At 51.8% G+C, this 473,195-nt stretch overlaps 1 protein-coding gene across 1 annotated transcript; it reads left to right on the top strand.

Moving 5' to 3' along the window:
* The first annotated feature begins 81,547 nt into the window (after positions 1-81,547).
* Positions 81,548-472,446, top strand: CALN1 (calneuron 1). The gene is made up of 6 exons (XM_075528543.1): positions 81,548-81,670; positions 180,998-181,118; positions 287,884-288,027; positions 344,158-344,270; positions 462,604-462,760; positions 472,319-472,446. Exons 1-6 carry the CDS (start codon positions 81,548-81,550, stop codon positions 472,444-472,446), a joined length of 786 nt encoding a protein of 261 aa, XP_075384658.1.
* The last annotated feature ends 749 nt before the right edge of the window (positions 472,447-473,195 follow it).

Raw genomic sequence — 473,195 nt, 5'->3', positions numbered from 1 at the left:
CTTCCAAAGGGCTGGAGCTGTGAAAACTCAATGGAGCACAGTTCTGCTCCACCCACATGGGGTCTCTGAGTGTCAGGGTCGCCGTGACAACAGCCAGCAACCATTTATTTATACAAGGAAACGTGAAGGGATACGCGTTCTTGGAATCTGTGATCGTTACATAATCTGTTGTCAATTTGAGACTTAAGAGGGCAGGGGTGGAGTTTAGCCTGTCAATCAGGTTGCAGCTTGACCTCATTTGGAGGCGCTGAGTTGCTAAGTAGCTCGCTAGAGGCAGGACACGTGCTCACTCCCTGGGAGACATTCCTTCAGAGGACACGTGGAGCCACGCTAGTGCCCTGAGCTGGAGGACCCACGTGGAGACCCCTGCCAGTGCTGAGATGCTTCCACCGCCACTGGATCCACAAGGCTTCCCACCCACCGGTCTGTGCTCTTCCTGCATTTGGCGTCACTGCATGCTGAGTGAGTCTGAAGAGGAATTTATAGATCGGTATCAGACATATGGGCTAATACTGGACTTGGGCTGGGCTGGGCTGGGTTTTTCTGGCTTTTTATGATAAATACAAATGGACCAGCTCTTCCTGGGGACTTGAGTTGCTGCAAGTTACCTGTTCTACTCTGACCTATTGGCTGCTTTGACTTGGTTTCCATTCGATGGCGGTGAGTCTGGTTCTGGAGTTTGGTTCTGGGAGCGTCATACAAGAGGCCCTGGTGGCATAGTGGGCTATGTGTTAGTTATTTCTGAAGGGAAACCAAGGGGTTAGATTCCGGTTGATGGACGGTGCTTGTCCATTTCCTCTGGGCTGTTTCCCAGCGGGGGATGGTGGAGGGGGATGGTGTGGGGGTGGGGTGGGCACAGTGGGGAGGAGGTGTCTTTTGGAATCAGCACCATCCTGAGGTTCTGAGGCGGTTCCCAGCCCTGAGATGGGGAGTGTGATTCCAGTGTATGACGTATGACGCATACTCATAACAAAATAGGCGGCTTCCTTAAGAATTCTTGGTCTAACCCAAGATCACAAAGATTTCCCTCTCCTCTCTCTTTCCTTACCCTCTCAGACGTTTTGTCATTTCAGTTTGTACATTCTGGTCTCTTACCCGTTGGGCTGCGATCCTCAAGGTCAGCAGTTTGAAGCCACCTAGGGGGAAAGAGATTTCCTATTCCCGTGGAGAGTCCAGTCTCAGAAATCCACAGGGCCAGTTCTCCCCTGCCTGATGGGGCAGTGAGCGCTGCACTGTGCATGTGGTGCAGGCTCTGCATCACGCCCTTCCTGGTCCTCTTCTTCCTCATTCCGTCTTCCTCTCTTGCACTTTTTGTTCTTCATCCTTTTCTTCTTCCCCTCCTGTCCCCCCCCCTATTTCTTCTCCCTCTTCTATAGACACTCTTGTTGCAGTGCCACTTGCCAAAAAGCCGACCCATTTGCAAAGTTGGCATTGACTCCCATGCGGGTCTATTTCTGGACTTCTTCCTGCTCTCTCTATCGATTTATCCGTCTTGGCTCCACTTGGTGACTGCATCTTTCTAGAAAGGTTTGCAAGCTGGTGTTGTGAGCCCTCTAATGGTGCTCTTTTCCCAACCAAGTTGCCGCAGTTCTTCTGTGTTCTAGTCCTTGGCCTTTCCAGGAGCAACTGTAGAACCATCTTGTCCCTTTCTGCGGAAGCAAAACAGATCCTGTCGGGAATCTGTGGGATGCCATTTGAGCTAGAGGTCAGCTTGATCTACAGATCAGTTTGGGGAATGTTGAAGCAGTAACAATATTGAGTCTTTTGAAGCAAACAAACATCATTGTCTCAGGTAGCCCCCGGCCAGATAGTTGAGGTTCCTGTTCGGTGCTGTGGAGCTGGCCACTCCTAGCGGCCCTGTGCACAGCAGAGACCAGCACTGTCTGGTCCCGCACCATCCTCCCTGTTGTTGGCTTGGTGATCAGCAGCAGCTGCCCTGCTCCCTCCAGAACCAGGGACAGGGTTCTGCTTGGCAAATGTGGGCTGCTGTCTTCAAGACTTGGAGTCGATGCTGATTCAGAGGGACCCTGGTAGTGTAGTGGTTATGTACTAGGCTGTGATCTTCAAGGTCAGCAGTTCAAAACTACCAGCCTGCTGCAGGGGAGAAAGGGCATTTCTACTCTCGTAAACAGTTACAGTCTCAGAAACTCACAGGAACAGGTAGCCCTGTTCCACAGGAGCTCTAGGAGGGTGGTGGAAGGGTTAAGGGGACATGAAGCTTTCCACAAGCTGTCCTACCATTTTTTAAAAATTGCCTTTTTTTCCTGTGCTTTTTAATTTTGGTTTTGGTGAAAACATGCACAACAAAACAGACCCACCCCAAAATTTCCACCTGCCATTGTTCAAGTTCCTCCCACCATGTCACTAATTTCCAAATGTGTATCCATATTGTTCCATTAACTTCTACTCTCTGTGTCCCTTAATGTTGGTTATCATCTGTGCTTTAGAGAAACTGTTGCCAATTTGATCATATACAGACAGTACTCTAAGAGAAAGCATTCAAGGCCGAATGTCTTAGACTGGGTTCTCTAGAGAAATAAGACCAGTGAAGCTAATATATAAATTCAGCCTTACACAGTATATGATATATGTATACAGAGAAATTTATAGCTCCTCTAGGAAATGGCCCACATGGCTACAGAGGCTGGCAAGTGCTAGTTCACGGGTCAGATGTCAGGCTGGTGGCTTCTCCTGACTTACATAGATGCTGGGGCTAATGAACCCAAGATTGGCAGGTCAGATGGCAGGCTGTGGATGACCACCAGGGTGGGCAGGGGATATGGCAAGCCACTGGCTCAAGTCCAGAGAACCAGAGGTTGAATGATGAGCCAGACGCAGAATCCATATTCAGCAAAAAGCAAGCAAGCAAGCTTTTCCAGAGCATCCACATATATTGGAAGCAGGCCACACCCCCAAGGGAACTCCTTTTCATTAAACAACCCCCAAATCCCATTGTCATCAAGTCAATTTTGACCCATCACAACTCTACAAGACAGAACGGATCCACCTCCTGGAGTTGGTGTCCAGTGCTATAAAAGGTTACAGAAGCAGGTCACCAAATCTCTCTTCCTTGAACAAGCTTTAGATTCGAACTGCTGACCCTTTGGTTGGCAGCCAAGTGCTTTAGCCACCGAGCCAGCAGGGCTCCTTCTAAGCTATTAGAATCTTTACATAATGGGCAACACTCTACAAACTCACTGTCATCGACTCCATGCCGACTCATAGCGACAGGGTAGACTCATAGGATGGGGCAGAACTGCCCCTGTGTATTTCTGAGGCTGTTAACAGCAGTGGATAGCCCCTCCTTTCTTCCTCTGAGCAGCTGGTGGTTTCTAACTGCTGACCTTGCAGACCAAAGTGCAGTGCGTACCACAGGGGTCCCTGAAAAATGGTCCAGTGGCTTCCAAAATTTCCTGCAAAGAAACCGAAGACAGTCACCCCAGGGACAACCATCCCCACAAAACAGCAGAGCCCGCTCTTTACAGCCATATAAAGATGAATGACCATTGAATCGCACTTGACACATTCCAGTTTGCCACGGCCATTTATGATCAGTCCCACCGAAAAATACCACAATAGTTACATAGACTTCTTGATTCTCTGACAGCTCCTTTGGCTTTTTCCATTTGTGCTCTTTTCTAACGGGCGTACTCAACTGGTTCAGTTGCGTGGGTAACAGTGTATAAGGGATGACTGTAGACAGGTTGGAGCTCAATGCAAATGTTCAAGTTGGAAAACAGTGTAGTTCTGCCGATGTTGAGAATATACACAACCAAGCGTACACACACCAACTCAACCGTGTCTCCGTGTCCGCGCCAGGGACACAGACTGCGTTCTTTGAAGTGGGCCCCCATTGTCACCCCTCTTTTCCACATTGTCCCTCCTCCATTCACATCCATAAACTCACTGCCCCCGAAGGCCCCTCCCTCACCCTTTGCGTGGCTGCTGTCTACTTGACCCCGTGGAGATGGACGTTGAAAGTGCACGCTGCTCCTCATGGCAGGCGATCTTTAAAAAAAAAAGAAAAACACCACTTTTTTTGGAAAACAGTTTTATTGGCATATAACTCACATCATATAGTTCCAATAGTCCGTTCACGTCAAGAAGCGTTGTCCAAGCATCATTCATCACAACCAGGTTCAGAACATTTTCTTCGTTCTTGGACTCATTGTTCTTAGCTCCCAACTTCCTCTGCCATCGCCACAGGGAACCTTTAATCCAGTCACTGTCTCTACAGATTTGAAAGTTCCATTGTCTTTTAAAAATTGATTGGCATATCAGTCACAAATCATACAGTTCAGTAGGTCCGTCATCTTGAGAAGAGTTGTACAGTGATCACCACAATCGATTTTAGAGCATGTCCTTTCTTGGGCTCGTTGTTCTGAGCTCTTCATTCCCCCCACTCCTCCCTCGTCGGACCCCCAAGGAGCCATTATTGAAGTTACTGTCTCTCTATACTTACCTATCCTGGATTTCGTATACAGAAAAACAAACAAACACCCTAGCAACAATAACAAAATAAACCAAAATATTAAAAACTAGGACAAATTTAAGATGAGTTGAAGGGAATATCAAATGATAAGGTGCCAACTTGTAACGTGACAGCAATGGTAGTGACCTGCTATCCAGTGCCTTCTGTGTGAGCGCAAGGCCATTCACATCCCTGGTCTAGGGTCATAGGGGACCCCCAGGGGCAGAATCCACATGTAGTTTTCCCTGTCGCTTTTTAAATAATGGAAACAACTTTAGAATGGGCCCCAAAGGCGATCCAATAACAAGAGATTATATTTTACCCTGACTACATGTCGAGGCGTTCTTTACTAATTAAGCTATTGTCTTCTTTTAGGAAGACTTCTGGGGAGTGTGTTTGTGGCTTAACAGGTATTTTAGGGCAATCGAGTCAGGAGCGCCTCTAGACTCCACTGATCCGGAAAGCCTGGATTCTGTGGGGATTTGGAATTCTGCTCTGGCCAGTGCGACACAGTTCTACTGACAAGATTGTGCCATCACACTCGATGGAGTCACATCCCAGGGGTAAAAGCCGCCCTATGTTGGCCGCTGGAAGCCCCGCCAGCTTGTCTGCCCGCCCCGCGGTCTCCATCATCCACAGTCCCAAGCAAGGAAGCGAGTGGGACCTTAACCCGCCCAATGTCAAGAGAAATCACATCCACTCGCCTCTCAGGGAACTCAATCCTTTATTCATAACCTCCTCCACCAGGTGCCGAGAATGGCACGCCTTCAAGGGGGGGTTTATTTTGGAAGGCGTGGTTGATTCAGTATTTAAAAATCTATACAATGATAGCTTCATTAAGATCTAAGGGGGAAGACCCAGAATATATCTCCACGGATGCTGAAAACACCTTCACTCGTATTCAGCAGCCTCTTCTGGAAAAAACAAAAACTGACGATTATTTAGAAAATAAGAATATATATTTATATATTTTAACACAAATATATTATAGTCCTAAATCATTTTAATCAACTCAACTAAATCCTAATAAAAACACCAAGTTGTTTTTAATGGCTTTAGACGGATTAAAACGGAATCTTTAAAAAAGAGGAGCTGATTCCTTCCCCCCACCCTCCCAATTATCATGATCCCAATTCTACCTTGCAAACCTGGTTAGACCTGAGGATGCACAGCGGTACAGTTGGGATCTGGAAACAGGGAATCTAGGACAGATGAACCCCTCAGGACCAACTGTGAGAGAGGCGATACCGGGAAGGAAGGGGGTGTAGAAAGGGGGAACCAATCTCGGGGATCTACATATAACCTCCTCTCTGGGAGATGGGCAACAGAAAAGTGGGTGAAGGGAGACGCCAGGCAGTATAAGAAAAAATAATAACTTATAAATTATTAAGGGTTCATGAGGGAAGGGGAAGGCAAAAAGAAAAATGAGCTGATTCTAGGAACCCAAGTGGAAGGCGAATTTTGAGAATGATGAGAGCAACGAATGTATAAGGGTGCTTTACTCAATTGATGTTTGTATGGATTGTGATAAGAGTTGTATGAGCCCCAATAAAATGATTTATAAAAAAAGTACCAAAAAAAGAGGAGCTGATACTAAGGGTTCAATAGAAAGTAAATGTCTAGAAAATAATGATGGCAACATATGTACAAATATGCTTGATACAACTGATATATGGATTGTTACAAGAGCTGTAAGAGCCCCCAATAAAATGATATGTATTTACTTTTGTAATCATTTTATGGCGGGCTCTTACAACCCTTGTAACAATCTATACATCACTTGTATCTGACATATCCGTCCATATATTCCATCGTTCTTTTCTAGAGATTTACTTTCCATTGAGCCCTTGGGTTCGACTCCTCTTTTTTCCCCCTCCCTTTCCATCCCCACCCCTCATGGCCCCTTGATAGGTTGAACATTGTTAATTATTTTCAAATCTCACACTGACCGCTGTCTCCCTTCTCCTCTGGTTTCTGTTGTTCTTTCTCCTGGATGGGCGTGTGGTTATGTGCCATTCATTGTGATCTTTGCACCCCTCCCTCCTCACCGTCCCCCTACCCTATTGGTATCTCTATTCCCATTCCTGTTCCTGGGTTCCATGTGTTGTGAGTTTGATCTCTTGCCTATACCTATGGACATGCTCCCATCGAGTCTAGATTGGGAGGAGGCACTGAGGTAGTGATAGCAGGGTGGGAGGGGGGTGAGGCCTTAGGGGATCAGAGGTATATTGCGTGACTCGTTAGTGCTCTACTGCACCCTGATTGACTCACCCCTCTCTGCGACCCTTTGTGGAAGGCTGTTCCATTGTCTTTGGGTATCTGCTCCAACCCCTCTCCATTCTCACCAATGCATTTTTGTTTGTTTACTGTTTCTTGTGAGTCTTCTGATGTCCATTGCCCGGTCTCCATGACACCTCATGATCACACCGGCTGGTGTGCTTCTTCCATGTGGGCTTGTTGCTTCACTTTTGGATGGCCGCTTGTTTAACTTCAAGCCTTTAAAACCTCAGACACTGTATCTTTTAATAGCCGGGCCCCATCCACTGTCTTCACCACATCTGCTTATGCACCCGTTTTATCTTCAACAATCATGTAGGTGGTGGGAGGTGAGCATCACAGAAGGCCAATTTGTTAGAACAAAGTTTTTTTTGTATTGAGGGAAGGTATGAGCTGAGGCCCAAAGCCCGTCTCTAGCTTCAGTGTATTGGCCTATAAATATATATACATAGGCCAATACCATATTCTTATGGATTAATAGATTTGCATAAGTGGACATCTCTGTTAATCTATCTGTGCCTTTGCCTCCTAGAGCTTGCCTCTGTTTCCTTTTGCCTCCTCCTGCCCCGCCATCACTTTCCCCCTCCTTCTACCTCTTAGTGCTTCCTCTCCACTAGTCTGGTGTTGCTCTAGTACTCACAGGATCTCTACCCTCTCCCAGATGCTGGTTCCACTTCCCTAGTTGTTCCCCTGTCCATGACGCCGTCCACTCACCACACCCTTCTTCCCACCTCCTTCTTTCCCCTCTACCTTCTGGGGCCACTGGCCACATTGCCTTCTGCCCGGGCTTCCCTCCCATGGTCCAACCCATATAATTAGCAAACCATCCATGTCCTAGTCCAAACAATAAGAAAATATACTGTTGAAGAAAGAAAAGGAAAAAGAAAAAGATGAGAGAAGAAGAAAGAAAGAAAAAAATCCCAAAACTCCCTACCTAGGTCCAGGTCTGTTTGCTGGTCCCCTTGAGACCCTCCCCCCTGGTCCTGAGGGAGATCCAGGGGCTGCCCCTCTTTGCTCTCAGTCCATTCTTGGGCTCCTCAGGGGCTCTGGGGCTCAACTCTACTCCAGTTGCTGATCGGCTGTGCTCCATTCCCACACTGTCTCGTGCCACGTGTCCCCATTATTGTCCCCTGTCTCCGTACGCTCCCGTTAGGGAACAGCATGTCTTGAGCTGTTGGCAGTCCCACAGTCCTCTCTGTGCCCCAGCAGCTCCATGCAGGGACCTCCACCTCTGGGCTTGGTGTGTTCATATGGAGGCTAGGCCCACTGACTCTCTTTTTCCCTCTGGTTTGCCTCCATCTGGGTATGGTAGGTCGGTTCCCCTCCCCCACCAGGTCTAGTGTCGTTCTCTGCAGCACACACTTCCAGGGCGGGGTCAGGCTGGTTCTGGCTGGGCCAGCCTGTAGTCCAGTCTTCATGCATTCCTCCATGTGTTACATTGCCTTCCTGGTTTGGCATGCGCATGGTGGGCTCTGTAAAAATGATATTTTAAGAATAATAAAAAAGGAACCTCTGATTCATTTGGAATTGATTGTTATATGTGGATGAGCTATGGATCTAAATTTAATCTTTATTTACTTTCTGCCAAACGCCTAACCAGTTGTCTTATTACCATTTATAAAAACATCCTCTTTTTTTTTTTTTCCCCTTGGTGACTTCCGATGTCACCTTTATTTATCACACATTCAAATGTCATGAGTACTTTACCATCTATGTCTGGACGATCTCTTCATGGGTCCACTGTGCTATTCCTGGGTCAGCACTGCACGCTTGTAATGATCAACACTCAATATTGTTTCCTTTTTAAAAGAATAGTGTTTGTGCTGAAACTTGACACAGCAAGTTGGGTTCCCATTGGTCAATTTCTCCACAAGTTGTTCAGCGACAGCGTTACATTTTTTAAAACATTTTATTAGGGGCTCATACAACTCTTATCACAATCCATACATACATCAATTGTGTAAAGCACATCTATACATTCATTGTCCTCATCATTCTCAAAGCATTTGCTCTCCACTCAAGCCCTTTGCATCAGGTCCTCTTTTTTCCCCCCTCCCTCTTTGCTCCCCCCTCCCTCATGAGCCCTTGATAATTTATAAATTAGTATTTTGTCATATTTTGCCCTGTCCGACGTCTTCCCTTCACTCCCTTTTCTGTTGTCCGTCCCCCAGGGAGGAGGTCACATGTAGATTTTTGTAATCAGTTCCCTCTTTCCAACCCATTCACCCTCTACCCTCCCAGTATCGCCCCTCACACCCTGGTCCTGAAGGTATCATCCGCCCTGGATTCCCTGTGCCTCCAGCTCCCATCTGCACCAGTGTACATCCCCTGCTCTATCCAGACTTGCAAGGTAGAATTCGGATCATGATAGTTGTGGGAAGGAAGCATTTAGGAACTGGAGGAAAGCTGTATTCTTCATCGGTGCTGCATCGCACCCTGACTGACTCATCTCCTCCCCTAGACCCATCTGCAAGGGGATCTCCAGTGGCCGACAAATGAGCTTTGGGTCTCCACTCTGCACCTCCCCCTTCATTCACTATTGTAAGATTTTTTGCTCTGATGATGCCTGATACCTGATCCCTTCGATACCTCATGATCACACAGGCTGGTGTGCTTCTTCCATGTGGGCTTTGTTGCTTCTGAGCTAGATCACCTTCAAGCCTTTAAGACCCCAGACACTGTATCTTTTGATAGCCGGGCACCATCAGCTTTCTTGGCCACGTTTGATGGTGTTACATGTTTCACAACGCGTCAGCATGTTCTTGAAGTATGTCCTTCTTGTTCCGCTGCCAGTACTCTAGTTTCCCATCCCCTAATCTGATCGTCCCCGCTGCAGAGCACCGTTGGCCATTTGGTCTCACATAGGAGATTGGTTTTGGACCTGGGGGTGATAGCTTTTATTTTGCGTGCCAATTTGTTATTTCACTAAAAGGTGACCTCCAGGGATCGTTCCGGGTCCAGGTTTACAAATGATCTCAGGACAACAGTCCCAGGGAGTCTTCCAGAGTCAACGGGTCCAGAAAGTCTGGGTGTGGGAAGATTCAAGTTCCATCCCATGTTTGTTTCCTCCTGTCCTAGTAGGGCCCGCCTGCGGTGTCCCTGAGGAGGCTGGAAGCCAGGCTCCATCCCGTTCCTCTGGTCTCAGAGAGTGAGTCTGGATGGCGCTCAGGAGGGCTGGGAGCCCTCGAGCCCTCGGCTTCTGTCTTTCCCTTTCACGCCGAGCAAGTGCAGACGGAGAAGTGGGCCCCGCGTGCTCACTCGAGCTTGTACGACCCGACACTGCTCCCCTCACTGGGCTGCACGCTACGAACTGCCGGGTGGGAATTGGCTGAGTTGTCCCCCAGGACGCAAGTCCTGAGTCTTCAGACACCGAGTGCCATTCTCACAATCACTTTCTAAACGTTGATACACCTTTCTATAAGTGTTAGCATTAATCTGTATACTCCTCAATCATTTTAGAAATTCAATTAAATGCCCATGAAAATACCAGAAAGGTATTTTAAAATAGAACTAAGAAGAAAACCCCAAACCAACCCCCCTGCCATCGAGTCGATGCCGGCGGATGGCGATGCTGTACGACAGGGTAAGACTGTGAGGCTGGAGCTCTTTACGGAGGTGAAAGTCTTGTCTTTCTCCCAAGGGTCCCCTGGTGCTATCAAACCACTGACTCCATAGTTAGCGGCCCGACATAACCGTTGCGCTACTAGACAAGTTAAAACGGAATCTCTGATTAATTTGGATTTTCTTGTTGTATGAGGATGAGCTATGGATCTAATTTTATCTTTTTTCCCAAATGGACAAGGTGTCTGATTTTGTCTGAGAAGTAGCCACAGCCGTTCCCCTGTGATGCTTGCACACACATGGACATACATGTAGATACCACAATCTGTGCATGATAGGGTATGTTTTCATATCTGATAAGGCTAGTTCATAGTTTTCAGTGGGTTCCTGGTTATGCTGGCATGCTTATTTTTCCATATGAAGTTTTAAAATGACCTCCTAATATTGTCTCTGTGACCTGATACATGACGGAGTCTTCAGAGAGTGGATGTGCACTCCGTAAGAAGCTGTAGATTCTCCATGATCAGGAATAAAGTTCAGCTCCACGTGTCCATGGAGCCCCTCTCTCTGCCTCCATAGAGTTGTTTTGTTTTTCATTACAATGCTCATTTCTTCTAGACGCTCACTTTCTTGGGTCCACTTAGGCCACGCCCCAGGACAGGTGGAACTTACCCAGAGGCCCCCTCAATCCTCATGACTTTCTCCTTGGTTCCAGTGAGTTTTAGAGAACTCCTGCTGGATACGCTTTCATCCGGCTCCCTGATGTCGTCTCGAAGTGTTCCTTCGAGAAGCCGTGTGAAGCTTGCCTTCCCTCTCCGTCCACACTCCCACCAGTTAGGGGTGAGTTTATCTCCCTGGCAGAACAATCGCGGTGTTGCTGAGCCCTGACCTCATTCTCTAAGAAGGCACAGACTGGCGTGTGCGTGGAGCTGGGAAGTGGACTCTCTTGGGTTGTGGGAAGAGTGAGGCACTCTCTTGGGAAGAGAGCAGTGCTGAGAACTCGCGATGTGGCTGCGGGAAGATGCGAGGGGACAGGGGAGGAGATCTCAGTGGCTCTGGGGACATTGGTGGCCTTCAACATGTGAGACAAATTTTGGTGGAGCTTGACAGATGTGAGGTGGGTTTCATGGCAGCCCCTTCCTGGCTTTTCCAAGTTTGCCTTTGGCTCCTGGGATGCCACACTGGAAGGGCATCTTTACTCAGCCCAGGATTGGCATGGTTTCTCACTCTCAGGTTCTTTAGGTCCCCGCAAATCGAGGAGAATGATGACCACGAAGACCGATTCTTCTTAATTCCCTGAGGACCCAAGAGCTGGAGGTACATGCTGACCCTCCTCCCTATCCTCAGCTCTCAACTGCTGACTGCTCTCCCGCCCCCTCTGTCTTCAAGATGTCTTTTGCGAACTTGGAGCCAAACTTTCCAGTGGGGCAGCCTGGAGCTCTGGTGGTACAGCGGTTACACATCGGAAGCTGCTGCAGGGCCAATGGAATCAAACACGATAATCAAAAGCTGGGAAGGAGGTGGAAAAGAGAGGGCTAACAGTTACTGAGTATCTAACTGTGCTGCAAGAGCCCTGGTGGCAGAGTGGGTTAGGCATAGGATGCTGACCAAAAGGTCAGCAGTTCAAAACCACCAGCCACTCTGGCAGAAAAACAAGGCTTTCTACTCCCGTAAAGAGTTACAGTCTTGAAGCAACAAAAGTCCACAGGCTGGAAGAAGCACACCAGCCTGTGTGATCATGAATGTGTTGATGGGATCAACAAAGTCCCAGAACAAAAAAATACAATCAATGTGAGTGAGGGGGGATGTGGAGTGGAGACCCAAAGCCCATCTGTAGACAATTGGACATCCCTTTACAGAAGGGTCGTGGGGAGGAGACGAGCCAGTCAGGGTTCAGTATAGCACTGACAAAACATACAACTTACCTCTAGTTCTTTAATGCTTCCTCCTCCCCACTATCATGACCCCAATTCTACCTTACAAATCCGGCTAGACTAGAGCATATATACGGGTACAGATAGAAACTGGAAACACAGGGAATCCAGGACAGATAAACCCCTCAGGATCTATAATGAGAGTAGCAATACAAGGAGAGTAAGGGGAAGGGTGGGGGAGCGGGAACTGATCACAATGATCTCCATGGGGCAACGGACAACAGAAAAATGGCTGAAGGGAGACATGGGTCAGGGTAAGACATGAAAAAAAAAGTTATAAATTATCAAGGGCTCATGAGGGAGGAAGGGTGGGAGAGGGAGGGTAAAACATGAGGAGCTGATATCAAGGGCTCAAGTAGAAAGAAAATGTTTTGAAAATGGTGATGGCAACATATGTACAAATGTGCTTGGGTATATGGATTGCGATAAGAACTGGACAAGCCCCAATAAAATGATAAAAAATAGTTACAGTCTCGGAAGCCCACAGGGAGGGGCGGGGGGCCGGGCAATGTCCTGTAGGGTCGCTGTGAGTCCAGATAGACTCCATGGGGTCCGCCCCTTTCCATTGTACGTGTGCGCTTGCAGGGAAGGCAGGTGGCAGGGAAGAGGGAGCAGAAAACCCACTTGCTGGCAGAGATAAAAAGTAAGCTGAAGCACCAAGCGAGGACCTATACTTCTGGAAGAACATTATGCTGCCAACCTTGAGAGGGGGAGCTGGGATGACATCCATTTTCACGGGCTCTGAATGTCAGTCTACTTCAGGGCCCTCACTAGGGTGACTCTTGCGAGTCCCATAATCTCCTAGCTGCTGGAATGATATTCCATCATGGAAATAGACTCATCTGGGAGAAGGGAAGAGGGATCTAAAACAAGAGATTGATTGCCCGCCAAGCCAGGCAGAGTTGTCAGTTTGCTGTCACCATCTCAACCCTTATGTTGCAGGAGCCTCCCCCTGGCCTTCTGCGGTGGCTGCCCCAGGAGTACACCCCATGTGGAACCCACCTGAGACCAAGGACGCGTGCTGGAGGGGCAATAGGTAGTTTGTCTGGTGGCCCCTTCCCCCATTCTCCTTTGCCCCCCTTTCTCTGTCTTCCCTCATTTCCCTTTATGGCTGACTGGATTTATTTCTAGAATGCTTAGAGATAGGAGCAGTAATAAACATGATGAAAAATGTTTTTGTGAACTTCTCTGTCAGTAATTAATAAACCAAGACATCCCTGCCTTGACTGACAGCCCAAGGCAAGCATTATTATTCCCAGCACGTGCTCAGCTATCGCCGTGGCGTCCAGAGATTCCTGCAGCCAACGGGAGGGTTGAAGTGATGTGTGTGAACCCGAGAAGCTGAGGAATCAAGTACAGGGGTGGTAGAAGAAGACCCGACTTCTCATTTATTAGAAGTGGACTCGGAGAAGGTCACTGGTACTAGAGCAACCTGTTTATAGGACCAGTCATGAAAGAGCAAAAACGTAGGAAGTTGGGAATAAGAAGAAGGAATGGGAATGACCTTAGCAAATTGGAGAAACCCAAATGAATGCTGAACATGATAGTGGGGCTAGAGAAAAGTAAAAGGAAATAGAGGAAAGGACATTTATAGAGGTCTAAATGCAGGCATGTACATATGTAAGTAGATTTTTATATAATGTTAGGGAAATAGATTTATATGCATATATTTATTTGTTAAGTATTAAGTATTTGTTAAGTATTAACAGACGGACATTGGGCCTTTACTCAAGTACTACCTCAATGCAAGAACACTTTGTTCTATTAACCTGGCATTCCATGATGCTCACCTTCCTGACACAATTGCTGAAGACAAAATGTGTGCATAAGCAAATGTGGTGAAGAAAGCTGATGGTGCTCGGCTATCAAAAGATATAGCATCTGGGATCTTAAAGGCTTGAAGATAAACAGGCAGCCATCTAGCTGAGAAGCAACAAAGCCCACATGGAAGAAGCACACCAGTCTGTGTGATCATGAGGGATTAGGCCTCAGGCGTCAAAGACCCAGAACAAAAAATCATATCAATGTAAATGAGGGGAAGTGCACAGTGGAGACCCAAAGCTCATCTGTAGACAATTGGACACCCCCTCACAGAAGGGGGACTAGACAGCAGCATTGGCAGGAAGCTCAGGCTGCGTCTCCAGAGTCAGCCTCGTCACCCATGCGGTTGAGGTCAGAGGCTGCAGAGGTCTGCTGTGAGGGTGACTCTTTAGTGTAGTGTAGGAAAGGCCCACAGCACTTTGAGCAGGATCTTAACTAATATCTTAAAATCAAAACCACCACGAGGTGTTTATGGAATCAGGTATCAGGCATCAAAGACCCAAAACAAAAAATCATATCGATGTGAATGGGGGGTAGGGTGGAGTGGAGACCCAAAGCCCATCTGTAGACAATAGGACATCTCCTTACAGAAGGGTCACAAGAAAGAGATGAGCCAGTCAGGGTTCAGTCCTGGTGAAACAGACAACTTTCCTCTAGTTCTTTAATGCTTCCTCCCCACCCCCACTATCATGATCCCAATTCTACCTTACAAATTCAGCTAGATCAGAGCATGTACACTGGTAAAGATAAGAGCTTGCAACACAGGGAATCCAGGACAGATGAGCCCCTCAGGACCAATGATGAGAGCTGTGATACCAGGAGGGGAAAGGGAAGGTGGGGGGAGAAAGGAGGAACTGATCACAATGATTGACATATAACCCCCTCCCAGGGGAACAGGTAGCAGAAAAGTGGACTAGGGGAGATAACGGTTGATGTAAGCCATGAAAAAAAAACATAAATTATCAAGGGTTCATGAGGGAAGGAGGGTTTGGGAAGGGGAAATGAGCTGATACCAAGGGCTCAAGTAGAAAGCAAATGCTTTGAAAATGATGATGGCAACATATGTAAATATGTGCTTGACATGGATGGATGGATGGATGGATGGATGGATGGATAGATGGTGATAAGAGCTGTAAGAGCCCCCAGTAAAATGATTTTTTTAAAGAAAGAAGACAGAAGCGTACGTCAAAAGGAGCACACCAGATGGTGCGAGCTCTCCAGTCTCTGCTGCTCGTTGGACACCTCACACGCCTCGCCCCTAAGCAACCCAACCCCACACAGGAGGCCTTCTCAGGAAAGAGCTTGACCTTCACTGGGGATCTTTGTTTCTTCTCACAGTGCCCAGTGTCCTTCCATCTCAACCTAAAGGGCCCCCCGTAGTGTTTCTTGTCGGGCAAGTGTGACGGTGACCTGCGTCTGTTTGTCTGTGCGAGGGTCTTAGGATGCCCTGACTTCAGAAGGACAGTTGTTCTAGACACGGAATTCTTGGTTGGCAGGATTCTCTTCTCCCTCCCTCCCTTCCTTGGTTTCTGCGGAGAACTGATCACTGAATCTTCTTGTGGATCCATTGTGTGTGAGGCTTGACTTCAACCTGGCTGCTTTTCTCTCTTCAGGTTTGGATTTTGAGAGTCTGATGACAGTGGGTCATCTAGGAGCTTTCTTTGGATTCATCCAACTTGGAGTGTGTTTTTTCTTTCTTACGTTTCTTGGATGTGTTGATTCACATCTTTCATTGTATTTCAGATGTTTTCAGTTGTCACTTCCTCAAATATTTTTCGGCCTCTTTCTCTCCTCTCATTGTAGGGCCTCCACAATGCTTATGTTGGTCCCCTACCCCCTTAGGTTCTATTCAGTCTTTATTATTCTTTTTTTTAATCGTTTGATTAGGGGCTCATACAGCTCTTATCACAATCCATACATATACATACATCAATTGTATAAAGCACATCCGTACATTCTTTGCCCTAATCATTTTCAAAGCATTTGCCCTCCACTTAAACCCTTTGCATCAGGTCCTCTTTTTTTTCCCCTCCCTCCCCGCTCCCCCCTCCCTCATGAGCCCTTGATAATTTATAGATTGTTATTTTGTCATATCTTAATTGATCCTTCGATGTCGGCTCTTCCTCATCTGTTTGATTCCTTTATTGATCATTAGACGTCATTGAGAGTCTCTAAGTTTGTTCAGAGACAGGTTTTCTGTTTCTCTGTCCATAATATCATTAAGCTTGTTGAACATTTTTAAGACAATAGCTATAAAACTTACCTACCAAGTCCAGGATCTTGGCTTTCTGAGGGCTGGCTGTTTCTTTGAATGGACCGCCTTCCCTGTTTCTCTGTGTTGTGATTTGTTGTTGTTGACGATGGAACATTTGAGTAATAGAGTGTGATAACTCTGGAAATCAGATTCTCCCCGTTCCTCAGTGTTTGCAGGCGTCTCTTTCCTTCTCTTTCCTTCCTTTGTTCTGTGTAAGCAACTTCACAACCAAGGCTAATCCATGGAGCGCTCGTGGTGGAGGGGGCAACATGGGGCTGCTGAGCACAGGTTCGGTAGCTCGAAAACCACCAGCTGCTCTGTGGGGGAGCGATGATTTCCACCCTCTCAAAGATTTCTAGTTCTGGAAACCCACAGTTCTACTCTGCCCTCCAGGGTCGCCATGAGTCAGAACGGACTCGATGGCTTTGACTTTGGAGGCTAACCGGAGGCACTTTGTCTAAAAAGGCTGCCCCAGAGCTAATGTAAACTCTGCTTCGAATTACACTAACGCCTGGCCCAAGCACTTTGCTTCTGTTGCTTCTTGTAGACGTTGTACTGCTTGTAACCCAAAGGGAAGGACTGTGGGTTAGATGTGGGGCTGCTAACTGAGAGGTCTGCAGTTCAAACACAGCAGCCACTCTGAGGGGGAAGGATGAGGCCGTTCACTTCCGTAAAGATTGGCGGCCTTGGGAACCCTGTGGAGCTGTTTTACTCTGTCCCATAGGTTTTTAACCCCACAGGAGCTAAGGGGAGGTTTCAGTTTGTTAAAAGATGCCTACTGAGAGTGTTTCCTTGCCTGGTCCAAGGAGAATGCCTTTGTTCCAGGAGGTAAGAAAGTAGCAATGATGATGTTAAGTAGCTCAACAATCCCTTTGGAACGTATTGTTATGTGCTATGTGCCCCTGGGGAAGCAGAGTGCTTTGTTCACCCCACCCACTAAGAACCTCACTCTCTTCTTGCAATCTGGAACATTACCGTACCCTTCTCGGATGCTAATATGCCTCCTAATATGCCTCTATCTTCCAATACAACTCTGCTTTTTACAATCGCCTCTGTCTGACAGCAAGGTTGTCATGTCCCTCGCCTGTGGTCAGAGGGGATCTATCAGAAGCTTAATCTATGTAAAGACCTTGCACATGGATTTTGGGCTCCCACTGTAAATTGGATGTTTCCAATTTAAACTCTAATGTCATTCCTTCCTTTGGACTTGGATTTTATTCTTTATCATTCTTGGATCACACAGACTGGAGTGCTTCTTCCATGTGGACTTCGTTGAAGCCAAACTTAGGTGACTGCTTGTTTGAGTATCAGCCTGTAAGATCCCAGACACTGTTTTTTTTTTTGATAGCTGGGCACCATCTGCTATCTTCATCACACTTTACTGGAGCATCCATAGCTTCAGTGATCTCCTCATGAGGGTGAACATCGACGAAGGCATGTCATGCAAATGAATTGTTCTTGGATTGGGCTGGAATTAAGTGGGAGCTCCAGATCCATTCGCCTGCCTCTGGTTTATGTATGTCTGCTTATGTATGCATCAACCAGCCCCCTGGTGTATACGGTCATTCCACTGTTAGTATGGGTCATTAACCCAATGTCATAGGATTTAACAAGGGGAATTTTGCAAGTGTGGACGAGCTCCGAGCTGCAATCCGTCAGTTGTTGATTTATACAGATTAAACGCTTAAATAATCGATCACGGTTTACATTGATCATGGGAGTTGATGACAGGGGGAAATTTCAATAACATTCGTTCACAAGGGCAGAACTATGATATGCAGATTAATGTGTATCATAGCAGGTCATGGGGGGCATTCAAGTGGTAAATATATGGTGATTCCAGGCCACCTTTCATTGGGCACCCACAAGCAAAGATCCTAACCAAGGTCAGTGACTGCCAGTTTCCCAGCCGTGAGATGACAGTCATTTGTTTCTTCTTCCATCAGAGTGCTGTGGTTGTAAGTCCAGGGCTACAGGTAGGTGAGGGAAAGCCCAAGTCATTTGGTGGGGTTTTGATATAGTTAGTTTATTGTGCCAACCTGGCCGATAAACACATGTGGGGTTGATTGAAGGGCGGAGGGATAGATGGCTCATTGAGCCTCGCCTTTCGAGTTCTCGGGTCGCTTGCTTTCTGATGGTCGGACCAGGGTGCAGCTGCCATAACCAGTTCCCTGCTTTAGCTGGCAAGGCTCACTTCCTGCAAGACATCCCTGAGGAGAAGCCACGTGGACCTACCCCAATGCAGCCCTGGGTGCTGGAGCAGCCGTGTGGAGACCCCTGTCAGCACTGAGATGCTTACATGATTCACTGACTCAGCTTTCCTCCTGCAGTCGGCATCATTGCATCTGTTTTGTGAGATGGAGGAGGACTTTGCAGATTGGTGTTGGACACATGGGTTAATGCTGGACTTGTGGGGTTCGGCAGCACTGGGTTGGGATGTTTTCTTGATAAGCGCTTAACTTTTATATAAAGCTCTCTCTTATACATGAGTTCCTGTGGATTTGTTTCTCTACAGTACCCAGACTAACACAGGTTTCCACTTTGAGTCTTTCTGGTCTGGCCTATGAGAGACGCAGTGCTTTCTCAAAGGCCAGTCTGAGGACACCATAGTTCACAGCACACAGCCTGGGTCCCTTGTTTCTTTCCTTCTCTTGTCAGAATCAAGCTTTCCTCTTTCACCGAGAGAAAGAATTACTCTGGTGGGACACACAGGCAGAGATTGTTCTTTAAAGCCTCCAGGGCGGGAACCATCACAAGGACACCTAATTGATCTAGGAAGATGGCTCCCCATCAACACACGCTCCTCGGGCTTTTTTAAGTTTCCCGTTGGGCAGAAGGGATTCTGGGGAATGCAGTCTATAATGGTGTGGTGGGGAAAGGGAGACAAGAAGGACTTTCAAGATGGCACCGTGCGAGGGGTTCTGGGAATTGTAGTCCCTCATCAGAAGAGAGTTCAGTGACACAAGGCTCAGTCCCTGTCTTGGGGAAATCAGGCCAATGGCCACCTTTCTTCCCATCTGAAAGCCAGTTGACCCAATTCTGCAGCCTTGCCTGCCCGCGGTTTCCAGACTTTGGCTCCCAGAGGTAATGATCTCTGTAAAGCTGTTTCCCCTCAGACTCCGTGAGGTCATGCAGATTTGTCACTGAGCCCCATTGTGTGCTCCCCAGACCTAATCCACTTGTTGGAAGTGAGCTTTGGTTTTGGTTTGTGAGTCGGAACCCACTTGGTGGGAGTGCGCTTGGCATTTGGCTTTGGTTCATGAGTACGGATTGATTAGATGGCCGTGAGCTTTGGGCTTAATGCTGAAGGCACACATTCTGCCACACGGTTGTTGAGCTCAGTCCTGTGGCTTCACAAGACAGTGTTGGGTCAAGGGTTAACAGTTATTTCCAGGGGCTTCCCCAGTCTGGATTTAGGAAGTCTGGCTTCCATATGAATTTGAAGATCCTTTCCATGAATCTTAAATTACATTTTAAGAACAAGAAAGGCATACCTCTGATTCTGAGCACCATACTTGCTCGTCACACCTGGTGGCTTGGGAGGCAGTTTGGATTTTGTGTCCAGATGTTGTGTGGCAGTTACATAATCTCCTGTCAACTTGAGCGAAGGGGTGGAGTCTAGTCTGTCAATCAGGCCGTAGCCAATAATGCCTCTGTGTGGGCATGGCATTCTTCTGAGGATTCTGGGAACTCCTACCTTCCTCCCTGGAGGTGAGACACACACTCTCTCTGCTGTTGAGACACTCAGTGAGCTGGAGGAGACAAGTGGAGACCCGTGCCGGCACTGAGATACTTCCACCGCCACTGGATCCACAAGACCTTTTACCCGCTGCCCTGTGATCTCCCTGCATTTGACGTCATTGCATGTGCTGTGTGAGTCTAAAGAGGAATTTAGGGGTTGGTTCCAGATATATGGGCTAATATTTGACTTATGAACTTGATCTGAACTAGGCTGGGATGCTTTCTCAATATATAATTATTCTTTGATATAAAATTCTGTCTTATACAATATGAGTGTTTATGAATTTGCTTCTCTAGTCAACCTTGTCTAACACATGCTGTCTCTCAGAAGAGCCAGAAAAGAGAAGCAATTTCTCTGAGATCCACTATAGAGAAGATGGACAAGGGAGCGGTGGGGGTTGGGTTGGGGAGGAGGTTGGGGGTGTGGTTCTGGGTCCCTTTAGAAGAGTGGAAGGGAGACTAAGCCGAAGCGAGTCTTTTGGGGCCGAAGTCTCTACCTTGTTCACCACATACCCCCAGCAGCGAGCATGAGTGTAGGTCTCAGTCAATACCTCTTGAAGGAACATGACTTCTATTTTTAAACCTCTGAAGGACTCTTATGGGAGAGGAACAGATTCAACCTCCACAGGAGTTCTTCAAGAGCCGGGGCCATCCGAGGGCAGAGTGGCAGAGTGGGCGGGCATCTGCACACTGGGGTGCAAGCAGAGACTGGTGGACACCTGGGAGAGGTGTTAGGCATCCCAGAGATCAGACTTTGCCCTTCATGGGGGCGGGGGTGGGGGCAGAAGCAAAGCTGAGTGGTAGTGTGGCAGCAGTCTCCACCGTAGCCGTAACCCCCTCCTGATTGCCATGCCGTTGTGCCATCCCCTTCCGCCTGGAATCTGCGCTGGCAGTGTGACCCACAGAACGTGGTGGGAATCATGGGGTGTGGCTTCGAAGACCAAGTCGCTTCCACTGGGTGTCTTGGCTAACTCACTTTGGGGGAAGCCGATGGCTGTGTGTGAGGACACTAGGACAGCCCCTCTGAGAGGCCCACACAGGGAAGAAAATCGTACCAGGACGAACTTGCTAGTTACCAAGAGGTAGGGCCTCCTTCCTGTTCCTTTCAGATGATTTCAGCCTCAGCCCGCAGCCAGCTGTAGCCCAGGACAGCTCTTGCATTGAGCTACCCCCAGATTCCTCACCCACGGAGACCGTGCGCGGTGATAAATCATCCCTCTTGTTTAAGCCATCCCATTTTAGGGTGGCTTCTCCACATTTGGGGGTTTGAGACTATGAGATCTTATTTCTCTTCTCCTTAGCTCGAAGGGTTCTACTCGATGCCACGTCTTTGCATTTCATCGCCTCTCTTTGGGCCGCCACTCATGACACTGGGACAAGGCTCCCAAGCAGTGTCCCAGGTACAGAGAGGTTCTGAAGTTGGGGTGGGGGTGGTGGGGACATGTCTTCAAGGACGTCTTCTCCAATCAAGGCGTTCCTGGAGGGCAAGGGTCACTGTCTCCCTGGGTCTTGCTACCAGCACGCGTCTGACACGGGGTTCGCGTTTGTTGTTCGGGCCGGCCGCTGAGTTGCTCCCTGGCTCGTGGTGACTTCCATATGCAACAGAATTGACTCTTGTGGCCCACGTGGTTTTCGTGGACCGATTTTTGAAAGGAAGCGACTGAGCCTTGTCTCCTCGTCTGTCTCCACCTGGAAGCGCCATTGAGACGTGCTCAGCGTCAGAGCCACACACAAGCCTCCACGGACAGATGGGAGCTGACCGTGCAGAAGGCCACCTGGACACGGTGTCCCCAAACCTAACTCGCTGCCTAAGAGTTGGTCCTGACTTATAGCAGCTGTATAGGGTCACCAGGAGAGACCAGGCTGGGACACCTGGTCAAGCAGCAGGCCACCAAAAAAGAGGAAGCCTCGCAATGGGACAGGTGCCCGAGGGGCTGCAACCATGGGCTCCAGCATCACCGTCGTCGGGAGGCTGGTGCAGGACTGGGGGGTGTTTTGTCCTAAGTGTCTGGAGCCGCTGTGAGCTGGCACTGACTCGATGGCACCTAACACTAACAACACCGGGCAGCGGAGAACTGCCCCGGAGGGTTTCCAAGGCGGCAATCTCTCTGTCTTTCTCCTGTGGAGTGACCGGTGTGTGTGTTTGAACTACCGACCTTTTGGTTAGCTGCTGAGCATGTAGCCACTGAGCCCCCAGGGCTCCTTGGACATGGTGCGGGTCCCCTTTACCTGTTCTTGGACTTGAGCATGGCCGAAGAAGCAAGCATCTCATTCCCCTGCTTTTTCTGTCTCCCTGGCCTACCGGACAGCAGAGGGCAGGGCTGCACACCCCGGAACCGCCTCGGAATGGATCACTTGGGATAGGAGCTTTCTCCTCGTCCCCTGGTTCTGCCCTTTGGGGAGTCATTGTTTCTTGCAGCAAAGCCTAGTCTGGTCTAAAAAATTCCACCTACAAAGCACAATGGACACATCTCAGGCCCAGGCATTCAGTGGCTGACGACAGAGACAGATGGCCTGGAAAGTGGTCGAAGGTTTAGGAGGGCAGCCTTCAGCATGGATGATGACTCAATGCGACGAAAGCCAATCCTCGCAACTGAACCAATTGCACGATACACGGAGGGACGGTGGAAGTTACGGAGTTCCTCTTGCCTGGGGCCACAACCCGTGCTCATGGAAGCATCAGTCAAGCGATCAAAGGACACACCGCGCTAGGTCAATCTGCTGTGTGCGCCCTTCTTAAAGTGTTGGAAAGCAAAGAGCATTACTTTGACGACCAGGATGCTCCTGACCCAAGCCGTGGTGTTTTCATTTGCCTCTTATGCACGTGAAAGTTGGATATTGAATAAGAAAGACCAAAGAGAAATGGACGGATTTGAACGACGGTATTGGTGAAGAATATCGAAAATACCAAGGATTGCCAGAAGGACAAACATCTGTCTTGGAAGAAGAACCACCTGAATGCTCCTTAGAGGCCAGGGTAGGGGGACTCTGTTGCACACACTTTGGAGATGTGACCAGGAGAGAGCAGTCCCTGGAGAAGGGCATCATGCTGGGTAAAGTAGCGGGGCAGCGACCACGAGGAAGGCCCTCAGCGAGCCAAGTTGACACACTGGCCGCAGCCGCAGCAGGGGCCCAAACATAGGAACAGTGACGAGGATGGCACAGGGCTCTGTTGTACCGAGGATGAAGATGAACCGGAACCGACCTGGTGGCACTTAACCACAACATCCTCGATTCACCTCAGGCCAATACTAGTAATAATACACCCCGGAATTCCTTTGTTGTTGTTGCCAGGTCTGTTGAGTTGGTTCGGGTGCATGGCAACCCCCTGGGCAAGAGTGGAACACCGCTGGTCCTGCAGTTGTGGCCTCTGTGGCCTTCCAATCAGTATATTAAGGGCCTTCCTCTTTTTGCTGACCCTCCACTTTCCCAAGCACAATGTCCTGCTCTGGGGGCTGGTTCCTCCTGCTAATACCCCAAATACATAAGATAAATAAAGTCGCACCCTCCTCGTTTCTAAGGAGGATTCTGACAGTACTTCTAATACGACAGACTTGTTTGTTCTTTTGGGAGTTTGCAGTGCATTCCATTTTCTTTGCCAGCATCGTAATTCGAAGGCACCCATTCTTCTTCGGTCTTCCGTATTTCTCGTCCAGGCATAGGAGGCGATTGAAAATATCATGGCTTGTGGCAGGAAGAGCTTCATCCTCAAAGTGACTGCTTTGCCTTTTAACACCTTAAAGAGGGCTGTTGTAGTAGATTTTGCCAATGACTATGTCACTGAATTAAAAAAATCATTTTATTGGGACTTATACAACTCTGATCACAATCCATACATCCATCCATTGTGACAAGCACATTTGTACATTTGTTGCCATCATCATTCTCAAGTCATTTGCTTTCTACTTGAGCCCTTGGTATCAGCTCCTCATTTTCCCCCTCCCTCCCCACCCTCCCTCTTGAACCCATGATAATTTATAAATTATTATTATTTTGTCATGTCTGACAGTGTCCAACGTCTCCCTTCACCCACTTTTCTGTTGTCCACCCCCCAGGGAGGGGGTTATATGTAGATCCTTGTAATTGGTTCTCCCTTTCTACCCCACCTTCTCTCCACCCTCCTGGTATCACCACTCTCACCACTGGTCCCGAAGGAGTCATCTGTCCTGGATTCCCTGTGTTTCCAGTTCCTATCTGTACCAGTGTGCATCCTCTGGTCTAGCTGGATTTGTAAGATAGAATTGGGATCATGATAGTGGGGGGGGGGAGAGGAAGCATTTAGAACTAGAGGAAAGTTGTATGTTTCATCACTGCTACACTGCACCCTGACTGGTTGCCTACAGATGGGCTTTGGGTCCCCACTCCGCACTGCCCCTCATTCACAGCTGTCAGTTTTTTGACTGCTGTCTCCACGAGCATTGATTGTGGGTTCAAGTAAAAAGTACATCATCCTTGAGAACATCAGTGTTTCCTCTGTTTTTCATGATGTTACCTATCGACCCTTTGTGAGGGTTTTGCTTTCTTGATGCTGAGGTATATACCATACTGACAGCTGTTATCTTTGATACTCAACAGAAAGTGCTTCTTTCAAGCTAGCAAAGTTGCACCATTTGCATATAGAAGGTTGTTAAGGAGTCTTCCTGCAGTCCCAAGTCCCACTCTTTTCCATGTAGTCCAACGTAGCATACGGATCACATGTATATGGTAAAAAGACACAACCTGACACACCTTTCCTGCTCTCAAGCCATGCAGCATGGCTCTGTCTGAATGACCGCCTTTTGGCTTCCATGCAGATTCTGCCCGAGCACAGATGAACAAACAAACCATCCCAAACCAGTCTACGGCTCCGGAGTCAATCCAACTCATAGCAACCCTACACGGAGTGCCCAAGGCTGGAAATCCTTATGGGAGCGGATAGCCCCGTCTTTCTCCCACCCAGCAGCCAACGCTTACTTCGCGAGGACTTTGCATGTGTTGGAATTCCCATCACTCGGAGTGTTATCCATAATGGGTTACGACCCACACAAGTGATTGCCTTGGCATGATTAGGAAAACACAGGGAGGCGCCTTTCTGTTCTCCTCCGCTTTCCGCCAAGAGCCGCCTGACATCAGCAATGGCATAGCTGCCCCTTTCCACATCCTCTTCGGAATCCAGCTCGGATCTCGTGGCTCCATGTGGATATGCAGCTGCGACTGCTTTCAAGGCGTCTTCAGCAATTTCAAATTCTGCTTCTGAGCGGCACTGACGATGCTGAGTGACAACCTATGCTTTATTCGTGATTTCTGTTGGGTCACCCTACATGGACACAGGTATGGATTAAGGAGTCCTGGGGAGATGGTTGGTTGGAGTTGGGCTGCGAACTTCAAGGTCAGTGGTTCAAACCCACCGGCTGTTCTGAGGAAGAAAGACAAAGTTTTCTGCTCTCGTAAGATTTACAACCTTGGAAACCCACAGGGTCGTTCTAGTCTGTCCTGTAGAGTGGCTACGAGTCAGGATGGATTCAGGGGCTAGGAGTCAGGATGGATTCAGTGACAATGAATTTGGATTTGGGTTTTCCAGCCTGTTGGCAAAGTAGCCGCCTTCCAGATTTCGTGGCATAGACTAGTGGCTGCTTCCAGCTTTGCACCCATTTGTCGAAACATCTGGGCATTCCATCAATCCCGAGGCCTTGTTTTTCACCAGTGCCTCCAGTGCAGCTTGCCCTTCCTCCTTTAACACCATCAGTCTGAGATCACATGCCACCCTCTTGACATGGTTGAACTTTGACAATTATTTGGGGGGGGGTGTCCATCTTCTTTCAATGCTCCCCAGTGTTGTTCAATATTGTATGAATATTCTCTGATACAACAACTTGAGAACGGGGCTCATTCTTTAGTTCTTTCAGCTGAAGAAATGCTGAGCCTGGTCTCCCATGTTTGGTTTCTAACTCAAGGTTTGCTCATTGAATTTTAATCCTTCCCTCTATCTCCGAGAGCCAACTTTCTTGGACACTTGTTTAGCTAGTTTCCTTCATCATTTCTTTCACGTTAGCTACTCTATATCCAAGAGTAGATTCCAGTCTGTTTTAACACCCAATTTGTTCTTTTCTTTCCTGTCTTTTTAATAGCCTTTCGCTTTCTTCGTGTGTGTGATGTTTTCGAAGTCATTTCACAGCCTGTGGAGTCGTTGGTTGTGTTTCCGTGTCAACTCGTTCTTGGGATGGTCTCTAAATTCAGCTGGGATAGACTCGAGGCCATATTTTGGCTCTGGTGGACTTCTCTTAACTGTCTTCTGCTTCAGTTTGAACTTGCACAGGAGTAGCTAGTGGTTTGTTTCGAAGTCAGCTCTTGGCCTTGACCTGACTGATGATATTGAACATCTCCATTGCCTCTTTTACAGATGTGGTAGATTTGATTCTTATGCATTCCATCTAGTAAAGCCCACATGTACAGCTACTCCCTCGTCAATTTGTCATACATACTGTGTTACTTGTGTGCTGTCATGATGCTGGAAGCTTAGTCATCGGCATCTCAAAAACCAAAAGGGTTATCCATGATGGACAGGGTTCAATTGAGCTTACAGACTGAGACTGATGAGGGCAGATGACCTGGCAATCAACTTCTGAAAAAAGTTCGTCAATGAAAATCATCTGAGTTGCAGTAGAATGTTGTCTGATATAGCACCGGAAGGCGAGCCTCTCAGATTGGAAGCCATTGAAAATACAACTGCATTAAGCTGTCTCCTTAAAGTAGAGTTCACCTGAATGGTACAGCTTTGAAAACATTTTGGCAATGGGGCACAACTGAAAAATGAGAAGAAACAGCTATCTTCAGTCATCGGAATGTAGACTACACAAAATGTGAATCTCGGAAAATTGGAAGTCCTGAAAAATGAAATGAAATGCTTGAAGGTGAAATTCCTGGACATTTGTGAACTGAAATGAACTGGGATTGGTTATTTTCAGTTGGACAACATATGGTTTTCTGTGCTGGGAATGACACATTGAAGATGGATGGCATCATATTCAGTATCAAAAGGAACAGTTCAGCATCCATCCTAAGCACAGCAACATCAGTGACAGGATGCTGTCCATATGCCTATAAGGGGCACTGGTTAGCATGAATCCTATTCCAAAGAGGAAGAAATTGATTATTTAAAAAAATCAACTTCTATAGTCTGAAATTGATCAGCCACATAATCAAGATGCTTGGATAATTCCTGGTTGCAAATTGGAATGCAAATGTTGAAAATAAAGATCAGTAATTGAAGATTATGGCCTTTGTATTAGAAAATCTGCCATAGATCTCATGATAGATTTTTCCCCCCTTTTGAATCAATGACCCATTGATTGGAAATGCCTTTTTTGTTTTTTAAAACAACACAAGGGCCATCTATGTTAGTCAACTAAAAGCTTAGAGAAATAGAACGTGTTTTCACCCAGAATCCCAGTAGCCACTGAGATGTTTGATGGTAACCCAGAGGCACTGCTCACAGTAGGAAAGATGCTGCAGAATTATGAAAAGAATCATTAACCCACCACAGGGATTGGCCTTAAAAACTTCATGCACAGATTGTAGGTGCCATTTTTGTGCAATGTTCAGAAAAGGCAAATCTACAGAGACAAAGAAAATCAGAGGCTGTCTGGGGCTGGGAGGATGGTGGGAGCAGAAGTGACTCTGAAAAGGAGCTTGTAGTTTCTCCTGGGGGTATTGAGAGCCTTCTACAATGGACTGTGATGTTGGTGACACACGATTAATATTCTGAACATGGAGCTGTATACTTCGAAGGTGTGCCTCACGCAGTGTATGAATGACATCTTAATAAAGCCATGGAAAGAAGATTCACACCCAGCTGTGTATGTTCATCTGGTTATCCTGGCGGGGCGCTCTCTGACTATGTGCCCGCCATCGGTGATGGAGATGATGACTGTCCAAAGGTGAACCCAGCCTTGCCCGTAGCTCTGATCAACGAGTGACAGCGAGGACCCGCTCTAGAACCATGGTGGTTTGGACAGGTCTCTGTCTCTGGCCTAGTTTCTGATGATTGCTGGAGTGCTGGGAGGGACCCGTCTGTTTCTGCGTGCCCAGATACTGTCTAAGTCAGTGGCAAAGGAGTCTGTGCTTTGATCTGCATCACCAGTCTCATTACTGGAGCCATTGGGGCCTCCTAGAGGCCAACAGGGAAGCCCCCCTTTAGCCAAGGCTCTGGAAGATCCTTTGGCCATGAGGAACAGCAGCCCCGGGGCAACACCAGGTGGCAAGTTTGCTTCCAATACCAGCTCAGATCTTGCATCCAAGATCTGTTTTCTTCCAATCTACACCCTCTCTAGTAAACACCTCCTAGAAGGTGGTCCTCTCTGGAACCGTGAGGCTGGTAATCTGGGACAAAGCAGCACCCGCTGTTTGCGGAAGCCTCCCTGGTTGCCAGTTAGGAGGCTCAGCTACAAGGCTAGGCCAAGACCACGCTATTAGTTGACTTGGCCAAGACCACATCACACGTTCACTCTGACCTCAGGGCTGTCAATCAGTCGGGCCCGGTCTAGGTACCACAGGCTTAGTCCTTGGATGCCATGCCAGCTCTGAATCCCACGAGCCCTTGGCTTACCTCCTTGGAAACAAACATCATAACCACCGAAGACCAACCGAAAAGGTGGCAAATCCATACTGCTCTTTCCCATGTTCCATGCCTGCTGTTAGATTTTTACAACCTGTGGTGGTTTGGATGATTGTGCGAGAAGTGACGTTAGCATCGTGGCAGAGCACCAGGAAGAACGCACTCACTCTCCGGCTCTGCCTTTGAGCCCGGCTTGCCCTCGGTCTGGTTAGCTGTCAGCTGCTGTCGAGTTGCCGCAGCTCCTGGGGATCAACAGGAGGAAATGTTGTCTGGTGCTGTGCCTCTCACAGGATCCCTGGTGTGCTGAAGTCCGTGGTTGTGTCAGCTCATTGCTCTGAGGATGATCCTCATGCCCCTGGGCCCCTACTTTGTCAACCATGGTCTTCTCCAGGGACTGGTCTTTCCTCCAAAGGAGGCACGTGGACGTCTAGCACCCTCTTTTCTAAGGAGCATTCTGGTTGTGAATGGTTCTTTTAAGACGGATGTGCTTGTCCTTTTGGAGAGTCCATGTTTTTTGCCAACACAGACATCCGACAGTCACATTAGTTCTTCTTCTCTAGGGAAGATGCTCCTGCTCTGTCCTCTCTGGGGAAGGTCCGTGTCTCTTTATAACGTCTGTCCCATGGTTCCTTGGTCACCCCTGTGTGACCTGCATCATCCCTTCCTTCTGTGCTCGCTTGCTTGATCTGCTCTGGTGGTGCAGTGCTTATGAGTTGGACTGTGTAGTAGTTACGTCATCTGGTGTCAACTTGAGATTATTCGGCGTGAAGGGGTGGAGTCTAGCCTGTCAATCAGGTCTCAGCTTGATGACCTCATGTGGAGATGTTACGGAGATAAATAGCTTGCTGGAGGCCAGAGACACACACTTTCCCTGTGAGACATTCCTGCTGACAAGTCACATGGAGCTACGCTGATGGAGCCAGAACCTTGGACTTGGAGGAGCCATGTGGAGATACGTGCCAGCGCTGAGATGCTCCCACTGCCCCTGGATCCACAAGACTTTGCACCCACTGGCCTGTGATCTTCCTGCATTTGGTGTCATTACATGTGTTGTATGAGTATGAAGAGGAACTATATTATAGATTGGAATTGGATACATGGGCTAATATCTGTCTTATGGGCTTGATCTGGACTGGGCTGGGATGTTTTCTCATTATACAATAACTCATTGATATAAAGATCTTTTTTTATACACATGTGTATATGAATTTGTTTTTCTGGTCAACCCTGACTAACACAGAATGTGACCTGCAAGGTCCGCAGTTCGAAACCAAGCCACTCCTTGGGAGACAGATGAAGCTTTCTACTCCCATAAAGAGTTACAGTCTCAGAAATTCACAGGGGCCCTTCTACCCTCCCCTGTGAGGTGACTGTGAGTTGATGTTGACTCAATGGCTGTGGACTTGTGAATTTTATTTTTAATATCTCAAAAGTTCTGAGTTCTGAAAAGAGATTCAAGTCTTTAACACTGCCTCATTAACATTGACAAAGACAGCCCATCCCCAAAAGGGATTACAATCACTGATAATCATTGTTACATGTGGTTGCTCTGTCAGATGGTGTTCCGCTGCTACTTATAAGGATTTTACTGGCCCATCCCTCTCACCCCTTCTTTCAGAAGTAGACGGTGTGGTCTTTGCCTGGAAACTCTGCTGAATCCTGTCCACCACGAGGGCCCCTGCTGATATTCGAAGTACTGCTAGCCGAATTTCCAGTGTCACAGCGACATGAAAGCCAGTTTCACACAACACGCCGACAGATGAGCCAGGGAGCCGGTATAAGGGTCGGGATTTACAACTGGCCCTTTTGGGAGGCACACAATTCAATCCTTAACAGTTCTCAATCTCTCAAAACTTAACTCACAATTCTTTGGCCTCGGGGCCCAGCCAGGTGTGAGCACCTTCTATATACAGGTGATGAGTGAAGACAGTGGACTACATGTCCCAGCATCCCCTGGAGTGGAAGAGTACGATGGGGGAGGGTTTGATGTGTGTGTGTGTGTGTGTGTGTGTGTGTGTGTGTGTGGGTGGTGGTGGTGATGGTGGTGGTGGTGGTGGTGGTGGTGGTGGTGGCTGCAGGGAATCATGTGTGCTGGGAAGTACCCAATCCTTTCACCAGGGAGTCAGGGTATGTAACGAACCCTGACCAGCTGGGGCTGCGGGTTGTGGTGCCACCCCCTGGGCAGGGCACCTGCCCTCCTGCCTTTCCTTCCTAACCTTTGCAAAAGGCTTGCCATCTAGAGCTGGTGACATCACAGATCTCACCTTTCCTTTGTCCCTTCGGCCTTCCGGAGTCAAACACAAGCTCTTTCAAGAGGCACCCTTGAGGCGAAGAGCCACAGCAACCCTTTAGTCCTGCAGTTTTCCCAAGGAAGCCGGCTCCGAGGGCTTGAGCCACTTGAGATGAGAAAGAGAGCCGCTTCTGGGAGGCTGGCCTGGCCTGAGCTGAGCCCTCATGCTTAATAGGACACCAGGCGTTTGCTGTGAAGAGCTTCGAGGGAAATTGAAAACGCGACACCGTATCTCCTGACTTTGGCCAAGAAGATGAGGGCTTCAACAGGATCATGGGGAAAATGGCGTTATCTTGTCATGCCATGTCCCCTTGTGTCTGGAAGCCCCTCATCTTTGCAGACTGTGTCCGAAAGAGGAGCCGGGAGGACCAGGACCAGCCTGCCTGGGCGCTATCGAAGGTTGCCCCAGACCAGGGCAGCGAAGTGACTATCCCACCCAGCCAGGCTCTTGTGAGTTCCTGGGGCCTGGGAAAGGGATGCTCACACCAGGCTGTTGTCGATGACCCCTGCCGTACATGGCATGATGGGAGCGTGGGGACCACTCAAAACCCCACTGCCAGCAAGCCCATTCTGGCTCAAAGCGGCCCTGTAGATCTGTCCCGGTGGGTGTCTGAGGCCACCTTTTTTTTGGGACAGGCTCCATTCACTTTATTATTTTTTATACAAAATTGACTAGGTGGTAGCCATGGCTGGAGGCAGGGTCCTCTGGGGTGGGGCTTCACAAGATGGTTGGTGAATTCTTGGTAGGGAGACCTGGTGAACACCACCTCTTTCCAGAGGTCAGAGGTCCGATAGCTGTCCGTCTTGGAGATGGCACCCAAGGTGGCCGTGGTGAAGTTGGCCAGGATGGCCATGCAGCCCCAGGCGAGGTGTAGCAGTCATCCGTCCCTGCCATCTGCAGCAGCTACTTGGGCATGGGCTAAGATGCCAGGACCCCTTGGGGCAGGTATGAGATGCACCTGCACAGAGCCGCAGCAGCTAGTCACCTTGCAGGGGACCCTGTGGGGCTGGCCGATCTTGTCCTTCCAGGAGCTGTGCCACAAGGGGATGATGGGCAGCATGGCCAGGATGCTCCCATGGATGGTGGTGGAGACTTCCTTGGACCCTGGACAGGCAGGCCAGCATCTCTCTGGAATGTCCGCCTCCTGGGTGAGTCAGAGAGTCCTGTGGGCTCTCCTGTGTGAGCACACCTGGGCCAGGTTCTGAGAATTCACTGGTTGTGTGAGGCAGGCCTGAGGCTCTCCATGACGCTGACCGGGTCAGAGGAGACACACCAGGCCTCTGGTCGGAGGCACATGCTCTAGCTTCATGTAGCAGAGAGCCCTATTTTGGTGGTGGGGATCAGGAGGTCGGGAGGAGTGTGTGTGTGGGCCACTGAACACTTGGTGGAGTCACTAGGTGACTGCGTGGTGACAAGGCTTAATGTTCCTGGCTGCACATCAAAAGCAGACAGCTGGAGTGTCCCCGCAGGTGCCTCGGAGGACAGGTCTTTGCTGTGGCGAGCTCTCTGGAGCACAGCTGTGTGCTGACACACAGGACGTGGTTGCTGTGAGTTGGGGGTGACTCAATGGCAAGGGAACTGGGGACACTCTGCCCCAGGCTGCTGATTCGGTACCCATCCCACCGCCTGGATTACGCGGGTTCTCTGTCAATTGGGATCCTAGCCAGGAGGCGGTGAGCGCCAGCCCCTTCAGTCTCCAGCAGGGTGTGTGTGTGAAGGGTTAAACCCTCACCTAGAGGCTGCAAGGCCGGCACCATGCACCCACTCAGAGGAGCTGCGGAAGAGCAGCCTGGTGACCTCCTTTCAGAAGATCAGAGCCACAAGAGGTGCATGGAGCACTTCTTGAGGCAGAGCCGAATTCTCAGCAGCTGCCTTCACCGTTAGGGCTGCCACAACAGACATACCACCAGTGAGTGGCTTTATATACCGAAACTTGCGTTTGCACAGTTCAGGAAGCCGGCAGGCCTGGATTCAAAGTACCAGCTCTGCCAGCTCCTGGGGAAGGTCCCTGTTCATTGGTCCTTGCTGATCTTCAAGTGGGGTGGCATCTATCTTCCTCCACCTCTGCTTCTTAGCTTAATCTGCTTCCTTGGAGCGGCTGGCGAGCGGGTTTGGACCACTGAGCTGTTTTGACCAATAGCCGAGACCCTTCCGCTCCCACCCCCCCAGGGCTCTTTACAGGCCTGTTCTGTTGAGACCCCACTGAGGACCAGTCTCCTTCAGCCCTGGAGGAGACACGCGCAGCCCATCCACGGAGCTGAGAGGAACAGCACTCCGAGTCTTGGCGATCAGCCAAGCAAAGGCAGGATCCGTCCTCTTGCAGCGTGGGGCGGGCGCAGTTTGAACAAGCCACGGCAGGTTGTTTAATTAGAGGTGATGCACATTTGTTTGATTAGGAAAGTGCCATTGATTAAAAGCCCAGATGTGTACGGTGACAAGTTAGCTTGCGGATTTTTGTTTTAAGTGGTAGAGATGCTGTTTGATTTCTGTCCGGTAGAAAGGATAACTGCCAACCAGGGAGGTAGCCACCCCGGCAACTTAACTGAAACATTCCTTTTTCTCAAAGGTCTTCAAACATCTGTCTCCTTACATTCTTTTAGGATGCTGATGGAAAGTAGATAGCTGGCAAAACACGTGCCAGGTCAGCCTTCCCTCTGTATGTGTGTGTTCCGGAAACACTGACGGTGCTGCTCATGTTGTCTATTGCTAAATTTTTCTAGCCCCCTTAACAGAAGCTCCAAGGAGCCTTGGTGGCATAGTGGTTACGAGTTGGGCTCTCCCTTCAAGGTCAGCGGTTCAAAACCATCAGCCGCTCCTCAGGAGAAAGATGAGAGAGTAGAACTGACTCTCAAGGCCCCCGGGCTGAAAATCTATACAGAAGCAGCAGTCGGACCCTTCCCCACGGCCGGTGGACTTGAACTATGGACTTTCCCACTTTTCAGCCCAGCGCTTAACCACTGGGCCACCAGGGCTCCTCCACACTGGCCCCCAGGTGCCCCAATGGACCTGGGGAATGTGGGTGGGCCCCTTCTCTTACTCTGCCTGACAGCGTGCTCATACGTACATGTGTGCGCACACACATGCACACACATACACGCAACCAAACCCACTGCCCTCGAGTCGATTCCCACACATGGGCCCTCTCTTGGGTTTCTGAGACGGTAAACCTTTACAGGGGCAGACGGCCTCATCTTTCTCCCGAGGAGGTGGACTGGAACCCCCAACCTTGTGGGTAGTAGCTCAGTGCTTCTCCCACTTTGCCCCTACAGCCACACACACACACACACACACACACACTCACATACAGTCACACACATATACAGAGACACATACACCTCCCCCTCACACATACAGACACACACCCACACATACACATACAGAGACACATACACACACCCAGACACACATATACACACACCCAGATGCACATATACGCTCACATACAGACACAGATACACACATAGAAACACACCCATGCACACCCATACAGACACACATACACACATTCACACACATATACCCACAGACACACATATACACTCACATACACACATACACCCACTCACAAGTTCGGTCTTCTCTCGAACCCTGGAGCTGTGTTAGAATCTAAACCAGGCAGAGCTGGGGTGGCCCTTGGGGTCTCCATTTATGGTGCAGGGTCTTCCTGTCAGCACCTTCCCCAGGTCCATCGAGGCACCTGTGCATCCTCATGGCTCCACAGCCTCCCACCAGGACCCTGTTTCTCCTGATCCCACCCTCTCTTACACGCCACCTTCCCCAGCTGCCATCAGTAGTAGGAGCCCCTCATTTTACTGCTGCTCCGAGCAAGGGGGTGCGTAGTGCCTGGGAAGCAGGGACTTCCGCACTCTAGGCAGAAGCCTGAGTTTTCTTTCCGTTTTTCTCCAAACATCCTCAACGGCTTCCAACCACAGACTGGCCTCTTCCCCAGCCCCAAGGCTCATCGCCGGCCTGCAGATTCTGCGGAAGCACAGACAAGACCCTGGTCTCAGGGGGGCAGTCCTCATTTGGGGCTTTATTATGCCTGGGGAGTGCGTCTCGGTCTTGACCTTGGGTTTGACATTAGTATTTTTCTTCCTCTGTCCGGTCTGGCCTTGGTGAGTTCTGTCTGCAGTTCCTCTTTGTCATTGCCCCTCGCGGGAGGGGGTGAGAAGACATGGCTCCTGGCACAGGAGCTATCATGGCGCCGAACCTCTCAGGTCCATGGGGATGGGTGGGAGTGACAGGCCAGTGACTGAGTCTGAGAGTCACTGCTGCAGTTCCACGGAGGAATGAATAAGCCCCGCCTCAAGCCTCCAGAGCCCAGTGTGGGGTGTGTCTGGGGCGCAAAGCAAAGTGCACACACTACTGCCCTGCCCTTCTCCACTCACAGCCACCCCAGACAGAGTAGCTGCACCTCCTGGGGGCTCCGAGCCTGTCCTTCTCCACGGGAGCAGCTGCCTCCTCTTTCTCCTGGGGAGCAGCTGGCAGGTTTGAACCACTGACCTTTAGGTGAGCAGATGAGTGTTTGACCACTGTGCCAGCAGGGATTCTGGGAGCAGAGGTCCCCTAGGACCGTAGTGGAGGGACAGATGCTTGGGGAACACAGAGTAGCAGAGCATATCCTTGGCCTTTAAGGAAGATTGGTGCTGGGATGCCAATTGAAAGGTCGGTGGTTCAAAGCCCTCCCCTCCCTCACCCCAGCTGCTCCTTGGGAGAATGAGGATAGTGATTCTCTTTCAGAGTTATCATCTCTGGAAGTCTAGGAGACAGCTCTACTCGGTCCGTCACAGTGGGTTTTGGTTTGGTCCTTCCTGCATGAGACAAGTGAAGGCCTGAAGAATGAGTTATGGGTGGGTCCTTCTGCGCCCCGACCCCGATTCCTTCCTCTCTCGCGGCGTTTGTGGTGGTGTTTGGTTAGATGCCATCGAGTCAGCTCATTGTCCTGCTGACCCTATGTGTGAGTCTGGGTAGACCAGAGCAACAAATTCATAGACACTCATGTGTGTCAGAAAGAGGTTTATATACAAGAGCAATTGAATATTGAGAGAACACCCCCGGCCAGTCCAGAACAAGTCCATAAGTCCGATATTAGTCTAGATGTCCGATACCAATCTATAAATTCCTCTTTGGACTCATGAAACACATGCAACGATGCCAAATGCAAGAAGATCACCGGCCAGTGGGTTGGAAGTCTTGTGCATCCAGTGCCATTGTAAGCATCTCAGCTCTGGCAGGGGTCTCCATGTGGCTTTTCTGGCTCTGGACGTCTGGTTGCATCAGGGTAGATCCAGGTGGCTTTCCCAGGTCCCAGGGTGTAGCGCCATGTGTTTTGTCAGGAGAGCATCATCTCAGGGAGTGAGCAGAGAGAGAGAGAAGTGTCTATCTCCTGCCTCCAAGGAGGATATCCAGAAATTCCCAGAATTCTTAGGGGAAGACTATGCCCACACAGAGGCCTCATTGGCTGTGACCTGACTGACAGAAAAGACAATACCCCTTTCACTCTTAATCCTCTCAAGTCCCAAACTGACACCACATGATGTAATTACCACAGTTTATGTGCAGCAGAATAGGTGGTACCCAATTCCATGTCATGGTCACTACTGGGTCTGCTTGAGCCCACTATGTGGCCACTGTGTAGGGTGAGTGCTGGCAGCCCAGGGGCGCACCATCCAGATGTGGCTCTCTTTTATTGGCTAATTCTGGGGAGTGGTTGCCAGGACTTTCTTCTTCCTCGACTCACCAAACCCGTGGACCACAGGTGATGCTGCTGGTATTTGAAACACCGGTGGCGTAGCTTCCAACTTCCCAGCTGCACGGCAGGTGGGCGGGTGGGTGGCGGACCCTTGGAGAAAAAGCAGAGACTATTGTCACTTGGTCATGCTCCTTGCCGATTCAAGGACAGGACCCTGATGAGCAGAGAAAGGAGCCGTGTAGGCTTTGGTGTCAGGTCAGTAGTGAATTGGCTGGAGGGTGTATGTCAGCTTCACGTTGGAGGGCACCACACTGGCACAGGTGCTGCAGGCACCCCCAGCACCTTCCCAGCTCAGCTCCTGGGCAAACAGGTGACGAGAAGGCCCGGCATGCCGGCTCTCTGAGCCCGAGTAGCCTCACTGGAGAAGTGGAAATGGTAGTCCTCGTAGGCAATCCGATTGATTTCTGTTCATTGCGACCCTCTAGGCACTCTTGGGTTTCCGGTTTCCGAGGTGAATCTTTACGGGAGCCAACTGCCTCATCATGTTAGCAGCTGAGGGCTTTCGGGGATCCCGGAGAGGAAGAGGAAGACAGAAGAAGACTCTATGCATGTTGATGACGGCGCTGACGAAGAAGACGGAAAGAACCATGGACTGGCAGAAGGACAAACAGAAGTGCTTGCTCTTTGCTTTGGAGCACATCAGAATGGAAGGTTTTGGCCTCCTGAGGGATACACATTGTGTTCCTTTGAAGTGTTCTCTGGGTTTGGGGAGCAAAAGGAAGGCTAGAGGAGCAAGGACAGGGGTCTGTGATTGTTACATCATCTGGTGTCAACCTGAGGGTATTAAGAGCAAAGGGGTGGAGTCTAGCCTGTCAATCAGGTCACAGCCTGATGATGTCTCCTTGTGGGCGTGGCCTTCTCATGAGGATTCTGGGAACTTCCTCTCTTCCATGCTGGAGGCAGGCCACACTCTCTGTTTTCACATTCCTACTGACAAGCCACAGGGAGTCACACTGATGGCAGCCAGAACCCAGGAGATACTTCCTCCGTCACTGGATCCACAAGACTTTTCACCCACCGGCCTGTGTTCTGCCTGCATTCGGCATCATTGCATGTGCTGGGTGAGTCAAAAAAGGAATTTATGGGCTAGTATCGGACATATGGGCTAATATTGGACTTATGGACTTAATCTGGACTGAGCTGGGATGTTTTCTCAATGTACAATTGCTCTTTGATATAAACTCTCTCTTACATATGAGTGTCCCTGGATTTGTTTCTCTAGTCAACCGACTAACGCAGTTTCCCAGTGAAATACTCCCAGGGCGGCTTTAGCTCCTCTTGAAGAATGAGTAGGTGCTGTGTCATGCAGAGAAACAAACAAACAAACAAACAAACAAACAAACAAACTCTCGATGCAACTTTCCTGGCCCTTTCCTCACCAACGCAGTTTCCCATGTGCTCAAAACATCTCCCCAATAAGCTCATGATTGTTCCGTGTCTGTGGATTCTCCCTCCCCTAAAAAAAAACTCCCCCCCCAAACACTCTCCATAACTGTCTGAGCAGACCTCTCTGCCCTGAAGGGGTCTGGGGTTCCCAGTGGATCTTCCCCGAAGCCGTTGCTTTGATGGGATCTTTTTGTAAGGCATCCTACGGAGATTAAGACACATGTCATCACCGAGAGAACGTGTCTGCGGCCACCCATGGGTGGCAGAGACCCAGTGAAGCACATTTTGCTCTCCAGTCCACCAGTGCATGTCTGAGCCCTGGAAGCAATGCTTTTTGACTGTCTGCTGCATCGAGAAGCAGGCGGTGGTGGGTGATAGGCTGCTGCTGGCCGTGGTTGAGTCCATGGCAATCCATACCCCCCTACAGGATGGCAGGGCTTTGCTCCACATGGTCGTCTAGAGAGCTGTCTTCCTGGGGGAAGGTCTTTCTCCCTCAGAGCTGCCAGAGCCGCTGGTGGGTTCCCACTGCTGACTTCTCTCCCCGCTGGCTGCCGGGATTCCTTCTCATCACGTGCACGGAGACGCTTTCACGCAGGGGAGCCCCGGGCGTAAAATGATCTCTTTCTCTCTCTCTCTCTGCATTTGCCTTCTCCGTGAGGTGCTTGTCTGGGTCACATTATTTTGGGGGTGGGTGGGGCAGGTGTCACCATGAGTCAGAGCCGAGGGGACAGCTCTGGCTCTAATGTGATGGGCGTGTGTAGTGTGTAGTTGTGTGTAGGGTGATAGGGAGGGACAGCTCTGGCTGTAATGTGACGGGCATGTGTAGTGTGTAGGGTGATAGGGAGGGGACAGCTCTGGCTCTAATGTGATGGGCGTGTGTAGTGTGTAGTTGTGTGTAGGGTGATAGGGAGGGGACAGCTCTGGCTCTAATGTGATAGGCGTGTGTAGTGTGTAGTTGTGTGTAGGGTGATAGGGAGGGACAGCTCTGGCTGTAATGTGCTGGGCGTGTGTAGTGTGTAGTGGTGTGTAGGGTGATAGGGAGGGACAGCTCTGGCTCTAATGTGATAGGCGTGTGTAGTGTGTTGCTGTGTGTAGGGTGATAGGGAGGGGACAGCTCTGGCTCTAATGTGATGGGCGTGTGTAGTGTGTAGTTGTGTGTAGGGTGATAGGGAGGGGACAGCTCTGGCTCTAATGTGATGGGCGTGTGTAGTGTGTAGGGTGATAGGGAGGGGACAGCTCTGGCTCTAATGTGATGGGCGTGTTAGTGTGTAGTTGTGTGTAGGGTGATAGGGAGGGGACAGCTCTGGCTCTCATGTGATGGGCGTGTGTAGTGTGTAGTTGTGTGTAGGGTGATAGGGAGGGGACAGCTCTGGCTCTCATGTGATGGGCGTGTGTAGTGGTGTGTAAGGTGATAGGGAGGGGACAGCTCTGGCTCTCATGTGATGGGCGTGTGTAGTGTGTTGTTGTGTGTAGGGTGATAGGGAGGGGACAGCTCTGGCTCTCATGTGATGGGCGTGTGTAGTGGTGTGTAGGGTGATAGGGAGGGGACAGCTCTGGCTCTAATGTGATGGGCGTGTGTAGTGTGTTGTTGTGTGTAGGGTGATAGGGAGGGGACAGCTCTGGCTCTCATGTGATGGGCGTGCGTAGTGTGTAGTGGTATGTAGGGTGATAGGGAGGGGACAGCTCTGGCTCTCATGTGATGGGCGTGCGTAGTGTGTAGTGGTATGTAGGGTGATAGGGAGGGGACAGCTCTGGCTCTCATGTGATGGGCGTGTGTAGTGTGTTGTTGTGTGTAGGGTGATAGGGAGGGACAGCTCTGGCTCTCATGTGATGGGCGTGTGTAGTGTGTAGTTGTGTGTAGGGTGATAGGGAGGGGACAGCTCTGGCTCTCATGTGATGGGCGTGTGTAGTGGTGTGTAGGGTGATAGGGAGGGACAGCTCTGGCTCTCATGTGATGGGCATGTGTAGTGGTGTGTAGGGTGACAGGGAGGGTGGAAAGGGAAAGAAGGTATAACACACAGAGTCCCCTGATGTGTGGCTGGGCCGTTGGCTGGTGCTAGCCCCGTGGGGTCTTGGGCACTTGGCAGCCTTGTCCTCCAACCCCCACGCTTGACCCTGATCTGCTCCCATTGCCTCCAGTGCCTGAGCCTGAGTGTCCTTTTTGTAGGGTGGCTGGGGGACCTCCCTGTCCTCTTCTTGTCCCTCAGACTTTTCAGAACAGGGCGGCTTGCTGGCAGACGGCTCTCCGTGGCGTGTTCCGTGTCCCCCGCAGCGACTGGATGGTAGTAGGAACCTCTTGTTCCGCTCCCTCTGAGCCTCAGCAAACGGTTGATCTGACGGATTAATTTTCTAGAAGCTGATGGTTTTACTGCTGGGCCGGCCAGCTCCTCCAGCTATGAGGTCAGGAGAGAGCGCTGGGCTTCTGCCTGCTAGGGAGGGAGTGGCCTTGCCCAGTGACAGCGGCCTGATTTAGGGAAATAGCATGCAGCTTACAGGCGTGCCCTGCTGGGGCTGCCTTTGCCTTCCGAGAGGTTCATGGCTCGGCCAGCTGTGCAGGTGCCCGGGGCCAAGAGGACAGAGATCCATCAAGCTCCTCATCATCTCTAGGAAATTAACCTGGGTCATCCTCCCCTCCCCCAAGACCTGGTTGCTCAGGGACCTGTGAGTTCCAGATACAAATGTCTCGCACATCTAAAGACACTCACCTTTATGTACCTACTGTGCACCTTTAAGTACCTACTGTGCACGAGCCGAGGGGAGCTCTGGTGGCATGGTGGTTAGGCGTTGGGCTGCTAACCACAGGTCCCTAGTTTAGTGGGGGGTGCTCCTGGAGGAAAAGAGGAGACTTTTTATGCCCGTGAAGAGTCCTGGAAACTCACAGGGTCTCTATGAGTCAGCATCGACTCGATGGCACTGAGTTCTTGGATGTTCCAGGTGAAGGGGACCTGGGAGCCCAGTGGAGTGAGTGTTGGGCTGCTCACCACAAGTTCAACCCCCGCCCTGCCCCCCCCTCCCCCCAGCTGCTTCGAGGGAGGAGAATGAAGCCGGCTGCTCCCTTATAGCGGTTGCGGTCTCAGAAGCCCTGTGGATCGGTTCTGCTCTGTCCTGCCAGGTCCCTCTGAATCAGAGTCGGCACTCTGAGGGCAGTGGGCTTCTGCACGAGGTGGAGCCCCTGGGAAATGCGGCCTTTTAAGACTCTGAGGCTTAGGCTGTCGCCCATGTCCTTCTTCCTGGCTTGTTTGGAACTCTGCAATCGATCCCTTAAAACACCTGTCCCCCCTCGCCCCCCATTGCCGCCGAGGCTCTTCCGACTCATGGGGACCTCGTGAGTGCCATGGGGGAACTGTGCTCCCAAGGCTTTCGGGGATGGTCTTGGAAGTCGGTCGCCAGGCCTTTCTTTGAGGGGCTTCAGAGTGGACTTGAACCTGCCCATTTTCCCCGAGCAGCTGAGCACAAGAAGCATCTCCACCGCCGGGGCCTCCAGTAGATGCCTGAGGCGTCCCATTTAGACTGAAGATGCCTTAAAAAGGGACATCGTACAGGGTCGCCTCCAGCGTAGCTCACAGTAGCTTGCCCCTCCCTTATCACCAAGTCCACAAGCCCCCAGTCTGCCCTCCTTGCTCCTCCAGCTAACTCACCCACCAGGGTCAGCCTGGACGTGCTCAGCCTTCCTCCCATCCCCCTGCCTTGGTGCTCAGAGCCTGGTTCTCTCTGCCTGGATCAACCTCTCCTCCTCACCTACTGATCTCCCAGGTCCCGGCTTCATCGCCTCCACAGGAAAGCCTCCCAGGTCCCCCAGAACCACTCAGTTCCGATGAGAGCCGCTGGCGGCTCAGGGCCTCCCTTGCTTGGAGCGCTCTGTCTCTGTCGTGGTCTGATGTCTGCCTTTCCTGTCCCGCCTCACTCCCCCTCACCTGCCTTGTGACCCACGTGCCAGGCAGAGGACTCGGACACTGCTTGCGAATGAATGGAGGTGGTGGCGTCATCGAGAAATGCCTTGTAGGAGACCCACCCATTGCCATCGGGTTGCCGTCGACTGGTAGTGCCTGGTGGCACCATGGGGAAGAGCTCTGCTGATAACCAAGAGCTCAGTGGTTCTGTCCCACTGGCTGCTCCGTGGGAGAAAGACGAGGCAGCCTTAGTCCATGGCGATTGTCAGGACGCGATGACCAACAGGAGGAAGCACTGCCCAGCCCTGCGCCATGCCCACATCCGTGCGCTTTGAGCCCATTGCTGTAGCCACTGCGCCAGTCCATCGCATTGAGGGTCTTCCTCTACTCCACCAAGCATGACGGTCTTCTCCAGGGACTGGTCTCTCCCGACAGGTCCAAAGCAGGCGAGGAGACAAAAAGCCACCATCTTTACTTCCAGGGAGTATTCTGGTGGCACTTCTTCCAAAAGTGGATCTGGTTGTTCCTCTGGCGATCCATGGAACTTTCCATATTCTTCCTCAGCACCGTAATCCATGCGCATCAATTCTTCTGTGAGCGTCCTTACTCACTGTCCATCTCTCACACGCACAGGCCGCCCAGTCTTCAAAGCCCTATCCTTCCACTTCAACCCTCTCAAGAAGTTTGGGTAGCAGTTGCCCCGGACAACGCATCGTTTGATTTCTTTACTGCTGCTTCCAGAAGCATGGACTGTGGATCAGAGCCAGAGGAAGATCCAAGTTTAGAAACACGCCAGGGCAGTTCTGCTCCGTCCTATAGGGGCTAAGAGGCCAGAGTGAGACGGAAAGGCTGGATTTAAGCCAGCAGCCATGGGCATAGAGAGGTGGACCACTTAGAGCCCCAGTCCCCAGGTAGAATACATTGTATCTGTTCACTGTGGTCTTTTACTGTGGACGGCCAGAAGAACAAACAAGTCCGTCTTGGACGAAGTACAGTCAGAATGTTTCTTAGAAGTGAGGCTGGCGAGACCACTCACGCACTTTAGACCTGGTGTCGGGAAAGACCAGTCCCCGGGAGCAGAGGAGCGGTGAACAAGAGGAAGACCAGGGACAGGATGGACCGACACAAGGGCTCACCACAGACGCCAACATGGCAAGGGTGAGGGTGGCTCAGAGCAGGGCAGTGTTTCTTTCTGTTGTTCATGGGTCGCGATGGGTTGGAACCGACTTGACATTCATTGTAGTGTGAGGCAGTGGGGGTTCAGTGGAATTTTCTCCCCTCTCTTTCCCAGCCAAAGCACGTCAGGTGGGCAGAGGAGGAGGGGTATAGCCACAGGCTCATCAGCACAGAATCCCTGGCACCTCATCGGGCATCTCCATATCAGGCTGGCTCTGGGGTTGACAGAGGTTGACCTTACATGCAGATAGTGAGAGAGAACTCCATGACAGAGAAGGTTCTAGAAGGGAACTCCAATGGGCATTCCCACTGCCTACATCCTTGGGTTTTTATGAGTCAAGGTCTGTCTGCAGCACTCAGGAACAATGACAGGAAGCGTGGGCAGTGTCGCCTGGAGGATCCAGTCCCAGGGTTACGGCACAGAGTGCTTGTGTGGGGTGGCCTGGAGCCGGACACCGTACCCGGTCTCCCACTCCACGCAGAAGCTAGGACTCTGGGTTGTCTTCTGAAAGGTGTATCTTTGAGAGAGAAGTCTGGTAGAGTTAAGTTCCTGCAGGTCGAAATGAAGGCAATGGGTATTCCCATTTGCAAGGCACGAGGGGAGAGGCAGGGCATCCTTTGGGCACAAGTGGCGGCCCTTGCTTAGATGGAAGGGGAGGAGGTGCCTGCTGCTCTCTGGACCGCAGTCTCTTCAGTTGGACGTAGAGGGCTCAGGAGATTCATGAAGCACCTCTGTGGTGTGGGTCTGGTGCTCACCTCTCCTACCCACAAAAGCACTGGGGCCACAGGAGTGGCGAGGAAGTCATGGCCGCTCCCCGGTGACCTCACTTCCGGTTTCTCTGCCCCACTGACTTCACTTCCTGTTATGTTATGGTTCATCTCTTTTGTCCAGATAATCCAGCCTGGTCTCAGTTCTGCTCCGTGGAATGTTGGGGAGAGCAGAGGAAAGATTTGAGCCATGGTATCCTGTGACCTCACTTCCTGTTTCTCTGCCCCATTGATCTCACTTTTGATTACTCTGCCCTGGTGACCTCACTTCCGGTTACTCTCCAGGTGCTTGGCACACTTATCCAAATCATCCAGGTTGGTCTCAGTTCTTTCCGCAGCACTCTGGTGGGGGGGCGGGGAGGAGCTGAGGGAATACATGAACTGTGGCATTATGGGGAACTGAGTCTATGAAGCCAACATGGCGGCAGCTGAGGTGAATTGGAGCGAGCCACCCCCTCAAAGGACTGCAGCAAAGGCAGAGTTAAAACCCTTGTCCAACCCCCCCACCCCCATGAAGATTCTCTCTGTGGCCAGTCTCCAAATATTGGGCCTTAGTTTTATTCATTAAACATGCAGAAAGAGCCTGAGTCATGGGAGTTGGGAATGTTGCTAGACCGCCCTTCTAGACTCTTCTTTGTCACACGGCCCTTCTTCCCGATCGGTGTCTGTTGACCTCAGTGTCAGTGTGCCAGGCGATGCCCCCCGAGGTGCCAGGGCCTCTGTGATTGTCAGCCTGTGGCCACACGCTCCAGGCCGGGCACAGCCGCCCCGTGGCATTTTCCTGGCTCACGCTCTTTAAAGGAGAGAGAAAATACAATATGCAAATGTCCCTGGGAGATGGAGGACCGGAAAACACATTTGCGAGGATGGCCCAAGGAGCTCGCGCAGGGCCAGCCGGCTCTCTGCTGGGGAGGTTTTCATTGCCTGTGGGAGTAAGGTCTGAGAGGGTGGGGGAAGGGGCCGGAGAGGCGGAGACCTGCCGGAGAGGCAGGAGTGCTTGGGCATCTTGCTGAGGGCCCTCCTGGGATCCAGTGCCATCTCCTTCCGACCGTGGCCAGCCCCAGCTGGCTCCTGTTGGCCCGTCTCCCCAAGGTGCACCCCACTGCCCTCTTCCTCCACCCCAGGCTGTTGGTGGGGCGCCGGCCTGTGCTTCTCCAGATTTGGCCTAATGTATTGAGTCCTCTGCAGTGTGCCCTCCAAGGTTTGTGTCTGATCACGGTACATGCTTCTAAAGTCTCCTCCCCTCCCCGCCTGCCCCTGGCCATTAAGAGTCTGGCTGGCTTTGAAAAAGCCTTGTCTCATCACGAACCAGCAAGCCCAGGCTCAGGAGGGGAGGGGATTATACACCCACCCTGAGCAGAGGTGGAGTGAACCTGAGGTTCGCCTGGAATGGACACCACGGCTGGCTCCCTCCGAGGTTCCGCTGAACACCCAGACCCAGACCCTAAGGGTGCCCGACAGTTGGGGTCGATGGATGGACTAAAATACTGCACAGGGGCAGCTTTGTGACCAGAGACGCGCTGGAGGAGAAGCAGCTCTGTGGCAGCAGGGCAGGGCAGCATGAGACAGGTGTGTGGCAAGGTGGTGCAGGGGACTGTGCTTGGCTGCTAACCACACAGGTGGTGCTTGGAGTCTGCCCAGAGGCATGTCGGAAGAAAGGACTGGCAGCTTTTGGGGAAGAAAAAGCAGCCACAGGAGCCTCTTGGAGCCTAGTGTCCCGCCCCTACCATGAGGTCTCCTTGATGAGGAGCAGGGGCAGTGAACATTTGCTTTTAAATGAGCTACTGAGGGTTGACTCCAGACAAAGCTCACAGATCAACCAGCAGATGCCCGAGCAGGGACAGGGACAAGAGGGTCTGGGCAAGTGGTGGCCTTGAACTGAAAATAGTTTCGACAGGGATCCGGGCTCTATCAAAGGCAGCTCGAGAGGCAGGGGATGCCCACCCTTGTGTTTGCTCCTCTTGGCATGTATCTGTGTGCCCTTGCCCCATGTTCCCTACCCGTGCCACACTGGAGCTGAGCCCCATGCAGGGTTGAAGTCCGAGAAGGGCATCTGTCTGGGTCTAGAAGCTGGCGCATGTGCACATATGTATGTGTGTGCGCATGTGCAACCGCGCACAAAATGTGTGTGTATATGCACATGTGTGTGAGCGCAATGCATATGTGTGCGTGTGGATGTGCCCATGCACATGTGTATGTGCACATATGCACACGTGTGCATACACACGTGTATGCTTGAGTGTGTGCCTGTGTGGATAGTGTGAGCTGGAGGACACTGTCTCTATAAGGGGATGTATCCATTTCAGGTGGCGGCTGGGACATGCAGGCAGAGATGATATGGCCCACTTTGCCTGAGCAATGCCCAGTTCAGCTTTGGCCACAATGCCACCTGCCACTCCCTCCCTGCCCAGAAGCCCACCCCCTTTCTCCCAGGAGCCCTGGGTGGGACCTGGGCCTCATTGGGGTGGGCAGTACTCCCTCCATGGCTGAGGTGATCCCAGGTGACCCTGGAGCTCTCCGGCCGTCCCTTCCTTCCAAATCCCTGGCTGGTTACTTCACGGAAGTGGCAGGTCTGCAGGAGGAAGCCCCGGCACAGCCGGAACAGTACCAGCACCCTCTGAATTGGGGCTCTAGCCCTTTAAATCTGCTCAGTTACCAAAAGAGAAGAGGCATCAGACCCTGTTAATTAAAGCTCGCCCTGGTCCATCCCTCTGAGGAGCTGCAGTGCTCCGCTCCTTCCCGATGGCTTAAGGACTCCCTCAACTCCCGGCCATGGACCTTGGAGAAGTCCCCCCGAGACCAGCAGGAGGTACGGTCCTTGCCGATGGTGCTAAAGCAGTAAGACAGCTGACTGCATGGACACTGCCTCCCTCCTGCCCCATCTCCCTCCTCTCCAGCGTCTCAGCCCCGGCTTGGTTCAGACCCATCAAGTTTCCTCGGGGTTTCCAGGGGAGGGGAGGGGAGGGGCGGCACGGGAAGCTCCCCCTGTGTGTGTCTGGACCCCATTCTCCCCTAGCTGCTAAAGTGCTTTGGGAGTCAGGAGAAAATGTTTCTTTAAGCTCAGGCTCCTGCGAAATCATTTCCTCCAGGGCTGGAGCCCCCTTCCCCCGGGGATGCAATCAAAAGGGCACGACCCTGTCCTGCCTGGGCTCACATCGCTGATCAGCCGATGAGCTGCAGATGGCCGTGGCCCGGCGGCACTCAGACGTTATTGGAAAACTCATTCCACACAACTTTCTCCCTGGCAGAAACAAGGCTCTGGCACCTGCCCCCGCACTCCGACTCCTACTCCCCCTCCCTCCCCATCGCCCCTTCCCCTAGCTTGCTGTGCCTGTGGTCTGGGCGGCCAGGCTCTGCCTGTGGGGTTTCAGGAATTCTGAACCCCTTCCCGGGGCTGCCTCTTGGGGAAAGTCAGGTTGGACTGAGCTAAGGCTCTGATTGCAAAGGCTCTGTTTTGATTTGGGCTCTGGCGGCTTCAGTGTGGCAGAGGCAGGGGTTGGGGGAGCCCGCCTGGCTTCCCTGTACCTTACGTGATGCAAATGGTGCTGGGGGCCCAGAGACGTCTGTCTGTCTGCAGTGCCTTTGTGGAGGAGGGAGGCTCTTCGCCCCCACAGTGAGACACCCCGAAGGAAAACTTCCCTTCCTTTCAGTCAGCTGAACGTGACTTCACAGATGTCCCTGGAAGCCAAGGCCCTGGCAGCAGAAGCTGGTCCCATCTTCCTGAGATCTGGGGACACAGGTCCAGGTAGTCACCGGGCAGGCTCCTGTTCTCCCTGCCAAAGGGAAAGCACCCTACCCGAAATTTCCAGGGGACTTGAAAACCCTTGGGTTGCTTTGTGTGGTGTCACAAGTCCTGAGAGATCCCCAGGGTCCCGAACCAGCTCAGGAGTGAGGGTGACAGTTCCTCCTCTGCAGGGTCTTAAACCGAGGACACAGCCGTAGTCACAGTGTGTGCCCCTGCATCTGTCAGCAAGGCGTGGAAACTTTCTCAGGGCAAATGTCGTGGAAATCAGTGGGCCTGCTGCCCAGACACTCTCGGGGGTGGGGGTGGGGGTACGGCTGAGAGACCTATGCAGCTGGAAGAATAACACCCTTCCCCTGCCCCCCACTGGGGCAGAGTCCTTGGGGAGGGGGAGATGATACCAAGTCCACCAATGAAACATTTGATGGAATTCTTGATCCTGGTGCCCGGCGCTGGACTGGAGTAATCTTGGGAAGCTTACAGAGACTGAGCCGGCGCAGAGAGCCTCCTTGCAGGGTATGAGCAAGCCTGGCGGGGTGGGGTGTGCGGGATGAGGTGAGAAGCAGGCAGGGTGGCCCCTTGGTTTGTGAATGACTGCCCACCTAGAGTTGGGGATGTACAGTCTCCAACTCTTGGGAAGCAGGGTGGGGTCCCTGAGCTCACCGACCAGAGAGGGCCCCACGTGGGGGTTCCTCACACAGTCTTGGGTATCTCTTCCTGCCCCCCTCTCGCTGGCTCTCCTGGCAGCATTGTTGGAGTCAACACCCTCTCTCTGCTAAACAAACAAACAAACAAACAAACAAACAAACAAACACAGCCAAGCCAGTTGCTGTCACATCAGCTCTCTTTCCTGGAGATGCCAGGAGACCAGAACTGTGCAGACTAGAGCTGTTCTCTCTCTCTCTCTCTGTGTGTTCAAGGCTGTGGCCATTTGGAATAGATTGCCAGGCCTTTCTTTGGCGATGCCCCCGGGTGAATTCCAATTGCCAACTTTTGTGTGAGCTGTCAAATGCCCCACTGTTGGCACCCCATGTGGTCCACTGGCTAGGGGAAGCCAGGCCGGCAGAGTCCCTCCCACGGCAAGGACAGGCCCCAGGCGCATGTCGCTTGCTTGGTATCCTTGGACTGGCTGGGCTTGTTAACAATAAGTCTGTTGACGGTTCCTTTGTATCAATTTTTCTTTTCAACTTAATGGCGTGTGTGTGTGTGTGTGTGTGTGTGTGTGTGTGTTTTAATTTACTGGATGGCTGCTGGCTTCCAGGGAGCACTAAGCAGATCCCAGTGGGTTTGTTTGGCGTTGGCAGCTGGGGAGGGTTTCGTGGTCCCTGGCATTCTCTCAGGGCCTCCGGGGCCTCTCCGGTTTCCAGTGTGGTACCATATTTGGTGGTGGTGTGGGGGTGGCCTTCAGGAGAGAACAGACCTTCTGGTGCTTCTTGGCTCCTCACCTCCCACTGTGTGGCCTTGGGCCCCCTCTCCGGGCTCCCTGAGCCTCAGTTTCTTGTTCTGTGATCTGACCAGACTGTCAGGATTAAGTGAGATCATTCAGCTAAGGTCTCTGCGCCCTCACAGTTCATATAAAAGAGCCATTTCTTCTTGCTCCCAGCGAAGGCAGCTGCCTTCAGTGGTGCCAACCTCAGTACGAACTCACTGCCACCGAGCCCGTGTTGACACTTGGCGACCCTACAGGCCAGGGTAGAACTGCTCCTGTGCGTTTCTGAGGCACTATAACTCTTGATGAGAAGCGGAACGCCTCATCCTTCTCCCTAGGAGCGTCTGGTGGGTTTGAACCACTGGCCTTGTGGTTAACAACCCAATGCATACCCAGCTGTGCCGCCAGAGCTCCGTTACTGAGAAAGACAGAGCCGTGGAGATGGCAGCTGAGGTTGGTTCACGGATCACTGGACTGTGACTGTTCGGCGGGCAGGGAGAGCCGTAGTCTCGTCAGTGTCACCTCCTTGCTCCCGGCGGTTAGCAGAGCACCTGGTGGGGGACAGAAACAGCTTAGAAGGTGATTGAGGGGAGCGCACGGTGGTCTGTGGACGGCTCACCTTGGGCGCCGGTGGTTTTTAATGATTACAGGAACCAGCTCCCACTTCGGTTGCTTAAGAAATATAGCTGAGCTGGAGACGTCCGGAGCCCCATGACTGTCATAAATTTGGATGAAAGCATATCCATTTGTGGGGAAATCTACACTGTGAGAAAAACACATATATATGCCTCTCGAGTGAGGGAGGGCCTACTCCAGATGCCGCTGGGCTCTCGGGATGCCCTGAATGCCGTTCTGATGGGTCAGGGTGACTGAGGTGCCTTCTGCCTTCTCTCGTCATGTGGGGGAGGGAGGGATGATCGTCCTGGGCAGAAGGAGACCCCTGGATGTCCACTCTGGCACTGTGGCCAAATCACTTAGTGTGTGGATTCTGTGGTCAATCCGTGTGTGTAAACCCAAACCGGTGCTGCCTAGCTGCTTTAGACCCATGGCTGTCGTGTGTGTGTGTGTGTATGTGTGTGTGTGTGTGTGTGTGTGTGTGTCGGAGCCAGCAGGGCTCCACTGAGTTTTCAGTGGTGATGGCCTTTGGGTGGCAGGTTGCCAGGACTTTCTTCTGAGGTGCCCCAGGTGGGTTCCAGCCACCAGCCTTTCAGTCAGTACCCAAGAGCTTCATCACCCACATGGTACCGACCGACGAGTTACCACTTCAATGAATATCTGTTGAAGATGATGATCATATTATTAATGGATATCATCAGCATGGCCACCTACCACTAACCGAGCGAGGTCTCCTCTGCCAGGGCTTGAGGTGCCAACAGCAGGGTGGCAGCATCCCCACCCTCACCTAGAGGGGCAGGGGAGTAAACTAAGTGTGCCGATACAGACTGGTCCAGGAGGTGCTGGGGCTTGATCGTGGTGGGGTGGGGATGATGGGGAGAGAGACTGGCAGATTCCAACGGCCGGAGCGCCCTCAACGAGGGGGCTTAATTTTGAAGGCTTCTTGAAGGATAGTGTGTGCACGTGTGTGCTTGTGGGCATACACGTGGGTGAAGGTTTGTAGGGCAAATCAGTTCGCAGTTCAACATTTCATACACATGTTGTTTCAGCTCATTGATGGCAGTCTCCCCAAGGTACCGCCACTCATGCCACTTGCTCCTATTTACATTCTTCCTTCTTTTCTGACCCTTCTGAACATCTGGGGTAAAGGCTGCCCTTGGATCTTAAACCATTGTTTGCTCTGCTGCGTGCAGACCTCCCTGGAGTTACTGTTATCTTTACAGACAAATTGAGCCATTGGGGTGGGTCTAGTTTCAGACCTGCAGGGTGACAAAGGGCTCCTGTCATCGTGTGTGTGTGTGTGTGTGTGTGTGTGTGTGTGGAGATATCCCACTAGGCTCTATCTGACCAGTGAGCCTAGTCTCTTTTATGATTTTGAGTCTTGTTCTACATTTTTCTCCCACTCTACCTAGTGCTTTCTAGTGTGATCCCGGTGAGAGCAGGTGGTAGCGGTAGCTGGGCACCATCTAGTTCCTCTGGTCTCAGGGTCGTGTGGTTCATTTGGCCATTGGCCTAATTGTTTCCATGCCAAGTGAACCAATCTCTGTACCAGCGTTTTTACAATTCGTTCTTCTATGGATGGGCCTTTGGGTGGTTCCTATCCTCTTGCTCTCGTGACTAATGCTGCAGTGAACAAGGGTGTGTGCGTGTCTGTTTGTGCTGGACGCGTGCTTCTTTGGGGCTATCTACCCAACAGAGGGGTGGCTGGACCTTAGGGGATTTCCATCCCCAGTTGTTTGAGGTCCCACCATGTTGCTTTTCACAATGGTACAGATGTACAGACCCGCCAGCGGTGTCTGAGGGTTCCGAACCCCCTCCCTCCCCGCTCGCCAGCATTTCCTGGGTTCTGTGTTTGTGAAGTTGACCGTCATTGTTGGTGTCAGGCGGTGGCCCGTCATTATGTTGACTTGAAGCTCCAGGACGGCCGGTGATGCTGGGCATTTTTTCATTTGGATGTCACATTTGGGTGGACTGTTTGCTCATGTCCTTTGCCCGTGTTGGAATCTGTTCACTTATCTTTTACTTATTGAGGTATTGCTGTTGTTTATTGATTTTAGAGATGAGTCCCTTGTCTCTTGTATCTTTGCTAAACACCCCCTCCTTTGTCTTCTTTTGAGGAAATCTTCGGGTGTGCATAAGCGTCCTGTTTTTAGCAGGCCCCAGCCATCTGGTTGTCATCTACTGTGTGTGTTTCCATTATTATATTTAGTCATGTGTCTGTGCTCCACCCTTAAGTTTGTCCCTGTTTTCCCATTGGTGATCCGTGTAGATCTGGGACTGACATCTAGGGTTTTCATCCATTCGTGAGCTCATGTTTGTACACAGGGTGAGGTATGGGTCCCGCTTCATTCTGTTACAGACGGAGACCCAATTTTACAGCACCATTTGTTGAAGAGGCGATCCCATTTTTGTTTAAGGTTTGGGGGCCCATTGTCAAAGATGAGATGTCTGTAGGGGTGAATCTAGTTCTGAGCAATTTCTTCTGCTCCATTGACCTATGCACTTATCCTTGTACCCGTATAGGCTGGTTTAACTATGGTGACTGTAACTTGGGAAATTTCAATGCAGTAGAGATGTATTTGAGCATCACTCATGTACCTAGATGATGGCTCTAGAATCAAGCTGTCTTTGACACATGGGGGTGGGGTAGGGGGGGCACAGCAGTGAATGCAACTGAAATCCTTGCTCCTGTGGAACTTTCACCCAGAGAGGGAGACCCCCCCCCAAAAAAAATTAAGTCACAAAATGTTAAATAATAAATTTCAGGTTAAAGCCAAATGGACAAGCTACTACTGAGTCAATGCCAACTCATGACAACTCCGTGTGAGTCAGAGCAGATCTCCAGGTCTTTCTTCAGAGGTGCTTCCACGTGTCTTCCAAGCTTTCAGTTAGCAGCCAAGAGCACTGACCAATTGTACCCCCCAGGGACGCCACATTGCATGTCAGATGGCAATAACTGCCACAGAGACATATAGCAGAGAAGGAGGGTAAGCACATGTGTGGATGCAATTCTAAGTAGAATGGACGGAGACCATGCTGAGCAGGCGATGTTTGAATAGAGACTGGCTAGGAGGCTCTGATAAGAGCCCTGGCTTTGCCAGGAAAGAGATGGGAGCCAGTGCCAGGTTCTGAAGAGAGGCCTTCTCACTGCCATTGAGTCGATTCCAACTCACTATGACCCTATAGGATGGAACAGATTTGCCACTGGGCGTTTCTGAGACTGTAACTTTGGACAGGCATGGAATGCCTCATCCTTCTCCTGCAGAGCTGCCGGTGGCTTTGAACTGCTGACCATGAGATTAGCAGCTCGTCACAGGAACCGCTACATCCCCAGGGCACCTTCTGAACCACAAAGGAAGCGTTAAACAGGGCCCTGCTAGCTGCCGCATTGAGCACAGTGGGACCAGTGAGACCATCGATGAGGCGAACACACAATCCAGAGGAGAGGCGCTGGTGGCTGGACCAGGGGTACTGGTAGTGGAGGTGTGGAAAGCGCTAGAATGCCAGACATTTTCATCTCTCTCGTATGAAGGCTTGCTGATGGCTGGGTGAGTTGTTTGAGAGGAAGAGATGAGTCAATGATGATGACTCAAGCACTTTCGGCCCGAGATGGGGAAGGCTGTGGGTGGAGCGGACTTTCGAGGGGCTCAGGAGTTGAGTGAGTTGCGTGTTCACTTTGAGACGGCTGGCGAGCAGCCCCATGGGGACACTGAGTGGGCAGACATGAGTTCACGCGAGAGAGCTGGGCTGGATGCAGACTCGGGAGTCATCAGAGTCCAGGTGGTATTTAAAGCCGTCTCGGATGAGATCATCGAGAGGCTGGGGCGACGTGGCGAAGACACAGGACTGAGTTCTGAGACGCAGGTGCTTAGAGGTTACGAAGGTGAGGGGACCCCCAGCAACGAGACCAAAGAAGAGGCGTCTGTCCTGCACAGAGCAGGTTGCTCCATCTCTGCAGTTTATCTCCTTCCTTCTCCCCAGACCCGTGTCCACAAATCACTCTCCCATCTGTAGCCTGCCCTTTTCTCCTGGTGTATTGCCGGCCCCCTGAGAGCCTGCTCAAACCCCTCTCGTTTCGAAAGGAGCTTCCCTGGAATTGCAAGCCCTCCATTAGCTTGTGTGAGTGTGTGCGTGCTTGATAGTTGCACATGCAAGAACACTTCGGCCCGTTCTTAAGGTGCAATTGAGTGACCCTGGTGATCTTCATCATGTTCTGTAAGCAGCACCAGGACCGCTTTCCAACTCTTCCCACCACCTTCTCAGCAGGGAACCCCATCTCCCTTCCCTCCTCTGTTAGCGTCAGCCCAAACGAGTTCTCTCCTTACAGATAAAAGTCATTCTCCTAATATCGGTGAGGCAAGGAGGGGCGTACGACAAAAGGCAGCGTTTGCCCTGCTTGAGAGAGTGTCTATTTAAGCCTGTGTACTTCCACGAGGCATTTTGGATCGCAGACATGTGTATATGACGAGGTAGAAAATGCTTCACCATAACTAAGGGTAAAAACACCAAAATGACACCAAGGAAAAACACCACCTGGAATAAGGAGCAAGGTCCGAAAAAGTAGGATGCCGAAATAAAAGGCACACTAAAAACAAAACGTGCCCAAACTACCTTGCGATTGAATCTATTCCATCCTATAGCCATCCTATGGAACAGGGTAGAACTTCCCTTTCAGGCTCTTGAGGCTGTAGATCTTGATGGGGACAGACTACCTCATCTTTCCCCCTCAGAGTGACTGGTGGATTTGAACTAATGATCTTTCAGTTAGCAGCCGAACCACCACAGTGAAAAACTTCTGGAGAGATGGAATGAATTCCCCGGGTTGGCCCAGAGTTTCCATCAGAGAAAGGACAATGGGATTCCTTGAACCATTTTATGGGACAATAATGAGCATCCTCCAGCGAGCTTGTTTCCTGAGCGCTTAATGAATACAGTGTCACAGACTGCGGGGGGGGGGGGGTGCGGCAATCTCCCGAGTGCCCAGGTGAAGCACAGGAAGCCATCTGCCCGCCAGGGTCTCTGTGTTCTATTTCAGACGTCCTGGGAATTGCTGGTGTGGTGTCTTTATCCATGAGATGAAATGCTGGCTTCTCAGAGGAAATTAAAAAAAAAGAAATCCCCAGGATTGAACTAGAAAAGAATATTTTCTTCTGAAGAAATTAGGCAGCCGATCATCCGAATGTGGAATGTACGGAGTAGAGAGCTAGGAAGATTGGAAATCATCAAAAAAAGAGAGAGAGAAAGAAATGGAATGCGTAGAGATCGATATCGTAGGCATACGTGAACTGAAATAGACTGGTATTGACCATTTCGAGTCAGACAGTCCTATGGTTTATGATGCCCAGAACGACAAATTCTAGAGAAATGGCACTGCATCCATCATCAAAGAGGAAAAAAATCCAGCTGTATGTTGACGTACAACGTGTCAGCCACCACACCGCCGGGGCTCCTAATTCACAAGCAGGTGGCTCCCAAGGACAGAAATGTGTTTTCTCCCAGCTCAGGAGGCTGGCTGTGTGGATTGCAACACACAGGGACTCCGAAGGACAGAAGAGAACGGTGAGTTTGAGCTTCCAGGGCAGTCGTCTTCATGGACAGGAGGCAGGGTGGCGCTGTGGGAGAAGCCTGGGGCTGCTCACCACAAGGTTGGCAGTTCAAAACCCGCCAGCTGCTCCTCGGGTGAAAGATGAGGCTGCTGCTCCTGTAAAGACTCCTAGTTTCACAAACCCTTTCTAGGGCTTGCTGTGAGTGAGAATTGTCTAGATGGCAGTGGACTTGGATTTTTAAAAGCTTCATGGAAGCGGACTGCCACAGGGGCAGCTGGGCGATTTGAACTGCCAACCTTTCGTGTCGAGCTAAGCATTTAACCGTGGCACTACCAGAGCTCCCTTTCAGGGTACTAGAAGTCTGAATCCCTCTGTTGGCTCTGGGGAAAGAGCTTTGTCTCTCTCAGTTCCTGTAGCCCCGGTGTTCCTTGGGTCCTTGGGACATCTCCCCATGGCTCCTGTCCCCACCCCCTCCTCACTTGGGTTTGAAACAAAAACACCCAAACTCCCTGCCATGAAGTCCATTCAGACTCATAGCCAACCTATCCTGTGTCTAAAGGGCTCTTCTGGTACCTCAGCAGTGGGAAGGTTTAGGGCGTCCTCCACCCTGATACGGCCTCATTCAAACCCCGTTCCCACTTAGGAGTACATCCCAACACATATTTTGGGGGAGACACAATTCAGTCCACCACAAGGGCCCAGAAAAGGCTTTGCCTACTTCACAAGAAGACTCAAAGCACCCAACCCACTGCCATCGGGTCAATGCAGACTCATGGCGACCCCGTAGGACAGCCCCTGTGGTCTTCTGAGACTACATCTCAACGAGAAGTAGACAGCCTCCTCGTTCTCCCAAGGAGCAGTTGGTGGTTTCGAGCTGCCGACCTTCGGGTTACCAGCCCCACGTGTAACCCACTGTGCCACCGAGGCGCTTTCCAGGGGAATGGCCCAAATCATGTTCTTGTAGAAATGGGTGGTGATGACATGGAGGAGGACGAGGAAAACGAGAGAGAAGATGACTTCTGCAGGGACAAATCAACTCTTACGGCCCCAGCCCCTCTCACCCGCACTGGATTTCTCCCCCCGTAACAGCTTTTTCTGGCCACAGACTGAGCCAGCCGTCGCTGGGGATGGTTCAGATGCGATCTACTCAAGCATCCCTGTCTCCTGTGTCTCCATCGACAACGTCCCAGCAAACGGGGAGGTTGTCGAGGGTTCCTCCGGTTTGGACCCGCAGTCAATGCTCATGGCAGCGGCAGGCAAGGGACCGCGGGACGTGTTGCATGGAGCCAACCTGCTGCCCGAGACCGCTCACAAGGGCTGGAGAGCAAGGTTGTCACTTTGAGGACTAAGGCGGCATCGTCGCAGCCACGGTCTTCTCCATCGCCTCGTGCGCGTGTGAAAGGGGGACATGAAGAAGGAAGACCGGAGAGGAACTGAGGGAAGAGTCATGCAGGGGCCACGGCTGCCCACAAACCAATCTACTCGGGAGAAGTCCAGTCGGAAGCTCCTCGTCAGTGGTCCAGTGGGTCAGTGGGAATGGTGAGACTTTGTCTCATGGACTTTGAACAGGTTCTCAGCAGGGAGCAGTCCTCGGAGAAGGCTGTTATGCTTCTCAAAGGGGCGCGGTGAAAGAGGGAGGCCCTTGAAAAGATGAACTGGCATCTGCCACCGCGGGTCCCAACAGGACACGTGTGAGGATGGCGCAGGACGGAACGGCGTTTCCTTCCGTTGCACACGGGGTCGCTGTGACCTGGACCCAACCTGACAGCACCCAACAACAAGTGCCTCTGTGAAGGGAGAAGCCACGAGCCCCCAAAGGCCGAGCTTCCAGGGAGCCCTTCTTGAGCATCCATCCGTGTCCGTATGTGCCAGTCACGGAAACAGAGGCTGGGACTTCCTAGCAAGAGAGCGACAGGGGCAGAGATAAACTGTTGCCGGAGCTCTGATCATTGAGACCCTTCCCCATGCCATAGTGTCCACTGGCCTTTCCAGAACCCACCCACCCCAAACCACCACCTCGAGCGATTCTCAAAATCACAGGGAGGCCTTGTCATCCCACCCACCCTGCGTTTCTGATTATTTGCTACCTCCGGAAGGCCACGGGCGCGGTGGGCTAGGCGCTGGGCTGCCATATGCAAGGTGGGCGGTTCAAACCCCTCAGCTTCTCGGCGGAAGCGTGCCAGAGGCTGGCTGCTCCCGTGGAGATTGACAGTCGCAGAATCCCTCTCCAGAGTTCCTCTGAGTCAGAGCCGACAGGATGGCAGTGGGTGAGGGGACGGCTGAGCATTGGCATTCCTAACACGTTCCCACCGGCCCCCATGTCAGGACCACCAGACGCGAGGCACTGTGGGTGGGAAGACAGAAGGAGGGAGGGCAGGCGAGGGCGAGGAAGAGAGGGGCCACCAACCAGCTGTTCTCTGGTCCACTCTGACACGTGGCAAGCCCCATGTGTCTGAGCCAACTGTGTCCCATAGGGTTGTCAGTGGCTGATGTTTGCCAACTAGACTGCCAGGCCTTTCTTCCGAGGCACCCCCCTGGGTGGACTCCCCCCCTACTTTCCTGGTAGCTGTCGAGCCCATTCACCATTTCCGCTACCTTGGTGAGGCAGGCTGGTAGATAGGAAGGCCAAATTTGTCCCCTGCACGCCTTAGAAACATTTCCTTCCTCTGAGATGGGTGGCTGGTCTCCAGATTCCAGAAAAGGAGCCACCCCACCTTCTAGCCACTGAAAGATCCCAGGAATGTAGTGGGGCAGGCTGAGTTGCGAGATTAATTCAGGGAGAGCCGGGCTCCAGTTAAACACAGCACAGTCTGTACTTGGACTCCAAATCCCCCCTCCCCCATGGTCCCTCCCCCTCCTCCACCCCGGCCACTTCCACAGGGGAGAGGATTTCCGGAAAGCCAGCCACTCAGACCCAGGCCGTCAAGCATCTCATAACTGCCATTTCATTTCGAACAGCTCTGACTGCGACTCCCTGCTTGGCCCGCGCCCCCACTCCCCACCAACCCCCAGGGAAGGAGGGACTCTGGGTTGGGCACGCCCCAAGATCTGTCTCCTGCAGATTCCATTATTTTGGAGCTCAGAGCATATGTCAAGTGGATTCTGTGTCTGGCAGGTTATTATGCACTGAATTAGGGTGGTGAAATAAAAACCCTAATAAAGCTGTACCGCACTCCTAAATCGTGAAAATTTATTATAAAGCGTGTGTCGTTATGAACTGCTTTTTGCCTCTGTGCTGGCCTGCGCCTGGTGCCAAGGAGGATGAAAAGTGACTCTGTCTAGGGAGGCTGTGACTTGGCTCTGGGAATTCTCCAGGGAGTCTCTCAAATGCACGGGCGAGCGCTGGCCTCCCGATGATGACCGCAGCCTCGGCCGGGCCCTCTGGGGCTGCAAACCAGAGTCTCCGGGGAAGGGACCCATCTGTCTGCTTTCCCGAGGCGCCCCGGGGGGCTGAGGGAGCTAGGGATGGATGGGGCCTGCGCCTTGCCAGCGTGCTGGCACGTGGGGCCATTCTTCACCATCCCCACACTGGGACGGAATGTTCCAGAGTCCCACTGCATGTGGGCTTTCCCCGCCATCTCTCCTACCTTGCTTTTTAAAAAAATTCTGGGAAATGTGAGGGGCTTCGAGATGTGTGTGTGTCAGAACCCAGGGACAGGAGTGGGAATGGTGATGCCAGAAGGGTAGGGGGAAGCGGGGGATAGGAAGGGAGAAAGGGGCAACCGATCGCAATGATCGGTACATAACCATACACCCCTCTCCAGGGGGAAGAACAACCGAAAACATGGGGAAGGGGGACAGCGCTCAGTGTGAGATATGAAAATAACACTGTATAATCTATCAAGGGGTTATGAGGGCGGGGGGAAGGGGGTGAGGGGTGAAAATAAAAAGAGGAGCTGATACCAAGGGCTCGATGGAAAGTAAATGTCCAGAAAGAATGAAGACAACATATGTACAAAGTCGCCTGAAGCAAGCGATGTATGGATTGTGATGAGACTTGTAAGAGTCACCAACAAAGTTTAAAAAAATGCCTATCCCAGTCCATTTCAACTTAAAAAAAAGAAGAAAGACGTGTGTGTGTGTGTGTGTGTGTGTGCGCGTGTGAGAAGAAACGACCCACACAAAGAACAGACCTTTCCCATGCGCTTGCTGATGCCCCTCGCGGAGCCACGCAGTGCCACACAGTGTCACGGAGGGTCTTCAAGGCGGCGGATGGCCCTTTGGGAGCGGATTGCTGGGTCTACTGGAGCAGGTTAGAACCGCCCAGCTTTCTGCTCGTAGCTGGCGGGGTCGATGCATTGGGACAGACCTGGTGGCAACAGAGAGCAGCCGCAGGCAGTGTGTGTGCCCACACCGCTGGCCTCTGCAGCCGTGCCGTGACGGCAGGTAGTCTCCTCTGGTCTTGCTGTCATTGCCAACATCAGTGAGCACAGCGTCCTATCACCTCTGACAGAAGACCCATGTCCCCTCAGCAGCGGGTGCCCCTGTCCCTCCGTCCCTCCCACCTGCCCTGGTTCCGCTGAGCTTCAGTGTCCATACACACACCTGTTCCGGATAGTTTAGAGGACTGGGGTCCAACGAGGGGGTTTCAGGCAGTTCGTGGAACAGCGGCAGTTAAAGACGTCCGGCTGGGCAATGCTTGCTCCTTTGTGACGGACTCAGCTCAGCATGGTGTCTTCAAGGGGCGCATCAGGACCTTGTTCCTCGGTAGGGCTGGGTGCGATTCCATTGGAGGGCTGGACCCCCTTTGGGTTGATCCGTTCATCTGTTGATGGAGACGGAGGCTTGGCTCACCTTTGGCTATTGGATCTCATGCTGTCCATTGAGAACCCAATGGAAGGCACTAAGCTCCACCAAGGCTGCCTCTTGCCTGGCCCAGAACCAGGAGCTGGCCCTAGGCCAGCTGGATATTCAGAGAAGAGCGGGCGCGAGCCCAGGTAGGTCCCTGGTGCCTGACTCTGGAAACTGGAGGTCACACAGAGGGAGGCGCTGGACACAGAGGCCCTCAACTGCCCCGGGATATTGTGAATCAGGTGCTGAGTTGCTCTTGACTGTGGCTTCCACAGGGCGTTGAGCCCAGGGCGGCATCCTCCTTGGTTGGCTGTCCCTGGGCTCTGGTCACCACACCGAGACCAGCTAGACTATAGATGTGCTGGAGGCTCCAGGTGCATCTGCCAGAGAAGAAACAAGAAAGAAAAGTCAGGGGGTTCTCCAATGCCCAGGTTAAAGGTTTGCTTAACCAGTGGCCGAAGCTTTGGCGTGTTCTTAGAGTTGCCGTGTGTGTGTGTGTGGGCGGGGAGGGGGGGTTGGTCTTCAACCCCCTGCCTATTGTTGCTGCATGCCACTGAGTGGAGCCCTGGTGGCTGAGTGGTTTACACGTTGGGCTGCTAGCTGCAAGATCAGCGGTTTAAAACCACCAACCGCTCATTAGGAGATAGGCGAGGCCTTCTGATCCCGGCAGAGTTCGTCTGGGATACGCACAGGGGCCGTTCCGCCCATCCTGTGGGGTCACTGTGGGTCGGCATGGACTCGATGGCAGGGGTCTGCTTTGGGTGGGGAGCAGTTCCAGTGACAGGGCATGGCCGCAGTGTGATCTTACAGAGCACTGTACAGAGGGGTTGCTGGGTCCCAACAGCCAACCTTTCAGTTGGTGGTTGAGCACTTAATCATGGTACCATGACCTGAACTGTGCCCCACAGGGCTGTCATTGGCCGTGACCTGAGCTGTGCCCCACAGGGAGGTCATTGGCTGTGACCTGAGCTGTGCCCCACAGGGCCGTCATTGGCCGTGACCTGAGCTGTGTCCCACAGGGAGGCCATTGGCCGTGACCTGAGCTGTGCCCCACAGGGCCGTCATTGGCCGTGACCTGAGCTGTGCCCCACAGGGCCGTCATTGGCCGTGACCTGAGCTGTGCCCCACAGGGCCGTCATTGGCCGTGACCTGAGCTGTGCTCCACAGGGCTGTCATTGGCCGTGACCTGTCCAAAGCAGATCACCAGGGCTTTCTTCTGAGGTGCCTCTGGGGACTTGAACTGCTGACTCTTCTGTTAGCAGCCACGTGCCTTAGCCAAGCACACCATCCAGGGCCTCTGTTGCTATTTGGCTCCAGTTTCTGTGGTCCCACTGTGTCCTGCAGGGAGTGTTCCTCATCACAGAGTAGGAACAGCCATGCTGGCCGAGTTTCTGCTTTCTGGGCATGCAGTGCCCTTGCTTGGACACCAGCGGGTCTGCCTTTCTGACCCTGTGCCACTCAGGCTGCTCCCTGGGCAGGACAGGGGAGGACAACCTCTCCCTTAAAGACGGCTGGCCTCTGGTGCCTTCTGTCTTGCCGTCACCGACTGAGAGGGACGTGAAACCATCCAGCGGAAATGGGAGTTCCAAACGGCGGGGCAGACGGCAAAGGGGGTGGCTTGTACCCGAAAGGCTAATCCAAACCAGACCAAGTTCACTGCCATTGAGTCATTTCATCGAGTAGGACAGGGCAGCTCTGCCCCTGTGGGTTTCCAAGACGATAACTCTTCACGGGAGTAGAAAGCCTCATCTTTCTCCCGAGGAGCGGCTGGTGTTTTCAAACTGCTGACCTTGACGTTAGCAGCCCAGTGTGCAACCCCTGTGCCACCAGGCAGTTCAAAATCCCGGAGTGGTCCCTTGAAAGAAAAGCCCAGCTATGTCATTCAGAGACATTGGGATGCAGCTCTGCTCGGGCATACACGGGGTGTCTAGGAGCTGGAGTCCCCTTAGAGGTAACTGTGTTTTTGTTTGTTTGTTGTTGTTGTGGTGGTGTAGTGCTTATGCCTTGAGCTGCCATCTGCACGGTCGGGGGTTTGAAGCCACCAGCCCCTCTGCAGGCGAAGGACTCCTGTAAGCAGCAACAGTCTCAGAACCCCCGGGATGAGTTCTACTCTGGCCTGTGGGGTTGCTACCAGTCGGCATGGACTTGGCGGCGGTGAGCTTGGTTTTTGGTGTGTCTGGTTCTCATTCTTTTTCTACAGGTTTCAATGAGCTCGTCCAATACCCTGAGCCCTTCCTGTCCTTCCCGCTGCTCATCAAATCCTAAGGCTGTTCTGCAGGGGGCGGGGGCGCGGGAGCGTCACGAATGTGTGGACTCTAGTGGAGGCATGGCTGTGTGAGGGCACAGACTGTAACACAATGGCACAGATATGTCAGGAGGCAAAATCGAGTTCGTTCATCATGGGCAGCACTGTCTCTTTGTCCGGCACAGCCAGGCCTGTTCTCAAGGCTGGGGAAGTGGCTGCTGCGAGAGCTGTGTGTGCTGGAGTGGATCGTAAAGTGACCAGCTGGGGCACGCTGCGGAGAGCCAGCCCTGAAGACCCCCGGCTCTCTGCTCCACCCCATCCCAGAGAGGGTGCAAGCCAGCTTGCAAAGAGGCAATCACGCAACCTAATTAATGAAAAGAGAAATGGACAGACGAAGAAGACAGAAGGACGAGAGGAATGGGTCCGTGGTGAGGTCAGGGCACAAAGTTCCTGCCACCAGACCCTGGGTGTTTGCTTGAGGTGGGACTCTGGAGGGCCTTGGGAATTTTCTCGGCCAGAATGCTGAGTGGGGAGCCAGGGCCTATGCAGGACCCAGCGTCATGGGATCACACTAGCCAGCTGCTCGGGAGGGCAGGGCAGCTATTCCTGTTCCTGCAGGCTGAGAGGAACAGTCCCCATGGAGGCTCAAAGCGATGCCCCATTTATTCCAAGTAGCAGTGCCCCGAACAGCTCTCCAGGCCATATGGTGAGGAGCTCATGAAGGCTGGTTCTTGGCACGTTCTTGAAGTGGGGCAGGGAGGGTTAGGGACACAGAGCTGTCCCCAACACCCTCTGGAGGTCTCCCGTCATCATCTCTGTGCGAATTGCACAAGGGATCTGGGGAAACATGGAAGAGAATGGAGCTTTTCCAGGGACTTTTGGAAGGCCCCACTCCCACCCCCCTGAGCAGGCTGACCACCGTCATGAAGCCCGAGTGCAGAGAAGATGGAGGGCCCCTGGGCCTGGCGTGGGTGGGAGGCTGGCGCTTGGATGGTGTGTGTGGGGTGTGCCCATGTGGCCGGCAGCCCCCTGCCTCACAGCAGTGCCGGGCAAGGTCAGACCACGCTCCGTGTGGATGGGACCCTCAGAGCCCCTAGCGCTCCAGGTGGGCCCTCAGACGCCTGGGTCCCAGCACCATTCAGGTCAGCCTTTCCGGGTGTGGCTTTCCAGGGGAGGGAGAAGGGGTCACGGGTCAGCAATGGCACCCCCTGCAGGAGGCTGCCACATTGCTTTTGCTGTGTGGGCCCCACCATAACACACTGTTGTCCACTACACCCCACCTTGTGGGTACCCCGTGTGTTATGTGGGTCCCCCCCGGCCCCACCATATGGCCCCACTAGGTGACAGAGGCTCCAAGGGCCAGTGGTTTCTCCTAAGAAAGCTGTCAGGAGGTGGATGAGGCCTGCGAGAGCACCCTGGGGGGCGAGTCCTGGGTCCTGGGGGGCAGAGAGGACTTTCCATGGCACCCCTGGGGCCCACAGGTGTCTCTCCCCATGGCTATCTCCAAGCCGAACCCTTCAAGGGGTGGCCCCGGGGATGCTGGACCTAGCACGACACCTGCGCCCTCAAGTGTCCCCAGGTACCCCAGAACTACACACAACCTGGCCCCGCCGCCCTCATGATCCTGTTCTGTTGGAGACCTGCGGACACAGAGACATGACGCACACACCCACCTCTGGGAACACAGCGTCAGCCGCACAACTTGCTCTGCCCAGTGCTGCCACCAACCTTCTATTTGTAGAACGCGGGATCCCTACCAAGCCCAGGGAGGCGAGGGTGTCACGGGCGGCGCGATCAAGAATTACTTTACAAAAAAAAAAAAAAGAATTACTTTACGCTCTTTGGCATCTTTGAATGCTCGGTTTATTCACTTCAAATACGCACACCAAACAGCATAACACTCTAACGCTAGGTTGTGGGGCAGCATCTTAGGGTCTAATATTAAAGTCTTTGTCCCGGTAGGCATTGCGATCATCAGTGTACTCACCCGGGTAGAGCTGGAAGAGCAGAAGATGATGGCTCCTTGGGTCCTACGTCTCTGAGCTCTGTCTCTCTACCCGGGCCGTTTATGGGCATTGTGCTTACTTCTTGACGTCATTTTGGAAATTTTTCTGCCTGTGACCAAAGTCTTATGGGCACCCCAGATGTCCTGGGATGTCTGTGGTCATGGCTTCTAGACGTTATCTGCGCGGGTCACTTACTACGATTCGGCGAGTCAGCCTTTTTGCTGCGTCTTTCATTTTCATCTTTAGTGTCATTCAAAATGGAGTCACTTATGCTCCTCGCCTTGCAAGGACGTTCAAAGCCTTGCAAGGTGGTTCTTGGCGCTCTCATCAGAGGGCAGCCTGTGTGCAACCCGATGCCTGCCGGGCCAGCGTGTTTCCCACCTACCAGTCGGTGAGAGCTTAGATAGTCATCATGCCGAGCAGCCATCACCGCGAGCCGTTTCCACCCGCCCCCATCCTCCCCACTCTCACTCCAGGAAACCGTGGGTCAACTTTGGTCTCCATGTATTACCTGGACTGGGTACTTTGTATCCATGTATTACCTGGACTGGGTACTTTGTATCCATGTATTACCTGGACTGGGTACTTTGTATCCATGTATTACCTGGACTGGGTAGTTTGTAGGAGCCCTGGTAGCATGATGCTTACACATAGAGCTGAGATCCCGAAGGTCAGTCATTCAAAACCACCAGCCGCCCCACGGGAGAGCGACAGGGCAGTCTACTCCCATAATCATAAACTCACAGGGGCTAGGCTACCCTGTCCTAGAGGCTTGCTGTCGTGTGAGCCGGCGCGGCCCGATGGCAGGAGTAGTTAGTTAATGGCAGTGAGTAACTAGGTGGTTCATATGCGTTACCCTTTTGTGGCTGCCTGACGCCGCTTGGCATCCTGTTTCCAGGACTCACCATCCGACTCCATTTCTCTTGATGGCTGAGGAAGAGTCCATCACAGCCACAGACCATGTTGTCCACTCTTCTCCAGCCATGAACACGTACACTGTTTCTGCCCTCGGGCTAGTGGGACGGGCATGGCAGTGAACATCTGTGCACACGTGTTTTGTGCCTACCTGCCTCCTGTCCTCGTGGATGTCACCCTCGGAGTAGACTTGCCTGCTGGGTTCAATGTTGAACTTCTGGAGGACCTAGAAGATACATTCTTTCCCATGGCAGTGGCAGACCCTTCTCCGAGACCCTCTGCTTCCCAGTGACGGCCTCAGAGTGGACTGAGTCATCATTCGAGTTGAGATGGCAGTGGCCCTGGAGAGGGCTTCCGGGGAGTGGAGGCTGCAGACGGTGGCAGGTTGTGTGTGCGCGCCTGTGTCTGTGTGCGTGGAGGGACAGGTGGGAGAGGATGGGGACACTGACTGACCAGACAGGTTCTGGGTCCCCCAACCCCATAGCCCCGTCACCTTGCTTCTGCCTTTTTCCATATTGCGATTTCTCATGAGATTTTACTTGGACAGTGAGGAGCTTAAAATCCCTGTTTCCCTGCCGCCCGGCCTCGATGACTCCAGGGGGAGTGCTGTTTCAGTGGAGTGAGCCGTGGGCAGCGATGTTGAGGTAATTCTCCTTGACAAGCCCTCGGAGGGCAGCTCCTCTGGGCCGTGGACAGGGGACAGCTCCATATGCTTGGACAGTTGGTGGAACTGGGCGGGGGGGGGGGGCGTGGAAGATGAAAATCCTCTTATGCAACCCGAGGCCAAGAGCCTGGCACTGTCCTGAAAGGAAGCTAGCTACTCAGGACATGGCCACTGCCACACCAGGGGGTGAGAGCTGGCACCCATTCTTATTGGCTGACACCAGACGAGCACCTGTTTTGATTGGTCTGTGCCTGTAGCCTACATATCATTCAAGGTTTTGAGCATCACCCTGCCTGCCAGCAGGGCCAAGAAACTTCTCAAGGTGAATCTGAGATTCCAGATGAAGTCTGGACAACAGGACCTCAGAATTCCCAGAGCCAATAATAATAATAATTAATAATTGAATCCAGAAGATATTTTAACAGAGACAGGCTAAACATCTATCTTGGAGATAAAGCCCGAAATCAAGCCAGGCACTGCCCAGTGGCACCCCACATGGTAGTGTCGGAAGGTTTTCGACGGTGGCATTTCTAGAAGCAGTCTGGACTCTCTTTTGAGACACTTCAGGATGGATTGGGACGCCCAGCCCAGCCTTCTGGTTGGCAGCCGGCTTGTGTTGTCGGTGTGTGCCAGCCAACGACTCCCATCGTTCACCTCCCCATCCAAGTTCACGAGGCCCTCATTCAAGGCTTGACCTTGAATTGTAGCATCATTTTGTGGTGTGGTCTCCTCCATTATCACTTCACCGTGTTCACACCTCTAGGCCCTTGAATGAGTTAACATTGACTCTAAGGCCGTGCTGTGTTGAAGAATGTTTTCTGAAAGGAAAAAACAAAACAAAACAAAAACGATGACACCGAGTTTCAGAATCACTCATCTATAGACTTTACTTTTGGCAGTCGGAGCGATCGAAGCCGCAGCTGCTAATTCATGATCGTAAAACGGTGCCCTCTCTTCAGAAGAGACTAACTCGGGTTTCGGGCAGCGCTTGGTCCACGGAGGAGGAACTCAAGCTCCACAAGGAGGCGATTAAGAGGAGGGCAATAAACCCAGCCCTGCCTTTCCCCCCAGTCACCGGCTTGGGGGTGTGTTAGGTGCCATGAGCTGCCTTCTCTAGGTGCTGAGGGTACAGCAAGGACCTGTGCAGACAGAGCTCACATCTCACTGCTGAAAGACAGACAGCAGGGACTTGGCCATGGTTTCCCCTTAGGTCTCTCGAATCCCACTCCCTGAATCAACCCGAGGCTGGTGGCCATGCAGCGACTTGTCTCTTGGGCATAGCCTGCGGTTTCTTGGTATGTTGTTGTGAGGTGCCACCGAGTCCGTTCTGACTCACAGTGACCCCCCTGTACAACAGAAGGAGACACCGCCCGGCACTGTGCCCTCCTCACAGTTGCTCCTGTGGTCGAGCTCATTGTTACAGCCACTGTGTCCAAGCCTCTTATAGAGGGACTTCCTCTCTTTTTTTCTTTGCTGGCCCTCCACTTTGCCAAACCTGCCCTCCTTCCCCAGGACTGGTCTCTCCTGGCCACACGTCCAAAGTAGGTGAGAGGAAGACTTGCCCTCCTCACTCCCATGGTCTAGTGTTGAAGGAAGAGTACAAGCTACTCTGCCACCACTGCCAGGGATGCCAACATTTCACAAATAAGACCATTTCAGGCAGCGACAAGTCCTATGAGTTAGGGAGAGAGAGAGAGAGAGAGAAAATCGGGGCTACCCACTTAAGTTGGGTGGCAGGGTGATCCTCTCTGAGGTGGTGACATGGAGCTGAGACCTGGATGATAAGTCCTAGCCCCAGGGGATAAGCAGCTGACAGGGGCAAGAGAAGAGAGGGCCAGGGAGACCCGAGGAAGCCAACTTTTCATGGGGGGGGGGGCGGGGAAGATCAGACAGACAGTGGGAGGCAGAGGAGGGTTGTCCCAGCGGTAAGTGACTGTTGGGTCCTGTAAGGCCTCTCTAGTCAGTGGTCGACATTCTGGATTTTGTTCTACCTGTGATGAGAACATGTGGGGTGCTGGCTCATGATTCGATCTCTTTTGTGTTTAGAGATTGTGTGAGTGCTGGCCCCAGCCCAAACTGGCCACTGCCCTGGAACCCCAGGAAAGGTGGACAGAGGTGGTTCCCAAGAGACCGCTCCTCAGGGTGGGTTAGAGTTGATCTGTCTCCAAAATAGGTGTCAACTTGGTGAGACTGTGATGCTCAGTGTGATGTCCTCATCTTTCACTGTTGTGGTCTGATGCAATCATCCGATGTGCTGGACATCTTAACCTCTGTGATGTTAATGAGGCAGGCTTAGTGGCAGCGAGGATACAGCATTAAGTTGGATCTTGAGCCAATCTCTTTGGATCTATTGAAGAGTTTATGCAACAAGCAGAGCTCAGAGGGACTTGACGAACACCCAGGATGAAGAACTAGGGGCAGGGTGAGTGCTTTGGATCTGGGCGGTCTCTGCACTGAGAACCTCCTAGACCCAGTGCCAGTTGATGCCCAGGCACATGTAGGTCTCTAAGGACACCAGGCCCACGGACATCACAAGGAGACAACGACCCTCCTCCTAAACTATGAGTCTTCTCCCAGAACCGACACCCTGGGTTTGAATCCTCCAAATTGCGAGGAAGTGAATTCCAGTCGGTGGAAGCCGCCCCCTGTGGTGGTTCTGTTATAGCCTCACTCGGGACCCTCCGACAGGGCGGTACACACAGCACTGTGGTCCCAGCAGAGCTGCTCTGCCTGACCCCTCTGGTGGAGCCTGACCTGGGCAGTTTGGCTTCCCGGTTCTCCCAGGAGAAAGCCAGCAGGCTTCTAGATAGGACAACCTTGCCAAGGTCACATGGGTGATACAAGGAAACGCTCAAGGACTTAGCAACCACCAGAAAGATGGGACGTTGAAGCCCACTCAGAGGGACCTTCGAGGAAAGGCCTGCTCACCTCTCTGAAAGGGGACAGCCCTGAACGCCCATGGAGCAGCTCTGCTCTGCAGCCACGCGGTGTCCTCCAGCCGGGCTGGCTCTGAAGGCAGCCGTTTTCTGGTTGTTCGATCCCGACAGCATCGGGAGGGAAAGGGCTTGGTGGGGTCAGCTAGCCGTGCTCCTCCACATAGCCTCTGGGGTGAGTGGGCTCAAGTGCGGGCCACGTATCCTGTGACCTCGCTTCCTGGAAGACTTCGGCAGGAAACTCTTCTAGTGTCAAGACTGAGCCCCAGGGTGCCGGCACCTCTGAGAGAGCAGGGCTTCCCAGGCTGCTGTTCACAGGGCGGGGGAGCAGTCTGCTTCTCTCTGAGCACCTGGCTTCCCTCTCAGGGCACCCTGGGAATAGGGAGGGACTGGACTCTGAAACCTCCTCAGAGGTCCTGCCACCAAGACCACAGATGCCATCTCCCTACAGAGGAAGGGGCAGTCTGGGGCCCAGCAGGCAGGTTTGCCCTTCAATTGCCATGACTTGGGGGTTGACTGGATGATGCTTGCCTTTGCTTTAAGTCCCCGGGACAGGGGAGGAGAGGGAGTAGACAGGCCTACTCCTGTTTCTCCACATCTCTTGCTCTCCTGCCACAAGGAAATTGGGGGTAAGAGAGGCATTTGAGAGCCCCTAGAAGATGGGGTTGACCCAGAATTGTGATCTGTCTCCTGGAGGACATAAGGTAGCATGATGTCCCTAGGGCAATGGGGGAAGGGGTGGGCCCTACTAAGGAGTGGGACCCAGGAAGACTAGCCCATAGGAGAGCCCCAGGTGGGACCTGGGGGCCCAGAGATTCCCGGGGAGGGGTCAGAGAGCTCTAGGTCTGGTGTGTCCCCAGACCCACCCCTGGACCTCTGAGGGCTGAGATTTGTTCACGTGAAGCGCTCACGGGCCACTCTTCCATCCCCAAAGTCCCGGCCAACACCACTGCCCGACATAGGTAGCATTGAGAAAAATAATCACATATCTGGACAAATCTGTCTCTGTCCTCTAGAGTGGGCATGATTGTATTAAAACAATGAACATCCCAGCACACGATGCCTGATTAAACCGTCACCGAGGGCCCAGAGCTGGCAACTGTGAGGGAGATGGCGTGGGCCTGGGGGCCGGGGGTGCATGTGCACGTGGCGGGCGCAGGGCGCCTCAGCGGCTTTTAATGGATGGCCTTGTCACTTTTGGTTTAGGTCCTAATTTACTACTTCTCACCCCGCCTTGTCTGCACAAACTGCAGCCTGATTCTGCGGCCCGTTTCACCCACTGGGAGGGCAGCGTGGGGCGTACACACAGCTTTCCAGCCTGGGGCCTTCCTGGGCCAGATCGCACGGCCTCTCTTCCAAGGGGCTTCTTGAACTGCCAGCCTCTCAGGTCCTACTGGTGTCCCTAACTGTGGACCACCCAACAACTCCCTTGCACAGGGCTCTTGGGACACTTGTGGCCACCACCCTGAGCTCTCCAGGGCCTGGGGGACTGTTGCCAGCGTCTTTGCAAGAATGCCTTGTCCGTGGCCCTCATAGGAAGGGGAGGCGAGGCACCAAGCGGCAGTGGCGTGTATCCCTGGCCCTCTGCCACCCCTCCACCTCCTTCTAGCCGCCCCTTTGGTGCACGTCCCCTGGTTTCCACACCGGATTGGGACTCCTGGGATCCCAGGAGAAGCTCACAGTCACCTTCGGGCAGTGGCATGGGAACCCAGCACCACGTTTTGGCTAAGTTCCTCTCTCCACTAGCTGCCCTGGGCCCAGACCTCAGCCTCAGCTGGCTCCCCACGGCTCCTGCCTGCTGCCCTGCCCATCCCTGCTGAGGGCCCCTTCACAGTAGAGGTTGGTCCGGGGCAAATGGGTTCAGACTGTGTGTCACCTCTAAGGGTTGCCTTCAGGGTGTGGGGCGCCAGAGCGGGGCACAGGCCTCTCATCTGCTTCTGCGCTGCCTCTGGGATCCCTGCGTGGAACTGCCCTCGGCGATTCATGCTCTGTGGGAGTCCACCCAGAAGGGCCTCCGAAGCAAGGCCTGGCGATCTGCTTCTGAAAGTTCACAGCATGGCAAAGCCCGTGGAGCACGGTTCCACTGGGCCACACAGGTCTGCCACAGGAGGTGGTGTGGGCTCGACACAACTGGCAACTGCCCTCTCGGTGGGGTGGATGGGCTGGACCCCAGGGAGTCGCTGAGGGCCAGGTGTGGAGGTTGACTGCTGGCCCAGGGCCAGTCCTTAAGGGAGGAGGCCTGAGGGCAGCCCCAGACTGTGGCTGTGGGGGGGACAGTGAGGCCCATTCTGGTCCCTCGCAGATCCCGCACCTCCCACAGGCTCTCTCTCTGACTCAGCTTCCCTAATAGCGCTCGAAGACCAGACCCCCGCCCACACACAGGTCTGCTGCTGTTTCCTGGCAGTGTTAAAAAAAAAAAAAAGATCCTGAAGCCACTGTCACCGGTTAAACGTGTGCTAACGTCACCGCCTCACCCCTGTTCAGCGACACTCAGAAAAAGCGGAGAACAGGTGTCAGCGAGGTTGTAGAGGAGCGGACACCTCACCCACTGCTGGCCGGAAGGGAAACTGGCACAGGTGCTGTGGAGGAGAGCAAGCACAGGGTGATCCGGGCACCCCCGCCTAGGTATCGACCCAGCAGAAGTGAAGGCTCCTGGGAGCGTACCCCGAAACCTGGAGTCAGTGTCCACCACAGTCCAAAGGTGGGACTCCGTGACGACTGCCGACAGATGGACGGAGGAGAGCCACTGACTGGTTCTTCCAAGAGTCCAGAGGCCCAGTGTTCGTGCACAATTCAGCCCAGCCCTGGCGAAGGCAGTGGGCGCACAGAATGAACGAGCTCATCTGGTACCAGTCCCCAGGGGACCCATTGGTTGTCTCAGGCCCCTGGCCAAATCCAGATGCAGATCCCAGGCCGCCCTGCAGCCTGGGCCTCCCCCTGTGTGTCCTGCCTCACTGTCCCCTACCGGGCGAGAGTGATGAAGCCACAGGGGACCCGCTCACAATTATGTTATTAGCTGCCAAAGCTTAATTGCTCCCAGGAGTATTTCAATTTTAATGGGGGGACTCTTGACAACAGGAAAGCCTTGGAGACAGCAGATGTGGAGGAGAATAAAGGGAGGGTACGTGCCTGCACGTGTGTGTGTGAGCGCACGTGTGTGGTAGGACTTGCCTGGTACACACAGTGAACGTACTTGGCTGCCAGCCAGGAGGTTGGCAGTTCAAAGACATTCAGAGGTGCCTCAGAAGAAAGGCCGGGCGATCTACCTGCCATGGAATCAGCCACTGAAAACCCTCTGGAGTACAGTTGTGCTCTGACACACGTGGGGCTGCTGCGGGAGCAGAAAAACTTGACAGCAACTATTTTTTGTTTAATCACGGAGGTAGATATATAGCCCATCTACTTGAATTATTTTCTGGATTCAAACAGTTTTTGCTCCGGTCAGCTTGGCTTCACTATTCCATACACTTGTTTCCTCAGATCTCTGTTGTAAGAACTTCGGAGGCCTCTGCCTTGGGCATTCTCCCTAGTTAACTATGACTCGACATTCCACCCATTTACAATGCCAGCGATGGTCAGCCAGGGCCCGATTTCAGGGAGGTTTAATGTCGGAACTGAATCAATGCATGCCAGTGTTGTTTGATACTGATTATCAGGGAATTGGGCAAAGGGGGCTTCCCCTAAAGCAGCAGTTCTCAACCTTCCTAATGCTGTGACCCTTTAGTACAGTTCCTCATGTGGTGACTCCCCCAACCATAAAATTATTTTCGTTGAGACTTCATCACTGTCATTTTGCTATAGTTATGAACTGGGAGACCCCTGTAAAAGGGTCATCAACCCCCAAAAAGGTCATGCCCCACAGGTTGAGAACTGCTGCCCTAAAGGGAAATGAAATTCTGCATCCTGTGCCAGTGCACAGGTGTGTGTGTGTGTGTGTGTGTGCGCGCACGCGCGCGCGCAAGTTGACTCTGAGGCTGCTCAGGTCCCAGGGCTTGTCTTGGGATGGGGGCCAAGATGGCAGTGGCTGGGTGAGGTTATGGGCATGGGGTTCCGGCAGTGTGCACTGGGTCCTGGAGGCTGGAGCTGGAAGACTTCGGAGCAGGAAGGCCTGCTGGCTAGGGAGACTGGCTGCACTCAGACCCTGAGCCTGGCAGACCCACTCTGGGCCTTTGAGCGCCAAGGTGAGGCAGCAGTTGGTTGTCCACTCATTTCCTGTTTGGTGGGTGATTCCCTGATGCGGCTCATTGGTTTATTATGACTAACAAGCTCAGTTGCTATTCTCAGGGGGACCTCATGGGTATCCGAGTAGAACGGTGCTCCAGAGACCAATTTTATTAAAATATGAGGGAGCTTCTAAAGGTTTGTGAAAAAAAAGAAGAAATTCAAAGATGATGGAATTTTTGGATATACTCTTTGAAGCCCCCTCGGAGGTCAGCAGGTCTTTTTTCTGAGGAGCGTGCGTGAGTTGGGCTTGAACCCCTAACTTTGCAGTCAGAGTCGAGTGGGTGAATTGTTGGCACCACCCATCGTTGTTGTTCGGGGTGGTTGAGGGGACACTGTGGGCAGCAGAAGGAAACACTTCCCAGTCCTGCGCCACCCTCTCCACAGTGGGCAGCCACTGTGTCCATCCACCATTGGAGGACCTTCCTCTTTTTGGCCTCCACTCCACGATGTCTCTCCAGGGACTGGACTCTCCTGACAGCATGTCAAAGTATGTGAGACAAGGTATCTGGCAGCAGAGCACTGTCAGATACTTCAAACTATGATTCACCTTGCAATACAGCTTATAGAGAAAAGGCAAGATCATTCATTATTGAGCCTGTCCCTTTTTGTACCAGTTCCTTTAGAATAATGCGTTGGTGATTTAGTTTTTATGCATGGCCATTTCAGAATAGCACATCGTCCTGTAACTGGTCATTGGACATGCCTTCACACCAGTTCATTGTTCTTTTCACATCTTTGAAAGCGTTCTTGCTTCCAGGTGTGATCAGAACCCTCAGGCTGCTTTCACACCTGAGCAGGGACTCCTTATGGCAGGAGATGGTGCTTAGAGACCACAGTCAGAGTGCCAGTGGTGCTCAGTGCTACTGGGCTTCACAACTTTAAAGCCTTGCAATTCGAGCACTGGGGCATACGCATGTCTTATAAGAGAAACATAAATCATAATTTCATATTGATATGTGCATTCTAATTAATTTCATGATTTACTTAGTTGAAAAAAGGGAAGTTGTCCCTTTTCCTCTAACTGAAAAGCTTGCTTGATCATGACATCAGATGAATTCCTTATTAGTCATCTCTCTGTGCTGCTTTTGGTCCTTAGGATATGTTGCACTTGGAATGGACAGTCAAAACAGTATATTTTAAATAACTAAAAAAATGCTTATCTCTGTGGTTAAACCAGCAACCTGAAGTGCACATGTGTTTATGCATTTTCAAGTGATTTTCTGTTTGTAGGCTTTCTGTATTTTTTCCTTTTTTATCGATTTTTTTAAGTTATGAAAAATGTATATGATACTGTAAATGAAGTCTGCTCATACATCACTTGTTCTAACTCAGTCCTGTTTCTCTATAGGAAGATAATTGGGTTCTATATGTTTATTTTATTTCCTGGTGCTTTACTAAATTCTCTTAACATTTGTAAGAGATTTTCTAGTGACTCTTTATGATTTTCCAGATTTGCATTTGTATCTTCAAAGAGAGATTTGCTTTCTTTTGCTTCTCCCTGTCCAATCATATACCTCTAAGAGCTGGCCTAACTGGCTCAGTTAATATCTACAGAACAAGTGCTACTAGTAGGAAAGATGAGGGGTATCTTTGTCTCTTTCCAGATTTAATCCGTAGAGCAAAGGCCAGAGGTTCTCACAAAGAGGCTGGATGCTGGCTTTTGGAATGATGTGTGTGTGCCTATCAGGAGCCCTGGTGATGCTGTGGGTCAGGCACTGTACTGGTCAGTCACTCTCTGGGAGGAAGATGAGGCTCTCTGTTCCCGTAAGGAGTTACTGTGTTTATGCATAAACCCTATCCAGGGTCACTATGAATTGGCATCAACTTGATGGCAGTGATTTTTTTTGAGTGTGTGTTTATATTATGGACATATCTGACAGCTCCCATTTTATTATAGCTTTCCTAATAAAAACCACTTAGCGTCTTTACGAGCCATTTATAGTTCTTGAGTTTAATTTTTGGAACCAAGGTGGAAGACGTGTGTGAATCCGAGCCAGAACATGAAGGCCATTTGGGCCCTTGAGAAGTAGCCCTTGCAGAAGCGTTGGAGGGCAGGTACTCTTGAGGAACTCATTCCAGTTTTAAGATTCGGGCTTAGAATGCTGGCTTTCCCTGGGGACAGATTTATGTCCACGATGTCAGATCGTCTTTGGACAGAGATTAGAGAGAAAATAGATATTTAGCATATGCTTCTGGCACTTCCTAGGGGCGCCACGGATGTTTCCAGTGGTTACAAGTTCAATTGCGATCTGCAAGGTCAGCAGTTCGAAGCCAACAGCTGCTCCTTGGAAAAAAGATGAGGCATCTACTCTCTTAAACAATGTAATCTTGGAAACTCACCAGGGCAGTGAGTTTAGACCAATGATGTTTTGCTTGTGTAAAAGACTTCAAATGTGGAATAAAAAAGTGACCTCAGCAGAATAACAAGCCAATAAACACAAGGCTAGAGATCAGACTCTCTTACTGTAGCAGAGTCTGTGTTATAGACTCATGCCCTACAAACTAAGACACTAGGAAGACAGGCCTGGTGATCTATTGTCCCACATCAGCCAATGAAAAGCCGATGGATCTCAATAGAATATTGTCCAATATAGTTCTGGGAGATGAACCCTATAGGGCGGGAGGCACTCAGAATATAGTCATGAAGATGGTGTGGGCCTGGACATCATTTTAAAATTCTGTTTTACATGGAGGTGTCATGAGCCAACAATGCTAACAGTAACAGCATGCGTAGGTCCTAGCAGGTGGAGGGCTTTGCTTGGGGGATGGCCGGCCCTCTGATGCTGTGGTCTGTGTCTCTGTTTTATCCCACTGCAGACCACTATCTACGACTCATTCAATTCAGCCTCTTATCCAAAAGGCATCTCCAAGACAGGGTTCTAATCCATTGCAACAAAGGTAGATACTTCTTGTAGATCAAATTCGACGATGCAAATGTGGAGCATTCTTGGAAGGAAAGGCTTACTTACAAAACCATTGCCAAATGTTCCAGGAGATGCAACCATGACTAGAACATGGCCCTGGAGGACTCGTAACAGCAAGCAGGAGCTTCAAGGTACAAAGACCCCAGCATCATGTCCAGGGCAGCTGGACTGCAAGGAGAGTGAACAATGGTGAGGTAGAGACCTCTCACTTCACCAGGGGGAAGGAGACGCCAAATAACAGAGCAGGCAAATTCCCTTGAGCTAGGGCTAAGATATACCCACTCGGTCCAATTTTTTTTGAACGATCAATTCTGACACCAGCTGTCCCAGTAAGCCTTAGCCTGAAGGCCCTCAACTCTTGTCCAATGGGCCTGGAAGCCCACCAGTGGAGTCGCTGGGCTCTGCCAGCCCTTACTGCTACAGTTTCTCTGCTGCTGCTTCGAGGCAGATCTTGCTACCTCTAGTGTTACAGTTTCCTGCCTCCTGGATCTAGGAGGTTCCCATCCAAAAGGATGCATTCTGCCCCTAAACTCTTCTTTGCGGTGGGAGTAAGATCCCCTCTTTCTGCCTCTGGGGTGGCTTGTTTTAAGCCCAGCAGGATGGAAAAACTGACCAACCTCTTCCTTAGGGTTCCATGTGTTTTAGTTGGACGATCACCCTCTACATGTTTCCATGCATCTTATTTGCATGGCCTCACCCAATCACTTGTTGGGTGTGACAAGGCCAAGGCTGCACCAGAGTGGCGATCCATCCATCAGACCACTGGAGAGTTTCTTGGTGAACACTTGGATGGATCTTAGAGTATCAGTCTATGAAGTGCTATTCCCTGGGATTCTCAGAGTCTAAAGAAATGACTCACACAGTCGTTTGAATTAGTTATGCCAACAAACAATGCAAGCTTTCTCATTCACTCTTCACAACCACTGGCTAGTCTGTTTATGCTCTGCTTCCAGTGATTGGGGTTTTAGACAATTTGTGAGCAGGCCTTGGCAAGCTGATCTAGTTCTGTGGCCCTATAAGCCCCTGGGTGGTGTGGCTAAATGCCTGGCTGCTAGCCAAAAGGTTAGTGGTTTGAATACATTAGGTACCTTGGAAGGAAGGTTTGGCAATCTGCTTCCAAGAGGTCACAACCCCTATGGAGAGCAACACGTTGGAATTGACTCGATGGCAAATGGGTTGTTGTGTTTGGTTTGTCACCCACCGGTGCAACTGAACCCTCCGAGCACACGGGGACTGGAATGATGTGGTTGACCATTGAAGGATCCGTTTAAGAAGACACTTCTTGGTGACACTGAAGGGGAAAACCCAAACCACTATTCCTGGGTAACCCCAGGGACAAACCGCCCTTCAAAGGGGAACAGCAGCCCCATCTCTGTCTCAAGTGTACATTTATGTACCTAGAGTGATTCCGAGCTCAGTAATGAACTCCCCTGCCACCCCATTTCACCCCCATGCTCACAGAGGGGGTGCTCAGCCACTGCCTAATGGGTCCAAGAGGAAGGATGATAAGAGCTGTCATGCATAGCACTTAGGATGTGCCAAGCATCTTACCAGGATCTGATGAAGGACGCTCACCATCAGGATTATCAGCAGGCCCGCAGGGGTTGTTCAGCCGTCACAGTCTCACCTTTCATGCTGAAGACCCGTGTTCAACTCCAGGCTGGTTCAGTCTCCTGTGCAGGCACCACCCACCTGTCGTGGATTCTAGTGCCCTTCAGTGATGCTGCGCATGTGTCCAGGGGAGCTTCCAGACTAAGACGGACCGGGCAGAAGAGCCGCCGAAGAAAACCTCATGGAGCGTAAAGATCTGATCCCATCGAGTACTTGGTCACCATGTTCTTGTTGGCAGCTAACTAAAACAGCAGCAGTGCCATGTATCAGGTGAGGGGACTGCAACACAGAGGTGAAGAGTCAGGATTTGCATTGGGTGGCCTGGCTCTGTTAGCTGCTATGGGAGCCAAGTCACGGCACCGTCTCCGAGTCGTCTGGGTTGGTAATGGTGACAGTGCAGATGGAGGGCAGAATCCAGCTTGTGTCATTGTTGAGGTCGCTCAGACTGGTTCCTGCTCATGGAGCGTGACTCACTTGCTGAGCTGGAATGCAGAAGGGGGCACCAGCTTGGGTCCAAGAATTAGCCCAAAGTTCTAGCTTCTAAGACCTGGACTCAAAAGCCAGTGGCTGGCTGACCTTTCAGATGATGAAAATGAAGACAATTGGCAAATGGACTTAAGGGCCAGTCTGCAAAGGAGTGTCCTCAGGCATCTCATCAGGAAATGAGGTAACCATTTGATTTGGGGACAAAGAGCCATTTCCAGCAGGCATTTACTGCATGGGCCCCAAGGTGCCTAAGGGCACCGAGGACTCAGGAGGTACACGTGTCAATGGATCCTGGCTTGAAGAAGCTTTGGCTAAAGGAGAAGATGAAGGTCTGTCTTCTCCCGTGCCTGGTCGTTGGCTGTGGGCGTGGGCGGTCAGCTCCATCCGATACAAAGCACTTAGTTTGCTGCTACTACGCCAGGCCAGCCAATGGAGGTGGGACACACTGGTGGATGGCTTCTGGCAGGAGGACCCAACTCCCTCTTTGGCTTTGGGAGCTGGCCCTGGCATCGTGCTTCTCTGCTACATCATGAGAACTGCAGTGAGGGGCACCAGAGGCCAGCTGAGCAGCAGGGCACTTGTTCTTTCTGGGGAGCTGCCATCTCCAGCGCCCACTCCCGTTGAGCTGTGAGCAAGTTCCAAGTAATTAAGTGGATTAGCTTCTGGAGCCCTGGTGGCCGTCAGCCTGGGCGTCCGTGCCGGGAGCTCCTGGCTGCACCTAGTACTGGCGGCCAGGCGAGCACTGGGGGTGCACCTATCCAGGCATCCTCTCTGCCTGCCGGCTGGGGCTGACCGGGGAAGGGGCTCACCCTCGGGGGACTTTCTGTATATAGGGAGCTGATTAGTCTCTTTTGAAACCCACGTTTGCCACCAATCACAGCTTCCGTGGTGCTGGGCTGTCATGGCAACTAAAAGCATATCTGAAAATAAAATGTCACTCTCCCTCTTTTTAAGACGTTTCTCCTGTAATGACATGGGGACGTTGTTTCTCCGTTTTCACTTGCCTCGATGACGAGAGGAGACGGAAATGGGTGGGCCTGGGTAGGCAAGGGGTGTGTCGTGTGTGAACATTCGAGGCGTGGGTGCCCGTGCTGACAAGGCCAGGGGGGGGCGCAGATCAGATGTGTGCGGCAGCGTCGGGCTGGGCCACATTGGCTGTCAGTGTTTGGAGACTGGTTTCTGAGCATGTGTCCGAGGACAGGAGTTGTTGGGCAGGTGTGTGTGTTTGTGTGTGCAGGTGCTAGTGCACAGGTGTGTGAAGGTGTCTGAGGACAGGCATTACACATCCGCCTGGCTGTGTGCACAGCCAGGATGTACATGCTGTTTGGTGAGACAAGACCTTTGGCTTTTGGAAGCATTCCCTCTGTACGGTGTCTGTTGGGTCTGTATTCCCAGGAAGCCCCACACCAATCACGGGAATGAAAGCCCACTTTTGGGGAGTCCCACCACCATCCCAGCACCCCAGAGAAGCAGAGGTGTGCATGTTGAGAGCCTCCAGAAGCCATCGGACCAACCCTGTGGGTGGTGTGGGGGCTTTGTGCTCAAGGTGCATGATCTGGATGGAATATCTCATCGTCGTTGATTTGTCCATCAGTCATTCCCGAGACTAGCTGCCACAGGCTGCACTATCCAAGGGACTCTGAGCCGGGCCCTTCCCCATTTGACCTGGGACAGGGCTGGCACGGTCCCACTAATGACTTCGCATGCCCCTACAAGGCTTCCCGCGTCCTGCAGTCATTTTAGGGGTGTCCTCCTCATCTGAGCTGGCTTTCACAGGAGCCTCCTTCCCGTCCAGGGAAATGCAGCCTTGTTCCATTCCAGAGGCTGGCAGGAGCACAGGGAACCCTTGCCCAGGATGCAGTGTGTGGGGGCCCCACAACAGCAGCTGCGGGTGCTGACCTGGCTGTTACTCGCTACTGGTAGCAGGCAGTCCCAGCCGAGCCTTGTGAGGCACCCACTGAGCCCAGAGGCACCAGGCTTGTGTCCCCATCAAGACTCTTCCCAACAAACCTCCTGTCCCCACATCCGTGTGACTCTTGTTTCAGGATTAAAACAAAGCAAAACAACTTCCATCTGAACCAGAGACCTACTATCAATGAAGTACTAGTCCAATAACTATTGATTGGGCACCGTTTCATTTGAAGGTTGTCCTCCCCCACCTGGATTAGATGACACAGTGTGCTTCTGAAAGGCTCTGTCTGAAGGTGGTGGGTGGGAGGTCAGAGGCGGTGGGCTAGCAACAACACAAGTAGGCACAGACAAGGGCTGCCTACCTGGGTCCTTCCCCCACCCCACCCCGTCTCAGTGGGGAGGACCAAGACAGGGTCATGGGTGGTGCCCTGAGGAAGCAACTCAAAACACCCACTGCTGTTGAGTCCATCCCAACCCAGAGCCACCCCACAGGACAGGGTAGAACTGCCTTTGTGGGTTTCCAAGATGTCACTCAAAGCCTCATTTGTCTCCCAAGGAGTGGTTGGTGGTTTTGAACAGCTGACCTTGTGGTAAGCAACCGAACATGTACCAGGTGGGCTCAAAGAGGTGGCAACCCCTAACAGAGTCTTCCACCAGGACATCAGCTGCCGTCCAGTTGATCGTACTCGTGTTGACTCCACCTTTCCTGGGGGCAGAATCAGGCTCCGGAGTTGTGCTCAGTGGCGGCTTTTCTGAAAGTGAATTACCAGCTGTTTTCCTGAGGGGCCTCTGGATGGACATGGCAACTTTCAGTTAAAGGCCAAGCACTTAACCATTTGTACCACCCAGGGGTGTGTCCACCCCAGCTGGGTCACCAAGGGTAAGCTAGCGAGAGGGTGTAGGAGGCCCGCTTGGTGGCGAGTGGGCCCGGCGGCTCCGCACCCAGGAGCAGGGTCTGGCCTGGAGGAGCTGGTGGCTGGAGGCCCTTCTCGGAGGGTCCCTGCCAGCTCAGAGCCTGAGGGTGACGTTGTCCCGAACCGTGAGCACCACGTGCAGGAGCAGGCTGGCAGGCCTGCTCCCCAGCCCACGGCGACCTCTAACCCTATGCCCTGCCCTGTTTCTGGGCTCTCAAGGTTAACAGTAAGGAAGCAAATCAAACTGGCCAGACGCAGGGCTTCCTTGCAAGTTGCAGTCACTCCACAGTGCTTAGGCTCCAGCCCAGCCCCCGGGGAGCGTGGCTGGAAAAGTACCTGTGAATACGAAGGTTGCGTCCAACGGCCCAGGATTGGTTTGTTGTAGTATGCCCTCCGGTGACATTGAGGCCTTATTAATAACTAAACATCTGTCACAAAGGTAATTATATTTCTGGGGCCTGGCTGGTGTGTGGGGGTGCTACTGTGCTGTTTACACCCAAAGGGAGGGTGTGAATTATTCAGGCGGCCGGCTCGGAGTCTACGCACGGCCCCCCGTCCGTCCGGCATGTAGCCAGTCAGTCACCTTCTCTCACCCCCTTGCAGGCTCTTGGCGTCTCCGCTGATGCTCCCTTGACGGACTGGCCAGTCGCTTGAAGAACATCGTCCTGGATCGCCGATGCGGCTGCCTGAGCAACCTGGAGAGGGGAAGCCTGAGAATGAGGACAAGGGGGACCTCGGAGCCCCCAGAGGGGGCGAGGAGCCGCCGCCAAGCCAGGCCCCCGACTTCCCCACTTGGCAAGTCCTCTCCCCCAACCCCCTTGGAGAAAGGAGCTTTCTTGAGTGTTTGCTCTGGACCTTGAATGCTTGGCAGCCCTCAGGTAGGGGTGGGAGGGGCTGGCAGCCTTGGCCATTGAGTGTCCCTGGGTGTGTGTGTGTGTGTGTCGGGTCGGGGGCAGGATGGGGGTGGCAGGGGCTGCAGAGAGGATGAGCTGGCCCAGCTGGGTACTCATATCCGATGGGTCCTATTTCTTGAGACTAACAGGTTCCTAAGGATTATAGTTGAGATGTGTGGATGGGCCAAGGAGGGGGAGGAGGAGGGGCGGTCCTGGGACATGGACCATGAGCAATTGGCAGGGGATCGTGGTTTGGGTACGGGGTTGGTGGGGGGTGGTGGGAGGTGGTGGCTGATAGCAAAGCAGCAGTAGGGGCTGTGTGGGAACACTACTTAGATGGCGTCTGTGAAACCTTCCATCTCCCCCAGAGGGTGGTCCTAACCCCACTGGGTGAGCGACTGTGAATATATATGGAACCGGCCATTTGGCATTTAATCGTTTTACCTGTGTACCATTCAGCCTCACCAACTGTATCGATCACGGTGGGTGACGCACTAAAAACCGCTCCCAAGTGTCCCGTCGTCCTGAACAGGAAGAACTCCCTGCTCCCCAAATGGGGACTCCCTTTTCCCCTCCCTCCCACCAGGGGTCCCCAGCAACCACACTTCAACTCTGACCTCTACACACTTCATGTAAATGAGCTCAACTTCTGACGACGCACCCCAGTACTGCTCAGGGAGGTTGACCAGAGGTGAGGTGATGGCAGCAACCTCAGCATCCTCATCCTCATCCTCACGCCAACCTGCCTAACTTCAGAGGGGACACCGACTGGAATGAGCCTGGGCCGCTTCTCAGACGGCTACGCTCCAACCCTTCGCACTAGTTTTGACACCAGCCACTCCTCTTTTCTTCACTCCTGGGTTCCAGGATCGATTCCGGTGGCCACACAGCACGTAGTGTTCAGTGTTTTAGTAAGGAGCAGGGTACAGATCTGTACAGGTACAGATCGGGATCAATGGGCTACAATCCAGGATTAGGCAGCGTGCAGGCAGTCTCCCTTCTTCAGCACAGGAAGCTCGCTCAGCTCCTCCTGGCCATGCAGGGCTCCTTCGAGATCCCTGTGGACAGGCTCCTCTTGGCCCCGCTGGCTATTGCTGCCACTGGGCCCCTTCTGGGCTTGATGCTGCTGGCTTCCCTGTTGGGTTCCTTCCAGGCTTGCCACCCTAATAACCATACAGCTCTTTTAGGAGGCGCCCTGCCTCCTTTCCCAGTGCTTCTTCATTTCCTTCTGTCTACTTAACCTCTCAGAGGCTGGCTGCTTTTATACACATCTCAGGGATTTCAAGGCATGGCCCTCCCATCAAGGCCATGGATGGACCAATCCTCTCTTGGTAGGCTAAGGATACTTCATTTGCATAGAAGACTCCAGACACTTCATTGACACAGTCTCTTTATTGGTCAATCCCTGCCAGGCATTTACCAACCACAGGGCAGGCTGCAGCCTGGGTATCAAGTCACAGGTTGTTTGCAGCTTACTCAGGAAATGTTACTCAACTGGGACAAAAGGAGCAACCCCTCCAGGGTGGACCCTAGAGCAAAGGGAACTTGTTCGGGCTTAGGGGAAATCTCTCTAACTAGTTCAAAGAAATAGGCCAAAGGCTAATGGATGGGACTCACTTTACCACCGCAGGGGTGCACGGAGGTCCTGAGGCTGGACCTCTCCCTACCCAGCACAGGCCTCCCCAAAGAAGAGCCCGGGAGGAGGCACAGCCCAATCTGAGGATGACGGTCATCCTGGTTTTCGGCAGCATGCGGGAGCAATAGCATTCTGGGTGTTCGTGGTGAGCAGCAGGTTGTGTGCAGGAGAACGGGGCCAGAGAAACATTCTGGGTGGCCTTGGGGAGCTGGTGCTGCCAAGGAAAAGGACAGCTGTCCGCCTTAGATTGATGACGAGATCATGTAGTTAACAAACTAAGAAGTCTTCAGCGGAGTCCAAAAACTTTGTGCTCAGCGTACAGCACCCCACCTTGGCCAACCCCGGCTATACCACCTGGACCACCAGAGATGGTGGTGGCTCTTTGAGAGCTCTTTGGGGTCTGAGGAGTCTGCCTGGTGCTCTGTAGGCCAATTCCAATACCCAGACTATGCATTACCTGACAGACATCCCCAACACAGAACGGAAGGACCAGGAGACAAGCACCGGAAGTGTCAGGGAAGCACCTTCCGGATGAGTCTGTCCCTCTCTATCCTAGTCCGAGCTCAGGTGCTGAGACCTGGGAGCTGCACCTTTTCATGCTCCCACCTCATCCTTCTTCCTTTTAGATAGCTAACAAGATAAAATAAACACAAGTTTCTCCCTTAAGTTTTAAATTTTATTTTAATGTCCCTTTTGTCTTTGGGAACATTAAAAGGAACATTTGGGCTGGAGCCCTGGTGGCATAGTGGATTGATTACAGGTTAGGCTGCTGCTAACCTCAAGGTCAGTGGTTCGAAGCCACCAGGCACTCCATGGGAGAAAGATGAGACTTTCTATTTTTATAAGGAATTACAGTCTCTGAAATCCACAGGGGGCAGTTCTACTGTGTCCTACAGGGTCGCTGTGAGTCAGAATAGATTCAGTGGCACTGAGTTTGGTTTTGGTGTTTTTTTTGGGGATTAGAATTTTGGGGTCTGAGTTATTAGCTGACACGAACTAGTTCTGTTTCATCTCTCTCTGGGGGCAGCAGTGCCCCAGTGGGATAAGTCACCTTTGCCCAGAGCTTCTCCTTTGTGGTCGAGCATTCAGCCACCCTTTTGGACCCCAGGCCTGACCTAAGGGTCTCTCTCTCTCTCTCTCTCTCTCTCTCTCTCTCTCTCTCTCTCTCTCTCTCTCTCTCTCTCACACACACACACACATACACACACACACACACACACACACGCTCACTCCTTCCTTGGGACACACCCACACTTCCTTTGAAGAGTTCTCTGTGCAGTGGGCAGAGGGAGTTCTCTAAAAGGAAACGTTATTGACTCCTTAGACTGGAGGCCCCGTAGGGCGATGGTTTCCTGTTGTGTAGGGTGAGGGTTCTGGGAGTCTTTGGGCCAGGTCTGGAGCTGGCTCATGCTGGGCAGTAGGGCCGGAAACGGAAACCGGCTCGAAGAGAGCCCTCATTGGATAGAGGGAAGCGCAGGCAGCGGAAACAAACGCTGTGACCAAGTAAACAACCGCACCTTGCTTGGGCCATTCCATCCTGCTCTGAAGGAAGCTCTGCTGATACGAGAGAGATGGATGTGCACTATTGATATATGGGATAAAAATAGTCCATGTTCCAAACAAAGTGTTTTTAGTATTTGGAAATGAAAACGTGTAGACAAAGCAAGGATTTAGAATGCATGACTCATTAAATTGCTGACTCTGAAAGCCATGGAAATTCAAAGGTTTTGTTTTTTTTCTCTCCCTCTCTTCTTCTTTCTCCCTCCCACCCCTGCTTTGAATAGCTTATGAAAAGGGTTTCTTCCCTTTAAATCAAGACCCATAAACTCTCCCCTGATTTAAGAGCCTGGCTAGGGAAAGGTCGAGGAGCATCAACCTTCCATTCCATACCCTCCTCTCTAGCTAGACTTAGTCTCCAATCAGTTCTTCCCCTTGCCCTTCCCTCCTCACTGGTCTTTTTCATGCGTCTCTGCCTTGCTGTACCAGGTGTCCCAGGTCTCCCATGCCTTCATGGTGGCAAGGTTCCCCTGCCCCCAGTGTCTCCACTTTTCATCCATGAGCACGCACTCCAGGATCCGCGTCTAACGAAGAGTCTATACCGTGAGCACTGACGTACGACTTGGTCAGGGTACCGCTATTTATTCACCATGGGGTCTTGGGCTCCTTGCAGCTCATCAGCGGTCATTAACTGCTGGGTTCACAGCAAACTTTCTACAATAAGTCTCACTACTCAACACAGGGAAGAGGAGCCGCCCCGGTGAAGCGGGGGATGTGTGCATATGTTTAGGAGGAGGTGGAGGTGGGCTTTTGGGATGCTTAGCAGAGTAATGAGATGTTTCGTGGATAGACCTTCATACCACAGATCCTTAACACTTGTGTAAAGACCCTTGCCATCCACAGAATCACCTCCTACTTCTCCTCATTGACCTCACTGCCTCTCAATCAACCCCACACCCCCCTGAATTCATCAATAGCTAGCTCAGTCATCTTTCTGCTCTGACTTCTGGTGTCATTTGGGATGCAAATGACCATGGGCATGACCAGGCCTTATGGTCACCTTATGTTGCCTCAAATTGAAACCCTAACGACATCCCTTCTTCTTGGCTTTCACTCATGTGGCCTCACCTTTGACCCATGTAATTCCTTAGACTACTCCAACCTCTTTGACCTCACACGGTGCAGTACCCCTCGTGGGGGAAAGCTGCTCTTTGGCCCTTCACCATTGCCGTTCCCACTCCAGCACAGGGAGTGCTCTGAGTGAAAGACCTGCATCGATCTGGGATTTAGGGAGGTCTAAGCACCCCTGCACTTTCAACTCCAACCAGGTCCCCAGTATGACTCCACAGTTCTTCCAACAGCTCTGGCTCAGATCTCCCCTCTCTCCACCATGGCTCTTTCAACCCTTCCCCACTCTTCTGAGAATTCTAGACTTCCGGATCCACTAGTCAAACGAACATCTCAAATGGAGACTGAGGCACCTTTCCTGGCACCTTGTCTGCTTCTCCCTATTCATCACACCAGGGAGGAGTCCATCCATCATGTGTCCCACTACCACCTGCCACCCGGGTCCAAACATCCACCCCCTGTGACCCTCTCTTCCTCCAGTGTCTGAATCCACCCTTCCCCGTCCTATTCTCCAACCTCTTCCTTCCAACTCTAAGCACATCCACGTTTGCAATAGCTCCTGTTTAAGGAGAGAAGGAACGTTGAATGGTTTACCATGTTCTTCAAATGTTTTTGAAAAACCCAACCCAACCCTGCCCACATTGCTTCCTTTCCTCTACCTTGTGCGTCCTGCTTACCTCACAAGGTAACCTGGTCTCCGCCCCCTCCAGCCCCGCGGCCTCAGCAACACAGGTGCCGTGTGGGAGACGGAGGAGCAGCCCGGGAGTGTGCAGAACTGCGCTCTGCACCAGAGCGTACCTGATTACTTTTGTTGGTTTCTTTTTGAAATATGTGCTTCCTATCAAGCAAAAAAAAAGGTCGAGAGAACTTTCTCCCCACCGCCCCCTGACCCTTGTGTCCTTCACCCTCGGCCTCTCCCAGAAGCCCCAGTTGGGAATGTCACTGCTCCCATGGGGTCTGACCATCGGCCTGCTGAACGCTCTCTCACTGCATTGGCCAACCCTCATCTCCTCCCCGTGCCCCTCAGTTGCTGTTTTCCCAGGGGGTCGTGTTGTGAATGGGAACCCACAAAACACGGGAGCATGGGAGGCGGTGTCAAGCCTATCTTTGCTTTCCCACTGCTCCCATTTTCTCCAAAGCTGGCGCTCTCTGCCCTCTCTTTCCTGAGGTGGGTGATTAGCTGGTAAGGGCACCTTGCACAGACAGATTATGCTCAGGGCTTGGTGGCGCACTCGGGCCAAGGCTGTGATTCAGAAGGAATAGGTTGGGGTCTGACCCAGAAGTCCCTCAGGAGCACCTTGAGAAGCCTCTCTCAGAAGGTTCTGGAAAGGTCCTTGGAGTAGGAGGCATGCTCCCCGGTCCCCGACCCCAGAAGGTTCCATTCCGGGCTTCTCTCCTTCAAGAAGCTCCCTGAATCCTTCATGTGGGGGATTTCACCAGTCCATCCACACACGCGTCATTGGTTACCAGGCGGGCTTCTAGAACAGACATCAGGACAAGCCATTCAATAAAATCCAAACCAAACTCACAGTCATCGCGGCCATTCCGACTCTTGGTGACCCTATCGAACAGAGCAGGACTGCCCCTGTGGGTTTTAGAGACTGTAGTTTTTTACAAAAGTAGAAAGCCTCATCTTTCTCCCTGGGAGCAGCTGGTCATTTTGAACTGCTGACCTTATGGTTAGCAGCCCAGTTTGGAATCCACTGCACCACCAGGGCTTACAGCTCACCTGCTCTGAGCGGCCAAGAATAGAGCTGAGGCCCAGCTGCCAGAGGTAGTTGTCCTGCCCCACCCACCCTCCAATTGGAATTCTCAGATGATCTTGGTGCATATGCTCTCGATCACTCATTCACCCTCCTGGAGATGATTGGGCCCGACTTTTGGGACGTCCTCCTTGGACCCAGAACACTTGTCCTCTCAGAGTAGTTCTTCTAATGCCGCGTGCTACACATGGGGGGTCCTCCGACCGTCACTGCCAGTAAGCATCCCTCTCCAAGTGCCTCATGGTCTGTCAGTTCAGATGACGCTCCGTGCTGGCCACTCTTGGAGAACATCAGGCAGACTAGACTCTCAGAGAGATGCCCTGTGGCTAAGAGAATGGCTCGCCTGTGTTTAACTCAGCTTTTCCAGACTGATCATGAAGCATGGGGTATGTGTGTGTGTGTGTGTGTGTGTGTGTGTGCGCACACTCAAAACTGCAGAAGGGAGCTGTGCAGCTCCATCCCTGCACCGTTCATATACGAAACAGGAATATGACATGGCGGGTACTCCCCGAGATTGCATGGTCTCCAAAAGAGGAATTAGCTTGTCTACATACCTGTGTGCACCTCTTATTGCTAACGGGATCCCACTGCTCCTGCCCTCCCTGTCCCGGACTCTGTACTTCAGCACCGACATCCTTTACTGTAGTTCCTGGATTGATTTAGCCGGGCCCCTATGGGTGGCTGCTTAGGTTGGTCATGGTTTCGCTCTCTCCAGCATTGGTGCAATGAGAATTCCTGGTGTATGGATGATTGATCCAAAGATCTCACACACACACACACACACACACACACACACACACACACACACACACTCTTTTGGCTGTCTTTTACTAGTTAGCACTCTGGAGTGACTGCCAGTTTACCTGCGGGAAGGACGTTTGGGGACAGGGGACACCGGTGTCCAGGAGAAGGGGACCAGAGGAGTGCTCCGAGGTGATCATGAGTCACATCTCCAAGGAGATCAGCAGGCGTAGGGTCAAGGACATTGTCTGGACAAAGAACAGAAATCCTATAAAGCCTAGCCCGAGGGTCAATCCTGGGCTCTGCAGCAAAGTTTCCAAATGATCACAATGACGAAATGACCCCGTGGTTCCCCGCGAGTCCCAGAGCCAACCTCTGGGAAAGCTGTCGTCCCCCCGGGCCACACTCCCTTCCCGTGTGAGTCTCCTGGGACCTCTGCCTGTGCCTCCGCTTGGTGATTCATGTCCACATGAGCAAGTGCTCCTGAAAGGCTGCCCCGGGTGCAGTCGTCCAAATGGGCCCTAAAACAGACCCGCACCCCAAACCAATCCAACTCACTGCCGATGAGTCAATTCTGACACGTGGGGACCATGCCCTACAGCTCAGAGCTGTGCTCTTGGGGGGCTCTCTGCTGGGAGCAGACTGCCGGGCCTTTCCCCTGTGCAGCTGTGGGGTAGGTTCAAACCACTAACCTTTAGGTTAGTATTTGAGCACAGACTTCTTTCTGTGCCACTGGAACTTCTCAGGTTCCAGTCATCCAGACCCATCCCAGAGCTTAAAGAGAACTGGGGAGACCGAAGTGGTCACTCAGTCCTGTTGCACTGTGTGTGTCCTCCCTCCCTTCAGCCTTTGCCACGAGAACAAGGCCCAGTTCTCCACTCGCATGGCCATTGTAAGAACCTCTTCCCCCAGGATCTCTTGTCTCTTTTTATTCCACTTACTGTTGCTTTGTAAGTAATCACCTAAACTCAGAGGCCAAAATCAGCCATCACCTTGTTCTGCTCAGGGTGTCTGTGGGGCAGCGGGTCAGACAGACAGAGCCCAGCGGGTCAACTTGTCCCTCTGCCATGATGACAGGAGGTGGTGTCAATGGCTAGGATGGGATTTTTTGACCACTTCTACGTCTGGGCTGGAGTGACTGACGGGCCCACTCAGCTAGGAGTATCTATGTACAATTGCCTCATGTGGCTTGGGCTTCTCCCAAGATGGCATCAGGGTGCCAAGAAGGAACCTCCCAACAGAGAGGGAGCCTGACCTGGCCTTTGACGACCTGGTCTTGGAAACACCACAGCTGCCACCCTCTTGTGGTCTCGATGCCAGGACCAGCCACAGACCCCTCATCTCAGAGGCAAGAGCCCCAATGAATGTTGTGACCGTTTTTCTTTTTCTCTCTCTCGCTCTCTCTCTCTCTCACGCGCGCTCTCTCTCTCTCGCTCTCTCTTGGCTTCTTCAACCATCAGATGTATGTCAAGGAAATTAAGAGAAAAATAGGCTTTCATACATACCCGTGTATTTGCGGTGACTGATGTTCTTCATTCATTCCTAAAGATTCACGTTCTCTTACATAAATACTTCCTTCAGCTTGAAGCACTTCAAAAAGATTTAAAAAAAATTTTTTTATGCCACGGTTCTGGTGAGACAAGTTCTTTGCGTTGGTTTTGAGCGGAACATGTCCATCACTCTCACTCGGGAAGGGTCTTTTGTCTCTAATGTAGCATTCTAGATTGACAAGTTCTCCGCCTGCTCCCCCTCCCTGCCCCACCCTCCGGTTCAGCCCTTTACCGATATTGCTCCAATGTCTTCGCGGTTCCCACAGCTTCTGATAAAAAGTCTTTCAAGTAATTTTTAGATTCTGGGACCAAATCTGAAAACGACCGTCTTTCTGCTGATGGTCCCTGGGTCGTGACCCTGCCCGCTGCCAAGCACGCAGCTCTTTCAGCATCCCCCGGTGTCTTGCTGAAGGGCCCAGAAGAAGAGGTGCCTTGTTAGAGCTCAGGAGACAAGGTCTCCCTGTGATCCGATCATCTCATGGATCCCTGTGAACGGCCTTGTGTTGGAAGAGTGTTTGTCGGCTTTTGTTGACCTGCCCTGGTTTGTTCTGGAGAGGGGAAATCCCCTTAGTACAGATCGGAATATTAACTCTACGGGCAGACACAGTAGCATCAACTGACAACAAGCAGTTTAGAGGAAAGAAAGGGGCCCGCACCATGGAATGCAATTATGCAAACGATGCTAGGGCCCCTGGAGAGTCTCAGCTAGAAGGAGCTCAGGTGGCGGAGTGGGTGCCCCTCGAGCTGCTTACACACAGGTGGCTGTTTGAGCCCGCCGGGCACTCCTCAGGAGCAGGATGAGACTGCCTCCTTTCATTAAGATACAACGTCTCAGAAGCCGACAGAGGTAGGTCTGCTCTGTCCTGTCCTGTTGCTGTGAGTCCGCAATGACTCGATGGCAGTGAGTTTAGAGTATTGGCTTACTACCCACAGGTTGGTAGTTCGAAGAAAGGAGGCTGGCTGTCTGCTCCCATAAAACTGTACAGTCTTGGGAACTCCAAGAAGCAGTTCTGCCCTGTTCTATATAAGCTCACTGTGAGTTGGCATCAACTGGATGGCAGGGGTTTGACTTTTCTTGAGAGTATTATTGCGTGTAAGAGCAAAAAAGGTTAAAAAAACCCCAAAATTTTACAAAAAGAGCACAAAAAAGGGAAGTCAGAAGAATCGACACATTCAAATGGGTGCTGGTGCAGAGTCACGAACGCACCGTGGCTTGTCAGAAGAATAAGCATCCGTTTGAGAAGTAAGGGGACCAGCGTGCTTCTTCGAAACCAGGGAGGGAATCCTGTAGCACTGTGACCTACGAGGAGGTGCTTGGATAGACACTCAGGCTGGACAGGTGTGGGAGGCAGAGGGGAGCGTGCTCACCAATAGATGTAGATTTGACAGAGGCACGTTTGTGTACACGTCCCTTTGCCACAAATGGACCCACGAATGTGGTAAAGCATCTCACTACTCCTGAGCCGATTCTGACTCAGTGACCCCCGTAGGACGGGGTAGAACTGCTCCTGTAGGTTTCTAAGATGGTAACTCTTTGTGGAGTAGAAAGTCTCATCTTGCTCCTGTAGCGTGGTTGGTGGTTTCGAACCTCTGACCTTGCTGTCAGCAGCCCAACATGTAACCAACTAGTCTACCCACTAGTCTCCTGTGGTAGCGCAAGCAGGAGGCAAAGTTATGAAAGCTTCATGGACATCATCAGGCTTCTAGGTGGAATGAGCTACTGGGCCTGGGAGCACTAAGGCCAACTGGTATAACGTAGTCCACAAGGTAGGTCTACCTCCTGCTTTGGCAAGTAGCACTTGGGGCTCATGGGTGGTCGTCTGAGGTACAACTCTTGGTCTGTCTCCACCCAGAGGAAAGAAGAGTGATGGAAACCAAAGGACACATGGAAACCTTTAGACTCATAAACGAATGGACCATGCAAACATCAGTCTCTCCAACCCTGAGATCAGATGAGCTAGATGGTGCCCAGCGACCAGTACCAGCTGCTCTGACAAGCACCACACCAGAGAGTCCTACTTAGAGTGGGAGAACGGTGTGGAACAGAACTGAGAATGCTAAAAGACGGCAGGCTTACTGGTTGGAGAGAGCCTTCTGGGAGCCTCCAGACTATGGCTTGTTAGGGCTGGACCTGAATTCAGCCCCGTGGCTCAATTTGCAGCCAAACAGTAGCCACACCTGTAAGAGGAACACCCACAAGAGTGTGGTGGTCACACCTTACACACATCAATCCTTTCAAATCCAAATGGAAGCACTTCCCCGAGGACAAAGTCCAGCGGCTTAGCAGTGGGGGAGGAGTGGAAACAGGAAAAACCGTAGGGAAATGGGATAAGTGAGGAGATACATGGGATACAGTGATGGGTTGAAACAAAAGGTGTGGGAATCGCTGAAGGTGAACCTGAGGAGCTGCTCTGTCAATCTTTTCCCGGTGTGTAATAGCAAGGGAGGAGGAGGAAATGGGACAAGGAGGGGCCCATGTCCTCGGACACGGCATCAGGAAAGGCCCGTGGCTCGGAAGGAGCACTGGTGAAAAGGAGAAACACCCACAATGAGAGCGGTTGGCACGAGAGCCACCACAAGGGACTTGGGCATTCCAACCATCGTGAAGCCGCCGCAGGGCTGGGCAGCATCTGCTTCTGCTCTGCAAAGAAGCTGTGAAAAGTCCTGGGGAAATGGGATTATACGATCATGGAAATCCATCCCCCTTCCGCCCCCCAAAAATCTTGTAGTGGTATCGCCATAACTCAGAGCTGGCTGACTCAACAGTGGCTCCAGGGCCACAGCTGTCCACTGCTGAGTTTTTGCCACTGGAAACGAACAGAATCACAGCATTGTTCGATGCTGAAAACAGCAACCACAAGAGAGCCGAATTGTTTGGCTAAGGTCACAGGGACATTTTGTGGGAACCTCTTATTTAAGGACTCATAGCAACGCCGTAAGGCAGGGTAGAACTGCTCCTGTGGGTTTCCAAAAATGGTGTAACTCTGTGGGAGTAGAAAGCCTTGTCCATCTCCTGAGGAGCAGCTGGTGGTTTCGAATGGCTGACCTTGCGGTTAGTAGCCCAAGGTATAACCAGGGCGCCACCAGGACTCCGGGAAGTCGGAACTGCCCCAAGGGCAGTGAGTTTGATTTTTGCTTTTTTAAAAAAAACAGGCCTTATTACTTAAGGCAAAATCCAGCTGTTGAAAACCACAGTTCGACTCTGATACGTGCAGGGCTGCCAGGCTCAGAAAGAGCTCGGCGGTGGCTGGTCCGGTCTGGGTGTTTCTATTTCAGAAACATTGGTTCATGGCTTCTCCCTGTCCGGAGCCTGTGTGAATGGATTCCCTGGCAGTGGGTTTTGGGTTGGCCTCCCCTGTAACTGCTAGTGGAGCTTTGCTTCCTCCCCTTTGTTTTGGGACAGCAAGTGTGTCTCAGGTCGGTCCCAGTGTCCGCCTCCTCAGATACTGATGCGCCGCGATCCTTGGTCCCACTTATCGCCGTCCAACTGGAGGGGCTTCTGTGATGCTGAACAGGGTCAGCAGGACTTCAGACTGAGGCGGATTTAGGAGGAAAAAGGCTGGAGATCAACTTCTGAGAAGCCATGGACCCCAAGAGTGACCCTCAGCGGAGCCTGTGGAGGGTGTCTCTCTCCATCATTTTACCGTGTCCTATCACTTGACCTTGTCCTATCAGGTCCCTAGGGGCTGGAAGTCACCAGGAGTTGGGGGCTGCCACATAGGTCCCTGCTTGCTTTGCACACCTGCTGTAGTAGGAGTTCCTGTCTAGCACCCTCTCGCAAGGCCTCCCCCAAACCTTCTAGCACGCTCCAGATGCATGCACACGACAGGTTTGACCGCAGGCTTGCGACGAACCGGGGACTTTCCATGCAGAAAACATGACAACACAGGAATAAACCTTCCGAGAGTCCGACAAATAAAAATGATTTTAAGGAGCAAAAAATGTTTTTATGTCCCGGTCCCTTTGACAGTCGTCTGCAGCCCGTGATGGATGGTTTTGAAAGCGTGAAGTCAGACTCTGGAGGTGCCAACAAAGGAAGTCAGTTCTCTTCAACTGCAGCACCGGGCTATTGAACACAGCAGACTTGCGATACCACGATGCATGTGCTTCCTGGTTGACGCATTAAATAATCAGAACCAAGCAGTGGTGTCATCATGCCGAAGGCCTGTAGCCGTCCCTGTAAACAGTGTTTACAAACAATGTTTGGAAAGCTCTGTGACAACTAGAGTCTGATAGGGGCATGCCCGTGACATCGTTTCAGGTGCTGCTGGTACCAGCTGGCCCCGTGGCCTTGGTGTCAAATGGAAGCAAGCCCATGACTCCACGTCGAGGTTAATGGAAACCCGACGGTGTTTTTTCTCCCCCCCCCCAACGTAGAACCACTCGCCGTGGCCAGAGAGTCAATTCTGACTCCTGAAGACTCTGTCTGTGTATGTCAGGCTCTTTATGATTTTTACATATGTTGCTGTTGGAAATATACACCGCAGAATGCAGATGCCAATTCCAGCGACATTGATGACACGTGGAATTGGGCAAGTGTTCTTGCCCTCCTTTTCCCAGTTGTTCCCCCCGCCCCCCGTGAGGAGAAACCCAGTCCCTCTCTCCCCGCCTCCAGTTCCTATCTCACCTTTTAAGTTGCTGCCTGCATAGGGTTTTCAATGGCTGGTTTTTCTTTTAAAAAATCATTTTATTGGGGGCTCGTACAACTCTCATCACAATCCATCCCTCCATTCATTGGATTGAGCACATTTGTACATTTGTTGCCATCATCATTCTCAAAACATTTGCTTTCTACTTGAGCCCTTGGTATCAGCTTCTTATCCCCCCCCTTGCCTTCCTCCCTCCTGAACCCTTGATAATTTATAAAGTATTATTATTTTTTCATGTCTTGCACTGTCCGAGGTATCCCTTCACCCACTTTTCTGTTGTCCATCTCCCAGGGAGGGGGTTATATTAGCACATTGTGATCGGTTCCCCCTTTCTCCCCCACCTTCCCCTTCCCCTCCTGGTATCTCTACTCTCATTATTGGTCCTGAGGGGTTTATCTGTCCTGGCATCCCTGTGTTTCCAGCTCTGATCTGTACCCGTGTACATCCTCTGATCTACAATGGCTGATTTTTCCAAAGTCTGTTACCAGGCCTCTCTTCTGAGGTGCCCCTGGAATGACTTGAACCCCCATCCTTTCAGTTTAGCAAGTGAGCACATGAATGGTTTGTTCCACCCAAAGACCCTATCTAAACACATAAACCCAAACCCACTGCCATCCAGTGGATATTCACTCCAAGACCACATGGGACAGAGCAGAACTGCCCCCTAGGACTGTCTATCTCCACCAAAGCAGACTGCCTCAGTTTTGTACTATGGAGTGGCTGGTGGATTCAAACTGCTGACCTTGTGGTAAGCAGCCTAGCATGTAAATCACTGTCCCCCCACCCACTTCCATGGGGTCAGTTTTACCTTGTCCTATAGCGTCCCTGGGAGCTGGAATAAACTCAATGGAACCAGAGCACAACAGGCTTAAAAGGAGTCCCTGGGCGGCAATATATAGTTAAGGGCTTGTGTTAGGCTGGGTTGACTAGCCTCCCTGGCGGTAATCGCGAGTGTGACTCGGGGTAAATGTTAACTGTCAGAAGTAGTAACCCCGAGCCACACTCGGGATTCCACTGCAGAGATGTCCCTTAACAAAATTACTGACATAATTAGACCGCCAGGGAGGTTAAAGTTTATCATACCTGGAATGTCTACTGGAGAGATTAAAATGAGTAATTTCTTAAGAATTACAGGCCTACAATATAAAACAACAAATTTTATGCAAAACAATGTACCACTTTGGGTACAAAATTACTGACATAATTAGACCACCAGGGAGGCTAGAGAAACACATCCAGGGACAATCATAAAGGAGTAAGAAAGAGCTTTCTATCCAGAAGTCATTATACATCCAGAAAGCATCCCAGCCCAGCCCAGATCAAGTCCCTAAGTCCGATACTAGGCCATCAGTCCCTCTTCAGCCTCACGCAGCCACAGGCACTGATGCAGAATGCAGGAAGGTGGCAGGCTGGTGGGATGCATTCCGTAGTTCGCTTCTTTTCCCCGAAGCATCAACTGTGGGAACATCCCGTTGTCGTTGGCATTCTTCCTATCTTTTGCAATCTCACTCAGATCTGCGTTGACGTCTCTTCTTTCATTTCTGATCTGTATCATTTATACATTCCTTCTTTCCATTCTGATACAGGGTTGTCAATTTTATCACCCCTTCCACGAGCCCGGAACCTGGGTGGCGTGGTTGGGCTGCTAACGGCAAGGCCAGCGGTTTGAACCCACCAGCCCCTCAGTGGGAGCAAGACGAGGCTGTCTGTCCATGAGACAGACTGACAGCCTCAGAAAGGTTAGTGAGCAGGTGATTGTGTCCAAGTCACGATGAGTCAGAATCAACTCGAGGGCAGTGAGTTTGGTGTTTATTTTTCTCTGAGAACCAGATTTTGGTCGCAGTGATTTTTTTACCTATTGCTTTTCTCCGTTGAACGTCAGCAGTAGGTCCCGTAGGACTTTGGCGTGTGGCCAAAGTGCTACTTTGTCCTTTTTGTGTGTAAATGCAAGGGTTTTTTGACGCTCATCTGGGAGGAACGATAGCAATGGCTTCCTGTGGAAGGTTAATTTCCTCCCTTCCTAGCTCATTCTTTCTCCTCTCTTGGTTTTTGCTTGCTTGTTTGCCCATTTTCTACCTCCAAGGTTTCGCGGATTTATTCTCTATGCCTTCTTTTCAACTGTTTTTCTAGACAGAAGCCCCCTTGCAGACTCAGTTTGGAAAACGTCAATGACACAAGCAAGATAGACAGGGGGATGTGGATGTCACATTGAGCATTCTCTCCAAATATGTTGTCAGGGGCCGTCGCCTCAGTTCCGACTCACAGGCCCCTCATGCACAAAGGAACAGCCATCGCCTGGCCCTGCACCCGCCTCGCGCCTGTGGTGATGCTTGAGTCCATCGTGGCGGCCCCTGTATGGACCCATGTCGTCGAGGGTCTGTCTCTTCTTCATGTCCCTTCTACTTCACCCAGCATGAGGTCCTTGTCCAGGGACTGCTCTCTCCTGAGAACGTGTCCCAAGAGCGTGAGACCACGTCTTTCCATCCTCGCTGCTAATGAGCCATCGCCACCAGTACCATGTTGGCCACATCCCTCCTGACATCTGCGCGAACCTTTTGTGTGCGCAAGTCATGCGCACAGCTTGCTGAAGCTCCACCGACTGCCCATGCCCGTGCAGCCACCGCTCATCAACGAGCAGAACATGACCCGCATCGTAGAAGCCACCTCTGTGTGCGTGTTAATGCACAATTCCCCTCATCATCCATGCCCACGCGGAGCTGTTATCTTGATTTCCCATGACGTAAACTAGTTTCACTTGTTTTCAACGTTGATGTCCTTGGAATCATGCCGTCTGTATCCTTCCTTCCTGTATATCATATTTGCTCGCGATGGAGGCGCCTCTTCTTTGTTGCGGGTTTGTAGTTAAGCCGTTCCTTTTGTGGCCTGTTCTCTGGCTATTGTGTGGCTGCACCATCCTTTATTGACCCGTCTCATTGTAGCCGGGCACTGGCGTGGTTTCCAGTTGGGTGTGATTATAAATAGTGCTCCTATAAATAATCTAGTACATGTCTTTAGGGAACACGTGAATGGCTTTTTTGTTCTCTACACACATAAGAGTGAAAACACTGAATAATATACATGTAATTTAGGTGTACATGTGTGGGCTTCAAAACGTTTATTGCAAAAATTCTCTTACCATTTAATTAAAATTTTCCACCAAGTCTATGAAGGCCCCTCAGATACCTTTGAATACGTGGCGTGGTCCCACAAAGTCTCGGAACCCCACAGGGACAGTTTTACCGCCTTCTATAGGGTCGCTACGAATCGGCATCGACCGCGTGGCAGTGAGTTTGGTGTTATGGGTTTTGGTTTCTTAATGGAGGAAAGCTTATTTTGAACCTGTTGTGATCACTAAGCAATCCATCATAGGCCTTGTTCTCTGCCAACCATGCACCATGATTTAATCGCCCAGTCTCTTACTCTTGGGCATTGACTAGCAGCCCGTGAAGACACAGTTGTCAGGGCCTACGGAGGCCTTCCCAGCTTGGCGTCCTTGTAGACAGACTCAATCTTTGTACAAGACGCTGGTTTTCATCTTTGGGTCAGTGCTTACCGTGGGAGAGGACTGGCCCCGGGGGATGCCCACGTCCATTTACACTATCATGCCTTTTGTCAGATTGACCTCTCGCTGTGGTACGAGTGACCATGTCACTACTATCGACTGATAGTTTCCGGTGCCCTCGCTCACCTTGGGTTTGCTGTGTATTTAACCCGTGTCGGATCAGATAGGAGAATAACTTGATATGTCTGCCTTCACCTGTGCTGCTTCATGAGTCATGCGCCCATCGCTTTGCAGTGGCAGTCACCGTTCCACCGTCGCCGTCTTCCGATGGGAACGCGTCCCGCGCTTAAGACACAGTTCTCTCCCTCCTCCCCACCTGGCAAATGATGCTTCGGGATTTTCTTGACCTTTAGTTCGGTGACCCATAGTGCTGTACAAGTGTTGTTTGGACGCCCCCCTTTTCTCTGTGGTCGCGATTATTGCTTCGCCTGTAGCTTCGTGGCATCGACCGCATCAATTTTTCATGCCTGACTTTTGTTTCTTCCTTAAAAGGCTTCCCACACTTTAGGCTGATTAAAAAACTGCCAGCTCCATTTATCCTTCCAGGGTGATATGCTTTTATTCTTTATGTCGAAGCCTTGGCTCCACCAGGAATGCCTTTCACTCTGTGGAATAAAGTATTTAATGAACTTGGTCACCAGATGACTTGTCAGTTGGTCCCTTCGATGCTCAGTGCCATCTACCTGCCTTTAAATCTGTCTTCGTGCGCATGCGACACAAGACCTCTTTAGGGTATCCAAAAGCAAAGATGCTGCTTTGAGGACCAAGGTGCGCCTGACCCAAGCCACGGTCTTGTCCATTGCCTCCTAAGCATGGGAAAGTTGGACATTGAAGAAGGAAGGCCAAAGAGGAACTGAGGGATTTGAAATGTGGTGTTTTCAAAAACTCCTGAAAGTACCTTGAATGGCTAAAAGGACCAACTGATCTGTCTCGGAACAAGTACAGCCAGAGGGTTCCTTAGAGGTAACGGTGGTGAGACTTTGTCTTAGTCCTTTGGACACGTTGTTAAGACAGACCAGTCTCCGGAGAAGGAGCTCGTGGTTGGTAAAGTAGAGGGGCGGCGAAGGAGGGAAGGCCGTCAAGGAGATGGATTGACACCGTGGCTCCCACAGAGGGCTTTAACATCGATCGGGACAACTGGGAGGATGGCGCAGGCTAGGCAGGGTCTTGTTTTGTTGCAGTGGGTCGCGGTCAGTCGGGAAGGACTGGCTGGCCCCTCACAAGCACCACCACCCGCATTTGGAGCCCTAAATACGCCCAAGTGTGCATGTCTCTTTCCGTGCTGAGGATTCCACACCCCTGCCTCCCTCATTCATCATCCATCCAACTAGTGCTTATTGAATGTCTACTATGTGCCAGGGACTTCCCCCCACCCCCAGGCCCTTGAGTATTACTAGTAAACCAATGAGAAAAAGATTCCCCTCCTCCGGGGTGCTGTCCTCAGAGATGGAAAGACAGGCAAGCACAACACACGGCGTGATATTTTTTCATGAATTAGCGTGATGAGGCTTTCATTGGTGTATTGCTGTTCGGTGCCATCAAATGGGTTCCTCCTGGATCCCCTTGCAGAGGGGTCTAGGGGAGGAGATGAGTTAGTTAGGGTGCGATGTAGCACCGATGAAGAATACAGCTCTCCAGTTCCTAAATGCTTCCTCCCCCCGCACCCCCACTACCATGATCCGAATTCTACCTTGCAAGTCTGGATAGAGCAGAGGATGTACACTGGTGCATATAGGAACTGGAAACACAGGGAATCCAGGGCGGATGATACCTTCAGGACCAGGGGTGTGAGGGGCGATACTGGGAGGGTAGAGGGAGAGTGGGTTGGAAAGGGGGAACCGATTACAAGGATCTACATGTGACCTCCTCCCTGGGGGACAGACAACAGAAAAGGGGGTGAAGGGAGATGCTGGACAGGGCAAGATATGACAAAATAATAATTTATAAATTATCAAGGGCGTATGAGGGAGGGGGAATGGGGAGGGAGGGGAAAATAGAGGACTTGATGCAAAGGGCTTAAGTGGGGAGCAAATGCTTGGAAAATGATGAGGGTACAAATGTGCTTTATACAATTGATGTATGTATGGATTGTGATAAGAGTTGTATGAGCCCCCAATAAAATGTTTGAAAAAGAAAAGTGAGTTCCTCCTGGCCGTCCTGTGCGTGACGGGAAGGAAGCACTGCCTGGCCCTGCGCCGTCCTCACCATTGTGATGGTGTGGCCCACGGTTGCATCTCTGGTGTCAATCCATCTCCGCAACGGTCTTCCTCTTCTTCATGGATTTTCTGCTTCCCCAAGCCTGACGTCCTCTTCCACAGACTGGTCTATCCTGACAACATGTCCAGAGGACGCAAGACCAAGTCTCTCCATCCTCTGTTCTGAGGCGTCTTCGGACTGCACCTGCTCCCAGAAGTGCCGACCGGTTGGTTCTTCTGGCCGGCCAGCCTCAGGACTCCCAATATGCTTTACCAGCGTCTTAATTCAAGTTACTGCCCCGTCGTCCTTCTCCACTTGTGGCGTGGCCTGTTCTCAGATACTGAATCCTACCGAAATTTAGAATCATTTGGCCAAATCCCAAAATAAATCCCAGTGGGATTTTGATGGTGATTGCCTGGGGTTTTTTAATTAATCCAGGGAGATTTGATATCCCTAGGAAGCCTGGCAGCCCGGTAGGCTGAGTTCAGAGGGTGAGGAATGAGGCTGTCTGCTCGCAGAAAGATGCACCACCTGAGAAAATGGCCAGGGAGCAAGCCTCCTCTGTCCTGCATGAGTTGGAATCAGCTTGATAGCGTCACAGTATTTTATTTGTATCAAATAGCAAGGTAGGCTTCTCTATTTCAATCTCCTGATGTTTTAGTGTCCTTCCTGCCCTTTGATGGAGAATTTCAAAAGTGCCCTGTTTAGATTGTGTGTTTGTTTTGGTTGCAGTTGTGAGTGGAATTGCTTTGCTTCCTTTATGCCGATCACCTGTTCCTACTGACACATAAGAGAACTATTGACTTCCGTTTAGCCTTTTGGTATCCTGCCACGTAAGTGAATTACAGATTGTTCCCAATAGTGAGTAGATTGTCCCTAACTGACCTGCTGCTAGGTTGCTCGTGGCAGAATGGTCCACTATACTGGCCCACTCTTTGTCATCCTAAGTGACTCTCTTTGTCCACTTTGCCAGCTTTTAGCCTCACTCCGATTTTGTCCGGCATTTAAATTGTGGCCCTTAGATCCTTGTACCTCACTGGCCTGCCTTACCCGCCCTTCTACTTCTGACAGTGGGTTTCTAGTACAGAATAAACACCTGCTGCTTGAGAAAGTTAAAGCGCAGAAGGAGCCTAGCAGGAAGACAAGTTCCCCGTGATCCCCAACCCTGAGAGAGCTGGCGCCAAAGTTGAGTCCAGGGTCTTCTCAAAGGGCTTTCTGGGCACAATCTCAAGTGTGAAGTTAGCATTGCTTGGATGGGAAGGAGCTTTGTCACTTGCTTTTCTTCTTCCGAAGAACACTCATTCACTGTGGACTTCTTGTCCTATTCCTTCATGCAAACCAACCTGAAATGCATCGTCTTGAACTGCAGTCTGAGACTGCACACCTTTGGTTAAAAACACCAATCCTTCTCAGTGGGGAATTGAGTTCTTTCTAGTGTTTCCCCCCTTCTCTTCCATTCTGCTCTTTCTTCTCCCCACTCCCCCCTTTTTTCTTTCTTAAATCATGATAGTGTTGGTTTGAGTTGACTGTGTACTTGATCAAATGCACATGTAATATGAATGCCTCCAGCATTCCCACATACATGGATGAAAAGGTATGCGTGTTTTAACTTTTTTAATAAATCATTTTATTGGAGGCTCATACAACTTTTATCACCATCCATCCATCCATCCATCCATCCATCCATTGCATCAAGCACATTTATACATTTGTTGCCATCATCATTCTCGAAACATTTGCTTTCAACTTGAGCCCTTGGTATCAGCTCCTTATTTTTCCCCCTCCCTCCCCACCCCTCCCTTCTGAACCCTTGATAATTTATAAATTATTATTATTTTTTCATGTCTTACACTGTCTGATGTCTCCCTTCACCCACTTTTCTGTTGTTCATCCCCTAGGGAGGGGGTTATATGTAGATCATAGTGATCGGTTCCCCCTTTTCTTCCCCCACTTTCCCCTTACCCCCTTGATATCTCTACTCTCATTATTGATCCCAAGGAATTTATCTGTCCTGGATTCCTTGTGTTTCCAGCTCTTTTTTGTACAAGTGTACATCCTCTGGTCTAGCCAGATTTGTAAGGTAGAATTGGGATCATGACAGTGGGGGCGGGGGGGGAGGGCAGGGAGAGGAAGTATTAAAGGACTAGAGGAAAGTTGTATGTTTCATCGGTACTATACTGCACCCTGACTGGCTCATCTCCTCCTCGTGACCCTTCTATAAGGGGATGTCCAGCTGCCCACAGATGGGCTTTGGGTCTCCATTTTGCACTCCCCCTCATTCACAATGATATGATTTTTTTGTTCTTTGATGCCTGATTCCAGATCCTATTGACACTTCATGATCACACAGGCTGGTGTGCTTCTTCCATGTGGGCTTTATCGCTTCTGAGCTAGATGGCCTTTACCTTTAAGCCTTTAAGACCCCAGATATATCTTTTCATAGCCAGGCACCATCAGCTTTCTTCACCACATTTGCTTATGTACCTGCTTTGTCTTCAGTGATTGTGTTGGGAAGGTGAGCATCATGGAATGCCAGTTTAATAGAACAAAGTGTTCTTGCATTGAGGAAGTACTTGAGTAGAGGCCCAATGTCCGTTTGCTACCTTAATACTTAACCTATAAATATATGCACATAGATCTATTTCCCCATTGCCATATGCATTTTAACTTTTAACAGAATGCACATAGCTCTCAGAAAGCATTGAACTAACACAGGTGAGTGGCTATTACCAGTTCTTTGACTTTCCACATTTAGTGTCTAATAAACATAGAGCCTACCCAGAGATTTTTTAAATGAGTGTTATGTGTATTTATCTTTTAAAAATATCATGTCATATATTTTTAAAAAATCTGTTCTCCTTGCTGACAGCATACATGTGATTTTTTGGTTTTGTTTTTAGCTACACTAATTTATAACTTTAATAAACTTGCTGAAATTTATATTTTTTTCAGTTTACCAGTTTGAAAGTTTCTGTTGATTTTGCTCTGAAAGATTAGGTCTATCTCTGCCCTGGCAGGGCAGTGATTCAGTGCTCATCGCTCAGCCCTGGCGGGGCAGTGATTCAGTGCTCATCTCTCAGCCCTGGCGGGGCAGTGATTCAATGCTCAACTGCTAACTGGAAGATCAGCGGTTCGAGTCCATGGGCTGCTCACAAGAGAAAGGTGGCAGTCTGCTTCCACGCAGATGACAACCTCGGAATGCGCATGGGACAGGTCTATTCTGCCCTCTAGGGTCACGATGTGTCAGAATTGACTTGATGGCAACAAGTGTTTTAAAAAATCATTTTATTAGGGGCCCATACAACTCTTTTTACAATCCGTACATACATCTTTTGTGTCTAGCACATTTGCACATATGTTGCCATCATCATTCTCAAAACACCCACTCTCCACCTGAGCCCCTGGCATCAGCTCTTCATTTTCTCCTCCCTCCCCACTCCCCTCTCCCCCTGAACCTTTGATAATTTATAAATAATTATTTTATCATATCTTACACCATCCGGCATCTTCTTCACCCAGTTCTCCATTGTCTGTCCTCCAGGGATGAGGTTACATGTAGACCTTATCATCTGTTTCCTATTTCTCCCTCACCCTCCCTCCACCTTCCCGATATTGCCACTCTCACTACTGTTCCTGAGGGGTTCATCCCTCCTGGATTCCCTGTAGTTCCAGTTCCTATCCATGCCAGTGTACATCTCCTGGTCCAGCCTGCTATGTAAGGTAGATTTGGGATCATGATAGTGGGTGGGGGGAGGAAGCATTAAAAAATCAGAGGAAAATTGTATGTTTCATCATTGCTACACTACACTCTGAGTGGTTCGTCACTTTCCCACAACCCTTCTGCAAGTGGATGTCCAATTTTCCCCAGATGGGCCCTGGGTCTCCACTCTGTACTCCCCCTCATTCACAATGTTATGATTTTTTTTTTAGTCTTTAATGCCTGATACCTGATCCCTTCGATGCCTTGTCATCTCACAGGCTGGTGTGCATTTTCCATGTGGGCTTTGTTGTTTTTCAGTTAGATGGCTCCTTGTTTATCTTCCAGCCTATGGGACCCCAGATTCTATATATTTTGACAACTGGGCACCATCAGCTTTCTTCCCTGCACTTGATGGCCACAAGTTTTATAGCAGATTTTCTTCCCACTCTCTGCACGGCTCTCGGCCCCTTCTTCAATGCTTTCTTCTGCGTATTAGTAGCGAGGTATATTTTTCATAACCGGTGCTATCATGCAGTTATGGAAATATGGTGTCATTGGGTCTAGTCTATGACATCACAGTGAGTTTTTTTCCCCTTAACATCTCCATGTATAAATCTACATCGGAATGTATAGGCAACACCAGCCAGTGTGATGGTTAAGGTTGTGCATCAGTTCGGCTTGGCCAATCAGTGGTTTGGCAGTTATGATGTATAGTCCCCCCATGATGAGATGGGATATAATACAGTCAGCTCCATGATGACATCTGCAATGAGCAGTCAACCAATTGAAAGGGAGTTTTTCTGGGGGGTAGGGCTTCCTTCCAATGTAGGTGGATGCTCCGGCAAAGCTCGCTTGCTTTATGCCCAATATGGATTCTCTATGAGGCTCATCAGCTGAACACTGGTTCTCTGGAATTGAACCGGTGGCCTGCCACATTCCCTGGCAACCCTAGAAGCCATCCACAAGCTGCCATCCTCCTCCTTGGATCCATTCACCTCTGCAACCATCAGTTAGCCATCTCACTAACCCATCGTGAGTTCATCAGCCCTGGCAGCTGTAGGAGTCAGGAGAAACCTACTGCCTTTACGACTGCGTGAGGCATTTCCCTGAGATAAATCTTCCCATAGATATGCACATGTAAGCGTCACTGGTCATTGGTTTTGCTTCTCGAGGGAACACAGCCTAAGATAGCGGGTTTTATTTTATATCCATTTTACACACAAATGGATTTTGTGGGGGCTATAATTAAAAAATCTTAGCATCCAGCCCTGGGGATGAGGGTGCTAGAAGCTTCCTGGTGAGCGGGTTCATGACCCCTGATGGTTACATCTTGGGAGACCCGAGAGCTCAGGTAGGGACGGTTTGGGACACACGTAGAGGCTGATTGCTTCATCCGGATATGTCCATGAATAAGCTAGGGGGGAAAATTAATCCCCCAAAAGTAAGCTTGTTTTTGTTTGTTTTATTTGGCACAAAATATTGGAAGCACTATATTCTCATTGCAACAGATAGCAGCAAGGCAGAACTAAATCAAATAAGTGTGTGTTTACTCCTTTATTTAATCTTATTCCACAGAGGCAGATCGTTTTGATTAAATCAGACCCTTTATATGCTTGCATGTGGGATGTTTCTATTGTCCAGTTTTCACTTTTAAAATTTAAGACCTAGAGAAAAATTGCCAGGTTTGTACCCCAAACACCCACACACCATTCACGTTTGCCTTGTGTCTCTGCAGAAGGATTTGAGATTTAGGGGAGAACAAATTGAAGACAACCAGCTGACCTCACCGCTGAGTTTTTAACCCAAGTTTTCCCAGGACAAGGACACTCTCTTCCATAGTCTCAAGGATCATAGCTGGGCAAGTTAACAGCGCTGTTGTAAACTTGGTCCCCAAGACAACCTTCCTGATTGTTGCACTTAAGGCCTTGTGAGACTGCTGTAGATTTATTTAGCTTGGAAATTCCGGATCCAATCATGAATTGCACTCGGTATTTAGTTGTCAGGTCTTTCTTGTCTTGAGCAGTTTCATAGACCCTTCTTAAGTGTTTCATGACATTGAGGTTTCTGAAGCATCTTGGTCAGATGCTTTGCTAAACACCCTTTAGTTGGGGTTTGGGTCTGGCCCCGGGTTTTGCATTTTTAAGCAGGAATACCACATCCCTGATGTCATGGTGCATCAGACCAGGTTTCTCACTAGTCAGTTAAGTCATCCTTAGTCAATCCTTACATCACGGTAAGTGGAGAAAAGGTTGAAGTTAACCAGGATTTCGTCTTGCTTAAATCCACAATCAATGCTCATGGAAGCAGCAGTTAAGAGATGAAAGGATGCATTGCAGTGGGTAAATCTGCCGCACGAGACCTTTCTAGAGTGTTGAAAAGCAGGGAGGTTACTTTGAGGACTATGGTACACCTGACCCAATCCACGATATCGTCAGTTTCCTCATATACATGTGAGAGTTGGACATTGAGTAAGGAAGACCGAGGAAGAATTGATGCATTTGGATTGTGGTGCTGGAGAAGAATGCTGAAAGTACCGTGTACTGCTGAAAGGATAAGCCAATCTGTCTGGGAAGAAGCACAGCCCATGTGCTCCTTAGAGGCAAGGATGGTGAGACTTCATTTTCTTACATAATTTGGACATGTTGTCAGGAGAGACTAGTCCCTGGAGAAAGATATCATGCTTGGTAAAGTACAGGGGCAGCAAGAAAGAGGAAGGCTTTTGATAAGCTGAATTGACATTGGGCACAACAATGGGCTCAATCATAGGAGCAATTGTGAAGCTGGTACAGTGTTTTGTTTGTTCTGTTGTATATAGAGAGTTGTTAATGATCAGAGCTCATAACAACAGTCCTGTGACATTTAGTCATTTGTTGAAAGCAGCGCTTTGGACTGGTCCAATCATGGCCAATGGAAACAAGGGCATTATATGCGTTGCGTGGCAACCAACTATCTTTCATAGGATTTGGACCCAAGTAGGAAATAGGCAACAATGGGCTCAAACATAGCAACAGTTGTGAGGATGAAGCAGGATGAGGTAGTGTTTGGCTTTGTTGTACACAGAGTCACTAGGAATCACAACGGCAGACCCAACAGCATCAGACAACTAACAGGAAATAGGCAGTGTTGCCCTGCCAACCACGCTGCTTTGAATGTGTGTCAGCCGCCATCTCTGAGCGGGGCGTCATTGCCCGTTTCCTTCTTGGATCAAGATCAAAGGCATTAGAGATTCAATTGCTGAACAATGTGTATGTTGTCCTTACTTCCATCAGTCACGACTGGACCTTTTCAAACTTGTTCGAAGCCCAGGATGAAAGGGATGCTGTGGCCAGATGTCTCCATGGCCTGTTCCCCGAGCATCTTTCATCTACTACAGATGTTGGCAGACTTTCTACGTACAGCGTGAGCTAGCCAACATTTTCGGTTTGCAGACCATATGAGGTCTGTGTCACATTGCCCCCGACCATTTAATAATGTAGAACACATTCCCTGCTCGAGAGCTGTAAGTAAGCAGGTGGCCTGTGGGTCACCTCTGACCTAATGGTCTTATCATCCAATGATGATTCTGGCCTAAATCAGTGATTACTTTAAAATGCCAACCAAACCTGATGTTAGTGAGTCGATTTTGACTCAGGTTGTCCCTCTGGAGCAGAGCGAGAGTGGCCCTGTGGGTTTCCAGGGCCATAAAACTTCATGGCAGCAGACTGCCGCGTCTTTCTCCCAAGGAGCCTCTGGTGGCTTCAAACTGCCCTCCTTTGGGTTACTCAGCAGGGTACTTAACTTGCTGCGCCCCTCGAGTGCCTTTATGATTATAGTAGTGGCTACAAACCGGTGACTTTTGCACAGACATTTATTAGTTGGCCTCCTGTTGTCAGAAACCTAACTGCTCCTACTTTCCGCTCCTTAAAAACTATTTTTGGAATTAGTGCGCAGTTATGGATTCTGTTTACATAGTTTTTAAAAAACAGCTACAAAAAATTGCTGAGTGTGCTAGTTCATGATCAACTGTAGACAGAGGAGAAGCGTGTTACATCAAGGGGCCTCTCTCCATGGGGAAACAGGAAACCTTTCCCCTCGCGGTTCTTGGTCTGTTATGGAGTGCCCTGCAGTTGGTTGGACGCATGGCCACCTGCTGTCTGGAACCAAAGGAATGTTGCCCAGTCCTGCTCCATAATCGTTTGCATGTTCGAGTCCATTGTCAAGGCTGTCGTGGCACTCCATCTCATTGAGGGTTTGCTTGTTTCGCTGACCTTCTCCGAAACCTAACGCGAGGTCCTTTCCCAGTGTTCCCGTCTTTCCTGTGATGTCCCAGTCTCGCCATTAGCGCTTCTGAGGAGCAGCCAGTCGTCTTTCAACGAAGACGAATTGAGTCCTTCTTCTCGCAGCCCACGGTCTGCTTGATGGTTTTGCCAACATCACGATTTGGGTGCATCCTCTCTGCCTTCCGTTTTCACTGCCCAGCTTTCAAATGCAGGCGAAGTGATTGGCAAGCATGCATCAGGGGTATCTTTGTTACCGAAGTTATAACCTTTAAAAAAAATATTTCCCAAGTGCCATACCATTTGATTTCTTGACTGCTCTTTCTGTGGGTATTGATTGCTGATACAAGTAGAATGAAATCACTCACGACGTCAGTGTCTCTTCCACTTATCAGGAAGTTGATTATTGGTCCCTGTCTCTACTCTGCCCACATTGCGTGAGATGAATATTTAAATGACTTGCCTATGGATTGGGCTGAAGATACTATCTCATCATGTAGCTTTTGTGTGAACCAAGTCACCTGGGTCTCATGTTGTAGCTCCTGATGCCGTCGGCTGGGTCTGACTTTCCGAGTCGGGCTGTATGAATGCATTTGAGATGTCCCGGGGTCTCGTTCCTGATCATCCATGGTGCTCGATGAAGACCGAGAGGCATACTATTGGGTGGAGCTGGCTAATGCATTTCTCCTTCGTTTTCCTGCTTGGATTAGAAATGTGTTTCCTTCCTAAGGGAATCTCTCCTTTCCCAATTAAAAACAAAACAGAGACACAGAAAAATGGACTGTCTCGAGTCCCAGGAGGTTGCCCATCCCAGCCTCATCACCCCTGCTGGTCAGAGGAGGACGGGAGGCGTGCTCTCTCAGCAGCCGGTCCACATCTCCATCTTAGAGAGAGATGCTTTTAGGAAGTCTCTGACCTACAGCCCTGCGCCCGAGTTCCAAACTCAGGAGTCATGGTCAGTCCTGATATCCGGTTTCATTTTGGTTCAAGTTGTGTCGAATCTGGCAGCTGTTCTTGGGCATTTTAGGAGATTTGAAGGCATTTCTCAAGTCCCAGCATTTTTTCTCATTGTTAATTTCTGAAAAAATTTTTTTTTGGGGGGTTAGATTTTAAAGAGGCCTTTAAAAATGTCCGTTTACACTGCTATCTTTCCTGGAATTCTCTGCACCCCCTCTCCCGCCCTCCCCCACCTTTCTTGTAAGGCTCAGAAGTATTTATGTTGAAAAACAGTCATTTCTAACTTTAGGCTTCCTTTATCCCCCACCTCCCGTGGCAACTATTTTTAACAAGATCTGTTTCAACATGCAGAGACTAAATAATAAGCCTAGACTTTTTTTCTTTACATATGGATTTGAGATAATAGCTGCTGATTCTCTCCTATGTCTTGGTTTCAAGTCTGGGTTTTAGTTCTTGGATTATTGACAGTGTGGGTCAGATGGGCTAAGCGAGTCTTTTGATCCTGGAAATTTGCTTTCATGATTTCCAGTGTAAGTTCTGAAACCTGATGCCATCCAGTTGATCCTGTCATATTGTGGCCTTGCGTAGGGGTTCTGAGACTGTAGATCTTTACGGGAGCAGGTAACCTCATCTTCATCCCTCAGAGCTTTGCGTGAGTTTGAAACACTGACCTTGTGGTTAGCCGGTCAATGCTTACCAGGGCCCCTCTCCTATGCTATTAGGCACATCCAAATGTTATTGTATCTTTCTGATCGATTGGCGTTTTTGACGCGTGACACGCCTACCTTTAATATACAGAGCTCTGGTGGCATCGTGGGTTATGTGTTGGGCTGCTAGACACAAGGTCAGCAGTTTGAACCCCCTGGCTACTCCAAGGGAGGAAGACGAGGATTTCTGCCCCCGTCAAGGTTCACAGTCTCCGAACCTCACAGGGGCAGTTCTACTTTGGGCAGTAGTAGGGTTGCTATGCGTCAGAACGGGCTCGGTGGCAGTGAGTGTATCTTTCACAAAATCTCTTTGGCCTGAAGTCGGCTCGTTGGAATTTAGAAGAGTAGCACCAGCTCTTTTCGGCCAGTGCCTGCGCGACCAACCTTTTACTTTCGATAATTCCTTGCCTTCTGTTTCAGGTGTGTAGTTAAGCGCGTGGTTGCTAACTGAAAAGTCTTGGAAAGTTTGACTCCACCACCTGCTCGGTAGAAAGGAAATGCAGCCGTCTGTTTCCCAGGAGATTGTGGTGCTGGTGCTGGTGGTTAGTTGCCATAGAATCTCGCCGGGCTCCTAGCAACCGCTCGTCCAGAAGAACAGAGGACCCCTGGCCCTGTGCCATCTTCACAAGTGCTGTTAGCTTTGAGCCCGTGGTTGTAGCCACTGTGTCGATTCCGCTTGTTGAGGACCTTCCTCCTTTGGGCTTCCCTCTATTGTCCCAAGCAGGATGTCCTTCTCCAGGGACAGGTGTCTCCCGATACAATGCCCAACCTATAGGAGACACAGTCTGCTGTCCTCACTTCTGCGGAGCATTCTGGCTGCCCTTTCTCTGGGACAGATTCGTTTGGCCTTCTGGTGCGTTCACTAGTCTTCCATAACGTTGTCATTCGAGTGTCTCAGTTCTTCTGCAGGCTCCTTTATTCTCACTGCTTATTATTCTGATTTGGGCTGAACTAAATTTCTAAAGAAACAAAGCCCTTGGCACTCATCTGTGCAGAAGAACTTTATATCCAGAAAGAGATTAACATCGAGAAAGGGGCCAGCCCAGTCCACCTGAAGTCAGTGGGTGGGGTGCTAGCAGGAGGCCCCCCCAGACTCACACAGCTGCTGACCCCAGAAGCAGGGAGCTGGGAGATCACAAGTAGCTGGGTGCAGAGGCCTGTGGATTCCAGGTCTACAGAAACACAGCAGGATACCAACAGCTCCCGGGGTCGGCAGGCCACAGAGCCCAGAAGCCAGAAACAGGACCCGAGCAATCGGGAAGGAGAAGAGGGGCAAGAGAGAGGGACCATGTCTCTGCCACACCCTTTATAAATAGGCCACACCCCAAGGAGGCATCCTTAGGCTGTGTGCTGATTGAGAAGCTGGTCTCCACCAATGCCCTCCCGCACAGGTAGCAAGTTGCCATACACACGTAGCCATCGCCTCACTGTCCAGCTTTCAGATGTAGATGAGGCGATTGAGTGGATCCGGTTCACCCTTGGGCCCCCATGTGACATCGTTACTTTCAACGCTTTGCAACTAATACGCTTTAATGTCTGTGAATTTGCTTATTCTAGATAATGCATTTAAGTGGGATTATGCACTATTTTGTTCCTGACTGATGTTACACACCATCACGTTTTCAGGGTTCCTCCGTGTTGTGACATCTTATCAGGATTTCATTTTTTCCCTCTGGCCCACTAACATCCCATTGTATGTATCCACACGTTCTGTGGATCTGTTCACCTATTTTTGGACACTTAGGTTTCCCCCACCTTTAGGATATTGACAGTAATGTTGGCCATGAACGCCAGTGTTCAAGTTATCCGTCTGTATTCCTGTGCTCCAATCTTTGTGCATACCCCAAGGAGTGGGGTCGCTGGGTCACATGGCCGTTCTGGGTTTGATATTTGGAGGCGGGTGAAATTGTTCTCACAGCATCTGCACCATGTGACTGTCTCACCAGCAACGGATGGAGCTTTGTCCTCAGCTTCCTCTTGGAGGTGCAGTACCACTGCATGCAGGGTTTCAGGTGGGCACGTGTCTCCTTTCTAGCACCCACACCATGATGAGGCTATTCTGACTTTCATCATTTTATCGAGAAGTCATGGGTCAGAGTAACCAATGTCCCCCTGCAAGGAGGGAGAAGGGAGTCTGACGGAGTTTGATGTTTTGTCTGTTCGTAATGTGACCATGATGGTTGGTGCCTTTCGTGCGTCTTTCTCTGTAGCTCTCCGACTTGGCGCTCAGGGACAATCCTGACTCTGTGGCCTCATGTCCTTCATCAGTGGTGTCAGGATAGCACCTGGACATGCTTCCACTCGTTTTGCTTTTAGATCTCAAGGACATGGTTGCTTATGAAATACATTTGTTCTTCCTCTTAAGCTCTTTCTTCTCTCCATATTGTAACCAGATATTTTCTACTCACCTATTCAATCGCCCACCCATCCTTTCTTCGGCTGAATTTACTCCAAGTCTCTTTCTTGAGTGAATTTTAGCTTCTGTTTGGTTCTCTAGAATTACTATTTTATTCTGTCTTAAAAATAAATGGTAGTTCTTCTTGGTGAATTACTTTGTGCTATCATTCACGTTCTTGAACGATGGTCACATTTGTTTTAAGATCTGTTTTGTATCATGGCCCTCTCGGGATCACCTGTGTTATTGTTATTATTGTCTCCTCTCTTAATTAGCCTTAATTTGGCTCTGTCTCCTAGGATGGCTGGTGAGTTTTGACTACACAGCAGATGTTTTATTTGTAAAAGTATAGAGGTGCTAGATATTTGTCAAGAAACCCCCGTGGTGCAATTGAATTTAAGCATTGGACTGCTTCCAGAAATCTCAGTGGTTCAAACCCACCAGCCGCTCCACGGGAGAAAGACGAGGCTCTGCTTCTGTTTGGTTTCTTTTCTTTTGGGGGGAAATGGGGGCATTTTCCTGGGGGTTCCTTTTTCTTGGATTTGGGTCTCTTGGGTCCTGGTCATCTCAGCAGTCCTGCTTTCCCTCTGTGTATTACGTTCTGGTTTGCCTCGGGGTCCGATGCTTCTTGGACCCAAACCACTGATTGTTTCCAAGGGAAACACTTAATTGTTTCAAAAGGAAATAATTGTTTCCCAGGGAACACATGGACTGCTTCAGAGGCAGTGGAGACCATCCTGCTCACACAGCAGGCTTTCCTGTCTCTCTGGGTGCTTGGCCTCTCAAGTGCTAGCTGCTGAAGTTGTACTTCGATGACTTTAAATAGCTGTTTATTCTTGTTTTGTTCAGTATGTTAGTCAACTTATTTTTTTTTCTTTAGCTTGAAGTTTGATCAGTTCCATCATAGCCAGAAGCAAAAGTCAATATTAGCCTCTTAAGTTTTTTTAGAAGCACAATTTAAGTGTTATTTTTCTAATGATCAAATTCAAGAATAAAACATGAATTTTGATTTTTTTTCCCCTCTAGTACCAGGCAATGGTTTGGGGGGGGGTACAATTCAATTCTTTTAGGCTGTACCAGTTACTTCCTTCCCATTGATGATTAAAATTGGGATTAGAAATTCATATTTTTAGCCTTTAATCAAAACACCTCTTTCAATAACTACCATATATTTAGGAACTAGTTCTAATTCAAAAGAAAAACAGAAACAAACCCACTATCGAGTCAATTCTGACTCACAGCCACCCTATGAGACAGGTAGAACTGCCCCATGATTTTCCCAGACAGTGACGGTTGACGCGAGTAGAAAGCTTCATTTTCCTCCCGAGGAGAGACTGGTGGCTTCCAACTGCAGCCCAATGCATGACCAGTACCCCCCCCCCCCAGACTCCTGCTGTCAACTTTCAGTATCATTTCCCCCACTCTTTTGTTCTTCATTTTGAGTCCATTTTTTTTCTCATTGTCTTGAAGTCTTCCTTCCCCCCTGGATTTAGAAAAATCTATTTCTTTCCCTAACTATTTTATTAGGAAAATATTTCCCCTTACTTTCCTCGCTCCCCAAACCATACTCACCACCATCGGGTTGATTCAGACTCACCGTGACCCCATAGGAGAGAGCGGAACTGCCCCTGTCGGCTGTTGAGCCTGAGAATTCCTATGGGACTCAAAAGCCTCATCTTTCTCCCTTGGGGCTGCTGGTGGGTTTGAACTGCTAGCAGCCCAACTCATAACCCACCGTGCTACCAGAACTCTTTCCTACTACAGTCTAACTGAAATTATTCTTATCTCTGGATGACCTTCCTCTACATATACTGCTTCATTTTCTTCGTGACCTGGGGTGACAGATACTTCTGAAGTCAACCCTCCTTCATTTCCCCACCGCGTGTGTATCATCGGTGCTTGCTCTGTCGAGATTCTTATTTGTTATATAAACGAAAAGACCTGCCAGCGTACATGTCACTATAATGTTTATTAATATCCCTGGAACATTGTAAACTCGTAGTTTTGTTGTTGCTTTAAGACAGAGACGGTGCTATTCTTTGTGTAGGTGCATATCTTTTTAAAAAATATCATTTTATTGGGGGCTCATAACAGCTCTTAACACAATCCATCCATCCATCCATCCATCCATTGTGTCAAGCACATTTGTACACTTGTTGCCATCATCTTTTCCAAAACATTTTCTTTCTACTTGAGGCCTGGGTAGCAGCTTCTCATTTTCCCCCTCCCTCCTGTATGAACCCTTGATAATTTATAAATTATTATTTTGTCATGTCTTACACTGACCCGATGTCTCCCTTCACCCACTTTTCTGTTGTCTGTCCCTCAGGGAGGGGGTTATATGTAGATCCTTGTGATTGGTTCCCCCTTACTCCCACCACCTTCCTCTTCCCCTCCTTGTATCACTACTCTCATTATTGATCCTGAGAGGTTTGTCTGTCTTGGCTTCCCTGTGTTTCCAGCTCTGATCTGTACCTGTGTACATGCTCTTGTCTAGCTGGATTTGTAAGGTAGAACTGGGATCATGATAGTGAGGGGGGAGGAAGCATTGAAGAACTAGAGGAAAGTTGTATGTATACTATACATACAACTTGGTGCTATACTGCACCCTGACTGGCTCATCTCTTCCTTGTGACCCTTCTGTGAGGGGCTGTCCAGTTGTCTACAGATGGGCTTTGGGTCTCCACTCTACACTCCCCCTCATTCACATTGATATGGTTTTTTTGTTCTGGGTCTTTGATACCTGATCCCATTGATACCTTATGCTCACACAGGCTGGTGTGCTTCTTCCATGTGGGCTTTGTTGCTTCTCAGCTAGATGGCCACTTGCTTGTCTTTACACCTTTAAGACCCAGATATTATATCTTTTGATAGCCGGGCACCATCAGCTTTCTTCACCACATTTGCTTATGCATCCATTTTGTCTTCAGCAATCATGTTGGGAAGGTGAGCATCATGGAATACCAGGTTATTAGAATAAACTGTTCTTGTGTTGAGAGAGTACTTGAGTGGAGGCCCAATGTCCATCTGCTACCTTGATACTTAACATATAAATATATGTACATAGATTGATTTCCCTATCATTATATAAAAATATATTTACATATGTATATGCCTGTATTTACACCTCTATAGATGCCCCTTGATTCCTAGTTCTTTCCTCTATTTCCTTTTACCTTCCTCTTGTCACACTATCATGGTCGGCCTTCATTTGGGTTTTGGTAATTCCTCTCGGTTACATTGCTCTTGATCAAGCCCTACCAGTTCTCCCACACCCTCCTCACTGCTGACTTGGATCACTTGTTGTTCCCTTGTCCCTGGGATTGTTAATACCTTCCTTTCCCCGCCTCCTTTCTCCCAAGCCCACCCCCCAACCGTCGGTCCATTGTTTTCTCCTCCAAATTGTTTATCCTGCCTATCTTATCTAGATTGAAGTAAAAAAATGCAAGTCAACTTTTACCCTATTTTTAAAAACAAGGCAAATATTAAAAATACTTATTGTAAAGTATGCATACAGTACATCTAGAAGAAATAGATGTCTTCCTAATATTCATTCTCCAGTGTGAGTTAACAGATAGCCCTTCAGTCATATTCCATGCAGATATGCGATACAAGTGATAAAAACATGTTACTAGGGCCCAGTCCATACAAGCAGAGTTTATCTAAATTAGAACGTGTTTAAGCATGTCTTTGTGATCAGTGGATGGCTGTAGACAAATTCTCTCAGGCCTAACACTTGTCTTGCTGCTGCTGTCCCATTGGTTGTGACTCAGAAGCAACCCCACGTACAACAGAATGAAACACCGCCCTGTCCTGCTGCCCCCTTACAACTGTGGATATGTGTGGGCCCACCGTTGTAGCCACTGGGTCAATCCATCTCATTGAGGGTCTCCCTATTTTCCACCCAACCTTTGCTCCTAGGTTTCTACTTCATACATTCCCCGTTCTGGTTAGGAATGCACGTCTGCAGCTGGTTCTTCTCATTGTGCGCTGTGCCCCATCACAGGTGTAGCGCTCCGCAGCGTTGCCCCGCCCACGACATTATGGTCAACTCCACGCTGAGGAGGCAGCTCTTCCCCAGTCGTATTTTGGGTGCCTTCTAACCCGAGGGCTCCTCTCTGGCACGGTGTCAGACAACCTTCCACGGCGACTCTTAAGTCGAGTCCCTTTGAAGCGGGGCCCCTTCCTTCTTCATAATCTGGCCTTTCACTGGAAGCCCAGTCGAAACCTGGTTGCCCTGGGGTGATGCTGCTGGTGTGTGAGCCATCGGTGGCGTAGCTTCCAGCCTCACAGCAACAGGCAGACCTTCACAGGACGACTCACCGGCAGACAAGTGGTGCTGAGTCTGGGTGGGGGCCTTACAATGGAAGCCTCCTGAGGACTGTGGTTTCCAGGGGGCTCTGCTGGGCCAGAGCGGTCTGCAAGGCAGAGAGCTCAGCTCAGACGATTCGGGCCAGTTTTCCTGGGGGAAATCATGATAGATTTTCTTGAAGGGTAATAATCTTGGGGGCCTTGTGTGAGGAAGTTTAAAAAAAACCTACAACTTGCATTGGTGAGAGAAAGGTCAGGAAGGGGCTCATTCTCTGAGGGGAGCAAGGGCTGGGAATTTCACTGGGAAGCCTGACCCCGCGTCTTCCAGCCTTGAGCTTGCTCTTCAGACTTTTTGATTTGCCAAACTTGAACATCACATAAAAGAAATGCATTTTGAATCCCTCAAAGATGCCCAAACTATCCTTTTGACTCGGGGTAAATCAAAGAGCACAGAATTATTTGGCAGGAAAGGTTCGAGAGATGGAAACAGGGTCTTCAGAAGGACAGTGGATAGACCTAGATGGAGGATATGCCAAGAACCCATAGCTTCCTATTTTGATGTTTTCCTTTACTAAAAGCGGCAGGCATCTTGTGTAGCAGCGCTTCCTGGCTGACCCTCATACTATGTGTGTATGGATACGCATGCAAATGTTCTCTCCCTCCACCCCACCCCTGCCCCAAATGGCATTTTACATGCTATGTTGCATTGGTCTTTTCTGCTTTACCATATGGTTTTGTGCATCTTTCCACATGAGTGAATTGTTCTGGTGGACTGTTTCTATATAACCCAACCAGAACCAAACCCACTGCCAGCAGGTCAGTTCTGACTCACAAGGACAGGGTAGAACTACCGCTGTGGGTTTCTGAGACTGTAAATAAATCTTTGTGGGTGTAGAAAGCCTCGTCTCTCTCCCACTTCTATCTAACAAGCACCTCAAGTTAAATACCTTCAAACAATAATGCCTCGCTACCTTCTGCTGCAGTGTGGGTAAGGGAGTCAGACAGGTCACAGCTTCCAAAGACAGTTTTCTTAGTGTTCCTCAAGTCTTCGTCTTCTTGAGACCTTTGTGGCTTTTACTAACAGTCTTTCAAGGCACTTGGAGCTTCTGCCCCTTGTCCGGTCCCAAAGCCCAGGTAGCCTTTCCTCTTATGGTCGGTTCCATCCAGTGTTCTGGTTCTCAGCTGAGGCAGTGGCCAACCCTTACACAACCTTCGGCCACAGAGTAGAGAGTGTGTGTTGGAAAAGGGCGAGTGAGGCAAGGAGGAGAGCGAGAAGGAGGCCAGGTACTTCCTGTAAGCCAGCAACTAGCTGCTGAGTTCTCAGCCTGCATTCCACCAGGGCGCCTAACGTCAGGCAGTGGAAGTTTCCTCCTCGTTCGTTCCCTGGCGGCTGTGTGACGCTGGCACTGACTGCGGCTGCACAGGGGTGGTCAAAGGGGCGTCGTCCACCCCGCGTTGGCCAGTGTCCACCTTCGCTGACATGGGGCAAGGAGGTTGCAGGGCCTGTGAACCTGCCTCTTCCTTAACCCGGAAGCTGGTGGGGCTCAGGGACACATCTGGCAGCCTCGCCAAAGTCGGCTTTTCTAGCCCGTGAGGTCGGTTGAGCTGGCGGTGGAAAAAAGAAGATCCTTGACTTTTCTCCCAAGGGCATGGCTCTGATCTACGTGGCTGTTGTCCCAGTCAGTGCTTGCCCAGCCCTGCAGCAGGCCATGGCTTGGACGATGGGGGTCCCCCGGGTTTTAGTGGCTGGCTTTTGCAAGGCAGATTTTCAGGCCTTGCCTCTTGTTTGCCTTGGTTCAGAAGCCCCGCCGAAGCCACTTCAGCAGCGCAGTTGCATGCAGGCCTCCACGGATGGGGCGACTGCATGAGAGGTGGTGGCCGGGCATCGAACCCAGGTCTCCCATGTGGAAGGTGGGAACACTACCAATGAACGGCCACTGCCCACTTTGGTAGGTTTGGACTGCTCTCTAATCATCACCACCATGAACACCATGCTGGATACAGTAGAGGGGCAGCTCTGGGCGAAATGGAGCCGCCCACGGCTGCAGCAATGAACTCAGTCATCAGACGATTGTCAGGATGGCGCAGGCCCAGGCAGTGTGTTGTTCTGTTGTGCATGGGACCGCTGTCAGACAGAACTGATTCCATGGCACCTAACACGACCCCTCCCCAACCATCACTACCACCCCCCCACCTCCACTCCCACCTTCACCTCCTCCACCACCACCCCCCCTCCATCTCCACCACACCTCCTCCTCCACCACCACCACCATCACCACCACTACCACCTCCACCATCTCCTCCAACCACCACCACCTCCTCCACCACCACCACCACCTCCTCCAGCCACCACCACCTCCACCACCACCACCTCCACCTCCACCACCACCACCATCACCACCATCACCATCACCACCACCACCACATCACCACCACCACCACCACCACCATCACCACCACCTCCTCCAACCACCACCACCTCCACCACCACCACTACCATCACCTCCACCACCACCACCATCACCACCATCACCATCACCACCACCACCACCACCACCACCACCACCACCACCACCACCACCACCACCACCACCACCACCACCACCACCACCATCATCACCACCACCACCACCTCCTCCAACCACCACCATCACCACCATCACCATCACCACCACCACCACCACCACCACCACCACCACCACCATCATCACCACCACCTCCACCTCCACCACCTCCACCACCTCCACCACCACCACCATCACCACCATCACCATCACCACCACCACCACCACCACCACCACCACCACCACCTCCACCACCACCACCATCATCACCACCAACACCACCTCCACCTCCACCACCTCCACCACCACCTCCACTTCCTCCACCACCGGTAAGTGGGCAGAGTACGACCTGCTACTAGACAGGTCCTACTTTGGTTGTGTGGTGACGCTTACTTCCCCCCAGGGACCGTGTATGTTTATATAGATGCACAGAATGGCATCATCCCCATTGGTGTAGTGGTTCTGTACTGGGCTGCTGGCCACAAGGTCAGCAGTTCAATTCCAGCAGGAGGATGATGAGGCCTCTTACTCCCATAAAGACTGATAGTCTCACATACCCACAGGGGCGGTTCCACCCTGTCCCAGGAGCTGCTTTGAGTCAGAACAGACTTGGTGGCAGTGAACGTGATTTTTGATTGGTTGCAGAACCGAATCGGGCACTCCGCTGTCATTCAGAAAGTGACATGACTGTTCATCTCTAACTCATGGCCACTGAGTCAATGCTGACTCATAAGGACCCTCTGTGGCTTTTCAAGACTATAACTGTTTTTTAAAATCATTTTATTAGGGGCTCATACAACTATTATCATAATCCATACATACATCAATTGTGTAAAGCACATCTATACATTCATTGCCCTCATCATTTTCAAAATATTTGCTCTCCACCTAAACCCCTGGCATCAGCTCCTCATTTTCCCCTCCCTCCCTGGCCCCCTCCTTCATAACGCCTTGATAATTAATAAATTATTATTTTGTCATATCTTTCCCTGTCCAACATTTCCCTTCATCCACTTTTCTGTTGTCCATCTCCCAGGGAGGAGGTCACATGTAGATCCTTGTAATCAGTTCCCTCTTTCCAACCCACCCTCCCTCTACCCTCCCAGTATCGCCACTCACACCACTGGTCCTGAAGGGATCATCCACCCTGGATTCCCTGTGTTTCCAATTCTTTTCTGTACCAGTGTACATCCTCTGGTCTAGTCAGACTTGCAAGGTAGAATTGGGATCGTGATAGGGGGGGGGGAGGGGATGGGGGAAGCATTTAGGACTAGAGGAAATTGTATTTTTCATCATTGCTGCATTGCACCCTCACTGGCTCATCTCCTCCCTGAGACCCCTCTGCTAAGGGATCTCCAGTGGCCTACAAATGGACTTTGGGTCTCCACTCCGCATTCCCCCCTTCATTCACGATGGTAAAATATTTTGTTCTGATGATACCTGATACCTGATCCCTTTGACACCTCGTGATCGCACAGGCTGGTGTGTTTCTTCCATGTGGGCTTTGCTGCTTCTGAGCTAGATGGCCGCTTGTTTACTTTCAATCCTTTAAGACCCCAGATGCTATCTCTTTTGATAGCCGGACACCATCCACTTTCTTCGCCACATTTGCTTATGCACCCATTTGTCTTCAGTGATCATCTCATGGAGATGAGCATAGAATGATTTTTCTTTCTTTGATGCCTGATAACTGATCTCTTTGGCACCTCGTGATCACACAGGCTGGTGTGCTTCTTCCGTTGGACTTTGTTGTTTCTAAGCTAGATGGCCACTTATTTACCTCAAGCTTTTAAGACCTCAGATGCTATATCTTTTGATAGCCGGGCACCATCAGCCTTCTTCACCACATTTGCTTATTCACCTGCTTTGTCTACAGCGGTTGGGTCAGGAAGGTGAGCATCATAGAATGCCAATTTAATAGAAGAAAGTATTCTTGCATTGAAGGAGTACTTGAGTGGAGGCCCAATGTCCTTCTGCTACCTTAATACTAAACCTATAAATATATGCACATAGATCTATTTCCCCATACTGTAACTGTTTACGGGAATAGAAAGCCTAGTCTTTCTCCCGATGCTTGTGGTTTTGAACTGCTGACTATTTGGACCGAAGCCCAACGTGGAACCACTATGCTCCCTGATTGCTCACAGAGATGTGAGAAGCTGAGGGTCCTGCTGGCGGCCCATGTCCTCTCGGAGTTCATCTCCTTGCTGTAGAGGGACAGCCAGCAGTGCTTCCTGTGCACTAGTACAGTAGACTCGGGCAGTTCAAGCAGCTGATAGATAATGTTGAACTCAAAAATTCACTGCCATCAAATTGATGCCGACTCATAGAGACTCTATAGGACAGGGTAGAACTACCTCTGTGGGTTTCTGAGACAGTAACTCTTGCTGTGAGTACAACGCCCTGTCATTCTCTAGCTGGGGTCCAGTGAAATGGTGGGGTCTGCTGGTGCTTATCATGCGGTAGGGGAGAGGGTGGACACCCAGAAAACCTTAGTTAGACCCCCCCCCCCCAAACCATCGCCCACCTTCAATAGCATAACCTTGTGGTTAGCCTGGTGCCTAACACATGCAGCCACCAGGGCGCCTTCATTTGGAAAGTAGGATTCAAATAAGAAAAGATGATAAGAACACAGGGCGGCCGTTGTTCCCTGCCATTGAGTTGGTCCTAACCCCTGGTCAGCAGAACAAAACGTGGCCTCGTCCTTCACCATCTTCTCCACTGGTCGGCTTGAGTTCCTTGTTGCGGCCCTGGGCACCTGAGAGCCTCCCAGCCCAGGGCATTCCTTTCCCAGTTGCACTGTCTGTGGGACAAGATTCCGCAGTCATCCTAAGGCTTTCACTGGCTAAGTCCCCCCGCCTCTCCTTCCCCCATCTGTCTTAGCCTGTAAGTTCTTCTGAGACTGGTTCACCATGGATAGTGTTTGAAATTCAGGTGACCGAGCTTCTAGCAGGATAACTCCAAACAACAACAAAAAGCCCCAAACTCACTGCTGTGGAGTCAATGCTGACTCATGGTGACCCTATAGGACACAGTAGGGACTTCCCCTGTGCGTTTCCGAGACTGTCACTCTTTACAGGAGTAGAAACTCCACCTTTCTCCTGCAGAGCAGCTGTTGCTTTCAATCGCAACTACTGTGGCACCGGGGTTCTAGCTTGGTCGCAGTATGCAAACTGCCACAGCATGGCCAGTGGGTGGGATAAAAACCGGTTACTACAGCGTCGATTTTGATTCATGGAGACGCCCACGTGCTGAGAGAACTATATTTCAGAGAGTTTTCAAGGATTTTTTTTTTTAACTAGATCATCAGGCCTTTCTTCCAAGGTGCCTCTGAATGGCCTGGAACCATCTTTTGGTTCCATCCAAGAACTTCCATGGGATAATACAGGTGTCCCCTGCCATTGAGTTGATTCTGACTCATAGTGAGGCTTTGTACATCTTTATCAGAGCAGGCAGCCTCCTCTTCTTCCCAAGGATCTGCTGGTGGGTTTGAACCTCCGACCTTGAGGTTAACAGTGTGATGCCTACCGGGCAGCACCACCGGGTTAGCAAAGGCCAATGCTGAAGGTGTGGTGCCCACAGTTACTGCTGTGGGGCTCAGAGCACCCCTGCCTTGGCTGTGCGAGCAAGGAGCGGACTCTGATGAACTTGTGCTGCTGCCTGGCAGTCAGTGCCACATTCCCTTGGCAGCTGACCCAGCCAGCGGGGAAGTGACACGGAGTGGTTTGGACTGAAGGCTCACGGCAGCACTGCTCTGTCCCTTAGTGGTGTGAGAATTCTAAGTGTTTTCTTTGGTTCTGGGTTTGGAGCTATTTCAGCAGGTGAGCAGTCCTCTGTTCTGCCCTCACCTCCCCATGGGTGCTATTAAGAAAGAAGAGCCCACTCCAGACATGGCCAGGCGCTGCCAATGGGTGTTCTTGTCCCTTGGCACACCTTTGGGAAGAGCTGAGAGCGGCTGGCAGGGGCAGACTGGGCTCTGGGGACGTCTGAGCCCAGCTCCGGTGGTGATGCTTCTCCCTTCCTGTTTGGACATCACAGACCTTAGTGGCCCAGTGTCTTCTCTCAGCTCCGTGGCACGTGGGCCACAGACAGGTGGGGACCAGGAAAGGTCACCGGGATGCCAACATGTTGCCCTTGAGGCATGTAGAGTGGGTGTGGCGTTGACTGGGCGGGCACCAGGCAGGTGGCACAGCGCTCTGCGGGGTTCCTGTCTGCACGCTTTCTTACCACCACCTTCGCCCCCCCCTCCAACCGCCCGCTCCGCGTCGACCTTGGAAGAAGGGTGGGGGCCCCTTCTTATGCTCAGGCTCCATCCAGTGGCTCAGGAGTGGCTGATGGCAAGCAGTGGCCAGGGGCAGACGTGCCGCCCTAGGTGGGGCTAGGGATTCGAACCTAGAATCCTCTTCTCTCCAGGCTCTTCCACCTCGGTGCCCTTCCTGGCACAGGGCGCGGCCACAGGTGCGTTGGTGGCCCGAAGGTGGGGGCTCCGGGGAGGAAGTAGTTAAGGTGGCGGGCGCCGGAGCAGCAGTTTGCTGGAGTTAACGTGGGCCGAAGAGGCAGGCGCGCCGTCTGCCCAGCTCCAGCTCGCCCCCCGCGTGTCTGCCTGTGTGTGCGGCGCGTGTGTGTGCGCGTGTGAGTGCGCGCGCGCTGGGGCGTTCCTCAGGTTGCGCTGCCTGGAAACCAGGGGAGCCATTGGAGAGACAGACGGCTGGGGGTGGGGGCTCCCCGACCCTCGGAGCAACCCGGCGCAGGCGGTCCAGGCGGCGAGCACTGAAGCCGGCCACTGCCGCGGGCTGAGGCGGAGCCGGGCGGGCGCGCCGGGCGGCCTCCAGGCCCGGGGCCCGCCGTGGAGGAGCTGGGAGGAGGCCGGTGCTGCATGGAGTTTCTGGGGCGCGCAACTCCGGCGGGGCCTCGGCCACTGGGCTCCCGGGCGCAGCGCGGCCGCCGCGCACATGGGCTGAGCCCTCGCGCCGGGGCTCCGCACGGCCGCCGGGCGGGGTAGGGGAGCGCGCGGTGCGGTGCGGGGTGAGGGCGCACGTCCCCAGACGGGCGAGAGGACAAGGACAGGAGCGCACGCGCCCAGATCGCGCTCCGAGCCGCCGAAGGGCTTGCTCCGGCCCGGCGCACGCTTGGGGAGCGGCCGGGGGCGCTGCGTGAGCCGGCGGCGCGGCCAGGATGCCGGCGCAGGGACACGGCGGCTGGCCGGGAGTGTGAGCTGAGCCGAGGCTGCCGCTGGCGCCTCCATCGCGCGCCGCCTGCGCCCCTGCGGTCTCAGAGGAAGCCCCCCGCGCCGCGCTGCACTGCTCGGAAGCCGGCTTCGGGACGGCGGAACCCGGGCTGCCGGCCCTGGCCCAGCGTTAGGTGAGTGCCGCCGCCCGCCGCGCCCTCGTGCGCTAGCCTTGCTTCTCCGCCCGCGCCCTCCCCACCACGCCTGGACCCCAGGGCTGTAGCTGCCCCTAGTCCGGGCTACGGACTCGGGAGGGGGCGAGCGAGCACCGCCACCGCCTCCCGTACCTGTTGGCACTAGAGAGAGCACAGGACGGCGGGGACCATCCGGGCCACCTGGCCCTCCCTGGGGCGGGTCCTGGCTGTCCAGAAGCGAGGGGCCGGGAAAGGGCCGAGTTTCACCCTGGTACCTCACTCGGACTATGCAGCTTGCAGGCTGGGCGCCACTCGCCGCGGGGTGGAGGGGAGCCGGAGCCTCAGGCATCCAGGCACCCGGGAAACCGAGAGTCATGGCGATTGAGGGAGGCGGGCAGCAGCTTTCCACCTCCTCTAGCCCCCCCGCGCAGGTTGCTGAACCTCTAGCCCCCCGCGCGGGTTGCCGAATGACCAGGGAGGCCTCTGTCAACTAGCCTGGGACCTGACCTGTGCTGGGCGGCCCCTGGGGCTTGCAGCAGCTGCATGGGTGCGCGCCTGGGCAGGGGTGTGTGCAAAAACATCCCAGTTGAGGTGGTGACCCAGGGTGTCCTAGTCTCCTAGAGCCACGAGGGAGTGGGGGGGGGCGATCTTCCTCTTAATGGATCTGAGGGTACCAGGGCAGCAGCAGGTAGTTCAGGTGTGGCCATTGTGGCAGGATGATCAGAGGATGCCTTGAACAGATGGGATGGACAGGAGAGCAGGGATGGACAGATGGGATTGCCCTGAAGCTATGAACTGCACTCTGCCCCTTGCCTGGTCCTAGAGTTTCCCTGTTAGGAGTGTGTGTGTGTCTGGGGCCTCCTTGCCCTTGGTGTTCCCAGGCTGAGGTGGTGCCTGCAGTTCCCAGGGCGCCAAGGCTGGGGCGCCATCCCCAGGCCCCGAGTCTGGTGTTGGCACACAAGGAGACTTCTCGGGTCACAGAGATTGGCAGTGTGGGGGCTGGCTGAGTGTGGCTCTGGTGGGTGACAATGGCTGTAGTCTAGCATGAAGCTGAGGGGTGGGACATAGAGTTGACCTGGTGCCCCAGGAAGCAGGGGAGATCTGCCTAGTGCAGCGATGACCCCTGCCTGCCTCTCTGACAGCTGACTTCCAGCCCAGAGGATGGACTCTCCACTGATTCAGAGCCAGTGGTGTGAGATTGCCGGGCTGGGATAGGACCTGTGGTGCGCAGAGCCTGCTCAGACGTACCTCCTGGCCCTGGTGGTGAGGTTCCCTTTGTTTTTTGGAGGGTGGGAGGAAGGGTTGGGGGCAACAGACGTGGCGTTGGGATTTTTTTCTTCACTCCCTCTTGCACCCAGACCTTGGCAGAAGTCTTCGGAGCCCCCTTGGGCTTATAGCTTCTTTGGTGGTACCCCACTTTAGGGTTTGTTCCTAGACCCCGAGCTTTGGGGTTTCCAGACAATCCCAGACAAAAAGGGTGGAGGCCTGGTGGGGCTCTCCGAGTACCCCCAAGCCCTCGCCCTCCGCTGCTGGCCCCCCATGGGGACCGACCAGTAGAAAGGCCCCTTCACCCCTCTGAGTTCCCGGACCCGCCTCCCTCCTGGGGGTTTCTACCGCAGTGGGATGTGTAGACTCACCTCCTCCCTTCTGAGAAGCTGGCCAGAGGCTTGAAGTGGGTTTCTGGGTGCATCCAAGTGGAAGAAGGAAAACAAAATTCTCCGGAAACCCAATCCCGAAGACATTTTATTGGAGGCGAGCTAAATCCTCTTAGAACTGTTCACCAGGCTGTCACCTTTCCCTGAACTCGGGCAGTAACTGCTGCCAGTTAGCAGGCCTTGTGCGGGGAGGCAGGGGAAGGGCTCTTTGGAAAGAGAGTCAGGCCTGTCGGGGAGATGATGGGTGACATGGGATCCCTGTCCTGCTTATATCTCCCCACCCACCCATCCCCCTAATCTCTTCCTTGACCCTTGAACCTGATGCTCTGCCTGCAGTGGCTTCCATACATTCCAAGATTGACAAACTAGTGAAGTCCCACCTGAGGTCAGGAGGGGGCGCTGTTTATTATGCTGAGAAATTCTTAAGAACCGCCAGCCCCCAGCCCCCTAGAACTTTGGAGGCCTGCAGCCCGTGGGACAGAAATCCCCCAGTACAAAAGCCCAAAGCCATCATCGAGTTGCTTCCGACGTGGGGCACCTCCGGTGTTTCAGAGAAGAACTGTGCTCCGTAGTCTTTCCGATGGCTGCTGTCTTTCTGTGTTAGATAGCCAGGACTTTCTACTGTGGTACCACATGGTAGACTCAAACCTCCAAACTCTCCCGTTGAAGCCAGAGGCCTGCTCACTGTTTGCACTTGAGACTTCTGAGACCCTGCTTTTGTGCCACTCCCTTCCCCACGTTTGGCTTCCCGTTGGCCTCTCGTGTTTTGTATTTAGAGATCAGAGGCCCGTGGTTTATGAACTGCCGAGGTCAGCCTCATTCTGTCCAGTTCTTCTTTCAGAAGCAGACCACCAGGCCTTCCTTCCGAGGTGCCCCTGGGTGGAGTTGAACCTCCAGTCTTTGAGATAATAGTCCAGCCACCCAGGGACTCTGTGAAACCAACATGATACCAAAGCCAAACCCACTGCCGTGGAGCCGATTCCAACTCTAAGTTAAGTAACATTTCCTCGTAACTTGTCAGTAAGAGGCAGGGTTATTTCAAGACAGGGTTTCTGAATCCAAGCCCAGGGCTCTGGCCATACCTCTTACTTGGGCTAATTAAAAGTGTTCGGTAGCCTGTGAATTAAGGCACCCTGATGACGCCATGGTGACGCCTGGCCGCAAACGAAAGGCTGCTCATTGTTTACGTTTGTTGAGTGAATCTCGGTTAGCATCTTAGTCTTAGCTCCCGATGAGGCAGCCTCAGATAGCCAGGACGGTGCCACCGGCCAGGGGGAGGGACCGACCCCCTGCCTGCTTTCATGTCCCATCATGTGACGGCTGCCGTGGAATAAGCCCAGATTGTTTCCATGATAGACTACGGCCTCTCCCTGTCTCTCCCTGAACATTCTCCATCTGCACGCTCATTGCCCTGAGGTGGGTGACATCTTTTGCCCTTCTCCCAAGACTGTGTAGCCAGAGGGTTGGGAATGTCCCCTGTTAATGGCAGACCAGCGGACAGCGGGATGAGCTGAGCCAAGGATGCTGGTGTGGATCCCCGGTGCTCATCAGCAAAGCTGCCTGATGAGCGGCTGAACCCCAGAATGCCTCTTCTGAAGGGAGGGCTGGATGCCATTTCAAAGGTGGAACACACAAACACAACTTGAGGACCCAGCGTGGAATTTCCCCGTGAGTGGCCCTTTTGGTCACGAGGCATCTCCTGGAAACCAATTCAGCACCTGTAATGTGCTGGGCATGTGGGCTTGACTCTGTGACGCTCTCGGGGCCCGAAGGGTCAGAGATGAGTGGGGAAGGCGCCTCATGGGTGAGGGAAGGTAGCCAGCGTGGGTGATGCCCAAGCAGACTAAGAGGTGGTTATGAAGCCGAGGGGGACAGGCTGTGCTGAGGCTTGGCCCTGCTGTTCCCCGTTGGGCATTAGTTTGTGTTGTTACCGGGTACAGTTAAATTGGTTCTGACTCGTAGCCACCCTGTGCCTTCCAGAATGGAACACCCCTCCCCAGTCCTGGACCACATGCACAGGGGGTCCTGTAGCCGAGCCCGTTGTTGGAGCCTCCATGGTAACCCTTCTCTTTCTGGGCCTTCCACTTCACGGCCCTCGACTGTACTACGCATGTTGAGCATCGTAGGCGCACACACACTGCCCCCACCAGTAAGGAGTGGCTGTGCATGAGATGCATTTTGGGGACTCAAATGTGGGTCTTTTGCCTGATAAACAAGAATACGACACTCCCCCACCGTTGCCACCAAGATAACATTAGATGGCATAATTGAGACAGATTCCGGGGGCTGCTTCGGATTGGGGGCCAGGGAAGAAATGCCCTAGGGACAGTGGCTTGGAGTTCCTGGAAGCCACAGTAGAGGCGGGGATGGTGGTGGGGGCTTTGGTCAGGGCCAGCATTTACCGACTTGGGGGCAGATGGTGTGGGCCTGTTTGGTGCTCTGGCTAAGTCGTGTGTGTGTGTGTGTGTGTGTGTGTGTGTGTGTGTGTGTGTGTAAGACTGAATTTTCTACTCCCTGAAAGAGTTACCATTTTAGAAACCCACAGGGGCAGTTCTACTCTGTCCTGTAGGGTCCCTGTGACTCGTCATTGATTGACGGCAGCAAGGGGTGTTTGATCTTAAGTCCGGGGACCCCGTGGAGAACGGCTTTGACAGGTTCACCAGTGAGGAGGCTGGTGCAGAGAGCTGAGCTGGGGGTCAGGAGGTCAAGATGGGGGCGGGCAGGAGGCATGGAGGAGAACATCTGTATCCGTCACATGTTTAGAACGGCCAGCTCTGGTTCGGGGGCTGCAAGCAACACAGAAACCAACCGAGGCCCCAGCAACTCAGGCCCAGAAAGGAACTTCCTAGAACCATTGGCAGAAGCTCAGGGGGTGGTGGGCGGGTCGGCTCGGAGGGGGAGGTGCAGGAGTGGCCTATGGTCTCTCCCTAGTGATGTCTTGCCAGGAAATGAGTTCACGACCATCCCCTCCACCACCATCGTCACCTTGGATGCTTGCACTGCATTCAGAAGGCATAGGCTTGGGTGCCCCTTGCTGGGGGAGTCTTCTAAATGGACACGTGCAATGGAGAAGGCCATTGTCACCGTCCTGCGGTGAGAAGGTGACAGAGGTGGTGACAGCTTACCCAGAGGAGGGCGTATTGTCAAGGTGTGCTAAGGATGTCACCTGGGTTGAGAGGCCAAAAGAGACTAGTGTAAGCAGCGTCCCTGCCTGGTGCCGAGGGTCAGTGAGCTGGACAGCTAACCGGAGGTTGGAGGCTTGAGTCCTTGCAGAGGTGTCTTGGAGGAAAGGCCTGGTGAGCTCCTGCTGAAACACCAGGCATGGAGACCCCGTGGAGCACAGGGTTCGCTGACACTTGGGGACAGTTCTGCTGGGACACACATGGACACACTATGAGGCAGAAGGGACTTGGTGGCCATTGTGTCCTTTTTAATAGTGGCACAGCTGGGGTTCCTGCTTAGATAAAGGAAAGCCCACCCTTCCTGAACAACTAACTGGCTTGTGTTCCTCCTGCCAGGGCTGGGGGCAGCTCCCCAGGCCAGGCAATGGCAGAAGGTGACGCGGTCCATTTTAAACAGCCTCATTAAGGGGCTGTGCTACTGGGAAGAAGGCCTATTTAAGTAGTTGGTGTCATGGATTGAATTATGTCCCCTCCCCCTTTCCCCCACATATGTGTCAACTTAGCTAGGCCATGGTTCTCTGTGATTTGGCAGTTATGTAAGGATTAATTTGGCAGTTATGTAATGATGTGATCACCCCCTTCATCTCCCCCATGTGATCTGATATAACCAGTCCAGCCAGTCATATTCGGGTGGGAGGCAGCACCCTTCCCAGGACCCAGCTCTGATGCAATGTCCGGGAGTCTCTCTGGGGTGTGGTGTGCAGGACCTTTGATCTCAGGAGAAAGGAAAGGAGAGAGAAGCGAGCAGAGAGGAGCCTCAGAACCATCAAGAAATAAGAGCCAGGATGAAGCCCATCCTTTGGACCTGGGGCCCCTGTGCTGAGAAGCTCATAGACCCAAGGAAAGAGCAAGTCACACGGAGCTCTCCCCAGCACTGGGCCCGCGGGTGCTGAAAGGAGCCAAAGGCCTTCCCCAGAGCTGGGGACCTGACCTTGGCCTTCTAGCCTCCTAAACTGGGAGAGAATAACTTCTGTGGGCCGAAGTCACCCCATATGGCATCGGTGTTCTACCACACCAGGAGATGGAGCTCAGCAGTTAATTTTGCCACAGGCCTCACCAATCTAGATGTTCTGAAACACACTTCATTTGACTCACAGCCATCGAGAGTTTCCGCTTCGGTGCCGGGGAGGATGGCAAACCAGAGTGTCCTGCTCTAGTGGGGGCAGACACCGCAAAGCGTGAGACACACATTTGTTGTCCCCGTTCGCTGCTGTGGGGCCGGCCACCTGACTCAGGGCACCTCCGTGCGCGGCAACTTCATGGTTGCCAGGCAGGTCCCGTGCCCCTCACGACTGGTGCAGCCCCGACAGCTGTGACCTGCGGGTGTTTGCTGCGGGCTGGTTCTCAGAAGCAGTGGGCCAGGCCTTTCTTCCTAGGCTGTCTTCGCCTGAGAGCTCTGCCGAGGCCTGCACAGCGTCAGAGCACCCCGTGAGCCACCACCCAGAGACGAGCGGGCACCGTGCATGAGGCGTGCTGGTGGGGAACCGAGCGCGGCTCCCTCCCGTGGAAGGCGAGGAATCTACCTCGAGACCCCTGGTGGCTTCAGGATCAAAACAGATAATGTCATGGAGACGGATTCAGAGGCTACTTCAGATTGGGCGATCTATCCAAGGAGGCCTTCTTTACAGCTGAGACCAGAACGACATGGAGGGGTGGCTGCCTGGAGAGCTGGCAGGACCAACTAGATCAGCGGTTCTCAACCTGTGGGTCGCGACCCCTTTGGGGGGGGTGTCAAATGACCCTTTCACAAGGGTTGTCTAAGACCATCAGAAAACAAATATTTCACAACCTATAATTACATATTGTTTTGTGATTCATCACTCTGCTTTAATTATGTTTAATGATGTTCAATTTGTAACAAGGAAATACCTCCTGCCTATCAGATGTTTACATGACAGTTCATCACAGTAACCAAATGACAGTGATGAAGTAGCAAGGAAAATCATTTTATGGTTGGGGGGTCACCACCACATGAGGAAGTGTATGAAAGGGCCTCGGCATGAGGAAGGCTGAGAAACACTGACCTAGATCCTGGGAGCAGCTGAGCAAAGGCCCTGAGGCTGGAGCGGGCTGGGGGTAGGAGAGGAACAGGTTGCCATGAGGCGAATGCGGCAGCAAGTGAGTTCCCAGCAGCCAGCTAGCTCATGGGGGCCTCAGAGGTCCCCACACGGCAGTTGGGTTAGATCCTGAGCTTGCGGGAAACTCCGGAGGGTCTTAAGAAGCATGCTGTTGGTGCCGGTTCCGTGGAATTCTGTTTTCACTGACGGCGATCCCATGTCACGGCTGAAGGGGCCCCCTGGGGTCCTCTAGAATCATCTTTACAGAAGCAAATGATGGGGTCTTTCTCCTGCAGAGAGTTCCAGCCAACCTTTCCATCAACGGCAGCGGCTCGGCCAGTGTGTCCCAGTGCGCTGGTTAGCAGGAGCGTGACAGAGGAAGGTTGTCTTCAGAAAGAGCCCTGCATTCTGTGTGCTCTGCCGGGTACGGGAGAGTGAGTCTGCCCATCCGAGTTGCCAATGAAGAGCGGTGGGGAGGGACAGATGGAGGGAGCGTGCCCTGGTGACCCAGTTGCACATGGGCACAGGCAGCTCGGGTTTCAGTTTTGGTTTAAAAAATGCAGCGGAGGACAACCAGGGAGAAAACAAAGGGCCCGGGCACTTCCCTGTCGCCCCAAGGCGCTGGCCTTCTGCCTTTCGGAAATGGACCGCGTAGCGACGCCGATCCCCACAGAGGTCCTGAGCGGGGCCCTCGAGAGATGCTGTATCTGCTACCCCCTATCTCCCCATCCCGTTTCATTTCTGGAGATGGCATTCATACAAAAACTCGTGGTTTTTACTGGCGGGGGCGGAAGGTAATCTACTCATGTGGGCGCAGCTGTCTGGTTGACTTTGGCTTCTGCTCATGTGCGTGTTCATGCAAGCAAATAGCAGTCGCTCAAAGAAATGCATGTGGCGCAGAAGCGTGTCAGCTGCAAGGTCAAAGACGCTCTCCTTTCTCTAACCAGTCGCATTTGAGGATCCGCAGGCCCAGGGCGTTTCCTGTTCATCTCAAGCTCGTGGATTTGCAGCCATCGAGAGGCGAGCAAGCAAAACGAAACACCCAAGTCCCACTGCTGTCGAATGGATCCCAGGTCATTTCCCAAGGCTGTCCGACCTTATAGGAGCGGACAACCTTGTCTTCCTCCTAAGCAACAGCTGGGAGGTGCGAACCACTTACCTCGTGGTAGCAGCTGAGGGCTTTCCTCACTGCCCCACATGCATCAATGCATGCTTTTGAATTTGGAATATTCCTGTGTTCCGTTACCCGGAGGAACGCTGGTTGTGGAGTGGTTATGGGTTGGGCTGCTAACCTCAAAGTCAGCAGTTCAAAACTGCTACTCTCTCTTTGAGAGAGAGAGATGAGGCTTTCCCAGCTATCAAAAGATACAGCATCTGGGGTCTTAAAGACTTGAAGTGAGAGAAGCGGCCATCTTGCAGAGAAGCCACAAGCCTACATGGAAGAAGCACACCAGCCAGCATGATCATAAGGTGTCGATGGGATCAAGCATCTGGCATCAGAAGACCCCAAACAGAAATAAATCGATGCAAATGATGGGCATTGGAGAGGAGACCCAAAGTCCATCTGTAGACAATTGAATATTCCCTTACAGGAGGGTCACAGGGAAGGAACAAGTCAGCCAGGAATGCAGCATAACCCCGACGGAACACACAAGGTTCTTCCAGTTCTTAAATGCTTCCTCCCCCCCATTATCATGACCCAGTTCTACCTTACAAATCCGGCTGGACCGGAGCATGGACACTGGTACAGATAAGAGCTCTCGACACATTTAATCCAGGACAGACAAACCCCTCAGGAATCTTAATGGGAGTAGTGATACCATGAGGGTTGGGGGCAGAAGGGGGAGAAATGGGGAACCCATTACAATGATTGATGTATAATTCCCCTCCATTCCCAGCCCAGGGGTATGAACAACAGAAACATAGGCAAAGGGAGCCAGCAGACGGTATAAAACATGAAAATAATAACAATTTATCAGGGGTCCATGAAGGTGGGAGGGTGGGGGAGGGAGGGAGGGAAAAAAGAGGAGCTGATCCCAAGAGTTCAAGCAGAAAGAAAAAGTTTTGAAAATGATGATGGCGACCTGTACAAATGCATTAGATACAATCGATGTATGGATTGTGATGAGAGATGTAAGAGCCGACAATAAAATGATTTATTAATTAGAACGAAGAGTGACAGTCCCAGAAACCCACAGACCAGCTTCACCCTGTCCGATAGGGTCACTGGGCGTCTCAGTGGACTCGATGGCAGTGAGTTCGGGATTTGAAAGGTCCCTGGCCCCAAAGTGCCCTCTGCAGCCCTTCCTGGGGGCTTGAAGCCGGCTGCTGGTGTTGCTGCTGTTGCTGGCAGCTGGCCCTGCCTTGTGGGGACCCCGGGGCTGCTGAGTAGAAAGAACTCCATGGGAGGATTTGCAAGGCTGGGGCCTCTGGGAGCAGATCACCAGGCCTTGCTTCCAGGGCACTGCTGGCCGAGGTACAAACCACCACCTTTGTCCAGCAGGCGAGTGCTTGACCCTCTGTGCCACTCAGAGTCTCCACGCTTGAAACCTCAGTGGACTTTCCCCCCCTTGGTTAAAAAAAGATTATACGCAAAACAAAACCCAGACTCTGCCATCGAGTCGCTGCTGACTCTCAGCGGACCCTAGAAGAATGTGTGTGTGTGTGTGTGTGTGTGTGTGTGTATGGATCTTATTTCTTTTGTGTGTGGTGTATTTATTTGCTTTTGCTTCCCAGCTTCTCTCTTTCCCTCCTCCTCCTCCACTGACCTTCCCCAGCCCCATTGAAGTCTCTTTCTTTCGGTACAAACCCCATTTTCGTGTTCCTAACGGCGGTCTCACGCAGTGTTTATCTTTGAGTGATGGGCTGACTTCACACAGTTCAGCATCTTCCAGATTCATCCATTTCGGGGGGCGTTTGACGGTTTTGTCATGGTTCTTTAGTGGCGCGGAGTCATTGCATTGTGGCTTTGGACCAAAGTTTGGTTTGCCCTTGCTCCACCGACGGGCACTTAGATGGTTTCCGTCTTCTTGCTACTGCGACTAGTACTGGCATGTACACGGGTGTGCACACATCAGTTCATATGTTCTCCTTACTTCTTGAGGGCGTACACCGAGAGAGTGCTTGCTGGGCCATGTGAGAGAGGCTCCTGAGAGTTTAAACCTTTATGGGATGAGATCATCTCATCTTTTCCCCAAAGAGGGGCTAGTGATTTCGAACCACTGACCTCGTGATTAGCAGCCCAGCAGTGCGTACCCCACTACTCCACCAGAGCTCCTTCAAGAAAAGGGGACTAGGAAACTTAAAAGCATAACTTAGCCAGGAGAAACAGCCTTATCATCTCAGTATTCAGAGCATTCTCTGAAAGTGTAATTTATGCTTGGGAAGAATAAAGCAATTAAATATTCATTAAAAGCTCATCTCTGAATATTTAAACAATATTGCTTTAGTATTGGATCCCAAAAGTTTGGATCCTGGTTACAAATCACTTGGACTTTTTGATTAACAAAACTTAGCCAATGTGAAAACTTCAGAGTGCAAATTAGGCAGCCCAGCTAATTATTTTGGTGACATAATTATTACAACAAAATATTATCCTTTGAAAACAGGAAGAGAAAAAAACAACAGCAGCAAGAAAAGCAACAATCATGAAATAGAGTTATTTCGAACTCCTGCTTTGTTCTGGCAGCGATGCAGACATGCACAGAGTGAAATACTGCTCCTGGTCCCTGCGTGGTGCCTGCCGTTTAAAACACACAGGGCTCCTAGCTTACAGGTTGGTGGTTCCCATGCAGCCCCCAGGGCTGCAGAAGAAACACCTGGCATCTGCTGCCCTAGATGCCATCCCAGAACATTCCTGCAGAGCAGTACTATTCCGCAAGGCCCGGCGGGGTCACCGTGAGTCAGAATCAACTCTGAGGCAATGGAGTTTTTGTTTATTTTGGGGTTCATGGTGCAGACTCAACTTGGGGACTCAAATGTGAGGCACAAGCGGCCACAGACTTGGTATTAATGTCACTGAGTCTGGTTGGCCTGACATCTCACTGGGAGGGCAGCAGGATCACCATCCTGTCTGCCAGTTGCTCCCTCCCTCCCTGCTGTTGAGTTGATTCTGACTGTCGGCGACCCTACAGGACAGGGTAAAACTATCCCTCTGGGTAGCTCTCTTTGCAGGAGCAGAGAGTCTCCTCTGCCTCCCTGGGAACGGCTGGTGGTTTTGAACTGTTGACCATGAGGTTAGCATACTCTGCTTCATCACCCTTGAAACACATCCTCTGTGAATGCAGGCACAGCAGAGAACGTGCCCCAGCGGACGGAGCCTCTTGTCTCACGGCCGCCAACCCAGGGGAGGACCAGGCACAGCCTCCTCAGCCCGCCCAGACCTCCCTTCCCGGCTCCCCCATCCCCGCCCTGCTCTGTGGCTCCGTGCGACGGAAACATTCATTTATTGTAGCAAACCCGAGGATGAGGGAGGCACTCTGGGCTGCATGAGAAATGGGCGGGCTCTCGAGCGGCCTCATTCATTCTCGCAGCGTGCTCTGTTTGTGTGCTGCTAAGGGCCCTGATGACAATGTAAACATTTTTACAGCCGCGAAGGAAAACGCACACATCTGTACTGCACAGCCGTGGGTGCTCCAGCCTCCGGCAGGCCCACTGCTCCTCCTCGGAACCAGTCGCCGTGGGATTTCATTTGAGCGACAGTTGATGATTCATTTTATCCGCACCCCACACACGTACTGCATCCCCAGCTGGGAGTGCAGAAAAAACAACAGCGATCATCCGAATCGATACTATAAAACACGATTCCACCAACCATCGTACTTGGTGATAGAATTCACTATGTGTTATATATAATCCCTGGTGGTGGTGTGGGTTAGGTTTTGGTCTCCCATCTGAAAGGCCAGCGGTTCGAAACCATCAGCTGCTCCGTGGGAGGAAGATGGAGCTTTCTACTCCCGTAAAAAAAGTTACCAAGGGCTCAAGTAGAAAGAGAATATTTTGAACATGATGATGGCAGCGTGGGTACAAGTGTGCTGGGTACAAGCGCTGTGTGGATTGTTACGAGAGTCGTAAGAGCCCCAGTAAAATGACTTATTAAAAAAGCAAAGGCAGTCTCAGAAAGCTACAAGGGCAGTTCTACCCTGACCTGCAGGGCTGCTACGAGTCAGCTGGGTGGGTGGTGGTGAGTTTGGTTTGGTTTTTTGGTTTCTGCTCCTGTGAAGATGGCCAGTCGTGGAAACCCACCGGGCAGTTCTGCCCAGTCCTGTGGGGTCTCTGTGAGTCAGAATGGACTCAATGGCCCTGGGCAGTGGGTTACTTACTGTGTGTTATCACGGAGCTCTGTGGGAGCAGCGGGCAACTTGCTGGGCTGCTGACCATCCAGTTCCAACGTGCCCGCCCCTTTGCTCGGGAAAGATGAGGATGTGTGCTTCGGGGATGATGTGCGGTTTGGAAACCCCAGATGGCAGATCTCCCTGACCCTTAGGGTCACTCTGGGGTGCAGTCAGCTAGATGGCAGTGCCTGTGTGTCATCACTAGCTTTCCCCCCACTTTCCAGAAGGTAGAAAGAATTAAGACGCTTCTAGGAAGCACTAGGGCCAGAGTGCTCCTTAGAGGCGAGGATGGTGAGACTTGATCTTTCAGACTTTGGACCTGTGGTCAGGACAGGCCAGTCCCTGGGGAAAGGCATCCTGCTGGGTCAAGTGGAGGGGCAGCGAATCAGAGGAGGGCCCTGCAGGAGCTGGGTTGACCCAGTGGTTGTGTGGATGGGCTCGGGCACAGGAACAGTGGTGAGGATGCCACAAAACAGGGCAGCATTTGGTTCTGTGGCACTCGGGGTCCCTCTGGGGTTGGGACCTAACTCTGTGGCACCTGACAACAACAGTGAAATGAAGATGAAGTCAGGTTAGAACCATGCCAGAGTCTTGGGGCCCAGACGGTCCCTTGTCTCCCAAACACCCATCTTCCCGATGTTTCGAGGGATATGCCAACTGTCCCTGAGGCGGATTGGGCTCCGAGTTTGTGAAGTCACTTTGTGCCTGGTGGCCAGATTCGGATGCAGAGCTGCCTGAGAGCTCTGGGTGGGCATCTAGCTTTAAGCCAGGTTTGGGGGCTGCTCCTTCATTCCTTCCCCTTATGGATCACCGAGTGGCAGTGGACAGGGGACAGGCTGCTCTCCGTGGCAACTCGTGGCTGGCTGTCTTTCTGTTGCAGGATCCAGCCCCAACTGGAGGGGTCAGCGCAGACGCTGCTGCTGGCTCCCGGAGGAAAGCAGTACGTGCTTCGGCTGTGGCTCCTGGGTTTTCCTTACACAAGTCCCCAAATAAAGAGAAACGTTCTCTGGTTCTCAACACCCGTAGACATCAACACTCCTATTCAGAGCTCGGAAACCCAACTCAGACTCTTCTGGAACCCTCAAAGGGGCAGTAGGCAACAGGGAAGAATCACACAATTAAAACGAGGGGGGACGTTCCAGCGGGCACTCTCAGGGGGTCTCCGCTCAAGGCCTGCTTGCCTCAAACGATGAGTCATGAAGCCGGCTGATTCATCACTTTGCACCCCAGCAGGGACTGGAACCAAGGAGCCCTTGTTGCTGGCTCACCCGGCTTCCACAGTTCCAGCCTCCAAGAAAAGGAGGAGGAGAGAGAACAGCAGGAGCAGGCAGAAGGGGAGAAAGAGGAGGAAGAAGAGGAGGGAAAGAAGGAGAAGTGGAGGAGGGGGAGAAAATGACCACTGGCTCCTGGGAGTTCTCCCCTACAGGAGGAGGCTGGAGGCTGGGCTTGTGGGAAGCATCCCCGGGGGACTAGCCAATCCAAGAGGTGGTCCTGCTCTGGGTGGGTGACTCCGCTACAAACAAGGTCTTTGGAACAGGAAGCCTGGCTCTGGCCTTGGGGTGGGCATGGGTGCAGGGCACACAGTTCATCCTGGGTGGGGTCACTGGTCTTGGGTTTAAGGCGTGGATAGAAGCTAGACTCCTTTGCTGAGCACGCTAGCTCAGTGGCTCTTCAAATTTTGCTGCCCGTTAGACTCTGCGGTCTTGCCCGGGCCACTTCCCAGCTCCACGGTGGTGGCAACTTGGAGGCACGAGACCTTCCTCCCCCTGCCTTGCTTGGGTGATTCTGACATAAACCCAGGTTTCCCCAACACAGGTGCCTTCAACCGCCCTCCCCGCTCCCCCAACCTGCTCGAGGGCTTGCCAGTGTGCAGATTCAGACTCCCTGGGTCCCAAGCAGGATGGGGGCATGCATGTTCAACAGGGGATGCAGCCACCGCCGCCGCCGTGGCTGCTTGGTGGGCCGTCCCAGGAACAGCAGACATCAAGTCCTTTCCCCTGATGGCGACCCCCTGGGATCAGAGCAGATCTGCCCGTGGGTTTCCGAGGAGGTAAGTCTTTACGGAAGCAGACAGCCACATCTTTCGGCCACGGAGGGACTGGTGGTTGAAGAGCTAACCTTTTGGTTAGCAGCCAAGTGCTTAACCACTGTGCCATCAGGGCCCCGCAGAAAGACAATCCCCAAACCAAACGCACTGCCATCAAGCCGATGGTGACTCCCAGCGACCCTCTAGGCCAGGGCAGAACTGCCCCTGAGTGTGTCTGGGATTGCATGCAGCTTCTTACAGCCCCGTCTTTCTCCTGAGGAGCAGCTGGTGGTTTCAAACTGCTGACCTTGGCACTGCAGTCCAACGCCTAAGCACTACCCCACAGGGCTCCTATCGGACGATGCAGGTTGGAGTTATCTCCTGCCTTGCTCAGCCTCCCACGGGAAGCTTCTGGAACCACTTCTCCCATACTTCAGACCGAGGACTGTCAACATTTTTCCCTTTTGTAACGTGGGAAGGTCAAGAACATCAGTTTGCCAATTTAACCTCTTTTTTTGGTTGGACAGTTCAGTGGTCACAACGATATTGATCATAAGCAATAATACTGTTAGTCACGTGCCCTCATCCTTCCCCACCAGTGGCTCCTCCTCCCTCCCCTCCTGCCCCTGACAACCTCTGATAGACCTGGGTCTCCGTGGTCGTTACATAATGTCACATTAACGTGTAGCTATATAAAAGTGTAGGGGTTGGCATTTAACCCTCTCCTCCCTTCCCCTTCCTGCTGGCTGAACCCTGGCGATGTGTCCACCGCCATTGGATCCACAAGACTTTGCAACCACCGGCCTGCGATCTGCATCTTTGTATGTGGCTGTGTGAATCTGAAGAGGGACTAGTATTGGACTTAGGAACTTGGGCTAGACTGGGCTGGGATGTTTTCTTGATATATAATTACTTCTTGATATAAAGCTCTTTCTTACACGTAAAGGATTGTCACTGATTTGTTTCTGTAGTCAGCCGGCCTAACAGTCTCTATCTGCTCATTCTTCTAAGTGAGCCAAGGCAATGCGTGTCCTTCCAATTGCTGTGTTTTAATCAGTGTGATGGAGTTTGCAGCCCACAGCGGGACATTCTTTTTCTCCAGGGGGAGCAGTAATCCATTGTCTGTGTAGCGACCACCTTTTGTGCTGGAGAAGAATATTGAAAGGACCATAGACTGTTAATAGGACAAACCCATCTGTCTTGGCCAGAGTGCTCCTTGGAGGCAAGGGTGGCGAGACTTCCTCTTCCACACTTTGGACATGTTGTCAGGAGAGACCATGCCCTGGAGAAGGACATCGTGCTTAGTACAGGGGAGGGGTGATAGGAAGACTGGTGGCACCCCGGGAGAAGCCACACCTTCCACTGTTCTACCACCCCAAGTAGTGTCCACTGTCACAGGACCATATTGGATGGACACTCGAAACCTGCAGGCTTCTCTCGGTCATGGTGAAGATGCTAAACCTGGGGGGAGGAAGAAGGCTGGTAATTGATGCTCTTGGAATTTCCCTCCCCACCATGGCCATGATGCGGCATGACGGGTGCCACCTGTGATGATGGAGTGTGCTCTGTTGAACCCTTTTGTTCCGTGTTTTCAACCCGAGACCCTGTTTCTGGGATGCCAGTGCTGACAGGGACAGACGGCTTCTTGCTCATGGCTGGAGGCTTGGTAAACACCCCCGAGAGGAAGCCCCTGGACTCTGGGAGCCCCGGTGGACTCTGCTCTCTCGGGTGAGCTGTTTCGAGAGTTTAGTAGGAGAATGCTCTTGAGCTGGCTGCTCAGCCCTCTGTGATCTGAAGACCAGGAGCCCTGACGGCACAGTGGCTAAGCTGCCGACCAACAGGCTGGAGGTTCGAGCCCATGGGTTGCCCCTCAGGGGAACCATGGGGCTGTCTGTTCCCATAAAGATCAACAGTCTTGGAAACACAGGCAGTGGTAGGCCGTCCTGTAGGGTCGCGATGAGTCGAACAGACTTGGTGGCATTCAGTTATTGATTGTTTTATTCAGGGACTCGGCCATCCACATGGGAAGCAGGGGCCCGGACTGGTGAGTAAGCTGGTTCTCATCAGCCAGTGGCTGCCCACTGTACGACGCATTCGCTGGGTATGACCAGTGGAGATGGGTCGGTCAGCCATCCTGACCCCGGGAAGGAGGTGATAGAGGAGTTCCGTGTGTGGAATGAACTCCTCTCAGAACCAGGAGTCTTCCGAGAAAGCGGCGGCATGCCATCCCGCTGCCCCTGACAGGGACCTTTGTGGGACAGCTCAACAGAGGAATCAGGAGATTAAAGAGCTGCCACTGAGTCCGCCCCACCGTAGGGTGCCTCCCTGGAAGCCCATCCTTGGGGTCCAACGGTGGCAGGGAAGCTTGTGCATGTCAGAAAGTAGGGTGCAGATTTTGGGGGCTGCAGGCCTGCATCAGTCGCAGAGGGAAATCTTTTTCTGGAAGGGCACGGGGGTGCAATGTTCTTTGTCCCCCTTCCCTGACGCACGCACTGCCTCCCCGAGCCCTCTGCTGGAGGAAGCCCCTTGGGCCCCTGCATTTAAATTCCCGCCATTTGAATTCCTGTCACTGTCCCAGCTGGTGCTCTCCCAGTCTCCTGCCATCTCACGGGCCACAGCACGTTACTTTGCTCAGTCCTGAGCCCTGGTGGCGTAGTGAGTACGCGTTGTACTGCTAAGCGGAAGGTCAGCCATTGGAGACTACCAGCCGCTCCTCAGGAGAAAGACAAGGCTCTCCACTTTCCTGGGCAGAGTCACAGTCTCAGATACCCATGGAGGCAGTTCCAGCCTGCCCCGTACGGTCGCCAGAGGTTGGCATGAACTCCGTGGTTGTGAGTTTGCTTTGGCGTCTGCATCACAGTCCCTGCGTGCCTTCCCCCTTGGGGTGCATCTCCCAGTCCTCTATCAGATAGCGTTCTGCTGTAGACAGCCAGCCCTTTCTTCCTCATCTGTCTTGATCTGAAAGCATTTCAGCAGAAACCTGCCCACCCCCGGTGCTCCCTCTGGGACTTGAAGTACTGGTGGCAGAGCTTCCGGCCCCAGGCATGACCCACCGACCAATGGGGGTGCAAGCCTGTTGGGGAGATCATTATGAGCCCTTTATCTCGGAGGGGCTGGGAACGGAATGCCGAGAAGGGAATAACATTGGAGTCCCACGGACTTCAGAGACAAGCAAACTCCCACCAAACTCGCTGCCAGCAAGCCGAGGCCATCCCACAGCGGCTCTGTAGGACAGGGCAAAACAACCCTGGTGAGATTCGGAGCCGCTGAATCTTGATGAGAGCAGAGAGCCTCGGCATTTTCCCGAGGGGTGGCTGGGGCTTTGAACTGTTGATCGGTGCTTAGCAGCCCCACCTTACTCACAAGCGGACAACAAAAATAGAAAACCCAGTTATTCCCAAATTGACTGTGAACTCAGGGCGGCCTGTTGTGTGTCCGAGTGGAACTGAGTGTCCACAGGGGTTTTGATGTGCGATTTTCAGAAGCAGGTCGCCGGGTCTTTCTTCCGAGGCCTCTCAGGGTGGACTTGAACCCCCGTCTTTTCAGTGAGGAGCATTTGCACCACTGGTGGCTCCCGTAGAAAACCTCATCTTTCTCCTGACAGTTAGCAGTCCCAGTGTGAAACCACTCTGTCACCGGGCTCCACTGAGAACCATTGGAGTGAAAAGTCATCCAACCTTGGTATTTGCTTGTGGGCACAATGTGTGGTGTGTTTCCTCTGTCTCCTTGTGTTCCTGAGAACAGGATTGTACTGTGAATGCTGCCTGGTAACTTCATCCGAGGGGGCTCCATAAAGCTCCTGCGGAAGTGGCAGGAAGAGACAGTGCTGTTTCCCCATGAACGTTTAGAGGCCTCTTCATCTGTTGGGAACCTCTCTCTAAGCATTAAGTTAAGAAAAAACATGAACCATGAAAACCCCCCAAACTAGTTGTGGGGGACTGGTTTCTAACTCCTGGAGGCCTCATGTAGAACACAGAGATAGTTCTCAGTGCCTGCAATCATTAGTATGCAGATCACCAGTCCTGTCTTCTGAGGCACCTCTGTGTGGATTTGAACCACCAACCTTAGGCTCAAGATCCCGGTGCTTACCTGTTTGTGCCACCAGGGAACTTCCAAATAGTCTTCTCCCTTATCATTTTAACGCTCTAACAAATGGATCTAAATGAATGTCAACACTGCAATAAAATAATATCTGTAAGTATTTTCTTAGAGTCCGTACCTCCAAGTGGGACTATCCAGTCCAGGACTGGCGTGTCCTTCCCCAGGACTTCCCCCCTTCTCCTCTCCACACTGGAGGATACGGGGCTCGCATCCCTACACCCTCACCGCCGATCTGAATTCGGATGAATGGAGTCCTGAAACTTGACAGCCGGAAGTGGTTTCACATCGTTGCCTGATCCTGGATCCTGGGCTTTCAAGAGCACACAGACCTTGTCTTCCCCGTGTGTGAGAGGACTTCAGAAACATTTGTGGGGAAACCCCATGGATGTTCCGTTCCCTTTTTATATGAACCTTTGGTGGAAATGAACCCGTGTTTGTTGACTGATTCCCAGGTGGCTCGTGTCCTATGCTTTAGGTTGGTTTTTCTATTGTGGCACTTTTGTTTTTTCCACCGTTGCATTTTTGGTTGTTGTTGTGTTTAAAACAGTCTTACTGGCATCCGACTCACACATCATCCACTTCAATGGTTCAGTCACATCAGGAAGAGTTGTACAGTCGTCGCCACAATCCCTTTCCGAATGTTTGCTTCGTCCTTGACCTCATCATCATTAGCTCCCCATCCCCCTCCCCTGCCATGCCCCAAGGACCCACTGATCCAGTCTCTCTAGATTTACCTCGCCTGGATTTCACAGACAGAAAGCTATTAAAAAACACCCAAAGAACGAACTAGCAATCATGACAACGTGAAACATAAAACCTGAATCAAAAAGAAAAAAACCAGCATGAATTGAAATGGACCAAAAGGGAGGTCAAATGATAAGGTGCTAACCTTTAACCTAATAGCACCTGCAATGATCCTTTCCCAAGACATTCTGCGTGATGATCGCAAGTGTGTCCACGTCCCTCAACTATGTCCAGAGGGGATTCTCCAGAGACTTAATCCCCGTGTATTTCACCTTCACTTTTAAAAAAAAAAAGAAACGGAAACAACTTTAAAATGCATCAAAAGAGACAAATGATAAGATCCTACATTTTAACCTGAGTACATCGTCTGGCATAATGGCCTTTACCGCTCTCTGTGCGGTGACAAGGCTGTTCGCCTCTCTCAACTAGGATCACAGGGGATTCTCTGGGCGCTTAATCCATGTGGGGACCCTCCCCATGGTCTCTGGGCTTCCACGGTCATCCATGGCCTTCTGCAGACTGGGTGTTTGTGCCACTTTTGTTTAATAGTTTGAAAGGCGTTGAATCGAAAGGTTAAGTGTATGCTGCCCAAGTTTCCAACCTTGCCTTCCCTAGTTCCTTGATTAGTAGTCTTTCATATCCCTTATCATTTCTTTATATTATTTTGGAGGAAGGATTTAAAAGAGCGACTCGACTATTTTGTCCTCCTCTGTTAAGTATTGAAGGTTTGAAGTTATGCTTAGAAAATTCTTTCTCATCCCCAAGATTATGTAAATATTTATACCTCCTTTGTTCTGGCTGAATTAAAACGTTCCGTTCTCTCCACTGCAGCAACAGATTTTAAGGAGAGAAACCTTATCTAACACGATAGCATTCACTGTATCTGTGTCCTGTGTATAAATGGCTACTGAGTAATTTGCACACTAGCTTGAAAAAGCAGATGGCTTACGACAAAAGGGCCAGTCCCCGTGGCCTGGGCGGTGCTGGCTGGGCCAGGAGTGAGGGGTGGGCGTAGGCTTGGCTGCCTGGATTCTGCACTCCGGCTGGGGGAAGTTGGCCAAAGGCCCTCCCCAGTCCTGGGCACAGACCAAACCCAAACCAACCTCCAGTTGTCCTGGAGTCCGTTCCCACTCAGTGGCAGCCCGCGGGCACCAGAAAGAACAGTGCCACAGGCTTTCTGAGGCTGCCACCTTTTAGAGACACTGCCAGGCCTTTCTGCCTCAGGGTCTCTGGGTGGATTCACACTGTCAGCCTCCTGCTCCGTAGCTCAGTGTCTAACACTCCACCCTGCCCCCTGCCTGCACCAGGCCTGGCGTGTCCTCTTGCTGGTTTCTGCAAAGGCTGACCTGTGCATGGGGACACCGGAGTAGTGTCCTGGCTGGCTGTGCCGGTGCTGGCTCTATGATTCCCCTGAGCTCTGGGCGTGCGTGCCCTGAGCTCACTTCCAGCTGGCTTCTGGAAGAGCCTCTGCTGCACCCTCTGCTTTGAGTCTGCTCTCCTACTTCCATGTCCCTGTGGACATCCCTCCCTCCCCCACTTCTCTGCCATTGTGGCCGCCAGGTTCCCCTGACCTCCACCTGTCTTCATATTATTTCAACTGTGTCCGGAAGAGCGGGGTTGGGGGGCAGGAAAGAGAAGGGGAGACCCATGCGTCAGCTCTTAGCCAGAAGTCTCAGAGATAAAAAAAAAAATCCAGAACTATTTTTAAATTGTTTTAAGAATATCACGCAACACGCCATTTCCCTGTTTCATGTTTATTTTTTCACCTGTGCAATTCACTGACCTCAGCTGCTTTAGTGAGGTGGTCTAGCCATTCGTCACCCATATCTGCTGTTGGCTGCTTCCTGAATGAGACAGCCCCATCTCCCAACTCCCTTCCGGCCCTCGTAGCCACGAATCCACCTCGATCTCCATCTGAGCTATTTTATACAAGTTAGCATGGTGTTTCTTCATCTATCTTGTGTTAAATTTGGCTGTGGAATGAAATCATACGTTTATCATGATATTTCTCCCCAAATGGTTCTTGGTGATTCCAGTTGGATGCCTAGACTGACCTGCCCACCGACTCAGACGTGCTGGCCTGCTTCGCCAGGTGCCGGTGATGGCGCCCGCTTGGGTCTGAGGCTCTTGGTCCCTCTCTACCCATCTTGGGCTTGTCTGGGTGCACCTGGGCTCAAAGTAGAGTGATTTTGAAATTTCATGACCGGGCACACGTTCCTATCTTCGATCTCATGGTTCTTTGGTTGGACAGACAACAAAGGTATGTGTCATTGTCAGAAGGTAAGAACCCGGCCCTGGCCCCTGGACGCTTCTCACATCCGAGAAGCAGCCTATCTTGGTTTGTGCAGCCCCTGGGCATGGCCGTGGAAAGCCAAGTCCAGTCTTCCCACGGTCACTGCTCTGCCCAGACGTCCTCTAGCTTTCAACTTGTCAGGTGTCTGATTGATTCTTGCTCACCAGTGACATGGTTCTTTACCCTTTCTCTCCCTGACGTATTTGTCCTTCCTAAAGTTTTGAGACCCGAGGCAATGGGACACTCAAATGCATCAGACACAAGTCACCCGTGGTGAGCGCCTCTGTGGGTGTGTGGGCTCATCTGTACCCTGAGTTCCTGCTGCTGCTGTCTGCTGTGGGGAGTGCCGCTGCGGGCAGAACCCAGAGTGGAAAGCGCACAAGTGCGTGCTCTAGGGGACTGGCTGTTTTGTAATCGGGCTCACCCCAGAGCGAGTGGCCCTTCCAATGGCTGTGGAGTTAGCTGTGACTATGAGACCCCATGTGAGCCCGGATAAGACCTGTGTGCATGGCACCTGGCTCACCTGGCAAGAGCTGTCTCCAGGTGGTGTCAAGTGTATTAGTTTCCAGCTGTCTCCAGGTGTATTAGTGGTTAGCATCCCCCAGGGGCTCATTCACTCAGAGGTCTGGAAACGTGCTCTCCTGGCAAGTGACACCTGTCCTCTGGCAATTACATCATCTCCTGTCAACTTGAGGAAAGGGGTGGAGTCTAGCCTGTCAATCAGGTCTTAGCCAATCACGCCAGTGTGTGGGCATGGCCATCTCCTGAGGATTCTGGGAAATCTGGTTTTCCTCCTTGGAGGTGGGACACATATTCTCCCTGTGAGACATTCCTGATGACGAGCCGCATGGAGCTAAGCTGATGGAGCCAGAGCTGGAGGAGCCACGTGGAGACCCCTGCATATGCTGAGATGCTTCCACCGCCACTGGATCCACAAGACTTTCCACCCACTGGCCTGTGATCTTCCTGCATTCAGCATCATTGCATGGGTTGCGTGAGTCTGAAGGATTTATAGACTGGTATCAGACACATGGGCCAATATCAGACTCATGGACTTGATCTGGACTGGGCTTGGATGTTTTCTTAGTATACAATTACTCTTTATAGAAAGTTCTTTCTTACACACATGAGAGTGTCTCTTGGTTTGTTTCTCTGGTCTCGCCTACTCTGTCATATTTGAAACCAAGCTTGGTTTTTGTCCACCCCCCCCACCCGACTCACCGTGTCCATGTGAGTACGCTTAGATCTTTCCTAGGGTGCCTCCCTCCATCTCCATTTCTCTTTAAGTCTGGGCCCTGCTGTGACATCCAGACCCTCCACCCATCACCTCGTCATTGGCAGGGATCCACTCAGCCCTCACAGGACCCCACCCACAGCAGGGGGAAACCCGCCTGGCTTTTGTGGCACCCACACGAACTATTGTCGTTCAGACTGTAGCCTGATCTCCAGGCCTTTCTGCCTAGTCTGTCTGAATCAGGAAGCTCCACTGAAATTTGTTCAGCCTCCTGTTGTGTTGTTAGGTGTCGCAGAGTTGTCTGCGACTCACAGCCTTCCCCGCCGTTGTTCTTAAGCTTGAGTCTATCGTGGCCCTCAGCTTGTCAGTCTTCTCTTGTCCAGGGGCTTCCTCTTGCTTGCTGCCCCTCTCCTTTCCCCAGCATGATGTCCGTTCCCCCACGGGGACTGGTCTTTCCTGGAAACATGACCAAAGTACCTGAAAGGTCGTGTCACCATCTTTGCTTCGAAAGAGGATTCTGAGGTCCTTCCTCCCAGACAGATGTGTTGGTTCTTTTGGAAGTCCGTGATACTTTCTTTCATTTTTTAATTGAAAGATCATTTCACAGGAAGCTCTTACAGCTCTTATAACAATCTTAAAAGATCATTTTATGGGGGGCTCTTACGGCTCTTATAACAATCCATACATCAATTGTTTCAAGCATATTTGTACACATGTAGACATTTACTTTCTATTGAGCCCTTGGTATCAGCTCTTCTTCCCTCCCCCCCTTGTGGCCCCTTGATAAATTATTATTATTTTCATAGCTTACACTGACTGCTCCCCCCCACCCCTCATGGTTTCTGTTGTTTGCCCCCTTGGAGGGGTGTGTGTGTGGCCGTGTGTGATCAGTTCTCCTTTCTTCCCCTCCTTTTTCCACCTTCCTCCTAGCCCTCTGGGATTGCTACTCCCATCCCTGTTCCTGGATTCCGTGTGTCGAGAGCTCTTACCTGTACCCGTGTACATGCCCTGGTCTAGCCAGCGGAAAGGCAGCACTGGGGTCAGGATTCTGGGGGGTGAGGAAGCCTCAAGGAACCTGAGGAATAGTGTGTGTTTCATTAGTGCTTTACTGCACCCTGGTTGACTCATCCCTTCCTTGTGACCCTTCTGAGAAGGGGTGTCCCATGTCGACAGGTGGGTTTGGGGTCTCTGCTCCAACCTTCCCCTCGTCCTCAACACTATGCTTTGTTGGACAGTTTGTTTGGGGTCTTCTGAGGCCGATGCTTTCACCATCCTATGCACTTGCATCAGCTCTTCTTTGGTCATCCTTCTCCGATGTCCAACTTTCCACACGCGTAGGAGGTCATTGACAAGACATGGCCGGGTCAGGCGCACCTTCGTCCTCTTCCCGGGAACCTCCTTGCTTTTCAACACCTGAAAGGGGTCTGGTGCAGCAGACTCACCCAGTGCAATGCATGGTTTGATCTCTTGACTGCTGCTTCCAGGAGCGTTGATTGGGCATCCAGGGGAAGGAAATCCCCAGCCACGTGTCTAGCATTGTAGGAACACACGATCGGCCTCGGACCGAGGGCCTGGTGGCTGCACGTGAAGAGTGTTGGCTGGAAACTGAACCCGGGTCTCCTGCCCAGAACGGGAGGCGAAGATTCTGCCCTGCCCCCCAGCCCTCATGGGTGACTGTGTTCCTGTGATTCTACAGACTCCCCCGGCTGGGCTCCGTTCCTAGAGCTCCCCACTTGTGCGGGGGATGCAGTCTCATGCTGTTGTCATGCCTGGGTCACAGTGACCAGCTGACCCTATGCTACGTGTTACCCTGGGTGGCACTGGGGAAGCATCAGCATCAGGACCACCGGTGGCTCCCCCTCTCTACTCTCCATCTCCTCCCGCATGTTGTTCCCGAGTTAGCTCTGACTCTTGCTCTTGGTGACCCATGGGTGGTAGAGCAGAGCCGAGCCAGGGGGTTCTCACTGGCTCATTTCCCAGGAGTAGATCGCCAGGCCTTTCTTCCGTGGTGCCCCTGGGTGGGCTCGAAGCTCTCACCTGTCTGTTGGCAATGGAGCCTGCCCTTGCCTTTATCCCAGAAGCACAGACAAACCGGTTTTCTCCTGGTGCCCCAGACGTGCATCTTCCCAAAGGGGACTGTTTGCCTGGACCCAGTGATAAGGTCACATCAGGGGAGCATGGGGGTGGGGTACGGAGATGACTCAATTCTGCCTCCTTGGCCAGGAGTGGGGTGGGAAGCAGGCCAGCGTTGTTTTTCCCGGCTGGCCGTTGGACAGAAGATGCCGCCAATGGTGGGGACCTTGTTCTTGTGTATTTTCTTGCGGAGCCTCCTGGGGCCCTGCTCGCCACTTCTGATTCATCAGTTTTCCTCTGCTGCCCTTAGCTGAGGACTCCTGAAGGTGGCTCGCTGTGTTCAGTCATGGCGGCCACTCCCCTGGGTCTCTCTGGGCCTCTTTCCTGAGTCTGGCCATGTGTCAACCAGCTACCCTTCAGCCTCGCTGTACATGTCGCTTCAGGTGTGGGTTCTGGAGCCCAGCTGCTGGCTGGGCTCGGCCTCTCTGCTTCACCGACCGGTCACGGACTCCACACGCTTCTGGTGTTTGGTGATGGTGACGTCCTTTCCTCTTGTGTAGAACAGGGCCGGCATGACTCCTGCGTCCCAGCCCAGCAATACCTGACCTGCTGTGTAGCATGGCTGATGGTGACCTGTCATCGCTAGGGTCCATGGAGTTGACTTTGACCCATTAGGGCTCAGTTCTTTCAGCAAGACACCGGCCTTGGTCTCAGTATGGTGTGCGTGCATCTGTGTACATGTGCGTGTGTGTGTATGTGTTTAAAGGATCAATCAAGATGGTGATTACCAAGAGGATCTCCTGGGCCAGTGGATTCAAGGCAGAGAAATGATTAGCTCAGGAGGATCCCGATGGGATCATTTTTGATAGATTTTTTTCTCCCCCTCTCCAAATACCCAGGACCATCATGGGGCCGTATTTGGAAGATGGTTTCAGAAAACTACACCGGTGGGAACAAGGGCAGGGCATTTGTACCGGGGAATTCTTTTTCTTTTAAACCTTCCCAGCACAACAATGCACTCACTCATTCTTCGAGGGAAGCAAGAGCCAGCCTTCTAGAAGTCCTCCGGGATGCCTTACCCGTCCGCCCCTCAGTGCTGGTCTTGCCCCTGAAGATTTCTTTTTGTTCTTAAAGCTCAAACAACTTTGACAAGGAACACGGTTCAAGCCCCCCTGCCCCTGATCCCCTCTCCCGAGGATACTCAAAGTGCCGGCTTGACCTGGTGTCAGTCAAAGCCCACAATGACTTGGGGGAAGGGCTCTCCCTGCCATGGAGTTGATACTGACTCACAGCGACCCGATAGGACAGGGTAGAACTGCCCCTGTGAGTTTCTGAGACTGCCACGCTTAGCAGCGGGGGGTTGGGGGGGGCTCGTCTTTTTCCCAAGGAGAGGCTGGTGGTTTTGAACTGCAGACCTAGTTCGCAGCCCAACGTGTAACCTCTGTGCCCCCAGGGCTCCAAGGGGGAAGGGTTAGAGAGGTAGGAGAACAGCTTTCAGAAGTCCATGTAATAAGAGGGAAGGCATGTGGAGACACAGTAGCTTCAGGCTTTGATATTCTTGATTAATGGAAGGTTCTGTGCTTTGGAGGCAATCACGTCGACGTACTCAGGATGCCCAGTGCCAGGCTCCATGCTGGAAGGACATTGCTTACACGGGGCTCGTGGGCTGGTTGCTCCTGGTGGGTTTTCATAGCGGTGACTTTGTTTCCCAAGCACCTCGGGCACAGGGAGCTGCTCATCCCTGTGCGGGCCTCCGTTTGATCTCGGCGACCATGTGAAGGTGAAGCGGGGTGCTGGAGCCCCCATCCAGGGTGTCCTGGTGAGCTCCACGTCTTCACCCGCTCGTGTGTCAGCTCTGCCTTTGCGTCTCCTGACGGCGGGGGTCCTTCCTGTCTCCAGCCAGCAAATGTCCCCAAGGCAGCTGGCTGTCTGCTTTCGCCGTCCTCCACCCGACTTTCACAATGACCCAGCATCCTGTGTGGCACCCTCCTGGCACCAGCCGCTTATCTGCAGGCTCTAGCAGACATCCTGTCTGTCCTTTCCTGCTGTGTTTACATCCAGCTCCATGGTACCTGTACCAGGTGGCAGCTTCTGGGCACACTCTGCCCCTTTCTTACTGCATCCCCCGAGCAAAAACCAAACTCATTGCCATTGACTTGAGGGCAACTCAGAGCGACCCCCATAGGACAGGGTAGAACTGCCCCTCTGGGTTCCGAGTATGTCACTCCTTACGGGAGTAGAAAGCTCCATCTTTCTCCTGTGGAGCGGTGGGTGGTTTTGAACTGCTGACCTTGTGGATCTCAGCACAACTCATAACCACTATTCGCTCAGGGGGCCTCTCTCATGGCCTGAGTCATGCTCAGTCTTTGGACCCACCTCCTCATGGTTTTCTCAGTGTGTGTGTGTGTGGGGGGGGGTGCGATGCCCCTCTGGACCACAGCAACATGTTGGGTGCTAAGGGTGATGCGGACCCCCGTGGCGGGCAGACTGGAGTCTTCCGTGCTTGGATGAATCTCAGCTCTCCCAGTGGTCTCCCCCTCAGTCCTTTACGAGAGTGATAGAAAACCCCAGACACACACTTCAGGCCTGCTCCTTGGGGCTCTGGTCTGATCTCACAGCAGCGGAGCAACGACAGGGGCATCTCTAGCCAGAGAGGATAGGCGGAGGGAGCAGGGCCCCTCGACTCAATGGCTTTCAGTGGAGGTTCCACAGAAACTTATTGAAATGAAATCTTTCCATACCCAACTTTTTAATTAAGAAAAGATGATTATACCCTTGAGGCAGAGCCTTCAGAAGGCAGCCCAACTTTCGATCTAATTACTTTCAGAAAGAGCAGCTCAGAGCCCAGTGTCGGGGTAGAAGGCCCTCCAGAGGAGATAGTCAACCAGTCATGGCACAGGGTCACTGCCCCAGCAATTTTTCGGGAAGTGCCATCCGCCCCCTGCCCAACAACCAGGTGCCTTTTGATTTTGACTCAGGATGCAGAGGAGAGTGATGGTCCATGGGTTTGCGGTCAGTGATCTTTGAGGAATACATTGCCTGGTGTTTCTTCCAAGGTGCCTGGATGCTTCAGGTTGTGTGTCAACCTGGCTGGGCTCTGTGTCTCTGGCTTGGCGGGTATGATGCAGCCATCCCCCCTGATGAGCTCTGATCCAGTGAAACCCCCACAGAGATGAGCTCCTCTGGGAACAGCCAATCAGGTGAAAGGGAGGTACATGTGGGTCTGTCTGCATCCACTATAAATTGATTTTTTTTTTTGTTTTTGCACAATTGGCTACTACCTGTTTGCACCATCTAGATTCCGTCAATGGCTTATCATGCTCTGGCCTCCAATTTTCTGGATATGAGCCATCAGTCTCCCATCTTGTCTGTTCCTCTCTGGATGCATTAGTCTCTGCAGCCTGTGAGCCAGCAGCCTGCCACCTGATCTCCTGGACTTAGACTCGCCGGCCCCCGCAGCTAGGTGAGTCAGAAGAAACCTCCAGCCTGACATCTGACTCATAAACTTGAGACTTGCCTGCCTCTAGAACCCCACGAGCCATTTACACGAGCTCTTCATAACTCTACATATACCTCTGAAGGGGCCTTCAAAAAGTCATGGAGAATGTGGATTAGAAGAGAATGGAAATTTCCCATGAACTTTTTGAAGTCTCCTTGTCTATTAGCTTCACTGACTTTACTTCTCTCGAGCACCCAGCCTAAGACAGTGCCTCGGAGTGGGTTTGAACCTCTAACTCCTGGTCCTTAGTCACGTACTTTTTGCACCACCCAGGAAGCAGCCCCTTGAGAGGCAGCTGTACTCCAAACCAGAGTGCTTCTGTGCAGGAGACACCCATCCGTCCTGGTTGGCATGGCCAGATGTTGGCCTTCGTGTGTTCCAGCCACTCTGTCTTCCCAAACCTGTGCCGCACACACTGCCCTCTCATGGGGTGATTTGTCGATCACTGGAGTTCTGTGCCGGGAAGCACCTGGGGTCCTGCCTGTAGACCATTTGTGGAGGAAAACTCAGTCAGGCTCTTTAGTTTATTAAAATATGGGGAGAACATGGGAAGTTCAAACCAATAAGGAGTTAGTAGTAACTAGTATTTATATTTGAGTGTATAAAACCATATATTTCATTATAAATTATTAGAAGTACACAATATATATTTTATATCTATATAATATTTATATGAAATAGAGTCAGATTACTCCCTAAAAGCAGAGTAGAATCTGCACTCTGGACATGTTGTCAGGTGAGACCAGTCCCTGGAAAAGGACATCCCGTTTGGTAAAGGCGAGGGGCAGTGAACAGGTGGAAGACCTTTGGTGAGAGGGAAGGACACAGTGCTGAAACAATGGGCTCAGACATTACAACAACATTGAGGATGGTGCAGTGCTTTCTGCTGTTCTAAATAGGTTCACTATGTAAACACACCTGTGCGTATGTTTGTATTATATATTCCATTATATTTTAATTCCATCTCCCATGGACTTCTTGACGGACCTTTATGTGTGCATTTATATGTATATGGTCATTACAAGTGTGCATAAAGATCAATACTCTAGGCCAGCGGTTCTCAACCTGTGGGTGATGACCCCTTTGGGGGTCAAACGACCCTTTCATGGGGGTCGCCTAAAATAATCGAAAAACGCATATTGCCGATGGTCTTAGGAACTGAGACACAGCTCCTTTATCTGTCTCCAGGTGGGTCTGCCCACATGTAGATATGCTGTTCTGGTGAGAAAGAAGTTATCTCAAACTTGGCATTGACGTTGGCTTTTTGCACACACTGTTGCAAGATGTAGCCATGTAGTTGACTGTTGTTATATTAAGACTATTGCCCATGCTGCACCATGCTTCAAGACAAAATTTCCTTGATTTGTCATTAGAAATAAATATTTCACACTATGTTATTGCATATTGTTTTTGTGATTAATCGCTATTATTTAATTATTTTCAGTTTGTAACAATGAAAATACATCCTGCCTATCATATATTTACATTATGATTCATAACAGTAGCAAAGTTACAGTTATGAAATAGCAATGCAGATAATTTTATGGTTGGGGGTCACCACAACATGAGGAACTGTATTAGAGGGTCAAGGCATGAGGAAAGTTGATAACCACTGCCTCTAGACATTAGTGGGCTGAGAGGGGCGGGTGTTGGCCATTTTGAATTATATAGTTTACTGCATCAGCCACGACAAATTGAAGAGGGAGGATTGCGGCATTCATCTTCAAAAAGGATATTTCAAGATCTGTCTTGAAGTGCTGTCTGTGATAGGATAATATTCATCCCATGAAAAGTAAGACCAGTTAATGTGACTACTATTCAAATATGCACACCAATCACCTAAGGCAGTGAAGAAGATATTGAAGAATACTGCCAGCGTCTGCAGTCTGAAATTAATCTTGCATAATATAACCGAGAGGCATTGATAATTACTGACAGTTGGAATTTGAACAGTTGTAAACAAAATAAAAGGCTCAGTAGTTGTAAAATATGGCCTTGGTAGCAGAAACAAAGCTGGAGATTGCCTGATAGCCTGTTATGAGACCAATGACTTATTGATTTGCAAATACCTTTAAAAATAAAACAACACAAACAATGACTACATGCGGAGCTCACCAAGTGGAACACACAGGAATCAACTCAGCTGTATCTGTGGAAAAGATAGGATGGAAAAGCTCAGTACCATTAGCCCAAACAAGGCCAGGGCCCATCTGTGGAACAGTCCATCAATTGCTTATGCGCTAGTTCAGGTGGGAGTTCAAAACAAACAAGTTTCCAAAAGCCCAAATACAACCTTGGCGGTCACTCACTTCCACCGAGTCCATTCTGCTCCATTGCAACCCTATAGGAATCTATAGGGTAGAACTTCCCCTGTGGGCATCTGCATCTCCCACCTGAGAGACATCTCAGGAAGATTTGATGCATTGAACATGTTTGATGCAATGACCAAAGATCACACGATCTGTGGGATGACAGCAGGAATATGCAGAAAAAGAAAAAAGACGTTAAAAAGATAAGAGAGAGAAGACCAGAGTGGGTGTCAGAAGAGACTCTGAAACTTTCTCTTGAATATGTAGAGTAGCTAAAGCGCATGGAAGAAATGAGGAAGAAAAGGAGCTGAACAGAAGATTTCAAAGGGTGGCTCAAGAAGAGAAAATAGTAAGACGAAAGACCGAAAAACAAATTCCAGCCTTAAGTTGCAGCGTTGAAGGATTTGGTGGGCAAAATATTGAACGGTGCAGGAAGCATCCAAAAAAAAAAAAAAGGCAGGGATACAGAGAGTCACTGGACCACAAAGAATTGGTGGACGGTCACCCATTTCATGAGGTAGCATATGATCATGAACCCTTGGTATGCTTTCACTTCAATGAAGCACTAGAACCAAGACATTTGGGCAACAGCTACTTGGTCAACCGATCGGAAGAGACCCCTCTTAGTACCCATCTCCAAGAACGATGACCAAACAGACATTTTGCAGAAATTATTGAGCAGTTTCATCAATGTGACCTGCACACACAGTTTTGCAGATGGTAACTAAAAACAGCGGCAGACATTCAGGCTGGATTCAGAAGAGGGCATGGCACAAGGAATGTCGTTCCTGATGTCACACGGATCGTGGCTGAACGTGGAGAACCCTCCAAAGATCTTTATTGTATTTTGTTGGTGATGCAAAAGCGTTCGACAGTGTGAGCCATACACACTCCGGGAAGCTGTGAGAAAACTGGGAAATCCAGAACACTTCCCTGTGGCACCTGTGCATAGACCAAAGGGCAGTGGTTTGAACAGAGCAAGGAGACACTGTGTGGTTTAGAACCAGGAAAGACGACAGGATTGCATCCTTTCGCCATATTTATTCAGTCTTTATGCTGAGGAACCAGTCCACGAAATGGCATTAGACATGGACACAGCATTCGGCTAGGAGCAGGCTCATCACTAGCCCGTGACACGCAGATGGCACAACCCTGCTGGGGAAAAGCTAGGGGGGCTGGACACACAGAGGACACAGAGTCCCAGCCGTCAGCATGGTCACACTTCAACATCAAGGAAAACAAAGGTTTCCCCAGCTGGATCGATCAACGACACGATCATAAATGGAGAGAATATTGAACTTGCCAAGGATCTCATTCTACCTGGATCTATAATCGATGCTCGTGGAAGCAGAAGTCAAGAAAGAAACAGCCTATTCCATTGGGCAAATCTGCTGCCAAACGCTCCTTGGAAGCATTACGGAGCAAGCATGTCACGTTAAGGAGTGAGGTGCTCCTGCTGTGTTCTGTTCAGTCCCCTCCGAGGGGCATGGGAGGAAAGCTGGACCATGCAGGAGGCCAATGGGGGAAGAAGCGCTGCCTGGGAAGTATGGCGCCGTCCGGGAACGCTGACCGCACTGCGGACTGTCGGGAGAACAGCCAGCTCTGCCTCGGAAGCAGTCCAGTCAGAATGTTCTACAGAAGCAAGGCTGGTGAGGCTTTGTCTCACGCACTTTGGACGTGTCACCCAGAGCGAGCACCCCTGGGAGAGGACGTCGTGATCGGTGAAGAGAGGGCCAGGCAAAGGAAGAGAGGAAGAGCCTGGCTGAGCTGCACCGCAGCGGTCGTCTCCGACAGAGGAGGGGGGACGAGGATGGCGCAGGGCTTGGCAGTGTCTTGTTCTTCTCCACCTTGAGTCACTGTGAATCAGAGCCGACGAGACGGCTGCTGACAACAAGGGTGTGTGTGTGTGTGTGTGTGTGTGTGTGTTAAAACCAAATGGAAATTGTTACCATTGAGTCCATTTCCACTCACAGTGGTGCCATAGGGTTGAGCTGAACCGACTGTAGGGTCTCCCGTGCCGGAATCTTGGTGGAAGTGGACCGCCGCATCTCTCCCCTGTGCAGAAGCTGGTGGGCTTGACTTGATGTCCTCTCGGTTAGCCGTCCACCCCTTAGCCACCGAGCTACGAGAGCTCTTTGTAGATATGACTAGGCGATAATAATACAGTTGCGATTATGTTCTCCATAGAGTTTTCTGGCCCGATGCTCATTTTTTATTGCCACAAAAGTAATAGAGGAATAGGATAATTCAGAAACGGTATAACTCCTAAACCAAACTCACTGTCACTGAGTTGATTATGACTCATAGAGACTTTGTAAGACAGAGTAGACCTGTCTCCGTGAGTTTCTGAGGCTACAAATCTTTACAGGAGCAAGCAACCTCATCTTTCTCCCTTGAAGCAGCTGGTGGTTTTGAACTACTGACCTTGTGGTAGGCTGCCCAACTTATAACCCACTGTGCCACCAGAGCTCCTAAGAAACAGGGTAAATGGGACAAATAAAAAGGATCATCTTCCCTAGACAAACCCCTCATGTCAGATGGAACTACTATATTTTTCTTTCGTTTATTGTGGTGTAAAATATGTGTAATGTAAAATTTCCCATTTCTGTGTACTTTTAAGTATAAAATTAAGTTCATTCGCCAAGTCATGCAAACGTCACCACAACCCCAAACTTTGTATCACCCCAAACGAAAGTTCAGTACCCTCTACATAGAAATTCTTCAACTTCCCCATCCCTGAAAAAAACCAATCTGGAACAAACTCACTGCCATTGAGTGGATCATAGGGACCCTGTAAAGACAGAATGGCGCTAACTGCTCCCGGGGGGTACAAGGCTGTCAGTCTTTATGGAAGCAGGCTGCCTGCCACACCTTTCTTCCTGGTGGGTTTGAACCTGCAAACCTTTGGCAGCCCTGACCTTAGAGTGGTTGTAATCAGCAAGGTCTGCAGTTTGAAACTACCAGCCGCTCTGCAGGAGAAAGACTGGGCTTTCTACTCCCATAAACAGTGAACTGGGCCAGTTCTATCCTGTCCTGCAGGGCTGCTCTGAATTGGCATTGATTCTATGGCAGGGAGTTCGGTTGTGGTTAGACCTTTCAAGTAGCCGCTGAACATTTAAGCACTCTGCCACCAGGGCGCCTTCCTGCTTCCTCTGCCCCCCTTCCCTGCCCCGGGAACCTTAATTTACTTCCCATTTCTGTGCCTTCTTCTAGCTCTTTCATGTAATTGGGATCATATGGTGTTTGATCTTCTGCAGGGGCAGCCACTGGCAGCCACTTGTTAATTTTCAGTTCGTTTGGTGGATAGAAGGAGCCTTCTTGGTATAGTGGGTTACTCACTGGGCTGTTGACCACATGGTCAGCAGTTCGAATCCACACGTCATCCTGAATGAGAAAGATGAGGCTATTTGTTCCTATAAGATGGACAGTCTCGGAAACCCCATGGGGCAGTTCATGTCTGTCCTCCAAGGGCCACTATTAGCCGGAATCAACTCAGGAGCAATGGATTGTGAAAATAATAATAATAGTTGTGTGGAGATATAATTTGCATATCATATACTTCCATAGTTCATTTGTATTAAAAAGTTGTATAATCATCATTACAATTAGTTCTAGTACATTTTCTTTGTTCTTCTATTAATTATTAGCTCATTTCCTTCCAATCTTCCCCTTGTAGCCCCAATAAGCCATTAAGCTATTACTCCAGTTTGTCTCTTTAGATTTACATATTCTAGATTTCATATCCTGGGCAACATTAAAAAAAGAAAGACATATAGCAATATGAAAATACCAGAGAAAAGACTTCAATTGCCCCCAAACCCCAAGAAATATTAAAAACTAGATCAAATTTAAAATGGGTCAAAAGGAGATCAAATGACCAGATATTACCTTCTGACCTAATCACATCTCAGTGGTGGATTTTTGTTATTGTTGTTTGATGGATAAAATCATTCCAGACGAAGGGTTCGCCCTTGAAAAACTATCTTTTTTTTAATCTCATTTTATTAGGAGCTCATACAACTCTTATCACAATCCATACTTATATCAATTGTATAAAGCACGTTTGTACATTCATTGCCCTCATCATTCTCAAAACATTTTCTCTCCACCTAAGCCCCTTGTATCAGCTCCTCATTTTTCCCCCTCCCTCCCCACTCCCCACTCTCTCATGAACCCTTGATAATTTATTAACTATTATTTTGTCATATCTTGCCCTGTCCGACATCTCCCTTCACCCACTTTTCTGTTGTCTGTACCCCAGGGAGGAGGTTATATGTAGATCCTTGTAATCGGTTCCCCCTTTCCAACCCACCCTTTCTCCACCCTCCCAGTATCGCTACTCACACCAGTGGTCCTGAAAGGATCATCCCCTCTGGATTCCCTGTGTTTCCAGTTCCTATCTGTACCAGTGTACATCTTCTGGTTTAGCCATGTTTGTAAGGTAGAATTGGGATCATGGTAGTGGGTGGGAGGTGGAGGGGTGGGGGGAAACATTTAGGAACTAGAGGAAAGTTGTATTTTTTATCATTGCTACATCGCATCCTGACTGCCTCATCTCCTCCCTGACACCCTTCTGTAAGGGGATGTCCAGTGGCCTACAAATGGGCTTGGGTCTCCACTTCGCAACCCCCCCATTCACAATGATATTTTTTGTTCTGATGATGCCCGATACCTGATCCCTTCGATACCTCATGATCGCACAGGCTGGTGTGCTTCTTCCATGTGGGCTTTGTTGCTTCTGAGCTAGATGGTTGCTTGTTTACATTCAGGCCATTAAGACCCCAGGTATATCTTTTGATAGCCGGGAGCCATCAGCTTTCTTCACCACATTTGCTTATTCACCTGTTTTGTTTTCAGCGATTGTATCAGGAAGGTGAGCATCATGGAATGCCAGTTTAATAGAAGAAAGTATTCTTGCATCAATGGAGTACTTGAGTGGAGGCCCAATGTCCTTCTGCTACCTTAAAATAAACCTATAAATATATGCACATAGATCTATTTCCCCATCCTCATATATGAATATATTTAATATGTACATGCCTTTATTTAGACCTCTATATATGCCCTTTGCCTCATAGCTCTTTCCTGTATTTCCATTGACCTTCCTCTAGTCCCACTATCATGTTCAGTCTTCATTTGGGTTTCAGTAATTCCTCTTGGTTACATTATCCTTGATCATGCCCTACCAGGCCTCCTACACCCTCCTCACCACCAATTTGGGTCAGTTGTTGTTCCCTTGTCCCTGGGTTTGTTAACACCACTACCTTTCCCCCCACCTCCCCCTCTCCCATGTCCCCCCGGAACTGTTGGTCCCATTGTTTTCCCCTCCAGATTGTTCATCCAGCCTATCTTATTTAGACAGACCTGCAGAGATAATAACATGCATAAAAACAAGACAGAGCAAAACTAAGCAACAATATACAACAAAACAACAACAACAAACCAATAAGAAAAATCAAAACACGCAAGAATGAGAAGCTTGTAGTTAGTTCAAGGAATATTTGTTGGCCTTTAGGAGTGTTTCCCAGTCCAGTCTGTTGTGGCACCACGCCCTGGTCCCAAAGTCCACCTTCGGCATTCCCTGGGGACCTCGCTGCCTCTATTCCCTTGCTGTTCTATTGCACCCCCTTAGTGTTTTGCCTCAGTGTGGCGGGATCAGATCGGGTGAAATTCCTACACTGTCTCTGGTGCTGTCCCCTGTAGGGCTATGGGTCAGTGAGGGATGTTGTGTCTCACAGTGGGGCCGGCCATGTGGACCTCTCTACGGACTGGCTGCTCTAATTGGGAACATCGTCCTCAAGACTTGGTGGGCCAGGATGTGCTCCACTCTTTCCTCCTCCCTCTTCATCTGTTCCCGTGTGCGCTGATCAGATATGTCCCTCCATATTCAGTGCCGTCCTTTGAAATAAATTCTTCTGGGGGGAGGGGCAGGTGTCCACGTAGTAGATTGAGGCTGGCCCCTCAGAAAAACTATCTTCTTTAGTCCAAAATATTTTTCTGTTTAAGAATATGATCAACATCATAAAATAACAATGACAATTGGCATTGCTATAGTCTTTCAAAATTGTGTTATGTTTACAATATGTCTCCCTTGAAACTAGCCTCATTTTAAATGTGCCTTAGCCAAGCATGGCTTGTGGTGAATAGACAAGCCATCTTCCACAGCACATAGACACAGGCTTACGAGGATTGACACACACACACACACACACACACACACACACACACACACAGGCATGGAAAACCCAGCCTGGAGTTTGTTGGGTAATTTGTTTCTATTTTTCAATTTTTTTTTTTTTTTGCAAAGCAAGATGTTAAAACTGGACCTATTTTGCCATACAGCAGAACAGACTCTTTTTGCAAGCAGAATCCATCCCCGGGGGCCGATTACTCGCTCTGAGTGCTGCCACCATCCCCCCACTCCTCCTCAATGTAAACTCCCTGTCCGGAACTTCCTAGCCAATCGGTCCAGAGGCTGTGGCCAGTTTGATCCCATATAGACTGATGCTTCAAAGACCACACTGCTCAAGGCTGACATCCGTTGCTCATTAAGCCACACCATTGTCTGGGTTTTGAGAAAACGTTGGGGGTTCTTTCTGGTTTTAGAGTTAGGACACTGACGGGGCTTTGATGTGAGCTATTGTGTCAAGGCTCTCGAATTGTGTGCAGTTCTGGATTGCTCCTTTCCAAAAGGATTTCGCCATCTCAGATGAAAGACGTGACATGCCCTGTCTGCTTATAAGCGCCGGCGGGTCACGCGTTGGGCCGCTAACCTCAGGGGCATTAGTTCAAAACCACCAGCCGCTCCTTGGGAGAAAGATGAGGGGTCCTACTGCTGTCAGAGTTAGTCTCGGAGACCCCCGGGGGGCACTTCTGCCCTGTCCTCCGGGGTCACTGGGAGTCAGAGTAACCCAAGGGCAGCGAGTTGAAGTCCACTGACTGCGTCTCTGCCCCTGTCCTCTCTTGATACATTTTTCTTTTCAAGGCTGGAAAGGACCTAACTCCATTGTTCCATGGAGGCTGGCCAGCGCTTGATTTCTGTACTGATGTAGAACAGTGCCTCTCGGGTGCTCGGTGCCAGACGAGGGACTCGGTCTCTCCGAGTTGGCTCCCTCCCCCAGGCAGCTCCCACCGCTACGCCATGATGCCGTCGGAACGGACATGCTGTTCCCGGCCCAGAATCAGGATGCCCAGGGCCTGTCTACAGATGGGGCCTCAAAGTCAAAAGCAAACGGTCAGCCCTTATAATATGATGACTGTGTCTTCTGACTCACTGCAGCACAAACAAATATTATGTCCTGAGCCCTGGCCATCTGGAGGAGGCATAGAAATCAATACACGCCGAGATAGAGCCAGGAGGCAGGGCATGGTAAGCTGGGCATTGCAAGATGATTGTGCTCCACGGACTAAATGGTTTGGCAGTTCAAATCCACCCAGGGGCTGCTCGGAAGAAAGGCCCGGTGGTCTGCCTCCAGAGGGTCTTAGTCTGTGTCCTTCTGCCGAGGTAGAAAACCACATGGAGCATAAGTCTACTCTGACACTCACGGGGTTGCCAAGGGTTGGGATGGACGGCGACTTTCAGATTAGTTTTGCAGAGTCAAGTACAGAGGGACGCAGTCACTTGACTGGCTTGTATTTGGGTTTGACTCTGTAAGATCAGGAGCCCTGGTGGTGTGGTGGTCATGTGTTGGGCTGCAATCTAAATGGTCAGCAGTTCAAAACCATCTCAGGAGGAAAACTGGGCTTTCTATTCCTGTAAATAATTACCATCTTGGAAACCCAAGTGTGTGTGTGTGTGTGTGTGGGGGGTGTCGCTATAAGTCAGCATTGATTCGATGGCAGTGAACTTGGTTTATTTTTTCCTCTAAGATTCCTCATGGGAAAGAAGAGACTGTTTGCTCCTGTAAAGGTTTACAGCCTTGGATGCTCAACGGTGCAGTTCTGCCCTTTGCTTTGGGCCGGAATGGGCCCGATGGTAGTGCTTTCTTTTGCGTTTTTCTCTAGGATTTGCTGCCGGGTGCTTGCCTCTCCCAGGTGCTGCTCTTTTGGTGGCCCCTGCGTTCGCCCTCCGTCTGGCTGCTGTTTGCCCAGGCTGGGCAGCTGTCTCGGTGGGTGTGCACCTCTTCCAGATGCTGTCTGATTTGCATGATGTTTCTCCCTCTTGCTTTATTTTCTCATCCAATTTTTAACTCCCTTAAATCCTAGAGCTCGGCTCACCCACTTTTTGGGTTGTCCTTAGCTACCATCGATTTGGTCTCTGGCTCATGGCAGCCTCAGTGCACAACGGAACCAGACTGTCGTTTTATTTTTGTGTTTGTTTGTTTAACTTGGCATGGTAGTTACAGAAATTCGTGTCAACTTGAAGTGTAGGGGTGGAGTCTAGCCCGTCAATCAGGTCGCAGCTTCATGACTCATTTGGAGGGGCCACTGGCTCCCTGGAGGCAGCTCTCTCTCTCTCTCTCTCTCTCTCTCTCTCTCTCTCTCTCTCTCTGCCATCGTCTTCTTCTGGGAGACCTGAGTGAGCCCTGTGATGCGGCCACAGCCATTGGATCCACACCCCTCTGCACCCACCGGCCCGTGGCCTTCCTGTGTTCTGCATCATGACACGTGGCTGTGTGCGTCTGAAGAGGCACTTACAGACTAGTATCATATTTGTGGACTTGAGTTGGACCGGGCTGAAACGTTTTCTCGATCTACAATTACTCCTTGATATAAAGTTCTTTCTTACACACACAGGAGTGTCTCTGGATTGATTTCTTTAGTCGACCAGGGCTAACACACTTTCTTTTTCCTTAAAAAAAAAATCATTTAATTAGGGGCTCAGCTCATCACAATCCATACATCCATCCATTGTATAAAGCACATTTGTGCATTCATTGCCCAGACTAGCACACTTCCTGTTGTGAGTTAGGGGCAGGTTTAGAGAGCAGGGCATAGTGTTACACTCAGCCGTCCACACACATTCTGAGTCAGCTCCTCCGTTGCGTTCCCCTGAGGCACCCCACTTCCTCCCTGGGCGTCCCATTTCCATCCTCCTCCTCTCCCCACCCTCTGAACTTTGTCCTTGCGGCAAATGTGGCCTCTTCAATGGTTGGTGATACTAACTCGGAAATGCGCTCAGTCCCAGGCATGAAGGGTCATGGCCATAGTTTCGGGGGCTCTTTCAGTCTCTGACCAGTGAGGCTTGTCTCTTGTATGCTTTGGGGCTCTGTCCCACATCACCTCCTCTCTATCCATGACCTTTCAGAGCAGTTGGCAGGAGTAGCAGCCAGGCACTGTCTAGTTCTGATCCCAGGATTGTGGGGGGCTGATGTTTTTGGGGTTTGTTAGTTTACCGGATGGATTGTTTCCATGTTTCTTTGGATTTTCTTCACTCTTTTCCCTGGAAGGTGAGAGATGGATATTTCCAACACCTCATGAGCTATTAAGACCCCATTCTCTGCACCCAAAGTAGGAAGTAGAACCTTCTCTTTGTCACCTGTGTTTTGCTTAATTGACCTTGGTGTTCCCGAGGCTCTGGCGATTTTATGGAGTGATTTCTGGGAGTTGATTGCCAGACCGTGATTCCTAGACCCTCAGTCTGGAAGTGCTGCTGAAACCTGCCCAGCATCACAGGAGCACGGAAACCTTCACCAGCAGCTGGTGCATTGTCAACACAGCAACCTCCCCAAACCCACACTGAAAAATCCGAAAACGCCATCTTTTTAACATTTGTGTTTCTTTGGTTACTTGGAAAACCAACAGTTTTTTTTCTCTCATGGTTTGTCGATTGTCTGTTCATGTCCTCGTTAGACTTTGCGATTGCCCATTACTTTTATTTATGCTGTTCATAATGTTTGGAAGTTGACATTCTTCGGCCGCCAACACTATCCATCTTGTTCTTTGCAATTTCATCCTCTTATGCCGAAGCTTGGACTGTCCTCTAGCTATGAACGATGAGTCCCGGTATTTGCGGATATTCCACTCTGGGTGTTTGGAGAGTTCATTTTGGGGTGTCTCCCCCTGTTAAATAGTCACTTGTTTTTTCTCAGGACTTCCTTGATGGGGCAGAATTCTGAGGGCGATGGAGTGGGTGGAGGTGACGGGCATCTTGGCTCTGAAACTCTTAACAGAATGTCTCTGCAGCGGTTTTCACAGTGGGACCTATTCGGCGGTCCACTGGGTGCACATGTTGGAAGAGGGGATGCTTGATTAATATCTACGGAGCCCTGGGGGTGCTGTGGACCGGGCAAGTTTGGTGGTTCAGGCCCACCAGCCGCTGCACAGGAGAAGGAAGAGGCTGTCTGCTCCCTGCACGAGGTACAGTCTTGGAAGCTTTATACAGAGTAGGGCCAGCTCCCTGGCAGTGGGTTAAAGACATACACTATTATGGGGACAGTGGTGGCTGAGTGGTTGCCTTCTCTGGAGGAGACCGCATGTGCAGTCACCATTGTCGCAGGCTGGTGTGTTGCCCTGGTGTCTAACAGGTTTCAGCAGAGCTTCTAGACTCAGATGGACAAACAGGATCTATCTGGCGATCTATTTCTGAAGTCCAAAATCCAAACCTGCTCCCTGGGAGCCGACCCCTGGTGGCCCTCCAGGCCAGGGTAGAACTGCTCCCTGCAGCTCCCGAGGCTGTGCATCTTGACGGGAGCAGACAGTCTCCTCTTTCTCTCTCAGAGTTGGCTGGGTTCAGAGGGACAACCTTTTGGTTCACGGTCATCAGATCCCTGAAGTCAGCCTGCGAGTGTCCTGGGCCGCAGTGACCTGAGCTGCAGCCTATCCAGCGGGTGGCACAGGGCCTGACAGTGTTTCATGTTAGGTCACCATGGCCAGGGCCGACCTGATGGCAGCTAGTAGCAATAACAACAACTTCTCTGAAGAGTGTCATGGACAGGCATTGGAGGCCCGCGTTCCTGGTGGACCGTGACTGCCCATCAGGGTGTGAAGTGTCCAGGGAGGGGTGGACACTTACAAATGGGGATGTTGACCGTGAGGTCCTTCCTCCTGTGTTTGCTTCCAGTAGCTGCGACACAAGCATCTGCTTTGGGGGATTTACCCCCCCCCCAAGTCCAAACCAGTGGGCATTGGGTTGGTTTTGACTCGAGGTGCCCTGGTGTGTGCAGAGTAGCAGTGTGCTCCGTGGGGTTTTCACGCTGTGGCCTTTCGGAAGCACATCGCCAGCCCTTTCTTCCAAGCTGCCTCTGGGTGGGTTTGAACCACCTGCCTTTTGGCTGATAGCCCAACTCTTAACTGTCTGTGCCATCCAGGGACCCCTAGGGGGAGATTTACAGGTGATATGAATTTGTTTAGACCAGCAGTTCTCACCCTGTGGGTGGCAACCCCTTTTGGGGTCAAACGACCCTTTCATAGGGGTCACCCAATTCATAACAGTAGCAAAATGACAGTTATGAAGTAGCAATGAAAATAGTTTTGTGGTTGGAGGGCATCACAACATGAAGAACTATATTAAATGGTCACAGCATGAGGAAGGTTGAGAACCACAGGTTTAGACTAAACAAAGGCCCAAGAAAGGGGCATCAACCGATGTCTACCAAGAAGCCCCAGCATCGGGACCATGTTGCTAAGGAAGCACAGGACCTCGGGGCCGTGGGCAAACCTTTGGGTTGACACTTTCCAGTTTCCAAAGCTTGCTGCTCCCCCGCCTCAGATCGGACCGCCAGGTGGCCCACAGCACTTTCAAAGCAGTAGCAGAAGAAGGTAGAGTTGGAGACTCACCTCCAGGAATCGGGAAACTGGGTCCAGCTCTTTGAGGCGAGATAGAAGATTAGACCCCACAGTGTTTGTGGCTCAGAAAGGCCTGGTGCATATTCTGAGTTACCAGGTACATTGCAGGGCTCGGAGCTTGTCAGACCCGGACTGAGATGGCAGGTGTCGTCTGCTCCACATGGACAGGCGACCCAGAAGCAGTGAGGGAAGAAACCACCGCTTCTCCCGAGGAAGTGCACACAGCGGGTAGGCTGTCTTTGGAAATGAAGGTCTTATATCTTGCAGAGGGGATGTTTCAATCATTGCATGACTTTGCAGCTGTGTTAGTCCGGGTAGACTAGAGAAACAAATCCGGGGAGACTCATTTATGTATAGGAAAGAGCTTTATATCAAAGAGCAATTGTGTATTGAGAAAACATCCCAGCCCAGTCCAGATCAAGGCCATCAGTCTGCTATTAGCCCACATGACCGATACTAGTCTGCAAATTCCTCTTCAGACTCACGAAGCACATGCAATGATGTCAAATGCAGGAAGATCACAAGCCAGTAGGTGGAAAGTCCTGTGGATCTAGTGGCAGTGGACACATCTCCAGGGCTTTGGCTGCCATCAATGCAGCTCCAGGTGGCTTGTCAATAGGCAAGCGAAGCAGAGAGAGAGTGTGTGGGCTGTCTCTCCAGAAGAGAGGGAGTTCCCAGAATCCTCATGATTAGGCCACGCCCACAAGGAGACATCTTCCGGCTCTGACCCTTCATTCTTTTATCAAGTTGACATGAAATTGTGTAACTGCCACAGCAGCTTAAGGAAGAAGAAAAAGAAAGACATGCTCGTGAGAGCTACGAACTTCCAGATCTGCCAACTTAAAAAAATTCTGAAAGCGCAAGGAGGGCAGCGGGTCCCAGGATTTTCCAGATCCGCTCTTCGCGGCTCCGAGGCCCTGTGGTTAGAAGGACACGAATGGAACTGCTTTCTATCAATCAATTTGCAAAATCGACAATTGGCATTAAAGAACCCAGCCCCCGACGCGTGGATTCCGACTCACAGCGACCCTACGGGACAGAGCAGAGGGGCTCCTTGGGCTTTCCAAGGCTGTGCATTTTTATGGGACAGGACAGCCTCCTCTTTCTCCCGAGGAGTGGCTGGTGGGTTTGAACCGCCAAACTAGTGGTTAGCCTCTCAGTGTTTAACCCACAGAACCACCAAAGCTCCACAGTTGGCATTGGAGGAGATGAAACTTTATCAGCTGAATGTCTGCAAGGCCTGTTGGCGGGGACGGAAGGATGGACGCTGTGATGCCACATTTCGTACCAGGGACGCTGCCTTCCATTCGGACTGAGGCCCCTTCTGAGGTGGATTTTGGCCGCAGCAGGCATAAAAATCCATACGGGGCAGCAGAATGTCTGCGAGGCCTGAGCCCTTCTGAATCATTCGCTCTACCTTTATTAAAGAAACATTCAGCATCTAGATTTTGAGGGACCAGCAATCATTTCATCAGCGGTTTAAAATTTCTCCAGCGAGCGTTGCTCCTTCCGCTCCCCTCCCGAAGAATGACGTTCACAATTCCTCTCTTCATTTGCTTCAGTTCAGTGACTGTGCCGGATTGGCTTAGCTTATTCCCATTGTCTCAGGGACCGGCTCTGTCAATGTGGCCCCATTGTTCGATTCTTTGCTAGTTAATTCCCTCCTCGTGAGAGTCCTTTCTCTCCTGGCCGCGGATTGGTCTTGTTCTTTTTCTACGGTCTCGAGTGGAAGGCTGGCTTCCTTTTGGTTTTGTTTGTTTCAATAATGGGGCATTACATTATTTCACACTTCACCTGGATGCTGCTTTGCTACAGCCTGTGCTGTGTCCAATGGCCGTGGTTCCTGGTTTTGTTATTTTATGGCTAGCCTGTAATGATCAGTTTAATGTTAATGTAGCCAGTAATTAGGCGAGTATTTCAAATTAAATTTTAGTTGTGCTTAAGAGACTGTCAGTATTATTCCTGCTTTTATCCCATGGCGGCAGACCACCTTTCAAATGCCTCTACTGAGGATTCTGTGTGATCAATGGAACCTCTGTGTGGTTGATAATGGAAAGGTTGGAGGTTTGAGACCACATCGAGCAGTGGTTCTCAACCTTCTTCCGGCCGTGACCCTTTCATACAGTTCCTCATGTTGTGGCGACCCCAACCATAACATTATTTTTGTTGCTACTTCATCACTGTCATTTTGCTACTGTGATGAATCGGGTGACTCCCGTGAAAGGGTGGTTCGACTACCAGAGGGGTTGCGACCCACAGGTTGAGAAATGCTGACCTAGAGGCACCTGGACTAGTGGTTACTCGTTGGGCTGCTAACCACAAGGTCAGCAGTTCAAAACTACCAACCTGCTCCCCAGGAGAAGGACTAACCTTCTCCTCTCATGAAGAGTTAGTCTCAGAACCCCCCAGGGCAGTTCTACCCTGTCCTCTAGGATCGCCATGAGTCCGAATGGACTCCATGTCAGTGAGTTGAGCGGTACCTTGGAAGGAGCCTTGGTGCCCTACTGGCTTATGCGTTGGGCTGCTAACCATAAAGTCGGCAGTTCAAAGCCACCAGCCACGTTGTGGGAGAAGGCTGAGGTGTCTGTTCCTGCAAAGCGCTGCCGTCTTGGAAACTTACATGAGCAGTTCTACTCTGTCCTCTAGGATTTGCTGTGACTTGGGAGCGACTGGATGCCAGTGAGTTTGGCTTTTTTTTTTTTTTTTTTAGAAGCATCTTGGAAGAAGACCTGGCAATCTGCTTCCCAATTAATGTAAGAAGAGGCCTGAGCCAGGGTCAGCAAAGGCCATGAGGACCCTAAGTAGTGACCACTGGTTTATTCACATGTTGGAATGGGGTGTGAGGGATACATAGATGCGTCTGGTTATACATGCAGATACATCTCGCTCTCTCTGTATGTATATATATATGTGTATATGCATACACACATGTCTGTGTATACGTGTGTGATATCTGTGTATGTGTCTCTCACCTGTCCACATTGTAACTTTTTTGAAATGCAACCATGGCATTAGCAGTTGAATGCCAAAGTGGTGCATGCCGTGTTTTGCAGAAGGAGATGAGTTGGATTATCCAATTTGAGTGGATGCAGGCTACTAAGATTTCCTACATAATCATGCTTTCTACAAAGAGAGCATTCCACAGATTCTACAATGGCGAAAGGGCGCTGGTGAGCTTAGTTATTCGACAGTCAAATGGGAAATTCTGTTGATCCTTCCACCAGGGAAAATGGACTTGCTCAAATTTTGCTTTACCTGGTTCCTACTTCAATTTTATTGCTGCCTTTGTTGTAAATCTCGCCCCCCCCCCAAAAAAAATCATACTCCCTGCCATCGACTCCATGTCAACTCATCATGATCCTATAGGACAGGGTAGAACTGCCCCGGTGGGTTTCTGAGATGCGTGGTTTTGAACTGCTGATCTTGCCCACGTTGTTTCAGAAGGAGAATCTGTCTGAAGGAACTTCATATATCTCCACCCTTCTTTTCATGCAAGACTTAGGGTATAACATGTACCTGCTCCGAAATGATTGCTGGCACTCTGTACTGCTGGTGCACTTCTGTCATTGACAACAGTCGCCTTTGTTAATTCTGTTACTCTTGTTTTGGGTTAATTCTGTTACTCTCCTGTTGCTCTTCATGCTTTAAAGGGCCCTGCGGTTGGGCTGCCAACAGCAAGTTCAGCAGTTTGAAGGCATCAGTCAGTCTGAGGGAGAAAGATGAGGCTTTCTACTCCCACTGCAGTTTCAGAAATCACAGGGCATTTCCACCCTGTCCTACAGGGTCGCTGTGAGTCAGCACCGACTTGGTGGCAATGAGATTATTTTTTAGTCGTTTCAGTACTAGCAGTAATAATAGTACACTGATTTGTACCTATTACACTGGGCCGTTTACCGGAAGTGGTTTCTGATTTAAATTATGTTTTAAAAAGGAATTTAATTTGGAATGGTCCCTTAGGGATTTACAAATCCTTTTCCCTCTTTATCTCTGGGAGCTTTTATTTTTACACTCCACTTAGTTATTGCCGTTTCACCTGGGTACAAAATGTGTCACTTTTAAAATTTGGTTCTACCATCGCAGATGCCTTTGAATAATTGCAAATAAATATCAGGTCTAAAACAAGTAAGATTTATCAAATAAAAGTGAATTTCAAATTTGGACATTAACAGAAAAATTTACATTCGAAGATCAGTAAGTTTTAAAAAAAGGCTTTTGAATGTGAAATTTTGTTCTTCAGCTCTGAATTAGTCAAAAGAAATAGTGTTTGCAGGGCAGTCAAAAATAGTGACATTGAACTGGATTCTGTTTCTGCATTCTGTAATCCTGTAGTCCGTTTGTTGATGGGCCCTGGGCCACACCTCTCCACAAGTGTTTCTCCTCTTGAAATAACACTCAGGAGCTTGCACCTTGAAAAAATACTAAAAAATGTACCCCCTGGACTATTACTTAGAAACGTGCCCCTAGAAATAACACTCAGAAATGCATGCCTTGAAATAATGCTCAAACACACCCTGAAACAATCCTCAGAAACTTGTGCTGTGGAATAATCCTCAGAAACTTGCACCCTGAAATCATACTCTACAACTTATGACTTGGAATGATACTTAAAAACTTGTACCTGGAAATAACACCCAGAAACGTATGCCTTGAAATAATACTTAAAAACTTGCACCCTGAAATATTACTCAGAAACCTGCTCCTTGAAGTAATACTCAAAAACGTACCCCCTGAAATAATCCTCAGAAACTTGTGCCACGGAATAATACTCCACACCCTGTGCCTCGAATTAATACTCCAACACCCGTGCCCTTGTTTTCCATCCTGGGAGGCTGCCCCTTCACAACTCACCGGGCATCTGATGGTGCCCACGGTGGCAGTGGGGCCATCGCAAAGAGCATGGGGCACCCAGCAGGGCAGGCTCAGTCTGAGGACCCGGTTTGGTTCTCGCGCCGCACCTCAGCTCTAGAAGCACAGGAATCACGCGATCACCATGCTGCTGGCCGTGAGAGTTACACCCCATCGGTCTGGAATGAAAGGTGCACTTGTTACCATATCCCAGCTTTCTAAAAGATACATTGTATTTCTTTGTGAATTGCTCCGCTGTCGTATTTGGAGATACACACATAGTGGTAACAATAGCGCTGCTTCGATGAGCAAGTCTGTCCTGTGAGTCTTTGCGGTATCCATTCGTTCCTTTGAAGAAAGTCAACTTTATACAGCATTTTCCTTCCGTGGTACCTAGCGTGGCTATGACGGGTATGGAGGCGAAGGTACCTCACAACGACAGCAATATCCTTTTTATGATTTAAATGTGTATTGAACTTATCTCCTGGGAGAATCGTTCCGTTTCCTGACACAGAGATCCAGAGGCATTCCGAGAAAATAGAAATGTAGCGTGTTGATAAAAGTCCCCAGTCCTCTTGGATCATGCCCGTCACGAAACGGAAGCATGTGGCACAATAAATACATAATTGAATTTTGTGTCTTCTGAATGTGCCTGACACCTCACCTGCTAGCGTGGATAGAGTAAGAACAAGCACCGTATCCGGTACAACAGACAATAACAAATGAAACTCACTGGGTGCCGAAATGAGAATTTTTCTTGTGAGATAAACACTGGGCTGTTAACTGCAAGGTCAGCAGTTCGTAACCCCCAGCTGCTCCGTGGGAGAAAGAGGAGGCTTTCTACTCCCGTAAAAAGATACAGTCTCGGAAACCCACAGGGACATTTCTCCCCTGTCCTCTAGGGTCATGATGAGCCGATTCAACCTGATGGCAATGAGCTGGTGAGTCCACACAGGACATCTGCTGTTTTAGTATGATATGATGCCCCGTGTTGATATTCTAGGAAGTGTATGCTAGATTCATCCACGTGGACACCACTAAGTACTAATGTTGACAAGCTAGAGGCCTTGACTCTGCATGGGGGTACCATGCAGCTGAAAGGGAACTTGACTGAATTCATCACAGTGGTCCACTCATCCAAGTTCCCCGGCTTCTGCATCCAAGAACAGAGTTCCCACGTGTTGTTTGCTGGGACCTGTGTAAGAGCACCCCCTCATGCTTAGATCCTGGCAAAGGGTGTCGCCGGCTCTCCTGGCTGTATCAGCAGACACGGATGAGCAAGAAGGTTCTCTCCCAAAGTAGCGCAGAATCCTCTTACCTAGTCATCTAACCGGTCCTTGCCCAATAACTGCTCATGTTGGATCACGTTGCAGATTAGGTGAATGGAGCAGAGTTAGACTTGATTCCCCTCCCCCCCACATTATGTTTATTAGGAAGACATTACACACTCCCAAGAGACTTGCTGAGATTAGGCCTTGTGCAGCCACACCGGAGGGGGCTGTGGAGGTGTGGAAGTGGGAGGGACCTCGTAGCCTCACCTTGGCGTGGCACCTTCTCCTGCTCTGGGGCCGCTGCTATACATTTTGTTCAGTGCCCTCCTCGCTGGTCATCGATGGGCCTTCACTTTGGATGGCTGGCATGCCTCTTTTGTGGATGCCCTAAACCCCTGTTTACTTGGCTCCTTGGGTGATCCATCCTTGCCTTCACCCTCGGGACTCCGCTCACACCTGCACTTTGCACCCCTCTCTCTGCACACGGAACTCCCCAAAGAAGAAGCAGACACCTGCTGAAGTTCTCCCTCAAAACCGTAAGCCACGCCAGGGAGTAATGTACTACCACAAAGCTTTCAACAAAAATAGATTGGATTCATGCCTCACGAAATGGAGATCATAAAATGACATTCTGAAACAACAACAACAACAACAAAACAAAAAACGGAACTACCTCAGTTAAAATGATTGTAAATGATGAGCACAATGAACACTGATGAGGTGACGGAAAACTGTAATGAAAGATGCACCCACAGAGGGGAGAATTTAGAGAAGAAACAGTTTAAAAAGCCAGAATGGAGGAAGCATCATTTAAATGAAAGATGGACTAACCCCAGCCAGCTAAGCCCCTGCCATCGAGTCGATTCTGACTCATAGCGACCCTATCGGACAGAGCGGAACTGCCCCTGGGGTTTCTGGGGCTGCCCCTCCTGACAGACACAGACAGCCTCACCCTCTTCCCGTGGAGTGGCCGGTGGAGTAGAACAGCTGACGCTGCAGGGAGCAGCCCAGCGTGTAACCCACAGGTTAATTAAGCAGCAAGTTTGCTAAACAGCAGTGAGAAAAACGGTTGGTACATTTGGAAGTCCTCTGGAGGACACTGCTTAGGAGATGTGCCGAGAGATAAGAAAATGACCATTTTGAAAACAGTTAAGGAACCGGGGTGATAGGATGCTGCGTTTTCATCATGGTCCAGGTGCAGCAGCTGTCCGTACTCCGTGCTCGGGAAGGGATTTCATTCAGGGAATTGGATGCTTACAAAATTATTGCAGGGCTGAAGGAGTGGCTTGTAGGTGGGTCCCTGAAAGTAAAATTCTACATCAATTCAGAAGTGACCGTCAGCACCCACTGAACCAGCCTCTAGGAACAAAGCCCACGATCCCCGCCCATGCTCAGGTGCGTCCAGATTCTGAACCTGTAGAAACTATGAGACAGTCACAGTTGCAGTTTTAACCACTCGGACCCGATATGTTACATTCTAAGAGAGGACCAACTCACTCACTTTGCAGAGTGATTTGGCAAACACCCAGAAAGGTGAAGATTCCCATAAGCAATAGCCGTGTAAGTTTCATCTGTCTAAGGCATCTAGAGAAATTTCTGCAGACATACAGGAAGACACACACACACACACACACACACACACACACACGCGTGGTTCACTGCCGCATGTTTGTTTACGTCTCCTTGTCAGTTGGGCACTGGATAAACAACATGCCATAGGACTCTGTCATGGAAAACCACGGGGCAGGTAGACATGCTTGAACTAGCTGTCCGGGTTCTGCAAGGAGGCCTGGTGGCAGAGTGGTGACACGTTGAGCTGCTAAGGGTAAGGTCAGCTGTTCAAAAGCACCACCTGCTCCTAGGGAGAAAGATGGGACTTTCTACTCCCCTAAAGAGCTGCACAGTCTCAGAAACGCCCAGGGGTTAGTTCCGTCCTGTCCTATAGGCTCGCTATGAGTCAGCAATGTGGGTTTGGTTTGGTTTGGTTTGCATCCAGCTGCTTACTGTGAGGGCCGCAGTTGGGAACCACCAGCGACTCCACAGGACCAGGATGAGGCTTGTGTTCCTGTGAAGATTTACAGCCTCTGAAACCCACAGGGACAGTTCTACCCTGTCCCATCGGGTGCTATGAGTCGGCGTTGACTCCATGCAGTGAGTTCGGTTAATACATACTACAGGTCTGGCTATGGAGAAACCACGGTCATCTAGGCAGATGAACGCCCACGATGCAGTGCAGGCTGCGGCTTCATGGATGGAAATGGAAATAGATAGGAAGCAGCCCACTGGATTGTCCAGGGACACTGCCCGTCCGGCGGCTCGGCTTTTTCACACAGAGCCCAGCCAGTTCTTTTCTGCTTACTCATCCCTGTCGGAGCTGGGATCTGGCCAAACTCGCCGCTTGCCAGTTGGCCCGCCCCTGCAGGACCTCAACCAGGGAACAGGACTGTTTTATGGGCACTCAGCCTAATGCCCCGTGTCCAGCTGGCACTTGCTGAGTCCATCTTTGCCGGAGCAAGGTAGGATCATCCTGTCCCCACAATGTAGCTCGTGGGCTCTGAGGAGGAGATCAGATCGTCCTGGCTTATCTGAGGGGTCCCTGAAAGCCCGCTTGCTGGAGACCCCGTGGGCGTCGGAGTCGAAGTGTGCTCCAGAGGCTTTCCAACAGCTGAGTTTTTCACGGGAGTTGGGGGGAGTGTGTGAGGGAGCGAGATCGTCAGGCCCTTCTTCTGAGATGCCACTGGATGGGCTTGAACCCCCAACCTTCCGGTTAGCTATTGATGGTGTTCGCTCTCACTCAGGGACGCGAAGCCATTCCTTGGGTCTTCCTTGCTCTGAAGCAAGGCATGGACCACTGTGAGGGCCCTAGGCCATGGCTCCCAGAGGGCTTCTCCCCAACCTCCCAGGCTACGGCTGGTTTCACATCTTGGTGCCCAATAATGCCCCTACTTCCTGCTTCTAACCCTGTGGCCTCCTGGGGGATGCGGCTTCCAAGTGGGCACAGAAGCACCAGCCTTTTCTCAATGGGGGTAAGGAGGGCTAGGATCGGACCCTATCTGCCTTTACAACCAACACACCCCTCTTAGGAGAGATAGATCCGGAAGGATCCTGGGAAGTGACGTAGGTGAGGCTCTTGACTCGTCGACCCTGGACCCGCCATCAGGAACAACCCATTGTGTGCGAAGGGCATCCAGGTTGGTGAGGTAGAGGGTCAGTGAAAATGAGAGCTGCCCTCCAAGAATGGGTGACATCATAGCTGAAACCACAGACCTCAAGCATGCCAATGACCAGGATGGAGGCCTTGGACTGGGCAGTGTCTCATCCCCTTACACACCAGGTCGCCATGCACCACAGCCAGCTCAGTCAGTGGCAACCAGCAGCCACAAGCTGGACAGACACAATTCTGACCCAGGGCAAAGGGGACTGGGGGTGTTGCCACTGCCATCCCCGAGCCCCAGGGGAGAGGACACATTGCTAGATAAAGCTCTCTGTGTTGTCTTTGACGGTCTGTCTCTGAATGCCAAGGGTGGCTGTGCCACTGAGGATGGGTCACTGAGATCCCATCCCTGCTGACTTAGTGGACGCTTCCTTCCCACCCTGTCATTGCTGGTGCTGCTGTTAACTGCTGGGGAGGTAAACCCCTGCTCCCCCTTCCCCGCTTCCTCATGGCCACCCCATGCACAATGGGAAGACGCCCTATCCGGTGCCATCTCCGCGATCCATTGCAGGTCAAAATATGGCTATGCAGAGAACTGCGAGGCTGGAAGTAGGTCACCAAGACTGTCTTCCCAGTCGGGATTGGCCTGGAAGGTCTGCTGAAACCTGCTCAGATTCCTAGCACCACACAAGCCATTGGGGACAGAGCAATGGTGGCCGCCTTGGAGGTTCCGTGGCCGGGTCTCAAACCCAGAGGATTCTGCTGCTGAGCCATGGTTGGTTTCCCTGGTAGATGCTGTGTCTTGGAATTGAAGGTGGGGACTCTCTGTCCATCCCTGCTCTCCCCAGGCATGCTGCAATGAACCCAGGCGTCAGCAGACTTCCTATCACTCCTGGCTAGAGGCCAACAAGTTTTATGTCCTCTGGACATGTTTTGAGGGCTCCCTAAGGTGCATTTCTCTAGATGCACCCACCCCCCCTTCCTGTGGTCTGTTGCCAGAATCTCTGCAGCTGGAATAAAGCCCTTTAGAGCTCTCAACAAACTGAAAAACCCTCACTGCCTTCGAGTCAGTGCTGACTCAGGGTGACCCCATAGGACAGAAGACACTTGCTCCTGCGCATTTCCAAGACTGTAATTAAGTGGTGGAAAGCCTTTCCTTTTCTCTGTTTGGGAGTAGAAAGCCCTGTCTTCCTCCCGAGGAGTAGCTGGTGGTTTCAAACCGCTGACCTTGTAGTTAGGAGTCCAATATGTAACCATGCCACCACTAGGGATCCTACAGTAAGAGAAAGCACCAGCTGTCTCTCAAAGAGAGGCTGGTGGGTTTGAACTGCTGACCTCATGGTTAGCAGCCCAACAAGCAATCCACTGCACCAACAGAGCTCGGTACAGAAAACATTTACACAGGAGACAGTCTCAAATCACTTTTTCTTATCAGGTCAGATTGCAGGTGAAAACCTCCCTGTTTTTGCTCCTGGGCCATATAAAAACACTGCAAATTTTAGCTTCCGGTCAAGGTTAGCCTTTGCGTATTTCCCTGTGTTAATGGAGTTCGGATTTCCCCAGACGCCCAGGAGTGAGAAGCAGTCCTAATTGCAGCGGCTGTTTTTAGCTCTTGCCTTTCTCCAACAAGCCTTTATTTATCTGCACGGACGGATCCCCTGCACGTGTTTTCTTCCCCACAAAGCCTGGAGCTTTATTGGGTTGCAGAACCTGGGTGAGTTGAATGGGCACCTAATTTTGCAAGCGGTCTGCGTTGGCAGCAAACGAGAATTGGTGTATCAAATGGGATTTGGTTGTGACCAATCTTCTCTGCGTTTGTTTGGAGACTGAACTGGGGCGCGGGGGAGCACTGGCCTGGTCTCCGGTGAACTGGATGCTTGTGCGAGTGACATCATCACAAAAAAGGTGACCAATTCGGCGGAAGGGGCTCAAAGTCCATTCTGACTCCTGACTCAAAATCCCATATGGGTCGGAAAAGAGTTGCCCTCCACAGGCATCTCGGTGGTTGATTTTGCCAAAGATCACCAGGCCTTTCTTCCAAGGCACCATGGGGGTAGACCCGAACCGCTAACCTTTTGCTCAGCAGCCACTCAAAGACCCAGAAAGGTAGAATGAGAAGCTATTTATAAATCACTGAGAAAGTGGAGCAGTGAGTTTATTTTCGAGGGTAAATGGGAAGATGTGCTTTGAGCTCGGGTACTGACCTGACTGGCTCAGTCTCCAGGTAATTCAGTGATGTGGGCTACTTCCTAACGGAGGAAAAGCCTGTGGGTTGAGCTGGGTACCAGAGCTGCTGCCGGGGAAGCTCAACATGGCCCGACTCTGCCCTGCACCAGGCGGGGCAGCCTGTGCGCCAGTCACCAAAGCACAGACCCGAGAAAGCTGGGCTGCTTGTAAGGAAAATGAGGTCCCAGGTGATGGGGCCGATGCTCACCAGTCAACTCCGAGGTCAGAACACAGGCTTGCAGATGAGACAAGGAGGGAGGCTGCTGTAGAGGAGTCAGCGTGACTCTTAGTGACCGTCCGAAGGACAGAAGGAGATGCTGCTCAACGCTGTGCCATCCTCATGCTTGGCAGTGGGACCCAGTCCTTCTTGAAGGCGACTGTGCCACTCAACAGGACATTCTTCAGTCTCGGAGCTGTGCCTGATGACCTGCCCAGAGCCAGCCGGTCAGGGGTGTCCTGTTGTGATCCCTAACGTGTTCCTGGGCCGATTTCCAGAAGTATATCACTAGCCCTTTCTCAGCCTGGAAGCTCTGCTTACACACGGGAGGGAGGTATGCCCCTTCTGGCTTTGAGGTGCTGGTGGACGTGCTTCCGGTAAAGGACACTGCAGTCAGACAGATGCTTGCAGACCACTTGGGTAGATGGCTAGACCGCACTGGGCTGAACCTCTGCCCCTTGTTCTTGAAGAACACGCAGGCATGTGCTTTGTGGTTTGCATCGTAGCCTTGGGGGGCGGTGGGGGCGGAGGTAGGGCTGCGGGTGTGCCTTTTGCTCACCGGAGAAGGCGTCTAGGTGACTCAGAAGGTGGCAGCTGGCTCTGACGCAGTCATGTGTCTGCTTCACTCTTTGGGGGGCCAGAGCACCTGTGAGCCTCGTCTCCATTGCTCTGCTGAGTGAAACGTACCTTTGATGGAGATGGAGACATCAGCAAGTGTGGCCTATGTTCTGGGAAGATAATGAATTCCTTTTCAGACATCTTGTGTTAGGGATGAGACTTTGACATCCCGGTGGGAATGTCTGGTGCCGCCCCTGGAGCGGCTTGGACGGAGGAGACTCGGGCTCTAGCCCCGCTGGGGCTCCGTCAAGACCCTCCTAAAGCTTTCAAGGTTCCATTGCAGCAGCCCCTGGCCCCCATGAGGACACCCGCTGGACTTGACGTCAAAGGAGGGAGAGGAGGGGTCACTAGGTGGGGGTCATGGGGAAATCAAGCACCCCTCCCCCCAACAGCACCCTCCAGCTCCCCCACTCCATGACTGGGTCTCTCCCTTGTTTCTGGGTCTTTCTGAGCAGTGTGGTCCGAGTGCCTGGAGCCTGCAGGCGCAGGCATTCTGCTGGCTGATTCTACTGTAAATTTGCACCTTGCTGCTGCGGGGAGCTGTGGGGTGGGGTGGGGAGCTGCAGGCTGTGCCCATGACCTTCCAGGTCACCATGTGGACTCAGACTTTAGTGCAAGAGGGATTCTACAAGCCACCCCCATGGAACATGGTGGATATTTGAGACGAGGAAGGGGAGCAGCCGCCCTGGGTTTGAAGGGCTCTAGTGGGGGAGAGATGGCTCCTTCAGTCCTGCCCAGCTTACCTCAGAGAGCTCTATGGGGAACCACGGTTTGATGCCCCACCATCCTTCCTGCTGAGGAGTCTTGATGACGCTGTGAGCCAAGCATTGGGCTGCTAATGGCAAGGTTGATGGTTCAAACCCAGCAGCTGCTCCTTGGAGAAAGACGAGGCGGTCTGCTCCGGTACAGATGTGGAGTCTTGCCAAGCGGGACTGCCCCGCTCTGTAGGGTGGCTGTGTGTGATGGCAGAGGGCGTGTCTTCATTCCTGCCTGTGGGGCCCAGTGGTGATTAGAGCTTTCTGAACCCTGATGCCCCCCCCCTTTTGTGATGAGAAACCAGAAGTTGGGATAGGACTATGGGGAGGGAGGGGTCCACCGGTCTTCCCGCCTTTCCTCCATCTCTCATTCTCCTTCCATGTCCTTGACTGCTGTGGGCCAGCCCCGAGCCCACGGCGATCCCCAGCCACGATGGAAGAAAACACAGCCACCTGGCCCTGGGCCTTTCCTGGGACTTGGGGTGGGGTCAGGCTGTTGTGAGCCGGGGTCATTTCAGAAGCCGTCATCAGACCCTGCTTCCTCATCTGTCTCAGCCTGGAAGCTCCGCTGAGGTCTGCTCAGCGACCAGCACAGCCACACGCCTTCCTCCACGTGGAGATGGGTGGTGGGTACCCTCCTGGTGCATTAACAAAGAGCATCCAAGCCTGCTCTCCCACCGACCTCCCCACCCCCTCCCCAGCCCAGTGAATCAAAGGTGTGGCGGGGAGGCGGGCTGAAGGAGTGGTGGTCATGGTGGTGGCGGTGGTGGGGTGTGCAGGAAGGGCTGGAAGTGAGGAAGCACTGTCTCTGGGGAATTGCTTGGGCCATGGGGACCCCCGAGGACCCTCTGGCCCACCCTCCAGCACAACCGCTGTTTGGCGCGTAGCTGTCCTAGAAGCAGAATGGGGACGTGATGGGGTCTTTCTCTGTGGCCAGGGAGAAGATGCCGTTCCACCACGTGACCGCCGGCCTGCTGTACAAGGGGAATTACCTCAACCGCTCTCTGTCTGCGGGCAGCGACAGCGAACAGCTTGCTAACATCTCGGTGGAGGAGCTGGATGGTAAGGAGCCCCCCTACCCCTATTTGACCGTCACAGCGCTGCTAATCTCCTCCCACCCCACCTCCAGGGTGGCCTTTGGGAATCTAGGGGGGTGGGTAGCACCCGGCCCTGGCCAGCCACGGGCAGTTGTGTCCAGGTGGAACTGCGCAGTGCCAAGGTGGGGTGGGGGTGGTGAAGTGCTCAGAGATGAAATCCCACCAGAATGTCTCCTTTGTGGGGGACAGACCTTGTCGCCAGGACACCTGATGGTGACGGTTTTGGTTTCCTTGGATACTGAAGGGGGGGGGGCAGGTGGAGAGAAGATAATCTTTGATTCTCTCAAAGGTATTTTCTGGTTACAGTTTTGGGAGCCTTTATAACCCGCCAGTCCTGGGCCGTCTTGTCCCTTACAGGGGGGCCCAGCTGCATGGGAGGTGTCCGCTCTGCTAATGGCCATGTTTTGATGGGCGGCCCTGGGCTTTCAGTCCTGCCCAGGGCAGAATCACCTAGAAGTCGTGCCGGAATGGGTGGGCACAGCGGTCACTTGAATTGCCTCCATCTCTGGCCAACCAGGTCCAGGCCTGGGGGCTGCTGGCAGGGGTGAGGGGTGGGAAGAACACCGGGACCACTAAGACTCAATCCATCATGGAGAGCAGAGCAGAGTGCCCCACTGCATCCTGGGTACACCAGCCCCCTGATTCAAAAGATCATTAAAAAGAACACATTAAAAAAAGGAGAGACAGAAAATGTTTCCAGAATAGACGGTCGACCAGCTGTGCGCCTAACTGAGACATCTGCTGAAGCCCCTCTGGCACCCCCTTCCTCAGCGTTACACCATGCATTGCACAGTGGCCCCAGGTGGCCAGGCAAGTGTGATTCCAAGTGTCATGGCTCAGATCACCAGGTCTGGTGGCCCAGCCACTGCTCCCAAAGAGAAGAGGTGGGGGGCTGGGTGCCAGCCTGGGGAGGTAGCCAGAGCTCGCCTTCCCCCTGGCACCTCCTCTAGCTTATTAGGAGATGAGGAAAGCAGGAAGGCCAGTCCTTGGTGGATGGTGTCCCCCCTCTTGTCTCATGTTTTGGCATTCTTCTTTGCATGAGTGCCCGGGCCAGCCTCGGGACACTGGGTCCAGTGGAGCAGCTGGGAGACTTAGATGGCCCATGGAGCTGAGCCTCTTAGGGACAGAGACTGAGGTCACTGAGGTCTGGACAAACTGGTGGAGCCCCATGGAGCTCTTGGCCTTTGGTCACTTGGCCACAGGCTGTGGGGTGTGGGACGCAGATGCTGGGAATTGAGTCGGGAAGGGCCTGATCTCTCCACTAGGACCTGCAGAGCCCTGGAGCCCTGGAAGAACAGACTGGGAAGGGGAGGGTCCAGCCTTCTCTGCCCTCTCAGGAGGTTTTGCTCAGAATCTCCGGTGTTCATTGGGGGTGTGAGCAGGTTGCCAAGAACAGACCCCTAGGTTCAGGCATCAGTTCTGGGAGGTGTTGGGAGGCCTCTGCTCCGCCTCTCCAGAAACTACTCAGGAGACTGAAATTCCTCACCAAGTGGTGGTTCGAAGTCGACTGGAGGTTTTTACAAGCCCCTCTCCCTCCCGCAGCCCAGCTTTGCTGGGAGGAACCACGACCCCCACTGTCAGAGAGCAGAACCGTTCTGGGTGATCCATGCTGTCTACCCTCATCTACAGAGGTGGATCCCAGCGCTCAGGGGTGGGATTGAATCCCCGACTCTAGGTTAGTAGTGCAGCCGGAACCTTACAAGTGCCCTGGAGATGATTTCTCATTTTCTCCGAGGGAATGACCTTTTTTCTTCGTTGGTTCTTTCTGACCCCACAAGGGCCCCTGCAGGGGCGCCTGGCGTGTTAAGACGGCCACTGACTGGATGCGGGTTCCCATGGAGCCCAGTGTGCTGGTCGGTGCTGCTGAGTCGGTTCTGACGCACAGCCAGTCCATGTACAGCAGGGGAAACACTGCCTGGTCTGGTGCCATCCTCCCAGGGTCCCTCGGTTTGAGCTCGGGCCGCCTCCACCTCATGGGTGAGCTCACCTTGTATGAAGGTCTTCTGCGTTCTCACAGCCCCTCGTTATAGAGCAGGGTGCCCTTCACCAGGGACCCATTCACTGCAAAGCCACCCATCATTTGTGACGACCCACGCAGGGGCGGCCTTAGCACGGTCACGAAATCACCAGTAAACATCTTGCTGGTCCCCTCTGCTTTCAGCCGCGAGCCATCTGACGCCAGCACCCATCATAGTCCTCATTCCATGTCCCCTGAATCTGGCTCCCATTTCCAGCAGGTCTTTTTTCAAGTTATCTTCAGGCAATGGTACTTGCGTGTGATATTCATTATAGAGAGGATTTCGAATACTTTGTAGAAAAACCCAGTTAATTCCATTTTCCATGCACTTTTTGAAGTCTCCTTGTATTGTTGAGGAGCCTTGGTGGTGCCGTGGTTACACATTGGGCTGTGATCTGAAGGGTCAGCAGTTCAAAACCACCAGTGGCTCCTAGGGAGAAAGACTGGGCTTTCTCCTCCCGTCAGCAGTTAAGAGTCTCAGAAAGCCACGCGGGGACGCTGTGAGTCAGCAGTGACTTGATGGCAGTGAACTGTTGTATTGTTGATGCTGTTGGGTCAGTGATAGGCTGCTACTCAAAAGGTCCCTGGTTCACACCCACCAGCTAGCCCGCCAGCAAAAGATGAGGCTCTGATGGCAGAGGACCCCTGGTGGTTTTGCACCGGGTTGCGATCTGTAAGGTCGGCACTTTGAACTGGAGCTTCTTACTCCCATCAAGTTACATTTTCTGACACCCACCGAGGCCACTAGGAGTTGGCATTGACCGGACAGCAGTGAGTGGGTTCTGTGAGTTGGGATTGGCCTCCCCTTGATTGGTAATTTCTACATCTTGTTGGCTCTTTCTTCGGAAGGTCACCTGTGTGCTGCTCTTCCAGTTGGTGGGCCAGCGCCATCTTCCAAATTTCTTGGCAAAGATGAACGAGCGCTTCCAATGCTGCATCTGTTTGTCGGAACTTCTCAAACTGCTCTTTTGGAAATTCCCGGAGCCTTCATTTTCTCCCCTGCCTTCGATGCAGCTTGGGCTTCCTGAGCTTATTTATCAACGACACTGTTTTTCTCCCCCATATTAATGAGTTATTTTCTCACCTTTTGTTTAAAAATCATTTTATTGGGGGCTCATACAACTCTTAACAAATGTGAAAATGTGCTTGACACAATGGATGGATTGTGATACTTGAGTCATTAGGTATCACCTTCTCATTTCCCCTCCCCCACCCTCTCTCCCTCATGCACCCTTGATAATTTATAAATTATTATTTTTTCATGTCTTACACGGACCGATGTTGTCCATCCCCCTGGGAGAGGGGTATATGTAGATCCTTGTGATTGGTTCCCCCTATCTCCAGGAATAATTCTTATATTACTTATTTTTCAGCCCAAGAAATGATAGCTTTAGCAGCAGTCTGTTAACTTTTTTATATTGAGCTCTCACTTTGGTGAATTCCTCCAATATTTGCAGTCGTATTTTATTACTTTTTCTGATTCATTAGCGATAGAGGACAGCGTTTCATCCTTTCCAAGTGGATGGGTTTTTTTTTCTCCTAACCTGCCTTGATTAATCATTCCACATCATTTGGAGTCTAGGCAGATTATTATTTACTGTAAATTTTTGAGTGTTTAGAATTATTGCCGTTTTCCTTATAATCTATGCCCAATTTTTATAAGCATTCCAGAAGCCATATATGGTGGTGGGTGGGGGAGGAGGATGGCTTTAAAAAATTCCATGGAAAAATTCCACTATCTTCTAATTCCATGTTTCCATGGGCTTTTGAAGCTGCCTCACATGTATACATATTCATTCTAGCTTGTAATTTAATTTACCCCGTAGTGTGTTTTTCAAATGGCTTACGTAGTTATCATTTCTCAAACATCTTGTTTTGCTACACAGTGATTGTTGTTTAAGCTTTCTTTTACCCTCCTACACTTTCTGTATCTCCAGCACTTTTTGATGTTAAAATCTTTGGCATAAGCAAGTCACTTGGGATGCTGTCTTGTTTTATGATTTCCCTTTTATGAGCTTCTTTAATGCTTGCTTTTTTTTTAATAGCCTACCTTATTCCACAAGCTTTTAAAGCGAGTTCGTGCCTTACCCTTTATAGACGCGTAATTTCCTTTGTCTGTGTAAGTGGTTTCGAATGCAAGTGTCATTTAAACTTTTTAAACGGCGCTAGCTACTTTTGTGTTGGATGTCGAGGCGAGCATCCAAGTCGCAAATCATTTGTCACCTGTTTTCTTCACACGTGCGATTCAGTGTCCTCGTCATGCTGTGCTGCCGTTCTCACTCTACATTTCCAAATGGTCCCATCACCCTTCACGTTGCTCAGTGCCCTTTAAAGCAACGACTCCCCCTGCCCCCGCCCTCCCTCCTCTGTGTCTGGGACCTAAGTCCGCCGACACCTGCCTCTTCGAGATAGTCCGTGCACACGGAGGCATGTCCTATCTGTGCTTTTGTGACTGATCTGTGTCACACAGCCTCGTGTTTTCAACATTGGACTCAAGCACAGGACCCATTGGGAGGATGGCACAGAACCGGTCTGTTGGGCATGGGGTCGCTGTGGCTCAGAGCCGACTGATGGTGTCCACCAACAGCAGCCGCGCGTTCCAGGTTCCTCTGCTGCGTTGTAGCCCACAGGGCCGGTTACTTAACGCTGTCGAGTCGCGCACCTTCCTCGCGAGTTTCGCTATGTTTGAGCGCTCCTTGATGGAGCCCCGGTAACAGTCCATCTTGGCGAGGGTCTTCCTCTTTATCACTCTCCCAAGTATCGGCCCTCCGTGGTAAAGCAGAGGGGCATCGATACAGAAGAAGACCCTTGACAAGATGGATCGGCACAGTGGCGACAATGATGGACTTAGACATCATAGCACCTGTGGGGGGTGTCGGAGTGGGCGGTGTTCCGTTCTGTGGTGCGCACGGTCACTATGGGACCACGCTTAACAACAACAACAGCCACCACTGAGCTTAGCATGATGACCTTTCCTAGGCCGTGGTCTCTGCTGATGACGTGCTCAAAGCGTGGGAGCTGAACTTTCAGCGCGCTCACTTGTCAGGAAAGTTCTGGAGTTACTGCTTCCAAGACAGACGTGTTTGTTCTTCTGACAGCCCACGGCACTGTCAGTGTTGTTTGCCGACACCATCGTTCAAACGCATTGGCGATAATTTTAATGACCGTGGTTGGGTCAGGCACACCTTTGTGCTCCAAGCGACACTGCTGTTCTTCAGCACTTTTAAGAGGTCTTGGGCAGCGGATTTGTTCAATGCAATATGCCACTTGACTTCGACTCCTTTTCCCCAAGTTGGTCCGAGTTGGGTTAGTCCGGGTAGACTAAAAAAACAAATTCATAAACACACATATGTGTATAAGAAAGACTTTTATATACAAGAGCAATTGAATATTGACAAAAAATCCCAGCCCAGTCCAGATCAAGTCCATAAATCTGATATTAGCCCATTTGTCCGATACCAATCTATATAGTCCTCCTCAGACTCACGCAACACATGCAATAACGCCAAATGCAGGAAGATCACAGGCCAGTGGGTGGGAAGTCTTGTGGATCCAGTGGCATAAGCATCTCAGTGCTGGTGTGGGTCTCCACGTGGCTTCTTCAGCTCTGAGGCATGGGTTCTTTTATCATGTGTCTTGCCAGTAGAGAGTCTCTCAGGGAGTGAGTAGAGAGAGAGAATGTGTCTCCCACCTCCAAGGAGGAATATACAGGAGTTCCCAGAATCCCCAGGAGAAGGCCTTGCCCACACAGAGGCCTCATTGGCCATATCCTGATTGACAGGCTAGACTCCGCCCCTACACTCTTAATCCTCAAATTGGCACCCGATTATGTAACTACCACACAAATATAACGAAATTCCGAACAACTTCAATAGTTTCTCTGTTTATCACTGTGTTGTCTGTTGATCCAAAAGGGAGGATTATTGTTTGCTTGATGTTTGAGTTGTAGTTTATACTGACTGCTGTAGTCATTGATCCTCACCAGTAAGCGCTTCAAGTCTTCGTGAGGAGAAAGGAAATTGGAAGATAAAAATTATAAACGTTATTTCTCCCCATACGCTCCACTGCTCATATGGGCATCATATTGCAGCCTTCTTCTGCTCCTGGTGCCAAGTTCTTCTTCGTGTAGCACAGCATCTCAGAGGATTTGCACGGCCTACGGGATGAATAGGTGTGATGAAAGGATACCTGACACACCTGATACACACCTGTCCTGATCTTAAACCATGACATCTCCCCTTGTTCTGCTCCAAGGGCAGCCACTTGGTTTACGAATAGGTTCTGCATCGGCACATCCAAGTGTCCCGGAGTTCCCATTGCTCCCAATGTTATCCCTTTATCCCCAGTTTTTAAATGATCTCCATACCTTTGCACAGTCACTGTACTGCAGGTAAGCATCCTTCTGGCGTTCTCTGCTTTCAGCTGAGGGCTGCCGGATGTCAGCGAGGACAGCCCTTGTTCCATAGCCTCTTCTGAACCTGGGTTGAACTTCAGGCAGCTCCTTGTGGATGTACTTACAGCTGCGACTCTTAAAATGATCTTCAGCTAAATTTTACTCGCGCGTTATACTCATGATATCATTCACTGATTTCTTCATTCCATTGCATTTACCCTCTTTGGAATGAGCAGACATCGTGGTTTCTTCCAGTCAGCTGGCCAGGTAGCTTTCTTCCAAACTCCTTGGCATAGAAGTGCATGTGCTTCTAGCATTGTGTCTGTTGGTTGAAACATCCCAATCGGTAGTCTGCCCGTCCCTGGAGCCTTCAGTGCTGTTTGGACTGCCTCTTTCTTTACCATTGGTTCTGGATCATATGGCGCCTTCAGAAGCAGTTGAACATCAAACAATTGTTTTTGTCACGGTGACTTCTAATTCCTTCCTTCTTTTTTTTGATACTCCTTTCTTTGTTCAATATTTTACCATAGAATCCATCCAGATTTTAACTCGAGGCCTGATTTTTTCCCCATTTATTTATTTATTAAACATTTTATTAGGGACTCATACAACTCTTATCACAATCCATACATATACATACATCAGTTGTATAAAGCACATCTGTACATTCTTTGCCCTCATCATTTTCAAAGCATTTGCTCTCCACTTAAGCCCTTTGCATCAGGTCCTCTTTTTATCCCCCTCCCTCCCTACTTCCCCCTCCCTCATGAGCCCTTGATAATTTATAGATTATTATTTTGTCATATCTTGCCTTGTCCGGCATCTCCCGTCACCCCCTTTTCTGTTGTCCATCCCCCAGGGAAGAGGTCACATGTAGATCCTTGTAATCGGTTCCCTCTTTCCAACTCACTCACCCTCCCCCCTCCCAGCATCGCCCCTCACACCCCCGGTCCTGAAGGTATCGTCCACCCTGGATTCCCTGTGCCTCCAGCTCCCATCTGCACCAGTGTACAACATCTGCTCTATCCAGACTTGCAAGGTAGAATTCGGATCATGGTAGTTGGGGGGGGGGGGGAGGAGAAGAATTTAGGAACTGTAGGAAAGCTGTATTCTTCATCGGTGCTACGTCGCACCCTGACTGACCCATCTCCTCCTCTAGACCTCTCTGTGAGGCGATCTCCAGTAGCCAACAAATGGGCTTTGGGTCTCCACTCTGCACTTCCCCCTTCATTCACTATGGTAAGATTTTTTTGTTCTGATGATGCCTTATACCTGATCCTTTTGGCACCTCGTGATCGCACAGGCTGATATGCTTCTTCCATGTGGGCTTTGTTGCTTCTGAGTTAGATGGCCGCTTGTTCACCTTCAAGAGGCCTGATTTTTTGGTTGTTTTTTATTCCACACTGTTGCCTATTGCAGAGTAATACTGACATGCAAAGGTGTCACTCTGAGGACGTGTGCATCTCGATACATACATGGGGGCTTCAAAAAGCGAATGGAAACAAAATTCTCTTGTCCTTTAATGCCAATTCCCCTGAACTTTATGCAACCCCGTTATTTTTAAAGCCCCTGTGTATAAAATTGTGAGAGGGCTTCAAAAATGTCTTGGAAAAAGGGAATTAGAAGATAAAAACAAAAATTATACGCTTTATTTCTCAACCTAAGCTCCATCCAGGTCCAGACACTGTTGTAAATGATGACACTAGTTCTTTAATTGGTCCCTAAAGAGTCACCCTGGGGACTTAGCCATGTCCACACACATTTGTTTTACGCTGTAAAATGAAGAAAAGTGGGTGCTCTTTAAACATTCCTTAAGATTAAGAAACAACAAGAAGACCTAGAGTCAAACCAAACCTCACGGCTGTCGAGTCAATTCTGACTCATGGGGACCTTATTAGACAGAGTGGAACCGCCCCTGTGGGTTTCTGAGACTCAAACTCTGTACAGGGGTAGAAAGCCTCATCTTTCTCCCGAGGAGTGGCTGGTGGTTTCAAACTGCTGACCTTGTGGGCATAATGCACTACGCCAATAGGGCTTCTCTAAAAAGAAGTCAGAAGGGGGTCAAATCAAGACTATAAAATGATGCTTACTGATTTTTCCATACAACCTTTTGCAAAATTGCCCTTGTTTGATGAGAAGAATGAGCAGGACCATTAAAAAAATCATTTTATTGGGGGCTCATACAACTTTTATCACAATCTATATATCCATCTATTGTGCCAAGCACATTTGTACATTTGTTGCCATCATCATTCTCAAAGCATTTTCTTTCTACTTGAGCCCTTGGTGTCAGCTCTTCATCCCCACCCCTCATGAACCCTTGATAACTTATTATTATTTTCTTTTACACTGTCTCCCTTCACCCACTTTTCCATTGTCCGTCCCCCAGGGAGTAGGTTATATGTAGATCTTTGTAATCGATTCCCCCTTTCTACCCCACCTTTCCTTCACCCTCCTGGTATTGCCACTCTCACTACTGGTCCTGAAGGGATCATCTGTTCTGGATTCTCTCTTTACCAGTATACATCATCTGGTCTAGCCGGATTTGTAAGGTACATTTGGGATCATGATAGTGGGGGACAGGAAACATTTAAGAACGAGAGGAACGTTGTATGTTTCATTGATGCTATACTGCACCCTGACTGGCTCGTCTCCTCCCTGTGACCCTTCTGTAAGGGGATGTCCAGTTGCCTACAGATGGACTTTGAGTACCCACTGGCTCTACTTTAATTTTTAAGTCAGAATTGCTTAAGTGGAACCAATGGGTGGTTTTCCGCCAGTCCTCTTCAATTAATGCACCAACAAGATTGATTTCCCCCCCACCCCACAGAAATGAATGCGGAGGGTCGCTATAGGGCTTCATCTTCAACGTTGCCTCGTTCTTTCTTAAGACAAAGTGAGATATTCGTGTGTAAATTCCTGGTTTTCCTGGCGCATTGTCCTTGAAAACTTTTCGTGAAACATGAACGGTCTCATCATTCTTCCGCCAAGCCTCACCACCAATTTGATGCTTGTTTCTGCTTCAGCCTGACCAGGATTTATGTAGCTCTGAGCGGGGCTCTTTCCAAATGCATCGCTTATCTCTTATAGCACCTCAACCGCAGTCTTGTTCAGACAGCTTACAACAAGTTAATATGAGTTTATTTTGGTGCCCCCAAAATAAAAAATGAAACCCTTGAATCACTCACTCACCACCACCATTCCAGTCAATGCTGACTCGTTGTGAACCCCGTCTGGGTTTCCAAGGCTGCAGCTGTTTCCAAGAGTAGAAAGCCAAGTCTCTCCGCCACCCCCCACCCCCCACCCCCGGAGAACTGCTGGTAGTTTTGAACCTTAACCATGCAGATTGCAGCCCAATGAGTAACCACTGCACCACCAGGGCTGAACCCATGCAGTTTTTCATAACGAACTTTCTGAAGAACATAGGAGTTCCCGGGTGGCACAAACAGTGACGTGCTTGTCTGCCAGCTGGGACACTGGAGATCCCAAGCCACCTGGAGGTGCCTCGGAAGATAAGCCTGGTGATCAGTGTCCCAAAGGCACCACCTTGGATAACCTTGAGGGACAGCTCTCCTCTGCAGGACTGGGGTGGCTATGACTGGGCGTCAACTCAAAGACAACTAACAATAACAACAATGTCGGTTGGAAGGCTGTCGGACTCATAGCAGCCACTGGGATGGGACCATACCCCGTGAGGACGGCAGGGAGGGGGGAGGGGACTGGGCAGTAGTTTGTACGTAGAGTGGCCATGAATCATAGCTGACTCGGTGACAAGTGACATGAACAGATCTCTTGACCCTCTACACTTCCTGCAGCCGCTGATGACTGCACTCGCTCCCCCAGTCTGCAGCCGCCTTAGCCACACTGCCCACTATCGCGGGGTGCAGGAGACCCAGTGTCACCGGATCCTTCTTTTTGGGGTCAACTGCATCTCCCTCCTTGCCTTCTGCATGGCTCCCCATGGCCCCAGCATATGCCCTGCCTGTCCAGCTCAGCTCGTCCACCTCAGCTCAGGCTGCTGCTGGCATGCGAAGTGTCTCCCACCACTCCATCTTCCTGGGAGACACCTTTTCATTTTCAAGTTTCAATATTGTCATGGCTGTCATCAGTCACTGTCCACGTCCCCACCGCAGGCAGGCGTTGATCTATAGGCGACTTCTGAGAGCCAGGAGCACCACAAAGCACCTTCCTTGCTTATTTCCATCTTTCCGCAACCAGAGCTGCAGGTGCCGGAGTGTGCAGAGTAGGAAAGGGGATGGCCTTGGCCAAGGTCACAGCAGCAGTACGTGTGGGAACTGGGGTGCAGATGATGCCACCTGCCTTAAGGCCTGGGGCTTTAAAAAATCTTTTTATTAGGGACTCATACAACTCTTATCACAATCCACCCATCCATCCATTGTGTCAAGCACATTTGTACATTTGTTGGCATCATCATTCTCAAAACATTTTCTTTCTACTTGAGCCCTTGGTATCAGCTCCTCATTTTCCCCCTCCCTCTTCTCCCTCCCTCCCAAACCCTTGATAATTTATAAATTATTATTTTTTCATATTTTACACTGTCTGATGTCTCCCTTCACCCACTTTTCTGTTGTCCATCCCCCAGGGAGGGGGTTATATGTAGGTCATTGTGATTGGTTCCCCCTTTCTCCCACACTTTCCCCTTACTCTCCTGATATCTCTACTCTCATTATTGGTCCTGAGGGGTTTATCTGTCCTGGATTCCCTGTGTTTCCAGTTCTTATAGGTACCAGTGCACATCCTCTGGTCTAGCCGGATTTGTAAGGTACAAATTGGGATCATGATAGGTGGGGTGGTGGGAGGAAGCATTAAAGAACTAGAGGAAAGGTGTATGTTTCATAGGTTCTATACTGAACCCTAACTAGCTCTTTCCCTCTGCATGGCCCTTCCGTAAGGGAATGTCCAGTTGTCTACAGATGGACTTTGGGTCTCAACTCTGCACTCCCCCTCATTCACAATGATTTGATTTTTTTGTTTTTGATGCCAGATCCCTGTGCCCATTGACACCTCATGTTCACACAGGCTGTTGTGCTTTTTCCATGTGGGCTTTATTGCTTCCCAGCTAGATGGCCACTTGTTTACCTTCAAGCCTTTAAGACCCCAGATGCTATATCTTTTGATAGCCGGGCACCATTAGCTCTCTTCACCACATTTGCTTATGCACCACTTTATCTTCAGCGATTATGTCGGGAAGGTGAGCATCATGGAACGCCAGTTTAATAGAACAAAATGTTCTTTCATTGAGGGAGTATTCGAGTGGAGGCCCAATGTCCATCTGCTACCTTAATACTAAACCTATAAATATATGCACATAGTTCTATTTCCCATCATCATATAAAAATATATTTACGTATGTCCATGTCTTTATTTAGACTTCTATAAATGCCTGCTGCCTCTGATTTCCTTCTTCTATTTCCGTTTATTTTCCTCTTGTCCCACTATCATGTTCAGCCTTCTTTTGGGTTTCAGTAATTCCTCTTGGTTGCATTGCCCTTGATCAAGCCCTAACAGGCCTCCTACACCCTCCTCGTCATCAATTTTGGATCACTTGTTGTTCCCTTGTACCTGGACTTGTTAACACCCACTTCCTTTCCCCCACCGCCCCCTTTCCCATGTCCCCCTAGAACCGTTGTTTTCTCCTCCAGCTTGTTTATCCCACCTATCTTAACTAGATAGACCTGCAGAGATATTAATATGCACAAAAACGAGACAGAGCAAAACAAAGCAACAAAAGAAAACAACAACAAAAACAATGACAAAAAAGAAAAACCTTTAAATAGTTCAAGGTCTGTTTTTCACCTTTAGGAGTGTTTTCTGGTGGAGTCTGATGGGGTGCCATGCCCTGGCCCCACAGTCTATTTTTGGTGTTCCCTGGGGATTTTGCTGCTCCGTTCCCCTTGCTGCTCTGTTGCACATGCCCTTATTGTTTCCAGGCCTGTGGCTTTTTAACCTTTCGTGCTCTGAGCTCTTTGTGCCTCCACGCCCACTCTTGCCCCACTTGGGTCAGACCCTTTGTGCCTCTCGTGTGCCCATCATGTCGCCATCATCCACATCACTGCCACCGCGGTGACACACGGGTGAGAAGCTGGCACATCCATCACACTTGCAGTGGGTGGAGAGATATTTTTAAAGCTCCTTGTGAGCCCAGCCTGCGCTTCACAGGAAGCAGAGGATCCCTGCAGCCCAGGAAGAGCCGAGGGGGGTGGGGTCGGGCGCTGCCCGGGTTCTGAGGGGTTGGCTCTGCAGGTCTCCATCTCCACCTGCCTGTCCCATCGTAGATGTTCCTGGAACCACTATCCTTGGCCCTCTCCCCTTGCCTTCGTCTCGGCCTTGGAGGGTTGATTTGAAGCCCCCAGAGGCCCACCCCAGAGGCTGAGGCGGCCACAGACAGGGAAGCAGTTGACAGTTGACTGGAAGGCTGGAGGTTGGAACCTCCCTGGAGGCTTCTCAGAGGGTCTGACCACAACCCCGGGAAACCCTGTGGGCCACGGGCCCACCTCTCCCTCATGGGGCCACCATGGGTCTGGCTCAATTTGGTGGCAACTCATCAGTGTAACAGCACTGGTGTGTGTGTGTATTCTCCTTGCCTTTTCTTTTTTTTTTTTTTGAGACACTATAAAAATCTCACCACCATCAAGTCTATTCTGACTCATGAAGATGCTATAGGACAGCGTAGAACTGCCCCTGTGGGGTTCTGAGACTGTAACTGTTTATAGGAGCAGAAAGCCTCATCTTTCTCCTTTGGAGCAGCTGGGGGTTTCGAACTGCTGACCTTGTGGTGATCGGGCTGAGACGTAATTCCTGACTCCACCACAGCTCCTTACTTTCCGCTACAGTGTATTTTCAAAAGCCAAAGCCAAACCAAACTCGCTGTCACGGGCCAGTTCTAACTCATAGCGATGCTCTAGCACAGAGTAGAATTTCCCCTGCGGGTTTCCCAGGCTGCCGATCGTTGTGTTCGTTCTGCCTCTGTCCACCTCCTTTTCCTTCCTTGCCTTGCGTGTGAGGCGTTGCTTGTGGGTGAGTGTGGCCTAGTTGGCACACAGGGGTTTGTTCAAGGGTGCACTATGTCCACAGGTGAGGTGTTGTATTTGATAAGCCTAGTGTCTGTGGTCTGGCTGAAAGGTGACTGCGGCAGTTACATAATCTCCTGTCAGTTAGCAAAGGGGTGGAGTCTAGCCTGTCAATCAGGTCACAGCTTGATGACTTCATTTGAAGGCACGACGGAGATAATTAGCTTACTGGAGGCCAGGTGCACACAGACACTCCCTGCAAGACATTCTTTCTGACAAGACACAAACAGCTACCCTGATGGAACCAGAGCCCTGGAGCTGGAGGAACCACATGGGGACCCACGCCAGCACTGAGAAGCTTCCACCATCACTGGATCCACAAGACTTTCCACCCACTGGCCTGTGGTCATCCTGCACTCAGTGTCATTGCATGTGCTGCGTGAGTCTGAGGAGAACTTTATAGATTGGTACCAGACATATTGGCTAATATCAGACTTATGGATTTGATCTGGACTGAGCTGGGATGTTTTCTTAATATACAATTATCGTTATATAAAACTCTTTCTTATACACCTGTGAGTGTCTATGAACTTGTTTCTGTAGTCAACCCAGACTAACACAGTGACCTGCAGAAATAGCTTCCACACCAAGTTGAAAGGGTGAGAGCCGGCGGTTCCTCTATTCTGGATCTGTCCCGCAGTGTCTGTGGTCTTTTGAAGGAGAGCCAGACTGGCACGGGAAGAGACGCCCCTAGTGCTTATCTATAGAGCGAGCTCAAAGCTCTCCTCCCTGAGGCTGTGAAAGCCACCCAATGAGCCCCACCATCCCTACAAGAGAGGGTGCGCCAAGCCCAGAACTCTGTTCTCTTGGACCGGCTCTCAGCTCTGTAAGCAGAGGCTTTCATCTGCCTGCCACCCTTCTTCCTGGGGGCGTGTCTTGCAAGCTTTGCTCCCTGAGGGGGGGGGGTGCTCGCTGGGGGGAGAGCGCTGAAACCTTGTGAGCTGCGTAAGAGAGGGTTTCTCTGGTAATAACCGAAACCAAACTCGCTACCTTCTAGTCAATGTCAACTCTTAGCAACCTTGTAGGACAGGGTAGAACTGTCTCCGACTTTCCAAGACTTTCTCCCTCAGAGCAGCAGGTGGTTTTGAACTGTGGACCTTGCGGTGAAAAGCCCAACTCGGAACTGCTATGACACCAGGGAGCCTCTTCTCGGTGGTCGCTGCCCCCCAAAGACTCCTTGCCCTAAAGGGCTGCGCGGCTGCACGGCAGTGTCTTGTAGTAGTTTCCGGAATCTTGTTTTGAAAAGAAGTCATCCTCACGGCATTCCAAAAGGAAACCCGGCCACCTTCTCCCCCCACACCCCCTTGACAGTTTTATTTATTCTTTGCGATTTCTGTGCTGCCTGCTTCCGAAAGGGGTGGGGGTCATGGTCTGATCAAAGAAGAAACGTAAGGCCCAGAGGCGGTCAGCGTGGAAACAGATGACGGGAGAAGCCACGGAGAAAGAGGAGGGAGGAAGGAGCATAGCCCTTTCGCCTCACCGCGTACTCTGATCGGGCATGAACGCGAGTTCCAAGTGGCCAGTTGGTGGAGGTCAGAAGATGACCACGACGTGCCTTGTTCCCACAACAGCCTCTAAGTGACCCCTTGGCTGCGTCCTGCCCTTTCCCACCCCCGGAAGCCCAGGGCTGTTCTGCCACATCTTTCCACCAGTAAATCATGGCTTTGGATGGTGGCGGTTCTCAGCAAGGGAGGAGCCAGTGGTGTGAGACTCTCCAGGGTGGTCCTCATCACCTCCTGGAGTACATCTTTCCTCGCAACCTGCCTGAGACGGCAGGCAGACTTGGTATCTTGGCGTGCGAGGGCAAGCACCTCATCCTCGACCTCGACCTTGACTTGGGTTCCTTGAAAGACCAGGAGCTGCCCGCCGTCCATCACTCATGGTGTCTGTTGTCCCACAGAGAACCTCAAGATCGTCCCTCTGGAAATGTGACCTCTCTGCCCAAGTGTGTCCTGAGAGATCTACCGAGGACAGGAGGCCGGCAGCGGGGGCAACTCCAGATACCTCACCCAGTTCACCTGTTGAGTCAAAGGATCGGCAGCACCTGTCTGGAGGCTGGACAGGCCTTGCCAAGACCTGCCGTGTGGATGTTGGCTTCCCTGATATGGAGCTGGGCTTCCTGGTGCTAGTGGCTGGCAGCAGCCTCTGCTATGTCTTGGGACCAGTCAGGGATGTGCTATCAACAACGTGTCCTAGCTGAGGTAGCTCGCTGGCCTTCTTTTTCCGCCCTGGTGTTGGAGTCTGCCCATCACGTCCCCAAACCTTTGAAAGATGTTGGGACAGGGCCATTGCATGTACACATGTGCTCCGTCAGGCGGGACGTTCCTGCCTTGGCTCGTTCTCATGTGGGTGCATGAAGAGATGCGAATTCCCATGGCAATCCGCCTTGCTTTTATCGCTGCGTGACAAAGTACCCCTTATGCCACTGGTTCACGCAAGCAACATTTCTTAGCCCATGGTTCCTCTGGGCCTGGGAGTGACTCGCCCAGGGGCTCTAGTCTAGAGTCTCAGGAGGTTGTGGGGACAAAGTCGTCGGAAGGCTTCTCCGGGACTGGGGGATTTGCTCCCGAGTTGGAACTCCTGGCTCTTGGCTGGCGGCTGCAGTTCTTTGCCAGGAGGGTGTCTCCTAAGGACAGCTGCCGTTACTTGGTGCCGTGGGATTTGGCTCCCCTCTGAAGGGACGATCCTCGTCTGACCTTGTCACAGACGTCACACCGTGGAAGAGCTGACAAAGCCCTGACGAGCTTCTCTCTGAGGGTTGGAGGACACGTGGCAGGGACGCCACCAAGTCTGGTCCTTTCGGGTTACTGAGTCAGTCTGCTCACCTGCCACGGTTCTAGGCAGAGCCTCTGTTTCTCCTTGAGTCTGTATAAGTGGCCCCGGCTTCAAAAGGGATGGCAAGCCACCCTCACCCCCACCGGCCATTCCAATAGCATCTCCTTCTTTATTCCTCCCAGAAACTCCAATCTCACTGTCTCGGAGTCCATTCCGACTCCTGGTTGACCTGTAGGACAGAGTAGCCCTGTCCCATGTGGGTGTCTGCGTCTGCACACCTTGACTGGAGTAGAAAGCCCCCTCTCCCTCCTGTTTGGCGGCAGTGGTTTCAAACCACTGACCTTGGACTAGCAGCCCCATGCATAACCACAACACTGCCAGGGTTGCTTAGTAAAAGAATCGCTAGCTGGACACACGTCTGCCTCAAATAGTGGCTAGACACACTCCCGTCCTTAAGATCCCGGTGTGGTTGCGTGAGTGGCTTCCACCCAATAAGACTGGCACCACAGGAACCTCAGACAACTCTGCACATCACCTTCCCTTCTTGTTTCATTTGCAAAATCCCTCCCGCCTTTCCAGTCCCGTATCATCGCCATGTGACGCCTCGCCTTGAGTAAGCAGTGAGCCCAGGAGCCTGGATGCCTGGGGACAGTGGGGCAGACTCTCTGCCACTGAGTCCATGGTGACTCATCATCACCCTAAGGGACAGGGTAGAACTGCCCCTCTGGGTTTTCTGAGACGGTAACTCTTTACAGGAGTAGACAGCCTCATCTTTCTTCCATGGAGTGGCTGGTGGTTTTGAACTGCTAGTCTTGCAGTTAGCAGCCCAATGCGTAACCACTATACCACTAGGGCTCCAGTTCTGCCCTGAGCGTGTGTGCATGTGGTGTGTATGGGTGTGCCCCTCACAGACTCGAAATGCAACCAATGTAGTGACCCCATGACTTGAGACGTGCTGCCCAACTTCTGTCTCTCCTTCGCAATCCTGTATAGCATGTAACGTAGCATGTATATAGTGCCCCACTTAAGAAGCTGATCTGATGCCAACTCCCCCAGAGGAGGAAGCCTGCTGAGGAGGATTAGGTGCCCATGCTGGTGTTCTTTGCTCCTTCTCAACCTGCTGAGGTCCTGAGATGTGAGCCTCCCCTGTGTGGTGTGCCGCACACCTCCTGGCTACCGTGGACCATCTGCACCAGTCCAGTGCTCTCTCCGGACGACGGGTTACCCAGTGCATGGTCTGGTTCCCCTAAGCCACTCCTAGGATACTAGAGAGAGCTGAGGCGCCCTTGGTTGATGAGGCTAGGTGAGCCCTTGACTCCCAACAGCAAGATGGGCAGTTTGAACTCACCCATGGGCACCTGGCAGTTAGCTTCTGCAGCGTGAGACCTTTGAGAACCTCACTGAGCTGGCTCCGGTGCTCAGCCCTGGTGGCGATGCCTGAGGCAGAGTCAGCCCTGGGCCACGACTTGGCCTTGTGTTTGGTTTGGTTTGGTTCAGGGGGCTCCATCTGGTGTTCAGGGGATGTGGGTAAAGGGGAGGTATGGGGAAGGACTGAGACCCCTGCCTACGCTTGGTGACTGAGGGCTTCAGGGGGCCTTGCTGGCCCGGGTCCTGTGCTTTTCACTGAGAACCCGAAGAGGCGCCCTGCCCATCTGGGGAAATTGCTGTGAGCAGACCGACCACGGAGTTATCTTGTGGGCTCCGAGGCCCTTGGGAAGTCACTGTAAGGAATGCATTGTTCTAAATCTCAACTCCTCTGAAACTGGTCAGGCCTCTGAAGCTCTCTGAACCAGCCACCAGGCAGGATGCGGTAGAGCTCCAGCCAGGGGCCGGGAGGCAGGTGTGGTCCTAGCTCCTGGCACTTGGGAATGTTTGGTGCGCGCATGAAGATTGCTGATTTCTTCCGCCTTCCTCAGGAGATGACCGATAATGGTATCACATTTTGAACTCAAACCAAACTCACCGCCACCTCGTTGATTCCAACTCTTAGCGACCCCGGAGGAAAAAAGAGAGCTGCCTCTGGGTGTGTCCGAGGCTGGCAGTCTCTGCTGGAGCAGACAGCCTCATCTTGCTCTCTCGGAGCGGCTGGAGGGTTTGAACCTCCGAGTCGTCACCCATGACACCACCGGGGCTCATTCCCCTTCTTAAAGAGGCTCAAAAATAGGCTGGCACCAGCTGCTGTCCCGACAGTGAAGCATGACAGGGACAGGTCAGTGGTGTGAGGCCACCAGCAACTGGAGGAGAAAGACCCGACCACCTGGCCACCTGCCTCCATAAAGACCAGCCCTGTGGGACAGGCCTGCTCTGACAGACAGGGTGACGACATGCCGGAGCCAGCTTGATGGCAGGCAACAACATGGGCAATAAGAGCGGTGACCTGTGGGCAGGTCTCTCCCAGCCCTGGGAGGACACGAAGGAAAACGTCTTGCATTGCTTTCCATGGGAAGACTGGACAAGGTGGTTGATGTGTGCGGGGAATGATCTCTTTGCTTCTTGCGTGGTTGGATGGGCCGTGGTGTGAGGAAGGGATTTGCGGGGAGCGGATCTGGAGACCGGACTCAGCACCTGGAGGAGACCATCCAAGGAGAACTGGTAAGGGGCACCACTTCGGAAGCAGTCAGAGAGATGCAAACTCAGAAATTAAAAAAATGCAAGCCCTTGGCTGTGTGTACGTCGTCGGTTTAGTTTTGGCAACAACTCCCTGAGGCCGTGCGGTGCCATGTGTGTAGGAAAAGGAGCCCCGAAGGGCTGACGCTCCTTGTCCAGGATGGTACAGGGAACCATCGGCGGAGCGAAGTCTTGGGTGCCCACATCCATCCCCGGCTTCATCCGACTCCAGAGCCCATGCCGTGAAGCAACCGCCGACGTTGTCAGGGTTCCTGTGAACTCAGATCCACGCCAACCTCCTTGGAAGCAGCTGTTAAGAAAGCAAAGGGTGAAGTGCGTTGGTGGGCAGCGGGCGGAGACATCTGCTGGCCAAGCCCTTAATGTTTTAAAAAGCAAAGACGGCACTTTGATGGTGGAGGTGCACCGGATCCGAGCCCTGGGCTCTGCGGTTGCCGAAAACACACACGGTGAGAAAGGGAGGCTTTGGTGGTGTTGGCTAAGAGTACCAACTCTACTGTGGACTGCCGGGGGCAACGAGCCCATCCGTCCTTGAAGAAGCACAACCAGTGTGCTTCTGGGCACGGAGACTGGCAAGACTTTGGCTCACTTTGAGAGTGGCATCAGTGAAGCCCAGGCGCTGCCACAGGACACCGTGTTTGCTGAGGTCAGCAGTTCAGCCAACAGGAGCCAACCCCTACAATGAGATGGATTGGTGCACCAGCTGCGTCAATGGGCTCAGACAGACTCGGGGTGGGGGGTGGGGGCGGGTCGGGAAGATGATGCACCGTTTCTTTCCTGCGACACCCGAGGTCGCCATGAGTCAGACCAGCAGCAACGGATGCTGCATGGACCATCCACAGCTCCTGGTGACATACTGGGTTGGGGCTGAGCAAGGAGAGAGAGAGTCCTTTGCATTCCAGCTTGGAAAACCGTGTGCAGAATGACATCATGGGACCTGAGACCAGGGACACAGGAGTCTGAGCAGCCACTGGAAGAAGATGATGGGGCCTGAGGGTCAACGGAACCAGAGATGACCTGTGTAGTGTGTCGTCTGCCGAGTGCGTTCTGACTCACAGAACAAAGCACTCCCGGCCCTGCCCCATCCTCACTATTGCTGTGTTTGAGCCCGTTGCTGCAGCCATTGTGGGAATCTGTATCCTGCAAACTCTCACGGTTTTTTGCTGACCTCCTACTTTCTTAAAAAAAAATATTGGGGGCTCTTACAGCTCTTTAAAAAAAATCATTTTATTGGGGGTGCATACAGCTTTTATCACTATCCGCCCATCCATCCACTGTGTCAAGCACATTTGTACCTATGTTGCCATCATCATTTTCAAAACATTTTCTTTCGACTTGAGCCCTTGGTATCAGCTCGTTCCCCATTCCTCCCCCCTCCCTTCCTCATGATCCCTTGATAACTTATAAATTTTTGTTTTTTTTTCATGTCTTAAACCGTCCGCTGTCTCCTTTCACCCACTTTTCTGTTGTCTGTCCCCAGGAAGGGAGTTACGTGTAGACCACTCTGATTGGTTACCTTTTTCTCCCCTCTACCTCCCTCCTCCCCTTCCGGCATCGCTACTCTCATTATTGGTCCTGAGGAATTTATCTGTCCTGGCTTCCCTGTGTTGTGACTCCTATCTGTACTCGTGTACATGCTCTGGTCTAGCTGGATTTGCACAGTAGAACTGGTGACCTCCTGTTTTCCACGGGCTCTCGGATGGGGAGCTCTGGGGCTCAGAGTATTTGGACTGAAGGTGCAGGGTTTGTAGAGCCCAGGCTGTTGGAAGGATGGGGGAAGCAGCGAGGCCCCCTGAAGACCAGTCTCCAAGGCAGAGCATCTCCATGTCCCTCTGATCACCGCAGTAGCCAGACGGTGGGGTCCCCAGTCTACAGCCATCTCACGCACCCCTTAGCTGCTCTTTCTTTGGCTCGTTTAGGCCCCTCCTCGTAGTACCTGAAAAAGGCCCAACTCCTCTATCAGAGTGAAGATCTCTTTGGAGTGAAAAAGTAGGTCACCTCTTTGTGCTCCATTAATTTGGTTTATTGACTAACACTGGGCCTCTCTTTTAAACTGTTTGGGTTGAGACTTCCCTAGGCCCATTAGCTGCCTCGAGCTTAAAAAGAAAAGCACCCCGACTCCTGGCAACCCAAACCTCCCTCTCAGGGCGTCTCAGAAGTGCAGGCCAGGAGGCACCCCTAGAAAGAGACCCATGAAAGCAAAGCCCCCATCCCCCAGCCAGAGAGACGCAAGAGAGACCTTGCCTGCTTGCGGGTGGTGATGAATCCCAGTGGCTCTGGAACCAATGGGAAATCTTGGGTCTGTCTTTTGTCATCACGGTGCTCTTTGGGTGGGTTCAGCCCCCACCCCCCGTGTCCTCATCTATAAAATGGGATGACACTAGGCACCGTCTCATGGGCATAACCTGTCACTTGGTGCCCAGCACATGGCCCTGGGCCCCAGGACAGTGAGTTAGTATAATGGCTTAGCACGACTGGGAAGGATTGAGTCCTGGGACAGGCTGACGCCCATTGACCTGTCCAATGCCAAGCCAGTAGAGCAGAGCCAAGTCTTATCTGTAATGCCTGGAGTTGGGGTTCTTTTCCCGGTGTGTGTGTGTGTGTGTGCGCGCGCGCAGGGGGCAGGGTATCCGCAGAGCCCCCTCTCTATGCTTGTCCTATGCCTTCTCCAGAGGTCCTCTGTACGGCCGCAGACCCCGACGTTCCTCTACTGAAAGGTCATGGCGGCACAAACTCACAACGCAACCCCATTTTGCTCATGTTCTCATGCCAGGCCCACAGCCACCATCAGTTGGTCGTGGTGCTGGCTAGCCTGTGGCTACCATGCTGGAAGCTACACCACTGGCATTTCTGTTCCCAGCAGGGTCACCTCTAGGTAGATGGATTTCAGGGGAGCTTCCAGGCTAAGACGGACTAGAATGAAAAGTGTTAAAGATCTTCTCCCAAGAAAGAGTCAAGGACAGCCCCCCGGAATGCAAGCCAGGGTCAGGCGCTGTCCTGCTGGACATGGGTGGCCATGTCTCAGGGCCAATTCCAAGACAATGGAGAACAATGACAATCGTCCAAGCCTGCCATGGTGTGAGGGGAGAGGGGGCCCTGTGGCACAACTAGGAAGTACTAACTGCTAACTGAAGGGCTGGTGGTTCAAACTCAGCTAGCTGCTGCCAAGGAGAAAGGCCTGGCCATCAGCTCCCATCAAGATGACAGCCCTTCTGGTCTGGCCTGTAGCTGCAATGAACCAGCATCCTACTCCTCTGGGACCGCTATCCCAGGAGCACATCACGGGCCTGGTGTGAACACCAGGAATGGAGGCCCTCACCGTTCAAGAGGCCCATGGCCCCAATTCAGAGTGCCGGCTCCAGGGGCAGCCTCGCTCCTGCTGCCCCCTTGTCCCTTGGAGGCTCCATGTACCCTGGCCTCTCTCTCCCCCCATCTCTACTCCCCTCCCTGGCTCCTCTGATCTCCTGTCTATTGCCAATGAGATGGTCCGAGGATGTGCCCTCTCCTAATTCCGCCTCACTGACATATCAGCCCTGCATGTGGTTTTAAACACTGGCCCCAACCCCCACCAACACTGATTCCAACTCATATTGACCCTCCTCGGGATTCCCGAGGATGTGACTCTTCAGGGAAGCAGACAGCCTCAGCCTATGCCCCTGGGAGCAGCTGGTGGGCTTGAACTGCTGACCCTGAGGTTAGTCACACAGCGCTTACCCGGCAGCGCCACCATCAGGACCCCTAAACACAGGCATCCAGTCACACCAAACTCACAGCCATCGAGTTCGTTCCTGCTATAAGACAGAGGAGAATTCGTTCTCCCTCTGAGCGGCTGGTGGGTGTGAATGGCCGGCTGGGTTGACAGTCCAACTTGTCACCCACGATGCCACCAGAGCTCCGAAACGCATGGACACAGAGGTTCAGAATAATGACCTGTATTTTGTGGGGAGATGTAATTCAGTCCATGAAAGGAATGGATCCAACAACAATTACAAGGGCGGGAGTGGCCAGGGCAGCCGCGCCAGTCATTGGACTGCCCACTCTGTGTGCCAGAATGCCTTCTCTGAAGTATGAAGCACCATTCACGGTGTTCAGCCCAGAAACTGCCCTGCTGCCCCAGCACCAGCATCTCCGTTGCTGGACTGTGGACGGAGATGAGATCAGCCATCAGAGAGGGTGCAAAGGGGCCCCAGGCTGGCGTCTGGGCTGCACCAGGGGCCGGGGGCTCGTGTGGTATGCTCAGACAGCCTGGAGGAGACTGTTTGCCCCACAGGGTCGTTGTTGATGACCGTCATGTTCTTTTGCTTCTAAACCTCGCCCCCTCACCGAGAAGCCCCTTTGTCTTCCTGGCATGCGTGATGCAGTGTGTGTGAGTGTGGGGCTACAAAGCGACTTAGGAGGCTGGGGAGAAGGGCAGGGGACCCATCCATCATGCTGCGCTCCCTGGCCCTCATAAATAACCAGCCATGGGAATATTCAGTGCCCCCCCAAATGCTCCAGCCCCCGAGTAAATTCTGAGCAGAACCCCCCAGGGTTTGTCAAGAAGGCAGCTCTGAAATGACTCCCTGCAATAAGGACATCCACACAGAAGCAGGCCAGGAAGTGAGTCGCCTATGCCCTGGGCTGGAAGGTGGTGTGCAACCGAGAAGGCCGTACGTGAGACGCGCCAGTCTGCTGGTCCAAGGAACAGAAGTGGACCTCAGTTTGCCTCCCAGTAAAATGGGACCACTGAATCAGACACCCACCGGGCCTCCTGTTGTGAGCCCTAAGGCTTGGGCTGCACAAAGCCCGTGGCTGCCCAGTCGCTTGACTCATGGCGCCCCCGGCTGGGTCAGAGGAGAATGGCGCCCATGCGGTTTCCATGGCTGTTTCTTCAGGTGACCCCTGCCAAGCCTTTCTTCGGAGATGAAGGATGGACCTGAACCTTCAACCTTTCATTTAGCAGCTGCGCGCGCCCACCCGCCGATACCACCCAGGGGGCTCCAGCTGCCTAGATGTAGTCGAGAAACGACAAATAAGTTAACAGATGCGTTTGCTAATTAAGTAGGTGATAAGCTGCATTCATTCTGCACGGGCTCACTGGATCCCTGCAATATGCGCGCCCTGAGTCAGATGCTGAACGTCAAGGTGATCAATCAGACATGCAGCCTCCGGCTCCTCTAGATCCTCCCAGGAGACTGACTGGGGGGGTTCAGGTAGAACCAGATGGATGATGCGTGGGCCCCGGCTCTGCAGAGCTCACTTCCCTTCCCCCGCTCTCATCGTTCCACTCCTGAAGCAGGGGTGACCGGAGCTGCCTCATGGCGTCTTCTCTTTCAGTCTCAGAGGCCCAACATCATTCCTCCCTGTGCTTATTAGTCCAACAAATACACACCCATTGAGTGAGCGCCCGAGGCAGTCAAGGAGGCCTCAGTAGTGCAGTGGTAGAAATCTTGCCTTCTGCGAGGGTGAGCAGGTTCGATTCCGACGTGGCTGATGCACAGCTAAGCCCCGCGCCTGTCAGTGGACGTGTATGTGATGGTGTGATGCTGAGCGGATTTCAATAGAGCTTCTAGCAGAGGCAAAGGAGCATGGGGGCCGGGTTCTGAAAACCAGCAGGTCTCAATGGTCCGGTCCATTACAGGTCTTGGGGGTGGCCCAAGACCAGGAGGCCTTTTGTCCTGTTGTGCGTGGGGCTGCCATGACTTGTGGACTGACCACAAGTGTGCAGGGCAACAGGTTGTGCCAGGAACGCCAGCTCCAAGCACCAGGGAGGCAGCGATGGACGAAGCAGAAGAAACCCCTGCCCTCATGGGGCTTCTGCCTCCCCAGCAGAGGACAGAGAGCAGGAGATCACGGTATGGTCCTGGAAAGAGCACAGGAGATAGGGCAGGAGTGATGCTAGGGCAGGGCCGAGGGATTGTGGGCTCTACAGGAGACAGAATGGCAGCTCCCGAGGCAGGGGATGAGGAGGGCGCCCATCTGGATCTCTGTGGTGGTGATTAGGGGTTGGTCATGTCCCTGCGGACAACACAAAGAACCCCCACTCCCACCCAGTCCAGCACCGACCTCATGATAGTTGCTATGTTTGAGCCCATTGTTGTAGTCACCGTGTCAGGTCCGTCTTCTGGTGGCTTCTCCTCTTTCACTCGCCCTCTATTTTACCAAGGATGCGGCCCCTTTCCAGGGACCACGCCCTCCTGATCACATGCCCCAAGTATGGGAGCCAAAGCCTTAGCATCCTTGCTTCTAAGGTGCATGTCGGGCTGTACTTCTTCCGAGACAGTCATTGGTTCTTCCGGCAGCCCTTGCTCCCTGCGGCATTCTTCCCCAACAGCAGGGGTTAGGCTCCTGTCTCCCTTTTTAACTCTCCGGCTCTCCTGTGCCTATGTGGCTGAGACCTCAGCATCACCGAATCTGGCAGCCCTCCACCAGCAGATGGGTGGTGGCTGCCTGTAAGTTCCACTGACTGGGAATCGAACCTGCGTCTCCCCCACTAACTAGCGCAACTCACTGTCATCGAGTCAATTCTGACTGACGGTGACCCTAGAGGGCAGGCTAGACGTGGCCCCTCTGGGTTTCTGAGACCATAGTTTTTATGGGAGTAGAAAGCCCTGTCTTCCTCCTTTGGAAAGGCTGGTGGTTTCAAACTGGTGACCTTGAGGAGTAGCTACTATGCCACCAGGGCTCCTGACTCTCTTCCACAGAAAGTGAGAACTCCACCACTGCACAATCCATCTTCCCAATCTTGGTTAACGAATCTTAATGCAGGCCATGCACAGTGCGCATCCTAGGGGGTGCACAGACAGCTGGACGCACAGACAGCTGGACGCCTCATGATGGGTAGCTTCGGTCCATGATGGCTGTCTTTGCCATGACTGGACCACTCTGTCCAACGTGGACAGGGCATGGCGACTGAGCAGAGAGGAGCAGGATAGGAAAACAGCCCACCCCCCGTAGCACCTCTGGGAGAGCTTGGTCCATCTGCCTTATCCCCTTCTCCAAGACAGCTCATGACGAATGAGATTCGGGCATGGAAGAGGTGAGGAGGCTAGCGCAGTGATTCACATGCTATTTTCCACACACCAGAAGCAGAAGGCTGGTGTCACTTCCTCCCCATCACTCTGCACCTGGACAGCGATGGAGGGCAGGGGAGTTGGAGGGGCTGGCGTGGGAGATGAGAGTGCGCCTTTCCCACACCAGCCTGCTGGTGCACAGGGCTGCCACGCCTGGGGACCCTCTGCGCCCATTCTTGATCAGCCTCCCTCTCCTTCACCGCCTCTTCTAAACCCCCCACTCGAGGCACCTACTGTGTGCCCAGCTTTCTATTCCTTCATTCTCTGTGCACTAAATGGGCACACTGCCCTTTTATGTCACAATGATTTATTGTAGAGATTTTTAAAAATGTCATTATTGCTGTGTTCCATTACATGCTTGAAGGCAGACACGCATTGACTTTCAAGACCCGTCTTCATCACAGAGTCTGAGCCCAGTGCCCCCTAGGGACCCAAGAGATAACATTGAGCAGATAAGGAGAACCGTCATTCCAGAGTTCTGAAGTGACCGACTTTGAGGGATCTCTACCGTACCATTTTAGTACACCTCAACAAAGCATGCTGGTGAAGGAGATCGGAAGTGGCTCCCACAAGAGCAAACACATCTGCCCTGGATGCCGTACAGCCCGGATGCTCCTTAGAAGCCAGGGTGGTGAGGCATCGTCCCACGTACGTTGCACACGCTGGGAGAGCTCAGTCCCTGGGAAGGAAAGGACACCCTCCTTGGTGGAGGAGGGACTATGGGAAAAGAGGAAGCCCTTCAAGGAGATGGGTGGACACAGTGGCTGCAGCAGGGAGCTCAAACACGGAGTGATTGTGAGCATGGTGCAGCACCAGGCAGTGCTCCGTTCAGTTGCACACAGGCGCTCTGAGCTGGAGCTGACTGGACGGCATGAAGCCAGCACAACAAGAACGAGAGAGTCCGTGCCACATGCTAGCCACCGGGAAGGCCGTGATTACGTGTCTAAGAACTCGGGGCGAAACTCAGAGATGTCTTTTAAGAAGCAACTTCAGGGTCTCTTTTGGATCTAGGGGATTTGACACCTTCCCTTCAACCTTCAGAGTAACATGTTTCACCAGGAGAACTCAAGACGTGCCAGGAGCTCATGGTGAGATCACAGGACCATCTATGCAGGCAGGAAGGAAGGCCTGTTCATCTCCTTCTGGGTAGTAGCCAGTGTAACCCTGCAGGACCACAGCTGACCCTTGTCAGACGGAGGCCTGGAAGATGAGTCCCCGTGAGTGGAAGACACTCGCCTACACCATGGCCACGGCATATGGACTCAGATATACGAGCGATCGCGAAGATGGCCCAGGACCCTCCTCACAGCTCATGGTGAGCTAGCCAATAGAGGACAAGGAGAACATGTAACACTGTTTAGGAATACGGCTGTCCAAACTCATTAAATATGTTAGAGACAGAAAGCCACGTGGAGCGAGTGGGTCGTTCAGTATACATAGTTCTGTGGCCCACGGACAGGACCTGTGTGCAGGATCTTGTTAAATTAGTACAGCGGGAACAATTCCAGTGTTGTCCTCCATAGCACTATGGGTCAGTGAGGGGTGTTGTGGCTCATAGTGGGGTCGGCCCTATGGTCCTCTATGTGCATTGGCTGTTCTGAGCAGGAATATCGACCTCAGGACTTGGTGGGCCAGGATGTGTTCCACTCTCTCTTCTTTCCACTTCATTTGCTCCTGAGTGCTCTGATCAGATATGTCCCTCTCCCTGAGCTGTAGCTTCAGTGCTGTCCTCTGAAGTGAATTCTTCTGGGGGGCAGAGGGGCTGTCCACTTAGTTGAGATTGTGGCCAGCCCCTCAGACCACTCCATTGGTTCCCTGCTTCATGCCAGCATGTTGCCTTCACGTCTTGGAGCACCGGGTTGAAGTCTGGCCCCTCTTTCCCTGTGGAGAGATAAATAATACTGCTCCTTGGGTGGGTTAGTCCCCTGTTTGCCCGCTATCCATGTCATTCCTCCCCTTTCCCCCTCCTTTTTAGTTGGCTACCGCATGTATCCCTGGATTTGGTCTGACCCCTGCCGTATTACCTGGACCTCACCCCAGGATGTTTGTATACAGTAGCTTTCCCTCTATACCCCTGTTGCATTTGTAAGCTTACCTCAGAGGACTCATGTTGTACTTGTCCTTTTGTGCGTGGTTTACTTCACTTAGCATGATTTCCTCCAGTTCTTCCCATGCGACAATGTGCTTCATGCGTTCATCACTGCTTTTTAGGAATGCGTAATACTCCAATGTATTGTGCCAGATCAGACTCCACCCACTTAGGCGAAACACTAAGAGTATGCAATAAAACATCAAGGGGAACAGAGCAATGAAGTCCCCAGGGAATCCCAAAAACAGACTTTGGGGCCAGGGTGGGGCTCCCCATCAGACTCCACTGCCGAGGACTCCTAAAGGTCAACAGACAGACCTTGAACTATTTACAGGCTTTTTGGTTTTTTGTTGTTGTTGGTTTTGTTTTCTTTTGTTGTTCTGTTTTGCTCTGTCCTTTTTGGGTGCATATTATTATCTCTGCAGGTCTATCTAGATAAGATAGGCGGGATAAACAATCTGGAGGAGAAAACAATGGGATTGATGGTTTCAGAGGGACATGGCAGAGGAAAGGAAGTGGGTGTTAACAAGTCCAGGGGCAAGGGAACAACAAGTGATCCAAAATTGATGGCGAGGAGGGTGTAGGAGGCCTGGTAGGACTTGATCAAGGGCAATGTAATCGAGATGAATTACTGAAACCCAAATGAAGGCTGAACATGATAGTGGGACAAGTGGAAAGTAAAAGGAAATAGAGGAAGTAACTAGAAGGTAAAGGGCATTTATAGACATCTAAACACAGACATGTACATATATAAATATATTTTTACATGATGGGGAAATAGATCTATGTGCATATATTTATAGATTTAGTATTATGGTAGCAGATGGACATTGGGCCTTCACTCAAGTACTCCCTCAATGCAAGAACACTTTGTTCTATTAAACTGGCATTCCATGATGCTCACCTTCCTGGCATGATCACTGAAGACAAAGTGGGTGCATAAGCAAATGTGGTGAAGAAAGCTGATGGTGCCCAGCTATCAAAAGATATAGCCTCTGGGATCTTAAAGGCTTGAAGATAAACAAGTGGCCATCTAGCTGAGAGGCAACAAAGCCCACATGGAAGAAGCACACCAGCCTGCGTGATCATGAGGTGTCGAAGGGAACAGGTATCGGACATCATCAGAACAAAAAATCATATCATAGTAAATGAGGGGGGTATTGCGGAATGGAGACCCAAAGCCCATTTGTAGGCCACTGGACATCCCCTAACAGAAGGGTCTCAGGGAGGAGACAAGCCAGTCAGGGTGTGATGTAGCAATGATGAAAAATACAACTTTCTTCTAGTTCCTAAATGCTTCTTCCCCCTTCCCCCCACTATCATGATCCCAATTCTACCTTACAAATCTGGCTAGACCAGAAGATGTACAATGGTACAGACAGGAACTGGAAATACAGGGAATCCAGGGTGGGGAATGGGTGATGCTCAGCGTGCCTCGACAGGATGCTGGACAGGTTACAGGAGAGACTCCAGACCCAGATGGACCAGGAAGAAAGGTCTGCAGATCTGCTCCTAAAAACCAGTCAAGGGCAGGCAGGATGGATTCGGGCTGATCTACACGTGATCTTGAGGGTGGCACTGCTGTGCAGGAGTCCAGGCCTGACCTGACCACAGTGACCCTGTGGGACTGGGAAGAACTGCCCCTGTGGGTTTTCAAGACTGTAACTTTCCAAGAGTAGAAAGCCTCATCTTTCTCCCGAGGAGCAGCTGGTGATTTTGAACTGCTGACCTTGAGGTTAGCAGCCCACCCGGGAACCACTACACCATCGGGATTTGACCACCACTGACAGCCATGGGTTCCAAATACCTCAGCACCGTTTTCCTAGCAACCATGGAGAATGGAGTTTTCAACCTTTCAAACCTACTGAGCCAGAAGGAGATGGGGCAGGAAGAGACGATTATTGATCTGTCTCTGAAAATCAGGCCGTGAAAACCCTCCCGATTCCAGTGGTCACGAGCATGGTGTGGGAACGGACAGGGCTTTGTTCCACTGCCAGTGGGGTTACCAGGAGCCAGGAGGCGACACTGCAGCTAATAACAACTGCAATGACGACAAGTGGTCATCTAGAGCCAGCTTTTAAGGCCAGTGGTTGAACAAGCTGACCATCCTCTGTGTGTGCGCGTGTTTGTGTGCGTGTGTGTGGTGTGATGATGCAGGGATGAACTTGCTGTGTGTTGGTCAGACTCTGGCTCTGGAGCACGCTCCCGAGGCTGAAGAAGAGACCTCCTGAAGTGGCCCCTGCTCGCTGGGCCTCACCGTGGCACAGGAAAAGTCCTTGCCAGTGTGTACAGTTCCTGATGCAGCTGAAAGATGTGCCTTGGGGAGAGGGCCACTCATACAGATGCTCCAATCCTCGCTGCTCGTAGAGCTGAGTCCATATGCCGTGGCCACGGTGCATGCTGAGTGTCTTCCACCCACGGGGGCTCATCTTCCAGGCCTCCGTCTGACAAGGTCAGCTGTGGTCCTGCAGGGTTTCACTGGCTACTGTCCAGAAGGAGATGAACAGGTCTTCCTTCCTACCTGCATAGATGGTCCTGTGATCTCACCAAGAGCTAGTTAAGTAGATGGATTACATATTTCAACGTTGCCTATTTTGTATGTTTTTTCATATATAGCTTTGAAACCCAAACACCACCAGCCTCAATCCTACTGGGCTGCATAGGATTTCCATGGCCATGACCTTCCCAAAGCAACTCAACAGCCCTTTTATCAGAAGGGCCCCCGAGGGGCCTCTAATGGACCACTGTTCAGTCAGTGTCCCAGTGCATAACTATTGCAGGCCACCCTACACAGACAGACAAACAAACAAACAAACCCATGGCCATGGAGCTGATACCCACTCACAGTGACCCTATGGGACAGGGTAGAGCTGCCCCTGTGGGTTTCGGAGACAGTCAGTCTTCACGGGAACAGAAAGCATCCAGTTTACCTCCCGAGCAGCAGCTGGTGGTTTTGAACTGCTGACCCTGAGCTTAGCAGCCCAGCTTGTGACCCGCGATGCCATCGGGACACCTCACCAGAACTCATATTTAGTCATAGGACCCTGAGGAGCACTTAGTATAAAAAAGCCAAAAGCATGTAATAGCTCATCAGGCCACCTCCCTGCTTTTGAAGTTTCGGAGAATGCTCTTATGTAAGGTGTTGGCACCAGCCAGGGGACCAAGGAGCCCTGGTAACGCAGTGGTTCTGGGTGCAGCTCCTGACTGAAAGAAAGGCTGCTGGTTCAGACCCACCAGCTGCTCCGTGGAAGAGAACACCTGGCTGTCTGCTCCCGTCGAGGTTTACCGTCTTGCAAACACAATCTGGGGCCGCTCTGAGTCCCAAGAGACGGATGGCAAGAGGGTTGGTGTTTAGATCGGGAGCGTTAAAGCGTCCAGCAGAGAGCCAGTTCGATCAGTAGCGGCCTGCAGCAGCCGCTCTGCGGGAGAAAGAGGTGGCCATCAGCTGCCACGAACATGTACAGCCTCGGCGGCCCTTTGGGGCAGCTGGGTGCTGGCCTTGTGGGCCATGATGAGTCGGTATCCGTGCCAGGGCAGGGGGCTACTCTTTGGTTTTGGAGACTGGAGCCTGACCTTCCAGGATGCCATGGCCTGAGCAAGGGGGACCAGGCGGAGGTCTGAGTGACAGTTTTAATAATGGCCTCAGACAGCCAACTGAGAGTTGCCACTGAGGAGCCCGAGCCCAGGATGGGGGGGGGGGGGACGGAGCGCCTTCCCACACCCCGAAAAGTGTGCCAGGTCCCCGAGGGGCCTCCCAGCTCTCCTTCAGTCCAGGGCCGGAGGGCTGTTTCACACTGAGGCGGGGCTGGTGCCGGTGCGTCCAGGAAGGGCTGCTTCGTGGGCAAACTATGCACATCACGGTGAGCAGGTCTTACACCATGGTGCCGTTTGGTTAAAAGTAGCTTTAAAAAATGGAGTTGGAGGAAGCAAATTCTTTAAAAACAAAAAATGCACCAAGGGGCATTTAAGGATACCCTGCCCAGTGTTGTCCGACCTTCTTTCTGCTTTGTAAACCGTATTTACCTCAACAGTGTTTCTCTGACACACCTTGTAGTCCATTGGTCAACTGTTTCTCTAATGCACCTGTAACCCACAGGTCACAAAGCCTCCACCTGTGGCTGTCGCTTGTCCTTTCTTCCTCTGCCAAAATAAGCAGGCAACAAGCCTGGGCTGGCGAGTGGATTCTGGCTCACAGCAACCCCAGAGGAGAGCGCAGCACTGGCCCCAGGGTTTGCAAGGCCCCATGGCACCATTGTGGAAGCAGATTGCCAGCCCTTGTCTCCCAAGGAGCGGCTGGTGGGTTCAAACCACAGACCTTTCGCTTAGCAGAGAACTCTGAACTTTTCTCGGTACCCGTTCAGGGCGTTGGCTGAGATCGGGGATCTGATGGGTAGGTAAGGGTCTCTGCCCTCCTGAAGTTGGATTGATGAAACAGTTGGCCCTAAAGTAACAATGGAAACAGCAGTTCACCCTGATGGGGAGAGACCCCGCTGGCTGCAGGGCAGCCGATGCTGTGAGCTGCCGAGCAGCCAGCCCAGTGGAAGGTTGAAGGTTTGACTGTGGGGTCCGGTGCGTTTCACTGGCCAATGTTCAGAAGTAGATCACCAGGCCTTTCTTGCTAGTCTGTCTTAGCCTGGAAGCTCCACGGAAACCTATTTGGCAACTCCGAAGCACACCAGCTTCCACTGAAAACCGGGTCTGGGCTGTGTGTGATAGGCATTGGCTGGGGATCGAGCCCAGATCGCTTGCATGGCAGAGATATATCATGGAGCCATACAGCCTCACTGGGGCTTGGGAGCGGGGCAGAAGGCACGGGCATATGCCGAGCTCCAGAATTCCATATCCAAGGACCCATGGAAAGTAGAAGGTCAGTGAAAACAGGAAGACCTTCCAGGAGATAGAGGGACACAGGGGCTGCAACCATGGGTTCAAACATGACCATTGTCAGGATGGGGTAGGGCTGGGCAGTGCTCAGTCTGTCATCGCTCTGAGTCTAAAGTAACTCAATGGCACCTAACCACCACCACCACCACCACCACCACCACCACTATCTCCACCACCACCACCACCACCATCTCCACCACCACCACCACTATCTCCACCACCTCTGTCTCCACCACCACCACCACTATCTCCACCACCACTATCTCCACCACCACCACCACCACCACCACCACCACTATCTCCACCACCACTATCTCCACCACCACTATCTCCACCACCACCACCACCACCACCACTATCTCCACCACCACCATCTCCTCCTCCACCACCACCACCACCACCACCACCACCACCACCACCACCACCACCACCTTCTCCTCCACCACCACCACCACCACCACTATCTCCACCACCACCACCATCTCCTCCTCCACCACCACCACCACCACCACCACCACCACCACCACCACCATCTTCTCCTCCACCACCACCACCACCACCACCATCTCCACCACCACTATCTCCACCACCACTATCTCCACCACTACCACCACCACCACCACCACCACCACTATCTCTACCACCACCACCACCACTACCACTATCTCCACCACCACTATCTCCACCACCACCTCCATCACCACCACCACCTCTACCTCCACCACCTCTACCTCCACCACCATCACCATCACCATCACCATCATCACCACCACCACCACCACCACAGAGGTCATCTCTGGTCCGTTGACCCTCAGGCCCCACCATCTTCCTTCTGTGGCCCTGGCCTCAGGTTTCCTGAGACCATTATGTTAGAGAAATTATGTTATGTTATGGTTCTCTAGAAAAACCAAATCAGGACACATGATTATATATATATTTATACAGATAGATATGTATATACAACAATAAGAAATAAAGAGCTAATTAGTCTATAGAGCAGTATAAATGGCTCAGTGCAACTCCTGTGAGACAGCTAATACACTGGGTGCAAATCAAAGAAGCAGACAGCTGCGTCCTCTGTAGCGCAATTCAGGCAATCCGGCCACAGGCATCAAACAGCAAGGCAGGTCACCAACGGTCAGCCAGATGACAGGGTCCGACACTCCCCATCACAAGCGATGTATACACCAGTAGCGTGGTGAAGCAGGTCTTGAAGGAATCTCAAACTGCCACAACACAGACCCCGGGTTAAGTGTCCCACAGGTAGTGTGGCTTGCAAGTTGAGGCAGAGAACCAGCTAAGGCAGCCGCACACTGGTCCGATCATTAAAGAGCAAGAGGCAAGAAAGGCGAAGCTGGCAGAGTCATTTATCTCTCTGCCCTTCAGTTAATCCCACGTGTATTCATTGGCCAGGTTGGCACAATACTCCTACCTATCACAGTCATTCTGCACAGTTGCCCTTGCTGGGACCCAACTTCCTGTCTCAGAGAGGTTTCTGTTCTTCTCTTGTTGAGAACTGCAACTGAGCCTGCAGCTCACCCTCCTCTTCCTCTGACCCCTCTCTATTGGCTGGATAAGATTAAGGTCATTGGCCATCCCAGGTGAATTCCAAAATCCACAAGTCCCTGTGAATATGGCTCTGTCCCGTTTTATGGCCACACTCCATCGCTTGAATGGAAGAACACTTTTCTGTGGGTGGGCACAGTCTCCTCTCCCCAAGACCCCCTTCCCCAGGCCCCCTTTGCCCCCTGCCATCTGCTGTCTACCCCCTCCTCCCTCTACCACCCCCTCATCTCCAGCGTCAGCTGAGCAGCGTCTTTAGGTCATGTGCTGACCCTGACCTTCTGTCCCCCCTCCCTCATCTTGTAAGGACTCTGGTGATAGCACAGGTCCAGGAGGGTTTGCTGTGTGTCAGGTGCCGGCATACCTGGGTGAAGTGCTGGCTCAGTTCCAGACCCCGGCAGTCGTTCGGTGTTGTAATAAAGCCACACGTGTTGGGTCTCCCTGCGCATAGAACAATGCTGCTGGCACTAGACCGTTGCTGTAGCGTGCGTGTGTGAGGGCATTCTGGAAAAGTTGGGTAGATAGTGAGCAAGACAACAGTGGGATCCAGAGGGAGCAGGGGCTGTTGGGAAATGGTGCCAAGAGGCTTGCTCGACGCAGCTTACCCACATTCTGAGTCCGTGAAACACTCTGGAGACCAAAGGGGTCTCGTCTCATCCTGTAAGCAAGAGAGTCACCAATGAGGGTGGCGTCCCAGCCCCTCCACTCCCCCCCCCACGCCCCAGGCTGCTCCCCTCCAGGCCTCCCCGAGAGGCAGGCTGGAGGTTTGGGTGGTGGGCCTTTGACACTGGGTGCTTATGAAGAGCCCAGGAGCAGCCCGGCTTGCTTGCTCTGCGAAGGGCACACAGAAGTGGGAACCACGCAAGATGGAGTGGCATTTTGTGCCCTTTCAGTGTAAATTCTACGAAGCCACCAAGGCGGCTCCGAGGGCTTCACTTTAAAATAGAACACAAGCCCAAAGAGCCGCCTTTGGAGCGGGAGCTCTGGGCTGCTGGCCTGCGGGGCCTCTTGCCTTGGGGACAGGGAAGGGAGAAGGAGTCCTGCCCTGGACCGGCTGCTCCAGGCGAAGATGGGATGAGACGCTCGCGCCCCCCTCCCCCACTTGCTCCATTTGCCTACTCCCATAGCAATGACTGGTTACGGGCATGTAAGGGAAATTCACCTGGGGCAAGACCCAAGGCAGGGAGCAGGTGGACTGGCATCTCTGGTGCTTAGGAAACCCCAATTCAGGGAAGGCAGGGACCTTCCACCAAGGGAGGCACATCCTACAGCCTCCGTGTCACTGCTTGGATGTTGGGTCCATTCAACGAGAATCTGTTGGGTCCATTCAACGGAGGTCATCACACACTGGTGCTGGGGTTGATAAGTGCAATTCTTGGCAACCCACAGAATGGGCCGTGGCTCATTCACCACCAATCGTTGGTCAACTTGAGCCCATTGTTGTGGGTTTTGAGCACCTGATTCAAGCACGTGGGTCTTCCCACTGCCTCGTGTGCATGAGAAAGTTGTATAATGAATAAGGAAGACCGAAGATGTGTCGATGGGTCTGAAGGAAGGCACCGTAGACTGCCAGAAGAACACACGGATCTGTCTTGGAAGAAAGCTCCTTAGACGTGTGGATGGCGAGACTTTGTCTCATTTGCTGCACATACTTTGGACATGTCATCAGGACAACCCCTGGACAAGGACAGCCCCTGGACAGGACATCAGGAAAAAGAGGAAGACGCTCAGCAGGATGGACAGACACAATCGCTGCAGCGACAGGGTCCAGCCTAACAACCCTTGGGAGGATGGCGCAGGACCGGACGGTTTCTTCCGGTTGTGCGTGGGATCCTTATGCGTGGGAACCACCCAGGGAGCACTCAAGAACAGCACTCCCTGTAAGGACAATGTCCTACAGTGATCCAGAGGGGCTTCATCAGTAGACTTTCCAAAATAGATCCAGCCCTTTCTTCTCTTCGTCTGGAATCTCTGCTGAAACCTGTCTGCCATGGGTGGCCTTGCCTCCAGCGTCACAGCCACACTCAGCCCCCCGCAGTCCAGCCATGCACCGACAGTTGGGTGGGGGGAGGTCCAACCAGGGCCCGTGAATGACTGAGTTCATGGAAAGCTCGCTGAAGACCCTACCCTTCTTAGGATGCAGGAAAGAAGCTTCCTTGTGTTGACTGGGCTTTATTTATGGGACGCAGCCATGGGAGCGGCCACTTGCTGCCTTTTCTACTCTGTGTTGTCCATCGGGAGCCCTGGCAGCATGGTGGGTTACTCATCAGGTCGCTAACCTTGAAATGAGACGCTCAAACCCACCAGCAGCTCCTTGGGAGAAAGATGAGGCTTTCTCGGTCTAGAAAGAGTTACCGTCTTGGAGATCCATGGAGGCAGTGCCACCCTGTCCCCTAGGGTCACGATGAGCCAGAGTTGACTTAATGGCAGTGAGTTTGAGGCTTGGAGCATGCCCATCCATAAATCAGTCTGCCTTCAAATCACTAGCTAGTCCAGGCAGGTGCGCTGTTTCATACTGGCTCCTCTGTCCTAATGCTTGACAGCCAGGTCACGGTCATGTTCCAGCTGCTGTCTACCTCCTCGGTGAGGTGGGGACTGGCTCAGTTCTCTAGTGCTGCCACAGTGGGTGGCTTTAGCTGACAGCACAGGTCAGGAGGTTCGTCCCCATCAGAGCACGGGCACCAGGCAGGGGCAGGCCTGCTCGCTCTCTCTCCGTCGGCTCTGGAGGAAGGTCCTGCTCCCACCAACTGCTGTTCCCTGGCTTCCTAGAGAGCTCTACGTGGCCTGGCCTCTCTCTTCCCCCATCTCTGCTTCTCGCCTTTGCATGTTTGATCTCTATTTCAAAAGGATGGACTCCAGGCACCCCCATACCGATCCTGCCACATTAACAAATCCAGATGGGACTGTCACCGCTGGTGTGGAGGTTAAGCTTCCTTATACTCATTTCTGGGGACACGAGGCAATCCCCAGCAGGGGTCATCCCTTCCATTTCCACTTCCTGGTCCATGAACACTGTGTCCAGCCCCAGGCTCCCAGTGGGCTTGATGTCAAGTTCAAGTCTGCTGCTCCCCTAAAGAAATGAGTCCCGTCTTCCCTCTGTGGGGCCACAGCACACCAAGTAGGCGGGACCAGGGGGAAAGCCATGGTTCTCCCCAAGTTCACTGCCAAGACCTCTCCTTCTTCTGGCCCAGTGTCCATTGCTCTCTTGTCTGCCTGCTTCCCACCACCCCCACCCCCGATGCTGCCTGGCCCCAGTGCAAAGGAAGGTCTGAGGAGCTTTGGTGGGCTAGTCCAGTGGGTGACATGTTGGCTACTAACTGCAAAGTCAGCCATTCGAGCCCACCAGTCGCTCTGAGGGAGAAAGATGAGGTTTTCTGCCCCAGATAGACTTACAGCCTCGGAAACCCTCAGGGGCAGTTCTGCCCTGTCTCATGGTGTCATTATGACCTGGGCTCGACTGGATGGCATGAGCTTGGGGTTGGAGAGGTGGGTAGGAGCATGGTGCTGGCAGCTTCTGAGCCAGGCCCCCAAATGCCAGAGCAGAGGGTCTTTAAAAGAATGCAATTGGGAATGAACACGGCACAATACACACCAATCCGGCACTTTCTCCACCGACAATCCAGGGACCCGGATGCCATTTTTCACAGCATGTGATCCATCTTCTGAGCTCTTCCTCCTTCATTCACACACGCTCAGTTTGGGCTGAGTTTTCTCTCTGACCTTTCAGCCACTGTTGTCCATTTGCTCCCACGGATGGCTCTTGGAGAGAACACAGTGCTCGGGGCAGACATTATCAATGAATAACACTAAATGATTGTTGGGCTCAAAGGAGGCTTCAGGGGGTATTTTTGGCTTAATCCTTTGGGGATTCATCCACACACACACACACAGCTCCAGAGTCCGCGAGGATTCGCGAGGATCAGAGTCCGCGAGGATCGGAACATCTTTTCCCTGCATTTCCACCTCTTTGATCAGGTTTCATCTCTAGAACCTTTGATCTGGGTGTGCAGAAGCTGGGCACCATCCAGTTCTCCTGGTCTCAAGGGAAAAGGAGGGCATTGGTCACGGAGGCAAGTAGCCGCACATCCATCTCTTTTTTCCTCCTCTCCTCCTCCCCCTGCTACTCCAGGTGGGCTGTGCCCTGCTGGCCTGTCGCCGGGCCTAGGATGGTAACTTGCAGGTTTTCAAAACAGAAGTTCTCAAGGGAGGACGACTCTGGGGGAATATTTCCTAACCGGTGGGCATGGCCGCATGCCCTGAGAGTCAGGTTGAGGGGGGTCTCTGATGGAATGTGGGTGCGGAATCAGACAGAAAGCCCAAACGCCAATCACTTGGGTGCTTGCCTTGCTTCTGTGCCTTGGTAGTGAACCACTGTTTGCAGGACAGTGGCTCAGCGTTCCGGTGGGTGGGTGCCCAGTGGAGGTTTTCTTTCCTGTGGCAGGTGTGGGGTGGGGGAGAGGAGGGCCTGGAGTGTTTGGCGGGGGCCACCTTGGCTAGGCATGTTCTGCCGGGGTGGCTGGCTTGGGGATACCATTAGTTGTGCTTTGTAGGGCCTTTCCCTCTGCTCGGCAGGGGACCCACATTCGCTCCCTTTGTTAGGAGTTGTGGTCTTGCTTGGTTCCCTGGTGACATTCGGTGGGAAGCGGGCAGCAGAGCCGTGCTGGGTTTACAGTGGGAGATGGTCGGCGGTGGTGGTCTCCTCTCACAGCAAAGACTCTTGGCTAGATGACTGAGGGCCCCCAAGAACATGCAAACCAGTCTTGGAAGAAGTCTACCAAGAAAGTCCCTGGGGAACCAGGGTGGTGAAACTCTCATTTGTTTACTCTGGACATGGTGGCTGGAAAGACCAACCACTAAGCAGGAGCCTCCTGGCTGCTAACGGCGAAGGCCAGTGAGAAGGAGGGAGACGCTCAATGCGATGGCCCCTCACGGTGTGGACTCAAGTGTACTGATGCTGGGAATAGGGGACCCGCTGCCGTTGAGTCCTCGAGACCCTCCCCACAGCGCAGAACTATCGCTGGGGGTGTCTAAAGCTGGGATCCTTCACAGGAGCACAAGAGTCCCCTTTGTCCCATGGAGCAGCTGGCGGGTTCAAACTGCTGGCTTTGTGGTGAGTAGATTGATTCCTTACCCACAATACCACCAGGGCTCGCCCACAAGGCACCAGGACTGGCGTCATTGATTCCGCTGCCCACGGGCACACCACAAGTTAGATCCAACCCGGCAGCAACTGCACAACCTGCATAGGGGGTCAGAACTCCATTCTTCCAGGGTCACAGCTGACCAAGGGACAGAGGAAGGGACACCCATTTGCACAACGTGGGTGTCTCAGAATGACATCCAGCACAGGAAAAATTACGGGGCCAGTGCCCTGCTATAACAATGTCATCTCCCTCTTAGAAAACAAGGGCAGCGTGGCAGGTTGCTTAGCATTGGCATCTCTCTTTTTGTGTGTGAAGAAGCTGAAGGTTTTATTAAATGATTTCTTCTGTTGCTGCAAGGCTGTTGCTTCATTGTATAAAAATAGCACCAGCCAAGGCAAGTGTATTGCAAACTTAAAATTGTGTTGTTCTTTAGCTGCTGCGGAACAATTAATAAAACCTATCTCCACTCCTGGTCATTTCCAGCAGGAAGAGAATTAAGTACTCTGGCTCAAACCCAGGTCTGGATTTCAACAGTAGCTATGTTGTAGGAGGCTTAAGATAACAATGTATCTTTTGAGTTACATTGTTTTGTGACTGTTCTCACCACAGATCCTTTCATGACTTCTTACTATTGTAACTAGAGTCTAACATAAAAACCACAGGCTATTGTGAGAAAAAGCGTGCATTGTGTTTCTCAGCAATCATTAGGAAGTTAAGGGGTACTTTCTTCCAATAGCATAGTTACCCCAACCGGCATCTCTTGAACAACAGAGTCGGAGACAATGGTGCCCTGCTCTAAGAGGAGGCTCAGAGTGCTGCTCTCCGTGGTCCTGGAAATCATCGGATCCCTTACACCAGGCTCCTGAAAACCCTCTCCACACCTCTTCCATCTCCAGTTCCCAAAGATTCGCCCCATAATTTTGTTCATTCTGGCTATTGTTCCGCATCCCCCAAATAGAAGAAATTCAGGCTGCTCCCATTTTTACTGTGTCTGCCACGACTGAACTAGCTCGATTTGGTTCCAAACCCCGAGCAAAACTCACTTTGGGGAGAAAACAAAACAAAACAACAGATGATAGAGAGCTGCCATCGCAGAGGTGGGCAGGGCGAGGACCCTTCCGCCTGGGTACTGCTCTCGTGGTCCAGTGCCCAGTCTGTGCCTGATGCACCTGCCTCAGCTGTGCTTCTGGTGGCAAGAGGAAACTGTCTGGGTTCTCTGGTGCCACTGGGACAGAAAAGCTGAAAGGAGGTGGCGTTGGCAAATGGAAATACATTTCCTCACTGTTTAGGAGTCTCCAGGTCTGAGCGCAGGTCACCAGCATGAGGGGCAGTCTCTCTCTGCATGTCAGCTCTGAGGGGAGGTCCCGGCTTCTGAAGTCTCAGTTTCCTGTCTTTGGGGACCTCCATAGGGCTTAGCAACAACCTTCTGCACCCTGGCCCCCTTCTTTGCTTAATGTCTTTTCTTCTCAAAGGAGACTGACCCAGACTCACCCTACACTAGCCTCATTAGTACAACGTAGACAACCCTTTCCCCAATGGCATTGCAACCACAGGCATTGCTCTTGGGTGCCATCGGGTCCCTTGCGACCCACAGGTGTAGGGGTTAGGATTGACAACATGCGTGTTTTGGAGGACACGGTTTAGTCCGTGACAGCAGGTGGGATAGAGCCCTTGCTTCCCCCATCCAATATACCTCATGCTCAGCCACCACCGGTCCGTCAGTGGATGCTGGTGTGCGTGTGACTATGAACTCACTGAGGATGCTTAGCAGAGCTTTCAGACCAAGGTGAGCTAGGAAGAAAGGCCAGGTGGTTCCTGCCCGAGAAACCAGCCCATGGAAACCCTGTGGACCATCCAACCCATTCTACAACCGACCGTGGGGAGGGCACAAGACCAGGCAGGGGTTTCTGGCTCCATGGCCTCAATCCTCATTAGGGTGCGCATCAGGAGACCTAGGGACAGGGTGAGGACAACCAGCCTGTGTCCTCTGGGGAGACGCGGTGACTGGGGAAGATGGTGGAGACTCAAGCCTGGTGTCCCAACGCATCACTTGCTCTCACAGTAGAAAACCACACCTGAGAAAGCAGGAGCATGGAGACTTCTGGCAGCACATCATCTTGGTCCCCAGTGTCTCTCGTCTGTCCCTCTCTCCCTCTCTTATCCTACCGTAGGGGCTCCACCCCCCGAGTATGTCCTGTGCTGCTGGAGAAGCCAGGAAGACAGCAGGAATCCAGGGCCAGTTGTAACACTGCAGCTGCTCCCAGGCAGGGCTTTTTTCTGTCCCGCAAACCATTCCCTCTTCTGGTCTTATTTAGAATTATTCTCTTAAGTTTTTTTGTTGTTTGGGTTTTAATGTTATTAGGGAAGCCAAGTCTTTTCAGCCTTGGGGGAGACTGTCATGGCCCAGTGTTCTGCAGTCTCGTGTCTCCTCCCCTCTGACACTCTGCTCCTGGTTCCACAATTCACATCCCACTGAGAAACAAAAACCTCCCTCGTTTGCTAGACCCGTCGAAGCCCCGAGCAGGAGACCCAGAGCTGACTCGGGTCAGGTTCGGCCCGGCGAGGCTGGCCCGGGTTAACGGCAGGTCTGAATGCACAAGTGGAACTCCCGGGAAAACTCAGAGCTAATTGGAAAGCACCCTGGCCTTCTCTCGCAGTTCTCCTGTGCTGCTGTGGCAGGCATCACGAGGAGGCAGGTTCACGGGACAGAGATGCACTTTTACCCTGTTCAGGAGGCCAGAAGGCTGAACTCAGGGTGAGGTTCACCGTCACCTCTGTGGGAAGACCCTTGTCTCTCTCCTGTCACCCTGGTGTGCCCTGGGACCTTGGGGATCCTCGTATGACATCCGTCTTACTCCCTTTGGGGTGGTGGGGGGAGCGCTGGGCTCCTCACAGAAATGACGGTGGTCTGAACCCACGGCTTCAGAAGCCCACAGGGGCAGTTCTCCTCCATCTTACGGCAGGGCGGTGAGTCGGAATCAAATGGTGAGCCAAAGGCCTTGATGTCCTTGTGGGTACTGTTCCAGCCCCAGGTGGCAGAGGCCAGGGGGTGGTTTTAGAAACCAGTGCTCTGGAAGACCAACCTAGGAACTTTGCCCATTTGCACGGGCTTCCTCTCCTAATGCCGGGGGCAGTCTGGGTCAGTGCTAGACCTCTCACCCTCTGACGGAGCCCTGGTCTGATCCCCGGGCAGTGCACTTCAGGCACAGCCACCACCCGCCTGTTGGTGGAGGCTCGTGCGTGGCCCTGATGCTGACCAGGTTTCAGCAGAGCTTCCAGACCAATAGGGACTGGGAGGAAAGGCCTGGTGACCTGCTTCCCAAACCCCACTCTGGAGCACGAAAGTCAGACCCTTAGCCATTCACAGTGATGGCGCAGAACCAGGAAGCTCCTGATTTCACTGTGCTTGATGTCCCCGGATGTAGCCAACAGCAGGACAGCACTGTCTTCTGGCCCGCGGGTGGCCTGCATCTCCCTGCACTAACCTGGTATCAACCAGGATGACAGACAAGTGGGTTTAGCCGCCCGCTTGGACAAGGTGCATGTACTGTCCTGGATTGTTGTCCCCCACACAGAGGACAATGAAGTGGTGGCCACGGGGCCTCTCCAGATGGTTGTTTCTTGGGGTCCACATCCCCCAGTGTCCCAAACACAAAAATTCCAACTCAGCAGCTCTACAGGACAAGGTAGAACTGCCCCCCCCCCCGGGGTAGTGGGTGGTGGTGGTTCTGAGACGATAAATTTTCGTGGAAGCAGACTGCCCCATCTTTCTCTGGCAGAGCAGCTGGTGGCTTTGACCCACTGACCTTGCCTTGAACAGCAGACCCCTGTAACCACTGCAACACCAGGGTGCCTTCTCAACGACTAAGCGACAGCCCCTTTCCCAGTGCTCCCCGGCATGGGCTCACATGCCCTCCTCTCCTGCTGCGTCCGTGGGCTTGGATTCTCAGCTCCAGATGTCTTCTTCCTGGTCCCTGTTGTTCCGAAGGTCAAGGCAGAGAGACCCTCCCAAGAGAGAGGAGACCCCACAGTTTGCAGTCACCCCCGTGCCATGCTGGGCACTTCTCGGCTGGTGGAGAAAGCAGTTATATCTCCCCTCCTGGCCCAGATTCTTCCCAACGGTGACCTCCAACCTCTGAGCTTTCTGGGTGCAGGGCTGGCTTGGTGTGACTCAGTGCCTTCGGTCTTGCTGTTTCTCCGTCCCCCACTTCTGCCTCTGCCTCCGTGAAGGGCGCGGGTTGCCATAGAAGCACAGCCCACAGGGCCAGGGAGGGACTGATTGGTGTGGACGTGTGCTGCCCAGAGCAGTTTCCCATATTAATGTGTGGGGCTGGCCTGAGTGAGCCAGCCAGTGGCAGGATGCCCGGTCCCAGGACTCTCTCCACCCCCAGGCCGGCAGGGCCCTCCTCGGGGAGTCGGCTGGTCTGTGTTGGGTCTCCTCGACCCGGCCTGTCCACTCTTCCTCGTCCTACAGGCAGGCGGGGGAGGCCAGCCCTTGGTCCCTTGGGGAAGCCACTGATGGCCACCTCTGTGTGTCCTTCCATGCTACCAGTGTTTCCTCTGCCCGCTCCCCCGCCCCCAGCCCTGTTCACACACTCCTTTACAAAGTGCGGAGGCACCCCCCCCACACACCTCTCTGGGAGAAGGGGCTTCAGGGGAGCGCCCGCCCATTTGGCTATGCAGGTGACGCAGTGGTTAAGGGCTCAGCGGCAATCAGAGAGATCAGTGGTTAGGCCCTGCCAGCCCCTCCATGGGAGGGCAGTCCTGGCCGCCTGCCCCAGTAACAACGCGGACGGCCTGCAACACCACGTGGGGCAGCTCTGCTCTGTGTCAGCCACAAGGAGTGGCCACTCGGCAGGCAGCCTGCGTGATGCTCTGGCACCTGGACTCACCTGAGTCCACAGCAGAGGGTGGGTCCAGCTAGGTGGGCTCTGGCTCGTGAAGGGAAGGCTCAGATGGGCAGCGCACCGGGAGGCGGGCATCACAGTCAGCTGAGAGGCATCCTGGAAGGAAGGCCGGGCAATCTCCTTCTGAGAAATTAGCCAGACAGAGCAGAACTGTGTCTGCGGGCAGTTCTTGGCTGTTGTCCTTATGGCAGCAGGTTGCCGGTCCTTTCTGCCGTGGTGCCGAGATGGGGGGCACAAACAGCTGGCTCAGAGTCGGTGAAGCCTTGACCGAGGGAGGAGTCGCCTGCGGAGCAGAGACTGCTGCCTGTGAGAGGAGTGTCATGGGGGCAGGAAGGGTCAGGCCTGAGGTGAACCCTTAGCAGGGGCTACGAGCTGGCCCTGACCTCAAGGCCAGGGGTTTCCAGCTGGAGGGTCCTTATAGTTGGAGGCCAGTTCTTTCTGGGAGGACCCCATCCCTCCCCCTGCATGGCATCTCCACGGCTGCCACCCCCAGGGTATAGCAACTTCTGGGATTGTCTTTCAGCTCCAGGCCTCTTCATGTCGGGCCTTCTGGTGCAGGCAAGGCCGCTTTGGGAGATGGCTTGTCCAGACTCCTATTGACTTGGAATCAGCCGGCTTGGAGGCCTGGCAGAGTACACAGGGTTCAGTGGACTTGACACCTACCCACCCCTCACCCTCCGCAAGTGGGGTGCCCACTTAGCTTTCTGAGCAGGGCCATGGCACAGTGGGGCGGGTGGGGGGTTGTTCGCTGATACCTCCATGAGCCAGCTCAAGGGGTTCTGAGCTGATGACGGGGCCCTGGGCGCTGGCAGTGATTGGCACTGGGCTACTCACTGCCTGGCAGCAGCAGGGGTGGAGGGGGAGGTCTGGCCACTACTGCTTTCTGTGCAGCCTACAGCCCAGAAAGACCCCGGAGCACAGTTCCACTCCGTAAGGAGAGGGAGGGGGCTGGGGCGCTCTCCAGGGGTCAGCATGGCCCCACAGCAGTGGGGCAGGAGCCTCTCTCTGCAGCATGATTGGGGAGCTGGGGGGGGGGGGCAGCAGGCTGCGTTCCGAGGACAGCGGCAGTTTTGGTCTTTGTAGCCGGAGGGTGGATCTGTCTATGGGTAGCAGATGCTGGGTATAGTTCGGAGGGCCCTGCAACTCCAGTAGAGCTCAAGTAGCTAAACATCTGCTTACTTATTGGGCCTATTTTTAAACCGTTGGATGTGTAAAGCTTTGGGTTGGGTGCCATGGGGCGGTCTGGACTAATGAGCCCCAGCTTGCTCTGAGAAAACACCGCCCTGGGGGCCAGTCCACAGAGGCCACTCTGCTCTCCGCAGGGCCTTTGTCAGCACCCCTCCATGGCCGCTGCGCCCTCCCACAGGACCTCTGCCTCCCACCTGGCTCTCTCCCCTCAGTGCTTGGGTCTGAGGGGCAAGAAGCAGCCAGACCCAGAGACTGTGGCCCTCTGACACCCTTTAAACCTCCCACAGAACCCACTCCAGGATCACCTTTCAGCCAAACAGTCAGCAGGTCTATCAAGAGAACTGGAGCCCTGGTGGCGCAGTGGTGACACATTGGGCTGCGAACTTCAAGGTCAGCAGTTTGAAACCACCCGCCACCCCGAGGGAGAAAGATGAGGCTTTCTCCTCCCATGAAGAGTTAGAGCCTCAGGAACCCACAGGGGCAGTGCTGCCTTGTCCCATAGGGTCAGACTGCAGAGATAACAGGGTGGGAAGCAAATCTGTAACCATTCACGCAAACCACAGTGGAATGTTCAGAAACAGCCGCAGCAGCAGCCCCCACCAAACCTTGTGTGTGCTGGAGTGGGACCCGGAGGGAGGAAGCTTGTGCCCCTGGGGGCTGATGCTGGCTCACGGGGGATGGGAGATGGAGGGTGTGGCACCCTCTCTGCCCAGGGAAGGACAGGTCTGAGACTGACTGCCGTCACCAAAATGACAGGCCCTCCAGCGGTGCTGGCTCTGCCCCCTCCCCTGCCTCCAGCGTGACACAAAACTCACCTAGTTGAAGGAAACCCCGAATTCAGTGACTTGAACAAATTTACAGGCTCCATCACCAGGATCCAATTTTAGCCCCATCCCACCCCCCCGGGGCCCCTCATGCCCATTTGCAGCCATTCCTCATTCTAAGCCCCAGGCAACCACTAATCTACTTTCTGCCTCTGTAGATTAGCCTTCTCTGACCCATAAGCTTTTGCCTCGGGCTTTGCTGGTTAGCTGGTCCAGGCTAAGACACAGAGCAAACAATCCGGAAATTTCCTTGATCCTGGATGGCTGCCATGCCAGGTCCTCGGAGAATGAGGCCCGAGTGACCGTCCTGGGCACCTCGAGAGGAGTGGGGCACAGGGAGCGCTCGTGCTTTTGGGCTCTTTTTATTTATCAGGGCGTGAGATGTATGCACAGTGAGCCTACGGCAGGGGGATAGGACACGTCTCTGGGGTCAGGAGGTCTCTGCCCAAATAGCCTGATTTCCTGAGCATGGTTTTACTCCCCTCAGAAATTAAGCCACTGACTTAGCACCTAAGCCTTTTTGTGAGAGGTTTCCCGAGGGCCCACACGGCGCCAAGGAGGGTCATGAGGGTGAGACTTTCTCTGTGAGGTCTTTATTTTGCTGGCTCCCTCGTTAAAAGTTTCCTCTCGGGGATCCCTCTGAGGGGCGCACAGCAGGTTAAGTGCTGGGGGAGAAAGATGGGGGCAACTTGCTTGCTCCCTGGCTGTTAGCAGCCCAGCGCTCAACCCCTACCACACCATGGCCCCAAGCAGCTAGTTGAGCAACACCCTATTCCAGGCAATTGATCACCACAGCTGGGGGTGGGGGAGGCGCTTTTCAGTTCACACAGCCGTGGGGCATCCCTACTTACTTCCAGGTTGGGTCAGGCCAGCCCCTGTAGTTGCAAAGGCATAAAACAACATGAGATGAGAAAGTTGGGAAGTGTCCCCCTACCCGGTGTCTGGGGGGCCAATCAAGCGGGTGGTGTGCCTGGAGCCTCTGAGGAGCCAGGATGACGGTGACCGGGGAGGTATGCACGTCCCCCTGTGGGAACTGGTCCGGCGCACTAGCGGCCAAGCATCAGTTCAGAGCCAGGCCCAGCCCCGAAGCGGATGCCATCCCTGGGACGACTAGCCACCGTGCATGCCGAGACAGCGTGCAGCCATTCCCACATTACAATCTGGGGCGTAATATGATCACACACCCCTAATAGCATCTTGTTCTAACAGTCACCTATTCGGACTCAGGGTGACCTCATGGACCAGGGGCTTCAAAAAGTTCATGGACAAATTCCACTATCTTTCAATTCCACTTTTTTCCAATGATTACTTTGGCCACTGTATATTCTGAGAGCCCTCCCACCTACAGGGCTCATCTGCCAGACGACATTCTGTGGTGAGTTCTAGGGTTTCTCTTGGCTGAGTTTGGAAGGAGATCACCAGACCTTTCTTCCTAGTCTTAGTCTGGGAACTCCATTGAAAACCCATCTACTATGGATAGAGATCCCAGTGGCAGCTTTCAACATCAGAGCGCCCTGCAGACCAGTACAGTGGAGCAGACTGACAGGCAGGTGGTTGTCTGTAAAAATCACTGACATTTACGGGACATTTCTGTGGTGCCAGGACTGTTTAATGTGTTCTAGGTGCGTTACTTAATTTCATTCTTGCTGTATGCTAGGGAGAGTCCTCATGGCACTGTGGGTTAGACTCTGGGTTGCTAACCACAAGTCTGGTGGTTTAAACCCACCAGCTCCTTCAAGGGAGAAAGACGAGGCTGCCTGTTTCATTGAAGATTTAATCTCAGTAACAAGATACAAAATGTACATATGACAAAGGGAAACGTACCAGAGCTAAACTATGAACCCACAGTGGGTAGGAGGCTCTGGGGGACAGTGGAAGCCCAAACCCATCTGCAGTGTAGTCAGACTGAGTCATTGGCAGATCCTCACTAGTCACAGGCAAGGGTCCCCAACAGCCTCACTATCAGAGATCAAACTTGATTGACCAACCTGTAATGTTCTAATTGCAAGTATCTCTTGCGTGTTCCATGACCAAAACTTCTTCCCAGGCTTTTTAAATATTGAGGGCAGGCTTTTCTCTCCTACTCTTTATTTGTATTTTTATCTTTATATTATTTTATCCTGACTTCTTTATGTTGGTCATTTTTTATTGTTTCCGTTGGGTTTTCCAGTTTGTGAAGCACAGATGGACTGGATGCGTAGTGACAACAACTGATGGGAGGGCTTATAGGGATGTCGGTGGAGGGTGGGACGTGGGGAGGGAACACCAGAACTGATTGCGACCACTCAACTCATTTTAAAGGCGATTTAACTATGGGGTGGGGGGGATGTTCTAAAATTGATTGTGGTAATGATTGTACAATTCTTCCTGATATGACTGAACAATTGAACCGTTGAATTGTTTGACCTGTGGATTTAAGTGTAATGTAAAAATGTAAAAAAAAATTAGTCTCAGAAACGTTAGGGAACAGTTCTATTTTTCCCTGAGGGCTGATATGAATTGGAATTAAACTCGATAGCATTGAGTTTGTTATTATTATTATTGTTTTTGGTCTTGTTTGTGGGCATATCGAGTTGTACAGAAACAAGCTATAGTCTTTATATCTGTTATTATCGTCATTTTACAGGAGGGAACACTGAGGCACAAGGGATCGAGGCATTGCACACAAACTTGTCCCCAAACTCCAAACTCACTGTCATCGAGTCAATTCTGCCTCCTTGGCAATGTAGCACTGTGCCCTGTGGATTTCCTAGATAGTAGCTCTTCTGGGAGCAGAGAGCCTCGTCTTTCTCCTATGGAGCCATTGGTGGTTTCGAACTGCTGACCTCACTATTAGCAGCCCAATGCTAGGGCTAGGGCTAATTTTTATTTATTTATTCTTGACTATAGACGTAGTGCATATTCGTTGCAAAGTGAGAACTAAAGATAATGCAGAATTCTATCTACCGAATATGCTCCTTCATCACTGTCATTTTGCTACTGATTTGAATCGAGCGACCCCTGTGAAAGGGTCGTTTGACCCCCAAGGGGTTGTGACCCACAGGTTGAGAACCGCTGCTTTAAATCCTAAACTTAGAGGCAGGCAAAGGCTCAGTGTGTCTGAAAACGAGCCAAGGGCCAGAGAAGCTGGAGTGTAGTGAGTGGGGTTGAGAGCGGGAGGAGAAAAAAAATGGAGGGGGTGGCAGGTCATTTATGTCCTTGTTGACCATGGTGTGAAGTTCCTTAATGTCTTTTTCTGTTGGCATATTTTAAATTTATAGCGCATATCTTGACATTAGGTAAGGATGATGTAGGAACTGTGTGAATAGCCCTTTAAACATTAATGGCACCCCAGGGCCCCAGATGGCCTGGTGCAAAGGATTTGCACTAGATTGTTCACCTCAAGGTTGGCAGTTTGAACCCCACAGTGATGCTAAGGAAAAAGCAAAGCAAACCAAACTCAATGCCATCGAGTCAATTCTGACTCATAGCAACCCTGTAGGACAGAGTAGAGTTGCTGCCTTGGGTTTCTGAGACTTTAACTCATTAGGGGCATAGAAAGGCTCATCTTTCTTCCATGGAGCAGCTGGTGGGTGGGTTTGAACTGCTGACCCTGTGGTTAACAGTCCATTGTGTAATCCACTGTGCTACCTGGGCTCCTTACTAGGTGCAGTAGGGAGTTGAATTAATACTGCTGTAGGGAGCTGAATTAATACTACAGGGCATCCACTCAGGTCTGTAGAAGATGGGTTTGAGAGAAATCCTTGAATTAAGAGGTCAAGGACAAGAAGCTCAGAGTCAAGAGAGATGATATGGAGGGAAGTCAGTGAAGATCCAAGATATGGATAGTTTATAGTTTTAAAGAAGAGCCCCAAACAAATAGAGCAACAGCTGCCGTGTTTCAAATAGAACAACAACAACAAAATTCCAACTGGGCTTTTTTGGGAATGTGACAAATTTATGCTAAAGTTCATCCGAAGAATAAATTCCTAAGAAGGCTCAATTAAATCGCTCACAAAACAGAAAGGAGAACAAAATGGTGAGTGGGCGCTTGCGCTTCCAGATCAAAGAACTTATTTTGGTTCATTGAACGTGGTGCCCATGTCAGAATGGAGAGACAGAGAAGCGGGGCAGAGAAAAGAGGGGGCCTGCCTGTGTGTATGTGCTTAGCCTGGGACAGAGCCCCCCACATCTGTGAGGACAGGAGCTGGTAAATATTATTGAACGATCGCTAATATGTGAGAGGAAGATTAAATTAGTTTCTTTCCTCCTGCTAATGCAGAAGCTAAATTGAGTCTGGATGGAAGAATCCAGTGTAAACCAGGAAGCTGCATTAGCAGATGAGAGCTGACAGTGCAGGGGAAACACTAGATTCACTTTGGGGATGCCTTTCCCACTGTGATGCCCAGCGACATGCATTGCACACAGAGGACGACTTTGATGGATGGGATGTGTGTTGGGCCGGGCTCCCTAGAGACACAGAACCGGGGACGCTTGTGTGCACATGTATGCTCACTGCCATCAAATCCCTGCCTTCATTGTGACCCCCGGTGGGTTTCAGCGACTGTAACTGCTTCCCAGCCTCCGGAGTGGCTGGGGGTTTCAAACTGCCAAGCATGCTGATCCCAGCCCAACTCATAACCACTATACCAGCAGGACTCTGATGTGTCTGTATAAGAAGGGGTTTATCTCAAGAAATGGCTCACAGATGCAGAGGTAGATGAGCCCAGTCTGGGTCAAACCTGCAGGTCAGGCACGAGGTAGAGGCTTCTTCTGCCTCATGTAGCTGCAGGGGTTGCCAGACAGGACCCCTAATAAACTTTGATCTCTATACATTTGTCTAGTCTAGATATTTCCTATTAAGAGGAAACACACCATATTTGCCCCTTTAGGATTGACTTATTCCATTCCCCATAATGTTTTTACAGTTCAACCATGTAACCTCTGCAGGACAGGGTATTATGCAGCCTCTTAGATGGAGAAGCCTCAGTGGGTGGCTTCAACTTCTAACTGAAAGGTCCTGGCTTGACCCCAGCAGGAGCTCCTTGGGAGAAAAAACTTGGTGTCCTGCCCTTGTGACTTTGGCCGCCCAGAAGTCCCCATTGGGTAGGCTTCCTTATCCGTGTGATGAGTTGGCATCTACTTGAGACACATACCAACAACCTCACATACATGAAGGGCATTCCTGGGGGAAGCCTTCATGAAGCAAGTCAAACTGTGAACAATTTAGGACAGTAGTTCTCAGCCTGTGGGTCATGACCCCTTGGGGGGGTGTTGTCCAATGACCCTTTCATATGGACTTCCTAAAGCCATTGGAAAACACATCTTTCTGATGGCCTTAGGAACCAAGACACCACCCCGCTGTCCATCTCCAGGCGGGTCCGCCCACATGCAGATACACCCACCTATGAGTCCCCAGTGTGAAGACTGTTACCCACGCTACACCATGCTTCAAGACAAATTTCATCGATTTGTCATTAGAAATAAATATTTCACAATATATAATGACATTGTTTTTGTGATTCATCACTATGCTTTAATGATGTTCAATTTGTAACAACAAAAATACATCCTGCCTGTCAGCTATTTACATGACAATTCATAACAGAAGCAAAATGACAGTGATGAAGTAGCAGCGGAAATAGCGTTACGGTTGGGGGTCAGCACCACATGAGGAACTGTATGAAAGGGTCCTGGCATGAGGAAGGTGGAGAACCACTCCCCTAGAGGGTCCCTCTGAATCTGAATCTACCTGGTGGACATCTCTGGAGTGGGAAGGAGAGAGAGAAGCGCTGTTGAAGCAGCTGGGTGTGAACTGTGGTGTTCAGGCATCGATGTGAGGCTGCGGTTTCCAGATGCAGGAAGCGAACAGAGAAGGGGAGTGCTGCTAAGGGGACCAATGACCTTGACCAAACCGGCTGGAGTCCGGCCACTATAACCCCGGTGTCCTAGACTATCACTGTGATCTTCCAGGTACGAAGGACCAGACCTTTCTCCCAAGCTTCTCCGGGTGGGTGCGATCCGATTTGTGCTCCTCGGGGATGAACTTGATCCCAAGCTCAAAACTCACTCCCTTGGAGTCCATTCAGACCCACAGTGACCCTATAGACAACGCTGATGAGTCTTCAAAATCTTGGGTGTTTACTCTTTCCTCCCAATTGCGTAGATGATGTTCCAGTACCTTCTAGATTTTTCTCCGGCAAAGGAGAGACTGGGGTTAGTCGGATTATTGCTCCTTTTGAGGTTATTCTTTCCCTTCTCTTCTCAGATTCTTGCAGGGCTGTCGTTTGCCCCGATTTCAGCCACATTTTGCCCGAGTGTGCAAGCATCTCCTTCCACAGAATGTGTTTTTTCTAAAGGCCAAATAACTTTGTTTTCCACGCCATTTTTCATTAAAAAACAGAACCAACCTCAAACTCACCAACCTCAAGCCAATACTGACTCATAGCGACCTACAGGACAGGGTAGAACTGCCCCTGTGGGTTTCCAAGACTGTAACACCTCACAGGTATAGGAAGCCTCATCTTTCTCCTGCAGAGCAGCTGGTGGTTTTGAACTGCTGACCTTGCAGTGAGCAGCCCAACGAGTAACCATGATGCCACCAGGGCTGAGTCATTTCCACTCTGTCAGCGTCGCCCCACCTTCCCGGGAATATTTCATCACCTGCTGATTCTTTGCAACGAGTCCGCATCATCTGTCCCTCTCCAGCCCCATGCCTTCTCTCTCTCTCTCTCTCTCTCTCTCTCTCTCTCTCTCTCTCTCTCTCTCTCTCTCTCCCCCCCCCCCCCCCCATGGTTACCTGCCCTGCTTTGGGGAAGTTCTTTGCATCCTTGACTTCTCCTGAGGTGGGCTCTGTCTTGGGGCCTTTAGGATCTTGTTCTGAGTGATACCTCCAGGCCTCTGGTAGGTTTCCCTCGAGATTTTAAAGCCAGGTCTGTTCAGCTGTAATTCAGGCCAGCAGACGAATGTGTGGGTGTCTCCAGGCTGTGTCCTCTGTCCACTGAGGTGATGGTCAGCACACCATCTGTGACAGAGGGAAGCTTGACGTATGATGCTCCAAATACCTGTCTCAGGCGCTCCTAGCGGACGTCCGCTCTGTCTGGCAGCATCTTGCCACGTCTGCTTCTCTCCTGCTCATGACAATGGGACACACGGAGCATGTCTGCCGTCACCATACACTATTGATGCTTTTTCCTTGCTCTTTGGAATCACCATGCCTGCCAGCAAGTCGATTCCAACTCCTCAAACAAACTCACTGCCATCAAATCGGTTCTGGTTCATAGTGACCAGATAGGCAAGAGCAGAACTACCATTACTCTTTAAGGGAGTGGAAAACTTCATCTTTCTCCCAAGGAGTGGCTGGTGGTTTCGAACTGCCGACCTTGCATTCAGCAGCCCAAAGCATCACCCACCATGCCACCAGGGCTCCCTTCTGATGCAGAGTAGAACCTCTCCCCACAGTTATTAAGGCTGTTCATCTTCATGGGAGCAGACAGCCTCATCTTTCTCCCATGGAGCAGCTCGCGAATTTGAACCACTGACACATGGGTTCACAGCCAACGCGTAACCCATGACACCACCAAGACCCCCTTTGCAATATTCTTTGCCAACAGCACTGGATCTAATGCGCCAGTTCTTTGGTCAGACTTCTCCACTGTCCAGATTTCTCAGGCTTAAAGTTGAAAAGACTCTGGTTTCAGTCAGCTTAGTTATCAAAGTGACATCCCCCCCCTCCCACGTAGGGTTCATTTTAAATACTTTTACCACACTGGTTTGTATCTATAAATATAATGTAGTATTACTCTGTGTTTGAGAGGGTTAGACAACGACCTTTGCCACTAAAGCAATTCCAATGCCTTCTGACCTTACCAATGATTTCCAAGGCTGCAAATCCTTAGGGGAGCAGACAGCCTCCGTTCTCTTCTAAGGAGCAGTTAGATGGCTTGGAACACCAACATTGAGGTGATCAACCCAGAGCTTACCTGACAGCTCCCCCAGCTCAGAGAAGTAGGGGCAGAACACACTCTAGTGTGGGACTCAGGTTTCTTCATGGTATGTTGTACTTCTCAGACCTGTTCATGTTCCTTGACGTATTTATGGATTTCCCATCGTTTCTTGTTCCTCTCTGTGGTAGTTACATAATCTGGTGTCAATTGGGCACTTGAGAGGATTGAGAGTGAACAGTTGGAATGCTTCTTCGAACTACCTGCAGCTAATTTCACTATGGAATAGCCTACCACGTTATCCTCCTGTGGCTGCCCTCTCAAGGGGAGTGCCCCAGAAGGCTGGTGGGTTGCCTGCTTTGGAGTAGAGCACGCTAATGGTGGGCAGAATTGCCCTGGTCAGGTAGATCACTGCAGAGGTTGGGCCGTGGTTCCCACGGCTGCATGGAATGTTGGCGAGTGTTGGCCAAGCTGCCTTAGGCCATGTGAGGCACTAAAGTAGGCGGGAGGAAGTTCCCTCAGTCATGCGGGCCCACAGAGGACAAGTAGGAGCTCCCCCAGCCACACAGGCAGGAATATCCCCTGGTGAACTGCAGGTGGCTTTAGCTACACTGCACAGGGTGGAGCTCACCTAACGGGGTGGAGGGCAGGCATAAATGCCTTAGGTTAAGGGGCGTGGTCTGGAGGTCAGCAGTGGAGTGTGAGAGAACAGGAAAGAGACAAAGAGGGGAATCTGTTTCAGGGGCTTCTGGAAAGGGCCAGGGGGTGCTTTTGAGGTATAAGAGGCTCACAGGACGGACAGGTGAGGCCTTGAGGACCTGGTGTCTGTTGCAGGTGCTGCACCTCCTAGGTTGCGGGTGGTCAGAGTCGGCCAAGCTGGAATAAAAGCAGGGGTGCAGTCACAGGGGGCATGGCTGACTACCTGGGATGTGCGGAACCCCAGTGGGTCCCTGTGGCCCCCTTTCTCTCTCCAGCCCCATTCTCCTGATGTGGCATTTTGTGATGCTGTGTGACGGTTATTGTTGAGGTTGACCTCATGGTATCAGAGGAATGGTCACTGAGAGTGGAATTGGTGGGAGTGGGCTTTTTAGGGGGGTGAGTGCATAACAGCCACAGGGAAGAGAGGTGGGAGGGGAGAAGGGGTGGGATAAAGATTGTTGGAAAAGGGGAGAAGGGAGGAGTGTGTGGGGAGGATGGTTGGAAAGGGGAGCAGTGTGGGGATAGGATTATTGGAATGGGGGAGCAGGTTGTGGGCAGGGTGGTTGGAAGTGTGGGGGAGGGTGGGGGAGGGTGGGTAGAAGAGGTGGGGGGAGGAAGAGGATGTCTGCGACAGCTTGGAAATTCCAGAGGCTCTGACGTCAGGCCAAAGTGATCCTTGAGAAATTGCACATTATTTTAGGAACAAGCCTGGCATGGCTTGATAACAACGCTGTTTTTATCTAATCTCAAGTAATAAATAAAGTGAGGTACCTGCGATCCTTTGCCAAAACTCAAATGTCAGATTGATTATGTAAAACGCAGAGGCAGCCAAGTCTTTCACTCAGAAGGTTAGAGCTCTCGGCCGTTCATCAGGCAGAAGCACAGAGCGCTGTGAGCGGGGAGCTAGCTGGTTACAGACGGACGGCCACCGCTTCCTGGCCAGCTGCACCCTTGGGAACCACCTCTCCCTCGGACCCCCTCAGACCTGCTCTGGTCTCAGCCACACAGGCTGTGCTAGAGAGTCACTCACAGCCATCGAGTCCATGCCGACGCACAGCGACCTTGCAGACAGGCTTGGAATTGAACTGCCCTCTGAGTTTCAGAGACCGTAACTCTCTGCAGGAGTGGAACTTCCCCCCCCCCCCCCATCTTTCTCCCATGGAGTGGCTGTTGCGACGTTGTGACACAACCACAGTGCCACCAGGCCTCCCGGAAAGACCTCTCCTTCTTTCCCAAGTCTTGAAAGAGTGCAATAATTGAGGATGTTGGGAACGAGGGCTGAGCGGCTGCACCCCCTCTATGGGTAGAGGCCGTCTCTATGCGGTTTCTGCAAAGCCGGGTGGTGCCCTAGGCTGCAGAGGAAGGTGTACCAGGCCGTAGCTTCGCAGAATGTGCAGGCTGAGGACTTTGGGGATCATGCTTGCCCCCCAACCCTGAAGATGCAACCTGCCCCCCATCTTAGAATCACAAAATCAACAAAAGGAGAGCAGAGTTAGGGTAATAAACCATTCCAGTAATTAATTTTCAAGAAACAGAGGCGGTCATTCCAAATGGTGTCAGGCCAGCGTTCACGCAAACAGTACCCCGAAGTCGTTTCTCAGGCCCGATGGCCTCCTTGTGGAAGTCAAGAAACAAGTCATTCAAGTCGAGACCTTGGAAAAAGGATTGCTCGCCGTTCCCCGCCTGTCCTAAAAATGGGGAGAAAAGACACTCACACACACACACTTACACTGACATACACATACACTCACACACATACATATACACTCACAAACGCACACACTCACAAACGCACACACTCACACACACATTCACACACATTCACACGCATTCACATACATATTCACACACTCACAAACATACTCGCACAAGCACATACATACATTTACACGGACAAACACCAGCCCATTCACACACTTGCACACTCACACAAACACACACATACACACATTTATACACTCACACACACATACACATACATACACACACACTCTCTCATACACTCACATACACACACAATGCTGTTTACTCACAAAACCAGCAAACAAAGTGAAGTGACACAGAGCGTGGATCAGAGAGCCCATCTGCTTATGATCAAATCCGGGCTTTGCCCACTGCCTCCCAGCTGTGCTGTTGGGCAAATGATCCGATGGCCCGTGCCTCGGTTTCCCCACCTGTACATGCTGTGAGGTGCCGTCGAGCCGGTTCCGACCCAGAGCGACCTTACGGACATCAGAGGGAAGCACTACCTGATGCTGGCCACCCTCAATTGTTCGCACGCCTGAGCCCATTGTTGCAGCCACGGTGTTGACCCATCCTGTCGAGGGCCTTCCCCTTTTTCAATGCCCTCCACGGTACCAAACATGATGTCCTTCTCCAGGGACTGGCCTCTCCTGACAACACGTCCAAAGCGTGGAAGACCAAGACTTGCTGCCCTTTCCTCTAAGGAACATCCTGGTTGTACTTCTTCCCAAATAGGGCTGTTTGTCCTTTCGGCAGTCCGTGGTACGTTCAGTACTTGTATCCCACATCACAACCTGCATCGAGTCATACCACATGCTCAGCTCATAGGGTCTTACAGTCTCGGAACCCCATTGTGGGCAGCGCTACCCTGTCCTAGCAGGTCACTATCAGCCGGAATTGACTTGATGGCAGTGAGTTTGAGTTTTTTGAGAGCCTTCGGGGGGAGTGTGGCCCTGCTCACACCTCCATTTGACCCAGTGAAACACAGGCCAGACACCTGAGCCCCAGAACTGTGAGGGATCCATCTGTGTGGCTCTGAAGTCGGGAACTGCATGGCGACTTCTCAGAGGAAACAAATGCAAACGCAGTCTGGTGGCTCCTCTTTACTTCCCCTGCTCCTGCCTTTCTGGTCAGGATGGTTCCCATCATGCATCTCTTCTCCTGCTAGTCTGTCATCTCTTTGGACCAGCTGTCTTTTCTTGGAGACATGGCCTGCTCCTCCAAGTCATTGATTACTGCCCTCCTAGATGGTTAATGGCCCTTTCTTATAAAACCCATACTCACTGCCACCGAGTGGTCTTGGTCTCATAGGGAGCCTATAGGACAAGGAAGACCTGCCCCTGTGGGTTTCCTAGACTAGCTCTTCCTGGGAGTAGAAAGCCTCTTCTTTTTTGTGGAGTAGCTGGTGGTTTCAAACTCCTGACCTTGTGGCTCCTAGCTTCATGCATGCCCTACTGAGCCACCAGGGCCCCTGATCCATTCTTATGGGTCTCACGAGACCCTGAGTTTTCCAAAAGCAGTCACTGCGTCTCAGCCGTTTGTGTTCCCGCTGGGTTCCCGCCGTACAATAGTCGCTGGAGAGCTTCGTTCAACGCACGCGTGCAGAAAGAGGAGCAAACGCAGAGCTGAGCGTGTGCATGGCGACAGCGAGCAGGAAATCTTTCAACACCAGAGTGCCCACTTGGAATGCTAATCAGGAGCTCCTCTTTTAAATGAAGGAAAGCTTTTTTTTTTAATTGGGAGGAAAGAAAGTGAAATGGATGCAAACCCGGCCCTTGAGTCGAGCTCAGGAGAAAGGACAGCAGTGAAAGTTTGCAGCATTCATTTGGCGTTGCCCTTTCCTGTGACGCCTCGGGGAGTTGAAATGCGTTCTTCTGAGTTGTCAAGGGATAGGTGGATCCTGTGTGTGTGTGTGTGTGTGTGTGTGTATGTTGTTGTTGTTGTTAGGTGCCATCCAGTCGGTTCAGACCCAAAGCGACCTTATGCACAATCGAATGAAACACTGCACGGATCCTGTGCCATGCGGCGTCCCCTGTTTAGTCACAGTACTAGTCCGTCTCCGGTGGGCCTTGCTCTTTCCCGCTGCCCCTCTGCTTTATCAAACAGGAGGTTTGTCTCCAGCGACTGGTCTCTCCCGACAACAGGTCCAAAGTATGTTAGACGAAGTCTTGCCATCCTTGCCTCGAAGGAGCACTTTGGTTGTACTTCTTCCAAGACAGGTCGGTTTGTCCTTTTAGCAGTCCCTGGTACTTTTAACATCCTTCTTCAGCACCACAATTCAAATGCATCCACCCTTCTTTGGATATCTATATATATTGTATATATTTGAGTAGAAACCGACCCGAAGTTTTCAAACTAACATTTTGGATCGGCTTCTACTCAAGAATATATAGTGTATGAGTGTGTGTGTGTATATACACATACATGTATGTATGTGTGGGTATGAGCTGTTTGGAAATATGAGCAAATGAATATATTTAATTCGTTCTATGAGGCAAACATGACCCTGAATCCAAAGCTCAGCAGAAGCATTCCCGAAGAGAAAGCAGACAAGAAGGACTCCTCAGTGGGGTTGTGTGAGCTGCTGCCGCGTCAACGCAGGGCACTTCAAGGACAACAAACAGACCGGACCCTTGGGCTCCAGAGGGGTTTCATTGGCTGGCTGTTGGAAGCAGGTTGTCAGCTCTTTCTTCCGGCGCTCAGCCTCGAAACGCCCCTGGGGTCTGTTGGGCGCCATGGCAATGCTCAAGCCTCCACTGATCGACGGTGCAGCTTCACCTGGAGTTCCTGCCAGGGATGCCAAGCTGGGTCTCCCACCGGGAAGGCCAGGTCTCTCCTACGGAGTCACCACGGCTCCCCCCACTCCTGAGCAAGCCAGGGTTCTGCAGCACACCATTCTGGAAAACAAACCGATGCACCGGGAGAAAGGTTCCCCATCAGAGACGTTGGGAAATATGGAAGGGCCTCAAAACACCCGTGGAATGGTCCATTCCCATTTCCTGCCATTTCCCCACGTGTTCCTTGCAGCCCCCTGGTATGCTGGACTCTCTCCCTGTTTTGGGATTCTCAGTGCATGTCCCCTTGTTGGAGCTTCTGAGCATCGATGCATGAAAGATCTGCTGGCATTCTTTTGAGCCTACCACTTATCAACCTGGAGAATGAAACTCCTTTTGAAAGGCATAACATCTTGCCGAACACCTTTGGAAACGCTGATGTGGGCAAAAAAAGACTAAAGGACATTACCAGTGGACAGAATTGAGCTGCAAGCATTCAAAGCGGCACATCCCGGGCCCAGCTGAAGAGCCTGGTGTTGAGAATACAAGAGCCAATCCTCCCAAAGTGGCTCGGTCTCCTAGCCCATCTCATTAATAGTCAAAGAAATGAAAAATCCTCTCAAGGTCTATGGAACTGATCTAATAATAAAGCCCAATACTTACTTCTAGCTAACGCTTCATTATTTTAAATGTGTTATTGCTGGGTATATTACTCTGGGTTGACTAGAGAAACAAATTCATAGACACTCATATGTGTATGAGAGAGCTTTATATAAAAGAGCAATTATATATTAAGAAAACATCCCAGCCCAGTCCAGATCAAGTCCATAAGTCTGATATTAGCCCACAGGTCTGATACCCATCTATAAATTCCTTTTCAAACTCATCCAACACGTGCAATGCAGAAAGATCACAGGCCAATGGGTGGGAAGTCTTGTGGATCCGGTGGTGGTGGAAACATCTCAGCACTGACGTGGGTCTCCATGTGGCTCCTCCAGCTCCAGGGCTCTGGTTCCATCAGAGTAGCTTCATCTGGCTTGTCAACGGGAATATCTCACAAGGAGAGTGTATGTCCCGCCTTCTGGGAGGAAGGCAGGAGTTCCCAGAATCCTCAGGAGATGGCCATGCCCACATAGAGGCATGATTGCCTATGATCTGATTGACAGGCTAGACTCCACCCCTTCCCTCAAGTTGATAGCCAGTGATGTCACGGCCACACTGAGTATTGTTGGTTTGATTCCCACTCAGAGTAGCCCTGCTCCATAGGGTTGGCTAAGCTGTCATTTTTCAATACCTTCCATAGCTAGCTAACTGAAAGCTTTTATTGTGAAATGAATGAGGGGTTACAGGGCAGGTGAGTTTCCCATTCAACAATCCATACGCGTTTTGCTTCATCTCACTGGTTACCACCCTCTCAACGTGCCATCGCTTACACCACCCCTCCCCGTGTCTCCTGTTTCTATGCCTCCTCCTCCTGAATTTCGTCTGTCCTTGGGTCAGTGCTGCCCTGGAGATCTCACAAGGTCCATGAGTCTAAGGTCACGGGTGTGGGAGAGGAAGTCTCACTTCTAAAGGGCACCCTGGCTGTGCTTCTTCCAAAATATATCTGTTTCCTCTTCCGGCAGTCCGTGGTACTATCAGTATTTTCCACGAGCACCGTCATTCGAAGGCATTGATCCTTCTTCGGTCTTCCTCATTCACCGCCCAGTTTCCATATGCAGCTGAGATTTAAAACACTGTGGCTTGTGTCAGGCCACCTTGCTCCTCCAAGTGACATCCTTGGAGGACATTCAACAATTTCAAGATGTCTTGTGCATCATTTGAGTTCTTGATTGCTACTTCTGTGACTATCGATCATGGAGTGGATCCAAGCAAAATGTCATCCAAGACAACTTCCATCTTTTCTCCATTTACCATTGAGGCTGTCTACTGGTCTAGTTGTGCCGATTTTGGTTTCTTTTACATTGAGTTGTAATCCACACGAAAGCTTGCCAGTCTTGGAAACCCACAGGGACTGTTCTACACTGCCTCCTAGGGTCGCCATGAGTCCACTTGATGGCAAGGAGTTTGGTGTTTTTGAGTTAACTGAACCTGAGTCAGAAGATGGGTTTGTAATGATCATTTCCCTCTCGCTCCTGATTTAGACTCATGGAAGGCTTTATGGGCAAAAAACCAAAACCAAAAGTCAGTTTTTCTCAGCTCCAGGGGACTCTGGTTGCTAGGTAACCTCTACTTCAAATTGGGGACTCTTCTCCATCTCTAGGGACGGCCTCCCGCCAGAGTGGACATTCATAATTCACCACAAGAGGGCCATGAAAATTTAAAAACCAAGAGGCTGCAAATGCCATTTCCCTGCACTTTATTTATTTTTTTAATGGCAATCCTGATGAGTTCATTTCCCTGGGATGCCTTTGGCACCTCCCCTCTCTGCAAATATACTTTCTATTAATTCTTAATTAAGTTGCACTCTGATTTGGCGAGTCAGCAAATGGAGTTGCCTTTCTGCAGTTTCCTGGTCACCCTCAGGAACCTGGGAGTCCACCTCAACACTCCTGCCTGACTCTGGACTTTTTGTCCATTACGGCAGCCCGTACGTCTCACAGCTGCTTGGAGTGACACCTGCCGTTCTTCTCTGCCTGGCAGACCCAGGGGCTGCTCTGGGTCCTCCGCCGCTGCTGCTGAGTTGATGTTGACCTCTGTTGACCTCGTGTGTGCCAGAGTAGAATGGGGCTCTAGGGGGTTTCCAGGGGCGGCGTCCTTTCCAAAGCAGGTCTCCAAGACTTTCTCCCAAGGCACCCCTGCATGGCCTTGAACCGCCAACCTATACGGTTGCTAGTCAGATGCTGAACTCTCTGTGCCAGCGCCCTGCCTTCACTTTCTCTCCCTTCTGACCCTGCCCTGCCTTTTCTCCCTCTCTGCCTGGAGGTAGGCTGTTAAACAGCTCTGGTTACAATGCACTTCCTGGAACACCGGGAGGAGTCCCCACAGCCTGCTGGCAAAGAAAGGTGAGACCCCCCACCGCGGCAGTCGGTGGTTTCACCACAGCCCCTGCCTGGCCTTTCTCTGCTATTTCTCATGCCCACATATTTCCCTGCCTCCCAAACTCCCAGCTTTTGCCAATGCACATCCCGCGCCTCTGAAGAAGCTGGTCCCGTCCCCTGGCCAAGTAGGCTCTTGTCCATAAGTCCCTGGACACTGGTGAGGTATCTGTGAGCCCAGCCAGGCTTCCCCGGTCACTGGGATTGCTTAAATTGCCCCTCAGCTGTATTCTTACAGCATAGTGAGGGCCTATGCGGAGTATCGTGGTTACTGGAGGCAACCTTTCTCTTACTGGATCCGTGAGGACAACTTGAGCATTAGAAGGACATGTAAAGGCAGTTGGTAGAAACACACAGACCTGTACGAGGGGGCTTCAAACAGTTTGTGGGAAAATTCCATGATCTCAATTCCACTGTCATGAATCGAAGTGTGTGTGTGTGTGAGTGTGTGTGTGTGTGTGTGTGTGTGTCCTTGTGAGGTCCCATGGCGTCAGCTCAGACTCACAGGGACTTCATGGACAGCATACTGGAACACTGGAAACACTACCTGGTTCTGGGAATTCTCAGTTGTTCTGTCTGAGCCCATTGCTGCAGCCAGTGTCCATCCATCTTGTTGAGCGTGTCCCTCTTGTTGGCTGGCCCTCTGGGGGAGACGAAGCCTTGGCAGCCTCCTTCTAAGGAGCAGGCTGGCTGTACTTCTCCCCAGATGGAAGGGTATGTTCTTCTAACAGGCCATGTGACTGTCAGTATTCTTCACCAACGCCCTAATTCACATGAACCATTCACTGACCAGCTTTCACATGCCTGCGAGGACATGGAACCCCCTGGGGCTTGAGTTAGGTCCACCTTAGTCCTCAGCGTGACATCTTGGATCTTCAACTCTTCCAAAAGGTCCATGCAGCATATTCACCCAGTGTAATGCGTCCTTCGATCTCTTGACTAGAGCTTCCAGGGGCACTGATTGTGAGTCCAGGCGAGATGAAATTCTTCACACCTTCACGTTTGTCTCCGTTTATCATCGGTCGTGAGGATGTTGGTTTTCCTGATGTGGACTTGCAATCCCTAGTGAAGGCTGCAGTCCTCGATGAAGACATACATGCATATGTATGCGCAGTGATTTTCATCGTGGTGTGTGTGGTGACAACCCTGGCGGTGTAGTGGGCTCCGCACAGAGCTGCCCATCACAGGTCAGCCTGGGGGAGAAGAATGAGGTGGTCTGCCCCCAGACAAAGTTTCTGCACCCAAAGTTACTGTTCTACCCTCTCCTACGATGACCGGTAAGGGACACAGCATGCAAAGCCTGACTCTAAAGATTGACACTTAAAAGCAAAGCAGCATTTCAGGGTGACCAAGGGGTCCAAGGTGATAAGGGAGAGAGCCTTCTAGAACAGCGGTTTCTCAACCTGTGGGCCATGACCCCTTTGGGGATTGAACGACCCTTTCACAGGAGTCACCTAAGACCATCTGAAAACACATTTCTGATGGTCTTAGAAACCCAGACACCGCTCCTCTGTCTGTCTCCAGGCGGGTCCGCTCACATGCAGATAGGCCCACATATGAGTACCCGGTGTGAAGACTGTTAACCATGCTACACCATGCTTCAAGACAAAATTTCATTTATTTGTAATTAGAATGAAATATTTCACAATATATGATTTTTACAATATATTACAATATTTCACAATATATAATTACATATTGTTTTTGCGATTAATCACTATGCTTTAATTATGTTTGCTTTGTAACAATGAAAATCCATCCTGCGTATCAGATATTCACAATACAATTCTGAACAGTAGCAAAATGACAGTTATGAAGTAGCAACGAAAATAATTTTATGGTTGGGGGTCAGCACCACATGAACTGTATGAAGGGTCGTGGCATGAGGAGGGTTGAGAACCACTGTTCTAGAACATTTCAGCTAAGCATTGTGGAAGAAGTGTTTGAATGTGGAAATCATTGTTTGCTATCAGGAACAAAACACCATCGATAACGAGCTTAGGCCATCCAGTGGAAGAAACCATGAGGTGGAAGGGCGACGGGCATCTTTCTAAGGAACGATTTGGACTGAGACCACCTGAATCCATCTTAGCATCATGACAAAGCCCAGTATTGTGGGGGTCCTGACGGGGAAGGAGCAGAAGTTGGTAGCACAGAATGTACCATCATCTTCCAAGCAAAGCAAATCCAAATCGAACCAAGTGTCCGGAGTCCACTTCCATGAATGGATGGACGAGGGATAGAGGAACGAGGGACATCATGTCACAGGGGCTTCCAGAGCATGAGGCAGTCTACCGGCTTTGGCAACACATCACTGTTGGGACAGAGTGGGCGGGGGAGAGGGTGGACTGATCCAGATGAAAACCTAAAGAGGAAACCAAACCCCGTCATAAGGTGAACTCCAACTCACAGGGCCCAGGTGTTGGAAGGTGAACTTCGTAGGCTCTTCCTAGCTGCAGCCTTTACAGAAACGCATGTTCAACTCTTCCTTCCAAGGAGACTCGCCGGGTGGCTTCAAACCGCCAACCTTTGGGTTAGTAGTCGAGCACAGACTGTTCGCACCACCCAGGGCCCTGTTTTCTAGATGGAAGGGGATGGGCGATGCCAGCGTGTGGTCTTGGCTTATATCCTGACACTGACAGATGTGGTGAAGTGACAACCGAGGATGATGGGTATCAGAGGACACTGGAGAGCGTTTGTGTATTCAGTGGCGTGTGGCTACGTCAGGAAAAACCACATTGTAGAAGCTGCGCACCGAGGCGTGCAGCGGCGGAATGACAGACACCTGGCAGCTGGGAAGTGCCTGAAAGTAGTTCAGCAGAAAAGGGGAATGTTAGGCGAATTCGTGAAATACACATGGCGGAATCTCAACACTGGCTGAATCTGGCTGTTGTGGGAACTCATTCCATTATTCTCCATGTCATGTTTCTCCTGCATGAGAACAGCATGTGCGTGTGACACGGCCTCCTCCCCGCCTTCACTTCCTGGGCGGTCAGGGCAGTCGTCTGGATATGCGGAGAAGGAGACAGGCTCTCTGCTGGGGCAGAATGGCCACTCTCTGTTGAGTTAACCACACTGGCGTCCTGCGTGGAGCGCGGTTACCCTGTTGGGTTTTCCGGGGCGGATGTGTTCACTGGAACCACCCCGACTCCAAGTCCCGGTACGGACACCATAACACTGCTCATGCGGTTCAAGAAATCTGCCTGACATTTAAGAGCGAACTTTGAATCTCATTCATATTAATCTTCATGCAAGGGATGCTAATTACCTGGGAAGCTTGTTTACTCCTCAGTGCTATCCTGCTTAGACATATAAATAGACATTTTTGTTTATGTCAGCATGTAATTGAATGTCCTTGAGCATCATCAAATACCCAGCCTGTTGCCCTCCGGTAGATTCCAACTCATGGTGACCCCATGTATGACAGCAGCAACCTGTTCCATGGGATTTTCTTGATTGCCATCTTTATGGAACCAGCTAACCAGGCCTGTCTTCTGCTGAGTGGCTGGGTTGAGTTTGAACCGCCAACCTTTAGGCTAGTAAACAATGCTCATTGCCATCATGTTGTTGTTGTCGGGGACTGCGGGGTCAGTTCTGGCTCCTAGTGACTGATGTACAATGGAGTGAACCACCGCCTTCACAATCCTTGTTGGGTTCGAGCCTGTCTTGAAGCCATTGTGTCAATCCCTCTCCAAGAGGGTTTTTCTTCTTTTTTGCTGCTCTGCTTTACCAAGCAGGATGTCCTTCTCCAGGAACTGACTGCTCCTTATCACAAGTCCAAAGCAGGTAAGATGAAGTCTCACCATCCTTGCTTCCAAAGAGCATTCTGGCTCTACCTCTTCTAAGACGATCGGCTTGCTATTCTGGCAGCCTATGGCACCTTCAACACTCTGCCATGCCATCAGTCAAGTGCACTGATTCTTCTTCAGTCACCCTTGATCATGTCCAACTTTCGTATGCAGATGAAGTGATTGCACATACCATGGCTGGGGCAGGGCCATCTGAATCCTCAAAGTGCTCTTCAGCACTTGAGGTCTTGTGTAGCTCATCTGTCCGATGCAATACATGGTCTGTCGGATGTTTTGACTGCTGCCTCCATGTGCATTGGTTGTAGGTCCAAGCTTTTCTTCATTTATCGTGATCTTATTTATTGGTCCAGTGTGAATGTCTTAGTGTTCCTAACATTGAGGTGCCACCCATCCTGAAAGTTACAGCCTTTGACCTTCGTCAGCAAGCGCTTCAAGTCCTTCTTGATTTCAACAAGCAAGGGCACGTCGTCTGCATACCACAGGTTGCTCATAAGCCTTCCCCCGACCCTGATGCCAGGTTCTTCATATATCTTAGCTTCTCGGACAATTTGCTCAGCATGCATGGGTTGAATTAGTATGGTGAAAAGATGAAGCTCTGACACACGCCTCTCCTGACTTTGAACCACCCAGCATCCCCTTGTTCTGTCCGGATGACCGCCTCTTGGTTCATGCGCAGGTTCTGCGTGAGCACAGTGGGGCATTCTAGAATTCCCACTCTCCTCAATCTCACCCATAGTTTGCTCTGTGCGACCCACTCCTTCTATTGCATTTGCCTAGTCCATTACAACACAAGTAAACATTTTACTAATATTCTCTGCTTTCAGTCAAGAGCCATCTGACATCAGAGATGACAGACCTCATGCTGAAGTCTTCTTCTAAGTCCAGCTGGCAATTCTGGCAGCTCCCTGTCAATGTGCGGCTGCACCTGCTGTTGAAGGATCTTCAACATTTTACTTACATGTGATATCCATGACAGTGTTCCATCATCCCTGCATTCCGTTGGGTCACCTTTCTATTGGAATTGGGTCCAAGTGTGGCTCTCTTCCAGTCAGTTGGTCAGGTAGCTGTCTTCCAGTTTCCTTGGCATAGACCTGCGTGTGCTTCCAGGGCTCTATCAGCTTGTCGAAACGTTCCAATGGAAAGAGAGAGCCCGTTCTCAGATCAGTCATCTCAGTGGTGCATGGGATGCACTTCTCAACGCAGATGCAGAGCAGCCTTTGAAAACTGCCACAGACCTGAAGGCAGCCAGGGGCAGGAGAGAAGGATGAATGGGTTTGGGGACCCAGGATGGAAGCAGGAAGATGCTGTTCCATTGAGAGGGTTGCAGCCAATGCCAGGAAACAAAACTGTGTATGAATTGTTGACTGGGAACCAGCGTCCCCTGGAATGCTCACCCAAACCACAGTGAGAAAATGAAACGCGGTAACCCAGCCGTGCTTCCCGGGGCTGAGTCCTTCCCGGGGCTCATCTGTGAGGCAGAGCGGCAAGAGTAGTGCTTCTCTGTGCCCAGCTGAGCCTGTCTGGCTCTCCTCCCAATGACTTTGGGTCTTAGTTTCACTCTGACTAGCTGGAGGCTTTGGCATAGTGGGCTAATTTGGGCTGCAAATTGCAAGGTTAGTTGTTCGACACTGCCTGCCACTTCGGTGGTGGGGGGGAGTTTAAGGCTAACTCATCCCTTTAAGAGTTACAGTCTCAGAAACCCACAGGGGCAGTTCTTCCATGCCCCGTGGAGTCACGATGAGATGGGATTGAGTGAGTTTGTTCCGAGTTTGATTACAGGGATCCTAGGGATTGAGTTTTTTTTGTTGCAGTAGCGAATGCCCTTGAGTTCTGCATGTTAAACCAATGTTGAATTCTTGGGATAGAGTCTACATAGCCGCAAGGTATCGCTTTTTAATATATTTCTGTATGTGGTGGGCATGGGTTTGTGTTGGGCACGTCCATCGCGGAGCTGCTGATCTGCAGTTTACTCGTAAATGCTATGTTTGCATTCGCTTCGGTTCATGGTGGGTCATGTCGCACCAGAGCTATGCACATCGGGGTTGGGGCCGCCGCGTGCCTGGGAGTCTCCCTCATCCTGGGTGGGTAAGGAGAAGCGACAAGTGGTCCGAGTGGGAAGGTGACAAACCACATTCCTGGCAGGCATATCATCTGTTTTTGTGGAATCCTGTTGAGGCAGGGATGACCCTAATTTGATTCGGGAAAATATTTCAAGCGTTAAGAGACAGGTGATGCAAGTTGAACTCACGGTCATAGGCCATTCCAACTCACAGCATCCCTGTAGGACAGGGTTGAACAGGTGTCAGAGATTGTCCTCGTTTTCGGGAGTAGAAAGCCTCATCTTTCTTCCTTGGAGCTGCTGGTGGTTTCAAACTGCTGACCTTGTGGTTAGCAGCCCAATGCATAGCCTATTACGCCATCAGGGCCTTTGAACAGTGACTGTTAAAAATGCTGACTTTCTGGCTCAGCCTTTCTACCAATGGGCTAATCATCTTCTGGATCCATCAGGCTAGATTCGATGGGTCAGGCTCCATCCCCCCATGTTGATTGTCCTTTTGTAGTTGAGTCTATTAGAGAGGATGCCGTAGAGTAGCAGGAGTAAGGGAGGACCGGGAGAGCGGGATGCTGCTAGAATGTTCTATCCGCATTCTGGTTCTGACTGGGCTATAACTTCGCAGCTACATGGCCCGAGACACAATGCTTAGTCCTTCGGGCTGCGGTTTCTTTGCCTTTAACACGACACGGGAGACCACTGTGTTCCTCCAAGGTTGCGAGGCTCACAGATAAGGTGGGCATGTGTGTGAAGGTGTAGTTCCCTAAATGGTTACTGTTCTTACTATTTCAGAACTTGAAACGCTGAATTTTATTACACTCACTCATGTGTAAATTAAATATAGCCGCAGAGACAACCAAGAGGACCCCTCTGGGCTATTTTGAGCCTGGAATGGCGTAACAGCAGCGACTCGGAACGCTTGTTCTCCTTTCTCCCTTCCACGTGGATCGCTACGCCTCTTCTTTCCTCTTTTGGGATCTCTCTTCTGAAGATCAAAACATTTGCAGTGAGAACCAACCAACCAACCAACCAACCAACCAACCAACCAACCAGTTTCTATCCAGTGGTGGGCAATGCCAGTACCAACCCTTTACATGTGCACACACAATCATGTGGGTCAGAATAAAACTGTCCTTCCTGGGGGTTTTCAATGGCTGGAGTTTCAGCTGTCAACCCCCAGACCTTATTTCTAGGGCCCCTGTGGATGGACTTGAACCTCCAACCTTTCAGCTAGTAGACAAGTGAACGAGGCTCCAGAAGCCAGGGTTTCTGCATCGGCCGTGCATGCCATCGCAGGCAGCATCACCATGGGTTGGAATGGACTTGGCGTCCGTGGGTTTGAGTTGGTTTTGGTTTGCACACTTGCAGCACGGCAGGGCTTAGCTCCAGCTCGGTCGGCTTTCTGGTTGAATTTTCCCAGAAAGAAATTCACCTTCTGGGGCGCGAGTGACAAGGTTCAGCCAATGAACAGATTGACTCTGTGCCATCCCTTCATTGCTCGGCCTTCTGCACCGGCACACGCTTCCACGGTTTCTTCTTTCTCGACCGCCTATTCAGGTCCTCTCACATCTATGGTGCAATCTACCACACCGCTCCTCTCTTTCTCTGGAGGACCAGCCTCCCCAAATGGTGCCATTTCTTAGCTTCTTGTGTGCGTGCTGCCTGTTTATTATTATTGTTTGAACCCTGGCTCAAAAAAAGCCCCAAGAAACAAGCCCCAACAAATGAGTGAGAAAGCCAGGCCTGTAGCCATGGGGACGACCGCATGTGCGTCAGCACAGATCTGTGCTCTGTGGGGCTTTCAATGGTCATGACCTCTCGGAAGTAGATCACCAGGCCTTGCTTCTGAGGTGCCTCTGGATGGATCTGAACCTCCAGCCATTCTGTTTGTCACTGAATGCCTTCATGGCTGCACCACCCGGTGCCTCCTGAGGTGATGACGTGTGACTTCAGTTCAGGTGAGCATCGTCAGTCCATGTTGGAGCACAGCCGCATCCACTCCTCCTCAGTCCTGACCACGTGGGCCTAAGTTTTCTGGTCTTTGCGTTAGTGATGAGGATACCACCGCTGTGTAACGTCCAGAGGACAGCCCGACGCGCCTGGGGCTTTGATTGAGTTAACTTCAAACATCATCATTCCCTGTTTGACTGTCATATCCTTTCAAAACGTGTGTGTGTGTGTGTGTGTGTGTGTGTTCAGGTGGTTGCAGCTGCCGCCACTCCAGTTGGCTTAGAGGAGACACAGGAGGGAAGACTCCAGGGTGACGAGGGACTGAATAGAGGCTGCTTTCTGCAGGATTCATTACAGCCAAGACTAGACAAGAGAGTGGGACCAAGTGACAGCCAATTGGAGCACCGCAAGGCGCAGGCAAGAGGCAGATGAGGCCTGCAGGGAAGGGGTGAAACGCTACCTCTTGCTTTCAAGTTAAATCTCATTCTCAGAGGGAGTTGCAGAGTCAGGAGGTTCCAGCCCTTCACGAAATTCCTGTTTCTCTCCCACACCGTAGCGCCTGCGCCAAAGGGCTTGATGAAGAAGATGCTATTAGCCTTGCTCTCCACGTCCTTGAAGAATTTCTTAGGAAAGGAACATGAACTCACCGCCATGAAACAGCGAGTGCAGGGCCAGATGGGATATTGGCTGAGGACCGGCTCCCCCCCTAAAGATGAAACAAAAGAGCCCACACGCATTGTCGTGGAGTCGGGTCTGTCTTCTGGTGACCCGACAGGACAGCGTAGAATGGCTCCAGTGGGTTTCCAAAGCTGTAATTGTTTGTTTTTTCTTTCTTAAAACATTTCCTTGTGATTGGCGCACAAGTTCCCAGAGCACACTGGGTTTCCCTTCAACAGCCGGCGCATGTTTTGTGTCCTGACACTGCCTGCCTTCCCCACAGTGCAACCAGCCTCTTCCTGTGCCCTTCCTGGCTTTCCTGGCTCCATTCATCCTTTCTCTTCCTGCATCCTCTTTGGCCAGATGCTGCTCGTTTGATCCACGAGGCTGGGTGTTCTAAGGAGCAGTCCCTTCGCCCTGGAGAAATGTCCCTTCGTTCGGACCTGGAGCCTCGGGACTGAGTTCAAGTTCAGACGTGAAGGGTGGCTCAGGAGGAAGGCTGTCCATCTTTTGCCCGTGGAGCTGCTGGTGGCTTTGAACCCTCTGACCTTTCCGTTTCATAGCAAAGTGCTTTAACCAATGCACAACTAGCGTGGCTCGGGCAAAGATCACAGCCTGGGAAACTCAATGGATCCATTCTACTCTGTCATATCGGGTCCCGGCGAGTAGGAACGGACGCATCAGCGCATAGCAGCAACCACGTGGTACATTGTCTTGGCCATGTACAAGACTGAACGTACCAATAGCGACTGGATGAGATGGAGAAGGGATCGGCCCAGGACCTCTCCCACTTCGGCCCTGGCAGTCCATAGAGCAGCCGTGGGAAGAGAGTGGAAGGGGCAGACGAGGACAAGAGTCTTGCCTCATGCAAACGTTATAAATAAAACATGGCTGGCAATCTTGGGGATTTTACTTGGTGCATTTGAAAAGATCTATCTTTTAAAGCCCCGGGCTGTAGATTCACTCAAAAATGTAATTTTTTTGACAGATGCTAAACATAAATACATATCCATGCAATTTTCTCCAGCCAGGATAACCTTTTCCTCCTCCTTCAAAATCATTCAGTCTGCTTCACAAATAATCAACTGTGCTTCCTTGCCCCAAAGATTAGCAATGTGGAGGGCTGTCTCTGAATATTTCAGCTCAGGCCATCTTCCCTGATTCCCAGCCCGACTCAGTCTTTGTTGGATGGACTTTTCTTTCTTTCTGATTTTTTCCTCCCCAAACCGTGCGTCGAGAAACTTGTAAATTCACGCTCATGCGAAACTTCAGAGGCACGCTTTTTTTTTCAAGGGGAACTTGGCTGTGGACCCAGCACAGGCCAAGTGCGCCCCCAAATCAGATTTGTGTAAATAATACACGGACTGTGAGTCCTCATAAGGACCATGTAGGTCCGACAGCAAACCCCAGGCCTGACTTGGGGAATCACTCCTTTCTCCAGCCCACAGCGACCATCTCTCATGATGGCCAGCCCCGTGGAAGTAATTTTAATATGAACAGGATCTTGTCTTTCTGCTCCTGCCCTGAGATAATTTGGTGCTAAGTCAACTAGCCACTCCGGGCTAGGGGTGGGGTTCAACCTGTCAATCAAGTGGTAACTCGGTGACACCTCCTTGGGGGCGTGGTCTTTTGTGTAAGGGCAAGAGTCAACAAAGACCCAGGTGAGTCCTTTGACTTTGTCCTAACTGGGGTGGAGCCATATACACAGCCCGACCCTGGGAACTGTCAGCTCCCTTTCGTGCTTTCATGCTTTTACCCACCCTAGATCCATGCAGCTTTGTGTCACTGGCCTGCCATTTCCCAGCTCCTCCCCTGTTGGTGTCATTGTCCTGAAGCTGTGTGAGTCCAAAGAGGACAAAGCCTTGGGCCTCCCTGTGGGCTGAGGCTCCCTGTCATGTCAAGTTCCTTCTTGCACATCGAGGGTGGTCACCGGTTTGTTTCTCTAGAGCAGAGTCCGCAGTGGCGGCTCCAACGCTCTGGTCATGCATACATATGGCTCTGAAGTAAAATGGGGAAAAAATAGTAAAGGCTATTATTTAGATCATGGTGATTTCATTCGTTTGTAATATGTTCATGGCTCTGAAATCATTTTCAAGTTGTGAGGGACAGGACTGGCTTTTCCATCCCCAGTGTTTGCCGACCCTTGATCTAGACAGCCCAGCATAAAACACACCGTGACCCTTGAGTCAAGTCCATGGGATAATCAATTGCGACAGCCCCCCTCGATGTAACCATGATGTTTCATACACGTTTCTCAAACTCTCTCTTTTTTTAATTAATCATTTTATTGGGGGCTCTTACAGCTCTTATAACAATCTATACATCAATTGTATCAAGCACATCTGTCCATATATTACCATCATCATTGCTTCCCAAAATCGTACAAGTCTAGTCAAATAGAGTCAAATAGAGTAATTCAGTTGGAAATGTGAATGGTACTACTCAGTGGTCCCCGTGGATTATGTCCTCTAACTCCTTCCCTTTTAAAAAGAATGATATTCAGTGATTTTTCAAATCCATAAGTGCTGCTGTTGCTAGGTGCCGGGAAATGGTTCCAACCCATAAACCAAGCTCACCGCCACCCAGTCCATCCTGACACATAGCAGCCTTACAGGACAGGGTAGAACGCCCCTGCGGGTTTCTGAGACTGGCACTCTTGACCGGAGTAGAGAACCTCGTCTCTCTCCTGTGGAGCGGCTAGTGGTGTTGACCTGCTGATCTTGTCATTAGCAGTCTCATGCCTAACCACTGAGCCACCAGGGCTCCAACACAGCAGAAGGACTGCCCAGACCTGCGACAGCCTCACAATCGTTATGTCTTGAGCCCGCTGTGGGAGCCCCGTGTCCATCCGTCTCAGGGACAGGCTTCCTCTCTTTCATGGACTGCGATGTTTCCAAGCCTGGCGTCCTTCTCCAGGGACAGGTCCCTCCAGATCACATGTCCCATAAACAGCAGTGCAGAAGCTGGAACGTACCACAGATGGCCCAAAGGACCACTCGGTCTGTCTTGGAAGAAGTATAGCCCAGAATGTTCCTTAGAAGCAAGGATGGCGAGACTTTGTCTCCAGTACTCTGCCATGTTATCACGAGAGACCCGTCTCTGGAAAAGGGCCTCATGCTTGGCCAAGCAGAGGGGCAGCGAAACAGAGGAAGCCCCTCGACACGATGGACGGGCACCGTGGCCATCACCAGTGTTTCCCTGTTGTACGGGGTGGGGAGGGGGGTCACCATGTGTCGGCACTGACTGGAGGGCACCTCACAACGACAGCCTGCTGATTCTCAGTCGAGGGAATCTTTTTCCTGTTTCTACCAGTCAGGCGGCTGTCTCGGTTTGCTTGGCTGGTTCTAAGACTTCCTGCCCACTGGTGTGGAATCTGCAGTCGTACCTGCGTTGAGAAATGTGTGCTGTGAGCCCCGTAGACTCCAGTGAGACGTCAGTAAACACGAACATACCTTGTCTTACTTCTTCGTGTGCTAGTGCCGGCTTTCCTGGTTCATCAGCATTTCCACGTTAGGGGTTTGCCTTCCCTCTGCGGTGCTGCGGCAGCAGACGCCCACCAATGCATGGCTTTCATCAGCAGAAATCTATCCTCTCACCATTTCAGGGCTAGAAGTTCAAGTTCAGGGCACCAACTCCAGGGAAAGGCGATCTCTCTCCCCACCTCTTTCCCCCTTAGCCTCCCCTCTCCTTCCCCTGCCTTCGCCATTTCCTCCTCTCTCTCTCTCTCTCTCTCTCTCTCTCTCTCTCTCTCTCTCTCTCTCACCAAGGAACCCTGGTGGCGTAGTGGGTTATGTGTTGGGCTGCTAACCACAAGATCAGCAGTTTGAAGCCACCCCCCACCCCACGGGAGAAAGATGAGGCTTTCTCCTCCCAGACAGCCTTGGGAACCCACCAGGGTAGTTCCAGCCTGCCCTATAGGGTTGCTGCCAGTGAAGTTCACTTAGCAGCAGTGTTTGGTGTTACCAAACGCCATGGGTTCTAGACCGTATATTGGTCAGCAGTGACATTGGATGAGTCTTTGAGAAGCAGTTTTGTTTTTTTTCCTCCCAGGGACAAATGGAGACTGTCGGAGTCGCCGTCCAGGGAAGGCATGGGATCAGACTTTTTGATAAGGGAGGGAAAAAGAAATTGTTCATCCAGCCAGATTTTGGGTGGGGGCGGGTCAGGAGCTGTGGTGTTCTGAGGGCAGAGTCCTTGTGCGTGCTGACTGTCTTCGAGGTGGAGTTACTTAGGTCAGCATTGCGCAGTTCCATTCATTGGCCAGAACTATCATATGGCCATTCTTCATAGCATGCGAGGTTGGCAAAGTGAATGGTTAGCTTTTTACCCTTTCTGTTTATGAGATGGTGGGAAGAGAAAGAAGCCAGGGATGGGAGCAAACCTGTTATCAGATATCCAGGTCATTCATTCCTGAAGCTGCACTTCCCCTTGAGTCTTTGAACTAATTTAAAATCGCTCTTTTGAAGTCCTCATAATCTCAACCTACAGGTCACCTTGGGGTTATGTCTATTGACTACGGGCCACGTTTTATGCTTCTTTGCCCCGCTATCCTTCATGGCTAATGTTGTATGTAGATTGGTACTTCTGTTCTTTCCCTTAGATGATGTGCTTATTCTTGGGGAAGTTCCGTGATTGGCCAACCACCTTGACCTTATGGAGGCTTGCTTTAGAAGTCTGTGATGTCATTTCTCTCTCACTTGTGCCCTTGGTCCTCCAATGACTCCCTTAGTCCTTGGGTTTGATCCTTACTTCAAAGGAATGGCCACTCTAGGGCTTTGCTGGAAATGCCAAGGTTTTTGCCAGCCCCTTCTCATTGGGCAAGACTGGAACGACACAGTCTGTCCCTCGTGTGGAGGGCTATGTGCAGGCCCCTGAGCTGCTCGCCAGTCCTTTGCTGCTGTGTTCCCCTGGGACCCTCAGAGCTCGGCCTGGGTGTGAGCCACTCAGGGGTCAGCCATGGACTCCAGTGGCTTTGCCTTCTGGGGATCCCTCTTTTCTGGAATTTTCCTCTCCCATTTTCAACCAAATCTTATCTTCTGTTACCTCAAATCTTTAAGACTCCAGGCTCTACTTAAAAAAGTCAGCCACCTCGTAACTCACCCAGACACAGGAGTGCCCTCGGGAGAAAAGCCACAGAAGCACCCATCTCCTCGTGTACTTAGTCTGTTTGCCCTGGAGAGTCAAGTCCCCTCCCACTGCTGTCTGCTCTTGGCCTCTGCTATGAATTCAACTATGTCTCTCAAAATTATGTGTCAACTTGGCTTGGCCATGATTCTTGGCGTTAGGTAGCTCTCCTCCATTGTATGACTTAATGAACTTATTATCCTCTGCCTTGTAAATCTCCAGGAGTCTGGGGGGTGGGCACAGTCAGCTTAGTGTTGGACTGCTAACTATAAAATTGGTGGTGAGGATGGCGTGGGAGTGGGTGTGTTTCTTTGTGCTGTGCATGGTCATAGTCAGAACCGACCCCACAGTACTTACCAACAACACGGTACTAGAATGAGCCGTGGTACTAGAATGAGCTGTGGTACTAGAATGAGCCATGGTGGTGTAGTAGTTACGAGTTGGACTTCTAACTGCAAGGTCTGCAGTTTGAAACCACCAGCTGCTCCCCGGAAGAAAGATGAAGCTTTCTATTCCTGTAAAGAGTTGTAAAAGTGTTCTAAAAATTGATTGTGGTGATGGTTTTATAGCTCTTCTTGATGTGATTGGCTATTTAATGGTAGGCTATGCGAATTTTATACCAATTAAACTGCTGAAGAGTCAGTCTCAGATGCCCACAGGGGCAGTTCAGCCTTGTCCTCTGTCACCTCTATGGCTGGACTCCACTCGGTGGCAGTGTGTTTGGTTTTCTGAGTTACATTAATGGGGAAGGTGGTGGTGGGTTTTGGTTTGGGGCTGTCAGTTGTATCCTCCATGGAGTTGCTGAGGTGGGCTGGGCATTTATGTTAAGGAGGCAGAGGACACAACCCACAGGATTAGGTTGTAGGTTGTGCCCATCTCTCTTGAAATAGGAAAGAGGCCAACAAGGAAGCAGAGGTCAGAGGGGCCTCCATACCCCTGAGAAAGAAGAGCCAAGAGTGCAGTGTGTGCTTTGGGCGCGGGGTCCCTGTGCTAGGGATGATCTTGACCCACGGAGAACTCCAAGGAATGCTAACCCACAGCGGATGCCACAGACAAAGACCTTCATCCAGAGCTCACAGAGAAAAAGCCTTCCCTTCGAACCGGAGGCTGGAAGGTAGACAGCCAGCTTCACAAACTGTGAGAGAATGGCCTTCTGTTTGTGGAAACCACTCCCTTGTGGTAGTGGTGTGAGAATAGCACTGGAGAACAGAGACAGTCTAGTCTTTCCCTCCTCTGCATCTTCTCTGTGCTCTGCTGTGGATCTATCCTTGTTATTGGTGGGAGGGCTCGCTTGATAAAAGCTCCCTGCCATTCCTGGAAATGGGACTGCCGGCCTCCTCTTTTGATCTGTTTAGCTCAGGGCACAGAAATTGCCTTTATGAACCCAAGACTGTGGTTCCTGTGACCCCCCGTGAACTTTGCTTCTGGGCAGGAGGCAGCCAGCCCCCTTAGGAGCAGAGCTGTAGCCTATTTTCTCACCGAGCTCTGTCTCTTGAGAACACTGTGCTGAAAGCTTCAAGGGCCAGCCAAGGCTGTCCAAGAGCCTGCATGTTTCTGCAGTCTCCCTCACACACAGCTCAGCCAGCGTGCGCTCATCTGCACCCCATCGCCAGGCTCACCAGCTCCGTTACGCACAGTAATTGGGTTTCCCCTGCTCGCTCGGCAGTCTCCCCCGGTCTGGCAGTCGATCCCACATGGAAGGGGCTGTACCCGCTGCCATCCTGTCAAAGACCAGACACTCAGTATTTCAACATACATTCAGCCAGGGTGCTTTGGACCCTGCATGATACAAACGATGAAATGCTCAGCTTCTAACGGACAGGTTGGCGGTTCCGATCCTCTGAGAGGCACGTGGCGTCTGTCTCAGAGTCTCTGGGAAGTCCCGTGGGCTCCATGAATCAGAACGGACGTTTCGTCTGTTAGTTAGTTAGTTTAGTTTTAGTTAGTTACTTTAGCTCCAAGTCATCAGGACAAATGAGAGTTCTTTTTCTTATATAAGAAATTTGAAGGTTGAGAGTCCCTAACTTTCAGCTGATGCATCAGGCCAGGAAAGACCAAATTCTATTCTGTCTTCCATCCATCCTTCTCAGGTACCTTCCTCCTCTTCCTCCTCCTCACTCCTCCTCACTCCTCACTCCTCTCCTCACTCCTCACTCCTCTTCATCCTCACTCCTCTTCTCAGGTACCTTCCTCCTCTTCCTCCTCCTCTCTTCCTCGTCTTTATCCTCCTCCTCCTCACTCCTCACTCCTCTTCTTTAGACTTATGGATTTAGTCTTTTCTTTTTCAGGGCCAGAATAAATCCTAAACGTGCTGGTAGTGTGCAACTCTTAAGCACTGGCGATTGAGTCTAGCGCTGTGTTCGCTGGTCAAATTTCTGCCTCCCACCCAGGAGACCAGGGTTCCTGGGCAGGGCACCTCATGCACCCACTACCCCCACCCAAACACACACACACATACACACACACACACACACCTGTCAGCGGAGGCATGAGTGTTGCTAGGCTGCTGAGCAGGTTGCAGTGGCCCTTCCAGACTAAGACGGCTGAGGGAGCAAGGCCTGGTGAGCTCCTTCTGGAAAGTCCAGCTGTTGAAATCCCCACGGGGAGGGGGGATCACAGTGGCAAGCTGCCCCCCAGGGCAGAGATGGCACGGAACAGCTTTTCCTTCCAGTGTTGACTGGGTCAGTCTGAAAAGGAGCCCCGGCAGCATCGTGGTTGTGTGCTTGGGGTCACAGTTCAAGACCACCAGCTGCTCTGAGCGAGAGAGGAGGCTGTCGACTCAAGAATCGACAAGGGTCACAGCCTGGGAAACCTCCAGGGGCAGTTCTACCCTGTCCTGTAGCCCTTTCCTCCTCTTCCAGCCTTGCTCTCGCCCCACTCCAGCCTCGGCCAGGGCTGCTACAGCACGGCCTGTCCAAAGGGCGGCGTCCTCCTGCTCACTCCTGTACTGCCCGTCTCTCTCACACTCGCTTGCCCTGCAGGAGGGAAGAGATTGTTTGTCCAAGGTCTTGCTCCCAGGCATAGGGCCTGGCCTTTCTCGGGTGGGTGCTCACAGGGGAGTCCACGACTCCCCTAGTTAACGAGCAGCCAGGCCGGGGTGGTTCTTCACCTCACCAAACCTTCTCTGGGCTTCCTGTGCTGGGAAGATGAAGTCCCCTCTTCTGGGAGTTTTCCGACAGGCTCTACGCGCTTTCCCTGCCCCCACGCCTGTCTGGCTCTCTGGAACTTTCTACAGTTTTTCAAACTCCCGTCAGCCTGCCGCCCTCCATCTGCTTAGAACTGTTTTCATGCCTCACTCAGTCGGCTGGCCTAACTCCACCGCTTTCGGCTTCTATGGCCCCCTCCTCCAGGAAGGGTCCCCCGCCTTTCTTTGCTGAGGGGCGGGAGGGGGCTTGGGCAGTGCCTGACACCTCGGAGTCCCCACCTGCTCTAGTGACGGCTCTTTGTGCATTTTTTAAAAAGGAGCAGCCTGGTGGAGATGGAATAATTTGCATACAGCTCACCTGTTCAGCCTGTACAGGGCGCTGGTCTTTCCTAGGCTCAGAGTTGTCACCCAGGGCCTCTCCTCCCCCAAATAGGCCTCCCTGCCTGTTAACAGTCCCGCCTTCCCTCCCCACCTCCCCTCCCCTTCCAGCCCCCTGCAGCTGGCTATCTCCTGCTCTGTGATAAGACAAAAACAAATCAGCAAACTCTGAGCCATTCAGGCTGTCCTGACTCAGCCACCCAACAGGACAAAGTAGACCTGCCCCTGTGGCTTTCTGAGGCTGGAGCTCTTTATGAGAGTGAAAACCTCATCTTTCTCCTGAGAAGCGGCTGGTGGTTTTGCCTGTCGAACTTGTGGTTAGCAGCCCCCGAGCATAACTCAGACGCCATCAGGGCTCCTTAAGGCAATTACAAACACCATGAAATAGACTGGGACGGAGTTTGGCTTGTCAAGCAGGAAGTGCCCTCTTAATTTGCCCCATGAGAGAATGACTCATAAAACAGGGGACTCTTTTGTCCAAAGTGGGGGGGAGGTACCCCTGCTATCCCTTCCCCCCCATGCTCTGCTGTGAACTTGTCCTGCTCTGATGGGTATTTTGATTCAAGTTCAGCTGAAGCGCGTAGCTTCAGGCACTGAAAAGCAATTGAATATTTAGGTTTGATTGTTCAAGTGGCCGGGGACATTTTGGGGACAAACAGTGCCTTATTTGGTGATGTTTATTCTCGCTACCTCTCCTCTCCTCCATGGAATAACCTCTGATAACTTTTCCCCAGTGGGGGAGACCTGAGTCTGTCTATGTCCAGCCTCACGAAAGTTGTTTATGGCTGGAGGAAGGCTTCTGTCACCATCAGGACACTAACCTCCACTGGCGAAGGCTCCGGTGCTTCCCAGGGCCTCTCCCTTGGCTGGTGCTACTCTGAAGGCAATATGTGGTGGCTGCCATGATGGGGCAGCAATGGCTGCCCCAGTGCCTGCAGCAATAGGCTCAAGCACAGGAACAATCGTGAGAGCGGTGCAGGGCTGGGCAGGGTTTGGTTCTGTTGTGTGTAAGGTTCTATGACTAGAAACTGATTCTACAGCACCTAACAACAACAGTGACTGGGCAATATTTCTGTCCCCCGTATCTAGAACTTCAATATCAGAAAGGCCCCTATAGGCGATTATGTTAGTCTGGGTAGACTAGAGAAACAAATTCATAGACACTCATGTGTGTATTAGAAAGAGTTTTATATACAAGAGCAATGGAATATTGAGAAAAACATTCCAGCCCAGTCCAGATCAAGTCCATAAGTCCGATATTAACCCATATGTCCCATACCAATCTATAAATTCCTCTTCGGACTCATGAAACACATGCAATGATGCCGAATGCAGGAAGATCACAGGCCAGTGGGTGGAAAGTCTTGTGGGTCCAGTGGCTGTAGAAGCATCTCAGCGCTGGTGTGGGTCTCCACGTGGCTCCTCCAGCTCTCAAGTTCTGGCTCCATCAGCATAGCTCCAGCAGTCTCTTCCTCAGTCATGTCTCCCAGGAAGGGTGTGTGTCCCACCTCCGGTGAGCCATTTATCTCCTTAACACCTCCAAAATGAGGTCATCAAGCTGTGACCCAATTGACAGGCTAAACTCCACCCCTTCATTCTTAGGTCTCAACCTGACAACAGGTGATGTAATGACCACAGGGATCTTTAAAGAACTGAACAGATTTGCTCAGTCTGGAGGCTGAAGGTCCGAATCAGAGTCTTGGCTGGGTAGATGCCTTTGATTTCAGAGGCCCCATTCCTTGGTGCCTTGGTATCCCAATCCTCACATGTCATCTCGCTTCCCCTGTGACTGTGTCTCTGTGTCTTTCCTGGCCTTCTTATAACTCAGAAGTGATCAGATTTAGGATCCTTCCTACTCTGGGATGACTTCCACCGATTATGATAATATATTAAAGTATATTCTGGAAGGTAATTCCATGACGATATGGAAGATCCAATAAGAATCGATGCACTTGAATATGGTCTTGGCATAGAGTAGGGAAAGTGCCAGGGGCTGCCAGAAGAGCAAATCCATCTGGGGGCGCGGTGGGGCGGGGCGAGGTACAGCGGGAATGCTCCTTAGACTTCAGGATGATGAGCCGCATGCATTTGAACATGCTATCAGGCGAGATCAATCCCCGGACAAGGACATCAAGCTTGGTCAAGTAGAGAGTCCGCTCAAAGAGGAAGACTTTCTGGGAGAGGGATGGCCACAGCGGCTGCAACAATGGGCTCAAACGTAAGAACTGTTGTGGGGAGGGTGCAGGACTGGGGGGTGTCTGGTTCTGTTACCCCATGGGGTCACTGTGAGTCTGAACCCACTTGGGCGGCACCTAGAAGCAGCAACAGGACGTTAGGTCACATCATGGACAGTAGCGACACTACTTAGAGGAGGGAAAGTGGCTGCTCTGCCCGGGGCCAGTTGCTTTGAGGACCAGTACCCTACTCCATGCAGATCAGCACATGTGACCAGACTAGTTTGGCCAGACCACTGGGAACTGTAGCCTAGCTAACTAGCCATGGGCAATTAAACACTGCGCAGACACACAGGTGCTCTGTGTATGTGTGTGTGTCTTGGGTGTCTATCCGGCAGAGGGGGCAGAGCCTAAATGTGAAGAAGGAAGGGGGTTGGGCCCAGTTTGGAAAGGACCTTCCTTTCCAAGGAAGCCTTTGATCTCCCCCTGAAGACATGCTGTGTCCGGCCCAGCGTTTCCGGCGGCGGGGGTCTGTCACCAGCTTGTCCCCGGCTCGGGCTGAAATCTCTGTGGAAGCAGGCGGCCACGGCTCTCGCCCACAGAATTGCTGGGTGAGTTTGAACCACCAGACTCTCACTTAGCAGCCGAACGCTTGGCCATGGCACCCCCAGTACTCGGTGGCATTGACTGGCAGCTCTGTAGATAACTGTTTGCTGAATTCATGATTGAGAGGCAACGAAGAGGACGTTGTTGCTGAATTGGAGCAAGGTTAGATGGGCCAGTTGGGGCCCAGAGGCTCTAGATTTTGAAGGTCAAATCAATGGGAAGGGGATAGATGCTCTCCATGGAAGCACCATGGTGGTCCTGAACCCCGGAATACGTGCAGCTAAGAAGCGCAGACTGACTCAATGTATTTGGGGGGGGGATGTTGTTTTTCCTTCTTCCAGACCCGTGAACAGTCTCGTTTCACCTTGCTTTCCCCGGGGGAGCGCCTCGTGACCCCCACCCTGACACCCAGAGGGAGGGTGGGAAGTGAGAGGAGGCTGTGCGGCGGGGCTGCCTGCTGTTCCTTTATGCATCCCTTTTATCAAGCACATTGTCTCAAAACCAATTTTCATGTTGAAATGGTTTTTCTGCCCCCCAAACAAATTGCTTTTGAGATCGCTGAATGGGACGCCAGCCTTCCTCCCAGATGAGCTAACTCATGTTTCAGCCCAGCTTATTAAAATATATACCTGGAGAGACCATCTGAGAGAGGTCACTCACTGTCCATGCCGGATGGGCACCTCCTTGCCGCTGAGCTGACGAGTCTTCAGATGGGAGAAGAGTTTCTGGGATGATGGGGGTTAAGGGCAGTAGCCTCAAGCCTGTGAAACCAGACCCTTGCCCTCCAGCCCCCCACCACCACTCTGAGACCTTGGATGGTCCCAGGAGCCCAGCGTGCAGGTCCCAGGTCCCAGGTGGCCCCTGCCCTCCACGCTTCAGAGCTTGGCTTTGATTTTAGAAATGGTGCTTTGTCCTGCTATGAACAGTTAGGCACCCTGGTAACATCGTCCTTATGCATTGGGTTGTTAACCTCAGGGTCTGTAGTTCGGGACCACCAGCCACTCCAAGGGAGGAAGAGGAGGCTTTCTACTCGTGTCAAGAGTTACAGCCTCGGAAACCCACAAGGGCAGTTCCACCCGGTCCTGGCCGGGGGGGGGGGGGGGGGGGGGGGGGAGGGGCGAGTGCCATCATTTAACTGGACTAGGTGGCAATCAGTGGTTTGTTTGTTTGTTTGTTACAATTAGGATGCTCTCCTTTTCTAAAAGGCCGTCATGTTGGGGAAAGCACACCCACTGTGGCTGATGCTGAGTTTGACCCCACGCCTAGCGACCCTTTCAGACAGGCTAGGACTGCTCCTAGGTGCTTCCCAAAGTGCCAAACAAATCACCTTGAAGACCAAGGTGCGCCTGACCCATGTGGTCTCTTCAGCCGTCTCAGATGCCTGCGAAACCAGACAGTGACTCAGGGAGACCAAAGAAGGGACACCCTGGAATGAGGGCGTGACAAAGAGTCTTGGCAGTACCTTTGACCGCCGCAAGAGCCAGCTGATCTGCTTTAGAGAGGAAGAACCCCCCGGCACTGGGAAAGGACGTCCGGCTCCACGGAGTGCAGAGTCAGCTCCGGAAAGGACGACCCTCGTTGAGGTGTATGGACAGAGCCATTGGCCCCCACAGCAATGGCGAGGATGGGGCAGGTCGTGAGGGGTCAGAACAGGCCTACCGAACAATCGCAGCAACCGATGGAAGCAGGCGGGCCACATCCCTCCCCTGCATGGCCGCGGGCGGGTTTGACCCCGGCACTTAACCCACTGTGCGACCGGGCTCCTTTTGTAAAGCAGAGGACGGGTGAAAATGGAGTCAACCCCGGTGAGATGGACTGACACGGTGGCCACATCAGTGGACTCAAACTTACCGGCCCCATGAGGAGGGCTGACGCTGGGGCAGGCTGGGGAACCTCTGGGTGTTCTCTGCACCAGGTAGCCAGCCACGCAGTCACTCAAACGACAACAGGTGACAGCTACAGTGGTACAGCTGGCTCTCGGTTGCCATGGCGATGACTCTGACAGACAACCCTACCCGGGCACAGTGTTGTCTGCCTGCTGGGTTGTCATGGCTGTGGCCTCCCCTGTCAGGCACCGTTGGGTGGGTCCGAACCATGCGACTTTTGACTTGTGACCTAGCGCTTACCTGTCAACACCACCTAAGGGTCTCCTTAGATGAGGAGGCTTCAAGGGAGTCCATGGAAAAATTCCATAATGTTCTCATTCCATTTGTCCACGAGCTTTGTGAAGCTCCTTCGCCCAAGTTGGAGACATGCATCAATAAACTCTAACAGCCCTCACCAACAACTGTGCCAAACATCCTCATTGTGATATAATTGGGTGCTTCTTTCCTGTCGACCCCGCCCTCCCCACTCTCCAGACAGATGGTTTCAACGTTGGAATCATCTGGCACAGGTAATTTTATATCCTGATTTACAAAAGTAAATAGACCTCGTGCAAATGCTGGTTTGAATTGCTGCCTTCAGCCCCCTTGGGTGTGTACCTGAGAGTGGGGCTGCTCCCTCACAGCCATTGAGTTGATTCCGACTCATCACCACCCTAGAGGACAGGGAGGAACTGCCCCTGTGGGTTTCTGAGGCTCTAATGCTTACGGGATTCACAGCTGCTGGGTTGTAGGTCTGGACCACGTGGTGGAATCTGCAGGACGGCGAGGGTTCAGGAAGAAAGAGGTGGAATCCGGGTCTCCAGTGTCTGTGTGTGTTGCTCGTGTTCTCTGTCCACAGAGCCTGGGACAAGGCTCCTCGGTGAAGTCCAAGTCCCCCTGGCTTCGAGAAGGACAGGGACTAGCAGTGAGAGGACAGGGACAGACACCTCCATCTAATCGGAATCTCTGTGTGGACAGGGGCCACTGCAAAGCCAGCATCCCGAGTCAGGAGATAGCTGAGACCAAGGGAATCTGAGGAGACCCATGGAACGAGTCTGCTACTAATGGAGGGGGGGCCCCTCTTGGGTTTTGTTTGTTTATTTTGAGAAAAGAGAGGTGATGAGAATAGCTTTTGCAGGAGGCATTTGGTGAGGGGATGGTGAGGGGAAGAGGGCGACGAAGATATTGTGGACGGACAACCTCCTTTGTTCTCCGAAGAGTGATTGAGAATCACAAGGAGTTCGAGTTCTGCTTGGGGGAGGTGTGGGCAATGGGTGGGGATTTGGGGGAGAGCTTTGAAGGTGCCGAAGAGGCCCCGGGGGCAGGGGGTTCAGGACAGTGTCTGGCTGAGGTAGGGGGTTCAGGAGGGTGTGTGGTGGGGGCAGGGTTTTCAGGACGGTGTCTGGCAGGGGCAGGGGGTTCAGGACAGTGTCTGGCTGGGGCAGGGGGTTCAGGACGGTGTCTGGTGGGGGAAATGAGGGCTCCTTGCAGAGGGGCTGGTGTAGGGCTAGCTGAGAGCGGGAGGAATAGGAACATGATTCCTGGAGACAAGGAGCTTCCATGTCATCTATGCCCCGCTCAATGGCCAGGATGAAGTGAAGGGCAAAAGGGTCCCTCTGATGGACTGAGCTGCTGGAGACGTGGTGCCGCGTCCAGGTCTCGGGCAGGAGAAGAGTGGGGCCCAGAGCTGGGGCCATGGTGCTTGATGACAAAGCCGGATGTGGTCCAGCCGTGCTGGTGGTGGCAGGAGGGGGGAGGAGGGGGGACGGAGTGGATTCTTGAGTGGATCCTACCTGAAAGGTTTCAGAGGGCTAGTGGTTCCTGATGTTGGGCCCACTCCGAGCAGAAGCAGGACTCCGGCAATAGAGTGAGCGCGTGGTTCTGATAAATGAGAAACGTCTAAAAGTGGGAAAGGGGAGGGGAAGTGCTTTTAGCTCAGCTTTGCACTGTAGCTGGAGGACCATTACAAATGAGGAGGAACATGTGTGTGTGTGTGTGTGTGTGTGCCCGCGCGCACTGAATAACCTAGGGATGCCAATTAACAAATGGGGTCAGTCCTTTTATTGTTGACTCTAAACTGAATCATCTCCATGTAATCCCGAATCCAATTACCACCCTCCCCTAACGATTTTACACATTCCTAGGGAACAATCCATCCCCTCCCCTCACTAGCTCTCTAGCCGAAGTTACGGCTAGTAGAACACTCACCACCGAATGCTACTTGTGATTCTGCCTGGCTCCCAACCTTACTCCATCAGTGGAGCATCTGAAAGGCAGGGAGAGCATCAGTTCATCACCTCTGTCTGGTCCCTGAGGACTCCTGAGTGCTCAGGGCCCGGGAGAGGGCAGCTGAGAGGGAGGAAGCTTGTGGCATGGGGACAGCCCTGTGAGTGATAGGGCTGTCTTCTGTGTGCTGGTGGAGACCAGCTCATTCCTGGTTTTCCCTTTTAAAACACAGAACCTTTCACCTCTGCCCCATCGGTCGTGCAAGCTGCTTGCTGAGAATTTAGACACTCACCACCCTATAATTCCACTCCCCCCGTAAGTAATGCGCTCATAGCTTTCGCTCACTTGAATAAACCTGCTCACTACCATTGAGCCGATTCCGACTCATAGGGAGGGACGCCACAGGACGCAATAGGATCGCCTTGTGTGTTTCTGAGGCTAGACATCTTCACAGGAGCACACAGCCTCGTCTTTCTCCCGTGAGGCAGCTTGGGGGTTCAAATGGCTGATCTTTCGGGGAGCAGGTTAAGGGCAACATTTCAAACTGTGGAAAGGTGTGTATACGGGCCCCTGACAGCATAGATGGTTCCAATCAGGCCGCTCACCAACAAGTTGGCAGTGTGAACCCACTGGCTGCTCCGAGGTAGAAAGAGTAGGCTTTCAGCCTCAGAAACCCACAGGGGCCATCCTAGTCTGTCCTGTAGGGTCCCTATGGATTGGAATTGACTCAATGGCAGTGAGCCCCATCCCCACCCCTCCTCCAGCTTTCTTCCCGAGACAACCAGGGTTGTCTGCTCTTTCACAGCCACCTGAAGACACTCAACCCAGTTGAAAGTGCAGCTGGCGCAGGCATTTCTTGGGCGGTTCAGCTGGTGCACACACTTGACTGCTAAATGGAAAGTTTGCAAGAAAGGCTGGGTAACTGATCCCTGCCCCCAGAAGATTCTCCAGGGAGGGCTGGCACCTGGAGCGCATTTGCATTCATTCAATGCCCACTGCTCTATGCTCGCGTTCATTCAGCACCAAGTCTCAGACTCTCCTCTGCTCTTTCCAGAGCTGCGCACAGACCCCACTGCTGGCCTGCGCCATCATGCTTTTAACGAGCCAGCTCTTGCTAGTGGGAACTTGAGTAGGTTCTGGTCATTTTAATGTTTAAGCCTCTATAACGAAAGGTTTGCACGTCTGAACCCCAGTGGCCCGTCACCCCACCTTAGCTCGCGGCCAAGCTGGTCACTTCTGTGTCCCCATTCATGCATCTTCTTCACCCAGCTTCCTTTAAAGCAGCCCCCAGATGTTACCCCGTTTCAACCGTCGCTACTTTAGTATCTATCTCCCCACCAAAGACCCTTAGAAAAGAAGCATGTTCAATGGACCAGCAAGGAAAGGAGTTGGATTGGAACCCCATGTCAAGATGTGAAGATATTTGCTGAACGCAAGGAGCGCTTGAGGCCCTTGCTGATGAAGGTCAAGGGTTGCAGTCCTGGATTATAATTCAATGCACTGCAAACCCAAATCCTCACAACTGAGCCAATGGCCAACGTGAGGCTCGATGGAGAAAAGCAGCTGAAGCTGAAGTTGCCTAAGATTTCGTCTTGCTTGGGCGCACAACCGATGCTCATGGAAGCAGCAGTCACGCGTTCCAATGGCACACCGTTCTGGGCACGTCTGCTGCACACGACCTCTTTAGAATGTTGAAAAGCACAGAGATTACGCGGAGGACCAAGGTGTGCCTGCCCCATGCCTAGGTATTTCCAGTCGTCCCCTACACATGGGCAAGTCGGAAGGAAGACTGAGGAAGAAACAGTACGGTTGAATGATGACGCTGGCAAAGAACACGGAAAGGACCGTGGACTTAGTCCAGTCCGTGGAGGACATCATGTCTGGTAATGTGGAGGGGGGTGACCAAGAGGAAGACCCTCCACGACTCAGATGGACACAGTGGTTGCCTGCACGGGCTCAGCCATAGGAACTGCTGTGAGGATGGCCCAGGACCGTGCTCTTTTTGATTCTGTGGTGCACAGGGTCGCTATGGGCCAGAGCCAACTGGGTGGCACCTCACAACAACGTCATGGGCTGCCAAAAGGACATACTGATCTATCTTGGAAGAAATGTGTCCAGAGTGCCCCATAGAGTCAAGGAAAGCCAACCTTCGCCTCACATACATTGAGCATGTTGTCAGGAGAGATCTGTCCCTGCAGAAGGACGCCATGCTCCGTAAAGTGGAGGGGTAGCAACAAGGAGGAAGGCCCTGAAGGAGATGGATGGATGGACACAGTGGCTGCAAGCACGGGCTCCAACGTAAGAACAATTGTGAGGATGGCCCGGGATCAGGCAGCGATTTGTTCCATTGTACACAAATCAAACAACCAAACCCACTGCCATCGAATCGATGCTGACTCATAGGGACCCTATAGGACAGGGTAGAACTGTCCCTGTGTGTTTCGGAGCCTGTAACTCTTTACCAGAACAGAAAGCCCCGTCTTTCTCCAGCAGAGCAGCTGGTGGTTTTGAACTGCCGACCTCGCAGTTAGCTGACCAATTTGTAACCACTACGCGACCAGGGCTCCTTGTTCTCTAACACAGAGTCCCTGCCCATCAGAGAGGACTTAGCAGCCCAAAACAACAACAACAACAAGGCAATGGATATGCAATCATTCCTTACGATCTTTAAATCTGATCCCGTTTCAAAAATGCCAACCATGCCACCGCACACCCCCAGGCCCCCACTTCATTTTATACTGGCAGGATCCACCTCTCGAGGCGGGCCGTCCAGTTTCAAGTGCGCAATGATATTCAGGACAGAGACTGACACCTGCCCTCCAAAGAGACGACTTAGTGAATACTAGTTCATGCCGCCTCGGGGCGGGGCTTGGAAACCCCTCAGGAGATTAGAGACCAGCTATGTCCCAGGGTTTTGTTCACTCTGCCTGCGGTCAAATCTCTGGGTTGTTCTCTTTCCCCTAAGTGATGCACGTTATGCAGGTGCAGCTTGAACCTGCATGACTCTTACGCGCGGGGTTCAGCATCGTTTCGTAGGATGGAGAAGCGCTGTGCCCTTCCTTTCCCGGGCACTGTTCACATTCATGGAAACACGTTCTCTCGGGTTGTTGGGCTCTTTGTTAGCAGGTTAAAGAGGCTTTTCAAAACATTCTGGAATCTAGCTCCTTGTGTATTCTCTAAAGCGGCACTGGTGGTGCTGTCAGGTAAATGCTGAGCTGCTCACCACAAGGTCAGCGGTTCAAACCACCAGCCCTGGCCCTGCGGGAGAGGGATGAAGTTGTCTGCTCCCAGGAAGATTTCATGTCTCAGAAACCCCACAGCATGGGGTGAGGAGGGGGAATCGACTGGATGAGTGAGAAGTGGGTACTTAATAGAAGCTGCACCTGTTTTCACGGCCTTGACATTGCCCTTGGAACCCGCTCACTGTGGTTCTGGCCGTGGCGAAGCCTTGTGATTTTGTGCAGAAATGGAGAGTCTTTTATGTTTGGGCCGTGGGGCTTCGTTGCACAGTCAGGAAAGCCATGGATTCCCTGGAAGGAGCCCTGGTGCTGGGGGTGTTTAATCAGAGCGTTGGTGGTTCGAGCCCACCCAGCTGCCCCAAGGGCAACAGATGAGGTGTCTGCTTCTGTGAAGATGGCGGCCTTGGTCGCTCCACCGGGCAGGTGTTTCCCCCACTATGAGTGGGAAGTAACCTGACTACAATGAGTTTGGTTTGGACTTGATCCTTGGTGGAATTCAATGGCTACTCTGTTTTTCATCCGTCCTGGGAGTATACATTTTCTTTCCCTTGGGTTTCTTCCATCCTGTCCACGAGCTTGCTTGATTCTTAGAGCTCATCTCTGGTTCTTACTGGAATTTGGCTTGCTCTAGCATGCGGAGGGGGATCCTGGGGTTTGTTTTCATCTTTTCATTTCTTTATTTAGTTTCCAGGAAAGCCGCTCGGTGGGCTGGCTAGCACCTAGCAGGTGCATCGCTTCCCCTACTGTGAACTATCACCCCTGTGTTCAGACCTGTTTCTCACCTGCCTGCTGGATGTAGGGACTGGCCTGGTGTCCCCATGCTTCCACATTTTCATCACACTCAGCACGAAGGATAAAGGACTCTTGGTACACCCCTTCTGTTTGGGAGATGACGTGCTTGCACATGGAATTGCTGGGCCAAAGGCCACACATCTCTGTCTCTCTCTTCACGTGGAATTTACCAGAACTTCTTGAAAAGCAGCCGTGCAGTAGAAACCTCCTGTGCGCAGACTGCTGAGCTTCCGTGATCTTCCATGTGCTGTCCATCTGCAGGTGCAGCATATGCTGCAGGGCATCCTCCAGGTAGATACCTGCAGGGGTGCAGGTGTGGGGTGCACTGGCTCTCTTCTCTCGGGTGACTGAGACTGTTTTCTGACAATCTTCTTGGGGAACCTTACGCCACCCACCCTGCCGCCCTGGCCTCCTCACTTGGAAGGAGCGGCCTGGCTGTATGTCTGCCCAGGCAGGCTGTTTGTTCTTCTGGCCATCCTGGGTACTTTCCACACTACCCAGCGAGTGAGTGGGCAGGAATGGCATCACCTAGTGTGGTTGTCCTGGGGGGCTTTGCCTCTGAAGGGTCCCACCGTCTGAATTCGTTCCCTGTCTGTCTTCTATCCTGTTTCCCATGTGTCTGTTACAGGGTAGGCTGGGCGTGGGCAGCCTAGCATCCTGCTGCACCAGCCCGGTCATACCCAGGCCCCTCTAGCCCCCAGCAGGTCACAGGCACTCAGCTCCTGCCCTGCCTGGCTCACCTGGACCCGGCCTTCGGGCGGGGAGCCCTCAGTCTTCTCACTTAGCTCAGGGGGGACGGAATTCGAACCCCACTTCAGTGCTCTTCAAAACAATTGGCTCGTCTTTGGAAAAGATCCAACAACAAGCTCAACAAATGGCTGAGTGGACCCTCGTGCCGCCTGGGGTGGAAGCGTGGATCTCTGGCTGTCCTTCTTCTGGCCCAGGAGTCAGGACAGAGCAGGGCCCAGGGGGTTCCTCTCCCAGCACCCTGCTGTTCTCGGTGTCTCCAGGCGGCCCTGCGGGCTTGCAGGGATTCTGGGGCACTCAGCGCCCCCACGCACACGGGTGACTGTCTTTTCCTGTTCAGATCTCCTATGGTCCTTGAGCCTCTACCCCAGGTTTCAGTCCCAGCCCCTGGACTGCTGCCTGGCACAGAGTAGGTGCCCGGGGAAGTCATTTTTGACCTGGATGGAACTGAGCAAAATGAAGACTCGATTCAGGAGAGGTGTCTCCAGCCCCCGGGAAGGAGAGGATGGCGGGAGCCACATTGACGAGGCCATCTCCCACCCTTCAGGTGACCCCTGGGTTATTGCTAGGACTTGGCGCCTGCGCTTCGGGTCTCCACATGGCTGCTGACTGCTGCACACGCCTGTGTCTCCTCAGACGCCGACGAGGCCTTGGGCTTGAGACAATTGTGCTTACAGCGTAGGGAGTGTGTGGGTTGAGGCAAAAGAAATCACTGTATCGGTCAAGACGCTGTGGTTCACCCAGGGGTTCTGCCCCATTTGCTGCTGCCCTGCTTCACGGGCCTAACGAGGCAGGAGGTCTCTGCTGGCTTCTCCGGGCACGTTCTTTGCCTCGATTCTCTGAGTCGGTGCTGGTTGCCGCCTGCGGTCACAGCCTCCGCCCTGGGATAAGCACCTGGGAAACGATCTGGGGAGAACCACCAGCCTTCACCCCCACTGAGCTGCCCACCATGTTGCCTCGAACGGACCCCTCGAGCCAGTCCCTCTAAGGCAGTGGTTCTCAACCTCACTAATGCCGTGGCCCTTTCACACAGTTCCTCATGGTGATTACCCCCAACCATAACATCATTGTCGTTGCTACTTTGTAACTGTCGTTTTGCTACTGTGATGCATCGTCCTGTAAATATCTGATAGGCAGGATGTATTTTCATTGTTACAAAGTGAACACAATTAAAGCTTAGTGTTGAATCACAAACACAATATGTCATTATATATTGTGAAGTATTTATTTCTAATGACAATGAAATTTTGTCTTGAAGCTTGGTGTAGCATGGGTAACAGTCCTCACGCCAGGTACTCATAGGTGGGCGTATCTGCATGTAGGCGGACCCACCTGGAGACAGTAGAGGAGCGGTGGTCACATATTTCCAATGGTCTTAGGCGACCCCTGTGAAAGGGTCGTTCCACCCCCAAAGGGGTCGGGACCCACAGGTTGAGATCCGCTGCTCTAAGGTGAATGACCATGTACCTGGGGGGGCACACCAACAGCTAAGGACTCAAACCACCCACAGATACCCCTAAAGACAAGTAATAACCTTGACATGCACACCCGGCCTTCTGAGGCATGTCCGTTCACACACGTGATGTTGAGGTCACAGCGAGTCAGGGTCAGCTCAGCGGTCACCAACCACAGACACAGACAGATGCCACAGTCCTATGGACTTCTCTGGACGGAATTCAGCTGGCATCGGACTCCCCAAGCCCTCAAGCAGCCCCACCTTCTCCCTCATCAGGGGAGCTTCCCCTCCCCCACCTCATCCCCAGCTGTTTCTCCCTCACCTTCATTTACTGCTTAGCCCTTCCAGGTCTGGGGGAAAGAATGCTTCTGGGGTCTCCCTCCAGGGACCCCTCACAGTGCCCAGACAGCCCGAAGGCCTTCATTAGATGGAAGTGGAATTGCCTCCCGCCCTCCAAGGCCTCTCTCTTTAGGAGTCCAATATATATATGTATTGCTTTTTCCTAACCAGCAGGCTGCTGCCACTGCCTTTGAGCTGGTGGTCTCATGCCTCGTAAAACAGAACTGCTCCCTGGGCTTTTCTGGCTAGTGGTGCTATGCAAAGTTCTCCAGGCCTTTGCTCCCCGGAATCACCAATCCTCCGTGGCAAGCTGCTGATGCCACCCAGGCTCTCTAATCAGCGTGTTGCTGCGGCTGCGTGGCCCCGAGTGACGTCCGACGCCCGGTGGCCCTATGGGACAGGGTAGAACTGACCCCTGGGGTTTCCCAGGTCAACCTCAGCAGGGAGAAGCCCTGGGGGTGCTGAGAGTTAGGTGACATCACTGACTGCCCTCCGCGAGGCCGGCAATTCAAACCCACTGGCCACTCAGCAAGAGGAAGACGCGCTGTCTGCTCCCATGAAGCCTCACAGCCTTGGTGGGGCTGCTTTCAGTTGGAATCAGCTTGGTTGACTGTGGGGATCTTTATGGAAGAAGACCACCGGGTGTTTGCCCCACAGAACAGCTGGTGGGTTGCAAGCGTCCAGCTCTGGGTCGGCAGCAGAAGGCTTAACCACAGTGCCATCTGGACTGGAGCTGATAACAAGCAGAGAGTTTCTTAGCCGGGACCATGTCACAGGCCCTGAGCGGGGCTCCTTGTGGTGCTTTCAGAGGAAGATCCCTTCCCGACCCTCTGCAGGTGTGGTTGTCCCCCCGGCCTCTTGCTCAGAGCTGCAGCTCAGCGCCCCCTCTCTTATCACCCATCACCTGCCCAGAGGGGTCAGCCCCACAGAGAAGCTCTGAGGAATCTCCATCTCACACACCTTCAGATGTAAGTGGAAGCCTTTCCTCCCAGCCGCCCAGCGCCCCAGCTGGATGGGCTCTCTCAGGTTGCCATCGGTCCTAATGTGCTTTGTTCTTTTCACAAGCTGAGAATTTTCCATTCGCTTTCAATCTACCTGGCAGGCAAAAATCAATGCCGCTTAATCTGTCTGGGTGCAGAGTTTGAGACAGATTCACTCTCTTCTGGCTCCCAGGCTCTCCCAAGTGTCCCCTGCACTGGCCACCCTTTGCTTGGCTCAGGAGAGAAGTAGTGATTTCTCACGGCCTGGGCTACCTGCTTAGGTTTTGTCCATGTAATTCCACCCGCTGGTAAGTTACTGACAGGCTTGTCTTTCAGGAGAGCCAGCCCTGCCTCGGGATGAGTTGAGTTGACATGATAGTAATTAAAGGAGAGATTGGGATTGTCAGGTGGTGAACAAGGCCAGGGAGGAGGGGTGCGGGACACGGCATCTGAACAGCAAAGGGTCGGTTTGCTGGCCTGGAGCATCCCTCTCCGTGCTGCTTGTTTAGCACTGCGTCCCCTTTCCTCCTCCACCCCCTTTGTCAAGATGACATGCTGGGCAAGGGGATTCTGGGGCTGGGGAGCAGAGAGGTGGTCGGTTTCCACGAGCCCTACCCCAATCCTCAATTCTGTCTACAGAGTCTCAGCTACCAAACGCAAACCCAAACTCATTGCCACCGAGTCAATTCTGACTCATGGTGACCCTTCGGGACAGGGCAGACTGCCCCCGTGGGTTTCTAAGACTGTGGCTTTTTACGGGAGTAGAGAGCTCCGGCGATTCCAGACTCAAGCCGCCAGTGGCCATGGAGTCCATTCAAAGTCCTAGTGACCCCACCTGTGTCGGAGCAGAACAGACGCAGGACGCCAGGCTTTCTTCCCAGGGCGCCTCTGGTTAGGGTCATAGTGCTGCAGATGGCGAGAAGCCCAGCCTGCCGCTGCTGGCACCCCCAGGGACTCTATGCTGAGGAGCCACCGTGCAATGCCCTCCCCCCCAAACCAACTCGCTGTCGTGTGGTCAATTCTAAACCTTATAGGGTGGAACAGAACCTCCCCCTCTGCGATTCCAAGGCTGTCAGCACGGGAGCAGACAACCTCTCTTTATCCCACAGAGTGGCTGGTGGGTTTGAACCCCGGGGCCTCTTGCGTGGCCATACCTTTAGCCCCCTGAGCCCAGCCACGAGTCGCTGGTGAATTCTTGTGGTCATGCTCTCGTGGCATGCTGGTCGCCGTCAACCAGTGGTGTCCCCCCTCTGCCCCGAGCTGGCTGAGATGCTCAGAGCTGGATCACTAGCTGGACCGCCCGCCCTCCCTGCCCCGAGCTGGCCGAGATGCTCAGAGCTGGATCACTAGCTGGACCGCCCGCCCTCCCTTCCACCGGGCCTCCAGCATGGAGCGTTTCCGGGGCTCTCCAGGTCACTCCTGGTCCCGTCTGTCCACAGTGCTCTCTGTCTTGTCCTCCTCTCTCGCCTGCCCCTGTGCCCCTCGGCTTTTTGTCCTTGGCCGGATTCTAAGTCTGTCTTCATTGTTCCTTGTTGTCCAGTTGCCTCCGATTCATGGTGAGCCCCTTGCACAGCGAGATGGAGTGTTGCCTGGACCTGCTCCGTCTTCAGAATCCTTGCTCGCTCAGTGTGGTGGCCCCTGTATGTTTTGAGAGCCTTCCAACCTGGGCAGGGGCTCATGCTCTGCATCCTACCAGACAAGGCTCTGTGGGCATTGTAGGGTATTCATGGCTCCTTCTCAGAAGTTAGCTTGCCGGCCCTTTCTTCTCAGTCTGTCTCCATCTGCACACTTCACTGATGCCTTGTTCCACTGAGCAGGTGGCTCCCAGCAACCCAGGGACACGGGAGCCAACAGCCCAAGAAACCGACGGAGGCAAGGGGAGGGCAAGGCCTGAAGGCCTCCCGAAATCCTTATGAAACCGGACCCCACTTACACGGGCACATATGTAAACCAATAAACACCACCCGGCACATCGACCAGAAGTGCCTCTGGAATCGGGAGTTATGCCTGCTTTAGATCCCGAGCCACAGACCCCCCTCCCCCCTCCCCCGGTGCCACTGTGGTCAAAGAGCTTGGCTGCTAATGAAAAGGTCAATGGTTCGAACCCGCCAGCCACCCTTCCAGGGAAAGACAAGGCAGACTGCTTCCACCCCGTGACAGTTTTGGAAGCCTGATGAGGCGGCGCAGCCCTGTCCCGGGGGGTCACTGTGAGGCAGAATTGACTGGGCGGCATTGGGATTGAGGTGGGTGCTAAGCTAGTATTGGTCTCAGCCCGAGCCTCCAGTGGGAACCCCAGGAAGGCCCATTTGTAGCAGCGAAGGCAGCCCCAGGGCAGCAGACAGAAGCCTCCACTCTTTCCAAAAGCTACCTCGAAAACAGGGGAGGGTCACACGGACAAGTCAAATGAATTCTGCAGAGCCGGGCGTGCTGGGCCCCTGCCCACTCCATCCACAGGGCCTGTCCCCCAGCCAACACTGCTACACATGGGACACCCTCCCAGCTTCCTCTTCTGGGCCAGCCCCCTTCTCCTTGGGAGCCCCGTGCCTGCCGCTCGTGGGCTACCAGCTCTGACCCGTGTCCCCTGACGACTGCAGCGGTGGCTGCGTGTGACCTGGTGGGCCGCAGTGGAAGTGGCGCTCCCTCACGGGAACCTGCAGTGGGGCCGAGCGCGCCGGCGTGTTCCGTGTAGCCATATGTCTCGAGCACGCAAAAAGACTAAGTCCAGAGACACTGATGCTGCCGAGTTCACACATTGATTCATCGAAGAGGTAACATGGCTTGTAACTAATACACTTTAACTCAAAGCCTACCCAGCCACACACCAGGCAATACTTCCTAGGTGGCTCACCTGACTGGTGGAGGGCTCCAAGGGGCATGGTGTCCCCTCTGTGTTGAAGGAGCTCTGGAGGGAAACTATTTTGCTTACGTTGCCAGCCTCTCCTGGTGGTTTTGACAAGGTTTACCAGTGGGCACCTGGAGCCTGTTTACTCGCTCAGGCAGTGACTAATCATTGGTCTTTGGTTAATTTCAATATGGAGGCTCTTTTGCTCACGTCACTGTCCTTGCTCGTTCCCCTCCCGATGGCGCCTTCCACGGCCCCTTCTCCAGACTCTGCCTTGAATATCCAGATGCCTGCTAGCCTGGACTGCCTGGGAACTGCTCGGGGTGGGGTGGGGGTCTGTTTCCATTGAGGCTCCACCACCCTGCCCTCCTCCAAGCCTGAGAGTCTTCCCATCCCCCATCTTGGCTGACTGTGATCACTTCTTAACAGGAGCCTCAGTGTGGTCTCCAAGTCCTCCCTCCAGGGGCCCACACCCAAGCTCCCCGAGAGCTGTCCATCCAGCCTACCTCACCTGGGGGTTGGGGTGGGGATTGGGGAGGCTCGGTTCCTCTCCTTTCTGACCTTTGGTCCTGAGAGCCTTCATCTGGAGGGGACAGTCCTTCTGTCTCACCTCTGGCCACTTCAGTCTTGCTCCAGCACAACAGCGTGAATCCCACCTGGTCCCATGCCAACCTCATGATTGGTTGGGGATCGGACTGTTGGAGTCCATCGGATTTTCAGTGGCTGGTTTCTCAGCAGTGGATCGCCAGGCCTTTCTTCCTAGTGTTTCTCAGCTGGGATAGACCGCTGAACCCCGCTGAAAATTAGTGTGACCCACAACACTGACAGATGGGCGGTGTCAGGAGTTGGACCCGGCCCTCCCACCCAGACAGCGAAAGTTCTACCACTGGGCCATCAATGCCCACTGAGCCCCCCGAAACCCTAGCACCAGAGCTATCTGCTTACAGGACCATTCTGGGAAAAGGACGACCACTAATTATTTTCTGTGGTCGATAGCGGGATTTCTAGACTCGAATCATGAAGAACCAGAAGCAGGATGTTTTAGGCTTTTAAGAGTCAAATCTGGGCACAGTCACTCAGACCATTGGTGGTGTCAGAGCAGCAGACGTGATATGTTAATGACCATGCACGGTTGTTGTGTTCCAATAAAACTTTATTCACACACACAATTTGACTCTCAGGCCCAGCACTGGCCAACCCCTGGCTCCCAGGCTGAAGCCCGATGGCTCGGAAGGCCCTTTGCCGTCTTCCCCATTCTCTTGAAAGGTGGCTCCAGCTCATGCAGTAGCTCCTTGTCTGTGGGCACCGTCCAGGGCTCCTAGCCCGTGACCACCCTCTGCAGCACGTTTGTTTTGTGTCTTTTTCGGGGGAGCACTGTCCCTTCACAACTGGCCCGGCCCGACCCCGGGGAGCACTCGCTGAGCCCAGGCCTGGTCACACAGCTCTCTCCGAGGACACTGGATCTGCCCGCACTCTTCTGAGGACCCAAGTGACCAGCCCGATGAGAAGTAGCTCTGGGGGCTGTGGGTCAGGACCACTCCCAGCCAGGGCCCCACTTGGCTTAAGATCAAGACCACTGGCAAATCCCAGTGTCACTGACTGGCTTGTAGCCCTTGATTCTGGAAGTTTCCATGTGCAGAGAACGAGTTCCTTCCTCCAGGAGCTGACTGTTAACCATGCCTGTGCTGGTACCTCCCATGGTGGCAACAGGGCTGTCTTTTGTCGTTGTCGCTGATGCCCCTTCTGTTAAAGATGGTCGTTGTGAGGCGCTGTTGGCGTGTTCATAGGACAGACTGTTGCTGCCCGGCCTCTTTGGAGCAAGGAGGCGGGGACTCGAGGAAAGAACAAATCTGAGGTCCGTTACCGACGCTGCTGTCACAGAAACGCCCCCACGAGAGAGTGGTTTTAAAGAGCGGAAGCATGTTTTCTCACATCAAGAGGCTGGATGTGGCAACTCGGGGTGCTAGCTCTGTGGGCTTTGGGGGATAGTCCTTCCCAGATTCCATAGCCTGCTGTGGGGTAGTTACATAATCTGGTGTCAATTTGAGGATTAAGAGTACAGGCATGGAGTCTAGCCTGTCAATTACTGTCTCTCCAATGAGGCCTCTGTGTGGGCATGGCTTTCCCCTGGGAATTCTGGGAATTCCTGAATTTCCTTCTTGGAGGTGGGAGAACACATTCTCTCTGCTCACTCCCTGGGAGACATTGCAGCTGACAAGACACATGGAACTACACTAGTGCCCTGAGCTGGAGAAGCCACATGGAGACCCCTGTCAGTGCTGAGATGCTTACAGCGCCATTGGATCCACAAGACTTCCCACTCACTGGCTGTGATCTTCCTGCATTCAGCATCATTGCATGTGTTGTGTGAGTCTGAAGAGGAATTTATAGCTTGGTATCGGATAGATGGGCTAACTTATGGACTTGGTCTGGACTCGGCTGGGATATTTTCTCAATATTCAGTTGCTCTTGTATATAAAGCTCTTTTTTATACACATGTGAGCATCTATGAATTTGTTTCTCTAGTCTACCGGATTAACACAGCTGGTCCTCATGGGGTAACTCCATCTTCCTCCCTGTGCGACCACTCTCCTCCTCTTGAGCCCAGACTGGATCGGCGTAGGACCCACCCTCAAGGGTACAGCCCCACGGACCTCACGAAGCGCCAGTACCAACAGTCCATCTGCCCTTCACTGCTGACCTGAAGTCTGGAAGTTGGAGGTCCCCTTCCCCCCAGAGGTGCCAAGAAAGAAAAAGCTAGCCCCTGCGTGTGTGAAAGACGGTCTTGGTGAGGTGCGATTGGTTGGTTCTGACAAAGCAAATGTGGGAGTCCAGCAAACTTTCAAGGGCTCCGTTCTGCTGTGTCCCCCGGGGGGACACCATGTGTCCACTTGACAACAGCCACGCAGCGAAGACACCCAGAGAGAGCCAGCCCACTGGATGGGCATCGGGCCACCTGCATGCATTTGGGGGCAGGAGGAGGGGCACAGACCTGTCTCTCATGCCCAGGCTAAGCTCATTCCAGAGGGCTCTGTCTCTTCCCAGAGCCCCCCAAGATAGAGCTGTGTGGCCCGAGACAGAGAGGGGCTCTCTGCCGCTGCCGCCTCCCTGCTGGTTTACAGGCCCCTTTCTCACACCCGGTTGGCTCTGCTGTTAAAAATAACAGGAGGCCTGGGTTCCCGTCCCTCCCCAACCGTTGGCCCCACTCCCTCCTAATGAGCTGTGCTCGGGCTGTGTTTCCTGATCCTGGAAAGATGGGTTCTCCAGAGGCGCCCATTAGGGACTTCTTTCTTTCTTTTACCCCTCTTCCACTCCCTTCTCCGCTGGTCTGAAAGCAAATAAAGTTAGCGAGTCTTGTCAGCTTCTGCAGACACAGAAATGTTCCTGGCCTGGGAGCTTTGTTGGGCGCAGCCAAATCGATTCCGAGTCTAGCCAGCCTGGGTGACACAGTGGACATATCCCACAGGGCTTTCGGGGCTGTTGTTTTTATGGGGGGGGGAGGCCTGGCCGGCGCCATGTGAGAAAGTGGGAGCCAGCTGCTTCTGCAAAGCTGAGTAGCCATGAAACGCTCTGGGGGCTGAGTGAGCATTGCTGTAACATTCTACAGGGTCCCCCTAAATTGGAATCGACTTTACAGCAATGGGTTTAATTTCCATAGGTACAGGTTGCCTGACCATTCTCCCAAGGGACCATGGGTGGATTTGAACCACCAACCTTTGGGTGAGCACTTACTCCCTTTGCACCGGGGCTCCTTAGCGGTAGTTGGTCACTAACTGATCCTCAGGGACCCTTGGTGTTCCTGAGCATTTTCTGCTGTGGCTCTGCTTGGACCTGCTTCTGTGCAAATCTCTCCAGCAGAGGCTGGGAGGAGCACTAGCCCAACCCATTTTCCAGGTGGGGAAGTTGAGGCTTGAAAGAGAAGCCTACCAAAGTCGCAGGGCCAGGATCAGGGCCTCAAGGGCTGGCTCAAAAATCAGGGGACCTGCTGCTGCCTCCTTCACTCCCTCTGTCTGGGAATCCTGGCTGGGTTACGGGAGGCTTCCATCTAGGCTCCAGGCACCTTGGGCGCTGCGTTCTACAGTTAAAAGGGTGCCAAGCACTTCCCAGACCCCTTGGGACTGACTGGGTGAGCCTGTGGCCGCCTTAGATGTCCATCCTCAGACTTGTTTCGTGCGTGGCAGAGAAATCTGAGAAAATGCAGACAGACCCTTGGAGGCAGCGTTTGGATTTTGCTGGAGGGAGAGGATTTGGCTTCACGGAAAGAAACAGAAGGGCGTTTGAATGACAGGTTAACAGGGTAGACGAGAGCACAGGCTCCTGTACTTCCCTGAGACGCATTCGCTCGCGGCGCCCACAGATCCGCAGAAAGGAAAACTGGATGGGCCCGTGGGGGAACGTCGTGGCCAACACAGCTCATTGGACACTGGAGCAAACTCTGTCCACCCCCTCCCAACTCCCCGACATTGGCTGGCGGCCTAACTAGCTGCTAGGCCTGGGTGGGAGCCAAGGGTCCTGATGCACAGACTGGGCTTCTGTCAGCAGGAGCCCACTTCCAGTCACAGAGAGCGGCCGGAGTGCTGCAGGCCTACGGGGAGCAAACAACCTGGTAATAGCTGTTCCAGGTTGCCTCCGTGCTCTGGAGCTGCTGTGAAGGAGGTACCACGAGGGGGTGGCTGTAGCAAACAGAAAGCTCTTCTCTTGCCGATTAGGAGGTTGCAAGTCTGAACTCAGCACCAACTGTTAGGAAAGGCAATGCTTTCTGTCTCTCCCCCGGTGTCCTCTGATTCCAGGACATTCTCAGCACAGGGATCCCGAGGCCAAAGGACGTGTTCTGCTCCTAGTTCTTCCTCTGGATGGTAGTAGGTCTCTCCCTTTCTGCTGGCTTCTCTCTTACTGGTCTCCTGCAAGATAAGAGGTGACACCGGCCCGACATCAGAACAACGAGCTGTGACCTCATGTTGGGTTGCAAAACAAAGAAGCTCATATGGCCCTTACCTATTCTTCTGTAAACTTGAGTGAAGGGGTGGAGTCCTAGCCTGTCAATCAGGTCCTAGCCGACCATGCCTCGGTGTGGGCATGGCCTTTTCCTGATTCTGGGAACTCCTGTCTTCCTCCCTGGAGGCGGGACACACACACTCTCTCTGCTACACATTCCTGTTGAGAAGCCACATGGAGCTACACTGATGGCAGCCAGAACCCTGGAAATGCTTCCATCACCACTGGATCCACAGGACTTTCCACCCACCGGCCTGTGGTCTTCCTGCATTCAGGATCATTGCATGTGCTGTGTGAGTCTGAAGAGGAATTTATAGACTGGTATTGGACATATGGGCTAATATCGGACTTATGGACTTGATCTGGATTGGGCTGGGGTGTTTCATGGATGCATAATTGCTTCTTGATACAGAATTCTCTCTTTCACATATGTGAGTGTCAATGAATTTGCTTCTCTGGTCAACCTGGACTAACACAACCTGTGACCAAGGAGTCATTTCTGATTCACAGAGAAGAGCTACCTCTGGGGGTTTCCTGGGTTGTCAATCTTCATGGGAGCAGAAAGCCTCGTCTTTCTCCCACAAAGTAGCTAGTGGGTTTGAACCGCTGACCTTGAGGTTATCAGCTCAATGCATTACTCACTACATCACCAAGACTTCGAGGGTGTTGCATCCTGCTCTGATGCCATTACTACTGGTTGGCTGTTCACATCATACCCCATCCCATCCCAGGGGATACTAACATCATCACATAGCTGCCACATGACGTGCTTACATGGCTGCCGAACTGCTGAGAATCATGGCCCAGCCTGGTGGACCCACAGTTTTGGAGGACACAATTGGACCCAATTCAGACCCAGATCCTGTTCAATATCTGGCTATCCAGCACATCCTTTGAGCTGGGGGCAGTGGGGGGGGGTGCGGGGGACAGAGGTGAACAAAATACATGGGGAATTTACTGCCCAGTGGAGAAACCCCAATTTGTGTGCCCATCCTCGTGGTACAGGTGGGACCTGCTAGAAGAAGGTGTTGCCCACGGTGGCCAGCAGTGTCTCTGTGGAATGCGTGACACCTGGCTTATCTTTGAAGGGTGCTACTGTCCCTTCTTCCCCTGAAACGGGAACCACCTGCCATGCCTGTCCCACCCTTGTACTCTGGAACCAGGGAGCATACAGTCTAGATTTCCCCCGCAAGGAGGAAATGTTACCCCGGGATGGAAAACGCTCACAGTCTCACCGTATTTGATGCAGAAGGTGAGCTTTTGGATGTGGAATCGATTTCAGAGTTTTGGGGTGATGCGGTAGAGTAAACTGTTTGGGGCAAAGGGTAGAGTGTCATGCATGAAATTGTGGTTCCCCAAATGTTGTGTTATTAATCCTACTGGACCTGTGGTGATCCCCTCAGTAGGGAAGAGGATTTTGGTTGTTTCTATATTTGTGTGGTGGGATTTGTAGAGGGTGTTTTTTAAAATCAGTCTCTTGCGGTATAAAAGCCGAGCCGGGGGGTGGGGGGGGGGAGCTGAAGGAAGTAGATGCCTTTCCACAGGATGTCTCTGAGGATCCACAACATTGACCACCTTATAGGACAGGGTAGAACTGCCTCCTGTGGGTTCTCGAGACTGTAAATATTGACCAGAGCAGCCTGCCTCCTCTTTCTCCCTCAGAGGGATGGGTGGGTTTGAACCACCAACGTGGTGGTTGGTTAGCAATCCAGTGCTGACCTAACAGCACCACCAGGCCTGTGCTTCAATCCGATGGCCAGTCCCTCATGCCCAGGCCCTGGTCCCTGTCACTGAGCATCTGCCTTTCAGGAGTGTAGTCGCTAGAAAGTTCATCAGGCCAGGGCCCGGTCTCCTGGCTCTGGTTTGGGGCGGGTGGCTGGGGACTAGGTGTAGGGGGAGGGAACCTGCTTAGCAAAAGGGGACAACAAAGTCAAGTTCTTGGCCAGCTGCCCCCTGGGAGGCAATGGGCTGATCTTCCTGCCTTGGGGCTGGTTATAGGCATAAAACAACCATCAGTGAGAGGACTGAGTTGAAAACAGTTTCTGGGGGGCCGGGGGAGGAAACACTAAGGAGGCAGCCGAGGCAGAAGCCCGAGAGGGGGATCCTCAGTCCCTTAGCCCCAATTGGCCACCACAGAGGGACTGTTTCTCCCCACAGCGGAAACCCAGTGTTCAGCCTTGTGGGGAACTCATCCCCAGAGGCGGCTCTGCAGGGCCCAGGGGCTGCCCGTGGGTGTACTCACCAGCGATCCAGAGAACTGCAGGCGGTCACTGCTCTCTGCCCGGAAGTTGTTGGGCTCCACCCTTCTCCCCTGTGCTTCCCTCCATCCCTCCCTCCCTTCTTTTCTTTTTGCCTCTCTGAAGGAGTCCCTGCGTGGCACAAAGGGTTAAGTGTCTGGTTGTTAACCAAACCGTCGGCAATGGAATTGCGCCCTACAGGAGCTGTGGAGCCATGGCGGCAGGTGTAGTGGGTTGCATGCTGGGGCTGCCCACTGCAGGGTCAGCGGTTTGAAGCCACCAGCCGCTCCGAGGGATTAGCCCGAGGCTTTCTACTCCCGCAAATATGGACCACCTCGGAAACCCACAGGGACCGTTCTAGTCTGTCTTATTCCGTCCCTCTCTGTTGGAATCAGCTTGAGGACAGTGAGGAGCAGTGGAAGAGAGATCCCCCGTCCCCTCCCCGGTGACCTAAGATCACAGCTCGAAACCCGGCGAAGCAGCCCCACAACTCCTTAGGATGCTGTGCGTCGGAATTGAAGGGCAGGCCTCGGATTTTGTCCTTAGCATTTTCTTTCTTTTTCCTCTCCCTGGAGTAGAGGGTTTGAACTCACTGCTGTAGGCAATGCGGGAGGTACGGTACCTTGGGAGTGGGCTACTGGAGAAACAAGTCATAAGACCAGAGCAGATGTTTGTGTGACCTCTCCCTCGTGGTAGTTATTCTTCCTTGGCTAGCCAGAGGTCAGATAAAGCCCCACTGTTTACTCGGTTGCTTTCTGGGGAAAATATGGGAAATGGAAAATAGAGAGTTTGTAAGCCCACTTGCTTTCAGCCATGAAAATTCGATCTTTAGATGGGTTTAGGCCATGCCTGCAAAGAGAGCTTTGAAAAGATAGGCCCCGCCCAGTGCTTTGGAGTGCTCAGGAACCAGTAGTCTTTGTCAGAAGCTGGAAAAAATCTGGAACCATGAAGAAAACTCCCCTCTAGGACTGAATGTTAAAGGGAGCCTGTGAGAAGGCTGAAAGGCTTGCTCGGTGACCACGTGGACCTACTTGCTGAGTGGAAGTGGGAGAAATGCAGCAATACAGAGACGGTTGAGTTTGGCCACTGACACCTGTGGACTTGGTTTACAGGGAAAAAGGAGAGCGGGTTGACAGGTCTAACGTTCATGACCTAGCACGAGGGGGCTGGGCTTGTTGAGTATTGGTGAGAGCCCATGGTCTAAAGGCAAGGTGACCAACGGGCACCCTAAGGAGGCTGAGTGAGGCAGCCCACATTGAGTTGACCAGAACCCGACCAGCTGGAGATTTTTGAGCCTGTGAACTGGTGCATATTGTTGCTGACTTCATGGATGGCCTGTCCGGATTTGACTTTGCTTATGGATGCAGACTTCACAAGGTTCTAGCTGGAATGAGGACTCTTCATGTTGAAAAATATGATTGTCTTCTCAGAGAACTGGGTTGATGTAAGTGGGCAGTACATAAATTGGATACTCAAAATTGGGGGGCATAAAGGCATGAAGTGGTTGGCTTATAAACTTTCATAGGTGGGGGGAACATAGTCACAGGATTATAGGATTAAGGTGTAGGTGTTACTTAATTGAAATTGTGAAGCTAAAGAATTATGTACAAGTGCCAGGTTGGCAAGGGGTGGATTGAGTTAGTTTATGGTGCCAACCTGGCCCATAAACACATGTGGGATTAATTGACGGGTGGAGGGATAAATGGCTTGGTGAACCTAGCCTTTCGAGTTCTCTCGGGTCTCTTACTTTGTGAGGGTCGCACCAGGGTGCAGCTGCCTTAGCAGTTCCCTGACTTCCTGCAAGACATCCCCAAGGAGAAGCCGCCTGGACCTACCCCGATGCAGCCCTGGGTGCTGGAGCAGCCGTGTGGAGACCCCTGCCAGCGCTGAGATGCTTACACATTCACTGACTCGGCTTTCCTCCTGCAGTCGGGATCATTGTGTGTGTTTTGTGAGATGGAGGAGGACTTTGTGGATTGGTGTCGGACATATGGGTTAATGTTGGACTTGTGGGCTTGGGCAGCACTGAGTTGGGATGCTTTCTTGGTGAGCACTTAACCTTTATATAAAACTCTCTTATGTATGAGTTTCTGTGGATTTGTTTCTCTAAAGTACCCAGACTAACACAGGGTGGTGGTGGCAGGCCGAGCCCCAAACCAGGTGCCGCCAGTCGATTCTGAGTGTCCAGGTGAAATGTCAAAGCCTGGTGGGCAGGTCTCCAGGCCTTTTCTCTGAGGCCCCTCCGGGTGGATTGGAAGCCCCTGCCCTTCCCTTCGCAGGTGAGCAGGGCCACTGGGTCGCCGGTCAGTAGACATGCCCCAGTCACGTCCTCCTCCCGTGCCGTGTTCGCTGGGTGACCTGTGGCCTCTCTCTGCTTCCCTCCTGCAGAAATCCGAGAGGCCTTCCGGGTTCTGGACCGAGACGGGAATGGCTTCATCTCCAAGCAGGAGCTGGGCATGGCCATGCGCTCGCTGGGGTACATGCCGAGCGAGGTGGAGCTGGCCATCATCATGCAGCGCCTGGACATGGACGGTGAGGCTGGCCGAGGGCCCTGCACTCTGTGCCAAAGGTCGTGGGTTCAAGTCTTGGTTATCCTCGGCGCGATGGAGGCCTGGACTCCAGGAGGGTTTTTCCAAGCAACGCTGACCCCCTGGCAGCTGCGGGGGCTGCAGGGAAGGCTCTGGAGCAGCTGCCGAGAGAGGGGCGCGGGAGGACACCCCGGCCACTCCTCTCTTCTCAGCCAGTGCAGTCCCCCCTTCTTCAAGTCTAAATAGCTTTACTGAGCTAGAGCCCGCATGTTAGTAAAGTCTACCTGCACAGGGTGCAGCTCGGCGCGTTTAGCAGGTCTGTCGATTTGTGCAGCTGTTTCCTCCAGCGGTTTTGAACGTTTAAAGAAACCCTGACCCCCCCACCCCCACCCTACAGATTATTTGGTCCCAACATATCCCCATCGGCCCTAGCTGCCACTGCCTTTCTCTCTGGATTTGCCTTTTCTGGGCTGCCCGTGTCAGCAGCCCCATCCCACGTGTGTGTGTTTATGATTGGCGGTACCCTCTGCTGGGACTGCGGAATAACTGTCCACCATATGGGCCTGGGCGGCACAGCGGGTTATGTATGAGCTGGAGTGCGAACATTCCCGGCAGCAAGACGAGGCCTCTGCTCCATAAAGATTGACAGTCTCAGAACTCACCGTCTGAATATGAATGATCTCCTCCCACAGTTCTGGCGTGAATCGCAGCCAAAGGGACTAAAGCAAGACGGTTAGAGACTGTGCGCTCCAATCCTGGCGGGCCGGGGGCAGGCGGCATGGGTGGTCCGGGTCACACCTGTGGGTACTTGCAGTCGTCTTTGCCAGCGCGTTCCGGAGCTTCTGTGATCCCGCCCTGATGCCCTTCTCTTTGTGGGTCTCGGGAGCTTGTTTGTTTTGCCCTTCTCTTCGTGGGTCTGGGGAGCTAATTCTACCCTTCCTGGGCAGCTTCTCTACCTGGGCTCCTCCGTGGAGGTTCGGCCCTACCTAATTAAGTTTCTCTGTGGAGTGTTACGTGGCAAGGTCGATTCTCTGAGGTTTTGAGTGGTTCTCAACCTGTGGGTCGTGACCCCTTGGGGGTCAAATGATCCTTTCACAGGGGTTGCTTAAGACCATCGGAAAACACACATTTCCGATGGTCTCAGGAACCGAGACACTGCTCCTCAACCTTTGCACCAGCGTTGGCTTTTGACGCACACTGTCACAAAATGGAGCAATGTAGTTCACTGTTGTTATATTGTTCCCCATGCTACACCATGCTTCAAGACAACATTTCATTTATTGGTCATTAGAAAAAATATTTCACAGTATAGAATTATGCATTGTTTTTGTGATTCATCACTATGCTTTCATGATGTTCAATTTGTAATGATAAAAATACAACCTGCCTATCGGATGTTTACATGACGATTCATCACAGTAGCAAAATGACAGTGATGAAGTAGCAACGAGAATGATTTTGTGGTTGGGGGTCCCCACCACATGAGGATGTGTATGAAAGGGTCGCGGCGTGAGGAAGGGGGAGAACCGCTGTCTTAGGAGGATGTTGCCGATGGTAAAAGTGTTTGGAGCCGGACCAGAGAGTCTGTGTCTGGTGCCCCATACCCTGAAATACTTGGGGGCCACAGGAGCAGGGAGGGGCTCCGTCTTGGGGATGATGTAGCACAGCTATGCCCCTCACCCTTCCCCCACAGGGCCTCTTTCTCTCTGGGTCCCTTTGCCCGGGCCATGAGGACACCCCTTTCTGAGCTGGTACGGGCTGCTTTCAGGAGGGCACCCACCTGTTTGTGTAATGGCAACCGCCTGGAGGAAACCACTGGCCCAGGGGTCCTGAACCCACGCTCTAGACATTGCCCACCTGGTCTGGCCCCTTTTCCCCTAGAGGACAGGCAGAGGGGGGTGCCAGTGCCAGAACAGGCGGGCATGCTCATGGGCCCTGCATGTGCACGAGTCAGAACTGAAACTCCCCCCAAGGGGCGCTTGCTCTCAGACTCCTGGCTGCAAAGAGCTTGTCTTGGCCTTTCCTGGGCTCTTTCTCCACTTGGGCCCTTCTTGGTGCTCTTGGATGGAGATCCAGGTGGGATCCATGCCCCAAGGCTCCAAACCAGAAGGGTGTTGTTTGCTCCCACCCAGAATGCCTTTGGAAGACCTGGCTGGCCGTCTCCTTCTGAGGGTCTTGGCCATGGAACCATAGGTAGCGCAGTTCTGCTCTGCCCACAGGGCGTCTCCAGGGGTCGGAGCCCACTCAGCTGGGACTGGCGGTCATGTTTCCTTGTTTATTAGTTTTAATCTATCCATCTACCAATTTGTCTGTCCGCCTATCTACCAATCCTATCAGAGCCCTGGTGGTGGCGGCGGCGTAGGGGTTAGGGGTTGGAGAGCTAACCTCAAGACGAGCTGTTTGAAACTCCTGGACGGCTCTGTGGGAGACAGGGGACACTTTCTAGTCCCGTTAAGAGTGACAGTCTCAAACTCACAGGAGTCCTTCCTTCTGCCCTGGCCTGTAGGGTCGCACCTGGGTGAGTCAGAATCTACTCATTGGCAGTGAGGTGTTGGTATCTATTCACTGTTTTATTTCTTTCCCATCATCCTCTGCAGCTAAGCTGACCTCCTACCTGTGAGGCCAGCACTCACTTCTCCTGGCTGCCCCTCTCGGGCCATGCTCTGCCATGAGGAAAACACTGTAGGCAGGCAGTCTCTGGGGATTGGAGTCAGGGGCCCTGTCTGATCCAGTTATGCCCACTGATGTGGCATGTTTTTAGACTTTTGGTCGAAAAATGTCTTTGGCCTGAAGAGAAAGCTCCAGGCATGTGGGGCCCTTTCATGTGTGTGTTTGTCCTGGTAGACTAGAGAAACAATTTCATAGATACTCATATGTGTATACGAAAGAGCTTTATATATACAAGAGCAATTGAATATTGAGAAAACATCCTAGCCCAGGCAAGATCAAGTACATACGTCTGATATTAGCTCATATGCCTGCCCCATACCAATCGATAAATTCCTCTTCAGACTCACAGCACATGCAATGACACCGGCCAGTGGGTAGAATGTCTTGTGGGTCCAGTAGCAGCATCTCAGTGCTGGTATGAGGCTCCATGTGGCTCCTCCAGCTCCAGGGCTCTAGCATAGTTCCATGTGGCTTGTCAGCAGGAATGTCTCACAGGGAGAGTGTGTGTCCTGCCTCCAGAAAGTTATTTATCTCCTTAGTGCCTCCAAATGAGATCCTCAAGGTGTGACCTGATTGACAGGCTAAACTCCACCCCTTCACTCTTAACAGTCTCAAGTTGACAACAGATTATGTCACCACTACAATGTGCTTCCCATCCCTGGGAAGGACCGGGTGCAAGGTGTTTCAGTCGGCTATGGCTGCTGTAAGAAGGACACTGGGTGGGTGACTCTAAAGAACGTTAGATCTTTGCTCACCAATCGTGAGGAGGCTGCTAGTGTCAATTCCTCCCTTCCAGTGAACTTCTCTTGGTGTCTCTCCTCTGCGTACCTCTGTGTCGAGTCTGGTTTATTTGTAAGTTAGGAAAAAGGATTCGGTTTAAGACCCACCTTCCTAAGATCTGACCCCATAAGCACAACCGAAGAACTGTTTCCAGATGGGGTCATATTCCGAGTCAAGGGCATGACATCCCTACAGATGTAGGAGCGCACATCATTCAGTCCCAAACATTCACTAAGCAATTCCTTCCTCTACAGCATTGCTAGAGGGTACCAGACCGATCCAGGCATTCTGCAAAGGCAGATACACTGGGTCATGGAGGATAGGTGGCATGATCCTATGGGAGTTTTCCATTGCCACTTGGGCACCAAATAATGGTTCTGCTCTTAAAAGGCGGTGGGAGGCCACCTAAGTTTGGGAATTCGATGCCCTACATGATAACAGGATAGGCCTGTCATCCAGATCTTACGAACAGTTGGCCACGTGAAGCCAAGCTGCAGTCAGCAGCTGAACGCACTGGTAACCTCTCTCCCAGCGCCTCCAGCCACGACATTAAGCACAGAATGTCTGCTGTGTGCACACCTTGCAGGAAGAGCAGCAGCAGCAGCGACCAGTGTGCTTTTGTCTCAGTTTAACACTTAGCGATCCATCGTCCTACCTATCCCCCGGACTCTCCCAAACCACCGCCACTCACAGTAACCATACAGGAGAGTGCCGAACCGCCCTGGTGAAACCGTGTCTGAGGCTGTAAATCCCCAAGGGAGCATAAAACCATAAAACACAGGTGTTCCCCACACGGCGTGCCCCCTGTGGGTGGACTGAGTCTGGTCTCTGGACCAGGCTAATCCAGGAGCGCTGGCAGAGAGGGGCTCCACATGATACTAGCCTTCAACCAGCAGGCCCCAAGAATGGGCGGGGACTACGCGGAGGCCAAAGCCATCTCCGAGTCCTCGTGCTGCACCAACATTTCTCAAGCGTCTGCAGACCGACAGTTCAAATCAGGCTAGCCGTCGTGCCAGTAATCCTGGAAGCCCCAGAATTCCTGGTGTCAAAGACATTCCTTCTAAAGCGCCTGCGAGGGGAGCGCAGAGGGCTTGCTCTTTGTGACAGGAATGAGGACACCCTACACTGTGATGACCTCAGAAACCTAGCCAAGCCAAGCCAAGCCCACTTCCCGAACAAGGGGTGTGTGTGGGAGCGGGGGGGCTGGGGCACGGGACACAATTCCCTCCATTAGCAAACATGACTGGTGGCACGAGGGCTTCAGACGCTTTCCTGTTTGGGTTAGAATGTCAGCCGTGATTCCACAATTTTATTTGAAGACCTGAATCCTAAGAATTTACAGGAAAATCATAGTTATGAAGAGAGGTTTCACACATCCCCGTCAGATGATCGAGCAGAAAAAACTAAGCAGTGGAATCGGATAGCATTGAATGTGTGTGCACGCGCGATAGAAACCTTCTGCCCTTGAAAAGCAAAATACTTGCTTTGCAATTGATTCTGAACCCAAACACGGCTTTCGGTGGGGCCACGAAGACCACCCACCCAATTAAATCCCCAAAGACATCGGTTTCAGAGTCACGGGCTACGAGGTCGATACAAGGCAAGCGATGGGTTAGGATCCCACCTATGTGGGAACTTAAACCTTAACAAGCAAACGCCTCTCAGTTGAGTGAACCCGATCCCAGTCCTGATTCTGTGAAAAGAAAGAAAACAACCCAAACCAGCCGGACAAGCAAAGCCTCAGCAAGGAAGCAGGAACACGTTATCGCTAAAATAAATGACACGAGAACGAAACTGTGGAAATAAGAAAATATTAAAAAAAAGGTGCGGGCGACAGAATTTCCTGGAAATGGACACGAAGTGTAGAACTTTCTGGAGAACTCTGCTGTTGGAATCCAGTCAAGCAGCAGGGAGCCCTTTCAACCTGAAGCTGCAAACCCACTGCCTGCAGGCCCCGCAGGACGCCACGACGTGTTTGACTTGGCTCCCACGCCAATCCACGAAGCAGAGAAGACGGCTCGTTGGAAACCCGCCCCGCTCTGCTCTCTCCTCTTAAAATATTGGGGAGTTTGGCCAGACCGGCGCCTGCTTTCTGTCACAGGCCTCGTTTGGCGGAAGCCGAGCGGGGGCAGACACATTCCCAGCCCCTACTGGCGTCACTGTTCCCCTCTTGCTGTGGGAAACACATCACTGGACAAATCCTTTGCTTTTCCAACACTCCTCCCGTGGGCAGTTCCTTGAGAGTCTCACCGCCGTCCACAGTGACCCTGTGGGGCAGGGTAGAACTGCCTCTGGGTTTCTGAGAGTGTCCCTCTATGGGGGTGGAAAGCTTCACCTTTCTCCCTCGGAGCGGCTGGTGGTTTTGAACTAGCCATCTTGTAGTGAGCAGCCCAGCTGCCAGGGCTCTTCTCTGTGACATCAGATATGTTTAGCAGGTTGTTCAACCACTACTATTATCTGTACCCAGATATCCCTATCACCCTTGACAGAAGTTCAGTGGCCCCTAAATACTGAATGTCCCCCCTACCTCCTCCCATCTGTCCCTGTGACCACTGCTCAACTTTGTTCTCTGTACACGTGCCTATCCTAGATATTAAATACAAGTGGGATCATATAATATCGCTCTCTTTGTGACTAGCTCTTTTAACTTGGAGGTGCATTTATGTTGTGTGGGACATGTGTTCACGTTTCATCTCTCTTTATGACCCAATGGTGGTCTTTATGACAATGAGTTTTCTTTGATAACCCATCATATGGATAGACTGCATTTTGTTTATCCATCTGTTGGGACACACACACACACACACACACACACACACACACACACACAGCCACTGAGCCCATCCTTACTCCTAGTGACCTTATAGGACAGAGAGGAACTTCCCCTGTGGGTTTGAGGCTGTAAATCTTTATGGGAGCAGAGAGAGGGCCTCTCCCTCTTCCCTGGAGTGAGTGGTGGGCAGCCCCACCTGTACCCCCTACAGGGCTCCTGTGGATGAACACAGAGGCTGTTTCTATGCCGTGTGGACTGTGAACAGTGGCTGGCTGCGTTGGGCACTGGCGTTCAGGTTTCGGTTCATGTCCCTGTGTTTGGTTGGTTGGCATCTGGGCCTAGGGGTGGGATGGCTGGTCCCTCAGGCTTGTCTTACAGCTGCCAGCTTCCTTTTCAATGGACGGCCTGGGCCCGCACAAGCTCTGGAGTTTTCCATCTCGGCCCAAGTGAACCCATGACAATGGATCACCTGTTTCATCCCGCAGGCCCCCTGCTTTCCTCCTCCCACTTGTCTGTTTTGTCTACTCACTTGTTTTCGTGCCCAGCCATTTCCGCAGACGGACGCCTGTCATTCGAACGCCTCATCATTTCCCCATGGAAGGTACCAGTGGCGAGGGATCTGCCGCCCAGAGGAGCGGCAGTGACAGTGCCTCCATCTGATGGGACATGCAACCCACCCATTGGGGTCTTTACCGCGTCTCACTGAGTTGTCATTCCCTTGGACGATCCACGTGTGTTTTTAGAAGAAGTAGTTCAGGACTTCCAACTTGCTTGGGTTGTAAAGTTTGCCCTTTCTGCTTTTGCTGTTTTCATGGCATCGTGGAAAGGAAATCGGAGCAGCTGTTCGGTCCATTGTCTTTGTCACCAAGCAGAAGAGGAGCTTAGCTGCAGGCGTTGTCTGTGGTCTAAGGCTTTCATAGAGAGTCGGTCACCACCCCGTTTCCAATTTGCTGAAAATGTCATCGTAAGTCCCGTGACTGACCTGGATCCTAGAAAATCCATCACGATGACCTGTCAAAACAAAACAAAGCACAAATGTGGCGTCCACGGTAATTCTGACTCTCGGAAAGCTCATGGCACAGAGGAGATCTGCCTCTGTGGGTTTCTGAGCAGGCACATTTTTATAGGAGCAGAAAGCCTCGTCTTTCTCTGGTAGAGGGTCTAGTGGGTTGGAACTGCTGACTTGTGGTTAGCAGTCCATCCGTGTACCCTACTCAGCCACCAGGGATCCAAGACGGCCCCTTGGGGATTCCCCCAAAGCAACCACCATAATCTTCTGAGCCGATATCGCTTGCCTTGCTTATGAACTGGCCCAGCAGGTTCACTCAGAAGCCACTGTTTTTGTTGTTTGTTTGTTTGTTTATTTTTAAATCATTTTATTGAGGGCTCGTACAACTCTTATCCCAATCCATCCATCCATTATGTCAAGCACATTTGTACATTGTTGCCATCATCCTTCTCAAAACCTTTTCTTTCTACGTGAGCCCTTGGGATCAGCTCCTCCTTGGACCTTGTCTTTCTTCTTTGGAAGCTATCCTAATGAGAGTAACTCACTGCCATCTAATGGGTTCCGACTGACAGTGAATCAATCAATAGACAGGGTTTCTGAGGCCACATCTTTACAGGAACAGCCAGCGTCACCTTTTTCCTTTGGAGCAGCTCGTGGGTTTGAACTGCCGACCTTATGGTTAGCAGCCCGTCGCATAACCCACTAAGCCATGAGTGCTCTGTCAGGAGACAGAGACAGGTGGGTTCCTGAGAGCTCATTGCAAAGCCATGCGTAAATGCGCTTTGTTTGGAACAAACCTATGCGTCTGTGGACGGTCACCCTACCAAATAGAGCCAACCGGCTGCCATCGAGTCAGATCCATTCACGACCACCCTGTAGGACAGGATAGCACTGCCCCTGTGAGTTTCCGAGACGGCAGCCCTCCGTGGGAGCAGAGTCCTGGCTGTCCCAGCAGCCCTCTCAGCAATCCAGGTCAGCCTTCCCTTGGCTTTGCTGGTGGTCTTCCTACTGCCCATGTCCACCCATCCTTTCTTTCCTGGTTATCTTACCCAGGAAAACAAATCCCCAGAGTCTCCACTGCTGTTACAGGACTTCATTGGTTTACGGCTTACCATCTTTATTTGCTTTCTGTCCTCTTTAAAGAGGATTTTACCTTTTATCAATACCAGTGCTCTTTGAATGCTTGTCTTAAGCTGTGCATTTGATTTATGGCGATTTTTGCCCCGTAACCTTTTTGCTTGTGTTTGCATGACATTTATTGCTATGCATGGTAGCCAGCAGGGAGTCTTGGGTGGCACATATGGTTAAGCACTTGACTCCTGGCTGAACGGTTGGGGTTCGGTCCACCGAGAGACAGGACCCCGAGTGGGCCCAGCACTCGGCTTCAGAAAGGTCAAGCCCTGAAACCCTATGGTGGGTTCTGTGCACCCGCAGGTTCACCTGTGCTGGCATTCACGTGGTAGCGAAGCAGCAGCATCGGGAGTCCCAGGCACCTTCTTCCCTTAGTCGGATTCCTCTTCCAGGAATGCAGTGGGGCTGCGATCGGACCTTTCCTGGCCTATTCCCACCTGTGGTGTGACAGGTTTATGTCACCGACGAGCGTGTCCTTGTATTTTCATCCTCGGCTACTCAGAGAGCCTTTCTGGTTGATATGCTGGCCCTGATCCTATTTATTTCCGGCCGTTTACACGAGACGCGGACGCAGCCATTTTGCTTTCTGCGGCTTTTCATGTGTCGGCATGATCTCACTGCTTTCTGGACAGAGATGTTTCAAAAACAAACACAGTCTCTGCCCTGGGCTGTTTGCATGTTAGCAAGCCTGCTTGCCTTCTCTGTTTCTAGCGATGATCATACACTTTCAGTGAACTCACCCCCAACTCTTAACATCGGTCGACAATAATACTCTTTTGTGGAAGATGAAGGATTCCACACTAGCCCCCCCACACACACACACCTCCCCCGCCCCGCGCACCCACACACTTTGGTCATTTTAATCGATTGATCTGTGGTGGTTTTCAATATACCGCCCACCCTCTCCACTACACTTTTTTTTTTTAGCATTGTCTCATTATTTTCTGTTTTAAAGAATCTTGTCAGTCTGGGGACCATGTCTGAGACATTCCGTTTCGACACCTTGCTGTACATTTCATTGACATCAGTGCGTACACTCATTCCTGTGCAGATGCAACTCATTTTCAGTCTTTATTTTTGATTAACATATGGCACCAATTTCCCCAAATATCAGGCTGCTGCTCCCTTCTCCCCCCTCCCCCTGCTCAAGAAGGTGAGCTCAGGTGTGAGTTTTCTGAGCGTTGGCAATCAGAGAATATCATTCTCTCCACACTCACACTAAACGACAGCTTCACAGGCAGCGGCTTCTTGGCTTGAAGCTGCTCTCTTTCAGCGTGGCCGGGTGGCTACTCTATTGCGTTGCGTGGTTGGCGCTGCAAAGAAGTTCTTGACCAACCTATCTTTTATTTCTGTGGGAACAGCCCGTTCCTCTCTCCTTTCCCTGAAATGCCGTCATTGTTGATGCAGGTTGACAGCATCACTGGTCCTTTCCCGACGCACGTCAGTGCCGGGCTGCCTGGGGCGGTGATGGTTGTTCTTTAAGGATTCCTTGGAACGTGAGTTCGCTCTCAATGTTCGGAGCGGTTCTTTGTCCTGTACAATGTTCCTTCCATCTTCTTGGGTGTGTTTTTTGCCTTTTGTTTTCTGCTAATTGTTGTGAGCTGCCTTCCGTTCTAACTCATAATGACCTTCTCCATAAAAGGACCCTAGTGACCACACTCTGGACAACGGAAGTCACAGTGGACCTGATGCACAACGGAACTCTGATGACCTGATGGATGAATGGATGATAACATCGTGACTCAGTTCACCCTTTCCCACATATGTTTTAGTCTCTACATGAGAGAGGTTCAGTAATTCGTGGGAGAAGGGCATGAAAGGCTCATGGGTGATGTCCACATGCCCTTTGAAGCCCCCTTGGGCTGTGGTTTCTACACTCCCGCTCCTTGCTGTCACTTATTCCTCCTTTCTCTCTGCTTCCCGTATTTCTCATAGGCCTTGTCGGCTCCACATTTCACATGTTCCAGTGCCGGGTCTGCTGATGGCCAGGTTTGGTTTCCATAGCAATGCTTCTCTTCTCCATGCAGCTTGCTCCTGCCAGTGTCCTCCTTTGGGTGGTGGGACATCGTCTCACGGTTGTTAAGGACCTACAACAGATGCGTTCCACGCATTCTCTGGAGATGGGCATCTCCTTTTGGAGATGGGCAGTTGTTGAACCTTCTGCCAGTTGGCCGTGGTGGTGGTTCAAGTACAGCCCCTTCGCACAGGCCCCTCTCTCCTCCTTGTTGATGCAGAGCGAGCGCGTCTGGTGTTGACGTAGGGTCAGGGCAGACCAAGTTCTCGCAGAGACACCTGTCCAGAAGTCTAGTTGTCCCTTTCTGCAGGAACAGGGAGGACGTCCAGTCTGCCCCCGATTCAGAATGACCTCACATGCAGCAGATTCGAAGCTCTGTGTTCATTGACTGATTTCCCGAAGTAGATTGCTAGGTTTTCCATCCCATTTGCCACAGACAAGAAGCTCCCTTGAAAGCCGTTCAGTGCCGCAGCCATATGCCAGCCTCCACTGACAGGCGACAGACAGCCCTCCTGTAACCCCAGACTCATCGGAATTGACCCAGAGAGGCTCTGCTGTTGGAGTGGGCCTCTCTCCACCTGGTTCTGTTGCTTCTGCCCAATTCCCTTTCCAGATCAGAGTAAACAGTATGGACACTGTCTCCCTACCCCAGTGCCTGTGTAGACAGCTGTACTTCCCAGCATGCACCATTGAGTGGGCACATCCTTACCTCTCCCCCAACATCTGTCCTCCTGTGCCAGAAGCGCGCCAACTCTTCCTCTCCTCCTCCTCCTCCTCCCACCCCACATTAGAATTAACCACCAATTCAATCAGCCCACGCACATGCATTGAGCATCTGCTTGGTGCCAGGCCTGGTGCTAGGCATAGATTCCTGGCTGAAACAAAGAGCCAATGAGCAGAGGAAACCCTTGCCATCCACTGCAAAAACAAAACAACTCCCTGCCGTCAAGTCAATTCCAACTCATAGTGACCCCAGAGGACAGGGTCGAACTACCCTCAGAGGTGTCCAGACCACAACTCTCTACCCGAATGGAAAGCCGCGTCTTTCTCCGGAGGAGGAGTAGCTGTTGCTTTCGAACTACTGACCTGGCGGATGGCAGCCTAGCATGTAACCACTATGCCACCAGAGCTCCTACCCCTGCCCGAAGCAAGCTTCTCTTCAAGGATGGGTGAGCTCATCTGACCTCTAGTAATGCATGTCATCCTGGCAGTGACCTCAGGACGCAGCCTCCCTTACAGTTCTCCTTTTCTGCCCCAGGACACAGCCCCCACAGACCAGCTAGGTAAATAGCTCCGCCCAAACCACGCCCCCTGTCCCAAGTGGATTCTGGCAGGTAGTGACCCTAGGGGACAGAGTCGAGTGGTGGCCCCTGAGGGTTTCCGATGCTGGCTGTAAGTCTTGATCAGAACACACAGCCTCCTCTTTGAGGGAGCAGCTGGTGGGCTCCACCTGCCCACCTCCAGGTCAGCCACCCAGTGTCCAGCTAGCAGCGCCACAAGCAAAGGTTTCATCAAGTTCTCAAAGTCTCCCCAAACCCTTTGGACCCTGGTGCCTGCAGGACTAGGCGGTGTGAAGTTCAGGGTGGGATTTGACTGTTTCCTCAAGTCACAGCCATAGGAATTGGCAGAGTGGTTTTGGCTGTTCACCACAAGGTCAGAAGTTTGAAACCACCAGCCACTCCACAGGCTTTCTGCTCCCATCAAGAGTTATAGTCTCGGAGACCCACGAGGCCAATTCTACCCAGTCCTATCAGGGAAATGAGTTTGGTTTGGGGGTTTTTCAGTCGTCGTAGCCCACGGCGGCCAGGGCTTGCCTACTCTCCCAGGCCGCCCTTGGGACAATGGAGTTCCTGTGTTGGAGACCATGGATCGGTTTCTGGTTTTCTCTTGCCCTCATTAGCAATGTTGCCAACGTTGATCTGTTTATGGGTTTTCTTGGCTACCTTCCAGAGGAATCAGAGGAGGGCTCACCAGTCACTGTTCATCTGATTTAGACACCGGGAGTCTCTTCTTTACTGCCACCTCGTCAATTCGGTCTCTCAGAGAACCTGGGTGGGGTTCCAGAGGCTGTACCTCTTTACAGGAGGTTCTCCCTGGGAACAACCGGTGGGTTTGAACCATCCACCTCGAGGGAACCCAACCTCACAGGTTCTCCTTAGGACCAGAACTACCCAAGTGGGCCAGCGTTTGGGTGCACCCCTGGTGATGTCAATGTGTGCTGGGGTTGACGTAGCTGCAGGTAAAGCCTCTCTGAGGGTGTCACCGAGGAGCATCATTTCCTAGGAGACAACGCTGCAAACAAACTTTTCACCAGAATTTTGTCCAACACATGTTCTTCTGAACACCCCAGCCCAGCCCCCCAAAGCCTCCGGGAAGGGAAGGGCAAGTTCTTAGAACAATTGGTGAAAGATGAATAGATTTGTCCTCATTTACATACCTATTCATTAGCTGAGATCACCATGGCAACCCTGCCTTGGCTTCACAGACCAGGCCCAGGGACAGCCTCCTCCTTCTGGAACCACATAGAAGCCTTATGCTCACTGGCCCTGCTCTGGAGGGGTGAGGAGACCTTCTGATGGGCAGGAGACTAGATGGTACCAGCGTCTACAGGTGACAATTACCAGGTGCTGGATGTGGGCAGCAGGAGCCTGGGTTAAGACTCCAGCTGCTGACCGCAAGAAGGTTCAAACCCGTCAGCTGCTCTGTGGGAGAAAGAGGAAGCTGTCTGCCCCCGTGAAAATCTACAGTTGCAGAAACCTACGGGCCCATTCTACTCGGTCCGATAGGGTTTTATGAGTGGGAATTGACTCAGCAGAACTGGGTTTCCGGGGTTTAGACGTCGGAACAAATAAGCCCGATAGAAAACAGTCTGTAGAACTAGGACTGTTTTCTCCTCACCTGTTCCTGGTGGCAAAGTGGGCTACGCACTGGGCTGCTGACTGCAGGATCAGCAGTTTGAAACCATCAACTGCTCCTTGGGAGAAAGACGAGGCTTTCTATTTCTGTAAAGAGTGACAGTCTCAGAAACCCACAGGGGCAGTTCTGCCCTGTCCTGTAGGATCACTATGGGTCATAATTGACTTGATGTTACTGTGTGTGTATTCCTAAGAAACACACGATAAATGGGCAGGTTCTATTTCATTTGTAATGATTTCACCTTTGGATACATACCTATTTGTGTGAATGCCTGCTACACACACACACACACACACACACCACCACCACCACCACCACCACCACCACCACCACCTCGACCACCTCAACCATCACCACCTCAACCTCCACCACCACCACCACCTCCACCGTCACCACCACCACCTCCAACACCACCATCACCACTATCACCACCACCATCACCATCACCACCATCATCACCACCATCACTATCACCACCTCCACCACCACCACCACCTCCACCACTACCATCACCTCCACCACCACCACCACCATCACCTCCACCACCACCATCACCATCACCACCATCACTATCACCACCACCACCAACACCACCTCCACCTCCACCACCACCACCATCACCTCCACCACCACCACCACCTCCACCACCACCATCACCACCATCATCACCATCACCATCACCACCATCACTATCACCACCTCCACCACCACCACCTCCACCACCACCATCACCACCACCACCTCCACCACCACCATCACCTCCACCGTCACCTCCACCGTCACCACCACCATCACCACCATCACCTCCACCATCACCACCACCTCCACCACCATCACCATAACCACCACCATCACCATCACCACCATCACTATCACCACCACCATCACCACCACCAACAACACCACCTCCACCTCCACCACCACCATCACCACCACAACCACCATCACCTCCACCACCTCCACCACCACCACCATCACCACCTCCACCCCCCTCCTCCCACCCCCACTGACTTTTCCTTTCCAAGGAAGGTGTCATGGATTGAATTGTGTACCCCTCAAATATGTGTTTCAAATCCTCTTAGATCTGTGAGGAGGAGCTTTGGCGACACAAGAGTCAAACACATAGCTGTTAACCACAAAATTGTCAGCCGGGGCAAGCCCGTCAGTGGCTCCAGGGGAGAAAACACCTGGTGAGTTGTTCCCTAATGACTGCAACCTAGGAAGCCCTGTGGCTGTCCCATCAGACCACGAGGAATCGGAATCTATTTGAAAGCCCACACCATCACCTCCACCTCCACCACCACCACCACCACCACCACCACCACCACCACCACCACCATCACCATCACCACCTCCACCATCACCACCCTCTCTACCCTCTCCACCCATATAACTGCAGATATAATCCCATTTAGGACTAGAGTTTTCTTTGTGATGTGGTGAGATCATAAAGTGTAGGGCATCCCTTCCACCTAATTCCTTTTGAGATAGAAGAGCTTTATCTACAAGAGCAATTGCATATTGAGAAAATGTCCCAGCCCAGTCCAGATCAAGTCCCTAAGTCTGAAATTAGCCTATATGTCCAATACCAATCTATAAAGTCCTCTTCCGACTCACGAGACACATGCAATGACACTGAATGCAGGAAGATGACAGGCCAGTGGGTGGGAAGTCTTGTGGATCCAGTGGCGGTGTAAGCATTTAAGCGCTGGTGTGGGTCTCCACCGGGCTCCTCCAGCTGTGAGGCTCTGACTGCCATCAACCTGTCTCCAGGTGTCTTGTCAGCTGCAACATCTCCGAGGGAGAGAGAGAGAGAGAGAGAGAGAGAGAGAGAGAGAGAGAGAGAGAGAGAGAGAGAGAGAGAGAGAGAGTCTCCTGCCTCCAAGGAGGAATCCAGGAGTTCCCAGAAGCCTTAGGAGAAGGCCATGCCCACACAGAGGCCTCAGTGGCTATACAATGATTGACAGGCTCGACTCTACCCCTTCACTCTTAATCCTCTCAAATTAACAAACGATTATGTAACTACCACAGAGCCAGATTCTGCACTCACAACAGTGCTAGGCAGCCCCAGCGTGCTCAATACAGGGCATGCTGCTCCGCATCTCAGGCTGGGGACGCCTCCTTCCTCTCCCACTGACCCATCACCTCTGCCTGCTGACCTCCCTGGCCTAAAGGAGCAGCCATACGCCTTATCCTCGAGAGAAAATTCATTTCTGATCCCCAGGTCCTTCTGCCTCCTACCGTCCTTCTCCATCTGGTGAAACCCCACCTTTCCAGGCCCCGGGCATCTGTGATGAGGCTGGGACGGTGCGTCCTCAGAAACCCACCCCACCCTACAGGCTCTCTAGGCGTCGGCGTGGATGGCAGTGAGTCTGGGTTTTGTCTGTTCCTCGCCAACTGTGCCATTGCCGGTTAGGTCCACATCTCGTTTCACCAGAGAGCTTCCATTGCCACACGTCTTCCAGGTCTGATCGGCCTCCTGCAGGGGACACTGGGTTCCCTATGACTCCCAACCCACCCATAACCGTTGATGACTCGGAAAGCGACTGTCCTTGAGTTGTAAATGATGAGATCTGCCACACCACTGTATTAATAATGGAAGCCTTTATTAAACAGCTGGACCGAGAGTAGGCTAGCACCTGGAAACCTCTTGATCCAGAACAAAGAAATTCCTGTTTGTCGTTCAAAATAGGGGGCTGGTTCAAGGGATATTGTTATCAGGTTGGCAGGGTGACCCGGTTGGGGGGAACAGCACAGCTGCAGGTGCTAATTCAAGGTCCAATGAGAAAGTGTGTTGTTTCACTAGCTGGGCAGGCAGGGTTGGGAGGCATCTTGGAAGAGTCAAGTTCTTGCTGGAAGAGCCGGGAGAGGGAAGAGAAGGGGGCTAATGAAAACCTGGGTTAAAGGGTTAGAAACAAGGTGGAGTTCCTCAGGTGAAGCTAGGTTGCTACACTTTGATCTGGCAGACAGGGTGCCGGGGAGCAGGCTTAGATGGGCGAGTCCCCGAGTTCAGGCTGCATCTCCCACTGAGGACTTCCTCAGTCCTCTGCATCCAGGTGTGGTGGTTTGCTTTTCTCAGAACCCGCAGCGTGATTTTGCGCGCCCCACCACCCCCCCGCCCCGCCTCTGGTTTCCTTTTTTCAATGAACTCACTCCCCAAAGGCTGGCCTTGGCCATTTTGTCCAGGAAAAGAGATGTCGGAGGTAGAGTCATGTTTCACTCCTCTGCAGGAGGGGCCTGTCACCCACCTTGACATTGATCCCCCTGGCACTTCCTTAGTCCCTGGTTGGTGCACACGGTTACATGCTCGGCTGCCTACCAAAAGGTTGATGGTTCAGATCCCCCCAGAGGCACCTGAGAGGAAGGCCCAGTGGTTTGGACCCATCAGCCACTGCAAACCGGACAGAGCACTGCTCGGCTCCTGCGCACACGGGGTTGCCTTCAGTTGGCATCAGCTTGACCACCGCCGGTCTGGCTCTTGAGTTTTGCATGTGGTAGGGGTTCTGCACATGCGTGTTGGAAGAGGGCATGACCGCAGCTCTAATCCCACCACACATGTTCCCGGAAAGGCACTCCCAAATGCCTCCTGTCTGATGTGCTACACCCAGAGCTGCCCTTCCAGGAGTGGGTCTCTGTGGTCCAGGAGCTGGGCAGGAGGCAGGACTGGTCTGAGGGTCTTCAGTGAGCTCTGGCGTGACCTTCAGGATGAACTCAGTGTGGCATTGGGACTCAAAACTCTTGTTTTCTTTCCTAAAAAGACTTTAAGAACCACGCCTCTTGGGAATGTCCCTTAGAAGTTCTTCTCTAGGACGGTGACGATTCGCATTCCATAGGACTTCAGAAACAGGCATTCTGGGAAGTGGGGGACTGTGGCCAAGTAGGATTCCCTCAGGAGAAGGGTAGGAGGGGCCATGGTTTTTGTCTAAAACAGTGGTTCTCAACCTTCCGAAGACTGCGACCCTTTAATACAGTTCCTCATGTGGTGGTGAACCCCCAACCATAAAATTATTTTCATTGCTACATTATCATTGCCATGTTACTACTGTTATGAATCAGGCGACCCCCATGAAAGAGTCGTTCGACCCCCCCAAAGGAGTGGCGACCCACAGGTTGAGAACGGCTGATCGAAAGCATCCTAATTGTAGCAACTGGACTTGGCTGTGTACGTCAAATTGTAGGTGGGTGGGTGCCTCAGGGTCCCCTCGATCTCAAATGAGAATACAGTGCCAAGAAGTGGTTCTGCGTCACGTGGCCAGTACAAACGCTGCGGCTGGCTCTGAGGAGTCTGCCTGCCCCGGGAGGCGACCCCGTGTCCCGCAGAACAAAACCTGCCTGTCCTGTGCTATCCCCCGGCCCGTGACAGGGGGTCCTGTTGAGCTCCCGAGGGTCTTCATTGACTGGCTTCTGGAAGCAGACCACCATCATGCACCAGGCCATAGGAGTGATACAGGAGTCTCCAAGGGCCCGTGAACCACCCACGGCTTGGCAAGCAGGTTGGGCTTGTATATTCCAGACAGACATCAGGGTTGGCAGCCTGGCCAAATCCCCAAGGTCTTCATTAACAGCAGAATCCCGGGCCCGGTGGAGCCTCCCGGGCCCAGAAGAACCAGCCACATCCTCTGTCACAGAACAGACCTTAGGAAGGCTGGCCTGGGCTCCCGAGAGAGCCGAGGGAACCCGAGGACGCCGGCTAAGTTTTCTCTGGGATCTTTGGAAGGAAGAAGAGCAAGGCTGTACAAGCTCTCAGCTGTGTCTGCCCTTCATCTGCCCTTGCTCCCTCTCTGTGTGTTGTTGTGGGTGAGTGATCACGCCGGTCTTGACCGACAAGCTGTTTCTTTCTAGTGACTAGAGTTTTTCATAAAAACAACTGGAAAAAAAATCCCATGGAAAGGCAAAGAGGAGAGGTGAGGGGATTTTGCCTGGAGACCATTGGACTCTGGTTTCTCCTCTGGACCTCACAGGAAAGGGGCTCCCCTTGGTGCTCCTCAGGAGCATCAACTGCCCGTCACTTTCCTGACTGCTTGCACACCCAGTGATGCCGAGTAAGCAAGGGCTGGCGATCTGCCTTCGTAAGGATGACAGCCCAGGAAACCAGGGAGCAGTTCTACCCTGCCCTGTGGGACCATCCTGAGCAGCAGGGTGTAGAGATGACCGGTTATAGGAGGCAGCATGTTTCCGTTGGAGAATTCTCACCTTCCACACAGGAGACTGCAGTTCAAAACCACCAGCTACCCCTCTGGCAAAAGATAGGCCTTTCTGCTCCCCCAAACAGTTACGCTCTCTGAAACTCACAGGGCAGTTCCACCCTGTCCTAGAGGGTCACCATGACTCAGCATAGTCTCCATGGCAGTGAAGTTGGTTCTTCGGTCAAGCAGGAGACCTGGGTGTGGTGCTCGGCCAGTGCTCCTCCTGTGCCGCTAGGGCTCGGTGGTCAGCGGGCATCGCTGTGGTGGGAGCCTTGTGACTGAGGTGGACTAGGAAGGAATCCTTGGCAATCCACTCCCAGGCATCAGTTCATGGAAACCCTGCGGACAGCAGCAGTCTACTCTGGGCAGGTTGTGGGGATGGCACAGGGCGGGGCAGCGCTTCATTCTGCTCTCCAGGGGGTTGTTACCAAGAGCCAGGGCCTGACTCCACTCGACAGCAACTAACAGCGGTGGGACAACTCTTGTCGAATCCTGCTGTGTTAGTCTGGGTAGACTAGAGAAGCAAATCCATAGACACTCATGTGTATAGGAAAGAGCTTGATATAAAGAGTAATAGTACATTAAGAAAACACCCCAGCCCAGTCCAGATCAGGGTCAGAGGTCTGGTATTAGTCCACATAGCCATTACCAGTCTGTATATTCCTCTTGAGACTCACCCAACACTTGCAATGATGCCGAGTACAGGAAGATCACAGGCCAGTGGGCAGAAAGTCATGTGGATCCAGTGGCAGTGTAGCATCTTAGCACTGGTGTGGGTCTCCACGTGGCTCCTCCAGCTCCCAGGTTCTGGCTGCCACCAGCATAGCTCCCTGTGGCTTGTCAACTGGAATGTCCTGCAAGGAGTGAGCATGCCTCCCACCACAAAGAATGTTCAGAAACCACACAAATTCCTCCTGTGTCAACCTGCCCCCACAAGCTCACCAGCTTTGGCATCTTCAGTTTACACTGTTCAGAAAAATTGAGAACAAAATGATATATTGTCATTGAGTTAATCTCTAGGTTTCTTTCCCAAGTGGCTAGGAAAAAGCCCAAGGCAAATAGGAAAGTAAAACGGGAAAAATAAACCCATTGGCCTCGAGTTGCTTGACACTCGTGGGTACCCATCACAGAGTAAAACAGCTCACGGCAGCCCCATGTCTTACTCAGTAAATCTACTACACACATCCTCTTTGGAGTACTGAGAAGCCAAGCTGTTCCTTTGAGGAGTAAGGGGCACCTGACCCAAGCCAGGCTATTTTCAATAACCCACTGGGCATGTGGAAGTTGCACATTGAATAAGGAAGTCCAAAGAAGAATCAATGCACTGGACTTGTGGTGCTGGAGAAGAATATTGAAAGTATCATAGACTGCTAAAAGGACAAACAGACCTGTCTTGGAAGAAGTACAGCCAGCATGCTCCTTTAAAAAAATCATTTTATTGGGAGCTCATACAACTCTTATCACAATCCATCCATCCATCCATTGTGTCAAGCACATTTGTACATTTGTTGCCATCATCATTCTCAAAACATTTGCTTTCTCCTTGAGGCCTTGGTATTAGCTTCTCATTATTTCCTCCCTCCCTGCCCCCTCCTCATGAACCCTTGATATTTTATAAATTGTTATTATTTTGTCATGTCAAACACTGCCTGCATCGCCCTTCACCCACTGTTCTGTTGTCTATCCCCCAGGGAGGAGGTTATATGTAGATCCTTGTCATTGGTTCCTCCTTTCTACTCCACCTTCCCTCCACCCTCCTGGTATCACTACTCTCACCACTGGTCCAAAGGGGTTTATCTGTCCTGGATTCCCTGTCTTTCCAGTTCCTGTTTGTACCAATGTACATCCTCTGATCTAGCTGGATTTGTAAGGTAGAATTGGGATCATGATAGTGGTGGGGAGGAAGCATTTAAGGAAGGTTGTATGTTTCATTGTTGCTACACTGCACTCTGACTGGCTCGTCTCCTCCCCATGGCCCTTCTGTAAGAGGATGTCCAGTTGCCTACAGATGGGCTTCAGGTCCCCACTCCACACTCACTGGATGGCAAGACTTCATCTTAACAATTTTGGGCACATTGCTAGGAGAGACCAGTCCCTGGAGAAGGGCATCCTGCTTGATAAAGTGGAGGGGGAGCACAAAAGAGCAAGGCCCTTGACGAGATGGACTGACGCATAGGGACAGTGGTGAAGATGGTGCAGGAGGGGCAGTGTTTAGTTCTGTTGTGCGCAGGGTCGCTGTGGGTCGGAACCAACGTGGTGGCATCTAACAAGAGCAACTGGCCTTTGCAGAGGGCAACTCACACCGAATCTGTTTGTCTTGATGATTTGAATCTCTGATGAAAATCACAGCAGTGATACTCGTTTATAAAGGCAGATGGGCTGACTTGTGCATGACTAGACACTGACTCCTCATGTATCGATTATCTCATGGCATGGCATTTTGCATTTACAACAACAGAAAATATCTACTACGGGGCGCCCTAAGGACATCCCCCGGGCAGCAACAAAAATCCGGGGGCCAAATGAATGCGACCTTGGTGGCGATGGTTCAGGTTGTGTGCCTAACTGGGCCGGGCTGTGATTCTCAGTGGTTTGGCAGTTCTGTCATGATGTGATTGGACAGCTATGTAATGATGCAGCCATCCCATTTTCATACAGTGCCAGTTTCCACATACCGTTGCTGTTAGGTGCCACCCAGTTGGTGCTGACTCATAGCCTCCCTTCACGGGACAGAACGAAACACCGCACGATCCTGCACCATCCTCACAATTGTTATTTGAGCTGTTGTTGCAGCCAGTGCGTCAGTCCACCTTGTCTAGAGTCTTCTTCTTCTTTTGGCTGCCCCTCTACTTTACTAAGCATGACAGCCTTCTCCAGGGACTGGCCTCTCCTGATAACTTGTGCCTGGTATGAAGTTTCGCCATCCTATCTTGTAAGGAGCATTCTGGCTGCAGTTCTTCCCAGAGAGATGCGCTTGTTCTTTTGGTCGTGATTGGCAGTGAGGGGTACCATCATTCAAATGTATCACTTCTTCTTCGGCTGTCCTTATTCAGTGTCCCACTTTTATGTGCATAAGATGCCATTGGATACACCATGGCTTGGGCCAAGTGCACCTCAGTCCTCAAGCTACCATCCTTATGTTCCAACAATTCACATATCCATTTGAATTTTGGGGACCCAACCATGTCTATAAATTAAGGGGGGCAAAAAACGCATCCAACCCCTCTGTCATTGAGTTGATTCCAACTCATTGTGACTCTGTAGGTTTTCCAAGGCTGTAAATCTTTACAGGAGTTGGATAGCCTCATCTTTATCCCCAAGAGTGGCTGGTGGGTTTGAACCACCCACCTTGCAATTAGCACCCCAATACTTACCAGACAGCCTTACCAGGGGTCCTTGCCAATTTAAGTGCAGAGTGGCTGTATTTGATGCTGACGTGACATTAAAAAGAACCGTGGATCCATGGAAACCTTCACTTGGTGTTGGGGGAATCAAATACAGAAGATAAAGGGAAATGGTGGTTCCAGACCAAGTCGGTCTGGGTTTCACCAAAGCATTTGGCAGCTTGACCTTGGGTCTCTGTGCAGACCAGGTGGTGCAGCCGGGGCTGGTGTGATTCAGTGGATACACAGCGTGGTAGTAACTGAGCCCAAGGGAAGGCTGTCTGCATGCTGCCGCAGCGCTTGGTTCCCAACCTCTTTTTGTTTATACATTGGAGCAATGTTTTTCTGAAGCCAGAACACGATGGAATCAGGATCCTCAAAAGGCTTGGCCAGGCTGGAACGATCAGGTTGCTTTCGATCAGATGGGAGTTCGCAGACACAAGCGTCAGGTCCAAACCGCCGGCTGCCCCAGACTAGGGGGAGGAGAGCCTCGCACGCCTCCTCAGCTGCAGGGTCAGTGTGGGCCAGACACCGAGGCCGCGATGGCCACTGATGTGCGTCTCCCTGTGGCCCTGCACACGGAGAGGGGTCCTTTCACTGCCAGAGTCATGAGGAGCCTGGCGGGGTAGAGCCAGAAGAAGAATGGGGTCAAGGGCTGGGCTCCTGATACCGAGACAACTGCCATCACATCTAGGGGCCAGAGCCCGCTCGGATGAGGAGTCTGGCTCGTGGTTTTAAATGCTGGTGCTTTCCAGGTCTAAATGTGAGCGCCTCCTTTGTGTGCATGGTGTCTGTTGTTCGCCGTTGTCCAGTTGGCTCTGACTCGCGATGGCCCCACACACAACCGCACAAAACATCGCCTGGTTTGGTGCCCTCTTCACCATCTCTAAGTCACTGTGTACCCCGAGAGTCTGCTCACCTAGGGAGCAGTCCTGGTGGCCTAGGAGCAGATGACACATTGCGAGGCTGGCCTTCCAACCCACCAGGTGTTCCCAGGGAGAAAGATGAGACTGTCTGAGCCCCTAAATATCTGAAGTCTTGGAAACCCCAAGGGCCAGCCCTGCTCGGCCCCACAAAGTCACCGTGAGTCAGCATCACCTTGATGGCAGCGGGCTTTTGAGTTCTCTAACCCAGGCATGCATGCCCCAGCACTACATCAGCTGGTACTCCGATCCGGAAGGTTTTCATTGGCTATTTCACCCTAGCCCGACTTAGTCTGGGAGCTCGGCTGAAACCTGCCTACCCCAGATGGACCCTGTGGGGTCTGGAATGCGGGTGGCAGAACATGTAGCATGATAGCAACACACAAGTCACCACAGTGTGACCAGCCACCATAGGAGTGGTGGGAAACATGGTCGGTCGTTGTTGTGATTGTTGACGGTGGTGCCGTCAAGCACCCCCCCCCCCACACACACACACAACTTTAACAAGCATGCTGTCTTGAATCATGGTAGTTGCCTTCAAATAGTTCAAGGTTGCCCTGCTGAAGAAGGAGTCCATTGGTCCTAGCAGCCCTCAGGACGGGAACATAGGTTGGTAGGTAGAGACACCTGTGCTTCGAAAGCAAAGTCAGAGAGCAAGTTGGGGTCTCCTTTCTCCTAGCATCTCCAGATGGACTTTGGACCGGGTCTAACATCTCCAGATGAACTTTGGACCGGGCGGGCCTTCCCTAGGCAGTAGAACTTGAAGGTTAAGATCGCTGACCAGGCTTTGAGGAGCTGTCATCTTGTTTGGCTCAAGGGCGCCCCCTGTGTGTTTTCGATGGCAAATATTTCAGTGACAAAGATCTTCGCGATGGAACGGGCGGGTGTCTGTTTGTGCCGAGGTTCAGCAGCCACCCTTCCATGGAGAAGCGGCCTGAGAACTGCCCAAGTTGACATGTTTGGGACCAGGTTCCGTGCCGCAGCAGGCTCGAGGTTGAGGTTCTGCGTCAGTGTGGAGCATGAGAGCGGTGACCTTGAACTCGAAGAGTTGATGTCTGGATTTAACCCACAGAACAAGGATGAACCCAGTCACTGCTGCCAGCCATTCGCAGTGGGCTGTGTCCTTGTGGCTTCCCAAGATGAGCTGGCTGCAGACGCCTTCCCCGCCCAATTGGATGAAGTACCCAATCTCATAGAGTTGTTTAGAACCGTCCATCTGGCCGACCAAGAGTCCCTGCCAAAACCAGATTTGTTTTATGTGGCCTTAATTGATTTTGAGTGTTTTTCCTCCTCAGAAAGGTTCCGTTGAGCCTTGTGGTAGTTCCTAAGAATTGATCTTGGCACATAGGATCCTCATCGAGAAAAAATAATTTCCTTCTTTTTTTCCCCTCGCTATTCCAAGAAGGTTCCGTCCAACCCACCTATGGAAACGCTGTCAAGTGGTTCAAGTACATGTGTGCTCACGCTTGCAGGCCCTGCCCTCCACCCCTGGCGTTACCGGCTGCCAGACTCGGAGTGGTACCATGGTGTTAGCACCCATGGCAAGTCTGGAGGTAGCAGGCATTCCAGGAATGCTCACTGGGGCACTCCAGGGACCAGGTATCTAGGTCAGCCCACCTGGAGCTCTCTCTGCTTCTCCTCGTGGATACAAAGTGACCACCCTATGAGTAGATCGTGTCTTCCCAGGGCAGCCTCCATGGCCTTTGAAAAGGGAAGGGGACCTTTCCCAGGAGCCTCCATCCACCTCCCCGTTCCTCCCTTGCATGGCTGTCCATACCTAGACCAGTCATTGTCAAGGAGGATGACATTCCAACAATCCACCAGGGAGGAATGCACGTCCAGCCCGAGGCTCTCGCCCCCGCGACACAAGATGGTCATGTGGATTGTAGAGATGGTGGGTTGGTGGTGCAGTAAATGAAAGCATTGGATTCAGGGATCCACACACGTAGCTTATTGAGGACGCTGATTGAGTGTGGATGGCCCAGTGCTCAGGCACCGGACTGCTTACTGAAAGGTTGGCCGTTTGAACCCACTCCATGACTGGGAAGTCTTTCTGTCATGGGAGAAAGACTTGGCTGCCTGCTCGCATAGAGACGACACTCGGAAAACACCATGGGGAGCAGCTCACCTGTCACCTAGGGCTACCACAACACCAAATTGACTCAGCAGCATCAACCCAACAGCAGCACCACGAGATGAACGGATCTGTGGTTCTGGCCTGGCTGCCACGTGTCAGTGGCACAGTGGCTGCACAATGAGCCCAAACACCCTAATACTAGGGACAGCACAGGACCAGACAGTGCTGCCATCTGTTATACATAGGGTCGTTGTGACTCAGAACCTAGTCAATGAGACTGACAACCATGTCAAGCCATGCTGCACAAAGTCCCGTGGTGTGGTGCAAATGGCAGGGCACTAGATTGGTGGTGGTGGGGTGTTGTTAGGTGCCATCGAGTCGGTTCTGACCCATAGCGACCCTACACTTTGCAGAATGAAACACCGCCCCGTCCTGCACCATCTTCCCCATTGTTCCTATGCCTGAGTCTACTGTTGCAGCCACTGTGTCCGTCCATCTCGCCGAGGGCCTTGCCCTTTTCACAGCACCTCCACTTTACCAAGCATGATGTCCTCCTCCGGGGACTGGTCTCTCTTGATGACATGTCTAGAGCATGTAACAGGAAGTCTTGTCATCCTTGCCTCTAAGGAACACTTCGGCCTTACTTCTTCAAAGACAGATTTATTTATCTTTTTATCAGTCCGTGGTACTTTCAGCATCCTTCTCCAGCACCACAATTCAAATGGATCCACTCTTCTTTGGTCCTCCTTATTCAGTGTCCAACTTCATCCAACTTCCACATGCATATGAGGCGATTGAAAATACCATGGCTTGGGTCAGGCGAACCTTAGTCCTCAAAGTAAGCCCTTGCTTTTCAATACTCTAAAGAAGTCTTATGCAGCAGATTGACCCTCCTCCATTTACCAATGATCCAGTTAGGAGGATTTGGGTCTTCTTTACATTGAGTTGTAACCCATAATGATGGCTGAAATTCTTGATCTTCAGCAGCAAGTGCTTCAAGGCCTCCTCACTTTCAGCAAGCAAGGTTGTGTCACTGTATCTCGCAGGTTGTTAATAAGCCTTCTTCCCATCCAGATGCCATGTTTTTCTTCATACAATCCAGTGCCTTTGATGATTTGCTCAGCATACAGATTGAAGAAGTATGGTGAGAGGATATTACTCTGATGCACACCTCTCCCGATGTTAAACCACACCATATTCCCTTATTCTGTTCTAACAAAGGGCCGATTGACCACGTGACTCAGCCCCCATGACCCTGAGACCAGAAGAACTAGATGGTGCCAGGCTTCCCCTCCCGCATGGTCTGATGGAGATCACAATAGTAGGGTCTGGACAGAGTGGGAGAAGAAAATGTAGATCCCAAACCAAAATCATAAAAAGGACCCAACTTACTGGTCTGATAGAGACAGGGAGACCTCCCGAGACCATGGCCCTCAGAGGCCCTTCAAGCCTGGAACTGACAATGAACTTCCAGGGGTCAACTTCCAGTCAAGAAGCAGACAGGATGATGACCTATAACCCAGCAAGGAACATACTCCTCTGAACAGTCCACCTCAGGAGACCCAAAGGGCAGCATTCATCCCAAAACAAAACTCAGAAGATAGGAAAGGTCAGGAAAGAAGGACAGATGGATACGGGAACCCAGGGAGGAATGGGGGAGACAGTGTTGTTTTATCGAGGTGATTGCAACTAACGTCACAACAGAGTGTGCAGCCACTGTTGAACAGAAACGAATTTGTTCTGTGAAAAGCTTTCACCCAAACCATCATAACCACCGCCCAAGAAAAATGGGTGGTGGGGGGAAAATGTCCTAAAAATGGAATCACATATTATGGAACCTTGTGAGGCTGAGCTCTTTCCCACAGTGTAATGCCTTGCGATGCAGCCACCTTGTTGTGTCAATAGTCCATTCCCTCTTATTGCTCAATAGCTCATTACTATAAGGGCCAGAGATCCTTTATTAATCTATGGAAGGGTGTTTGGGAGTTTCCAGTGTTACAGAGCTGCCATTAACACTCAAGTCCTGATTTTTATGTGATCATAAAGGTTTCATTCTCCTGTGTATGGGGTCACTCTAAGCCAGTTGTTCTCAACCTTCCTAATGCCGCGTTCCTTTCATACAGTTCCTCCTGTTGTGGTGACCCCCAACCATAAATTATTTTAGTTGCTACTTTATAACTGCCATTTCGCTACTGTGATGAATCAGGTGACCCCTGTGAAAGGGTCATTCGACCCCCAAAAGGGTCGTGACCCACAGGTTGAGAACCGCTGCTCTAAGCCACACTGACTCACCGGCACCTAGCACCAGTGAACACTCACATGGTCTGTGGGTGCTAAAATCCATTCACTACCAGCTGCTGATTGAAAGGTCGGCAGTTCAAACCCCACCTCCCCCCAGGCCTTCTGTCAAGATCACGGCCAAGAATATCTTCTGGGGCAGCTCTGCGAGGGACACATGTGTTGGGTTATGGGGTCCTGTGAGATTCACCCACACGCTGAGTCCTTCACTTGCAAAGATTTACCCCCACTCTTGATCTTGTGTTTTCATTCTCTGAATAGTGTCTTTCAGAAAGCAAACGTTTTTAAGGTGATGAAGTCCAGTTGACTCAAGCACAATCCAGTTGGTGTGGTGTCATCCCCACCAACTTGCTGAAGGGAAACTTCGCCTACTCTGTTGGGGGAGAAATGATCGTAACTGTATTGCGGGCTAGTGAGGGGCGATTCAACTGGAATTGGGTAGCACCAAATAAAGGGGAGCACAAAAGTGCTCCGATGGACTGGACGTAAGATATAAGAGTTTATATTTTTAAAAATTGCAACATGACTGAAGTGACAATGACCGATTCTTTCTTCATATCCGTGCCTCTATTTTAAAACATGCATTTCCTAAGGGCAGTTTGGGCGACCAGTTTCAGAGAATGTTCTTGTCATGTGTCCCAGGACATTTTCCTTGACCTTGGGCAACACCACTTCTTTCCATTCTCTCCCCGCCCTTCCCCCCTTCTTCAAGGGTGGTGTGCATCAGTTAGTTCTTCCTTGAGGCTCTGATGAGACATCTTTGTATTTTCCATTTGCTAGCACCCTCTCTGCCTAACTCCAGAGCAAAAAAAAAGATGTCCAGCGAGGACCGCTCTGTCCCCACTTCCTAAATTTCCTTTTTCAGTTTTACGTGATGCTGTGATTTGTTTTGACTTAATTTTTAAAGAAGGCCTGCTATGTAAGTCAAGGTTCGTTTTTTTTAATTTTGTATAGGTGCGGTCCATTGGTCCAATATCCTTTGTTGTAAAGATAAGGCCATTTCTCCATTGGATTTGCTTTCCAGGCCACTTTCCTAGAGCTGCTGTAACAACACCACGAAGCTGGTAGCTGATAAGAACCGCCAGTGCCTCCCTAGTCTGAGAATACTAAAGTAAAAAAATACACTATCTACACACACACACACACACACACACACACACACACACACACACATTTCTGGATTAGTGGTACTTCACATTCTGATCATCTTCCCAATCTGCTGCAATTATTTCCTTTTCAGAGCCCGAGATTGCTGCTTAGTGTTTCCATCCAGCCTCCATGGCATCAGCCAGTGGGAGACACCGTCTCTGTGTTCTCTACAACTGGACAGAAGGCCTTTGAGATATTTAGGGACTATTCCCCAGCCACCCTGGTTAGCTGCATGTACCGTCATCAGTGAGGTCACTCTATCAGAGCTAGGGAGAATCGGGGGTCTATAAAATATGCGAGAACTCCCCGGGGAGCAATATTGGCTGTCATGACCCTGTCACTGATGGCCCATTAGAAATATCTGATCCATCGTTACCAATCCTTCCCATTCCAGAGAGCTTAGGCGGAAGTCTAGTACACGTTGACTTCTCTTTTAGAAGTATTAAGCATCTGAATTCTCCAAGCAAATCAATTTCTAAATTGTTTCCTTTCCATTTAACTTACTGACTTTTCCTTTCCAGAAGGAAAACAGGAATCAGGGTGGGAATTCCCTACTGGAGACATCAGGGTTTGGTTCTATCTGTCCACGTGTCCTTGGCCTGTGCTGTTACAGAAATCATCACCCTAGGGTTCTCCCTCGATCACTGCCCTCGCCCATCCCATGCTGCCAGCAGGCTTTGTTCTCAACCACTCACCAACACAATGGTTGGCGGGTTGAAGCCCTGCCCATCTGCTTCCAGAAAGATTTATAGCCAAGAAAAGCCCAGTGGAGAAGTTCTACTTGGTAACAAAGGGCCACCACCAGTGGGATTGGCTCGATGGCGTTGGGTTTGTTCTTCTGGCTTAAGCCTCAGGAAGAAGTCACCCACCTTGATTGAAAGAGGGAGACCTCAAAAAGTAAAAAACAAAACAAAACAAAAAAACCCTTCACGGCCATCAAGTCGATGCTGATTCACGTTGGATAGGAAAGAACTGCCCCTGTGAGGTTCTGAGACTATAACTCTTCATGGAAGTAGAAAGATCTGTCTTTCTCCCGTGCAGTGACTGGTGACTTCGAACTGCTGACCTTGTGGTTGGCCATCTGACATGGATAGGCGCTAGAAAAGGATACTCGGAAAGACTCTGAAGACCGTAGATCAGATGGCCTTCCTCAGAGTGGTGTGCCCATGTTCCTTGATAAAAGTTTGCCGTGTTTAAGAGACCCATGATGGGAAACATGTGCTACCTGATTCTTTCAGACCCTAGGGATTTGACGGAGTAGTTAATCCATTTCTGAAGTTTTAGGTTCAACTACAAATTGGGGTTGGATACTCATGATCCAGGAAGCATAATGTTTAGGTTGAAGTCCAAGTTTAAAACCTTAGCTTTTCAATGAAATGGAGACATGTCAAACTGATGACATGCTCCCCTGTTGACGGTCACCTGGCTCTCCCACGTGGCTGTTGCTGCTGAATGAATGCAGAACCAGCAAGGCTTCACTTGTGCATCACGGTCCCTGTGGTGCCTCGCCTCTAGGTGTGGTCCATACCCAGGACTCGTGGAAGGAGAAGACATTTGTTTTCCTTTTTCTGCACATTGCAATGTCAGCAGTCCAAAATGGGAGAAAGGGGGGGCTCTGTTCAGCAGGGTTCTCTAGAGAAACAAAGAGAAGAGGCTAGGTTTATACAGCGAGAAGGAATCTAACAGCTAATTAGTCCACACGGCAGTACAGAGGGCTCGGTTCAAATCACTTTTGTGGAATAGTTAATATATTGGAAGTCCTTCAACTCACGTGAGCTGCTGGATCCAACATCAAGGAAGTAGACAGTGGAGTCTTCCCTCAGGCAAGACAGGCAGAGTCTGTCCATAGGCAGCAGGGTGGGTCAGTGTGATAGGTTTATTGTGCCAACCTGGTCAATAGGGACATGTGGGATTAATAAGGTCGCGGTTTGATTGGAGGGCAAAGAGATACATGGCTCAGCAAGGCCTGCCCCCCTCTCTCTTGCTCTCTGGTGATTGGACCAGCGTGTGGCTGCTTTAGCTAGTTTTCTGCCTCAACTTGTGAGCTACACTACCTGTGAGACAGCCAACCTGTGGATCATGTCACTAGTTCTTGAAGTTCCTTCGAGACCTGCTTCGCCAAAGTGCTGGTGTTTATATTGCTTGAACTGGAGGCTAATGGATCCTGTCATCTCGCATTGCTTGAGTTCGGTATCCCACCCAGGCCTGCTTTGCTCAGCTCCTGAGCTGCTGACTATTGGTGACCTACCCTGCTGTTTGCTGCCTGTGGGTGCACTCTGCCTGCATTACCTGAGGGAAGACTTACCTTTCTGCTTTTTTGACCTTGGACCCAGCAGCTCTCGTGAGTTGAAGGAATTCCAGTCTATTAACTGTTCCAAGGAAGTGAGTTGACTTGAGCCCTCTGTACTGCTGTGTGGACTGATTAGCTGTTATATTCCTTTGTGCTGTATAAATAAATCTATCTATCTGTCATCATCTATCTATCTAAAATCATAAGTGTCCTGGTTTTGTTTCTCTAGAAAACCCTGCCCAACACAGACAGCAACAAGCAGTAGCTCTGGAGCTTAGCGAAGCAGACCCCAGTGGAATCTAGAACTCAAACACAGTGACAGGATCCACTAGCCTCAAGCTGAAGCAATGTAAGAACCAGCAGCATGGCAAAGCAAGTCTTGAAGAGCCTCAAGCTCTAGCAACATGATCCACGTGTTGACTTGGCCCACAGGTAGTGTAGCACACAGGTTGCAGCAAAGAACTAGCTAGTCCGATCACCAGTGAGCAAGAGGGAGATGCGATGCTGCCTGTCTTTATTTATTTCAGTTGTCCTTTAACCAATTTGTGACCTGATTAAACTCAACCTACATTTTCCTATTGGCTTAGTTGGCATAATAAACCTATCCCAGGGACTTTCTACTCCCATAGAGTTACAGTCTCAGAAACTCACAGAGGCCGTTCTGCTCTGTCCTATGAGGTCGCCATCAGTCAGCATCAACTCAATGGCATTGAGTAGTATTAATAGCGTTTTTCTTGTGAATGCACAGAGCAAAGCATATACCTACCTAGTCAGTAACTCCCACAGGTGCAGCTCAGTGATGCTGATGATATTCTTGGAGTTGTGACACTCTTCCCACCTTCCTTTTCCCTCCCCCATTCACATAAACTCCCTGTCTCTAAGCATCTGATCTAGCCTTTTGATCAAATTGCATCTAGCATCTGATCAAATTGCTTTTGCCAATTTGATTCCATGGAGAGAGTTCATTCAAAGAGCACAAGGCTCGTGGCAGGGATTTTTCATGAGCTACGGCAACCTCTTATTGAGTTGAAAGAAGACCCCAAGGGATGCTTCTGGTAAGGTATCAAGGATAAAGGTCATCTCAAAGAAGTAGTCAGGGTGGAGGGGGGCACATTTATTCAGCTTCAGTGGCTCCAGAAAGTCTGGATTCCATACGAATTTGAAGTTTTGTTATGCAAATCCCCATTTGATAAGGATTCTGCTATAGATTCGTGGTTTTGTGTTGAAGCTTCCTAGTTGTTTCATCTCTCAGCGCTCCGGCTACCACCACACAGCTTTGGGGCTTACATGGCAGCCCCGGAAGCCCATGGTGGCTCAGCAGTTAGCACATGCAGCTGCTAACTCCGTGGTTGGCAGATTGAGCCCACCCAGCGGTCCCTTGAAAGAAAGTCCTGGTGATCTCCTTCCGAAGAATCAGCCATCAGAAACCTTTTGGATCTCAGTTCTACTCAGACACACGAAGGTCCATGAGTTGGAACCGAATGGCCAGCGACTGGGCTGTTTCCCTGGTCGGCCCTTACCCAAACTGATGATGCCTAGAGGTAGAACAAGGGCCTGTGCTACATCCCGGCCTAGTTCAGATGAGTAACACATAGATATGCAGATGTGCTTCCATCTCTTTAGCAGTGGGGCCCCAGAAGGGCAATTCTCTGCACAATCCTAATTTGTAGGAAGTGACCTTGGGAGTGGTTGTATAATCCTCTCTATGAGATGGCTCGGTGCCAAGAGGCATCTCCGGGACAAGTTGGGAAGCACTGAGGAACAAACTCCTTAGCAGAAGCTGCCACAATTCAACCGAACTCATGGTTCTGTGGAGCCTCCGTGTCCCAAGAAGGATTTCACAGCGACACTTGCAAACACCAGTAAGGGAAACAACATTACCTTAATGCAGCAGTTCTCAACTTGTGGGCCGTGACCCCTTTGAGGGTTGAATGACCCTTTCACAGGGGTCGCCCGGTTCATCACAGTAGCAAAATGACAGTGATGATGTAGCAATGACAATAATCTTAAGGTTGGGGGGTCACCACCACATGAACTGTATTAAAAGGGCCGTGGCATTAGGAAGTTGAGAATCACTGCTTTAATGTAAACTGTCTCACAGTTATAGAAACATTCAGACCATCCCAGAATTGGGGAGGAGATGGCCCAGGCCCAAACGGTGGCTCTCCATAAGGCCTAGTTCCTGGGTGGCACAAACAATGAAGCACTGGCCTAGTTGCTGAAGAGTTGTGGTTCCAACCCACCCAAAGTCACCTTGGGAGTCAGACGTGATCTGCTTCCAAAAGCCCCCAGCCCGGAGCCCCGGGGAGCAGCTCGCCTCTGCACGCGTGGGCTCCCTGTGAGCTGCAGTGGACTCGGGAGTAACTATCAGTCACTAGTGTCCATCTTCTTCTTTGTATTATTATTACATTTTTATTAGGATAGACTTCACGTATCATAAATTTAATGGTTCAATTCTATTACGATTTGTGCCATCATCACCACAATCAATTTGAGAATATGATCTTATAATCATTGTCGTTAGCTCCCCATCCCCCCCCCCATCTGTCCCTCCCAAGCCCCTATCCTGTCACTGTCTCTATGGATCCACCTGTCCTGGGCCTCGGGGTCTACAGAAGCTCGTAGGATAAACAAACAGCGAGCAGATCAAGCGGTTAACAAAACCCAACCACAATGATTAGACCAGACACAGCAGAACCTCGCCCAGAAAGAAAACAGAAGATACTAAACATGGAAACAATTTTAAATCAAATGATACTGTGTTATCTTTTACCCGGCCCTTGCTAAGGAGTGTGATTTGACTTGCTACCAGGCAGCACCCATTGCAGAGTTGGGAAAATGGAATGTTGTATGACTAATTACGTTACTCATTCATTAACAGCTGGGGAAATGTTTACAAGAGCGAGTCAAGCATGAGAAACAAAAACAGATGATTTCAGTGATTTTATTTCTTTGCTTGGGAGAAACTGGGAGGAGAGAATTCCCCTACACGATCTTGGGGTTGTGCACTGGGCTACCATTTCTTACTCATCTCTATGGGCTTTCTTTTTTCTTCGTATTAGAAATGATTCTGTGATAAACAGCACAGCACAGTGGTCTTTGTCCAGATTTCAGATTTGTTCCATGAGACAGACTCCAGAAAAGGGATCACTGAGCCCAAGAAGCAAGAACATTAAAAAGGCACTTTTTTTTTAACTCCGCAGCATTGCCAAAGCAGTAACCAGACAGGCTGTGCCGACGCCCTCCCCACTGGCCTGAGTGACAAGGCTGGGCTCACAGTGCCTACTCAGCCTCCTCCTTAAAGAGCAACTCTTGGCACCGTGGGGGTGTGGGGGTGTGGGGAACAAGATTTCACGTTGGGCTGCTAACCTGAAGGTTAGCAATTTGAAGCCACCAGCCACTCCTCAGGAGGAAGGCGAGGCGTTCTACCCCCGTCAAGAAATGCAGCTTCAGAAACTCACAGTGGCAATTGTACCCTGTCCCCTAGGGCCGCCGTGAGTTGGAATGGATTCAGTGGCAGTGGGTTTAGTGGTTGGGGTTTTAGTCTGCAGGGATCTCCATTGGGTTGAGCGTCTCCCACGTGCTTCCTGAGTGGATGATCTGTCGACCTCCTGCGGTCACTGATGTCCTTTGTCTCTGAAGAGCGGCCCCGCTCTGCCGTGATCAGGACAGGCGGCTATTCTAAGGCGTCACGTTTTCCTTGGATGCTTGAGCACGTGGTCCAATCTGTGAATCCTTCCTGTTCAGCTTTTCTGGGACTGTTTTCGTGCTTAGACTCTGTCCCTATGTTGTCCAGTTGCTGTCGGGTGTCTTCCAGGTGATTCTCATTCACACTGAGCCCCCGGGAGAGTAGAGACCTGCCCACTGGGTTTCTTTTGTGATTTGTTTTGTTTTCACTGTGATCTTTACACCAGTAGGTCACCAGTTCATTTCTCCCACAGAGATGCTGGGTGGTCTTTCAGTTAGCAGCAAAGGTTTAAGCACTGCGCCACCAGGGGTACTTAAAAAAACCTTTATAATCTTCTAAGTAGGAGCCTGGGTAGCCTAGTGGATCACACATTGGACTGCAAACCACAAGGTCAGCTGTTTTAAAGCACTGCTTTCTTCTCAGGAGAAAGACGAGGCTTTCTGTTCCTATAACGATTGACAACCTCAGACAATCACAGGGGCAGTTCTACCCTGTCCTATAGGATTGTTATGAGTCGGAATAGCCTTGATGGCCGTGAATTTATAGTCCTCTCTCATCTCTATCCTTCATGTTTTAGAGTAAAATATAAAGGGAGCAGAAAAATGGATTTTTTCTTTCCAACTTCTTAAACTTATCTTCCCAACTCCATTTGTCAAGAAAGCCTTCTTTGTTCCCTATGTCCAATTATGTCTATTTATTATCCGTATTTACTAGGGCTTCAGTCTGCACTGTCCCGTTTATTAATCTTCCTATCCATTCTTGCATCAGTGCTGTTTTATGATGGTTCTTTGGTAAGGCGTTTTATTAATAGCGAGGGCATTACTCTTCTTGATTATTTTTAAAGCTTTTCTAGCCTACTCATTTCCCCAACGACCTTAAGCATCATTGGGAAAGTTTGAGAAAAGCAATTCAACAGAGAATTCTTTTCGGAATTGCATTCAATCTATGAATTAATTTGGGAAGAATTAGCATCTTGATAATAGATCTCCCAGTGTGGGATATTTTCTTGCTAGTTTTCTTTAAAGGATTGAAAAAAATGAATAGTTCACCCTAGTGGTCCAGTGGTTAAGTCCTTTGCTGCCAGCCAATCTAAAAGGTTGGGCGTTTGGAGCCCACAAACACCTCTGCAGGACAAAACCGGCAACCCAGTCATGTGTGCCTATGGACTTGACAGTGGAGGACTCCCACGAGGCAGTTCCACTCTGTCCCACCCAGGGGCGCCTGAGTCAGAATCAACAGCACACAACCACAAAGGTGGAGAGAAACCAAATCAAACTCACTGCCGTTGATTCGATGCCCACTCAGAGTGACCCTGGAGAACAGGGTGGAGCTCTTTGGGTTTCCGAGCCGGTAACTCCTTATGAGAGTAGAAAGCCCTGTCTTTATACCTTGGAGTGGCTGTGGTTTTGAACTGCTGATCTTGCGGACCAAGCAGTCCAAGGAATAACCACTGTACCCCCAGGACTCCTGATTGGATCATAACAAACTGGACTGCCTTGAGGAGAAGGGGAAGTCCAGAACACTGGAATATTGCTCATGTGGAGCCTGGACAGGGACCGAGGCAGTCATTCAAACAGAATCAGGGAATCCTGCGGGATTTAAAAATCAGGAAAGGGTGTGTTGGGGTTGAATCCTCTCACCACACTTTTTATTCAGTCTCTCTTCTGAGCAAATCATCCAAGAAGCTGGACTATAGGAAGAAGCACGTGCCATGAGGATGGGAAGACGTCTTATGAACAGCCTTTGCTGTGTGGTTGACACGCATTGCTTGCTGGATGTGAGGAGGACTTTGGAGCACTTGCTGATGAGTGTCAAAGACTGCAATTCAATGGAAAGAAAACTAAAATCCACACAGCCGGACCGATAAACAACATCATGATAAAGCCCGAAAATCAAACTCACAGCCGAATCCGGCTCCTAGGACCTGTAGGACAGAGGAGATCTGCTCCACGGGCTTCCTGGGACTGAAATTCTCTATGGAAGCAGACAGCCTCATCTTTCTCCCATGGAGCGACAGGCAGGTTTGAACCCCTAGTTTTTCTGTCCCCTTTTTGGGGGGATTATAAACTAGAGATTTTTTGTCTCCTTAGATCACAGTGTTTTTTCCTAGTGTCCATTTAATCATTTTTGGCTTTGCTCCATGAATTCTGGGGCCAGTTCAGGGCTTTCTGGCCCAGCCCTGTCCCAAACCAGGCCCATGATAATCCAGGAAACCACCTCTGTTTCTGGCTCTTTCAGTTTTGGGGCTCGAGTTAACAAAGGTAAGAGCTTTGCCACAGCATAGATTTAGGTTAGGTGAGGCCATTCATTGAGTTCCAAGCCTAATGCCTGACAGGTGAAACCAACGAAGTGATACCAGACTCATAGTGACCCAACAGGGCAGGACAGAACTGTTCCTGTGAGTTTCTGAGACTTGAACTTTCGACAGGAGTAGAAAGCCCTGTCTTTCTCTCGTGGCATGGCTGGGTTGGTTTTGAACCAACAGGAAACCACTACGCCACCCAGGGCTCCTGGGCAGGTGGGAGGCGCTCAGTGAATGCTCGCTCATCCCTTCGCTCGTTCTTTCTTGGAAATCCCCATGCTTTGGAGGATGAATCTCAGGGCTCTAGCCTCCAGGCCCCATCGGCACCGACCTCACATTTGCTCTCTCCTCCTGCGAATCCCAAGCTGCTGCTTCTGCCCAACACAGTTGTGACAGATCAGTCGCTCTTGAGTCAACCCGTTGACAAATCAACAAATCACACCAGCTGCCACAGCCGGCGACCCTTGGCCAATGTCCGGTGTCATCTTCAGTCCCTGGCAGGTGTGAGTCCGTGGTCGCAGCCGCTCTGTTTCTGCCCCACTCCCTGCCCATCCTGGGGGGTCTGCCTGCCAGCTCCGCCCCAGACAATCTTCTCTTGTGATCCTGAAGGCTTCTGGTGGCGAATTCTTAGAAATGAGTCACTGGTCTGTCTCAGTCTGGAAGCTACTCTGCTGAAACCCGCTCACTGTGGTTGACCCCACAGGGATCTCAGCTTCCAGCATCCTCGCGTCCCTCAAGCCCCCAGCGTGGGACACGTGGACAGCTGGATGATGCTCTCGACACTTACCACCCACTCTCTCAGGGCCTTCATGGCGCAGCGGCAGAACCCTGAGCTCCCCTGCTGGAGACCCGGGTTTGATCCCCGGCCAGTGCTCCTCTCCTGCAGCCCACCCTCTCCACCCCCATCTGCCAATGCAGCAGGCCCTGTGGCTCCACAGCTGAACCCGCCTCCTGGCTTTGAGGAGGAAGAAAGGCCTGAGGGTGCACCTTGGACAGTCAACCCTGGGGGTGACCCTGGTCCTCAGGGACGCCACGCCTCAGGACTGACTGCACAGCAGGCCTTGTGGACTTACCACAGCAGAAACGCGTGCTCTCACCAGTGGAGAAGCCTCTGCGCCTGCCAGGCCCCCTCTCTGAGAGCCCACCTTTCTTTTGCTCCCTCTCATCCTTTCTGGTCCTCTACACACACACACACACACACACTCACACACTCACACACTCACACACTCACTCTCTCTCTCTCTCTCTCTCTCTCTCTCTCTCTCTCTTTCTCTCTTGCAGTTCAGGGGAAGTCAGCATCTGGACATTACTCGGTCATCTCCCTGGCGCTGCTGTTTATTTCTGAAGTGGCCTGTTTATTTCCACACCTGCCCTTGGTCCATCCTCCCTCCTATCGGCATAGTAGTTACATATCGGGCTGCTAACCACAAGGTCAGCAGTTCAAAACCACCAGCTGCTCCTCGGGAGACAGGCGAGGCTTTCTGCTCCTGTGAAGAGTTAACGTCTCAGAAAATGACAGGGGTGGTTCTACTCTGTCCTGCAGGTGGCTGTGAGTCCGCTTTAACTCCATGCCAGCCAGCTCCATCATGGAGCACCACAGCTCTGGGAGACCAATGGGTCAATGGGAATGCTGTGGATTTCCTCTTGTAGCTGAGCAGGGAGCGAGTGGTGGTTCTTTCTGCTGTCAGGAGAGCCAGGGGACAGCCCTTCTTCTAGGGCATGCCCCCCAGGAGCAGGGAGACCACCAGCCCACGGCGCAGGCACTCCTGGGTCTGGGAGCTGGAGAGGCTCCTTGCAGAGTGAATACCTGTGGTCCATTCGGGGGCGGGGGGGGGGGTGGCTCACAGGTAAAGCCAGACCCTTCCTGCCAGCCCTGAGGAGAATGCAGACCTCTGTCTACCCCCATCCCCAGCCCCACCCCAGCCATCAGCCTGCCAGAGGGGCCTCACAAGGAAGGGGGAGGGAGGTGAGCCCAGAGCTGGAGGGACTGGATTCACCCATGGCACAGAAAGGCTGTTGATTTTCTGCAGGTTTGCCTGGCACCCAGCCACCGGTTACAAACTTCTGCACCAGGAATGACCGCTGGGGTGTCCGTCTCAGAGCCACCTGGGTCCCTCGGTGCTGAAGGCCCTGTCTTCCGTGTTCCCCCTCTTCCCGGTCAGGAACGTGGCTCAGAACATTGAGGGCGGGACTAAGTGACAGGACAATGGCCAGTGTCTTTGGGACGTTGCTCAGCAGGGTTTCTACCTGCATGTGAGACACAGGCTGCAGGTGTGAGCCAGGTCACCCTTACCTGGCTAGCAAGGTGTGATGTTCCTCAAGTTTACGAAGCCCCGGAGGGATAGCAGTTAGGTAGGAGCCAGCCCCTGGCAACCTCCATGGTCTCTTATTGTTGCATCGGTTGATTCAACATAATCCCTCCCCTGCCCTCGTGGATTGATTTTCAAGTGTTCAAGAAACAGTGAGCCCCCGGGATCACCCTCAGGGAGTCATGAGTTGGCTCTGACTCATGGTCTCCATAGAACAGGTGTGCACATGTGCTCACACGGGCAGGTCCTGAGGCATCATGTTGGAGCCCGCCGTTACCACTGTGTCCCTCCGTCCCACTGAGCCTTCTTGTCCATGAACCAAGCATGCGGCCTTTTCCTAAATCCCACTTGCCCCGGCTGCCTACCATGAACGTCCTCAGGTGGCCTAGTACAAGAGTTTATGTATCAAGTGTTGTTTTCGGTTCTTCAGTCCATCCAGGAGCTGGTTCAGAGTTTAACTGTCCCAAAGGATTTTCTTATTTGTACCCCTTTTAAAAGAAAATGACAACTTTGTCTCGTGAATTGGTGAAGATTTACAAGCAGATCATCCATATTTCCGTTGCCCAAATCATACACGTTTCTTCTCATGCCTCTCTGTGCCCCAGTGGACCATCTCTGATCCCACTTCCCCCCGCCCTTTACCCCGTTTCCATGCCTCCTCCTTTCCCAACCTGTTGGGATTTTGACCTGTGGTCAGTGCTGCCCATTGAGCTCAAGTGTTGACGCTTCGAAGGTGGGCATACCTCCCTCGTTGGTTGATCCCTTCTAGACCTCCTGTGGTTTGACTGACTATTGAGCCAAGAGGGGGAGTCCAGCTTCAGATTAGAAGGGTAACGGAGGGCTAGAGTCCCAGGGGTCCCACCATCGCCCCTCAGACCAGTCCCTCGGTCTGCATGACTGTCGTCCTCTTGACAGGGGGACATTGCCAGGTCTTGATCCTGTGGAGCTTCCGTGTGGGCTCCCCCCACCCCGCCCCCACCTTTGTGTCTGAAATTGAGCACAGTGTTGGTGGCACCGAGGACCCTTATCCTACTTGCTGTCCCTATAGGTTCTTCAAGCCTGGGTTTAAGATACTGCAAACCATATAACAAAAATTCAAGAGGGTGATCCCCAATGACAGCGCATCTGCAACAACCCCCCATATGAACCGACAAAATACAGAAAATGTTGGAAATCAGATCAGGCCGAGTGTGCATCAGAGAGGGACCCAACTGATGAGGTTTTAGCTGTTCACGTCGGGTTCATCACTTTGATCTCCTGTAGCCATCATTTCAATGCACTCTGTTTAGTAACCCTTTTCCTCCCCCCCCTCTATTCCGAGAGAGGGAAATTACCAGAGACTTACTTCCTATGTAGATCCTACAAATGTATCTTGGGTTCCCACTGTCATCTGTAAAGTTCTGCAAACCAGATTCTCACATTCCCTCCTTCAGTGTCGGATTATATGATTTACAATCCTCTGGTGACTGATGTTGGGGTGCTTCTTCCATGTGGACTTAGTTGACATCGCACTTTGATGGCTGCTTGTTTGGGAACAAGCCATTGAGACCCCAAATGCTATTTTATGTGAGAGAGGAGTACCGTCTAATTTCTTCACCGCACTTTGCTGTCTCCCCCACATCTTCTGTGATTCTTTCATGGGGGCGAGTACCAAGCAGGGCCAGGTTGTAAGAACTAATTGTTCTTAGATTGGAGCTGGGATTTAGTGTGAGCCACAAACCCATTCCTGGAGCTATGGATTTTTGGTTGGTTGTTTTTTAAATCTGCCTTTGTCTCCTTTTCACAATCTCCTCGTTAATTTATAGTAGAGTCTTATCGATCATCCCCCGGAATAATGTCTTACTGCTGCTCGTTATCTTCAAGTCAGCAAGACGAGGCCTCCCCGTCCTCAATTCGAAGGAGTATCCTGGTGGAACTTCCTCCGAGCCCAGAGTATGCATTCTTCTGGGCAGCCCTCTCCGAGATATGGCTATGGATGCACTGTATTATACAGACACGACTGTGCTGAGGCGCTTTGTATTTCGTTACACAGGTTGGTTAGGCACCCGGTATCTGCTCCGACTCCTACTGACCTCGTATACAATAGAACGAAACCCTGCTTCAGTCCTGGGCCAGCCTCACTGTATTGAATGTCACTCACGGGCACCTCATTGTTGCAGCCACTGTGTCAATCCAGATGTGATTGCCTTTCCAACGGAGGAGCTTGTCTCCCGACACCCTGCCAGACAGTACTCTATTTCTTTTCAAAGGTGTGCACGGCCTAATCCTTCACTGACTAGCCTGTTCTTAGCCTAGAAGCTTCGCTGGAAACTGTTCTTATAACACAGGCAACTAGACATGACCAAGGACGAATCAGAATGGGTATGATGACTTAGTGCTCCCTCAAGAAGTTAACCCAGATAACAGCTACCACGTAACCCAGCCGCTTCCATCATCGGGGTGATGCTTATTCCAAAGAACCGGAAACAGAAAGTCAGTCGGCAGCCTGAACATCAACGCCCACTAGTTGCTGCAAAGTGGAAACAGAAATGCCCATCAGTGAATGAATGGGATGGAGAAGCAAAATCCAGGTTTCATTTCGCTTGGCTCCACAATCAAGATCCGTGATAGCAGCGGTCAAGAAATCAAGCAGCCTACTGTATGAGGCACCTCTGCTGCCCAGAACCAATAGAGGGGTTTGAAGAGCAAGGACTAAGGAGGATCTGACCCCAAACTCTGGCATTTTCTGCACCTGAAAGTTGGACAGTGCATGGGGAAGTCTGCAGAAGAATGCATGCATTTGGATTACATTGCTGTGTGTTAGTCCAGGTAGACTAGAGAAACAAATTCATGGACACTCACGTATATAAGAGAGAGCTTTACATAGAAGAGCAATGAATATTGAGCAAACATCCCAGCCTGGTCCAGATCAAGTCCATGAGTCCGATATTAGCCCATATGTCTGATACCAATCTATAACGTCCTCTTCAGACTCACGAAACACATGCAATGACGCCAAATGCATGAAGCTCACATGCCAGTGGGTGGGAAGTCTTGTGGATCCAGTGGCAGTGTAAGCATCTCAGTGCTGGTAGGGGACTCCACGTGGCTTCTCCAGCTCCCAAGGCTCTGGCTGCATCAAGGTAGCTCCATGTGGCTTCTCCTCGGGCAAGTCTCCCAGGAAGTGAGTGAGTGTCCCACCTCCAGTGAGCTATTTATCTCCTTAGTGCCTCGAAATGAGGCTGCAGCCTGATTGACAGGTTAAACTCCAACCCTTCACTCGTAAGTCTCAAATTGACAGCAGATGATGTAACTACCACATGCTGGGGAAGGAAGACAGAAAATACCGTGGGTTACCAGAAGAATAAGGAAATCTGCCTTGGAAGAAGTACAGCCAGAATGCTCCTTAGACTTGAAGGGTGGGGGCAGTTTTTGGAAAAGGACGTCCTGCTTGGCAAAGTTGAGGGGTCAGCAAAGAAGAGGAGGAGCTTCCACAAGGTGGATGGACACAGTGGCTGCGACCTTGGACTCCAACAGAAGGTCAGTCATGAGGAGGGCACAGGACCGTGCAGGGTTTTGTCCTGTTGTGCAGAGGGCAGCTATTAATTTTTAAATAAAGATCATTTTTTCGGGGGGGGGGCTCTTACAGCTCTTATAACAATCCATACATCAATTAGATCAAGCATATTTGTGCATAAGTTGCCATCATTCTTTTCTAGACATTTACCTTCTGTTGAGCCCTTGATATCAGCTCCTCTTTTTTCCCTCCCCCGCCTCACCCTTGTGGCCCCTTGATAAATTATAGATTATTATTTTCATAGCGTACAGCAACCACTGTCTCTCTTCCCCCACGGTTTCTGTTGTTCTTCCCCCTGGAAGTGATGGTGTAGGTTATGTGTCAATCATTGTGGTTCCCCCTTCCTCCCCCACCTCCACACCCTCCCCCTTCCTCCCCCACCTCCACACCCTCCCCCTCCCCTTCTGGTATCGTAATTCCCATTCCTGTTCCTGGATTCCGTGTGTTGTGAGCTCTTATCTCGTATCAAAACTTGTATACCTACTCCGGTCTACTCCGAAGTGAGAGACAGCACTGGGGTCATGATAGTGGGCGGGGGTGTGTGTGTGAGGAAACCTCAAGGAACCAGAGGAATATTGTGTGTTTCATTGGTGCCTTACTGCACCCTGGTTGACTCATCCCATCCTTGTGACCCCTCGGATGGACCAGGTTCTCTCTTGCAGAGCCACTGGGTAGGTTTGAGCCTTCCACCTTTTTGGAGAGGAGCCACCGCACTTCCTTGTCATGCCATTGGACTCCTTCCTGTCCAGTCAATTCCCGCCCCCGCCCCCGCCCCCACCCCCGGCTCTAGAGATTCTGCATCTTCACGGAAGCAGATGTTCTCCTCTCTCGCATCCATAGAGTGGCTGCTTTGTGAGCGTCGCAATGCTTAACCCGCTGCGCCATGGGGATCTTCTTGTACTCTGGTAAGACATCTTCACCCCCAACCCACTCGGCCTATAAGCCTTAGTCTCTGTGATAGGTAGGTTTGTTATGCCAACATGGCCAATGAACACATGTGAGATTAGTTAAAGGATGGAGAGATAAATGGCTCTCTCCCCCTTGCTCTTGGATCATCGGACCAGTGTGCGGCTGCCTTGCTTGTTCTGTGCCTCCATTTGCAAGCTACACTACCTGTGGGACACCTAACCCGTGGACTGTGTCGCTGTAACTTGAGGTTCCTTCAATACCTGCTTCGCCACACCTTTGGAATTTACCTCTCTTGAGCTGGGGACTGTTGGACCCTGTCATCTGGCTGACTGGTGGGGACCTGCCTTGCTGTTTGCTGCCTGTGGCTGGATAGCCTGAGTTTCTCTACAGAGACTTGAAGGACTGCCGGTGTACTAGCTGTCTCACGGAAGTGAGTTGCACTGAGCCATTTGTACTGCTCTATAGATTCATTAACTTTTTATTTCTTATGTTACCTATATAAATATATCAAATTATTAGTGGCTTGGTTTTATTTCTCTAGAGAACCCCGTCTAACACAATCTCTTTCTATAGTCTCTTAGCTTCCTTGTAAATATATGTCCTTTGTCGGTGACAATATACACAGCAGATTTGGCACCTGTCGGCCACCTCCAGGATTGGTGGCCTTGTTCACCATCTCCACGGTGTCTGCGTCCTCGTTATTTCTGCCCTACTTGTTTCACTCCTGGCCACTCCACTCCCTGTACTCCCCCCTCCACCCCCCCCCTCACCTTCCTGCCTGGACTTCAAAAGAGCTGTCGTCCAGGGGTGCTTTTATGGGGTGCTGGCGGAAGAAGACCCCTGGAGCAGGAAGGTGGGGGTTGATGATACTGAGTTTCCTGGCTGGGCCTTGCCTCTGTGGCTCCTCTTCCCTGTGGGTCCCCAGGGAGACATGTGCCCAAGAGCAGTGGGGTGAGGAAATGGAGCTCTCCGTTAGAGTCAGCCTTGCTCATGGCCCCTCTTACTCCCCCACCACAGAAGAGGAAGGCAGGAGAGAGGGCGGCTTCTCCAGCTCTCAGGAGAACAGCCCTGGGTGACCATGGCCCACTCCAGAGCAACGCTGCCTGGGTCTGGGCTTCCGCCTGGAGCATTCATGCTTAATTCACAGGAGGTCTGGCCTGCGGGAGCAGAATTGCCACAAGGGGCTGGTTCTCAGGGTGGGCGCTCTCTGAACTCTCTGGGAGATGGACCTTGTTTCTTTCCAGCTTCTGTTTCCAGCAGTGGCCTGTGCGCCCCTTCCATTTACTTAGGGAGGCTGCTCCTGCATTTCTCACAAGAGATCAGTGTAAGCTCCCCTCTGCTAATCCGCCTCATTAGCATAACAGAAGCACAGCAGATGGGAATCCAGGCATAGGAGTGACCACATTTAGCCCAACTCATTACCCTCCAGGGACCGCTCCCAAAATCCCCACTGCCAAGATCCAGTCAATTCCTTCATGATCTCCTAGGACAGGACAGAGCTGCCCCTGTGGGTTTCTGAGGCTGCCACTTTGTGCAGGAGGAGAAAGTCTTTCTTCCTTCAGAGAGGCTGGTGGTTTAGAACTGCTGACCCTGCAGTTAGCAGCTCAATAAATGCAAAGCTAAGTTGCGGAACCACTAAGGATAGGATTTATATTCACATCTTTTTTTTTTGGGGGGGGGGACACATAGTCCAGTCCATGACGGGCCCTATCTGATCAGCCCCCTTTGAAGGGGAGAGGAGGGGAGAGGAGGGAGGGACAGAGCTACAAAGGCAGCACTAGCAGGTGCCATCAGCCACCACTGGTCTCGCTCTAGTCCCTGCCTCAGCACCCCAAACATGAAACCCCCTGCAGTCCGGTCCATTCTGACTCAGAGTAATCCCACGGGACAGCACAGAGTGGCCCCAGAGGATTCCCAAGGTGCTGTATCATGCAGAAGCTGAATGCCATGCGGAATGTCTCCTGGAGCCACTGGTGGGTCTGAACCACTGATCTTCTGGTTGGCAGCTGAGCTCCTTTACCAAGCCCAGCCTTCCCCCCAACCCTGCCCCTTGTGTCTCTTATTGGCTGTGGATAGGGCCCCTCCTGCTACGAAATGTGACCAAGAGCTTCTATTGGAGTTGTGTCCTCCTAGGGGGCACAGCAAGCACAGATGGGTGCCTGCAACAGCCCCACCCCGCCCCACCCCGCCATCCCATGGGGACATGCATAGGGACTGCTGGGGCATGCACACTGCCTGGGCTGTCTGGCCCAGTTCCACTTTGACTTTCCAGGTGAGGAGGGAGCGCTTCAGGAACTATGCGGTGGACCAGATTATGTGATTCCTAGGGGTCTGCTTGGCCAGTTTTCAGAGGTAGATCTCCAGGCCTTTCTTCCTGGTCTCAGTCCGGATGCTCCATTGAAACATGCCCATCACGAGTGACCCTGCTGGAATCTGAAATACCAGTGGCACAGCTTCCAGCCCCCTTACAACAAGCCATCCTGGCGGGTGGGTGGCGTCTTATTGAACGTCTGCCCTGTTGTCTTGGTTCTTCTACCCTCTGACTCTGCCCTTTTAATGCCCCCACCTCCTGCTGCCCCTGAAGGAGAGGATAAGAGATGCTCAATGGGACACCCTTGGTCTCAACGCCAGGCCCCCAAAGGTCAAGAAGAATATATGTTCCAAGTTTCTCTGCCAGAGCTTTGAACTCGAACCGTGTGCCAATTAACCTCTGCAGTGACGTTCTGCAGAGCAGGACGGTATATGATTTGGGCTCCCCAACAGAGTGTGAAAGCTCTCTGTTCCTAAGTCTGCGTGTAAGTCTATTTGTCCGTCCGTCGGAGCAGGTAGGTACATGTTGGATCTGATGCCAGTTCGTCCAATGTTTGTCTTAGGAAATAGGATATTGTGTACTTTTCTATGCACTGGCAAAAAGAACACTTCCGGTTTGGGGAGGCATCTTCAACAAAGCCATGGAGGTGATGTCACACGTGGCTGCAGACTGTTGACGGAAAAGTGGAATGAAAAGATGATGATGCCCCTCCCCCCCTGGGAGTGGGACAAACAACAGAAACGCCGGTGAAGGGAGACAGCGGATGGTGTAAAATATGAAGATAAAAATAAGTTATAAATTCTCAAGAGTTCACAAAGGTGGGAGGGGAGGGGAGGGGAGGGAGGGAAAAAGAGGAACTGATCTCAAGGGCTTAAGTAGAAAGAGAATGTTTTGGAAATGATGATGGCAACATAGGTACAAACGCACTCGACACAATGGATGTGTAAGAACGGCAAGAGCCCCCCAGAATTGATTTATTAAAATTACCAAAAAAAGAAAGAAAAGATCATGAAGTTTTCCCACGAATTTTGGAAGCTCTCTCCTACGTGTGAGCCCACCAACAAGCTGAGACCGAGCCGGCTCCGCCAGTGTTAGCCCATCACCCTCCTGCCTGCAGAAGAGGTCGGCATTAAGGAGTGGGCAAAGGGATTCTGAAATCGTTAAAGTTGACTGTGCCAACCTGGCCGATAAACACGTGTGGGGTTAATTGAAGGGCAGAGAGACAAATGGCTTGGTGAGTCTCACTTTTCAAGTTCTCATGTCTCTTGCTTTGTGATGGTCGGACCAGGGTGCAGCTGCCTTAGCCAGTTCCCTGCTTCAGCTGGCAAGGCTCACTTCCTACAAGACATCCCTGAGGAGAAGCCACATGGACCTACCCTGATGCAGCCCTGGGTGCTGGAGCAGCCAGGTGGAGACTCCTGCCAGTGCTGAGATGCTTACACATTCACTGATTCAGCTTTCTTCCTGCAGTTGGCATCATTGCATCTGTTTTGTGAGATGGAGGAGGACTTTGTGGATTGGTGTCAGACATGTGGGTTAATGTTGGACTTGTAGACTTGGGCAGCACTGGGTTGGGATGTTTTCTTGATGTTCACTTACCTTTTATCTAAAACTCTCCCTTATACATGAGTTTCTGTGGATTTGTTTCTCTAAAGTACCCAGATGAGCACAGACTCCTTTGGGGAGACATTGTGGTGGACACTTGAGGTGGGAAGGAAGCGTTTTTCATTCGCTTTGCATCACTGTGGCCCCTTCCCCCACCTCCGGTCAGCTGCTAAGTCTTTGGTTCTATTGGAAGCACTCTTCCCATGGCCCAGCCCTTTCCTCTACCCTGGCCTTCCACCCTGCTGCCTCTCCCTCTCCTCCCTCCTCGGTGCCAGCCATGTACTCCTGCAGGGTGGGTCTTTGAGGAAGGAAAGCATGATGCTCTACCCAGGCTCTACCCCTGTGCCTCCCCTCCCCTCAGGCACCTTGGAAGAAAGCCCTGGCGACCTCCCTGGGACCCAGTCCTACTCTGGGGGTGTCCGTGAGTGTTGGCTTGGGTCCCTGGCAGCATTCAGTGGGTTCTGTCTTGGGAGAGAGACTGGGCCCACGGGAGAGTAAGTCCACGCCTCTTCCAGTTCTCAAGGATGCCCTAGTCCTTTCTCCTCCTGCAGGCCACCTGACAGGTCTGCTCTGGGCTCCTGTGATTGGACAATACTTTCCCTCCCTCCCCAGTCCTCTCAGAGAGAGCCCGCCCTGTCTCCCTCTGCATCCCTGGCCTGCCTTCTGGTCTGCAGCGCTGTTGATGATGTCTCACCTCTCGGTGATGGTTTCGGCCGGCTGGACTTAATGAACGCTGCATGGTCCCAGCCCTCCTGCAGCTTCCTGGCCTAGTTCAAGTTCATTACTCTGACTTACAGAGCAGCGGGGAGCCACCAGAAGCAGTCTTTAGCAGGTTAGCTTCCTGCATTTCTTGCTAAGTGGATCATGGCATTCAGGAGCATGCAACCGATGGAGGCCCAAGGCCCTGGGAGAAGTAGATTTCCTTCCTTCTTTTGTTCCCCAGTGACCTGCACACCCAGAGTCTATTTTCGCTGCGTCCCATGAAAAGGTGGCAAGTGTGCTCTGTAAATCCCATTGAGTCAGGGCAGACGTCCCCCAATTATATTTGGGGGCATGGGGTTCCTTAGCAGCAGCAGCTGATGTTACCCTGCAGGGCCGGCAGGATCCTTGCACCAGACTTTTTATTGTGGGTTCCGGTGGGGAGGGGTATGCATTTCAGATTCCAGGCAGGTCACACGTAGAGTGCCAGGACTATGGGATTTGACCATCTGGACCATCCAGGGCAGGCAAAGAGGCAGCTGGGGGAAGGCCGCCGGTCTTTCCCCTGCCTTGGGGTGTACAGCTCACTCAGCGCTTGGCCACTCACCAAATGGTTGTAGGTTTGAATCACCAAGAGGCATCTTGGGAGAAAGGCTGGATGATTGGCTTCTAAAAATCTGCCACCGAAAAGATGGTTCGGTTCAGACACCCACGGGCGCCCGGAGTCAGACCCAGCCTGGCGGCAAACCAGTCTGGACTTTGTTCTATTTCTCAGGTTCCCTGGCTTTCAAACTGCCAAAGGCGCTCTCCCTCCCAAGCTCCAAGTTCATCTTGGCAAAAGAAAAGGGTGTTCCGGGGCTCAGGGGTGGGTTCCCCGATACAGTTATTGTTCAGTGCCCCCCGAGTTGGGTTCAAGCCTGCGTAGCACAGAGGAAATACTGCATGTCCTACGCCCCCTCAGAATGGTATGTGTGAGCTGGTGGTGGCGGCCACCACGGCGGTCCATCTCATCAAGGCTTGTCCTCTTTTCTGCTGCCTCCCTGCTTGACCGAGTGTGGTGTCCTTTGCCACGGACCAGTCTCTCCCGAGGATGTGTCCCAAGTAGGTGAGCCTGAGCCTGGCCATCTTCACTTCCCAGGACGATTCCGGCTGTACTCCTCCTGAGACAGCTTTCCTTGTTCATCTGGCAGGCCAAGCGACTTCCGGTGTTCCGCCAGCACCATCGATTCTCTTCCGGCCGGCCTCATTCGTCGTCCCCCTGTCACATGCCTAGGGGGCGATGGGAAAGACCACGGCTGGGTTGTATGCACCTTGGTCCTCAGACCGACATCCTTGCTTTTCCACACCCTATAGGGGTCCTCGCGCAGCAGATTTGCCCAAATGCAGCACGTCGTTTGAGCTTTTGTCTGCAAATGGGACGGTAATATCAGGGCTGAGTTAGACCGCCAGGGGGAGAGGGGTCCCCACTTTGTCCTACATTGGAGCACCTTGGATCGAGTGATTGTGAATGCTTCTTGCCTCATTTCTGGGGAACACTGCCTAATTCTGCACTGTCCTCAGGACTGGCTTAGATGGGACTGTTGTGACCCATAGGACTCCCATGGGCCTCAGAGTGGGGAGGTAGCTCGCCAGGCCTTTCTTCCACCGTCTTCTTGTATTAGGTTCTCTCTCAGGCTCTGCATGCCTTGGGGATGGGGCATGGGGCTGGGAATCCAGAAGCAGACAGGGTCGCTGGTGGCTTTGTCACAGTCCTGTCTGTCCCCTGGGCAGTGTCTGCCGCAGGCCTTCTTATCCTCAGTCTCCTTCCAGGTGGAACCTGGGTCCCGCCAGGGGACTGCATGTGGAGGCTGGCTCTTCACTGACTGAGGGTGGCAGATTATACGTTAGCCATGTGCACACCGGAGGAGTCCTGGCAGCAGGTTAAGTACTGGAACCAGGAGGTGGGCAGTTCCGAACCCACCAGCAGCTCCGAAGAGAGAGCTGAGGCTACCTGTTCCCATAAAGATTTACAGCCCCGGAAGCCCTCTGGAGGGGGTCTACTCTCCCCGCCAGGTCACTCGCTGTATGTCGGAATCAGCTGGGCTTTTGACTAGCTGATCCTTGGAAAGGCTAGAGCACAGAGCTGGTCATTCCGCTAACCTGTGGCCTAGGGGAATTCCCTTTTGCTTCATGATAGTGGAGGAAGACGAAAAAGAAGGAGGGGGAGGAGGTGAAGGAGAAGGAGAAGAAGAAGAATAATTAGAGCAGTATTTTGATCCAATAAAAAAAAGTCTAGGATCTAAAATGTTTTCTCCGAAATTAAAAAAACAGCCAAACAAACAAACAAAAAAATCTCCGAAAAGCTGATGCTGACTCCTGGCGACCCTGTGTGGTCGCGAGATCTGTGCTTTGTGGGGTTGTCAGTGGCTGACTTAGGAGCAGTCGGCAGCTGGATCTTTCTTCTGAGGCACCTCTCCGTGGAGCTGAACTCCCGAGAGTCTGGTGAGCCGCTGAGCCCATCTCTGTTTGCAGCCCTTTCCATGTGATAGATGCTCTCCTTCAAAGATCAGGAGGAACTGTTAGCCACAAGGTCACCAGTTCAAACCCACCAGTCCCTCTGCAGGGGAAAGATGAGGTTGCCTGCTCCCCTAAAGACTGTAGGTCTCAGCAACCCATGGGGGCAGTTCTGCTGGATCCCACAGGGTCACTATGAGTTGGAATCGACTCAGCGGCAGTGGGTTGTTTTCCTGGCACAGTAATGATCTGCCTCATCACCTGGACCCCTGGACCAGGGTTGGTGCTTCCCAGAAATTGGAGGCCCCTTCCAACCTCCCCGCTATGGACCAGGATTTGGAAGATACAGGAGCTGCTTGGTTCTGGAGGCCAGGACATATTCCAGGCGCATCCTGACTACTCATGGGTTCAGCCAAGTCCACCATCGGTGACCATTGGTAGGCTGCGGTGACTTTGGCCTTCCACTTGGACTCTTGGAAAGCACCAGCTCCACACTGCTGCCCAGCTCATCAGCCTGAATGGGGGTATCTGGGGTGTCTGACGATGGGGTGGTCTCCTACTGAAGAGGTATTTCTCTCAGCCATGGTAAGCCATGGGTTCTGCTGTCCCAGGGGCCACCCCCTGAGGGGTGTTGTTGTTAGGTGCCATCAATCCCATTCCAACTCATAGCAACCCCATGCACAACGAAACACTGCCCAGTCCTGTTCCACTCTCCTCCTCATCCTGCTCGAGCCCCCTGTAGCCACCGTGTCAGTCCGTCTCATTAAAAGTCATTCTATTAGGCATGTTGTTCATCTCCAGGCCCTGGTCTCTCTCCTGATGAGTCTAAAAAGTACATTTGTGAGCTGATGCCTCACTGCCTTCGAATCTAAGGAGCATTCTGGCTGTGTGCGCACTTCTTTTCCAAGACAGATCTGTGTGTTCTGGCAGTCCATGGGGGTCAGTATGCTTCACCCGCGCCGTCATCCAAAGACCCCATTCGCCCCAGTCTCTCTTAGTCCTGGTCCAGCGCCCCAGGCACATGAGGGGGTTGAAAACACGTGGCTGTGTCAGACACACCTTGGCCCTCAGAGTGACATCTCTGCTCTTCAACGCTTTACAGAGACCTTGTGCAGCAGACATGCCCTGATTTCTTGATGCGCTTCCCTAGGCTTTGATTGTATAAACAATAAATCCCGGAAGAAAAAAAAAGGGAAAAAAACACATGCAAAAAAACCCCCAATAAAGCCCACAGCCATGAAGTCCATGCCGACTCATAGGGACCCTGGAGGACAGGGCAGAACTGCCCCTGTCAGTGTCTGAGACTACAACTCTTTACTGGTATAGAAAGCCCTGTTTTTCTCCTGCAGAGTAGCTGGTAGTTTTGAACTGATGACCTTGTGGTTAGCAGCCCAACACGTAACTGCTCTGCCAGCAGGGCTCTTCGACGTTGAGTGTCCTCTTCTCACTGCCACGGAGTCGATATCAACTCACAGTGACCCGTAGGACAGGGTAGAACTGCCCCTGTGAGTGTCTGAGACTGTAACGCTCTACAGGAGCAGAAAGCCCCATCCATGTCCCACAGAGCAGGTGGCGGCTTAGAACTGCCCAATTTGAGGTTAGCAGCCCACCTCGTAACCACGATGCCACCAGGCCTTCTTGGCTCGGACTGTAGCTCCCAGTAACATGAACTCCTGGACAGCTCCATCTTTTCTCCCTTCATCATGATGTTGCTGACTGGTCCAGTTGCCCCGTGCGGATATTTGTTTCTTTATGTGGAGGTGTAATCTACACGGAATGAAGGCTGTAGCCTTTGATCTTCGGTAAATGCTTTGAGTCTTTGCTTTTAGCAAGCAAGGCTGTGTCGTCTGCATACTTCAGGTCATTAATGAGCCCTTTTCTAATCCTGATGCCGAGTTCTTCATGTCATCCAGCTTCTTAAATTATTTGCTCCACATGCACATTGAATAAGCATGGGATGAAGCTACAGCGCTGACACACACCTTTCCGCATTTGGAACCCTGCATTCTCCCACGGTTGGAGCGACTGCCTCTTGAGCCACTGTGTTCTAGAAGGTCAAAGTCTGCTCAAGTCCACCTGCTGGCTGGTCTCAGCTTTAGCAGGAACAATCCCACCAGTGTTGAATTCAACAGCACCACCACCAAACAATTAAAAGACAAGCCAGAAATGCCGCTGGGGCACCTGCCACGGCCACGACCTAGAGACAAAGATGTGTCCAGACTAGGTTTCTGTCTTTGTAAAGTCCACAGCTCGGGGGAGAGCCAGACAGGCAAATCCGTGACTGAGACCCTGACATACTGGACGAGAGGGTCTATAACGCCTCCTCCACAGAAACAAATGAACGAAACAGAGCCTTTGGTGGTCAAGTTGATTCCGACTCATGGCGACCTGGGTGTTACATAGCAGAACTCCCCACAGGAATTCTTTCGCTGCCATCTCCATGGAAGCAGATCCCGGGCTTCCTTTCGAGGCACCACTGGGTAGGGTTTCAACCACCCGCTTTCAGGTTAGTACGAACCCCCTGCCAGTGAGTCGACCTCAAGTCATTTCTGAGGCTGTAGATCCTTATGGGAGTAGACAGCCTCATCTTTCTCCCATGGCACAGCTGGTCGGTTTGAACCACTGACCATGTGGCTAACCAGCCAATGCCTGACCCACAGCACCACCAGTACTCCTTCACCAGAGAATAGACATATATAAAAGGAATACGATACCATATGTAGTGTATATAGTACTATATATAGTAACATAACACTACTTTAATGCCCTTCTTGCTTGCTTCTGACATGTATTAATCTGGTAGACATGGTTCAGCATTTGGGAATGAGTGTTTGTTTTTTTTTGCATGTCAGCATTTTCTTTTCTTATTTTTTAAAATCATTTAATCGGGGGCTCGTACAACTGTTATCACAATCCATCCATCCATTGTGTCAAGCACATTTGTACATTTGTTGCCAGCATCATTCTCAAAACATTTGCTTTCTACTTGAGCCCCTGGTATCAGTTCCTCATTTTCTCCCCTCATTCCCCGCTCCCCCCTCCCTCATGAACCTTTGATAATTTACTAATTATTATTATTTTGTCATATCTTACATTGTCCAATGTCTCCCTTCATCCAATTTTCTGTTGTCCATCCCCCAGGGAGGAGGTTATATATAGATCCTTGTAATCGGCTCCCCCATTCTACCCCACCTTCCCTCCACCTTCCCAGTATTGCCACTCTTACCACTGGTCCTGAGGGGTGCAGTGTAGCAACGATGAAACACAACTTTCCTCTAATTCTTTAAATGCTTCCAACCCGCACTATCACGACCCCAATTCAGCCTTACAAATCCAGCTAGACCAGAGGAGTACACTAGTGCAGATAGGAACTGCAAACACAGGGAATCCAGGCCAGATAAACCCTCAGGAATGAGTGCCATTGAACATTTCCTCCTGGTACCGTCCCCCATTGTCTGTAAATAGTGTCCATCCACTGACAAGTCAACAATTCATCTCTTGCCGTTTGAAACCGGCCTATGATTTCCTTTTTCTCAACAGTGTTTTACATTCTATACTACTGGCTAAATTAATGACACCATCAATAGAATTAACTTAGATCACTGGCTAAATTAATGACTCCATTGGTAGAATTAACTGGTGCCCCAAGGGGATGATTTATAATGTTCTCTGTTATAGAATGGTGGCAATGTCTCTAAGTGAATCAGAGACACGCATAAACCACAGAGAGATGAATGGGCCTTGAGCTCCCACTGAATTCTAGCCCCAATCTACGAACAGCCGCGTCCTGTGACACGGCCCTGCTGCATATCTGCCCTCCGGAAGCGGTCCCTGAAGAGATGGGTGCTCTAGCAAAGTATGGGGCAAACCCCGATGGTGGCCGTTAGCAGAAAGAATAGCACCTGGGTTCTTAAAGGCGTATCTGAAAACAAGCAGCCATCTAAATGAGGTCTTCAACCAAGTCCGCATGGAGCAGCATGCCAGCCTATGTGAGCCAAAGAGTTTAAAAAGCAAAATTCAATTTTGAAAGAGGAATGGTATCCGAGCTTAAATTGTGGACACCCCGTTTGCAGAAAGCTAGGGATGACGGTGGAAACGCAAACACCCATGTGCAGGGTCCACTCATGGATTAAGCCTCTGGGGAATGGCGTCTGACCATATTCAAGGCCAGCCGTCCTGTCCGACAGGGAGCATTGTAAAGTGGACTAGGGCACATGTAGTTGTGTTAACATGCAGTGCCTTTCCGTTTGACTTCCCTTTTGACCCATTTTCATGCTATTTCAGGTTTTAATATCTTCTGCTTTCTTCCTGAATGAGGTTTTTCCATGTTTTGCTTGGTCATTGGGAGTTTTGTTAGCTTCTTGTATTTTGTGTGAATTTTCACACAGGAAACCCAGGACAAGTGGATCTAGAGAGACAGTGACTGGGTTGATAATTGACTAGCGGGGTCATGGCAGGGAAGGATGGGGAGGCGTGGGAGAACTAACCACAGTGGATACAAGAAGACGTTCGGAGCTGGATTGAGATGACTGTAGAGAGTGTCTTAATATAATTGAATGATTACACTGTATGGTATGTGAGGACTATCCCAGTAAAGGAAAGGTCCCATGGGAGGGGGCAGAAGTTGTGTCCTGTGCTGCCTAATGAGAGGGGGGAAGGTGAGGGGGGCAAAGAAAAGGGGAATGAGATGCTCAGGCGTGGCTTAGAAGACACGCGGGCCGTCCAGAGAGACAGGCGGGGAGGGCACTGTGGGCATGGGGGCAAGGGGCAGTGGAAAGGCAGGCGCTCTGTGCAGAAGGGTGAGCCAAACAAGGCAGCGGAGACAACATGCACTGAAGGCTGGCCACCCTCCTCAGATCGCTTTTGAGGGAGCTGCCTCTGAGAGGCCAGGCTGGAAGGGGGACTGCACGTGAGCCCAGGCGGCAGCAGGGGAGCCTGGTTAAGAAGCCGTTCTACTAGCTTTCGTGACCCCGAGTCTTCTAAGGGTTTGGTCACCCTATTCTTGAGAAAGAGAACCAGCAGCGGGACAGTGAGGTGAGGATGGTAAAGCATCCGCCAGAAGCACAAATTCACTGCCCCCGAGTCCATGCTGGCTCATGGAGACCCTGTAGGACAGGGCAGAACTTGCCCTGCGGGTTTTCAAACTGTTCACTTTCTCAGGAGTAGAAAGCCTCATCTTTCTTTCTCGGAGCAGCTGGTGGTTTTGAACTGCTGGCCTTGTAGTTCACAGCCTAGTGCTGAGCCACTGTGCTGCCAGGGCTCCGTATAGCATCCACTGGGAATTAAATGTTGACGTCAGAAAGAGCTGGGTACTAACTTTATAGGGGGGGGGGGAGTATGTGTAACAAAGATGAAGAATGAGGGAGAAATAAAACTGAGATTGCTATTGGGTACAAATGGGCAGTAGGAGGTGCCTCAGGAGGAGCAGGTGTGAGGGGTGGCCAGGTTCGTGGGGGGACATCTGGGGGAGCGTTGGGACAGAGCTGCTGGCGGTGGGTGAGGAGTAGATGGCATTGGCTGTACCCACAGTCGTTGATCTCTTCCGGTGCTCAGGTGTTCCGAGCCTGCTGCTAAAGAGCAAGCAATCAAGGGAATATTGGGGGCAGTACTTCGATTTCAGTTGCCACCATTTTTCACCTCTTGTTTTCGCCTTCTCCTTCCAGGGGACGGCCAGGTGGATTTCGACGAGTTCATGACCATCCTCGGCCCCAAGCTGGTGTCTTCGGAAGGTCGAGATGGATTTCTGGGGAACACGATCGACAGTATATTCTGGCAGGTGAGTCCAGTGCTTTGACAGACCAGGCTGGGCCTGGGAGGAGGGCGCCCATGATGGGCTGCAGCCGCAGATGCACCTGGACTGGACGGGGACCTCTCCGTGAACCAAGAGCCAACGGTGGGCTCGCCTAAGGTTTGGAGGGATGCCATTTCTCATTGTGTTTTCCTTCCGTCAACTTTTGGGGTTGCCTTTGGGTGGAGTGAATTCCTCTACTTCTATTTCATAAAGGCCCCTTGGCCCAAGGAGTCCCAGGATGTCTCGGTCACATCTAAGCCAGTTTTGTCTCGGGTCCTGGTTTGGCGAGATCCTGGTAGAGCGGATGGTGCACTTGCCTCATGGTTTGGATCCTGTCTCCCGGGTAACCCTGCGTTTAGTAGAAAAGAGTGGTTTTATCCAGAAATCTCGACTCCGTGTTTCTCAGTTGGGTTTCCTGTTTCTATCTTGCAATATCTCTTAGACAATTCCTCACGTCTCTTTGCTAATTATTCAAGTGTGATTAAATAGTTGCTAATAATTCATTTTCCCACCTTAAAATGCAATGGCTGTTTCCTTTCGTTTTTAAAAAAACAAACTTTTAAATTGTGATTTAGGTTAAAGTTGACAGATCAAATTGGCCCCCCCTCCCCAATAATGGCTATTTCCTGGGATTGGGGGATGTGTTTCCAATCATTATTGTACACAATTGAGTGGAATGAGTGCTCAAGTCAAATTAAGTCACTGGTTATACACGTGAAACACTGTCCTCCGCAGGATGTCTTCAGTTCTTGATGTGGTTTCCCCATCAGCCAGGGTGTTCTCCTGACCCTCTAGAGCAGTGGTCCTCCGCCTTCCTCATGCCGCGACCCTTTAATACAGTTCCTCGTGTTGGGGTGACCACCCAACCATAAAATTATCTTTGTTGCTACTTCATAATTGTCATTTTGCTACTGTGATTAATCAGGCAACCCTGTGACAGGGTCGTTCAACCACCAAAGGGTTCGTGGTGCACAGGTTGAGAACCGCTGTCTAACAGGCTGCAGTCGGCCTGTGTCTCTGGACCTAGTTCCCTACCCACCTTGCATGAAAAGCCTTTGCTAAGAACTTGCCGCATGTCCCGCATTCCACTGGTCTCTGTGGGCTTTCCAAAAGATGTGTCAGAGACAGTCCCTGGCTATAGAAGAATCTAGCTAGGGAAAAACGAGAGTGGTTGATGTGTGTGATGGGGACTGGGCTGGAATCTTCTGGAATCCCTGACTGCATTGTTGTAGCCCTTTAGCACCTAGCACGAGTGGGCTTCATCTCATGGCACCCTCTGCATCCCAGAATGAAGCAGTGCCCAGGCCTGTGTCACCCTCACAACCGTTGCTATGTTTGAGCTCACTGTTGTAGCCTCTGTGTCAGTCAGTCCATCCTATCCAGGGTCTTAGCTTTTTTGGCTGATCTTCTACTTTACCAAGCATGAAGTCCTTTTCCAAGGTCAGGTTCCTCCTGACCACATGTCCAAAGTACGTGAGATGAGGTCTCACCATCCTGATCTTTAAGGAGCGTCTGCTTGTACGTGTCCCAAGACGGATTTGTTCCTATTCATTCCACAGCGTAGTCAGCATTGTTCACCAACACCATGAGTCAGATGCCTCTGTTCTTCTTTGGTCCTCCCATCCTTTACCAGTGCGGGTGAGACTGCTCTCACCTGGAAGAATGCTACCAGGCCTTCCCAGCTAGAAGCCCCCCCCCCCCTCCACCCCGTGGGAACTCGGCAAGGGTGGACATCATTGTCAGCGGTGATCGCCCCAGCCCACAAAGACAAATAAAGGTCGGATTGATAGAGATATTGATCGTAAGTGGCAAGAATAGTGAAAGCAATCAGACAAAGAGAGATGTTAGACTTACGTCAGAACTGACTACTGATGGAGCAGCTGTTGGGGAAGAATCCTGTCTTCCATCCGGGATGACCTGCCTGTACTTCACCACAATGTGTTTGAGACAAAAACACCCAGCAGTTACTCTTGAGTCCATTTCAGTTCATGAGTTTCAGGGTCGAGCGCTGCTCCACAGTGTTTTCACGGCTGTGGCCTGTGGGCAGCAGACCACCAGGCATTTCTTCGGAGGCACTTCCAGATGGGTTTGATCTGCCAAACCTTTGGTGACTAGCCAAGCATTTAGCCATTCAATTAAAAAATAAAAATCCAAAGTGCCTGGGGGACCCGGCTCCAAGCCAAGTCAGAGCCGATTTGCCTCTCCAGCCACAGTCCTGTTCTCTGCCTCTCACACTGGTCACACCTGCTGCTGGCCACTCCTGCTGGGCTGATTCACAGCTGCTGTTGTCCAGTCCCCGCAGCTGCTCTCAGATGACTCATCTCTGCAGGCGTGGCCTCTGCCCTCCCTCCCCCAGCCCTGCCTCTGATCCTGTGTCTTCCCTGTGCTGGTTCTGGTCTGGGAGGATCAGCTTTTGGACTAGAAATCCTGAGGCCAGAGTCCAGCTTTCCACTTGTCTGCAGGAGGCTCGGGAAACTTCTCTGCTGGCTCCAAGCCCTGGCTGTGAGAGACTGGGAGTCGGAGGACAAAAGGAGCCCTAGGCAAAGGTTAAGGTGCCCTGGGGGCGCTGTTGGATAAGCGGTGTAACCGGAAGGTCAGTTGTTCAAGCCTACCAGCTGCTCCGAAGGAGAGAGATAAAGTTGTCTGTCCCTGTAAAGATTTCACAGTCCCAGAAGCACTATGGAAGGTCCCTGAGACTCAGAATCGACCCAAGGCACTAGAGCACAGAGAGGTTACCAAGCCAAAACCCAAACATGGAGTCGATGCCGACTCATAGTGACCCTGTAGCACAGGGTGGAACTGCCCCTGTGAGTTTCCAAGACTCTCTTGATGAGAGTAGAAAGCCCCATCCTTCCCCCACGGAGCTGCTGGTGGTTTCGAACTGCTAACCTTTCGGATCGCAGCTCAACTTGCAAACACTACGCCACCAGGGCTCCAAATATTCTGTGTAAAAAGGACTGAGGTCATATTTAAGTGTGGATAATGTAGCTGTTTTGGCGTGGTACAATGATGGTGAGTCTCCGCATCTCAGCGGCGAACACCACGTACTTTAATATCGGAAAAATACTCATTTTGAAGGAGGAAAGGACACGGAGGGCCAATTTAATCCAGTGTCGTGAGGTTGAAAAAAATCAATTGGTGGTGTTGTGCTGTGGGGGTAGGGGTGTTACATACAGCAAAACAGGCCCCACCGGTTCCTGGGGCTGTAAACCTGAAATCCACTCGTGTCTGTGGAACTTGCACGGACAGCTGCTGGGGTGGGAGCGAGAAATCCTGGTCATTCCAGCCGGGGGCAGAGGGCAGGTGTCTTGAAGGCGGCTGTCTGCGTGGCCAGTGCCTTTGCGTTCATTTATTTCAAGGGCAAAGGGCATTTCCGTCGGCAGAACCGCCTCTCTTGTCAAATCCGACCCCGACAGCAGTGTTTCCTTCCCCCGATATTCTGTCAGTGCGCCATTCTCTCTGCGCTCTGGGTTCTTCAGCTCCCGGGAACCTAATGGGCAGCGATGCCCATCAAAGACCAGCTAGACCAGTGGTTCTGAACCTTCCTCACGCCGCAACCCTTTCATACAGAACCTCATGTGGTGGTGACCCCAACCATAGCATGCCCTCTATTGATGAAGTCCTGTGATAGCAACAATACTCCCAAGCAGAAAGTAATTCTGTCATGAAAGGGTTAACGGGCCCACCATGACAAACGGCCCAGTTTCCTGGTCTGATTCTGACCTTGGCTTTTAGGGGCAGTACCATCAGTTTCTCTCTCATTGATTCTCTTCTGGCCTGTGATTGGGCGGTTGTTCATACATTGCTTTATTCCCCCTCACTGATTGGCATGGTTAGGTTTTAAATATCTAGGTCATTATGCTGTGGAAATGGAGATGATTACAAAATGGAGGATGATTATCTCATTACGGAACTGCCAAACCGCTGAGACTCACCGAGCAGCCATGTGGACAGACAAGCACGTTCGCACCCTCGACCCTCATAGCCAGCCACGCTCTCACCTCGTGCCTCCATGCTAGTTACTGCCAGACGTATGCCGTCAATGCACAGAGTAGTCGGAGGATCGCATCTTCACGGCTGCCTGTGATGTGAAGCAGCCCTGGTGGCGTAGTGGTTAAAAAGTGGGCTGCGATCTACAAGGTCTGCAGTTCCAAACCACTGGCCGCTCCTCGGGAGTAAGAAGGGGCTTTCTACTCACCCAAAGAGTTCTAGTCTCAGGAACCCACAGGGGCATTTCTACCCTGGCCTACGGGATGGCTGAGCCAGCATCGACTCAAGGGCAGTGGGTTGGGTTTTGGTTTGGTCCATGATAGAGGATGTCGGGTAACCAGATTGTTGATCAGTGAGGAGTAGGTGTTTGTATTTTCAGTTGTTTGAAAAGGTGGAGAAATCACACATGTAGCTAATTTCCTGGTACGAGACGACTCTCTGAGGCTACGCATTGAAATAAGGAAAGTATCATAAGTTTTTTTTTAAGCACATATACACACAAGAGTTGCACATGCACAAGTTGCTCGTCTAGCAGTGAAAAGGGAACACTCAGTCACCCTGGCAGCAATAAGGACCTGGGATGGAGAGAGCCTCGCGGTGGCAGTTCTAGGCGCGTCACATACACATCCCACTGGGGAGCCGAGACCAGGGTAGAATATCCTTCGTGGTTTGTTATATTCATCACAGGTTACGGAAGAAATGCACATCACCATCATCAGTGACACCATTTCCCATCTATCAAACTGAAAAGCAAAATTGCCAGCATCAGGCGGCCAAAGAGTGAGAGAAAATGGGACAACCGCAGAAACCGCTGGTGGGGAAGGAGCCAACTTCTTGGAATAAAACTCTGCAGATGCTTATCAGCAGTTGTTTTGTTTTGTTCAACATTGAAACCCTATAATTAAAAAGAGCTCTGATTCTAGGCCTCTAAGACACGGAAATAGCCAGTGGTGTAGCGAAATGGGGTGGCCAAGCTGGAATTCCCTGCAAGTCATTCAAACCAGACCTTCCTATTTCCTACAGTGGCAAGTCGTCACGGTGGGGATTGGAGTGTCAGTCTGATTCTGTCCATTTATATCCCCAGGGAAAGCGGGCCGCTTCTGAAAGCACTTATTATTATGGATGGGATTTGAGGAGAAGGGAATTGTCTCCCCCTTTTCCTTATTTATGTATTCTGAAGTGTCTGCAAATGAGGACGGATGGTTGGCTCTGTTCGGACTCCGCGAAGTTAGCCGCATCTCAAATTAACAACAGGGTCATGGGAAGAATGGATGTTAATATCAACAAAGAGGTTAGAGTTTAAAGAGAGTCATGTGTATTGATACATACGTTCTTACCGCCCAGTGTGACCAGAAACAAAGCATGAGGTCGATATCAAAGGGGAAAAAACCCTCAAAGTCAAAATGAATTGCAGCCACCAGCTGCCAAGAGGCAAGGTGCTGGAGGAGGCCACGCCTGGGAGGCCCGAGGCCCTGTGCAGCCAATGACGCTCCTCTAATATGCTGAAACCACGCATGACAGGAGGATGGCTGAACTGATTTTAGAACCAGAAAAAAAAAGAACACGAATTCAGAGTGAATAACTAGTTCATGCATAAATAAGACTGAGAGTTGGGGTTTGAGGAGACCAGGAGGCGGAGAAGTCTGCTCACTGCGAGCTCGGCTGTCCGACTCCACAGGAGAAAGACGAGTTGTCGCCTCGAGACCCACAGGGGCAGTTCTCCTCTGTCCAGTCGGGTCACTGTGAGTTATACAGTCCACTTGATGGCAGTGAGTTTGGTTTGATGTTTGGCCAGCAGTTCAAACCCACCGGCCACTCCACAGAAGAAAGATGAGGCGTCCGACTCCTGTAAAGACTTACAACCTCAGGCAGCCCCAGGGGCAGTTCTGTTCCATCCTACAGGGTCTTTCCGAGTTGGAGTCGACCCCATGGCAGGAAGAGGGGGCTGGTTTTAGCCCTGATGGTGAAGAACTGGCTGGTGCTTCCATCTGTTGTACCCAGGGTTATGATGAGCCAGAACCCACTGGCTGGCACCTAACAACCATTTGTAAAATCCCTCCTAAGTGGATCCTGACTGGTGCTTGATGCTATGGCTTGGATGAGCTGGCCAGCCAATGGCCTCCGCTGTGAGGAGGGAAACTCCCAACCAAGTAAGACGAATGTCTCTCCCATCACTGATGGAGACCATCCTGACCTAGGGCGTAGAACTGCCCCAGAGGGATGCCAAAGCTGTCAGCTTTATGGCCACTACCTGCCACATCTTTGTCATATGGAGCACCTGGCGGGTTTGAACCACAGACCTTCCAGTGAACAGGTGAGGGCTTAGCCACTTCGCTCCCAGGGCAACGTGATCCGGAAGGCCCAGCTCTGAGCTGGGGATTTTCATCAACCTCATCTGAATGAAGAGGATAGGGAAATGCATTATGTCCAAACTAGACACTTGTTCAAGTTCAAAGAGAACAGAGAATCAGGAAAGGCAGGCGGCAAAGCTAACGAGGACCAGCGAACAGATACCCTCAAACCCCCAACAAATAGCTTGCCATGGAGTCAGTTCCGACTCATGGAGACCCTGTGTGTGTGGGACAGCAGGTGTTCTGTGGCTGGCTTTCCAGGGATAGACCACCAAACCTTTCTTCAGAGCTAAATCTGGGGGGACTTGAACTCCCCATCTTTTGCTGGCAGCAGAGCATGTTAACCATTTACACTTCCCAGGGACACCCAACCCTAAACAAGCCACTGCCACAGCAGGCTTCTGAAAGGCCAAGGTGGCATCCCTGTGTTTCCGGAGCAGCATCCTGGAGACATCTCCTGCCTCACGTCTCCACAGCTGCTGCAACCACATAGGAGGGCTTTAGGCACCAGAGATGTCTTGTCTCTCAGTTGAGGAGGCTAGACACACACCTTCAGTCTTTCTCTGCCAGCTCTGGGGCAAGGTCCTTGAATCCTTTCAACATCTGAGAGGTTACCACACCTGGCGATCTCCATATGTCTGGGTGTCCACCTTCCCCAGGTCTAGCAGTTTCCCAACGCTGGGACCCTGGGTCCAAAAGACACAATCTGCTCCCAACTCCCAGCTTTCTTGATGGTAGCCGGTCCCTCCTTCTCTACTTACTTGTTTAATCTCTTGGATCTCACCAGAGATCGTCTCACCACACAACTTAATCCTATGGATTGTGTCCTGCCTCGTTAACATCACGCAGATCAGGATTTACCGCGTATGAGATCATTACATCAGAGCACAAAATGGAAGGATGATGACATAATACCCAGACTCATGGCCAACCAAGTTGACCCATGGTTTGGGGAGACAAAATTCAATACATAACAACCTCTTGGCCAGGCTCCTGTCATCTTGATCCTGCATGATGGCGTCTCCTCTGGGTTAATGGGTACAGTCAGGGTGGTCAGGGGGCAGTGACCAGGCCCTTTGTTTTTTCCATCCCTGCTCCCCAGCTGTGGACTTTCTCTCAGCTCGGCCCTGGATGCAGCCCCACAAGATTGCTTGGTGTGAGGCACCACTATCGCTATTTTCTGGTGTCTGCTATGGTGGGAAGGACTTTAGTTTTCCATGGCATTTCCTGAATGACACTGCAGTGCAGTGAAACCTGCCTTCAGAAATTTTGACTCTCATCCCACCGCTTCACTGAATTCCTTCCTCCACACCCGTGGGGATGCTTCCGGTTTGGGATTCTCCATCTCTGCCATGATGTGGTCTACAATCAAAGTGACGATGTGTTCCCCTCTCTGCAGGGAGCAGCTTAGTTCCAGTTGTACCGACTGAGATTTCCTGAGGAGCGGTCGGAGACGAGAGTGAGATTTGCTTTCAGGATGTTAGCATCTAGTCTGTGTGAACTGCCAAGTGTTTTAAAAAATACTATCGGTGGATGGTGGTTGTTATTGCTCGTTGTCCTGAAGTTGGCGCTGAGTCATGATGCCCTTCGTGTAACAGGTCCCATCCGGCACCGTCGTCACCGTCCCTGGTACACGCGAGTCAGGCGGGCCTCGGTCCTCAAAGTCACATCTTTGCTTTCCAATACTTTAAAGAGGTCTTGCGCAGAAAATGGACCCATAAAAGGCAAGGAGACGGGTATAATTGAGGTACCGCAGTACTCATTGAGTGCTGTACGCAGCGACATAGTGTGGTTTAATTTACATGCAAAATAGACCCCTGGCTGGAGGAGGGAAGCAGGTGGCAAGGAGACCCAGTTCGAAAGCTGTTTTGGGTCCAGGAGCTCTGCCCACCATCAGGGCATTGGGGGCTGGTATCGGGCTCGGCAGTGGAGTGAGGAGAAGCGGTGCAGGGATTCTCTTGTAGGTAGAGGTGGTCACAAAGTACAGCAGTGGCAATTTCATGACATCTCGTATCTACAAATAGCTTTCTTGCCCCATCCATCCTTTTCTCCTTTTCTGCTAATTATCGCCACCTCGTCCCCTGTTTACTTTCTCTGTTTTTCCTGGAATATATATACTTTTGTATGTGCCCTTCTTATTCAATTCATAGTCACCTCGTTATTTTAAACCCGATAGAAGGAATTAGCCTTTTTGTGTTTCCTAATTATGAATGTTTATGAGGCACCCAGAGTACACTTAGGAACAAGTGTGCGGATGACAGAGGGCCGGGCAGCGTTTCGTTGTGTCGTGCAGAGGGTCCGTATGACCAGATGGTTCCTAACGACAGCACCAGGAGTATGCTGCAGTTGTTGTTGTACAAAACATAATTATTGATGTAGTAACCCGGCCATGAAGCTCGCAATCTAAACTGAAATTACTCACATGGCTATTTCAGCACACGGCGGAGGCAAGCTAGCACGTTATTTCTGGTACATTACTCACAAGGCTTTGTGCATGATCCCAAGAATGTTTTAACTGTACCAAGAATTTCCTCCAGTTTTACTCAGTAGGCTCGCTAGGAGAAGGAACCCTTAGGAATTAGGCTTTAAAAATCTGAATTATTTCAAATTATCTTATAGGACTTCAAAGAAAGAGATGCTTACTGGCAGGAATTTTCCAGCAGCCAGGATAAGCACTCCCCCCACCCCCAACCAAATATGAAATAGAACAAATGTGTCTTCTATTTCCTTAAGAACTTCTCAAAATCTTCATTCTTTTTCTCATGTAAGGACTCAATGCATGTCCCTGTCTTCATATAGTCTATCTAAACAAACAAACGAACAAACAAATAACCTACCCTGAACTATTAGGGGCTTACCCAGTCAATCTTCCAAGAAATATGAATTCACATTTTAACAGAGAGCACTCAGTCCAGGCAGCCGGGGGCCCAGCTGTGCGAGATGTATAAGCAAAGCAAAGCAATTGACTCCCCCCCCACTGCCCACGCCTTGTCCGCATCATTAGGAGAGTGGCTTGCTCCATCGGTCATCCTCTGACACCTGCGATTTGCACACAGTCCGGTGGTCCTGTGGTGCTTACCCTGCTTCTCCACTCCGTTCTTAGTGTGCCCCACTCGTGGTTTTATAAGCTTTGTCTTCGCACATTACATGGAGAGGGGGCCTTTCTCAGTATTCTCTTGTCACTGAAGGTCTTTCAAGACAAAGATGGATTATGCATTTAAAGCTCTACTTGTCTGACTCTTAAAGCCAAGGAGGGGCAATCATTTCTTATTTTTCCTAATCCCCCCCAAAATAAATTTATTTTATGTCGACTTTCTCTTTATACTTTCTACTCTCTATTCATTTAATCTGAGATGATCTCTTCTGGTTATTTATTTTGGGGGTAGGGACAACCTTGGTAGAGATGGTTGTAGATTCCTATGCAGTTGTAAGCAAGACTCCACAGAGATCCCATCTGCCCTCCCTGTTTGACTGCCCAGTTACAATCCCGTAGAACAACGACATAGCCAGGATGCCGACATTGAGGCCATCCGCTGAGTTTGCCCAGATGTCCCTAGCTGGATTTGCACTCATTTGCTTCCAGGTGTGTTTATCTCTGTACAACTTGATCCCATGCATGCTCCAAGTATGCAGTCTGCCACAGTCGAGACACTGGGCCATTCCATCATCTTTGAATTCTGCATGTTCCCTTTGATACCCACAGCCGCACAATCCCACCCCTGTCCCTGCCACTCAGCTCCTCTCCATTGATGTCACGATATCATCGATGAAACGATAACAGTTTTATCATTCAAGACTGGCTTTTAGAATCACAAAAATACACACACGGTGATTTTAATATCCACAAGACAATTATATCGATATCAAAACTATTTCAATTTTTAAAAATTTACAAGGCATGAAAAGGAATACGCTTCTATGTCTCATGACCAAGAGTCAAACTGGTCTATAGAAGTAGATCCAGAAATTATATAAATGATAGAAATACAAGACAGAGAGATTAACATAACTTAAAAATATAATCCGCTTATCAGAAGGGTAAAGAAAAGCATAAATAATAATATAATGATATATAACCGATAGTTTTATTATATCTATTATTATGTATGTGTTTTTCTCTTTTGACCCATTTTAAATATGTCCTAGTTTTTATTATTTTCTGCTTGCTTTTTGATAGAGGTTTTCCTCTGTTTCATTTGTTATTATCGTTGGGTTTCTAATGTGTCATTTCATCACCCGTGCAGCATTACCTCTATCGTATACCAGGCCATTTGCCAGGTCAGCATTTCCTATTCAGTGACTAACTCAAGTGATCACGTTGTATAGCTTTCAATAGCCACTGCCAAACCATCTACCACCAGCACCACCAACTTCTAGAAGCGTGGTGCTTTCTAAACAACACCTGGTCCTTTCTCCCTCCCTGCTGTCCCTGGAAACCATCACCAAACGTCGATCTCCATCCATTGTCTGCTGTGAGATGTGTACATGAGATGGTGCAATATCTGTTCTTTCGTGATCGACTGCCCTCCGCCCGAGGTTTTAAGGCATATCCACATTGCAGCGTGATCAGGACTTCACATCTCTCGATGGCCAACTCATCCCCTTGTATCAATAAACCACAGCTCCCCTGCGCGTTCCCCTGTGAGGGGCTGCATGAAAGGTTGGCTCCTTGTCATTCCGCAGTGTCCTCCAGACGCACCCAGATCGCTCTGAAAGGCGATCGTCTTTGCCTTTCCCTTGCTGAGTAGTAGTTCACGGTCTGCATGTGTCGCTGTTTACTAACCATTCTGTTGAGCGACGTCGGCTCTCCTTGAGTCAGAATCAACTCAATGGCCTCTGACCATCGGTCAGTGCTGCTGAAATGATGAAGTGTATGTAGGTGACGGCGTCTCTCTTGGGGACTTTCCTTATTTGGATGTGTACCCTCCATGCTTCCAGTGGAATACCCTGAGCCAGAAACCCAACTAGTTCCATCAAGTAGAATTCCATCTCCGAGCCACCTTGGATGATGGAGCAGCACTGCTCCGGTGAGCTTCCAAGGCTGTAAGTCTGCACAGGAGCAGACAGCCTCATCTGCTTCCCTGGGAGGGGCTGGTAGATTCGAACTGCTGACCTTGCAGTTAGCAGCTCAACACGTAACCCACGATGTCACCAGGGTTCCTTTATGATTTTCATTCTTGTTTCTCTACGAGGCAGAGTGGTTTGGGTGGGTGCGGTTTGGTCTTGCCAAGAACACTTCGGATATGGAAAGTGGGTTCTTTCTCCGGGTAGCCCGGTCCAGTTTGCTGTGGTCTGCTTTTTACTCATGGTGTCATCGTTGTTCTCTGGTGAGAGAGATACAGTCTCCAGTTGGACTTGCATCCTCATCCTGCATATGCATCCACGTCTCGTACCTTGCTTCCTGGCTTTTCAAGCTGCACCCAGAGAAATCCTGGCATCAGTCCTCGGCGTTTGGGATCCTGATTTCCGCAGTGTATGTTTGCTGCATATGAACTTCAGTGTCCTTGTTTCGCTCTCAAATTTTGGGTGCCCACACATTCTCTTCACCTGGCCGAGTGGAGCGTCAGTGCAAAAGGAGACCCTTTGGGGGATGGATGGACGCTGTAGCTACAGCAATGAGCTCAGACATAACGACAATTGTGAGAATGTGCCTGGCTGGGCCCTGTTCTGTTTCATTGTCCAGGACTCAGCCTTGATTTGACAGTGCCTAGTACCAGCAGCCAGAGGAGGGGCCAGCCCCTGGAGAAGGCCACCTTGCTCAGTACGGAGGAGGAGCCAAAGAAAGAAGGCCCCCGAGAGGTGGCCCGACCCCGTGGCTGCAACAATGGGCTCAGGCGTAGCAAGGATGGTGAGGACGGTGCAGGCGCAGACCATGTTTCCTTCGGTCCTACGTGAGGGTCTCCACCAGGTCGGAAGGGGTCTCTGCGAGTTGGACCCAACCTGACAGCACCTAGCAGCAGCATTTGCTTCCATGTCCCTGGGGGTGCACATGGTTGGCACTCGAGTGATAACATGAAGGTTGACAGTTCTAACCTAGGCAGTGGCACCTCTGGCCATCGATAACACAAAGTCCTCACTGCCATCGAGTCCATGCTGTCTCATAGAGACCTGGTAGGACAGGGGATGCCTCTGTGGGTCTCTGAGACCGTAACTCTTTATGGGAGTAGAAAGCCTCTCCTTTTGTTCTCAAGGAGAGACCAGTGGCTTTGAACTGCCGACCTGGCAGTTAGCAGCCCAGTGCATAACCATAGCATCACCAGAGCTCCTGGGAGCACTTCTACTCTGTAACCAGAATCAACTCCACAGCTCCGGCTTCCACTCTCTTCTTTCTGAATCACCTGTCTCTTTATGTGATGTCATTTTCCTCTCTTCTGGCTTCTTGCTTCTGTTTCATGGAGGCTAAACTGTCCTGGATTCAGAATTAAGAAAGGGGGAGAGGGGAAGAGACTCTATTTTATCTTGTCATTTTCTGTTTTCTTCAAAAGCCATTTCATGGTTTTTTTCCCCTTTTCTTTTCCTTTCTCCTTCCAAACAGTGAAATGTTCAGTTTCTCTTGTGACTCATTCTCTCTCCAAAAGCACTATGCTTATGAATTTTTTTCTTTCCTAAGCCATATCACTCAGTGTCACCAGGTTTGCCCCAGAGGGTACAGGTTTGTTGACAGCAGCGGTCCAATTTCTTTGGGGGGTGTTGTGTTTCCTTTTTGTGGCTCCAAGGGAACACTATGAGCCCTGCTCCTCCTCCCTGCCAGCGACTCATAGCGACACTGTAAGACAGGCTGGAACTGCCCCTGTGGGTTTCTGAGACGGGCACTCTTAAGTCCAGGAGTAAGACGTTTCTCCCAAGAAATGGCTGGTGGGTGTGAACTTGTTAATAGTACCATATCCCCAGCACCACCCGGCCTCCTTAGAGCAAGTGTTAAAACCCCCCAAACCAAGCTCACAGTCATTGTGATGTTGCTGACTCATAACGACCCTCTAGGTCAGGACATGGTAGAAGGAACTGGTCCTGTGGCTTTCCAAGACTGTGACAGTTGACGAGAGTAGAAAACCTCATCTTTCTCTGGCAAAATGACTGGGTTTCCAGCTGCTGGCCATCGGGTCAGCTGCCCGATGCCACCTGGGCTCCTTTGCAGGCACAATGCATCACAGGTTTCGACGCCCATGCCCGTGAACCTAGCCATGAAGGCACATGCTTTCCAGATCCTGGCCCGCGGTCTTATCTTCAGCTCACAGTCGGTATCAACTACCTATTGCCTTTGGTTATTGCTCTGTGTATTCTTTTGGGAAATTAGCAAGGGAATGTACTTTGATGGCGGGCCAACATTCATCTCCACTCGGTGAGCGTTTGCGGAAAATCCCACTGAGGCAGGGTAGGTAATGAGGGAAGGCGCAGGATTTAAGAGGCCAACTGTCTCACTCCTCGCTCAGCTCCCTCTGCAGCTGAAAGCAAGTGTCTGGACCTCTCTGAGCTCCTGCTCACTCCGCTGTCACATGACAGACGGACATCTCCAGAGAAGCAGGAGCCCAGCTAACTAAAAAGTCGGTGGTTCAAAGCCAGCAGCTGTGCAGAGAGCAAAAGATGAGGCCATCTGCCTCTGTAAAATTCTGTGGGGCAGTTCTACTCTGTCTCACTGTGCAGTGGACTCAATCTGTAAGCAATGGGCTGTGTGTGTATATGTGGAGAGAGAGAGAGAGAGAGAGAGAGAGAGTCACTGAGCTTTGCATCAGGAAATGACTCATGCAACTGTAGGGGGCTGTAAGTCCCAGTGCCATAGGTCAGGCGGAAGGCTGGAGGCCTCTGCAGGCTTGTGTCCTAAGGTGTATAGGTCAGACAGAGAGAGAGGATGCTGCTAGAATGCCCATTTATATTTGGAGGTCCAGCCCACGCCCTCAAGGAAAGCTACCCTTTCACCGGAGGGGTCGATGACATCATAGCACCTCCTGGAAGAGGATCGCGTGGCATTGTCCCGCTTTCCCACCTGAGGCGTCTGTCTGACCCACTGTCGTGTGTGGCCTTCCCCCTTCCTCCTAGTCTCCATGTCCTACATCAGGGGTGGGGAACTCTTTTTTTCTGCCAAGGGCCCTTTGATATCTATAACATCATTGGGGACCATACAGTTCAAACATGTGATGAACTCACCCCTAACGTGATGCACGGGACTGTGTGCTGGCCCTGGCTCGATGGCAGGGAGTTTGGTTTCTGAATTTAATGTGGTGGCAGAAAACACGTCTCTTTGGCAAGGCATGTGCTGTTCGCTGCTGTTGATGATTTTGTGGACCTTGGACAGCCCGCAGGCTAGACGGTTGGTCCCCACCCCTGCTCTACATAGAAACAGCAAGCATGACTTCAAACTTTGGCTAAGTCAGCCCCACTCCTGCGCACCAGCCCCAGCTCCTAATAGTCACCTGTGATCCTGAGAATGAGTCTTAGGAAGTGGCCTCGCTCCCAGGAGCCCTGGGTGGCCCCCAAGGTTAAGTGCTCATTGCTCGCCCTAGCAATCGAGTCTACCTGATGCTCTGCAGGAGAACGCTGAGGCAGTCTGCTTCTTGGGAGGTGATCACCTTGGAAACCTTATTATGGGGCAGTCCTACTCTGTTGTGTAGGGTCACTGTGGGTCAGTCCCACGTGATGTTGTGGGCTTATCTGCCTGAGGTATGATTCTTGGATTCACGTTCATACCATTCTTGTCGCTCTTGAGTTGGCTGCCAATCAAGGCAGCCCAGGTACTGCAGAGCCCATGGCTGCCCGGTCCTCCACAGTCATCAGGACAATGGAGTCCATCACGGCCAACCTGGGTCGGGGCCCATCTGCACCACTCCAGAGGGCAGGAGTCTCTTGTGATCCATTGGGTTAGTGGTGACTGATTCGGGTGGACCAAGTCAGCAGGTCTTTCTCCCTTGTCTGTCTTAGTCTGGAAGCTCCACTGAAACCTGGCCTCATGGGTGGTCCCGTTGGTATTCGAAATGCCAGTGGGCCTATCTTCCAGCATCCCAGCCACCACAGTAGCACCAACTGTCACACGGTGGTGGTGGCCTATTAGTCAGTCTCCACTCAATAGATGGCCATCATTTGTTCTTGGGGTGCCACCCAGTCAGTGCAGCAGAAGGAGACACTGCCCAGTCCTGAGCCATCCTCACACTTGCTCTTAGACTTGAGCCCATTGTCACCTTGACGAGGACCTTCCTCTTTTATTTACCCCCCCCCCATTCTGTACCAAGCATGATGAGAATGACAACCCCACCACAGAGTGTTTTATAAAGAGGCATTGAGCTCATCCATGCCAAGCTCTTCCAAGACTTCTTGGCACATGGCCAGGCGCCAAGTCAGTGTTTGCCATGAGGAGGAGGAAGAGGGGGAGGGGGAGGGGGAGGAAGAGGTAGGTGACCCCTGCTATCTTTAGAACCCTCCCGTTGGCTGTTGCCAGCCTCTCAGCAGCCCTGGTGGTGCCGAGGACCAAGCACTTGTCTGCCAACCCAAAGGTTGTTGGTTGCAACCCACCCAGCCGCTCTGCCGCAGAAAGGCCTGACCACTGCCTTCTTAGAGACCACAGTCAATGGGGCGGTTCTGCTCTGTCCCCTGGTGTCCCTAGAAGTGGGGGTCGGCTGCACAGCACTGAACACCACCCCAATACCACGATCGCATCTCGGTCACTCTCTGTTCTCCAGCCAAGCTGCCACCCTGGATTCCTGCCCCTCCTTCCCCCTTCCTGCTCCCTCTCAACCCCCAGATGGTCCTGCCCTCCTGCAGTCTCCTTGCCCCCTCCTAGCTCATCATGCCAGCACGGCAAAGGGTGAAGGATGGAGGCGACAGAGTCTCTGTCCTCCGAGACCCTGGAAAAGAGGGGCCTGCCATCTGGAAAGATGGAGACACGTATCTGTCCAAAGGCAAGGGGTGGGGCCAGACTGGCCTTCAAGGTCACGCCTCTTCCAGGAGCCTTTCAAAGCCGCTGCGTCTTCCTGTGGACAGGCTTCCCAACCCTGTGGGCATCAGGCTCTGCTCTCTATCTTCTGCCCGGCAAGCCTCCTGGAGGACACAGGGCCCCACGCTGGCCTCTGACCTCCACACACTCCCACTGATGCCCACCTTTGCTAATGACTCTCCCCCCCACCCCCACAAGCCTGGCAAAATCCCAATACTCTCCTCTGTGTGACTGAAGCTGGGTATGATTCCAGCTCCTTCAAGATCTAGGCCTGCTTTGTTTCCCCTCCTGGATTCTCCCAGCACCCCCTCCATGCTGATGTAACTCCCTGCACCCCACCAGCCCCACCCAGGGGCTGCTTCTGTGAAAAGAAGGCTGAGAGCACCTCTCATGACCCAACCAAAACTCAACTTTGCTTTTGTCCTTTCTCTCCCCTTTCAACAGTCTCCGATTATGGGAATGTCACTCTGTCCCTAGAGGGGGGTGCCATGGCGGGGGTGTGTGTGAGTGGGGGGAGACATGATCAATAACCAAAAAACCCTGGCAGGCCCGTGACGTTTGTGTTCACAGGACCTGGAAGAATCAACCATTCCACCCAGCCAGCAAAGTTCAGAGCAAATAGAGCAAACGCCGCATTATGTAACGGGCCTCCCACACTGGATAAATGTTAACGCTATGCAGTGTTTGCTTCCGAAGCGCTTACGAAATTCAATATTACAGGTCTCTCTTCCCTCTGCGTTCTTTCCGGGTCTCTTGTGTCTTTTCTCCTGGGAGGCTGCCGTTGGATTGTTGCTGTCTTCTTTTCTAGTCACAGTTTTAGACTCGTTCTATGTGTGGGGATAGAACAGACAGGCACCCCCCACTTCACAACTTCACTGAAGACATACCAGTAGAGGTGACGCCTGCACAGGGCAGCCTTCAGATCCAAACCCCGCGCCCCTCGTTCAGCCAGACCCTGTCCACACCGTGTGTCCAGAACACGCTCTTGCTGTAAGACGTTGCAGAAGCTGTGGTGCTGGTGCTGGGAAATCGACTTTGACTCCTGGCGGCCTTTCTGATAACAGAACACAGCCTGGCCTGGTCGGCTTCATTGTTGCCACCACTGGCACGTTTGAGGGCTTGGTTTAGGCAATTGTACTTAACCACCTCATCGAAGGCTTCCTTCTATGTGTGATGGCCCTCTACCACGCACAATGCCTTTCTCCAGCAATTGGCCCTTCCTGAGGATCCATTCAAACAAAGTGAGCTGAAGTCCAATCTAGTAACCCATTGGTTGTATTATACAGAATGGTCTAATGCAGTAAATACCGAGTTGTTTTCTTCCCTCCTCCTCCTGATCATCCTCCTCCCCTCCCTCCTTCCCCTCCCTCTTCTCCTTGTCCTCCTTCTCCTCCTCTTTCAGTTCCTCCTCTTCCTCCCCTCCCTCCTTCCCCTCCCTCTTCTCCTCCTCCTCCCTGTCCTCTTTCAGTTCCTCCTCCTCCTCCTTCTGCTCGCCCTCCCTCCCTCTTCTCCTCCTCCTCTTCCTCCTCCTCCTCTTCCTCCCTCTTCTTTCTTTTCTTGGGCTTTTAGCCACAAGGGCAGTAGTTAGAACCCCCCAGCTGCTCTGCAGGAGCAAAGACAAGGCTTTCCACTCCCATAAAGTCGCTGTCTGAGAAACCCACCAGGGCATGTTGACCCTCTCCTACAGGGTCTCCAGGCATCGGCATCCGCTCGAGGGCAGTGCCCTTGGCTTGGGTGGTTTCTTAAAGGAGCTTTCCCCGACTTATCCCAGCAGTCGGGTGTAGATCTAGTCGATTACTTTAAACGCTCTCAAGGATGTCATCGCACTGTGGTGGACAGTGCCTCTCCTGCCGTCCATCACTGAGGTGGTTTACCAGCAGTGCGGTATGAGCATCTCCTTCGCGCCTGCACAGGGGCTCCTCTGGCGTGTATGCCGGCCGTTGGCATTGCCGTGCTGTGGGGGATGCCTCTCTGCAGCTCCAGTAGGAATTGCAAGATTACTTTTCCATGTTGTCAGCAAAGGGTATTTTCGATGAAATATGTCGTCGGTCTGGCAAAATTCTCTCCGGTGCCGTCCCTATCACCAAAGGCATCTTTTCAACTGCCGACCCTGCTTCCTTTCCCACTTCCTCGCTCCAGTCTCCAGCGATGGCCGACGCACCGCAGCCGTGTCTTTGACCACTTCCACAACAGACATTGGTTACAGAATGAACATTTAAATCTTCACTTGCTCTGTAAATTTGAAGAGTAGCCATATTAAAAAATTTTTTTTGCAATGAATGCAGTGCTATGCATTAAGGTGTCATTCTGACACAGTCGGCCATATCACTGTCCGATTCAAAGTGGGCAAGACCAGGTCCTGTCAGCTCATTCTCGCCCACCCCGGCTATCTGTCTTCCAGTGAGGATGGCGGGACTGCATCTCACTTTCTTTGGACCAGTTACCATTTGGGACCAGTCCCTGGAGATGGACTTCCACCTGGACAAATAGAGTGTCAGGGAACAACAGGAGGACCCTCCATGAGTCGGGGTGACACAGTGGCCGCTACAACATGGGTTCAACCACAGCTGCGGTTCTGGGGCGGGGCACAGGGCCAGACAGCGGGTCTCCATGCGTTCTACAGACCTGATGGTACCTACCAACAGATGAAGAAGCAGCGCTGGTGGCTCGGCGGCACAGTCCTCATGTTCCATCCATGAGGAGGACCCCTGGCCACACAAAGAGCCCGTTCCATTGTACATGCCCACGGAGAGCTCCCATGACCCGCGTCCCTGGCAGCTCCCTCTCTGCTGGTCACACACAGATCTTGAAAGGGCATTCCACTGCAGTCTCAGTTAATTCTTCCTGGCCCCTGGTGCAGGTGACCGGGTCCCCTCTGTCCCCCACTATGTTGAGTGGCCCTCGGGGTCTTCTCTTTTGCAATGCACCCATTCTCGTTCTCTGTCATGTGTTCCAACTTGGTGGCATCTCTGTTTCTTGTTGGTTTCTTCTGGCTCGCTGTTCTCCTCCTACCACCTGGTGACTCAATGCTGCCAGGCAGTCACAGAGGTGGGGAGTGGCATTCAGGCTGTGGGCTGCCGGGATTGCTACGTGCTCACGCCCACTCACTGCACCCCCACAAGAGAGAGCCGCCATCTTCCCCAGTGCTTCCTTCTCAGCCGTGAGGGCACCAGGCAAGCAGTCAAGACGACACAGCTGGTCGTGCCGCCCCATCAGTGACTGATGGCATCCACTGCCTTAACCAGCACAGCGGGGAGCAGGTGTCCAGGAGAGCAGGTGGCACGTCCATCCTTTCCTACATAACTCCAATGCCTCCCTTCATGGCACCATTCTAGTCTCATGATTGGGATGCCCCATGGACACTCCCCAAATCGCTCTTGACATTGCTGCTCGTTTGGTGGGGGAGTGGGTCAGAGAGCTTGAAACCTGGATTGAGCGTCTCAGTGGACATTTGCCATTCTCCCACGTTCTCGGTCAGCGCTGCCTGTCCGGTCCGATGGATCATATCCCTGCTCTACTGAGTGCTCTCTCTCCCCTCCTCTCCCTTTGTACACACACTTGCCCACCTGAGCACATACGTGTGAACACCCACACGCACATTCACCCTGTCTTTTTCTTCCGCCCCCCCCCCCCCAGACCTTCCTACCTCTGCGAGGGCTGGTGGATTTATCTTTTCCCACCTGGACCTCATTTTACCTACAAGGTAACCACCTCCTGGTTTTCCTATTCTTCCCTGCAAGAGATGATTCTCTTGATGGATTATTTCTATTAATATTGTATAGAAAATTCTGGAGACAATTAGCTAGAGGTCCATCTCTTGATTATTCCTATTAATAATTTATAGAAAATTCTGGAGACAGTTAGCTAGAGGTCCATCTCTTTTGTTAAGCTTTTAAAAGGGTTATCTTTGGGGTTGGTATCACTTCCTCTGCTTTTTAAATTTCCTTTTTTTAATTTACCATTATTATTTTAAATAATTTTATTGGGGGCTCACACAACTATTATCACAATCCATACATACATAAATTGTGTAAAGCACATTTGTACACCCATTGCCTTTATCATTCTCAAAACATTTGCTTTCCACTTAAGCCCCTGGAATCAGCTGCTCATATTTTCCCCTCCCTCCCTTCTCCCTCCTACCCTCATGAACCCTTGATAACTTATAAATTATTATTTTGTCATGTCTTACACTGTTCGGCATCTCCCTTTGCCCACTCTTCTGTTGTCTGTCCCCCAGGGAGAGGGGTTATATGTAGATCCCTGTAATTGGTTCCCCCTTTCCAACCCACCCTCCCTTCACCCTCCTGGTATCGCCACTCTCACCACTGGCCCTGAAGGGATCATCTGTCCTGGATTCCCTGTGTTTCCAGTTCCTATCTGTAAATTTTTTTAAATTATAATTTATAAATATCTGCTCTTGAAGATGTGTGTGTGCGCATGGATATATCAACCCAAACTCACTGCGGCTGAGTTAATCCTGACTCATAGCAACCCTAGATAGTGTTTCCAAGGCTGTAAATCTTTAGGGGACCAACAGCCTCATATTTCTCCCACAGAGCAGTTGGTGGATTTGAACTGCTAACCTTGTGGTTAGCAGCCCAGTAATTGACCCATAGCGCCATCAGGACTCCTTGCTCTTTAATATAGTCCCTTTCTATTTATTTTCCACATGTCTGGGTCATGGACAGAGCCCTGGTGGCATAGTGGTGACACACTGGGTTGCTAACCATAAGGTCAGCAGTTCCAAACCACCAGCTGCTCCACAGGAGAAAGATGAGGCTTTCTCCTCCGGTAAAGAACTACAGTCTGAGACATGCACGGGGAAGTTCTACCCCATCCAATAGGGTCACTATGAGTCGGCCTCAACTCACCGGCAGTGGACTGAGTGAGCTGAGGCATAGGACTTGGATTTGCCTCTGTCAGCAGCATACTCACCCCACCAGCAGTTGGCTTTGAGTCTGTTCTAACTTAGGATGACCACATGCACCCTAGAGTAGAACTGGGGTATAGATGGAGAGAGAAAGAGAGTTGTTGCTAGGAAATGACTCAGGTGGTTGTAGAAGTGGGAAAATTCCAAGTCTTGGGATCAGATGTCAGACTGGAGGTTTCTCCTGACTCAGGAAGCTGCAGGTGTTGATGAACCCAAGGTCAGCCGGCCGCGTGGCAGGCTTCTGGCTATGGAGATGAGTGAATCTAAGTTTGGCAGGCGATACGGCAGGCCGCTGGCTCAACTCCAAAGAACTAGAGATCAAATGATGAGCCAGATTCAAGATTCAGATTCAAGAAGACAAACCATCTTTCCACAGTGCCCACAAGATTGGCAGCAGGACATTTCCTGTGGACTGATTGGGTGCTCATAGGAGACCTCATCGTGGAAGTGATTACATTATGTTAGATCTCATCGTGGAAAACTGTTACATGTTAACTACCAAGTCACTGAGAATTCTGGCCCAGCCACGTTTGCACAAAACCTGAACTATCGGAGGAAGCTTTTCGTGGCTGTGACTCGTTGGAAGCAGTTTGCCAGGCCTTTCTTCTGAGGCACCACTGAGTGGACTTGAACTAGTGCTTAACCATTTGTTTCACCCAAGGACTAAGCAACATTGCTAGATTAAAAAAAAAAATCCAACCAGACATTCTGTCTTTCAATAGCTGTGTCTGATCCACTTCTTCTGTGTATGTGGGACAACTAATATTTCTAGACTCACTCACTCACGCTGTCCTGGTTACCAGCAGCTGGGTTACATTCTCCTAGTGAATGCAGTCCCCCCGCCCCACCCCCACCCCCGTTTCCCCTTCCCAGTTGGAAGTTACCCGTTGCATTTCTGATCTCTTGGTTACTTTCAAGAACAGTTATCACAAAGCAATTCCGCACCTCTAGCATCCTCATGAATACAGCGGCACCCCTCCCCACCCCCACGCTCCCTGTGGTCGCTGTCTGGAACTTGGTAGCCCGGATGGCGTCGCAGGTGCAGCGAGTCTGCTGGGGGAGTGAGGCCCATGTCCTGGCTGTCTGGTAGCCCTGCTTCCCCTGACCTTCCTTTCGGGTCGCTGCACTAGGAACCCCTGGCTGGTGGCCAGGACTTGCTGCAAACCTCTTTCTGCGCGTGGATGGCTCCGCATCTGATTTCCAGTCGCTTGCCAGGCCCAGGGTCCTCATTTCACCTAGGGCCACTTTAGTCATCTTACCCAGCAGGAGATGGGCCCTGGCTGCCTCTATCTGCCTCCGGCACCTGAAGCCAGCGGGAGCCCAGGTCACTGAGCGATTCTCTGCAGTGCATGCTTAGCCTGTAGAGATGCTTTCTTCCACCTTCGGCGGAACTGCAGTGTCTGCGCCCTTCCTTAGTTAGGCGGGAGTGGGGCTCTGCCACAGAGCCCAAAGCCAGGCCTCCCAGCCCCTGCTTGGCTGGCGACCGAGTTTCCTGCAGGAAAGGACTCACTCTTTCATATTTGCATCCCGCAAGGAGCTCGGTGCCTGGTTGTAAAAGCACTGTCGAGAAAATACAAAGGATCCGAGATGTTATGCTACTTGTGAGTTAATGAGCGAGCCAGACGCCAGTTTCAAGGGTGCTCTGAAAGAGGACACGGGGGCCAGAGGATCAGAGGGATGGACTTGATTGCTCACAGCTGTAGCCCTTGCCCGACTGTGGCCCAGCCTCTGGGGCCAGTTCCCTGAGACTGCAGGAGCCTGCGTCTTTTATGGGCAGGAAGCCTGGTGAACTCTTTTGCACACAGCCGCCTCCCGTGCATGCAAAATCGGAACCCGGAGTAAGTCAGACGATGAAGTGGCACATTTGAATCACGAAGCTGGCAAAGGATATTATGCTACCCCAGGGACCGCCAGGAGAAAGAACAAACCTGTCTTGAAAGAGAAGGAGCCCTAGTGGTGTAGTGGATAATGCCTTGAGCTGTTAACCACAGGGCCAACCGTTTGAAACCACCAGCTGCTCCACGAGGGAAGCATGAGGCTTTAATTTTTTTCTCACTTCCATATGATTGATAATGTTGGGAAGTCACAGGAGCAGTTCTACCCTGTGTCCTATAGAGTCTCTATGAATCGGAATCAATTTGATGCCAGTGAGTTCGAGTCTGAGTCTTGGAAAAGTACAGCCAGAATGCTCCTGAGAAGCGAGGCTGGCGAGCCCATGGGCCACATACTGTGGACAGGTTATCAGGAAGAAGCATCGCGCTTGGCAAAGCAGAGGGTCTGCAAACAGAGGCTGAGCCTCAACCAGCCGGGCTGGCACGGCAGCGGTCACAATGGGCTCCAGCATCCATTCTGCAGTGAGGACGGCGCAGGGACGGGCAGTGCTCTGCTCTACCAACACCTGGTCCCTCTGAGGCGGAACAGACTCGGGCACAGATCAGTGCCCATCAACCTTATCCCCCTAGACCAGCAGTTCTCAGCCTGTGGGTCCCGACCTCTTTGGGTGTCAAACCACCCTTTCACAGGGGTTGCCTAAGACCATCAGAAAACACATATTTCCCATGGCTTTAGGAACCGAGACACCGCTCCTCTATCTGTCTCCAGGCAGGTCCGCCCACATCCAGATACGCCCACATATGAGTACCCGGTGTGCAGACTGTTACCCATGCTACATGCTTTGAGACAAAATGTCATTGGTTTGTCATTAGAAAGAAATAGTTCACAATATAGAATTGCCCTTTGTTTTTGTGATTCATCATTTTGCTATACTTATGTTCAGTTTGGAACAATGAAAATACATCCTGCCTATCAGATAGTTACATGATGATTCATCACCGTAGCAAAATGACAGTGAGGAAGTAGCAACGTCAATAATGTTATGGTTGGTGGGTCACCACCACATGAGGAACTGTATGAAAGGGTCGCGGTGTTAGGGAGGTTGAGCACCACTGCCCTAGACCATCAGAATCACACGTGCCCTTTGCCCTGGAAGGAAACACAATCTTTATCGACCAGGTTGTTCTCTGTACAAAACCCTTTGAAAAGACAGCCCTGAACCCAGACGGTTAGTGGCTGTGATGTGCAGAGATGAGAGAGATGCAGAGAGAAGTGGCTTCCAGACTCTTGTGTCCAGCTCCACCGGGTGCACAAACGGACCAGTGGGGACAAGAGAACGTGGCTTGCCCTTCAGCCCTGTGCTTTCTCCACAGCTTTGGTTTGCCAGAGTCCCCTGGGGCCTCTGTGCAGGGGGAGTGCTTTCCATGCTATTGGGCTCATTTCCCAACATTCTATCACCACCCCAAACTCACTGCCATCCAGACCATGCGGGATCCTCACGGGGACCCTGACGGGCGGGGCAGAACTGCTCCTGTGGGTTTCTGAGGCTGTCGCTCTTGCCAGGAGTAGAAAGCCTCATCTCTCTCCAGAGGACTAGCTGGTGGTTTCAAATTGCCGCCCGTGTGGACAGCCGCCCAACATGTCACCCACTGTTCTACCAGGGCTTCTTCAGCCCTCCAGATTTCATCCTGTGGTGATGCATAGCCTTTGCACTGCCCACCTTCTAGAAAACGAAAGCCAGGCATTTCTTCCGCTTCTCTCTTAGTCTGGAAGCTCTGCCGAGAGGAACAATGCCTGCCAGTACTTGAAATACCGATGGCGTTGTAAAGCACAGCAGTTGGAGATGGGCTCCTTTGAGGCTACATCATAAGGTCACAGTGATGGTACAGAGAGAGGGGAGCCCCAGGGGTACAGTGGTCAGGCACATGGTGGCTCTCTTGTGCTTGTGCCCAGCTCTGGGTGCACAGCTACACTGAATTGTTCACAGGGGCTTTTGCTAGCTTTCTGTGTGCTGAAGGGGGGTTTGGTGGAAGACTCCCACTAGCTGGGGACCTCGGGTTGGACACAAGCCTTCCTTGTGTCAGGGGGAGCCCATGCCGCAGTGCACTCTGCAGGAGTGCAGTGTGGGGGGGGTGCAGGGTGACCAGCAGGGCCCAGCTCCCTGGACAGTTTTAGGAAAGCTCTTTCCAACTGGCAGCTGGACCGGGGGCAAAAAGACATCCATGCCTCCATGTCCCAAGTCACAGGGGTATATGCTGATGACACTGCTGCAGAAACCAGGACCTACATGCTGTCACTTGCCAACTCCTCCAAGTGCCAGCCTCTCACAATTGTCACCCTGTCCCCCACGTTCTGTCTGTCCCAGAGCCTTAGGGGTGGGAGGATCCAATAGGGGAGTGAAACACCCTCGCCAGTCTGCCAATGTGTTGTTCCTGGGTGGCTTGCACGTCGCTGTGATGTTGGAAGCTGTTCTCCCGGCTTCTCAATGACCTTCAGGGTCACCCAGAGGGAGTGGGGACAGGTTTCAGCAGAGCTTGCAAACTAAGGGATAGAAGGCAGGCCTGGGGATCCACTCGAGAGATCTAGCCCTGAAACCCTTATGGATCAGCACCCCACCCTGGATGCTGGGAAGGCACAGAGAGCAACGGGTTCAGCTACCCCCCAAACCCCCCAAATATGGCACAGGGCCAAGCAGGACTTGGATCCGTTGTTCAGGGGCTCCCATGGAACCTGGGCTGATTCTCCAGTGACCACCAAAGTCGCAGCAGAAGAAAATACCCCCAAGGGGTCAGCAGAGCAAATGCCCCAAAGCAGGTGGCAGGTGGGGGACACCCAAACCCCACTGGGCATGATGACTGCTGGCTCATGAGGAGATCTTGTGTGTTGGCATAGAACTGCGCCCCACAGGGCTGCCCACGGCTGGTCTTTTCACAGGTAAATCCTCAGATCTTTCTTCCAAGGCACCATGGTGGGACTAGAACTGCCACTGGGCTGGTCAACCACTAACCCACCCAGGGACTCCTTCAAAGTGGGAACCCAGACCAAACCCACTGCTGTTGAGTCGATTCTATCTCATAGTGATCCTATAGGGCAGAGTAGAACTGCCCCTGTGGATTTCCAAGACTTTAGATCTCTGCAGAAGCAGACAGCCACCCTACCTTTCTCCCAGGGAGCTGCTGGTGGGTTTGAGCCCCTAACCTTGTGGTTAACAGCTTGTGCTCATTACATAATCTAGTGTCAACTTGAGACTATTAAGAGTGAATGGGGGTGGAGTTTAACCTGTCAACCAGGTCGCAGCTTAATGATCTCATTTGGAGGCCTGGAGGAGATAAATAATTTGCTGGAGGCGGGACACCTAGACTATAGCTGGAGACATTCCTGTTGACAAGCCACATGAAGCCAAGCTGATGGAGCCTCAGCCCTGGAGCTGGAGGAGCCTCAGGGAGACCCACGCCAGCACTGAGATGCTTCCACCACTACCAGATCCACTAGACTTCCCACCCACTGGCCTGTGGTCTTCCTGCATTTGGCGTCACTGCATGCTGAGTGAGTCTGAAGAGGAATTTATAGATCGGTATCAGACATATGGGCTAATATCGGATTTATGGACTTGAACTGGGCTGGGATGTTTTCTAAATATACAATTACTCTTTGATACAAAGTTCTCTTTTACACACATAAGTCTTCCTGGAATTGTTTCTCTAGTCAACCCGGACTAACACACAGCTCAATGCGTACCCCCACGGTTTCAAGGTGGAAGAGCTGATCGTTTTACGCTTCCCCAGTTGAGGAGGAGGGGAAGCCCCGGTCACCCCACATTCACTGCTGAAATGAAACAAAACCCAGGCAGCCCAGGTGATAGCTGCTCACAGTGACCCGGAAGATGGCGGGGCTCCATCATCTCCACAGAAACAGATTGCTCCCTCTCTGCCCCACAGGGTGGCTGGTGGGTTCAAACCGACAACGTTTTAGTTAGCAGCCAAACCCTGTGATCCCTGGGCCACCAGGGAACCTTTTATTGCGGTCGGGGACCTCCAGGCCATTCTGCCTCCTAGCCACAAACAGGGCCCAGTCCTGGCCCATCCTCAGGTTTGAGGCTAGCGTGGAGCCCCTGTGTCAGCTCTCTCGTGGAGGGTCTTCCTCCTTGTCACTGCCCCTCTACTCTGCCAAGCAGGATACCCTTCAGTGTCATCCACGTTCGGCAAAGGGTCCTTCTATTGAAACTGGGTTTGCTCGCACGGCACCCATCCCGACGACGGTCAGGTGGCCAGTCCGAATTCCCTACAGATATCTCATCATCCGGGCATTTTCAAAAAACACGGGGTTTTAGCTCAGTGCTTCCCCACATTTCTGATGTTCGTAGGTAATTGGAACTAACTGCTACTTGCAAAAAGGGGTTTTAAATGGAGGCGCTCAGACGCATTGATAATTAGCAGTCTTTTACACCCTCAATTACAGTGCCAAGGCCCTCACAGGCTTCTTCCCCTCTCCAGTTCCTTAAACATAGCTCTGTAATTTATTTAGCTGTGTGTTGGCCCAGGCTGTGGCTCTTGCGGCCTCCACGGGGCTGAAGAAGAAGAGGCAGGCGGCGTCAGGGCCTCCTACGATCCCTAAAGGCGATGTGCGGCCTCTGCGAGTTACCTGCCTGCCTTGCAGAAAGAAGCAGGGCAAGTAAGAAGCCGCCTTCCTGCTCTAACCCCGAGGTGGGTCGGCGCTGCATTGCCTCCCAGGTCCATTTGAACCCCATTTCCTGCTGTAAGATTCTCCAGAATCGAGAGACCCTCGAAACCATTCCGTTTTCAGGAAATTCCCCCATTAGGTTACATAGTCCAGATTATCTGCTGTGACGGGTGTCAATCCCTGGGAGATGCAAACTGCAAACCTTTCTGTTAGCAGCTAAGGCGCTGGTGGTGCAGATTTTGACTTCCAGCTGCAAAGGTCAGCAGTTCACAACCACCAGGCACTCCTTGGGAGAAAGATGAGACTTTCTGCTCCTGTAAAGAGTAGTCTCAGAAACCCACAGAGGCCCTGTCTTGTTCCGCCCTGTCCTGTCGGTCGCTGTGAGTCGGCGGCGTCACTTGATGCCGGTGAATTCGAACGATGGATGAGAGGGCTGGTGACGTCACACCCTGATCCTGTCACCTTTCCTTTTCCCTTGTAAGTTTCAGCCACTCTTGCTTGTCCGTGTGCAAGGTGAGCTGTTCTAATCCACCGGCGGCTCTGCAGGCGAGGCTTTCCACACCTGTCGAGACGCAGTCTCAGGAACCCGCAGGGGCGGTTCTGTGCTATAGGGGTCGCTACGAGTCGGCGTGGACTCGGTGGCAGGGAGTGTGATCTGGTGTCGGTAGGGATGGCTCGCTCACTCATTCGCTTTCTTTGTACCTGCCTCCCGCGTGTGCGTGCGGAGCGTGTGTGCCCGTCTTTTGTCCACTGTTTCTGTGCTGCTTGTTTTCTTACTATTGAATTTGAGAGCCGCTGGTGTACCCCAGACACCAGCTCTTTAACAAATACTTATCCAGCGGGGTGTTTTTCTCCCAGTCTCTATCTTGTGTTTTCTCGGTCTTTATTAGTCTCTTTGGAAAAGCTAATGCTTCAAAGTTTTGATGAAGCCTCATTCATCATTCTTTTTGGTTCTGTTTCCCTTTCGTGATTCATGCTTTACATACCCCTTGTAAACACCCCTCCCGCAAGCTGGGGCGGTCTCCTTCGTTATTTAGTGTTTCTTTCCACGAGTTCCACAGTGTTTACTTTAGCAGTTGGTCTCTGTCAAGTTCTTAACAGTCTGTCTGCAACATTGTTGCAGCAGGCGTGGGAATGGGTTATAAAGCACGATTAACCAAGACGATTAACCAAGACGTTTCCAAGGTATCCTAATCGTCCTCACTCTAAGCCAGGGATGGTTCCAGAAACCGGTCCTGTCTGGGGGAAGCTGAGCCACGGCCACCTCGCTGATCTCCGGGCACATTCCAGGCGAGGCTTCAGAGTGGCCAGAGAAAGCTGCTTAACGTAGGGATTTTTAAAACTGCTAAAGCTGCATGCAAAATTGATGCCGCCTTGAATCTTTTGAAGTGAGGAATTATATTTCTCATCAGACTCTTTCAAAGGCTCCGGGGACCATCGAGCACCCTCAGAAACGCCATCGTCAGTGACCTCTCGCAGGGGTCGGAACACTGTGGCCCAGGAGTTACATCCAGCCTTCTGTCTGATTTAAAGTTTTACTGAAGGATCCAGAACCAACCCACTGCTGCCAACTCCACTGCAGCTCTAGGCAGGTGACCCTGAGGGACCAAGGACAGCTACTTCGTAAGGCATCTGCGTCTGTCAGATTACACAGGAGCAGCCCAGCGCCTCCCCAGCTGGGCCGCCCAACAGGGGTTTGAGGACCATTGGCACTCTGTCCCACGTACTTAATCTACAGGGACACTGTGAAATCAGTCATGCCAAAAACTCACTGCCATGGAGTCTATTCCTACGCATAACAACCCTATAGGACAGAGCAGAACTGCTCCTTGGGGTTTCCCAGGCTGTGAATCTTTATGGGAGTAGGCAGCCTCACCTTCCTCCTTCGAGCCGGCTGGTGGTTTTGAACTGCTGACCTTGACGTTAGCAGCCCGATGTGGAAAAGCACCAGGGCTCCTATTGAAAACAGGCGTCGACCACATAAATGAGCGTGTAGAGGCCACATCTGCATTCTCAATTTAATCCCCCCAGTACTTGTTACAGAGTACTTCCTTTTGATCCGAAACACCTACAAAATGTATTCCTTGGTTCTTCACAGTAGAAATCTGTAGCTCCCCTATCTAGAGGAATCGATGGGGACTGCATATTTCCCAAGTTAACCTGCAAAAACAGGCATCTCACAACTGGGTGGCTTTCGGTCCTCCGGGTGGCTGGGAGTCAGGATTGCGTCCACAGCAGCCAATAGCAGCACGTGTGTTCTCAGTTTTTAAATTGTAGCTCAGCTCTCCTTCTTTCTGGCCCGGATTAGGTCTTTGTTTAAGCTGCTCCCGCCTCCTGGAAGTCAGTCGAGTCATCTGCTAATGGGAAGGGGCTTCTCGTGTTCTTAGAAAGAGGACGCACACAAAGGCCCGAGCCTTCCCCAAAGTCGTGTGCAAGCAGTCAAAGCACAAAGACCACGAAACAAACTCCCTGCCATCAAGCCAACACCAACTCAGGGGGACCCGAAAGGACAGGAGGCACTGCCCCTGTGAGTTTCTGAGATAGTCACTCTTGATGGGAGTAGAGAGCCCGTCTTTCTTCTGCTCAAGCAATCCAGGCATCCTCAAAAAACGCCCTACTTCCTCTGTGTCCTCGCAAAGGAGTCTACCAGCCCAGTCTCCAGCAGTGCTTGTCAGCACCGATTCTGTGGTTGATCCAGGTCAGCAGAACCATCTCTACCGGCTTCTCCAGAGGGAAGGCCTGATGCTTTGATCAGTATTGGAAGTGACCGCGCTAGCTGCCATCACGTTGGCTCCAACTCGTGGTGAGCTCATGCAGTGCTGGACTGATGCTGGCCTGGCCCAGCTGCATCCCAGGGCCAGTTGTAGATGGGGCCCATGGTGATCTGTTTGGTTTTGAGAAGCACAGCACCAGGCTTTCCATCCTAGTCTATCTTAGCCTGGAAACTGGTTCTGCATCATGCCAACAGGCCAGCGCCACTGACAGACAGGTGGAGAGAAACAGGCCACTGGCCGGGAAACTGGACCCCAAATCCCCAGTACTGAGAAGGTGGCTTGAAAAGCCCAGGTTGATTGGTGATAGGAGCACAGAAAGGAATGCACTTTAAAAAGTTTGGTAAACGAAACACTTCCACACTTTGGAAGGGAATCGGAGATTACCCTTTCGGAGATCATGATCCCAGGGCATAACAAGAGACCCATCGACACAGAGCTGGTGTGATTCATCTCCGACCACCTTTTTTCTGGTCCCATTGCCTCCGTTCTCAGCTCAGTGCCTGTCTCTCTGTAGGTACAGTGAACGGTGGGTGCATGGGTAAATGGAAGAGTGGCTGGTATTTGCTGTCTGAATAGGAGGTTGCTTGGGCAATCTGAAAACGCATTATATACATCCAGTATGCATATAATCTATGATCCTAAAACTCAGTCTAGATCTTATTCCTAAAGACACAAAGTTAGCTATTGAGAACCCTGGTGACACAGTGGTTACCCATAGGCTGCTAACCCCATAGTCAGAAGTTCACGACCACCTGTGTGTCCTTAGGAGCAAGATGAGCCTTTCTACTCCCCTAAAGATTTAAGGTCTTGGAAACCCATAGGGACAGTTCTACTCTGCCTATAGGGTCACCATAAGTCACCATAGACTCAATGGCAGTGAGTTTGGTTTTCATTGTTCTTGTTATAATCCTTGTGGTTGCTACCAAGGCGTATGCACATTGAAACACATTAAGAATCCCGGTGGGACAGTGGGTAAGGACCGAGTGGTGGGTGGTTCAAGCCCACCAGTGACTCCATAGGTAAAAAGGCCCTGTGATCAGCTCCAGTAAAGGTTACAGCCACGAAAACCTTATGGGGCAGTTGACTTGGTTGTGTAGGGTCGCTAAGAGTTGGGATTGACTCAGTGGCATACAACAGAAACAACAGCACACACACTAGAGCGGCTCACCAAGAGAGTAAGAGAGCGAAAATAAGATGTGGGGTCTAGGGAATGGGGTATGTTTGGAGCAGATGACGCCGATGGTGAAGCTTGCGAGCGCCAGCTCCCTGCTCCCTCCTGGAATTGGGACCACACAACCTCAGTGCTGGTTTCCATCTTGACGCTGTCTAGACCCTCCTGATTTGATGACCTGCTTTGAAAGCCACATTGAGAATTTTTTTCTCCCGAAAGGGGCCCTGGTAGCCTAGTGGATCACCTGAGGGGCTGCTAGTCCCAAGATCAGCCATTGGACACGACCAACCGCATCAAGGTTGAAAGATGAGACTGTCTATTCCCATCTGAGTTAGTTTATTGTGCCAACCTGGCCGATAAACACATGTGGGGTTAACTGAAGGGTGGAGGGATAAATGGCTCAGTGAGCCTCGCCTTTCTAGTTCTCAGGTCTCTTGCTCTGTGATGGTTGCCCCAGGGTGCAGCTGCCTTAGCCAGTTCCCTGCTTCAGCTTGCAAGGTTGACTTCCTGCAAGACATCCCTGAGGAGAAGCCACATGAATCTACCCCGATGCAGCCCTGGGTGCTGGAGCAGCCGTGTGGAGACCCCTGCCAGCACTGAGATGTTTACACATTCACTGACTCAGCTTTCCTCCTGCAGTCAGCATCACTGTGTGTGTTTTGTGAGATGGAGGGAGGACTTTGTGGATTAGTGTTGGACATATGGGTCAATGTTGGACTTGCAGACTTGGGCAGCACTGGGTTGAGATGTTTTCTTGATGTGCACTTACCCTTTATATAAAACTCTCTCTAAAACATGAGTTTCTGTGGATTTGTTTCTCCAAAGTACCCAGACAGACACACCATCATAGTGACAGTCTCAGATACTCCTCTCCCATCAGGTCACTATGAGCCAAACTTGACTTGACTGTGGTGAGTTCGGGGTTTTGATTCGGTTCCTCTATCAAGGTCACCAGACTTGCAAGGGCACATGGCCGAGGTCCTGCTGACCCCTCGTGATCTCCCGTTCCTTAGTCACATGGCTCCCTCACCGGGCCCTTGGCAGCTTTAGACAAACCTGACAGCAGAAAAGAGAGACCCACACTGACTGGAAAGCTCTGGAGATAAAGCAGGCTTTCCATTTCCAGCCATTTATAGATAAGATGTCGAGGAGCCATCTTTTCCTCGCGGCCCTCCAGGTGGGATTTTGAAAGGTCACTGGATAATGAAAGGGTCTAATGGAATTTCAAAGCCTTCTAGTCAATTTGACTCTCCTGCCCCCCCATCCCCACCGCCGGCCTCATCAGTGTCAATGGCTAAAACGAGGGGACACCGCCTCTTTATGTGGTTCACAGAGCCGATCCTAAAGGGGCTGGTTCAGAGGCGCCCAACACGACACGGTCTTTTCCAGTGGTTTCCCAAGATGGGGTGGTCACAGGGAATTTTTTTCTACTGCTGGTATTAGGTGCCGACTCACAGCGACCCTGTGTACAACGGTTCCGTGATCCCACCCTGTCAGGAGAGACCAGGTTGCTATGTCTGGGCCCATTGTGGTAGCTGCTGCGTCATTCCATCTCCTCCACGTCCCCCTCTTTTTCCAGCACGATGTCCCCTTTCAGGGACTGGCCTCTCCTGATACCATGTCTGAAGTAGTGAGACAAAGTCTTACACTTCTCACTTCTCAGGCGCGCTCTGGCTGGCCCTCTTCCAAGGCAGATCTGCTTCTACCAGCCTTGATGAATCAAGCAGAGAAGAGGTCAATGCTGTCCAGGATTCCATTTCTCCTAGAGCCACAACCAATGCCCATGGAGGCAGCAGCAAATCTCATCGGGCCAATCTGATGCAAAGGAGCTCTTTCAACAGTGACAAAGCCACCGGGTCACCTTGAGGACGAATCCACTAGGCTATCAGGGCCCCGTTAGGTAGGAAACATTCTCAAGAGAGGAGCTGAGTGTGGCTTTCAAGGAAGGTCACCAAGTCAGGCGGGTCTAGACATGCTCCTGACCCAAGCGGCTTTGTCGCTGCCTCCGATGCCTGTGGAAGTTGGACAGTGCATAGGGCAGACCCCAAAGCATGGATGTGCGCGTGAGTTAGGGCATTGGCCAAGAACATGGAACGTGCCGTGGGATCAACTTGATGGCTTGGGGAGGTGGTGGTGGTGGTTTGGTTTGGCCAGAAGAAGGACCACGTCTGTCTTGGAGGAAGGACAGCCAGGATGCTCCTCAGACACGAGGACGAAAAGACTGCATCTCACGTCCTTCAGGCCCATTCTCCGGAGAGACCAGTGCCTGGAAGCTGGCATCCTGCTTGGTAAAGTGGAGGGGCAGTGGAAAAGAGGAAGACCTGGTTGGGACAGAATGGCACCCTGGCTGCAACAGTGGGCACGGCCATAGGAGTGAGGGTGAGGCTGTCCCAGGACCAGGCAGAGTCTCGCCCGGCTGTGCCTGGGGTCGCTATGGGTCAGAACCAACTGGGCGGCCCGGTCCAAAGAGCCGACTTTGCAAAGGAAGGGTCTGCGGTCTCTGAGGGGCTGGGCCAGTTTGGGGCCTCTGCTGGGAGGGTCCTGCCTTGAAATGGAGATGTCATTGTGTTCGTTTATGTCTCTGGGACCTTCCCCTCATACCCCCAAAGCTTTGGAGACAAGCAGAGGCAGAAAGAAGCCAAAAGAAGCAGAGAGAGGAGGCATGGACCCTCCTGAAAGAGCAGTAACCCGGGCCATGAGCTACCACCCTGAAGACGGCAGTCCCAGAAGGGACCCAGCAGTGGCGCCCACAGTAACAGACAGCCAGGCCCACGGAACCCGTCCTGAGGGGCCCAGTGGAGCCAACAGTGACATTACTTTTGTACGTATTGGGGTGGAGGTAGACGATACAAAACTCGCCATCATGATTTCCTCTTGTTCACTTGCATTTGGTGTCAGCAAATTGGGTACATCCAGATCCAAATGAGAAGTCCTTGAAGGGCCTATCGACTCTTTGCCTTCCGTAAGGGATTCCGGGTTCCGTTCCCAGTCAGCGCCTCTCGTGGGCAGCCACCGCCCGTCAGTGGAAGCTTGTGAACTTGCTGTTTTGCTGAGCAGGTTTTCCATGGAGCTTCCAGGCTAAGATGAGCTACCAAGAAAGGCTGGGAAATCTACTTCAGAAAATCAGGCAGTGGTAAACGTACGGATCACAATGATTCAATCCACTTCTGCTGATGGAGATGGCGCAGGACCAGACAGTATTTTGTTCTGTGTCGTCAAGAGTTGGGGGCCAAGTTGATGGATGCTGACAGCACCAGGCAGCTCGAAGGGACCAACAAGAGATGGAGAAGCTCCCTAGAAGTAGCAATGGTTAGAAGATGCTGCCAGTCCCAGGGCTGCCAAGAAAATGGTTATTGGGACTCAGTTAGATAGAGCTAGAAGAGGCTCTACCCATTGGGAGCTTCAGTGTTGGGGGGACATACCACTCCAAGAGTAACAGAGCCTATCAGGAAGCAAACAAGCACCCCACCCTCTCTTCTACTCCCCCAGATTTCCTGCTACTGTTTCCCATGAGCCAAACCCAACCAGAAGGCAGCAGCAAGGTGGTCCAGGAGGGAACGCTGAGCAGCCAGCTTCCCGGGAGCCTGGCTGCAGAGATGCAGGGAATGGATGGAGGAGGGGCAGTGGAGACCCACCCACTCACAGTTCCATCTTCCTTTCTCTTCTTTTAAGGAGAGAAGGGCCGTTGAGGCTTTCTTAGAGGATTATCCACAGGAGCGAGGGGTGGGTGTGAACATAGTCCATGAAGCGTTTTATGGCACAAAAGAGATGGAGAACTCCCTGTCTGTGGGTTGACTCCCAAGGTAGGACTATCAGTAACATTCCTCTGATGCGTTTCATAGGCTCTCCTTGAGCACCACCGGAGTCTATTTATAAATACATTTGGTAGGCAAATTCTCTACTGGGATTTAAATAACTGTCTCTAAGCAGAAAGGTCCCCAGGGAATGGACTGTCTGCTTCACCTCTGTCTGTCCCCAGCCTCTAGCCCAGTGCCTGGTGTTGTGAATGAACGAATGGGAAGCAATTTTTGTACCCCTCTAATACAGATAACCTAGGTATGGACTCTGGGGACCTACGTCCACTTCTCAACTTGCCAACTTCCTAGCCATGTGATCACAACTTTGCTGCGTTTAGAACATTAATATGCAAATCAAAGATTTGAGGCCATGAGGGGATCGCTGTACTGGGGCTCACTGATGGGATTGGGGCAGGGGAATAAACCCATCAAGTAAAAATGGCATCCGGTTTACCCCCCAGAAAAGAGATCAGCCTGGAAGTAGCTGCTGGTCCCTGTGCACCATGGAGTCTGGTTGTGGTCCTCTTGTGCTGATAGAGATGTGTGCTGCCTGGGGTGGTCCCCCACTTTTATCTTTGCTAAAGGAGGCCTGGCGGAGCAGTGGGGTAAAAGCTGGGCTGCCAACTGCAAAGGCTGGTGGTTGAAACCCACCCACTGGTTCGTGGGAGAGGGATGAGGCTGTCTGCTCCCGTACAGAGTCACAGTTTTGGAGACCCTGTATTGAGTTAGAATCAACTTGACGGCAGTGGGCTCTGTTGGTTTGGGTCTTCTCTTAGCTGAAAGAATCCCAACTTCTGGGAGGGTAACAAGTCAGAACTCGAGACTAGACAGAGGTGTTCGAAATGCCAGGTCTCACCTACATTTCCACGTTCCTCAGAACACCCAGCACAGCCCTGCTCGCTCATGTTGCCAGAAGGGTTCTGGTGGGAATCCTCAGAATGCTGCTCTGTCCGACCGAGCCAAGGGATAGGCGTGTGGTCTGCTTTGCGTTAGGAGGAGCCCCTGTTTTGAAGAGCAGTGGCCCTGCCTAACGTGGAGGCATCTGAAGGCTGTGACCCCAGGCCCCCCACCAGAGGGGAAGTCAGGCACTACACAGGGAGACCCACGCACATGATCTAGTCTCCTGGTGAGGAAGGCACGAGGCATTTCCATGAGGTTGGGGCTGGGGGGGCGGGGCAAGGTTTGTCAAGATGGGCCAGGTCTCATGGTGGGGAAGGGGGCTGCCCTTTGGCTGGATCTCCCAAGTCAACTTGACATCTAACGTGAAGGGAAGTCAACCTGAAGGGAACCATCTGATGTGGACCTTGCTGCTGTGACTGGTCCCCAGGGTTGAGCCAGCTGTTAAGCATGCCTTCCCTCTCCTCTTTGGCCACAGACTAGACATTGCCGCAGTCACACTCTGGTGCCTTCCTGTACTTGAATGACTTTCCCAAGATGCGTTAGAGAGGGAAGTCCTGCTGAGAAGGGGTGATGGGTCTCCCTTTCTCTTCAGAATCTGCCACTCCAGCTGTTCCTTGCCCCAACCATGATGGTCCTTGACCAACAATATCAATACCTATTCCCATTGAGTCGGTTTGGGCCGTGACACCCCATGTATGTCAGAGTAGAGTGCACTCCATGGAGTTTTCAATGACGGACTTTTCCCAAAGGAGATCACTAGGCCTTTTCTTCGGAGTGCTTTTGGGTGGTCACAGACCTCCATCATATCTGTTTTCAGCTGAGCATCTCGTTTCTTTTATATTTTATTATCTATCTATCTATCTATCTATCTATCTATCTATTTATTGGAGCATCTCATTTCTTTAATGAGCAAAGGAACCTGTTGAGAGGGATGTGGATCTAACCAATAGCATGTTCTTTCTGCAAGGCCAGTAGGTGAGCGGGCCGAGAAGGTTGACCTCCCCAGCCCTCGGATGTGCATCATGAGACATTGGACACACTCCTGTCATTCTCTCCTGTCCCATGAGCTCGGTTAAGAGTTTGCCCTAAATCCAGGGACTCACAGGCCAGAAAGCAAACAGGATAAAATGAGCAGTTCTCCATGGGAGGATGCTGCCCTGCTCTGGGCCACCAGAAGTGCCATCCGTACAAAAAGGCTGGTGGTCACCCCAGGGAGAGGCCCTCTCGGTCTTCCAAGCCACAGATGGTACTGGCTTTGAATAACTTCCTGCAAAAGGGAGAGTGGATCCTGATATCAAAAGGAGCCAGCTGGGATGTAAGGGGACTGGAGCTGGAGGGGTGGGTGATGCCTTCAGTGACCTGGGGGACGGTGGGTCGTCTCCACTTTTCCCAGTCTCCTGAACAGACCTGTTTTATCAAGGTCATTCCAAGGCCGAGCATGGGAAGTTCAGGGACAGACCCCCATACATCCATGGTCTCCTCATGAACGGCCACGGTGCAGTGGAGGAAGGCTTGCCTTTTTCATGGAACAATACTGGGTCCATGGACTGTTCCCATGGAAAACCTTACCTCAATAAAAACAAATTCCAAGAAACTTTTCTCAATGTGAGAAACCAAATGAGAAAGCTTATTTAAAAGAATCTGGAGCGGGCGGTAGGGGGTGTCAGGGGTATTGATTGGTTATCTTAGGGAAAGGACATTTTGCTTTTAAATAGGCTACAAAAAACAATAACCATAAAGAGGAAAGCTGGATAAACAGGACTGCCCTGAAGTTAAAGAAGTCATGTAATCAAAAGCTACCGTTTGTGATGTGGGGGTTTAGGGCCGTTGAGTCGGTCCATCCATTGGTAGCAACTCCCCAAACAGCAGAATGAGATACTGTCTGGTTCTGCGCCATCGACACAATTGTTGCCGGGACTCAGCCCATTGTTGCGGCCACTGTGTTGAGCTGACTCATTGAGAGTCTTCTTCTGGGATCGCCCCCAGGTTGCCATCCCTCAGGCCCCAGGCTGGTCATGAGCTGGCCCCCACATGGACAGCTCTGAATAGCAGAGCCAATGCTGCATCCACCACATGCACCTTGGAACCACAGCCCGCAGAGGCTGGGCCTGTACCTGTGGCCACAACCTCCTTAGGACCTTGTGTTAGACATCAGAACCATGGCCCATAAAGGAGACACGCAGTCTGGATCCCTCCAAACAACAGAACTTTCATTCTCTGAAAAATATCAGCCAGAGACTAAAAGGATGGGGCCCAGAATGAAAAGCAATACGTGTAAATGGCATCTCCGATGAAAGACTTGCATCTGCAGAAATCTCCCAAGTGCATGAACGTTGATAGCAGGTCCATTCATAATGGGCCTCACACTGGCAATAACCCAAGCATCTATCAGCAAGTGCTGGTAATGTAGGGGGGGCGGGGGTACTCACTGAGCTGCTCATCACAAGGTCAGTGGTTCAAACTCACCAGTTGCCCCATGGGAGAAAGAGGAGGCAATTCGAACCTATAAAGATGAAAATCTTGGGAACCCCCCCCCCAGGGGCAGTTCTAGGCTGTGCTTAATTGCCACATCACCAAGGCTCCTTAAAGAAGACATACAGATGACAAGTGCACTCACAGGAGAAGGAGTAAATTAGTCCGTGGGGAAATGCAGCCTGAAACCATGGTGAAAGACCACGACTACATTATGGCCATCTCTGTGGGTCCGAATCGACTCAATGCCAGCAAGCTTCTTGGTTTGTTTGTTTTGAGTTTATTGCTTCTACCTGCGAAGCAATAAAACGAGCAAAGTATTGATGCGGCAACGGGAATGGAATCTCAAAGGCAGTATTCCGGCAGAAGGAAGTCTGTCTCAAAAAGATGCACAGTCTATAATTCCACTTTAATGGTATTCGGAGAAGGTTAGAGTACAGAGCGTGGAGAACACAGGGGTTGGTTGCCAGGCTTTAGGGACAAGGGGAAGGTCTGACTATGGGGAGACGGGACACAAGCAAGGCTATGTGGGGCACGAGGAAACTGCTTTTCTAACTTGCCTGCCAGAAATTCCATCTGTATGTCTGGGAAGTAAAGTTACTGAGTATGAGACTTGAAATCAGCAGAGGGGCAAAGATAAAGACAAATGTGGTATTGGGGGGGGAATATTGAATAGACTACGGACACAGATGTCAGAAGAAATGCATTGAGGATGCTCCTTAGAAGCGGGCATGGTGAGACTTGGTCTCACCTACTTTGGACATGTGACCAGGAGGGAGAAGGATGTCATGCTTGGTAAAGTGCAGGGGCAGCAAAACAGAGGAAGGTTCCCAAGTAGGTGGACTGAAACAGAACAACCAGGTTGAGGATGGCCCTGGGCCGAGAAGTGCGTGGATGTGTTGTGCCAGGGTCCCTGGTGCTGGAACCAGCTCCATGGTACCTCGGCAGACCAGAGGGCCGAGGGCCAGAACTGGGCGGTGGAGAGGGCGTGTGAATGACAGGGAGCTACATCTCCTTCGAGTTTGACTAATTGGACGGTAACATTACTTGCCGCTCATTTTTCCACTACGAAAGAGCTTGCTTGGTTTGTAAAGCTCTTGGTTGTCCATCATACGCCTCTCGATCAGATTCTTCTCATCTCCCAAATTCTGGAATCAAGAATGATAAATCCATGTGGTCAAGAAAACCATTAGGTTTCACCAGAAATCAGAGTCACATGCCCACTCATCTCCTCTCACCCTCATCGGAAAATAAGAAACCAAATCAAAATCCCTTCACAGTGAATGAAGGAGAATTAGCGGCCTCGGGGGAGACGCGCCCAGGCTCTCACCGCCATGAAAACAGGATAATTAATCTCAGAGGCTCCCTTGGGTCTGGTTGAGACTTCACCACCGCCCCGATGGTTCATGAGTCTCTGCTGTAAGGAGGCTCTGGGCCAGGTGTTCGGAAATAAAATGGTATAAATACTCCCTGCCTGTCCTATCTGCATGGCCGACATTCTATCCAATCCACCGCAGACTCATCAGCTGTTCTGCGTCACCCTCTGCAGCCTCTTCCTTGCTTCTAGCTCCTTCCTTGGGCCCAGTGCAGAGGCTCCAGTCAGCCCGCCCCCCAAGTCTCTGCCATTCAGGTGCTGCGCATCGAGACCCCTCTGTCTTCACCTGCTCCAAGAGCATCAGTGGGCACTCAGGAACCGATGACCCACTGGCATTTGTCATGTGGAGCCCAAAGGCCTTCGTGGACTTGGTGACATTTCTGACATCCTTCCCCTCGAGGTCACTGGCCCATGTGGGCTCATGTACCACCTAGTCCAAACCTGCTACAATCTCCTTCCCCACTGGAGCGGTTCTCCCTGCTTCCAGAACCTCACCGACTCCCCAATCCTTCAGCATCATCCCCTGGCCTGACCCTACATTGAGGGGTAGGTTTTGGAAGCCAGGCGAGGCAAGGTGATGCGTTTGGTGACCTATGCAGAGGGTTCATTTGGGGGTTCCGTTGGACCTGGATCGGAACCCCAGGACTGCCATTGACTAGCGGTGCAGTCTTTACATTCACTGGCCCTTCCGGTCATCACCTCGGTGGGCATGTTCAGCAGCAGTGGGTGGTGCCAAATGTAACACACGTGGCTGCTGACTGAAAGGTTGGCAGTTTGAGTCCATCCCAAAGAGCCTTGGAATCTACTTCCAAGAGGTGATCTACTTCCAACAGGATCAACCACTTACAATCCCACGGAGCACGATTCTGGAACACACACAGGGCCACCACCATGCATTGGGCAGGGAGGGGGTTCCATGGCTCCTGGTTTGTTGTTATCTTAGGAGAGGGGGTATATTGAAGCGTACATAAAAGCAGTGATACAGACGGACATCCGTGCCCCCACTCTTCACGGTAGTCAAAAATGGCGGACACCAGCCAGTGCCCTGTTATCCTCGGCCATACAGGGAAATAAGTTCCTAACTCGGAGGAGCCTGGAACACACTGAGCTGGGTGTGCTCAGTAAGTCTCAGGAACGGCCACTAGCGTGTGAGTCCACTAATGAGACACGGGGGCTAGCGTGGGGTAAGGAATTACACAGTGTGGTTCTTCTAGCCAGTGTCTTTATAACTCCGGCCGAAGGACTTTTTCTGAGGGCCTGGGTCATAGGAGGTGCAGGCAGATGCCGATAGGATTTTCTGATTCCGTTGTGAGTAATTGTCAGCAGGGATAATAGTGATTGTAAAAACTTGGGACTCTACCATGGGGCATGGTCAATTCTGCTATCCTGCTGGGTATAAAATGACCATCTGTGGTAGTCACATCACCTGGTATCAACTTGCGAAGGGGTGGAGTCTAGCCTGACAATCCGCTCACAGCTTGATGACCTCATTTTGAGGTGCCACAGAGATAAATAGCTCACTGGAGGCCAGAGACAGACAGACTCTCTGCTTTATCTTCCTGCTGACAAGACACAAGGAGCTATGCTAGAGCCCTGGAGCTGGAGGAGCCACATGGAGACCCCTGCCAGCACTGAGATGCTTCCACTGCCACTGGATCCACAAGACTTTCCACCCACTGGCCCATGATCTTCCTGCATTCGGCATCATTGAGTGTGTTGCGTGAGTCTGAAGAGGAATTTATAGATTGGTATCAGTCATATGGGCTAATATTGGGCTTAGGGACTTGATCTGGACTGGACTGGAATGTTTTCTTAATGTACAATTGCTCTTGTATATAAAGCTCTTGCTTATACAGATATGAGTCTCCCTGGATGGGTTTCTCTAGTCCACCCGGACTAACACAGCATCTTCTGAGAAGCAGGAAAGGTGGGGGGGGTGCCCTCATGAATATCAAGAGAGGAAGCAGGATTGGAGGGGATCTTCTGGACCCCGAGATCCCCATGCATGGAGCTTCTGTGAGTCAAGGATAGAGAGGGGTGGAAGAGTGGCAGAGGGATGGCAGGAGCCAAGCCATGAGACCGGATGGCGAGTAAAACTAAGTGCCTTCAGGCAGGAGGCTCACTGGTGATGTGGGTCTCTCCAGACACTTAGCTGGGGAGCCAGGTTTGCTGACCACAGAGCTAGATGCTGAGTACCTTCAGATTGAGGCTGATGGCAGAGTGGCAAGCCCTGAGTCATTTATTGGCAGCTTGACATGCGGTCTGTTAGCCTTGCCTGAGTCGGCCACATGGCTGAGAGGCCAAGAGCTAGCGAGGGGCCTGCCTGTGGGCACGGGTGAGAAAAAGCTGTCTTGACTGGAAGAACTGCATCCTGAGCATGTCTGATCCTGAATTTTAGCCTGTTCACGTCCCTAATAAGCCCTGTAATTGTGAGGACTGCCTGAGTTCTGTGTGACCACTGTAGCAGACTAGTGGGCCTGGCTGAGAAGCAGCGTGCTGTGGGAGGGGTAGGCGTTAGAGCTGGTTGGAGGGTAGAAGTCGGCCCGGCCTCAGTCTGGAAGCCATCGGCCAAGGACTGATGTTGGCTCCGTTCTCTTCTTCCTCCTTGTGACCTCAGATGAGGACAGATATGGCCCCACATCGATTTTCAAATGGACAGAGGCATAGATGGCCTGGTGGCTCTTGACTGCTAACCAAAAGGTTGTCGTTCAAACTCACAGGGGAGAGCTGCGGCCACAGTGCTGTGGGGGCAGTCTGCTCTGTTCTCAGGGTCTCAGCTTCATGGCACCAGGGTTTGGTTTGGTTTTGTCTTTTGCTGGGCGGCAGTGGGGGGAGGGGTGGGGTGACTGTCTGCATGCAGGCGGCCAGGGGGAGAAGGTGGAGCAGCAGCATGAGGTGGCAGAGCAGTGGGAGCTCCGGGCTGCACAGGGTGCTGCCAGGCTACCTCTGGTTCCTTCAATCGAGCCGATGCAGTCAGCATATCCAATTCATCAGATCAGTGGCCTGATTGAGATACAGGGAGGAGGCTGCTCGGACTGCTGGCTGTTCATTTTCCACGCCTCGGCGGGAAACTGCTTCCCTTTACGATGACCCGAGAGCAGATGCGTATCCCAGGGTGGTCTCTGGCCCTGGCTCCCGCTCCCCCATCAGCAGCAGCATCTGCTCCTGCAGGCGAGTGATAGATGGGCTGTGTCTGCCTCCCAGGAGGGAAGCAGGGGCTGGGAGACTGCGGCAGGTGGACAAACTGAAGCTCGGAGGGAGTGTCCGTTGTCCGGGTCACTCAGATGCATTTCAAAGTCCAGGGCTTGCGTTTCAGGTGTCAGCTCAGGTGCACCAAACTGGAAGTCAGGGGTCTAACACTGCCGACTTTCCAGGGGAGCCTCTGTGTGATCCCAGTGGGGTGTGCGGACCCTTGGAGCCCAGAGTGGACTTTGAGATGCTGCCACAAGCCAGAAGTCACACACACACACCCATCCCCACTCCCCAGATCACTCAGGAGCTAGGAAGTCTTACTCCCATGCTGGTGCAAAAGGGTTTCCAGGAGAAGAGAGGGCACTGGGCATCTTCCATCCCATCCCACAGTGTGAGACCCTGCCTCCGAGGCAGGCCCAGCACGGTCCTTCAGGAGGGTGATGATGCCCCTCTGTAGGCAGAGCCCACTCCCAGCCAGGCAGCGGGCAGATCCGATCCCATGGAAGAAGTCCTGCCTTCCATGCCCAGGGTCCTTCCACTCTGGTACAGCCACTACTTGGCCATCCCTGTGGGGTTGTGTGTGGCTGTCCTGCCACCTCGGTTTCAGCTGAGCTTCTGGATTCAGACAGACTAGGAAGAAAGGCCTGGTTCTGGACCTTGCCAGACATTCACTTCCAATGTGCCCACTGACTTTCAGCCAATGAGTAGATCACAGCAGGGCCTCGGGGATCAGCAGTGCTGGCCAGCGTTCCGTTGCCCTGGGCACGCAGTCCCCAGGACTCAGCAGGGCTGAGTGGCCAACAGCAGGGCTCAGACCGTGATGGAGAGGACCAAGACAGACAGACAGAGGAGGACCTTGGGGAGAAGCAACCAGGTGGGGTGGGCAGCTGAAATGGCTTGGTCAGTGCAGCCTTCCTTCTCCCCCAAATCCCTGCCATCGAGTCAAGGTCACCTCACAGCAACCAGTCACGACAGAGTAGAACTGCCCCTGTGGGTTTTCCGAGACTGTCAATCTTTAGGGAGCAAAAAACCTCTTCTTTCCCTCATGGAGCGGCTGGTGGGTTTGAACTGCCCACCTTGGGGTTAGCAGTCCAACACACAATCCCCTCCACCACCCAGGTCCCTTCAGCCTCTTTTAAGGAGGTGAAATACCTGAGACAGGAAAGACAAGGAGGAAGCAGCTGCCCATTTCTGGGGAAACGGGAATGTGTGCAGAGCAATGCTTAGCACAGTGCCTTCCAGGCCTGGGTTTTACTCTGGCTCGTTCCCAGCATGGCCCGCAGCAGGCATGCTTAGAGATCAGCGACGAGCATGCACAGGGCTAGACGCAGACGGGGAGACAGGTAGGCAGGGCAGGCAGGTGGGAGCTTGGGTTTTATTCTGAGAGTGATGGAAAGCCGCGTGGAAACGGGGGCACGGTCTGACCAGACGCGTGGTTTCCAAGCTGCCTCAGGCGGAGGATGCTGTGCAGGTGGGCGTGGAAGGGGCGTGAGGGCAGCAGCACCAGATGTTGCTGATTTGGACCAGAGTGGTGGTAGTGAGGACAGGAGGGGAGCCCCAGGGTTGGCGTGCTGCCTGTGAATGGAAGCTGGCCGGGGATTTGACTGGAGGAGGGAAAGGATGTTGCAGAGAGGAATCAAAGGCGGGGCCTTGGTTCTCTCAGGAAATCGTCTGCAATATCCAAGAGCCTCCCACAAAGGCACTTCTCTATCCACAGAGGCCTCGGACAGGGACATTTTCGATAGCAAGAAGCCAGAGTCCCCAAAGAGATGAATGCGGCTGGGCAGGAGGGGTCATTTACACCTGGAAGCTTTTCTAATAACTGTGTTGTGAGGCCTGGGCCCTGGGGGGTACCCATTGGTCTGTTCATCTCAAGGTCAGCAGTTTAAAACCACCAGGCGCTCCTTGGGAGAAAGACAGGGCTTTCTACTCCCATGAAGAGTTAGTCTCAGAAACCCACAGGGGCGGCTCTACCCTGCCCTCAAGGGCTGCTGTGACGGCAGTGAGTTTGATTTTTCGGTTTATTGATGTTGTGAGAACGGGCTTTCAAGGAGACTCAGATGCAGAGGTTTCAGAAAACAAACATTAGCATTTTCTTCAATTTTAAGTCTACATGACATTTTAAAAAAGCAAGCCCCAAGCGCCCCACATGCAGGGAAAGAATGTGTCGGGTCTTGGGCTTGACTTCTTGGTCTAATTCTTACGGTTCCTCTGACCCAGCCGCTTGGCCATTCTTGTCTCAGCTTGTCTCTGAGCAATCGCCTCATGGTGCGGACTCGTTCACTGAGATGACTCATGTCACACTGCAGGCCCAGGCGACTGCATGGGGGCCCTCATCATCCTCGTAGCTGCCACTCCCACCCACTGCCCCCAAGTCCATTCTGACCCATAGCCACCCGGTAGGACAGGGGAGAACTGTCCCTGTTCTTTATAAGAGCAGGCAGCCTCACCTCTCTCTGCCAGCCACGCCCGGGGAGAAAGATGGAGCTTTTCTACTCCTGTAAATAGTTACAGTCTCAGAAATGCATAGGGCAGGTCTACCCTGTCTTACAGGCTCACTGTGAGTCAGCATCGACTCAATGGTAGTGAGTTGAGTTTTTACCATTATCACGATTTATTTGTCCACAAATTGGATTCTGGGACTCAAGGTCTTTGGAAACAGGAAAAATAGTAACATGGGAAGAAAGTTTGGCAAACTCCCACCCCCTCCCACCTCCCCACACACCTTTGTCATGTTACCCAGCACATTAAAAGGACAGGAACCCAGTTCCTGCCATTTCCCTAGAGTCTACAGGATGAAAGAATCCCTTTGGATCCAGGGCCGCCTGGCTGAGATACAAAGCCACCGTGCAGATTTGTGCTGGGGCAGTCCCCTGAGCTCTCCTTAACCTGTGCCTCCGCGACGCAGCATGGCCATCCATCATCCAGCCCTTTAGCTGCCCACCCGGGCCTCACGCCCGTCCTCTCCATCACTGCTTCTGGTCGCCACCGCCCACTCACTGGCTCCACTGCTTTATGCTGCCTCTTGTCAGGTGCCATTTCAGCCCCCCAGTCCCATGGTTAGATGTCACTGCCATTGCCTGGAAGGGAAGCCATGTAGCGGCTTTTTCTCCACCTCTTCCAAAGATGTGGGGGAGGCAGGTGTCCAGTGGGTACCCACTGTCTCCATGAGCCCCCGCTCTGAGATCGGAGGGCAGCAGGTGCCTACACAGCATACAGCAGCAGGTAGTTGACGGTTAAGCTCAGACTTGGTGAGTGAGCTTCCCCCTCGAACAGAGCTCAGTCGTTCACGAATCACTTCATCAGGCAAACCAACAGGCAAGCCCCCGCCCTTGCTCTGCCTCCCTGCTTAGCAGCAGACACGTGTACACACAGGAGCGCAGACGGCCTGGCCCACGGAGCTCCGGCTCATAGAGGAGGGACGGCAGCTCACTACTTAGGAATGGTCCAGAGCTGCAGTTTGTCTGAGCATTTTACAGTTTGGCAGCAGGCAGTGTAGGGGGGAGGTGGAGGTGGGGGGGTAGGGAGTGGGGGTGGTCTTAGGTGCAGAGTCCAGTTATTTAGTCTTATCAGCTCAGGGTGAAATGGTCCTCAGCCCCCCCCCCCAGAGACACCACCTCCTGCCCTGATGATAGATTCTGTGCTGTGGTGTCCGCATCATTATTTCTCTCCCTGCTCCACTTCCCTAAGGACCACCAGCATTCTGGTGGCTGGTGATCTTGAGTCAGTTCTGACTCCTGGCCTCTGCTACAGACCCAGGCTGAACGTTTTCACAGCTGCCCTTGGAAAGAATAGTTGCAGCCAGCTAGAGTTGAGTCGGAGGCCACTGGATGGCACAGAAGGTTACGCACTGGACAACTGGCTGGGAGGTTAGTAGTTCAAATCCACCCAGAGGCAGCTCAGAAGAGAGGCCCAGTGATCTTCTTCCACAAGGTCACACAGCCTGAAACATGATGGCATATTTCTATTCTGCACACTTTGGTTACCTTGAATCAGAATCCACTTGATGGTTAGTTGAATTTACCATGGCTCTATTATAGCTCGTTTATGACCCATGGGGCATATCCTGCCCACCTACATTTTCTACCACTGGGATTTAGTGGGAAGCTGGGATCCCACTTTTTGTGCATGCTACCAATGATGGGAAGCTAGACAATTGAGTGGCTCTGAAGAAACGACCTCACCCCACCAACCCCAGCACCAGAAACCCTTCAGGACAACTGTGCCCACAAATGGTATCAGACTCAAAAGCCATTTTCCCCCCTTTCCATTCAAAATGCCTTCCATTTCTGAAATCACACGGTTTGGAGAAAACCATTCAAAGCAGGCAGTCATCGGATCTTGAAAATATCATAAGCACTTTTGGCAAAAACATCTCATTTTGACTTCCCATCAGCTCCATGGGAAGTTCCCTTGGTCCCATTTCACAGATGAGTGCGTGGCCAGGTTCCACCTGAGCTGCCTCCATTCATTTCCCCAGTGATGGGCTTGTTCAGATGCCCTGCAGCCCTTGACCCACAGGCAGGGCTGTCTTCAACATCCCCCTCCTCCCCACCAGGGAAGTAAAAGTCTCACCAAGACCCATTTATCTCACTTATGACCCTTCCAAGGGGGTCACAACCCACAAGTTGAAAACCGCTGATCACTACGGAAGGCCCCCGGGTGGGGTAGCGGGTTGCACATCGGGCTGCTAACCACAAGGTTAGTGGTTTGAAACTGCCCGTGCTCCGTGGGAGAAGGACGAAGCTGTCTTCTCCCGTAAATTTCGAGTCTCAGAGACCCACAGGGCCAGTTCTGCCCTGTCCTACAGAGGCACTGTGTATCCAAATCGAGTCGATGGCAGGGAGGAATTACTACTGACATGAACCCTCTCTTCCTAAATCTGTAGACTGTTGGCTTGACCTCTCTATGACCTGTGTATTCCTAACTCTGGGCCGCTCCTTATGCCGAGGTGTCTGTCTTGCTGTGGTCCAGATATTAACTGTCGGGTTCCTAAGGGACACATCGCGCCTCTCCTTGGCTTTTGTTATTGATATTGGCCACTGCTGAGAAGACCCCTGGGGTGGAATGCTACCTGGTCCCTTGTCATCTCCGGGATCGGTTTGGATCATGTTACCGTTTGCCGATTTGCACTATTAAGTCACCAGGCCTTTCTTCCTAGTTGCCTTCATCTGGAAGCCCTACTGAAACCTGCTCAGCTTCCTAGCAACATGCTCGCCTCCACTGACAGCAGGGTGGTAGCTGTGGAATGCCTTTGGAGCGTGACCTGGTGTTTAATGAACTTGTTCGCATCCTGCAAGCCCCAACTCAGACGCTGCATCCTGACCACCCTCCCTGCTTCCCCTCGGACTTCTCTGAGTGCTCCGTAAAGATGTATTCGTCAGAAAATGGACAATTGTGAAAAAGACAGCCACACAGGTGGATGCCTGGCCTCCGGATCACTTGAGTTGTGGGAAAGGATCTTGGCTTTTGTCTTGTTTCCTTGGGTTTTCTGAGTGAGGTGGAGCAGGCCAGAAGAAGTGTGGGTACAACCATGCAATACAGAAAGCACTGTCCCCTCAGTGTGGGGCTGGGGACACACTGCTGGGAATGGATGTCCAGGGTGACAGGTGCAGAAAACTTTGCCCGGCAAAACTCAAACTCACTGCCCCGAGCCGATGCCGACTCACAATACCTGTACTTTATGGGAGTAGAAAGCCTCATTTTCTTCCCATGGAGCGGCTGGTGGTTTTGAACTACTGATTTGCATCCAGCAGTGGAAAGCAAAACCCACCAGGCCACCAGGGGTCACAACAGCCAAACATGCACTTTGAGCCGTGGGATGCAGCCCCGTGTGTGACATGGGAATACCAAAGGACCTCGCTGCCATCGAGTCAGCTCTGACTCTTAGTGACCTCGTAGGACAGGGTAGAACTTCCCCTGTGGGTTTCTGAGACTGTCACTCTCTATGGGAGCAGAAAGCCCATGCTGCTCCCGAGGAATGCCAGTGATTTTTGAACTGCTGACCTGGAAGCAGATAAGCAGGCTTATCTAGGGAAGCGACTCAGCTATGGCATGTGCCCAAGCACACCCTAAGGGGGCACCATTGGGAAGTTTCTGTTCCCCATGCAGTGCCCATCACTGGCGGCGAGAGAGCACACAGCAACTGAAAACAAATGGCCGTCGGCTTGGCTTTCAGCAGCCTCACCTCTGATGGGAACCCCCGTGGTCAGTGGCCTTCTTGAAGCCCCCCCCCCCACCGGGGGGGTGTCCTAGTGTGCTGTCAGGGCCCTGCCAGCTCCGTGCTCTGGGACAGGGGAGCCGAGTTCGGCTCTGAGCACAGGTATTATTAAGCAGTCAGATTTACCCAGCCATGCCTAAGAGGCCCCAGGAAACGGTTTCCTGTTAGATTAAACGTCTGGTTTCTGGAAGCCTTTCTCACACTCAGCGGGCCGGGCCTTTAGAGACCTGACATGGTTTCTGGCCACGCAGAGAAAGAACTTCCAGGGTGTTATTTTAAGAGCAACGGGATGCTTTGCAGAACTCGGAGCAGCTTGCCTGGGAGCTGACGGCGCTGACAAGCCAACCCGCCCCGCTTGCCTGCACCAGGATCCAGTGAAGAGTGGAGATGGCAGCACACAGGTCACTGCAGGTTGCTTGGTGCCCGGCTATCCCAAAGCCTCAGTGACCACCGGGGCCCCGGCCGTGTCACTCACAGCTAATGGATGGAAGAGGGAGGGGTGCTTCCTAAGCCACACTGGCGGTCCACTTCTGACCAGCAATGAAAGCCCTGTGGGTCACCAACGGCCCAGTCCTTCACCGAGCCTGGGATGGCACGGGGCCCGGCAGCATTTTGTTCCGTTGTGCGTGGGGCCAACGACTGACTCACGGCAGCTGATCCCATCAGACTTGCCATGGTCAGATGAGGCTGTCTGCTCCGGGAGAGTGGCAGGTCCCCAAACATAGGGGCAGTTCTTGTGGAAATGAACCCGACGGCAGTGGGTTTGGGTTTGGTTTAAGGTGCTGTTAGCAGCTGAGTCAGAACCGCCAGGAGGGCCATGAGTTTGGTTGGGGTTCGTGAGCCACAGAAGGAAGACCCACCCTCCCGGTGTGCAGCTGTGTGCTGTAGGTGACAGCCCCTCAGAGGCCGTGCTGACGTGGGTCACCTTCTCAAAAGCACCTGACCCGGGGGGGGCGGGGCTGGGGGCTGGGGAGGGCCATAACCCGGAGTGGGGAGGCAGTGTCCTCTCTTACTGCACCCTGAAAATGGTGCTCAGCCACCCAGCCCGAGCCAGGAAGCAGAACATAGCAAGTCCTTATATGCACTTCCTATTTTTCCATCGATTCTGAGCAGTTCTACGAGAATATTCTCCCCGGTGCAGGTCATCGCTCTAAATCTTGTTGGCGTCCAGGAAAACAATGAGTTAGCTCTTTATTTAAATTAGGAAATCATCCTGTCTGCTGCTCCGAGGCGGGCGGCGGTGGCGGCGGCTGCAGACGAAACTGGCTTAATGAAGTCTGTGGGATAATGGGGTGCGTGGCTGCCCGGCCCCTGCTGGGGAGACTCACCACGGAGGTTAATTGGATGGCTCTCAAGTGTTTCCCTTCTGCTTTCATCCCCCCACTCCCCCCCCCCCCGGGCCGGGGGAGCCGCTGGTTCCCGGTTCCCCAAATGAAAGGCATTATGCCTCTGAGCTGGAGCTGGTAGGACACGATTGGTTCTGCACGCGGTTCTGCAGGGCCCCAGAGAGCCGGGCCGCCGGGGTATCAGGTACCAGTCGAGGACTCGCGGCTAGTCATCTCTAAGCACTGGCAAAGTGGTCAGGGCCAACTCAGTGGGGTAGGTAAGCTTCAGGACCGTGTCAGCGATAATAAGTGAGTCTGTTCTGCCCGTCAGGCTTCAGTGACCAATGAAGTGATTCTATAGAGACCCTCTGCCCACTTTGCAGACGAGAAAAGAGCCTGTTAAAGACATGGAGCCCCTTGCCAGTCAAGGTTCTACGGTCAGTGAATGGTGGAGGGGGGTCTACCTCAGTGTGTTGGTTCCTGGGCTTGTAGCTTTTACAAGGCAGCAGAGATCCAAACCAAACCAGACTCGTGGCCATTGAGTCAACTCGGACCCTGTAGGACAGAGTAGAACTGCCCTGCGCCTGTGGGTCTCCCAGACGGTCACTCCCTCCAGGAGCAGACAGCCAGCCTCCTCTTTCCCCAGGGAGCGGCTTGTGGTTTCCAACGGGTGACCTTCCGGTGAGCAGCCCCTGCGTAACCCACTACAGCAAGGAACAGAGAGCCACGTCTCCAGCCACCTCCTGCTGAGGCCCCTTCATCCCAGAGTTGATGGGGGTGCCGTGTTCTTTCCACGGATCCACGTGGGGCGCTTTCACCAAGGACAAGAGACCTGTCTGAGTCTTTTAGAAGCTTTTGAGCACTGTGCCTTTCCAAGCTGAAAAACTCCCTTTTCCCCCTTTTGGCCAGTTTCTCTTTTTTTCTATAAATTCTGGTTTGGGTGCTGAAGGTTTACAGAGGAAATGTGTTTCCTGGTCCACAGTTTTTACCCATATTTTGCTTCCTGATGCTGGCTGCCATCCCTTCCGGGTGATGGCCCTCTGCCCACTCCCTCCCTGGGCCCCTCGTTTCCAGGCACCCGGCTTCCCTGGCTCTGCCTTCTGGGCTTTGTTCCTGGGCAAATGCCATCATTCCGGGGAGTCTGTGCCTCCAAAGTGGTGTTCACCCAATAGACCTGTTTTGCAAACTGTGGACCACATCCTTTTTTTTTTTTTGTAATGGCCACCTGATTAATCAGTGGCTGAAAGACGGGACTTTCTACTCCTGTAAACCGTTCCAGTCTCAGAACATCACAGGCGCAGTTCAACCTAGTCTGATGGAGTCGCTGTGAGTTGGCATTGGCTCAGTGGCAGTGAGTGAGTGAGTGAGTGAGTGAGTGAGTGAGTGAGTGAGTGAGTGAGTGACACGAGTGAGGGAGTGAGTGACACGAGTGAGGAGAAGCTTCAGGAACACGCGTGGGAGTCCTGATGTAGAGAATAAAATAATCAGCAGCCCTGAGTTTGAGTTCCGCTGCGACCACGCTGTCTTGGGAAACGTACAGCCAGAATGCTCCTTGAAAACAAAGATGGCACAGCTTCTTCTGCAGGACTTAGGACATGAGGTCAGGAGAGGCCAGTCCCTGGAGAAGGACGTCACTCTCGGTGAAGTAGAGAGGCAGTGAAGAAGAGGAAGGCCTTCGATGAGATGGATGGACACACTGGCTGCAAGAATGGGCTCAAACACAGGAACAATTGTGGGACAGTGAGGGACCAGGCCGTGTTGCATTCTGCCATGCACAGGGTTGCCCTAGGTGGGAACCGACTTGCCGGCACCTAACGGCAACAAGAACCTCCCCCACCCCCGAACTGTTGGTGCCTTTACATCTCTATCTCAGATACCCTCCTAGATTCTTGTCCCCTCGCCCCTTTGTAAGCCCCCCAGGTAATTCTAATATGCAGTCTCACACGGCTCAGCACCCACCTGGTGGGGTACGTGTTAACATAAACACTCATGGCTCAGGCCACTGTGCTCTGCAGAGTAAACTGCCCCATGGGATTGTCTAGGCTGTGATTTCCAGAAGCAGCTCCCCACTGACCTGTCTTCTGAGGTGCCTCGGGGTGGGTTCAAACCACCAATCTTTAGGCTGATAGTCCAATGCTTAACTGTTTCCCACACCCCCCTCTCCTCCCCCTGCCACCCATTGGGCCGATTCTGACTCATGGGGACCCCGTCTGTGACTGAGTAGAACTGCTCTGTAAGGCTTCCAGGGCTGTAAATCCAACAGGAGCTGACAGCCTCGTGTGTCTCCCACGTAGCAAGGCTGGCGGTTTGAACTGCTAACCTTCTGGTTGGCAGCCCAGCTTGTAACCCACTGCTCCACCAGAGCTGCATTTTCTTGCCCTGGTCCTGATTGTCCTACACATTAGAGCAGTGGTTCTCAACCTTCCTAACACCATGGCCCTTTCATACAGTTCCTCATGTGGTGGTGACCCCCCAGCCATAAAATGATTTTCGTGGCTACTTCATCACTGTCATTTTGCTACTGCTATGAATCTGGCGACCCCTGTGAAAGGGTCGTTCAACCCCCAAAGGGGTTGCGACCCACAGGTTGAGAACCGCTGCATTAGAGATAAGAACACCTGTAGGGATGGGGCTCACTTGGAACCCAGGGATGCCTGTCATTGTGTTGGGGTGACCCCTGGGGTAACCCACTGTCCCCAGACACTGGACATCAGGTGCTCAAATCAGGACCGTCAAGCAAACCAAGAGATGGCCTTTCCCCTCCCCAGCCTCCTGGGTAGTCTTGGAAAAGGAATCTTTCTTGGGTAAGTCGGCCTGAAACCCCACCCATTCAGTCCCCATCACAGCATCTGTCCGGGGAGCACTGTGCCCCCTGTGGCTTTCAGTGGCTGTTTTTGCAGAAGCTGATCTCTCGACCTTTCTTCTGAAGCACCTCTGGGTGGACTCCACCCCTAGGTTAGTAACCCAGCGCTTAATCCTTGGGGACATCCAGGATCTCCCCTAGATCTGTTCTCAAGTCACTTCTGACTCACTGTCACTTCATGTGGCTCCGCAGGGCTTTCAGTGGCTGGTTTGGTGGGAAGTAGATCACCAGGCCTTTCTTCCAAAGCACCCCTGTCTCGATTCCACTCACCAGCCTTTTGGTTCGCAGCTGAAAACTTAGTTGTTTGCATCAACCAGGCACTCAAGGACCACCTATTCTGTCAGCCTCCTCCTGAAGCCCAGCCTCCACGTGGCAGGAGCTGGCTCCCCACCAGCCCAGCACCCTAGTCTTCAGCCCATGGAGCTCTGACTATGCCACAGTGTTAGCTCTGCCAGCCAGGCTGACCCCGGGCCACAACTGCTGAGCCCTCGGTTTCCTGTGAGGCTAGTCTGTATACAGGGAGACTCTGGAAGCCAGCCCCAGACACCCAGCTGCCAGCAGAATCATCCTGCAAACACCAGCTTCCCAGAATCCCGAGATTCACCCAGCCAGCCAGCCCCCCCGCGCTTCTCAGATTCCGCAGACCCCACGACCTTCCTGCCACATTCTTGGGTTCGGTCTTGGCTGCCAAAGTCAGCAAGAATGGCCGAGTGCCTGCTGGTGGGTCCTCTCTGAGACACAAAACTAGAAATTCCCGCCAGCGTCCCAGAGGGAAATTCAAGCTGTGTTGCTGATGCCGTCTGGGCACGGGCAAGCTCCTGAACGTGGGTAGTTGTACTATTTGAATGCCGTTCCCTGTACTCCTGGGGCAGCTGCAGTAAACCCCCTGAGAAGCTCCAGTGCTGGGGCTCGGATGGGCACCGGGGCTGCTCTGTTTGCCTTGGTATGCAATAGCCACCCGGCAGGGGGCATGCACCGCAGAAAGTCTGGTGCGTCCACGCTGAAGCGTCTTCTACAAGATGGGTGTGTTGTTCACTGGGCCATCAAGCGCTTCTCCGATCGCCTCACTCAGGGGTGGGCACATGCCCTGGCGCACTCTACAGTGTGGGGGCTGCTGGTTCAGGCCTGAGCAGAGGAGGCCACGATCCTGGGATGAGCCCATTTCAGCCAGCTAGCGTGTGCGTGCGTGTGTGTGTGTTTTAAATACACATCCACTCCTCACTCAACGACCGGGTGAGGTCCTAAAGAGTAGCTAGCTATGCCAAAAAAACAGTACTACTCAAGCATGAAGGATGACCACATCATCAGGTCACAGACTGGAGGATGCCCACCCCATTTGGGGACTGCCGGATGACATCTCAAGAGCCCTGACTGCCAGGCCACGGGAGAAGGGTGGCTGAGCCGAGTTGAGGCATAGTCATCACCAACGTTTCTCTCAGACGATGTGGTTCCCGCACACAAGTCTCGGGGAGTGGGGTTTGCAAAACTGTCTGGACGTGAGATGGTAGTTCATGACGTGGTCATCCGGCGGGGAGTAGGGTCGTTGGCCATTGCCGCATTCTTGGCGTGCCCCTTGTGTTTTCAAGGCTGGAGTTTTCCAGAAGTAGATTGATCTCACCAAGCCTTTCTTCCGCGGCACCTATCTCCAACCAGACTGTATTTGTCCCTTCGTGGCTGTCCGACCTCCCCTCAACATGAGCCTTGTTCAAGGTTCATCCCATTTGGTTGGGGGGAGGAGAGTGAAAAACATTTTTTTTCTCCCCACAACCAGGGGCTGGCCCGCCAACTTGGAGACTGGCCCCAGGGACCCAGATCCGGTGAAGCCTGGTTCCCAGGAGAGCTGGGGGTGGTGTTGGCATCCTGAGCCATCCCCTCTTGCTTCATAATAAATTCCAGGGTCGCCCTTGCGGTGGGAAGACTGATATGCCCAGGACGGCTCTTCTGATTCAGTGCGTCCTTCCCGCCCCGCGCATCGACTTCCCGTACCAGGCAGCATTTTAATCAGAGGGAAGCTGATTCACATGCCCAGGCTGCTCATTTGTCATCCACACACCCACCTGCCGGGAAAGGCGTGGGTTTTTCTCTCTGCCCGGCGCCTGGCATGGCCCTAATCAGACCCCAGAGCTGAGGGTCCAGCCTGGTTCTCTTTCTCTATTTTCAATAGATTGCCATGTTCTGGAAAGGCTGGACTGGGCAGCGCCTTGGGCATTCAGCAGGCATGTTAAGGAAGGACCCCGGCTAGTAATTCCTGATAAACTAGCGGACATTCTAAGGAGAGGAAAGGCTGGTGTGAGGGGCGGGGAGGCTCTGCTGCACCCCAGAAGTGTCACCCTAAAAGGGGTGTCTGGAAGTGCGGGGCCCATCCTGAGGCGGATGCCCTGGGGCACCTGGACCTTTGGAATGCAGACGAGAAGCAGCCTGGGAGCTCCCAGGCGAATGCAACTGCTGGCCAAGGCTTGCAGACGACAGGCCATTTATTAGTGTGGGCGCCGACGTGCAGGGGCGGTGCAGGTTTCAGCTTCCCAGCATGACTCAGTCATGGGCCACTGGACTCAGAAGGACTCTGGAAATCACTCACCCCTCCACCCCCACCCCACTGCCCCCTACCCCCCAACCCTCACTGCAGAGCAGTTCTGAGGCTTGTTCAAGTTCACGCAGCAAACCGAGTGAGGGAGCTGCGGCTGGAACCTGGCTAGGCCAACACCCGTGTCGGCATGCGTCCCAGTTATGAGCCACCATCTATCTGTCTGTCCAGCTGCCTTCTCAACCACGGAGACTCTGTGCACAATGGGGCAGACACTGCCCAGCCCTGCCCCATCCCCTCCATCATTTTCAGATCAGGCTATGAATCCTACGGTGCTCATTCTTACTACTTGGTTGGTTGGTTGGTTGGCTTTGCTTTGTTGCTAAAGCAGGTCCTCAGTCCTTTCTTACTGGTCTGTCTTTAGCATCTCTCCTGAAATGTGTTCAGTATGACAGAAACTCATGGAACTCGGGTGGCGTAGTGGGTCATGTGTGGGGCTGCTAACCACAAGGTGAGCAGTTCAAACCCACCAGTCCACTCCATGGGAGAAAGATGAGGCTGTCGACTTCTGTAAAGAGTTAAAGTCTCAGAGACCTCCAGGGGCAGTTCTATCCCTAGATACGGTTGCTATGTATCCGAATGCACTCAACAGCTGTGAGTTTGAGCTTGTTGGCTTGCTTGTCTATATAGTAGTCCACAGACCCCCTGTGACAGGCAGGCAGTGGCTGCACGGGAGAGTCACTGGATAGGAACTAAACTCCCCTCTCCCATCTGGAAGGCCAGGCCTCGACCACTGAATCCCCAGGTCCAGCAAACAAACAAACTTAACCACCACAGCAGGCTCCATCCAGGCTCATAGCACCCCTACAGGCCAGCGGAGAGCTACCTGCTCCCGGGAGTGTCTGGGGCGGTCAACCTTTACAGACACGCGACTGTCACATCATTCTCCTGTGCAGCATCCAGTCGGCTCACTCCACCCCGACCTTCCTGCCGGCAGCCAAGAGCTTCACCGCTGCGCCCGCCAGGCTCCTCGCGAGCCCCCACTGCCCCCATGTATCCCACGACACTGAGCACAAATCACATCCACAGGGTTTTGCGTGGAGCTTTTGTATTCTGTTTGTGGACATTTTAGAAGAAAGTGTTGCTTTCTTAGGTGCCTTTGAGTCAGTTCCGACTCATGTACCCAACAGAATGAGACACTGTCCGGCCCTGCGCCCCCATCCCCACCATTTTTCCTACGTGCGAGTCCGTTGTCACAGCCACATTACCAACTCCTCTCACTCGGTCCCCTCCTCTCTTTCACTGCCCCTCCATTCTGCTCCATAAAGTCTTCGATGGCTGATTTTTTTCCCCCCAGAAAGCGATTGCCAAACCTTTCTTCCGATATACCTAGAAGTGGACTCAGTCGCCAAACTTTCTGTTAGAAACTGAGTGTGTTAATCTCAATCAATCAATCTCTCTCTCTCTCTCTCTCTCTCTCTCTCTCTCTCTCTCTCTCTCTCTCTCTCTCTCTCTCTCTCTCCCCAGTTCATGGGTGTTGGGGATTTAAAAAGCTCTGTCTGCAATGGTTCAGCTCTAGCGCTCAGGGAGACTGCTTTGGAAATGTCATCAGGGCAGGATGGTGGGGGGGGCGGGCCTTGGAGAAGGACAGCATGCTTGGTAGAGGGTCAGTGGGAAAGGGCAAGACCCTTAAGGAGATGGAGCACCCCAGAGGCTACCACGGGGAACTGGCACAGGACAATCACGGGGAGGTGGCACACGAGCAGGCGGCGCTTTGTTCTAGTGTCCCCAGCATTCCTCTGAGTCAGGGCAGCCAGGGGTTCAAATCTACTCTCCACTCTGAGGGAGCAAGAGATAGCCGGCAGCTCCATAGATTTTCGCTGGCCGTGCAGAAGCTCGTGCCTCAGTTTCCTTTGATGACAAGGAGACCTTTCCCAGGCTCGCCCTTTCATGAGAGGCCCTGGTGGCATAGTGAGTTGTGCGTTAGGCTGCTAAGCTGGAGGTCACTGGCCGCTCTGCAGGAGCAAGATGAGACTGTGCTCCCCCCCAGACTGACAGCCTCCCCCCGGTCCCCTCAAGGGCATCGCTACTCTGCCCTGCAGGATAGCCAACTCGTGGAAAGCACACGTCACAGCACAGTGGCCATGTCACCTTTCTGCAGACCGACACGTTGGTGATATTCACATGCTCATCTGACCTTGTCCACTGACCCTCTTTCAACCTTGCTGCGTAGCCAGCCCCCTTCCCTGTCTCCAGGTTTCCCGTCAGCCTGACCTGCAGCTCAGCCTGGAGAAGGGGGTGAAGCCAGCGCTGGGCTCCGGAGAAAGGGGTTCCATCGCCTGGGGCATTCTTTTCTGTCCCCTGAAGGACTCCGCTCATCTGCTGACTTGGTGAACTTGGGCATCTTGAAGCCGAGTGACTGCCCCCCCCCCACCCCCTCTGGATTTCTTTCCAGGTCACCTCTAGGTTTGGTCTTTCTCCAGGATCCTCAGAAGCCGTTCCCTGCCAGCATTTTGATTTATGATCTATCTCCGTTTGGCATTGAGAAAGACTGTCCCTTGACCCCACTTTGGGTCTAAATCAGAAAACAAAGAAAAAAAAGAAAATCAAGATCATTCCCAAACAAAGCAGCATACTTTATAGAAAGTATTTGGCGAGAAGGAACCGGTGCTGCCGTGGGTACGAATCAGGCTGCGAATGTCAGCAGTTCGAAACCACCCGCGGCTCCTCAAGAGACGACAGGCTTTCCTACTCCTGTGAACAATTACAGTCTTGGAAACTCACAAGGGCAGGGCTGCCCTGCCCTATAGGGTCGCTGCGAGTTGACATTGACTTGATGGCAATGAGTTTGTCTGTCTGTCTGTCTATCTAGCTATCGATCAAGTTTAACTTTATATAGGAGAGCAGTCGAGGTTTGCAACCCTTCACACACAAACATGTTGCAGGTGAGCAGCATACACGTGAAGTTTGGGGTGGCGCTTGGGGACAGAAGCGACCGTGGGCAGTGCCTAGTAGGCTCCACGGAGAAGATGGGGTCGCCCTGCGATGCAGGTGTAACAGGAGGACCAAGGAACCCTTGATGACAGCACAGTGCCTGGTGGTTTCAAACCGCTGCCCCTGAGATCAGAGCCTGACATGGAACCATGACGCCGTCATGCATATAGGGGTTAAATTATTTCCACCTTGGGGGATAGCTAAAAGCCATACTGAGCATCACACCTGCCACCCTATAGATTGCCAGTGTATCGGCTACAGCTGCTGAAGGAGGCCAGGTGGTGCTGGCAGGTAAGCGTTGGCTGCTTACTGCCAAGTGGGAGGTTGAAGCCCACGGGCCATCCTGCTGGGGAAAGACGAGGCTGTCTGCCCCTGTTGCGATTTACAGGCTTGGGAATCCCAGCCAGGGCTGCTGTGCATCCAGTCGACTTGACGACGACAGTGGTGTTGATATGATTTGTTTCTTGGTGCTGTGCCTTAAGTCACAGAAGCGTCAGCCGGACCCGAGAAAGTAGGTGTCAGCACACTTTAGCCCCGAGGAGGCTGAGGTGCAGAAGTGAAGTGCTTTGCCCCAGGTGGCCCAGCGGCAGAGCTGGAGTGGGAGTCCAGGCCTCTTTCTGACTCCACAGCTGGTTGTTACTCCCGGCATCTCGGCTGGTGCTTGGAGGCTGCTCGGTGTGTTCATCAGGGTCAGCGGAGGATCCCTGCCTTCTGTCAGCCAGATGGGAGGCTGCTGTCCCTGCCCCCAGGGGCCACTTGGCTTTGACAATGGCTTCACAGGTGCAGTGGTCTGAAGGCCTCCAGAGGAAGCACAGTAGACCTCCATTAAGCTAGTGTGTGTGTGTGTGTGTGTGCTGGTGGTGGTGATTTTTAAAAGAAAAGACCTTCATTTGTGTTTAAAAATACATTGATTTAGCAATTTGCAGTCCAGCCTCCCTGGCCCATACTTTATCAAGTGGAATAATCAGTTAGATGTTAAATTAGCCAAGTAGAATAGGCTGGGGGAAATGTACCCACGAAGCACATCACACACAGCTCTGCCACCAGACGACCCCAGCCAGGGACACTGACTCTGCCTCTCCACCCCTGACCCTGGCCTCCACCCCACCCAAGTAACCAGTGGAGCCAAGCTGGAAGCTTCAGGAGTAACGCCGACTGTTCTGTCCACAACAACAAGGGGATACACACACCACATTCCCACCTGCGCAGTCCAGCCTGGCTGACTGCACGTTGGCCCGACACAGCTTCCCATTTCCCTCTGTCAAGGGGCCACCCCGCCCAGCCATGATGAAGGAAAGGGAGACGGCCCAACAAGAATTGGTACGTTTGAGCCGGGGTATTGGCCAAGAATCCGGAACACATGGAAGACTGCCATGGGAACGACAACCCAGCCTTCGATGAGAGACTGCCAGAATGTTCCTAGAAGTGAGGGGCCAGAGACTTTGTCTTTACTTCAGCTACAGGAGCCCAGGGCGTGTCCTGGCTGTGAATTGGGCTTCGATCGCCAACATCTGCAGTTCAAAACCATCAGCTTCTCCATGGGAGAAAGACGGGGCTAGTCCCGTAAAGAGTGGCTGCTTCTGAAACTCCCAGCGGCAGTTCTGCCCTGTCCTACAGGGTCGCTGTGAGTGGTGATCTGCTAAAATGGCAGTGAGTTTGTTTTGTTTGTTTGTTTTGTCCATGTCACCAGGATCAGGAAAGGCCTTGGTGCTAGACAAACCTGTCTCATCACAATGCCTCCAACATGTACACAGTGCCTGGTCTACAGTGGGCTGTGTGCTGTTTACTCGATTCTAATAGCTCCCAAGGGGTAACACTGCCCCGTTGGGCTAGACTACACTTAACAAGGTCTCTTCTCCCTCGGAGCTGCTGGTGGCTTTGAACACTCAACCTTTAGGTTAGCCGCTGAGCTCTCCACCATTGTTTGACCACCAGGGCTCCTTAGTCTATAGTTTGGGCTTCGGAAATGATTTACGGGGGCCACGAACGGGCCTGTCCACTGCACCCTCACCATACCCCGTGTACGACGTGGTCTTCAGCTCCTGACTGGGGCTCTTTTAAAAAAAATCGTTTTATTGGGGGCTTGTATAGCTCTTATCACAATCCATCCATCCAACCATGGTGTCAAGCACGTTTGTACATATGTTGTCATCATCATTTTCAAAACATTTTCTTTCTACTTGAGCCCTTGGTATCAGCTTGTTTCCCCCCTCCCCACCCTCCCTTCTTCATGAACCCTTGATAACTTATAAATTATTTTTTCATGTCTTACTCTGTCTCCCTTCACCCACTTTTCTGTTGTCTGTCCACCAGGGAGGGGGTTATATGTAGATCATTGCGATTGGTTCCTCCTTTCTCCCCCCACCTTCCCCTTCCCTTCCTGGTATTGCTACTCTCAGTATTGGTCCTGAAGGGTTTATCTGTCCTGCATTCCCTGTGTTTCCAGCTCTTATCTGTACCAGTGTACATGCTCTGGTCTAGCCGGATTTATAAGGCAGAGTAGAGTTTATGATCATAGCGATAGGGGGATGGGGGGCAGGGTGGAGAGGAAGTGTTAAAGAACTAGAGGAAAGTTGTGTGTGTCATTGGTGTTATACTGCACCCTGACTGGTTCATCTCTTCCTTGTGACCCTTCTGTAAAGGGATGTCTAATTGTCTACAGATGGGCTTTGCATCTCCACTCTGTGCTCCCCCTCATTCACATTGATATGATTTTTTGTTTGGGGTCTTTGATGCCTGATACCTGATCCCATTGACACCCCGTGATTACGCAGGTTGGTGTACTTCTTCCATGTGGGCTTTTTTGCTTCTCAGCTAGATGGCCCCTTGTCTGCCTACTTTCACAGGTTTTGGGACTCCACTGTGTCTCCATGAATTCTTAAGTCCATGGACATTTCCACGCCCAGGCCCAATGCCTCAGCTCCCCACACTTCCTGTTGGCTCAAAGCGCTGGCAATCCATGGGACATGTCTTCCCCAGTGCCTAGACCATGGACATAGCAGTCAACAGATCCAACAACACACTGGGTCACTCTGTTGCACAAGACCTCCTTAAAGTGTTGGAAAGCAAGGATGCCACTTGGAGGACTGCGGTGCACTTGACCTGAGCCATGGCATCTTCAATCACTGCCTGTGCACGTGCAAGTTGGACCTTGAAGACTGAGGCCACACCGATCCGTTGGAATGATGGCACTGAGGAAGACTAGGGAAAGTACCATGGCCTGGCCCAAAGAGCCAACATCTGCCTTGCAAGCAGTCCAGCCCGAATGCTCCTTAGAGGCAAGGGTGGTGAGACTGTGTCTCACGCACTTCAGACATGTAGTCCGGAGAGGCCAATCCCTGGAGAAGGCCATCGCGCTTGGCCAAGCAGAGGGGCAGCGCAGAAGAGGAAGACCCCCGACAAGATGGCTGGCACAGTATCTGCCACAAAGGGCTCGATCACGTCAATGGGTATGAGGATGGATCAGGACCGGGCAGTACTCTGTTCTGCTGGACATTGGACGGCGGTGAGTCTGCATCAACCTGATGGGACCTAGCTGCAACAACAAAGGACGGACAGCCCCGGTGACCAGCACCACGTGTCTGTGCCAACGGTGGGTACCGGAAAGGCTGCACCAGCCCCCCTTCCTTTAGCTGCGCACCTGCTGTCTGCTTCACGGTGTCTGTACCAGCATTCAGCACCAGCGTCTTGTGAGAACTTCACCTAGCGGATCTTTTTAAAAGCACACCCCCGTCTACATGTGCATTTAAAAATAATAAATAGGCTCAGCCATTTGCATTTTATATTCTGGCACCTTAGCCATGTGTCTGACGTATCTGTGAAAAAGAAAAAAAAAAGACTCCAATTCCCGGGCTATAGTAAATGCTTTGCACAATGGTGGACATCATTTTGCAAGTCTTGTGTGGTAGCGTAGTTCCATTTCTAAGGTTTTTAACAGACGGCGTTGTAGAAGCCCAATGAGTCAGATCTAGCAAACGTGTGTGTGTGTGGGGGGGGGGGGTTATTGTTATTTACTCTCTGGATTTTATGATTCAAAAGTTTTCCCTCATTGAATGATAGGTGGCACCGTTCCTTCTCCTAATGGGGGATTGATTTGGTAATGGTGAATTCTTCACTCTTTTCAGAATGTACCTTGGATTCAGAGATGAGGATTTCAGTTGATCCCCAACCACCCCCGCCCCCTCCCCAAAGAGCCAGTGTCATCTGGAATACTTCCTGACTATGCCTGGGCATCATTTAGCCCTGCCTCCTGCGGAGCCCCGGGCAGTCCTTCACTGCGCCCCTGACGAAGGGTGGGTGATCTCAGCCCACCCCAAAGCTCAGAAGAAACATCTGCTGATTGACTTCGGGAAAGCCCAGCTGTGGACAGCCCTTTGGCATCCACTCTTCTCTGACCTGCTCTGGGTGGTCCTGAGTCGGAGTCAACCTTTGGATGATTGGCTTTGCTTTTTAACCACATCACGTGAACTTTTCTGAATCGTGTTACAACCAACCCAGTGCCATCGAGTCAACTCCAGGTTCCAGCTCACAGCAACAGCCAACAGCCTCCTGTTTCTCCCTGGGAGCAGCTGGTGGGTTTGAACCGCCGACCATGCGGTAAGCAGTTAGATGAAACACTTTACCATCTGGAGATCCAGTCAGTCCTCCCTGTTTATTTATTCCTATGAACTTTAGAAAATCTCTTTTTTCCCCTTCTAATTAAAAAAAATATACATCAACATTTCCAGGCATAACACCTTGAAGACTCTAGCATGGTTCATTCTGGAACCTGGATCCGATCGGCAACTATTTATTTCCCGGCACAGATTCTTGTTCCTTCCCCAAAGTCCCATCCCTTTCTTGTGAGCATCACTTGTTGACATGCTATCAGGCTGTGCGGCTGGGGAGCCGGCAGGGGAAGTTGTGCGTTTGTCTCCAGAAGGAAGTTGTGTGTCTCAAGAGAGTGGAGATATATATAGATATAGATATAGATGATAGAGTGGAGATATAGATATACATATATCTACATATATACATATACATATGCGGCTATCTATATAATAAAGATGTTTTCGTCTTGGCTATGTAGAAACCACTAGGCTTTGCTGAACTTTCTTCATCCTATTTCATCGCAGTCTCTTGGGTTTTATATAATGTCGGTGAACATGGTCTGGCCTCCCTAATTCTCCTAGCTGTGGCCCATATTCCGAAGCGAAGGTCTAGATAGATGGTCACTTCGCTGCTTGCAGTGTGACAACATTATGTTATTGTCTTCAGGCCTCGGTTCTTGCCAAGGAGAAGACAGCTCTGTTTGAATATTCTTCGAGGGTCATCTGTCAGCAGAGTCACGACAGCTTCTTGGAAGACAATCCCTCATTTCTCTCTGGCAGTTTGTTGGAAGTTTTGCTCCATCTTTGCATTTTGCAATTTTTCTAGCGTGCGTGTCCTCTCCGGGCTTTGTTAGGAGACCTGGTGGCATAGAGATTATGCATTGGACTGCACTCCTCACGGACAGCAGTTCAAAACCACCAGTGGCTCCGCAGGAAGAAAGGCTGGGCTTTACAGTCTCAGAAATATTACAGGGGCAGTTCTACCCTGTCCTAGTTCTACCCTGGGTCGCTGTGAGTCAGTACTGACTTGATGGCAGTGAGTTTCACTTGGTCTGGGCTTTCTTCAAATCACAGGTACCTTTAAGTCCCAGCTGATGAATCTTCATGCACAAGGGGCTTCCAATCACTGGTGGAAAATTCCATTATCTTTCAGTCCCATTTTTTACGGGGACTTTTGGAAGCCCCTTCGTACTGCCTCTGCCCGTATTCTCACCCTCCCATCTGCCATGCCTGGAACGAATCTGTGGCTAGATATCCTCATTCTGTCTATTGCTCTCTGCTGATCTATAATTTAATCCTCTCATCAGCTACATCTAATCTGCTGTCAAGCCTACCATCGAGTGATTTGTTTTTGGTTGTTGTATGTTTTAGTTTAGCCCTAGGGATGCTTCTTCCACCGCCACTGGAGCCACAAGACTTTCCACCCACCAGCCTGTGATCTACCTGTGTTCGGCATCATCGCATGTGTTTCGTGAGTCTGGCACGACATGTTCGACTGCCAGCTCAAAGACAGCAGTTTGAAACTACCAGCCACTCGAAGGGAGGAAGAGGAGGCTTTCTGTTCCCTTAAAGATTAATGGGACAGTTTGACCGTGTCCTGTAGGGTTGCTGAGCTTCAGTTTTTTTATGTTTCAGTTCTATAATGTCTTCCTCTTCTGTTCAACCTTCCATGTCTGTGCAGCCAGCCTCTGGGCCGTGCAAACACTTTGTCCTTGACTACAAACTGAAAGGCTGATGGTTGGAGCCCACCCAGCCGCACTGCGGAAGAAAGACCTGGCGATCCCCTTCCACAAAAGATGACCACCAAGAGAGCCCCCTGAGCTCAGTTTCACTGTGGCACATGGGGCCAGGTCAACTGAAGACGATGGATTCTTGTTTTGATTTGTCTATGTTCCTTCCTATGGTTTCCCGTTTGTGACCAAAATGTTCAGCCTTGGCTTCTTATCACCATGAATGTGCTGAGTCAGAATCTGGTTATGTCGGTCTGGGAAATTCTCAGGGGTGGGGTAGATGGGGAGTATCTACTTCTGTTCACTGTCTTTCCCACTGGCTGGGAGTCATACCCTATTGTTGCTTGGTGTGTGTGTTAGTCTGGAGCTACGGCGATAGAGCCAGAGCCCTGGAGCTGGAGGAGCCACGTGGAGACCCACGCCAGTGCTGAGATGCTTCCACTGCCACTGGATCCACAAGACTTTCCACCCAGTGGCCTGTGATCTCCCTGAATTCAGCGTCATTGCATGAGTTTCTTGAGTCTGAATAGGAATGTATAGATTGGTATCGGCCGTACGGGCTAATATCAGACTTAAGGACTTGAGCTGGACTCAGATGTTTTCTCGACATACCATTGCTCTTGTATATAAAGCTTTTTCTTATACACATATGTGCGTGCTTATGAATTTGTTTCTCCAGTCAACACAGACCAATGCACTCATCTTCCAGCCCTAGATTAGACAGTATTTTGTTGTGATTCATAGGGTCTGTGGGTTTAGATGCGGATCACCAGATCTTTCTTCCTAGTCTGCCTCAGTCTGGAATTGTGCTACCACCATGGTGACCCAGCTGGTTGGTTGAAACCCTGGCAGCGTAGCTTCCAGATCACAGCAACACACGCTCCCACAGTGTGACATATTGGCGACTTATTGGGCTGGCCCCTATTACCTAATCAATACTTTTAAGAACTGGCAGTCCTGGTTACCTGACCTTTCCTTGTGTTTCTCGCATCCTGTTCATTTTGAGAAGTGAAGGCTCAACGCCCTTCCTTCTTCTTGCTTTTGGAAATAAATCTCCAAGGTAGAAAGCTAAACTCTGACAACGGAGAGTTATATTCCCCTCACCTTGTGTGAGAGGACTTTTCCATAAATGCAATGCCAGAGTGTCTGTCTCTCTCTCTCTCTCTCTCTCTCTCTCTCTCTCTCTCTCTCTCTCTCTCTCTCTTTCTCTCTCTCTCTCCCCTACAACCTTGAACACTACAAACTGTCTCCGGAGCTAGCATTTTGATAGAAAGCACCTGTGGCAAGACCGTGGGTGCCCCCTCGAGGTCCTGGCGGGAGTGAGTAGAAGCATCCTGATAGATCCAGGCCTAAAGGATGGATGAATTTCAAGAGATCCATAGATAGTATGGATTGAGGTGCGGCCCCTCAAAATACACTTCAGAGTTCAGAACCTCTATGCCTGGGGCCCCCATCCCATTGGGAGATGGGCTGTCTTTGTCGCACTCACGTGCCAGGTTTAGAGTAGAGTGTGTCGTGAGCCGGTCTCGTGAGAAATACAAGAGGTTAAGCAAGCACTGGAGCAGGCAGTGATGAGGGACAGAAGTGATGCCAAACCTCCTGAAGGCTAACTGCTCCAGAGCCCACCGAGCGAGAAAGACCTCCGCAAGGGCAGCACCCTGGATTTGAACTTCTCAATTCCTAAACGGGTGGCTACATTGGCATTGGTCAAATCATCCCATTTGTAGTATTTCTAAGACAGCGGCACTGGATAAACTGTGGTCATATGCTGCTGTGTGTCCTGTTTTCTAAGGCAAATGTTTATCGACCAGGGTTCTGCCGACCTGAGAGGGAACCTTCCAACATGACCATTTCCCTGTTCCCTGAAACCCAGGGAAGGACAACATAGGCAGAACGGATGCTACGCATCTTCTTCTGCCCCCTTGGCACACACGCAGTGCCCTGCGGCTGAGGACCCTCCCTCCCAGGTAGCTAGCCAAGCCGCCCGTCCTCGGGCGCGTTAGCTGGGCACTGCAGCAACACAGAAATAAGGTGGGTTGGGGTGAAGCTCCGTCTCCTAAGAAAGATCTGCCTGCTTTTGCTAATGGTCCAGACTGGGGCTTTTCAGAGCCTGAAGGGGATGCCGGGAAGTTTTCCAAAGCCCGTTTCCCCCTTCCTTTCATAATCATTAGAAGAGGAAGCTTAATGAATCTGTACACAGACACCAATTATGTTTGTTCATCCAGCACCACCACGGGCCTCTAGTAGGGAGTTCTTTCAAGAGGATGGCCGGGTTTCATTCTTCTTTGTTTTTTTTTTAATTACACTTCTGTCCTTTCAGAAGCATTTTAGTGAGGATTTGGGAACTGGGGCCCTCAGATTTGTGAGCACGAACCCACCTTAACCTGCTCAGCTCTTCTTGGGAAGCCGGCACTTTCATTGCATGTTACGAAGTGCTGAGCTGGCAGAAGAGACGGAGGTCCTCTGGCAACACACGGAATTCATATAGAGAGATGATGGTGTGTGATAAATAGGCGTCAGAGTTGTATGGTTACACACCTTCACTTGCCCGTCTCTGTTGGTGAGACTCAGTGTCCTGCCAAGGGGTGTGGCCGCGGTCCCGGGTCATCTCTTTCTTCCTCTGTGTGCAATGACGTCAAGTGGATGGACTGAGGAAAGGGGGAAAGGGGGGAGCATGTATTCTTGAACTTGAACGGCGTTCGATAATGGGTGCCCTTTGTGGAAGTCAATGGACTCTTCAGACACAGGAAGGAAAAAAAAAAAGATAAGCATCCTACTCCTATTTCAGATAGCTGACTGAAACCATTACTTTCAGAAAATAAGCATATTAAGATCCTTTTATGGCCAGTGTGGTTCCAATTAAATTTCGTCACACCCCTCGGACTAGTTGAGAATCCTAATCAACAATGCCTGGGAGCCATTTCCATACTCATTCCTATTTGGCTGGAGTCAGGGATGGCTCTGACGGTGGCGGTTTGATGGAAGTATATCCTGGCCTGGCGAAGGCCCCTCTGCTCGGTCCTCATTGACTTCTTAGGTCTTTTCCTATAAAGCCATTTTGCCCCCACCCCCCATCATATTGCTTTGTCATTGTACCATGGTAATGGTTCCATGATAGGATTTTCACTTTCCATGCTGGAGATTCCGGTTCGATTCCTGGCCAGAGCTCCTCATTCACAACCACCACCCGGCTGGGAGTGGAGACGTGTGTGTTGCTATGAAGTCAAACAGCTGTCTGCTGAGCGTCCGGAGTGAGACCTGCCTGGGAAGAATGGCCTGGCGATGTACTTCTGAGCATCATCCAGTGAAAACCCAGGGTCCCCAAATCTGAGGCCACTGTGACTCTGGGTCTCCTTTGAGGACAGCGGGCAGCCACCACCACCACCGCATTTCTTAAGGGACCCAGGGTGGCCACGTGTGACATGAGGGTAAACTTTACGTGTGAATTTAGCACCCAGGTGAAAGGACCAGGACTCTCACCAGGGGGTGGGGGAAATCATCTCAGGCAGACAGATGGAAGGAGGGATGTCCAGGGACACCAAGAACCAAAGCAAAGAAAGTGTTGGGTGACTGGACACTCGCCATGCCGTCATCACCCTGATTGGACGTTGCTCTGAAAGCCCTGGGCCGTCTAATGCCATCGAAATAGGAGAAGCCACCAGCATGGGAGCGACTGGTCAGAGTATCGCAGAAGCATACTCGAAGGAAAATGGAACCCAGCCCGATAGCCGGACACAACGTGGGTCATTCTTCTGTAGCAGTTGCCACCCGGAGACCAATCCCAATGGAGAAGGTTCGATTCCTGAGAAAGGTAAGACACTAAAGCACACAGGAGCACTCATCATAAGTAAGACATAGACCGGGCGTCAGTGGCACAAAGTCACCGAGAGCTAAACTGAGGAGTGGTTCAGTGAAGAAACGTAGCACGTCGAAATCAAAATAAATACGGTACAGAGCACAGATCTCTGAAAAATAAAGCACAGGTTAATGCCCTCTGAGTACAATTCCAGTGGAAGGTTGATGGAAATGACAGGTGCATTCCAACTCCATGTGGAGAGAGAAAGGCTTGAGAATGTGAAAGAGCGGGAAATGGGGCACAGAATTGGCTCAGGAAGGTTACAAAGGATCAGGAAGACCTAGCTCGTCAGTTATGAAAACATCAAGTGATCAAGAAGCCCAGGTCAGTCCCAGCATGGAGCTGCAGGATGGTCTCACTGCCATTAAGTCAATGCCGACTCCCAGCAACCCTGCAGGACAGGGTAGAACTGCGCCCGGGGGTCTTCTAAGACTGTCACTCTTTATGGGAGTTGAGAGCCGTGTCTTTCTCCCTTGGAACGCCTTGTGATTTTGAACTGCTGATCTTGTTGGCAGCCCAGGGTGTAACCACGATACCACCAGAGCTCCTCCTGGCTGGGTGGTACAAGCGGTTCATGCTCTTGAATGACTGCTCCAGGTTGGGGGTTCAAGTCCACCCACAAGTACTTTGGGAGAAAGGCCAGTAGTGTACATCTGAAACGTCAGCTGCGAAGGTCCTGTGGGGCACGGTTCTGCTCTGACACACATGAGGTCACTGTGACGCAGAATCGATGAAATAGTAACTGGTTAGGTTCTAAGTAGGGATTTTTAAAGTAACTGAAGAGGCCCTGTGAGTGGGGAGCAATCGCCCCATGAGGCTGTCATGGCTGTGAGGTGCCATCGAGTTGATCCCATTCTTAGCCATCTCAGGTGACAGAGTAGAACTGCCCCATGGGGTTTCCCAGGTGGTTGTCTTTACGGGAGCAGGTCACCGGTAGTGTCAGCCAGTGAGTTAGAACTGCCAACCTTTCAGACAGCAGACAGGGGCTGGGCAAACTGGTTCATATTCAGGCTGCAGCAGTTGCAGACGTTTGAATCCTGGAGACCTTGAGGGGACACACAAGCCCAATCTTACCAGCCTCGCTACATCTTGCCAGAGTTCATGGACCTCCTGGGACCTCGTTGGGCAACATCCTGAAAGACAGTCTGAGTCAGACCTGCAGAAAGAACCTTCACACTTACCCCACAGATGACACAGGGCCCACAGTGTGTCTCCAACTTTTGCCCTTCGGTGCCCACAAAGGCCCCGACCCCTGAGTGTGAAGAAGCCAGGAAGAGGCTCTGTGGAGGGCTTTCTAGTTCACATGGCATCAAAAGTCAAAGAAGACAACAGGAAAGGTATGTGTGGTGATTACAGAGAAGAAGGCCTCGTCTTTATCTTCGGAGAAACAAGGCCAGGATCGCTCTGGATAAGCAAGCAGGAGGCAGTTCATGGAAGGAAAGCAGGAAATGCTCATTTGCAAATGCATCTGTCCACTCCACAAATAACCACAAACATCTCTAGAAGGACGCGTCTGACGGTCGGACAGGCAGGGTGAAATGACACAGGACGTGCATTTGAATTGACATTGACTTATGGGCTCTGAAGGACCAGGCACAAAGGACTGAGCAGGGAGGGCTGGACATCTGGAGAGGCAAGCGAAGGTCACGGCTGACTCCCAGGAGTCCAAGACCTTGTCAAGGCACTCACAGAGCCCTGATCTCAAATCTCACTTAGTCCTCCACAGGGGACAGCGTGCAGTGCACCACCCTGTAAACTGGTGCCGGGGCTGGGTCCTTTCCCCAGCCCTTCGCTGCTCTTCCGAAGGACCCCGACTTTCTCCATCACGAAGGAAATGGAGGAGAAACTTCTCCTTATTATTCTTTCATTCCTGCTCATCTTTATGATTCCCTTTCTTTCCTTGGCTACTCTTTTCCTAGTTGTTGGCCATGTGGGGTTAAGGCGTTGGTTTTGCATCCCCCTTTTTGATGTGTGTGTGCTGACTGCTATAAATTGCCCTCTGACCCCTGCTCTTTCTGTATCCCACAGGCGTTGCTCTGTTGGGTTTACATCCTCCCTGGATTCCAGGAATGTTTCTGTTTCTCCGTTGAGACCTTCAGTTGCCCCGTCCTTTAAAAGGAGGTGCTATTCAAATTCCTTGTATTTGATCTGTTTCCATCTTGACCGCCCTTTTAAAATTTCTAATTATATAGCGTTGTCACTTGAGAAGATGCTTTGTAATATTTTGAGATTTTAAACTTAGTGAGGCTTGTGTGGCAGCCTGACATGCGGTCTGGTTTGAAGAATCTCCCGTGTATGCTAGAAAAGAAGGTATCTTTTGCTATTGTTGGTGGAAACACTCCGTGTATGTGGATGAGGTCATCTTGGTTGGTTTAAGTTATCGAGTTCTTCTGTGTCTGTTGAGTTTCTTCCTAGACCCATCCTTCATTGAACATAGTGTATTAAAATCTGCTGTTATTGTAGAGCCGACTCTTTCTCTCTGTGATTCTGTAAGAGTTGGATTCGTGAATGTGAGGCTCTTTCACTGGGGCCATACATATTTATTATGGCCATGTCTTCCCCTCTACTGTCATGCCCAGTGGCACCACTGCCTCTGCCCCTCCCAATGGCTCTCCATCCACCTGGGTCCTCTGTCCCACCCACTGCCTTCCTTCCTCCTCTAGGGCCTGTCAGTTTACCGGTCTCCCTGTCCTCTCACATCAGTGTCTCACATACTGGGTAGTGACCCCTCTCCTAGAAATAGGTTAATGGGTTCCTGTTGCTGCTAGCTGCCGTCGAGCTAGGTCTGACTCATGGCCACCCATGTGCAATGGGACGAGGCAGTGCCTGGTCCTGCTGGCACCATCATTCTTCACTGGCACGTTGGAGCCAATGTTTGGGCTGTCCTGGAGGACCATCTCATTGAGGGACTTGCCCTTCTCACTGGCCTGGCAAATGACTCCTGAAAAATAGCCAATGGAAACCTTTCAGACCTAAATGCCGAAGCATGTCTTCTTTGAATCCACCCCTCTCCCTGGACCACCTCCACCTTGCTTCACCACAGAGCACCCACTGGACCCTCTGACTTCCCGCCTTCTGCATTTGCTGCTAGGAGTAGTCCGTGCACAGACATAACCCTTGACTTGAAGCCCAACTTCACCTCATCGAGGCCTTTCAGTAAGATAACAGGAACCTGTCTGCCCTGCCCACCTCTCCTTCCACCTGCACCCTCACCCTCACCACGTAGAACTCCTTGGGGCTCCCCACATGCCATCCCTTGATACCTTCAGGTCTGTGACATTGTGAATGCCTTCTTAGAAAAACCTCACTCGCCCTAAAAGTGGGTAAAATGCCCATGCCACTTTGTACCTGACCCTCTGTTTCAGCCCAGGTAGACTAGAGAAACAAACCCATAGACACTCATATGTGTATAAGAAAGACCTTTAGATATAAGAGCAGTTTAGTATGGAGAAAACATCCCAACCCAGTCCAGATCAAGTCCATAAGTCTGATATTAGGCTACATGTCTGATACTAATCTATAAAGTCCTCTTCAGACTCATGCAACACATGCAATTACACCAAATGCAGGAAGATCACAGGCCAGTGGGTGGGAAGTCTTGTGGATCCAGTGGCGTTGGAAGCATCTCAACACTGACAGGGATCTCTATTGGGGCTCCTCCGGCTCGGGACACTAGTTGCATGTAATTACATGTGTCTTCTTGACAGGAAAGCCTTTCAGAGAGTGAGCAGAGAGAGAGTGTGTCTCCCCCCTACAAGGAGGACTACCGCCAGAGTTCCCAGAATCCTCAGAAGAAGACTACACCCACATGCAGGTCTCATTGGCTGTATCCTGATTGACAGGCTAGACTCCACCCTTACACTCTTAATCCTCAAATTGACACCAGCTTATGTAACCACCACACCCTCTTTGGGTATCTCCATATTTTAAAGTTTTAAACATTTCTGCTTATTTAATTTTACATGACTCCATGTTCCGCTCAAGTACGGATTCCAGAGCAAGATACCTTCTCAGTCGGCCTGCATCCTGGGCACACAATACTTCCCAAATGCTGTTCTGTCCGTTCCAACTCATCAGGAGCCCCCGAGTTTCCGAGCAGACTTGCGCTCTCTCTATAGATTCTTCCACGACTTTTTGAAGGAACTGGTGGCTGCAGATATGCAGGCGTTTCTTGGGTGGTGCCAGTAGGGGTATTAGAACCTCCAACCTTTGGGTTAGTAGCTGAGTGCACACCTTGTGCCCTACCTGCCCAGGGACCTTCATGCAACTGCAGGCATGCAGTGACAACTGTGTTAGTGAATTTCAGGAGGGAAAAACACATAGCCTTTGACCCTGACCCCCTTCAGTGCAGGGCTCACTCACTGCCATCAAATTGGCAGGGGAGGGACCTGGGACCCTACAGGGGAGAGTAGAAATGTGGGTTTCCTAGACTGCATATCTTTATGGGAGTAGAAAGCCCAGTCTTTCTCCCCCAGAGTGGCTGTTGGTTTCGAACCATTGACTCTTAGATCACAGCACAACATGTGACTAGTAGGCCACCAGGGCTCCTCACTCAGTGCAGGGCAAGACTTGAAATGGCCTCTATCCCGCGTCTGAACACTGAGAGAGAGAGTTGGCTGGGCCCAATCCCTCCCGGGGCATTTCAGGCCAGCGGCCTCCACTCGGACCGCCATGACTTTGAGCTGTCATGGAGACCCAGCTGGATTTAATAATGAAGCTTTCAAAGGGGAAGCTTGCCTCCGGGGGCAAGGGCTTTGTAGGTGATTGCGAATTGATGAATCACTCCCTTCAAAGCTGAGAAAACTTGCTATTTTCCTTCAGATAGACGTCAAAATCATGTCGGATGGGTTGTGAGGATTTGGAGTGGGATAAAAATAAACCCCCACACACAAAAATTGTCATCTAGTCCCTTGTGACTCACAGCGACTCCGTGTGTTTCTGAGTAGAACTGCACTCATAGGCTTTCCATTGACTGTCATCTGGAGGGTGCCCTGCTGGCGTTGTGGTTACAGGTTGGGCTGCCAACCTCAAGGTCACCAGTTCAAAACCACCAGCTGCTCCACAGTAGAAAGATGAGACTCTTGGCTGCTGTAAAGCTCTGGAGACTTGGAAACGCACATGGAGTATTCTCCTGTGCCCCTTTGGGGTCATTTTAAGTCAGAATGGGCAGTGAGTTTAGTTTGCATTTGATCATCCAAAGGAGGCAGATTCTCCATGCCTTGCTTCCAAAGATGCCTCCAGGTGGATTTGAACGGCCAGCCTTCTGGCTAGTAGCCGAATACATTTGCCATAGGAACCTGTTACGATTGGAAACCCACCCTGACTTTCTGGACCCCCAGGTTTGCTTCTCTGTCTCATTCACTTTTCTAAAATTCTGCACGCTTCCCTGTGCATCTTTGCTGGAATGAGTCAAACCAAACTCATTCTACTGGCAGCCAGAATGGTCCTGAGCTTGTTACTATGGAAACAGAGCTGTTACATTGGCACTTCCTTCTTGGGGCTCAGGCTGTTCAGAGACATTTGAATGCTCCTGTGGATTTTCCCCCAAGAGGGAGACAAGAGGGAAATAGAGAAAGCCAGGGGTGTGTCATACCTCCTGGAAGCAATCTAACAGTCCCACCTGGTCTGTTTGCTTTGTCTCCTTGGCGTGCTGAGCTCAGCACTTCCCAGAACTTTCTCCCTCAGCCCCGACAGGGACTGCTGGGAGGATGGCAATGGGATATGTGTGTGTTAAGTGTAGTCCCCAACACGCGGCACCACTGCCAAGAGGGCAGCCTGGCCTCAGCCAGGAGAATGGCGACTTTGTGGCCTCAGGGCTGTGACCTTGGTCTGCTTTTCATCTCATTGACGTCGATAGCTTCCTATGTCTTGGTGGGAGAACACGACTCAATGACAAGCCAAGGCAGAGGGTCAGCCCTGCCTAATCAATTGTGGAGGGGAATAATGGGGGAGCCCCAACCTTGGGGTTCTGGGGCACCCCCAGATCTACCATATTATCTCTCCCTCATATTTCTAAGAAGTAGACAGAAAGGAGAATGACTGATAACTTAAGACTGAAAAATATTCTTAAACATTGAGACACTCCCCTCCACCCCCAGGTTACTTCTCCTTCCAGCTATCATTCATTCACATGCATTCGTTCATTCCTACAGCATCCACTGTTGCAAGCCACGGACCCATGTAGAGACCAGGATACAATAACAAATGAGACTGCCAAGCGCCCTCTTCCCACGGAGGCGCCCCCTGGGTGGTGGAAAGGGTTAACCCACCCAGCCACCGCCTGGAATGTTGGGAGTTAGCGTTAAAAGCCCAGCCATTTACTCTTGAAAAAATAACCCGCTGGAGCACAGTTCTACTGTGACACACCAGGGCTCACCGTGTGTCAGAGGCCGCCAGTGGCCGCCCTGGGAAGGGCCGTCTCAGAGAGCGTCCGTCAGGGGGACCACCAAGCATCATGGGATGAACAAGTGATTGTGGGAGAGGCCGGTGATTCAGGCTGTACCACAGAGCAGAGTGAGAGATGGAGGCATCGAGCTGTGCGGCTGTAAAGCAGGTGGAGACGGAAGGCCCCTGAAGGGCTGGCAATGACCCAGAGCAAGCTGGATGGGTCCAGGGTTGGGAACATGGCTGACGTGGCTGAGGACAAAGGGATTTGGGGGGCTTCATGGGAGGGGATGTTGAAGAGTGCAGCTTACTCCAGCTCCCAGCCACCCTCTGGGGCAGAAGGGAACAGCCCCACAGGGTGTCCAAGACTGTACATCTTGATGGGGACAGTCTGCATCGTCTTTCTCCAGCAGAGCAGCTGGTGGATTTGAACCTGGTTAGCAGCCCAACTCTCCTTTCAAAGAATGACCAGACTCCTAACTCACGACCACTGAGTTCATCTTGACTCATACTGACCCTCCCAGGCACAGCATAACTACCTCTGCGGATTTCTGAGTCGATAAACCTTGATGAGAGTAGACAGCCTCATCTTTCTCCCTCTGAGCGGCTGGTGGTTTCAAACTGCCGACCTTGTGGTTAGCAGTCCAACATGTGACCCACTGCACCAGGACGGACCAAATGAAGTGGGGGCTAAGTCTTTTATCTAGCCCTAGAGGCAAGGAGAAGAGTCCTAGTGCTAACCGAAAGGTCAGCAGTTCAAACCCACCAGCTGTTCCTTGGGAGAATGATGAGGCTCTCTACTCATATAAAGATGTAAAGCTTCCCAAGCCCATGGGGGACATTCTGCTCTGCCCTGTAAGGTCGCTGTGCATTGGGTTGAACTTGATGATTTGGTTGGACAGGCAAGGACGCTGGACTTTACTCCAAGGATGAGGTCCAGCCACTGGGAGCAGAGGAGCTGTGTTTAGAATGTCATGCTGGCTGCTGACGGGAGCTGGAACTAGAGAGGGAGGAGGTGGAGTGTGGAGAGCAGTTAAGAAGAACTAATGGGTAGTGGTGGGAGGCCAGGACAAGGGGTCAGATGGGGCATTTTTTAAAGGTAGGACTTGCTGATGGACCAGCCAGATTCACGGGCTGTGGAAAACCATCCACGGGGACCGTGGCATCCCCACCCCTGAGATACGGAAGATGGAGCTTTCTTGTTTGTGTTTGTGCACTCCTGTGCTTAGACATCAAGAGTCGTGATTGAAATGTCTTGGTGACCCGTGAGATGCCCCAGTGGAGGCATTCAGTAGGGCGGTTCGTGGATGCACCTAGGCCTCAGGGGAGAGAGGGAACCGGGGAACCACGCCAAGAGCCTTCAACACAAAAGCAGACCGTCGGTCTGCAGCGCGCATGCAATGAGATGGACTGGGCAGGAGGGCCTGGCTAATCTACTTCTGACACACACAATGGTCCAATCGGCCACCCATCTTGGGTATGCCTTCCCCCCACCCATTTCCTCCTATGTAGGGTCACCAAGAGTTGGGGGTCTGGGAGGTCCACTCAATGCCACCAGCAACACCAACAAAAGAAAGAGCAGAAAGGCCGGGTGCGGACAGGGGAAGGGACGGGGGAACGTGAGGAGAGGCGAGCTGGGCTGGTGGCACTCAGAAGGGAGTGGATGGCTAGGGCAGGGCACCTGGAATGGCAGAGCGAAGTGGCCCGGAGAGTCATGATGGAACCATTATATTCCTTCGGAGCCAGAATCGAAGCTGGCAGAAGAAATAGATTCCTCCTGGAGAGAATGCTATGGAATGTGGAATTAGCACCGTGTCAGGTTAATTTTGTTCCCAGTCTCACTTTAGGTTGATGAGCTTAATTTGAGGAGCAAACTAATCAACCTTGCGCAATTGTTGGGAAATGGGGACACCTCCCCCACCCCTTCTCCGCCTTCCAGTAACCCCTTGCCCAGAAGGGAGGTGGGATTCAGAGGCTGTGCGCTTGCTGCACACGCCTCGCCCCGCTTGCCGCATTCAAGTCACATGTCATCTGAGAAATTCCATGCCTGTCCCGTGCCCCAGGTGTCCAATGCACCCCTGGCCCAGTAGCCGTCTGGATGCCAGCAGAGTAACCACAGCGATGGACTAGGGGCACCCACAACCGGGAGGATGGCTCCGGACTGGGCCTCACTGAGGACTCTGTACATGGGGTCACCATGGTCGGAGCCAGAGCCTTGATAACCCCCTTTGGGGTGCCTGTCACTTGCTTTGTGGTGCTGCTGAACTTGTAACACTACCCGTGGCCCCAGAGATGCGTGTCCCCACCCCACAGGATTGACACACACCTGTTGTGGCACCCATCCTATTGCGTCTTTACTGAGAGGACCCAAGTTTCTAACCGGGAGAGAAACACTGCCCATGGTTTCCAATTCAGCTCATTTACTTGTCTGCTGGTGTGCAGGGACTCTTCCATGGGACGATCCACTCTGGAAACGGAGAGCTCAGTGTTTGGCTCCCAGTGCTCTCTGGACTTCTTCCTTCGGAGCAGGTCACTCCAGGACAATGGACGTGTACCGTGCTCTGTCTGGTCACTTTGAATAGGTCACCTAGCTCGGTCACGTCTTTACTTGTGGTGTCGTCTGATGAGTTGAACATGTATATATGCCAGAGGTCAGCCGTCGCCAGGGGTCAGCTGTCACCAGGGATCAGCCGTCGGCATTAAGTGGCAAGAGCAACTGGTAAACCTTTCCGATTTGGGAGCCAATAAAAATAGGAGCCGTCTTTCCCCCATGGGATGAAAGTTCAAGGTGGGGGTGGACTTCTTTCCAGAAAGGCAAAGAACACTTGGCACAGGGGGTCTCAGAAGACAGTCCATCAAAAACATGGATTTCTGGACCCTGCCCCCCAAGGTTCTGATCCAAACCACTAAGGTACGCCTGACCCAAGCCAGGATGGTTCCAGTCATCTCCTATGCATGTGAAAGTTGGACACTGAATCAGGAAGACTGAGGAAGAATCGGTGCATTTGAATTTCAGCGCTGCCTAGGGAACTAACCCATATGTCTTGGAAGAAGGACAGCCCAAATGCTCCTGAGAGGCAAAGATCACAAGACTCTGCCTCATGTCTCATGTTGTCCAAAGAGACCAGTCCCTAGAGAGGACACACATACATCATGCTTGGTCTTGGAGGGGGGCAGGGAAAAAGAGGAAGACAAGATGAATTGACACCATGGCCAGGACAATGGGCTCAGACCAGAACCACAGTGATGATGGCACAGGACAGAGAGGGGTGTAGTTCTGTTGTACGCGGGTCACTCTCAGTCTGAACTGACTTGACAGTGCCTCACAACAACAAGCCTGGTGGGCAGCCAGCGGAGTCCTTTTTAAACAAGCGCTGCCGGTAAGCTGTAGTCAGTGGTTTGTGGGCTCCCGCATCTGAGATGAATGGGGTTCATCAGGCTCAGAGGAAAAGACTTTAAGTTCATTCTAGGAATCATTTCTCCAGCCTCTTGGCTATTACCTCTGGGCTATTATTTCTTGGCTATTAACGCTTGGCTATTACCTCTTGGCTGTTATTTCTTGGCTATTAACTCTTGACTATCACAGATGCCGTTCACTGAAGATTGGACTTGCCGCCAGCCAGCCTCTGAACAGATCACAAAATGACCTGTCTCCACACACACTTAGGTGTTGAAGCCGGGGGGATGTTAGGATCCTTTGCTATGAGTGGGAATCAGCCCAAGGGCAGGGACATCAGTGTTGGAGGTGCCTTTTCCCAGTGATTTTTGGTGAAGAAATTTCCAAAGGCCCAGATCAGAAACACCAGCGAGGAAAAATGTCACACTCCACAGTCTGTGAGTACCAATCTGCTGCCTTTAATGAAGGGAAGACATTAACGGTCTCTCAGGGCAGCCTTTACTGCAGTATAACAATTTATGTCCATAAAAGTGGCGCCAAAGTTGCAAGAAAACAGTTAATATATTCTGGTACTAAATTAAGAGAGGGGTGTGCTATATAGAGCTTGGAACCATTTCCAGAAGTGTTTAACATCAAACCAAACTTTGGCACTTAAAGCAATAAGCTGGAGGAAAACGAGGCTCACTCAGCAAGCGTCTATTTAAGACGCTCCTATGTGCCAGGCAAGGAGTCCTGGCGGTGGCATAATGGGCTATGCATTAGGCTGACAACCACAAAGTCAGCAGTTCAAAACCACCAGCTGCTCCTCTGGAGAAATATGAGTCTTTCTGCTCCAGTGAAGATTTGCAACCTCAGAAAGCCATGGGGACAGTTCTACGGTGTCCTTTAGGGCCACTGCATTAGGCTGGGCTGACTAGAAAAACAAATCCAGCGACACTCATATGTGTAAGAAAGAGCTTTATATCAAGAACACTTTGTTCTAACAATCTGTGATGCTCACCCTCCCAACACGATCGCTGAAGACAAAATGAATGCATGGGCAAGTGTGGTGAAGAAAGCTGATGGTGCCCAGCTATCAAAAGATATAGCGTCTGGGGTCTTGGAGATAAACAAGTGGCCATCTAGCTGAGAAGCAGCAAAGCCCACATGGAAGAAGCACAGCAGCCTGTGTGATTATGAGGTGTCGATGGGATCGGGTATCAGGTACCTAAGACCCAGAATAATATCATACCCAAGGTGAAGTTGGTGGGGTGGTGGGGGGAATGGAGTGGAGACCCAATGTCCATCTGTAGACCATTGGACATTCCCCTACAGAGGGGTCACAGGGATGAGATGAGCCAGTCAGGATGCAGTATAGCACCAATGAAACACACAACTTTCCTCTAGTTCTATGGTGCTTCCTTCACCCCACTATCTCGACCTCAATTCTACCTTACAAATCAGATTAGATCAGAGCATGCACACCGCTACAGATAAGAGCCTGCAACACAGGGAATGCAGGATAGGTAAACCCCTCAGGACCACTAAGGAGAATGGAGATACCAGGAGGATTAGGAGAGGGTGGGGGTAGAAAGGGCAAACCAATCACAAGGACCAATTTAAAAACCCCTCCCAGGGGGACAAATAACAGAAAAGTGGGTGAGGGGCAACAGAGGATGATGTAAGACATGGAAAATATAATCTGTGACCTATCAAGGGTTCATGAGTGAGGGTGGGTAGAGGAGGGAGGGGGAAGAAATGAAGAGCTAATATCAAGGGCTTAAGTGGGAAGAGAATGCTTTGAAAATGATGATGGCGGCATATGTGCAAATATGCTTCATACATTGGAGGAATGTATGGATTGTGATGAGATATAAGAGCCCCCAATAAAAGTATTTTAAAGGGTTTTATATCAAGAAGTAATTATATATTGAGAAAACATCCCAGCCCGTCCAACTCAAGTCTGTAGTCCGATACTGGCCCATAAGTTTGCTACAAGTCCATCAATCCCTCTTCAGCATCATGCAGCCATGTGCAATGATGCAGAATGCAGGAAGCTCCCAGGCCAGTGGGTGCAAAGTCACGTGGATTCAATGGCAGTAGCTCTGGCAGCAATCTGGGTCTGCCCACAGGAAGGTGAAGGCAGAGAGGTATGGGGATTCTCCTTATGAGAAGGCCACACCCACAAGGAGTCACCATCAGGCTGTGACAAGATTGACAGGCTAGACTCCTCCTATAAACTTTTGTGTAGCCTAAAGTTGACATGAAATCACGTAGCTAATACAGTCACTATGAGTTAGAATCAACTCCAAGGCCGTGAGATTTTTAAATTATCTGTCAGGCGAAGGACCCCTGTGGACACTCTTGGTTAATTGTCAGACAGCTCATCACAAGGTCAATGGTTCAAGCCCACTAGCCAGTCCCTGGGAGAAAGATGAGGTTGCCTCCTCCTCCGAAAGGCTTGCAGTCTCAAAAACCCGATTCAGGGCTGCTGTGAGTCAGGGTCTTCTCCACGACCAGAGGTGTGTGTTTGGTTTGGGTCTGGTTCTTGGCGGTGCAGTGGTTGAAGCTCTCAGCTGCTAACTGCACTCAGCTGCTAACTGCAAGGTCGGTGGTTCAAAGCCACCAGCTATTCGCTGCAAGAAAAGTGTGACAGTCCACTTCTGTAGAGATGTATAGTCTGAGAGCCTCTCTGGGGCACTGCCAGACAGCCTGCCAGGGTCTGTCGGAGTCAGGTGAGATTTTATTTATTTATTCTGCCAAGTGAGGAAGCTCTGTTGGCAATGTTGGCTTATTGTTGGACTGCTGATCCCGAGGTCAGTGGTTCAAGCACCATTATCTGCTCCATGGCAGGATGTGTCAGGCATAGGAAACATGCTTACTCTCATGGAGTTTATAATCCGCTGAGAGGCAGGAGCTAGGACTGGGACCCTGCGGATCTGCCGAATTGCCATTTAAGCTTGAAGTTAAATGGCACCCAAAATGATCTCAGCTCCCGGGCTGTGCCACCAAAGCGCCAGTGTTCAAGGCCAGACGGAGCTGCGGTTGTTGGGGTGGTGGGGGTGGTGTGAGCTGGACTGGCTTGTGTGGTGGTGGTGTCGTGAGCTTGCCTTCTTCGTGCAGAGGTGGTGTAATCTGGACTTGTTTGGGTGGTGGGTGGTGGGCGTGGTGCTGGTGTGAGATGGACTTGTGGGGGCCCCACGGGCAGCAGAGTGAAGCACCTCACACACACCCCACCCCCCGCTGTGGATCAGAGGGCTGTGTCTGGAGGGTGCTCACTGGCTTGCTTTCAGCAGCAGATCACCGTGCCACCAGGCCTTTCCTCCTAGTCCCTCTTAGTTGGGCAGCTCAGCTGAGCCCTGTTCAGCATCCTACCAACCTCCACTGGGGAAGAGGTGGTGGCTGGGAGTTGGGCTCCGGTTTCCCACCTGCTGCTGCTAATCCTGCCACAGAACCCCTGTAACCCACGTGCTGTGAGCCACGCCACGTTGGGCAGCATGAGCAGATCTGTGCCATCACAGACAGCTCTGCAGACAGCTCTGCAGACAGCTCTGGAGGACGGCACGGGCACAGGCGATGGTCACAGGTGGAAGCTGATAGAGTGGACAGTCAAATGGGCAAGGTCAGAGAAGAGGCTGGGGACAGGTGTGTCCTCACTGAGATGGCTCTGGGGGTGTCCTTGAGAAGGTGACATCTGAGAGCAGACACGAAGGAAAGGAGAGAAACGTGGCAGCAGTGGCTGGGTGGGGGTGGGGTGGGGGGGGGAACTTCAGAGGGAAAGCATCCCAAGGGAGGGAACAGAATGTGCTGGTGACCCGAGGAGGAGCCAAGCCTGCTGTGACCCGGGAGTCAGTTGCAGGTAGAGCCAGGGAGATGGCGGCAAGGGTGGTGGTTGTGGGGGGGGGGGGGCAAGGGGGCTGCTTTAGTGGCCTCTGACTGCTGCCCCAGACCACCTGGGTGCCTAAAAGCAATGGCCCTTTACTCTGTCACAGTCCTGGGAGCTGTGGGTTTGAAACCGAGGTGTCTCCAGGGCTGTGCTGCCCGCAGGCTCTCCAGAGGACGCCCCGTCCTTGCCTCTCACAGGTGGCCCTGGGCTCCTGGCTACATTATTCCTGTGCACCTCCCCCTCTCCAAGCCGTGTCTCTTAGAAGGATGCTTCGCCCCGGTGACCCAGGATGCTCACTTCCCCAGGTCCTTCTCTTAATTACATCTGCAAAGAAGCCTTCCAAATAAGGCCGCAAGCTCCAGGGCCCCAGCAAGTCAAAGGGGTAGGAGAGGAGGTGGTGGCCTAAGGTGGGACGGCGTCATCCTGAGATCCCAGACCGCAACCCTTGGCACCCTGAGGCTGTCGTTCTTGCCTGGCAAGGGATGGAAAGCTCCTAGGGGTCTTTGAGTAGCCGAGCTGCGTGGCCCAGCCCACTCCACCCCGGTGGGTCAGTGTTTCCCAACGTGAGCCATCCAACCCTCTGAGAGGAGCAAGGGTCGGGGGACCCTGGAATGATTCAGAAGCGGCTCGCCCGGACCTTTCGTCTTCCATGGTACCAATGAGCGTGCTTGAAATGCCAACCATTGGGCCAGTAGTCACGCGTTTCGCCATCCTCTCCACCCGAGGCGTCTTCTCCTGCGGTGGGAATGGGGAGTGTACAGGGTGTGCTTGTCTGAGGTCACTTGAACCTGCGAGCTTGGGCCTGAGGCAGAGCGTGAGCTGGGCAGGTTCGATTTTTATTTGGGAAAGTGAGACGTTAGGATAGTTTACACTCATTGAGAAAATGAGGTCAGCCCGTGTAGCCAAATACTCATTAAAAATGGATTCTGCAATTGATGTTTGGCTGGGAATCAATAAGACCGTGTTCAGCCGGCTACCTTGTGTATGCTTCAACAGGAAGTGGGTCAACAGAGCTACGGGGAGGCCCTTCTCGTCAGGAGAGGGACGAGGGGCCGCCGTTTTGTTTCACCTCTCTGCCGACTCCTTCCTTCCATCTGTGTGTGCTCCCAGCCAGACAGGGGTCTGGAAAGATCTGTGGGTGAGGTGGGGGTGGGGTGGGAGGAGAAACAACACATAGAAAGAATCTGGCCCTGCCCATCAGGAACACGGGGTTGGATTAGAAGTTGGCCCCAGGCGTCTCAGTACCCCCAGTCTTTCTTCACCAGTTGGATTCTGCATGAGTATGAAGGAGTGGGCACTCCCCCTCAGTTTACCTTCCCTCACCTGCCATCGGATCAACTTCCTCCTGGATCCTGTCTTTCTTCCCAGGACAGCCCGATTGACCTCATTTAGCGAGCCTCTTATTTCTCATTGCGAAACTAACCAAGACTCAACATAGAAGGTCTGGCTGGTGGGTTTGAACTGCTGACCTTGTGCTTAGCAGCCCAGCATGAACCCCACTCCGCCACTAGGCCCCCATGGGGATTGTCAGTGGAGTCAGGTCCAGCTCCTGGCGGCAGAGCAGACGTGCTCCAGGGGTGGTGAGGCTGTGATCATGGGAAGCAGATTGCCAGCCGAGAGCGTAATATGATCATAAATTTGAAAACAGAAAAGGTTTACGCTTGGATACAGAAAAGGAGAGTCAAATAAAATCGATGGCCAAAAAAAAAAAAAAACCCTGGGAAACATTTCTAGGTGGAAAAAGAGCCATTTAGTGTGTGTGTGTGTGTGTGTGTGTGTGTGTGTGTGTGTGTGTGTGTAATAGCAGTACGTTGTGAAGAAGTCCGTTGCTCTGTGCCTGTGAGCCTGCCTTTAGCACAGCCATGTCTGCTTGGAAAGCAATGACTTGTTGCCGTTAGGTGTCGTCCAGTTGGTTCTGACCCAACAGAAACACTGCCCGGTCCTGTGCCATCGTCACAGCTGCCCCTAAACACTGGGGTTTGTCATGGTTAGCAAGGGCATTTGTGCATGCCCCTCTATAGATACAAACACACACGCACAACAAAACACAAGACATAAGAGGCACCAGGCAGACTGGCCCCCAGCTGCCCCACACCCACTGCCCAATATTTCAAATCCACATGGAGCCCACTGTGATCCTTTCAGAGCAGTTGATGGTGGGAGCCGGGCACCATCTACTTCTTCTGCTCTCTGGGTTGGAGAGAGCAGTGTTTGCGTGGTCCTGTAGTCTTCTGCACTCTTTGCTTCCCTATGCCTTTCTATTTTCATCTCCCTTCCTTCCTCCAGTAGGGCACTCTGGTAGCACAGCGGTTAAAGCCAAACGGGAAAACTGTGCTTTGAAACTACCAGCCTGGAGACAGATCTGGTGATCTGCTCCCATACAGGGCTACAAGGTGAAACCCTTGGAAACTTGGGTGGGGAGGGCAGTTCTTGTCCTGTGAAGTCACTGTGCCTCGGAATGGAATGGAACCATGCCTCTTAGCATCTCCTAACGACATTTTGAGATACTTGGTGTAGTTATTTACAATATTATACATGAGATTTTTTTTCTCCCTCCTATTTTCCAACAGACTACTTCTAATTTACACAGTAAAAACCCTCAGTATTTTTTAATCTTTATTTTTTCTTTAGATCCAACTTTCTTAGGTCAAGTAGTGTTACTATAAAGGCTCTTGGATTTTCTAAAAGATACGTTGTCTGCCAATAATAGGATTTTTGCTTGTTTGTTTTCCAGTGGGCAATCCCCACCCACCCCCCATCCTTACTCTATGCCTGCACTGTTTGGCTTGACATTTCAGAGTACTGCTATTGTTTTAATTTGTGCATAAAACATCATCGTGAATCTGTGAAGGTTCACAGAGCAGATCACAGTTTAACATCAACCATTCACACACAATCTGATTCCACTCACCGACTGCAATCCCATCAATGTACCACGGCTTTTCCCATTTCCTCCCCGTGTCTCCTGTTTCTGTTCTTCCTCCTTTCTCAACCCACTGAACTCGATCCCTGGGCAAATGATGTCCTTTTCATCTTAACAATGGACTGTTCTTACGTGGAGTTGATTTCAGATCCACATTTGAAGGGCAAGGGCCTGAGTGTCTTAGGGGTCCCACCCGTGTCCATCCAACCCTACACCTGGTCTTTTGTATGATTTTCGGTTCTGTGCCACATGTTTCTCCCACTGTGCCTAGGACCTTTTTGTGTGAACCTTCTCAGAGCACATGTTCCTGGCAGCCTCTAGCTTTCCTGCTCGGGGTTGGAGAGACCCAGGTTTGCCCAGCCCATTATTCTATTGGACTCTTTGCTTCCACTTGCCTTTCTATTTCCATCTCCCTTCTTCCTTCCAGCTGGAGAGACTAATACCTGTCTCTTAGATGACTTCTCATGAGCCTTTGAGACCACAGTCACTACTCACCCAAGTAGGAGGCAGAAGGTTGTCTCATGAACCATGCTCTGACACTTGACCTTGGGTAGAGTACGATTATTGTCATTGAGTTGGCACTGACTCAGGCAACCCCATGTACAATGAAGTGAACCCTTGCCCAGCCCTGTGCCCTTGTCATCATCTTTGGGATGCTCCAGTCTATTATTGGTGCCACTGGGAGTGCTTTGTTGCATTGAGTGGGGTGCCCATGGCAAAGAGCAGGCATTGAGTAGCTTGTGCTTGCATACGTGCATGCGCCTGCTTGGTTCATTCCGACCAAAGTGTTCAACCACACACCTCCCTGCTAGGGATCAGAGAAGCCCTCCGGGAGAGAGGGAGCCCTTGGTGGTCCAGTGAGCACCTGGGACTTCTAGCTGAAAGAGTAGGGGCGCCTCTCTGATCCTGTAAAGATTGTACAGCCTTGGAAACCCTACGGGGCAGATCGACTCTGTCCTATAGGCTGTGAGTTAGGATTCATTCCGGGGTGGGCGGTTTGGGATGTGGATTTCCTTTGAGCTGTGATCCATTCCCATCCACCACCAACCCTTTGATCTGTGCCCTTGGCAGTGAGACGTGGAATGTGTGAAGTCTGCAGGAAGTGGGATGCTATTGGATCTCTGAACTATAAAAGTGCATGGGGCTGTGGGGTGTGTGTGTGTGTGTGTGTGTGTGTGTGTGTGTGTGCGCGTGCTTTGTTCAGGGCACTCAGCAATTGCTCAGTGTTCCTCCTCGTCATCATACAATGATCTCTTTTATTTCCTCAAACAACCGGGTTAGAGGTAGCTTGGTCCGTGGGTCCTTCCCCAATGGAAAGAGTAAGTGAAGCCATTTACATTCAAGTCCCTGAAGGGGTGCAGAGCCCTGGAAGTAGCCAGCAGAGAGGGGGAGAAGTCACCGAGGAGGGGAGACTGAGTGGTGGGATGTTCTGAGACTTTCCAGAGGCAGCAACTGGCCATGCGGGATGAACTCAGCCCCGCCCGTACTTTCCTCCCTCTCCAATAAATTTCTGGCCTTCCCAGCCCAAGTGCCCTCTATGAAATGGTCAACCCTGAGTGTGGGCTTCATGAGGCTGGACGCCTTCTTCGGAAAGCGGAGGGTTGGCCAGCGTGCCAGCGTCCAGAGCCTGCCGCCACCAAGACGGAGCCGTGCGCTGGCCCGTTTGCGAGTCCCTCTGGGCCGCATGTACACAGCTGTGAGCGGTCTCTCTGACCCACATCTGGATTTGAATCTCTGACCTTATTTGAAGAAGGCTGGCTGGTTGGGGCAGCCTATGGGTTCTACACTGAAGCCTGGAACAAGATTTATGATTTACACCCTCACCCCACAATCCTATCAAAAGTTAAGATCAAAATCGTATTTTTTTCTAACACGAATGCCCATCTCCTCAGGGAAACTGAAGATAGAAATGCGGGAAAGTGGACCATCAAAGAGTCAACAGTCTGGCCTTTGTTTTCCTTTTTCTTCCCGAATGGTTTAGTGACACCGACATACACTGCTGCTGTCGAGAGGTCCCAGGGCGCCCCTCTGACTCACTGCAGCAGAACACAATGCTGCCTGGCCCTGCGCCACATCCACCGTCCTGATGTTGGTGCCCATGGTGGCAGCCCCTGAGCCAGTCCATCTCCATGAGGGTATTATTCTTTGTCACTGACTGCCCCTTTGCCAAGCGCGGTGTCCCTCCCCAAGGACTGGTCTCCTGAGCACGCGTTCGGTGTCCGTGGGACAAAGCCTCTCCCGCCTTGCCTCGAAGGAGCCTTCTGGCCGTGCTTGCTCCTAGACCGAGCTGTTTGTTCTTCCTGCAGGGGCACGGTGCTTTCAAAGGCTTCCCCAGCACCGCCCTTCAGATGCCCCAACTCAGCTCTGATCTTCAACGATTTACGATGTCTTTGACCTGCCGTAATTTTTTTTTAACCTGCCATCAATTTTTAAAGAGCCTTTGGAGCCTCAGCAAAATAAAACAATAAGCGTTAAGTTAAACGCACCCATCATCAGGAAATCAATTCGGGCTCATTTAAGCTAAAAGTGCGTTATCTGACATTGGTAGTTCATAGAATTGTTAGGAAAACTTGGTGGGGGGCACATGTGGGTAGGCAACTCTAGACTTATGGGATGTGGGGGAATGGCCAGCCCCCCACAGCTAATCTTGGGTTCTATAGGCACAATTGTACAGTTGAAATATATATATACATATATTTTATAATAAAGTCATAGAGAGCATGAGAGATAGAAGAGAGATTGAAATAATGGAGTCAGCTACATTTCATGGTAGCATGCTCATCTCAGCCCTGCTTGATGGTCCAAGTGGAGATGGGAGACCTGAGGGCAGGAGCGAGGGGGAGGGGAAGGAGGACAAGGGGAAAGGGAACAGGGAGTGAGGACACAGGAGGGGAGAGGGGACTGGAAGAGCTGAGGAGCCAGGAGAGGGAGCCAAAGAGAGCTCTTTATGGCTAACCAAGACTTATATCTCTTTGGGTGGGGGGAGTGCAAGCCCACTAAGTAAAGGTAAAGATATGTCACAGGAAGGGGTTGGGGGGACCACCTAGGGGTACACACACTATAGGAAGAGGAGGGATTAAGGGTATACATGTGACAGGATGGGCAGATCTTAGACTCAGGCTGGCAGCCTAACTTTGAATGTCACTGAGCAGGTTTGACTTGTTCTCTGGCTCTCCATGGAAACCATTATCAGTAAGGTGTGAACTCCATCTACAGGGACCAGACTAACAGCTCACTGTGCTTAACAGCAGGGAGTGGGCCCTACTTGTGGTGGGACCAGACAGTAGTCTGTCAACTGACTGCCTTCAAGGAGGTAACTTTATAATCATTTACCATTAGCTGCAAGCAGTGTCCTAAGTCTAACATATATTTGGGGGAGACAACTTGGGAAGACTTGGGAAGGGGGGGCACGTCTGGGTAGGCAACTCTAGACTTAAGGGAGCAACCCCGGCTGTCCCCACTGCCCTCTGAGTGCCCAGCAATGCCCACTGCTTGCTGGGGTCAGCCTGGTCTTATAGGAACAGTTCCAGGTTGAGTCTCCATAGCTTCATTCGACTGGCCACACCTGAGACACATGCCCAGATCCTGCTTGTCAAGGAAACGACAGGTGTGGTGGGTCTTTGGGACTTTAAAGATGATGAAGAAGGCAATCCATCCCAAGGTGCCCTTCCTTCCGAGCATGGAAAGGTCTTGGGGTGCTGTGCATCTAAAGAGAATCCATCCCATTTCCACTAGCGCAGTCATTCCGCCACGTTAGCAATCCAATTCCCGTGCTGCGCCTCTAGCAATCACCCCTCAGGAGGGTTGGCCTGGTGAGTTTGCCTCTCTATAGATGCCCAGGTGATGCTTAGGCTGCCAGCCCCCAAACCCTGCATCAGGTAACTGCACTGCCTGTGGTGGTGGTGAGCTATCACCCCGCCAGCTCCGGCTGGTGGTAACTTGGCGGAGTGCAGAAGGAAATGTTGCATGGCCAGTGCCATCCTTGTGGCTACTTCCGTGTGTAAGTCTCCTGGTACTGCCCAGGGCCAGTCCATCTCCTGAAGGGGCACCCTCCCTCTCTGCTGACCCTCTCCTCGGCCAACCACGACATCCCTTTCTAGAGATGAGTCTTTGCTGGTGACGGGTCCAGTGGTCCTGTCTTCCAGGCTTCTAAGGAACCGTCTGGAGGCATGTATTCTAAGAGTAACTTGTTTGTGGGTTTGGTTCTGTTCTTGGAGTCAACCTTCTGTGCCGCTGCCGCCATTGGAGGGCATCGAGCTATTGGAAGTAGATACAGGGTCTCGTGCAGCACCTGCTGAGAAACACGGACAAAGGACGGCTGTCGTCTGTTCCCACTTGGGTCACCTCGTGACGTGGCTCTCAGAGCAGAAGAGCTCCCTGAGGTGTTTGTGGCTGGGACCTTGCCGAAGCAGATCAGTAGACTTGTCTCCTGAGAGGTCGTTGGCTGGGTTTGAATTACCCACCTTCCATGAGCCACAGCCTAACCATTTGCTCTTCTGGGGGCTCCTGGGCTTGTTTTCTTTGTTGGTTAAGTGACCTTGGGTCTGTTCTGACTCACAGAACAACCCCCATTTGTAAGAGAAGGGGATGCCTCTTATGCTCCAGCCCAGGGCTGCAGCCCACCCCCACAGCAGTCCATCTCCCCGAGGGTCTCCCTCTGTGTCCATGAGCGTCCCCTTTACCAAGCACGATGTCCTCCTCCCGGGTCTGCTCCCTCCCAACGACATGCTCAGAGCACCTGAGCTTGAGTCTCACCATCCCTGCCTCTGAGGACCATGCTGGCTGTACATCTCCCCAGGCAGACTTGCTCATTCTTCTGGTGCTCCGTGAGGAAGCTGGAGCCTTCCCCAGCACCGTCAAGGGAGCTCAATGGCTCCTCGGTCTTTCTTATTCGGGGCCTCCTCCTGCATAATGGAGAACCCTGTGCGCAATGCACTGCACCAGAGCGCAGGGTTATTTATGATGAATTCGAGAGCGTGCATGCTTACACTCATAGATCACTTCCTTCTTGTTATCACACCAGCTCACGCTAAGCCAGCAGTTCTCAACCTGTGGGGCCCCACTCCTTTTTCACAGGGGTCTCCTTATTCATCGCAGTGGTGAAATGACGGTGATGAAGTAGCAATGAAAATACTCTTATGGTTGCGGGGGATGGCGGTCACCACAATATGAGGAACTGTATGAAAGGGTCATGGCATTAGGAAGGTTGAGAACCACTGATCTAAAAGGTGATCAATATTTCGTTTCGGCAAGCTTCTACATCACTTTCTGTCGCCAGCTGTGGATGACACAGACCCTCAGGTCTCAGGACAGAGCTAGGCTTCCCTCCTACTGCCTTATCGTAGCTTCAATCGTGGTCTCCGGTTGGGCTCGACCAGAGAGCCCGGAGGTGGTGTGCTTGTTTCTTTGTGGGAGAAGCCATCACTCCGCTCCCTTCCTTAGGTGATGCTGCACAGAGGACAAGGCAGGGATTCTCTGGGGGGAGGAGCTGGAAGCTTCTGGCAGGTGGCTCTCTCTCTGAGTGACAGATATCTCCATCTGGAGCCCAGCCAGTTTCGCAAATGGGTGCCATCTTTCTAAGGAGCTCTGGCAACCTCTCCCATGTTCCACACCACTGCCTGCCACGGAACTGCCCGTCCCCGCCGTTCAAGGGAGCTTCCCTGCCACCATCACGTCCTGCGCTGCTGCTTGATTTTCATGCTGAAAAGCAAGTGCTTCCCACTAGGGAACAGAGCAAGCCCTTCCATCACGACTCCAGCATCACCACCGTGCAGAACCTGCCAGCATAAGCCACCTGCCACGGTCGCTTCCGTCCTTTCTCTCCCCAGCTGAAAAAATTAGAACATTCTAGACTTAGTTGCTGCACCCTGGTATGTCCGTTCAAACCGTCTCCCCTCCTTGTCTCTTTTGACGTGTATAAAGGATAGTGTGGGATGTGGTTGGGTCGTCTCTTTTGTTGTTTTTATTCAGTTATCCTATGTTGAATGAGCACTGTTCTGGGTGCAGGGATGTGACCGTCACAAAATGGACAAGCTATTGGTACCTGTGTATAACCAAACCAAAGCAGACTCACTGCCATCGAGTCAATGTTGACTCCTAGCCACCCGCTGTGGGTTTCTGAGAGTAGAGCTGTTGACAGGAGCAGAAAGCCCAGTCTTCCTCCCAAGGAGCTACTGGCGGATTTGAACTGCCAACCATGCAGATTACAGCCTAGTGTGTAACCACTATGCCACTAGGGCTCAATCATATATCTATATCATCCATAGCTATTTATTTCTAATCTGTTTCTTCTGGAGTCAGCATCGACTCGATGGCAGTGAGGTGGATTGGTGTAATCTGTGCCGGGAGTCAGACCCGACTCAACAGCACAGACCAACTACCAGCTGTGCTTCTAAGAATTCGCTAGATCAGCCCAGGTCCCTGATTACCTGGATGGTCACTCCAGTTACTGTGCAACGCACCCCCTGCCCTTGTTTCTTAGGGGAGAGAGAGCGAGTTTCTAGCAGTTTGACCCACCAGATTTCCCGTCCCAGTTGATCCCCATTAAAAATAAAAATCCTAGTCTGTTTCAGTGGGGCGTCATCAGGCAAGACTGAACCAGCCGGGCCGGGGCAGTTCAGAGCCCTGGTGTATGACTCTTCAACTGTGGCCCAAGACCCTTCAGGTCTGAAACTGAGCTCAGCCGCAGGGCTCAAACCTCAGCCTAACAGTTGATGGTCCCCTCAGGAAAACCGGACCCTTAGGGAGGGATGCACGCCTCTGTGGAACCACCAGGCAGCACATCCCCAAGGACAAGGCTCAGGAGGGCTGGGAAGGAAGGCGCATCAGAAATGGGAAATTCAAGGAGGGGTAGGTGGGTGGGGATAAGTGATGTCACATGGAGAGGATTTTAATGAATGTGATGGAACTAAACTCGTATGAGTTGGTGGGTGGAAAATTGATGATCTGATTGCAAGCCTTCATCCAGTTCACCACAGCCCTTGGGATAGGCGTCGGCTCCCAGGCTTATTTGGCTTACTGCCCCCTTATCAGGAAAAAAACCTGTTTATATTCAGCATCCCCCTGGCAAACCCATCCAGGAAAAAAGTGTGGGAATTGCCTTTTGCCCTGGTAGCACAGTAGTTATACATCAGGCTGTTAACCACAGGTCTGCTATTCAAAACCACCAGCCGCCCTGGGAGAGAAAGACGAGGCTCTATTCTGGGAAATAGTGACAGTCTTGGAAACCCACAGGGACAGTTCTCCTGGTCTTACAGGGCTGCTTGGAGTCCGCATCGACTCGGTGGCTGTGGATTTGCCTTTTGGACCTTCCCAGCACCCTTCAAGGGCGGTATCGCCCACTCTGGGAAGCACTGGTCTCAGTGACTATAGCTCCCCGCTAGAGTGACTCCCGGCTCTTGCTATTGTTAGATGCCATCGAGCTGGCACCAACTCACATTGACCTTGTGCACAACATAACAAAGTGCTGCCCTGACCCGAACCATCACCGTGACCATGGATTGATAGGTTCGAGCCTGTTCTGGGAGCTCGTGGGTCCACCCTCCTCACGGGTCCACCCTCCTCTCTTCCTAGCGCTTGTTCAGAGTGAGCAAGATACGAAGCCCCGCCTGCCTCGCTTGTAAGGAACCTTCTGGGTGCATTTCTTCTCGGACCGGCTTGTTCATTCCTCTGGCGGTAGTTTCTGTATTCTTCACCCACAAGGCAATTCAAACACGCTTATTCTTTTTCTGCCTTTCTCATTGTTCGACCTCTGCGCACAGAGATAGAATTACTGGGGAGGGTCAACGAGAACTGGATTGAACCCACTCGGGGGGCTTCTTGTTGGTGTACCCTAATTCCTCTCCTCCTGCGTGAGTCGGGACCTTCAGAGAGAAGCCTGGGGTGTGGGTTCATGAACTTGGCAGCCGTGTCATTGGGAGCAGATAGGAGCTGAAAGAAGAACACGGACCTCTCTCTCTCTCTCTCTCTCTCTGTCTCTCTCTCTCTCCCTCCCTCCCTCCCTTTCTTTCTTCAACATCCATTATGATCCGGGCGAACACTTTCAGAGCACATTGGTTCTCCCTTCAGTACTCCGACACACACTGATTCATGACTTTGATTATGATCCCCACCGAGTCCCAGCACACTTTCTGATCCTCCCCGTGGTTCCAGGCCCCTCCATCTTCCGTGCCTGCCCCACTCCCTTCCGAGCTTCTGCGCTTCCTCCTTGGACAAATGCTGTCCCTGAGGTGCCTCCCCTCCAGCGTCATCACCTACCTCCTAGGCCTGTCTGTTGGCTGTCTGAAGGTGGAGCCATGGGGTGAGTTCATGTCCAGATGTGAAGGGTGTCTAAGGACATACCAGCAGGGAATGAGGCTTGTGACCTTACCTGGAAGGAAAACCTTGACCTGCCCCCAGAGTGAAGCTGTCCCTACCCGAAGTGTGATGCCGTTGGGACATTTCTGAGGAAGCTCTGCACCAGTTGGAGAAATAGTAGAGACCAGACTGACAGGGGTGTGTGTGTGTGTCAGGGTCGGGGGAGGGGGGGGTGGAAGTCCAGAGGCTCACAGGGGACCAAGGCAGGTGGGAGAGGCTGGAGCACTAGAACAACAAGATGCCAAGAACTTGTTCTCATTGGGCACCAGTCTCTGGGCAAGACAATACCCAAACAGAAGCACGGATGTGAGGGAACCTTGCCTCGGCCATCCCCCAGGGCCCTCTGTCTGGCCGAGGGTGAACTGTACCAGACCAAGCAACAGAGGTAAAGTCAAGAGGGAGGGGTGTGGGTATAAAAATCTGTGGGTGACCTTTTTTGGATTCAGCTTGTGTCTTTGGGGGCTGGAACCAACAGGACCGGTACAGAGCTAACAGGCGAGAGTCATACTGTTTCCGGCTCACAGACAGACAGCTGACTCCATCGTCTGCCAACCGGAAGATGGGCAGTTTGCATCTGCCCAGAGGCACCTTGGAAAGACAGCCTGGTGTCTCTGCTGCTGAAGAAAGCAGCCCCTGAAAAGCGTCACGGAGCTCCGTTCTACACTGACGGACCTGGGCTCACCTTAAGTCAGACGCGACGGCACCTGGCCTTTCTGGTCGTGTTGCCAGTGTGTCAGATTCTCAGGTTATGGCAGGACTTCTCTACAATTCCCTTTCTCCCCTGTTGCCAAACCCAAGCCAAACCTGCTGCCACTGAGTCGATTCCGACTCATTTCCTGCCCCATAGGATCGCCAAGCGTCTCCCCTGTGCAGGGACCCACTTATCAGCCTGGAGTGCTCTTGATTCGCCCCTTCCTCTCCTGCTCCCTTCCTAACCCGGGGTCCTGCTCCCCCTGCCCTCCCAGCATGCTTCACAGGAATCCCTGTCCATCATCTTAAAAACTTTAATGAGCTGTTTTGATAGATTCCCTGAGAACGCTGGAGTCTGATTCATCACCGTGATAACAGGAAGATATTTTGGGAATCTGTTCCAATTTAAACGACTGCCACATCTCCCATTTGTTACTTACCTGCCTGTGGATGCTCGGCCCCAGGTTTACCGTCCAGATGCCAGTAGGCTGAGAACCTGAGCTCGCCCTGTGACATCGCATCTCTCGGTGGTTAGGAAAGATGGCAGGTCTGGAAAGGGGCCTTTCTGGAAACCATTTCCCTGAAAGGGCAAGCAGCAGGTGTGGCGATGGCCATAAAAGCCCGGTTCCCAGTGCTAATGCCCAACACCAGACCAGCTGCTGTCCCGTAATACGATGTAATCATCCTCCGTAAGGCAGTGTACTAGAATGCTGCGGTAGGCCCTCCAGGTGATTTAAAACCATGGGAACCCCACAGGACAGAGTAGACCCACCCTGCATGGTGTGTTAGGCTGTGATCTTTCTGGGGACAGGTCACCAGGCCTTTCTCCTGCAGAGCTAGTGGGGAGGGGAGTGAGGGGGTTTAATCACCAGCCCACGGGGGCTCCTAGCTAACACAATGTCACCAGTTTGTTTGGGAGGGGAATTTCCTTCTGGCGTGATCTGCCTTCAGCTTATTCATAGACGTTTTGGTGAAAATCAGTCTGTCTGTCTGTCCTCAAACATTTACCATCACCTGACCTACGGATTATGGGAGGCAAGCCTGCCACCTGCTGCCTTCCCTATCCCCCAATGTACCCAAACCCACTGCTACGGAGTCTGCTCACCTGCAGGGGTTTGGACCTATCAGAGCCCGGTTACTTCCTGCTCGTTTGGACCTATCAGAGCCCAGCTACTTCGCTTGTAGGCACTGCTGTGAGCATCTTTAGTGTCTCGCCGCTGGGAACACAGAGACAGACGCAGGAGGATTCAGATGCCCACTCTACGGCACAGCAGAGGTGGGATTTGAACCCAGGTGGTTCAGTCCTTGCCTCCACACACACAATACCTAGGTGGTTTGATTCCTGGCTAGTGCACCTCTGGCAAAGCCACCGCCTGTCGGGACCAGTGGCCTTGCCTGTGGTTATGCTATTGAACGGGTTCTCACAGGGCTTCCGGACTAAGAGAGACTAGGAGGAAAGATCTGGTGTTCTTCTCCATGAAACCCTGTGGACCCCAACAAGCTGATCCTCTCCGCTAACAGTAGGGATGGTGCAGGGCAGCATGTTCCATGGTGCAGGGGGCCATCAGGAGTTGGTACCCTTCCACCTTGGTTCACCGCAAGGTCGGGTCTAGCTGCAGCATCGGGACCCTTAACCACTGAGCAGTTCCACAGAGCTGCCAGTTACTAAGCTGTACCACCAGGCCACCCAAATGTCCACTGCATGCCAGTGAGGGATGCAGCCACTGGACCCAGTGACATCTGTCCACTACAGGGAGTACCACGAACTGGAGAGACAGAGCATTGAGGAGTCCCCGGGCACTGTAGGAAGTGGGCTTCCTTCAGCTGAGCAAGGCAGCCAGGGTCCCTCACTGCTGGCCTGCTGGTGAGTTCGGCTTGGTGTGAGCTAAGAGCTAAGAGGTGACACTGCAGGGTTGGTTCTTATGGACCATTTGGCCTTGGGAGATGGTGATTCCCAGAGTGAGGACATGCTTGGTTCGCTCAGAGGAGCCTCATCAGGCATCTGTTTGGAAGGTTTCTGTCCCTTCACCCCACCCCACCCCCAACACACACACACACACACACACACACACACACACACACATTATTTTTCAGAGCACCTAACAGCTACTACCAGACTGAGGCTGCCTGGGATCCAGAGATCTGCCCTCTCTTATGTCTTCATTTCCCTAAAGCACCCCGTTTTCCTCCCCAAAGAGGCCCCCAGCTTATCACTTACCCCTGGGTCCCCACTAAGACAGTCACAAGGAGCCCTGGTAGCATAGCAGTTATGTGTCAGGCTGTGGACCACAAGGACAGCAGTTCGAACCCACCAGCTGCTCCTTGGGAGAAAGATGAGGTTTCTTGTTCCATGAAGAGTTACAGTCTGGGAACCCCACAGAGGGAGTTCTACCCTGTACTCCAGGGTCACCGGGAGTCAGCATGGACCATGGTGAGTTTGGACTGGGTTAGGCAGAAGCTTCTTGAGTTTTCCCTTTAAAAAGTGCTTTCTTTCAAAGAGAGAAAGACGAACATTTCAATAAGTCTCTCTCTCTCTGTCTCTCTCTCTCTCTCTCTCTCTCTCTCTCACACACACACACACACACACACACACACTCACACACACACAGTGTCCTTAGGAAAATAATGGAAGAATGCATCATTAATGTGTTTTCTCCCCCAAATGCTGCTGTGTATTTGATTAAAACAGTTTTGAGAAAGGCTGGCATTATCCTGTGCCTACTCACTGCTGCCAAGCTGATGCTGACTCATAGTGACCCTAGAGGACAGAGTAGAACGGCCCTCTGTAGGTTTCTGAGACTAAAACTCATCTTTCTACCGGAGGAGCGGCTGGTGGTCCTGACCTGCTGACCTTGCAGTTAGCAGCCCAATGAGTGTGCCAGACACAGCGATACGCCATCCCCATGGAAGCCCTGCCTGTGTGGCTACAAGTGCCCCAGGGGCAGGATGTTAGAGCTCTCGGCCACCATCCAGCGGCTCCTCTGGAGAGGACAAGCCCTGGTGAGGGTCACAGCCTGGCAGGGGCACCAGGGTCAGTGTCACACTAAAGGGGTACCTCTTTGTACCCACACCCTTCCCAGATGGTGCAGAATCTGCAGCCATGCAAAGTCTCTGCTCCAATGGCAGCATGACACGCGGTCCGCATGGTGGTCATGGCTTTGCTGTCATCTTCCTTAGAGGACAGGGACCCCAGCCACTGGGTTGTAAAAATCTTTAAATGGCAACATCTTTCGTTTCCACAACACCTTTTAAGCGCTTCCCTCCTTCCTTTTAATCACAGCTTTGTTTTACACTGGTTATTGATCCAGTTGCTAATTGCCACCGTGGCTGTAGCTAAACGCCAGCCCATTTGATAAAATCGGCAACTATGAAAGCACCAGAAGATACAAAAGCCAACGAGGAACAATGCCGGCTCACGAGCGATGCACATGAGAGCATGTGGCGGGAACAGCGGGGACCACATTCCCAAGACTACAGCGCACTGCCACCAAGCCGATCCCAACACACAGCGAACCTCAAGGGCAGACTGCCGAGACTGTAACTCTTCACCGGAGCAGAAAGCCTCATCTTTCTCTGTGAAACCAGCTGGTGGTTTCAAACTGCTGGCCCTGCAGTTAGCAGCCCGACAGGTGACCCGCTATGCCATCAGGTATCTGGAATGCATTAGAAAGTCCCAAAATTGAATTCACGACAGCTTCCGCCTCGTGGCTGTATCGATACATGTCAGCTGGGCCTACGGAAAATGTTGGTAATTTCCCTACGTACGGAGAGATGCATTAATAAAGATAATAATACATTGCTGCTGAAACACTGCATGAGATTTCATAGACAGTGGCTTCGGTGTCACCCCCCTGTGACTGTGTCACTCAGTGTAGTCCACACCCCAATTGTCACCACGGCAGTCATGGAAACCCATGGGGCAGTTCTGCTCTGTCCCCTGGGGTCCCGGTGTATGGGTTTGAGGGCCCTCAGAAACAGCACGGGTATCCTGACCAAGCCTCCCCCACCTTTGCTGAGAAGCACGCGGAAACCCGGCTCTGAGAAGCCCCATCAGAACAAGTCTGGGACTCAAGCGCTGCCTTCTGGCTTGAACATCCTCCCTCTGCGCCCTTCTCCCTGCAGACTCGGCTCTGCAGGGTGTTAATCGGTGTTTGTTTCTGTCCCGATGTTATTGCTCCGAGTCATAAAATCACCAATTCCAACTGTCTTACAGGGCAGGGAAATGACTCATCCAACAGAAGTTCCAGGGAACTGTTGAATCATCCGCTTAACAAGAGCCCGCCAGGGGCCCTCCGACCTGCCTCTGTCCTCTAGCCCCGAGGCTGAGCGCATTCTCAGTGATGCACCTGCTCTGGACCGTGGCCCTGGGGAGGCCACCAGAATGGCGGGATAAGGTGGGCTGTGGGAAAGACTCTGCCGTGTTCTCTAAGAGGTTCTGACCCACAGGCTCCAAGAGTTTCTGACCCACGGGCTCCAAGAGGTTCTGACCCATGGGCTCCAAGAGGTTCTGACCCACGGGCTCCAAGAGGTTCTGACCCACGGGCTCCAAGAGGTTCTGAACCACGGGCACCATGGGCATCAATGTCACATGGGAGTTGTTGTATGGGGCCCCATGGGGTGCAGACCATGAATGCACCACCCTGCGAGCTGTAAGGTTGCCTGTTCAAGTTCACCCACAGGTGCATTGGAGGAAGAAACGCCCTGACGTCAAATTCCAAAAATGTCCCCCAACTCTCTCTCTAACTCACTGCCGTCAAGTCCATTCAGGAACAAGAGTCCCTTGCCGCCTTCTGGAGCATGCTGCCCTCTGGCATGAGCCAGTCTTCCTGTGTCCACAGCAGGGAAGCCAACCTTGAGAATAAAACTGCCCTTGCCCTGCCCATGCCAGCCTCCAGGGCCAGCTGCCCTCAGGTTGCCCCCCGCTCCTGGCCAGCCTCACGTGTGTCAGAGTAGGACTGACTGTGTGCCTGAGACTGTCAGTGGCCACTTGGGGGAAGCAGCTCTCCAGGCCGGTCTTCCAAGGCAGCTCCAAGTAGATTCCCATTGCCGACCTTTTGGTTCCTGGCCAAGCACTTAATCAGTCGTGCCACCAGTCCCCCGGACATGACAACACCCATCTCTTTGTGTGACTCCCTCTCAAGAATGACACAGGGCTTCCAAGGGCCTGAAGCCAGTTCCCCCCTTCCCCGCCCCTCACCCTGGCCACATGCCTGTGGGGGCAGGATGGAGGCTTAGGAACAGCCTTCGCACCTTGACCGTCTGCTCGGGTACAGAGAGTTCATTTCAGCAAACGTTAGACGGCAAGGGGAGACGCTGCTCTCCGCACGACGAGACGGCCTGGAAGCGAGTCGACAGGGAGACGTGATTCGTCCCCAGTTAGGAAGGTCTCCACCGTATCGCCCACCCCTCCCCTGTAGTGGGTGGGTGGTGGGCGGCTGTGGTGCTGGAAGCTATGAAAAATGGAAGTTGTCGAGGGTTTTGTCTTGGTTGGATCCATAATCAGTGCTCAGGGAAAGAGCCGTCCAGGAATCAAGTGATGATGCATGGATTGTTATAAGAGCTGTAAGAGCCCCCAATAAAAATGATTTATTAAAAGAGAGAGAGAGATCAAATGATGAGTTGCATTGGGCCCATCTGCCGCACAAGACCTCTCTCAAGTGCTGAAGAGCAAGGATGTTACTTTGAGGAGTGAGGTGCCCCTGACCCAAGCCATTGTCTTTTCAGTCACTTGCCGTGCATGTCAATGTTGGGCACTGAGTAAGGAAGACCGTGGATGGATAGGTACATTTACATTAGTGTGCTGGGGAAGAATATTGAAATGACTGTGGACTTCCAAAGAACCAACGAATCACTCTTGGAAGAGAGACAGCCAGAGTGCTTCTCAGAGGCAAGGATGGCGAGACCCCATTTCACGTACTTTGGGCACGTTATCAGGAGAGACCAGTTCCGGGAGAGCATGTTGGTACAGCGGAGGGGCAGTGAAAAATAAGGTCGGCCTTCGGCAGGATGGATGGACACAGGGGCTGCAGCAATGGGTTCGAACACAAGACAATTATGTGGATGGCTCCAGCCTGGGCAGTTCGTTCTGTTGTGCATAGACCGCGTCGTTAAGGATCGGAACTGACTTCACGTCACCTCACAACGATGTAGCATGTTTCTCATCCCCACTGATCCCAGAAGGGTTTGAGAAAGGGATGGTCATACTCTGGGGTGAGTTTTACACAGAATGCATGTGGAAGAGGAAATCCAATTAGATGGCACCCCTAACGTCCTCTCTGTTATAACAAGAGGCCTGTGAGGTACACCTGGACCCGCAGCCATCTGGAATTCAGCACATCTCTACTCACCATCAGATTCTGTGAGAACTCCCCCTTGGGGATGAGGATGTCAATCTGCTTGTCTTATTTCCCCCACATCTGATCTTTATTGATGCACACGTGGGATTCAGAGCCGATGTGTTTTTGTTGACGTTTGGCTTGTCATACTACGTCTTTGATTTCAAGAAGTGGCGGCCTTAAAATTTTTCTGTTTTGTTTTCTGACGTGCAGTTCAGTGTCCACAATTGTCATTCAAAGGAAAGGATTGTTTTGCACCATTTCAAAAACATTCTCTCTCTCTCTCTCTCTCTCTCTCTCTCTCTCTCTCTCTCACACACACACACACACACACACACACACACACACACACACACACACACACCGCGCTTTCTCCCCGCTCTCAACCTCGTGATTTCCATTCCTCTCTCGAGGGCTGGCATGCCTTTTCAGTTGGCACCTTACTTGGCAAGGCTGCGGTCTTTTATGCTTGCTGAGCACATGTGCTTCTGGTTGCCGCTGTCCGCGGTCATCCCATCAGGAACAAGCCCGGCAGCCCCTGTACCATCCTCACGGCCCCTGGTGGGCCGAGCCTGTAGTGGCCACCACTGTGTCTGTTGACAGCTGTCCGACCCAGGAGGGGCGCATCCCCCAGCACTCTCTGGGGGTCACGTAGGCTTTTCACGGACTCATCTCCAGGCGTAGATCTCCAAGCCTTTCTTCCTACCTGTAGTCTGGAAGCTCCACCAGAACCTGTCCACCTTGTGTGTGATATCCCCGTGGCATGACTTCCACCACCAAAGCAGTCCACAGACCCAAACGTGGACCGGCAGGTGGCGGTAGCATCCTTAGATGTTTTAAAAACCACATTCTTTCTAACCAGGTCACCTCACCTTTGACCCCACAGATGCCTGTCTCGGCATTTGTTATATTGTGAGGTGCTGTCACATTGGCGTAGACTCACAGCCACCCATGTGCCATGGAAGGAGACGCCGCCCTGTCGGTCCTGCCCATCCTGACAGTTGTGCTCATGATCCAGCCATGCTTCAGCGCTGTGTCGTCCCACTCTGTCGAGGGCCTTCCTCCTCTTCACGGCCCTTCTGCTTTACCAAACGGCCTCTCTTTTTCAGGGGCTGGATTGTCACGTGCAGGTCTAACAGACGAGATGAAGTCTCTCCATTCTTGCTTCTCAGAAGCATTCTGGCCGCCCTTCTTCCAAGACAGATCTGTTGGTTCTTTTGGCAGTCCATGGTACCTTCCAGAGCCTTCCCCAGCACCATCGTTCAAATGCACGGATTCCTTTTCAATCTTCCTTATTCCGTCTCTACCTAAACAGCATACTTAAAGCAAAAACTAAACAGACATTTAAATTCACTGCCATCGAGTCGGTTCCAACTCGCCGCCACCCAATAGGACGGGCTAGAAATGTTCCCCGGGGTTTCCAAGGCTACAAACCGTTGCAGGAGCACAGAGCCTCGTTTTTCTCCAGAGGAGAAGCTGGTGGGTTCGAACATCTGACCTCACAGTATAATGTATAAACCACCACACCTCCAAGGCTCCTTGAGCAATACCGTGGGGAGGAGGATGCACATGCTCTTGGCAGACTGCTTTTAGGGCCTTATTTATACATACTGGTCAGAGGTTCTGTTCTTCAGACTCCAAAGCACTTGACTCACCTGTGCTATTTCCATCTGGTTTCAAACTCTCCATGTGTCTTCCTCCCAGTACACCCATGCTTTGCACCGAGTGAAGAGAACATCGAATAGAACTGCCAAAAATCTGTGCGCCAGCGGGTTGGGGGAAGCAGATCACCAGGCCTTTGTTCTGAGGCTCTTGTGGGTAGACTCGAACAACCAACCTTGCCGTGAGCAGCCCCTGCTTACCCGACAGTGCCACTGGGGCTGTTTCACGTAAGGACATGGGTGGAGTCAATATTTGTGTAGTAAGAGTGCAAAGGACAAGAGCCGGCTACTCGGGAAGGCGAGGGTCCGAGGTGGTAAAGACCTTCAATAGAAGGCCCTGCCCCTCTCCCACTGGTGCCCAGCCCAGAAGTAGAATTCTCCCCGGTTTCTCTTTGACTCCCTGCCAGCTTCAACCTGGCCTCTGCCTGCCTCCGTGAGAGTTTTTATGGGGCTGGTTATTTTATGACTTCTGCTCTTGCTCCTATAATGCGTTTGCTTTTTCTGTCGCTAATTAACATTTCATAGACAGCAAATAAAATTGGAGAGGACGAGGCCAGGAAGTCTAATTGAACTTAATAAAAGCCGCTCGGCACAGCTCGGCTGAGCCACTCAGTGTACTCAGAGACGGATGCCACGGCGGCTGCCACCTTCGTGATGGGCATCGTCTGAGGGAGAGATCGAGGAGCCGCGGTGCTGTCGTGGTGACGCGTTGGACTGCTAACCAGGAGTCCAGCCGGAGTAAACCACCAGCCGCTCCTCGGGAGAAAGAGTAGGCCTTCAACTGGCATAAAGAGCTAAGGTCTCCGACACACCCATGGGCAGTACTACCCTCTGCAGTAGAATCGCTATGAGTCAAAATGGACTTGTGGCAGTGGGGTTGCTTTGGTGGCTTGGCCAGGGAGTCCTGGTGGCACCGTGGTAAAGCATGGGACTGCTCCCCTGAACGTGGGCGGTTCCAAGCCCCGAGCTGCTCCAATGGAGAAAGATGGGCTGTCTGCTCCCTCCAAGACTGACAGCCTTAGAAAGAAACCCACTGGGCAGGTCCGCTGTCTGCTGCAGTGTGGCAGTAGGCCGTGGGTGCGACCTCACTGCAGGGTGGTTCCTAACATGGAAAAGCTTCCCCACTGACACCGCTGGCGATAGACTTCCCGAAGCAGAGGGGCTCCGTCTCCACACGCCCCCTGTGATTGTTGTGAGTGACCCTGTGTGTTACAGAGCAGCACTGCCCCCCCGAGCCCCCCCCCGCCCGCTGTCGTCACCCCAGGGCAGGTCTCCAGGCCTTGCTTCCATGGAGCTGCCTGTGGTTTATAAACTGCCAACCTTCAGTTAGCAGCAAGGCCCTTAACCCCGGTGTGTGTGTGTGTGTGTGTGCATGTGTGTGTGTGTGTGTTGTGTGTTGTGTGTGTGTGTGTGTGTGTGTTGAGCACAAAGGAGCCCTGGAGGCCTAGGGGTTACACACTGGACTCCTAACCTCAGGGTCCTCAGTTCGAAGCCACCAGCCGCTCCTCAGGAGAAAGTCACCGTCTTGGACACCATCAGGGCAGGTGTCCCTTGTCCTGGAGGGCAGCTCTGAGTGAGCCTGGCCTCGATGACAGAGGGTTGAGTTCATGAGCAGAGGACTGAGGGCCAAGGCCCTGGCCTTGTGCTTCCCAATGAGTCTACCCTGAGCTGTTGCTCCTGGAAACTGGAAGTGGGTCAAGGACATTCCAACCTCCTCGGGCTCCATTGAAACCTCAGCACCGTTCCGCTTCTCCACCTCTGAGTGCATCCTCCTGCCCTGAGAGAAAGCGTTCATCCCAGTATGTCTCTCACCGCCCCACCCCCACCCCCGGGGCCTACCGCCCATCGCCAGTCTTCTGTCTCCCACCAGCACCTGCGCTGCCCTCCTTTCTGCCCTTCTCTCAACTTAAATGTGATTTGCTTTTGCTCCAGGCCTTTTTATCCCCATAATTCGAAAAGTTCGACATTTGTCTTCGGCAATTCAGTGGCATCAGTGTGTGACCCTGAGCTACACTTTGCATCCCCAGCAGCAGAAAACCATGCTTCCAAGACAATCACCCACCCTCCTGGTCACTTCCGATCTCTGTATTCCGCACACACCACCTGGAGCGGAGCCCCGGCGGCACAGTGGTTGAGCGCTCTGATGCTACCTCAAGGTCAGCGGTTCAAACCCACCAGCTGCCCCGAGAGAGAAAGGCGTGGCAGTCTGCTCCTGTCCAGACACCAGCCGTGCAAACCCCACAGGGCAGGTCTGCTCTGTCCTATTGGGCCGCTCCGAGTCAGAATCGATGGGCCTGATGGCGGTGGGTTTGGTGGCTTTATTTGCTCTGAATGGGTGCCACATGCGGGGCTCACCTGTGGACAAGGCAGGGCAAGATGGTGCAGCCAGGGGAGCATTTCCAGAGCTCGTAGCCTGTGATGAAGGAGCTAGGGACAGTGTCACCCTCATTTTCAGGGACCAGCCCCGATGGCACGGTGAGGACAAGTTGGACTGTGATCTACAAGGTCAGCAGTTTGAAACCACCCGCTGCTCCTCGGGAAAGCGTCGGGGTTTTCGATTCCCGTAAGGAGTGACAGTCTCAGAAACTCACAGGGGCGGTTCTACCCGCCACGGCAGGGTGGCTGTGAACATGGGTCAGCGTCGTGGGGGGTTTGGGTTGCAAACACAGGTCCAGATCTACAAAGGCCACAGCCTTTGGAGATAAATCCAAGGCTCATCATGGAACCTTCCATGGGCATGACCAGAGAAACCGGCATTTCCTTCTGTCGAGGTGTTGGCGCTAGATACCACCACACCCCCAGCCCCCATTCCCCACCCCTGCCACCAGGTATGGTTTTCCCCAAACTCTTCAGCCAAACCCATTGCCTGCCAGTCATCTTTGACTCACAGAGCCCCTCGTGGACAGTGGGTCTGCTGCACTGGTTTCCAGGGTTGTGCATCTTTCAGGAAGCAGACATCCACCAGCTTTCTCGCTAGGAGCAGCAGGTGGGGTGGAACCCTCCACCTTTGAGGTTATGAGCCCAAGACCTCACCCGCTGGCCGGTGGGGTTGGAAGCAGCCGGGCAGTGCCAGCTCAGTGTTCTGCTTTGTCTGGTGCCAGATGGAAGCTGTCGAGAGCCGTCAGAACACCTCCGCGGCGTCCTTAACAGAAATGCGGCGCTGCGTTGGCCAGGAGGATCTTCAGCCCCGCTGCTCTCAGGCAGAATGAAGCCTGACCAGCCTCAACCTCCTGTCCAGAGCAGGCTCGCTGTGAGATGGAATCGGGCATCGATCTCCTCATCAGCAGGCCTCTCCAGACTCTCTCTTCTATTTCCATTCCTTGGCATTTTTGTTTGTTTGTCTGTCGAGGCAATGTCTCAAAACCAACTTCTCTGCCATGGAGTCAATGCTGACTCTATAGCGACCCTATAGGGCAGGGCAGAACTTCCCCTGTGGGTTTCTGAGACTGCCACTCTTTACAGGAGTGGAAAGCCTCGTCATTCTCCCACACAGAGACTGGTGGTTTCAAACTTCTGTCCTACCAGTGAACAGCCCAATGTATAACCACGACACCACCGGGGCAACTTAGCTCTTCTCATTTCATCCGATCCTTACAAAGGCTCAGGCACACCTGTTTCTTATTCCTAATATTGTTAGTGATTGCCTCCTGGTTACTGTTGTGTTCCCTCTTATCATTGCTAGTATCCCTTCAATGGGTGGAGATGTAGGCTCAGAGGGCGAGTTACCTGCCTAAGGATGCCCAGCTAGATTGCAGCTGAGCCTATTATAGACCGCTTATAGGCATTTGGCTAGCCAAACAGGCTCCTCAGAAGAGAGGCCTGGAGATCTACTTCCCCAAAGTCGACACACTTCCACTCAGGCACACCCAAGGTCTCCAGGAGTGGGAATTGGCTGTAAGTCCCTATCATTGCTTCTACCAAATAAATCAGCACAGGCTCTGAGAAGGTGAAACAACACAGACACATCCTTATCCAGTCCTGGAAGATCAGAGATGTGCAATCCGTCTCCTGAGCTCCTAGCAAGATGTGGGCTGGACTTGTTCCTCCCACGGGCCCCAGGAAGAATGTCCCTCTCTGTCTTTCAGCAACTAGGGGCTGGCTGCCTCATGCCCTATGTGTGCCCCCCCCCCCCCAGTTTTCCAGCATTTTCCTCCCATCTCTGCTGTGGTCATCAGGCTGCTGTTTCTCTGTTATCTGATATGGGAGATGCATTTGTGGGTTTGGGGCCCTCCCAGATAGGCCAGGGCCTCTCCCTACCTCCACAGCCTGGACTTCAGCGCACCTGCATACCCCTTAGATGCTCTTCTTGCCATATATGGTCTTCTATAAAAGCTCCAGTCATGGGCTCTCAGGGCATCAGTTCTCAGAGCGTCGTTATCTTTAGAGATCATTCTTCATCTGACCACAAACATGAATGGATATATGGATAGACTGGCTGGCAGGATACATGGATGGATGATGGGTGGGTAAGTGGATAGATAGATGGAGATGGGTGGATGGATGGGTAGGTGGATGGATAGGTGGGTGGGTGGGTGGATGATAGGTGAGTCAGTGGATGGGTGGATGGATAGGTGGATAGATGGGTGGGTGGATTGATAGGTGGATGGGTAGATGAATGGGTAGGTGGATAGGTGGTGGATGGATAGGTGGATAGATGGATAGGACAATGGATAGGTGGATGGGCAGATGGATGGATAGGTGGATGGGAAGATGTATGGATGGGTGGATGGGCAGACAGATTGAAAAACAAAACACATCTCTTTGCCGTGGAGTCCCTTCCAACTTAAAGTAAGCCTGCAGGTCAGGGGTAAACTGCATCTGTGAGCTTCTGAGACTGCAACTCTTTATGGGAGTAGAAAGCCTAATCTTTCTCCCATGGAGCGGTGGCTGGTTTCAAACTGCTGACCCAACTCCTAACCAAGGCACTGTTAGTGGGAAATTCCCTCCAGGTTGGTGGCAGTGGCCAGGCGATCCCTTTCCATTCTGGTGTGGTTGTGGGTCGTCTTCCCTCCTCTCCAGAGGAGGCAAAAGAGGCTAAGCTGCGTACTAGAACCCAGGCACTCATCTATGCCCCCTGATTGACCCTTCTTCCTCTGTCCACACCTTCCCCTTATAAGTGGAGGTAAGACACATACACACACACACACACACACACACACACACACACCTGCCTCAGTGGGTCCAGCATTGCATTCTGGCATCCAGTTTATTGGTGCTGATCCTGTTGGTGCTAGTGGTGATGGAGATGATGGTGGTGGTGATGGAGATGATGGTGGTAAATCTGATTGTGGTGGTGATGGTGGTGGTAGTGAGGATAATGGTGGTGGTGGTGGGGCCGGTAGTGCTACTGGGGAGAGTGGTGGAAGACAGACCTCACTTAGCTCTGCCGTGTTGGTGGCAAGCACTCCCTCAGAGCACAGTGATTTTCATGCCACACTGACAGGCCAATAGGTAAGGCTGCTCAACTCCATGAGTCCTGCTCTGATGCCCAGGATCCCACCCAGATGCCCGCATAACACCCCACACCAGTGCCAGGATCCCCAGTTGAGCAGCCCCGAGTCTCCCTCAACCTCCCTTTTGGGGCTGACACCTGTAGAAAGTCAGAGAAAAGAAGGTGGGTGGTGGCCGCTGCCATTGAGTCACACGCTCATTCACGATGGCCCCATGCCCATCGGAACGAACCGGGTGTGATCTATAAGGTCATTCCTGGTTGTCTTCTTGAGGTGGGACACCAGGATGCTTTGTCTCACTGTCCAGAAGTGCCCCTGAAGAGAGTTCAGCATCTTCGCAACCCTCTAACTTCCATGGGGTAGGGTGGGCGGTGGGGGTCCTCGAGTGGGGTGGCCTGGCCTGGACTAGAACCCACGGCTCACACACAGAGGGCGGTACTTGCACCACTGACTCCCCTTACCCCAGAGCATCACTGTCATCTGCAGGCGTGGTGTCAGTCCCAGCACATAACCTGTGCACACAGAGAGGGACTGTTCATAGGGCTCCCGGGGGTGGAGTGGGGGGTGGTGAGGAACCACTGGTTCAGTTCTGACTCATAGCAACCCCATGCGCAACCAAACAAACCCCCCCCCCCCGTCACTTCGTGCTCCCCTGTGTTCTTACGCCAGAGCCCACGGCTGCAGCTCCTGTGTCGCTCGGCCCCATGGAGGGCCCCCCGGAGCACGCCCCTGGGCTGAAGGAGCCACAGGAGCTGATTGGTGGGTCTGAGAGACTGGTGGGGTCCAATTGCCACCTTTGGTTGGCAGGTGGGTTCTGGGACTCTCCATGGAATCTTCTGGAGCCTCTTCAGTTCCTGCTTCTCTGCAGAGGACAAAAGGACTGTGTCATCCAGCCCTTCTGGGAAAGTTCGGATGATGGTCTCCCTGGGAGCCAGGGATGGAGGTAGACACAGAGGCCTCGCAGGCAGCCAGCAGAGAGCTGCAGCGCTGCCCTCTGAGGACCCGGGCATTTCATCTTATCAAGAATTCCGGCCACATCTGGAGACTGGGGCACCCCTGGGGTTCCTCCCACAACAGGCCCGCCAGCGAGTTCAATTATTGCACTCTCCCAGCTGGGGCTGGCAGAGGCTGAGCCCAGGGGTCCTCGCTGCCCCCTGGGAACCCGCTCAGCCTTCTCACAGATTCGGGGGGGGGGGGGGCGGAGTTGGAGAGGTGAGAAGAAGCGGGTGATGTGGTGGGCTGGGCACCGGGCTGCTAACTGAATGGTCACCCATTGAGACCCACCAGCCATGCCAGGGAAGAAAGACAAGGCAGTCTGCATCCCTGAAGATTGACAACCTGAGGGGCAGTTCTGCCCTGTCCTGCAGGGTTCCTTGGGAGTTGGAACCTGCTGAGGGACAGTGGGTTGAGGGGTGGTGGGGGGGAGGCAGGGGCAGGTGGGAGAGATTATGTTTGGAATAGATGGGAAGTACTTTTATTTATTCCATCAGCAAACATCTTCCATAGGAGCTGTGCATTGTCTCACGCTCTGCAGGGGCGCTGGTGGGCAGCTCTGAGTAAGGTCACTGACTGCCATGGAGATTATTTATAGGAGCAGAAAGCCTCCTCTTTCTCCCACACAGTGGCTGGTGGTTTTCGAACTGGTAACCCTGCAGTTCGCAGCCCAACATATAAACACAACACCACCAGGGCTGCTGGCAAGAGCCAACACGAACAAAGCTAAAACTCTGCCATAGAGTTCCCATGGAGAGCATCCAAGCCCAAGGCTCTGCTTCTGTCTCCTCCCCCCTCCTCCCCTACACCCCCCTCCGCTGCAGTAGCTGCCTTGAGAGGGGAGGGAGGTGGACAGGCAGGTGCTAGCTTACAGTGGACACCACACCCTCCTCCCTTTGAGCTGTAGTAGGTCAACCTACTGCCATCGAGTCAATTCCATAGCAACTCAGAGGACAGGGTGGAACTGCCCCCTGTGAGTTTCCAAGACTGTAACTCTCTCCCCTGGGTCCAAACTGCTGAACTTGAGGTTAGCCACCCAACTCACAGCCCACTACACTGCCAGGAGCCAGAGGACCCCACAAAAGACAGACATCCTCTGTGTCCCCTCCAATGTACACCCAGTGCTCAGACTCAGTGGCTCCCCTGGAGAGAACGCCAGAAAATTGTGTGTTTGGCCCCATAACCATGTACATTCTGCCCTCTCTAGCCCACAGCATCCCTGCTAGGTGCCCTGAGTGAGGCAGATGGCTAAGTGCTGGGCAATTTGAATCCACTCCCACGGCACCTCAGAAGAAAGGTCTGGCTGTCTCTCTCCAAAAGGCCAGAGTCATTGAAAGTCTCCAAGGCACACTGCTGCTCAGACGCACACAAGGTCACCCACCATGAGCCAGAGTGGACTGGACAGTCACAGGTCAACTGTCACTGAATTATGTTGAGAGGTGACTGGGAGCCCATCTCCCCCACTAAACCCAAATTCACTAACCCTGGTGGTGAAGAGGGTTACGTGATGGACAAGTTGGAGATTCACCTTCTCCAGGGTGTACCAGTCTGATTCCTTAAAGAGGCCCAACCTCAGAAACCCTGCAGCCAGTTCTCCTTGGTCCTACAGGATCCCAGTGAGAAGAAATAAACTCTAAGGCAGTGGGTGTTTTGTTTTGTTGGCACAAGGGATAAGCATATGGCTGCTAACCCAAAGGTTAGCAGTTCAAACCCACAAGCAGCTTGTGTTCGTCTGAGTAAACTAGAGAAACAAATCCAGAGAGACTCACATATGTATAAGAAATAATTTATATCAAAGAGTAATTATATATTAAGAGAACATCTCAGCCCAGTCCTGATCAAGTCCATAAGTTCGATATTAGCCCATATGTCCAATACAAGTTTGTAAATTCCTCTTCAGACTCACACAACCCATGCAATGATGCCAAATGCAGGAAGGTCACAGGGCCGTGGGTAGAAAGTCTTGTGGATCCAGTGGAAGCATCTCTCTGCTGGTGTGGGTCTCCACATGGCTCCTCCATCCAGCCCCAGGGCTCTGGCTGCCATCAGTGTAGCACATCTGGCTTGTCAGCAGGGAGACAAGCAGAGAGGGTCTATGTGTATCTGGCCTCCAGTGAGCTACTTATCTCCGCGGCACCTCCAAATGAGGTCATCAAGCTGCAACCTGATTAACAGGCTAGACTCCACCCCTTCGCAAGTTGACATCAGTTTATGTAACTACCACACAGCTCCTTAGAAGAATGGCCCTGTCGGGAAACCCCATCGGGCAGTTCTACTCCATCCTCCAGGGTTGCTATGAGTCCCAATGACACACAACAACACACCCAGATTAAATGTCTTTCCCATGAAACCTCCCTTCCTAAGTCCCCATGCACTGGAGAGAGAGTCAGATGAAAAGAACTCAGAAGGCTCCCTGTTCATAAATGCTTTGTTGTTGAACTACAAATTCTCCAGAAGACGCTAGAATGAAAATCATACACTCACAAGAAGACAGAGCAAACATGGAAATCCACGAAACAGAATGGGAAGTACCTGCCACGGGTAGAACTTCCCTCACAAAATTGAAGGCAGCCTCCAAAACTGTGCTTGAAAAGGCCACAGAAGAGGAGAAAACATGACGTAATCAATCTCTCTCATTAAATCTACAAAGACTGGCCAAGTGTGGGGGGCAGGGCAGATGAGAGAAGATGTGATTTCAGTTTGTCTGTTTGCATTTGGTAATAACAAGTGGTACACGTGTGATAGATTAGGAGCTAGCCACTAGTAGGCTCCAGACTGTGGCAGCAGTGGCTCAGTGGTAGAAATCTCCCGTTCCATGCGGGAGACCCGAGTTCAATTCCCAGCCTACAACCCTCATGCATTACCCCCCCCCCCCCATTCCATCTGTCCCTAGAGGCCCACAGGTCAATTTGAGCCGGAACGGTTTCAGTGGACCTTCCAGACCAAGTGAGACTAGGAAGAAAGGTGGGGCAAACTACTTCACTGCTTCTAAAACCTCAGCCCTTTAAAAAAATAAATAAATAAAAATAAAAACTCAGCCCATGGATCACAAGGCTCCTGTCCACAGCTGATCACGGCACCATGAAGGACCAGGCAGCAATCCCTTCCAGGTCATTGTGGTGACTGTGAGTCAGAGGCCAACTCAGTGGCCGTGACCAACGGCAACTAGGCTTCGTATGGCATCCCCTGGGATCTCCAAACCCTAGTCCCCTCACTTCTACTCCCCTAGACTCTGGCCTCTGGTTCCTTTAAGTTCTCACTGTACGCATGCCCACTGGAAGGTATCTGTGATCTGAGCCTCCCACCTAAGGGTTGACCACCCTCCCCCATCCCACCACCCTGCAGCTTCATTGACCCAGTATGCATCATGCTGAATTGTAGGTGCCCCATTCTTTGACTTCGAGAGCAGAGTCTGGGTGTAGTTCTCCTTTGCTTCTCCGTCAGCTTGTTCAGCTCAGAGTCATCCTCAATCACCAAAGACTGTCAGTCTTTCTGAACCAAGAGTGGCCTCGTTAAGAAAAGACTGACCCTGAAGACTCATTCCTTGAGACGCAATTCTCTTCAGATACTACCCTTCCTTCCTGTCTGACCAGTCCAGTGGTTCAGACAGTAGAAAGTGATGGGAAATACAGAGAAATCCACCTGAGCTTCTGTAGTTGCACGGTGAATGGCCTTTACAGAGAAGACTCCCCACGTCCCTAAACATCGCAGATGTACAAGATGCGTTCCCCCACCCTGACCGACTAAGTACAAGGGCGGCCTTCCTCCTAGGAAATAGGAATGCAAATCCCACTGGAAGTGCGAAATGGGACTTAACAAATACGGAGAATGCATTCGAGCGTCAGGACCGTGATGCGTCGTTGCGTGTGCATGAAGGTGAAACTCGTGTGAGTAGTTTTGTGGAACATAAAGAAATCCCAAAGCTGTCCCAAGAGAAAGAAGCAGACGCTATGCAGGCTGACGAGGGATGAGGAAATAGTCACGGAACATTTTCTCTGAGTCACTTTACAGTCATTTCTTTCACTCGAGAAATAGGGCTTTTCTGATAATACAGGAAACAGAGGAGCCCTGGTGGCCTTGTGGCTTACCCATGGAGCTGCTGGCTGCAAGGTCAGAGGTTCAAACCCATCAGCCACCCTTCATGTGAAAGATGAGGCTGTCTGCCCCTGTGACGATTTAGTCTCAGGACCGTACAGGGCAGTTCTCCTCTGCCTGATGGGATCATTGGGAGTCAGAATTGACAGGATGAGTGAGTTTGGTTTTGCTTTTATTTTTCTTTGTTCCTTTGGTAATGTTAAAATAGGGCGTCCCTGGGTGACCCAAACAGCTAAGCCTTCCTCTGCTAACAGAAAGGTGGGGACCCAGGAAAGGCCTGATGGCTTACTGTCAGCAAGTAAACCACTGAAAACCCTATGGCGTTCAGTTCTCTCCCCTGACTCATGGGGTCACCATGGGTCAGGGTCACCCTGACAGGCTCTGAAGCACAGACCAGCTGGCAAATGACAAAGGGAGCTCCAGCTTTCAGAGTCTTCATCCCTCTCCCCTCCCCTCCCCTCCCCTCCCTTCCCCTCCTCTCCTCTTCTCTCCTCTCCCCTCCCCTCCCCTCCCCTCTCCTCCTCTCCTCTTCCCTCCCCTCCCCTCTCCTCCTCTCCTCTCCTCTCCTCTCCCCACAGCCCCTGGCCAATGCTGGGGCCTTCACATCTAGACAGCCTGGATTTCTATTGGTCTACTTGATGAGAACCCAAATCTCATTTTCCCAGAATCTCTTTAAGCTCGCCCCTGATCATCTCTGATCACAGCAAAACTCAACCAAACTCAACTCTGTCACATAGCGAACCTACAGGGCAGGGCAGGGCAGGGCAGAGCTGCCACTGTGTAGGTCAATCTCTGTGGGAGGAGAAAGCTTCATGTTGCCCGTGAGGAGTGGCTGATGACTTCGAGCTGCTTTCTGGCTGATGACTTCGAGCTGCTTTCTGGCTGATGACTTCGAGCTGCTTTCTGTGCTTGTGGACACTGACCTGGGAATGAAACCTCTGGATCGCATGACTCTGGAATCAAAAGATGAGGAGCCGGCCAGCTGCTCTCGACAGTGCCCTCTCCTGCTTCTGCTGGCAGCATGTGAGGGTTCCAGTCGCTCAGGTCCTCGTCAACATGTGATGGTGTCCACTTTTTAGTCGTGGCTACCCGCGGCTATCTCACTGTGGCTTTGGAAGAACATTTCTTATTAGACCCGGCTCTGCCATAACAACCCATTCCTTGTTATTTTTCGTGATTCTCAGTCTCACCACTTGGGGCGCCCTCTCCCCCATTACTCCAGGGATTCTTCAACGAGGTATCCGAAAGCGGTCCTCCCTGGCATCTCGCATGTAAGGCTTGTGTCTGCTCACAGAAAACCTCAGTACTAGCTGTTGGCTCTCTCAGAAGCATAGATATTGGGGGTTTTTTTTGTTTTGTTTTCTTCAATGATTGGATTTTCCAAACTGTTCCAGCTGAGAGCCAGTCACAGTGGTTTCTGAGACGTGCCTCCCTTGAAATTCAGTAAGGAGGTCCTTGGGAGTTTCTAAGGAAGGATGCTCTGATTGAACGGGCTGGTGTTGTCATTTCAACATTCCTCCATCGGACCGTTTACTTTGGTGATAAGAAGCGATTGCATCTTTCAACCCTGAGAGATACGGGATTGCCTCTAGTAGATCCTTCCAGAGCTCAGTTTCTTCCTGTCAGATAGAGCCATTTGCAGATCTACCATGCTGTTTCCCCGACTCTTTCATCTAAAGCCACCAGCTCATCATATCACATCTGTCCTTCAAGTTATCCGAGGAGCCCTGGTGGTGAAGTGGTTATGCCTTGGGCTGTGATCCACAAGGCCAGCAGTTCCTCCATGAAGACTTGCAGCCTGAGAAACCCACAGAGACATTTCTATCCTGTCCTATAGGGTCACTGGGAGTCAGCATCAACTCGATGGCACTGAGTTTGGTTTGGCTTGGGTTCGAATCATCACAGGCAAGGGTTTCAGCAAACATTTTACTGCTGTGTAACAGAGGCCACGCTCCTTCCATTTCGGCCCTCTCTGTGCTCCCTGCCTGACCTTGGAACAAGCCACAGCATCATTGGGAATGTTCTGTAATGACCTTCCTTTCTGGCTTGTTGGCTTTTAGGCCAAGTCCTCCTGGGTTGGCAAAAGGTCCACAAGCTCTCTGGCTACTGACGGCGAGATTTCTGCCCTGCTCAGAGGCTTGTCCTTTAGGTGGTGGTACCACCCCCCCACCCCCTTCACCCTCAGCCCCTTTCTCGGGGAAGGAGCAGCCCCTGCCTGGGGGAACTCCTCTCCTGGCCAGGAAAAAGAACAAAGGATAGACCACCCCATGACTTTCCGCACTCTGTATGGTGTGTGGTAGTGGGCCTTCCGGAGCCCTCGGGGTAGGGGGTGCAGTGAAGTACTCTCCTGCCCCCCTACTTTACCAAGCAAGATGTCCTTCCCCAGGGACTGGTCTCTCCTGACAACATGTTCGACGTGTGTGAGACGCAGTCACACCATCTTTGCCTCTAAGGAGCACTCTGGCTGGAGCAGTGGGCTGTGGATGGGGTGCTAAGGATCACCCCTCGGTAGAAAGTAGAGGCTGTCCCCTTGTAAAGATGTACAGCTTCAGAAGCCCAAAGCAGCCGTTCTCCTGCATCCTATAAAGTTGCTGAGAGTCTGAATCAACTCGGTGGAGTGGGTTTGGGGTCAGTTACCAGAGGGAATTTATTGGAGGGTGTTTTATAGATCTTTTGCCAGATGGTCATTTCTGGAAATGTAGAGGTTATATAAAGGATCTTTGCAGAAAAAAGAAAAACCAAAAGTCTTCATCTCATTCTTGGTTACAAGGAAAACATCCCGTTGGCTGTCAGATACCAGGCAAAGCTGTCCTCTCCCTGTCTTGTCACTAACCAGCTCTGTTTTCTGGTTTGACAGGCTTCCCACACAAAATACACGGTCAGGCCAGATTGCATCTCAGAGTGTTGACTTTGGTGGAGCACCTCATATAGTCTTAGCCCTGGTAGAGCAGGGCAGTAAGCATTGGCTCACTAGGAGCCCCAGTGGCGTAGTGGTTAAGCATTGGGCTGCAAACCTCCAGCCACTCAGAGTGAGAAAGATGGGGCTTTCTTCTCCCCACAAGAGTCACCCTCTTGGAAAGGCCACAGGGGCTGTTCTCTCCTGTCCTATTAGGGGTCACTGTGAGCCTGGATTGACTCAATGGCAATGAGTTATTTTGAGTTAACCACATGGTCACCAGTTTAAACCCACTGGCCACTCAGCAGGAGACAGAGGAAGCTTCCTGCCCTGGTAACGAGTTACAAGCATGGGGACCACAAGGAGCAGTTCTGCTCTTTCCATGGGCCACCACAAGTAAGGATCCACTCCTGGGAGGTGGGGAAAGCCGTGTCCTTAACCTCTCCAAACTCACTGCCTTTGCGTGGCTTCTGACTTTTAGTGACCCTGCAGGACAGAATAGAACTGCCCCTGTGGGTTCCTGAGAGTGCCATTCTTTATGGGAGCAGACACCCTTGTCTTTTTCCCACAGGGTGGCTGATGGCTTGCAGTTAGTGGCCCAATTTGGAACCACTGCCACCAGGGCTTCCTGAGTATACAGTGGCAAAGGTTACAGTTGCAGACAGTTGAGGGAATGATACAATGTTGCAGCAGGGTGTGCCAGTTGAGGGAACAATACAATGTTGCAGCAGGGTGTGCCAGTTGGAATGATACACTGTTGCAGTTATGTAATGGAATCATGACAGTCATCCTGCATGTTCACATAGCGATGGTTTTCTCAGAAGGACAGGTCACAGCTCACTTTACCCTAAGTACAGTCCTTTTCTTTGAGGCTGAAAACCCAACTCTCCTCCAGCCCAAACCATTCCAGGCGGTATGCCACCATGGCAGCCACCTTCCTCTGTTCACCTCAGAATGGCAATCTGGCCCTCACCCTACCCCCACCTGGCCTCCCCCAGGAAAGGAGTTGAAATGGCCAGCACCTGCCCCAGGCCCCTTTAACCGCAACTCGATACTTGCTGGCCCGGGTTTCAACTCCCCAAGGGTATAGTATAACCCTTTGTAGAATAGCATTGGGGGACAGAGTGGGTTAGGAAATAACTGATAGATGTCCCCTCTTGGGCAAGCATTGCTGAAGTCTGTCCTTCTCGCGTGGTCACAGGCCTGGGTGTTGGAATGTAGCCAAATCCATACGTGAGGAGTGGGTAGACATAAACCAAGCTGAGGGCTGCTGGCTCCCTGGTAACTTTCGAAAGCCTTCCCGGGTGGCACGAGGGGGGGTAGGAGCTCTCATGCCAACGCAAAGGTTGGGGGTTCGAGCCCATCAAGAGGAGCCCTGTCAGAAAGGCCTGGTGATCTGCTGCTGAAGCCAACAAGGCAACATGGAAAGCCCACCGGAGCACAGTGGGAAGCAGGCGGGGCCACGGAAGTCAGTCAGCTCCATGTTGTTTGGTGGGTTTGAGGGATTGGTTGGGTTTGGGGAGGTAGACTTGTCCTTATAGGACGTGTGACACAGCCCTGAGGTTCGTGAGTGTGGACAGGCAGATGGTTATTGGAGTCAGAAGCCAAGTCAGCAGGGGTCCTCTTTCTCCCAGAGTCCCACTGGGAGAAAGGAGGGGATTTGCTCTCAATGTACCTCCTGGGACGGTTTTCCCTAAGAAGTCCCCTCCCAGCCCTCCCACCCCTGGCCCAGGGTCCTGGAGCCGCCTTCCCATCACCCTCTGGCCCCTCCCTCTGCCCACAGTTCGACATGCAGAGGGTCACGCTGGAGGAGCTGAAGCACATCCTGTACCACGCCTTCCGGGACCACCTCACGATGAAGGACATCGAAAACATCATCATCAACGAGGAGGAGAGCCTGAATGAGACCTCGGGGAACTGCCAGACGGAGTTCGAAGGAGGTAGGAGACCGCCGAGGCCACCCACCCCGCTCACACCCCCAGTCTCGCCCCACTGCCCATGCTGACTCCCAGGCTCCCTGGGTCAAAGACTTGTCTGCAGACACCTGACCTGAGGTGGAAAGCGAGAGATGTAGGCCCGGAAGTGTAAGACACAGTATTTCAGGGTTTGGTTTTTCCTGGATTATTTGCTCCCCCAAACTCTGTGAGACCTCTGGCTGAGCTCCCCTTGTCTTCCCTGGGATTGGGAGTGCACCTTTATGATATAAGCCTTCACTTAGCGTGAGGGCCAGGCTGGCTTATCTGCAAGGAGCCCTGTGGTAGAGTGCTGTTGATAAGAAGTTCGGCAGTTCAAAGCCAGCACCTGCTCTGCAGGAGAAAGATGTAGCTTTCTACTCTTGTAAGGAGTTGACAGTCTAGGAAACCCACTGGGGTGGTTGTCCCCTGTCCTACAAGGAGGGTCACTGTGAGCCGGCATGGACTCGGTGACAGGGAGATCTGAAAGCTGGTCCACAAGCTTGGGTCAAATCCATTGGCTAGTGGATGACCTTGAGGCCGGAGCAGCCCTGCTCTGAGCCTGTTTCCCCATCATCAACCTCGGGACGCCTACATTGCAGAGCACTCTCAGGGATAGATTACATCTGTGCCCTCAGAGTTTTCCTGAACTCAAGCAAGGAGTCAGAGAAGAAAGATGGGTAGTTGGGGGTAGAGGCCCTGCCAGCCAGACCCTGCTTCTCAGGCTCATGAAATAAACCAACAAGGGGGTGGTGGGAGGAGTGGAGCCTGCCTTGTCCCTGTGGAAGCTAAATAACTCAGCCCCTCCCTCCACCTTAGAGATTCAGAGTTGCTTTCATCATCCCAACCTGCAGAAAACAATAACACTAATAAATTACAGTCAGACCACAGCCCAGCCTACTGGCCATTTTTAACCTGTTCATTGCAGTGGTGCCTTAAAGGGGCTGGATGAGGGTTCCTTCATTCATTTGCTTCTGAACCTGTCCGCAGGTGTACAGCCACAGGGCAACTTTCTGTGGACGGCGGGAAGGCCTGGTCCTGGAGCTATCGTAGCAGAGCTGGCCAAGTGACGAGGCAGTGAGGCTCCTGGGGGATGGAGGGATCCCCATGGCCACAAAGAGAATTCAGACCTGGCTCCCCATGGCCTGCCCTTTGGCACCCGCCAAAGTAGAGTGGGTTGAGTAAATGTCATGGCCCCAGGAAACAGGATGTGCCTTCTCCTTCCAGGCTACAAGCTAAATGCATTCAAATGGGGCAATAGAGAGTAGTGGGGCCTGGGGAAAAGCAGAGGCCAGTGCCCCTGGTACAGGCATCCAAACATGATGATGCAGTCCTGGTCCCTGTGTGTGTGACACCTGGGTCTTGACATCAGTGACTTCATTTAGAATGGGGGTTGCACAGGTCTCAGAGGACAGGTGTGTCCAAGTCAAGGGCATTTCCAGTAGGGCAGGCTGGGGGAGGGGTGTGAACAGAGGTACAGGAGACAGGGATCAGGCCAGACCAAAGAAGCATCTCCTTCTTAGACAACTGAATCTGCCCTCCAACAATGCAGGCACGGGGCACCTCTGAAGCCTACCACCCAGAAGGCCCCTGAGGCGAGGGTAGGGGGTGGGGGAACAGCGGTAGTGCCAGGCACCTGCCTTAGCACAAGATCCTGTATCGGTGGGTCCCTGTGTGGCTCAGGGGAAATGTCACCCTTGATAGTCATTTGGGAGAAAGGTCGGTTGGACTCAGTTCTAATCTGAGCTCTAACAAAGGCCCTTTCGTACCTCAAAGTCTGAGGTGGTAAGACAAAGGAATTACTTCTGGACCAAATGCCTCCATGGCTGATGGAGTCTTGACTCAGCGTCGGAGCAGATCCAGCTCCCGAGGTTGAGTTCTCAGATGCCGGTTGCCAGACCTTACTTCCTAAGTATGTGGCACAGATGCAAACTCCTGCTGAGAGCATGGCTGTGTACATCGCCCAGGAAAGCCTACAGAGGGCGTGCTGGTCCCGGTGAGACACTCCTGTGTGTAAGAGAGAACTTTGTATCAAAGAGTAACTGTATATTAAGATAACATCCCAGCCCAGAACAGATCAAGTCCCTAAGTCCTGTATTACCCATATGTCCGATACCAGTCTATACATTACTCTTCAGACCCATGCAGCACATGCAATGACGCCAAATACAGGAAGATCACAGGCCAGTGGGTGGAAAGTCCTGTGGATCCAGTGGTGGTGCAAACATATCAGTGATGGTGTGGGTCTCCACGTGGCTCCTCCAGCTCCATCAGCATAGCTCCATGTGGCTTGTCAACAGGAAGACAAAGCAGAGAGTGTGTCTGGTCTCCAGTGAGCTACTTATCTCCATTGGACCTCCACATGAGGTCATCGACTCGACCCCTTTGTCAAATTGACAGTAGATTATGTAACTGCCACCGATGGTCCCCTTGATCCAGTAGGATAACATTAGCAGGGGTCTTGGTGGTCCAGTAGCTATGAATTGGGCTAGGAACCCCAAGATCAGCAGTTGAAACCGCCAGCCGCTCCACTGGGGGAAGATGGGGCTTTCTACTCCTGTCAAGATTTAACATCTTGGAAACCCATAGAGGCTCCTCTCCTCAGCCCTCGAGGTTCCCTGAGTTTGTTTTGATTTTGTCTGATATTGGTGCACTGGCAACAAACGACCAAGAAAACCTCACCACCACTGAAGCAATCCCAACCCCTAGCAACTCCATAGGACAGAGTAAAACTGCCCTCATGGGTTCCGAAGCTGTAAGCATTGTGGGGCCAGAAAGTCTCATCTTCATCCTGACTAGCAGCTGGTGGGTTCAAACTGCTGATTTTGTGGTTAACAGCCCACTTTATAGCTACTGGACCACCAAGACCCCTGCTAATGCAGCCTCACATGCACCCACTAAACCTCTAAGGAGGGGTGGGGGGTGTTGTAATCAGTTGAGTACTATGTAATTAGCAAGGGCCATGTAATTAAAAAGCAGCAAATGCTCACATCAGAGCCCTGTTGGTGCACTGGCTTAAGCACTCCACTGCTAAGGACCATGGCTCAAATCCACTAGCCACTTTGTAGTAGGAAGCTGGGGCATCAGCCCCTGACACTGTGGGCCAGCTTCACTCTGTAGACCCTGAGCAGTGGGTTTAAATTCCTTAAGGAGCCCTGGTGCCCCAGAGGGAGTGTGGGGCTGCTGACTGAGAGGCTGCAGGTTTGAATCCACCCGTAGCTCCTCGGGAGAAATATGGGACCGTCTACTTCGATAAAGAGTCACAGGCTTGCGAGCTCTGTGCGGCGGCTCTCTTCTGTCCTGGAGTGTCGCCGTGAGTGGGTTTGGTTCGGGTTCAAGACTTTCAGCTTCCGGATCTCAGTGAACACAAGCAGCATGTTTTCTCAAGAGGTCTTGCTTGCTGGACCTCCGTGGCCCTGGTTGCAGAATCCATTTGACAGTCTTTCACGTCAGAGAAGAAGTGTTCATATTGGGCCAGGCTCTGTTTGACCCCGGGCCCAAGCTCACTCCTTGGTATTTTGGCCTCTGGCTTTTCTCAGGCTGGGAAGGGTTTGGAGTCGCTGTGCATGGCGCTCAGCCTGGCCACGGGCCCCTGAGCACTCAAGAGCAAGCCAGAACACACACCAGAGCGGGCCAGCTGAGGAAGGGGGCCTAGATTGCCGGGGACAGAGTGGAGGGGAAATCCTTAGAATGCTAACCTGGGAGTAAAAACAATATGACCAAAGGCCGTGGAACCCTGTGTGTGTGGAAATCACTGGAGACAACCTAACAAGTGTGTGAACTTTCACCTGAAACACAGCGGCATAGGATTCTTACTCTTTTCAAAGTAGGACCTCCAGGTCCTCCCAGCCCCTTCTTGAGAGTTCTGATGCATGGTGTGCATAGGTCGTTGTGGTCCACATCTGTGCTTCGATGATTGGGGGCCGGGGGGGTGGGATAAGGGGGCCACATCCTTCCCAACTGATGCACTTGCCAGGAATGAGCCTATCATCAGTCAGGTCCCACCCGTGCTAAACAGCGGTGTTTCAGGAGGATCTGCTTGCTTCAGGTCATCCTCTTATGATCACAGGACATCTTACTTGGTGATAAGTGACACTCACAGACATGTCCTTTGGTTATTTGGCCCCAGCTGCTGACATAAAAGGAATTTAATCGTCCTGTGGTGGCAGCAGCTGCCAGCCTGCCCCCTGGCCTGTATTCATTATTCTGGTGACAAATGAGTGCTGTTGCCTTTGACCTCATAGACCTCTCTGTTGTGGAGCTGCAAGCTGAGCCCCAGGATGGCTTTAAAGGGTTACAGGTGACAACAGACTGTTTTCTCAGGCTCCACCAGCCTCCGTCCAACCAATGAGCCTGGTGTTCTTTTGAGTTTGAGTCCACATTTTCTCCCACTCCACACGGGACCCTCTGTGTGGAGGCTCAGCAGCAGTAAGGTAGCCAGGCACCATCTAGTTCTCCTGATCTTAGCCAGGCCCACTGGGTGGGTCCCTCTGGTCCCTCAGTCCTCTGCACTACTGGCTTCCATTGGATTCCCCCCCCCCTTCTTGGCTCAGGACAAGAAGAGACCTGTGGTCCCACAGTCACTCTCAGTGTCACTGGGTCAGTTCCAACCCTATAGGACAGGTTAGAACTGCCCCCATGGGTTTCTGAGATGGTGACTCTTTGTAAGAGTAGAAGTAGTCCTCTTGCTCCTGTGAATAAGTGGGTAGTTTAGAACTGTTAACCTTGTGGCTATCAGCCCAAAGAGGAACTATTTCAATACCAGGGTGTTTTGGTCCCCCACACTCACAAACTTTGATGTCATTAGGCCACCGTCCTGAGCCCTCAAGCCCAGCAAGTATTCCCTCCTGCTGTTCTGTTTCACCTGAGAAGTTTTCATAGCCCATCCTCTGGGTCTGTTGATGGCCAATTGTACTACTGGATCCATCGGTCACAGCATGTGCTTATAATACTGTCATAGCTTCATCCCTATTGGTCCAGCCTAGGATGATGGGCACATAGGGGAACTTTCTGGAAGGCTCGCCCTGTGCAAAATGGTTTTTACACTTGCTCACATGTTGGGTTGAATCCTTGGCACAGCCTGGAGAGGGTAAATTCTGTGGTACCCAAGTCACAGATGCGTGAACTGAGGCTCGGTAAAGGGACGTCGGAAGTGAGTCAAAGAGAAGGTGCTAGATCAGTGCGTGCACGCACACACACAGCTGCCCGGCCTACCTTTGTGGTAGGTGGGCATCGCAGTCACATGCAGGCAGCGAGGGGGGTGTCTGGGTTTGATCCCCGGGCTCTTCATGGGCCCCATCCTGCTACCCCGCATCAGTCATGCACCCATCCACCTGGGCGTAGGTGTTTCCGAGCCCCGTGTACAGTGGCGGCCATCACCCTCACTCATTTTCCGTTTCATCGCCAATGAGACCATCTTGTATTTGGACGTGGGAAGGCGTGCAGCACATCTGTGTGTGAGCCCTTTTTACGACACATCCCGCGATGTTGTCCCAAATGAAATAGCAGCTGTCAGCTGTTTCCACACATCCTGACAACATGCACAGAGAGGGGAGGAGCGCCGAGTCCCAGCTGAGCGAGAGAAAGCTGGCTGCTGGGCACACCACTCAGACCTCCGCAGGATGGATGAGAGTCCCGGTGTCCCTGGAGAAGGACATCCTGCTTGGTGAAGCAGAAGGGCAGTGAGAAAGAGGAAGACCCTTGACGAGATGGGTTGGCATAGTGGTGGCACCCATTGGCTCCGGTGTGGCAATGATTGAGAGAATGGTGTGGGTGGTAGTTATATAATTTCATGTCAACTTGATACATAAGTGTAGGGGTGGAGCCTGGCCTGTCAATCAGGTCACAGCCCAATGATGCTTCCTTGTGGGTGTGGCCTTCTCATGAGGATTCTGGGAACTTCCTCTCTGTCTTTTTCTTCCTGTTGACAAGCAACACGGAGACTTGAGGAAACCTGCAAGCGCTCTCTCTGTGGAGCCACGTGGAGACCCACAGTGCTGAGATGCTTCCACTGCCCCTGGATCCACAAGACTTTGCACCCACCAGCCTGTGACCTTCCTGCATTCTGCATCACTACATGTGGCTGCATGAGTCTCAAGGAGGATTCTTGGACGAGTATTGGACTTATGGGCTAGTATCAGACTTATGGACTTGATCTGGACTGGGCTAGAAGGTTTTCTTAATATACCATTACTCCTTGATATGAAACTTTCTTATGCATCATGAGTGTCACCAGATTTGTTTCTCTGGTCAGCACAAGGCAGGCCGGGCAGGGTTTGGATCTGTTGCCCACAGGGTCGCTGTGAGCTGGGCCCCACTCAATGGGCAGCCAACAACAGCAGTCATGCAAAGAAGACACAGAGAAGCCCCCCTGACTCCTGGGAGCCTCACTGTCTTCATCTGTGGAGTGGGAACTTCCAATGAAGTCCGTTATGTGTTGCTCAGGACCGAATGGGGTGCATGAGGAATTACCCAGTACCATGCCGAACTCATTAGAGAGCAAAGGGAAACAAACCAGCAGGGAGCCCGGTCCAGTTATTTCCACCTTGTTGCTTATACATGGACACATTGCTCATGTGTGTCACTGGAATGCCACGTCTTGGAAGGACAAAGGAGCAGCCGGGTCCAAACTGGGCCTCTCTAATCTCAGGTGAACTCTTCAGGGGGCAAGAAGTGACCCAACTCACTCACGCCAAATCCGCTGCTGCCGGGTCGATTCTGACTCACAGCAACTGGGTCAGACAGAGTGGAAGTGCCCTGTCGGGTTTCAAGGCTGTCCTCCCGATGGAGTGAATTGCCACATCTCTGTCCCGTGGAGCGGCTGGGATGTCTGAACCATCCACCTTTAGGTCCACAGTTCATGTGCTGCAGAGGTGCCTTGCAACCCAGCCACCTGGAGCTACAGAGCACAGTCTTCAGTGACAGGACAGTCAGAGGGACAGACTTGGGGGACCTGGAACCAGACCCCTCAGAGCACATCATTTATCCGCCTCTCCCTCTTTTCCTCTTCCTCTCCCCAACAGCCCACCCCCACTCTATGGCTGGCCCACTCCCAGCCAGGCTTTCTCTCCACCGAGGGCAGGTGTGTGTGTGTGTGTGTGTGTGTGTGTGTGTGTGTGTGAGAGAGAGAGAGAGAGAGAGAGAGAGAGAGAGAGAGAGAGAGAGAGAGAGAGAGAGAGATCCAGATGCAGCTCCAGCATCGCAGGAGGAGAATGGTTCCCTCTCTCAAGACCCAGCTCCCTCCCCACAAGGGACTCTCCTTACACCCAGAGGACTCATGGGCTCTGACCAAGCCCAGAGGTTGGGGGATGGCCCGATTCCAGGGGGAAAAGGTGCAGAATCCAAAAGAGGACTTCCGTGGCTAGACTGGGAGGGGCTGCAGGACCAAGGACCCTCCAAGCAAGACATAGGAGTTGTCTGAGACCCAAGCCTTGCAGGCGAGGACCCCTCTGCAGGGCTTTCTTAAGGATCATCCTTACAGAGGCCACCAGCCCGGCTTTTCTTCCTCGGTATTGTCAGGTCAGTCCACAGGGCCAGCCTTTAGTTAGTAGCCGGTTTCAAACCTGCCCCCCGCTCCCTCCAGGGACCTGGACTCAGACTTGCGAGCCCTAGAGGACAAGCTGCTGGCTCTGTGGCAGTTCCAGTGGCTCCTTATCTCGGCCTCCAGGGCCTGGAGGATTTGAGATCAAAGTTGTGGCCACAATACTGGCAGGTCTAATCCCGTTACCTGGGACCTTGCTTCTCTGTGCCCTTCACAGAGCGGGGCTCCAGCTAAAAGGTTCCCCCTCAGGCCAATGACAGGATTGGTGCTTCCCATAAGCCCCTGCCAGCTCCGAGGGGAGGGGAGGAGGCAGACAGGTCCATGACTGCTCCCAGAAGCCTTTTCTGCATAGATTAGCTGGTCCTCAGAAAGCCCCGTCATGCGGCACGTGAGCCTCTGTCCTCCTTGTCCTTCCTGAGGGCTGGCATCCTTTCAAATGCCCTCACTCTCAGAAAACTCATCTCCATGCCAGGGGGCATTCTTCCTCCAGGTGAGCAGGTGTAATACCGGAGAGCCAAGCATAATCGCCAGGAAGGGCACCGAACCCTCAGATATGTTTGGTCACCCATGGGAAGCAGTAGTCCAGGATCCCCAAAGCAGTCAGAGGACAAGAATGAACAGGACAAGGGCATCAGGACCCGTAGTACTAGGGAGGGGACGAGCTCTTTGGGCCCTTTCTAGAAAGCCCTGGGAAAGCCTTTAGCCCCCACCACTTGGGAAGCTCTTATTCATCTCTAGGGATGCCGCCAGCTTCCTGCCCTTCCCAGGGTGTCTCCAGGCCCTTGGGGGACTCAGTGCACACCCAGGGGAAGAACTATCTGAGATGGTACTGGTTCTAGGATTTCCAAATGCAAGGCTCCTGCCGTGACCTCAAAAATGGCTAGCTGAAAGGTCAGTGGCTTGAGCACTCACCCAGAGGGGTCTCCACAAGCAGGCAGTGTGACCCAACGGAGTACACAGACATTTCACTCTCTCTCCTCCCTAGCTGTGGTCGGAGGAGCCTCGGTGACACAGAGGTTACACGGGGGGATGCTAACTGAAAAGTCAACAGTTCCAAGCCACCAGCCGATCCTGGGGAGAAAGACGGGCCTTTCTACTCCCATAAAGAGTTGCAGTTTCAGAAACCCACAGGGGCGGTTCCACTGGGTTGCTGTGAGTCAGAACCGACTCCTTGGCAGTGAGTCTGGTGTGGCTGCTGCTGGTTTGAGCTGCCAGGTGCATTTCAGCTCTGAGAGGCCCTGTGTGGCCAGAGGGGCTTTTGAGGCTGGCTGTCTCGGCTGAGCTGCTGGGCGTGCGTTCAAACAGCCAGTTTTACCGTGGAAGCCCAATGCTGAACTGACCTGGCTTCCCCGGGCTGATGGATAATTGAAAAAGTAGAACATGACGCCCAGGAAGGGGGGGACCCCTTTCCAAATGGGAAACTGACCACCATCGAGTTGATGGCGACTCTATAGGACAGGGTAGAACTGCTCCGATGGCTTTCTGAGACTCTCACGCTTTACAGACGTGGAGACCCCTGAAAGGATGCTTCTAACGTGTCCCTGAATTTCTTAGCACCTGACTCTTAAAGCATCAGCCAACACAGGCTAGTGTGTGGCTGAGATGCCAAAAAGGTTTCACTGGGCCCTCTAGGCTGAGAGAGGGACCATGGTGACCCAGTGGCTAGTCGCCAGGCTACTACCAACAATGCCAGCAATTCACAACCATCAGCCAGCTGTTCCCCTGGCGATAGGCCGGAGTTTCTACTTCCAAGGTCTTCGAAACCCACAAAGGGCAGTTCCACCTTATCCTATAGGGTGATGGCCTGACTTGTTGGCAGCGAGTTCTGCTTGTGTCTGTTTTCCAGGCTGACAAGGTTCAGGAAGAAAGGCCTGGTGGTCAGCTTTTGAAAAATCAGGCAATGCAAAACCCGCGGGTGCCCGCAGGGCAGGAGGGGGTGGCGCGAGGCACGACTGGGGCCACCACGCGGTCTCACGGCATCTTTGTCTCGTGCCCCTCCCTCCCAGTGCACTCGCAGAAGCAGAACCGGCAGACGTGCGTGCGGAAGAGCCTCATCTGCGCCTTCGCCATGGCCTTCATCATCAGTGTCATGTTGATCGCGGCCAACCAGATCCTGCGGAGCGGCATGGAGTAGTGGTCCCCGCCCCCCGACGCTGCGTCCCAGCTCACCGCGCATGCGCATGGCCTGACTGACCAGGGGCAGCTCCGGGACGGACCCCTGGGGGGGTGCTGCAGTGCGACTGGCCTTGCAAATCCGCGACAACTCCTTGGCAGGGACACCAAAGGGCTGTCTTCGAGCTTTAACGGTTTCCTCTCCTAACGCAATAAATTCCCAGGGGCCCCAACTCTTGCTTCCCACTCCGGCTAGCACCCCTGAGAAGGGACCCTGGCTGTCCTCGCGGCATTCCGGGGGCCACTGGCTCGCAGACACGTGTGGACACCCCTCAACCCATTAACACAGCGCTGGGCTGAGCAGGAGTGACCCTCCCCCTGCCCCCTTGGCATCAAGCGCCACCTACAGAGCCTGACTTCGGGGACCCCCTGGCTTCCCTCTCCCCCACCCTCCCACTCCCAGCACCAGGGGAAAGCCATGGCGTGGGGTGCAGCCCCCCTCCCCCAATTGCTTCCGTTCTTACTGCCTTTCTTTCGCCGGGAGCCCTGCGGCAGAGGTGGGGGCTCTTGGCCTCCGTTGGCCCCTGGCTTTGTGTTCCCAGAGCCCACCTCGCACCAGCATTTCGGAATCGGCCAAGCCTTCCTCTTAGCTTCGCCACCTGCGCTGCCATCAAGGGACAGGCCTCTTCCCTGTGACATTGTCCACGCCAACTCCCCCCACCCCCACTGCCTGCCCTGACTTAAGCTGGTCCCCCAACTCCCACCCCAGTG

The sequence above is a fragment of the Tenrec ecaudatus genome, chromosome 12, assembly GCF_050624435.1.
Source record: "Tenrec ecaudatus isolate mTenEca1 chromosome 12, mTenEca1.hap1, whole genome shotgun sequence".
NCBI lineage: Eukaryota > Metazoa > Chordata > Mammalia > Afrosoricida > Tenrecidae > Tenrec > Tenrec ecaudatus.
Note: the sequence above shows the minus strand (reverse complement) of the source record. Positions and strands in the feature narration are given on the sequence as shown.

Coding starts and splice junctions, on each gene's coding strand:
- CALN1 (XM_075528543.1), top strand. CDS start 81,548: ATGCGGCTGCCTGAGCAACCTGGAGAGGGGAAGCCTGAGAATGAGGAC. Junction 288,028..344,157: donor GCAGCGCCTGGACATGGACG/GTGAGGCTGGCC, acceptor TTCTCCTTCCAG/GGGACGGCCAGGTGGATTTC. Junction 462,761..472,318: donor CCAGACGGAGTTCGAAGGAG/GTAGGAGACCGC, acceptor CCTCCCTCCCAG/TGCACTCGCAGAAGCAGAAC.